At 42.2% G+C, this 497,111-nt stretch overlaps 3 protein-coding genes across 4 annotated transcripts; all 3 read left to right on the top strand.

The window, feature by feature from the left end:
• Positions 1-35,182: 35,182 nt before the first annotated feature.
• EDN1 (endothelin 1) lies at positions 35,183-39,909 on the top strand. Of its 2 annotated transcripts, XM_065629331.1 has the most exons (5): positions 35,183-35,433; positions 35,658-35,805; positions 36,774-36,932; positions 37,203-37,310; positions 38,704-39,909. In XM_065629331.1, exons 1-5 carry the CDS (start codon positions 35,370-35,372, stop codon positions 38,840-38,842), a joined length of 618 nt encoding a protein of 205 aa, XP_065485403.1. In that variant the 5' UTR covers positions 35,183-35,369; the 3' UTR covers positions 38,843-39,909. The 2 variants fall into 2 exon arrangements, with proteins under 2 accessions (XP_065485403.1, XP_065485404.1); XM_065629332.1 differs by lacking the exon at positions 37,203-37,310.
• Positions 39,910-185,012: 145,103 nt separating this feature from the next.
• PHACTR1 (phosphatase and actin regulator 1) lies at positions 185,013-493,829 on the top strand. The gene is made up of 16 exons (XM_065629081.1): positions 185,013-185,073; positions 196,511-196,657; positions 198,380-198,526; positions 212,640-212,747; positions 371,101-371,265; positions 421,270-421,350; positions 428,394-428,579; positions 429,483-429,692; positions 439,415-439,739; positions 445,791-445,999; positions 447,523-447,679; positions 473,923-473,978; positions 478,880-478,941; positions 487,667-487,807; positions 491,045-491,121; positions 493,760-493,829. The coding sequence occupies exons 1-16, from the start codon at positions 185,013-185,015 to the stop codon at positions 493,773-493,775; spliced, it is 2,148 nt and encodes a 715-aa protein (XP_065485153.1). The 3' UTR covers positions 493,776-493,829.
• Positions 317,236-318,328, top strand: LOC135986300 (uncharacterized). The gene is given in 5 exon segments (XM_065630250.1): positions 317,236-317,363; positions 317,500-317,518; positions 317,836-317,908; positions 317,911-317,946; positions 317,949-318,328. Coding segments are annotated over 5 exon segments (636 nt in total).
• Positions 493,830-497,111: the final 3,282 nt, after the last annotated feature.

Genomic DNA, 497,111 nt, shown 5'->3' with positions numbered 1-497,111 from the left:
CAAGTGTATATAAAACAACTGGAGGAGAAGGGAGGGAAGCAAATCTTGAAAAAAAAAATCAGGAGTGAACTTGAATTTGAGCTGGGCTGCGTTGTTCGCAGATTAACTCCTGCACCCAGCTCAGAGAAGTAAATTCATGCCTTGTACTTCTCACATTCAGGAACAGCGATATCCTAGATCCGTTTTTAACTTTGCATCGGGTTTTGTACTATACTCACATTGTACTCATTATTCCATTACAACGTGTTGTAGAACTGTAGGCGACATCGAGCGAGCTTTATTAACTCTCAGAGCACTCCAGCACCAGAAAATCATTTATACTACTGTGATTATCAGCCGGTTGTACTAATCAAGTAATTAGTGAGGTACGCACTAGAAAGCAGAAATTAATCTCATCTCAGGCATGAATATTGGTTAATTCCTGACGCTGCAGAGCCTCACCAAGGGCCCCAGCACCCCAACCGCGAAGCACTCTCAACTCGCATTGAACTCAGAGTTAAGAGTTGTCGGCACTCCACAGCGCCAGACTTCAAGTTTGTGAGTGTCTTATGTGGTGGCAATGTGTAAAATGTCACTGTGCATTTGTGTGTTCTTTTTATAAACATGTTGTGATGTCAACGTGTCTTCTATCATCATCAGCTATACCTGAGCCAGCCAAAGTTTAAAAAAACCCACACATTGCGGCATTACACATGCTTTGAGAGCCTGAAACTTTTGCTAGTGGAATCAGGTGAAGGTTTATTGTTAATGAACTCAATAAACTTTGCATTAGTTGTAGCTCCTTTAAAATGGACACTTACCAGTAAACTAGAACTATGCGAATTAATTTATTTGTCTACAGCATGACCAAAAAAAAAAAAAAAAAGTGACTGGATCAAATAGGTGTACAGCAAAGTAAAAGTATCTCCAAAATTTTGAATGCTATCTCAAGTATTACTATTTCTCTGAATTTTTTAAGGAAGCAACGAGTAAGAAATTGCTGTTCCACATGCCCCCAAGTCAGGATTTTGCTAACCATTTAGCAACTCCAGAGATTTGCTGTATACACATCTTAAATATTTACTCAACTAGCAACTTGTTGTGTGGTCATGTTCTAAGGATTAATTCCAGGAAGTCGCTGATTTAACAGAAAGTTCAGCCTGGTGAACCAGGCGACCTACATGTGTCACCTTTCTATTCCAGGTGTTTTGAAGACATCAAGGTCAAAATGCAGAAGCCATATCTTGAAGAATAAGAATGACAAGACAACAGATATGTCATAAAGAGGAATGTTAAGCCCTGTGTCATTTGGTAAGTTAACAGCTGGACAATAGAGGGAAAGAACCAAGAGAATGGGTGCTGATCGACAGCAAGTGATCATCACACTTAGCCAGGCAAAGCAGAGGAGCCCTGTTTGGAACTAACAATGAAAAGATAAATGGGTAGTTGCAGATATATCTAACCTTGTTCAAATGGAGGTGGGAGGAAATGTAGAGAAAATCACACTCTTCCAGAAAATAGATGTTTGTGGTCACGAACATTACATTGTCTTCCTTTCCCATGTTTCCAAATCGATATTCCTTGAGGTGCCTCTACGACTTGTGTAACAGGAAAAAATAAAAAACAACAAAAGCAAAAACAACAACCTAGGAGTGTGACCAGACCTGAGAGAAGGTTAAACTCCATACCTCTCCTCTGTCAGTGTCTTATCAGTTCTGTTTCAGTCATGCACATAACCAACATCTATACATCAGCACACCTGGGTGTCCCACGTCAGCACAAGTCTGTGACCACTGTTAGCGATTATGTTTTCATTCTGAACTAACTATTTTTATTTCAAATTGTGTTGTATCGCTATTCTCTTGTCCAGAGTCATTAGTGACGGGACAGTTGCGCTCCCCTTGCCGCAGTGTTCCTTGTCTTCAAGCCAGTAGCAAACATCTCGGAGATTTGCCAGTGCAGGATTAGGCTGCTCCTCAGATGGCGTAAATTATCGCAGCTGAATTGGGGTAAATAGCACTGGGTCTGTTTACTCAGGGATCAATTTTTAATGACGCTGTCGGACACCCTCTGGGAAATCCAGCACAGCTGTTTAAACACTGAAAGGCCAGGGCAAGTGTTGCTCCTCAGCGCACTCAGGCACAGGCCGGCATCTTCACACAACCTCATCAAGAGGGTGCAAGCAGGTGCTGGCTACCAGCTGGGTGCAAATACAGCTTACAGTAAGGACATGGCATGGTCACCTTTTGTGAGACCCACGCAGATGCTTCCTGGGGATCTGCCAAAAGCCCTCACTAGAAAAAGAATTGACCAGTGGCTGTAGGTCTTCTCTCTCAACTCGGACCTCGATTGATTTCTCATTGCAATATGTGATGTTTGCTGGTGATGTGGGTATCTGATTTTGAAGGTGGCATGTTCCCCTGCTGTCCATATAACAATATCGGGTTTGGAATGTGGACTTCAGTAAAATAATGTGTCTACATTCCCTGCTTGGGCGCTAATAAGCTACAGCATGACCTACCTGTCACTTCTTAGGACACAACCTAGACCAGGGACAGTCACCTTTGCTGTAACTGGCCTCAGATCTCTCCAGACACATCTCATCCCCAGACACAACTCCCAGTTTCTGGGCCGTAGCTGAAATAAAACAAACTTATTCAGTTCAGGGATGCCCTGCCCTGCATTGATTACTGCTGCTGTTTACACTTCTGCTCCTTTCACTTCTCAGGTAACTTGCTGTATCTTCGGGTTGCTGTGAATTACGCCCTGAGGCCAGAGCAGCCCACAGTTGGTCCATATCACCCAGTCCCCTGACAGAAATTCTGCCAGCAGTGTTTTTTGCCTACAAGCAAATTCAAATGCGCATCACATGCGTTTCAACTCAGACAACGTAGCTGGGCCGTAGCTTGACCGACCCCAAAAACAAAGATACAGCATAAAACAAAGGCATACCATGCTTTATACTTAGCTAAACATTCTGTATGGGTTTTTAATAAACAGATTTATCTTGCCTTGAGTTTACTGACGTGTGTTAAACAGAATACAAAATGAATATGTCACTACACAGCTTATTCCAGAAGTCCTCATTTTTTTGCAAGATAATCCTCACTAAGGTTTTATAAACACTTTGGCTTAAACCTGTAAACTGCCTTTCAAACATGTGTTTAACATGGTGATGGTTTCATGAAAACAGGACAAAAAAGGCTCAGTTTTAGACTGACTGACTTGCCAAAAGCCAGGGAAACCAAACAATCTACAAGTTAAGAGCGCTTGTTCAGGATAGCCTTCAGCTGATTTATTTGGCTGGCTACTGCTTCTGTTGCTTTTGAAAGATCCTCTGAAACCAGTTATGTCTCATAGCAGGGAATCCTTACCTTGCTTTCCTGGTTTGTAATACGAACAATAAGTCTCATCCGTCTTAGCTGACTGTTGTGGTCAGTCTCTAGTTGTGGATGCTAAATTATGAATGTGTTAAAAAAAAAATGGGTAGAATTGTCTTTCCGTGCCTTAATGAATTTTCCTTTGCTTATAAGGGGTCTCAGCACTTATGGATGGTCATTTCTAATGATACATAAAATACCAGAGACCAGACCAGACACCACATGGAAACCATTTATGGCTTACATATTTGAGGATGAGACCACTGTCTTAGGTTTAGACACTGGATTGCTGACCCTATTGCTGGCTTAGGATGAAAACAAGCTATTTTAAAATACTTCAAATTGATTATTAGGTAATTTTACATGAAATGTCCGTGGGTCGATGAGCAAACAGCAACATGTAATTAATTGATTTGATGTCCATGTTTCATTCCAGAAATTCTGAATCAAAAAAAGAAAAAAGCAAACCTTATCGCACAGATCTTTCTGGTGTTATGTTTGCCCCTCCACTTCTCCTCTCTATACCAGCCAGACTACTCAAAATGTTAGGAGGTAGCTGGTGATTTTCGGATATTCCGTGTGGGGTCTAAGAAAACCATGCTGGCTGAAAGATGGCAAGGCTTTACATTCCTAAGGTTCAGTCATGGAAAGAAAACTTGTCCGAAGATGAGTCAATTAGCTAGGCATGCTTGGTTTTCTTTGGTGATAGTAGGCTTGTTCTCCCCAGTAAGGTCAAATGTTAAGGCCTGTTTGGTTTTTGTGGCTCTGCTCTTTAGTGTATTTGAAATCCATTACCACGTGTGAGGTATTTGTGCTGGAAACAGGCCAGCTGAAGGCTGTTCGTAAAGTGAAATGTTAGGACATTTCCTCTTTTCGTTAGGTTACGTGGTTGCAACATCCCTCTTGGACTTCATAAGTTCCATCCAAACCAGTTGCAGGTCCTTCACTTCTAAGGTGCTTTAGTGCTGGTACCTAAATACCTTTCCAACTGGACGACTCCTTCTGAAAAACAAAACGTTATTTGACCTAGGTGACAGTTGTACCTCATATGCAGCAGCTCTCAAATAAAATAATTGACTGTTAAGTCGTTCCCCACCCTGTCAGCTCACTGCTCCAGAAGCAGCCATGGAAGTGAGTTTGCAGCCATGGAAGTGAGTTGAGTTTGCAGGCCTCTCGTTGTGCACAGGGCTTGTCCCCGTGGCAGCAGCTGCTGCTCACATGAGGAGTTTTCCCCAGGACACCCCTGAGAGGCAGGAGTGATCCTTGGACACACACGTGCCCTGAGGGACCAGCACAGAGGGAGCATCACCACAAACATCCACCCACATCCCAGGAGCGCGGGGCCACCGTGTGCCAGCAGCGGCTTGCTCCCGGGCATCACACAGGTGCAGGTTTTGAAAAAGGACTCAGGCACCATCGACAGGACCTGCTCAGACCTGAAGCGGCTAAGTGGAAAGCCACCATCTTAAGACTTCACTTCTTCCCACCCCTTATGACCAAGGCATGTTCAAGTAAAAAATCGAAGTAAAAATAAAGGATTAAAAGGCAACTTTTGACAGATGAATTTTGAATAGAGTATTGCTACAGCTCTGTTCCTGCTAATAGTCAAAAACTTCTCCAGCCTGAGCTGCTGCCCATCTGGCACCAGGGTCTCCCATGCAGTATCTAGCAACGAGACAGTTTGCTTCTGCAAGGCTGTCCATGCCTTGGGCAGACTGCCTGCAGACAGATTGTATCATTTATACAATGCGATCACAAAGGCTTCGTTCTGAAAATGTGTGAGGAAAAGGAGATGGTGATGTCCACTTCTTACACACTCGGCCACTGATACTTCACTGGTGGCAGCCTCTGCCACCCAGCCCGAGGGGTGCAAGGAAGGCCACAAAAATTATGAGAGGGCTGGAACCCCTCTCCTATGAGGACAGGCTGAGAGAGTTGGGGTTGTTCAGCCTGGAGAAGAGGAGGTCCCAGGGAGACCTTATCGAGGCCATTCAGCACTTACAGGGGCCTATAAGAAAGATGGGGACAGACTTTTTAGTGGGGCCTGTTGCAATAGGACGAGGGGTGATGGTTTTAAACTAAAAGAAGGGAGATTCAGACTAGACATGAGGAAGAAATGTTTTACAGTGAGGGTGGTGAAACACTGGCACAGGTTTCCCAGAGAGGTGGTAGATGCCCCGTCCCTGGAGACATTCCAGGCCAGGCTGGACGGGGCTCTGAGCAACCTGATCTAGTTGGAGATGTCCCTGCTCGTTGCAGGGGGTCGGACTAGATGACCTTTGAAGGTCCCTTCCAACCAAAACTGTTCTATGATTCTAAGAAAGGAAGCAGTCACCATCCTCTCGTGGGAGGCTGAAGCACGCTAGTGTTGCACCAGCTCACTCCTCATCAGCCAGGGACTACGCAGCAAGGGAGGTGATGCCCCCAGCTCCCCTGCTAAGTGGGCATCTTCATCAGTTGTGCCTCTTTCTCAGGAGGCTGCTCCAAGCTCCCGTGCTCTAGCCTAGGCCAGTTGCAGGCACTTGCTGGCAGGAAAGAGGCCGCAATACAAGAGAGAGAGAGAGAAACCAGGCTGCAAGACAGAGCGAGCCAGGGAGAGCGCTGGGCTGTGACCAGGCCGTTAGGTTGTTGGGGTGCAGGAAGGCAGTGCCCTGTATTTCAGCCCTGTTACCCAGCGTTAGGTGTTTCCCTGGCTTGCAAAAACAGCCTAGGAGCCAGAACAAAAGCAAATGTTGAAACAGTGGCTGTGGCTCTCTGCAAAACAGAAGTCATGTTTTCATCTGGACACCGGACTCTTTTACTCCACCAACAAATCAAGTGGGTGGTTCAGAAAACATTTTTCACACTTAGAGGTTTATATTGTGTTTCTGTCTTTCTTTGTTTATTCCCATACCTATAATCATCTGTGACTCTTTCTTATTTACAGTGTTTCAGAGCAAGAGCTCACACACCTAATGCTGATTAATTCTGCAGACTGGGTAACTGGCTCCCCCGTGGATATCCTGTTTTCCTGTGAATCATTGTTCCTCCTTGAGGCATCCTCCTACTCAGATCAAAGATCCAGAATGTATTAGATATGAAGACATCAGACAGCTCAAACAGATTAGAAAAGACACACGCAAAGAAATGCATTCCAGCTTCTCCCTCCTGTCCTGCTGAAAACTGGCGTGGTGAACACAATCCTAAGCACTTGTTATAAAAGAAACAGTAGACAGAAAAAAAGGAGGGGAAAAAAAAAAAAAGAGAGAGACTTCATAAATGTAGTTTACTCAAACTCTTCTACAAATTGCCCTAAGTATTTGCACATTTGTACTTACGTAGTTCTCTCCTGCAGCTGGAAACTCTTCAGGCTAGATTCTCATCTGATGGAAAATGACAGTTGTAAGCTTCAGCAAGAGCTGCTGCAACTCCATCAGCAGAGGACTTTGTATTATCCATATAATTGTTGAACTTTGCCTATGAACACACAAATTAAAGAACATGAAAAAATGTGGTCTGCTTTTTCAAGTTTATGCAGTCTGATTTGTTCTTGGTGGTTTTATTCAATTTTCCACTTAGCTGTATGAACAACTGGAAAGATTCTGTACCAGCGAAATGCCAAAACCTAAGGTCATGAGGTCAAACTAGATTATCTTAATAGTCCCTTCTCCCCTTGCAATCTCTGAACACGGGTTTTATCTGATAAAGCAGTCTTTATTTCAGCAGCATTAGATCTTGAAGACTGGACAAATAATTAGTCTTTTAAGATTCTGAACTTTTTTTTAATAGAATTTTAAACTCTCCTTTTAATGGATGCCTTTTAATCCTTATGTTTAAGAATAAGGACTGTGTTTGATCTAAGACAACAGGACGTGTTTGGATAGTTGAAGAGACCATTTTTATGGGAATGTTTGAACAACATATTGTGTTTTCTCAAGAAGCTGATCATCCAGTCAGTGGAAATAGCTGAATGAAGGACCAAAGGACTGTCCTTTTTCTGTCATTAAATTCATATAAAAGGAAGAGAAAATGTGCTGCTTTTGCATCTTAGAGTGGACTGTATCAGGCTTTTAGTCCTAGAATTCTAGCTCTTCTATGAGCCTTCTGCAGTTTGAGGGGAAAAGAAACACTTTTAACCTTACGCACTGTGAATATACTCTTGAAAGCAATGGAGGAAAAAATACCCAGCAGGAATAGGCTCTGCAAATACTCAGCAAAATCACAGATCTGCGTACTCTTAATCAATGAGGTTTTGGCAGAATTAAAGGTGTTTTTTTTAATCCAGGCTATCATCTGCCCAAGTCCCTTGGTGGGGTTCAGCTGTTTATGTTTTCTTTGAGGAAAAAATATCAGCAAGGTCCGATGCTGAGATGTTTTCTGCCCCAAAAAAAAAAAAAAAAAAACACACAAAAACAACAACAAAAAAATCAAAACCAAACCAAACCAAACAGTCAATGCCCCCCAAAACAACCAACCAACCAACCAACAACAACAAAACAATGTGGAAGTAGGGCACAGTTGTGAGAGGGATGTGAACCGAGCCCAGAGCTTGCCCCTCACTGCAACTGCCCGGCTGGGGCAGCCGTCAGGGCCACCGCAACCGTCCAAGGGAGATGGGACTGGACTTGAAGGAACGAAGGCCAAATAACATGAAAAATATTCGCTCTCTGCATAAAGACAGAAACCTCATTGCCCGGTCCCAAGGAGAAACGGATAGTCTTTCCATTTTTCATAATCCTTGTCATTTCTTAGTTTTTTTTCTGTTAGCTTCATCCTTTCATTGGACCCGTGTACACAATACACATGTAATTAGCAATGCACTGGAAATAAGGGTGGATAACATCATTTTCCCACATTTGAGAGGAAGAGGAAGGGGCAATCATTGATCCATCCAACCTGGGAAGCAGTCTGGAGGTGTCGGGCAGGCATGCCAGAGCGTGTGCTTGAAGCTTCGCTGGGCACGTGGGATATTGTACCCGATGCTTCGCCTGCCCCGGATTCCTCCCTACCAGTTCATCCCGGGCAGTGGAAAAGGAACCGTGGACTCCTAGCTTTTTAACCAGGTGCCAGCTAGTGCCTCAAAAGAGTTCGGACTCCCACTTCATCCTATTAGGGACCGTTTATCGAGCATGTTTTGTGTTTATGTGTGTGTGTGTGATAATGCACTTTTATCAGCCTTGTGCTGGAGTACTGACCGTGCTGTAAGGTGTCTGCATAACGATGGTGCCAAATAGGGTGAAAATTGAGCTCGAGCTAGGTTTGTGCGTGTCCCTATAGGAATTGTGAGTTTCTGGCACCAGCATAAAAAAGGAAGACGTCTGGGAAGGGGTTGGACTTCGATGCTTTGGAGGGTGAGAGAGAATACTTTTAAAATAATTGTTTGGGCCAGAAGATTAAGACAAAGCCTGGACTCGGTGCTGTCAGGAGCAGTCTCCTACAGCCTTCAGGAGGGACAGGATTTTGCTCATGGATTTTTAAGGCTGGAGTATGCAGAATATCTGAAAAAAGAGCATGGGTATTTCTGGCACAAAGGGAATTGCTGTTAATGACACCGGAAAGTGATTTTTTTTTTTCTTTTTTTTTTTCTAACCTGGCATTGCTCCTTCAAGCAAATTAATGTCTGATACATTTGCATTTCTACGTGTCATTAACCCAGATGCCGACTGCAGGGCCTAGAGCTTGTGTCTGCTGGCAAGACTAAATCCTACTAATGCGCTTTTCCTAACACACTGAGGGAATCTGGAGTCTCTCCTTTTGAAGCTGACTTGCTATTTTGACTAATTGCTTCTGGTAACAGTTAATAGCATTTTGCAAAGGCACTTCATCTGCTGACAGCAGATTGATGTAAGGAAGGGACACAGTTCACATTTCCAAAGGGAGCATCGGGAAACCCATTACCGGCTTCATTAATCTGTTAATAATAAAATTAAAGTACAAATAAAATGTGACAAATTGGGTTCTGTTGTGAAAGTCACTTTAACAGGAGGCTCTGAATAAAGGTCAAAACAGACTCTGATTTCTGCTGTGTTTTAACAGTAGAATCACAGGAGATCATTGTAGAAACACTGTAATTAATCTGGCGATACTATAATTGTACCCAAATGATACAGAAAGAGTTTGACAAGTGATTTTTTTTTTCTCTCCTTAAGAGCATTTACAAATCCTGGAACATAAAGCTTTGTCACACAATGTTTAAGTGCTAATCCAATTTCACAGGAAGCTTTCAACAATGTAGGTCCAGTAGATAAGTTTACTTTCACTGCCCACATACTTGCAGTTGCAAACTCGGTTGAAACTCAAGTTTACCCAGCACAGGGGCAAAAGAAAGAAGGAAAGCCCTGCAGGTGGAGATCTTCTAGCAGCAGTCACAGAAATGTGCCTGATGTTGGAAACAGGCTTCACTGAAGAGTCAAGAAACCAGATCAGACATCCTGTTGCTGGCAAGGATGGGCTCAGTGTGCCAGAAGCTCTGGTTTAAAATGAAAACTGTATAAAATCGGCTCACTGTCCACCCCTTCTTTTAAAGCTAACCCCCAAGCCTGTCAGCGCCTCCTGCATCTCTAACATCAGCCTTCCTTGCCACAGCCTAGGTTAGCAGGATATCTTAGTCCAACCTCTGCATTTAGATAATCCTCCTGCTGGGATCTTCAGCTGGTACCACAGAAACAACACTGCTAAGAGTGAGACTGATTCCAGCCTCTCCAAGGCACGATGTTAATAGGTTCTGTAGAAAAATGCCCAATTTATCTAAGTTCCTGCTTGTTACAGTTGAGCAATTGCCCCCAAATCCATCAGTTGCAGAGCATAATTTGGGGATGCAGCTTCAAGGGACAGAGGGCTCCCTGCAGCCTGGCAGAGCAGCGGTCTGCTGGGAGCACCAGAACCAAAGCACACTTATTAAAGAACCCATCCAGGCAAACAACTACATAAACATTTTAATGTAAAGTATTTGAGGAGAATGGATCATGAATTTGGGCAGGATGGCTATATGGAAAACTGATAGCTCTATTTTAAAAATCAGCAGGAGGAAAAGGAGAAGGCTTTCCTTTTGGTTTATTCAAGCCAAAAGGAGTCTGTACAGCCTTCCTCTCCTCCAGTCATTTTAGGGATAATCTGAGACCCCAAAGAGACCAGATTTCCAGTTTGAGAAGCACCATGTGGAGTTAGTTGGTGTGAGGAAAGAAGCAAGGGGAGGGGAAGGATAAAGAAGAGGAGAAGAAGGACACGCTTGACACCTGGTCTCTGAGAGGAGTTTGCAGTGACTCGTAGGAGGTGTGAACAGCGTGATGAAGAATTGCCCCAATGTCAATGGGCTGGGGGCCTGGGAAAGGCAAGACTCCTGGAGCAGGTGCCCATCAGGGTGAAAATGCTGGTAGGCGGGAAACTGGATATAAATTGGGCTTAGAGGCCAGGAACTGTGTGGGCTGTGAGAAGAGCTGTTAAGCAGAGAGGCAGAGTATGGGAGGGAGAGAGGGGAGCAGGAAGGCAGCCTGCTCTGGATGGAGTAAACCTTCATCAGTGCAGTGCTCTCTCAGAAGAAGGGACAGTAGGGAGGCTCGCGCAGAGGAGCAGATCTTTTGCTACAACACATCGCAAGAGTCCTTCTCCTGCCCAGCCTGACTTGAGTTGCTTGCCTTCTCCTCAGTTTTGTGTTTAAGATCTATTGGTTATTAACATCAAGTCAGATCTCTAATTCTTATTCTAGTGATTTGAGCTCTAGAAGTGCAGGAACCAGTCCAGCTCAGGTTGGGTTCATGAAGGACTAAGTTGTCAGTGCCTAGGGGAACATTTTGGACAAGCGATGGGCAGGTCTAGGACTGCAGATGCCTTGGGAGCTGGTAGTTGCCTTATTTGAATTTAGTTAGTTGAGGGCTCTCTGCTGTCTCACAGAGCCCATGGAGCATTGCTCCTGCTAGCAGAGTGCTATTTCCCACCTCTTTATTCCCTTTTCCTACCCTTTTGAAATTTGTCTCTCTCATGCAGTGGTTGTACAAGGAGGACCTTCCTCCAAGTCTTTGCTGGCCACATCTGCTGCATTGCAAGGAGGGCAGCTCCATAGTGCTATTGCCTGTTGCAGAGGCAACCATGCCCCAGGCTTTTCCTCTGTTCCTTTCTCTATAGTATCTTCCTCTCTCATAATTGCTTTCTTTTTCTCCTTCCCAATATTAGAGAGAACAATCCTATGCAGAGAATTAATACCAAATAGAAATTACCTCAGGCCTGAATGCCCAAACACGGCTCCTGTAGTCCAGTCAGTACAGCATTACTCCAGGATCAGAATTCGCTCTAACTAATTCCAGTTCTGTATATTTCTTCTTCAAAGGCAGCAATTGCAATAGCAAAATCCTGGCCTTGATTTTTGGGGTGCCTCTACTCTCTTGAACAGGTCTATCAAAATGTCAAGAACACACAGGATGAGCTATAAGCAACCCAAGAGAAATCTGGTATCTATTGCTTTAACAGTTTCATTGCCACCTTCTTTCTCTTCCTCTTTGGACTGTAAATGTTGACTAAAAGGCATTTTTAATTAAGGTTTATGTATCCTATCACTCTCTAAACCACATTTTTCCATAAAGATAAAAGAAGATGCCAAGGAAAAACTCTGCCTTTGTGTTCAAATCCCCATTGCTCATGGCCAACAGCACTGAGCTTCATTTTTTGTTGTCTCTTCAGACAGTGAATAACAGAGCACATGTACCATTCTGCATGGAGGATTGGGATTAGTATAAACAAAGCAGTGAAATTTATTCTGTGTTGAAAAATTAGGGATCAGATTGTCTATTTAGAGAGTTAATTACTTTTCTTTGTTGTGTGTGTTCGTTTTCTTATTGGTGGTGGTTTGTGTGTTGGTTTTTGTTTTCTTACCTCTGGCAGTGCCTCAGCACTGTGCCTGTAATGCACTTCCAGTTTCTTTCACTCCACACATACATTCTATGTGAAACCAGGAGCCTCGTGCTCTACAGATTTTTCTTTCAAAGAGCAGCAAGAGATGGCAAAGCGAGTGTGACATCAGGGTGAGTGGGGTCAGGGATTCACGGATGGACAAGAGGTGCAGTCCCACAGCCCCGAGCATGGAGAACAGGGAGGCAGTCCAGAGTCCTGATCACTGGGCAAGTCCACAAGGTCCAAGTTCAAACCAAGACATCGGCCCATGGGTTGGGGTCAGGGTCAAAATGGTCCATGGCCAAGCAGGAGCACAGCTGCAACCAGTGCAGGTGGGGCTGAGCACCAGAGCCTCAGCTGAAAATCAGTGTTCAAGCTAAACATCTACATACATATCTGTTGTGCCAGCTCATCTATAGGAACAACCATCACAAAAATTCCCATACAGTCTAAATGGCCACTGCCTGTCTTCTGAGAGGCTCTTTTTTAGCTCTCCAGGCCTTCTCACAGTAAAACAAAATAATAGGAGATATAGAAAATAAATAAGATTTTTGCAACAAAATAGTAGCCTGCTCAAGGAAGAGTAGAGAGAAGTAAAGCTGTTGGTAGTTTGGAAAAACAAAATATTATAGGAAAAGCCTAAATGAAGGATTTCTGGCAAAGAACAAAGAAGAAGCAAAAAGCAAAAGCTGGAAGCTTAAGTGAGACATGTGCGTTGTTACCAAGATAGAAGGCAAATGAGGATACATAGCCAATATAAGAACAGTTTAATAAGGGATGTTCCCCATTCCTTTCAGTCTTATGTCAATATTTTGATAACTTTCTCCATGGCTCAATCAGAACTTCCGAGCTTGATGCAGAATTTGTTGAATGAGATTCCTTGGACTGTATTAAACAAAAGACGGAGTAGAGACTCCTAATGCTCCCTGTGGCTGTAAAATTCATGAGCATGTGAATTTATGGGACTGGAGTTTACTTTTAAGGTCTCAGTCTCTGGCTGGTTGCCTGACCAAAGCAAAGGACAGTATCACCTGAAGGCATATGTGTTGGACACCGAGCCATTACTGCTCTCAAGGCACTCAGGCTGTCACCAGTTTCCTCAGCTGAGAGCTGGACCCAACTGAGTATTTTCAGCACTTTTAACACATTTTCTAGAGGAGAGTTTCTGTCCTAAAGTCCAAGCCTGAAACCTGTCATGATGTACGTCCTTGACACACTACAAGCGGTGCCACCGAGAGACTGGGGGAGCAGTCACCAAGTCAATCGCAAACAATAAAATCGGATGTATATCAACTCAAAGGCACAACTCATTGCTGCTGAGACTAAAATTCAGCAACACGAGTGAGACTTTGAAGTTTCAGGGCCCAGAAGGATCAAAACAAGTGCAGATGAGAAAATACAGGTGAGGCCTGTTTTGTAGTCATGGGCACTGCGGTCTCTTAACTGGTTTAAAAACGCTATCGGCTGGGGCATGGGGACAGGCCTGCGAGGAGGGGACAACCGGTGGCGGGCAGAGGCCTGAAGTGCCACTGTCCTTGTGCCTGGAAGAAGGAAGGTGTCATCAGAGCCAGGAGTGTGGCCAGAGGATGGGAAGAAAGATGGAACAGCTTGGGTCAAGAGCTCGGGGTCAGCAAGTCTGGACATCTCAGAGCGAAGGAAATAAAGCCCTCGGTGTTCAGGGAAGTGGGACTCCATAACCTGTCTCCTCTCTGGAAGCAAGGTCACACCAGAGACATATGTGTATTTATGTATATGGGTCTCTGCCTCAATTGTCTCCCTTTAAGGAGGAAGAAAGCCAGTCAAGCCCCCAGATAAGCAAGGACTTTGGCAGCCCAATGTCTGCAAGAGACATATGGCTGGGATCCAAATATCAAGGCTTTGTCAGAACTGGGAGACCATCCCTAATGGGATTCTCTTCCCCCCTCCCTCCCCTCTCCTTTTACACTTGCCAGTCTTAATTTCATTTTAGCTATAAGAGTCTCTTCACTTCAGACATTTCCTCATGTCTTCCCTAAGTAAACATATATTTGTGACATTAAATATATTCACTGTGTATTGGTATCAAGCAATTGCTTTTAAAAGATAATCTTCCCCTTTCTGTTATTACCCCTTTATTTCCTCTGCTATTTTTCTTGGTGAGTTATATGGGAAAGAAATTACTGCTATTTTGTCTTGAGGTTTCCCTGAGGAAACTTGTCAAAATGAACAGTCCTTTTACTGAGCTTTCCTATTCAGATTGAGCAGAAATAAAACAAAATAATTAAATGGCTCCTGAAAGAATTCAGTGCCTAAAACCCCGAGGGAAAATAATGGTTCCATCTATGCCGTTGTGAAAGCCTTCATTGCGGCGCAGCATTTATGTTCTGCATAGGGTCTTATGGTGTCATCACCATCACCATCAGATCTGAGTGCTTTCCAGGCGCACAGTTAAGCGACGTGACTAATAAGTGTCGTCTGTTTGTTCTCACAGACTTTCCCCACGGGGAGAAACCTGTGTGGTTGAGAGCCTTGTTTTGGAAGTATATTGCTTTTGTTTGAGGCATATTTTTGTTCTTGTTTTTAATATACTTGTTATCATCTGTTTCTGTTAGAGAAGTTCAGTGGTACTTGGGGAGCGAGCGTGCCTCCTCGCTGCCCATTCTCCTGAGTGCTTTGTTCTTCAATAGAAGATTGAGAAAAAAATATGAGTATTTGGAAACTTTTTCTCAAGTTAGAATTAAGAGGCTGAATTTCACACTAGCGATACACATAATCTGTGCCTCCAATGCGGCACGATGAATAATGTCTTGGCTCGCTCTGCTAAGCAAAAATATCCTGCATCCATACAAAGTTATAGTTACCACAACCCAAAGCACGGTTGTGGCATGGAAACCCTGAATTCCCTTTGTCGTTTTTTTTCCTCCTTACAAAGCACATGAGGGTTCCTCGACTTTGGAATTTGCCCTTCTCATTGGATCAAACAGTCTGAAGCTCTTTAGTTTTCTGGCTCATCTTTCCCCAGCCCTGCCTCTCAGAGAGTGAGAATTAATGGGCTTAGTCCTGCAAGACACTGATCTTTCTGGCACTGGTTCAGCAAACCACTTATGCAAGTGTTTAAATTTTAACCACACATAGGAGCCGAGTGGCTGAGGTTAATGGGACTGTAGCAGGGCCTGCGGAGGGATCATCTTCCCTGACCCCGTGGCCTGACCTGCCAACATCCCTCTGACTCCCGCGCTGCCATAACTTGGGGGTGACCTCAGCCCGTGTTTGTTTATCCTGGAGTTAAATGGAGACTTTGCTGGATCTGCTTTGGACTGCCCGGCACTGAAGTTCAGATCTCCGTGGAGCAGTCACCAGGGAAGAGCAGATGTCTGGGATCAGCTCCATGGTTTTGTGCCATGGCAGCCAACTACCGTGGCCATGAACCCCTTCAGGGACCTCTGACATGGGCAACCTCCTGGGACAGCACCCTCTTTCTCACTGGCCTGCTACATTTTCTGAGGGCTTTTTTTTGCTTCCAAAGGGGTTGTGTGGTGCGGGGAGGGGAGGCTGGCACCATGGTACTCAAGTTTACAGGGACCTGGACCTCAGCAGTTTCCTCCAGTCCCATGTTGTAATGGTGAAAGGAGAGGCTACTACCTTGAGTAACGCCTGTGGCATGATCAGGGGCTCTCACAAGTTCTTTATTCTGTATAGAAACAAGAACAACATTCATCTTAGGCATGATCGCTCACAAAACTTATAAACCTTTCGAGTCAGCCAGAATTGACCCATCCTTTTTCTTGAGGTGGGTGGGGGAAACAAGCTCCAGTGGTCCCAATTACTCTGTTCACTAGAAAAAATATTTTCATGTAATGACCTCAGTAGGGAGTGAGCAGCTCCTTTTGTGTATTAAATTAAAATCCCTGGGGGAACATTAGGCCTTGTAATTTGTATTTCTCAGATGTAATTTAAGTCTTTCATCAAAAAACCTCATAATAGCTGAGCTCTGTGATACCCAGTAGATTCATTTTCATGTGAAGGATGAAAATAACCAGTAACATGTTAACAAATTCCATGGGGAGACCAATTGTAATGATAAAAATAATCTGACGTGGGCATGAATTTGCAAATACAGCACTTTATGGATCGCTGAAAAGGAAGAGGCTGTCTTAAACACTTTCTTTATATTAAGATAGAGGTGGGGGAAAACTCTCTAGCCTGGTCATTAAGAATGGAGAACATGAGCAGTTTCCAAAGAACAGAGGCCCAAAATGATGTATCTCTACATCTTATTTAGAAAAAAAAAACCATATACCAGGAAGACTGCTTGCATAAGTTGTCATCACTTCAGCTGCATTAAATTGACAGAGAAAAGGGGAGGTCTGCACAAGTAACAACTTTCACATACTGGTAACTGCAGAGAAGAACACAGTTTCTTGCACAAACAACTGATGCCGGATCAGACCTCATGTTTTGAGGAGCACATGTATAATTTCCAAGGTTTTGGGGGTTTTCCAAGAATTGCCTGTGAATGTAGGAGAGCCCCAAGCCTCAAGATGCTTCCTCCTGCTGCGTCCTGGGAGAGCACTGGTATGTTAGAAAATATCAGCAGAAATGGACCTCAGACACAACTTAGCCCCTCGGGTGGGTAGGCAGCCTTTTCTGGTGGGAAAAGCAGCATTCCTCCCCCTCCAGATGGAAACCTTATCTCACATCGTTGCTTATGAAAGCACGCTGATGGATGAATGCCTCTGCAGCGGTTCACGTCCTCAGGAGAAGCAGAGGCTTTGGTAGGACTCTCAGCAGCACCACTCAGAGCTGGAGGTTGTTTCTGTGCAGCCACAGTCTGAATGCAAAGCTACAAGCTGGTGGCCCAGGTCAAGGAGAGGGAGGATATGGCTGGACATAAAGAGATGGGAGAATAGAAGAAAATACGACAAATTATTTATCAAAATAACAGATACAGTCTTCATACTATGTTGCTGTTCAAGTGACAGTAAAAACATCTGGCAGTCTCAGAGAAGGATAATGGCTTTGCCAGTGTATCAACATATTTGCCTAAAATAATTTTAATTATGATTTTAAGCATAAAAACTGTTTTAGCAGGATTCATCATCTGTTGTTGAAACATTTTCCATGGGAACCCTTGGTTTTTGCAATCTCTAGATATTTACTGCTATTAAAGTAAGACATAAAACAATGCTTATCAGTCCCATTCAAAACATATGTTGTTGTGCACAAATGCTTTAGTCTATTTTTGTATTTAATCATCTATAAATAAGCAAAGACCCAGTCCCTTAGTACACACGCAAGCCATGTGTACGTCAGGTCCTCATTTTCAGCATGCACATGATTTGTCAAAAAGAATGTGCAGAACAAGCTTCCTAAGCCCTGGTTATTTAGAAGTTGGACTGAGGCAGAGTACAGTTACAGTGGCCTAGGAAAGGCAGAACAGGAGATCAAGCCTATGTCATGTATTTTTCCTGATGGAGTTGTGAAGGACAGAGTTTGCAAGGACTGGGGAACGATGCAGCTACACTAGAAAAATTATCTGGAGTAGACACAGTTGTAGAACATGGGCTAAAACCCACAGGTTATTCTGCTGATATAAGTTATACTGGCAAAAAAAAAAAAGTAATTGCACCTCTGCTAAAAGTGTTTTCCAGGGATAGTACAGACTTAGAAGACCTAACAGACATGGCCAAAGTTATGCACTTAACCTTTTAAAGCGAGACCATGACCCACAGTCATTTGCTCCTAAGCTCCTTATCTTTCAGAAGGTAGTGTGTGAAATTTTGTTTTACCAGTTCCTGTCAAATCACTTTATTGCCAGAAAGCCACCTGGAAAACCACAGAGCAAGTGTAACAGCCATGCCTACAGGCAGGGGACAAGCCAGCTCCCCTTTGCCCAGGCCAGGCCAGCTGAAGCCACCAGAGAAAAAAGGGGCAGATTGTCACACTTCTGGTACTGCTAACAAATTCTTATTTTCGTCACTGCAAGGGATATTAGCCATCCCCTTCTGCTTTCTTCTTATCTCTAACTGCGGATACCTTAATGTTGAGTTTACACAACTCAGTCTGTGCAGAGCCGATCCACAGGCTGTTCCTGCTGTAACTCCTTCCAGCAGCTTGCACTGGAAGAGGACCATGGAACAAGCCCAAAGACCAAGAAGGAGGTGAACTGGCAGAGAAGAAGCTCAGTGTGTTATATTGGAATGTCTTTGTAAGCAAGAATATTAAAAGGATGAAAATCGATTCATAATGAATTCAGGAGGTTCTCTCTACATATTTTAACTGCTTGGTATTATCTCCCTGAAGAGGCACTCCAGGATCACTAATGTAAGTTGTTACACAAGCAAAGCACTCCAGCATTGATTTTTCTCTTGCAGAGCATTATGAATCAACGTTATTTAGGCAAGTCTATTGCTGAGAGTAATGACCAGCCCCTGAAAGTTAGCCAAGCACAGGAACTTTCTGGACAGAAGCAGTTTTGTTTCAGTGCTTTTAATTACATTTGAAGACATGGATTGTCCATTAATATGTGACCTCTAATTATGTTTTTAAGAGGTGGCTCTATTGAAAAACAGTTATAGCATGAAGGTGTGTACAGAAGCTTAAACCAAAGCATTTTTTTTTCCCCTCTGCAGTCCTTTCAGGAACCTTTGCTTGAATAAGCAGGTCTGCCTTTACCAGAAGGCCAAAGGGGCTAACGCATGCACCATCATTGAGGCCCCGCCAGGGGCTCGTGAACCTGACCGTTGCAGTTATATGCTACAAGGTTCTAAGCTGAAAAGCAAGTAGCCGCTGCCTGGCTTGCATCTGGAGGCGCTGGGAGGATGCAGTTGCAAAGTGGCGGCTGTGAGGTGCAGAAGCCGCAGCAGGCTCCGCTCTGCCTGCACGGCTTTGCTGTCAGCAGGACCAAGCAGAAGTTGCTCCAAGGCATCCAGCACCTGCCTGTTGTGCAATACTTCTCATTTAGGCAAGGCAAGAGGGGGAAACAAACCCTCCCTCCACAGATCCCCGAGGGCGTAAATACAAACCGTAGCTATGGTGTAAGCGTTTAGTGCTGGAATCATGAAGGAAATTTGCTTGGCCTTGCACTTCCCACTGCGGCAATCAGCAGCTATTTGCTGTCGGTGATGGCTGCCAAATTCAGTGACCTTTTGGACAGCAGAGACCCAGGCAGGACCCTCCTGGGGCTGGCGGAGTTTGTATAATAGTTTTCTCTCCAGGATCTCACTACCTGCCCCAAGCTGAGAAAACCCCCAGCTTCTTTTCTATTTGCCTCCTTTTCCCTCAAAACTCCCCAGTCTCCAAGCTGTCCAGATGTGCTGATATCATCCAGCGGGCCTTGCATAACTTCCCTATTGAAAAAAAACCAGGAAAAATTAAAAGTGCTGCAGTAGCAGTTCCTATGGAAATTTATTATTTTAATAAGATCCTCTGAAGCACTCAAAAATCAAACTAACAGCTGTTCAGAGAGCATTTGTTTCCCCTGAATTCATTGAATTTCTGGGTGAGCATGGACATTTGGGATATAAATTTGAACACTTCTAAAACTGAAGCCCAGAAAACATCCAAATCAGAAATATCTTGATGAAGTTGAAAACTGAATTTTGCATTCGGGTCCCTATTTCCTTTTTCGTCCGGACAGGAGAGAAAAGATCACTGGTTTATTACTCTGTTACTAATGGCACCAAATAGCTTTAGATGTAATGTAAGGAAACTTCTTGCGTTAGATTTAGGGCCAAACGGTGGGGATAAGCCTGAGCTTGCACTGAGAAACCGCATAGCCATATTATCCTCTGTGCTTCCTGTATAGCCTCTGTAGGCTTCACCGTGTTACTTTTGATTTACACCAGCACAGAGGAAAGGGAAACCAGTCCCAGCATGACAGGGACGACTGGGCAGCCTATAAAGCCTGAATATCAGGGAGGAGGTGCGCAAGGGTCCTCCATGATAGGAACAAGGGATCATAATGCAACAATCAGGCAGCGGATTTGAAATGAGCTAAAGGAAAACTATTCTTCACATCAGATATGAGTGAGCCATAGAAATTGGCCAGGAGATATTGTAAACACCAAAAGTGATCTGTTTTCGAAAGTCTAGATAACTCAGTGGAACAGGGATCCGTGGAGGGTGTCTCTATTCAAAAGCACCACCTCTAGCTCAGGAAGCCCTTGAGTCTCAGTCTGATGAGGGTGCCTCACACTATTACTTTCCCTGTTCTTATACTCTTTCCTAGGAATGTGCCTTGGGCTGATGCTGGAGGTTTTTGGTCTGATCCCCTGCAGCTGTCCCTGTATGTGGAAAGAGAGTGTGGCAGCCTGACACCCTTCCCATAACAAAAAATCCAGGCCAAACCAGGATGCACGAGAGATTTGAACAAGTGTGCAAGGGATCTGAAGGGGATGCAGTGTACCACTTGGACCCTGGATGAGGGTGAGCAAGGTGAGAGAACTCTTTGGGACAGGAATCAACCCAAAATCTCATGTGCCTTTTTTGTTTCCCGACTGATGGTTGACAAAAACCCTCTAGGATCCCAGCGAGGACCTCCATGGCAGTTCAGCCCTTCTTGCATTTTGACTTCAATGTAAAAGCTTAAAAGACTTGCCATAATTTCAGGTTGGTTTGTTTGTTTTAATACAAACAGTGCTCAGGACGATATTTACCATACTTAATTTAAGTGTATTTGGTGCAGAGACCGTAGAATATTTTTTTTATGCACAGACATCCCTAAGAGTTAATCAGGCTATTTCCTCTACTGCCTGGAAAGAGCAAAAAGCATCCTGTCTTAGCATGTTTTTGTGAAGATTTTTTTCCGTGTTGTACTTTGTTTTGTTTTTCAATTAGACGAGTCACTGGACAGCATGACAGATGTTAAAAGGCTGTTTCCTTTACATTGCACATTCAGATGGAATTTATTTCCCTATGTATCACCTGCCATTAAGCCAAAAACCTTGGTCTTACAGCAGGTCTGCAGTACAATTGCCACAGATCTGTGCCGTCTTCCTTCATAGGTATACCAAGGAGTGTGAGAACTGGCTACTGCCTTTGCTCACATGGAAAGCGACCGTGTGAGAGCCTAATCTGCTCAGAAACTGTGACCCTGGCAGAGTTTCATTTTTAGAAGGAAAGTGGACAAACTTTCTAGGCTGTGGTGGGAAATATCTGCGCCTTTTCAAGTCCAGCAGGGGTGGCCTTGTGCAGGGGTGTGGGATGAGCTACTGAGATAACTCTGCTTCTCTCTGTCCCCTTGGGTGGATGTCCCTGTTTTGGGTTGGAGAGCCAAGGAAACATCTCAGTCTGTTTTGCCATCCAGAACTCAGCCTACCCTGAAGTCACTTGATTTTGTATACAGCAATTTTGAGAGATGGGGAAAAATGACTTTTCCAGTTCCAATGTGCTTTAAATCATCTTTCTTGAGAGAAAAACTTGAGTATATACCAAACTTTAAAAGCAACTTTAGTTCCCAGGGACCTCAGATAACTATAAGCCTTGCACAAATTTAAGCAAGGCACCACACGATTTTCTGACTAGTCTCTGCATTTTCCCCACACACAAGTTTGAAGATGAACTGCAGAAGGAAGCAGACTGATCTGTCTGTGTAAAGACCAAAGCCCAGAAGAATAAGTATGGACTAATTATTCCTCTCCTGCACCAGTGTGAAATGCTTTGAAAGAGCCACTTACGATCCTCATTTCAGTCACTGATGGCAGAAGAAGTCAAGGAGACAGCAGGACCTGGCTGCAGACAGAGTGTTACCCGTCTTTGGGAAAAAACACCACAAGAGCTCATCCTCTGGCTGAAGCCAGCTGAACCTCCCCATGGATGCGACATTAGTTGAGTTGCCTCCTTCAGGGTCTCAAAATTACGTGAGCTGAATCAGGGCCTATAAAAGGCATCCTCACACAGGTTTTGGTGACCATTCTTGCAGCGGTTTTAGGAGGTCCCATATGTCCCCCACATTCCAGCTCCTTAAGATATTTCATCTGAGTTATGCAACTACCTCTGCAGCCATCTTCTCCCCAGGGCCCTCTCCAGCTTTCTCATTTTCCTCCCTATTGCATCCACACCGCAGCTATATCTGGCCTCAGTTATCAGCTGTGATTTTCTTTCTGCAGGTTTATTTTCTTCCTCTTTTAGACCTGCACAAGCCTTTGGGTCCGCCAGCTGCAGTGAGGGATGAAAAAGTTAAAATGTGGGAGAAGAAGTCAGATGTATTCCTTATTATTAATCATAAAAGTTTAAGTTTGGATTTAGCACGGAGAAACTTTCAAGCTGCAAGTCTATCAAGTAGCACACGTAACCCCAGGTACAGCCCAGTGGGAGGAAGGAGCCAGAGGTGCCAGCTAATTACCCAGCCGATCAGAAAAGCTGCTGCAAGCTCTCAAAACATGTCTAATGAGAAAAACAACAAAGGGCGATCCAGTGGGACTGGGAGGTAGGGCAGGGGGAAAAGGCATAGGTTATTTCAGAAGGATTAAAAGGTCAAAGGACTCGATGTGGAGAAGTCAGCCCAAATCCACCCAAACTGGGATCATCTGAGAAACAAATCCAAGGGCTAATCCTTTAGCCTGTTCAGGAGAGCAGTGCTTGTCAGAGAAGGTGTTCCCGCTCCTCCCGCTGGGCATGTGCTGCTTCAGGGATGATCTCAAGTGATGATTCTCCTCAGTTGTCCCTCCAGCCAGTACACCACCTCCTCCTTTGTCCCAGGGTTGCTTCTCCCTTAGATATAAGTACATGGAAACCTGTAGGGGCAAGGAGGAAACCCAAGGGCAAATTCTTCCTCATACCAAATACAGGGAACTGTCATTTCTCTGGAGAGGAAAGTATAGCAGGAAAGAAAATAGCCAGCTTTCCAAGACAGCTCCCATCTTCCCAAGTAGGAGTCGGGGAGCTGTGTTATTCCACGGGACATACACGAACACACCATGAGTAGGTACGAGTTGGGGTGTCTCAGCCGTGTCAGGGCTGATTTTGATTTTGCATGGCTATGCATACCAAATAGTTCACTTCAAAACAGAGGATGTGTTCTGCTTCCTAGTTGAATAGTGGAAAAGGAGGAGACATGATAAAGACTTGTGCTGTGATCATCCCAAGGCTGTGAACGTCCCTGGGGCAAGTCTCTCATCTCAAAGACGCAAACAGAAATACGAGGAGCTGCTTTCTCCACACATAACGAACTCAGTGCATCTTTCCAATTCCAATCCCTGATATTGCCCTTCCTCACAGCCAGGGATAGGGAACAGCTCTACACCATCTACAAGAACCCTTTGTTGCACAGGTGTTCCAGGAGTTGCTCCTGCCCCACACACAGAATTTTAACACAGACCAGGTTTGCAAAATGGGCCGCAGAGCAGGAAGGAAATAGGCAGCTGCTCTCACCGACGACCCATGAGTCTGACCCTTTCATTTTTCTCTTCTAACACTTCAGTCTGAAGGGTATAAACTTGGTTACATCTCCTTATAGACAACAGTTCTCTAGTTGACAGGGCCTTTTCAGCAACCCCAAAACAAAGCATCTGATGCTTTTCTTCGGGACTAGGAGCCTGACCCACAGTGACTTTAAATGAAGACGCCTCAGTCAGCTCTAGATGAAGTCTGTTTGTGGGGATGTGCCTGTTGCTGGGGGGGATCCCTTTAGTTCTAGCTGTGGCTCCTTTGCCTATAGCAAATATACTTTTCTAGCAATGTTTTGGTGAAAAGGGCTCAGCAGGACTGCCTGCTTTGCTCCCTCTGCAAGGCTGGGAAAGGCACGGTGGGTGATGTGGCTGCTGGCATCACTTGCTGGGCAAAACCCAGCCTGAGGCTGCAGCCGCTGGAATGAAACTTTAGAGAGAGGCACCATCTAGAGGCATGCGAGCTGTAGTAAGGCCGGAGGAGATCAGCACGGCTGGACTCCAGCTCGTTTCGGCGACAATAACAAAGTAGTACCATGACTATCGGAAACTAAAAGCCTCGGCGTTGCCATTCTCCTGCATATTATCAAAACGAGGTGATTAGTCTGAGCAAGAAACGCAAACCTGGAAGCCCTCTGAGAGAGCAACCTGTGCTCAGAGGGACTGGGAGGGGAAATTCAATGAACAGAAAAAAGAGTCTGGAGGGACTCCGTAATTGGGATACCTCCATAATGCAAGTGAGATATCCTCAGTTTACTAGTAACTTGGTTTAGGCTTTGTCTGTTTGTTTGGTTTTTTGTTGTGGGGTTTTTTGGTTTTGTTTTTTTTGTTGGTGGTGGTGAAAGTCGCAGTTTCAATTTTTAACTATAAAACAAATGCGGGGGGTGTGTGGGGTGTTTTTGTTTGTTTGTTTGTTTGTTTGTTGGGGGGGTTGTTGGTTTTGGTTGGTTGGTTGGTTTGTCTGGGTTTTTTTGCCATCCCTTTTTGTCATCATCCACAACATCACAGCTTTTTAGTCTTGAGTAGCTCAGCAGCCTCTCCAGAACAGACCAGGATTGCACCACTGCTGAGAGAAAGATATTTTCTCTCTTCTCCACACACAAGTAATCTCCTTAGGGACCTTGGTGCTGAGCTGAGGTATCGATTCCCTGCTCTAAACCATCTGAGCTCCTCTCCTTGCATTCAGATCCACCCTCCAGAACCTGGTGAACAAGTTCCCTCAGAAAACAGATCCATATGACTTAACTTTCTACCTCTTCCTCATTTTCTTCTTTCCAGATTAGCCTTTTCCTTTTTGCAACCCCTTTTTCCACTATAAACTTGTTGCTGGCCTCTCCCAAGTGACAACCTGAAAAAATAATGGCTAGGTCTATGAATGCAGAGTTGGTTTTGTTTGTTTTATGCCATAGGGTATGTGTCATGAAGTTTATTGCATCATTTAAGTCTGTTACTATTATGAAGTAGCTCTCCATAATAGTAACGGTATCACAACTGGAGATTAGCCCTGGAGCTATCTGTGCCTCCCAGCTGGTATTTTTCTACACTTTGTCTACCTGTCCAGGGAGAAACTTTCGAAGAAATGCCAATAGCAACTTTTAAGATCCAGAATAGCAGCCTGTGTAATATTTCTCATATCCCCTGACGTAGAGAACATCACTAAATCCTTGTGGTGAGAGAACCATACCTCTTACAGAGCTGAAGGGGGAAAAAAAATAATATTCCGTGAAGCCCCTTAGACTGAAATTAAACCTTGTAAAGAAAGATAAATGCCCTCTACTGAATGAAGCTCCTGAACTTTGGATTTTATATGCCAGGGGCACACCCCATAAGAGGCAGATGACCAAAGCAGGGTGACCGTATGTACCTGTGAGCCCAGAAACGTGAATTTCCCTTCTTAATATTCACAAGGATGCAATACCTCTAGAGATGTTTGAAATACTTCTGTTACCTGCATCCTGCCATATACTGGCACCCCACAAAAGGAGACACAGATGACCCTCACTCTGCAAGCACTTGGCCATGCACTTAAAGATGTTCTTGGAGTAGAATTGGCCACATAGTTAACACCATTGAGCACAGGTTACGTGTGCAAATGAGCCCAGCAGCAGGGACCTCGCAATTTTGGCAGCTGCATGGATCTTCTGTTGGAATTGTCTCTCTTGAATGGCCCCTAAAAATCCATATTTCTTCTTTGTTTCAGTCTTGACCCTCTGAGATTTTCACCTTCCGTGCCTCCAGGACTAAGTAAATGTCAGTGCTATATTGCTTGGAGGATGCAGCACTTTGCAGGTCCTTCATTGCTCAGCTGTATTTCTTGTGCAATGGGGCAACACGACTGCTTCAGGGCTCCAGGCTGTCAAATAACCTTTGAGAAAACCATGCCCTTCGTGATAAGACCAAAGGGAAAAAAGGAAAAAAAAAAAAAAAGCTTTTTTATTTGAAGGACCAGCAGTTCAGATTGCATGCAACTAATCTGGACCTTCTTTTGCTACAGTGTACTTTGCTACAGGGAAAGGTAGGGCAGGTTGCCTATCTCAAAGCAGCAGTTTACCGTAACTGTTCTCCAGGAGGAGGACATGAGCGGGAGCACCAGCTCCAAGGGCTTGGCTAACTGGCTTGCACCCCTGCCCTCTTTTGGGGAGGCCTCGTACTGCAGCCCTTGGCAGTAATGGGTTCTCTGCCCTCCCAGCAGCAGTTTTGGAGACAGGCAGTGCTGGCCCTGGTTGTTTATTTTCCAGAATTTCTCGTAGCACAGTGCCATTTGCAAGGTACGAGAAGCCGACCAATTTACTCGGAGTTTCCACTGGTTTATTTTCCATACAGCACACATGCCTACAGTGGGACATGCATAGCAAGCAAGCTCTTAGCCGAAGATTACTGTTTCCAGTAAAAATCCCTCTTTCCTATCGGTGTTGGAAATCCCACTTTCTCATTGTAAGGAATATCTTACATAAACCCGAAAAAACTGCAAGAAAAACAGGATGCTATTTTAATTCAAGTATCGCAAGTGACATTTATGGGGAGACAAGTGACAGAATGGAAAAGCTGTGAATAGTAACTGAAGCAAAAGGTAGGTGCCCTTTAGTGCCCTGCCTCCTCCATTTCTTATAACAGGGCCAGTGGAAGAAAATGAAACAGGCATCTGCTAATTAACAGATAGTGTAATTTCTCTATAAAAAGGAAGTGGGGATTTCTGGTTTATCTAATGCTGAACCAGTTTCCTGTGAAGATAAGTGGGTTTTGAGAGGGTCACTTCGCCTCGTTACTTTTAACTTTCACTTTTCCAGGGAAGCAGGCAACCTGCAAATAAACAGCCAAGTCTTAAGCTGTGTCATATGGCCCCATTCAAAGAGCAAGTATCAGCAAAGGAAGCAACGTAGTTTATTTCTTCCCATTATGCAAAATAAAACATTCTCAAATTTGGTGCCAGCTCTTCTTCTGGGAAAAGTTACAGTTCTGGTCACCAGTGCCTAGAGAAAGGTTAAAACAGTTGATGTCAGGATAAAAGCTCTTGAGAAATGAGGCTTTTGAATCATAACAGTGCTCCTTGTGTTTGGCCTGGACTTTCTCTTAATTAAGTTCCCTGTCCTAGAGAAAAGTATGATTTTTAAAGCCATTTTGAAAACTAGGAACAAAACTATATGGATAACTTACTGCTGAAATGTATTGAAAACAAAAATGCTAAACTGTTTCAGTCAGGTTTGGACCTTCCTTACTATTCTGGCCTCCTAAACTGAAACTAAACCACTTCCACGTGGTTTCAGCAGCTGTGAGACTCGCTAAGCTTTTCAGGAACAGACTTTTCAGTGGAAAAAAGAAATATATTTGCAAGAATTTGATGAAAGCTGGTCTGCTCTGTCAGCTGATGGCTAGAACTCTACTATGTGACATACACAGTTCCCATTTTCACAAGATTTAGCCTAAACCCAGTGTAAGAAACAGCTGTTCCTGGCTGTGCCTGTTGAAATTGAAACCAATCCTACAGTTTTATAGCACAATCCTGTTAGGAAAGGTGGAATATATTTGTCTTAAAATAAGAAAAAGATGTCATTAAAAACTGTGAAGAGATGACAAATGTTGGGAAAACGACACTAAGGAGCAATTCTTAAGGCAATAGCTGTTCACTTACTGTTACACGAGTGGTAACTACAACTCGGAGTCAGCTAATCTGAACAGGATTAGTCAAAGGACGATGAGTGGTTTTCTGCATGTAACAGTACTGGTAGTAATGGTAGAAAAAGTCTTCGTCATCTATGAACTATTTTTTGTCGAAGCTCTGCATTCACTCTGCACTTTGCTACACCACTAGCCCCCATGTGCTACCTTTCCTACCAAAGCTCCACCACTTCAGCTGAATGCCTACGACTATAATGCTGAACACCTACAGAAACCCGAGGAATTTGCATTGCCTTTTGTTCTCATAGCAAGTAAATCTGCGTGGAACAGCAACAACAGAAAGGTCTGGCTGCAGGCATCAAGTCTGCAGAAGGGTTGCCTGTGGTACCAACTTGGGTTCTGCTGAGTAGCCAAAATGGAAATGGTTGGTGAAAAATTCCTAACAGAGGCATGACCTCAAGGATGCTTGGTGAGAGCAGACAGAAAAGCTGGCCTCATTCCTATTTGCTGTATGACATATATGGCAAATGTTGACATACAGACCTGTCAGGCATCTCGGTTTTTTAGCTGCTCACAGGAACCTGGAATCACATATTGCCCCTTCCCTTAGAATCATAGAACAGTTTGGGTTGGAAGGGACCTTCAAAGGTCATCTAGCCCAAACTCCCAGCAGTGAGCAGGGGCATCTTCAACTAGATCAGGTTGCTCAGAGCCCCATCCAGCCTGGCCTGGAATGTCTCCAGGGGTGGTTTCTCACCCCCTCATGTTTCCCAGGCACTTTGTTGTGTGCTGGTGACAGTGCCAATGCCACAGCCTGCACGCACGCTTGAAAACAGGCTCTTTGCAAATGAAGGCAGGGGATGGCAGGCGTAATGTGATCTTAGCTCAGTGCTGAGGCATTGGCGATTCTCAAGCCACCGTTCCTGTTTTCCCGGCCCTGACATGTACCAAAATCTCCTTCTTGACCATGTCATCAGCAATTGCCATAACCACCCCTGGATCTGTGTGGTCCATAGTTTACCTCAGACACAGAGCAGATAGTTCAATGTGTATATGTGGCTTGAAAAATAAGAGGGTGTCCCTCCTATTGTCCCTTGAAAAATAAAAGTGAGAGCTTCTGAAATTTATTTCATTTTTGTTTATTGTAGTTTAATTACAGCTTCTATCTTCTGACAGCTTTTGGTGCAACACGTTGGAGCTGAGACTGGGTGCAAGAAACAGCTGGAGCATGTTTAATGCAATATTTCTTCACAGAGCTGCCTTCTCCTGGGTGAAACAAAGGCAGATAAAGACTAGGAATTGCAGCTGGAGAGAAACAGTCAGCGTTTATTTTATAGGCAAAGTATACCCCAGTCAAAAAAATGACAGACACAAGCTTCTGCCCAAACGGACAATGAGAAGATCTTTAATACTAGGAGCATTAAAGTTCATACGAGGCTACTTTCCTATCTGCCTTCCAGGCAATCATGTATGGAGGTGTAGTGCTAACAACGTGGGAGTAAAGCAAGTACCTGGAACAAGTAACCAAAGAAAAACAAACCCATACCTGTGGCTCAGGCTGCATCTAAATCCATGGTGTTTCCTAGCACATACTAATTTATCTTGCAAAGAAGACAGAGGAACTGAGAAGCCCACTCGCCTAACCCCAGACTCAAAACGGAGGTGGGGAAATAGTCATAGGGGGGCTACATGTGGTAGCAAAAGGGCTGTGCTGTAAAGAAAGAACAAGAACAATGTGCTTGCTAATTACCTTCCATTTCAGCAAGGCTTTTATGCACTCAGGAAAGGGTAGAGCCAGCTAGATCTCAGAAATCTACCAACTTGAGTCTTTGGAGATAGCCTCATTCCAAGGTGGAGGAAGCCACATGATAGACAAAAAAACTAGGCGGGAAAAGTCAATTAAATTAATTAATTCCAAGAAGCCTCTCTGAGCAAGCTGCATGAAATGAAGATCTCACCTTTTCTGAGCAAAGCAACATAAAATCTGAGACGGACAAATCAAAAGAGCTAAAAAGTCAGTTTTGATAAGCAAACCTCTGTGTACTGGTGAGGGCTGATAATGTAGTAGGCAGGATACAGGAGGCAGGTTTGAGGAACTCAGCTCATTTCTCCACCCTCCCAGCAATTTCTCCTGGGACCCTTGACAAGCCACCAACTTGGATTCATCCCCAGCTAACTCCAGACATTAAGAGGAGGGTGGTGCCTAAATTCAGGACTGTCAGCACCTTAGGCCCCTTTCCATAGTCTAGAGGGCAATTCAGGCACCAGGTGAGCAAAGATGTTCTTCTAATTTAGAAACAGTAGCAGACTATTGCTAGATGGGAGAAGCACTGTCCTCCTTGTTTCAATTCCCGGCTCTGGATACTGGGATGGCAACACAGATTCTTTGCCAAAACTATGGGAAAGTGGCATTTTTAAAGAACATGAAACTCTGAAATGCACTGTTGATAGGAGCAAGATGATGAGTCTGGGAGCTGTGCACCACCCTTAGTGATTTGCTTCAGAAGATTTTCTAATTGAATGTGTTGGATTTGACTTCCAGACTTGCCAAGAAAAAAAGTAAACAAACCTGATAAAGCACATTTTCCACTAACTGTTATTTGCAAATAAGTATTCTGTCATATGCTGCTATATTTGTAGAAGAGATTGTATACAGAACCAGATCTGGTTTTCTACAAGTGACACTTCCTGTTCTGTATTTCCCTTTTCTTCTCTCAACCCTTCTGTTGCAGTCTTTGCATTAATCTCTTGTATTTATTGATGACAATCTTTATTATAAACTCTTGTTTGCATAACCCATTCTTAAGAAGCTGATTATCAACACGTAGCCTTTTACCATCTTTTCACACTTCTACAGGACATAATTCATAGTCCCTGTATTGTGACCTTCACTGATGGAATGGAGCTGAAGACCACGCAGAAATACTTTTTTCCAAAACAAACTTAGAGTCCAAGCATGGCTATGAGAATATATGACAGTCCCATGGGATCAGACCATTCAGCCTGGCATTTTGTGTCTGACATGGCCAATGGTGGATGTATCTGCAAGAGCACAGGGATAAGACATGGAGCTCCTTCTCCAGAATATTTCCCCAGGCTTCAGCAATTTGAGATTTTCTAGGCCAGAAGTGAGATCTTTGCCTTATAACTTCTTCTAATATTGTCAGTGACAAGAGAAAAACTCAGGTCAATTAAGAAACGAAACCCAGGTAAAGCACCACAGTAAAATCTATTCATAACCCCAAAGGGTTAGGGATCGAGATCCATCAGGTCCTCTGTGTGCAGGATCCTGAGCTCCCACAGCAGAAATGACCACCCACCCAAGGCCCGCAGGTGAGGGTGCCATCCTGGCACCACACAGGGCACTCCCTCAGCAGAACGGGTCACCCCTGTCACCACCCAAGGCCTGGGAGAGAGGGCTCTGCTCGCCTGCCCCATGTTAACACCCACAGAGCTTTTTTACCTTGCTCCCGAATTTCAACTTGCTGCTCCCACGCAAGAGCAAACACCAAGTAGAAGATGGAAACAGGAGGAGCTGCTACAGCTTGCTGGGATGGGGGAACGGCCAAACACCTCCAGCACCCCTGTGGCTCGCTTCAGTGGGAAGTGGACACTCTTTCTCCCACGACATCCAGAGACGGGTGGTAAAAGTACGGGAGAAGTTCCTGTTAACTCTCACCTAAAAGTGGATTCTTTATTCCCAGATTATTTAAACCTTTTCCCACCTGATGTTTCTCCTTGTCTAAAAATTGGCTTGGCTTCCAGCGAAACATTTCCCTGACGCTTCCAGTTCTTTGTTGTGGAGAGTACAAGTGGGAGGAAGGTTTCACAACAGTACCTCTGAAACCTCAATCTTTGCAAACAGTTCCTCTTGTGTTTCTGGTAACAACAATTTTATCCCTGGGAGAAACCATGACCTTTGCTCAGTAAAGTTGATTTTCTCCTCTATTTGAGCTCTAAGCTGCCTTTGATTTCTGTAATTTAAATGGCGTCTAGTCACCACCACCTGATGCCTGGAAGAGGTCTGGAAAAGCTTTCTTTTCTCATCTGATGATGGGTTTCTGCATCAAGCATCATACAGTTGCCACCTCCCTCCCTGATTTAAACAGGGTTTTGTATGTGGAGAGAATTTTGGAAGGTAAATGACCATTGTTGGGATCAGGGTGAGGAGAGGATCCAGCTTTGGTGCTGGATTAGTAGCTGACCTTCCTCCTCTCCTCAGCACTTCAAAGGTCCGCAAGTGTAGTGCAAGACGGGCACCTACGCCTTTGAGAAACCTCATTACCTGGAGACAGGGAGAAATGAAAAAAGTTAATTTTCCAGAAATCATGCTCCTGGCCAAGGACTCTGACATCTGTAAAGGGAATTAGACACACTGTAGGCTGGGTAGTGACAGATGAGAACAAGGTCACTTCCAAGAAGCCTAAATTAGTTAGCACTTTAATTTGCGTGTTATGTGAGGTAGGAGGTAGAATTTCCCGCCTCATCTTGTGTGAGAAGGGGCACAGGAGGACTGGGTGGCCCCTAAGAGGAAGCTAAGGTGCAAGAGAGGCAGCAAGTGATGTAAAGGGACAAGTTACACAACTTTCACTTAATTGAGAATTGTTTTTCAAATCTGCAGAAAACAGCATGTTGCTCCCCTTGTTCTGCAGACAGAAAGGCACAGTTTTACAATCTCCTTTTATTGTTTTGCTGATAAGCAGGCATTTCACATTTCTGACACTATACAAAATGTCCTTTAGAAAACTCAGTCAGTGCCATGGCCTTTTCCAGCTGGAACATTCAAACCAGAGCCTGCCTGGCCAGTGAGGTTTTCACCCCATAACACAGCGTCTCAGCTGTGGCTGGCCAAGGTACCCCAGCTGGAAAAGGAAAAATCCTGCTGCAGGAGCCATCAGCTTCACCCCCTGCTTCCACCCTCAAATGGGCAGCAGTACAAATACCACACAAATTTCCCGACCTTTGGGGCAAGCTGGCTGGGCACGTGCCAGGACAACTTGTCAAGTGCATGACCTTGTATGATCGCACATAACTTTGTATTTCCATTCTGCAAACACTGACCACCAGCCAAAGTTTAGTCCCATTCTGCTTATTTTATAAGATCCCCTACGGTTACAGACTTCTACTACAAACAGCTATAGAGTGAGCAAGTCTTCCTTCCTTGGCAAAACTCCCAAAGGGTACTTCTGCATGACACAGATGGGCGTGGAACTTCCTAGTGTCCAAGGAAAGGTCGGGGGTTACCCTTTGCTGGGGAAACCTACCTCCCTGCCTGGCAGTCCCCGCAACTTGAAATGACCCAGCTGGGCCACTGGCAACTGAATATAAATTTATTTTTGCATTCCTGAAACAAGCAACAGGAATAGCTTGATTCTGGTTTGTCTCAAGATCTGAAAGTGGAGCTATCAGAATCGCTGAATCAGAGGATATGGATCTCTGACAACAATAATATTTATGAATCCTTACCAAAAATTGCTGAAGATGTTGATTTGATTTTTTGTTTGTGTTTGTTTTGTTTTGTTTTTAAAAAGCACCTTCACATGTCCCTGAAATACGTTTGTGCTTTGTTACTCAAAGGAAACAGGCACACTATTTTTGCCAGCTAACAATTCTAACACGGCATTTTGACAAAGCTGAAAATATCTTACACCAATGGGAGTCATTTTGGTTTCAAGTGCACATCTTAGGAAAAAGGAATCTCAGAAAAAAAAAAAAAAGTTCTGACAGGTGACAGATCTGGAAAGGCTATTCTATACAGAAATGATAGCTACTTTTCAAACCACACAACTTCTGTGGTTTTTGTTTCTTTAAAAAACAAACAAACAGACCAAGAAGCTTCCTTCGCCCCCCCCCCCCCCCCCAAAATCACCCAAATAAAAATCACCTCATTTCTTTCCCAACTTTTGGATACTGATAACGTTTATAACTTCAGTGGGCTACGATTACTTTTTATATGTAGCTCGGTGACCTCTGCTGGTAGATTCTTATCATAACTGCAACAATTCACACACACAGGTAGAGAGATATGTTGGTATTCTGGTAAGCGCTGCCCTACATACACAAGACATAATACACAGGATAAAATCCCTGCTCTGAAAAATAAACTCCCACGCTGAAAAGGTAAAAAAAAAAAAAAAAAAGAAAAGAAAAAAAAAGTATAACCCAGCTTTCTCCACTCACAGATGTTTTATAGTGTAGTGTTTGGAGAATCTTTGGTAAAAAGGTACAACCATCTCAGGATGGGGCCACTGGTGTATATTCAGCATAATGGTCTAAATGCTCGCTATTGCTCAGAAAGCCCCTAAACTTCATCCTGTTAGAAACACAGAGGTTACACCGAGGAAAGGATTAGTGTCCACTTGCATTCCTTTCTTGTACTCTTTCTCATACCATCTGCTAACAGCCATTGTGGGAGAAAAGATACCAACAAAACGGACCTGTATTCTGACTCAGCACGGTTGCAGACAGTCTGTCTGCTACGATACAGCAGCACAGTATAATTCGATACTTAGAAAATAAAAAATGGCCATTCACCTGGAGGATCACAATGCAACTTGCAGTTAACAGCCTCGGTCTTTGTGATACCCAAGGTCATTTCTATTATTATAGCACAGTGCACGGAAATACTACAAATACCAAGAGAGTCTTATCTATTTATCATAGGTGAAATTGGCACGCTCTGCAGCGACGACGGCTCCGCGCCGGATCACAGGCAGCCGAGTTCACTTGGGTTTACATTCAGCGGCTGGCTTTTCCCCTTTAGGAGATTTACAACGACATATGCTGTGGTCGTTTCTCGAGTGTCCACCTTCCACGCCGACAGCTGTGGAAGCACACAGCGGCAAATACAAAACATGCCAGAAAATAAAAAAAAACCAAAAAAACAAAAAACCAAAACAAACCAAAACAAACCAAAACAAACAAAAAAAACCAAAAAAAACCAAAACAAAACAAAAGAAAAGAAAACAAACAAGCAAACAAACAAAAAACCCCACAACACTCTGCTCTGCCCTCCTCCGACCACACAGCCCCGGCTCCACACACCTGCTGCTGTCGGCACGGCCCGCACGCTAAAACGCGCCCTGCCTTGCTACGGGAGAAACGGGGCACGGTAGCGGCACCGGCGGCTCCGGCGGCCCCGCTCGCCCGCAGGTGCGAAGCGGCAGCGTCGGCGGGGCGCCGCCTAGCGGCCCGCCCCGGGCGCTCCCCCGCCCCGCCCCGCCCCTCCCCTCCCATCCCCGCCCCCGGGGTCGCCCCCGGGCCGCCCGCCGCCGCCGCCGCCGCCGCCGCCGCTCTGAAGTTTGCAGGCGATTTCCTTTCCAGCCCGGCCTTATCTCGGCCCGCACGTTGCCGCGCGGTGACTAATAGCAGAATAACATTGTCTCGGGATAAAATAGCGCCGGGGCTGTTTACCCGCTCCATGGGGGTTCGCTATAAAAGGGCGCCGGGGACCGCCGCGCCAGCCAGACGCGCCGGGGCGCACCGAGCCGCTGCCTGTCCCCACGCCGTGCCCCGCAGAGAACGGGACACTGCACTCGGTCCCGACACTGGGAGAGACTTTATCCTTCTTTTTCTCTTTTATTAATTTCTTCCTTTTTTTCCTTCCCCCCCTCGCCTTTTTTTTTTTTTTTTTTCTTTTTTCCCCGTCCGCTCACCGCTGCCTGCTATGGATTATTCCCAGATGATCGTCTCGCTGCTCTTCGTGCTCTTCCCGGGGCTGCTGCCGGCAGGTAGGTGCCGGCTCACAGCCACTCGCCGCCGCCTGGGTCCGGCCCTGCGGGGGTGCTGCCGGGTGGCAGCCGGGCTCCGTGCCGGCTGGCGGGGAGCGCCGCCGGGAACCCCGGGGAGGGCGGCCCGGGGAGGCTGAGGGATGCGGCGGGAAGGGCTGCCGGCGGAGATGCGCGGGGTGCGTGTTTTGCAGCGGGCGCTGAGCTCTGCCGCTCCCTCCCCGCAGCCACCGGAGCCGAGGCGGACACCGTGCCGCCCCCCGCTGCCGCCGCCGCCGCGCACCGCCGCGCCCGGCGCTGCTCCTGCTCTTCGCTGCTCGACGAGGAGTGTGTCTACTTCTGCCACCTCGACATCATCTGGATCAACACCCCCGAGTGAGTGAGTGGACCGTGGTGGGGCTTCGGCAGTTGCTGAGCGCTGGGTTCAGCTTTGGTTGGAAGAAGGCAGGGGGGAAGGAAAAATTAAGAACCACGAACTCCCCTGCTGAAACGGGAAGGGGAGGAAGGAATAATTATTTGCACGGTCTCTGCTATTGCTTCTTCACCCCTGCTTTTCTGAGTTTAGCAAGGAGACTGCTTACCGGGAGAGAAAGCAAGCAGGATTTGACCACCTAGCTTGACGAGATAGCTCCTAAGAGCACTAACACACCTGCATTCCTAAAATCCGGGCAGGAGTATTTCCTTTGGGTGCTGCTCAGCAAGGGCTGTGGGATACTTTTAGCTATGAATCAGAAGGAGACAAAATGCCAAAAGTATGATTTTGCCAGCCTCAATTTGCCTGGCCGTTTTTCTTTCCAACAAGTTAGGACGCTGGAAGGCTTACTTTGACACGGAGTGGCTCCTTGCTGCTCTCTGCTGCAAATTAATGCATCCCACGTGTTAATAAAGTTATGTACTGTATCCCTTTCTGTGCTCTCCTCTTCAAAAAGTAGTGAGCCAGCGCCTCACCTAATGCAGCAAACACTGACTTTGGTGATTTGTTCTGCTGCTGGTTTTCTTTGGAGTGGAGAGGATCTGTTCCTCACTCTTATTGCTTCTCTCAGTGTTGGCAGTTACCAAAGTTCAAAGAGATGAGGTTTTATTACTTTCTATTGCACAGGGAGTCACAGCAGCCTTATGAAATCATAATTAAAGGATCATTAGCCTTGTCAATAGCCATGCTAATGAATATGTTGCAGGATCATCAGAAGCATTTGCATAGGAAGTATGATCAAAGATGCATTCCCAATCCCACAACCTTTGCTCATGCAATCAATCCCATTGATAAGATTGCCCAAAATACTCTGCTGTTTTGAAGCCATGGAATTATTTGAATGAGTTTCATGTTGTCTCTTTGATCATAGGAAGACTGTTCCATATGGTCTTGGAGGCCCTTCTCGATCCAGAAGATCCCTGAAGGACAAGGTGCCAGAGATGCTCACTGAACCTAGCAGCAGATGCCGATGTGCCAACCAGAAGGACAAGAAATGTCTGAACTTCTGCCAGACAGGAAAAGATCTCTGGTGTGTCTACTGTTGCTACTCTTTAAAAAGGCAATGCATGTAAAAGGGATGGATTGTGGTAGACTTACTCACTTTGGCACTTGTTGAGTGAATAATCTCCCCAAAACCTTGCCTCCTACCCGAGTGCTCAAGCTGCTATGATACATACTATGGTTTGGCCCAGAAAGGTCGCTTATTACATGCCTTGAGAAGTGGTTGATGAAATGCCTCACCTTGTGGACTGCAGGCTTGGGTGTTTTTTTAACAGCAGCATCTTTTCACTTTTAACAGGGCTCAGTCCACAATGGAGAAAACCTCTCATCACCACAACAAAGCTGGCAATTGCATCGGACCCAAATGTATGAGCCAACAGATTCTTGAGAGCAGGAAAATGAAGCGGTGAGTTTCTTCTCACCCTGTTGTAGTTCCCTGGAGAAGCAATAGAGAGCACAGTTCACCTGCCTTCCAGTCAGCATGGGCTTTGCTACTGATTTCAGTTTAAGGGTTTTGGAGGAATGGGCGAGGATATCTTGAGGGCTTTTGTTCATGCAGTGGCATCTTAGCTTGTGAAGACAGGGGTGCTGAGCTCTGCCTAGCATCCTCTATTTGCCTGGAAGAAGCAGTCTTAGTTATTGGCCTAAAGATACACTGAACTTCAGAAGAGTATAAAATTATTAAATACTGGCAGAAATTAATAGATCCTGTCATTTCAGTGCGATCATGCACTATGTTAACTAATAAAAAATATTACATCCCAACTATTCTAAAATGAAATTGAGTCAGAATGACTTTTGTTAGATACTTTACTCCATTTTACTGCAGAAAAAAAAAAAAGTTATTGGTCTATCCAGATTTTGATTATATTGTTTCTTCTGGCTGGTGTGACTGGCTTTTTAGAATGCAGGAGGCAGATTTCTACCTGCCCTGTCTCTTGCACTGACTGATAAACCTGTGTAAAATGAACACGGCATGTTAGTGGTGGAAATGACTGCAAAAAGGTTGAGGAAAGGGGAGATGAAGGCTAAATTAATATTTGATCTCAATTTAATATTTGAGATCAGGAGTAAATTGGGACTGCCCTTTGAGGTCTGTGCATAATAAGCTGAGTGGCAGCAGGCAGCAATATCACTCCACGGTGCAGCTGAGAGACACATGCGTTGCGCTTGGTGCAGCCGTGAACCCCGCAGAGAAGTCAGCTTTGAAGAAGAGTGTTAACACAGCTGTATCAACTCCAACGCTCAGCGTTTGGCCATACACCCATGTAAAAGTGTGGCATACAGAAGTTCGCCCGTACAAAAGAAGACTCTCTAGTGCTATTTTCAAAAGCAGAACAGGGTTTATGGGAGCAGGTAGCCTGATGATTTTTAGTGAGACTTAGGCTGTGGAAGTCTTAAATCACTTCTGAAAATGGGCCTTGCTTACTTGTTTACTTACTTGAAAAATGCACCCATTCATTGGAACCAGGATCAGGTTTACCTAAAAGAAACAAAACAGCTGTAAAGAGTAACACTGAAGACCTCTTGACTGGATAAATGCTATTTAAGAAAGTCTAGGGCATCTATCTTTGAATGAATATTTTAACTTATTTTAATATTTGCATTTAAATTCTGAATCCAGTATTTTGAGTGGCTTAAGATAGCGTAATCTGACAGAGGCACAGCAATCAGCAGTTACTGAGTATCCCACAGCAGAAATCTAGACTGAGGCTTACTTAATCAAAAACTGAATGTCTGCATTCTGGAGATGCATCTTCATTATTGTAACAACAAATGTATATTTCTTGTTTTTGCAGGCTGGAAGCCATTGGTAACAGTATCAAAGCTTCCTTCACTATTGCAAAGCTGAAGGCTGAACTCCAGAAAGGGTGGAACCTGAAACATAACAGGACGAACAAAAAGCAAAGCATCTGGGAAAGCCTGAAAGCATCCTAGTGGGAAGATCACCCAAATCACACACGCTCACAAAGCATCACCAAAACTCTCTCTGGACTTCTAACATTCCATGACAGTGAAGGGCTTCTCTGTCCAAGTGTTCGTGCAGCAGAGCGAAACACTAAGGAAGTTCCTTATTTGGAGGTATAAAAGCAACGGATGTAATCATTTTGGAATTCAGATAGATGGGTAGAGGGGGAGAAGGGGAATTCGCAGTACCATACACCAAAAGCCATCTTTCTGAAGGAAACATTTCAATATTGCTTCTGGAATGTTACCCATCACTTGGGCAGCTTTCATGGTCCACACCAAAAGCATCTTGCAAGGAAGACCTCACAGATGTGCTTAGAAAGGACAGAAAGCAAGATCTGAGTGGACAGACTTCAAAGCGAAAAACTGTCTTTTGATTGAAATGCAAAAATGAAACCCGCAGGGCTACTTTAATCAGGACTTTGTGCATATATACATGTCTACCTCGCCTACCGTTTGTTGCACTCCTGCTAGAGTATTTTTACACCTTGTTATTGCCTTTGCTAATCAGCTGCAACCCTTTGCCTTTTTTCAGAAGTCTAGTTTACTTATACAACCAGAGTTATCTGAATGTGGGTTAGATGATGTGGTTGTTTGCATCGTCAAAGTCCTTTGGTTTTGGATACCAAAGGACTCTTCAACATAAAATAAAAACTAGAGGACACTACTAGATTTCCCATAACAAGGGTATTTGGCTAACTGAAGCTCTAAAAATAGAGGTTGTTTTGTCTTACATGCCACCAAAAATGCACTGAAGTGGGAATGTACCAGAGGCTGTTGTGAGATTTATTCAGTGGCTTGTTTGGTGGAAATGCGCTGGGACAAAGGGTTGTTTTGAGTTATGTCAAAAGGCTAATATTGGGTAAATGTTTATAGCAGGAATTTGTTCACATTGTTGAATTTGCTGACAGGTTGAATCTTATGTGCTTATTTTTTATGTTTTGTATTTATATTCACACAAGTGCTTCATTATATTTACCATGTTGAATACACATTGAAGTAGGCCATATTGGTCTATGCATGTTCTATGTATTTCTGTATGAAATTGGGAAATGCTTTATGCCTATCAAGGTAAATATATTCATAAATAAATATTTTTAATTACTGTTTCAGCTTGTTTTTCATATGCCCTGCTTTTCCATAAGCTGGGGCTCCATGGTCACAGAAGTAGATTGACCCACGTACAAAGCTGACCTAGATGAAGTGAGTGCACATGATTGCCTTTCTGTCAGATTAGCCAGATCATAACACTGAAAGTTTGTGCCAGATGTGAGACAACAGATAATACTTGCTCCAGCTTCAAGCTTGCTCATCAAAACTTCATAGTGAATCAAATTGGCCAAGCGAATTTGTCCTGGAGCAGCAGCCTCACATGGCTGATGTATTTTTTCACCCAATGGTACAAACTCCAATGTTGGATTTACTGTACCATTAAAATATGGCAAATCGAGGCTTGGATATAGATGTACTAGAGAAGAAAATGGACACTAGTGACTGCTTTGTGAGCTATATTCGACTAGGCAATGTTATGTTACTTATTACCATGCCATCCTAAAAGTCTCAGCACAGCCCATGCAAGTTAAAGATGGAGACTTCAATGGTGCCTGGCCAAAGCCCAGGAAAGAGCTAGAGCAATAGTCAAACTTTGCATGTCTCCAAACATTGGCCTAAAATGGTTATAGCTGGAAAGACGCTTAAGGCAAATAGGTTGATTTAATAATCTTTGATCCCATAGGAAAAAATAGTGCAAGAGTTAGTCCATGGATAAAACTGTTTTGTGGTTTTTAATCTTTTACAAATACAAGGTGTGTGACACAAACACTGACAGCAGTCATCATTAAAAATTTCTGAGATGGTTCTGGATTTCTTGTTCAATATTCATTTGTTTGCAGCATTTTTCACACCCAAACACCCTGAGGCTGAATAAAGCCCATACTATCTTTTCCATCGGGCTGTTCTGCTACGTGATTCAGTGGAGTGCTGGCAGCCTGGGTTTGACAGGAGACCCTGGCCCAGGCTGTGAGAAGGAACCAAGTTGTGCCTGTGCTTCTCCAGGGCAGGATGCAGCCCCTGGAGCCACCCTTTGATCCCTGCATCACCCACACGAGCTGCTCGGGATGCAGACAAATCCGTGACCTCTGTCAGGGGTGAAGAGACCTCACTAATGCTCCCTGGTTTTCAGTTTCTTCCCGTCCCAGTAGTTGCCTTCGGCTTTGAAAATAAGCTAGTACTCAAGCTGCTGCCTCTCACCCAGCCAAAGCGGCAGGCAAGCGGGTGGTGTGGGGTGTCCCTGCCAGGGAAGGGGCTGCTCATCGGCCATCCCCATCCCAATTTTCTCTCCCAGGAGGGAGCAGGAGGAAAGGAGCAATTCTGGGAGTGGAGGGGCACCACTGCGAAGCCTATGCTGTTATTAACGCTGGCTATCGGGATTTTGTAGGGTGAAATGGTGCCATGGGTAGGTTTTAGTAGCCCAAATTCAGGGCCGGTTCTTCAGGGATACTTGAGAGATCATGCTAAAAATAAACCTGTTCCTTCTAGGGTTTTCTGTGCTGATGCCTGGCCTCCAAATCTGGCTTTCACCCTCCTTTCCTTTCCCCTCCCTAAACTGACCCCTCTGCCTGTTCACGCTGCAGCTTTGTGTAGCAAAGGGCACTCTCTTGGCCTTTTGGGGAAGGCACGGTCCCCAGAACCATGCAAGGTAAAGTCAGAGCAGCGCACAGTACCGAGCCTGAGTGGCAATGCAAAGACTACAAGGAGAGTGAGATGTCCTGATGCCAGGAGCTTGCAGGCTTTGGGCAGAGCTGCTGAAGACATTTCGTGCTGACCAGTTTTGCTCCAGGGGCCCATTTACACACGTCCGAGGCAGAAGGGGTTGCGCCCCTGCCCCTGTCCCCACGCTATCTACCTTCTGGCATAGGAGCATAAACTGCAGCTTATCCTGGTTTGCGTTAGCAACTTGGACCAAAATCCAGGAGTTAATAGTCTGTTTGTCTGACTGAATAAGCAAAAGGGGAGATGAAGCATTTTATCTTAAGGCTGGCTCACATACAAGTACCAGGGTCTGTCCCAGAGTTTTGCTCCTTCTCAAAGCAAGCTCTGTGGCAGAGATTAAAACACTCAGGCCAGAACCCCCAGTGAAAAAAGAGAGGCATGGTATGTGCTGGGGTTTATGGCACTGAACACAGGGCAGCATAAAACTACGTTCTTACTTAAGATAAATGACCTGAGTGAAAAAAATATTCTACCTGAAGCCAATGGAAACACTGTGCTGACTGCAGAGGCAAGGCTGCAGAGTCAGGACTCTTATTCTTCTGACTAGAACTAATCTCGCTTTTTCTCTTAAAAAGTAAACCTTTCATGGCCATAATCTATCTCCTGTTTAAGTGAGAGGTTTTTCTAATCCAGGATGAAATTTGAGAAGGATGAACACATATAGAAAAGAAGGCCACCGCTTTCCACCATGGCCATACTCTCAACAGTCACAAAATATATTTCATGTATGGATGAAATTCCAGGTCAGATGAAGAGCAAGGAAAGGCCCTGTTCCTGAGCTGTTACCAAATTGTATATCCCTCCTCTGATTTTTCCTGGGTTTGGCATGGTCATTTCTCAAACTGCAAAAAGTTTCGCAGGAAGAGACAACTATGTCTCTCCAAAATTAAGCTTGCTGTACTTGTTTTTATTCGGTGTTGTGTATAATTCTTTCTTGCTCAGCCAGTTTATTTTTATTTTCTGTGGATAAAGGCTGTTTTGACTATATATCAAAACAAGGTATACAATAAAACAAAGCTTCAACATGTGAGTCAGGCTTCGAGTCAGGAAAATACTACAATGCTACTGAAATTCTTTCCATCTTATCTACGTAATTCTGACCTGATTTTTCCAGAAATGGCAACTCTAATCTGTACCACGTTATCATGAACTGCCCCAAAATAATTCACGCAGGATGTCCTAACGTTGCCTATAGAAGTTACCAAATACCAGCCTCTTTGTTCATGTTTCCTCACATTAGGATAAATTCAGCCGCCACAACACACTTCTATATTTACAGACACAGAATGAGCTGGATAAACCACTGTTTGAGTTCTATCTGGTGTTTACGTTCTTCACACTCAACTGTTTGCCTCTGTGTGTATAAAACCACATCAATTTTGACGTTGTCTGCATCATGGGGCTATTCTTAGGCTCCTTGGGTAGAAATCCAGTTTCCACGCTCAGCCGATATCTTTATTTAACTTACTGTTCTTCCTTTGTGACCTAGGAAACAAAAGGATGGAGTTTTTGATTAATTAGAGGAGAATGCTTGGAAGCTGTGATGGTGAGTGTAAGTATGCAAAGAGACAGACTGCTACAGATAAAGTACAAAGATAGTGGCAGGATCATTTTTCCTGAAGTAAACATTGTGTGAACAACATTTCGGAAACTTAGCCAGAATGGGTGTTCATGTCTTTCTTTATTTTGTATCTCTGATCAAATCTGAGCGAGGTGCAAAATGATAGGGGAGCCTATTTTGTTATTTCTCAATATGGTTAAACAATCGCCTGGTATGTCTTAGCGGTGTGCCTGGGACAAGTTCCTCTGCCCTGGTCAGGTCAAGGAGACCTGAATTCTGCCTGAAGTCCACTGGGTCAGTCAGTCAGCCAGCCAACAATTCCCTCAGCTTCAGAGGCATCATTTATGCCAGCGAAAATGAGAGCAGAATTTGATCCAGAAAAGCTTTGATCTTTCTGATATTGCTGTGATGGGGACAAATGGACACCAATTTGCTGATACTTGCTCAGGGCTCCAGAGGCTCTTGCTGCTCTTGTTCTGGGTTTGGCATTTTTCTTTTTTCCTCCCTGCAAGTGTTTTCTAGTAACAAATTAGATAAATATCACTTTGTAAGCAATGGGGTGGTTTGCCTCTGGCTCAAGAAAGCTACATCCAGAAATGGATGAGCCCTGTGGAATTTGCAGTTTAATTGACCTCTCCAACTATTTTGGGGTCTGCGGAAATGATTCGAGTTCACCAACTGTAATTCAAGTCCACACTGTTGTTGTGTTTTTCCCTCAAGGAAATAAAAAAACCCCAACAAACAAACTCTTAAACCTAACTTTTATCTAGCTAAAGGAAAAATGTATGTTATGTGCCAATCACTAGAAACAAATCCAACCCCTAGCTTGGCAAGAAGAAAACAGTACTGTATTTTGGTCATATATATTTGATTTACGTTTACCTCTGCTTTCTCCGTCACTTTTCACAGACACAACTCAGTCAAGCACTTGGTGAAGTGTGCCTAAGGACCTCTTTTGCAAAGATAACCACATGCATTGAGTGTTTTGATGGACCAGAGCTTCTCCTCTTGTCATCTTTTTCATCTTCATTTCAGTCCTATTGTTGCATGAGATCTGTTTTTCTTTTGCTTCTTATTTTCATCTTCTCTTATTTCTAACAGGAGTATAAAGCAGTGATACTCACAAACTAGATAGTAAATTGAAGTGAGCAGAAAAACTGGGCAAATGGTGCTTGTCCTATTTTTATCAGAAATGTGCAGGACTTTAAATTGTATATTTGCCTGTGGAGGGATTTCCAAGTAGCAGAGACCTCTTATGAGTGTTTTAACCAACAGCAAGGCTCAGCCCTGCAAAGAGTTTAAGTCTATGGCCATCAGCTGCTCATGAAAAAGTTGTCATTTAAATGTACACAGACTGCCGGGAAGCTTCCAAAGATGCAAGGTGCTGGAGACTTTGCAGGATCAAACTCCGTCCTCGAGGAAGCAAGGACTTGTCCTGTGCTTTCTCATACTGTGAACTCGCTCACCCACTTCGGTGAGCATCCCTTGAGTAGCATAAGCATGCACAAAACAAGAACCGTGATACTATCTGCAGGAGAGGTGCCTTGAGGCTGTCCTCTGGGTTCTTCCCTCGTGAATATACGTCTCACCAGACCTCAGGGGAGACATCTCTTTTGTCACACATGGGCTGCGCAGCACATCCATCAGCCTGCTGACTTAATAACACAGCAAGGCAAGCAGGGATCAAAGAACACATGCTGCTGAAAAGAGTGATCATCGCTGGGCTGTGCAGAGCTGACCCTGTGCGATGCTGCTGCCGGCATGCTCCTCAGTGGACAGGAGGGAGAGCGGCCACAAGTCACAGCAGCAGCCCTGCTCCATCGCCTGGAAATGTAAACCACTTTTCCCACATGGCTGCAGGTTTGCCCTGGGTAATGCCCTGCAGGTTCCCCTTTGATACGTATGGTCTCAAAATGACCCCACAGATTTTATCAGTATCTTATAGCAGATTTTTCTGAGAAAGCATCTCAGTCAGGAGAGCTGTCCACTCATCCCAGTTTCCCTCTTGATGGACTAAACTGGTGTCACCCAGGTGAGTTTGAAGGAACACCACTGATTTTGCTAGCCCAGAGGTTTTTCAGGGTATCAGTCATGCAGATATAGCATATGACTGTGAAATACACAGATACCTCTACCAAAGCTCCTTTGTCCATGTTTCTTCTATGTATTCATTAGAATAATATTTTCCTAATTTTTCAAGAAATTTTACTCCCTTATCTTTCTAAAATCTTGTGACTTTTGCTGAGGTCTTGGCCTGCTGTTTTTCCTCCTGGGTCTCTGCTAACCATTACATCATTCAGCTGGACACTTTGCAGTGTTGTGCTTTCCAGCAGCTTCTAAACAATGTGCATTAAGGCTGTTAATTTAATTTTACTTCACCCCAAGTCTGCTTGATCATAAACACAAGGACGTCTTTCACCTGGCTGAAAAGCAAAGTGCCTGTGGGTGCCATCATTTGCCCTGAATTGGCAATGGATTATGGATTGCTGGTTCTGGTGTTGACACTTTAGGCAAGTCAGAAACTTGGCTACATATTACTATATGGTAAAAATTTATTCTTTGAACTAACCACTTTCTGCTGAGTAATTCTTTTTCTCTGCAATCATTTCTATAAATGTCTATACATACGCAGGGGTCAACTTTCTAAGCAAGCTACAGCCTTTTCTTCCCCACCCCTTTATTTTTCTTCTCTCAAGCATTTCTGTGCTGTTCTGGTGCCCAAGCACAGCTTTTGTGAGCTGCTTCTGTATGAAGCTGTGATCATAGCTGTTTTTTCAGCCTACAATCTGTGAACATCTGAAAAACCATGAAACATGATTAAGGCATGCAAGTTCATATGTGGACAACCTGTTTATGTGAACAGTTTGCACTCCACATCCTGGAACAGTTTGCACTTCCACTGGAAAGTTTGCAATGGTCCACACTACAAATTCATTAAACCTGTGTCTTATACATGGAAATCAGGTTTGAAAAAAAAGAAGTTGCCAAATGAAGCTGTTAGCACAGAAAAGCACAGAATCGAGTCCAGCCACATGGCAAATAAGAAAGATACTATTGTGATAAAAAAGTATGTGATTGTATAACTACATCATCAGATATTGAGAAGTGTGTGTGCAACGGGGTACATTGGGAAAAACTTGAGGCATTTACTGACTCTGCATGTGTACTTGTAAGCGTGGAAGTGTGCACTCATGTAAAGTAATGTAATACAACAAAGGTCTTTCTAATGTTGTACAACACATTTTGGATCCACTTTCCATTGTCAGAAACCTCCAGGCTCAAGGGGCTCTCTGCCTCAATGTCTGTCTTTTTTATCCCCATTTAATCTAGCAGAGCTCTGGTCACAATAGCCAAACTGTGGGTGCCCTTGCAAAGGACGCTTTGCAAAGGATGCTGCTGTTCAGTGTTATGCAGAATGGTTGCTTTTGCCTGGACTTCTAGTCCATTCAAATAAGCTCATGTTGTTTACATGGATTTTTTTACTATGAGATCTACAAGGAGAGAGTATATTTGCCCTCAGTTTTCCCTCTTTGGACAGCACAGTTGGAGAAGTCTGAATGGTTTATAGGCTAATTAAAAACAGACCATGGGGTTTGATTGTTTCTTTTTTTTTTCTTTTTCTTTTTTCTCTTTTTTTTTTTAAAGTTCTTTTTGCTGCATTCCAGTTTGTTTAGCTGCTCAACAGGGATTTGAAAAGGGCATTGTTAAGGAGACAAAGAACCTCTGGCTTGGGTGACATTAGCGTGCTAAGAGATGCCTCCTTTTCACCTGACAGCCTAACCAAATTGGATCAGGTATCAGAAAGACTGACAAAACATCAGAGGACATGAAATATTTAACAAATGACTGACCTGCACATCCTACCTGGCTTTGGCTGCAGTAACAACTTTGCAGGGGAGCTGATGCAGAACTGCCCTTCTCTCTCCACCTGACAAGCTCAAACAGCTGATAAATTACCATAACTAATTGTTGCCTTGACAGGCCTTTGATCCCTGGAAGAGTCAATTTATAAATGATGAACTCCTTTTACATGCCACCACTGATGGAGCTGTTCAAATAGTTATAAAATCAATAATCCCTGCAGTCTGGGGATCCTTTAGTTTTCTCCCGTTTATTCAGGAGACAGTTCAAAGTGTCTGCAAATGCTCATTTTCATCTCTTCCCAGCACCCTGCCCAGAAAAAGTCAGGCATTGCAACAGGAGTGAGGCTTGGTAAGGAGAGAGAGTGATCATCTGAAAAGCAGACTAATCCAGATGAACACTGAGTAGGAAGCAAGGCAGTCTCCAGGTTGTGCTCTCAGGCACTTGGATTTGTCTCTCCAGGAAAATTGTCAAAAATAAGGGCAGAAAGGCAAGGTGGGAAAATTCTAGATGATAAGCAGCATCATGGTGAATAGTAGCATCTTTAGGGTGGCAGTGGAAGACAAATCCCACTTATGGCTCCCAGAGTCGAGCCTCTACAGAGAGCCCAGCTGGTGGTCTGTTCCCCTGGGGCACGCTGCCTCTTCCAGAGGCAGAGCTCCCAGTAATCTGCTGGCACATCTCCTTCACCTGTGTCCATCTGGTTATGGAACAGCAGAGTGCCAAGAGCTGGGATAAAAAATTATGCTACAGGCTTGTCTGCGTGTAGCTTTAAGTGGCGGAAGTCCACCCTACCCAGCAATGATTGTGCTTTCTGGTTTTGTTGAGTGCAAACTTAGCTTCACCAATCTGAAGGAACAAGGTAATATTTAGCCAAATAGAGTCACTATGGGTGTGATCTCCTGTGCAGAATTTGGTCCTAGACCTGTATTGCAAGAGCATATTGTGACCACCACTTGATGGACAACCGAATGAAACCTCATCCTTGGGCTCTTTGAGAAGGTTTCTACTTTTACAACCGACCCTTTACAGAGTGGTCAGGATATTCCAGAGGTTATGTATCTCTTACAAAGTCATTTGACCGCTTCCTTTTTTTCTTTTTTCTTTTTTCTTTTTTCTTTTTCCTTTTTTTTCTTTTTACTTTTTCTTTTTTCTTTTTTCTCTTTTCTCTTTTCTTTTCTCTTTTTTCTTTTTTCCTTTTTCTTTTTTCCTTTTTCTTTTTTCCTTTTTCTTTTTTCCTTTTTCTTTTTTCTTTTTTTTTAATCTTTTGGGGTTTTGGTTTTGGGTTTTTTTTTTAATTTTTCCTGGAAAAATTATACCTAAGTATAGGAGGATGCTTAAAATAAGAGGAGAGCTGAGTCCTCAGCTCTCACAAGTCAGGTTAGTATCAATGATCGAAGCTTGCTGGACCTCTTGCAAGGGGCAGCACCAGAGCAGAAATGGTCCTCTCATTCAACAGGCCTTCCCTGGGCAAGAGGCTTCTCCGAGGCCTGCAGGTGTGAGAGGGACAATGGCCACCATCAGTGGTGGCCATGCAGAGAGAGGGGCAATGTTTTGTTCCAAGTGGAAGGAAAATATAGCTGAATTTCAGTGGGCCCCTTCACAGCGATGCCTGTCATTTTTGAACAGGAGACAGAAAGGGTGATGCTCCCTGCTCAGCAGCCAGCTCACAGGGAGTGTCAGCACCACCACCAGTGTCATCTGGGACCCCATTTTCTTTGGGCCATTAGAAGCAAAAGGCAACTTAGAAGAATAGTGCAATAACTGCACTTGGATTTGAAGGAAAGTTCTCAGCATCCTTTTGCTGGTGTTCGCTCATTTTCCAGTTCTGACAACAAAATGAGAGCACTCCAACAGAGCCTGGCTTACTCCTGGGAACAAAGTTTGCAGGCTTGGACCTGGTGTCATTGCCACTCCCCAATTTTTGAAAACACAGCATAGAAACCATAAGTCTGCCTCATATCTGGAAACCTAATTTGCACACAATCCTGTCTGTCAGTACAATCACTTTTCCTGTGCCTGATTATTCTGATGAGAGAGCGCTCATTAGAAAAATGGACCACCACAACCCAACTGCATGCATGAGGCTGGAACAATAGGAGGTGCTGACTGATGCTTCACTTTCTGTTCTCCCTTGTACTCAAATGTGAGGTTTTGTAAGGCAGTTCAATGCGGTTACTCCAAAGTTGTCTGGGGCCTGGCCAGCAAGGCTTGTCCTTACCACAGGCAGAAGAGGTGCTCCCTAACAGTGAAATTCCCTTCTGGTGTTCTCCAGACTGAGGAACACTTGGACCGAAAAACAGGATCCATTACAGAAAGAAATAACTGAAGTATTATTAACTGTAACTACCTCTTAGTAATTGAGTGAAGGAAATGGCACACATGCATGGCTTATACAGTGAGATCCTGCTCTTGTCCAGCCTAGTTCTGCACTGTTTTACCAATCTTAGAAGTTGTCCAGACCTTCAGACTGGTTAGTGCACAGGTAATCTGTAGGGAGATTTTTGTTCGGGCCACAAGAAGGCCTTAGGGCTGGGAAATAAACGGGAAAAATTTCCTTAATTAATGTTGAATGAAGTTACATGCAATGTGCAGTCTTCCACTGGAGAGAGAACTGAAACTTTTTGTAAAGTGAAAAAAGGGCTTGGCGGTGGCTTTGCATCGCCAGCTTGTGTAGGAAACCAAAAGGAAGCTTGTGCAAGTTGACAGCCCCAGAGGAAAAGAGGCATGTACCTCAAAAATATGATTTCTGAAACTAGATCTGGAGGACAGCCTTAATTGGTGTGCACTCTAGGGAATTACATCTTGAAGAGGAAACAAGACAGAGGTAGGAACAATGCAAGAGTGAAATGAGAATGAAGAGGTTCAGTCTATACAGCCTCTTGTTGCAAGTTTCTTTCTCACCCTAAAGGTCCCGTGAAACTCCCAAAGAAGAACTGCCTTCCAAAACAGGAAGGGCAACAAGAATGCACCGTGATGAGCACAGCAGGGTGATTAGCTCAGAGTCCTTAGCCTGGTTTTGATTTAGAGGCAATTCAATACTGAGCAATTTATTCTCAGGATGCCATTCACCCTGAAGTGCCAGTATACTTCCCAGCTGAGTAAAGGGTTTAGAAGCAGACACATTTTCAGATTCATTAGCATCCACTAAGCAAGCAATGAGGGTGGAATGAAGGAGAAGTACAGCCGGCCTAATTTTAGGAGAGATGGTTAAATGCAAAGACTACAGAGGATCTTCTTCAAGGAAATGAGATTGCTCCAAAGGCATTATGCCGTGTGTATATGATAAAAGAGATGGGTAGGGGCCAGGACGACAGGTTGATATGGAGAGACCAGACATAGCACAGTGAGGTAAATGTGCAGGAAAGATCTACTGGCAATGTGGAGACACAGTGGAGAAAAACTGCCTAGTTTAATCCTACCTGATTTACGTAGCTGACTGATGCACCTGAACTGAGAAGAGTTTTCCTCTGGAGGCAACTGGTTTTCTCCCTTGACCTTGTGAAGAAGCCTACAGAGGAACGGCAGTCACAGAGATTAATTTAGGACCACATCTACCTTATCTTCATGAAGCAGCATTTGAGGGATGCAGCCATATTAAACAGGTGGAAATGGTTTGGGGCCCACTGTAGTCAGTGTCTAATTTTCTTATGGTAAATATGAATTTTCCACAGAAGAACAGCAAGGCAGCTATTTATCAATGGTTTCCCCATAGATAAATAATAACCTTCCAATATGTTCCAAGAGGTTAGCAAGAGTAAGATGTGCTCTATAACAGCTATGCAATAAACTGCAGGTGTGGTGAAGAAAACAGCAAGAAGGAAGCCCTTGGCAGGTGAAACTCAGCTTTTTATGCTGGGTTTCTAGGACATGCTTTATCACTATGAATTAAGTCTAGGACACCCTGAGAAGGCAAAAAGACAGAGGGAAGAAAGAAGCAAGAGAGAAGCTCGGCTGAAGAGAATTTGATTCCTGTTAAATGTTGAATGGGGCTCACTCCTGCAGCCTGATCTACCACACTCACATCGCTTGGCTGACTCAAGCGGAAGAGATTACTAGCTTTGATTATCATACTGAGAAAAAAAAAATCTTCATCCTCTTTTCTGACTTAGTCAGCTATTTGGAGACCTTGTCACACACAGGAGATGTTATTAATATCATACACCTCCAGGACAATGTTTCATTGGGAAATCTTCTGCTTTGAAAAAAAGGGGAAGGGTAAAATAATTAAAGCATGCAGTTCAAAAATAAAATTATTGAAATGTTGTAATTTCAGTGTGGTTAGAAAGGATGTAGAAACAGCACTGGAGCTGTTTCTCTCAATAGCATCAGAGTACATGCCAGGATCTCTCTGAAAATCAGTTCTCGTAGTACTCACTTCCAGTTTGAAGAAACCTTGTGAATGCACGTCATGTGTAACTACAATCAGAAAGAAAACTCATTTAGACGGCACTGGCAGTCCTTGACAGAACTAGTTTGAACTCTGTTTCTCAATGTGAGTTTGGCTGGTAAGAAAGTCAAATTCAGGATGGGTCAACTGAAGTTTCTAGAGTGGTATCAAACACAAGGACCAAGCAGGTCCAGGCCCACCAGGCTCTGCCCTCAAATACCTAGGTGATATCAGTGAACAGTTATGCTACCTTCAGGCCAGGTGGGTACTTAGTCAAACCTGATGAAGTGACTTTCTGGGGTGAAGGTAGAGATCAAAGTTGTGAGATCGGGCCACCTTGATTTGAATCAATTTCTCATTAATGTTTGACAGTAGAAGGTACTACCAGCTACTGCAAAAATCTATTGTAATGGCAAAAAAGTGTCCTCCTCAGGTCTTTAATATCCACAGCCAATAACATGTGAGATATATGTCTACTGTTACTTTGGATAAGCTGAAATGTTGTTTTCCTCATCACTGGATGAGATGATCAAGATACAGATAATTTTTAAATCGATCTTGACCTTTCACTGCAGATGAAAACAAGGGAGAGGACAATAGGCTATCTATGAACAGGTGCATGTAAACTTGTGTTGACCTGACTCCTAATCCAGAGGCCTGTATACAGCTTCAAAGACGGAGCAAGCTTATCTCCTCTTTGTTTAATGAGCAGTTTACCTGGTAGAGATGCTGCCCTCAAGTTCACAGGGACTCGTGTTTGTGTTTCACAGCATTGCAATGACGCAAAGAGCTCTGCTGTGGTACAAGGAATGGTGTTACTCGTTGGTGACTGTTGTTGAAAAGGTTGAGACAATGTCCATAGACTTGAATGAAGAATAACAGTAAGGATGGCACATGCTAGAAGTGAATTTTCCCATCAGGCATCTCCTAGTACCTTCCAGGTTAGTAGTGGCACTGACACTAAAACCAACAGAAGTTGGTTAGAGGGGTAAAAAACATGTTCAGTATTCATGTCCAACCAACCTGATTTCCAAAATGCTTACAACTATGGGAAAGAGCAGAAGAGAATGGTACACAGGGAGGGCATGGGAGTTACACACTAAGATATCAGAGGTGTTATGAGAAGTCCAAGGTACTGGAGATACATGCCAGCTGTAAATAATGGGACTAAAGCATCACATTACACAGAAAACAAATCAATCTGGAAATCTTGTAGGAAGCAGAGTTCTTCTGACATTCTGAGTAATGCCTGGTCCTAACCCTCTGGAAGACACAAAAAATCAGCTGAAAGGTGGAGGTGCAAGTCTGCAGTGTCTTAAGCAAGTCCTGCCCCTCATGTACTCCTCAAGTCACATGGACTTCAGTGGGACTTCAATCTGTGCCAAAAAGTATCAGAGACTTTTCATAGGGGCTTCAAGAATTCATTGAACTGGGGTGCAAAGTCATGCTAGACCAGACACAGTCCCACCATTTATAGCTCCCAGTGAAGTGCACAACTGCTAAGAATTGATGTCGCTCTTTTCCAGCTGCTGATACCAACCCTTCCATACTTGTCTGAGTAATGACAGCATTTCTTCAATGTTGATCCTTCTCTGTTTCACAGTTAATTTATTTCTCTTTCAGTAACTTAATTTTGCTAACACACTCATAACAGTCTGCCACTCAGTTTGTGGACCTCATGAGGTTCAACAAGGCCAAGTGCAAGGTCCTGCACCTGGGTCAAGGCAACCCCTGGTACCAATAGAGGCTGGGGGATGAAGGGCTTGAGAGCGGCCCTGCAGAGAAGGACTTGGGGGTACTGGCGGATGAAAGACTGGACATGAGCTGGCAATGTGCGCTTGCAGCCCAGAAAGTCAAATTTATCTTGGGCTGCAGCAAAAGGAGCGTGGCCAGCAGGTCGAGGGAGGTGATTCTGCCCCTCTGCTCTGCTCTGGTGAGACCCCACCTGGAGTCCCGTGTTCATCTCTGGAGCCCTGAGCACAGGAAAGACATGGACCAGTTGGAGAGGGTCCAGAGGAGGCCACCAAGATGATCAGAGGGCTGGAACATCTCTGCTATGAGGACAGGCTGAGAAAGTTGAGGTTGTTCAGCCTGGAGAACAGTCTGGGCAGACCTTATTGTGGCCTTCCAGTACTTAAAAGGGGCCTATAAGAAAGATGGGGCCAGACTTTTCAGCAAGACCTGTTATGACAGGACAAGGGGTAATAGTTTTAAACTAAAGGAGGGGAGATTCAGGCTGGACATGAGGAAGAAATTTTTTACGATGGTGATGAAACACCAGCACAGGTTGCCCAGAGAGGTGGTAGATGCCCCATCCCTGGAGACATTCCAGGCCAGGCTGGACGGGGCTCTGAGCAACCTGATCCAGTTGAAGATGTCCCTGCTCATGGCAGGGGGTTGGACTAGATGACCTTTGAAGGTCCTTTCCAACCCAAACTATTCTACGATTCTGTGATTCTGTGATTCAGTTCCAGATAATAAATTGTGACAGGAACAGTCAGTTAAATTGAGAGGATGACTTGAGTCTGCAGTTTGGCCCTTAGATGCTTGTGGTAACACTTTAGATATATTTAACCATTTTCCTGTTAATATTTCAGTTAAGAAGTCTGATTTAGAGTAATTTGTTAGGGAAATTTGGTTTCAAACTCGAGTTCTTCCTTCAGGGTTTCACTGGGTTGCATCACGAAAGATACATTTCATTATGTAATTTTTGATTTAGACATAGATGAAAACCAATATGGAAAGCTGCGTGAAGTGAAATGCTTTTGTGTTGCATCTCCAACACACGACATTATTACAGGAAAGAGAGAACTGGTGAGAAAGAGAAGCTGTCATAAAGATTTCAGTACCACAGCCCTTAGTTTGGAACAAAGTAATGCTGACATAAGACATAAAAATATTTTCCATTGTGAATCAGGTGCCTTGGTCAAGTCTGGAAAGATCTGATTTCTTTTTTCTTTATATTTAAAAATGAAAAAATGTACCATTATCAGGACTTGACATAAAAATAGATGCATTTATTGAATGTGTCAGCACTCCTTTTACAGCTCTGCAGTATTCTGAACGTTTTTTTTTTTCTGAATGGTTGACTAAGTTTCCAGTGCAAATGAGTTACAACTCAAGAACTTGATATTCAAGGTTGGTAAAATTTTGCAGTTTTGTGGTATATGAATGCACCATCAGTTCTTCCTAATAAGTAGCTATTTTTAAATTATATTTTATATGGTTTCTGCTATTCTTTGACAAAGAGCCTAGGAAACAACTTAGTAAACTCTGACACACCAGACAGAAATAACTTCAAAAGAATTTTGATATATGTTTCCCTCCAAATACAGGAGTATTGCATCACATTGAGTTATTAATAACGTATGTTGTTTAGCAGATACATATTTACAAAATACAGAACTTATTTTTGGTGGTTTATTTAACATAGATGGTGCATGATTTTCAAACAAAATACTTTTTTTTAGGTACTAGATGCTTTGGGAAATGAGATGCCTCAAAATTTGGTTTTCAAAGCATTTCTTTATTTTTTTTTGATGTAATGGAAGAAACAGACCGTTTTCTTTCAGGAATTTTGCCTATGTTACTTGTTTTCTCGATACTCTTTTGCTACTGTTTTCCTGCTTTGTAGGTAATTAAATGATTAAATGTGAGGAGAGGGAAAGAAAAGAATAATAATGGTTGAGAACAGAAAAGGGAGAAAAGTTTCAGTCCTGGTTTGTTGTTAAAAATAGCCCAGTCTGTTGCAATGATCCTCTCTCTTGTTGTAATTACTGGTGTAGCAACAGCAAGCTTTTAGAGAACTGATAGGAAAATGTCACTTTTTTGCTACTGTGCCTCAAGGTCTCTACTCCTATTTTAGGTTGTCTTGATAATTTTGCTTAAGTAGACCAGAGAGACCTGGGAAGTTTGATTCGGAATAGCTATGCAAAATTCAGCTTTCTGGAGATCTCAGTTTTCTGAGAAAATGAGACAAATTAAGGGTTCAGTCTTGTCTCCCCCTTTTTTTCCAGCTGGCTGCATCTCTCTCTTGTGCTCTTTGGGAGGGTACCATCTCTGCCCTTCTTTTGCCCATGGGCCCTCAGGGATGCTCACAACTGGCAGGAGCTGCAGGCAGCTCACCACACCAGCAATGAGACCTGCCAAGGTCACTCTTCAGGGACATCAGAGGGCTGGGAAGTGTGTGGAGCAACACATCAACAGAGGTCAGAGAACTGGAGGAGTGAGGCAGGGATGCAATGTACCCATCTGTAGATTGAGCTGTAGCACCGATGGGAACCGAATACGAGACACTTAAGGCATGGAGCATCTATCACTCTTTCTCCAGCTTGCCTGGCATTTGCCATTTCCTACTCAGCCTCCCATTTCACAGCTGTACTTTTTCATCATGTTCTTTTCAAAGGAAAACAGGTCTGGCCCCTAAAGAAGACTTACCACAGCCCAGCCCGAAGTGCCCCCGTCTAGCCGGTGTCTCTCTCTTCCAGCTGTCTTTCTCTTGGTTTTAATGAACTGAAGCCATAACAAAGCCTGTACAACACAAGGGCAATTCAGTACTGGATTTCTTTCAACAGTGCTAATTCCTCTGGCCTTTACAGGGGCATTGAACCAGAAACACACCTCAAATGGGTAGAAGGTAAAACAACCCAAATAAACAAGTAGGGGAAACAAACTGGAAGGTTAAAGAAAAGATAACCTGTGCCTGTTCTTGGGAAAGTAGTGTTTTCTTCCAGCTCAATTCACCCCATGGCCAGGCAGGTCAGGATTGCTGGTACTGCACTGATCACCTATGAAAACACATATTCTCCTGTGGGATAAAGTGCCACACTATTGATATTCAATGCCTTTTCAGATTTCAAGGCTCTCCAGACCAAAATCAGTCAGGCTAATTAGCATGTGCAAGTCTTTTGGACATCCAAGAGGGTGCAAGAGCATGCAAGAGAGAGAGGAGGAGATGAGTGTGTGAATGCACAACAGACAAATGAGTGTGTGTATGTGAGAGACAAAGAGAGACTGAGGAGCCTTTTGTTATCATCAAAGATATATTAGAAGATTTCTTCTTTATAAAGAACAACCACAGTGACACGTGATAAAGAAATATGGATAACAGGGCATTTAATTTCTATAACTCATTCCACTGAGCTATATAAATCATGTTGCCTGTGCATGACTTAGTCTGGAAATGATGAAGAGAGATAACAGATAAGAGCACAGATCAGCAGCTTCTGCAAAGCCGTATGCAGGGCTGTAGATTTCTTTCCTGGCTGGAAGTCAGGCATGCCAAGAGACACTGTGTCTGCAGCAGTAGCTGCTGTCTTACCTGGAGGAAAAATGCCACCAAACACGGGACAAGTTGAGATTTAGCAGTAGCAGTGCCCAGTCTGTGTATGCAGCAGCTCCTGGGTCCCATAAATTCAAAGCTGAGCAGAAACAGGGAGCTAAAAGCTGCCGTCTCTTATAGACACTAGTTGCAAAATACAGAGGCTTGCAGCTGATTGCTGGCCCTGCTGCACACTGTTCAAAATCTAGCCATCCTTTGGCACTCCTTTGGTAGGTTGCCTGTTATTACAGGGCTTTGGGCTACTCGTAAGTTTTGGATAAAAAGTGACTCAGTGTTAAGAGATGACTCTATAATCTGTAAGAAATAAGGTGTGAGTTATCGTCCTTGCCTGAGATCATCAACATGGTCTATGCAGTCTGACAAAGCGCTGTTGGGTTAACAGTTTAATTCTTTCTACACTGGTACCACGTAAGGAAATTATTTCTAATGCTGCTGTTGGGTTTCCATTGTACTCTTTCTTGCCAAAAAGAAGACTCTTCTGGATATACAGACACAGGTTATTGTATGTAGATAGCAGATTTTTGGAAAACACCACAGCTCTTCACTAGCGATAAGAATCTATGAGCTAGCCAACGGACTTTTTAGATAAGTCGCTAAATCTAGGGAGCTTGACAGCCAGTCTACATGCAAAATTGGACAAAAAAAACCCCAACAAAATCAGTTTATTATAGTGCAAGTCTACTGCTGAACAAGGACTCTAGGTTCACAGGCAGGAGAATTCACGCACACTGCTTACTGTGCTTCTGAAAGGCATGCATTAACCAAGAAAAAGAAAAAAACCTCTGAAAATAGGAAGGAAGCTCTTACTCCAGATTTTGGTGCACCTGAAATTGATACAAAAGAAGTCAAACTGAGTGTGGAGAATCACTGAAGCAAAACAGCATCCATGTAGTTACTCAGCAAAACAAACCTAGATGTCAGTTAAAATGGCTTTGTTTCTAGCAGTGCGTGTTTCTACATTGACAAAACCCTTAATAAGGTGATATGGTGGAACTGTGAGCCCCACAACATTGCAGTTTTACGTATTGCATGCTGATATACACCCACTCAAGCAGGGTGAAAAAGGAAGCTTTTCATATCCAGCGCCAGGTTTCTACACAGCTGGCTCAGATGTATGATACCACAAAATCGTAAGGGCCACAGGGGAGGAGACTCAGACCTGTTTCTCTTCACTGTTCCCCCAGGATGTGTTTGATGGGCACGTCCCAGATGAGTTTGGACTGAAACAGCAGGGCTGGTTGAAGGCCCAGCTGTTTCCTCGCCTCTCGCTGTCTGAAGTGAGGCTGATGAAATTACTTAGCCGTGCCCATCAGCGGAGCTGCGAGCCGGCTTACCAAGAGGACAGCCAAACACAGAGATGAGAAATGCCTGGAAGACAACTCCTAACAACTTCCTTCTGTCAGAAGCTTCAAACCTGAAAATCTTCTTGCCAGGAGAAGTGAGGAGGAGGAGCTTTTGGTTTTATTTCCCTCCCTATGCAACCGTGACCTGATTCTCCATAACAAAACTGTTATACTTCGTTGAAAGGCTGCCCTTAAGTGGAAGCCAGCACTGTAAAGAAGTGCACAGCGTGTACCTAACCACGAACAAAAGTATAGATATATTTGTATGTCGTTATACATACTTATGTGCATGCATATATAAGTATATATATATTTGTGTGTAAAAACAGTTCGTGTTGGACCTGACCATCAATTAACTGAAGGAAAAAGTTCTGAGTCTCAGAATGTTACTTTCAGCTATTCTTTAGACTACACCTGGATTGGGATTCAGGCACTTTCCCAGCTGTAGCACGAACCAGGGGTCTGCTGTTTGCCAGGGATTCAGCTGTCTCACTGACTTGCACGCAGTAACAGTGGGGATTCACACAGTGACACTGAAATACGCTGACCTCAGACTCGTTTATCTTCTGCAACCAAACAATATGACAGCCACAGGTACTTATTAGGAAAGAATATAGTTTCTTACCCTCCTGAAGGCGCTGTCCCACAGTCTGTGCAGATTCAGCCTTTAGCAGAAGTCACGGTGAAATCAATGGGTGCTTTCCTAGAACGAGGAATGTAGTAACAAAAGAAAGAGGCCTATGCTTAGTTATCCAGCTACCTCTGCTCTGTGGAAAACCTGGCATAAACTGGGTATCAGCTGGACACGTGCCTGGCCCACACTGCAAGAGGTCACTTGTGGCCTGCACCACAGACATGGTAAGAATGCTCATACCTCCCTGTATCCAAACTGGGTTTATGCTAGCAGAAAATAAATACATGAAAAAAAGAGGCAGAGGAGAAACAGAAATAGTTGGAACAAGGTGATAACTGGGAAAACAGATATTTGCATAGTTTACACCCTTCTGGGGCCTCCCAGCTGCTTTCTTAACTTGTTACTTTTTTACCCTGAATTGTTGCTATTTCAGCATGAAAGCTCAGCCTGGGCGCTATTAACAGCATTGAGCAACTTTGGCTCTGCTGAAACTTCAAATTCTTTGTCAGAGGAATGCTGTCCATTTGCAGAACTGACAAAATGTCATTCCTGATCAAGGATACAAGTTTCAACAAATGTTGGCGGGAGTGTTACCCTGCGCAAATGGCAAATACGAGAGCCTTGCACGCTTTCGGTGCTTTGTTGTCATTCTGCTCTGTTGGGCTGTTTCTGAGGAATCTGTCAGCTCTCAGTACGGAGCTCAGGTACCTTGTTAGTCTCACCTGCAAGGTTGATAAAACTGCTGTCTGTGATCTTCTGCAAGAATGCAGCATATCCATTGTGGTTTTTGGTGGTGGGGGGTTTTTTTTGTTGGGTTTTTTTTTTGCTACTTTGCCAGAAGTTGAGACTTCACTAGCCAACATTCCCTCCAAATAAATGTTGGGACAATTTCCCTGTGGATAGCTTTTACGCACAATCAGGGGACCTAGTCGAAGCTTTCTAGTTCTTTGTTTCATCCCCCAAGCACCCTCTGTCCTGTCCTAAATTATACCAGATAGCAAATCCCTGTGCTGATATGTTCCCAGGTAGTTTGACCGTTCCTCCAACACCTCCTTTCACCCCTATGGTAAAACACAGAAATTTCTTCCACTTCCTTTGTGGATTGTCCTTTTTCAGGAAGGTCCCCAAAAAACTACTCTCTTATCTGGTGTTGCAAAAAGATCTTCATGGTACAAAAAGGGAGAAGCAGAGGTGTAATTCTTCTGTGTCTCTGGTTTTTAATGCAGGAAGTCACAGTCAAGTGACTCAGATATCACTTTGTATGATCACCTTTGAGCTAACTTCTTTCTGCCGTACAGTAATGTAAAAAAAAAAAATAAAGGTTATCTGTCCAACACACCACAACCTTCCACAAGATTTGGTAATCTGAGAAATATTTGTGACTGTCATGTATGACCTCAGTAAAATGCCTTGAGGAAAGCTCTCCAAAGTTATTATGCCAGGGCTTGCACAGGTAAAGAACCAGCTCTTCTCTCCATGGGAGGTCTGAAATGTGTTGACCCAAAGGCGGTGATGCAACAGCCTTGAGGAGGAGCAGAAAGCATCCTACTCACCTCTACCTCCCCCCTCCCACCCAGGTCAAGTTCCACGTGGAGAGCTGAAGCCAGGAAGGCACACAGGTACCCTTGGAGCAATGGGGAAAAAACCTTATCAGCGGAGACAGTCTGAATTTGAGTGTGAGCCTCTTGGCATACACTCATCACAATAACTGTCTGGTTTTCTGGCTTTTTCTGTGCTGCTTCCAAAATAACACAGATTATGTGTGTGTATAGGGCTGACTGCCTATCATTGCAGTTGGTGGCTAATCTGCAGCAGTAAGGTCTGCTTAACAGAGTAGTGTGAAGCACTTTTTTCCAGTTGAACTTACTAGGGGAAACTTGGTATATACAGGTAAAACATGACTGCTTGAGTTGATATCTGGCTTAAACCCCCACAGATGAACTTATCTTGTGCAGTTAGTTCATTGACTCATGTGGTCAGCAGCAAACATTCAGGGAAAGAGTGTAAAACCAGGCAAAAATTCAGCTATCTGTTCCTTACAGTGGGATGCTTCTACCTTTAATCAAATGAGTTTACGGTTAAATAGGAAGATGCATCTTCCAAACTTTGTTTTTTGTCAACGACTTTATACTTTTGCCTGTCATGAATTCTGGAGTGACAAGGAGCTCTAGAGCTTGGTTATGCTTCTGTGAGAAAAAAAGTATTTTCTTTTGTTTGTCCTAAGACTTCTGCTTGGCAAATTGATGTGGTAACTGGTAGCATTTCAGATACAAGCTCATCAAGGAGTATTTTATGGTGACTTTAACATCAGAGACCATTTTTCCAGGTTCTACCCACAGATCTGCAATGTACTTCCCATGATTTTTTGCAACCCATAGAGTGCATGGTGGATGCTAGAAGCCAATTTGTTAGTGTGCACACTACACTGACTCACAGGTGAAAGAACAATCAAAACTCATTGTATAGTAAATATGGTGTAAGACAGAGCTGAACACAACCGATTCATTTGTCCAGTATCATTCCTTGTGTGAAGCCCTACTGTAAGCTGTCATGTCATTGTGCTTTGGAGACTGGTTGTGATGGGATGACTTTCAGTTACTGGGAATGGCAGACAATAAGGTAGAGTTCACACCTGGGAAATTCTGGAAAGGAAAGTAAAGGCAAACTTACTGCTCCAAAAAAAGTATTATTCCTTGTCCTTACATATCACTACCCCCAAACACACTGGTAGATAGCTTGTCAAATGCAAAATAGATACCCAGATAATCATAGTTGGTACAAATTTTGTCAGCTACTGAGACATCACCATTAACTGTTACGCACCAACAATTTTGGAGAGATAGTGTAGGGAGTATAATGAAAGCCTGGCACAGCAGAAAATATCCACGGCAGACTGAGGAAGCACTGCTGCACAGGCACAGAGACAATGCTGTCATTAAAACCAACACAGTGATGCCTATGACTTAGATGATGTCTGTCTTCACTTTGCTATAACAGCTGCCAGTGCCTCGTGCACCAGGGCTAGGGAAAGAGGGATGACCACTGATTTGTGTGTGCCTATCTTGCCAGATACCATCTGGAGTGCCTAGAAGTGTGTCTTTTTATTCGTGAGGCTCTTCTCCCCAGCGAGAGGGAAGGAGTGCCCACCCTCATTAGATGCCCTTTCCAGGGCCCGTGGAGACAAGGCACGCACTCAGTAATCTTCTCACTGGTATTATCAGGATCTCCTGTAGCAGAGCTCATCAAAGAGTTTTGTGCTGGAGGACAGAGAGTGTTGATTTGAGACTGTGTGCTCTCAGGCTAAGCTGTTCCTCACCACAAACGAGGAGTGGTGCCGACAGGGCTGGTTTCCCGGCTGCTGAAATGCAGAACTTTGCCAGTTTGCATAGGAAAAGAAGACCGGCCAGGTCCCTGTCATCACAAACAAGCAAAGCAGTAAATGTTTAAACTCAACAGGGCCCTAGAGCATCATCTCCACATGCCACTGACTGTTAGAGGCTTCAAAGTAGTTTCCTAATATCCTCTGACAAATTAAGACCTATCATAGAGACTGAGAGCCAGTACAAATAATGTAATATGTAAAGGGAGAAGAGACCCATGGGAAGCCCACGTCCAGAAACAATGAGGCAGTAGGAAAATTGTTACTTAAAAGCCTGAAATAGCCCTAGGAACCAGGTGGTATCTCACATACTACAGAAGAAAGCAATACTCCTCTCCTCACAGGGGCTTTCTTGGCTCCAAATCAAGTGATTTTCTTAACCTGGGCATCATGAACAAGATACTCTACAAGATTTGATGCTACTAGGATCTGCAATACACCTTGCCGTATCAGTATTATACACAGGACCTCAATAGTTTCACGTTTCCCCAATACTTATTTTCAACACTTCTCTAGCACCCTACTGACAGCGTTTATGAATCTGAGAGCAACAGAGACACAGCACATCTGGAAGGGCTCAGACTGCCTGGCCGACAGGTGAGCAAACAGTTCAGCCCTTGCAAAATCACTTCTGTTGGCATTGCATAGTCCTAGGGAACTAATCCAGAGTTAATCTGAAAAATGTGCTAGGTTTCTGTTTCCAGTGCTGGAGAATCACAGTTGGGCAGTATTTAGTGTTCAGTAGTGGTCCAGTGCATTCACAGGTGAATGTCCTTATAGGTGGACATCCCTCTTTGAAACCTCTGCTATTTGCCAGGTCTATATAATTTTCCTCACAGGCTTACAAATCAGGTCCAGCAAAAGCAAAAAAACCCAAAACCAAAAACAAAACAAAACAAAACCCAAAAAACCCCAACAAAAAAAAACAAACAAAAAACCAAAATCAAACAAAACAACAAAAAACCAAACCAAAACAACAACAAAAAAACCCAACAAAAAAAAACCCAAACAAACCAAAACCAAAACCAAAACCAAACGCACACAGATGCATGATTTAGCTGCATGGCAGTATTATAGATTTCCTGTCTGTCCCCCTCCCTTACTGATTGCAATGCCAATGTACACTTCAGCCCTTGGAGCACAGGGCAAGGACTTGCCCATGGATCTTACATTTGGTGGTCATAGCTAAATTATCTATAATGGGTGAACAATACACAGTGACTATGAGACTATGAAAGGGAAAACTCGAAGGTGCCCTATGCAGATGTCCCCACCACAGATACTCCTTGCTTGTAGCTCAGGATGGTTTTACTCTGTTACTTCCCAGCTACCAAAAGGGCTACTCTGGAAATTAAGCCCTGCCATGTGCTTATCCCAGGAGGACCTTGCAGCAAGACAATGACATCTGCAATGGCCTCCTCTCCACAGTCTTTCCACATTGTGACCTGCACCTTCCCTGACTTCTGGTGTACCTATGGCTACAATCCATGTCTTTACACCCAGAAAAAACTAGCACTGATTTAAGAAAAAACAAATCTCGGAGAGATCTCTGAGAACTCTGCCTCATCTATTTTCAGCACTTTTTTTTTTTTTTTAGTTAAATGAGACCAAAATGAACACAGGCAAAAAAATATGCCGACATCTGGGAGGAGGTGGACTGCAGTGCTGGATCTTCATCACCTACTGGGTTTGCTTCACTGAGCCCAGTGTTTTCATGAAGCTGAAGTCAGGGCAGCTCTGCTGGTTCACATCCACTGTATATCAGATTTACACAACAACAGTTTACAAGCTGGCAGGTGTCTGACTCCATTGTAGCTGCAATTAAATCTGGAGTTTATTAGTATTCCGGATGATTTTATAGATTTACTTAGGCAATTTCACTCATTTGCCTTTTAAGACAGATTTTCTTTTCTATCTACATATATATTCATTTGAAAATATCTATTTCTTAATGCAGAATCAAAGTCTAGATTCTATTTTGAAGTAAGCCTTAGTGCATCTCTCAGTAGGAGCAAAGAAATAACAAACCAACGTATTTTATCATATAATGTCTGCGGGCTTTTTTCCAGTCATAGAATTTTCCTTCTAACCCTAAAGTACAACCACTGTGTGCTTGTTACTGGAGAGGTTGCTGGCCACTGAGTTTGTCCAGTATGCTTAACCATTGTACAAAGCTGTGCAGCGTGTGGCCAATACAAGTTGATGGCAAGTGCAATCCTAGAAAGACACTTGATTCCTGTGGCTGTAGAGTCTCATTTCACACAGTGATCTAATGAACAAGACTAAATCATATCAGTGTGGTTACTTCTGCCTCTGGGAAAGCTGACCTCTTCTTCATCACAAGCCATTTCTAGTGCACATGCCAGGAAATAGTCCCATGGGAGACACCTCACTTTATGGATACTTAGCTACAGACTTAGGTCTAGACATTTTGATGGAGAAGATAGAGTATATGGGCAAAATGGACCACTATGGCATCTATGTGCTGTTGCTTATGACAGAGAAGGCTCAGAGGTGCAGTATAGCCATATAATACTGTGTTCAGTTTTGGGCCCCTCACTATGGGAAAGAACATTGAGGTGCTGGAGAGACTTCAGAGAAGGGCAACAAAGCTGTTGAGGGGTCTGGAGCACAAGTCTGATGACGAGTGGCTGAGGGAACTGGGGCTGTTCAGCCTGGAGAAAAGGGGGCTGAGGGGAGACCTGATCACTCTCTACAACTACCTGAAAGGAGGTTGTAGCATGGAGGGTGTTGGTCTCTTCTCCCAGCTAGCAAGTGATAGGACAAGAGGACCTTGAGAGGAACCAGTGTGTCCTCATTAACAGTTGATGTTATTTTGCATGGCAGCAAGTACAGTAAAATGGACCAAGGCAAAGGAGAGTCTGTGTACCGTGAAATGATGTTTCTCTGAATCAGCTGTGGATTCTCTCATGCTAAATATTAAAGCTGCTGTCTCCACATGCCAGTGTTGACAAAACGCTGTCGTTTCTTTCAAAAACCATCTAGCAATTGGTACTTGCAGCAAAGCACTGCCCAAAGACTCTTCTTGGGAAGAAGAGTACAGTACCTCTCCATATGCGCTCTGTATCTTGGCTGCAGAACAGCAGCTGGAGACCTGCACACTGCACAGCAGGAGGCATTTCTCCATGAGACTGATTCCAGTTTATAAGGCATCTCTCCCATGTCGGCTAAAACAGCATTCCCACAAGGCACTCCTCATCTGCAGGGCCAATTTTGTGTTGGAACAAGCAAAGAATAGTGACGGTCTTCCCAGGACTCCTGTGCCATTTGCCATATTTCTCTGCTGCTGCTCTTTCTCAGCCGGGCAGGGCCGATGAGTAAGTTAACCCAGGGAATGGTATGTACTGTATGCCCAACCACAGTCCTCTTCTGCGTCAACACCTTTAACTGATACAATATCTTCGAGGAAGAGAGCCGCAGTCATAGAGTTGATACATGTTTTTGTAAGGATACTCAAAAAGGACAGAAATTTTACAGTTTTATCTACAAAATGCCTGAGCTAGGAGAAAGTCACGAGTAGTACTTTTCTTTTTCGGGTGTGAAGAGAGAGAACAAGTATTCCCTTTTTGTGCTGGATTCACAGTCCATCTAGATTATCCTGTAGTCCCTGCCTGTTAACTTCAGCCTTGGCTACAGCGCTGCCAGACCACAGGGACAGGCCTGCAAAGTGCTCGAAGACAGAAGACGGGATGGAGATCACCTCCCACAGCTGCTATTAAACACTTGCCTCATTCAGCTCCTACTGAGTCCTCTCTGCCTGCCCTTTGAGAGGTCCATGACCACTCCACTACTGCTCAAGGATAAATAGTCATCCCCAGCCCACCATGTTGATTTCTCCCAGAGGTTTGAAACAGCAAGCTAGTTTTAACCATGCCATGCTGCTTGGGAATAAGTGTCTTTATTCCAGTTGAACACATAAGGAAACTAAGGCACATTGGAAATAGTCATGCGACATTTCTTTTAATGGAAGACTGCTTGCCATCGTGCCTACTGAAACATGCATTAATTTGCCTCATGTTTGACCTGGACCTGCAAAAAAATCTTATAATGGTGGATTTTCAAAGTATGCTGGAACCTAGAGGCCAGAGGGAAAAGCTGACCAGTTGCAAGGCCTGAATGGAGCTGGAAAACTTTTGAAAGATGCTTTTCATTTTTGAAGGGATCTTTTGAAGTGAAAAGTTGGGGGGTTTTGTTTGGATTGTTGTTTTGTTGTTTGGTTTGGTTTGGTTTTTTGGTCCAGACAATTTAGAGATCTTTCACAATGCTGAGCATTTTGGAAAATACATCTCATACTACTTTATAGAAGTGACATTCCTACCTTAGCTGCAAAACAACAGGGAGGATACTCAGACCACTGGATCCCCTGGGACATCTCTTCACAGCACACAGTTTAAAAGTAAGTGTCCTGTTACTCCATATCCATGCGGACACCATGTTATGTTAAATTACAAGTATGATTTTTTACCTCGGTTGATTGCTCTTTCACATTTTACAGTAACCTTTACTTTAAAAAAAAAAATCACAAAACCTGGCACATGATCAGTTGTAAATAATTGAGAACAAATCTGCACAATTACTTTAGATCTATTACTTTTAATACAAAAATAGGACCAAAAATAGTCTAAGCGTCTGATCGTATACCTTCACGGTGCCTACCTGTAACAAAATTTGTACTACAAGTTCTCTCAAATGTCTTTTCCAGGGCACTTTATCTTGACTTGTCATTTTTTATAATTCGCTGGTTCATCCCAAGATCTTTCCCCTTTTACTATATATGTGAATTTCCTGGATAAAGGCAAATCACTATTAGATCGTCATCTATCTCCACATCATGAAAGTAAATTCCTTGCCAACACTAAGCCAGCATTAGTTGTCCACAAGCCATTAATCCAAAAAGCTTAGAAAAGGTCAATTTTTTAAGCTAATAGTATAAAACCCACACAATATAATATTCAGATAGAAAGTTTAGGAAGTCTCTTTTGCAACTTAATTTTAATCCCCTGTAGACAAAACGTCTGGATAAAGCCCACAAAAGATTAAGGACACTGGAGGACCTGATTTTCTAACCCATTGCATTTTCTATCCCCGTGCAAATCCACACAAATCTTTACCTCTTTGAAGTTGCTAACAAATCTCTTGGTCTTTTCAATAGGACTTACAACTTCACTTCTGGTAATTACATCAGCCTGCCACTGTGGAACATCACCCCTGGGAAATGTTAATAATATAAAGCTGGCCACTGCCAGATCCTCTTTGTACCAAAGCCATTTAATCTAAGTAGGTTTTTCTTTTGCTTGTTGAAGATGCAAGGATGTTACAGGCTTCACAGATGCACAAATCATCTCAGAAAGGGACAGGCTGATCTTTTTAATAAGGCTTTGAACCCTGACAATATGTTTCAGAGAGCAGATCATGACTAGGCAGTCAGCTCTCAGTGAACCTTCCTTCTCCAAGGCATGGCTTTCCTCCACCTAATACTCACTCTGTTTACACATACCTGTCATAAGACTGTTCTGCAAATCATTGTTATCAGCTACATATGTCTCCCCACTTCCCCCTAGGACCTGCCAGTCTGTGTCCTTCCCCTGCCCAGCTCAGATGTTGTCTACATCTGCCACACTCCTGGGGATGCTTCGCCTCTTTCTGTGCACCCTGGTGGCTCAGCAATAAATGGAATACAAGCATGTCTGGTTAAGGAAGTAGGTCACCTTTTGTTAGTGGTCTGGACACCTTGATAAATATCTTTCCTATGTGAACCTCTCCAGGTTAATACGTTGCAGCAGCAGGTTATGCTGGCTGAGGAGCTGATGCCTGTCCAGGGCAACTTCCCATTGCTCACTACTTTGTGTCCACAAGATGAAAGGCCATCTTCTCAAGGCAGCCTGCAGGGCATGGAAAGCGAAACAGAAGAAGAAAAACGAGCTGCAAGGAAGGGAAACACACTGTTGAGTCCCCTTGTTTTGCTGATTAAGATTTCAGCCAAAATATTCCATTAATAGAAGCATTGTGCTTTGTTTTATGTTTGTTTCTTTTGTTATATTTCTCCATTGATTCAGATACAGACACAAATGCACAAAGGAAAATCCACCAAAATTAAACAAAGTGTTTGGCTAAAATTCTGGGATTTCTGGTGGATCTTGAGCAAGTTTGATTGCAAACACTGAGCTCTGCAACATCTGTATCACCAAACTGCTGTCTGAGGTGGAATTCAGTGTAAGCCCACTGCTGAAAATTGCCCAAAGGCTCTCTTGTTCAGTAACAATGTGTGTTCCATTTTAAAATGACACATTTTTGTGGCCTGGCAGGTTGCTAAAGCAAAAAGCTTCTTGTGTGCTGCAGGCTGCTGTTCCTATTGCTGTTGCCTTTTCTTTGCTCTATGAGGGAACTGTTGACAGAGCAGATGATAAGTCAAAGCCTAGATGATGATCTGTGTGTTGACAGATAAGATCAACGGGTTTGTTGTCTGAACCCAGGCGCTGTTTATCCAGTACAATGGTGGGCTAATTTCGCTGGCACTGGCTCTATGCTAATGCCTTGCCATAAAGGAAGAGACGAGCTATTACAATTCTAGCCGAAAGCCAGTGCTGCTCCTCCCTCTCAGCTCTCCCTCCCACTGTTCCTCCTCCTCCCCACCAGGTAAATGTCAGCCGAAATGCCAGATGCAGAGGTTGCAAGCTCCATGGTTTGTTTTGACCTACGTGGATTTGCTCAGTGTATTAAAATTATGCAAGTGTGCCATTTTATCAGCTACAGGTACTCCTCACTGAACAAGAACCTCTGTTTGTGAGATTTAAGGTATATCGCTCCCTAGGGATCAGGAAAAGAATACAGTGATAAGCTAGTATAATTTGAGGCTGGAATTACTCTCAATTACATATTAAATCCTGTGTTATTCCAACACCTTTTATGACTTTAGAGTGGATGTAGGCTTGTGCAGCTGAAGGTAAAATCTGGCAAGTTTTCTTCTCTTTAATCACAAACACAATTTTTTGGGAACAGCAAATCATTTGCATGTCTGTGTGACAAAGAATTATTACACAGAAGAGATAATTAAAAGCATCACTTCATAGTTCTCATTTGAATCACTTAATTAGTTTTGTTTCCAGGTGATAAATGAGGGCTTTGCTGGGAAGGAAACAGTGTTTTGTTACTCATCACCAGAAAGCATTTGCTGAATTATGCCAAATCTCTTACTACTATCTTCTTTGACAAGTGCTTGTAATTTCTTTACATCTCCAGAAGATATCACCTTGAAATCACCAGTGCGAGATAAGATCTATTCTTCAAGTGCCTCCCTCATACCTCTCCATTCATCACGTTGCCCTGAAATGTATGCCCTTGGCAATAATCCCGGAAAGATGCTCACTTCTTAATCTCAGCAACAGAAATATGTCTGAAGCAATGTCAAATCCCATCAGTGGTGACATTGATCAGGAAGAGGTTGCTGGAAAGTCATGAATATGTAGAGGTACTTTTTGTAATGATTGCAAATCATAATAGGCGCTGAATGGAAGATATAAGGAGCTTTCCAAGAAGATGAATTTGCATTTTCTTAATTAATTCCCTCTGATGGTATCTATGCTTCTTTCTAATGTTTGTGTTGCACAAACACCTGAGTGATAACGATTTTTTTACCTACACAAGCCTAGGCTTGGTGAACCAGACTCAGCATTGCTCCCAATGTCCAAAGAGGCTGAAGGGGAGGAGGGAAAAGCATCCACCCCTCGGTGATCAAACCGGCTGGAGGGGACTGGGCTACCAACCAGTGTGATGGCAAGTGCCAGCTCCAGAAAAGGTACAGCAGCGGGTTACATATACTCTTAGCTGTCTTTAGGGCTCCTCTAAAGTAGAGGAGACAATCATCCAGGCGATTGTCCTAACAGGCAAGATGCAGCTCTCCTGCACTAGTTCCTGTGTCCGTTCTTGTGAACTTCACGTTAAGCAGAGCAGCCTAATTTTACGGTCATATCGGAGTTATGTCCCTTAACCTGTTTTGGATTCTGTGAGGCATAATTGTTTTAAACTCCTAGGATAAGAGGTAATGAATGCTTGTTACTGCATGATTATCATTAGTGTTTGCTGTTTTATTTATAGAATTATTTTGCTGTAACTTCTGGTAAGCCATTTCCCCTCCATTTATTAAAAAAATGAAAGTTGAGTCTGCCCATGTTAAAAATTGTAGCTGTCAGCTGTGTTGGTTTCTTGTTAATAAACATCGCTAACTGGAAACTTAAACTTCTTTTATTTATTAGACTGAGTCAGAACTTTAAAGCAGAAGTTAGCTTTGAAGTGGGGCCCAAAGTAAGAAAAAAAAACACAACAAAAGCTTTAATGTTTTATCTGCAGGTTTGCTGACCAAATCCATCTGCTTTATTTGACAACTGATAAAGACTGGCAGGTGCTCTAATGAGCCGGCTTTGGCTGCACTTGCAGATCATCCTTCTGAAACCTGCAGCAATGCTGTTCTCCAAATAGCTGAAAGACATGATTGACCTCAATGTCAAATGTCTCAGTGGATGTGTCCATGACCATTCTTGTGAGTCTGTCTAAAACACCATCCCATAGCCCCCTTGCTGCAGCTCCCTGCCCCCTGCTCCTGTTTTACCCATGTACATGCACGCCCTGACACTCTATTTTGTTTTTTTCCTCTTACATTTTGGGTCGAGTCTCTCCTGCAACAGGAATTAATCTGTAACAGTCCACATCTGCATGAAAACTTGCAAAATGGCCCATGTCACGCCCAGGCCTGCGCTGCAAGGGGAGAATGGAACTGGCCAGTGCCCCAGTCTCTGGGTGTTGTTCTTATTTAGGCAACACAGATTTATCATTTAAAAAGCAAGATTTACAGGAAGAGGTAGCATAAAATTGCAGATACTTGAGAATATCTGAGGTTGGAGGGACCTCTGAAGGTCTTCTGGTCTACCCCTTGCTCAAAGCAGGCCCAGTTTCAGAATTGACATCCTCAGTATCAGTATTGTCTGAGATGAACTCATACACCTTCGTCTCTCTGCTTTTTAGGTACCAGCTGGAAATACCTTTTCTTTCTCATAGTCTAAGTGGAGAGCATAATCAAGTTAAAATTAGAGCAGTTGTTCCCAAACTGTATCTAGTTTTTCAGCTTCTTCTATTTTTGACTTGAAGGAGGACCTCTGTACACAGACACTTGTTTGCTTTTTCAGCTATATCAGCTAGTCTGATACAAAATATTACCTCCTCCTGCAAATCTTGCGGGTATTCTTAGACTCTCCCAGAAAGAACATTGTCTTCAGTGACAGTTTTGACTCAGCAGTTACCAGGGAATTTTTGTCCCTGAGATTACATACATTTTATCTCAGACAGGCTGCTGAAGCTGTTGTTGGAACAAACAGTCTAATCCAACATTCAATAACACTAGCTGAAGGTTTATATTGTACAGAAATTAAAAGAGGAATTGAAGTAAAATGGCCAGTGCAAAACCAGTGATTCTTTGTTTCGAACGTAGTTGGAATTCATTTGTCCCATTTATCCAGCCCTTTGATGGGGTAATAAATTTCTACACTTTTTTTGCTCTTGTTGACAACATGTTTGGTTTGCCATTCCATGTGAGAGGGGGGAAATATTAGACTAAAAGAAACAAGGTTGGGAAGAGATGTCAGTGGCAAGATGTGCTTTGCCTAAAGTTCACTTATCTTAATTATGGTAAATGATTAAAGGCCATTACTTCATTCTAATCCCTAAACTGACAGTTTCCTCTTAAAAGTAAAAGCTCAACAGCTGATACAAGAGCAGTGCAGTTATCTTTAAATCAGTCATTACAACAAAAAATAAAATAGGAAAACTTTGTCAACTTTTCATTTTTACTGGAAATATTATAGGAAGCCTGGAGTAGACATTTTGCTATGTAGTCCTGCTGCTCCTGACATGACGGGGCACACAAATCAGATTTTTCACTGGAGTATAATCTTGCTATGTTGAATCAAGTCAGAAACTTTAAAAAGCTCTAACGGTATCACCCTGAGCAATCCTTGACCCTCGCAATTAGATGTTCAAAGCTTGGGGAAAGGAAAAAAAAAGAATGGGATGAGCTGTTCAGGCTGCCCTGAAAGGAATGCAGATTCCATCAGTGTCCATTTGCATCAGTCAGTGGAAATGACCCCAAAAAAATGTTCTCAGAATTAGTTGCTCGAGCTTCACTTACTAGATTAACCACACTTCTTCCCGGTGCCATGTTAATATTGGTTATGATTTAGACCTGTGCATCACTTCATCATGGGCACAGTCCCATCCTCTAAGGAGACCACAAGACAAACAATGGACAGAAAAAAGGACCTGTTACCAGCATTTACAAATGTACATCAGAGGAACAGAAGGAGATTTGTATTTGGAGGGGCAGCTTGTGACTGATTGGAAAAAGCACAGAATTAGATAGGCTTGTGTTATGAAAGGAGAATATGAGAGGGCAGAAAACCCAAGTTCTAGAGCTCTGTCTTCTGCCTCACACTGGGAGTAGATGAAGGAGCATCCCTTCTCCTGGAGAGAATCTGGTGCTCTGGGCAAAGTTACTCCTCAGCCACACACAGTCACTCAAGATGATACCTCTTGAAATATGCCACCAAAAAAGCACAAACACGAAGGAAAACATTTTAGTGGTCAGAGCAGGACTATGGAGCAGGCAGCCTGCAAGATCATGGAGGATTTGCAAATATCGTTTTATTGCCCATGCCACTGGGTATGTCCCTGCTTCACAGTGATGGATAAATGTAGCTTCTCTTCCTTCCTCTCCTTTTTGCCCTACCTCCTCCCAACTAATGCTGACAGGGAGGCTTAGACTGAAGAAACAGGAATTGTTATTTGTCAGAATAATGCTAGAAAATTTAGTGAGTTGCCTCTTGGATGTTAGAGCTCACAATTTGAAATGCTGAGGGACATGTAAGAACAAGCAGGGGAATGGAATTTCTTCCCCTGGTTTCCCCTCCCAAATGTTAAACTTATATATGCCAAGTAAGTGGAAAAGTGTAAAGTAAGCACAGTTACAGTCCTGAAGGACAAGGGAAAACAAAAACTATTGCTGTTCCTGGAAAACTTATGTCTGAGGGCTGGGCAGATAATCCTAATAACTTCCACTGAGCCGTTTGAGCAGTCACACTCAATGTTTAGAAAATTCATCAGCTGTAAAGAGAAGAGCAACCCTATCCAGGAAACATAATTCATCTCAGGCAAACAAAGCAACTAATGCAGAAACGAGTAGCTGAAATCCCGCTGCAATGCAAGTGTGGTTATAATGCTTTGGCTTTAAGATCTGTGAATTTGGTCATAGATTGTATTTGTTCTAGCAATGGTTGTGTTCTTACTTTCCTGTTTTGCCTTAAAAATCTGCTGCAGGCCCTTACTGTTTCATGTTTAAAAGACTCCAGCAGTAATCACTTGCTGTGAGCAAGAGGCACAGGCACAAGGTGCAGCCACCACCTATTTGCAACACTTCTTTGAGCAAATTCAGCGTGGGCAGTGGGATCCCAGTGCAGATCCCCCTGACAGTCCTGAACCATAAGTAAAAAGAAGGTGTTGCCTGTAGTGGGTTGAGTACTGCACATTTCTCAACCACACACAGGGTACCATAAATAATAGGGTTACTACTAGGAGTCATCTAAGGTTACTACATCAGACTTATGTGGAAACAGCAGTACGCTCATGTTCAAAGTATTCCCCTAAACCAAGTACTTCCTATAGACTTTCTGCTACAGAAACTTACTCACACCTCTAACCAAGAGCATATGGGTTGTCCTGATGAATTCAGAGGGATTGCTCATAAGCCTCCTGTGTTGATAAGGTCAGAGACCGTTGTTTGGTCTCTAAGCAAAATCCTGGAAAAGATTAATGAAATAGAAGAGACAGAAGCATATGCAGGGGCGGAATGAGGAGGTAGATCCTTCTGTAGATCACAAAAGATCTTGTAACCATATCTTTTGGAATACATATAGAACCTGACGGTTCGTGGAAGAAATATTCAAAGCTCAGATTGCAGATGAGACCTGAAATACCTCCAGATTTCCCTTATACACCTCATAGCCTAAGAAATTTGCAGCATCTAGAGGTGTGTAGCTCAGTACTTCAGACATGTTGGATTCTTGCCCAAACCTGTTGCAAATAAAACTAAATCTTTATAATTACCACACATTTACTAGAAGTACTGGGATTGTTTTAGTTTAGTGAAGCCCTCACTAAGTCCCTTTTCTAATATTGGCTTGGTTTTGCTGCTAGTTTGTTTGGTTTTTTTAAAAATTAAAAAAATTGTTGTTGACAAGCATGGTCCATCAGAGAACAGTGTAACAGAGAACATCATGTAAAATGGGCCCTTTAAGTCAGTGGGGATTGAAATAGGCACTTACTGTGAGCAATATGTATTAACTTTAGGAAGTTCAGTTGCTAGAGTTAGCAGAGCTCATCAGATGCTGCAGAAAAAGCCGTGCAGGTCTGGGTGGCAGAGCCTGCAAGTTTAGCCACAGGGTTCGTGGATTCCCCAGGCAAAGCCATCAGCTCCTGCAAACTTCCCAAACAGAGCAGTTACAAGAGAAAAGGAGCCCATGTTTTCAAGGAGACCAACTCATGGCCACTTGATAGCTCTGGGTTTCCTTGTTTTCCACCCATCTTCCCTGCCTACCTTTTCCTTTTCAAATGAAGAAAGCTGAACATGAGGAAAAATCAATCCTTGTGGGCTACAACTAGGCTTAAAACGTAAGAGCTGCGTATAATGATGAGGGATTGCTCTTCTGTCTTGGTGCAGAGCAGATGGGGAATGCTTTAACAAACCTGGGCAGAGCAAGCCACTGCCCTTTGGCCCTGTTACGTCATCCTGTTGTCCTACATCTTCTGATCCCTATTTTGTCCAAGTAAAAGTAGTACTGTACCTTTCCACACATAGACCTCAGATCCTCTTCCCTTCTATTAGAGTGGCTACTTTTGAAAATAAATCCTGCAACTACTCAGGTGAATTCAGAATGAGGTGGGAGGGAAAAATGAGGAGTGGCTGTCGTGGGGTGGGAAGCAGGTTTGGGGGGTATCCTCAAAGAGGAGACAGACAAATTCAATCATGTGACAGACATGAGCCTGCCACAGAAGTTAACGAAATAAATGAGAGGGGAGGGCCTTTGCTGGTAGATGTCTGCGAGTGAAGCATCTAGTACCAGCCCTCTCCCAGCTCAGGGCACTGGTGCTCTGTCATCCTGGGGTCCCTTGAGCGAAGGACAGTGACAATCCCCAGACTCTGCCTGGGTTTACCTCCACTCTGGACCCTGGGGCAGCGAGAGAGCCAGCAATGCCTGGTGCTCAGCACAAGTCTGTACCTCCACCCTCCAAGCCATTAATGAAAACTGAGAGCAAAACACTTACATGTATAACAGGGCAGTTTGATTTGCTTTGGCAGTAGTGGGAGCAGAGTACAAGTTTTCTCCTAGAAACATGTATGCATAGTCTTCACAACCAATCCTGTCCCATGTGCATCAGTCCTGAGAAATTAATGTGGTAGCGGGAGGGTCAGTAGAAGCAGCCTGACTTCTCAAACCTGAGTCTATCCTTGGGGAGGATTCATGGAGGTTGGGCTCCCACATCCTAAATATTCAATAAACCAGCCTAGAAGATCCTGTCACAGGCTTTGACTGAGGTTTATTTCATAGCTGGACACTTCAATCTTGACAGGCAAAATGGTCTTGAAATAAGAAAACAATGACCAAGCACAGACTTCCACAGGAAGAAATGCCCAGACCTTCATGCAAAAGCTTCGGGTTATTTTTTTCTTTTTTGAAAGTACCTGTAAATCAGAACAACAAAGTTGTTCCACACACTGATTCAGACTTTAAATGCTCTCCTGGTGATGACTGCATTGCCACAACTGACCCTGCTAAATAAATGGACTTTATTTAATGTGGCCCTCAATAAATACTGTACTGTGTCCTCAAATGACAGAACCGTGTTACCAGGCTCTTGTTAGTTAGCTTCATTTTTCACCTAAAGACGGCAGTGTACTGAACTTCATATCTGTTAATTTGGTGACATACTGTTCTATTTTACATAAAACACGTGTTAGGGGAATTATGTTCAACGATCCAGCTGTAGCTCATAGGCAAGAAAATTATATATTATGTAAGGCCTGTATCTAGAGGAGTGCCTCAAGGGTCAGTTCTGGGGCCACTATTATTCAATATATTCATCAATGACTTGGATGAGGGAATTGAGTGTACTATCAGTAAGTTTGCTGATGACACCAAGCTGGGAGGAGTGGCTGACACGCCAGAAGGCTGTGCTGCCATCCAGTGAGACCTGGACAGGCTGGAGAGTTGGGCAGGGAAAAATTTAATGAAATATAACAAGGGCAAGTGTAGAGTCTTGCATCTGGGCAGGAACAATCCCAGATTCCAGTATAGGTTGGGGAACGACCTGTTGGAGAGCAGTGTAGGGGAAAGGGACCTGGGGGTCCTGGTGGACAGCAGGATGACCATGAGCCAGCACTGGGCCCTTGTGGCCAAGAAGGCCAATGGCATCCTGGGGTGTATTAGAAGGGGGGTGGTTAGTAGGTCGAGAGAGGTTCTCCTTCCCCTCTACTCTGCCCTGGCAAGACCGCTTCTGGAGTACTGTGTCCAGTTCTGGGCCCCTCAGTTCAAGAAGGACAGGGAACTGCTGGAGAGAGTCCAGCACAGAGCAGCGAAGATGATTAAGGGAGTGGAGCATCTCCCTTATGAGGAAAGGCTGAGAGAGCTGGGTCTCTTTAGCTTGGAGAAGAGGAGACTGAGGGTTGACCTCATTCATGTTTATAAATACATAAAGGGTGAGTGTCACGAGGATGGAGCCAGGCTCTTCTCAGTGACAACCAACAGTAAGACAAGGGGCAATGGGTTCAAGCTGGAACACAAGAGGTTCCACTTAAATTTGAGAAGAAACTTCTTCTCAGTGAGGGTGCCAGAGCACTGACACAGGCTGCCCAGAGGGGTTGTGGAGTCTCCTTCTCTGGAGACATTCAAAACCCGCCTGGACGCCTTCCTGTGTAACCTCATCTAGGTGTTCCTGCTCTTGCAGGGGGATTGGACTAGATGATCTTTTGAGGTCCCTTCCAATCCCTAACATTCTGTGATTCTGTGATTCTGTAAGCCTTTATCCAAATAAACAGGCAAACCAAATAAACCTACTTCTCTTTATTTGAGTAAGCAAACTGCAGAAAGAAGGTAGCACTGATAATAGGGTAAAGGTAGCAGAAGGAAAGGTGTCTGGTAAATAGTATCTTGTCAACCAAGCAAGGAGACTTGTGGGTGACTGTGTTAGAGTTACAAGAATTGGATGTACTTGTTTGCACACATATACGGAGGAGTAAGATGAGAGGTGGTGAGGGCCATTTACTTTGATGTCCACTGGAACCGCAAGTAGAAAGCAAAACAAATGAGAGATGCAAATCTATACTTTTATACACTGCAAAGTAACCTCTTACTGTAGAATTTGAGCCTCCTGTGGTGTAATTTTTTTGCTGTAATTGCATAGGAGCAGCATTTGTGGTAGCATCAGGACAAATATTACCTCCATTAGGGCTTGAACGAACATGAATTGAGAAGTGTAGGTGTTCTCCAACTTACCATGTCCACATAACGCCAGTTAAACTGATTTTATTGGGTGGTATGGGCACGCAACAATTTGGAAAACTTGTGTTTTTAATGCCCTCTAGTGGTTCTTACCGCTGCAGGTTTCCTTGCTCAGAAACCCTGAGTGGTCCCAGAGGCCTGTGGAGCAGGGCTGCAAAGGCATGAAGGGGTGACGAGAGACAGTGCCAAGCGGGACATCTCACAGAAGGCATGAAGGGGTCTCAGGCTCCTTTTTGTTTCCAGAAGTTACAGCTCACTTTTAATGATTTTTAATAATTCATTTAATCCATGCAGTCATTAACATTTTTGGAATGTGGTTTGTCATAGAAGAGTATAAACTCCCCAGCCGTCTCCTGGAGGCAGAAGGGGGAGAGAGGGAAATACTGTGGGCTGTGTTTGAAAACATCCAACCGCGATATTTAATCCTACACTCCCTTATGTCATTTGCCTTGCAGCAATTCTCTTCGGATTTTGTACAGCACCAGTTTAAAGCTTATGCCAGCAAATTAGCATTTCTGGGTCAAGAAACATTCTCAGCAAAACTTGCTTCTCTCTGGGTTGTGCTTTCATGCAACCATCTTGGCTTTGTGTTATACACTGGGCATCCTGGCTGCACAGAGAAACCAAGGTGTCTGGGGGAGCTGGGTTCCACACCCATACACAGGCACAGTCCTCAAAGCTTTTCAGAGCTGTCCCTATCAACTCCTTCCAGCAGCAGGCACAAAATTAGTCTATACGTTTTAATAATTAACAGTAATGATAAAAGTTTACAAGGTATCTCTAAGATAATATAAACCCTCGCCTGCTTACATAAAGTTTGTAAACTAGACCTCTGTTTCTCCATCTGCCTTTTCATCTGAAGCCTATCTTAATATACTAATCAGCAACAAGCAGGAGGGTGTGTTACCATGTTCCATTTGTTAATATTGCTACAGGCGAGAAAATACTTGAACTTTGAGAAAAGAAGCAAACCCAAAACAACAGAGTAAGATCAAAGTGAAATCTCTGATGATTTTTCTTTTACAGAGAGTTTCCTTCTTTTCCTCCACATATTTTCAGAGATGTTTCTGTGCTTGGAGCTCACACTTAGCTATTCTTTGGGGAAAGATGACACGGAAACAGTGATACAAGCATTGAAGAGATCCCAAAAGAGCATTAATGTAGAACCAGAGCTGAGGACGAAATTTCTGCTTCAATCAATGTCAGCTGTTCCACTGCACTTGTTTTGCATTCGGGAGCTCCAGATGTGAAGCCAGTGCGGCAGAAGCAGCTTTGCAGGAAAGGCATGTAAGGCATTGCAATACAAGCCGAAGAGGAGAATTTCACTCGGTGTTCAGCTTTTTCTTCTTTTAGATACCATGCAGCAACACAAATGAATCAAAGTTCGGAGGACCAGTCACTTCTCAGCTCTGCCTGCCCCTTAGCAAAGTGGATTAATCCAGCAAAGCGAGAGTTTCCGCTGAAGCCAGTTGTTTATGTGCATCTGGACTGACAGTAATCTTTCTGAGACTGAGTTCACAAGCAGAAGTGGTCACCAAATCAGTGGATCCTAAGTGAGTACCACGCAGCAGCCACCAATGGTCTGTCTTGATTTTGTTGGAAAAATAGAACTAGTAAAGTAGACGTTATAAATCTGTACAAAATTTTAACATAGAAGAAATTGGTGGTACGTTTAGCTGGGATGCTGGATTGATATTAGGAAATCAGAATTTTTCTTTTATTTCTGCTATTGGCCTGACAGAAAGGCAAGTCATTCTACTTTTGTGCACCAGACAGGGAGTCCTGTTCTAAAAATGTGTACGATTAAACCATCTCCTTCTGGAAAGGGCATAGAAATCTGCTGTGGGGAAGCTAGTATCTAAATGCTAAAGGATATTATGATTATATGGTAATATTACGGTAATATGAGGGCAGGGCTTAGTCTAATGCCTTGGGAGAAACAATACATGCCATTTGTTCCAGGTTTCTAATCAAAATGTTTTGATGGTTAAATATGAAACACTTGAAGTACACGCAAGGACTTTCAAATCAGCTGCAGCCCAAGAACTTACAAAGCAAAGAACTACAGTAAAATTCAAAGAATAAATATACTGCAGAATCCAGAAATCTGGTCAAACTATTCTATTACAGTAGAGGGCAAAGTAAAAATCAGTTAAGTAGGCTGTTAATTATCAGGTGCATGTTTAACTCCAGCTGCAAAATAATGACTCCAGAGTAGCAAATGTAGCCCCTGTGTGGGTCTTGAGCAGCATCCAGCTCAGGTGATTGACATCATGCTGCACTATATTAAGTCTTCGTGTAAGTGTGGCTGCTGCTAGGTAGTCTTGGTTTCAGTCTCTGGTAGGTGATCACCTAGTAGAATTTGTGGAGCATGGCCTTGCCTGGGAAATTTGGACTGGATAGCTCTTGGTGGAACCAGATAGAAGCAACTCTGGCCCTTCAGATCTCTGATGTGTGCTGTGATTCTCAGATATGTGAAAGCCTTGCTGTGATCTCTGAAGGACTGGAAAGGTTAGTGGTGTTTTTCTGTTGACTGGAGGGTGTTAGTTGACTTAGGCTGTGATGGAGGAGGTAGTGTTACTATTCTTGTGGTATGGGCGGAAAGCTGAGGCTTGAGGGGATGTAGCCAAGAATGGGAGCTGCAGTTGTAGGAGTTACCCTGGTGCTCCATTAATGGGAGCAATTGCTGGAAGCCTTGTACATGGCATGGCTGTCTTTGTAGTTCCCCTTGCACATTGCAGGCCTGCATCTGTGTGTTGGGGCTGATGACTGCAGTCAACTTGGTTTTACAGAGAACTCATACAGTGAGTTGGCTCCTGCTAAGCTGAAGCTGTGTGTTCTGTGTGCTTTGGGGACTGCAGGAGACCCCTAAGATACAGAGACTGCATAGGTTATACCTATATGGTTTTTTGTTGTTTGGTGTGTTTTTTGTTTTTTGGTTTTTTTACTTTCTTTGGCCATTTCTTCTGGTTTCCTCATATTTAGATTAACATTGGGGTGTTTTTTCTATCCCTATTACTTATGTGTGTGACTAATGTGTATTGCAAGGTAAAGCTGTTTCACTCAACTAGAACTTAGAAAAATAAATTCCCCCAATATTCCATCAATGCAGTTAATCCCAGAGTTGCTTTCCAGAATCCCACTATATCCCTGCCTATCATGGTGAGATTTCAAAATCCCTTTTTAAAATCTAGTTTGCTAGTAACTGCCATCTGTCTTTTACAACTTCTTGTTCAGAAATGCTCTATTTCAGTGTTCACTTTAATTGTAGTCTGAGGTTACCTGACAATCCTTACTTGACTTGTCCTGGCACCTACACAAAGGCCCCACCTAGAGCTGAGGTGCGAGAGAAAATAAAGTATTACCTGATTCCATTGTGATGGGCTCATGTGAAAATGGTACAACCGCTGTTTTGCAAGCTTTGGCAAAACATGAGCTACATGAAGGGGAAAGTCAGATGTTTTGCTCTTTTTTGGAAGAGAGCTCTAGAGAAAAGACTTGAGAGATAGAGATAACATTATACTATATTGCAAGGTCTGTTTCCTTTCTCACTTGCAAAGAAACATGTATTCTCATTTTTGGGAACCTAAAGTCATTTCGAAATGAAGAAAATACTGATAGATCAGTTTGAATTCACATAGTGTTCTGACCGCAAGTTTATTCTGTGTCAGGCAACCTAGAGGTTCTATTTTGCAGGGTCTTTTCCTTCTAGTGAATACCAGTTTTCCTTTGTCTAGGTTCAGTACTTGTTGATGTTACCTGCTACCTAAAAAACTAGTTAATCTTGGAGTAACCCATCCTTCTACAAGGCTAGTTCTATTTCCTGGAGCAATTCCTCTCATTTTCAGAAGATCAAAAATCTCTCTTCTCTCATGTACCAAATCATGATAAAGAAGAAGTAGGTATACTGTATTGAAAACACTAGGTGCTGCAAATGATATTTTGTCTCTTGAATGCAGCTTGATGTGTTTGTTTGTCTTTTATTTGTTTTTCAGTTCTTAAATCACCACTTGGTTGCATTTTTCAAGCTTTGTTCCTTGCTGTGAGGGCAAGATACTCAATTTTTTGTTTTCGAGTGCAATTAGCACATTGAAAATAACACCAGACTCTAAGTTTTTCATGTTTTATAAGTCCACAAGCGTTGTGTAACTTCGTAGGATCATTATAGCCAGTGAGACTGGCTATTTGTAACAGTCAAAATATCTCCAAGTGCAATATGGGCCCTCTAGATCCACCCACTGCTAACCCATAGGTAGTCTTCATGCTTATTGCGTTGTGTGCTGTGTAGAAGAAAGAGAAAGTTTAGGAAATGTTATTGCTTCATGCAATATCTTAGTACACATCTACCACCCACTGTGCATATCTAATGCACTATCTACCACCTAGTAGAGCCTAATATTGCACCATAACAAAGTTTAACAGTAGTTTGGAAGAAGAAGAAAAATAACTTATGATTAGGCCTAAGTCTCCCTGCCTCTCTTTGTCAGGCAGATCTGGTAAAGTTCTACTTTCCCTGCCAGGTATGAGGTGTTCACTGTTGGATTTATACTTGTGATTACTGGACTGATCCATTCTGATATGCTTTGCATCATCCTTGGAAAGTGAAGGCTTTGTTTTCCCCAATTCACTTGCATTCCCTAGACCTCAACTGATTTTGGCAGAATAGCATCTGTATGGCTGAAAAGGTGCTCTATACAACTGGCAAAAACCAAAATTAGGCCATGGAACCTAACCTTAGTGCTGTTAGGCTTACTGTTTATGCTTGCAGTTGCCTTATAAACCACAGATGTCAGTTGTTCCAAAATTAAGCATAATACTCTGCTCCAGGTAGCATCTTGATGTAAAAGACTTGGCAAGTGATTAGTTAATAATATCATTTAATCTGTTACAGTAATTTGAACATCGTCAGCAGCTGAAAAAGTGCCTATTGCAAAGTAGCTGCTCTAAAGATGCTTAATCACTTTGAAAAGTGCTTTTGAGATCTGCTGATGAAAGTTAGGTGGTATTACTATTATTGTTGTTGTGTCATAAAATCTGGGCGTATACTACAAAATATTTTCTATGAGTACTTGTTTGAATTTGGATTTCAAGCAGACTGTTCTAGCCAACTTGTAGTTCTTTCAAGCTTGCTTTCACTGATTTTGCTGGCTGGTAAGCTTACAAGATATACATTTTTAAGTCTGAATTCTGCAAGTATTTGCTTTGTAAGTCTGCTGATAGTTGAGATGACAGTTTCACCACCAGAAAACAATGCCATGCAAAGTGTGACAGAGCAGGGGAAGATCAGTCTTTATAGAGTGATGTAGTAACTAACAGGGGTGGATAAACCCATCTGTTGAGCTTTCCAGTAACAAACACAAGTATCTCACCCAGGTTAAAGGTGGGTAAGCTCTGCTTGCCACTATTTGTTAGATTGTACCACCAATGGGCCATGGCTGTTGTCCTTTCTGGAGCGGAGATGCCTCAGGACCCCATCACACTTGATGCTTTGCATGGCTGACAAAGAGGATCTCTGAGTGAAGCATTTCAAGTCCTACATATGCCAACAGGGTAAAACATCTTAATTAGTCATACATACCAAGTCTTTTGCTCTTTAGGCAACAAAGTCTGTGTGAAGAAACCACAAGGGCTCAGCCAGATCCAAATAGCTGTTTTCTGAATATACACAAATGTAGGAGGCTAGAAACCTGCACCAATGAGCTGGTTGGTTTCTGGCACCTTCAGCAACAGAGAGCTGCAGAGGACCTGACCGACCATTTAAAGGCAAAGTACATGAGTAAGAATGTTATGTATTGGTTTTAGTGGTGTTTTTGAAACCCATAGCAGTAGGACACCAACATAATTTAGTCCTGTTTTGAAGTTCCCTCATGTTTCCAGAATGATAAAGTCAGCCAACTTATGTGCACCCAGGGGATCTGACTTCTAGTTTCCACTAGAAATGGTTGCTCTGCTCTTGCCTGATAATACAGGTCCACCACAGAAGACCCTTACTGTGCCCTCCTGGGCAAACCATCTACCTTTCCCTTGTAATTTCTGTTACCCGGACCAGAATGGCTCTAAATGGGCAAGGATACTGTGGGAAAACAGGAGACTCTGTATTGGGTATGGGTGGCTGTGTACAAGTACCACTTCGTGGCTGGACCCAGGAGCAGGCCTTTCTGAGGTTGTGACACAGGGCCTCACTGATGGGGGAGCCTTCAGCTCTGCTTTTAGTGATATTCTTCAAGTATGAGCAACCAATTGATATGCACTACAACAATATATACAGTAACAGCAGCAGAACAACACACATCACAACACTTGAATTGTCCCTGGTGCTCTATACTATTGTGCTACCTGGGAAGGCACTGCAAACTATGGAGGCTTACTGTGAGGTGACCAAACCTCAGCAGAAGAACTACCTCGGTGGTACTGCAGGTACAGGGTCACTTTTTGCATCACTTCATGTTGTCCTGTGGCTCCAATTCGAGACCTGAAGGTTAGAGAGCATTTGCCAGGTATTTATGGCAAATGTACAGACCAAAGTGCAGAAATGCATGGGATGTGAAACTGAACCTATGTATGCCTGTGACTTACATACATCCATGTTTACCGCTAAGCTTTGCTGTGGGGATGCACATGTTGACAGGACTCAGCCCCTTTCATGTGCAAAGCAGCACAACAAAGTATAATGCTAATGCTTGCCCGAGTGGGTCCAAGCTGACCTTGGACTTACTAGATCCCCACACAGAACAGCCCAATTCTGTGCTGTCTGGTTGAAAGGTAGCATAGGAAGAGGCTGGGCTTGCACTGAGCAATGCTTCCCCAGGGAAGGCTCTGGTTACCCACAGTAATGCGTCTTTTAATGATGGCTGGAGGGTGAAAGCAGCTGTAGCCTGTACTCCACCCTGAGAATTCCCCCTGCCTCCTAGGTTTCTCCCTTTCTTTCCACGGAGGCTTTTGAAGCCTCCTGGTAATGAAAAGTCAAGGTCTATCAAGTCAAAATGAGGAACAACAAAGCGAAGAGGATGCTTCAATGCTTACTCTCACCTCTATAGTTGCTCTGGGCTGTGGTTGACTGTGTGAAAGAACCTTCCTTCATTCCCAGGAACCAAACACTATTTATATGTGGCAAGAAAAAAAATGTGCTGGTAAAGGATTTAATAGTCATAAAGAAAAAGATGGTCTGTAATGAAGTATCAACACCAATTGACTAGTTTCAGCTGTTTTGACAATCACCAGGTGTTCTGCAGTAGCATGATCTTCACCTGCCTGGGTTGTTTCAGCAGCATTGAGGTGTTCTCCTCCCCACTGAGCTGTCTCTTGCCTGGCAAATCTCCATTGAGAAGGGTGGGAACAGTTCATGTTTGGTATGTTGTCATGGAACCAGAAATCCCTTTGGGCAGATAGTTGTCATATTTGTCTGTTTGGGCAAATGCAAGAGTGCTCCTCAGCAGCCTTCTCCAGGGAGCTGGCAGCCATCCAGGGATGTACAAGGCTGTGTGGAGGATCTGGGAGCCCCAGGGGAGCCCCCTGGCACTGCATGGGACTCGACAGACCTGGAGCATGCCTGTGCCAGGCTGGCTCCCCAAAGACCTGTGCATGCCCGAGATACCTTGGTCGGGTCTAATCTCCTGCAGGAAGCTGCGTGCTCCTTCTGAGTCTGGTGTGCATGCCAAGTGGCTGTGCAGGCTTTGGCTTGAGGGTCTCCTCAGCAGCAAGGGGTTGCAGCTGGTGTAGTGTCTTGCTGTCAGCACTAATAGCTGGGCTTTAGGAGTGACTGTGGCTCAAGTTTGGGAGTGTGTGTATGTCTCTGAATGTCCCTGTGTTCAGAAAATAAATCTTTTAAGGCAAGTATCCTTTTTTTCTGGCACTGAGTTCTGTCTACCTAAGCACTTTTGACACTTATTTTTTTTGCAGGGTTTTCACCATTCTGTCCTGGATTCTGTTAAATATCCTGTTAGCTCTGGCTGTTCCAAGGTGCTGGTCAGTGCTGGAACATGGATAAGAAAGAATGAGGAAAGCAGCTGACGCTGAGTCTGGACTGGGTTGTTCGTTTAGCTATAATAGTCCTGTCTTCTGGCAAATTTCATCACTTGATTTGTCTTTCCTTGTGCCTAATCTCCTGGTCCAAGCCTGATGCTTTCCCCAAGCACGGTACACCCCCTGTATTCCTGTACACTGACACCTACACACACTGTATTATCGAAGGCTGGAGGAAGAAGCTGTCGTTCCTAATATACTTTAAGTCACTGTTCCTAGAAGCTCTGGGTGAGGTCAGACAGCACAGCAAGGCCAACATCTTGCCTTGCCACTGGTGCGGGGGCTGTCTCCTCCTCCTTCCCCCTCCCAGCAATGCCATTTCTCTCCTTCCCTGCCCCAGCTCCAGCACGTGTCTGTTTGCACAGGCTTATTTAGCCTGCTGGACTGGCTGTGGGTTGTTTCCTCACCCCTCCCTGGGTCAGTTTCCTGCTGGATTACTGGATTGAATTGGTTTATCAGCACATCTGTGCCAGCAAGAGGGAACAGGGAGGGGAGATGGTATGTGGTGGGTCGCCTCTTCTGAGGCGTCTGTGAGCCTTAGTATAAGCCCAGCCCCATCATCTCACCACACCCTCAGATAGAAAAGTGAAGGACACTACAGCTATTCCCTAGATAGATGTCTAGATAGATAACAACAATAGACAATAAGAGCTTTGTACTGCACGCAAGCATTTCTGGCAGATAACAGCAACTCTATCGGTGTCTGAAGAGCAACAGTAGTTCTAGCTGTTACTGCAAACCCACCGACACAAAGGCACAGATATCAAAGTACTCTCTTTTTTTTTTGCCTCCTTTGCTTTCTCTTGCACTTTGCCGTGATGGACAAAGACTTGTCTGAATTAATTGCATCCTATTACCATAAAGGTGGCTACTTCATAACTGCTGGTAATTACACTTCAGAAATGTGCTACTGAAGGTTTGGCACATCTACTACAATTATGGCTCCTCCCATCATTATATTTCAAAAATTCATGTGCATATATTCAAATTTGGTTTTGAAATCAGATTAATCTTCTGTGTTCTTGAGTCTTGGCCCTAAATTCAGAAAGATGTACGTGTTCTCTGAGAAGTATTTTTAAGGAATAAGCTTTCCTGTTTAAAAATTCAGATTATCATTTTGTTCTTGTCTTTCCTCACAGAGCTGGACCCAATCTCGACTTTTCAAGGTGCAAGCTTCAACTGAACTTCTGAGAGTGAATGCAGCAGTAAATTGGATTATGGTTACCAGAGAACCGAAGTCTGCCTAGGTTTTTTAGAGACACCAGAACTTCCACAGAAGGGACTAATTCCTACTAAGATATGTGAACTGCAGGGACTCTTCGAGAGTCCGTGAAAATTGGAGCCTGTCTAATACTTACATTTGCAAATTGAATACTGGATATACTACCTCACTCAGTCCTTGGTTCAGGAAGCATTTAAACAAACGGGTAATGCTATTTCTGTTCAGTAGGGCCAAAGGAAAAAAGGCTTTACCCTATGGTGGGTATTAATGTGGCTGAGAACTGGAGGATGTTATAATTTGCAGTTTGGAATCTCTTCTGTAGTGAACCGCTTTCACACCTGACTGTAATGGGCATAAGACCAAATTTGATTCTCATTTGATCTTAGTAGTTAAAGCTAAATTCTTAAATCCGAAGCATCTGTAGGATGAACCTTCTTGGCAATTCTCACAGATGGTCAAGTTTTCACAGGTGCTAAGTGTCTCTGCTCCTGGCAGAACTGAATGGCACAGCCACCTTGTAGAAGAACAAAAAGAGCTTTCTAGCCTATTCCTGGCAACCAGCTGCCAGCTTGTAGAGGCAGTTGGCCACCTCCCTTGCAGTGTTTCCAGTGGGTTATGGGACAATAAAAAAAGGAGTTTGCTACTAAAGGGCTAAAGTCATGCTCTGATCTTTTTGAGATCCTGCCTGAATTGTCCATAATCTTCTGTTTATCAACTATTGCTAAAGTTCATTTATTTATAACCATGACAAATAACCCTCATGTACATTCCTCAAGTGATTTATTGTGCAATTGTTTTGCATTCCTGAAATGTAAAACAAACCATCAAAGTAAGTCACAATGCAAGATACTATTTTTTTAAGAAGCAAATGGAGGAGAATAATTCCTTGAAATGGACAATGCAAAACTTAAACCAGCTGCTCATACACCATGATAAGATTTAAACTAAAGTTACAGTTCTGAGGAGCTTTCCATGAGAAGTGCAAGCTGTTTTACTGCAGAATAGATAATTATGCCACTTCATCACAATGTCACTTAGCTCTCCAATAATTCATCATCTTGCCTAAAAGCCTGGGATGCTGCTGGGCAGCCTTGCTCTGGAGCCCATGTTCCTCATTGACCTGTAGTTACAGAAAGTTGGTCATGCAACCTGATTCAGTTTCCATTATGGAAAAAGAGGGCTGGATCTGGCATTTAGTGCATCATGTCAATGGTCATGTTTATATCTAATCTCTTCCTCTCCATTCTCCACTGTTCTAACAGTGTGTACACCAGGAAGCTGAGCTGAAAATAAGATACCATAGGAAAGACATGGAGGTTGTGCCTCTCTGTCCCAGGATCTTGGGAGACACATAAGACTGGGCCTACTGAAAGAGTGTCTGCCGTGCAAGGAGGTGGTGTTTTCTTTACTGGCTCTGCTTATCTTGTCTGTCCCAATTAAACTCATGAGGTGAGGAAAAGCCCTCAAGTTGCTTAGGCTTTTTTATTTAGACAGGCATGTTGTGTTCACCCAGAAACCAATGTGCAGTGCACTGCACAGAGGGATTCATCCAAGACAAGGTTGGGACCTTCTTCACAAATGTTAGTTTTGAGGACCCTTGAATTAGCATGACTCCCTCAGCCAGTTCTATGTTATTCAACCCATATGTCATAGGGACATAAATCAAAAATCATATGGGCTGTACTATTATGTGGTTTCCTGGGTAATAAGGACACCGTGAGCAAGTATATGATGCTGACTGCGTTACTGTTGATTGTACCATAGGTTTATTCAGCTCCATTCCAATCCCACCACCAAGCTGCAGCAGAGCATGGGCATGCTGTGAAGCCTGCTGAGGTTGTTGGGATCTGCTGTGAGCTCCTGGGTTTGTGACCACTCACAGGAGTCCCTGAATGAAGCTTTTCTTGTTCTGCCAAGTACATTCTCTGGGGAGTTCAGCCTGCAGCCTTTCTGTTGAGTAGCCCTTTTCTGAGGTGTCTCTTGTATTTGACTGTCCTGTTTGCAGGACCTTAGTTAACCTTGTAACCTCTGCCCCTCCATCAGGCTGGCTGAGATTGATCAGTAGGTTCAAGAGCTACTGGAGGAAGACACACCTACATATCTGCTGGCAAATACAGGCACACACCCATATGAAAATACAGATGAACAGGCACATTATGATGGTACACACCTGTTTTCCTAGAAGCCAGATGAAAACCCTACAGATACTCTTTGCCCAAAGGCTGAGAGCCCACTCGTGCTATTGCAAGCAGAGTCAGTGTCTCAATATACAGAAAACCTGTACTGAAAGTGCCTCTGAGTTAAACAAATTAAATGGCTGGCTAACATTAACATAATCAAGCTTCATCTCAGCAAGAGCTAAAACAATGTACAGAGCTCTGACATTACTGGAAATTTGTGAAATGAGCATGCTGTTTCTTGGTTGTTTTGTTCTGTTTAATACCAATTGTTTAGAAAAGAGAACTTTTCTGAAAAAGGAAATCAAGAGCATTCCTCCATCCCTACTGTTGCCACAATAACAGGAAACAAAATTCACATATACAGAGCTTGGCAGACAAGAACTGAATGGTAGTTTGTTTTTTATAGCTGGTGGCAAGTGATCCAAAAGAAAATCAAGTCACTTGCCCTTCTAATTTGCAGTGCACTGAGGCCTGAGTCCCCTGAGACATGTGCAGGCAACAGGATGGAGCTTTCCAGGGGGAAGAGCTGCAGGAGACTTCTCTTTTGAACTAGCAAAGTGGCTCCAAGCCAACCAGTTGACTGGGTTGGCAGCTATAGCACCATCTGCATAAGGTGACCTGGCCTGTTACAGAAGGAAGGCAAGGGTGGCCCTGAGCAGCTGGTTGTGCCTCACCCAGGGGTTTCTCCAACTTATGGTCCATTGCTTTTCTGATTAAATGTCACACACTCAGAGAAGGGAAATTTTCAGCTGACTGACTACATGAAAAGTTGTAATCCAGGTAGTCTGTCTGTTCATGGCCTCAGCAGGAAGGTCAGCCTGTGGTTATCTTCCTTCACATGGCAAAACTCAGCAGCATTTCAAATTTTGCCATGGGCGCTGCATGAGTTGCCTTGTAGAGCAGATGCTCTACAAGATGAAGGTTTTTGCAGCAGCAGTGCAGGGAGTAGCTGAGAGCACTGCTACAGTGCAAGGCTTTGGGACAAAAGCAGCAGTTGCATGGCCCTACTAATGCTGTCAGCAGCAAAGTAATTAATAGACTCAACAACCACTTGCATGTCTTTTGTGGGGGGGTCAGATCATATTTTCCCTCTTAGGAGATTCTCATCTCTCAGGTGGTTTCAGGCTGTCTGCAGAGTTAGAACGAATGTGCTCTGTTCATGCGTTCCAAACTATATGTGTAACTTTTGGATGAGAAAGATGAGTGTTGAAAATGCTAGAGACATATTTCTACAGATCACATAGGACTGTTCTTCACAACTCTCTCTGTCAGGAGCTATACATCACCTGGCAGTTTCCCTTTAGGCTCCTGTGTCTTGTCTCTTTCCTTAAATTTTCTATCTAATTTCTTAGGTTAGTACATAATGTTTTGTTCAACAATCATGTTTGCAGATTCTGGAATAATATCAGTGGATTTCTTTGAATTCCTCCTTTTTGCCTAGCCCAAGAGCCAATCCAGCCTTCTGACAGCGTGTTATTGTCCACTAAAGCTGGAACCACTAAAGCATATGCTTTCAGAGTCAGGGCTTGCTCACTGGCTGGTACTGTTAGGTGTGTATGATACCATGCCAGTCAAAGAAATGTGAGATTGCATCTTTAGTAGTAAAAACCAAAGCATTTTAAACAACCAAAATGCACACTGATTGTGTCTTCTGTCAAGCGTGAGCCCAAGAGGTGAGCACTTACTCATTTCTGGGGTTGTAAAAGCAGAGAGAGCCTGGAACAAGGCCTCTGCAAATAAGGACCTGTAGGAACCTGGGATTCCTGCCCCAAATAATTTACTATTTAAGAAATTATGTACTTCTACAATGTATGTGTCTCTCCCAAATGTCCAATCGTGCAAGGTGTTTTAAGAGCTGAAATTAAGCTTTATGGAGTAGCTTTATTAAACCATTTGCCTGTTGTTGCCTTTAGGCTGGGCTGCATTGCAGACTTGTTTGCTGTCTTAAGTACTTTGAACCAGCTTGCCTGTCTTGACACAGCAGGAAAAAAAAACCTACTGGGTTTTTTTGGAGGTGTTGGAATAATTTGAATAGCATCAACCAAGCTGGGATTCCTATCCATGTGAATTTCATTGTTGCTTAAAATGGAGAAATAGACAACTTTTCTATATACATGTATATATGGGCTGGCAGCTCCATGCCACTTTGTTCTGTCTGCTTGCACCCTGTGTCCCTGGCTTCTTCTATGCTGTCCTTTATCTGACATGTTTCTTATCTGGGAATGTGTCTTTTATGTATCCTTCATTTACAAGCATGGGATAAATATTTTTTTCCCTGTGAACTATAGCAACAAGCTTAAATGAGCAGCTTTATTACTAATGTTACTTTGGCCGCTTGTGAAAAGACGGCTGATGCTCTGCTTGATACCTGAGTTGTTTGAATTTTAATCAGGTGGGGTTTAACTCAGAAAGCTGCTTGTTGCTGTGACACATGGCTGAGCAATTTTCACTACATCTTATCAGGGAAATACAGCCCAGCCATTTAATTGCTGTTACTTTTTTAAGTTAACTGGGAAATGTGTCATCTTTAAATAATCTGTAGGAAGTATCTGAGCTGGCAGTATTGTTTGTGGAAGGCAACCACTGCAAATGTTTGGAATCTCCAGTATTTGTGCTTATTGCACATGTATGGATGGCAAGGTGTAAGCACAAATAGCCATCGCAAATTGGAGCACAATGATATGTATCCTAGATGGCTTCTGAAAGCATATGGGTTTGCAGGGATCTTCACACAGTTAAGTCTCTAGACATCCCCTGAAAGAAAATAAGAAAAATAAGAAATAAGCCCAAATCTTCACCACGGGCCTTACTGCACAGCTTCAGAACAAGTGAATTGTTCTAGAGTAAACTATTGCTATTCATAATCAGGTACATGTTGTTTGCTGTCTGGTGGCTACCTGTAAGCTTCAAATGACACCTTCTCTCAGACGAGTGCAATTAAATTGTCTTCCATAGTTCTGGGTTGCTAAAAACTGGCAGGAACTGAGTCAGCACTTCTGCGGTGGTGCACAAGCTGGGCAAGACCCATTGCCACTTACCACAGTGCTGAGAAACCTCAGCCAAAAAGTCCAGGTGTTGAAAAGTCTTGAATGCTTGCTGTGAGTAATGAGAGCTCTGCAAACCATTTTTTTTTTAATTAATAAATCATTGAAAGCTTTCGTAATGTGCAGTTTAATAGAATTTAAAAATGAGAGAGGATTAAGTGAATAACAGGAAGCATCCTGCAAGAATTTCCCCCGGAGCACTGAGGGTGAAGGAATGAAGTGAGAGAGGGAGCGCATGTGTGTTCGCAGTTGAGGAATGCACGCCTCTGTGGGGTGCTGCACCGCACACCAGTGCTGTGGGGAGAAATGGGGGCTCCTTGGGCAGACGGTGGGCAAATCCCGCCTTGTGTTTGATCCATGAGTCACCAAGATGCATTTTAGTCTCGCATCTTCCCCTCTCCACCCCCTGCAACAAAACCCTTCTCCACAACTCTGAAAGTAGGGCCCTGTTTGCTGGGTAGCTGCTGCAAGGAGGCAGGATTTTTCAGAGCAATGCTCATAAGCAACATAACACAGCAATAAACATCTTTTATAAAGTAAAATGTTCTCCTGACCTACTTGAAATCAGTTTAGTGACAGCACTGCTACCTGCCCCCCCCCAAAAAAACCCAAGTCTTTCTGCATGAACTAAATTACTGTCTTTATTTGAGGCATGAGACATTGATGAGAAACAACAGCTGTAGATGTACAAGGTAGTTACCCAGAGAAAACATGAGTATTGCTTAAACAGGGAAGCTTGACAGAATAAGTTATCAAAAGCACAATGATGCTTGAAAAACTATGTGAAAATGACAATTTTCTGCCACATAAGTGGAAGTACGATTCTCCTGAGCCACAGAATATAACAATCTGGAGTAAATCATTCCCTCCTTTTTCAGACAAGTGCTTCTCACTACCAGAAACACAACTGTACCATAGACAGTGGAAAAATAATTACTCTGCAAAATTCTCAATACCACTTCGTCTTCAGATATCACCTTTAAATTGCCATATCAAAGAAGAGTCCTAGTAACCTCTTTTTAATTGATGGCTATTAATCTTGTGGCCCTACTGATGGTGCCAAAACAAACAAGTGGGTTGGTGGGTTTTTTGTTTTTTGTTTTTTGTTTTTTCATTCCCAAGGCCCCAAAGGTTCAGAAATGAACAAAGTTGCCCTGTCAACTTGGGACTGTAACTGGCATGCCAGTGGGGAAAAGGCAAAAGTGTTTGAATTCTCTTCTCAGCCTTTATAAAGCTGCAAAACAATATTAATTCTCCATTATACTAATGTGATAGGAACATGGAAAAGGCTTAGCTTGTGAACAGCAGTATAGACACGTGGCCCAGACCTTGATAAAGTGCTCGTATGTGTTTGCCAAGTAGTAGCACAGCCCAGTTTTTTGTTTGTCCCCTGTGCATCTGTAGCTCCTTTTACTGTATTGAGCAATTTTGTGGGGGGTTTTTTTAGCATTTATCCTTGAAATGTCCCTTAAGAGTGTGCTAACCTCTACAGCCTAGAGGAAAAACACAAAGACTGCAGGACTCACCTTGAGTGGGGAACTGACCCCGTACCTACTGGGTTTCCAGCTACTGTCTGGCCTGCTAAATCACCCCTCTCCTTCTTCTGCTTCTTCCCCTGCAGGTGTGGAAACTGGGGGCTCACAACTCTTCAGCAAACCGTGGGGAGAAGGCAGTCGTCATAATGCCGTGAAGTGAGTCTGTGTACACTCAATGTCCCCCATGTGCCTGGTTCCTCCATACACAGACCCTCAGCACAGCGTGGGACACATCCCACAGCCGAACAAGTAGCCAGACCATTCACTGTGGTAGTGTCAGTGAAGGATAAGGAGTAACTCCTCAAACTCTCCCCCTCCCCCAAAAAAACTACTATAGTCATGCACATTTTAACATCCACAAGTTCATTTTTCACTTACTAGTAAAATTGTTGTTATGTTCATTGAAATGCCAGAAAGGAGCAAGAAACCTGCAAGAAACAAGAGGCACCTGAGTTAAAATGCCAGTATGGATTTAAAATCCTAGTGCTTCATTATCAAGATCCCTTTTTTTCTCCAAGTGAGAACAGAAAGGGATGAAATACTTTGCTTTTCAACCAAAGCTCCTTTGGCAATTTTCAAGTGTACAGGTTTTCAGTGGAAAAGAAAATTTTGCTATGGACAACTTTTATGGAAAAAGCCGCATGTATTGTAACTAAAACTTCGGGTTTTTTTTCCCCTATCAGATAGTGCTTTTAGCTGAAAGGGAACTTCCAATTCCCAATACTCCAACTCAAAGGGGAGCTGATATCCATGTGAGGTTTTGTTTATTCAGAGATGTCAGGATCAGGCTTTAAGTCTGTAGAAACAAGAGGCCCTATTACTCTTTTACTTGTAGATGTGCAACTGATGGGTGTTCAGCCTCCAGGAGTTTAGATGACTGAGATAAGGTTTCAGATAAACATCCAAATGTTTAGATCTTTATCTAACCCAAAGCTCTGAACCTTTAAAGGATTACCCACCTCCAGGGATAATCCTGCTGTGATTTCAACACCTGTACTGAGTCAAAGTGAGTTCATAGTCTCCTGGCCACAAGAAAATGGTTCAAACCCACCCTTATCATTTGTTTCGGATAGCTAAAAAAGTCCGTGTCAGATCTGAACATGAGTAGCTGGGCGCTCTGATTTTTAAATGACTCAATCACAGGGTAACTCCAAATAGTCATCAGTAGGTTCAGTTATTACCAAGGAAAAACAACCTGTGACACTCTGCTTCTGTGGCCTACAGAACAAGTATGCACTGGATGTTTTTACGGTGAATCAGAAGCTCTAAATACCTCGGAGTTTTATAGATATTTAAACAAGCTGCTTTTCTGTCAGCATTTTGCTTGGGAAGCAGACTTTGCTGCCCTCTCTTGCAGCTACCATGAAAACGTGTTCATGTTGGCACACAGAAAAGCTTCACTGTAGGATCAGTCCTGCTAACCTAAAAACTGCTATTCCCAGATACAGAGCAAGATATCTCACAAGTGGCTATTTGCATCTGTTACTGCAAGTGTATTAGACAGAGGGAAACTTCTTTGTTCCTGTTCCAGCATCTGCACAGTGCAGAGTCCACAGCAGGACAGGCTGTATGGTCTTGTCCTTCCCAGGCAGCAGCTTGTCCAGGTGCCCTGAAGAGCAATTGGACTTTGGGCTTCATTCAGGCTTCTCCTAAAGGAAGTGGTAACTCTTATCAGGGTTACTAGAATTTTTCCAGCATATCTGACAGATTATTCTGGGTTTAGTTTTGGTTCTAGGTGCTATGATCATGCTTCGCAAGTAACCAGGAATTGACAGGAAACTAAAAGAATTATGCCTAATGCTTTATGCAAGCCTATGCACATGTGCGTGTGTGTGTGTATATGATGTACTTTATTTCACCATGTATCTGAAAGTTCTTTACAAGTGTTAACTAATCATGCCACAAAAATCTCATTTTCCTTATTTAAAAAAAAAAAAATCAATGGGTATTATTCTGACAACAAAATTATAGACAGAATGCAATCTTCCCTGAGGCCTTTTGGCAAACCCTTTGGCCTTATTTGGGCGAAGTCCCCTGTTAGCCTGAAACGAAGGCAGAGGTTCTTTTAATAGAAGGGTTGCCCAGTAGACTGAACTGTTTGGGTTTTTTTTAAATTTAAGCAAGAAGAAGAGAGTTTACTAATTTTTTATCTAAGAAGTTCATGTGCTGTAAACTAACGTATCGCTGGAAGCAACTAGTGTCTTTGATCACTCTCCTGAAGTACAGTGGTATTTAAGGAAAAGCTGATCTTATTTTAATCACTGGTTCTTCAGTTCACCTTTGTAATTAGAAAGTAAGCTTGCCTCAACAGTGCTCAGGTGGAATGCATAGGAAACATATGATTAAATGGTGATTCTAAGTTTAGCATTTCACCTCCAGAAAGCAAAACAAGTACTGGGTGGAAAGTGTTTTCCATAAAGTCAAGAGACATTTGAAAGATGAAGTTAATTAACAATGGCTTCATAATAAGCAAAGACAAAGGATGAAATAATAGTGAATTTAAAGCCAGTTCAAATCTTGCTGTTGTATTTAATAGGTGGAGACTTTCAACCCTCCATTTTTTGCCCCAGGTCATCTCTACAGATTTCATTTTACTTTTGTGGTGAGGCAAGTTGCAGAGAACTTTATCAATAAGGAAAACAAGTACAGATTGGGTTTGCTTTCCCATGCCAGCCCTATCTGATCAACATGAAATAGAAGTTTCTCTTTGTCCTGTTGTGCATCCTACTGCTTGGTAACTTCAGACAAATGTTTTTAACAGAGTTCTGGTGATTAAGTTCTACTTAATGTGTTGTAAATCCCTGGAAGTGGAGGAGGATGTTTTCCCGGAGAGAACAAATTTGTTTTTCCTTTTAAATAAAACTGTTCTCTAGTAACTATGTCTATCTGGCTACTGGCAAGCAGACCTCTGCAAATTTGTGTGTTAGAAACATTTGGACTTAGGAAAAATTAAGTTATGTTGCACCATAATGTCAACATCTAACTTACATAAAGATGATGGTCTGGGGAGTATTTTCATCCACATGACTGTTATTATCATAGGATACATAATGTTTGCATCTCTGATTTGTTGGTTATTCCCCCACTATTCTGAGAAAGATTTATGTCTGGTAGGAATTTAGCAAAAGTAAGGGGAGAAGTTACAGCATGAACAGGCCCCAAGGTTTTCATTATATTGCGTACTAGGCAACCAAAATGAAACTAAGCATTCCCAGGAGTTCCTTCAGTTTCTCCAGCCAATGCTTTCCACACCTCTGTAATATTCTTACCAACCTGTTTCAACCTAGAATTTCATGACAAGTGAAGTAAAATCTAGTGTGTACCATCTGAAGAGTGTGAATGCACAGAGGACTTGATATAAAGCCATTTGCAGCTCTCTTTTCTGAAATTATGCTGAGCAAAGTCTTGCTTCCTGCTTGTGCTTGTAACTGTAGCTCAAAGGATAATCGGAAAAAAAGGTAATTTCCTAAAGTGGGTTTTAGAGTCTACACTACAAAATACAACACACACAGTCAGAACAGGCTTTCTGGAATCTGAAAGATATTCTGGAATATTTTCTTTCCCTGCTGAAAGGAATAAAATCTCCAGTCTCAGTTTTTACCTGCAGAAAATTATGGTTGGACCATGATAATGGTCTCCAGTGGAAAAGCATTGGTAGGAAATAAAACACTAGATTTTTTCCAATTCTTTTCAAAAACAAATTCAGAGTAGAAAGTGCTATCAACAGCAAATCCCCTGAACAATTAATTTAGGCATTTGATAGATCACTCAATCTCTAGAGAGATTGAGAGAAAAATTTTAATTTTTTTTTTTAACTCAGAAGTTCTGGACTAGGTGCAGAAGCTATCTGATTTGAAGGCAGAGATTGAGTACACAGGAGATAGATCAGATATCTGGATTTAATATGTAATGTAGATTAACTTCAGTTTTTCAGAACAGTTTCTCCTATTTGGCTTCTTGGTTTCAAACTCTGATGGGGGTGATAAAATTCCTTTTGAAAACAAGAATCTTTATAGAAGTCACTTCAATTTATTTCCATTTACGGAAGAGCTAAGTGTGGGTCAAAAGGCCCCAGAAGTGCCTGACTCCTGGCAAAGGGCGATCAGCTTTTCCTGAGCACAGTAAGCATGACATTACGGTTTGGAAAGATGAGGAAGAAAGAAACTGATGAGCCTACAGAAGGAGCAGAAACAACTTCCCTCCTACCACCTCACTGAGTCTTCATTTTGCACATCCTACCTCACTGTGACTCCCATGAAATGGAATTGTAGAATGGTTTGGGTTGGAAGGGACCTTAAAGGTCATCTAGGTCCAACCCTCCTGCCATGGGCAGGGACACCTTCCACTAGACCAGGTTGCTCAAAGCCCCATCCTACCTGGTCTTGAAGTCTTCCAGATATGATGCATCCACAACTTCTCTGCAAACCCGTTCTGGTGCCTCACCATTCTCATGGTGAAGAATTTCTTCCATATATCCAATCTGAATCTACCCTCTTTCAGTTAAAGCCATTACCCTTTGTGCTATCACTACATGCCCCTGTAAAAAGTCCTTCTCCAGATTTCTTGTAGGCCCCTTTTAGGTACTGGAAGGCTGCTATAAGGCCTCCCCAGAGCCTTCTCTTCTCTAGGCTGAACAATCCCAAATTTCTCAACCTGTCCTTACAGAAGACATGTTCCAGCCCTTTGATCATCTTGGTGGCCTCCTCTGGACCCCCTCCAACAGGTCCATGTCTTTCCTGTACTGAGGGCTTCAGAGCTGGATGCAGGACTCCAGGTGGGGTCTCACTAGAGCAGAGTAGTTGGGGAGACCTGCTAGACACGCTTTTTTTGATGTGGCCCAGGATATAGTTGGCTTGCTGGCTGGCAAATGCACATTGCTGGGTTCATGAAGTTACACCATCCAGGTGCCTCAGTAAAAGGACTGGAGATACTGGGCCTGGTCTGTACTGTAAAGTAGTGGGTATTTACCTGAAAATGCCATGAAACAACACATAGAACAAACATATTTCAGACCTTATGAACCATGCCTCAGGCTGCATGGTGAATAGGTTTGGATGATAAAGTAGCCTACTGATGTTACATGGGTATTTATTACGCAGTGAAAACCCTAAAGCGGTTAATTGCACAAGAATGCTTATTTTAAACCTGATGATTGGCAGGGACCAACTACCCCAAAGATTGCATTGTTGCAGCATGTTCTTTATCTGTCTTTTTTTTTTTTTTTTTTTTTTTTGGTAATAATGATTTATCTTTTTGTTACACTCCAGACATTTACCAGTTACACTACTGCCTGTTACTCAGAGGAGGACTGACTAGACACTTCTTCTCACCTAGTAAATGATAAAATATACTCCTTTTTGCACGCTACTCAGGAAAATTCTAAGCTTCCCAATGCAAAATATTAAGAAAGTTGCTTTGATACCTGCAGTTCCTTGGCAACTTTCATTGAAACACTTTACAGAATCACAGAATGTTAGGGATTGGAAGGGACCTCAAAAGATCATCTAGTCCAATCCCTCTGCAAGAGCAGGAACACTTAGGTGAGGTTACACAGGAAGGTGTCCAGGCGGGTTTTGAATGTCTCCAGAGAAGGAGACTCCACAACCTCCCTGGGAGTTGATATATAGAACATCACATTTTACAGATGGGTAAAAGGAGCCTCAGAGAGGCCAGACCATGGCAAACGCCATGGTCTTGATTCTTCATCTTTGAAGTCGAACAGCCAAAGCAAATACAAATGCCACTGTTTTTCAGAACGGCTATTTGCAGAGCATTCACCTTGCTGATCTGTGTCCTGGAACATTTGAGTGTAAGCTGTTGTCTTACATCTGATGAATTACCCATTTTTATGGTATATATCAGGCACCAATAAGCAAATAAAATATTGAAAAGATGATGCAACTGTGAGTCCCTTATACCTGACTAGTGAAGCCAGCAGTCCAGCCATCTCTGCACCAATAAAACAATACTCCCTCTTACATTTTCTCATATTATGAACAGAGTCTAAAATGTATCCACCTGGCAGGGGAAAGTAAGAGAGGAAGAAGGGGAAATGGACAGAAACAGGAGGAAAAGAAGAACAATGTGGTGCTTTGACAAGGTAGGCTTGACTCCAGCTTACCTTCAAACACCACTGAGCTGCGTGGTGGCTTGGCAGCTGGGAGGTTTTCCTAATGATATCATGTTTTATGCCAGAGTGGCTTCTACCGCTGCGACACAGCCACGCTGATGAAGACTCCAGGGAATTACCTTGGTATTTAATTTATTGTTATGAAAACAGTGAGTGTGACTGCAGCAAGAATAGTTTCTTCCCAAACAGTTACCAGAATCCTATTGTTGTTCTCCCTCTTGTTGACCTTTTTGTTGGTTTTGTGATTATAATAATGATTTTCCTGGCTTTGCTATCTTGAATTTGTTTGATTTATATTATGCCAGGAATTCAGAAGGGAGAAAAGTAGTCCATCTCAGGCAGAAATTCTGCTAAATGAAGGATTTTAGAGAAGTAATTTTTTTGAATGGAATTGTAATGGGAAAAGGAAAACTTTCCTTGCTTTAAGTATTTTAATTGCATATGGCCATTACAGGTACAGGGCTCATTTTAGCCTCATTTTATATTACTATTACACAAGCTGTTCAATTGGATTTTTTAAAAAATTACATTAAAAGCAAATTCTATCTCTTCTGGAGCATAAAGACTGTGAAATAGCCTTATAATGATATTTGTATCTGTAATTTTGCTGAGATCGATGACTTCCTTGTCTAGTGTTATTCTTTACTGAGGGTATTTACTGGACTTTCTATTCTAACTGCCCCCCACATAAAATTCTGAAATTAAGAAAAAAAGAGCAGGTCACAAGTCTGCTTTGGGTAGCTATAAAAAGGCTTTACTCAGGATCCTGTTTGCAGCATCTCTGTGTGCATCCTCTCATTGACCTCCCATGAAGGTAAGGGTCAGGTATGTCTGGTTTAGGCCACAGTCTACCAGCTTCTGTCACAGGGGACAACAGTATAATAATTTCCAGTTTGCATCTCCTGTGTCTTCAAAGACCCAGGGTTTTATTTCTCAGAGTGCTCAAGAAAGTGGCAATCTTAGGAAGGTATTAGCTGATGCAGAAATTAAATTATTGTAAAATCTTCTGGCTATGAAATATGGCACCAGGGCAGCTGCATGACCCCTCCTTGCCCTCTGCTAGTGGCCCATGACACTGGCACAAGGGAGTCTGTAATTGTGGCTCTGTCTCTGTTCAGTCCATGTCCCCCTTCATATGTTAACAAGACTTGCATGACATTCAGTATACAAGCAGCAAGCTAAAACCTAGTGAAAATGTCTGTTAAATTAGATATAGATCTGTGTAAAATTTTTATGCTATTGTGAAAGCCAATTATAATAATGAAAGAATGTAAAATGATTCTTATATTTCCTACCATAAATGCTCTTTATTGTAGATAGTTGACTATGCTTGAGGTAGCATTTGCACACAAAGCTATGCACCTCTATGATAAGATGACATAGTCATTATGACGCTATTTGCTGTGTTTATACAGTATGCTGATTCAGTTCCTGCACATTGTTTTTCCTTTACTCTTATACTTGCAGCTTTGTTAAAAACAAAATGACAACAAAACAAAAAAAAGTGCAGAAAAGTACTATTGCAGAAAAGTACTATTTCTTTTAATTTGTGTATGAACATTCGAGTACTGCTAAAAAACATGCTATCCACTTCAGGAATACAAAAAAGACCTCTCTGTCCTATACCCAGCTCTACCAAGAGAGGCTACAATCCACAGAGACAAAGCCAGCAGGGAACAACCAAAGAAGCATGCAGGAGCTGGGAGATCAGTGTAGCTACAAGAAAACACAAACGCAGTCTTGAATACATTTTATTAGGACCTAGATGAACATACTATAGAGCTATCTATTTACTGTATGTATTTTGTTCTTAAATAGCAGTCATGTAAATGAAAGAAGGCAAACATTATTTTGCTGGTTTGCTACCAACTCTTCTAGCAACGATGTCATTTTGATATATTTCTGTAAACAACAATGCTTTTCTTTATACCTTCTTTCTTGAATTTTGCATGTAGTAGTCATATACGCTGTCCCCACAGACTCTGTAAAGTTGAGCTGTATGTGCCCCATCACAGACTTTTTATTAGTTTGTTAGCAAATGTACCAGCTGACGTTAGACTTTTTTTTTTCCACAGGGTTATATTCATGGGTATTTGCAGTAGTAGATTTTAGCATAAGGTAGGGAAATAGTTCAAGAAGAGCAAGATGCTGCTGCAGTTTAAAGAAGGAGTTCAGGCTCCATGTGAAGAGGACACACAACTGCACTCCCTCTCATTTGTTATTTTGCTCCATTTTCCTCAGCAGCACCATCTAATACTTGTCCTTGCAGTGCAGGTGGAAATGACTCAATAAATGTCCACCTGGGGAATATCAAAACCTAGACAGAGTTGAAATATTCCTGAAACAGAGGGGGAGAGAGAAATGTTTTTAGCATAAAACTAGGAAAGTCAGTCCGATGCTGGAACAGTTAGTAGGCCGGCCTTCCTCCCTCTCCCTCGCCCTCCCCTGGGTTGCCTGAAACGCACGTCAAGCATGGATGTTAACTTATTTCAGACTTCTGGAATTTAAGTTCGTGCACTGGAAAGTGAGAATGGGTTTATGGAGCCATGAGTCATCCTTTTACCAGCACTCTGGCCTCACTCAGACTCCATTTCTCAAGGGCGGTCTTGCAATCAATGTCCTGGAGAAAACATTTGGATCCCTGCTGCCAGACCCAGACAGGTGGACACTGACCTAACCAAACCTCTTCTGGCAAAAGGCTGCATCCTGCAAGACCGCTGAGATCTCAGGCCTTTGTGTGGTAAATAGTGAGACTAAACCAAACACTACCCTTCCTAATGGCCTTTTGGATGCTGTTCTCGAACTCTAAGAAAGGGCCCAAATTATTGCCAGAGCAGACGGCTACTCTATGTCTGTTGCCAAACAAAATGTTCTCAGGACTCTGGTAAGATTTCTGGGAAAGGATTTTTGTCTTCACAGAAGGGCCTTCTTAACACTTTGCAGAGAGACTGTCAGGCAGGTGGCTGCTTTGGTTTTCATGTTTTTCCGTGTTTTCTTCCTGTGCGCCCACCAGCATGTGGAGAAAGCAGATGATGTGCTTAAATATCAGATGTCACAAGAGGAAAGAACTAGGAGATAGGGAGCTCTTCCCATGACCCTTCAGTGCCTTTCAGCTCGGCTTTTGGTAGAGCAGTGCACCAGTTAAAAGAGATGGGGGAAAGCCATTTGTTTGAGACGGCACAGGTAGGAAAGGGAAGCAAACCCCGAGCCCTTAGGCCAGCTTCCAGCTGATGTTTTCCTCCTCATGTGCCAACACTCTGTTGAAGAGCTGCTCAGTTGCACGCTTCAAGGCAAGAGTTATCTATCAGTTGTGTGTTTGTACAGCACCTAAAACAGTGAAGCCCTTCTCCTTGACTGCAGTTTGGAGACATTATCACAACACAAGTAGTAAATAATAATCAAGTTAAAGATAGCACTGAATTAAACCAGAGCAATACGTGTGTTGGTAGCCAAATGGTACATGGTGCCAGCTCAGGCAACTGGCTCTCAAAACTGAAAGAGAACATTCCTCTGCAGTAAAATAAACACTATTCTTTTTCTCTCAAGCTAGATAAAGCATTGTCTGTTTCTGATAAATCCATATGGTTTGCTTGCTTGCAGAGGAAAGCATGAAGAACAACAATTCCCCAGATTTCTTCCTCAGAAGTTGCATTATCAATAAATGCCTGTGATATCAGTCGAGTTCTTTAGCCCACACATCCGGCTAGTATCTTAATTGCAATAACTTTACGTCCCAAAAAGCCAATGCAGTGATATACAAGGGACCTGATTCCAACCCCTAACCTCTCAGAGCCCGGAAAGTCTTTCAGCATTCCTGAAAACTTACATAAGAGAGAAGGAGCAGATAACATTGTATGCTTGCAGTTAAACATGCAGGATGCTTGTGCCCTCTTGCAGAAAGGAGTGAAAGAATGGCCTCTTAGGAAGTAGTTCTGAATTAGAAAATGGCCTTACAGCTGAAGAATTTGGAGTGCAAATCCAAAGACCCCTGGGATTGTCTGAATTGTTTTTTCAACTCTCCAAAATGACTTAATTGCACTTTTTTCTACGGTCTATGACAACCCGAAACCTATTGAATAAACAGACAAAATACTATATGAGGTCTTTACATATACTGAGCTAGGCCTTACTGGCAGCATCATATGAAGTGGACAGAGGACAGGTCCGACTTATTCTTAAGTGGAGAAGGAAATTCTCTTGACTTAAAATGCCCCCTTTCATTTAATTTACCTTTAGAACTGGGAAGCCAGACCAGTCTGAATTCCATTCCTGGGAAGGGAATAGATGGCCCTGCACATCTCTTGGGAAAGAGTCACCTCCTGAGAAGGCAACTCCTTCCTCTGGTGGTCTAGGAGGTTGTCGGTAGCACAAGGGTGAAAGGAATCCTATCAGCATAATTTTGAAAACAACTGAATTTTCAGAAGCTTTTTACAAGGTTCCACACTAAAGGTTCTTGAAGAAACTAACTGGCTAGGAGATTACAGTCCACAGTGGATGGTTGCTGCATCTTTGTTAATAGCGAAGAAGATAGAAGGGAGTAAATGTTAAAATGTGCACAATTGCAGATATTAAGCAGCTCTCCATAGGCATATGCTGTGCAGGGTTCAGAAGCACCACACAAGTGTGCAAAATGTGGCAGACGAGGTCCAGGTGGGCAAATGAAAGATCTTTGGAGAAATAACCTGAATCATACCTTCATGAAGCTGAACTCAGGCAGCTACACCACAGGAAAGAGACCTTGGCATCATCAGTGACAGTTCTCAGAAATCAGCTGCTTGATACAGTGGCAGCCAAAGGAGCCAGCAAAGCACTGGCCATCGCAAGGAGGGGTATGGATAACAAGAGAAAGAGTGCCATTTTCCTGCTACTGAAAACTGCTGCAGTGACAATGCTTGTTGTCTGTTGTGCAGTTCTGCACCTCAAGGAGGATGGAGTGGAGTTAGACAAGGTCTCAACAAGGGCAAGGAAGACAGCTCAGATACTGCTGGTTGGATGATATCTTACGAAGAGAGACTAAAAAGATGGAATCACTTCAATTTGGAGAGAAGAAAGGTGAGGGTGTGGGAAGGGAAATGGTAAAAACTTACAGAGACATAAAGGTGGTGGATTAGGCAAAGGCAGAAGCATTATTTACCAAATTTCTTAATGCTGGAACTGGGGCGTGCTTGCTGAAACTAGCAAGAAATCAGTTCAACACAGATAAAAGAATATACTTCTCTTATGTGGTCGGCAATGAAGCTCTGTGATTTGTTGCCACAAAAAGTTTCAGGCAGATGGTGGAGAGGAGAATGTGCAGAAAAGACGACAGAAAGTGGCCTAGCCCTGTGGATGTCTTTGAATAGCAGGACCTATTTATTGCCACCATCTGAGATGCAATATTGGGCTAGACGGACTGCTGGTCTGATTGAATATGTCTCTTAAGTAGAGACAAATAAGTAGTGATTATCAGAGCCATGGAGGGTAAACAGACACATCATTCATTGATATTTTATCTAAATCTTGTAAATGGCTTTAAAAAGCTCTGCTCCACTTCACACACCTGATAACTCTTCAGTACTGGATTCACTGGGAGCAGCCAATGCCATTTACTGCCAGATGAGGATGCTTTGCTCCCCTTCTTCTTGTTCCTTTGCTTCCACTTGCTATTTGGTTGGCAACAAGAACTGCACAGCACTGTTTCTCTATCAGCCTGCAGCTAGAAGAACTTGTTTTGGGGTTATGTGAGCATGAAATGATTCAAATTTAATTGATTGGGGTTTTTTTTGTGGATAAGGGAGGTAGAAAAATGTCAATCTACTGACATGCAGCAGCACCGTTGTATAAGGTACGTTCTCACATCAAAGACTTTCTGCTTAGGAGCAATGAGGAAAAGGGTTGCTGCACTCAAATAGGTGTTCTTTTGGTTACATTATCTTCCAAATCACTTTTGTATGTGTTAATGCCATTGAATTTCATGGATATACAAAAGAATGAATAAGTGAGATGGCTTTGCTATACTTCAGTTAATAATGAAGGTAGTTAATTACTACACAATTTAAGGGTAAGCAATTCTTACCTGAGAAATTTTTGGACGGGGTCACGGTGAAGGTTTTAGTGAACTTAGGGTCTAATGATGCTCGAGTTTGGTAAGGGGGAACACTGTCTTCTGGACCTAAAAGTTCACATTGGCCCTTTCTCTAGGGCTGTAGCTTTACTCTTTTTTGTCATCCTTGAGACTGCCATTAGCACCCAAAGGGATTTCTGCATTTTGTTGCACTCCTAGGATACTCTTTGGCTGTGTGGGTCAGGTGGTACGTTACAATGTAATTGCTCGATGTTTGCACGGTCCCTGCATAAGGGAATCAAGGACAGGGGTAAAATGTGATAAGTGTAGAAAGGGGAAAGCTGGAGTGTTATTTCAGTGCAACAAAAAATGTGTATCCAGTTCTAATCACTATTTGCCTATTATTAGTAAATGAAAGTATTGCCAGCTTTAAAAGGCTGATCTAATCTACAAGACCATGGTTCATTTTGTGAAATCTCAGTTAACAGCAAGTGGTATCAATGCAGTCAAGTCATGTCCTGGAGTCAGAGTTTGATATTCAGTTTTCAAGCAGAGGAAATGTTCCTATTTTTGTCTAGACAAAGTAGTTTTTACAATAATTAAACATTTTCGTAGCAGAAGGAAGCAGGTTCTTAAATTTAAATATGCCGAAACTTTACAATAATTTTGGTTGGATCTAAAGTTAACATCAAGAGCTTCTCTCTAGTTACAACAAGTTGAAAATGTATTAATGATCTCACATTTTATGTGACTGCTATTGTTAAGGTTCAGAGCATGTTACCATTGAGTGCCATGCAAGCAGTTAAAAAAAAAAAAAAAGATGAGTTCTTTTTCTTGTCCAAAATAGTCCAACATTTTGTCCAATGCCATATGAGCAATATATTGATATCTGGGACATATGTATGAATATGAGACAAAGTATTAAATGTGCTGACTACCATGCAAGTTCTGAGTGCTTGTAGGAAGTACAGGACAGGCAAATTTGTGGGTTGTATTAAGCCTGTAGTTTTTAAACTTCTGAAAATCTAAGCAATACTTCTAGTAGCTGTTAAGAAAGAATTTGCTTCTTCCTGGCACTTATTCTGATCTACCAGGTGTGTGTGGTCTCTTCTGTTTCTGAGGTTGCCCTTTTGTTCTGACTTCTTTAGCCAAAAAAAGAAAAAAAAAAAAGGATGGTTGGACAGCTTTAGTCTGTTAAATAGTCCACATTACTTAGATGGCTACTCTCCTCACTGACCCTTAACAGTTTAGTAGCTATGAACTTTAAGAGGCTCAGTCTTAATCTCCTGTCTTCAAAGGAGCCAGAGCTGCTGCAGAATGTGGCTTTCCCTGAATTTTAGAGACCCACCTTTGTCAGCTGGTCAGTTCCAGGCTTTTGTCTAGATTCTGACAACAGCAAAATTGACATAAATTACATAGACTTGTCTGAAGGCTTTCATTACTCCTTGATGCTTTGCTCTCCTCCTGGTACTAGCACTCTCAAATAGTGTGTTAAACAGCAGACTGCTACTGAAGGGGCAAAACGTTCAGAATCCCTGCACATGCAACCCAGAGAAAATATGCTGGCCAAGGAGCGCTCTGACTCAACAGTGTGGCTTTTGTATTTTTACTCTGAACTGAGGAAACGTGGCACACAAGTGATGTGATGAAACTGTGTCTCAAATGTCTTTCTGTAATCTGCAGAGATGTCAAGACTAGACCCAAAGGAAGCTTCTTATTTAGGGAAAACAGTCCTTTTCAGCCAGACAGGGCTGTTGGGCCAGTGGTCTTCATAGATTTTTGGGGGTTTTTTTCACTTCAGGTGTAGTAGTGAACTGCCATGGTTTTGCACAGGTACTGTTTCCCACTTCTTACTCTCCTTGATTTGTTTGGAGCACTGTGCTCTAGACAGTAAGCATAGAGGACAACTGTGGACATGGTCATGAACCTGGGCTGATTCAAAGAGCATGCACAATACCGATATTTAAGGGTTGTGAATCTGATCCTTTCCTATTGCTCTAAGGTACATGCAAGTATCTCTGTGGCATACAGAGACCTGTATGGCTGCTGTGTGTGAGAGCTCAGTACCACAAAGAATATTTTTCTCCCTGGAGGCAGATGCATGTAAAGTTCCTTCAGGTTTCCCTTGAGGTGCTGTTGCTCTTTCCCCCTTCTGCTACAGACTGCAACAGCTATCAGGCATGGGGGGCAAACACAGGGATGTTCGCTCTCATCAGTCTCTGGGACAAGCAGCTAAGATGTTGGCTTACAAAAACTTTAAAAAAAATTTAAAAATCACATTGTAGAAATACTATCTAGATTCCAGAATTGTAGACCAAGGTGTTAACTATTGGTAATGTACTGCATTGGAATTCATAGAATCCTAGCATAGTTTGGGTTGGAAGGGACCTTCAAAAGTCATCTAGTCCAACCCCCTGCCATGAACAGGGACATCTTCAACTAGATCAGGTTGCTCAGAGCCCCATCCAGCCTGGCCTGGAATGTCTCCAGGGATGAGGCATCTACCTCCTCTCTGGGCAACCTGTGCCAGTGTTTCGCCACCCTCATGGATGTTGCACATGGACACTGCTGTGCTCCTGTCTCCAGAAGCACCAGTGATGCATGTGGGCCTGCTGGCTTCCCTCAGATGCTTGCACAAACACTGGCTGCTGCTGTCAGGAAGGCTTGCAGGATCAAGCCACAAGGGCCAGTGTAGGCTTTCTGTACACTCAAAAGCCTTTACTTGGTTGCACGACATTCCTTCATATCCTGTCCTCTCTTGCTGACCTTTCTTCCTTGTTTTCTATGTGACTGACAGCCCTTTAAAACACAAAGCAACAGGATAGTGTCAGATGGTGGGAGGAAACATTGTCATCGGTTTGGGATATCATTATTGAAACAGCTTCAAGTTATCAACAGCTTCAAGGGGGAAAAATGCTGATATTTGGGTTTTGCTTTGCGTACTATTCCCCATTCATTAACCAGTTTCTTGACTCTCTGACCCACTTTCCTGCAATAATAGTTCTATGGAAAATTTAATATTTCTTATCCCGATGTCTGTATCCCTAGGCTGCAGGTTTTCAGTTCTGCTTGCTGGCAAACCCTACTAAGACACTTCTGACTATAACTAGGCAAGAACTTCCCATCCTAACAGTTTGGAAATCAAGTCCTAATCTTCCATTTTTACTGACTTCTCTTAGTTACTCATAAAAGCTGCTAGAAGAACTAAAACATACTTCTGGAGGAATTATTTGATTTTGCTGAACTCTTAGGGACTGCAAGGGTGACACTGTACCAGATCACTTATATCCAGGGCCATCACTCTAATTCCCTCTGTAAAACAACACCAAAAGTGGTTTGACTGTAGTAATTAGCATCCTAAAGCCTGCCATTTATCTAACAATCATAGAGTTTTGCAAACATTCATTAATTACATTCTCAGCAGCCTGGTCTCTTTAATTCTGCTGTTCTAACTTGGTGCCACAATAGCCACTGTCTTTAATAAGGTAATTACTAGTCTGGCTTTAGCATTGTATAAACTGATAGACAAAGAGATTGCATTAGATGGCTGCCTGATTAAACACTGCATATGTGATAGAGAAATTAGGTCTGCATCTGACTCCTTCAGTTCTATTTTGACAACCAGGGTAATCTTTCTTTGTGATTCTATAAGTTCATCTGGGATCTTCCCTAGTGCTTCTATATGGTAGTAGGGAAGAAAATAACAAAAGCTGGGGACAAGCGGTTGGTAGGCAAGTTAAGAACTTCCTTTTTTTTTTACCCCAAATTGCTAAGGCAGAATGCTAACTGATGGCAAATTTCTCGTGGAAGAGATGCTAGGAGTTGAGCTGCCTTAAAATGTCAAGACCATAGGGAGTAAGAAGTATTTGTGAGTAGTCCTGATGCAAAGAGAAACGAGCTTTGGGGGCATGGACCAGTGGAGAGAACAGCTTACCCAGGAGCAGGGACCTTCGTGGTGTAAAAAATGCGGTGGTGAATATGGTGTTGTAATTGCAACAGCTATAGTCACTGCCAGTGGGAGAACTTTCGCAGGTGAGCTATTTACAGTTACCAAACTTGACGTACTTTGAGGATCAGTGAACGCACCCAGTGTAAGCTGTGGTTGATAATGTGGGTAACAGATAGTCCCACCCGGAGGCCAGTAACCCGTGGTGCAGTTTCACAGTTGCTGTGGACCAGTCTGAGACCACCGTGCTCCTGCTCGCTCTCCTCTTCCAGCCTTTCTCTGCGCTTGTGTTCATGCTCCATCCTTTGTGCTGGCTCCAGTGGCCGTGAAGCCAGCTCGAAACCACCAAGAGAAGTGTAGTTTTCAGTCTGCTCTATAACTGCGAAGTGTGGAATGAGATGGGATGACATAGCCAGGGGATGAGAAGGCTGCCCTTGGTCTGAGCGGGTTAAACCACCGGTTTATAGTCAGGATCATCTAAAGCATCTCTCTTGGAGATCCCATATGGCCCTGAATCAGAAATGTTGATGTTCGGAAATTCTCATTGTTGCCCTTTATTTCGCACTTGGGAAAAATTAACATTTTCAGGAGCACAGCGCTACCTTCAGCTATATGAATATAATATCATCTTTGACAGAAAAGGTTTTTTTTTTCCCCACCTGTTATATTGGAAGTTGAAAACCTTGAAGAAACCTACAATTTGCCCATGATGTTCCAATGACTTTATACAAGGACAGGAGAGAGGGTAGGTTTTAAAAATAAAATGGCATTTGCATACCTTGCCCTCCTGTGCTATTCAGGAAAAGTCATGGTCTAACTAGCATTTATGACTTTTGAAACCTTTATCATGGAGCCTCAGTGGTGGCAGCAAGCTCAGTGTTCGAATAACTACAGCATGAAGTGCATTAAAAACAAGGCTCAAATTCCAGTCACTGATGGGCAACATTCAAATGGCAGGGGCAAGGAAGGGGGTTATTTGCTAAGCTGTGATTTATGTATTTGAAGATTAGAAAAAGGAAATAATATGGAAGTAACAAGTTAAAAAAACAGCCCTTTAGGCAAGAATCACTTATGCATTGTATTTATTTAAAAGGAAAAAACAAAATCTCTACAAGCTAGTGTACAAATGGATGAAATGGGCTGGTGAGGAATTCACAGTAGGTCAGTTGTAAATCAGCTGGTGAAAAGCAGAGTTAAGCTATGGTAGGATATACTGGAAACTGATGGTGCTTCTTGAAGCACCATCCTCATGTAAAAAAAATTGTCTACATGTGAAATTGTCTAAATCCTACTGAAACCATTGAAAAATTGGTTTCTTATTTTTCTGTTATGCCACTAAAAAAATCCTTTCTCCTCTAAATGTTCCGCACTATTCCCATTTTATCTTGTCTTTTGCCACTTGAAAATCTACTGGATGATGAATATTTTTTTTTTTTTAATGTTGGAACTTGTGCCTATATTCTGCTACTATTCCCAGCACCTGATATTTCTCCTGTTGCTCAGGCTGTGCCAGGGTGACCTCAGCCTATAGATGAGCCCTTACATTGAGCAAGGCCCCGTCACCTCTTCAAGCTCATAGATTTGTGCAGGTATCAGGTATAATCTTGGCCTGTACATTTTGTGATCTTACAATGAAGATGACAAAAAAAAGATGCTGAGGGCAAATAATTGTTTTAAAGACCTAAAAGGCAAACACAATGCTAACAGAATGTGTAAATTTACTAGCTTCTAATACTGACATGCTGGATGGGAGCAGAGAGCTTTGCTTCCTAAATGCTGCATGAAAGCTGAGACTATCATAATGGTAGAAAAGCAAATTAGAAAGCCTTGGAAGAGCAGCTGAGGAGAACACATGAGCATGTTGGAACAGAGAGTGCATCATCCAGGAGCTCTTGGAAAAAGTTAGGCTGGAGGCTGATGACATGATGATAGCAATAAAAATAAATGAAAGGAAATTGCATGAAAGAAAGGAAGAGGGTTATCTGGATTGTCTAGAAAGTGGCTAAACAGAGTTTGGCCTAAAATTAAAAGTGGAAAAAGAATCAGGCTAGACATAAGCAAAAAAATACATAACCTTGAGCATGCCTGGAATAGACTGTCAAACTGCAGCAGAGGCAATGACATGGGTGGGTGAGACTAGATAGGATAAGACAATAGCAAGAATAAAGTAAGGAAATAATCTTTGTGGTGTGGGCGACTGGAGTGGATGACCCAGCTTGTGTTTTTCCAGGCCTGGCGATCTATATATAGTTCAAGGGAGGCAGTAAGTAAAGCTCATGCACTTGTCAGTGGTGGTTGGCTACGATGGCACACGGTGATAAGCTTTCCTGTGCCTCTGCCCGGTTTCACAGAGATGGGGCTCTGAGGGAGGATCACCAGCCCAGCACTTGCCAGACGTCAGGTTGCAAAAAGCACCATGAAATGGGAAAGACATGAGCCATCAGCCACAGCTGTGGCTGTCAAATCTTCCAGGCTTTGGGAGTTTCATACTGCACCTGGAACAGTCTTCCTGGGTACTTAAGTTTCCTTGTACTGCCCAAGTCTGTTATTTGCAGGTCTGTCATCATTGCACCAACTTCATTATTCATACGTCTGCTGCTTTTAAACAAATCTTTTCACCTCACTCCATATCCAATGTGGTGACGTGGACTGTACACCCCAGCAGATGATATTGATGTGGTGGCTGCAGGCTCAGTAATATCTGTTTCACACAAAAATATCACATCTGCACCTATTTCTGTTTTGTTTTATACTCCCTGCTGTGGAATGAGAAAGAATAATATGAAAAAATGAAAGTTATGAGAAGCATGAATTTGCCAGGCTTCTTTTTTGGTTTGCTCATGATGTCAGGGTTTGGGAATTTTTTTTCTTTAATTGCCTGAAATATGCGTTCATGCAACCTCAATCTGATTCACAAGAAGGACACCAAAGGAAAATGTCCATTAGAAGACCTTTTGGCCCTTTCTGTTTGTTCTGCATGGGAATTTTTTTGTTTAATTTTGCAGCAATAGGCCCATACTAGGCTAAAATGAATGTTTAAAGGAAGTAACCCTAAATGTGCCTTCAGGTCCATTCTCAGCCCAGACATAAATGGAAGAGAGGTCTTCAAATTTTCCTTCTTGCAAAGAGAAGGGGTCTGCATTTCTATCCTAGTAAGTCATTTTTCCCATACTTGGCATTCAGTAAGTTCTTCAGGGAGTTGCAGTTACGTGCCGGAAACATACCGAAAGGGAAGAAGCCAAATTTTGAAATACTGCCAAATACCGCACATTGTTACACATGAAGGTGCTCCCTGCACGGCCATGATTGGTGTGCAAATATTCAGGTGGCAATCATCTTGTGTTTATGTGGCTCTTTATGTGAGAAATATTGATCCTGTCCCCTAGTGAGACTTTTGCTGCTCAGAATAGGCATCATAGATTTGGAGGAATTTCTGAGGAGAGCAAAGAAAGCTGAGGGCTGTCTGCAAACCCTGAGGATGGAAGAGATTGAAAAGGCGGCAAATACTTCCTTAAAATCAGAAAGTAAAAGGACTTAATGTCATGACACTGGGTCAGAAGTTGCTGGTTTGGGGTAGCAGGGAGGAAGGAAATGCTGTAGTCTTTGGGGCTGGGGGAAACATGTTTTCCAAATTTCCTGCAAAAGGGGATTTCCACAAAAAATTCAGAACAGAAACACGTTGTTCAGGGAAATTTTAAGGCTTCTTTGAGGAGTGACATCTAAGCTCCAAGACATCCAGAGGAGCCAGGGTTCCTGGGGTCTCTGCTCTTCTGGCTGTGGCCAGCCCAGCAATAACCTACCCTGGAGCAGGGATCCCTGCAGCCCTTGGCTCCCCAGCGTTTTGTCGGGCAACCTAGCAGGAAACAGCTCCGGGATCCAGTCCAGTTTGTGCTTTATCAGAAGACTGTCAAACAGACCCATTTCCCAAAGACATTTTCACTCTGAATTGCCCTTTTCCAATCTGGTTCACTGGAAAATTCCTAACATGTCCCAGCTGCTATCCAAGGACGTTGGAAGAAACTGAAAGGTAGCAAGTTCAAAGCTGAGAAAAGGAACTATTTTCCCCTGCATGATATGATTCAACTATTGAACTCATTACTGCAGGTTGTCACTGAGGTCAGGAACTTACCAGGATTCAGAAACTATTCAGGATGTATAGTGATGATGAGCATATTTGTAATTCTATTACATAATGCTACAATAGTAGGTTTGGAGAGGGCTGTTTCGGATGAGACCTTTATTGATCTCTCATTATAATTGGAGGAAGAGTAATTGTATTACATATAGGTATATACTGCAGGGACAGCTAGTTCCTTGTCATTATCCCATGTACACATCCAACGAGTTTTGGCGTTGGTTATCATAAGAGCAACTGTACTAGCTTACTGGGATCTCATCTTGATTTGATGGGAGAGGCTTGAATATTAAGCCTCCATATGAAATGTTAAGCCTTATCTTTGATGCATTGAAGATGTTAAATCTGAGGGTTCATTCTTTTGCTATTTTGAGTTGCCTGAGCTCCCTTTGGGAACACATAGAAAATGAGGATTGTTCTCTTCGTGGGGGTTTGGGCCCACGTTGTTGAGATAAAAGAGATGGGGAATGCGCAGCAAAGGTTTCTGGGGTGTCTAATCTGCACAGGGAAATTGTGGGTGCAACAGGTCCCAGAAAGGGAGGGGAGTACGTGGGAGGAATTGGATGTTTGGCAGATGACACTTCGAATTCTTGAACTGCAAAGACATGGGCCAGGTTTATGCTGACAGATGTTGCTACCTCACTAATTGTGCTAGGCGGGTAATGTCAGCTTTTCTAGTGTAGAAAAAATTACCATTGGGAATGATTCACCTCATCTAATTTTAGCTGCTTAAGACTAAGTCTAGTCATCCAGAGTCTCTATATTCTCAGCAGAGAGAGCGAAGCCTGTCTATAGGGTGATTCGTCCTTTTTGTCTCCAATATCTGTCATAAAATTGGTTGAATCATCCTCGAAAGAGCTCATCCCTTTTCACTGACTGCAGTGGGAGCCCAGAGACACCAGGTCATGCCAGATGCCTAACGTTGAGACAGCTCGTCCCTGGGCAGCTGTTCTCATACCAGCAACAAAAAGCACAAATAAACCTCTTTTTTAGGAACACGATGTAAATTGTACACATACCAATGCCTTCAAAGGTACCCAGCTGATGTCAGCAAGGTTCCACAGCTATATTCCTCTTCCTTTCAGCTCTCAGACTTCAATCTGTGCCTGTGAAGTCCTCATCTACTCTCTTTAGAGAAACAAGTGGCATCAGATACAACTGATAAAAATGTGAGAACATATGAGCATATCAAGCCTGGTGTGCCCCGAAGCTTGCTTGCCTTGTTTCTGGATGTGTCTGCTGGTCTAATGAAAGATACTGAGTCTGCCTTTAAACTTTGCCAGCCTCCTATCCTCACACCATCAAGGCAGCTACAAAGCCACCTTGCCCTTAGCTGATCTTTCATGAAGAACACGTGCTAAGCCTGTAAGGAGATAAGCTTGTGCTTTTAACACAGGCGCTTGTCTACTGGTACCTCAAGCCAGCAGGACTGCTCACATCATTTGAACTTAGAACATGCTTAAGCACCTTGTAGTGGATCTCATTTTCACCTAAAAATGGCAACTTCTGTGGCTTTTTCACTTAACATGAGAGGCTACGCATCTATGAAAGAAGCACTTTGCATGCAATTTCTTTTCCAGAACTCTGGAATTTTGATAAGAAAACCATAGGAAGCAGAAATGAATGACAACAAAAGTACGTGGGACAATATTATTCATACAATGACTGCTTAAAGCAAGCCAAAAATTCCCCACTAAACCTCAGAAGAAAAGCACGCAGGAAACTTTTGTATTTCACAAATCCCTCATTTTGGGTGCATATGTGATAATGTTTGCTCTGTGAGAGGCTTCTTACACTTAGGTAGGTGTTCATTGTCCTTCTATGGAAATACACAGTGAGTTGTGCAAATAGAGGCCATGAGCAGACAAGGAGACATCCATATCCCACCGGCGAGGAATGTGGGTGTGGATCGCCCTGGGCTCCAGCCCAGCCCCTCTGGGGCACAGCCCTTGCGCTGCCCCAAGAACAATAACCACCAGAACATGCTCAGAGACCTTTGGGGAGGAACACAAAAAAGGAAAGAAAAGGGCGGCGGGGGGGAATCCCAGCGTGGAGTTTAGCGTGCCGGTGTGTCACTCGGTGCTATTTCTGGAGATAAACGACACGTGGGGATGCTGACGCGTGCATGCAGCATTTGCTCATCTGTCTGGATGCTCACCGCAGCGGGTGGCTGATGTTGAGGTGCAGAGAACAGAGTGGCTCGGGTGCCTCCCAAGGGCGAATCATCCTCCAATTACCTGCAAAAGCCCCCTCTGACCTGTCACTTGGTGGGACATCCCTGAGCTGTGTGAAAGCGGAGGGCTGGAAACGCTGCTATTTAGGGGGTGTGTGGTGGAGAGATTGAGAAATCTGCTGAAGCACAATAATGTCTTAAAATAGCTAGTTATGTATTTACTGCCATCTGTCTCTGTTTTGCTAGCCAGCTCGCTTAGACTTCACGCGTACCAAAGCGATTAAGTGCTGCGGCTTGTTTTCTTGTTGTGTGTGGTGTGCATGCCAGCATCCCACACACGTAGAGGTGCGCGCGTATTCCCCGTGCTGTGTTTCGGAACAAACAGCTCAGGCTGTATCTTCTTGTGCAACACCTTCGTCTCACTGGCAATTTCTAAATCCAGACTGGATGTTTTCTTAAAATACAGGCCTTCCTCATTTAAAAAATAAAATAATAAAATAAAATAAAATTCAGTGTCAGTAGCCTTTGCAGAGGGACCATTGCACTAATCCATCTTCTGGTATCAGCAATGCATGAACCCATGCTATGTTCCACCCGCCACAGCTGCTGGGCAGAGACAGTCTGCTCTGACAGCCAGGGCTGCCAACTGCAGCTATGGCAAGAGAAGCATCACCTGGTTTGATCAGTGGGATCTTATCACAAGGTGGGGAAAGGTAAGTGGAAAAGAGTCGGATGTAGGGGTCGGGCAATGATGCTAATCAATATTTTAAGAATGGGTTGCCTAGCTGTTGGTACTCATGTCACTGCTTGATATTGGATACAAATAGCAGGTTTGATGTTTCCAAGCATTGGATGCTGCTTGACTACAGCGACCGTTGTTAATGCTGCGACCGTTGTTAATGCTGCAACCTTGGAAAAATCAGGGCAGTCATTTAGCTGTTGTTATCTGGGAAATAATGTTTGCCTGTGGGCAGACGTGTGTGAAAATATTTGACTTTTGACAAATGTCTTTCAGCCACTACAAACAAATAGACATCACTTTTCTCTTTTACTTCAATTTCCCCAGAAGCAAACAGTGGAAGTAAGCAAACTGTGACTTCCTTTAGCTCTGGTTCTGTATTTCAGACCTCAGCGAGTGCAGTGTAAGTAAAGCCATTTTCCAGTGTAGATCTTCTTACCAGTTCTTTATGTGACAAGCTGTGTCACAGGTATGCTTTTTACGTTTCTGGTTAGTGTACCCAGTATTAAAAAAAAAAAAAGCAAAAATGCAGAGGTTTGTTGTAGATGGCAAGTCTGAAAAAACATTTAAAGAAAAATAAAATTATTTTTAAAAAAGACTGGAATACAGACAAAGATGATTTCTTGTTACTTGGTTTACTTATAGCTGTTGTACTGCTGTACATACAGGGTAAGGAGTGATGCTTTATGGCACCGTGGGATCATCACATCTTCCTACATGCTGAACCTCTGGCTGGTTGATTGGTTTTGGAGGGGGAGAATTATTAGTTATGCCCAAGGCTGGTGTGTTTCATCATATATAGTAAGTGTTAATTAATGTAGAAATGAATAAGAAACATCGCACTCAGCACAATGGGTCAAGTTACAGAGTTTGGGAATAGTACGTAGGAGGGATTCCTGGGGCACACCGTAGGTGCCAGCAACTGCTTTTCATACCAGGGACTACCCCAGCCTCCTTGGCAGAGGCAGAGCTCAGCTGCAGTGGGTTTTTTTGTTGTTTTTCTCCAGCCGGAGGCTGGATTGCGTGTTGCATGCCCAAAGCCATCTCCGTAGTGAAAAAGAAAAGATGGATAGTCAGGAAGCATGAGGAAACAGCATTCAAAATCTTTACCCCTTTAGAAGAAAAGTGATACATTTCTGCCAGCTCCGGTTAGGAATTAGCTTTTTAAGTTCTGGTTTCAGCTTAGTTGTGACAGTGGAGGGAGTAGAGGTTGAGTGGGGTCTCTCAGCTCTCCCCACTTGGGGGGCTACCTGCTTTGGGATCAGCATGGCTGTACCATCAGGGCAGTTTGGCTTCATGGTTCCTTATTTTCGCAGGCTCTCTGGGATTTGGTGCCTCGTCCTAGTCTGCTGGCACTACCAGGTGTCTCTGCCACTACGCCAGGCTCCCTTGATCCTGTTTTCCTTTTCCAAGCTCCCCAAACCAGCCACTCAACAACCACAGTGAGAGTTTTGGGAGAGAGAGTCAGACAACAAAACATTGCTCCTGGCCCTGCATATTTATTTAACGCTTGCTTTCTGAGGCATGCAACCCGCTGACACCCTTCAAAGTGAGTGACTGCCTTTCTCCCGTGCTGGCAGCCTGGAATGAAGAAGCCACCTTGCCTGGGGGGACACCCGTGGCTCTGAGTGACAGGCCTCCCTGTAGCAATAAATATGCCAGCTGGTTTTGGCTGCTGGACTGGGGTTTGGGACAAACATGTGGATACCCACTGTTGGCAGGTGTCTGCGTGGGCTGACTGGGTTACAGGAGCTGCGGGCAGCTGTGGAAGCCGTCCGCAGGGAACCAACAGTGGGTTTTGGTTTTTTCTTTTTGTCTTTTTTTTTTTTTTCTCTCTTGAAAAACCTTCAGGGTCCACCGGATCCTCACTGTTGGCTGGAGCTTAGCGTAGACATGGAAAGGCAGCCTCCAGCCAAATGCACCCACAGCCCAGATGTTGTTATACAGGCAGTGCTGCCTGAAATTGCCAGTTAAACCCAGCCATTCTCTTATCTGTTTGCTTGCTTGTTTGTTTATTTGTTTCAAAAGGAGAGGGGAGTTCTTTGTTGTATTTTGTAGCTGTAATTTGATTTGTCCTAGCTTTTCGTGTGCTGTTGAGACAAGCTGAGTGGAAATTCCAGTTACATGCTTTCGTTTGTTCCCCCTTGGCATGCAGGTTACGGGAACAGGGCTATGGGCCCATTGGCCTACATGTCATTAATCTTCTGGGAACAATGAGAAGAGAGCATTTGAATGTGTCTTGGCTTTTCCGGCAGGCTCTGTCTGAAGGACTTCTCATTTATAGGGCAAGAATAACAAAACAATAAAAGGAATCCTTGAGAGGAGAGTGTGTGTGTCCCTGGGTGTCCATCAGCCTCACTGGATGAGGTCTGCATCCCAACACCAGGAATGAAAGCCCATCATCACAGCAAGGGGCAGGGGAGAGGGTCCCATTCAGGCATCCAGAACTGAAAAAGTTGAATAGATGAGAGCTTTTGATGAAGAGTCATGAATGCAGAGACAACCATGCCCCTCCTCTAAAAGTGTCCCGAAGGCAAGGCAGAAGGATGGCATCTGCAGACACAGGGGGGCTGCAGTTCATTGTGGCTCTTGCTGGAGAGAAACCATTAACTCTGCACCTGGCATTTCCCTGTCCTCGCTGCTGCTCACTTGTCACGTTTACCCAGCCAGCTCTCGCATACGCTCTGTGGTGTGGGGTTGCTATTTACTTAAACAGTTGCTGGACTGAATTCACGGGAAGCCAACCGAGACAAGGCCTCTAGGACCAGGGATTCACAGCTTCCCTACTTCAAGTGCTGCTTCCCTGCAAAACTGGGTTTTAAGGTGGTGTGTGCCAACTTTCCTTTGCAGGCATGTGTATTTTAGTTCGTCATTTAGTCTAAGGATTTCCAGACTTACTGGTGGAATGGGTGTCTGAGGAGACCTGGGGCTGTTCATTATAGGGCTGGGCAGGCAGCAAGATTTCTATTTTGAAAAATATTTCAAGGTGTTGATGTTTGTGTCAAAGTGCAATGAAACCAAGACACGCCCCAATTGTTTTTGCCAAAAAAAAAATTAAAAATAATAATAATATGGAGGAAAAAAGGAAGAAAGGAAAAATAATACACACTGCACAACAGCCAACAGCTCAGACATGCGGCTATTCACTTGAGAAGTGGGCTGTAATCTGGAAGAGCACTCCTACCACCAGCCAGGCTGGAGGTCCTTTTCTACGCCCAAGAGAAAAAGAAATGTTTTCTGTATTCCTCATCAAAAAAATGAGCAAAAACAACAGGTCTCTAAGGAAAGCTTCAGTTTTGATCTACTGCCCTTTCCAAAGGAACACCACCTCCCTTTTTTTAATCTTCCCTGCCATCTCCAATTACAGCATTCTTTTTGTGTGTTCTCCACCGTGGAAGGATAACAGCTGAGCCACTGCTCTTGGAATTGCTTATCTTTTTCCAATGTGGGGAAAAAAACCAAACCCACACCAATCAGAATTTTAGAAATACATTAAGAATATTTTGGTGTGCAGCTTCCCTTTGAGAAGCGTTGTGCCTTCAAATGTTAAATTTCTGCTGATCCTGCAGTGAATTAGTAATGAGTTCCAAGGGAACGTCCTTACCTTTCTGGAAAACTGATGTTCTCATGCCAAAAGAGGAAAGGGGTTGCAGAAAGATGATTTACTGAGGAGGGAAGGGACATGTGCAAGAGAAACAGATCATGCTCAGCTGGACTGGGCAGCTAGGAGGGAAGCAGCAGCTGGAAGTAGGAGGACAGGCTGGCTTCCATGGGCAAGGGCCGAAGGGCTCTGCCTTTGGGAGAAAGCCCAAGGTGTTGCCAGCAGCTCTCTTCAATGCCCTTCGTGATCTCTTCTGTTCATGGGACCAGACCGGCTATCTCAACGTTACCACCTCCCGCCCCCTCAATCTTTTGGCATGAAGAAGTGGACTCATGTTATTGCCCCATATTCCCCATCCAACACTCAGTGCCGAACCACATCCAGTTTTTGTCCGCTTGCGTCTGCACTCCAGTCTGCATGGGCCAGGGCAAGCTGAAGGGTGAGACCCACAAGTAGGGTTTGTCAGGGTGGTAATGCTAAGGTTGTTCCAAGGTTTTGATGGGGCTTTCTGGGAGACAAAGTTAAGAAGTGGTCTACAAGACAACCTCCAATAAGCTCATGTATTGGGTGCTCTGGCAGTGTATATAGAATAAATAGTAAATATTACTGATAAGGAGATAATAACTAATAGGTGCCAGAAACTTAATTGCATGTTATTGGAATTTTCATCAGTGCAACAATTAAAGGATTAAACCTTACAAACTGAAACTGCCTGACTGAACGGTGCATGAGAATTTCTGTTCAGAGGGGAACTGCTGGGAAAATACCAACTTATGTGTCAGTAGAAAAGCTGGAAAACATGAGTGTCTTTGAAATAAAAAATGAATGGCTTGACAGAAATGTGTATTTTAAGAAAATAGTAATTCATATGCTCTGCAATTTGAAAGATTAATGATGGGACTTCCACTTTATCAGAATTAAAGTACTGTAGCTTCACAAAGAGAAATTCCATTAATGAAGCAGCATATCTGAAGGTTCATAGTGAAAGGTTAACTGCTAAAAAAAATCTTGTATTTCAGCATATCTGCAGGAAGCCAGGAAAACCCAAGTATCTTTTAAATTCAGTTTGAGGTTTTATAGAAAGTGAATTCAAAACCAGTATTTTACAATTGCTGTTAAAATAGTCTCAGGAAAACTGTTAATTTTTGTTTGTATCAAGGAAAGCAAGAGTTCCCCAACTGTGGGCATCAAATCTTGCACAGGAGCCAGCTTGCAGCTGGAAAGGAACTCTCTTTACCGTGAATATTTCCCACCACTCTCACCAATTTTGTAGTGAAAGAAGGGGAACCCAGAAGAGAGCCTAGACCAGCAAGGGGCTGGTGGCATCCACTGTCACCCCCAACCAAAAAAAATGAAGGGCAGAAGCCTCTGATAGATCTGGGTCTGGAAGAAGCTTGGCAGCAATGAGTGTGACTGTGATGAACACCTCCTTGGTGCAAGACCTCACCTCCACCCTGTTTGTTGGGTTCTTCTGGGACATCCAAGCCCATACAGACCCAGCTCAATCTCGTGCTCTGTTGTAGCTCCAGGTTCAAGCTCCTTCGCTGCCAGCTTTTCAGCGAGGTGTTGAAGCAATGCTTCTTGCTGGCAACATGAGCACCCCATTGCTTGACTTTCTGTGCATGGGAACTTCTCCCAGCAATTCCCTCCCCACTTCCTTACACCTTAAGATGAAGATGACCATTTCTCATCACATTACATAAGCAGCCTCTTAAGGGCTAAAATTCACCTCTGTAAGCAGCAGCATTTTTCAGATAATAGCACAACCTGACTCGCAGTTTCCTTTTGTTCCTCCCTGCCTTCCTTTCATCCATCTGTGGTATTTCATCTTGCACTCAGTTTGGAAAGCTTTAGGCAGGGCTCCTTCCTTTGCTGTATGTTTGCACACCTAGCAGAGAGTGAGAAGACCTGAATCATGACCGATACTCCTGGACAATACTGCATTACAGACAAAAAAACAGCAACAGAGAGATGAAGATTTGTTGATACTTGAGCTGTACTCAGCATCCCCAGCCTTCCCAAGAAGTCACCAGCTGAGTGCTGATGGGATTTGGTCCCACGTGTGGTGGAAGAGCTTACCTAGCTCTGAGAAAGTCAACTAAATCTCAGTACATCTCAGCTCCTCAATGACATTTTAGTCCTCCTTTGTGACCTGTTTTACTGTTTGTGGTGATGGAGGCCGCCACACGCTGGCTGCTACGGAGACAAGGCACAGTGAGGTTAAACCCAAAGATGTACTCAGAACTAAGTGTAATGGTCCTGCTGTTGTAAGGTGAGATTTTCCAGCCATTCAAGACTTCGGGGAATATATTAGCCTATGTGATGTCTGTATGTATTATACATTTTTTTAATGAATTATAACTTTATTGACATGATTCGCCACATTGTCTCAGTGACCTTATGTTTCTCTTCTATCTGTAGTGCATGAGGAAATAATTTGGTTCGGTAAAGAAACTTTCAAACAGAGAATCTTGTATTTCCTTAGAACTGTCAGAGGAAGGCAGGATGTTTTGAAATGAATGCAGCAGCTTGGAAACAGAAGAATACTGCTTTTATTTTTTTGCAGGTGTCAATGTGCATAGGGGAATAGTTGCTAGCAAGAATTTTTGGAATAAATTAACACCTACCAGAAATGTCTTGGGCCTCAGACCAGCAAAGCAATTAAGCATGTGCTCAACTTGGAATACGGCCTATTTTCCAAGTCACTTATGCGCATAATGTTAAACAGAGGCTTAATTACTCTGCAAGATCATACAAAAGCAGGGGTGGAAAGGACCTCAAGAGATGACCTAGAACAGCCCTGACAGCTGTTTCGCTAATAGTCCTCCAATGACAGGGATTGTACAACCTCCTCTGGTAGCTTGTTCCAACTGCTGAACTATCCTTCAAATGAGAACGTTTTGGGGGTTGTTTTGTTTTGTCTTTCCAGGCAGCTAGCTCTGTTCTTAATAAACAAAATTCTCCTTAGCACAGAGAGCAACTAAGCTTTGTTCTTTGTGTAACACCCTTCTTCCATGCTGCAAGGCTGATAGCATCTCTCCTCTCTTGTTCTACCCCTGCTCCTGTTCCTGTAGTGAATAAAGACGGTTTCTCCAACTTTTGCTTGAATAACATGTTTTTCACATTGCACTGTCATCCCCATTGCTCTCTTCTGAACTCACTAGTGCATTGATCTCATCTCAAGAGGGGATTCAAGCTGATTCCCCACCAATGTCGCACAGAGCAAGCTGATAGCCTCATGTTTCACATCTAGCCCTCCTGTTGATGTACCTTGGAAAAAAACATTCATCCTCTCTTTTTATATGCACGTTGAGTTTCTGGTCCTTTGTAACCCCAACATCAGTACTTGGCCTTATCACTTCTCTGCTTATTCAATCTATTTATTTGTGCATTCAAAAATCCTTCATCTTTACTATATTTCGTACTGATTTGAAACCCCTCCCAAACTGGATATTCACTAGTTTTATAGCTAGTGCTGTAAGTGCTGTGTCACTGTCAGTCCCTGGCTCTAATGAACAAGGTGAATAGAGCAGAGACTAAAATAAATGCACGAAGGACTTCCTTAAATGTCATCTTGCCTTGACTGATAACTGATGTCCAAGTGCAGTTTTTCACTCTGTCACTCTGTGGCACATTCAATTGATCATATTTTCCTATTTTACTTCTAAGAATATTGTGTAGGAAAACGGCATCCTGCCTTTTTTTAATTACTAAGCCACTTACACAGTAGCAGAATTTGTCTGACATGCCTTATTCTTAAAACATACCAAAAAAAATCTGCTCTGGTTGATAATTGCCAACACATTGTTCTCTTGGGACTATAACTTGGTTATTTGATTATTTGTTCTATTATCTTTCCGTCTATCAAAGTTAGGCAGATTAGTTTTGAATTCCCTGGCTCCTCCTTTTTCCTCTCTATATCTCGGCCATTTTCCAGCCCTCTGGGACATCCTTTTTAAACCTTGAATTCTTGCAGATAATTACAAATAGCTCAGTCTGCTTTGATTAGTTCCTTAACTACAGTAGTGTGAGTTTCATCAGGCCTCATGAACGTGAAAGAATTTATCTCATCTAAAAATTGTTTGGACAGTTCTTTTTCTATCTTGGCCTTTATACTTATCACCTGCTAAATCAATTTCACAGTTACCATCTTTTACAAAGACTTGAACTGCTTTCCTGGTTTCAGCCATTATGTCTCCTCTTTCTCCAATAAATAACAAGTTCTCCTGAGTTGTCCACTTGCTTCTGGACATCAGGGAAGCCTTTTACACCCCTTGCTAGTTGCTGTTCATTTTGCATTTACATGCTTGTGCTATTCTTCCATGTTCATTCATCGACACTAGCCTGCACTTCCACTTCTACACTAATGTCATTGACATGGCAATCTTCCACAAGCTCCCGGTGCTGTCCTATTGCTATTCAACTATACTCCCTTTTCTCCTCTGTGACTCAGACTGCTTTGTGGCTGTCCAAATATAGGCTTGTGTAGTAAATTTCTGCACTTCTTTCCTCCAGAATTTCTTCCTGCAAGACCTGACTTATCATTTCTATGATGCTTTCCAGAAGCTGGTGTTTGTTTTGTAGTTTTTACTCTTTTTCATGAACATGAACATTTTGTGACCAACATCACCCCCCTTTCCTTACATTCTAAGGCTTACATTCAATTCCTGGTTACTCAGTGGCACCAAGACTAAAGAATGCAATCCTGCCCCACACAAACACCCTTTTTTCTTGGAAACACAAGTTTTTGCTATAGTATTCGAAGAACATGATGAACTATGTCCTGCCCTATCTGATTAATTACTCATGTAAATTTCCCCATCAGCAAGTCTTTACTCACCTTGAGATCTGCGGCAACCTCAGCCTGGTTCATGTTCTATGGGTACTGCCTTGTACGTTGAGGTCAGGCTTGGCGCTATTGGTTTCATTGTGGGATGCAGGAGTCTGTGAATTAAACCTTTTATGGAGTGATAATACTTCTGATGTCTTTGTGACCCAGGTACCTTCCAGTATTAAACAGGGTTTTTGTCAATGCTTTAGCTCCCAAATCCAGCAAAGACTGCAAAGCATTCAGGCATCTGACAATGGCCAGATGCCCGATGGTCAGACCATTATTTTTTTTGTTCTTTAAATATGTAATTACATGCACTTACTTAGATGGACTTCTCCGTAAAAAAATTAACCCTCAGAAGGTTTGGCTGTCTTGAATACACTGGGCAGGTACCATCTTTGTGTTGTCTGGAAGTTTGGAACCCTCAGGTCTCGTTATTAACATCATTAAATCATCAGAGAGTAAATAATAATCTCATCCAGAGCATGAATTGGTCACACTGCAGAGGATCTACCTTCAGTCATGTTGTCTGTCTGAGTCAGTGTCTCTGTCCAGTGTTTTTTATTTTCCTATCTGCAAGGAAATGGAGAAGCAACCAAGGCAGAGAGCAGCCAGGAGAGAGGTGTGATCTCCCCCAATCTCTGCAGCTCCTGCAGAACAGCTCTTGTGTTGCACAGATGCTGCAGTGAGCCTGGCACCTCCCAGCTCTGGCGAACACTTGAACCCTCAGGCAGGGGCAAAGGTTTTCCCAAAAGACAAACAGCACTCCCACTGAGAATCAGGGGGCTCACTGTGCTCCCACTATCATTACTGGCCTGAACTTGGGTCTGACAGCAACATACCCAGTAGCTATTCTTAAAGCACTTCTTTCTTGTATTTTTTGCTTGCTTGAACTATTGAAGCGATGGCTGGCACCTCTGCCTTGCCCAGCCAAGGTTCCTGGCCCCGTGCAAATCCTTGGAGTCCTGGTTGGCTTTATTAGAAGTCTCCCTGCTCCTGTTTAACGAGTGCCATGGTTACAAGCACCGATAGACTGATGATATTCACATGCAGGAAACAATGCAAGGAAAACAGGATTTGCACGGCTCCGGCTGCACTGGCCCAAGAATTGCAGGAAGTGATTGTACTTTATGAAACCGTCTGTGCTCCGCTAGATTGTCTATAGCTTTTAAGGTCAAGCCATAGCACACCATGTTTGAAATGCCCTTTGTAATAACGAGGACTGTTTATGAACTGGAGTACAGGCTGTATTGTTTGCCCTGGGCTTTGGTTAAAAGGTGCTATATTTCAGCCTGTTTTGCAGGATGGCACGAGGAATCTATCATGGGCCTTTCTGGCATGGGCTTGGGCTGGGTTCAAAGGAGGAATGTCCATCATGTCATCTGAAGTATCCCCCAGCATGCAGAAAGTCACGCAGCAAGCGCGGCTGCCCGCTGCCGTGCAAAGCCAAAAAAAGAGCTGAGGGGGTGGAAATTGGGAGGTCCTGTCAAGGTCCCAGGACGTTGCTCCAGGAGCTTCCCACAGCAGCCGAGCTGCCTCTTAGAGCGGAGAGAGGTGTGAGCCCCATAATAGATGTGCTCAACCCATGGAAAGGGGCAGAGCAGCGATCCTGGGAAGCCACAGCCCCTGACAGGTAACTAGGAAAGTTCTGGGAAGTAGCCATAAATTCAAGGTCCCTCCTCTGCTAACTCCCTGATCCTTTAAATTGCACAAGCACTGGATGGTGCTGACGCAGGTCCATGCAACTGGGCTTCAAACAACATGCTACTGCAAAGCATGACTGGATTAGAAGTGCTCAGGTGCTATTTCTAGTGCCTGTCTTGGGTTTAGCAACATCAAGGTTAATAAGAACAGTGCATAAGGCTCCATCAAGCAAACCTGCATCGCTCAGACCTGCTCCCAGAAAAAGGGGAGAGTTTTCCAGCAGATCTCTTGCTTTATATTGCATTGAAAGCTGCAAACCAAAAACCTAGTTGCTAGCCTTCTTTGGGCTAAGAACATTGCTTTTTCAAAGTAGGTTGCTTGTGAAACTTGCCAATCATCCAGAAGAGCTGTGTTTAAAATTAATTACTGCTTACCACATCTTGGCAGTGAGGGGAACTTGTCTATGTGACCAGTTGTGTTCCTGCTGTAAGGAGCGTAACAGGCTCAGGACTTGTTGATGTGGCCACCGGTGACAATGTGGACATGTCAGACATATCACAGACAGTTAGTGACTTGCAGAGGCCATGGTGGAATCTGGAAGCTGAGAAGTGTCCTCCTCCAGCCGTGAGTCTTCGGTTAGCAATCACACCAGATGGCAGGCGAGTAAATACAAAACAGCAACCTGAAGGACGTGCTGGGACCTGTGACAACCGGCAGCATGCTGATCCTTAAGTACAGGTTTAACTTGACCAATACAGAGAAGACCCTCTGGTTGCAACTAAGATGCAACAGGAGGGGAGGGAGCATCAGCAGGCGTTGGGAGAGGAAGACGGGAACATGGCTGAAATCCCCCAAGGGGTCACTCAATGCCAATGTTTTACTGGCAGAAGCCTGGGCTATGGATGTACAGACTCTAGCAGCAGCCCCAGGTGAGGGGACACAAAACCAGCCTCTGCAGCAGCTGTGAGAAAAGTCTCAGCGTGTTCTTGCTCTGGTTCACTCCTTCCCTCCCCATAATCATGCGCAGGGAAAAGAATTTACTCCCTTCCCGAGATACAGCGGGGGCCTTGGGGCAGGTAAATTGCCTGAAACTTGTTCTAAACTAAGCAGTCTGCTCTTCGTCCTGTTTGTTTTGCTGTTTCTACATCAGAAGGGTAGATCTCCTGGCCTCAGAACAAGGGAAACACTTTGCTTGGGCAGACAAAATCTCCTCCCTGACCAGGACCAAACTGTGGAGAGCCAACCAGCCAGCCTGGAGTACAGCACTGTTTTCTAATAAATAAACTCAAGAAGAAGAGTTAAGGGAACATATAATTAGCATTTGCAGCAGATGCTGAGGGATGAAATTCTTGCTTTTGATAGACATGTTTCGTATCCCTTCCCATTGCTCCTTTGAGCACTCGCATTTGTCTGCTTTATCCACCTGGTGAATCTTGAAATTGATTAAAACTGTGAGCAAGTCCAGAGCAGTAAGTCAGTTTGTATGGAGTAGTTGGACAACAGTGTGTTTGCTGAGCTGCGGCTGGACCTCCCTGTTGCCATTGCAGCACAACTAACAGCCCAGCTGCCAAGGAAGATACAGGCAGGGGAAGGCACCTGTCCCAGGCACCGTCAGCTCAGACACCAGATTGGCAAAATCCTTTGGTGCAGGTAGTATTTCCTCAGCGGAGAAAGCTGATGCACCCTTTGCACATCTCCTCCCATCCACCTACTCCAAGTCCTTCTAGGTGTCGAGAAAAAAATGTTCTGATTCATTCGCCTTGGTCTTTATCCAGATTCTAGTACTTCATGGCGCTGAAAATTTTAAGGAGCCTCACCAGCAGTCTGTATATATCGAGAAGAAGGGGCAACAAACCTGAACATCAATGGACTATGATAAGTGCCAGGTGCTAGGAGGTAGGAGCTTCTAAGGGAGCTAGGGACAAACACCACAAAGTTTAGGGAGGGGACAGGTAAGATATGATTCATGTTAAAAAAATATTAGAAACTGGAAGTTCTTCAAAGCATTAGTCACTTCAGAAAAATCTTGGCACACGCGTATCTAGTGTGAGCAAGCGTGAGGATCTGAGCTTATTTTCATTGTTTAGCAGCTAATTGTTGTTAAACTGTTAGACACTGTTTGGACACAGTGCACCATACTCTCCAGGGTATGTAAAGCAGAAGAGTGAAGAGGTGGACAAAGCAAATCTTAAATGTGATGTTGACTTTACTGGATCCACTCATATGCCTAAGATTAGTCACAAGTGAGCTTTGCTGGATGAAGGACAAATGCTCAGTTCTTTGCTGGTAGAGGTCTGTTTCTACTAACTCCCTGGTCATCTTTCGGCAGGTGGTGAAGAGTTTATATGCCCCCAGCATTGTTCATTACAGCAGCTCTTGGGTGGTTATTCACAGTTTAGCAGATACGATCACTTGCTCCGTTTCCTATTGGTTTTCTTCCTGGAAAACGGGGAGCATGTACCCAGGAAGATGACGACTGCATTCCTAGAGTGAATAAATGAAACTTCTGAGGTTGAGAAATGTTTCCTTGTGTGCTGTACATGTGAGTAATGAGGAGAATGACATCCCGAAAGCAGCAGAGCAGCTGTGTCTATTTGGACTCGGTTCTTGGCCCTTCTCTGTTTTCTGAATATGATCGCCTTTGCGTGTTTGGTAGGACACACAGGCACATAGGGGACACACGTGTTAAATGTGGCACGCTCCCACCCTAAGGGCAGAGTTTCCCCCTGCATTTATTTACCAAATGAGAAGTTGGTTGTCCAGCTTGGAATCTGAATGTGGAATACCTACTGGAGAGACTCAAAGCATTGGTCAGCCAAAGGAATAATTTAAACTACTCATGTAGGGGTAGCTGCTGAATTAACCAGAACCTATCAGGAAAAAGACAGCAGTGCCAGACTAGGACAGATGACTTAAAAGCACAGATATGCAATCCAATAAACTAGGAATTTGCAGCTTAAGGGGGAAATATAGCAGAAAATGTTTAAAGACTAGGAATGCGTAAATGAGAAAAGAATGAAGAAGAACCAAGGACTAGAAAACACTTGTTTGAGGAGTGACTAGAAAAACTGGCACTTCCTAACTTAGGGCTAAATTAAACCTCTTTGTAGGGAGAAATATTTTTATCAGTTACGAAACAGAGGTGATAAAGCTGCCAAGGAAGGGAGAAAAGGAACAACAGGGTGTAGGGTGGAGCCTGTACAGAATGAGAAGGAGTACAGAGCAGGTTGTCAGAGGAGCTTCTATAAGCCTTTCTCAAGCTTTCCTTTTCATGGAAAAAGGAGCAGAAAGGGAATGAAGCCAGTAAATTATATTCTCAAGATAAAAAGAAAAGCATTTTGTAAAGTGCAGGATAAACCTCTGTCCTGGCATTCTGCAGCCAGGGTTTTTAAAAATGACTTGTTCCTGTACAGGTGTTTGCAAACTCTGTGACTACACTAGATGCAGCCAGTATTTTTATAATAAATTTAAAGTCCCAAATTCAGGGGCATAGTAACAGACACAGATTGGGACCAAACAAGTAGCATTGTGGTTGCCTGCCTGGTGATCTATTTATACACAGCTCTCATCCTTTGCTCTCTTTCTCTGCTTGTCCTGTCCACAAGGTGAGAAAATTGTGGGGCACCCCTTTCACCACCTTTCCCCATGACCATCCCAGGTGCTCAGCTTGGGGACATCTGAAGCTGTAGCTGACAAGTAGATCCTGCGAGATGATCTCTAGTTCCTTCCAACCACCAGAGCACAGGTCTCTGGAGAACACAAAAATAAATAAATAGAAAGGACAACCTGACATAAATTACACAGGAAACTTTTGACCACTTTGGCTCCCTACTTGTAACAACAGCTTTTAAGAATTCTGCCATCAAGACTAATTCCAAGGTCAGCAGATCATAACCTTTTATCAAATGAAAAATATTTGCCTTCATAACCTCAGCACAGTTTGTGTGACTGGGCAGGAAGTTAACTTCCACCAAAAGACTTTACTTGTTTGTTTATAACGAGTGGCTAACATTGGTACCAGAGTCTGTACTGAGACACCCAACTACATGGCTCAGTTTTCCAGTGTAATGCACTTGGTTGCTGTTGTGGACAGGACCAGTTACAAGTGAAAATCAACCTGTGTTTATGAGTCGCCTACCTAATTCAAGAGCTTCACTCTAGATTATAGTATTTTCAAAACTTTGTTTTGCTTTTCTTACAGTATTCAGAATAATTGACACCATTTTAATTTTGAAATACAAAATTCAAAGAGTGTTAGTATGTTTACAATTTTGATCCTTTGCCAAATATTTCTTTCCTATTGCTTTTAGGTTTTGTTATCATTTCTTATTGTTAATTGCTTGATTTCAACCAACACATTGAATTTCTAGGGTGTTATGTAAACTTCTTACCAGACCTGGCATTTCACAAATCTTCAGTGATGTTGCTCTAATTTTAAATATTATAAAGAATTTGAGATTCTTTTTACTTACATTCTGGTATTCCAGCCTCTTGGACACATTCAGGTGGAGCTTTCAAGCTTTTCCCTAAAGCTGTGCAGGCGTCCTTTCTCTAAAGGGAAACTAAATAGCTCACGGTCCCAAGAGCCCAGAAGCTGGGGTTTTAATTAGGCCATGAACTATTTCCCAACTCACAGTTGAAGTTGGCAGCATTACAGACAATTCAGAAGAGATCGGACCAAGGTATAATTGAAAGAACAGGCTGTAAAGCTGAGATATATATTTGCGTTTAGACTGCTCTGCAAAGTGCTCGGGTCCAAGCCCAACACTTAAAATAAATAAATAACCAAAAGAACAGTATGTTTAAAACCCAGCAGGAGTGAAAGTGCTTTTCTCTGTCTTTTATGTGAAAAGTTTGCACAGCAGCCAAACACAACAACAACAAAAAAGCCTCAAGAAAAAAAAAATTCAAGCAAACAAATGGCTGCTAAAAGAGACATCTACCTAAGACTCCTGCAACCTGAAAGAAGCCCATGGAGAGCTTTTTTTGGTATGCATTTTAGCCAAAGTGTATGGACAGCTTTAAATAAACATGAAAGGTTGAAACTCTCTACCACCACTATATATCACCCTGGCTTAACGAGAAAATCCCTAAAGTATGTTTGTTGACAGACTTGTAACAATTGCAGAGTTAATGCTGTTATTTACCACCACCTCCCCCTCCCTTTTCTTTTCTTCCTCTTTTTCTCCTTGACGGTCTCAGAAGCTTTGCCCATATGTATTTTATTTGCTGATTGATTCAGCTCAACTCTGGTTTAATCCAGAACAGCAAGAGTAAATGAGGCCTGGGTTTCTTTTTTATTACGATGACTCTTTTTTGCAGGTACCGTTTGTTTGGAGATTAGGGAGGCCTGGGGAAAAGGGGTGTTTGAAGCATGTCTCCTAGGATGCCTTATTAAAGGATGGCAGTTTCTTATCACTTCTCATCACACAGCTGTGGCCTCTTAATTCCTGTTGTTTCTCAATATGCATTCTTTAAGCATTTCCACGTTGACAGTGATATAATTTGTGGTATGCCCTCCCCCCTTTTCCTTTCTGTTTTCATCTTATCTGATTTGTTATTGAATTTTTTGTTGTTGTTTCAGGGTTTTTCTCTGAACTTGCAGGAAGCTGTTTTTAAGTTTCAAAAAGTTTTAAAATGGAAGAGAAAATAAAAATGAGGTTTGGGTGGAAGAATAAGCAGCAGATTTTGGGAATGCTGGCAGGCGAGAACACTATGGACTCTGGCTGTTTTCAAGGAGGATGGCCTGGTCTTAAATGGCCGTTTTTAAGACCAAAATGCAGTGCATGTGCAAGAGCAGTCTCAAATGGTTCTGAAAACAGGAGGTGACGAGGCTGCATTAGATAACGTATGAAGTGTATAAAGCAGAGGCTCAGAGAAGCAGCAGCTGCAAGCAGCTCCAGCACAGCAGGGCTCAGAGCTCCTTGGAGGGCAAAGACCCCTGGACAAAGAGTTGGCAAAACATGGCAGAGAAAAGGATAACCATCGGGAGGGCTAATGGGCTCCCACTTGATACAAACCACAAAATTTCCTCCTTATGTGGCTAAACCAGAGGTCCATGCTGGAGCACTGTGCTCATTTAACTGGAAAAGGAAGAATCTGAAGAGGTGGAAGTCATGGCTAACACGTATTGCTCCCCTTGGATTAGAGTGTTCTGAAGGTGATCCTTGGTCTCCTTCACCTGCACTCAAAACTGCTGTTTTGATTTGCACAGGAGGCTGAGAGATCATCACTGGAGGTCATTGCTTCGTGCTCAAGTACAGACTTAATGACCAGTGTCAAGTGGCCAGGCTAGTCATGGCCACTTGGAGTTAAGGGAAGGAAGCCACAGGAAGGACAGCAATAGTGCAAAACCTTTCACAGCAAGGGAGGAGGGCAGGACCAGGAGCTTTTCTCCCTCTGGTACCCTGGTGGCTGTTTGCCCTTGAGGGGCTGCCTGTGAACCCAGCTCCAAGTTTCTTGCAAGCACCACAGGGACCCTTTGGAGAACTCCACAATATCTCTGGAAGGTTATTGGCCTTTGAGTTTTCCTTTTTTCAGTAGCTGACCGTGTGTTTAGGCATGAGAAAGATCTTGCCTAACCTCTTTTCTCAGCCCATGTCTTCCCTACCTAGCTGTATAGTACTCACCATGACAGTATGAACACTAGGAGTGAGAAAAGAAGAAAATGGGGATCACTACGAATATAACAGCTCACTGACAAAGTAGTTACTGTTACCAAATCAGTGACTCTAAGAAAAAAAACTGTTCTTCCCCTAAAATTACCTGATGGTCCTGCAAGAAACCTCATACACTGGATATAAATTAAATAACAATCTGTAATAGAGCCAGTAAAGCTGCTAAAGAAAGCACCCACAGAAAATTTCAGACAAAATACGGAAGAGTTTTCAATGGCCAAGACATTACAGCACCATCTGAAATTCCCTAACGTGTCTGTCCTTAGAAGGTCAGCATGGAGAAATATCAAGCAAAGCAAAAACAGACCTGCACAACAGAAACAAATAGGCATACAGAGAAAGGGAGTGACTTGGTGCTTTTGCATGGTGTACCCACAGCGTGCCCATTTTCCTTGGCTTTGCTGATGTTTTCCTTCCTTCTAGGCATTGCTACTCGAGTTATCTCCTGACCGCTGTGGCCAAAGCAGAGCAGCTGTCCCCTTTGTGGTCTGGGATTTCTTCTCACATTGGAGTAGGGAGTGTTGGCTTCTTCACTTTGAGATGTCTTCCTCCCTTCCCAAAGTTTACCTATTAAATTCTTTCTTTTTAACATCCCAGCATGACTCAGCTGTCAACTGTGACAGGACTATTAGAAACAGAGAAGATGCTGATGATGAGGATCCTGTGTGTTGATGCTCAGGCTGGTTTTGCTAACACCTTTTAAGGGTGAAAAGGCAAGCTAAACATCAGGCTGATGATTACTCTTACCCTAGGCCTTTGGTCTTGCCTTGGCATGTTTGCTCAGGTCACTTGTTGAAGTACCCTGCTGTTAGAGCCTGGATTTGCACTGTGGAAACGGGATCAAGGGCTGTAGTTGGATGAAAAAAGGGGATGGCATTGGAGGAGGGAAAAGGAAATTGCATCCTATACACAGAGAATCCAGAAAGGAGTGTGGCAACTCAAATGTATTCACTGGTACTCAGGCTAAAACACAACATGTCTCTGTTTCATTTTAGGGGTTTTTTATGAGAATTTTCCATCTGAAGAAAAAACTGCAGTACCTCAGAGTCAAGGGATTAGGTCCTCGCTTCTGGTTTCCTTGACTGTAAAAAACAGATACAACTGTTAGATTTTTTTTTTTTTTTCCTCACTGGCCCTGTGATCCTAGACAGATTTCTAAACCTGAGAATCATAAAAAGTTACCCTGGAAAGGTGCCTCAAGAGACCTCCTACTGCATCCCTCTGAAGTGAGGTACTCTCCTGTATATTTCACAGAGTTTCTGGGTCTGTTTTCAGTACACCTTGGTGTTTGTTATTAAAGGCTAACCGCACAGCACCTTGATTGCTCCTCCCGGGTCGTATGTGCCAGCCTTGCCAGCCTTTTGTCATTCCCCTTGCTCAGCTCTGGGGCCAGCCCACCTCCCCTCTCTCCTCCCTGAAGCACAGCCTCCAGCACCAGACCCAGTGCCCAAGCTGAGGCTTCAGCGACACTTGGTGGGGGACAGATTTGAGCACATTAATACAAGTGTTGTGAGAAGCCGGCTCTGAGGGCACCCCCAGGAGACTGTTACTACCCCTTCCCCACCTCAGTATTGATGCTTTGGAGACAAGTCCCCCACGTTTATTAAAGATGCAGAGACTTAGGCATCAGGATGCTCGTCTAGACACATATGGCTAACCATGAGTACTGATAAAATGCCAACTAACCTCATAAGCATCTCGTTAGGTTGTCTTTTTTTTTTCTTCTTTTTTCCTTATGCTCGCCTTTCTGTTGGGGAAGTCTAGGTTTTTTTCACATCCATTGGGTTTGATGACACAGGTCTCCTCTGAGCAGATATCATGCCTCAGTCTTGCCAAGACTAGCAGAACAAGCATTGGCCTGTCTCATTTTACATGTTGAAAGGCTGTTTTCAGGTATCCCCTCAGTTGTATTTTTTTCTACACTTTCCATATTTTTCCTCTTATTTTCCAGTTCTTTTACTGTGAAGACGTGGGCATAGACCGCCTCCTTTCTCTCAAAAGCGCCTTTTAGATAAAAAAGAGGACACTGCAGCATAAAGGGTACTCAGACTCGCTGCTCCAGACACAGGCTCAAGTTCTGTCCCCGCATGATGTTGGTTTCCCCATGTGCCAGCCGGTGCTTTAACCACCAGTTTTTTCAGTCCCTCAGAGGCACCAGCCCCTTCAGTCAGGTCGCACAAGGATCAGCTTTTCTATGAATTACTTTAGAAAGCTGAAATCTAGGACAAAGACTGTTGCTGCCAAGTCTGCTTAAAAAGAGATGTTTATGTCCTTGAGGGAGCAAAGCTGAGGCCACATAGTTTTGGATGATTAAATGGCCTTGTTATTTTTCTGACTTCAGAAGAGTCTGTTCTTAGGCACTGTGTTTTGAGCAGTATTTTAAGGCATTGTTGGCTTTTTAGGGTTCAAAATCAAGAAGAATGCCAGGAGGCTGGACCAGCAGTGAGTCCTGAATTGACTGCATCAGGCTGGCTTAGAGCACGACAGAGCTCACTGCCGTGTCCTGGGGAGGTGACATCCTGGTGGCAGCCACAACCTGTATCCCACAGGTGTTAAATATCAAACCAGCAGGTACCAGGGTACCTGCACGAGCCAGGCAGCAGCTGCCTGTCACACCACGGTGTGCAACACCACAGCCGCGGCCATGGGAGTATGGGGTGCACTTGCCTGGCTCTGATGAAAAGTGTGAAAGCAGCTTTTTTAAGGGAAGCAAATTTCATAAGTTCGAGAAACACTCACTTGCAGTATCCTTCCAGATCCAGACTGGAGATTTGAGCTGCTTCTATTAACCTCTAAAGTACCTTGAAGAAGAGCAGTATTGAGTTAACTAGTCACTCAGTACAGACTTCACTTTTTCTGATGCATCAAACTGTGTATACTTAACTATAATTAGATAATTTTACCTTTTAAAAAAAATTATTTGAGTTTATTTTTTGCACTTCAATTTTTTGGTCAGTGGTGAGTGTTTGCAGTTGAAATCAAGAAGGTTTCCAGTTTTCTTGTTGAGCACAAACTTGGGAACTTAATCTTTGACCTGAACTTTCTTCTACTCACCAAAGCAACTTTGTTTACTGTTATTATCTACAATTTTTGTTTTCTTATATACTAATACCTAGCTGTGAACAGGGGCATTTTTTTTCCACGAACCCTTAACTTTTGCTGGCCACGGCAGTTTGGCACTAAACTGAGGTGCTGGTGCCCTCTAGTGACCAACGTCTGGTGTCAAGAACCAAGCGCATGTTTCAGCAGTTAGTTGCTGCTGTGACCATCTTCTGGAGCTTGCACTTTGGTTTTACATTTTTATCAAGTTTGAAATATTAAGAAAGAGAAACCTGCACCTCTGCAACCCGAAGGACCGCTGCTAGTGAAGCAGAGCTTGCGATTCACAGTGTATCTTTTAGGAAACACAGTTAGGAGCATTTTCTAAGCTCACATTACCTGTAAGCAAGCTGTTCTTCTCTCGTGCTTGCTTTACTTTTATTTGTAGTGTCGACTTGTATTCGTAGTGTCACTTTGTGCTGTACACTCACCTGTTGCCCCCCAGATACTCTTTCCCTGCCTCCTCTCACCATGTGTGCAAATTTAGACATTGTGGCCACAATTCCTCTTTCAGCAGCATTGTCCCTTCTCAGCTAGTCTTCTCTTCTTGTCCATCGAGATTTTTAAGTACATTGAAGTCTGAATGTGTTTTTAAATACATGCCCATACAGCCGGGATTTGAGCCTTGATGCCACCCACCATGATGTAGAGACCAGCAGGAAGGAGCTCTGTGATACTTGGTATTTATAACTGGATCTGTCGGTTAGTCGTGAATGGTCTACCATGTCCTGGTATAATGTTTTTCCAATTACCTCTTAGACAGATGTCACCTTTATGATCAGTACATCACAATTTTAAGCCTCTACGAAAAACCTAGTTGCTAAGAACTGGATGTCTGCTTCATTTTCCTGAAGGGCTGGGCTGATCTCTGCAGGTTTTTCCTGGAGAGATTAAGGCACTTATATTTACATTCATTCAAAGTAATGGCATGCAAAGTGTGCGTTTAGCTAGAAAAATAGTGACTGATTTTTCTCTAGTTGAGGTTATTGTGGCCAGGCTCTGGCAGGACTCAGAGGAATTTGGCCCTCATGCCACATCATGCAAAGGGAAAGCCTAAAACATGCCCAAGGGCTTTACAGCTCTGCCAAACACAAGCAGGGAAACACTGATGGCAATAGGTTAGAGAACCAGTTTGCTACAGTCTTTTCTGAAGAGTGGTGCTGTGGAGACCATGCACGGCACTGTGATGCTCCCCAGAGGAACCCTGGCCCATGGGACAGGGACATGTGCATAGGGGACAGAAGCTGCTTCACCTCAAATTGGCAAAGATGCTACTAGATAAGGCTGACATTAGACATCTTCTGTATCATCTGGACGTCATATTTCCAGGTCACTTGGAGACTGGCAAAGCCAGTGGCGCAGCCCTCAGACATGTGGGTTGCGCAGAAATGAGAAGGGCCACATAGTCCGTAGCACATCTGCCTCCTAGTGACAGTATGTATCACACGTAGAAAGTGGCATAAAGAGGCAGAGATTTGCTCTTGTGCTTCTTGTTTGTTTTCAATCAGCACTTTCTAGTGTCTAAACACGTTACTGTCAATTTAATGTAAATATATAATTTATTTTTAGACACCCTGAAGAGAATCCTGGGATAATAGAGTAACAAACATAATGCAAATCTTCCTTCTGAATAAGTGCATGACCTGTTTCTCAACAAAATGGGGCTAATACACGATTCCAGCTAGTCCAGACAATTATAGTCTCTGCACTGTAATTACTGCAATGTCAGTTGGATGTTTTTTCTACAATATTCAACAATGTGCTTGGCTGATGGTCACATTTCCTTACTCACAGACACTGTTTAGGTTTGACAGAGATTTCAAACTGCAGCAAACCTAAATGAACCAAAGAGTCTTTATGCAGTGACTGCTTAAGTGACACCCATGAAAAACAGCTGACAAAGTAAATGTACATAATGCACTTAACTAGCATGTTTTCTATGATGTGTTCAGGTTAAACTGTGTGAGTAGGTTAAAAGCTGCCTTCTCCGAATATGGCTCTCCCCAGCAAATCCAGTCATGATCCTCTCTGTCAAAGACATGAGAAAGCAAGAAGAGTCTGCAAGTGGAGAAGGAGAAATCTGACAGAGCCTGGGAAAATTTCAAACCCAATACTGGGATCAGCACAAAATCTCCAAGTTCAAGAACTGAAAAATCACTTTTCATAGAGTTGCAGCAAGACATTTCAAAAGACCCCTCCTGAAGGCTCTCTACCCACTCAGGTTCTTTCATAGGGAAAAGGCAGGATTTCATTTTCCTGTTAATTTGAGAAAAACTGCAGTATATACAGATGATTCAGTTACATTCAGTTATAGGCATGCCTCTTTATGAGAAGCAAAGGAAGCATTTTGGGTATTTGAGAAAAACAGTTCTTTAAATAGCAGTACAATTCTGCTACAGATGGGCAGCAACTCCAGCCTTTCATCTGAACATTTCATACTTTGGGGCACTTGAAACTGAAGTATGACGTTTGCATCATTAAAATGTTTAGAGTCCACCTACACAAGATTGTAAAATATGCAATTTTCAGCAGACATTACTTAAGTCACATCTGCTCTCTCCCCGTTTCCATACCTCTCCCTCCTTCTGCCTACTTCTGCTGTTAAATCCTAAAGCTTTTCACAGAAACTTCTTTTTATAGACTCTTTTTATTAGAGCACTATCCCTGCTAAACACTTCCATGAAATTCTCTAATAGAGTCTAACCACCTACAGACCCTGTGGTATCCTGTTAGATCTTCAAAGTTGATTTTATACAAGTATATCACTGAACACATTTTAAATGTCAAATTACAACTTGAAGCCTGTGATAGTATATATAGTAATTTCATCCCCTTCCTTCCAGCTTTTGGAGGAAACTTTTTCTTCCCTTTTGCACACACAACCTCCACAAGCTGACTGATGTTTCTCATCATAGATCACAGAAAAAATTGTCTTTTGAGAGATGCAAAGCATTAAAAAAAATCAGCAATAAAAGGATATTTTAGAAAGTTACTATTATGTAAGGGAAGCCAAACTATTATGTAAGGGAAAGAGTGCTATGGAAAGGAAGGAGCACAAATTGATCTGCAAGCTTAACTCCTTGAATGCCTGAAGAAAGATTATATCCTTGAGAGCTTGTCTATTTTTCTAATAGTATCAGGTTAAGAGTCTCGTCTCTGTCTGGAAACTGTCCTGCATTTGTTTCTCCAGACAAGTGAGACATAGTGACGCTGCCACTGCGGCCTTAAATCGTATTATGGCTGTAAGGTGTTGTAGCTCGGTGATGATGAGGTCAGCCTGAACAGACATGATCATAGAATCATAGAATAGTTTGGGTTGGAAGGGACCTTCAAAGGTCATCTAGTCCAACCCCCCTGCCATGAGCAGGGACATCTCCAACTAGATCAGGTTGCTCAGAGCCCCGTCCAGCCTGGCCTGGGATGTCTCCAGGGATGGGGCATCTACCACCTCTCTGGGCAACCTGCGCTGGTGTTTCATCACCCTCACTGTAAAAAATTTCTTCCTCATGTCCAGCCTGAATCTCCCCTCCTTCAGCTTAAAACCATGAGTATGTTGTGTTGCATCCCTGACACTCTTTCCACCTCTAACACAGTGATCAAAAGCATAAGATTATACACTTTTATATTTTTAAACACGAAGCTGGAGTGTTATCTACCTCTATTCCTCCCTGTCCATAGGGTCCTGTCAAGTTTATGTTAGAATAAAAACTGAAGGAGACTTTTAAAATCTGGAAGCAGCATCTAAGGCTTATCAGGAATTCTCCAGCTGCTCCATCCATCCCCACAGCTGGATATTCCACTTAATGAAAATTAGCAGAAGCGGGGCTCTCAGAGAACTGGGCTGTTCCTGTGATCCAGCCTTCTTGTCTCCACTGGAGTAAGTAAAAGCACTGTGCTACAACTGCCTACCTTATTCATGACTAAGCTCTGACCCTGCATTTGCTTGTTTGGCATTTATCATACATATTTTTCACATATAGAGCATATGCTAGATTTACAGATCATAGGGACAGAACACGCAGAGTGAAAGACGACTCCCATTTCTGTGTTTCTAAAAGGCTCAGAATAGAAAATCCACCAGAACATGAACCACTGGAGATTTAACAGGCTGGCTCTGTTCTTGAATAAATTATTCCCTAGTGTATTAACAGAAACATTAATTTAAGGTTCAATGCTGTTGATGTGACCACAGAAGCATTCTTATTACTTCATGCAAAATGCTGAGTTTATACTGCCCTCTCCTGTAACACATTGAAAATGAAAACAGAATTAAGGCCAGGAATTGTTCTAAGAAACGAAATCCTATTCAGTATCGACGATCGTTCTGTGACAAATTCTCCCTCTAGATCAGCTTTTCCTCTGGTTGTTATTTGTAAAAAATATTGTCCCTAGCCACAATACAACATTTCATGTTTGCTTTTTTCTTTTTAGTTGGACTTTGCTGATAACTCTTCTGCAGAGTAGGTGTCACTTCTCAAAATACCACTGTTACGTAAAGCCTGATTGATATGAGCTAAGGTGGGCAGAAAAAAGTTATCAAAATCTGACTGTTTGAAAGAGAAGAATGTATTTTTGTTTAAAGCAGTAGGAGGGCATAATTACCTGCACTGAGGGTAGGAAAGATTGGAGCTCACATCACCAGCATGCCGGTCTATAGAGAGCAGACCTCCCTCTTCATGTGCTCTCCTGAGCCCAGAGGTATCCACCATACAGCACCAGGGGTTTCTGAAATCCCATTAGAGCCATTTACAGCTGTTTATCCAAAGACCATTAGCAGTCAGAGTAATTATACCACCCGTATGAAGGTCTCTGAGTGTGTCAGTGTTGAAGGATGAACAGCATCTGTCTAAGAGGGGAGCAGCAAGTCACTGACTGGATGCTTGCTGTGTGTCCTGCTATGATGCCTGTGATGCCATGGGGCTCCGAGCTGGCCTGGCCAAAGATTTGCCCCATTGACCCTCAGACAGAGAGGTAAACGGGGTGAGGAGGCCATGGATGTCTCCCAGCTCTGACAATGCTGAAGGGCAGGGTGAAAACAAAAATATCTATGGTGAAGCCTCAACACCCAGAATTCATTTCATGTTCAAGGCACACCCTTCTTGTCAAGGGACCAGAGAGAAGCTGGAAAGTTGAGTTTTAAACAAAGACAGGTACAATTTTCCAGCTTCTCTCTTTTGAGGGGATTTTATTTGGACCTACCACAAAGTTTGGCAGGTAGCTCTCAAAGCCCTCCCTTTAAACCCCTAAGCCAGCTATTTGCAGCATTTCATTCCTCTGAAACCCTGCGAATCCTGTTTTCTGCAGTGTCTCCACCAAGCTGTCACCCCTTCAGCAGGTGTACAGAGATTGTTTCGGCCACAGAGAGCTCTGACTTAGTCATATGATTACATTTTTCTGTGTAAGTTCATTAAATTCCATCTATCAATAAGCTGTTTTGCTTGCTCAGTAAATTGTAACAGAGAGCAGCAAGGACTTGTACATATGCAGCACATTGCAGCTCTGAAAAATATCAGAGCTGTTCTCCAGATAAAGAAATCCAATAAAAGAGACTCTTTGCTGAACAAGTTATTTTAAGACACATTTTCACTTCTTAATGACCCTTCAATTACAATCTTCCTGGCCAATAATGAGAACTTCCAAAGCAAACCAATTTGCAGTGGCAATACTTTTTTTGTAATTTTATTTTATAACCAATATTCTCACACAGAAATAACAGAGCAGTGATACTACAGCACAGCTGTCATCAATGTTAATCTATACATGAATATAAGTCTTTAAAAATAATTTGTCAAAGCGTTTAGTTGAAGTAAGGGTACCTTCAGATATTATTTAGTCTCTGATACTCCAATGGCTTTACTACTGCTAATATTTTTTCCAGTATTTTATTCCTCAGATAAAAATATGTATAGTAATTGGCCAGCAAACTTTTTTTTAATTGAGCATGAGCACATCTTCTGCTTCTCTCTTTTCTCCTGCAGTGCAGAGCTTTCAGAAGTGTTATGGAAAATCAGCAAATACCCTTAAATCTCTGCAATACATATTCTTTGGGCCTGCTTAGTTCTGCTTTTTAAGAATTTTTTTTTTTTTCAGTCTTTATTAACAACCCTTTTTTACAGGGATTCCCTTGCTAATTGCTCATACTCTGTCACCAGATTTTTCAAGTTAAATTCAGGTTTGTCTACTGTCATTCTGATCATGTTTCCTAGAGAATGTAAATTTCCTTTTGTTCTGCTTGGAAGCCAACAAAAATTCACTTAAAAACTAGAAGTGTGTGAGTTCAAGCAGCAAAATTCAGATCCAGGTACAAACTTTGTCAAAGTCCAGGCATGGTCCAGTTAGGGGTGTGGAGGCTCATTCCAGTAGCTTTGGTGGCAGAAATGTTATCGTGACCAGATGCTGCCTGGGATTTCACTGGCATTGAGGTGATGGGGAAGAATGTGTGGTCCTTGTGGTCTGTGGCCACTTTTTATCACATAGATTCTCCACCTTCAGAGCTGTAGTCAGGCAAGCAGGAGGGCTGAAGGGCTAGTAAGGACCTGCTGGTTAAGTTCAGACGAAAGATGGGGTCTCTCTTACAGCAAGGAGCCAACTTGTGAATTAGGGATCCAACGCCAGCTCACCCTCTCTGCAGAGACGAGCTCCACTAAGCCAAGCCAAGCCCCCAGCTCATGCAGCACTCCAGCAAAACAAAGGTATAAATAAGTTTTCACTGCCGCTGACCACATACCTTTTCCTACACCGGGAGCCAAGGCTCATTGAGGGCGCCTGCTCTGTTTGCATTGAAAGCAAGGCTTTCACAATAGAAAGGCCCAACAGAAGCAGTTGCTACGTGGGAGGATATTGAAAACAGTGATTGGCATCATACTCCCTTTTTTCTGTCTTGTCTAGTGTTTGAACCCCAAGAACTGCAGGAACATATCTGTTCCTGTGGTTAAGCCTATCACCCTCCTCTTTTTTCTCTTATTTCCCTGCTCCAGACATTAGTGTTTGAAGAATACCTTGAAGTAATCACACCTGTGGCAGAACAGTTGCATTTCCCTGCCCTTTACACTGTTGTAGAATCATAGAATCGTTTTCGTCGGAAAAGATCCTTGAGATCATCGAGTCCAGCCATAACCTAACTCTGGCACTAAACCACATCCATAAGAGCCTTATCTATACGTCTTTTAAAGACCTCCAGGGATGGTGACTCCACCACTTCCCTAGGCAACCTGTTCCAATGCCCAACAACCCTTTCTGTGAAAAAATAAATTTTATAATGAAAGCCACAGTAATCAAGGAGACAATAATACAAAGAGGCTGAACATAGGATTTTTCCAAGCTAAGAGATTGCACTGGGTAGGGGTAAATCTCTCTATGTATTCCTGCATGTCTGCATTTATTTACTGAGGTTAGAAGGACTTTGAGACATGTTCTGTGATTGTGCATTGTTCTTTAGTATAATTACCAGTGCTACAGCAGTGCCTAGCAACTCTAACGAAGTATCAGGGTCTTGTTGCAGAAGTCATTTTGTGAAGGAGGAGTAAAAAAAAAATTTTTTTAAAAAAAGTTACTTACCGTCTTAGGCATTTCAGGCAGAAAAAAGTATGAAACAAGCACACAGATTGGCACTGTGTCAGCAGGTTTTAAAATATGAGTCCAGTGAGAAAGAAGATATGTGAAAACCAAAGGTCATCTTCCATTTATTTAACCACTAAAGGGAGTCATGGGGAGATCCTAAGCAAAGGGAAAGGAATGAGAGGAATCGTTAGACCAGCAGCAAGGGAAATATCTGAGGCTATTTTTAAAAGCCTTGAAGACACCATTCAGAAGAAATAAAGCCAGTTTTACTGGGAAGGAAAAAAATCCAGTGTAGAGCTCTCAAAATATGATTTCCAGCTCCATTTCTCATGTTCATATATTTCTGGCAATCTGGTTGTGGTCTTTCTATACCATTCTCCTTCTACTTAATATCTAATTGTCACTGTACTATTGATCTCCTGCCCAGCTGTGAGTGGTTTCTAAGAACAGCAGACAAATCATCTAGGGGACTTTGCACTCTCTGCCTAGCAGTTTGGCTTCAGGTGTGTGTGATAAGTCCTACTTTCTTTTTTTTTCTTTTTTTTTTTTTTTTTCCCAGTGCTCTCACTGGTTCACCATCACTCCCTTCTCTGACTTATTTTTCTCATCTTATCAAAGCAAATCTTCTGCTGTCAGCTGAAGCCATGTCCTTTTTTTCTATGGTTCTGCTGTTCCCCACCCAGGGCCAATATTTCTGGAGATCAATACTTTTTATTTTCAGTGGCCATATTTTCAGCCTTGGTGCTTTTCAGTGTAGTCCCTTCTCTGTTCAATGCTTTGCTGAAATCTTTGTCACAAGACTAATGCCCTGATTAATCAATAAGTAATAAGACTGAGCTAATTCCAGAGCTAAGGGGGAAAACCCAAGGGAAATACTCTATGTGCTTCCTTTTAAAAGTCTGTAAGTCCCTTGGCCTCATAGAAGTTCACAGAGCTAATTAAAGGGCTTTACAGAGAGCAAGTATCAGAGGTCTGTATTTTTGCCCTATATCTTGACTGAGCATAACAGACGCTAGTTCACAGCCCAACATGAAAATCCATTCCTTGCAGACAAGGCCATGAGGTGAAGGAGGTCAGTTCCAGTGACCAAACAACTGCACGGGTGAAGCAGAACCTTTGCAGAAATCAAGCCCAGGAAAAGGTGAATATTCAGTTGAGTGGGCAGGGAAAAATGTAATGAAATATAACAAGGGAAAGTGCAGACTCTTACATCTGGGTAGGAACAACCCCAGGTTCCAGTATAGGTTGGGGAATGACCTATTAGAGAGCATTGTAGGGGAAAGGGACCTGGGGGTCCTGGTGGACAGCAGGATGACCATGAGCCAGCACTGTGCCCTTGTGGCCAAGAAGGCCAATGGCATCCTGGGGTGCATTAGAAGGGGGATGGTTAGTAGGTCGAGAGAGGTTCTCCTTCCCCTCTACTCTGCCCTGGTGAGACCTCATCTGGAATATTGTGTCCAGTTCTGGGCCCCTCAGTTCAAGAAGGACAGGGAACTGCTGGAGAGAGTCCAGCACAGGGCAACAAAGATGATTAAGGGAGTGGAGCATCTCCCTTATGAGGAAAGGCTGAGGGAGCTGGGTCTCTTTAGCTTGGAGAAGAGGAGACTGAGGGGTGACCTCATTAATGTTTATAAATATATAAAGGCTGAGTGTCACAAGGATGGAGCCAGGCTCTTCTTGGTGACAACCAATGATAGGACAAGGGGCAATGGGTTCAAACTGGAACACAGGAGGTTCCACTTAAATTTGAGAAGAAACTTCTTCACAGTGAGGGTAACAGAGCACTGGAACAGGCTGCCCAGGGAGGTTGTGGAGTCTCCTTCTCTGGAGACATTCAAAATCTGCCTGGACGCCTTCCCGTCTAACCTCACTTAGGTGTTCCTGCTCCTGCAGGGGGATTGGACTAGATGATCTTTTGAGGTCCCTTCCAATCCCTAACATGCTGTGATTCTGTGATTCTGTGATTCTGTGAGTGGTAGAGAGGGAGGAGATCTACCTGAGACCTGGAAACCAGAATTTTTCATGGACTCTATTTCTCATACCATAGGAGTCTGAACAGTTATTCAACTGCTGTATGCTCTGCAGCCTTACTTCATCTTAATGCACAGGCCCCTCTGTTTAATATGGGTATTGCTGTCTTAATCTACTGTCAGCATAGTTGGTCTAAGCTGCAGGTCCCAGAAGGAAGGACAGTCCAAGGCCATAGTTGGCCATAGGTGATGCTTTCAGTTCACATGGCTCATTGGTTTGTCTGGTTCTAGTCCCTGCCAGGGAAGAACCCATGACTACAAAAAGCTACGCAGCCATGAAGTAATCTAGCACCTTATAACTGTCAAAAAGTTCATTGCTTGCTGAATTCAAGAGCCAGGCAGAAGTTTTGCCGAATGTGTCATGAAATTGCCTGTCCTCACCCACCCCCATATCTGAGACAGAAGAGCTCAGACCATGCTAACAACATCATTGTTCTCTAGCACTACAGAGAGATACCTTGAGCTATTTCACCATGCCCCACCATGGAAAAGTGCACATACACATCTGACATCCAAACACTTACTTCCTCTGTGTGCAGTGCATTCCCCATAGTTCAGTTCTGTATTAAACCTTCACTTTTTAAAAAGTTCATTATGTGGGAGAGGATAAAGCAGGGACAGGACAACCTTATTCAACAGCATAAATGGGTTTCTCTGGCAACCATCATCAAGCTGCATTACATAGTAACTAAGTGTAGAAGCAGCTATATTTAGGTTCTGGGTCTGCTATTGCCCTATCCTTTTCACTGCAGAAAAAGAACACATATCTCCACATCTAGTTTAAGGACGGGGAAAAAAAATCCACCCATCCACTGCCAGTGAGGTAGGGATATGTCTTTGAAATTTGAAAAGGTCTGCCTAGCTTCATGCTCCTTCCCTGTATGTCTGGTTTTTAGTGTATTTCCCATTCTTCCTAAGATTTACCAATTAGTTTTGTTCAGCTGTGTCTGCACTGGGCAACGGATGTTGGCTGTGGTGTTCCCTTGAATCCTGAACCCCAGGCGAATCCTCCATCCACATCCCAGCTGCGTGTTGAGTCAAGAGGTGGCTGGACAGCACTCCGCCACACACCCTGCACTGGGCTGAAGGAAGGTGCAGGTGGGCAAGCAGAGATGCAGCGTGCCACGCTGGTCTTTCCGAACTGGGTGGTTTCGGGACCTCAACCATGGAGCCCCTTGCAGGGCACGGTAAGCCTTAGAGGACCTAGAGCCATCCATCCTACTCCTGGATCAGAGAGCCCAAGCACCCAAAGGCAGGCTCCTGATTCCCATTTAAATCATCCTAAATGTCTTTGAGGTTCATAGAATCATAGAATCATTTTGGTTGGAAGAGACCCTCAGGATCATCGAGTCCAACCATAACCTAACTCAGGCACTAAACCATGTCCCTAAGAACCTCGTCTAAATGCCTTTTAAACACCTCCAGGGATGGTGACTCCACCACTTCCCTGGGCAGCCTGTTCCAATGCCTGACAACCCTTTCTGGGAAGACATTTTTTCCTAATATCCAATCTAAACCTCCCCTGCTGCAACTTGAGGCCTTTTCCTCTTGTCCTATCACTTGCAACTTGGGAGAAGAGACCAACACCCTCCATGCTACAACCTCCTTTCAGGTAGTTGCAGACAGCGATCAGGTCTCCCCTCAGCCTCCTTTTCTCCAGGCTAAACAGCCCCAGTTCCCTCAGATGCTTCTCAACAGACTTGTGCTCCAGACCCCTCACCAGCTTCCTTGCCCTTCTCTGCACTCTCTCCAGCACCTCAATGTGTTTTTTGCAGTGAGGAGCCCAAAACTGAACACAGGATTCAAGGTGGGGCCTCACCAGTGCCAAGTACAGTGGCACAATCACTTCTCTAGTCCTGCTGGTCACACTATTCCTGATACAAGCCGGGATGCTGTTGGCCTTTTTGGCCAGCTGGGCACACTGCTGGCTCATATTCAGCTGGCTGTCAATCAACACCCCCAGATCCCTCTCTGCCGGGCAGCTTTCCAGCCACTCTTCCCCAAGGAGGGGGCAGGGATCAAATTAGGTGCCCTGCGGACCAGAGTCCCACAACCTGGCCACTCCTCTACCATGATCCCCGCCAAAGAGCCTGGCTTCTTCTGTGCCTGGCAACACTTCAGCCAAAAAGTCAGATGTGTGTCTGCAGAAGATCCCCAGTATGCATGGAGACAGGAAAACAGCCCCACTTATGATCTCAGTAGCTGGGACTCGGCCAACTAGAAGGGACATGTAACCACTTTTTTGAAAACGTCCATGAAATCTGGGTGTGCAAATAGTTGCTAGAAAGTGAGAAGTATCACCTTTTGATGACCAGCCTCCAGTAAAATGTCTCATTTTGAGCACCCACAATAGTGGCATCTAAAATCACATGTGCCTTTTCTGAAAGTGGTGATTCTATATATAACACAGAGGCATCAGCAAGAGTAACATCCAAGGGAGTTAAAAATAATTCTGAAATATTCTGGAAGAAATGAGTTACGAGGAACTTTTCTTGACGGTTTTGTTATTTCAAATTCTTATACCTTTCTTTAGTATCACTTTATTTCTGTGGTCATCCTTTCTCCCAGCTTACCATGGAGAGATAATTACAGCAGCTACACTTAGAAAAGGAACAATTAAACTAATTACTACAAATCAAATCGAAGGAAAAATATCTTACGTTTCCAAGAATTGAGAAATTAGGCACATACACTGCAGGGAATTATCTGCAAATGGTTATTAAAGACAATAAAAATACTGTTTATACATGTTTGGCAGGTATATCTCAAATCATAGTGTTAGCTTGACATCCAGGGATTAGCTCACGGATTCATTATCTTTGAAATGAGCTTAATGTTTTTTAAATACTAGATCAAGCCTTAGTCTGACATAGGTATTATGTAAGTTTCCTTCCAACAGCCAGCCTACATGAGGTGCTCTTCATCTCCCAATATTCTTGGTTTTCCACTGGTTATTTGGCAGACCTCTGGGCAAACCAGCAGCAGTTTCACAATCCACAAAACAGGTTTTTGACATAAGCTGCCACCACAATATATGTATTTATTTATTGCTCAAGCCGATAAAAATGTTTTTTTCAGAACTCAAATGGTTATGTCCTAACTGTTCCACACCTTCTTCTGGAAACTGAATTATACAGACATTGGTGGGAGGTGGACTAAATGAGAGGATGAGAAGCTGGGTGGAAAATCATCTGAATTATCAGGCTCCAAAGGTGGTGATCGTGGGTACAAAGTCCAAATGGCAGCCACTTACCTGTAGGGTCCCCCACTGATCCACGATGGGGCCAATATTGTTTAGTGTCTTTACTAAAGGACTGGATGAGGGGAATGAGTGTGCCCTCTGAATGTTTTCAGATGATGTCAAAACAGGAAAGCAGTCAACATGCTGGAGAGCAGGCTGCAGAAATGGGCCAAGATTAACTTAATTAAGTTCAACAAAGTGAAACACCAAGCCCTGTCCTGGTGAGAAATAACCCCATGTACAGGACAGGCGGACGTCTGACTGGCTGGAAAGCAGCTTTGCAGATAAGGCCTGGAGGTCCCAGTGGACACCAAGTTGAGCAGGATCCAGCAATGCACCCTTGTAGCGAGGAAGGCCAGCAGCATGCCAGGCTACATTAGCAAGAACAAAGTGATTATTTCCCTCTATTCTGCAGTTGTGAGACCACAACTGGGGTGCTATATCTACTTTTGACCTCTGTAGTACAAGAAAGATGTTGACACACTGGAGCCAGTCTAGCAGAGGTTGGAGCATGTGATGTGTGAGGAGAAGCTGATAGAGCTGGATATGTTCAGCGAGAAGGAGAGAAGGTGAGATCTACTGTCTGCAAATACAGAATAAGACTCTTCTCGGGAATGCACCCTGGGAGGGCAAGAAGCAAGAGACACAAGCTGAAACGTGGGAAATTTTGACTAAATGTAAGAAAAATGTTTTGTGACTGTGCAACTCTTCCCCTTTAAAAGCCAGTCTGCTGGGTAATCAATCCCTTCTGCTAGGCACCAGCCAGCTTTAATAACACAAATTATAAATTTTACTTACTAGGTATCTGGATTTAAAAAAAACAAAATGAAACCTCAGCACTGACCAGACAGTCATGACAAGGGCAGAATTCCTTCCATGAGCCCCAAAGGGCTACCAGTATATTGGCCAAAAGAAAGGCATCAAACCTAATCTCTCTCTAATTACAAGGAGGAAGGGCAAGAGCTCTTCATCCTGTTGCAAAACGGCACCCAAAGACAGATTAAAATGCCAGGATGTTTTCAGAGAAAGACAGTGGCCCCTTCCAAGCCATGTTCCTTTCCCCCGATGGCTCTGTCCCTGCTGCAGCCCCCAAAGGCTGAGCTCTCAAAGGAGGCAAAAGAATTGCTTGACAAAAACCAAGATATTCTTTTCTCTTACTTGTCCTGACAAAAATGAATCCTGATCTCTAGAGTTCTATAGCTCAAAAAACAAAGACAAGAGTAGTAAGTAAATTTTTGGTTCCTTTAAGAAGGCATTAACTATATTGGAACTTTCTATCCAAAAAAATGCATGCAGGAAAACAATGTTTTTGTTGGTCAAAAGTTCAAAATCAAATTGAAAAAAAATCAGCCAGTTATGTGTTTTACAGTTTAGGACTAGGCTGCATTACGAGTATTTAGGGATTTGATGCTAGTGGGCTAAGGATTGCTGTTACTACTGCTTACAGCAGTGGGGGTTTGTAGCTCGTGAGAGACCAACAACATAACAAGCAGATGAAATGTGTGGACTGTTGCTTACACAGCACCAACATCTTTATAAAAGATACATATCTTTTTTAGGCTTTACATCAATTCTGTCACAGACTTCCAAGAATAAACAGTCCCTCCCCTGCCTTGCTAACGTATCAGCCCAAGCATCACGATGTAGCCTTATCTCACTTAAAAATGCAGTTTCCAAAAGCCTTATCAGTTTACCAAAACAAATATTAACAAAGAGATTAAATGAAAGGATACATTTGCATTCTTTTTGAGAACATAGGCATCTAATATTTGCCTTCATTTGCAGAGGAAAAAATAAATCAAGAACACCTCACCTGATTATTCTCCGAAAGCAGCCAGGTGAGGGCTAGCTAACATAGCTTCTTACCAGAATCAAATCAGTCATCGCATCTTTAAAAATAACATGCACAATAAATTACAGTGAAAAGCAAGGACTAGTACATACCATTTTCCATATCATGCCACAAATATCCTATGAGAGACTTATATAAGATTTTTAAAATTCTGTGTAACATTGTCGCTCTTTTTTCTTTTTTTCTTTCCTTTTTCTGAGATGGATGGGTGAACCTGGCAGTGCTGAGGAGAAATTAACTACATTTCAAATTATCACTGTCTCTTAATCAAAGTACAGAATTTTAATAGGTTTCTAACCAAGATCTAGCCAAGAAAAGTAAGGATGCAGGAAATGCTAGTGCTAGACGTCACTATTTCAGCAGAGAACTCGTTGGAACCATTTTGGTGTTGTATTTTGCAGATCACTGGAGCAGCATCATGCAGCAATTAATAACACAAACATCGCCATGAGGTGCTTAAGGTGTTAAGCCCTTTGATGCTGAGCTTATAGGATGGTTTCTTTGAGGAAATGGGGTAAAAGGAAACATTCTCCTTATAGAGAAATTGTGGTTTGATAGCAGACAGTTAGGAATCATCCAGAGTTTTGAAGAGAAAGCAGAGAAAAGATGCAAGGCTCTTTTCTGTACAAAGCTGAACCCACATGGCTGGGACGTAACGTATTCCTGAGGATGTTTCACAGAATCACAGAATGTTAGGGATTGGAAGGGACCTCAAAAGATCATCTAGTCCAATCCCCCTGCAGGAGTAGGAACACCCAGATGAGGCTACACAGGAAGGTGTCCAAGCGGGTTTTGAATGTCTCCAGAGAAGGAGAATCCACAACCCCCCTGGGCAGCCTGTTCCAGTGTTCTGTCACCCTCACTGTGAAGAAGTTTCTTCTCAAATTTAAGTGGAACCTCCTGTGTTCCAGCTTGAACCCATTACCCCTTGTCCTATCATTGGTTGTCATCGAGAAGAGCCTGGCTCCATCCTCATGACACTCACCCTTTGTATATTTATAAACATTAATGAGGTCTCCCCTCAGTCTCCTCTTCTCCAAGCTAAAGAGACCCAGCTCCCTCAGCCTTTCCTCATAAGGGAGATGCTCCACTCCCTTAATCATCTTTGTGGCCCTGCGCTGGACTCTCTCCAGCAGTTCCCTGTCCTTCTTGAACTGAGGGGCCCAGAACTGGACACAATATTCCAGATGAGGTCTCACCAGGGCAGAGTAGAGGGGAAGGAGAACCTCTCTCAACCTACTAACCATCCCCCTTCTAATACACCCCAGGGTGCCATTGGCCTTCTTGGCCACAAGGGCACAGTGCTGGCTCATGGTCATCCTGCTGTCCACCAGGACCCCCAGGTCCCTTTCCCCTACACTGCTCTCCAACAGGTCATTCCCCAACCTATACTGGAATCTGGGATTGTTCCTACCCAGATGTAAGAGTCTGCACTTTCCCTTGTTATATTTCATTACATTTTTCCCTGCCCAACTCTCCAGCCTGTCCAGATCTCGCTGGATGGCAGCACAGCCCTCTGGCGTGTCAGCCACTCCTCCCAGCTTGGTGTCATGTTTGCAGAAAGGTTTTACTCTTTCTTGTTAAGACGGTGGACAAAAGTGCCTGAAGGGTTTTTTTCAAACCCTGAATAACTTCTCTTATGCAGTAAACTGCTGCTTTTGATAAGTTCCAAGTTGTTAAAATTGAAGCAAAGAGCAGTAAAATGCCACCAGCGCGCAGTCACGGCACCTGCTGCGGAGAGGCTGCACGCCAGACCTCCCTGCCTGCAGCTTCACTCAGAGCCCAGTCACCCTTACTGCTCTGGTAGCCCTTGGAAAACTGGCCCGGTAAAAATCACAGGATACTCGCGGTATCCGTTGCTTTCCCAGGATAGAAAAGGCAAGAGTCTATGTTTTTAATTAACCTGTTAACAGCAAGAAATGAATCACCTTTTATGTTTGAACCGGCTCTGCAGCCTGCTTGTCATCCTGCAGCGCTCCTCAGTAGTTTTCCATGGTTCTTCCCTCCTTCCTCACTGCCTTGGGGGAAACGTGGAGAGGTTATGCATGCTGCACTTAATGACTATTACCAGGGCCGAGGTTAACTGTGATTAGATTCACCTCACACATATTATAGTTGGACTGTGAAAGGATTATTGTGTAGCTGAGAGAAGCCGTTTTCCTCAACTCTTGCCACATCTTTAAAGAAATGCCAGGCTGGATGAGGACTGCTCAATGGCCTATACATAACGTACTAGCAGACGGCTTGCAAACATTTTTGAAGCGGTTCGATAAATTAAAAATGCTGCTGTGTGCCCAGCTGCACCTCTTCTCCCCCAGGACATCTCCAGCCTTCTGGCCGATGTGGGGGAAGCTGTCAGGGATCGGGGGTGGCTGCCAGGGGACGGGGGTGCAGGGAAGGGCTGTGGGAGAGGGAGCGAGGGCTTGGAGAGGGTGCAGAGGCCTGGGACATCAGGCTGGGCTCTCACTCCGTGGAACACCATCGCTGTAGGGATTGCTTTGGTTGAAGCTGCCTCTAGAGGGCTCATTGCCTTGTCGGAAAGGCAGCAGCCTTTGTTCTCGCCTTTGCACAGCATCCCTGCATGAAAAATACTTCGTGTGTCGCTTTGCTTTTCCATCTTCCCTTTATTTCCACTCAGATCTCCAGCGGCTTGACCTCAAAACCAAATATATGGGGTGCGAGGGGTCTGTATGCCCTCACTCTGGCATCACTGGGGGACACTACGCGGTACCCATCAGGGAGGCGAGGGGGATTTGTTCCCTGCCCACCTTCTGTGCCACTGCATTCCCTTCACATGCTTCGACCCTCCTAAAGTTTAAGGCCTTAAATGCTGCACTCCATTGCACTTAAACCCTGCCGCACATCTGCTTCCACCAGCGCTTCTCCTACAGAGCTGACGCACGTGTGCGCTGTGGTTATTTGTCCTGCTTCTCAAGACGGGCTTCCAGAAGCATAGAAATTCAAGGCCAGAGCCACAACCAGGATTTGCATCTGAGCAAAATTTCTCACCAGCAAAAGGGGAAACCCAGACAGAAGCTGTAGTTATCAATCCTGTGCTTCCTGATTGGTTAATCGAGTAGCTGGACCTATGTCTCCAAACACTTGCAAAGCCTTGGGAGATATTCAAGACCAGCTTGCTTCTGCAGGACCAGTTGCTAAGTATGTACAGCATACTTGTAAAGCTCGTTTTTTTGTGGGCAGCAGTTACACCTGCAATGAAAATCGTGAATATGCAGCTTTAACACTGTTAGCACTGTTTAGTCATTCTTGTGACTTTCCCTGTGAACTACACTGTATTTGTCAGTATTAGATTTCATCTGCAGTTGTGTTGCCCATTTGTTTGGCTTTGTCCTAATGCAGGACAAGCAGCCAGGATTGCTTTGCAAAGCAAGCAACTTAAAAGCTGAAGCCATTTATTCTGACTAGTGATTCTCCTTTGATTTTATAAGCTTCAAAAACCTCTGGAGTTCATCTGCATTTGGTTTAGACTAGTCAAACAGGATGAGATCATCTCACTTGCTGCACAGCACCTCCTTACATGGAGAGTTGAAGCCTTTCCTCTTGCAACTTTTGCCACCTCCTGCCAAAGTCAATAGAAAGGATCTCGTTGGCAAGTTTGCAACGGGGACAGACCATCAGCCCCCCAGAAGGCGCATGTGATTTAGCAGTGGTGCAAGGCTCCCCAGCAAGCCCAGGCCTTGAGTGTCAAAAGCTAAGTCTGACAGCATGAGGTTGCTGCCAGTTTCTGAGGGCAAACTGACCTTTCCCTCCCCTGAGGAGACATCTCCACCTGCCTTCCACTGCAGTAGTGTGTATATCCCCCTCCTTTGGGGATGCCGCTGCTTGCGTTCATGTCTATCCCCGGGTAATGGAAAGAGATTCTGGCAGGGAATAAAGCTGAGACTGGCTAACAGAGTTCAATCCTCTGGCACAAATCAGCAAACACTGTACACAACAACACTATAACCAGTCTTTATTGAAGCAAGAGTGTGAGTCAAAGCAACAGGCAAAACAGAAACACTGAGCATCAGAGAGGGAACAAACATCCGACTCGGCAGCGCCATGTGCCAAATGCCCCAGCACACGACAGGGGACTGTCATGTTGTTGATGGTATTTTGTCATAATTATGTGCAATTTGCTTACACATGTTGTTCAGCAGATAAAATAACGATCAGCCTCTACTTGGCTTCTCACTGCGGAGTGACTATTCCAGTCCTGAACCAGCCCTTTTAATCTGCAATCCTTACTGCCTCCATGGTGAGAGGGTGAATATTTGTACAGGCGTAGGCAACTGGACTGTATATTTCACAGGCTGTCAGACTGATTTCATGCACTCTTGGAGGACTCAGTCTCTGGGGACTGCTCACAATTGCTTCGGTGCCCTTGATGGATAAACTTTGTCTTGTGGTTCCATGCTTTGGAAAGCCAATTTGCATGTATATTGCCAATGATTATTCACTCATTATTTTTATTAGGGAATCACACAGAGGCCTCTTTTGACAAGCTGTCCTATAGGTGTTACATGAACATAAAGCTTTATGACAGTTCTGCCACAAAGGTTTTCTGGTGTTTAAGGGGCGAACAAGAGTGCTGCAGAGCTAAAAGGAGAAGGATCCTTTCTGTAAACAGTGCTCTTTATTCGCACAGGGCTCACAGGCTGTCACATCTCTTGAGGGAATAGAAGGCAACACAATAAAGTCCTCATAAGCTAGACCATGTTCCTCCTTTGGGACCATTTGGGATCAGTCCAGACATTTACCAGATAATCTGTGCTCCTCTGCATCATTTCTTCCCAGTATCTGGGGACACCATCAATTTGTCAGGTATTTGATATTCACTGTGATTTCAGAACAGTGTGTTGCCCTTCACTACTTAAAAAGCAAGCTCTGTTCAGCCACACTGAATTTACTTGTATAGTCTTTACTGATTTAAAAAAAGAATGGTTATTTGGAGAAAAAGGGCCTTTCTTGGCTTCCACAGACTCATCACTATGTCCTAGGGCTACTCACAGTAACTGCCTGGCACAAGGAAGGTAAAAGGCCGGCTCGAGTCCTCCTGCTAAAACTCCTCTGCACATTTTGTTCTCTGTTCCATTCTGCCCATAGGCTGCAAGCAGAGATCAGGCCACAGCATGCCTTTGGCTGTGCTATTTGGGGTCAGCTGAACCCTGCAGGATTTTTGCATCTTTCCAGTAGTGCATGGAAGACTGGGAGGTGGTCTGCACCCTCCAGCCACCCCAGGAGTTGTCTTACTCTGCACTGGCAGGCAAAATCGACAGAAAAGAGGAGAGGGAGCCCTGAACAGAGAAAGTACGTACATCCCAGGCTGCCAAACCTCCCCAGCCAGCAGCCCATCAGCACACCTGCACCAAGGTTCAGGTTCACTGCAGCCAGGTGCTACAGAACCCATCTCAGTATATGAAACTCCCTACTAATCTGGGTAGGGTTTCCCAAAACCCCCGGTGCTTACTCACAGTCACTTACACTTTGAATCGCCTTAAGATTCAAACACTGTGACCACGTCCCATGGGTTTCAATGGATTTAACTGGCCTCAGTCTTCCCACCTGGCTCAGGATGAAATTTTTAACAAAGTCTTATCAGAACTGGCCCATCCTTAAGAACAGGTTTATTGCAGAACTGGCTATTTCATATTAAAATGAATTATGCAGCCATGAAGATCATTCATGTGAGCATAGTAAAATAGCCACATATTTTGCCTTTGTATTTTTGAATTTACAATTAATTGAGCATTCATCATTCTTTCCCCTTTAAATAACGTAAGGTAACTACTGTATAGCCTAAAAGAATTCCAGGTGGCAATGAGACGTGTACTATGTCATGTTCCCAGTTAGTGATATGCTTTGAGACTATAACCATGAACTTCATAACATGATAACCTTCTAAATTTTTATTGCTCTGTTTCATGATGAAAGACTTACGTATAGCAATTTAGCAATTAATTTTGTTTCATAGCCTAATCATACAAAGAAAACAGGAATCTGCGTAAGGACCAAAGTTTCCTGTGAAGACATGTGTACTGTCTTACCCTGTACATTTCAGCCTCAAGAAATATAAGGTCTAAAACCTCATAATCAACTACAGTATGTCCCTTCTTTTTATTAGCCTACCAAATCAAGTGGCAGAAAAGTCGTTTTCACAGAAACAGGTCAGTTTACATGCCTTCATTATAATGTGGATTATAATGGTATTAAAATACCATTATAATGGTATTAAAATATTACAGCTGTGACAGTGTACCTCAGTCTCCACAATTCATTGGATCAGATTTTTAAGACAATATTGAAGTCAACCTAAACCAGTGTCCCAGCTATTAAAATAGTTAAAAAACTTGTTCAAAATCCATCTTTGCTAATGTCCAGTTAGTAAGTCCAATTTTATAGCATAACTAGATAAACCTCATTACTGTGAATATAAACACAGAAATTAATTTAGTTGCCAAGTTGAGTATAAGCCACATTATCAGCACAGTTCATAAAACAAATAGCTTCCAGTGATATACCAAAAATTCCTCCCTCCTCCTGGTGACTGAAATGCTATAGCAGCAACAGTGAGCGTTTGAGAGGTTCCCTTCTGATCCCATGCTCCCTCAGGGTGACAGAGCTGAGCTTTCTTTAATGAGCCCAGTTTCCATTCCCTGGTACAGAGGTCATGGTCGTGTGCAGAGAACCCACTTCCCTTTACTTGCAATAGAGCGTTGAGTAATTTTCTCTCAGCAGCTCAATGAGACGAAGTTGGGACAAACATAACACTGTCATAAATTTACTGCTTTTTCATTGAAATATCTCAGGGATAAACATATTCTATTGGTACCTAGGGTGACCATGGCCAGAACTGGTTACATGCTGTTTTATCGTGTGTGTGTTTATGTGCATACTACATATATATAAAAATAAAATATATGTACACATGTTTATTTCCCAGATGCTCCTCTATCAGATGCTCAGCTGCTATTTCTGTAGGATAAATATGTTAGTAAATACTACCCAGTAAGCAAACCAATATTCACTGGAAATTCTAGACTTCATCCCGAAGCTGATGGATATGCTGTATACAAAATGCAAGGCAGTGTTCTGCTTACATCTCAGAGAGCAAAGCTTTAATTTTTAATGTTGCAGAGATGCTCTTCATCAGTGTCTTCTGCATCTTCAAGCGTATCAGCATTTCACAAGTGTTGCAAAAACAGTTGCCCAAGGTGCAGCTGAACATCTGGATCACTCTCTTCTTCCATTCAGCTGAGTATCCAGCATGGCAAAATTACATGTGCTCATCCCGAAAAATAACTGTTCGGTTTGCTTCCAAAGGGGGAGCGGAAGTTCCCTAAATACTTCAAACTTTTGCTTTGAATTTGTATAACAGGGCAGAATTTCAAATTGCCTCAGCCAGGGGGGCTGCGGCTCTCTCCTAGAAGCTGCTAGGTGGGCTGTCTTCAGCGGCCACCACATTTCTCTCTGCTGAAACAAACTGTGAACACCTAGGATGGAATGAATTTAACTGCTGTAAGTGGGACATTTTTAGAAAAAAGTTAATTACTTTTGCTTCAGGGAATAAATATTTCAAGCAAGTTTCATACTTAGGATAAGATGCTGTCACTGGTACTGTGTAAATCCTACAGTGAGTAAAGGACTCAAGAATGTGTCAGAGGATCCAGATGACTTAAAGAAATGCATGAAATCACTTACATAAGCAAAAAAAAAATAGAGCAGTAAGTGGACTGGGGCTGTGTGTGTCTATTCACACAAGCATGTATACATTAACATCATCATATATGAAACAGAATGATCAAATGTATGCAACAGCTTCACTCATTGTTTCGTCTTAGCTCTGGATTTGAGAAGATCCTAGCACCTGACATTTTTTTTCCAAAAAATCTAACTTGCCGACAATATCCTCCCACTTCTCTGTTTCCCCATCCCTGAAAAAACAACTGTGAGTCCAGTGCATGCATAAGGTATATTTAGCTCTGCATCAAAAACATGAAGCTCCAAGTGTCAGACCTAAGACATCTCTATTTATGTATACAAAAGCTATCACAGATCATCTGCAAGGTATTTTTTTCAATTTCTGTAAGATTTTTAAATATCATTCAGGACTGACTTGCTAAACTTTCTTTTTCTTTCCCCAGTAGTTCTTGTTGCAAAGAGAAGCCAGCTGTGGCAGACGCAAAGCCTTCTGCGTGATGGGAAGCTGCACCCACATGTTCTGCATGGCCTGGCCAGCTGGTGGCAGCTGGAGTGGCTCACCCAGAGGAAGAGGACAAGACTGCAGCAATGGAATCCATCAGGCTGAGGTGACAGCCCAATTTGGCAGACTTCTGTCTTTGCACTTGTTCTCCAGCTTTTTCAGTACATTGCCTAACAGTAATAACACTTTGTGTAGAATACCTGTGGCTTCCTTGCACAGGGAACCTTTTTATAGCACTTTAATACTTCCATCAGAAATTATTTGACTCAAGACGTCAAGATGATTAACTCAGTCTTTGTAAATGATTTGACTTACAAATACTGACTAATGAAAAATGCCTGTTTTTCTCTGTGTACACTCACCCTGACCCCTGACATAGCAACAGGTAATAAAATATTTTATTCTTGTTTTCATTTCAACAAATGCCCCTTAGAGCATCAATTTAGCCCATTCATAACTACCACTTGGAATGTTGTACTGTATCTGATGGTAACTTTCTCTATGTCTATAAAGCTGCGTTAACTAATACTAGATTCAGGTCAACATTTCAAAAGGGAGTCAGTTTTCACTTTCAAATGTTCCTCCAGTCTATCCATTCTTACACCACTCCTAAGGGCTGGCCCTAAGTCAACAGCTTCATTTCCTAAGTCAAGCAGTAATACACTTGCTTATGCTACTGTATGCAGGCAGTTTGCCCTGGAAAATTAAAAGAGTTTAGACAAGAACTCAGCAATAAATTGTCCCTGAATACCAAACACAGGTACACAGAGACAGAGGAAGAAAGCACTTTACAAATAATAGGATTGAAAGCAATAAACACTCACAGCATTTGTGCCCATTTAAATGGACAGCTGGAGCTGTTTGGGCCTATCAGGTCAATAATCCACAAACTAAGAAGGATTTATGTGATAGACTGTAATGGCTTAAATCCACTTTGAAAAGGAGGGTTACAATAACTTGGAACAATGCTCAGTATATTCAGGAGGCTGATGTGGTAAATAATGATGAATCTTTTTGAACTAGCACAGTTATTTAAAACTCAAAGGTACAGGTGAAATAACAGGGTTTTTAAATGCCTCTATTCTACTGATCTTCAAACTACCTAAGCTTTAATACCGAGTGTCACAACAGTGAGTCAGAGGCAGGCTGGCAGAGCAGCCTTTCCCCGAGGAGCAGTGCGGGGCCAAAACCTCCCTTCTCCTCCTGACTTAAGGAAACCAAATGCGTGACCTTGGGATGCAATGGGAAGATGCTTACTGCGGGTGCAGCACATGTTGTTTTTTCTTTTTCCCTTAGCTGGCCTCTAAGCAATCCCTCCCCTTCCAGAGGCTCTCACCTGCCTGCGTGAGGCCACGCAGGTGCAGTCAGAGCCCTGCTGATCCCCCACGGGAAAGGGAAATGGTCTCCACCTGCTCAGAGCGGGTTGCCCTTAGTTGGTTTGTTACAGGAGCAGGGCAGGTGGGCTATTCAAAGATTTTGCTGCTTTTGTTCACTGATCAATTTAGCAGCTTGATCTTGGGTTAGGCAAACATGTTACAGAGATTTCATGTGTACTTTTCTGGCTGAGCAGAAGCAGGATTTCTTGGCTGCATTATGAAGCTGATTTAATGACGTAGGTGTTTATTTTATTGCTATATCTTAGAGTGAGTCTACAAATAATAGCAAATATCAGTTAAAGCTCTCATCTACCTTGCTGGGTAGTAGTCTATTTCTGTATTTTCTTCTCCTCTAAAGAGCCTTTCCTATTTCCAGATTCTTGGCTCTGGCCTCCTTAGAGTTTCCCACCCCTTCTCTCAAATTTCCTTCTTTCTTTAAATCTTCTTTTTTTCCCTTTTAAATACCTAAAATATTGGAAATCTTTTATACTGCAGTCTTGGCAAGAATAGTTCCCTTTCTTTTTCTGGCTGTGAAATAGCTTGGAAATATTTCATTATAACTGTGTCTGTCAATATTGTCACAAGGCATTAGACCAGCTTTTCACTATCTGTAGAAGGTACGGCCTCACAACAGGTTAACAAGAGAGATGTACTTAATGGTGTTCAGAAGGTAGGGTAGGCATGAGGAACACAGCCAGCACCTCTTACAGAGAGGCAGTTACCCTCATCCAGAGGGGTGGGCAAACTCTCCAGCATCTCTCTGGTCACACCAACTCATCTCAGCCTTCAACCCAGAGAGCAAAGCTCAAGGTACTTCTCTTCCTCCTGCTGGTAAGGAAAATAAGCTAGGTAGTGTCTGAGGTACTCAGATACTTTGGCTACAAGCGTCCCATCGAAACCAATAAACAAATACAGAATAAACAGAGAAGCCCCAGGGAATGCTGTGAGCTGATCACCAGCTTGTCCTTGGACACCTGCGTGTTGCTGCTCTGCAAGTCAAGAGCTGTTCCGCCTGCAGCCCAGGAAAGTACGTGGTTAAACACATTGATCTACATTTTCCTTTGTTGCTTTCAAGAAGTTCAAAAGACTTACACCCACCAGTAGCAGAAATTTGTGGGAGCTGAACAAAGGAAGGGTGCTAGGAGCTTGTTAACTTAACTGCTTTTGGTTGGTTCTGCGTGCTTGTTCCCCTGATGTGTGAAATGCATGTGTATGTATAAAATATAAGCAGCTTGAAATGTCTTTTCTTAATTGAAATGTGTTCTTTTTTAATATATGTATATACAAATGGAACCTAATCTGTTCCAAAACATGTCTGAATTACAGAAAAATGAAGAACTGGACTTTAGTGGGAATTTGATTGCCTAGTCTATTTGTACAGATTAAGACTGGAAGGGAAAGGGGGAATAATGGTAGCTTCATTGGTCAGGTGCCTTCTGTAAGAATGATGTCCCTTCTCTTAATTTTTATTCTGTTAGTTTTCACTCTGTCCTTGTTTCTGTGTCAAAAAATAGATCAATAAATAATACATGTTTGGAAGGTTGAGAGGTGAAGGGCCCTTCAAGTGCCCAAGAGAACTCATGTTATCTCCAAATACAGAAGTTTTGCAGATGGTGCTTTATTTTCTCTCTCTAATCAAAAAGTCAGGAGCAGCATCTCTCTAAAACAGTTGTTTTTTTCCACTGAGCAATGAAGAAAAATCCCATTTAGAAAATCTGAAGAGGAGAAAGGAGCGTTGAGGAGGCCTTTGTAAGCTTGGCAGTCCAGCATACCTGGCATTCATCGTTAGTGCAGAACGTGAAGAGGTATTTAACATCCCCTTAATTCTGAGACTAAGTTTAAACATTCATTTAAATTGGGTCCAAGATTACAGCTGAATGTGAAGAAGGGTTTCATGATTTGCTGGCAGTCATAGGAAAATAAAGAAGTAATTTTGATTTGAGCCGATGAATATTTAAACAAAAATTCACAGAATTAAGAACTAAAGAGAATCACTAGTGTTGAAGAAATGTCTTGATTGGTCTGAAACAGAGTGGTGTTTTCAATTTGAGCTTTCTGAATAATTTTTAAATACATTTTGAAAGTCATTTCAAATGGAGAAGTTGTTTTGCACTTGAAAAGCAAAATACCTCACCATCAAAAATGTCAGAATACAAGTTTTCACTCTTTCAGGCTTGTCGTGCACCCCCTAGCCCAACAACAGTTATTTCTAAGAACAAACACTTTGGCAAAATTTACCCAAATTCAAAAACTTCTGCAACTCTGTACAGAATCTTTCTCATTTGATGTTTCTGGCAAAAAATTTGTCCAGCTATGATCTGGATGTTGCTTGGAAACATTAATAACACTTCACCTCTATAACCTGCTGCCCTGTATAATCCTTCAAATGTCAGGGTATATACTGGCTTAGAGAGGTTTTCCCCAGCAAATGGATAACTTGCAAGTGAGCAGAGCAGCACGACAGGCAATGTGTCGGCGTCTGTAGTAAGATATTGGTCTGTGATGGCACAGCATGAAAATGTTTAAATGGAACTATTTGTCATGTACTAATGCAGTGATGAACGCAGAAGTCTGGATAAAACCGAAGGTTGAATTTCTGATATGTACAAGGGGTACATGTTCACTGGCTGAGGGAGACTGAACATCACTGTGCAGGCAAAAGTATCTTGTGATGAGGTCAGCTAGAAGAAGCAATAGCAGGAATATCAAGAGTTCCCAGGGGGAATCCTGACCCCATTGAACTGGCTGAGAACTTTGCCATGTGATGTACTCCTCTGGGTTTGTGAGTCTGAGTGTGCCTCTCAGTTGCACACCAAACAGGGACTTGCATGCACATTTCATTTTCTTCTTTGCCTGTGTCCACTCCCCTGCCCCATGTATAGACTGTCTCACACAGAAGCCCAACTATGAGGGATGTCAAACTGCATCATGTCCTAACAGTTCCCTGTCCGGGTGACCAGAAGATCAAAATGTCATGATATGCCATAGTAGAATGTCGTCTCCCTAGTGGGAAGGAGTGGACATAACCAGAGGAATCACAAATCCCTCCTTCTTGTCCTCGTGCAGGTTTCTCTGGGTGGTCTATAGGTGTAACCTCACCTAAGTTTTCCTGCTCTGGCAGGGGGATTGGACTAGATGATCTTTTGAGGTCCCTTCCAATCCCTAACATTCTGTGATTCTGTGATTCTGTGAAGTCTTCTACAATAACAGTTCAACAGCAAGGAAATCAACTCATGTCAATTATTTCACATTGTGTGAATGCATTCAAAGTTTCCATAGGTGAGGGGCAGATTATTTTAATCATGAAACTTTAAGCTGTGATTTATAACAACTACAGCTAGCTACATCTGGCACCTCTGATCTCAGCCCCTTCATGCAAAGGTTAGTGTCTTTGTCTGCTGCAGAACAGTATGATTTCCACATCTGCAAAGCCATGGGCTGTGATACCTCATGAGTCCCTCAAGCTCAGATTGTGAGCACCTACAATTTACCCTGAACATGCAAATGTCCTAAAATAATATGAGTAACAGAGAGGAAAACAAGTGGGGACTTCAGGTGTTTATCTCTTCAGAAGATTTTTTTTTGTTGTTGTTCTAACATGTCATAAGAACAGGGTGATACAAGTTCCCTTTCAGCCTTTACCAGTTGAACCTCTATGACAATCTACTTGACTTTTTAGCATATTGTTTGTGGACCCTTTGCATAGCCACTCGAGTTGTTTTAATCTTAGTCTCCAAACTGATCGAAGAAATTCTAGCAGCCTGGCTGGAGCCCAGAAAAAGGCTTTCTGCAGTTGAGAACTCAGGTTTTACTGCAAACTGAGCTGAGGGTGTTTATCAGTGGGTAGCTTATATTTACCAAGCATTTCAGGCTTTGCCCGTGTGTTCTAATTAAGTCAAACCAACATAATCACATGACCAACATCATAAAAACCAGGTCAGCATATAGTATTCATAAATTATCACAAAGCATCTGTTGCCTGCTTAATCTGCTTTTTAAAGTGGGGGGCTGCTTTTGCTTAAGCCTGTGTCTTAAGCTACTGCTTTAGCCCCTTATTGTTTGACAGTGGATGACTGGAGGGCAAGATTACTTGTGCTCACTATACGATGTGCAGTGTAGAAGCAGCTGACTCATTATCAAACAGCATCTCTAAACAGGTTGCTTAGAGCTTTTAACGTTGGTCCTGAAAAGCTAGGATCCATGCCAGCAGCCCTTCACATTGAATAATATTTATTCCTAAAATTGAGAGGGGGTAGAATTGTTTACTTGTTTTGAGATAGGGAAAAAAGGTTACTTTGAGGTATGCAGAGTGTGTTAAATAAAAAAATAAAGCTTTAAAGATAAAGCAGAGGAGAGAATTAAGGATTTGCTCGCTCTTTGCAGTTGTCATGTAGCATCTTAGGGCATGGAATTCTGTGTGTTACTGGATTTGGCACAGGTCCCTCCATCTCTCAAAGTAAATCGTAGAATTTCCCTCTTCACTTTGAATGCTGCAATCATGGCAAGACAAGAGGCAGAAGAAGAAATCATGCTTTATGTCGCATGCACTGTGAAGGGGAGGAAGATATAGTGAAAACGATGTCTGTTGACCTCTTGCGTATGTACCTGTACAAGCTACCAAAACCTTGGAGGTAGAGAGTTGCAGAATACAGTACACACCAGTGTCGTGGTTTAACCCCAGCGGGTAACTAAGCACTACACAGCTGCTCACTCATTCCCCGCCACCCCTGTGGGGAATGGGATGACAAATAAAGCTTTCACTCCAGCCTCAAATTCTCCTGCTGTCATGTGTGGCTCCTGGAAGAGCTGCAGGAAGGGGGTGATACCTGAGAAGGTCACTGTTGGAAAGAATACCTTTGGTAATGCCTCTTGTTCTAAACAGTCTAGCCTAGACTGATCAGACAGACAGTAGAGAGTATTGCATTTCATTTAAGGAGCAGCATGACATCTGCCTTAGTCAGGACCATCCTGTTTGGGCCTTCATCACAAGTATCTGAGCAGCACCACTAACAAGTAGCCAAGAGAACACCAGTTTGACCACACCTATTGATTTTAACAAATGTCTTAACATGCTTCTTCTATGGTGTCCCAAACAGTGTCCATCAATAGAGGATCTGTCCTCCTTGGTAAACAGCAATATCATTTTTACTTCCTATCACCCTCCTTGTCCAGGCCTGATTCCCTTGAGGACCTTACCATTCTGCAACGAAACAGGATCAAGCAAAACGTCACCAGAATTGGGAACTGCTGCGTTCACTGTAATGCTTCTTGTACTCAAATAATATTCTGCTTTAGCAACGGAAAAAGCAGGCAACCAGCTTCCAGAAAGGCTGTGACAATGGACCTGTCAGTCACCTCAAAATTTTAACTCTGCCAAAAGTAAATGCATTTGCTCAAATCTTCTGGGGACTTCTTTCACTGCAGTTGCATATATTTGCATAGTGATTCACGGATAAGTGCGCGCCAATAGCCACTTCTGTGAACAGATGTTGACGGAAGTATCAACAGAAGTATCAGAGCTACGCGAACAAGTGTGTCTTTTTGCATGCACAGAGAAATGCATAATCTAGTAGTATGCTAGAAATTTCAGTTAGTTCTGCCTTCCAACGTGTGCATTCAGTCCTAGCGTGCTAATCAGCCTTTGCAGAAGTATTGATGCTTCTCAGTAATATCAAGCAAGAATTTAGAATAAGAAGGGGAAAACCAGAATTGTTGTGCTGCAGTAATATTGGTAATAGAGTCACTGTATGCATATTGTACGATGTCTTATTAAAAAAAGCAACATTCAATTTAAAATGGTGTGTTTGTCAAACAGTGCAGTGATTGAGTATGTTCTTAGTCATTATCATAGCAATAATGTAGCAAATATTGAAATAGTTACCTGAAACTTCAAACACTCAGTATGGGCTGTTTTAATAACAGGTTTGAAGGAATTCACTCAGCCGTATATCTCCTTTGCATGTTGGTGTTATCAAGATGAATCCTATGAAACAGGGACGTTTAGTAGAGAGCTGTCACAGACCAGCATGATATAATGGAAAAGAGAACAAGCTTTGAATCAAGTCTCAGCATCCTTATGCTGCAAAAATACTCGTTAGCTCAAGGGATAACCTACTTTGCTGATGACAGAAGCAAAGGAGGCTTTTATAAACGATAATATGTTTGCAGGCACTAATATATTTTTCAAACCAAATTGAAATTAAGCAGTATGTAGCCCAAACTCAGAGACAGGGAAGTGAAATGCATCTAATTCTCTCTGGTTCTGTTCCTCCTCTGTTATTCTAAAGTAAGTCAACAGTGCTACTACAGTAATAGATCAGTTTCTGTAACTAAATACAAAATCCAAGATGCACTTAGACCACAGAGGTTTTTGTTAGGTTTCTATTGTGATTAACATTGACTCTACCCAGCTTCTTTTTTATGTTCTCATAGCTGTTTTCTTTCAGATTATACATAACTAGCATTTTCTGAACTTTCTTTCTCTTTTATCAGAGTATGAAATATTGGAATTCTTTTTCTCTCCTTTTTAATACTCTTTATCATGCTTTAGCTTTTGATTTGTGCCCAAGAAATCAAATTTTCCATTACAAGAAACAGTCTAGTAAGCCTTTCTTCTGCTTTTTAACATGGCAAATCATCTAAAGCAGACCCTTACCCATCTGGAACTCTCCTTTTCTTGCAGACAGGAAGCCGTGGCTTGATGAGAGCATGCTAAAAAGGAAGCAGAAGGGTAAAAAGAAAAGGGGGGTAAAAATTAGACGTTCAATTCTTGAAGATTTGTACTTAGAAAGTCAGGTCCAGAAGTCCTGTTGTGAAGGTGAATTTAACTATTCCGACCCTGCACTGAGATTTACCAGCAGAGGCAAGCCGTTAGGTATACTCTGCTTTTAATGTCAAAATGGGTTTCCACATGACTCTCTGAATACTTGTCTGAAGTTTTGTCTCAATTTGCCCACCTTGGTATTTTGGGCATAGGAAGGAAAGAGGCATACAAAGTCACACAAAATTCTCAGGTTTCAAATCATAGTATTTTTTTTCCCCGTTATTAAAAATTGTAGGGCCTGTTTACAAGTATGCTTGCTGCAGATGAACAACAAATTTCCCTATGTGTCATATCAAAGCCTAAAAGTTGAGTGAATTGCTACTTGAGTCCTCCTATGGGTCTGCCTAAAAAGAGGAATTGGCTCACATGAAGGAAAATGCTGCCTGCATTCATGTAGATAATTATATATCTGCAGGACTCTATATCTGAAAGGGCACGTGAACTTCCTTGCAGTTCTACTAGGTTGGGAGATCTCTTGTGTTTCTTACCTACAGATACAAGAAGAGAGCTAAAGGTCTTCTCTCTGGTCCTTTATTATTGGCATTTTTTATGATACAGGTACTTTTTTTTTTTTTTTCCTTCAAATCTTTCTGGAAGCCACACTTCACATAAAGTTAATCAGCCTAAGTTGTTTCACAGCATCCCTTTCTGCTTCAGAAAATTTCAGCAGGAGTAATTTCTGCCACTTTTTATGCAAGAATTTCTCACAGGTTGAAATTTCTATCTTAGTGACTTTGACCTCTTTCAGAGATGCAAGCTTCCCTTGACACTGCTGTTGAAATACAACTACTAACTCTAGATTCCAGCTCATGTTCTTTTTCTTAGTTACTTGGTGTTTCAATCTCCTTCCTATATCTGAAAATGAGAAAATTGAAATTAGCCACGGAGATTTTACAAAATCATCCTTTCAACATGATAGTTCATATTAGCGAGGTCATCTTACCCCCATTTAGTGCAGCACCCGAATAAACCTTGAGTACCTTGAGTTTCTTTAGTTCTCTCTCTGGATTGCCTCATCAGTATTAGAATTATATAGGTGCTACCTCATTATTTCCTAGGAATGTTATACTGTGAATTGTCTTGTTTGTGAGATGCCCAGGGGTGACTGCGGCATAGGATTAAAGCAGAATTCCAAAAATTAAATTAGTGACCATCTCTGCTGCTGCTGCCATTAGATTACTCAACCGCAGTGATTCTGCAATGTTTGTTCTACCAGGCTTTATAGGAATGACTATCATACACATCACGAAGCGCAGTGATAGATAGATATGCTAGGTCAATTAGTAAAACATATTTGGATTGATGATGAAAGCTTTTATACCTTGACATTTACACAATTGCAACACCTTCCTGCGCCAGGGCTCTCATAAGTATTCTGTATTTTAGTATCTTCAAAATGTAGCAGCCTGTGTTCTTACAGGTATTCAACTAGCTTTATTTCATTTCCATGTACCAAGTGCCAATTCAGTTTGTTTAGTCACTTTTCCAGTTTCTATGGTGTAGATTTAGGCAGTACAATTGTATCTAGAGATAGAGCGCTGTTTCTCTGACCCATCCACGTATTAGACGAAGCAAGCTGCATTAAGAGACAGCAAAATAAGTGCCTGAGTCTCCATAATATAAGAAATAGCTAGAAGGAAAACGAGATGGTCTACAGAGGAAAATCTGCTAGAAGAAAAGCTTGGGCCTTCTGCTATAAACATAGTCCTGACTTTATCAAGGATTTCTGGGAAGCACAAGGAGAATAACTTAACTGTACATTTCTCATCTCTGTTGTTTCTGGTTACCTTCTTTAGCAATTATGTTCTGCTAAGTAGAGAGCTAAATGCTAAAGTATAGAGCAAAAGTCATCTTAAGACTTGTTGAAAATGCTAAAATATGAAACGGATACTTTGAAGTGCAGTGAGTCTGAGCTGGCTGATGTCAAGAAGTGATATTTAATAGATTCTACCAAAAATAAGCATGTGTGTAGCTATTCAGTATTTTTAACCGATAAAAATGCAAGTTTTTCAAAAGTCTGGTCTTTGGACCTATTTCACTGATGAACTTCCTTTCCTTTATAATAAAAATAAAATCACTTTTTGGCAGGGTTCTCTATAACCAGTTCACAAGTCTATTTAAGTCTCCTTCCTAAAGTTTTATTTTTGTATCCTATTTACCAGCAGCTAATGAGAAGTGCAAAGTATTAGTTGCTGAAGCACGTGGTTTGAGCAGCACTGGCCTTGCTGGGCACTGATTACTAAACCAGAAGTTAGTTGGTAAAGCTCTGAGAAGCAGTTGAAACTCCTTTCTGAGCATTTCTAGAATCAATTCCATGTGTTAGCTTACGAATCAAATGAGGTATCATTACTATCTTTTCAGCTGTGTTTCAAAAAAAAAAAATCCTTGGACCTTTACCAGGTGTTGTGCTTAATGACAGTAAGAAATTAAAAACCTGATTAAAACTCTAATCTTTTATGCTCTGTTTATTTTTTGGTTTTTTAACAGAGCACCTAAATGCTCCAGATATGTTTATAGGACTGTATGCACACAGGGAAAAAGTGGTCCTGCCACAAAGAGTTGACAATTAACTATAAGAGGCAAAAGGTGAAAATGAGAAAGCAGGAAGCACTGACAGCATCACCTAGAGGATTATTGGTTTGCTAAGACTAATATTGTCAAGGTACCAAGTTTGGGGTTTTTTGGTTTTTGTTTTGTTTTTAGGAAAGCAAAAGAAAGCTTTGTAAGTATGGATGAAAAACAGGACAATGAAGGGGCGGATTGGTGAAAGCAGAAAACTTCTTGCCTGACTACCTTACAGTGCAATAATGGAAGATGCAATATGTTTGAAGGAGATAAACTAGTCAAAGATCTATTATTCTAAGCACCTAAGCCTTAAATTCATCCTTGTTCTGCAGAGCAGTGGAAGTACGTATGACTGAAGCATAGCCTTATACTTAAGTGAGTGCTGTACTGAATACAAGTTTTGCTGAAGTTTGTAAGAGTCTGTCATTGGATTGCCACTCCATCCCATGCAGTCCTCCTGCTGAAGCCTGGGACTATTAAAGAATCCCCTTTAACTAAGGGAATAGCATCTTGCCTATTACAATGCAAGTAGTGCTTTAGCCTAGGTAAATACTTCCTACTTCTTAACGTGATATTTAAGACTGTAATTCCTATTTCACACTCTATAATTTAGGTATTAATCTTTGACTCATCCTTGACATTCTGCTTTACACCTACAAGAACTTTGGTGCACAGTGTGGTTTAGAATTTAACAAAATTAGGTATACCGCACTTTGCCAGAGAATGACTAGAGAAAGAGGGTGCTTTTTTCCTAAGCTAGCTGAGTAAAAAGCACACTTCTGCAGCTTTAGCAAGTCCATATGTGTCAGGGCAGCTATTTCCTCATTTCATAGGGGGTCTACATCCACTGGAGACGAACAAACTGTGCAGAAAGGATAAACAGTTTTAATGTATTACCTAAATTTGTTTTACATACTTTTACAAATGTATGTGCATCTTTGCATATATATGTACTCCCTATAGAAGCTTTATGCTACAAGTATTTCACATGGGAACAGTTCTCCTTGATTTATCTATTTCATGAACGATCTCTCCAACTTATCCAGTTCCTAGGGGCTGCACCTCTCCAATTATTTACTTGAGTCTGTATTTCAGGATTTATCCAAATATTTCCTAGCCTTATTTAGTGACTTCTAAAAGATAGGTCAGACAGAGCAGTCTGCCTTCTATTTTTCTTTTCCAAGTTAGATTGCACACATGCTAGTGGAAACCCACAAAACTTAAATGCTGTGTAGCACATCAGTGGCATCTGGTTTGGGAGCCAGAAGCTGATGATGGCTGCCTCCCAGCGATGCTCCTCTCGGTGCCATTGCTCCCTTCGTAGCATCTTTTTACATACCCTGTCAGGCACCCAAGTTATAGCTGACAACCGCTGCTCTAAACCAAAGGTTGATGTGTGGCAGAGATCAGGACTTGAAAGACATTGTCCTGCCTGTAATCAGGGTGTCAGCCTGTGTGCTGGAGCCGGAACAGCTATGTGCTGGAGGAAATAGCTCACTCTGCTGTTTATGCTGTTTGCCTTTAGCTTATTGTACTTTTTTGCCCCTCCTTATCATCACAAGTTATTGTGTCCTGAATCTCATGTGGTTGGGTCTTTATGCATGGAGGAGCAATTGCAACAGAAAATTTGCAGAAAGGATGAAATGTAAAACAAAATGAATCCCAGAAGCAGCAGCAGTAACAAAGAAGGCTTGGGAAGGGGCAGAAGTGGCACATGGTCACATAAAGAAGAGCTATGCCATAGTTATACCTTACTGAAATGTAGGGAGCACCTGTCTGCTGTGCCCATGAGCTAAAACAACAGCAAGACACAGCAGGTTTGCCCTGGTGTCCCAGTAATGGTGACAATCTGTCCTTTCCTCATGGTCTTTTTTTGGTCCTTTGTCTTCTTTCATTGAGCAAGTAGGCCCTTCTCCCAGCAGCTTTTGCTACTAATATCAATTAGGAAATATTTATATGTTCTAGACATTATAAATACTTTCAGTCAGGGATTATTTCTTCATTGCCTGCCACAGTGAGACTTTTGAGGTTTGACCACAGGCATAAGGCACTCAGGCAAATTATGAAGAAGAGTAGTAGTGGAATAGCACAAATTGTAAATTATTTATTCCCTGAAGATTGTTTATGACAGACATACACAGTGCTTAGCTAAATCTCTCACCAAAATCCAGGGCTGCAATGAACTGAGGAACAAAATGCAGCTGGGATGCTCAGTCTTGGACTTACCGTTGCCCTAGTCCAACTTCAGCTGGCGAATGTGACTTAAAGGAACAAATCAAAGTGGTGGTGATATAAGTCCTCAGAGAGAAGATGGTGAGAAGTCTGGGACTAGATGACAAGAACTTATTTGTTACAGAAATACATATGAGTTGTAAGAGTAAAGAAGTTGTGGATGTGAAAATGAAAGGACATCAGCCCTACACCAGTAATGACAAAAAGGCACTTTTTTATCAATAATGAAAATATCTGGCTCTGTCATAATTCTCCAGACAATTGGGAAGTCCAATGGTTTATTAAATAAATTAACTAAACAGCAACCTTTTCTGAGGCAACAAAACTTAGTAAAAAACCTCTGCAGAAGACAGACAGGGCTCGAAGAGCAGAGTGCTTGAGGGGCTAGACAAATACTTTGTTTTGAGCATCTCAAATACATTCTTCCTTTAGAAGAAAATGGTCAACTGTGTTCTTCAAAGGTTCTCAACATTTCAGAATATCACGGTGGCTTCCTAGTCGCCTAAAGAGGACTATAATTCTCCTGTCAGCAAAGCAACTAAATACATTATTTCTACATGAAACATTCTAGTTACACCATCTTGCTCAATTATTCATGAAATGCACCTGAGAAAAAAGGAGGGAAAAAAGTTCAATTTGCAGTAGAGAAACTGGGAGATTTTAAGAAGAGAAATTATAACCCTAAGCATATTGTAACACAAGAAAGGCCCACCAGGGAGGTTGTGCTATCTTTCAAGGGAGGTTTTAAAGTGTAGGTTAGAGAAACGTCAGTGAAGAATGAGCTTGGTGAGGTTAATTTTACCTTGGTGCACAGGGATTAGATAATTTCTCGATGTCGCATTCTGTCTTGTATTTCTGTGAATCTGTGCTTCTGTTGTTGTTGTTTGCTGTCCTTTTATTGATCTATCCCAATATGCTGTTTATCATTTAAACTGAAACTCTACATTAAGTACTGCCTTCAAAGACTTTCTCCTTCTCCAGAAATCCTTTTCCTGGAGAGCACGCTACCTCTCTCTCCTATTAAACGCATACTATTTGTGTGTTCCAGTCCTCACCTCCTCAGGTTTTTACAATTGTTTCCAGCAAATTGCATTTTCTCATAGGCTTCAGGCATTGAGAAGAAAATTAAAGCCTAGCAGTGAAAATTCACATAACTAAAAAATGTTAATGTCTCCTAATGTGCACTATTCACATGAGGTCAAACAGTGGGATTGCAGAAGATGGGTGTAAAACACAGATTGATTTCAGTAGTGACAGCATTTGGCTAAAGAAGTCTGTTGTACACAATGGAGAGCTGCTATAGATACTGTCCAACTAGTCCCTTGGGTTAGGGACACTTTAATTTAGTCATACACCATATCCCATTTTCAAGTTAAACCAAGTACAGCGCATTCTGTCTTATTTCTACAGTCAGACAACTCATTCTCGTTTGTTATGAGATCCACTGAAGCCTCTGTGTCAGTTGTTGAGCCACCACAGGAACGAACTAAGAGCCCCTGTTTTCTGTGCGGTTCTTTTGCTGGAAAGGTACCCAGTTAGACCTCAATTTCATTGAACCCTGGTAGGAAGCTATAGATACTTGCCAGTGGTCTACGCCTGTGTGCACTAGGAGACATTCTCCTAAGTTAGTTGGTACTTCTCCCTTTCTTGCCTGTGCTGGGCGTCTCTTAGAGGCACAAAATTCTGCATAACTTTTCATGTTTTTTCCAAGCCTACTATAAACTTGCTCAGCCTAGTTTGTAGCTGATACCTGTCCTTGCTGACTGGCAATGGTTATAAGACTTCTTGTTTGCAGACCACCATGATCTAATAAAGAATATAAGAATTCAGGCAATGGCAGCGCTATTGTCTCTTGAGTTTAATTAAGTGGACCGCTTTCACACTTGAAATACCTGGGAGATATTCTGAAGGTATCTGTAAAGTTCCTGTTATTGCTTTAACCATGACAGAGGTGTTGTATTATCATACAATAGCGCTCTTCTTGCTTGTCTTGTTTGTTTTTTGTGTATATATATATATACACACATAAACATATGTAGATTCATAAGTTTATATACTACAAAAATGTATTTCTTTGAATCTGGCCTACTTGAAACTCAGATGCTTTTTCTGCATGTTTGACCACTTCAAAGAGGGTAGCAGAAAGAAGTAGTTGTTTCCTAGTATGCTTGTACTTAATAATGCTTTTTACTCTGCGGTACTCAGCTCTCTTTGAAACAGGTATAGATAAAAGATGTAAGGAATAGAGAACAGCAAGGCAGGTGATCTGAACAGCCAAATAATAACTGTGTGTTCACTGTTACAGAAGCTTCAGAACACAGAGCTGTAAGCAATGGATACTCTACATCTCTCCCTTCTGAAACATAGATTTAAAAAATCCATATTACTTTCATCTTTTCATTATTTTTATTTTAATATTTTAAGCCCCGAGTTCAAGCTGACTTTAAGTAACTTCTAAAGCTATAAGGGGTTAGGCAGAGGAAGGATTTCCAGAGGCTGCTTCGTAGCTTTTAAAGTTACTTGAATGACGGGGACTGCTGACTGCAGCCTGCAAAAATATTAAATAGTGTCACTTCTGCTGGTTTGATCATCAGTGCCCGATCTCTCTTCTCCCTCCTACTTTACCGAAGATATTGTTAGTTTTAATACTGGGCATTCCAAGACTACAATTATGACCATTCAGACAAGATATTTTTGGCCTTTGATAATTTCCTCAACTGCTTTTTCAAAATCAGTATTTTTTAATTGGTCACTTGAGCTTTTTTCAGTGACGCTGAACCTCTGATGCATGTCACTTCAGAAGCATTTTCCAAACATTGTAGGCGTCATGGAGCAATTTTAGCATAAAAAGAAGAGTATAACTAGAGATGGCGGGGGAGCAAATTACATTTTGTATATATAGTATTAAATGCTTCCATTAGTTGCCATAGGGATGGGCAGAAGTTGGTCTGAAATGACAGCTTTTCTGATGCTTGATGTGTTTAAAAAGAAAACATTGGGGGGAGGGTTTTTTATTGTTATTATTACCCTGGGAGTCTTTTACAGGGGAGGGGGAAATATTAAAGTCATTTCTCAAAAAAATGCAGCGGGGCTACATTAACAGACAAGGCAGCACCTTCACCTCTCTGCAGAGACACTGACCCCTACAAAATACGCATCCGTGTAGCTTCAGGGCTGTAATTCCACAGCTACTCTTAGCTTCACCTTTCCTTCTGTTGTGCAACATGGGAGCTATCACTGCCACCCCTCCTCCTGAGCAGTTTCTGTAATTCTGCTGCAGTAGTAACCCAAGGAAAACCATGTCCTGCAATTACTGCTGTGCACGCCCTAATTACAGCAGAACTGGTGAGACCCGGTTGTCAGACCTGGCTTTTCTATTTGCTCACTTTAACATTCACTTAGCTCAGATATTGGAAATCAACACCAAGTGAGCCCCGGATTTATAGTTACACTACAAGCTCCCACGCGATCACATCAAAAAGCGAAGGGGTGTGAGTGGAGTATCTCAGTGTGCGATCTAAGCCATCCGATGTTAAAATTGTCACTCATGCCAAGCGTGGCCAGGGGCAGGATGCCAGCTGTGCCATTCACTGGCATGCGGGTCCCTGGAAATTTTGTGTGGACAGTATGTGTACCACACAAGGGACACTTGCTGGTTTTGCTAAATAAAACATGCAGATGTTTCAGAAATTACTACTATGGAATATGCAAATGAGAGTTAATCAGGAGGCTTAATATTACAACTTTCACTGTTTCTGAAGGTGGTCCAGAAGAGAAGGATCTGGCCTTTAAGGAATTAAACTGAAGCACTGCACTTACTGAGTCTGAACTAAATTCATTGGACCTTCCATTGATTATTTTTTTAGTAAGTTTTTAAACAAGCACCTGTGAAATGATTTTTTTTTTTCTTTTTTTTTTTAATCTGACTACTAGGCTGTGCCACAAGTGCCTATTTTCTTCATTCTCCTGAAGACAATGTTTTATTAAAATTACTTGTCAGCCTGGGGGGCGCTGAGCAAACATTGAACGTTATTTTGAGGAGACCACCCATTGACTGTGAAATGTCATTTGTCAGGGCAATTATTTGCAGTCTGCCTGTACGTGCTGTTCTGACAGTTCATGGGGATACACCTCACTAATGTGACTGTAGTCTCTCTAATAATTAGTGAAACTTGGGCAACAGAATAAATGCATTATTTTTCTTCTCAACGGGGTTGACTGAAAATAAGTGCAACCCACATAAAGCATTGGGTGGATCCTTGGCTGATGCTGTTTTTTATAAATCCTCTGCAGTCCAATGTTCTGCTCAAAGACCTGATCTTCTGTCAGGCTGAAGAAACTGGAGGAGAGGATCTGCATTAGCTGTTCCATGGTGGAATGCAAATTCGGTCATAGTCCTACAAATTCCTACCAAAGGTGCAAAGAGGTTTTGCTCAAAGGCAAGCAGAAATTCTTTGAAATCACGAACAACATGAAGAGTTTGGAGTACTCTCCCGAGTTTGCAGTGTATAGTGAAAAAGGAGGAGGACGTGGGCAGCAAGCAGGCATGTCTGAGGAGACAGGAGAACTGGTGTAGCCTCCGTCATTCTAATGGAACACATAGCTGCAATACATATTCCTCTTTTAGGCCATACTTTTGCTACCAGGCAGAAGTAATTTGACAGCTCTACAGTCTCACTATCATTAAGAGAGAATTAGGTTCTTCTGGCTTGTTATCTTGCTCATTTTTGACATTGCATAGCCCTGCATTATGCAGGATCAAATCCTTCATTAAAGTATGGAACACACAGCAATATGTAGTTCCATATTCTTACATATTTGAAATGCACAAAAATATCCAATTCATGCACATAAAAAGCCTGTGTCCAAACTAAGATAAAAGGCAGATACAAACTTTGGCATAACTCAGTAGTGAGGTACAACAATGTGTGTCCAGGAATACCTGAGGTATCAGGATGATTTTTGTCAATTATGTTCACAAGTCCTATAAATATTCCCCCTGCAAATGATGCGGCTCAGTAGCTCCAGCGCAGCACAGGGTAGGGAATATAAGACAGGTGGATGCTTTTTCTGAAGGTCTCATTGCTGATCTGTCTTCCTAGGGAAGTTAATAATAAAAAACATAGGCCAAACAGTTCTGAAAACCATACTAGAAGCTTTTATGCAGTTTTTGGAGGGTGGCACAGTGTAGAAACAGGAAAGGAGATTGATTTTTATGTAAATTATTCAGAGACTGGCATTCATATGCATTATTTATCTATGTATGCAAGGTGCCTTATGAATATTAAATCTCATCATGTTATTTGAGGACTACACCTTGTAACCTCATTAATACTCCATAGTTATGTCTTTCCCTTACACAAAGTCAGTCAGTCAGAAGTAATTTGTTTTTATTCCGACCCAATTGCAATTCCTAGATATTTATCAAATGTAATCATGCTACTTCAGAATTGCTTACCCCATTTACAACCAACTGAAACCAGGTTTAGGAACGATCCAGTTGCAGTGCAATTTCTCAAAGGCCGTTATAGAATGATAGAATCATTTTGGTTGGAAGAGACCCTCAGGATCATTGAGTCCAACCATAACTGTCAGGAGACTGTAAGCACACAGATTTGTCTCCAGTTTCCCTGTGCTGGGTTTCCTTCTCTTTCAATGAAGACTGAGATCATTGGCACCTCTGTTAGTGCAAGTTAAAGGAACTCCCTATTACATCTTTGGCCAGTCGCGCTGTTCTTTGCGTGGGGGATAGCTCAAGCTCTGGTGACTGCTTAGTCCCAGGAAGGATGGATAATTTTTCTGTCTGTCTTTGTTCCAGCCTGCTCCTTTTAATCTTTTTAAAGTCCCTTTGCAGAACTCCTTGAAAAGTGAGTAGGCAGCCAAAAGGGATACCTCTGCCTCCACAACCACTTCATGCTGGTGGGGCAATGGAGGAAGACTTACCCGAAAGATCTATTTTCCTAGTTTCATCCACCTTCCCCTGCCACAGACAGCTCTGTGTTTCCTACTTCCACAAAGTCACCTGCAGGAATGAATTAGGGAAAGTTCCTCTTTTTCTATGCCTGCATAGTTCGTTATAGAAAAAAAAAAAATGTAATTGAATTGGGGAGGATGACGAAGGTATGTTTAATGCAGAAGAATTTATTCCTATATAAGGACTGAAGAATTAGGCTTTAACATACGTGCTCTCTCAAAATCTCTCTTTAATATGTTTATCATGTACTTATGACTTCAACCTCTCCTCCCTCAAATGAAGGCGTATCAAATTGCCATAGATCATCTTAGAATAGACTTTTCCTATGCAGGATAGCTAACCTTTGTTCTCCATGACAGCTGTTTTAAGATTTTCTCAACTAGCAACTTCTCAAACTTCTTGTTCATGAGAGAAGATGCTGGAGCTGCCTCTTTTCAAGCTCACCTCTTCTGCTTTGGAATTCATGCAGTTCTTGCTTTGGAGCTAAATAATGAGAATGTTATGAAAACCCAAACCAAAACTTCTGCTGACTTCAAGAGCCAGGGCTACCTTCATGCTCTCTTCAGTGTTTCTGGATATTGATAATTTTTAAGGCAGAAGCATTAAAAAAAAATACCTCTACACTGGGAGTGCCTCCTCTTCTGGACCACTTGCTTAAAATTCCTAGGTGGTTTCAGCCTGAGGACCCCAAGATAGGGTTGTACAAAATTTGTAGAAACTTCTGAAAGCATCAATGTTAGTCTCTATCACTGTAAAGCATCAGTAACCCTAATTTTAATATTTTTGTGCTTTATTGTATGTTGTGTACATCATAATATTTGTCTTGCATTACAAATAAGAAATAGGGAACATATTTGTGTCTTAATTTTGCTAGCAATCCTCTCTTTTTAATATATCTAAGCGCAAGACTGATAATTATACTTTCAAAAAACCCCATTCTTCATAGCTTAGGGGCTTAAACTTTTATATTCTTCCTTTATTCTGAATGTATCCCTCAGGAAACAACTCTAATAATCACCTTGCCTACACTTTTTCAGTCATACATTACATTCTCTCTCCCACTTTCTTTCAGGTTAATATTAGTGTTTGTCAGCAGCAGACTTATTTTTTTTCCCAAGGCTCTGAGTCATCACAGTAACAGTTATGTTCTCAATAGAGAGTTCAGGGTAGGAAAAAAACCCAGCCCTATGCCTACATGTATCTGACTGTTAGAAAACCAGAAGGCTACTCACTCCTTCTAAATGCCAACTGTCCAATTACTTTCCTCTTGAGGAATCTTTTCTGGTTTGGTTTTCTTTTTTTAATTTGGGAAAAAGTCAAATGTGATGCAGTAGGTTACTCAAAGTCGTGATGAGGAATGCCAGCTTCAGACTTTTCCAAGGCGTGATAGTTTTTTTCCAAGCATTTATTTAGCAGAGGTTGGTTGGTTTCATGGTCTAGCTCACAAAGAGTTCAGTCTCGGTCTAGTCCTCCGTGGGCACCTGTGTATGTTACAAAACCGTTGCACCCGTTACCCTGAACAGGGATCTGTGCTGGTAAGATGCCCAGTCAATAGCAGGGGTTTTACAAGTTTGGCTTCAGGGCTTGACAGAGCACAGAGAAGTGTTCAGACAGCTGGAGAGTACAGGTTCTGGTTTGGCTACTGCTGTCCTTCCCTGTCCTGTCCCTTAAGGTGCTCTGCTGCTTTTCTAGAACCAAGTCAGAGTACACAATGCATAGCACGTGAGCTCAAGGGCTGTGCAACACTTTCAGAGTGAGCCTCAAGGATATGTGAAGCCCTATCTGGGGATCATGCTTAACTCAAACCAGATCTGTGTAACCTGAACATTTTTCTAGATATCTAGGCTTTTTAACTGAATTGGAGGTAATGGACTGCCCCTTCTGAGCATAGAGCCCTCTCTGGACCGCAGGTCAAATCTGAGCCCAAATCTGAGCCCACATGACCATCCTAAAGACTTTGTAACGTGGCAGGCAAGGATTTCCCTCATGGTGATGAATGCCACAGAAGCATATAAATATAAACGTTATCTTTCTTGTTGCTAAGTACCCCCTAGTCAGAGAGAGCTCTTAGCAGCTGTCGGAACTGCTGCACTATAATTTAAAGTGAACTGTAAATCCCTGAGATGGATGAAGGTATCAAGATGGATGATCTTGCAATGGCTAGCTGAGAGGCTGCTGGTGACTTCAATGACTACACTTGTCAGTCAGGCTGGAAGATGACAATGCGGACTGAAAGGGCGATGGCAAAGAGGATCACAAAAAGGACACACCGAAAGCTAAAGGACAGGTGCTATAAAACATTCTCCGGCATGCAAGGTTGTATTTGTTTCAGCCTCCTTGTGACTGGGAGATCCAGCACCTCTAGAAAAAAAAAAGTATTCCACATTGTTTGCAAGGAAGCAGGATATGATCCTTGTAGAGAGTGAAGGATAGTGTTCTCCTGTCTTCCATTTTTCCTTCTGTGTCTCTAGCCTTTCTTTTTTTTTTCTGGTTTCCTGTTGAAGAAAATCTGCTAGCCTAAACAGGCAACTGGCCCCTGGTCCATAAGTTAATGATCCAATAATTATCAGAGGACAGCTTGGAGGGACCTATTGTTCATTAGGCATCGTGGCAGATACAAGCTCTTCAATGCAAAGAGGAAGGTGCTAGCAACTCTCCAAAATGCAAAGAAGGCGGCTTGCAGTGTTCTTGCTGTTTGGTTTTGCTTTAAATTGTGTTTAGGAATGAAAATGTTTGTCAGACCTCTGAAAACAGGAACACAGTTTGCATAAGCCAGCTCCACCACTAAGGTGGCACCACGAGACACCTACTCAATCCAACTGTATTTAGTGGGGTGCTGGTTTAGGAACAGCCATGACAGATTCTACCTGGAGTTCATATAGTTCACCTTTATCTTTGATACCGTCTGGGTGATTTGAAGGAGCGTGTCAGAAATCTTAAGACTGGAAACTCATGGAGTAATCTGCTCACATGGATTCTTACTTTCTAACCTGCACTAAAAAAAGGCTGTACTCTGGGGTTTATTTGTCTCCCTGGGTTCCTCCTCAAAAGCCAAAAAAATCCTATGCTACTTGTTCTAGTTTTCTGATACTGAAATGAAAATCTAACCTTTCAGAATCCCCAGTTTTGAGCACCAGCAACGTTTGGTGGCAATGGATTTCAGAGGGCATTTGTAGCTGATCTGCTGAGCAGAACATCTGCAAATATAGGAAGACTAACCTGATTGCTTCCCGACACTTTCCTTGGTCGGAACTTCAGAGTCTAAATTTATTAACAGATCACTTTATCACTGCCTTCTTCAATTTTCAATCCACTTCCAAAATCAGACTTTGAGGAACTAGCCTAAGACCTGCTGGAAGAAGCAGGGTCCTGGCCCTCTTGTGAGTGATGCCCTGTGCAACTTAACAGCATGGCCCGTATCAGCCCCGAGTGCCTGGCTTCATCCAGATTCCAAACATTGTGCAGCTCCAGTAATGTTAAACTAGATGAACCGGAAGCCACCGAGAGACAACTGTGCTGTATTTCAGTTTATTAACCATCCAAGCCCGTTTTCAACCTCAGGAACAGCAAACTATAATTGAAAAGATCTCAGTAGAAGCACATTCTGCTTTCACAGTCTATGGGTATGCATGTTTAAACTATCATGCCTTGACACTATGCTATTTGATTTATGTTTTTACTGATGCTTTGACTGAGTAGTTTGTTGCAGTGTACTGCTAAATGGAGGAAAAATCAGAAACTGCATCAGACAACCACTCTGTATTTCATTCTAGAAAATAGCTGGCAATTATAATTACTCACCATGTTTCTGGCTCAGAATAAAAGTGGCATTGCACAAAAACCACACTGAACATTCATCGTGATTAGAAAATGCTCCATACCTTGGAGTGCAGTGGAGACATAAGAATAATTTTAAATGCAAATTAAATTGTGGGGGTAGCAAAGAGAACAGATAAAAGACAGTAAAACAAAGCCTTTCACTTTCCTCAAATTAGCAGGCAAATGTAGTATAAAAAAAAAAGCAGGTCTACTCAGATCTGTGCTAAGAGCTTTCATTTCATCATAATATAAAACAGCAGATCCGTCACCTTTCTCTATTCAGTACACTTGATTTCGAGGTTGAAGTGAAAATTAGAAGCTGTTCGTTCTGGCTCACAGGCTGGGTTGCATTTGCTTAGTCTTATTCCATGACAGTAGGATGGAAAGAGGTCAGTAACACTGGTAAGTACTTATCTCCTGTATCTGATTTCATTTATTTATTTTAAAAATCTTTCACAGTGCTTTGGCTTTTGATCAATGTGCATTTCCTGAAAAAAGCTACATTGTGTATTTTGTAAAAGGCTGTATCTTATGCTGAAATGCAGTGATTCCTCAAGAATGATTGTATCAGATGTTAGAGCTACTTCAAGAATGAATGCATTACTTAAAGTAGGAATTCTGTAATAGGAAGGGTTTCTGGATATTTGATATATATTGTAGCATCACTGCAACATTTTGTGTGTTGCTTTTTCTGTCTGCCTCATCCAACAAGCAGTACCAGATAAGAAATGAATCTTTCCAAGATGTTATTTGCATTACATTTGTAGCAAAACATTTAACAATCTCATTACCCTTGTGGTAAATGATAAAGAAAGTAGGTATTTCACATACTGAAAGCAAATTATTAGACAAAACACAATGTTATGGTTAATCATTATGAAATACTTAAAAATATCTCAGAATATGAGATGCATCAAGGAAGATCAGAGTGAAAAACAAATTCTTAAGGAAACTTGATGTAGATTTTTTTTTTTTCCCTGGGAAAGTTTTTATCAAATCAAAACCAGGGGCTTAATTTTTCAGTATGAAGGCTGAGGGGGAGTGGGGGAGATGATCATAGTGTCACCTCCTGTTGCTAAGTAACAACATCTCCTGGCCATTTTTATCTGATAAAGGAAGTCCAGTTGACGTTATGCATTATTCATCAGAGTTCCAATCAAACAATCAAAATTGTTTGCTTACACTGGGGACATTTAGTAAGATCAAGGAAACCCTCCTTGAAACTACTGGAGCTTACACCACTGCCCGGCAGCTCCTGATACTCTGCAGTAAGTATTGTTTCTGGTTTGGGAGTGCTACAGTAAAGTGAATGGCTGAGGAATTTTAAAAGTTTTCTCGTCAGGATAGGCTTCTGAATTTTAGAAAGGACTGCATGTTGATCAACGAAAAATGAATTGAAGGAAAAAGGGAAAGCTTTGGAGTCCTGGTTTCCTGTTCTTTGCCAACATAATTAAAGGAATTGCTTGAAGCAAGGGTCAGTCTCCCCTGCTCCAAACCTTTTGGTTAGGTTTGCATGGAAAAGGACTAGAGGTATTTCTGTCTGTCAATAGATGTTGTGTAGAGCTGCTTGTATGCTTATGATTATATGCTGTAGCTAAATGAGGTGTGGAAAAGCGAACCGGATTGTGTGTTTTCTGCAAATCCTGCTTTTTTTAATTTGAATTGTTGAGAGCAGGAGAAAATGCAGAAGGTAGCAAGAAGGCTGAAGAAGGGTCACGATAATGTGCACAGTCCCAGGAACTGTGCTCGGCAGAAGCAAACCTGATTCAGTGTGCACCCTGGACAGTTGTAATCTAGGATTTAGACAGTTCCGAGGTTCAGAAGAATGCCAAAAATATCAACGTTAGCTGAGAAGCAGTGCTAGCAGTAGCCTACCATTTCTTAATGATTGTTCTTATCACATCTTTTAAAACTGATGGTGGGATGTTCTGTTGCTACTTCTGGTCAGTAAGAAGGGAGAGGGGCAGCAAGGTTGGGTTCTGGTCATTTAGGTGGAATGAAATATCCAGAATATTGTGTCTTCATTTCTAGTGTCATGTTCTGGTGCAAGCAGCACGAATGCTCTTTAACATAGTCTGTTACAGCAGTGCCTACTTGGAGGTCCTGGTCATGCATCTGGCTAAAGCAGGTCCCTGCCCCAAGCTTTTCTGCTCTTCTTTTTAAGAGCAAATGTAACAGGCAGGTGAATCTAAGTATGTATTGTAAGAAAATGAGACTGTGGCTAGAATAAAGGTGATAGTACTAGGAAGGTACTAGGAATCTTGCTAATACTGCGGTAGCACTTTTCTTCTGTGTCTTTAGGCAAGAATTTAAACCAAACATCCTAAAATAGAAAAGGATACTTAGGATGTTCTATGAATAGTGATTAGAAAATGCTTTGACCCTAATATGCCAAATGAAGTACGTTTGTGACTGCCTACACAATTCTTTTCAGAAAGAAACCCACCAGCTATTCTCCTGTCTGACATCTCTGTAATTTTTCTCAGGAATCTGATTGATCATCCATACCGGGGTATTGTAAACAAACATAAAGTTCCTTCAAAATGGACTACTTTTTGGATGTCGAGTCTGCTCAGAGACTGTTTTACAGTCAAGGAGCTCAAGGTAAGAAACCATGATGCTGACTCAAAAAAGACCGTTTTAACTGTCCAGTTGAGATGTACAGGGCCAGACAAGGGCCAGCCCTTGCGCCTGACCTACTGAAGTGTACAGAGGCCACGGGGAAAGGGCTTCAAAATGCATGGGGTATAAAAGGCATTACAAGAAGAGTAATGATAGGGTTGATCTGCCCTCTCAGGGGACAAGGAAAAGCTATGAGAGCTGTTGGGTGCACAGCAGGAGCAAAAGAAACTGCCGAGATCCAGACTCTGGTGTTGCAGAACCCAAACGGACAAGTCAGAGGGGACAGCCATGGCTCGCTGCTTGCTGCATGAGCCGGTGCTGTCCTTCTCCTTCCTCCTTGCCTATCAATGGCATCGGGACCATAATCTGGTGTTATTCAGTGCTGCAGGAATAACTGGCTTGGGAAAGCCCTGCGGCAGTCCAGCATGCTGGATGCAAACAGGAGGCTCTCACCTGGTCTGCAGCCTTCCCTGTGCCCCCGCCGAGCAGCAGCCGTGCGGGAGAGGGAAAGAGTAATCAAGCTGCTTTTCTTTAATGTAGCTGGGACTTGTTGACGACATAGATGATATTTTTGGTGAAGTCAGTTCACATTTTTCTCACCAGCTCTATTTTCGGAGAAAACTTGCAAATTCAGAGAGGAGGGGTTGTTTTTGTTCCTTAAACTTGAAATACCATATTAAATTGAAGAAAAACTGTAAGAACCAAGTGGCTCTATCAGCCTTTGTCTTTACCTACTGCCTGTTTTCCTAAAATGTGATCCAGCTTTTTTCCCGCCGTTAATTTCATCAGTCGCTAATCAAATTCAAAGTCCAGCCAACAGAGTTTTGCCTTCCCTCTGGATGCCATTCTCCCAGAGCAAGACCTAAGCCACCCCAGGGATGCCACCGTCCCAGGATACACAGGGGGTCAGTACCACCTTTAAGCTTTGGCTCGGCCAAGGTGCCGCTGCCTAGCACATGCTGCGTCGCCTCACTGCTGCCCCAGTCGTTGTGATACATTTTCATCCGTACAAGTCACAAAAACCAGTTCTTGTCACAACACAGCCTTCTGCATTGAACAGCAGAAGCAAATGCTGAGCACTTCAAAATCAGGGAAAAAAAATCGGCTGAGAGCAATGATTGATTTTTCTGCTTTTATTTCTCCAACTCTAAAATGCAACGGACACCTGAGCATTGCTACAGAGGTAATATTAAAATAAGTTCTTCAATATTCCTGTGAGAACAGACTCCTTTCTATTCCATAGAACTAAAATACAGGAATCTACAACTCACTGCTTGACAAGCTGTATCAATTCATCAACAGCATCTCTGTGCACTGCAAGGTACAGAGGGTACTATGGAAGAAGTAATACGTATTCATGCAATGAAAGTCTATTACAGTAATGTGCACAATGTGACCAGTAAGGGTTGCATAGGCAACCTTCACTGTAGGCACTTCCAAGAAGGCAAGGGAAAAAACCAATATCTTACTCATACTTGGAGAAAATACATTGTTAGCACATATAGAAACGCTTGTACTGATCAGATAGATGCATAATTTTGAAACTTTAATATTAGCACCTGGTTGATTCTTTGTTTTAATGCAATTATTTTGCTTTTTTTAAATGCAAACTGAGGAAAAAAAATACATCATGTAAAAATGTATCCCTTGATACACAAGTCATCAGCAGGGAGCTGACCTCTAGACCTGTCATGCGGGCTTCTATCCCTTGGCCAAAACAAGTAGGAACCAGCACTGAGACTTGGGGATTTTTGTTCTCCTGCTTGTGAACGTTTTATGAAGGACACCACTGACATGCTTTCACTGTGCAACACAGCATGATACAGAGGCTCCCAAACCCTAATTACCTCCACAGCTGGAAACAGTACATAGGTATAAGGGTCATGATGCACTTATGCTCTGTCCCCTTCAACTTTCCACCTTTCTCTTTGCTCCTTTTACTGCACTTTCTCCAGCTTCTGTTCTTCACATCTCTTACCTCACATGCTTGTGAGACCTCTTCCCCAAACTCTGGTACTCTCCTCTCTCTTCATCTCTCTGCGTATGTGTTTAGCTGCTTTCCAACAAGCTGGGCGCCAGCAGGGAAATCGCTCTGAGTGCAGAAGTGATAATGCTGCTGTTCCATGTTCTCAAATGCTGCAACACAGCAGCTCCCTGGCAACAGGAGAGCTGCTTGAGGGGCAGGACGGATGGACAACCCCACTAGCAGTAGGTGTGGGAGATGAGATGTGGCCTGTGCAGAGAGAAGTTTCACTGTCTGAGGTAGCACTGAGCACCTCTGACGTGACAGAGATGGCTTCAGCAGGCCAAACCATAAACCTCTGGAAGAGTTTCATCATCGAGGTTTCCTGTAACAAATGCCTTTATCACCATCCTTAGCCCCAAACTTCTTGATGGCAGCATCCCCTTCCCCTGAGCTATCTTACCTCCCGTGCACAACAAGGAACTCAACCCTATCCCAGTGTGCATTGATGCTGCCTGGACAGCTCTGACAACTCCTGTCATCCTTGTACCTTGTGCCAAATTTTAAGGCTGCCTTCTACAAAATAGGCATTTCTATATGAGATAATGGCATTATTTCTCCAAACATGAGCAAAAATAACATGTTTCTTTCATTCTCTGTCTCCCGAGAAACAGTTAAACTGCATTAGCTATAACTTTCGGAAAAAAAAAAAACCAACACTGAATGTGAGGCACTCATCCACCATAAATAGCATAGCTCAAGTAGCTAGTTTGAAACTGAATAAAAGGTCTGCAAGAAAGCATTGTCACCAGATCTACCTAATGGGATCACAAGTAACTATTTGATGTTAATATAATAACATGATGCTATTACCAAATCATGCTATCAAAGAGCATGTGTATATGCATTAAAACTGCATTAAGACAGAATTGAGAGAAGGAAGACTACAGTATTCTGCCATTTAATTAGAAGCAACATCAGAACACATTATATGTATTATTATTACTTTAGCTATATTATTAGTTATTGCATTACAAAATGCTCTTTTTACAGATGGTAGAATGGGGGTTTATGACCCATTTACTCTTTCTGTGAGATTTGAAGATTTCTACCTTTTAATCCTTTGATCCTGCAGATCAAGAAAAAAACTAATTTCCAATGTTTTCACGTTAATGACATTACAATGCTACAAATGGCAGCTGTAAAGCACTCATTCTCACCTGTACCCACTCTTTGTAGGTGGAAGAGAAGGGAAGGAATAGGGCTGCAAAACGCTGGGAAGAAACTCAAAGAGCAATTGACGGCATTACTAGCAGATGATATCAAATCCCAGCTGACCTCAGGTCTTGTGTAGTTGAATGCAAGATGCTCTAACCTCAGCAAGTAGACTGAAACAGGGTTCTGACCTCCAGCAACTACCTGGTTCTCTATCCCCTGCTGCCCACACCAATGCTCACACCTCGTCCTTCCCTACCCCTGCAGAAAGCTGCAGAACTGCCTTTGCTGCTGTAGGGTAGGAGGAGAGAGGTGTTACCTTATCAGCTGCCTCTCTCCCATCCTCTCCTGCAGAAGCAGCCATCACCCCGCTCTCGTGGGCTGAGCGCAGAACAAGGATGTGTGGCCATTTGGGCTGCGTCTGCTGTTCAAACAGCTGTTCCCTGTTTCCTCCAAGGAAAGTGAAGCAGGAAGGATGGAAAAGTCACAAAAGCTGGATCTGGCAGTGGGATTATCTAGATTTAGAAAACTTGGTAAATGAAGCCAGCTGGCTGTAGTCTTCAGACACCAGCCAGAAATATCCTAAGCTCTGCAGCCCTCCCTGACTGTCTCTTCTGTGTCCGTATGTTGGGATCTAGGAGATGGGGGTGTCCTTGCCAAGTGCGTATGCCTGGTGACGCATCTGCAAATCAGAAGCAGGAAAGAAGGGACTGTGATCCCCTGCATCTAGCCTCTTACCCTCAGAAAGTCCGCGTCTGAAATCCAAGCACGGAGCTGGACTTCGGTTTTTAAAAAAGTCTTTTCCCTTTGAAAAGTATGGAAGATACTAGTCATTCTTGGATGTAAACGTATTCTAAATACAATCTACCACAGCTTTCAGCCATGAGGTCTGAAAGCTCATAATGAGGGCTGCAATAGGGTTCAGCTTACACATCTCTCAGAGGTCCTCAGTGAAGATATTTTCAACTTCTGACTAGCCTGGAATGTATCAGTGGAGAGAAACAGTCATTTTAAGAGCAGAGTTCACCTATCTCAGACATCTTCCCTGGGATGCTATAAATCATGCCTTAATCTCTCTATTGATTATAAAAGCCTAGACAACTCATCTGGGTGAAAAATGCCTGTGCTATTGGCATTTGTTTGCTAGAGGAATCATATATTGACAGGCAAGATAGGAACTAATTCAGGAAAAGGAGTAATTTCCCCCAACCAAGGCAAGTTGTAGTCCAAAGCTATAAATGTGCAAAACCTGTCTTGGCTGTAGCCTACTTTGGAAAGACATGAGCTTTGATCTTGAAGTTCTACTTGAAAGAAGTTATGCTTTGAGGTATGCAAAGAGAGACCTCATATTTGACAAGAGCTGAGCAGGCTGGCGCTGAGGAGCAGCAGAAGCAGGCTGCTTCGTAAGAGAAAGTGAGCCAAGAGGCAGCAAGACGGGCAGAGGCAGTGACCTCACGTATGAGACGTAGAGCACTGCAGCACACAAGCAGGGCACGTCCCCTGATGGTCCAGGTCATCAGACAAGACCATGGTGATGAGGCAGGTGTGAGGCCAAACAGGACATGGAGTGGGCAGTCTGGATGTGGATCAGTGAGGAACATAGCCAGCCAATAGCCTTGGTGTAGACATAGCTCCCAAAAGAAGGGAGGGAGCAGCTGTCGAGGCTTCTCGTTGCTTTCTCAAATAGTTCCAAAGCTGGTCAGGGCTTCTCGAGGTGCTCTCTCCAACATCTGTGCCATGTCAGAAAACTTGCCTCGAGCATAGCCAACTAAAATGTGTACGGGGAGTGCACGTGGGGCCCTGACTGCTAGTATCCAGCTCTCGCCTAGACTTGTTCAGGATTAAGAAACAAGGAACCTCTTCCTTCCACTGTATACAAGGGGATGGAGCCCCTTAGATGAACTCTGAGAGAGAAGAATGACTTCTGCTCAGTACATTATAAATGAAGGCTTTAGGTACCATCATAAAAGGAGAGTTACCCATCGCACATGGCGTGTAGCACTTTTCCGCAGCCATGAGCGCAATGGAAGGGGTCCCAGGACTTGCCCCTCTTGCAGTGGCTCTGGCAGCCCCACAACCTGACAGGACAGGCTGGACATCGTGTGGTCAGGAGCCCATTCTGGGTTGCAGGAGTCTACCTTTGCACTACAGTCAGACTCTCCACTCTCCACTGGGAGTCCGGGTTCTGCTCTCAGGCAACTTCTGACTCAAGGCTAAAATCACTTCTAATTTCCTGAAGACCTGTGCAGTCACTTTTCCACTCTTATCTCCTTTCATGCCAGCAGGGGGCACGAAGCTTAAAATTAACTGCATTAATTGAGTATTTCCAAGATGCTCTGTCATACCTTGAATTTGCTTGCCAGTCCATTTGGCAGGGTGCACTGTGTATATTTAAATAACTGAACAAAACTCTCTTGAAGGTTTATCTTAAACTATCTTTTGTATCTACAAATAATGTATAGATCAACTTACGTTAGGTGTGCTCTTACTGGTTGCAACATTCCTGTAATCTACTTGATGAATGTAAGGAATGAATAAAAAATGTAAAGGAGAAAAAATACAGAAATAAAAATACAGTAGAGAGGGCCAGGGGAAAATAGATATACAAGATTGTATAGACACACGGGGGATGATTGCTCAAAAGACTTCAGGAATCCTTCTTGATCAGTTTTCCAGGTTCAATAAAATACTCCCAGGTATAGTTTTAATTCCCCATTTTCCCCTTGTGCTCCATCTCCACAATTTATTTATTTCACTGTAGTTCACTTTTGCTCACTTATTTTAATTCATACAGTGCTGACTCACTCTAGATGTTTGACTTTAATTGCTGCTGACTACTCAGTGCTATGTCCCTTCTGCTTTTGCATGTTACATTATGTCCAGTATTTCACAAAAACATATTGCTGCAGGATGCCCAGATCCTAATCCAGAGCAATTCCACTGCAGATGTTCTTTGTGTAAAGTAACATTACGATAGTCCATCTACCAAAATTGTATGATTAGTCCATTGTACAGATTAGCATATTTTCAAAGTTACATTATTTTGCAGGTCTTTTTGTGTGTGTGTGATGACACTAGTTCTTAGACTAGTAAGATTAATCACAGAAGAATTAGTAATGGCAAATGTGCATTCCTGACATAATTTCCCTCTCTTTAAATACCAGAAAGTAACTAATCAGCATCAACCTTTCCCTCATCTTCTTTAAACTCTTTGTTCAATTTATTTCAACATCTAGTCAGTCAAATTAAAGTCAGAAGAAATAAGGATCTTTTAATTCTCAGCAGCATATCTGAATAAAACTAGGATGTTTGAGATTCGGTTCTCTATACCTGTAAACAAAGAAAATTTTAGAAAACCTATGCCTGGATCACACTTGAAAAAATTTGATTCTGAAAGCTATTTTTTTTCCCACTAAAACTTAATTTTAAATAACCAAGCCTCTACTTGCCCTTATTTTGTAATAATTTAGTTCTTTTATTTATTTATTTTAATAGTCTGTTTTCTCAAGCCTATGCCTTTGGATGCAACGGCAGAGGAACAAGCACTTTTCCTCTAAAATGTACAAAAAATACTAGTTAGGCATATTGTGCTTATGTTTACCCAACCATCACAAACAAACATAATGATCGTGTGTGTAAAAGTGGATGTCCTTTTGATTGTGTACTATGGCTTGCAACGCTCAGGCCTGGACTTTCTTTCAGATTACTGATGTCCATCAAACTGGTGTCAAAGATCTCAACAGCTTTCTTTTAGAGACACGCAGCAATCCCTGTATGTGCGCTTCTGTATTTGTCCAGAAGACGCAAGCCTCTAAATCAGTCTTCATAAATGACAGATTATGTCCTCTCCAGTGCTTGCACACATCTTCTACTCTTTTCTCCTGCCAGCTATACCCCATTTCCCATCTTTAATCCCTCAAATGTTGCTCTTCGTCAGTTGCATTTAAAACAAGACAAAAGCAAAGTGGCATTAAATCAGACCAAAATATTTTTTTTTCCTGGTAAACATCCATTTGGACCCATTACTTGGTCTGTCTTTAAAGACAAACATTCATAATCTAATTTTTTTTTTTTTTTAGCACAGATGATATCATGTTCTAGATGCATAAAAATGTACCTGAACTAATGTTTTTAAAGCTTTCATTTAGCCAAAACCACATTTCTGTGTGCATTATCTACATGTTATGCCATGGTGAGCCCTTTCCACAGAAGCATAAAGGAGAACTGAGTAAGAAGTTCATATGCTTCTCTAACTAAAAAAAAAAAAAAAAAGTTGCAAGAAAGAATCCTACTCAATCAGCAACAGCAGCACTGCAATTAAAATATTTTCATAAGTATTCTACAAAGTTGTTCAAAATTTGCCCAAAGAAATTAGGTTTTCCTCAAAAAAGTCTTAAAGATTTCTGATGTAAATCAGTATTCTTTGTGGCTATTTCCATGTCATCTGAAGTTCCTTGTGATTGTATGCATCAGAAACATACCCATTCCTATGCACCTAGGTGAAGACATCTCCAGCTAAAACATTTTAGCACTTTGCTTGTACTAAGATTAAAATCATCAGGTCTCAAGAGTTTTGCCATTTTGATGCAAGAATTTGCTAATGCAAATTACAGTTTCTAGATGAAGACGTTTTTGAGGCAAAAATGACCAGGGTATTTGTGTCACCAATGAGATTAACAAAAAAGTTGGTTGATAAAAGTGGGTGGAAGAATCTAGAGGAATATTTCACGTTTTCTTTGATTAATTTTTAGGAGGATGGCTTTTCAACTCTGGAAGTTTTCTGATTTAAAAGGTCCACATTTTTTCTAAAAAACACAAGTCTTAAAAAAATGAATATTATAACTCTTCAAAACATAAAAGTAGTTCTTGGCAAACAAAAATTACTACTAAGATTTTTATTAAAATATCTGGAAGTGTGTTTTAATGGAAGCCATCAAAAATTCTCTGTGAACTGTTACCCATGTTCTCAGTAATTTCAAACAGTATTCAATAATTGGACCACTTGTATATGTAATGAAATATGTTGAATCAACATGTTCGAAATGCCTCTGAACATGCAATATAATCATTTACATATTTCTCATTCCCCTCTCCCAAACGCATACTTGTGTTGTACTTCAGTAACATACAATATTTTGAGACAACAAATGTGAGATTATATATAATCTGTTCTAAGGTATCATGACATGCATTATAGCATTTCTAAAGTATTTTTCCTCCATAAGCAACTTTTTCCCTTTCTAATAAATAACATACAAGATGTTGCCGCCATGTTCCAACTGTGGCATAACCCTATGAAGAACAATGCAAACAGAATGAAAGAATTTAACCAAAATCACTGATTTGCCTTTCGTGTGCTGTCAGAGTGGCTGCTTCAAAGGAGTTTTCGGGCACTGGTCTCAAATCCATTTGCAGTGTAAACAGGCCCTTTAATGCATATCGTAATGTCATGCCTTTACTCCAAGACCTTTAAGGGGATGCTTACTAATTTTTCTGAAAAATTACCTCCTAAAAATGTGTCCCAGAGACTGAGATGGTTTGTGGAGAGCATCTGAAGCTGGAGATACTGGTGGGTTGTCTGTGAGGGACCCAATGGTCATATTGGACAAATGTTTACAGCTTTACTAAAAAAATATATGGCAAGTCATTCTCGTAATAAGGAATGCTATACATTACAGTTAGGAAAAGAGTAGGTCCAGGTATATTCATGGTATACTTAAATATTCAGCGTCACTGTATGGATATCAGAATGCGGTCAGCCATACTTTCCATTCTGTGGCTGTGTAAGAATTTACCTTAGGTTTTTACTGCAAAACGTTTAATACTTATTAGCCGCCTCTGAAATTTTTCAATGTTTACTTGAAATTTCTAGTCATTCTTGAAAATTCCTTTTGGTAACACACACAGAGGGGAGATAATCATGGTTGTCAATGTAATATATAATGATTACACCAGGAAATGTTTTTCAGCATCCACCTACCTCTAGTCAATATGAATACAAGACAGATCTCAATATTTTGACCCAAATGGTAAAAATTATTTTAAAATTATAATATAAAAGTCCACTTTTATTCTCTGTTTACGATAAATGTATATGCAATTGGGCATTGCGTTTTTTTCAAGTAGATTCCTGTGCTGTGATCCAGCAAGTCCTGAACTGCACGGGTACCCTTCCACTGACTTTAACTACAGCTACAACATACCAGTTTCAAAAGACAAATCTTTTACATGGTTGTTTTATGAGATGATTTTTACAGTGCTGAATCCATATACAGATAAATCTTCCTTAAGTGTAAATTTGATGATGCAGTACACAAAACTCTCCACAGCAGAAATTTTCCATTCTCTTTTATCTTCATTGTTGTACATCCCTATTACAAGAGAGTAATAGTTTACAGTCTAGTCGCGGTGTTTACTTTAGCTTAATCTAAATACTTGACCCCATTAAATCAATTTCAACTCTTGTCCTTTGCTTTTACTTCAAATTCAAATTCTGGGTTAGAAATGAGCAACAACTTGAAAGAAATCTATTTAAAACCAGAAAGCAAGTAAGTTAGACCTGAAATAACCGCTCCCTCTAGCAGCACAGATTTGCTTCTTTAGTAAACTGCCTAATGCTGCAAATTGAAAAACAGAGCATGACAGCTTTTGTTAACTCATGTTAATTATATGCTACCGTATCTACCACCTAAGTCAGGTTTTAGGCATCTGAAGGCTTCTGATTGACAGGTATTATCTGCAACTCTAAAAAACTTTCAAACGATTCACAGTTAGCAGGCTGCAGAATATGCTGTTAGTCACTATCAGTCATGCTCTCCAATCTCAGCAGAAAAATATTGTTCGTTATTAGTTCTTTGGAGTGTGGTGGCTTACAAAAGTCCTAAGGAAAAAACACATATGGCCAGATAATGCCCAAACAGCAAGAAACATCCCGGGTTTAGGCTCCTTGGCTCTTATGGGGTCCCACATGAAAGTTAATGTTAATAGTCTCACACTGAGGGTGAGGATGGGCTTTCAAGCTGAAATTCTCTTTCCAGATATATATGAGGTGGAGGGGAAAGAAACACAGTGAGCAGGTACTTGTGCTCAGTGCTCACGCTCTCAGCGATCAGCCAGATCCCGTCTAGCATTTGTGATAATCTTTATCTACTCGGAGAGAGAACTGAGGTGGATATATTTATAGAGGCTCTTATGTTTGTAATTTGTAATTTATAAGCTCAGCACCCAAAGCATTCAGCAGTGGCTCATAATTACATTTCACATAAAACCCACCTACATTAAAGGGACATTATCAAGGCTGTAAGGTCAAGTGCTAAATACTTATGCAGTGCCAGAATGAAGGTTGCCTCTGCAACATTAACTCAGTCTCCTTATACTTATGTATTATAGTATGGTTTCTAATTGTATGATGACACAGTAATTTTTCACTATCCTACTATTTGCTTCATCAGTGCATGAAGTGGGCAGTGCTCACTTAATGAGCCCATATTAAATATTTTGCTTTCTCCTCCTTGAAGGCATGGCCCCAAGCCATTTAAACCCTGTTCAGAAGACAGAAATCTTAATTTCCTCATGGGCTTTTCACCGGTGATTCACTAAAGTGTATGAATACTTTACAAGTGTTAATGAATTTATATATTCACAAAATCCCTACTGAAAGAAAATGATGATTCTCTCTGTTTCACAACTAAGAAACTAAGAAATAAAGTGATCAAGAGCAAAAAGTAGCTCTCAATTTTGAGTCCCCAAATTAAGATGAGAAACCAAGTTTTGGAATAGTTACTGTAGGCTTCACATCATGTGTCCCAAGCACAGCTCCACTGACACCTGCAAACAAAGTGAACACTTAATTAATGCTTCCATTACTCAGGCATCACAGCCTCAGAAACAGTATTCAGAAAAAGAGAGACTGCAGCTATTGAGAAGCTGTGAAAAGAGTGGTTTAAGTGGCAAAACTAGGAATTTTGAAGAGGTAATCTGTGGCAGGAACAGAGCTATAACATGTGACTCTGGGGCAAAGTGCAGCAATCTCTTCTCTTCTTGGCATCCCGCAGTGCAGCTCTTGAATTCTGTGGCATGTGAGGCAGGGACCTTACAGCAAACAGCCTCTTCTACTACCTGCTACAGATCTTCCTTTCCCTTGAGTGATTTTATTTCTCTTTTCTTCTTTTTCTCCCTCGTCCTCTCCCTTTCCATTTCTCCTTTCTCCTGCTATTCTCTTCATTTGTTCTTTCTTACCAGCTCGTCGGGCAACTCTTCTCACTGTGCCCACACTGATGACAGCATCTTCTGAAGACGACATAGACCGGAGACCCATCAGACGACTCCGGTCTAAGAGTGACACCCCTTACTTGGAAGAAGCTAGGATCTGTTTCAACCTTGATAACGGTAAGACCTCCCTTTCCCAAACAGCATGTGGTATTAAGCAAATACTTTTATGAGATACAGATGGACCAAATGATACCTCATTGTTCACCAGCAGCCTGGTGGCTCACGTCCCTGGTGGGACGGCTGTTTAACTACAAGTACCTGCATATATATGAACAGGGATCCTTCTCAAAATCCTCCTGACAAGTACTAACTAAACATTTTCTTCTGTTTTAGCTAAGGTGAGCCAGTGAGATCAGAGCAAAACAAAATGGCTTTTGAAACAAGATAGATTTATGTCTTATCCGCTCCCGTTATGCAGAAACATCAAAGTTCTTGTGAACACTTGTGACCGGATTTGAGCTAACAGCAGACTTCAGCTAAATCCAGTCTTACAATCATGGAAAGATATCCAGCATGCCCCTAAACCTCTATAGGTCTAACTGGCAAAAGTGTAAAAGAAAACTTAATTCTGCAGGAATGAGCAATGAGAGCTGTCCCCCAGAGTTCAGACCAGCTAATGTTACTATTGCTGCCTACACGTCACTGGGTCCTGGCATTCCCTGGCCCTTTTTCTTATTGAGGCTGACCAAAGCCAAAGATTTTGGAAGTACTGACAACTTAGTGACTTTAAGCAGACTGGGTTTTCTTTAAAAAAATCTGCATTAAATGGGAGGACACTAGCACATATTTTACCTGTTTAACTACTACTTTATGCAGTAATTTCGTGCTATCCAGATTAAAAAAAAATCTTTTTGTAATACAATAACATCTAGAGGTCTCAACCAAAATTGGTGCCCTAATGTGGCAGGCAGCCTACAAATACGTGGTAAGAAGGAACATCTACGTAATCAGCTTATTATTAAACAGGGAAGCCAGCATAGGGGAGAAGCAGCAAAATGTTGTCCCCAGTTTCCAGCGGGAGGATGGAATCACTGATTTTTGTCCATGGTCCCATTTTTTTCAAAGACCCGCCAAAACGACTTATGAATACAAGTTCCAATCTTCAAGTGATGGCCAGTTTTAAACATCGGGTGTAGGCTCCTCAGCCCCCTTGGCATTTCGAAGTACTTGGCCTGGTGCACAATTCCGGTTTACTTAATGGTGTTGCCCGAGGAAAGAGGAGAAGGAATTGAAGGGATGAGCCCTCAGACTTCCCACCAAGTCTCTCCAGGCACGCTTTGAGCTTCGGGACCCTCAGAGAGCAGTTCAAAGACCAGGGGAGGGAGTCCCAGGCCTGCTGCGGGCAGGTACCTTGGCCAGCCAGGGAAATGGCGGCGTGTGGCACCTCTGCCAGGCCGAGGCGGCTGCGAGGAGAGGGGCTTCACCTCAGGCGGGAGCCCCCGCCCCGGGAGCGGGAAACCACCTCAGCCGGGACCCTGCCTTGCAGGGAGCGGGGTGTGGGCGGCCAGTCCCCGGGGCCGGGGGGCAGGCAGGGTGTCACCGCTCCGTCCCCCCCGGAGCGACGCTCGCCGCACTGAGGCGGGCGGGACGCGGCCGGCGGAGGCGCTGCCGGCCGGTGGGGGCAGCGGGCAGGGCCGCCGCGGCCGCTCCCGTCCGGAGATCCTTGACGGGTTTTCCCTGTCTCTCTCTCTCTCTCTCCCTCCCTCCCTCCCTCTCTCCGCTCCTTTCTCCCTTTCCCTCTCTCCTTCCCCGTCCTCCCCTCCCCCCTCTCCCTCCCCGCCCGCCCCCTCCGCCCCCTCCTCGCCCGGCCGCCCCGCGCCGCCGGCTCGCCCTCGCCAGCTCGCCGGGCCACGCTGCTCACCGTGCCCACATTAATGGCGGCATCTTCCGAGGAGGACATCGACCGCAGACCCATCCGCCGCGTCCGCTCCAAGAGCGACACCCCGTACCTCGCCGAGGCCCGCATCTCCTTCAACCTCGACACAGGTGAGAGGCGGCCCGGTACGGCGCAGGGGGGGCGGCCCGCCTCGCCCACGGCCGCCCCTGGACCGGCAGCGGCTGCCCCCGCGGCAGGGCAGGCAGGCAGGGAAGGGGCTGCCCCCGGCGCCGCGGCCTCCGCTCCCCGGCTAGCGCCGGAGGGCTCCCCGGGCGCCGCCACCCGGCCCTGCCCTGCCCTGCCACCCGCTGCTTCGCACCTCCCCGGCTCCCCTCAGCCCGCTCCCCTGGCCCGCCCCGCCAGGTGCCGGCTTCCCTTCTCTGTTGGGACCCCCAAATCCTCGCCTCTCCCAGCCCGGCGTCCTCGCACCCCGCAGAGTGTGGTACCGCTTCCCCACAAGACTTGTGCTCTGTCCCTCCTCGCCAGGCTCCTCTGGCATCCCTCCTGGAGATGGGGCACTTGGCGTTTTGCAGGTCTGTGCTCCTCTCACTCTTTGCCTTCTGGCCCTGATGGGTTTGTGCCTCAAAACTGCAAGGAAACTTGCGCCTGTGTTGTCCGCTTTTTCTCAGTCTCATGAGGTCCCCCCTTGTCACAGCGTTGCTTTTCATGACTCAATGGGTGTGCAGCCCGATGCTTTCTACCGACACACCACCAGCTCCCTACATTCACCTCCTTCTGCTCGTTATCGGGATGAGCCTCCTGCAAGTCCCTACCTGACCTTTCCATCCCACTCCTCCACTGCCTCTCCTTCCTCTCTGCCACCTCTTCCTCATGGCTCCCTTGAGATTTTGGCTGTCCCCTTCAGTTCATCCTGCACATGGTGACTATCCCGCTTCTTTCTTACTAGGCCTGTGGTTTGCCTTCCTTCCCTAACCTTTTCTTCCCATGTGGGTTCTGTCAACAGTAAACTACACCAGAGGTTACTTGCTCTCAAAGACAAAGGAAAAAGAACATTATTTCTGTTGGTTCTCCGCACCAAACCAGACTTCCTCTGTCCGTGGGCGGGTGTGTGAGGGAGGATCTGTAGCCAGGAAGCTGGACTGCAGCCTCTCTCATGTCCCAGCAGCAGCGCACAAAATGACCCAACTGCGTTAATAGTCTTTGCTGCTGAGCCTGTCAACTCACTGCCAGCTGTAAAGGGAAAAGAGCTGCCTCAGAGTTGCTGCTTGCCATGCTGCAGTCTTCCCCCAGCCCTCCTCCCCCCCTTCAGCTGGCAGAAAGTTGAAGATCGCAGAGTTGCATTTTCTCCTCCATTTGGGGATGGTAAGGGTTCCCCTCCCCCTCCTGTTATCCCTTCTGTAATTACGCCCTTGGTAATGGCTAATACACAGTTTGGTTTTACCATTGGCAGAAGGGTTGGTTACATTGTGCAGTGGGTCATTATTTTGTTCTGATCATGACTTCTTAAAAATTACCTAGGCATAGGTAAGTTGGGTGGCATTTCAGGGCACAGGCTGGATGACAGTGCCAAATATCAGGTTTCAGCTCTAAAGAACTGGGTGTGAAAGTGGAAAGAGCATCACTGTGTATAAGGTGTAAATAAGAAGAGGCTGTGTATGGTTATTTGGCTGCTGAAACAACCCTGTGTTGACTTGTGCTGCCACAGGTAAATGTTATGTCATGTAGTTATAAATAGATAAACCAGTTAAGAGCAAGGCACCTTCAGGTCACCTGGTGCCTCACATCTCTATGCTGAGCTAGACATGCTGTCTTTGCTACAAGTCCCAGAGGACGTGCAAGTCTCTAGGTACCTATTTTCCGCAATCCACTGAAAAACTGGATAATTACCCTTAGCTTCTTTCTGTTCCTCCCCTCTCCCTGCTCTCCTTAATTTATGTCTTTACTTTCCAACCTGGGAATAGAATTCCTTTAAAAGAAACAATTAAAAGAAACAGTACTGGTGTATCAAGAAATCTAAATGAAAAATGTTGTAAGTCGTGCAAGTATATGTTTTCATTAATCCATCTGGCAGTGAGTAGTTTTGAGCTTTAAAAAGAAAAATAAATTGCTTAGCAACCAGCATTGAGTGAGTACGCCAAAAAGCAAGTGAAACGTGCCAGTGGTACCCATTTAATTTCTGAGTTGTTTGGTTTACTCTTCTGTTTGCTCAGAAAGCACAAACCAAGCAGCCTGGATTTGAGAACTCTCTATTCCAAGGAAACAGCTGTTAGAAAAATTTGTGTAGCCACTTTTGCTCATACTTGATAATGCCGCGTGGTGCAGGGTTTGCTTTTGAAACTTGTTATTTATGAGGTGCAATGTTCTTGAATTTATTTTTCGGGCGTTATGTGTGAAAACCAAACAAACATCACAAAACGCCTTGTTTCTAAACTTACCTGTTTTCCATGTGTAGTTTCCTTGTCGGTGATGTTACTGATGTCGCACGGCAGGTGCCAGGCACCTCTCAGTGTCCCAGGCGGGGCGGGGCAGGGGGCGGGGCCGGGGAGCCCGCGGGCGCTGTCCGCCGCCCCTGGTGCTGAAGCGCCGGCCCGGGCTGGCCGCGGTAGCAGACCGCGGTAGCTGAGCGCTCCACCCGCGGGTGGAAACGGCGTGTCCCGCCGTGTCTTGTTCTCCCTCGCTGTCCGTGGGTTGGCAGGGCACAGGAGTGCACAAAGTGTGTGTATTTCTTTGCCCGTGCAGGGAGAAGGTGGCAGAAAGGAAGTAACGCTGTTTCCTCAACCCATTGATGCAGTCAAAAGTAAAGTGATGGTTAAGGCGCAGGAAATAACCTCTTCCATATGTGCTTATCGCTTTGCTTTCCGTTTAGTACATTCCATAGCTACAGCTGCTGCTCAACCACTGCTTACAGAGCTAATTTTCCTACAGCTGCTACACGCCAAGCTGCCTTCCTCAGTCATTGTCTTCTGTCAGGACATGGTCAGGGCTTGGATGCAGCTTGCAGCTGCTTTGCTGTGTTGGAACTTAAAATCCACTTTTATTAATGAAACATAAGCAGATGCAGTGAATACTGCTCTCCTCCGCTCTTAATTACAACCACTAGTTAAGAACTAACAGGTTTTTATCTACTTCAGCTGTAAGTTATAATTATACCATTACTGCTGTTATCTGTATTGTTGAACAACTGAGAGATTGCATACACAGTGTCAATTATACAATTTGAGTATAGCACAGATTTGGTCTGGATCGTAATAAACCCCACCATTTATAAGTGATTAGCAGTAAAACTTCTACCTGCCCTTCTCTTTTGATTATATTAACAGTTCTGCTTTGTTTGATTTTTCAAAATATTCTTGGTTATTATGTCTGTTTCTAAATATTGGTCAATTTACAATTATTACCTAGCATGAGTTAACAAATGCTGTTTGATTGGTTGTCCCTGGTATGTATTTTTTCCTGCTGTTCCCATACTGGTTAAAATACAAAGCTGTTTTCCAAACACAGGGTTATTCTCCCTACTGTTATACATATGCAAATGCTATTAATCTGAGTTATGCGCTCATATCAAGAGGCTAATGTTTCCCAAAGGATTTAAATTACCTCTTCTGCCAAAATTAATGTAGCTACACAACATCATAAAACTATAGACAGATATGAATTCTTTTTGCATATTTGATACTGAATCAGTCTGCATACAGAAATTAATTCTTTAATTTTCTGAAAGACTTCCTCCAGTGTGACACTAGAGGAATGTGGAATGTGCTCTTACTGTCAGGTGGTGATCTTTTGTTTATGTTTATAATCTTGTGATTATGATTAGCAATCGGCATTGCTCCATCTCTTAACCTACATGTTTGGCTTTTTGTACGCATCTTCTTAAAAGCAGTTTTCAAATTGTCTTTCTAACTTTCTGATTCAGGCATCTAAAAACTAATCCCAAATTACTTCTGAAAACTTGGGCGTCCATCTGTGACAGTTGTCCAATAGCATAATACCTTTCTTGGTCCTGTGCCAGCTGACAAGTTCAAATGTTTTTACAGGTTTTGACTGATTTCTGTTCTTCCTATTGCAAAATATTATACTTTTAAAATGGCAAAGCATGGTAGGTAGCTTTCAAGATGACAAATTAGCAGAGGTGATGACTGATAAGGAAATAGACCACTTAAAAATCTCACTAAATGATCCAAGATGTGTGAGCTTTTCTTCTGCCTCCCCCTTCAAGCAGCTGCTTGGGAAATCCCTGTCAGAATTTTACCAATGTTTGTTAGGGGAGGGGGGACTACCACGTTGAGTTGATCTGATCAGATTCTCTTTTAGCCCCTCAAGTGTCAGCCAGGTACTTCTATATACAGACAGATACTCTTACTCCTTCCTAGCTGAAAAAGAGTAAGCTTTGTGCTGCAATCCTTTGCGAAGTTGATTCTACTAGACCAGCTTCTTGTGAAGTGGTGCAAGAAGTCGTCTTCATCTCAGCTGCCATGGGACCTTCCCGAGATCATTCAGAGAGGTCACCAAGTGTCAGTCCTTGTTTGAACAAGGCTGATTGTCTGCTTAGAATTTAACCTAGGGATGGAGACTTGAGGAGAAAGCAAGCCAATGCCTTGGAGAAGGTATAAAGCCAGAATGACTGTGGTAGCTGTACTAGGGGTCAGCAATGAGGGGCTGTTCCTTCAGAAATAATACATTTCGCTTCCACGCTGTGAAATGAGGGGAGGGAAGCTTTTGAATGTCAGTATATCCTGCCCTCCCCGGCTTAAAAGCGTGCATCAGTGGTGAAGCTGAACAGAAGCCTGTGGCCTGAGAGGTGCAGGAACTGGGCTCTGAAGGTGGGGAGAGAGAGGCAGTGACAGAGTGGACCCAATCGGGATGGTGCAGCCTGTGCGAGGTGTGGAGCCCAGCTGGCTCGCTCGGCCCCGAGGCACAGCACAGATTTCAAGTGCGCTGAAGTCACTCAGTGATCTCACTGAAGAGGCTGGATCCTCAAGTGATGTAAGTTGTTTGCTGACTTCAGCCAGAGATCTGGGCCAGGCTGTAGAAATATACACCTCGGCTTCCCTTCAATGATGAAAGATGTGTTTTATCTCTTTGAAGTATGGAGCCACATGTTCTCCTGGATTGTGTTCTGGGAAAGCAAAGCTGAGAGGGAAAGAACTGAGTGACTGCACAGTTTTGCCTTGTGTACAGAAGAATGGTCCTTGTGTCTAGAAAGGCAAGTGAACTTTGTACCATTCACTCTTCTTAAGCGGTGGCGAATAACTCACATTGGGGAGAGGAAAAAAACCCACAGCAGCCTGTGTTAGTGCTGCTGCAAGCAGAATTAATTCACAGGGTGTAAAGAGGGAGGAGGATCCTGGCAGAAACTGCTGAATGGCTGAGACAAATGTTTAGCAAGCTGGGAAATGCTCACAGTCGGCTGTTTCTGTGATGCAGAGCTGGTGGGGGAAAGCCAGGACACACAGGGTGACATGGAACTTTCCCAGTCTGAACCAGGCACAAAGTTGAAATCGAAGGTTTCTTCCATTTTCACTGACCTGGCACCTTCCACATTCCATTGTATAGCTTTAGAGCTGTGCTGAATACTTTTCAGAGAGTTAAAATTATGTATGATTTTCTTTTCTAATGGAAAGATAATGTCGTGTGTTTTAGCCTCATATGTGTTGATTTGTCTAGAAGGATATGTTACATTTTTCTGCAGTGATCAAGGAGGAGGTTGTGCACTTTATTTTGTCGCTGTGTGAAATAAGAAAGCATATTTATACAGCTCACTGAGATGGGTAAATGCTAAATAGGTGAAAATAAAGTGAAATGACTTGACTGGATTTTCTGCAGGAAATCTACATCCCATCCATTTTTAATTTTCTCTAAAACCCATCATTTGATTTAAAAATCTGTTTTGAAGTTTCTGAGTTTGCCCCTGGTCATGCTTACATGTGATTTAGTACACTAACCTTATTAATAATCTCGTCAGTCATTTGAAATGTTATCACATTTCGAGTTGTGTTTTTTTCTTTCCTGTTTATCCAGCCTATGTTTGTGTATATCCATAATAAAATATTCTGCATGGTTTCATGATTAGAATAAATAATCCCTAAAATTATATAAGAATTTAAACTACTTTGGATTTATGGATCTCACAGATTAGAAATTATGTTGAAGGGGTAATATGAAGGGCATATTTGTATTTTTAAAAATACTTTCAAATTATGATGGCTCTAAGGTTTCAGGTAGAAAATATTTGGCTCGGGAGAATGGGCGAGAGAGAAATATGCAGTAGTAGGCTTTCTAATGTGTGTGGGAGGTTTTATTTCTTTCTGGAGAAAGATTAGTAAAAATGCATGCTTGGAAAAATTCCACTTTCTGCTCTAATCACTCCCTCAGATTATTGTCATGGAGATCCTCTCATACTTTGGAAGCCAAATCACCGGTTTTGGCAAAGTATTGCTTAGTACCTTTGTAAAAGGGCCTAAGGAACTGGCCTCTTTTGCGATCAGGCTTTGTGTTACCAAAAACTTGTGTCTGCACTTTAATCGAATGATGACACTTAGTCTTAATGCTGCTTAATTCCGAGTATAGCTAGAGATCAGATTTGTGCCCATCACTCATTTCATGGCTGTTTTCCAACCCGGGGTGCATCAGTGCACATGCCAGGAAAAAAGAGCCTCCAAACTGAACATCATCTAACGTGGGGCAAGAAAAACACCACAAGAGAGAACCAGCCCTTGCCAGGGGTAAGTGGAGGGGCTGGAAGTGCCTCTGCATCAGCACCATATGCTCCAGGTAAACAATCTGCTTTGAGGGAAGTGAGGTTTTAACTCTTGTGCTTGGCTTTGGAGACATTTGGTTTAAGGCTATGGCCTTCAATGAGTGCCAGATGGGAATAAGTTTACAGGTTCTCCAAGTCCTGTAAAGGGGAGAGATGCCCCTGCTGCCATCCAAAAGGAGTTGTTGATGCAGGCTGTAGTTAACAAGTGTAACTGGGGACAATTTGAAGGGACAGGCATTGTCAGTCAAGATGATGGAACTGGCAAGAGGAAAATTATACGAGATCCATTTCTCTGAATGCTGAATGTGTTGGTGGAATTGGCTAAAAAAAAAAAAAAGCTTTGCTATTTTAACCATTCTTGTGCACATGTGCAGCACTTTTCTGTGTTGGGAGGCAACTGATACCTGTGCAGTAAATGGCATCAACGCTGCTGTGAAACAACCATGACAGGAGACAGAAGGAAGGAAGGGACATGTTTGCTTTGGAATCGGAATATGCAGACCTCATGCTTCATACAGCTGTCTGCAGCACATGTGATTTTTAGGCTGCTCTAGTCCTTTGTTGCTAAGCTGGTTCTTCAAAAAAACTGATGTGGCATAATTTGCCTGAGTAAGAAATTATCTCTGTATTTGTCTTTTGGTCGATGAGTTTGTTTGGTTAACACAACTAAGTTTATTCCAGCAAGCTGGGACCCTGCACAATCCTTTTATTTTTCTTGTTTCATCAGGAACCAGAGTTTTCTTCTTGGAACTAGGTCTTCAAGGAAAATATGTTTTTCCAAAACTTCAGATAAAATTGTCAGAACTGGCAACCCTGTTCAGAATTATTAGCTGTAAAATTTAGTAAAAAGAAAGGGCCTAATTCTCACTAACAGGTATAATTAGCTTTAATGCTTAATTACTCTGAGTCAGCTAATTGGTTGCATTGGGACTACTCATAGTAATACTCACAGCTAGGCATGTAAGTGCCTTCAGAATCTGTCTGAAAGTTTTTGAGTTTTTGCAGTATGACAAAAGTCATTAGTGCAAAAAGAATGTCCTGGGCTGTCTGCTTTCAGATAATATAAAATGTCAATGCTAATGAAATATGGTGTTATTAGCAGTTGTTTTTTGTGCTTAAACTTTAGACCAGTGTGGAATATTATACTTCTGTAGCAAAATAAAACTTGGCTGCACTCATGCTTTCTTGATGAATATTCATGACAATGTATCTCACGTGGATAAGGTGCAAAAAGTGTCAGTTCTAACATTTGAATTATATTAATGTACTTGACATTATAATACAATTGGTTGATACAGTCAACTAAAAATGTTTCCTTCATTCAGAATATTTTTAGGGTAAAATTCTTTATAACCATGCATTAACCATTTATAATCATGCAATTCTATTGCCTTCACTTAGAATTCATTGGTGGTCTAGTTTTACATTGCTATGCTGTGGCTATAGCTTGGCCCTTAGTACATGGCTGCCTTCCCTGGGTTTCGCTGTGGAGCCAATGTTACTGAATGTTTGAAAGAAGATAATTATTGACTTTACTGCAGACTTTGTAATAATTTTGCTATCTTTAAATTACAATTCAGTCTATAAGAAACAAAATGAAGACGACGTCCAAAGAAGAATTTAAATGGGTAGCAAATTCAGCAAGAAAATAGGGAGGCAGGGTTGAAAAATTAAATGCCTGTGTTTCTTCTGCACTCCAGTCACTATGGTTTCATTCTGGTTATGAAGTACATAAGATAGAGGGGAAGTACGTGACAAAGTGTTCACATGCTGATATACTGTATGGACATATGCCATTTTAACTACGCTGAATAACAACTGCAGCACATATTTCAGTTAATCAGAAAATCCTTGCTATGCATAATTTATGGTGCAATAATCGTTTTTACCATTAGTGCCTACAGTAGTTGGACAGACAGACATCTGGTTAATAGTTTATAAGCAAATTAAATACTTGATGCATTATTAAAATGGAAGAGAACTTTCATCAAGGCTAGATCTAATTCTTTGCTAGAGTGCTGGAAATAGTTAATGCCTGACGCAAACTTGATGGCCCAAACTGGGGAGGACTTGTTTTGATTGTGGCACTTGTGTGTCCTTATTTCTGTTCTGTAGGTAAAAGGGTGAGGAGCACTAAGGAGCCTGCTGGTGGTTAGATTCGAGAACTGACTGGGGCGCATGTCCTTGGGAAAAATGTTGCTATGTTCCCTCAGTCAGTCAAGTGTTAGAACAGCACTAAGCTATCATAAACAGCCTTAAGTTAAAAGAGTGCGTCTCCAGCTAGTCCCATTTTGCTACAGCTTTGCACTAAGCCATAGGAATCTCTCTCAGAACAGAAAACATCCCCCCTGTTAGGATGAAATGAGAAATTAATATTCATATTGCAGTATTCATTGAGAAAGAAATTACTCCCATCTGACATTTGTAATGATCCTTTGTTTTCCTTGCTGAGATCATGATAGCACATTTTTCATACATATATATATATTTTTTTTTCCTTCGGCTTAATTCTTTGTTTTCTTGTACTAGAGAAGTGCTAGAAACAGAGACCTTGATGTGGCTGCACTTGATGCACGGAGGCATCCGCGACGTTTGGAGGAGAATGGCTCTTCCCCGTGCTCGGCCTCGGCTGCGGGAGCCCGTAGGCGCAGAGGTCGTGTTGTGCAGAGCGCTGGTGAGGGGGTCTGCACTTGAAGATCTCACCACATGCTCTCAGCTTCTGCCTTCTCTGGGGAGGTGGTGGTGTTGGTGTTGTTGTTGGCATCTCTCTTTTCCTGCCGCCTTTTCCATTCTCCTGCATGTGTCAGGGCTGCCTGTGCTGGCAGCAGCAATATGTTGGCCTGCAGTTTCTCAAAGGCTGTCACTACTGGGTTGGGAGGGTTGGCATACCAGTATTTAAAGCTGCAAGTTGGGGGACTATGGCTTTAAATGATCACCCTGTATCCTTAGGACCTCTGATAAAGAACTTTGTCATCTACACGGTGCTTCCGTGAACCCAGGCAAGGCAATCATTCCCCAGAGCGATGACCGCTTCTGCTTTCTGCTTAGTGAGTGCTCTTTGGGTCATTATAGGTAAAGGTGGTTTATTGAAAATACTGAGGTGGAGAGTTAGGAATAAACTGCATTAAGCTGCTAATGAGCAGTCATTGTTTATATTTACAGCAATTTGGCATGTTCATCCATTCATGAACACTTTACTTTTGTCTTATCACCTTGTTTGTTCATCATTGCTTATGACTTACACTACACATGAAGGCTCTTTTTAGGTTTTACTAATATGATTGACGTTCTCCAAAAAAACCCTTAAAAGTTTGTTTCAGAACTATCACAATTACTTACTAGGTAGGAAAAGCCTAAAACTGATCATTTTAATTTTCTCTGTATGGAAGCATGGCAAAATTTTGGAGCATTTCAAAGCTAATAATTAAAAATTAACTGGGGTTAACTGATAACCTGTAAAATAATAGCCTTTAATTAAAAGTCAAAAAAAATCAATAAGGGTTGATTTTTAACTTAGTCTTATCTCAAGTCTTGGAAGAACAATGCATTCTGTGAGATAAATTTAATAAGATTGCTTGAAATAATAGTTGTAGAGACAAATTAATTTATAAATGTTAATTTTTAAAGAAAACAAGGTAGGCATCACTGAATAACCTTGGGGTCTAACCTTGCAAGCTTTCTCCTCTGCAAGCAGCGTGTGTCACAGCTCTTTCAGTGTTAAAGGAGACCCAAGGGAAGAGTGGCAAAAATGTTTGGTTGGGAAGTACAATTACACAGATGGAATATAGCTTTTTGTTAGCAGGCTTCATGACATAGTAGTAAGAAACCAGGGCAAAGAGTCACCAAGATTAAGGCAATGTAGGGCACGTGATGTCATCAAAATATGGCAGGGCTTGTTGGACCTTGCTGGTGACTGTTGACACTGCCCTTGGCAGCAGAACCGTGATCTTAGCAGGTATGATATATACATACCTGAGTGGCTGTATATGTACCCAGAGATATGTGTCAACAGCCTGAGGAGCGCGCAGGGACCATCTGTTAACCAGTGTGAGTTTAAACGGCTTCAAGCGGGCAGCAGAAGGATTGCTCCGAAAGATGTGCGCTTGTTCTTTCAATTACCCAAGTCAGTGGCAGGCAGACAGGTCAGGAGCAGTGGTAGATGTTCCTTCCTTCATCAGAGCTGTCTCAGGTAATGTTTCTCTCTGTGGCTTCTGGCAATGCTTAGGGATATTTGTAGCCAATGGCAATTTAAAGTAGTGCCTGCTATTGAGAGGGAGCAAAATGTGGGACTTGCTTGCTTATCTTGTTGGAGATACATCCTGCTTTTAAACTTCTTTCTTCCCTCTCTCGGCTAAATAAAACATCATATCAGCTATGTGTCAGTGTGGTGAATAAGGAGGCACTTAGCTTTCATTATAGCTCGTAACATAAAGAAAAATATTATAGTCAGCAAGAGACAGAAGGATATACTGAAGAAGTGGACATGGTGACAGTATTAGCCATAGTGAAATCCAGAGTTGTTTTAGCAAAACATCGTTCAAAACATCTGACCTACCATAAAGCTTTCAGTCGCTACATTGGAACACATTTGGTCTTGTTTGTTCACGTGTGTGAAACTTTGGAGTTAGGTTTATGTGTGCAATAGAGCTTTAGTGTACCATAGCCACTAGTGTACATCCAGCTTCCCTTGTTGAATGGTATGTTGTGGGTGGTTTGCCTTTGGGAACAGAGTGTTTTATCCCTTTTAGAATTTTACACTGAATTTAAGGCGGAGTTTTAAAGTGGATTAAGGAAGGAAATGTAGATTGGATCTTGAAGAAGGTATTCTCAGTAGCTTAGATCAACTGTATATAAAGTTGCCCCTCATCTATTTGTTTTATTGGGCAGGACGGGTATTATTGCTGCTGCTCACAGTGTGGCCCCTTAACTAATATGCCATTCATATGGCATATATCTGTTGTCCCTCCCCTATCTTCAAATGTGCCCTGAAGACTCCAGAATAAGTCATCTCCAGCCTCCATGTATGTCCTTTCCATGAGGAGGGTGCTCAGAAGACCTAGAAATCATACAGAAAGAAGGACTAGAGTGACGGAGAGACCTGTATTGTGTCATTCTCCAATCATAGTGGCCTTAATAAGTGAGCTTGATAATTGTTATTTGCTAACACTTTTCCCTCTCCAAATTTTGCAAGGGATCAAGACATTTTCTGGGAAGAATTGGTATGTGCGATGTGAGGGGAAGAATGGCCAAAGTGAATTCAGTCATTAAGATGTATTTCTTTCCCAGAAAAGAAGATTGTTGGACTGAAGAAAGGTGTTCCTCTGTGCTAGAATTGAATGTGCCATTGTTTGTTTTGGTTTGCTTTGGGTTTTTTTTCTGCTTATTGAGTTAATAGAGGACTGTATTTTTAAAATTTAATATCTCACATTACTTCCCATAGAACATCACCAAAACAGTTTCTGTAAATTTCTGTGCACGGAGTGTTTTATGTGAGCCAAAGATATTTTTTCTTGCTAGATCTTTTGTACATTGTGGCACCACTGCACAGGTATTTATGTGTATACTTAAAAGTTTTTATTCTCATCTGTAAACTAAAACCTTGAGTGCTGACCACTTTCTTCTGATGAAGTCCTCTGATGCTTTTCCCTTCGGAATATCCTTCCTTAATTCTGTGCCATTCTGTGTGGTAAGGGGGTTGCTCTCTCTGAAGGACTCATCCTCCCTTCTGAAGTCTGCATCACAGTAATCTTTCTCTTGAGACTGGGGAACAGTTATTTGTAACAGAGCTTCTCTGTATTGTTCTTCATATTGGCTAAGTGAGTATAAAAACCAATAAAGGTTCTTTTCCAACCCTTTACCTACTGACTCAACAGCACCCTGAAACCACTTTGGCCTCAGAGCAAAGGATTAAGTGTACATCTTGTGCAGAGAAGCTTCTCGTGTCATTGCAATACCTTGTTGCTGCACTTGCACAGTTTGTCCTATAAGAATTACATCGATGTGTTTGCTGTAATGCGCACCTCGACTTAGAAACCTTTTCTGGTAGCGTCATAATTAAGTAAAAATTTTTTTCAGGCTGCTTTCTACTCCCTCTTACCTCAGGAAAAGGATACAAAATATGAGCAAATAAGCTTCCTTTTGGTGCAGTTTTGGAGAAGTTCAGTGTGGCTTGAAAACAGATGAAAAATGTTCAGAAAAATAGGTCTGACTGATTTCCTGTTCATTTAAATTATGTGTCTATCCAAAGGCCCTCTTATATAATAGGATTTTTGGTCCCAAATGGATAAGAAATAGTTATCTGAAGCTCTGCTTACTTTTTACCCTGTAACAGAATGAGTTTGCCAAAACAACCTTTAAAGGGTTGCAGGGTTATTAAGGTTCGCTGGTACAATGGTAACTAGATGTTATATTTAATTAGCCTCTCTGTAAGGTAGAATTTCTGCATCATATTTGAAATGCCCTTTGAGGAAGACAATGAAATATGTCTTAAAGGAGCTTTAGTGTGATGATCAGAGAGGTTAGTATTTACATTTGCTGCAAAGTGAGCTTCTTTTACACAGATTAACACAGCTTCTGATAGGTCACCATTACAGCATCCTTCTTTGAATAAATAAATACATATTCTATTACAGCTCTGTAATTAGCCACCGGAAAGAAAGAACTGCTGTCTCACAATGATGCTGCCTTCCCTAGCCACCTCCAGTTTTGGCTTATTGTGACGGTGGAAGGACCCAGTTCAGGAAAGCACCGATGCATCTAGGTTCATCATTAGCAAGCATCAGAAGTGTGTTCCTAAATTGATCTCTAAGTTGCAAATGAAAATCTGCTCTGTAGAGAACATCATCTCAGCACCTTCTCTTTTCTTGTGTTTGTTTCAGAAAAGAGATAGGAAACCAGCACCTGTCCCAAATAAAGGTGTCGGCAGGAGGTGAGGCAGGTGAGGTTCTTCTCATATATTCCCATTAGGAAGGACTCTTGCATTCTCAGGAGGCACAGCACGGACCCCGAGGTGCTGGCATGCCTCTTCAGAACTGTTTGTATTCTGCACAGTGTCATGTTCAGAACCAGGCTGTGCCCATGCACAGCAGAGTGCAGGGAACAGACACTGGAGACAAAGGGGAAGACTTCACCACATGAAGGCAAATCGTGATTCCTGCTGCTCTCACTCATAACTGTTCTTCAGAACCTCGTGCTTTCCCTGCTTACACACTCAGTTTCAACTGGGCCAAGTTGGGTTTGCTAGACGAGCCTCTTGGAAATCAAGGCCACAGATGCGCATGTCAGATGTGCATCCCTATACGCAGCCGGGATGTACCTGGAGCATGCCCCAAGTTTTAGGAATGCAAGAGTGTTCCCCTGGTCCCTAATCACAGTATGCCATTAATTTTTGCATAGTCTCTTCCATCCTGCTTGGGCTGCTGGCCCACACAGCCTCACAACATGTCTTGAAGTTTATGCTTGCCAGATGTGCTGGGCTGCTTGTGGTTTCTGCCCAAACACAGTTTCTCTGTGCGGAAGAAAAAATCCAAGTCTGCCAAACATCTGCCAAGGATTTCCAGATCTGAAGCAACCCAGTCAGAGCGGTAGTACAAGCCTGTTTCTGGATGCTTGTAAGTCTGTGTACTTTTCTCTGTGTTCAAAGAGTATCTCCACAGAGCATGCACAGCCAGCCTGACACATCCTAGAAATGTGTTTATTTCTATCTAGGAGAAACTATATCCCAGGGAAAGCTACCCACTGCAGGCTTAATACTGTCCTCGGGCTGCCCTCTGGAAAATAATCTGCAGCTGACCTCATGGTGCCTGCTCTAGGAGGAGGCTTTTCTGACCTGATGAGGATGCTGATGTCCTGTATACTCAGTTGTATTAGTACACTAGTGCACCAGCGAGGTGGAAAAAACCCACCAGCTTTCCAGTGTTTCTCATCCTAGAGGTGCTAGCAGGTACGTATTAATTTATTATATTGAAATATTAGTAGACACTGCTGAGTTAGATGGATCTTCTGTTAATACAGAGGAACTGATGCACTGAATCAATTTTGAGGTCTTGTTCTCTTTGGTCATGCTCATCAGAAGGTCAGAGAAATAATAGGCGAACATAATCTCCGTTTATGGAAGTCATAGAAACAGCTTCATTTTGGTCATTTGGAGTGCGGGGTGATTTTTTCATTGCTGATTCACATCTTTATAACACTGAGTCGTATGCATTTGCAGAGGGGAGCAAGAGAAATGGATGTAACAGCTTGCAGGTGGGTCCATTTCACTGGGCGTATCAAAAGCCTTGAAGTTTAAACCTGTATGGGAGTGTGCACAGTTTGAATTATCCTAAACCAGGCTTACCAGGCAGTGGCAACAGTGATGGATTCCATTTTCACTGGTTCTGTATTTTTCAGAATAATGTGACCCATGTGATGTCAAAAACATCTGTAAGCTCCTAGCAAGAAGCTTATCTGAAATAAATGCAAAGCTAGTGTATTGTTTTTCTCCTGTTAGATGGTCAGTTTGCTACCCAGTACTTAGAAACTCTGTTCTAGCTTTAGTGTGGCAGAGAGCTTACTTTGGTGTACGGCCTTTGAAAACCTTATGAAAGAGCCTGTTCTACTCCCTAATTCAACATTGCTCTTCACTGGGTGACCTGCATGTAGTTTTATTAATCGCATGTGTTTATGCAAGCATGCTATTGTCTTGAGGTTTTCAGCATGGCTACTTTTGGCTTGTTCGGCATAATTTGAAAGAAACACAGCAGAAAGTGTGGGAGTCATGGCTTATTCACAGCTGCTTCTTGTCTGTTCACTGCCGTGGATCTGAACTGCAATAGCTAGTGGGATGTGGACTTTGTGGGTAGAAGGACTTGGAGGGATGAGTTAGGCATCTAGTCCAAACGGTTGTGTTTCTGAAGGATTCGATTAAAAACTCAGGCTATGAAATATAGAATATCTTCTGTCTTAAGCCTCTTCACTGTTCAAACTACACTTTCAAAGCTTTTAGGCTCCAAATATTAATGTGCTTCCAAAACTGTATTTATTAAAAAAAAAAAAAAAAGAAGAAAAAAGTAGCAGAGGTCACGATTCCAGCAGGTTTTCTTTAAAATAGTAATGACTGTCAGATGATGCATTATCTGGCAGATAATGGAGTAGCAGGGGGCTTAGTACTAGTATTTTAAATGCCAAAGAAATATAAAAGCCAAATGTTGTCACAAATACTCTGCACTCTGGAAAAAGATGAAGGTGAAACTGGAGGTCCAAGCATTGCCTGCCCACTCAGGAACTCCTTTTTCACAGGCAGGGAGACTAGAGATAGTGGTGTGATGTGAAGGGTAAGGTGGTATTCCATCTAAAGAAATATGATAAGATTCTAAACCTAAGTAATTATCAGTAATCAATAAATTACAAGCTTGTTTTTATTCTTCGTGTCCTTTTGACTACTTTTTAAGCTTTTAATGTGTTCCTGCTGTGGTATTCATAGAACAACTTAGCATCTAAAGACCCAGTGCAGTAATGAAAAGAAGAAAAAAAAATCACCTGTTACCATCAGATTTGTATTTTATAAGTCCTTGGTTTAATGCAATGTGAACATTAAAAAAAAAAAATCAAAACACTTGGGGGGAGGAAGGGAGGGAGTAAAGCTCTCACCTAGAGCTGAGAACACACACTGAGGGCTTTTTTGTTGCTTTACTGCTGTTTTCTTAAAAAAAAAAAGACAAAAAAAAAAGGAGGAATTTTGTATCTCTACTGCACAGACTACTTTTTTACTGATAATCCTCTAGGTCTGAAGCTTTATGCTAGCTTCAAAGGTGACAGGTTCTGAGAAGCATCTACTTGCTTGAGCAGCCCTGGTTACTTCAGTGGGACTACACAGGTGAGACGGGGCTGCTGATTCAAACCCTGCCTTGAAGCCCAACTCTGAGGTACTGCTGTCCAGGCTTTGGGAGGTGGGGAGAGAAAAGCACTTTGCAATGTGCCTCCTGGAGCAGAAGGCCACCGTTCCATATCTCTGCTTCACAGGATGGGAAGACCTGTTTTCCTCCTGTGGACAGTCTGGGCCCCACTGAGCAGTTGTCCTTCTGCTGGGATGCATGTCCACCCATGGCAGATGTCCAGCCCAAGGAGCATTAAGGTCATTTATGTGTCTCAGCACCAGCCGTGCTCTACTCATGTGTCAGGGAAGAAATCTGTCCTTCAGGGCTTCCCTGCTGTGATGCCACTCTGTGCTGCTGCCAATGTAGAGTTATCCCTTGAAGACACAAGAATATTTATCCCTCAGTATTTGTCTGAAAAGCACCAATACTTCCTTTCTTGTTTAGGTCTGTGTCAATGAAAAGGAATGCCTGTGAGCTAAGCTGTTGTGAACCCAGCGAGAGGGAGATGTAAATAATGTAAGCCCTCTTGTTAAAATTATCTGGTTTTTTCCGCCCTCTGCCTTGTTGGTCTGTAGGTAAGATTTGTTAGTGGGTGAGATGGTCAATAGATCTGGTTGGGCTTTTACTGAGCAATCCAGAATGGAGGATAGCAATGCATCAGTTGTACTCAAAGCTGAAAGAGTTTGAAGGTCATGTGTTTCGCAGTCTGGTGTAAATACTGTTCCATGCATATCAGTGGCCCTTCTGAGCCCCACACACTTTGGCATCAGCAGGATCCTGCTCTGGCTTTCTTCTAAGTGCCGTTCTTAAGTAGTCTGCAGAGAGTTGTTTTACATCTTGGCAAGCCGAGTGACTGAAAATCCAGTAAGTGATCTTTATGAACATCATTTAAATTCCCTGTATTGCATTTAAATACTAATCCCTGGCCAGCCCTGTGCTGTTCTTTCTATTATACCTGCTAGTTCTCAGGTGGTGCATATGTAGTTTCATGTTGCTTTGCCACCTTTCAGCTCCTTTGACTGGGGGCTGAGGTACGAAAGCTGAAGTAATGAAACCCCAACCACAGCCATTCGGGTGCTGCTCTGCTGGACAAGGTCAGCGTAACGAAAGGGTTGGAACAATGTGTTGATTCTTCTTACCGCAGAAGTCGGTGACCTTCTAGGAGAGCCCCAGTGTGCAAACACAGATTTAGGTTTTGATGATTTGGTCGAGGATAATCTGAAGTTGGGAGTGAAAAACCGGAGGTCCAAACCAGTCATAGTTCACCATCTCTCAGGCCAGTAGGGTTGCCTATGAAGAGTGCTACCTTTATCTATATTTCAGCAGCCTTGTGAATGAAATATGAGCATTTGCCCTAAGGAGCAGCTTAAAAAAACCTCGAAGGGTTAAGGGTGTGCTGCATTCATTTGTAGGTAAGGGGATGTTGGCTTTTGGGGTTTCTTTTGGTTTTGGTGGCATATGGTTCAGCTAAAACAAAAACATTGTCCTATTTCCTATGTGTCTTTACTACTTGGTGAAGTATCACCTAATCACCCCTATACTTTATTAACTTCATGGTTTTCTTTTGATGCTGCTTCAGAAGATCTCTAATGTTGGATTCTACTCCATTGTCATGGGAAAGTGACAAAAAAAATGCAGAAATAATCTCTTAGAACTAGGATCTAGTCTGCTGATTTGCTGTACGGGTATATCCTGAGTATGTGAAAAAACATGCCCTTGTTCATACATTCACACTCCGCCCCTGCCCCCAGTCTAATGACCCTATTATTGAACTGGCTTTTCTAGCCTTGACTGTAGTTCTTGAGAGATGCAGTTGCTGAGACATTGCTCCAGCTGGTCAGGGTTTCTTCTGAAGGGCCATTGCTGGACAGGGTTCACGTGCAGCTCATTGCGATGTTCCAGCCTTGCATCATGACAGGAGCTTGAGTCACCTGTGTGGAGGGGTTTCCTCCCTTCTTGTCATCGTAGGGTTTGGTTTGGTTCGTTTTACTTAGAGCAGTATATGGACATGAGCTTTCAGGGAATTGTTTTTCTTTCTGAGGGCTGGATTCTGGAAATCAGTACTAAAGCCAGGTGCCCTCTATTTCATCATTTTGATGGTGTAGAATTAATCAGATCTGGAAGTGTCTGCAATGGAAGAGAGTGCCATTTTTGGAGAACTATTATGGAGATCTGAAGGGAAAACCTACTTCCCTTTACATGACCTCTTTTTATAAAAGAAATACTTTTCTAAATTACCAAATGCAAACACTGTAGGTGCCACTATCTGTTGTAGGTGTAGCAAATCCAATATTAATGAATGCCTGTGTGGCTATTCAATCAAATAACAAATTAGTAATATATTTAGTGTAATTGAACATTTGTGGTAATGTTTATTGCTAATAATTTGTACTGACAGTAAGCTCTGAAAATATCAACCTGAATATTTTCTGACAAAACTTTCCGTGTGGCAAAACATAAATTTGCCTGTAGTCGTTTAAAAATTGATGTGATGTCCTTGTGTGGTTTCCTGAAGCATACTGGTATTTTATGAGCCAGTCATCTAAAGAAAAAACAGACGAATCTCTAGTGAAATGAGTTTTGAGTGCCTTAGCTATACTTATATTTCTTTTTTTAATGCTTGTTGGACCTCCAAGGATATCTTTGAATCCCGCTGGGGTTTTGTTTGGTTGGTTGGTTTTTGTAATCTAGAAGAATACAGAATACAGCTGGCTTCTATGCATTCAGGTGGTTTTTAGAGTTCGATTTTCAAGGTAATTCAGTCTATAAGTAATCTTAAGGCAGATTACAGGTTGATAGAAGAGAAAGATACAATAAAGCAAATGTTCCTTAGGTATCCTGTGTCCCTCCTGCCAAAACTGTACTATGCTGTCCAACTTGTCAGTGGCGCTGCATCTAGTTCTAGTTCACCTGTGGTAAATGTCAGCCGTAATGCTGTTTACTGACCATAGATGAGTGTGGGTTTATTGTAGTCCTATTTTTAAAATATATTTCAGAGTTGTTTCACACAGGCCATCTGTATCGTGTTTGTTCTTGTTGGCTCAGTTCTCACTTAAGCTTAAGAAGAGTTTCTGTGCTTTTTTGAGTACCTTTGCTGTGCTTTTCCCATTGTCCTTTAAATTCTCCAGTTTCTGGGTAGTAATGAATGTAGTTGCGTGTTTTACACCTTTTCAGTAAAACAACTTGTCAAATTTCCTAGAGGTTTCCCTCTTTGGTTACTGGAAATGTCAAAACAAACAAATAAACAAACTAACCCATAACAACCCTCCAAAAACAACCAAACAAGCAAACAAAAAACCAAACAAAAACTTGCCACTCTTTTGATTCAAGTTCTTTTGATGTGGAAGCTCAAATACACTCAAATGCTGACTACAGCTTACATTTTGCCTGTTATTTTAATTGCTACAAATCCGTTGTGCTTTAGTTATACTTGGGTCTCTTCCTATCAGATGAGTTCTCTCTTGCCTTAGAGAATACACTTAAATAGGTTCCTTTCTTCCTAAAACAATACCTTTTAAAAGTGTTTTATATACTATGCTGAAAATTTTAATTTAACCTTTTTTTTAATCAAGATTTTGTTTTCTGAACAAACCAAGTAAATGCAGCACACAGCTGTAATTTCAGTACATTTCGAAGCATAAGCTGTAGAAGCAACCTTTGAACAAGATTTAATAGGATGGGCAGATATGCTATTGGCAGAAGATTTGAAATGATTCATAAACAGCTCATGTGGGGTTTTTTTTCATTTTTTATTCACACAAATTTAGATCTAGCACTATGTGTATTTATGTGTTATCTGTCAGGAAAGAGGTTCTGGAGGGAGGAAACGTCCCCAGGTGTTGATTTACCCCAGTGTGTCTTTTAATAAGCTTTTCTCAGTGTATGTATTTTTTCTACAGCTGCTAGCACTGTAAACACAAATCTAGATACAAATTACTTTTTAAAATGGATATATGTGAATATAATAATGTTCCTGAAGTCTAAGGAAAAGATCCAGCCAATGGAAGCTGAAAAATAACAGTGAGGCTTCCCCCATGGTCAGTGGAGAGGTCATAATTTCTCAAACGTTTCATTGGATTTCTTCCTACAGAATCCCAGCCTTTATGCAGAGAAACTCTTTAATCTTTTGTTGAAGTGGCAGGAATTTCATGCTTTGGAAATGTACTCAATCGAGAAGTTTGCTTAGACAGTTAAGGCTGTTAAATCTGTTCAGTTGGCTTGTGTTTCGCAGGCCTTGGGCAGCTCTGGATTCATCAAAACAACATGCTTTGCAGTCTGATGTTCCCAGTTTCTGGACTTGATCTCTTCTCCCTCTGCAGACTCTCTGACTTTCAGGTATTTTGAAAGCTTCTCGGTGATGGAAGCGGCTGCTCTTGCAGTGTCTTTTCTCATTATGGTGTTACACAAGTACTTTGCTGTGTTCCATGACTGGGTGTGAGACGTCTGTATTTTTAGCTGACATGGAAGGCTCAAAGTTGGCTAGCTTTAAAAATGATTCTTCTATACTTTCAGAAAATTGACTTCTGTGAAGCTGGCTTCCCTGTACTGCTTCTAAATCAGGGAAAAAAACTACTTTGCTCTTTCACAGATTGGTTAAAATTTATGAAAATTTTAGAATCATAAGACCTTCCATTACCACATGGGGGAAAAAGCAGAATAGCCAAAATAGGATGAGGCTCTAATGAAAAGCCTTTGACTTAGACTGCTGATTAACTGAAAATGAAAGCTGTTTGTGGTTTAAGATGTACTCTGACCAAAAGCTCATGTCTGGTAAAGGCTGTTACTTGAGAGAGGGCGATGGCTGTGGAACAGAGCCTTGCAGATTGTGGAAGGAAGGTTTCAGAAACATGATTGCCTTCTGTGGTCAGACACTGTCTAATTATTTCCTGCATGGAAACCTGGGAGTTACTCTTATGTATAAGGAAACAGCTTCATGGCAGCTCAGGCTAGTCTATGTGGGAGCCACCAACATCCGTCCCATCCTTGGCCACATCCACCTATTTCTTCACTTCAGCTGGAACTAGGGCTTGTCTGGAAAACCATCTAGTGAAAGAATAGGCCCCCACAAAAAAACACCACCACCACCATCAAAAAAAAACCCGAAAAAACACACACACACACAAAAACCCAACTAACCAAAGAAAAAAGCCCCAAACCAACCAACCAAAACAAAACAAAGAGAGGCCAAATCAGCTGTCCGAGCCAACTCTCCACACAGCTACAGTGGCCAGCTCAAGGGAGGGCACAGGCCTTGTAAACTAGTTGTAAACTAGGAGGGAAAATTTCCCTATCAGCTTGGATTTAAATTTGATTGCCTTGCTGTGGAACTACACCTAAAGCCACAGCAAGGGCAGCACGGAGAAGCAGAACTGCCCTGTTCTCTCTCCACAGTGTTAGTTTTATGCTGTTAATGTAACTTCCTATAGGAAGAAAAAGAGACAAGATTCTGGCTTTTGGGGTGAGGTGATGGTGTAGAATGATTAAAGCTAAATTGGTTAAATGTCGTACACTTTTATATTGGTGCAACTAAAAGCAGAATCAGGACCAGGATATATAGGTAGGACAGAAAATTAACTGCTTCTTCCGTAAGCTATTGTTGACATCCGAAGTATTTAAAAGTATTTATTGTGCTAATTTAACTAGGTCATTTACAGAACCTTCTCTTTGTCTGGCATATTTGGATGTAGGAGCTGTTAGTCATGTGTGGTAATTTGAATGTGTTGCAACACCACTGATTTTTTTTTCCCCTAGCTGTGTTTTACCTGATTACATGATGAGGATTGGGTAGCAGTAATCAAATGTGTTCTTTATGCAATAGTATTGTTTTTGAGAGAATTATGCCAAAACGGTGCAATTCGAATACACTCAACTGAGTCATGCAGGCCTAAAGTAAAACTGGTACATTAAGAAGACTTGAATAAAAGTCATACCTTTAACTAATCTTATGGGTAGTAATATAGTGCAGTAGAATAAAATAAAATATTTTAAATGACAATGGTAGGCCACAGAGTCATGCTGTATAACTTCCACTATTAAATGTAGCCTTTGTCAATTATTGCTACTCAATGTCTCATGTCTAATAGTAGAAATAGTACTGATTCCGAATACTTGCTATATGTTATGGGTTTTACTCAATGAGTCTCCATCTTGTAGTCTGCCAGAAAGATCTCAAACTTACTCAAGGGCCTTCTGTTTAGGTAAGTCTGTGCTTAAGGTTAAACTTCACAGTTAAGTCAAGGACACAGTAAGCAGTTGCAGTGTGGAAGCAGAAGAAGGATTGTTAAGTCCTCATTGTTTTCTTAATATCGCTCCTTGAGGAATGATGCAACATCTCTTACTTGCCTAGAATAGGTAATTGCCTTCTCCCATTATTTCTCTGTGATTTCTTGGTTTTGATGACTTTCTTATTGTTAAACAGGTGAGGGAAGAAGGCAAATGCCCTTGCACACTCTCTCTTCCTACCATTCAGGAAGGAGGATTAACAACATGAGGTTGACTGCTATGACATCTTATTTTGGAGTTGTAAGCATCAACAAAGTTCATGCTTGTGTGCATCAAAAAAGAATCATTAAATAGAACTCGGAAGACCTTCCAAGAGGTCATTGTGTCCAACTCTCTGCTCGTGTAGCTTGTATAAGGTTTGACCTGTGCATTCTCTGCCTGGTTGAAGAGCTTTGAGCTCTTCTATACTTCAGAAGTGCTGCTAGCTGCATTATGTTGGATAAAGGTGTATGTTTTTCTTTGTTTGTATGCTTCTGTTTTGCTAAACATATGTAAAAGCGTGAGTCATATGGTGGGACACTGTTATTGCCGTAGAAACATTGGTTCCCCAGACTGAAACAAGCTGTACTTGCAGCTTTTATACTAGTATAGCCATATCCTCACTCAGAGAATTTTGCTGCTTGTAACCATTGACTCTGTCTGTCCTAGTTAAAGCAACAAAAGTCTTAAATGTGAGCTTAAAAGCTTGTCTGTACTTAAGTATTTCAGTGAACTGAGGCCCAAGGAGTGCTCTTGCAACAGTCCTTATGTCAGTTAATTGCAGGTGTTCTGGCCTGTAAAAGCAACTCAGGTAAGGACTTCAACAGTAGGATTTCAACCATCATAACAACTGCTCCTGTGCCAGTGTAAGTTAAAACAATAAGCATGTAGTGGAAGTCCTGCAAATCATCTCTTAAGGCATTCATAATTTAATTTGCTTGCTAAAATGTCACTTCCGTATGTTTTACAGTATCCATCCAACCATAATTTTGGCTTCTGGGTATTCTTTATTGTAGCAATGTGCTGTTTAATGTGTACCATTACTTTATGTTGCTTAAGGGATGGGTTTTCAAATCCGTGGTTTTCAATGGTAGGCATGAGCCTGCCGTACAAAACTTTGTTGACTTCAGTAGTGTCAGGTAGGTCAATGATTAGTGCTTTAGAAAATCCTCAAAAGAAGATGTAACATGAACTATTCTTCAGTATGTCAGCATTGTAAGGTTAGAGGTTTTAAAAAAAAAATCAAATTGGGGTTTATATAAGTAGTCTACAGTGTAGGTAAGTCAGATTTTTATACATATGCATTTGGACTTGTATAGTTGGCAAAGCTGACTTGATGTTGTTTAGAAAGTGTGCTGCAGACATGCTGTGCAGCACAGGAGTAATTGATCAACGTAGCTCCTCTTCAATGCCAGAGTAAGGTGGGACATGAGCTCCCAGCGCTTTTAAAAACTCTCTGTGTGGGCATCGTTCTTTTGCCCCAGCTGGACAAGGTGCCTCCTGAAGGCAGGTCATTTGCCTGAGGGAACTTTTAAAGTTGTTCTGGTCTCTGTATACATTCTCTGGCCTGCAATGTGATTTAAGTTGAAAAGCTGTACAAAATAGCATAGTATAAACCTTTCTAACACATTTTTAATAGTTATTAGCAAGCTAGATATTACTCAGCTTTTTTTTCCCCAAGCTTCAAGAAGCTGAGGAAAAAGGGTGTTTGCTGTTCTGTCATCCCAGGTGACCCTGCATGAAGAATTTAACTGGTAGTAAAACCTCAGTACTTACAAGATGTTGTGGGGCTTTTGAGGCTATTGTGGTGTGGACACTGAGCAGAAGACCAAAGCTTGTGCCTGTGTGTGCAGAGGGGCCTCCCACAATGCTGTGCATTGCATCCTCGTCTCTGTTGAGGGCAAGAAATGAAAGGATTTTTTATCCATCCATTCCCTTTTCCCTTGGCAGGGGTCCCCAAGCTCTGTTTGTCTAGATGTTGCCAGTGATGGGAGTGATGGCCTCTGGCCGCACACACACAAGGCAGCATTCTGCAGTTTTAGAGCCATCGAGAGAGTCCTGTGAAGTCATTAGCGCTCTGCTAATGAGATGGGAGCTGCCAGTTTGAAAACTGCAGCTATAAACTACCCCGCTCTCCTCCTTCCTCACCTCTTGATTTTTCTTTCTCTGGACACATCTCTTCCTTCTTACATATGCACACAGATTGCATTCTGACACCGGTTTGCTGACGTTTGAAAGTGATAATCTATCTCCCTTCATGTTTGATTTTAGGTCATAAAACCAAGCAAATGTGTGTGTTTTCACTGCTGGTACGTGCAAGTGTTAGCCTTGCACCATTGCCCATGTTACACTTTGTTAAATTTGTCTTTTAACACCATAGTGAAAATAACCATGAGAGGATTATGGAAAACTTCTGGAAGTTCTCACTGGGTAATAGGGTAAATAACTTAAAAATAGGCACCATTAACTCCCCAATCCCCAAACATCACCATCGCTATTTAGATTTGAGCAGCAAGAGAAAAGAAAGAGTTAGGGTTGCTGTGTTCTTATGACAACCTAAGGGAAAAATCCCTGGAAAGGATAAACTGCCTATTGAAATCAGTGATTGTTCATTTTGCCTGGGAGAAAGACCACGGGACCAAAGGCATCTACTGAAAGTCTCGTCTTGCTAGTCTGTTTTGAAACGTATCACAAAATATGCCCAATAGCATTCAAGTACAGTCCGCAGTGCCAGCTAATGACCAAAACCAAATGATTCCTCAATGTTTCATTTAAACATTTGTGTATTTGTTTTTTGGAATTCAAGAAATCCTGAGTCAAGCCATCAGATTGGAAAAGCTGAAAATTATGATTTAGCAGGGGCTGCCCAACTGGGGAGTGACATTGGCTATTTGTCAGGAGCTGGAAGACTCCTGCTGAGGAGCTGACAGTAGTTACTGATATCTTTGACATATAAGTACCACTTCTGGAGACTCTGTAAAGCACTTGTATGACATATTTTCCAGGCATTGGTACACAGGGAACAATTACCTACTTCCGTGCACTAAATAAGTTATTCACATGAATAATTGAGGCAAGAAGGGTCCTCTGGTGATCATCTAGCCTTGTTCAAAGGAGGGTGAACTACTGCAGGTTGCTCAGGGCTGTGTCCAGCTGGGTTTTGAATATCTCCCTGGATGGAGACTCCACAACCTCTCTGGGCAACTTACTCCAGTGTTTGACTGCTCTCACTGTAAAAGAGTGTTTTCTAATATTTAAGTAGAATTTATTTATTTCAGTTTGCTTCCATTCCTTCTTGTCTGTTCACTGAATACTATTGAGAACAGCCTGGCTTTGCCTTCTCTACAGCCCTGCTATCAGATAGTTATATCCATTGATGAGATTCCCTTGAGCCTTGTTTTCTCCAGGCTGAATGGCCCCAGCTATCTCAACCTCCCTTCAAATTAAAGGTGCTCGAAGCCCTTTGTTTTGCTGGTATGTCCACTATGTCCATGTCTGTCTTCAGGAGCCCAGAACTGGGGAACCCTAGAACTAGACACAGCATTTCAGATATGGTCTCTTACCTTCACCATCTGTGTGCTGAAACTCAAGGTCTTTGGATTGAGTGCGGTGTTAATGCATGAAGAGCAGGTTGCTGCTGTGTCAGTACTGGTTCAAGCATGCAACATTCTATCATTAACTATCTTTCATTGCGGTCTACAGCTTCCTCACAAGGGGAGGAGGAGGAGCAGGTGCTGAACTCTTCTCTTTAGTGACCAGTGGCAGAACCCGAGGGAATGGCAGGAAGATGTGCCAGGAGAGGTTTAGGTTGGACATGAGGAAAAGGTTCTTCCCCCAGAGGGTGGTGGAGCACTGGAACAGGCTCCCCAGGGAGGTGTCACGGCCCCAAGCCTGACAGTGTTCAAGAAGAGACTGGACAACGCCCTCAGACACACGGTGTGACCTGTGGGGTTGTCCTGTGCAGGGACAGAGTTGGGCTCGATGATACTTGTGGGTCCCTTCCAACTCAGGACATTGTATGATCTTTTCACAGAATCACAGAATCACAGAATGTTAGGTATTGGAAGGGACCTCAAAAGATCATCTAGTCCAATCTCCCAGCCAGAGCAGGAACACCTAGGTGAGGTTACACAGGAAGGCGTCCAGGCGGGTTTTGAATGTCTCCAGAGAAGAAGACTCCACAACCTCCCTGGGCAGCCTGTTCCAGTGTTCCATCACCCTGACTGAGAAGAAGTTTCTTCTCAAATTTAAGTGGAACCTCTTGTGTTCCAGCTTGAACCCATTGCCCCTTGTCCTATCATTGGTTGTCATCGAGAAGAGCCTGGCTCCATCCTCGTGACACCCACCCTTTATATATTTATAAACATTAATGAGGTCACCCCTCAGTCTCCTCTTCTCCAAGCTAAAGAGACCCAGCTCCCTCAGCCTTTCCTCATAAGGGAGATGCTCCACTCCCTTAATCATCTTTGTTGCCCTGCGCTGGACTCTCTCCAGCAGTTCCCTGTCCTTCTTGAACTGAGGGGCCCAGAACTGGACACAATATTCCAGATGTGGTCTCACCAGGGCAGAGTAGAGGGGAAGCAGAACCTCTCTTGACCTACTAACCACCCCCCTTCTAATACACCCCAGGATGCCCTTGGCCTTCTTGGCCACAAGGGCCTAGTGCTGGCTCATGGTCATCCTGCTGTCCACCAGGACCCCCAGGTCCCCTTCCCCTACACTGCTCTCTAATAGGTCATTCCCCAACCTATACTGGAACTTGGGGTTGTTCCTGCCCAGATGTAAGACTCTGCACTTTCCCTTGTTATATTTCATTAAATTTTTCCTTGCCCAGCTCTCCAGCCTGTCCAAGTCTTGCTGGATGGCAGCACAGCCTTCTGGCGTGTCAGCCACTCCTCCCAGCTTGGTGTCATCAGCAAACTTGCTGACAGTGCACTCAATTCCCTCATCCAAGTCGTTGATGAATATATTGAATAATACTGGTCCCAGTACTGACCCTTGAGGGACTCCACTAGATACAGGTCTCCAACCAGACTCTGCCCCATTGACCACGACTCTCTGGCTTCTTTCCTTCAGCCAGTTTGTGGTCCACCTCACTACCCGATCATCCAGTCCACACTTCTTCAGTTTAGCCGTGAGGATGCTGTGGGAGACTGTTCCTATTGCAAGCATGAGGGATCTCGGTCCATCATGTTTCCCTTCCCCTTAAATGTAACTCCTGCCATCTTCTAGAACCCCATAAGCAGACACATCCTCATCTGCTCATGTCCAGTTTCCCCTGCCACCTCCTGGTATGGTAACAGAGCAAGGTGTCTGTTCCCAGGAGTCTTGGACCAGGAGCCAAAATTATCCTCGGAGAGAAACCAATACTAGGCCATAAATCTCTGCTAGAATACAGCAAGGGAAAAATGGAGTTATGATTGAGTGTATATGGGGTTGGCAAGTGTGTGAATATTGGCCAATGACCACAAAGATGCATGAAAGTAGGTTTTGGGGTAGTAAAAGCACATTCGTCTCCTGGATGTGCATAGATGCCCCCCTGCCTACTTCATTCACTGCTTATTCCTGGGTGGCCACCTTCAGCCTGGCAGCCAGCTCCTCAAGCCAGCCCATCTGGGTTGATGTGAGCACCCGCTCCTGTGTTACACCAGGCATGTGTAAGAATTGCGATGCCTTGTGCTCGTGCCTTCCTTGTAGAGAGGTGGATGGAGGCAGAAGGATACCAGGCTTCACCTCCCAGCTACTTTGATGCATCTTGCAGCCTCTGCTGATTGAAGAACCTCTCTGCCATCAGGGGAGGGAGTACTTAATTTGCTTATGTTGGTCTCAGATAGGAGAAAAGACGTGGTATCACCAAACCCAAATATTTAGTACGTGCTGAAATTTGGGAAGGGGCTATGCTGTCCCTGACGTGGAAGCAAACAAGCTTAGATGTCAGTTCCACACATTTAATTCTTTACCTTTTTCTGCCTGAAGATATCAAAAAAGGAGGCAGTAGGACTTGTAAGCAGAGAGCTTATAACATTCCTCTGCAATATTTTAAAGTGCCCTTTAGGGCTTAGGTGGTTGTCAGTCTCTGAAAACGGATCTCAGGCATCAACTTTAGATTCCTTATGATGACAGTGAGAACTTTTCATGAGCATTTATGCAGTGCTTTGATACCATAAGGTGGAAAGGCTTTTTTTTTTCCTGTATGCATGTAATTGATCTGTATTTTTTTGTAATGTTAATAGAAATGACTTTTTAAATTACCTTTTTTTCATAGTGAAGACATGTGAGCACTAAGAAGTGCTAAGAAGAGAGACGTAATGATGCAGAAGCCAGAAAATCACAGGACTGCTGCTGGCTGTCACTCAGATCATTTTGTGCGACTTAAAATTGAAGAGATGTATATCAAGTGGCGGGAGTGAGTCACCAGAATGGGGATGACTCAAGTTGTTGCTATGAATTCTGTGAGGAATGTTAAATGATGGGCTCCCACAGTGGCAGTGCTGCAAGTCTCTAGGTGACAAGAAAGGAGCTTATTAAATATTAGCAGTGAAATGAAGTGAAATTTAAGATTACATTGGGATACACTGTCCACACAACAGGACTTTTATTAGTTGTCCAGTTTCACAGCCTTGTAACATCCTATAGGAATATGTTACTAAGTCTTCTAATGTAATGCTGTCAGAAAGGATAAGAATAAGGAGTTATGTTTAATACGGTACTTCTGATTGTACTGGTTTTTATATAAATGATTTAACTCTCTTTAAACATGGGACCAAGTATCAGCCTTGCTATGATGAAGACTCTACACACCGGAGAACTAGCCTGGAAGCCAGGCATGAAATGAGACCTGCTCAGTGGAGGGAGCATCGTGATTCCAGCACCCAAAGATCATTTTATGTTTTGGGAGCAGAAAGTCTGAGAGTTTATCAGTGGTGCCATCGTGCTTCCAAGTAACCACCTTTCAGAGCAAAAGTACAGCTGGAAAGTCTACAGGCCTGTTGAATTCTTGCAATATTTTATTTATTGTGGACAGGAGAATCAGTTGTTTAAATAAAGGAAAGGTGAGGGCATGAAAGCAAAAGAAAACAGTCCTTCTGATGGAACATTTTCAATAGAGTACCAGAAGCCAATTTGGACTGGTGCACGAATACAAGGCTGCAGAAAGCTGCAAACTAGTGATCCGGGCAGAATGAAAAGGAAGTGAAATCCTCACCTACTCCAGCTTTTGTTGATGCTGCCAATTTAAAATAACAATTCCCACAAAATTACCTCTCTTGTGTTCTTTTGAAATCTCTGAACAGGTGAACAGGCTCTGTTCAGCAGTCAGCTGTATGGTACGCAGGGTCTGGGGTCCCTCAACATTACTATTTATTCCTGGATTGTGTGAAACAGGATAACATAGAAAATGCACTCACTTGCCTTCAGAGAGCACAGATGTTGCTGTGTGACAGTCCTGAGTTGATGAAGCTTTACAAAGGTCTTCAAATAGTAGCCATAATATTATAACATATTTATCTTCAAGTGCAAGTTTCAGCTGCAGAAGAGGACATGAGAGGAGGATATCTATGCCAGATGTAAAATTGCTGGTGTTTAGAGCTAGAGTATTAGAAAAGTCATAAAATAATTTTATTTTAAAACTAATGTTGTTGACTGTCAAGTGATTACTCCCACTGACCTAAGAGCTATTCAAGACTAGCCTTAACACAGCTATGCATACTTGCAAGCTTATTTTTGCAGCCCTTGTACAAACTAAAGCCCCTTTTTTATGAAGAACAAGCCATTCCTCAGTATTATTTCTTACGCAATTGCCATGGTCCTTATATCAAGTCCGGTTATTTTTTTGTTTGTTTTCCTCCCAAATCTCCTGTCACCATGGAATCCCAGCTTCCTTCAATACATCCAAAAACAAGCCTTATGCACAGTTCAGGTTAAATGTGCCTTCTCAGAAGAGGGTGAGGCACTAGACTTTAGTTAGTGTGAGAGTCCTGGTACCTGTAGTATTATTGTCGGCTTGTCTTTAAAAATGCCAAAAGTGTGAAGCTCTGATGTAGTTTTTTCTGGCCTACATAAATTCTTAGGGGAAATTCTGAGATTTGCTCGCTTCAGAGTTTCATGAACAAGTTTATTGGTGACTTTCTCATGTCAAGGATTTGGCTGACTATGCTAATTTAGTTTCTGGCATAAAACATATATTGTTCTGCAGAACAGAGATTCAGGTTGAGCTGTGCCAGAATAGGGTTTGACTCATCTAATCAAGCATTCTTCTTTCACCTGCCTAGTGAAGGCTAGGCTTGGGGGTTTTCTGTTAGTTAATTTGTTTTTTAGTCCTTTGGTTATGTACCTCTCTAACTGTACGTTGGTACGCATGGGGAAAGAGATACTTCCCAGGTGTCTTTTGGCCTTGGCTCTGATCTGTGACTATGTCCTTTTGTTAACTTAGTTGCTATAGCCAGAGCAATTCTCTGTTGACAAACCTAAGACAAATACCGTTCTTATGGATGTTTTGGCTACTCACTGAATGGTGTGCAAACCGAAAAATAGACATTTCCCAAGTACTTTTCAAGGTACTGAAGCTCCACTAAATATTTAACCTTCTCACATAGCAGGTAGCCTGAATAAGAGCTTCTGTGAAGAAACTGGCAATCAAAGCACTTCAGAAACTTTTCAGCCTTGACTACTCCTACTCGTTTGCTATTCTTAGTGCACTCTGTTGCCGTCAAGAATCTAGCTCAAAGCCCTGAGATTCTTCTCACTTCATCAGTACCGTAAGATTCCTTTTTTGCGTCTTTATTTTTAGGCATACGGTTTCTGGCAATTAATGTGCAACCTCCTTTCCTGAGGAAAAGTGTGATTGTTAAGTACTGTGAAAACAGGCTGTGTTTCGTGAATGTTTGAGGGTAGAGAATGAACTTTTTCCTATTTCATTCTTACTCTGTGTTGGGGGCAGATGTTGCTGGTGCAGCTGGTTCTGCTTCAGTTCTCTTGGTAGGATTATCCACACTCCTCAAATTCTGTCCTGCACTTGCTTAAATGTTTTACTGGCCTAGAGCTTAGTCCGAGACAATGACTAGGAAACCTGTTCCGAAGCAATGAAATATGCATCAATGAACAAGTGGATAAACATAGCAGATTGCAGAATAAGAAACACATTGCTTAAGCAAATGAACTTTGTTCGTTTAAGAAATGCTGTTTGTTTCTGTTTTAACTCGTGATTGTACTCACATAAGATATAATCACAGGATCCCTCTGTGACAGAAAAAGGGCTCCATGTATGAGCAGAAGACGGAAGAAGCAGTGAATCGGACAAGGGAACCGCAGGGAACTTGATCCTGCCTGAATGAAAGCAGTGCTGCTGGCTGCCAAGTTCCCTTTCCTTAGCATCCGGAGCAGCTCTGAAGGGGGTACAATGACATTTATTATTGGTTAGTGTATGGTTGTTACTAAACAGGATATAAAAAGCTTGTGATTTGAATAGTAGCCACAGAATACCACAGACCTTGAGGAAGGAGTTGCTTAATATGCTTGTATTTTACTTTTTGTGGGAGCAAAATATTTTCGAACTCTTGAGAAGCAATAATGGTTACTCAGGAACACAAATCAGAGGGGATTTTTTGTATGGGGACAGAAGTGGTGGTAGTTCAATTCATCATCTATGGCAAGGAGCTGACTGTTTCCAAAGGACATACTGTCTCCTCGTCTCTTTCTTCTTTATTTTTCTTCCTCCCTCCTGCTAGCAAACAACAGTATAACTATTATATATTAAAGGATCGGTTTATAAATATATGCCAACCTCCATGGCACTGGGATAGTGCAGAGAAGCAGCCAGTCTTTGATTGCAATTGCTCAGTCAGTTAAAGCTTTAACCTACAGAAAACACAGTTTTGCTGTGCCAAGTCCCAGTTAGTGCATGCTTTGAAGGTATTTATGCCAATTCCCTCCCTGCAGGAGCAGAGCAGAGCTTGCTAAAATGACTTCCAGATGGAAGGTGCGTCCGTGATCATACATGACTACACACAGACCACGTCAGGGCAGTCCTGAGGCTGCTCTTGCTTTACCTGAGTGAGGAACCATCATCTTGGAACTCAAAGTGGAGGGGAATTGGTGTCCAATTGTCAAGGAGAAAGTTAAGTGGGAGTCACCTACTTTAACTGGAAAGTAAGTAGGCAAGAACACCAACAGATTGTGGTGGCAATTGAGAAGCCATAGAACAAATTGTTGCCATGAATTTTGACTTTTTGCAAAGCGTTACACAGAACGCACCAGGTACAAGTGTAACATCTGCTGTTCTTCTGACAGTCTAAGTGTTTCCTCCTATATTACTGTTTTACCTCGAAGTGGCAGTAAATAAGATTAAAAATAGGAACGAGGAAATGTGGGTGTCATCCAACTGATGCTACAGAGTAAACACAGTCTGTGAAAATGAGCTGACGGGTAGGACAATACCCCAGTTGATGAGAAAAAGCTTTAGTTTTGTTGAGAGCAGAGGCCTTGCCTTTGGACTGCTTAACTGTAATCTAAGACCATCAGTAGGAAATGAGGGAAATGCGGTGATGGGAAGAGAGTAGTTTCATCCTTAGCATTTGTTAAACATACTGCTTTAGTTTGGAGGGATTATTGAAAGATTTGGATAAGGCTTCATTCATTTTAAAGTGGTCAAAAGCTTAACTGAAGAGCACTATCAAGAGCCATAGACTGTATTCTGCATGTAGAACAGCCTGTTTGAAAAGTGTCTTTGCATCTGTCTTGAACTGATGTGCTGGGAAACCATGCAGAAAAGCATAGTCTGATTTAAAAAATGCTAGAATTAAGCTGAGCAGAGAAAAGCCAGACCTAACCTGCTGGAGTCCTTTGAAGATCTTACTACAAAAATACAGTGGATGTTAGTGCGTTTAGAGATTTGTCTCCAGCTGCTAAAATCAAAGCACTCAGTGCTTCAATATAGAAACCAAACTATCACATCTGTACTGCGCAAATATTTAGCATGTCACTCACCAGACCCTTCAGAGCTCAAGCGTCTATGACTGTAGCCAGGCATAAAAACCTGTGGGTCAGCCCCATCTTCTTTTTGTTGTTATTCTGATTACTATTATTATAATTTGTTTAGTTCATCTCACAGGGGATATGACAGTGATAGTTTAATTAAAGACACATCTGACAGCCTTCCCCCTCCATGTGTGACTCAACAGACAGACACTGTTGAGAGAATCAGGAATGCTTTTATTGTCTGTTCCTACGGTCACGTCTACTAGAAAATATGCATATAATTGTTACTTAAAATGGATATGCCAGTCATGTTATTACCGCATCTGATCCCACTGGACTGCTTTTATGCCTGGGAGAAATCAGGAAGTAGCATACAGCATGTGCTTTATTTAAAACAAACAAACAAACGAGCAAAAAACCTGTAGTGGTTGTTCAAAAACAGACCTAGAAAAGGAGACTCTTTCTCAGCAGACTAGGGAAAGTGGCAATGTAATTCCTTGCTGGGGTGCCACTGTTTGGACCTGAAAAAGCTGCCTGTGGGGTAGTTTCATTCCTTCACTTGTTCTGTTTGTGGCATCTCTCTTGTGATCAGTATGGATTTCATGATGCAGTCGTCCCTCAGGCTTGCAGGCAGACTGTGGCTACCAACCCCTTTCACATGGGCTACTGATGAGCTGTTGCAAGTAATGCCTTTGGTCACCATCACCAAAGGTGGCCTGTACCTGAATTGGACTCCCAGAGCTCAAAGGTTTCCAGGTCACTGGTTCCAGGTTCATCTCTTAACACAACCTAGCCATGGAGAACCCAACAAAATAATACAGCTGGATTATCACTTTTCAAACAGTGAATAATCTCCTGACTCTTTGCTCTGGGCTGGTCAGGCTTTGAGAAAACACTGATTTTTCTCACTGGACTGAAAAAGTAGGAGGAGCTTTAGTAGGTTGGCCACATGTGTCTTAGGTTGCATTTTGCTTGTGTACATACACACAGACATCATATATTTGTGTGTAAAATGGCACCTTTCTTAGAAATGGCATCTATCTGAAACGTCAAGTGTGTGCAGGCACCTTAATGATCTAATAGTCAGAGACGCGCTGAATAGAAATATTTGCCCTGCTTTACTTGATGACAAGTACAATAAGAGTGCAGAATAATCCAACTCCCACCAGAAAGCACAGACCTGCCCCGGCAGCGTTATTTTTGGGTTGACGATAGCTGTATCATTGCTGGTTTTCCAAGTGCCACAGCAGTGACTGACCTACCTGTACTCCAGCCCTGCCTAAGCCACAAGAGCTATTTCATGCAAAATTACTCTCTAATTAAGTTGCACAGTGGTAGAGCTAGCACAAGCTGTACTGAAAAGGGGATGCCACTTTCCAGTAGGTACCAGCAGCTCAGCATGACATTAAGCAAATGGAATAAACACCTCTTCACAGCCCAGTGCTCTCTGTATTTGACCTTGCATTGCCAGCTATGGTATGTTGGCTAACATTATTACCCTGGCTACGCTATAAACATGACCCTTATAGTGACCCTAGTTACAGTAGAGTTATGCCCCAGCCATATTACAAAGTGAGTTTTGATTCAAAAGGTAGGCTGGGATGTACGACTATGTTTCATAACCTGGTGCTGCTCTGTCAGGGTATTATTACATAGGCACCCTGAGGAGCTGGAAAGAAAAATCAAGAAGTAAGAAGTCCATAGATATATATGTTCTGTTGCCTCCACTGTTACGAACAGGTGTTATGTGAGTAATTTCCATAAGGAAAATGTAATCTTTTGCTGCTGTTCTTAACATTCTGAAATACAGACTATTTTATGTAAATTGAAAGAACATTTTGTAAGAAATTGTAGATGGAGAATATATTAAATCTTGTGTTAAATGAAGGAAAAATTATACTAGAGAGACAGATCATCCAACTACAGAAACTATTCATCTCGAAGTGTGAAGAGACAGGAAAGTGAAAGCCGTTAATCTGCTAGCATTGGAAGACTATATGAGTTATCTGGGCTGGTTACAAACCAAAATGTAATTAAGTATGTCTGGTTGCTTGAGGTTACTTTAGACATCAAAGGTGGGGGAAACAGGGAGAATGGTGGTTAGTGAAACAGGGGTAGGGAATAGCTTTATCAGAGCCAGTGCCTATGTCAGTGCCTGTGTAAGTACTCCTACATTTATACAGTCCTAAAATTACATTCAGCCCTTTGAAGGCAACTGTGAGGCTGATGCGGCCCCTGGTGAAAATGAGGTTGACACCGCTGGCTGTGTGGCCATTGTCTGGGCATTCTGTGACCTGTGCTGCCGGCTGCTCTGCTGCGTACGCACAAAGTCATTCCCAACTGTTTTCTGTGCACCTGGGAGCCATTTTCTCTAATGCAAACTAAGAACTTTTGGGGTCCTTCACTTAAAAAGAAAACAGTGAGACGCTCACATAAGGTGTGAAAGTAGATCCAAAAGGATTCATGCACGTACAGAACATGTACTTGTGGACAGTAATGGATAGTTTGGCATTTTTCTGTGGGACGATCTGTAGTGTTCACGAAGTTACTGTACAGCCATCCATGGAGAATTATATCCTCTTTGCTTATACAGCTTGATGCAACCAGAAAATGAGCATCCCAGGAAAATGTTTGGTTTTTAAAGCTGTGTTTCTCTTTTGTTCTTGGTGAAACATTACTTGCTTGCACTGCTTCCACTGATAACCATTGCTGCTTAGTCTCTACACAGATGACTCTTTCTGGCAGGGTCACCCTTTTGCTGTGGCCTCAGGAGCTCCTCTCTTGTGTGTTTGCTGTTTTCATTGTAAGCCCCTTGCTGAAGCAAAATAAGTCGCTACGAATGCTTCACCTGCTGTAGTAATTTTTATTCCTTATTTTAACAGTTTAGGGAACTCAATCTCCCTTCAGTAATAAATTCAAGAATATGACTGGTGACACTAATCTGGTGTCCGAAAATGAGACAGGATTGAAGCCTCTTACACTGCTCCAACTGAGGACAGCATCCCACCGTGCCACATCTGGGGCAGAGTAAACTCCTCTGACCTTGTTTCACATACTCTGCAGTTTTTTCAAGGAGAGGATTAACACAAAGTGTTACTTTAATTGGCCAACACGGACATGGAACTGGAACATTGCACTCATCTCTGACATGTTCCTCCTAGCCTGTTTCCTCACCCCTGGGGAGACCCAAGGAGGACAATGAATGTTCACAGTTTTCCCATTCCTCTCTCATCCTGTTGCCAGGGCCAGAATGTGAGAAGGGTGGGGAAGGCAGCCCCTTCATAGGATTGCCCTGTTTGATACAGGGAATAATCTGTGTTGATGCAGTCCCAACGCTACTATAAAGACTGACCTCTTTCTTTAAAGGCCACAAGTCACAGCTTACTTTGCATTGTAGCATCCTTGTAAGGAAGCAGAGGAATTGATAAGCTTGGTGTTCTTGCCTACCAAAATCCTTAGGGCTTGCTCAGTCTTAATGTTTCTCTTCTTTTTCCCTTCAAACTTGAAAGGAAGAGGGAGAAAGTGAGAGGGAATGTACCTGCAGCAGGTGCTCAGAAACCAGATCAAGATACCGTCTGTCATTGTTATGTTTAGACTGCCAAATAAAATAATGATTGAAAATGAAGATTAAAACTGGAAATTATCTTTCATATGTAATGAAAGTCAGTGATCTTGGCATAACATATGGCGCTGCATTCAACTCTTAGTGCTGTAGGAGTAGTTTGCAGCTGACAGCGCATATGTCCGTACAGTATGCTTCAGAATCCCCAAATTTAGATATTCCATTGAATTGGTAATTTTTAAGCTTGAAATGTAAGCATATCCCTCTTTCTTCTCCTGCTCCGCCCTCTACACCCTCAAAAAGCAAACCTAGAAAAGTTAAACATTTCCTAATGCTTTGGAATTATCTCCTGTGCTCATTTGAGGTGATCCTTTCATGCTTCCAGTGTTCCTTTGCAAGAAAAAAAAAAGAAAACAAAACCAAAAGGTACTTCCATTTATATTCAAGGGACCAAAGGACCCCAAAGAACCTCAGGTGGCATCTCAGAGCTCATATAATACCTGCCAGGAAAGCCTACTGAGTTGCTAATTTCCAATGCTAGAAAAAAATTGCTGCAGCTGCCAGTATGGATTTGAGCAAAAAGAGTGTGAATTATATGTACAGCGTGATGCTGTGCTTCTTCCCTGACTGCCATGGTAAAACTTCCAGGATGTTTGAGGTTTCCCTTTGCAAACGATTTATTAATCCAGTTTCCAAACTCATCTCCATACCTTCTACCATGTATAAACTCTCATCAAAGTGTGTGGAGAATTGTACTCTCCAGGAAGAAAGAATACAGAGTCCTCTCATTAAGATCTTGCTTTGCTTGGATCCCTTCAGGGTAAAATGTCAGACATTTTTTTTCTAATGGCATTAGACGTTGTTTGTGTTTCATTACCAGTAGCACTTGTATCAAAATTTTGATACAATTTATATTCTGGCATTTGGATTTCAAAGCAGAAGACCATGTGTACATTAGTTAAAATTCATATATATATATGTATATATAAAAAAAGTGGTTTAATGAACACAGAAGTAACACCTCCTTAGTCTGAATCAGAAGTTGGGGATAGCATGCCTTTGCAAATTCATGTATGTTAGCCCACTCTCCTGAAGGCAAAAATCTAGTGAGTAATGGAGAAAAGATAACTGTTCTGCATGAAGTCCAGCTTACAGATGAGCTTGAAGAAGAAATATTTGACTGCAAAGACAGCATATTAAGAGAGCTGGTATCGAGAATCTGAGTTCAAACTTGAATATATTGCAAAGGCCCAGCACTAGGCAGACTTTCCAACTTCCTCATTTTGATACTTCAAAACTGATTTTTGTCTCTTTGAGTACACAATGAGACTGCAGGACATTGGGATGCATTTGCTGTATTCATTTGCCTGCATTCATCCTTCGCAGAGCTGCGGCACACAGGCTGTGTGCAGTTGTGTGCCAGCATGCGAGATGGGCTGCTTTTCACAGAATCATAGAATCATTTTGGTTTGAAAAGACCCTTAAGATCATCGAGTCCAACCATAACCTAACTCTAGCACTAAACCATGTCCTTAAGAACCTCGTCTATACATCTTTTAAACACCTCCAGGGATGGTGACTCCACCACTTCCCTGGGCAGCCTGTTCCAATGCCTGACAACCCTTTCTGGGAAGACATGTTTCCTAATATCCAATCTGAACCTTCCCTGGCGCAACTTGAGGACATTTCCTCTCATCCTATCACTTGCTGCTTGGGAGAAGAGACCAACCCCCTCCATGCTACACCCTCCTTTCAGGTAGTTGCAGACAGCGATCAGGTCTCCCCTCAGCCTCCTGTTCTCCAGGCTTAACAGCCCCAGTTCCCTCAGCCACTCCCCATGAGACTCGTGCTCCAGGCCCTTCATGAGCTTCGTTGTCCTATGAATTCTCTCTAGCACCTCAATATCTTTTTTTGCAGTGAGGGGCCCAAAACTGAACAGGACTCTTTTGCTCCCATCGCCCTGCCTTGTGTACGTAACTCCCCTTTACCTCCAGTCTCTCGCTGAACTGCAAGTTGTTTTCTCTCTCCCCACATGTGCCTAGCTTAAAATCCTCTGTGCTGGATCAGCTACCCTTTTGGCAAAGGTGCTCCTACTCTCCTTCATCAGATGGACCCCACCTCTCAGCTCTTTTTCCTCAAAGAGGGATCCTTGGCCCTGAAAGCCAAAGCACAGCTTGCAACACCACCCAGCCAGTTGTTAATTCCCAATGTGCCTCCACTTCTATCCTGGCTTCCCCTTCACCTGCAGAATGAAGGAGCTCATTGCCTGGGGTCTCATGTCCTTCACTTTTGCTTTCCAAGCTCTGTGGTCATTCTTGAAGTGGTATCTGTCCATCTTGTTCTAGTTATTCACGCTAGTGTGTGTGTGTCCCAGGCACGTCCCCCCACCTCCCCCATAAAAAAAGAAAAAGAGATACACAATGATTTCAGAAACTGCATTTCCTTGATGTTTTACAGTTCCTCGATGTCTGTTCTGTGACTCTTTGAAAAAGACCAAACAGACTGTACCAATAGTTCTAATTATTTCAAGTAAATAACTTGAACAGTGTTATTGCATAAAATGCAGAGAATCGATTATTGTCTTTAATAACACAGACTTTCTGGAAATGTAAGATTTGCTTCCCAGCAGAGTTAGTTCTATACTTACTTTTCTGAGAAACAATTGGTACCTGTAGAACTGTGTGGACCTCTGTCAGTCAGAAGAGATTTCGAGAAACAAGGTTGAATCTAGAACAGAACACACACAAAATCATCTGGAAAACAGGAGCCAGAGCACTTTGCTGGTATTCATGAACTCTGTCATTCATTTTTCATGAGCAGTGACAGAAGTGATGTTTTGTCTGCAAAACTACACCTCACTGGCAGCTCTTTAATAGACTTTTCAATACAATAATCATCTATAATATAAATAAATCTTTAGATTTTCCAGCTGACTTTATAAAAAGTTTCAGCAAGGGAGCAGAGAAGCACTGCAAAAAACCAAAACACATAGGTAAGCAGCTCTCAGACAATTTATATTCTGAATGTTGTTTGCTCAGTATATTTGAGAGACTTAAGCAAATTAGGAAAAATCGAAGTGTTTGGTAAAGCTAAAAATAAGCTAGATAGTTCTTGGCAATATCTCTTTTGATTTATTTAATTTTGGGTTTATTTTTGGAACTTAATACTTTCAACTTCTGTTCTCCTGCCCCGAGAGCTAAAGTTTTTGATATCTGTGACAAAAATTGCTTGCTCTTCATAATGTCATGTTCTGAGAGAGCTGCCTGCTATGATCTGTCTTCTTTTCAGTGCTCATCTTTGATTCTCATACTGTATCCACCATATCAGGGTCTTAGTACAGTTGAGCAACATATGGCGTATCACGAAGAAACAGTTTATATTCCTGGTGCAATCTCCAGCAAACGTGATTAAATAAAGCTCAGATGATTTTTAATAACTGAGTTTTACCTTTTCCGTGGCATTTTCTTGCTGGCTTCTAGGAGTGTGTGTATGTGCTGCCCTCTAGCAGGGTATGCTATAACATAGCTATTGTTTTGAATTGCTTAGATGCATAGGGACACTGCTTTTTGGTACACAGAAATTGCCTGAAAAAGGTGGACTTATATTTTGGAGCCCAACTGAAAAGAGCAGCTATCACTCAGAGTTCCTCTACCTGTCCCCACTATCACTTTAGACATACTGGTGGTCTCCACCTCTTCGTTAGTGTAGTTTTCTTCAATGCATGTTGGATACAGGTGAGTAGTTGAGAGGGAGTTTCCATGCACCCCTTGTCCATCAGTTGGGCAATTTTCTCCGGATGCCATGACAAGTATTTGTGTGGCCTTTTCTGAAGAGCTCAAGAACAGCCCCAAGGACTGTCCTTGTAGTGAGAGGTTGAGCTCTTTTAAAAAAACAAACCAACCACATTTGGACACCAATATATCTCTGCTGGGACCAGTTCTTAACTACCTTGGGGTCTGCTGTAAGTGTGGAAGGAATCATCTACAATATGAGAATTATCGAAAGGTAAATGATTATTTGAGACGAAACACAGGAGCAGAAACACCAGCCTGGATCTCCTCAAAGACTGAAGGATTCTCTGCATATCTTACATAATATGTGAGAAGTAAAACCATCATGTGAATGACATTAAAAATGCCAGGGAAATACATGATTGTCTCTGTCTAGATGTAAAGATGATGTAATACAGTTTTTATTAGGGAGAAGTTGGAGGCTCAAACACTGTCATATTTTTTTCCTATAGCAAGTTGTAATTTCATGCCAAATTTACATTTATTTCCCTCTGGCATATAAAAAATGCTGTTTAATTGCATCTAAATTTGATAGGGTATGTCTTTGAAAATGAACCTTGACCTAGTAAAACTTGTAATTTATGCCATTTATAATTATGCAAATTGAAAACTTTGTTAAAAGTCTCATAGAGAGGAACCAATCACTGACTTTTTTTTCTCTTTTTCTGAATTGGTATTTGACTTTTAAGAATGCTTTCAAATGAAAGTAAAAAATCAGCCTCAAGGTGTTAGAGGTGTTAGCAGGAATCGCCCTCCCCCCAAATTAACATTGTTTTCAAATTTTCATAAAGATATGATAACTTTTGAAAAGTAAATATTTCTCCCCTGTTGGTTTTTTTTTTTTTTTGTACAATGAGACCACCTGTTATTTTCTTTGTTTTGTGTAACACCATGTAGCTGGTACAGATGTTGGGAGCAAAGAGTCTGGGATGAAGAGGCTCAGATCATTCAGCAAAGAGAGAGACCAAGTAGTGGGTCACTCCGGTTTGTAGGCAGGTGTAGGAGGACAGAAAAAACCCCTTTTTCTCTTAATTGCATCTGCTCAGGAAGCAAGCATCACCAGGTGCAGGGTATATAGCTAATGCTACCAGCCATCAAGTGAGCTTTACATGCCCTCAGTCCTAGTAGTATTTCTCCTTAGGGTGCACCAGCTGGGCTTGTTCCTGTGGATTTGTGCTTATTCCCCTATGGTATTTAGAGAGGGAGAAGACAGAGAGAGCTTCAATCCCTGCAGTTGCTGCTTTGGCACCTCTCAGCCTCTACAGAGACATAATGACTTACTAAGCCTTCAGAGGTACTGTAAAGCATAACTGCAGTCTTTTGACAGACTCTTTCTATTGCTGGCAGTTGTCTTCATTTATTCCTATTACTGTGTCAGTTATTTGTGTTAGTGTTTTTGTTTGTTGTTTTGGGGTTTTGTTTATTTTATTTTATTTTTTTATAATGTTTTCCTCTAACTTTCTGTATGGAAAGGGAGGGTAAGGTGGCTGTTTACCAGGCAGTGCTTTTAGGGTGTGATGCTGGGGGCCCCTACCCAGGAGGGGTGGCATATTCCTGGTGTCATTACCCTGCATGTATTTAGCAAGACTCAGGGGACCAAATGAGCTAAGTGCTAATTCCTCAGAGAAGAAGCAAAACGAACCTGAGTGCTGCATGCTGTGAAGGCAGTGGGTTTGAGTAATCCTTGTTTGTTGAGGGAGAGGTGTAAAGGTGTATTTAGAGTGAACTTTTAGGTAAATTGCCCTGTGGCAGGGCTTGGTGATGTTTTTCTAAGTGTCCTTCAGTATACTCAGAAAAAGTTCTTTAAGGATTGTAATGCTAATGTTAGTGTATCATTCATCTTTGAGCCTTCTTTCTCTTCTTCATCCTAACTATCTTGCTAATGCCTTGGAGCATAGTGCACTAGGGACAACTGGCACAACTCTCAAAGCAGTTCACAGGTTTCAAGCCTCATCATAACATTGTATAGAAATTTAATTCAGAGTGAAACAGAGAGCAGCTGGTTCAGGTCTACCAAGGGTTACAACGTGCTCCCAGATAACCTTTGGCACCTGTAGTACAAAAGACAAAAACTTTCAGAGGTTTCAACAATGTATTGGGGAAAATTCAGAAAGTAAAAGAGTAAAAATATGTATTAATAAAGCTGTTTAGTACTGCATAGGTATTGGAGCTCTTGCCTATACATTTGCAAAGGAATGTTAATATAATCTGCTTTGAACAGACACCTTAATACCTGAGTCTTGATGCATGGACTCTTTGTATAGCTGAGTGCCCGAGAACAGGTTTCACACAGAGCCACAAACTGGTCTAAAAACAGCCTGAGCAAGGCTGCAGGAGGTGCTGAGGAAAGGGTTGCGGCCTCATAGTTAAATGGTTTTCTCTGCTGTCATAGTTTACAATATTTCTACTCTGCTGCAACTGGAAAGAGGGGAAAAAAAAAAAAAAAAGCGAGTTCCCCTGGGAGCAATAATAATGTGCATGATATGGTAATTGGAATAATGATTTGAATAATTTTGAGCTTTAATTTGATTACAGTAGCATCTGAATTCAGTGTAGATCTCTTCAGTTCCACACTTCAGGAGTTTGTATGCAAGTGTGTATTTTCATGGGCAACCATACTTAAGCCCTAGTTTAAAAGTTACATAGTTCTTCTACTAGTATTAGAAAAGCTATAAGCATCCTTATCATAAAATCCATTCTTGAACAATTCGAGGAACTGTCAGTTTCTTGATAGCGATGGCGTTATCTTTGCTGTTGATCAAGATCCGTGATTGTTGGTCACATAATAGGGTTTTTGTGTGCTGTTGCTGCGCACAGGCCCGACTGAACTAAAGCTGAGATCAGAGGTTTCCACTGAAATAACTGATTCTATGAATTTGGCACAAAATGTTTTCCTGAAACACTGTACATACTTTAACTTACTTTAATATTTTAGTATGTCTGCAGACCTTTTCCAAGATTATATTGGGAATTTACCAAAACCCCTATGTGTAGGGCAACAGGAGGTGATTTTACAGTAGATTTTATTTTGGCGCTAATGCCCGAGGTGATGCACAACAAGGAGCGAATTATCTTGCACTCAAGGTCATGTGCCAGAAGCATCCTTGGGTGTGCTGCAGTGCAAGAGGACATGTCATTCCTCTGTCTCTAAAAATGCCCCTTCTGGCAGGAAGACCCATCATGGTGGTGCTCTTGTTTCTTTTGCTGGAGGACACCCTATTCCAGGTGTAGTCAAAGTGGGAGAGAACTGTGAAGATGCAGCATGTATGTGTGGGATACAGCCAGACAAAGGCCACACAAAGAAAGTGTCATGCTCTGAGCATAGGATATATTTTATGCTTGAAAAGGTGTGTGTCCCTTGTTCTGTCTGATATATTACAGAAGGGAGAGAGAAAACAGCCTTCAGAGCTTGTCTCAGTGCTCCTGCCCAGGTAGCCAGTAAGGTGTGCTGGCCTCCTCATTTTCCAGTAAAAATAAGAAAATAGGGCATCATTTATCTCTGTAACTCCACATTGCAGCCATCAACTTACTACTTGGCTAAAAAGGAATAATTAGTGTATTAGTAGGTCTCTCTCTTTCCTAGGGATCTTCTAATACCTTCTAGCTCAGCCTAGCAATGTTACCTACCTCTGGTCGTCAGGTAGGCAGGTTCAGAAGGTACAATTCAGTATCTGATAGTTGCTTTTCCTAATTTTTCTCATTCTCAATGCTTTTTTTCTGTATTTTTATAGGAAAAAAAAGGAATTAAAGTATTCCTTGAACTAAAATAAGTTTTCTGATGTTTGGGCTCTTCCAGAATTTTTGTGAGTAGCTACTGCTTGGGGTTCATTCTCAGCCTGCCCAAGTGAACTGTAACGAACGCTATATTTAAATTTTAAAAAGCTCCTCTCCTTACCCCTTCTTTGGGAACACATGCTTTATGTCTAATTTTGGTTTGCTTGTCTGGTTTGGTTTTTTTGTCAATACGATTAACCAAAAAAGTGCCAAACTTAATTTGCAATGGTGGAAATCTCTGCTCTGTGAGTCATCCACGTAACTGGGGAGGACTGGAGGGATTAGGTGCAGGACACAGCTTAGAATGGGGTCGGGATTGTGTTACATATATGCAAAGGCTGAGTCCTCTGCACTTTTAGTTCTGGAACCTGTTTTTGCTCCATGAAAGTAGCTTTTTTTGTTTGTTTTTAATGAGTAATTAACATTCTTGTGTTTTAATTCCACCCCCCCAACTCTCCAACTCATGAGTAACCTTAAATGTGTAAAATCTGAGCATATGGGTTTATAAGCCTGTTTTCCAGCATTCAGTTACAGATGTTTTTAGTTTAATACCCCACCATTGCAAAAGTACCCGTTGCAGTGCTCTCGCAGTGGGCATGGCCTGGGGACAGAGGCTTGGAAGGCAAGAGCAAAGCACTTTTTCTGTGGTTCAAAAAAAACCGCCAGCAGCTGTAACACAACTGTTACCGTTTTGAGTAAAGAAACTCAAAATACCATGCTAGCCTCTCTTTTCCATTGTTTTTCACTGCTGCTTGATACTCCATAGATGAAACTGAAGCACAGGAGTTACATACCGAGGAGCTTGCCGTTGATTGCTGCATCCATGTTTCTATGTGCCGAGACCTGAACGTGTTTGCCCACGTTTCAAATAGCTGCTGATGCTCTGCCTGGTTTCTCTTAGAGCAGGGGTATCAAACTCATTTTCACCGGAGGCCACATCAGCCTCACGGTTGCCTTCAAAGGGCCAAATGTAATTTTAGGACTGTACTAAAATTACATTTGGCCCTTTGAAGGCAACCGTGAGGCTGATGTGGCCTCCGGTGAAAATGAGTTTGATAACCCTTTCTTAGAGGATACAACAGCAATTGTAGTGGAGTAAAGGAGGGGCTCCAGATCTGCATGGCTGTATAGTCTGACCAGAAACAAGTAGACTGTGTTTAGATTTTTGTGGTAAACTGCACCTGCTCTGCCCCTTAGCTGTTTGTGGTAATACCAGAAATTGAATCAGATGCATTTTCCAGATGGTTATTAATTCAAGCATGCATATGTATTTTATTAGATAAGGAGAAAGTATGGCAAAATTAAGCTCAAAAGGAGGGGGAAAAAAAAAAGCTGCCTGATTCTTAGATACCATTGTAAAAGATGCCATAAAATTAGATACAGATACTGAATTTAATGTAATATGGTCCTTTGTAATCTAATTACATAACCATTGCTATGGTTTGTTTTGTAAATGGAACTATGGGGGGACTTTAAAACATATTTAAGTCAGCGTAAGATATAAAAACAATTTCCTTTAAATGGGAAAAACAAGAAATCGCAGCACTGTGCATTCAATCCACATAATAAATCTTATCATATCGAATGCTCCAGATCTGAGAGGTGACATTGAGCACTGGAGACTTTCCAGGAGTCAGCAGTAGCTAAATGGTACAAATGGGCAAGATATCAGTCTTTTGTTTCTTGTCCAGTTTAAGGGTAGTCCCTTGGAAATAAGAAAATAACAGGATTTCCCTGGCCTGTGTTGGGTCTCCAGTATTCATCTAAACACAAAGAAAATTGAGGTTTGGGGTTTTTTTTTAATTTTTTTTTCCAGTTAAACCCCCCCAAAAGGAAAGAAAAATAGTATCTGGAAACTGTATTGCTCATGGTGTTTTAGCCACTATGCCATTTAGGCCTGCTACAGAAGGAATTAAACATTAGTTATGTGTCAGCTAGTGCCTGAAACCTTCTCTGTCTTAACTCAAACCAAGAGTTGCCCTGGTGGCAGTAATGTTGAGGAAGAAGTGTTTGACATAAATTTACTTGTGGTCTTGTTTGTGTCTTCCATGAAGTTCAGAACAAGCTATACTTGGTAAAAAGTACGTTCATTTGCTGGGAAAACTAGTGCGAAAAATGATGCATATTGGAACAGAAGGGTTGGTACTTATAGCATGAAGGATGTTTAGATTTGGATCAGAGCACAAATGTGGTGGTAGGGTTTTTTGTTGTGGTTTGTGGTGCTTGTGGTTTCAGTTTTTGTCATTGTTTGCGTGTGTTTTGTTTGGTTCATCTTTTGTTTGTGGGGTTTTTGTTGGTTGGTTGGTTGTTTTTAATGTGTGGTGTTGGGCTTTTTTTTCCCCCCAAAGCACAGCCTCTTTTTGCTGGAGTACTCTTTAGATCACACAAAAGTGAAAATATTTAAACCTGTTTAAAGCTTCCTGCATGAATATATCATCTCATTTTAAAACAGACTGTGTCCTGTAAACTAGCAAGCATAGGCTAGTCTAAAGAATACATACATGAACTCAGCTGGGTATCCTTGCTGGATTTTTAAGGGTGTCCTTGATATCTCATTTGATATTGTCAAGGCTGTTCTCAGGATCGCAGATATCTGAATTTCCACTGGTGTGCTTTTTCCATTTCACTGACCAATAGTGTTATTTGGTGGGGTTTTTCCCCATAGTGTATCCGCACTTCAGCATTCTCTGGAGCAGATAAATCTTGAATGCTAAATAAAACAATTACTGCTATTGGTGGAGGATTGGTATTAGTTTTTGCAACTGCATTGCAAATATCTTGAGAGGAACATGGTGGCAGCTCTCTTTTCCTCAAAATGGCTGCCCTATATACAAGATTTCTCATCTAAGTGACAGTTAATAAATCTAGCTTTTCAGGTTCCCAAATTAGATTTAACATGTACACATCGTTACTTCTATGAAATGCTTTCAGATTGCCCTGATTACAAAATACTTCTTGTAATCAGATCAACTTGAACAGGAAATCCCAACTAAGTGCAGTATCGCGTGAGTAATTGCTGTACAAATACTTTAAATAAATTGTGAGCAATTTCTTATGCAGTGGCTTTAGCTAATGTTATTAGGATGCTTAATTGACTTTTCTGTGTGTCAGGTTTAGCCACAATGCTGAAATGTGAAGGGAAGAAAACATCTGTGCTGAAATTGAGGCACAGTACTTCATTTGCATTGAGGCATGAGTGACAATTTTTCTCTCATAGATCTGTAAGCATTGATTAAAAATTAAAAAGAAGGTTGGGGGGAAAAAAACCACCTAGAATCAAGGAGTTGAGGACTTTTTTTGAAACACCTTTCTGGGTATGTGGAGAAAAGGTTCGAGACGTGGGATGGGGAACACATGCAAGAGTAGGGGAGTATCTGTAGACATGGATTTGTTGTTGTTGTTTGTTTGTTTGTTTTCCACAACTTGTGTGGGGGAAACCCCAGTGGCAAACACAGTACTGAGATGTGGTCATCTCAATTCAAGCTGGTCCTGAGTGAGCAGCAACAAATTCTTCAACCATGGTCTCTATCCTGGTGGGAAGCAAATGTCATTCTATGGTAAGGAGAGTCTTAAATATATAGATTTACATATATATGCCTTTAAAACGTTTGAATTTGTCCCTATGTAGCATGAGGAAGTTTCACAGGTGGCTTCTACTTTCCCTCCAAGCATTTGTATAACACAAGCTTGCTTCCTATCCAGGTGGCTCAAAGATTTCTTTTGAGCTGGGTGGAGGGATGGAGGTTTTTCTGTGGGTTTTTTATTACAGTCCAGGTTGAATTCACTGTGAGAATGGTTGGAGGAAAGGCAGCTTTTTTGGTTTCTGTTTAGGTTCTTGTAGTACATCTTTGATATTGTCAGCACCTGGAGATAATGTTGCCTATTAAGAAGCTGATTGTTTGCTGTGCGAACCAGAAACTGGATTTCAGGGATGCAGGGCCTGGGGCCTATAGATCGCAGGCACGCAGACGAGGTCCTCTAGATGTTGGCCATGGTTGAAGAGAGTTAAAACTCTCGTGATCTCCACCTTATATAGGGAGTATGACGATTGTGGGATGGAATACTCACTTGGTCAGTTCTAGCCACCTGTTCTGTCCACCCCTCCTCAAACATGCCCCTCTCAATTATGGGATGTGTGGAATTCTTGGCTGTCACAGCAATAAATCTAAACTTGAGGCTTCTTCAGCATTCCATTGGTCCTCTTATCAGCACCAATTACAGTGTCTGAGAAAAATATGCAGGCACTTAGCTGAGAGGAAAATTCACTAAAAGAGAAACTGGCCTTGGTTTTTAACAAAACCAGGACGCTGATGTAATGTCATCCTGCTTTATTTTGTTGGTTTGGTTTAGTTGTTGAATTTACATCTAACTCATCACTTGAATGTTTAGTCATAAAGACTGATTTGTCTCAGTTAATGAGATTGGTTTGATCTGGTATAATACCAGGAGTATTTGTCCAAAGATAAGGACAAAGACACAAGCCAGCTACAGCTGTGTAAGGTGACCTATAAAATGAAAGTGAAATCAGTAAAGTCATTCTAGATAATTTTGTAGTCTTTTAATGTCAGCATTAATGTATGTATTTTAATTTAAAACACTACCAGTATCCATATAAAAGGGAGCCCCTTTGATTCAGCTGTTGATGTTTAAGGCAGAAAAGAGAAAAAGGCCTAGAGAAATTTGCAAGCTTTTCACTGAATCAAATTGGTTTAAAATAAACTTCAAATTATGTGTTTGATTTCAATATCATTGCAATGTGAATCTTCCACGTAAGATTAACAGGCACTGCAGCTTGTTCTACAAGATAGCACAGCAGTTATTTACATAAAACATGAAGATAAAACTAAAGGACTTCTCTTACATTTACTGTCTCGTTTTAAATTATTTCTATTTTAAAAACAAAAGCAGAATATATGTTGAGAATTACTGTGAGGGGAAGAACCCCTATTTTAGTATTCCCCCCAGTTCCTCTCCCGTTAAGACTATTAATGAGAAACTATTTGGAATATGCATGAGTATTGCTGAAGAACTGCAGCAGAGACAGATTTAATAATTAATGCACAGGAATTATTTATTTCCCTAATATATTGTGAAGCTTCATCATTTCAGTAATGAAAAAGTCTTGATGGTGCTGGAGCATTGAAAACACAAAGGAAGATGAAAGCAGTCAATGAGATTTGTTTATCACTTGAATGTGTGGGTTTAATATTTTTAAATGAATTGTTAAGTTTTTTTAATATATCCAATACCTACACATTGTTTATTAGTGGACGTTTGTTAGTTTTCAGTGTGACTCACAGAAATATTGATCAAAGCAATATTTTTTTTTCTTTCCTTGGGAGATGGTTCCTTTCATAGAAACTATCCATTAGAAAATACTGTCCCTGATTCAGCATGCACTATTGTCTAGCTTGTGCTCACACATAGGACTTGTTCCAATAGAAATACAATTTCAAATGTCTATTGGATATTTATTTTTCACAGTTTAGCCAGTTACTCCAATGTTCATGTTCTGATTTTTGGCTTTCTCCTTCTGCAGTGTAGTGCTTTTGCTTGTCTTCATTTTGTGTTATTGAAATGGGGCTGTTTCATAAATGTATCAAGCTTATTTCTAGTTCTAATCTTGTTCTCTAAACTGCTTGCTTCTCATGGAATCCAAAGCCATCCATAAATTTTAGGTGCCTTCTCCAATTCTATCAGGGTAACTGCTGAAAATATTGAATCAATCCAAGCCCAGGAAAGACTTCTCCACAGGCATCCTACTTGAAAGATGCTGTGGGTTCATGCTGCATGATTAATAGCTACTTTTCTTTTAGATAGATGTTCTCAACCAATTGATCAATCCAACAGTGATTTAAGGGAACAATGTTAACAGGCTCAATAAAACACAACATTGACGTCATCTCTTCTGCTCCAATTCTTCTTTCGTTCTGCCCTTCCCTCCAACCCAAGAGGTCAAGAAGGAAATTAAATCGATTAGACTTAACCTTGTTCTTGACAAGTCTGTGACATTTGGGGGTTGGGGTAGAGGAAAGGTGGCATACAACTGTTTGGGTATATAAATATATAAAAAATTTAGTATCATTCCAAGCAATCAAGTTGACTTGTCTGTAATTTTTTTTTCTTCCTCCTTTTTAAAGACTAAACACTATTTGGTTTTTCCCCAGAAATAACACTGGCTGGTTTTTCCATTATTTTTTTCCAGCTTGTTCCTAAATAATACTGGGGTAAATATTATCATCCTGTTGATGTGAATAAAACTAACTTAACTAAATATTTCTTGACCTGTTTTTTCTGTATTTTGACCTGTATTCCTCCGCCATTGTTAAAGCTCATTTAAGTACTTAGTTATAATTAACTTTTTATGATGAGGAGGTTTTGAATGCTTTAGTCTCTTTGTAGACTTTTCTTCCCCCTTGATTAATGGACCTGTTATTTAACTGAAATAATGGTCTTCCTCTTCTTCCTGGTGTACTTAGAGAATCCTCACTAGTTTTGTGTTATTTTACCTCTTTACCTGTCTGACTTTCTCTACCTGTTTTTTTTCCTTCATATGAATAGTGAGCTATGTGGTTTTGCTTCCATGTTTTCTATTATTACCTTCTGGCTTTTACATCTTTAAAGTGTCTTGTTGTTCCTTATTAGTGTAGTTGTTTGCTGTACCTTTATGTTCTTTTCCAATAATTGCAGTTCTGCTGAATATCTTTATCCCTGAGGCTGTCTTTCTAAGAAGTTTCTAACAGTGTGCTGCAGCTTTTTAAAAAAATAAAATTGTCCTTATTTTGCACTTGCTCAAGCTTTCTTTTAGGATGATACTTAATTGTTAGCTTTACAGACATTTTCCTACTGGACAATGCATGAAAGGAATGATATGGGGGTGTCTGACTACAAAAAAGTCATGGACATACTGGAGAGAGTCCAGTGAAAGGCCTTGACAGTGATTAAGGGACTGGAGCATCTCTGCTATGAGGAATGGCTGAGAGAGCTGAGGCTGTTCAGCCTGGAGAAGAGAAGGTTCAGGGAGGATGTCATCAGTATGTATAAATACCCAAATGGAGGGCATGAAGAAGATGGAGCCTGGCTGTTTTCAGTGGTGCCCAGTGACAGGACCAGAGGCAACAGACACAAGCTGAAACACAGGAGGTTCCCTCTGAACATCGGGAAACACTTTTTCACTGCGAGGGTGACCAGAAGGGCTGTGGAGTCTCCATACTTGGAGGTACTCAAAACCCAACTGGACACGGTCCCGGGCAACAGGCTCTAGGTGGCCCTGCTTGACCAGGGGGGTTTGGACCAGATGATCTCAAGATCAAGAGGTCCCTTCTAACCTCAACCCTTCTGTGATTCTGTGAGGACTTGACACTTCAAGGTTGTGGCACACTCCTGTGCTCTTAAGGCTGTGATTATTGCTCACTGCAAACACTTCTGAAGTACTATGGCTTATTATAATACTTCAGAGACCAATATGTGATGAAACTGCTGTAGTTTTGGAGATTAACGGGCATGTTTGGGGTAAAGATAATATGACAGGGAGCACTGATACTGAAACCACCTGAATGGTTTTTGTCTAGGTTTTCTTTCTTTAGAAAATTTTGTTGTTGTTTTTATCTTTTTTGTTTTGTGTTTCTGTAGTGTTTGGTTTTTAATTGTAACAAAAAATAGGTGCATAGTTGGAGTCTGGGCTCTGCAGACTTGGTCAGACTTCTTTCAGAAATAGAGGCTTGAGAGGACACTTTTGTTCATCAAGTCCACCATCATAGACATCACATCAAAGATCTCTCCTTGTAAGTGGTCATCTTCCCTCCATACCCCTTCACTCGGAGACAGATGCAGCAGGCAACTGTTTTATTGACAACTCCTAGCGACAGTGTTCCTGTCTTACCCTAACTTCAGCTATTTATAGAAGATCTGAATTAGTCATTTGGAGTGGCGTCAGATACAACTGTGTCATTAGCGAGAGATTTTGTGTAGCGCTGTTCCAGGACCTATTTTCTTTCCTATTCTGCTTGCTGTATGTGACAACCCCATATGTAATGATACTTCTTGCTCGTATTGCTTCTAAATGTAGCATGTTCTCAAGCAAGTATCCATCTCTTGTCTTAGGAGTACTGTGATTCATTTCATTTATCTTTTTTGGTCCATCCAATTAACAGTCAATCAAAGCTTCATTTTAAGTCCCAGAAAGCTCTTACTTGTCAGGACTTCCAAGGTACCATTGCTCAGGGAACAGGGGTTTTTTTCTGTTTCCTGATGAACTGGCAACAAATTCACTTGGAATTGTGGCACTAGATCAGCAGTTCCCTTCTTTATAATTCCATTTCAGTTGAACTGATTCTTAAGACTAATTGTATGTACTCTAGATGTGGGCTCTTCTTGGTAGCTTAGATGGCCTGTTATGGTTTTCAGAGAACCACTCTAACAGACAGAATTTTATAGTTCTGTTCATCTGTTTGCAGAAATGAAGCTCATCTAGACTTTAAACAACTTGTACTTAATTCTTTCTTTAAACCTGTGATTGTTCTCTTAGGCAGTCCATGATGTCCTTGAAAACATAAAAAGCAGGCCATCATGATGTGAGCTACGCCCTGAGGCACTGCAAGTATCCCAGTGGTATTTACCATTAGCTTTACCTTGTTTTGGATGAAGCAGTACAACTGCTCACTGGCTGGAACAGCTGTGATCATATTAGACCTGTGCTGCCTATAACCTGGCAGACTGACTTTGAACTGACACTGCTTTTAAAGCCTTTGCTGTGGTAGATAGCAGGCTCTGACATTGTGTGAGACCTCGTCGGGCAGTGTCCTGAAGGATACATAATACTCAATGGCATCAACCTTTTCATGATTGCAGGTAGTGCTTTGGGTCAGCAAGTGAGAAGGTTTTTTGATGTTGTAGCCTCAGTACATCTGTGCTCTTCTCCACTCTTTTTCAACTTTAAGACTCTTTACTGTGAACACACAAGCCTATACTTGCTGCCTTTTTTTATTCTATCATCAGCTGTTGTCTTTCTGTTCCCATATCTTAAATTTTTACTTTTTCAATCAAAGTGTGAAGAAGTTGTAAGGAGAGAGTGAGAAATACCTCCTTAATGTGATGTTAACATAACCTGTCATAAAGCACAAGTTAAGAAATGCAAATGCTTCCCATTATGAAGTTGGGTTTTTTTAGCAACATTAGACGTGAAATACAACCACTTCATCTACTCTAATGTAAATGGATTAACTTTTCTTGATGAATTTTTCTTTTGTCACTTTTTTAGGTAAACTCATTCAATCCTTAGGTCAGAACAACTCTGTACTGCAAAAAATGTCGTATATTTCTATTATGTGTATATAAACTTAACACTGTTCTCTTACATATATTTTATTTTTTTTAATAAAGGAAATAATGCATCTGCTGGGGTGAGAGGGAACCTGCATGTGTCAAGCATTTCAATGATTTCAGAATAGACCAGGCAGACTACATTTGGTTTAGAGGAGAAATACTGAGGAAACACTCTCTTGCTACTATTCATTGCTCAGCAGTAGCAGAGTAGAGAGATTTTTAAATGGGTAGAGAAAGAATGATAGCACAGGCTTGCACAGATTTTACTTGAACAGTGCGTTTCTGTGCTTAGTATTACCTGTATGTACGTGCTGCTGTTGTATTATTTGCCCAAGATGTTCAAACATCAGTGGCTACATTTGGAGGACCACACCACAGGCCTCACCTTCCCAGGCTGGGCAGTTTCCACTTATGCTCTGAAGCAGCAGCTACTTTCTTCTCTTTTTTTTCTTCCTATCGATGCCTCAGCTACTAAAAGGGCTTGTTGCAGTCTGACACAGTTGGGCAGACCCTACTGGCTCTGTGGAGAAGGATGGACATCTCATCTACTGCAGCTTGGGACAAGATCCATGTTTCTGCAAGAGAGGGGTGAGGTATAAGCTCCTTTCCTAGCGTAGAGACAGGAGCGTTTTTAGCTCAGCTGCACATGCTCAAAGCCAGATCAGAAAGGAGAAGGTGTTCAGCCATTTGGGTTCTGTTTCCTCCTCAGACATGATTGCCCACTTCAGGGGCAAAGGCAATGGACTGGATGGAAACAAGCTGCCTGCCAGATCCAGCTCCAGGGCTGCCCACTGGACAGCACTAATAATACGAACTTGATGGCTTATTTTAGAAGTAAATTTGAATATCTGGATTTCATGTGTTGTATGCATGTGTGAGCAGCTTTCTTTTCCACCAGAAGGTATTTGTTGGGTCACTTCTGCAGGTCATTCCAAGCACATAGAACATATGAGCCCGGTTAGGGACTTCAAGCACGATATTGCAATAAAGTTTTAGGTCATCTGCCTTGCTCAGAAATAGCTTATTTTTGCTTTTAATCTCTATTAAAAGATTTTTCTTGCTCTCAAAGTATAACTAACAAGGTTAGTTGTTGCATGGATGAACAGCCCATGCTGCTTGCCGTGGTAGGCATTCTGGACCAACAGCATATCATATTAGCCAAAGCTGCATGGTACTACTTGAGGATTTATTGGAGAGTAAACAAGCCTAAACTTCGTATTTCTCATCCATCCTGAGAAGTTTACTTTCCCATTCCTTATTAACTTTCAGACAAAAACAATACATTTTCAAATTTTAAATTTTTTGTTAAGCCTTCTACCTCTTGGTTGAAAACATGGAAATGCATATTCTGGAGCAGACTTTTTTTCTTTTTAATGGCTTTAACATTTATGAATTGATGATTCAAGAACCAATTGATTGATTGAGTCGTAATAGATGACCTTTATCATCCCACCTTATCCCTCCCATTTCCTCTCCTTGAGAAATTTGTATGTAACAGACTCACTAATGTATTCCCTCACCTTGTGTGATGGCCAAATGATATTGTCTCCACTGTAGAGGGACACTGAAACAAAATCTGCTCTTGAATCAGTGAAACATTTATAGAATCTAACAGGAGAGACCCCTACTATAAGAAAATGATTGACTTTTAATCTAAATAATTAATGATAAAAATATCACTCTCCTAGCTTCGTAGAGTCATTTTGGTTGGAAGACACCTTCAAGATCATTAAGTCCAACCATAACCTAACTCTAGCACTAAACCATGTCCCTAAGAACCTCATCCACATGTCTTCCAAACACCTCCAGGGATGGTGACTCCACCACTTCCCTGGGCAGCCTGTTCCAATGCCTGACAACCCTTTCCATGAAGAAATTTTTCCTAATATCCAATCTAAACCTCCCCTGGTGCAACTTGAGGCCATTTCCTCTTGTCCTATCACTTGCTGCTTGGGAGAAGAGACCAACCCCCTCCATGCCACAACCTCCTTTCAGGTAGTTGCAGACAGCGATCAGGTCTCCCCTCAGCCTCCTTTTCTCCAGGCTGAACAGCCCCAGTTCCCTCAGCTGCTTCTCATCAGACTTGTGCTCCAGACCCTTCACCAGCTTCCTTGCCCTTCTCTGAACTCTTTCCAGCACTTCAGTGTCTTTCTTCTAGTGAGGGACAGTGATGAGGTAACTGAGGTCTAGAGAAGCCGCACAGCTTGCCAAGACAATGCAGTGGGTTAATGGCAGAGCAAGAAGTAAAACCAAGTCTCTGACTCACATCCTGGTTATTTGACACTTTGAACCTCATTGTCTTGAGTGACTTCTTGGAGGCCATTGAGGAAGTATTTTGCAGAGCAAGAAATAGCTCCCATTTATGCATATTCGTAAGATCATTTCCTTAGGAGTGTTTTCTTATCCTCTTTTATTCTGTAATGTCATTTGTTTTCCGCTGGTCCTAATGGGCTTAATCTTTTCCTTAAATTGTGTGCTTGACTGCTGTCCTGATCAGCTAAGGTTTCTGACAACGGACTTTTTCTTTTTCTTTCTTTACCTGAAAAAGTCATTGCAGTAAAAGATCTCTTATTTTTCTTGCTTATTAAAACTGCAAAACTGGTGAGACAGGAAGTTACTCTCTCCTAGATCTATTAGCAAGTTACAATCTCCATAAAAAAAGAGGGTTTCTTCAGGTTTGTAGTGACAGGTTTCCTAAGCCTTAAGGTTGATATGGAGAACAGAATGTGTTTTCATCAACCAATGTATATGGGGAATGTATATGTATGTATCCTTGATAGCAGAGTTGCAGCATGAAGAAAGGGGGCAAAAAAATCCACCCTTGAAGTGAAGGTTGGTTTTCTGTATCTTGGCTTTTTTTTCTTCTAACAGGAAAATACTTTGATTTCCTGCAGTTTCATTTTTGAAAATTAGTGTGGGTCTATTTCTGTAGCCCTTAATTACAAAATGCCTTATTTACTTCAAGGAGAGGAATACGCTATGCTCTGTTTTTACTTGGCAGTGTTCAGATTCTTATCTGTGATCAATATGAGCAGAGCTGACGCTCTGTTCTGTGGTTCCTCAGGTTTGTAGTATGAGTAGAAACAATTCTACTGGCATAACTATTAGTATTCCATATCATTCACATTATCCAAGTAATGAAATGTTGAAAAGGTTACTTCAATGTAACATACATCTAGTTACACCCTCCTTGGCTCTGTAACAATGAAAGTGTTACCCTGTTTCTGTGAGGAAAACAAGTTTAAGACAGACACTAAAGTTTTCTTTGCAAATAAGTGCTTCACATAAAGGTGTGAAAAATGTGCGTCATTGCTATCAGAGTTCTTGGTATTCTTTGCGTTTTATTAGCAGTGTGTCTGTAATTTGCTGATTTTTATTTTTTAATAAAGTTGAAACAATGAAATGCTCCAAGAGAAGCTGTCCTCGTAAACAGTGGGAGTTTAGAACACTGCCAGATTAAGCTGTGAACGTGCTGTTGTCTAAAGTTGTCCCGCAATTTGTGTCTGTACAAGGGTTAGCAATGTTTGCATAGCATGGTAGATAAAACACTGTTTTGTTTTGTGTTTGTAACAGCTGGATTGGAATTACAGGTTAAGCAAAGCGTTTAAGCCTCTTCAGTAAAGTCTGGGAACTAAACGCAAATGGTGAATGTAGCTCTTTCACTTTGAAATGTGATATACTGAGTTTCTGTCCATGCCTACTGCTTGTTTTAAGAAATTTTGGAAGGAGCAAAGAGAATCTTTTGTATACAAAACAAATGCTTTCAGTGACTTTTACTTGGTATGGAGGAGAACATGGACTTTTTCAGGCATTGAAGGGAACTTCCAAAGCTCTGAAATTTGTCCCATGGCAGAGTTATTTAATCTGATAAATGATTAATACAGTCACAAAAAGAAGAAAGAGCTTTTGCTATTCACAAAGCTTCAGGAAAGGAAATTAAACAGCTGCAGAGAAGACACCCAATTAAAACTATCTGCCAGCTGTTCCTTTTTGCTAATTTAAAAATAGCTGCATTTAAACTATAACAAGAAGCAATTTTGAGTCTGAGCACATACAGTCCAACTGATTATTGGCCATCAGGTTTTAGTATCTTGTATAACAGTGGGTGGGAACTGCTTAACAGCTCCTTAATGGGCCAATATCTTGTTTATCTTGTTCTCATTTATTTCTCCAGCTGTTGTGTGCTTTCCATATTTTATTATGGGTCTCTGTGCAAATGGCTTTCCCAGGTCTTAGAGAGACATAAACTACTGAGACTAGGTGTATTCGCAAACAGAAGAATGAGTAATCAAGGAGTTTCTCTCTTTCAATTTGGTATTTAGACCAAAACTTTCTTTTTTGAGGTGACTTTGCAGTGCAAATTGGGACATTGAGAATGCAAGTGCCAAACTTTGTGGTTTTGAAGTTCCATTTTCAGAAAAGTAAAATTATTTGTTTGATCATAAATGCAGAGGAAGGAAAAGTAGAAACAATTCTATAGGGTATAGAAAAATTATCTTGAACTTAAAATGTATCTGTGGATTTACCGTGTAACCCTGCATACATGTGTACATATAAATAGATAAGTATTTACACTTTTTTTGTTAGCTCAGAAGTAATTGTAAATGTTCCAGTGATTAGCAGGGTATAGAGAAGTTCCCCGAGACCACCTCAGCTGGTTATTACAGTAAGAGCTGTTCAATGCCAGCAAAAGATGCATGGTGCGTACACCCACAAAAATTTGTACTCTGGCCAAGTAGTTAATCACAAATAATTATGTGAATAATCTCAGTTAATGCATAGGCTGGTTATCCATATCCGTATTTTCATATTCTGATGGTCTTTCAACACTGTTTATTGCAACCTGTTTGGGGAGATGCTGAAGATCCTTTTGGAAAAGGAAGAACGCAATGATTTTGTGGTGTTTCAGCTGGCAGCATTTGGGCTCATCCACAAAGGAAAAAGCCATAGAGGTGTCTAGATAAGTGAAAACATGCTTTGAACTTGTAGGGCTGGTGAACTCAAGGCATGTTTTCACTGTACCTCAAATTATAGTACAACCTTGAAAAAGCAGGGCTGTTCTGCTGTTGGGATGTAGCTGGAATTGGTGCTGCCAATGGTGGTGTAAGAGGTGTCTTATGTTGGCTCCCTAAACCTGCCATTAGGGATCAAAGGAATACTGCCTTGTATATGGATTCAAAGAAATAAACACTGAAGTCTGTAGGCGTTTATAAAACATCAGCTGATAATGTTTCAAATGGATTTATTGGACTCAGTAGCCATTTCATAACAAGACATTCTACACCTTTGGTTTGTGTACTTGCCAACTGCTTTTGTCATGTGCCACAAACAAGTGTAGGTGGTTCTCTACAGGAGCTACATTAAATAGCACAGAGAACAACGGAAACATAATCAACTTGTTGTCTGTCTCATTAATAAATTTAGCCTGTTCATCTGTTTTCCTTAGTAGTAGTTTAATCAGGTGGTGTAGGCTTGTGTCGGTGTCTCTTTGCACACCTGTTGAGGAATAACAGTAGTATAATTAGAACACCTTGCACATACAACACCTAACTGTAGTCTCAAAAACACTTTTCAGACAGTAATTTTCTCACTTCTCCAATCCTACCTTATTACAAGGAATCGAATAGAATGTACCCCTTTAAATAAATGAGACTTCTGAAATTTAAAAAAAGTGGAGACTAAGGTCAGTCAAAATGAACCTGTCTCTGTAAGCATGATACAACACACGAGAGAGATATCTGAGCAAGCATCACCCTGCAAAGAACTGAGGTACACCAACCTGGATTGAACCCTAGATTACCCAAGTTCATTGGCTTTTGGTGCATCACTAGCTTGTTTAGAGGTGACACTAGTGTTGCAATGCACTGTGTGTACTTGGGATAAAGATACCCCAAGGATCTAGAGCTGCTAGAGCTCTGCTTCAAACACAAGGCTGCACTTTCCCACTGTGTTTATGTCACTTACTCTAATTGGTTCCTTTTTGACCTCTTACTTTCAGCTTGCTCAGTTAATAGGGGGGAAAGAGTGTGTACTTGAGTGCAGAGAGATCAGGTATTTTCCTCTTGGTCTGGCATAGCACAAATAGGTAAGGCATGCCATGCTGCACCCTCTTTTCTGTCATTTTTCCTCCCACTACAAAAATGACATTTTTCTTCTTCTTCCTGATAGTCTGTCCCCTTACGTATGGAAATCTTTTCGTTAAATAGGTCCACTCTTTATAGGCTTAAAACTATTTCATGAACCCTTTTCAGATATTTGCTGTTCTCAAATGTCACTGTGTTAAGCTTCTGTGGCTGTGCTGAACTCCAGCTATTGAGCTCAGCAGGACTGGAGAAGCACAACACGGGCAGCTATTCTGGCCTCCTGCAGGACTCTCAGGCTGACGTTGAGCATCAGTCAAGGGGAAAACAAAAGCGAGTAGGTCAGGGCAGCCCCAGGGATCCCTGGAAAGTCTGCTCTTGTTAATGTATTTAGTAATAACCTGGGGAAAAAAATTATTTAACACAAAGGTCAAAACTTGAAGATTTCTATTTTGTGTCTAGGCTTGTTAGGAGTATCCTGGACCTTGGAAAGTGTCATTAGGAGAAAACTAAAGTACCTTTACACTTCACAGCTAGGTTTAAACCTAACTCTGCCTACTCAGGAAAGACAGCAGACTCACTGGAGAACTGGTGACAAGAAGCTTTTGCTTTGCTTTGCTGTGACTTAGTAGGGTTACTCACCTTATTATCACCGACCAGCCCCAGGAGATGTTACTGCTGCTATGGTAAGGTCAAGCGCAGAAACAACCAATTTTGTGGAAAACCCTGCATGGGCACCAAGAATTGGAGCTGGCTTCCAGCAGGAGCCCTGTAATCCATCTCAAACGCTGATGCTTGAGGGGATGGCTCTGCCACGAAGGGAGCTTCCTCCTGCTCATCCCTCAGCCCTTCTGCTGGTGGTGTCAGGCTGACTCTGTGTGGCCTCTCTGAAGGGTGACAGCCACTTAATCAGGAAGGAACAGGTAGAATGATTGCATTCCCAGTATAGTTTTTTCTTTTCCAAATTAGAAGTTATTTTTTAAAAGACAATATGAATAACTCTAAATGATGAAGAAAGATATTAGCTATGACATTAACCGGGAACACTTGTCTCCTACCACTTCTGGCAGCAAATTCAAAGACCTGTGGAAGTGTCTCCTGTTACTCCAGAGGCAGTAGTGCTTTTTTCCCCAGTGATGTTACAGAGACCTCTGACCCTCACTGACTTTGACCTGGGTCTATAACAGATCCCAAGACTGCCTTTTGCTAATTATCATTAAGAAAATTTTATTTTAACAATTTTTTTTTCACTATTTAATACCATCTTGGTGGTTAACAAACATTGCTATCCCATCACCTTTTATTTTCTGAATGTTCCCTATGCTTTTGTACCCTTATTATGGTTATGACTTTGAAATTTGTTTAGAGACTTACATCCTACAATTATGATTGAAGTTCTTAAGTAAAATATGAGAGAATTAGCAATGTAATGTAAATCTTGCACTCTATCCTGATGGATCCCAGCCTATATCCTGGTCATATTAGTCAGTCCTGTTGCCTACCTGTCTACTTTTCACATTAATATTAAACAGTCTCTTTCCCTTTTTCAAAGGGATGTGACTTCTGCCTGCTCTACATTGCCACATTCTCACTTAAGTCTCCCTTCTCTAAGTGATAAAAGATTAATTTATCTTGGTGCTTTTCCCCGCCCTTTTGTTTTCTACTTCTATCTTCTCAGCTCAAACTTCTTCATAGTGAAGCCACACTAAGTCCCATAATATTAAAAAAAAAAAAAAAAAAAAAAATCATTATTTGGGTTTAGACTAACCTGAAGATTGGTGTTTGAGTTTGGTCTATAAATAGCTTTACTCAAGCAAGATATATGTAATTGTTCTATTTAGAAAAAATTGTGTCAATGTCCTAGAATTGGCATTAATCTAAATAAATTTAAAGATGGTTCTGAACCATCCTGAAAAAAAGAAACTAACTACTATAGAGGAAATTGAAGAGGCAGGGGGAAAAAAAATTGCTCCAGTCACCTTGTGGATAGCTAGAACTTGTCAATTGCGTTCTCAGTGCAGAAGATTATTTTCCTTAGATTAGTATTTCTGTTGGAAAGATTGAATATTCAAGTTTCTGCTTTTTTTTTTTTTTTCAAAATTGGATGTCACTTTGTATAATGGAACTCTTGTGACAAGCATGTTTGTTAAAAACGTTTTTAGGTTGATACCTCTTCAAGTGCTGTGTAATTTGAAGTTGTGTAATAAAAGCAATATATTTTAGAATTAAATCCAGGAATCGAAATACTGCAAGGATATATTTACTTTTTTTAATTCATAACCATGTCTAGGGTGAACATGTTTTTATATCTCGTGAGTATTTAAACGCTATGTTCCTGTGTCATCTTAAGAGCTGTTTAGTACTAGCTTGCCTTTAAGGATAATAAGATAATAAGATATATGAATTTTTTTGTTTGTCCAAGGCTTCTAAGCTTTCTTAAAACAACTGGGTTTCCCAGTGTGGTTACGGAGTGTTGTAGCTGCTTCGGGACATAAAATGAGGTATTGGAAAGCTGGAGTGTGTTGCCTGGGTCAGGCCACATGTCAGTGGGACTAGAAGTCTTTATCTCCTGGATGGACTGTTCCAATGCACCTAATCCCCCATATGGAAGCTGCAAATGCAAATCCAGCTCTAGAATTAAAGACATTAAATTGAGAATTAATATCAGGGAAGAAAGGCTGTAAGAGGATTTTTTTCATTCATGTGAAATAAATCCTCCATGCAGTGGCTGATCCAGCTTGATACCCTTAGCAGTAGTGCTGCTGAACAAGCACGCTCACTGCTGAGACACTTCTAAGTCTGTTTAATTTTTATCACTGGGCCCATGGACTTAGAGGCCAGGGGACAACTGTCAGCTGCTGCTTATCTGAGTGTGAGCATCATCAAGAGTTATGCCCTACCGCAGACCATCTGAGCTCTGTAAAGCTGTCAGCTTACAGGTGAAAATAATTTTAGCCTAAACTGTGTGTGTGATGGTGTGGGGGTTGGGGATTTTTTTTATTTATTTATTTATTTATTTATTTATTTTTAATGCCTCAGGACTGGGAAGGGAAGAAGGGCTGTTGCTTGATGGCATCAGGGCATTGACAAGCCACCAGCAGCGGGAACAATAGTTGGCACCTTTGCAAGGCTTTTCAGCATTCAAGTGCTTTATGCACATCAGTTAATGTTATTCACCTTCTCTTGATTCAGCAACCGTTAATTTTCCTCTCCTTAAGAAAGGGGAACAATTGCCTGGTGTGATTGACAGTTTATTCAGAGCTAGAATTATCTGTACCAAGAGGGAGCTGTGGGTTGGGGTTACTTAACTAAACCTCTCCAAGGCAGTGGGCTGCGTGGGTTGGCGGTGCCAGGGCTGTTCTCTGGCAGCTGCAGCTCGATGTGATGGTGCTGCAGTAAAGGCAGAGACAGAAGTTTATTTGGCAGTGGTTGCTGGAGAGAGACTTTAGCGCTTTGCCTGACATGAAAAGTTCAAATGGAAATTGTCACCTTTTTTTTTTTTTTCACAATTAGCCAATGCAATTGTATTTCAAGTAGGTAATACAGGCTGGCTGCATGTCTTTATGTACTGAGTTCAGCTCTGGGCATGAACTTATGTTTGACGTGGCACTTCTCAAGATAACCATAAAATCATAGCATAGTTTGGGTTGCAAGGGACCTTCAAAGGTCATCTAGTCCAACCCCCTGCCATGAGCAGGGACATCTTCAACTAGATCAGGTTGCTCAGAGCCCCGTCCAGCCTGGCCTGGAATGTCTCCAGGGATGGGCCATCTACCATCTCTCTGGGCAACCTGGGCCAATGTTTTACTACCCTCACTGTAAAAAATGTCTTCCTCATGTCTGGCCTGAATCTCCCTTCTTTTAGTTTAAAACTGTCACCCCTTGTCCTGTTGCAACAGGCCCTGCTAAAAAGTCTGTCCCCATCTTTCTCATAGACCCCTTTTAAGGGCTGAAAGGCCACAGTAAGGCCTCCCTGGAGCCTTTTCTTCTCCAGGCTGAACAACCCCAACTTTCTCAGCCTGTCCTCATAGCAGAGCTGTTCCAGCCCTCTGATCATCTTGGTGGCCTCCTCTGGACCCTCTCCAACACATCCATGTCTTTACTGAGGGTTCCAGAGCTGGATGCATAGTTGTGAGTTTTAATGAGATCTGACTGCTGTCTGGAGGCCAAGTGTGCATACACCAATCTGTATGAGCAGTCAAAGGGGATTCTGCATGAGAGTTGAAATGTCAGATGTTCTTTGTTAGTAAAAGTTTTGGAAAATTGAGGAGAATGGGAACATTTCTATAGGCTTGTGCTATTCTGGTTTTGGTGTTTAAACCATGCTATACAGCCAAGTGCAGAATAGTAATCCTGTTAACAAATGTGGGAAGTACAGAATTGAATGAGTCTTTTGTGTTAAATTGTATGAGTAGATATCTGGTTGTTTTGTTGAGTTTGGGTTTTTTGTTTGGTGTGTTGTTTTTGTTTGTTTGTTTGAAGTGTAAGCTGAATTTATATCCAGCTGTACTATTGGACCATGTCTTACCATTCAAATCAGTTAATGTTTAGAGTAATTTCTGTCAGTTCCCCTACAGTAATTTCCCTCTATCCCTTTCTTTCATTTTTCCCCTGTGGATCTTATCCATAAAGGTATGTGCAGGAAAAACTATCAACAGTGTGGCTAAAATGTTTCTTGGCAGCATTCTTACCCCCCAGTTTTGCAAGAGGCAGTATTTTTCTACTACGTCATGAAAATTCAGGTCACTTGATTGATTATCTCTCTCAAACTCAAAATCTGCTTTATCAGCATGAGGAGGAGAAGATGGTATGGCAGAGTATTTACTTGTTCACGTTCAAAACTTCTAACAAAAATAGAAGTTAATTTGGTTTGACACAATTCTTTGCTGTAGTGAAAGTTTTCCTGCCTGAAGGTTTGGCTTGGCAGAAAGATGGGGCTTGACTCTTGACTTTTATGGGGCCAGAGAAGGGAAAAGGAAATTCTTGCAGTATAAAGAAATAAGCGTAGCGGCTATGTAACCATGCAAAATCGATTTTTGCTGTCAATATTTAATACATAATTGGAAAGAAGCCTGCCTCAGACTGTGATTCCCAAGTGGGTAAACTGTAATGATGAAGACTAATCAGTTTATTCCAATAAGAAAATCAAGGCATGCTGCTGAGCCAGATGGAACATGCTTCCCTATATAGTGATAATTAATATTTCACACTTCTTTTCTTTTCACTTAAATGTAACACTTAGTTCCATTCATTTAAAAGACTAGATATCTATCTGAACCATGTAGCTCACCCAGTGGGATTACTAACCTCACTTTGCAATGAGAAAATTGAGATTCTCATGAATAGTTAATAGCTAGCCAAAATCATAGTAACAACTCTGGTCACCCAAAAGACAATACTGTGTTTACCCGTTCGCTTTTTTCTCAGCCTCCTTGAACCTGCTCAGTAGTGTCCTGAAAAGCAAGCAGCTGTGAGTGGAGTTCAGTCTTTCAAGAGTGTGCTGAACCTGTGAGTTTATTTGCTTTTTTAAAATTTTGCATTTAAACCTACTCATCAGGTGGCTTTTTATCAAAAGACAAAATGTCCAGCATTCCATGACTTTGATCTCTTTCTGGTTTGATACTAATTTATAAAATAGTGTGTTGCTTTCCTCTGTTAATAGCAGTACACTTAATTCAGTTTATCTTTGTGTTTCAGCATGGTGCATCTCAGAATTAAGCTGGTAAATAGTGTGCCAATAAATTAGCCATGACGCCCATTAGTTTCAAACATTTTATTGGCAGGAGTCCCTTGAAGTTCAGGGAGGGAGGGACTTTCTCCTTTCTGCTCGATGTCTTGTTTTCCAAGAAGATTTAACTGTGCCTTGCAGAGGTTTCTCCTCCCTGTGACCTCTGAAGTCTGAGGCAAGTCCAGCCTGACTCAGGCTGATGTTCCCTGTCCCCCCCTCCATCAGAACATCTTCTGACTCTAGGGTCATTTCCTCTGGCTTGTTTCCAGTCTCCTTCAGCACCCCTCCTTTTCCTTGGAACTGGCACTCTGCACCTGGCATCTGTCTCCTTTTCATTTCTGGAGTGGCAAAGCAAAATATTATATATATTTTATTTTTAATGAGTATCTTATCACTGTCTGCCTTTTGTCAATAAACGGTCCTTACTGAGTTTAAAGGCATTGTAGCCTTGTAATTGTACAGTCCACTTCTCCTAAGGAAGGGAATATTTGCTTTACAGGTCATAATACTGTTCAGTAAAACTTACCCTGCTGTGTAGCAACTGTACCTCTGGGCAGGAGTTATTTTCATCACTCTGGGAAGCGTGCCCTCACTTTCAGCAGTTATTCTTTATTGCTGTGTCTGACTGTGGTTCCTCGGTGAATTAAATGGGAATCTTAGCTTACAACCACAAACCAGAAGTGGCACAAATCAGTTAATACTTTTAAAGACAGCAGTCTGGCTTTGCCAAAAAAAGTAACCTTGTGATCGGTCTAGGTTTAGGTTAGATAGAAAAAGCCTAGCAGAGAGGCCTCATGTTTCTTTTCATTACTACTCTGAACTCTTTGCTTAACTGATTTTGACCTTATTTGACACATGGCTTCCTCTCGCAATGCTTTAAACTTGTCTTTGTTTTACTCATGTTTTCTTGACTCTTCATCATTTGGAGGTGGTTCATAACACAGTGACATAGTTGCTTGCTGGCTGGAACTTTATGCCTTCTTTACATTACCTGTTTGCAAAATGGAAGATTGACTTTGCTCTAGCACAGCTGTTTTCCAAAGCCAGGTTCTGGCACTGTACTGTTTCTCTCCTTCTCCCTGAGTCTTGTCCTGGAGATGTTCTGCAGCCAAGACCTCCCATCATTTTGTAGATGCTGAGAACATCAGTGTGCCATTGATGCACGTTGTGTCTGCCTTATGAATGCTCTTTGTGGTTCTAGTTGGCCTGGATCAGAAGAAATATAGTAGAATGGAAATGGCACAGAGGCGGTGAGGATGATCAGAGGTAGGGAAGTAATTTTGTAGAAAGAACTACTTAGGCTGGGAGTCTTCAGCCTGTGAAAGATACAGCTCAGAGGATGTGTGATACAGGCATATAAAAGAAGCTGGGTGGAAAGGGGAAGCAGAGATCAGCTGTCCAGCACCCCTTCCAATATCAGGGCTAAGGGGTGTCAAGTGATGTTCAGGTGGTGAAGGTTTAAAATGAACAAAGGGAGATGGTTCTTCACACATTGTGCTGTTAAGCTGCAAAATTCCTCAACACAGGATGTTGATTCAAAAAATGTATGCCTTTTTTAAGGCGAGATTGGAGGTGTTCATGGAAAAGAACTCTATAAAAGGTGATAATCACTAAAACATTTTCCTTTGGGTCAGGTAGTCCCTGAGCCTCCATGTATTCAAGCCTGGAAGAATAGTTTGGGAAAGGAGCATTTCTTGTTAGCTCTGTTCTTGAGCTGTCCTGTAGACCTCTGGTTTTGACTACTGTCAAAGCCAGGATACTGGGTGAGGTTGCTCTTTGTTCTGACCTGGTCTCATTGTTTTTATGTTCTTAAGCATCTCAACAATGACCTTCAGAAATATAAAATGGAGAAAATAAATGTGGCATCTTTCTACATGATCAGGGCAAATGCACAGAGTACAATTAAGTTTATAGTATTATAAACCGGAGGCTGTTTCAGTATTTCAAATAAAAGTCCCAACAGACAGAAGCTATGATGCTGAAATCCTTCAGACTGATGAGGGGGAGTAAGCCCAAATATCTCAACACTCTTCTCACTTCTGTACTATGTGAAAGGTGGGCAGCACCATCCCTTCTCCACTTTTTTTTTTTTTTTTTTTTTTCTTTGAAGGGGTCAAATATGACAGTGTTTGACTAGGATGTTCAGAAAGAACCTGCCAAATGGGAGACTTTGGGAAGATGCTTATCATCGAGTGCTGGGTCAGTAAGAGTGGAGAACTACGGTACACCTGGGGATGCAGCTATAACACACCAGAAAATTAAAGTTCAAACCTATATATAAGGTTTTGTATAGTTTCGGTGGTAGCTGAATCTACTCTCACTTTTTCTTATCTTTCTATTTACATACTTAGTCCTTGTCAATACGTAACTTTTGGTATTTAGTTTTATTTTATGTAACTGTTGATTTCTCCTAACCCCATTTTACTTGTACTCTTATACATTTCATACAATCCTTTTAGCATAATAGCAGTTTTTCAATGTTTGTAATGTTGGTTGGTTTTATATGTTATGTTATTTTTGAACATCAACCACTGTCCTGCAAGCCTAAGCAGTCAATGAAGAGTTAAATATGGAGGAAAAAAAGCAATAAATAGTTGCCACATAAGATAAATCTGAACCATAGAGTATTAAAAATACTTTGGTGTAGATGGAATCCACTTAAAATCAATTTCTGGTGATGGAAATAATGTTAACATACTACTTCTCATTTTACAGTGTTCCTTATGACAAGTTAGAGAGACCATTAGAGTTGTTTCAAATTATTATTTTATTGCTAGCTATTCTACTGTTCATTAATAATCTGGAACTTCCTGCCATGAAGAAATACTTTAATTTTAGAAAATGTCAAAGGAGGAAAATGTGAAGCAATTATTTTACAGGAGTTGGCTTTCTACATGGCAGTTGACAAATGATACTGTGGAATAATTTTTTTAATACATAAAAGTTAAAACCATTCATGAGTATCTCTGGAGATTATTCTCATTTAGGGCATTTAATTTCTTCAGTCAAATTCAGAGCACTCTTTAAAAATGATAACTTGTTCCGTGATCTAGCTGAGGTTTTAAATAGCATATGCATTTATGCACTTTATATGAATATGCTCTTCTCTGCCTTAGCATTTAAAACCTGCAGGCACGGAATAGGATTGCAAAGGTCATTTATGTATCATCTTGTCATAATATACCTTGGAACATGGTGTCAGTCTGGAATCCTGCCTCCACAATTTCAGCTGGCACAGTTATAAGGAGTCATTTGCCTGCCATGTGTTGTAGGTGCTAAACTGAATTACAGCGTAATTGTTTGCTTACAGTTAAGCCTAGATAATAAGAAATGAGCCCTTGGCTTAAAAAACAAACAAACAAACAAACCCCAACTTGTTATAATCTAAATGACGTAAGAAGCTTGTGGCTGTATCAGGATTAAAACCAAGACTTCTTGAATCCCTTTTTCCCCTCCCTTCTCTCCTCTCTATGGTCTGTAAAGCTGCCTGGTTTTGCAGAATCTCTGTGCTGCACTGATGCCCTTTTTCTGCTAAACGGGATTATAGACTAGTCTGCAGTTTCTGGAGTGAACTACTTTCCAACAGCAATCGGTACATTTTAAACAGGTGAAGAGGGCATTTAATTAAGATGGAAAATTTGTTGACTTAAAACATAGTCTGAATTTATCAATTGAAAGGGCGAAAATTGCTTCTTTTGATGCTAATGGCAAAGTTTACAGTGATTTAAGTAGAGCCTTCACCAGAGCTGGTTTGTGGGTGTTATGGTGCTGGGGTTGGTGGTGGTTGGGGTTTAGGGGAGTTTCTTTTAAGTGCATCTGCTTAAGAGACAGCAATTCTGTTCTATGACCATTATAAGACTTAAGAACTTTACTTTTTCCTGCCATAAGAAGTCCATTTGAAGCATTCCTGCCTGTTTTGAAAGTGTCAGTCACTTTTCCAGAAAATATAGCTGAAGAACTTGAACTATCCAGTTTGAACTCTGCTCTGTATTCACTATATGATGCAATGGCAGAATTACTTCACCTCAATTTTCTGATGGTTTCTAGTCTATAATTCTAAAATACTTGCATATGAAGAAAAGGAAATAATTGCAACTTTTTCCATTGCCTTTGAAGTGTAGTTTTGCTAACTGATTTTAGTGTGACATTGCTAAGATGGGCACATTTTCCTTCTTTTAATGTGTACGTCATTAAGTCATTTACTTCAGTCACTGTAACCTATTGCTGATAGCACTGGGAAGCTTGAATGTAGAGTTGTTGGGTTTTTTTAAGCATTCTTAAGATGAGTGCATAGTTGCTCTGGAAAATAAAGATATGCATCTATAGAAAAGATGCAGTGACACAGCTGTAGCTCCATACTAAAATCTTTTATAGATGTGGAATTGCACTAAGACAAAAACCACTTCAGAATCTATTGCAGAGAATTCTAGTCATTTGGATGATCTCTTAATATTGCTATCAATAAATCTGTTCCAGTCATACTAAAGCTGAGACCACAAATGTTTGTCATACAAGTAGGGGATTTTTATCCTTTTTACTCAATGGATGTGTGTGAAGTAGAACTACTATGATGATAAATCTTGAATTCCTTTATTTTTGCAGTACTAACCAAAATAGACATATCTTTAATTGCTGGAATCTAGCCTAAGAATGTCACTGCAAATTGTAATTTAGGTATTGTGAAACACTAGTTGCAGGTATCATTCTGAAAATAATTGACCTCTTTTCTACTGCTCTCTTAAACCAAAATTTACTGATATCTTCCTTTCTTTCTGCCTTGTATTGTTAAAATAAAAGTTAGAAGCAGAAGATAAAAATTAATATGTGCATATGTGTTGCTCAGTAAAAGATTTGTGTCCAAAGCCAAATAGTTTTAGTTGGAAGATCTAGAAATCTATGCATTGTCTCCTTATAGTTGAACTAATTTGAAATCGTACACTTGCAAAATGCCTGTAACTTGTTTTCTGAGTTCAAGTTCAAAACCAAACCAAGATGTGACAGAAGAAATCAGCTAGTGTGTTGGTAAGAGTAGCAAATATACACCGTACCTACTCAGCTAACCAGCACTTGATTGATCATTCCATTTGAATTTTTTCCAAGAGTATTAATACGGATAGCTATACAACATGTGTAGATTATTTGCGAGACATACAGTTCAAAATTTATGCTGAACTGTTTCATATTTATTCTACATCTCTCTACCATATTGATAACAACAGCCATAACATGAGGTTTCACTGGAGGAAATAGTTACATACTCATACAGTAGAACAGAGTTAAGGTGAATGTCATTCATAGTCATCGTGCAATTTCATCACATCAGTGCAATGAAAACAATAATTTACCAATTTAGTGGATAACCCATAAAAATTCAAAGGATTAAACAAGATGTTTTGCGTGTTGCGTTATTGTCGTTGCTCTTATAGATCGACTTTGTTCAGAGTTAAATTGTGACATAGGAATGAGAGAAGTTGCATGTTCTGCGTAGAGCTGAAGATTAATGAGGTTTCAGCTAAACACTGGAGAAAGTAATCTCCTCCCAAGAATATCACATAAGGCTAATGGTTGCCTACTGCCACGGCAGGCAGCTTTGTCTGAAACAGCAGAGAAATTGCAATATCTGCACTATTTTCTGAGCTTCAAACCAGGACAGATTTCTTTTTTTAGCCATTATTTGCCATGAGCAGGAGCAAGTATTACGCTTTCTCCTGGTTTGAGGTGCCCATTGAGCAATGAGATGGGTTAAAAGTAAGACAGTCAACATACAGGCTTAGTTCTCTTGTTTGTTGGCTGCCACTGTGAAGAAATATCACAGTCATGATGTCGTGGCCTCTTGAATTGTTTACAGTGAAGGCAGGTACTTTTTTTTAATATTGAAAAGAGAAACAATGGTTCTTTTGCACATAGTTTTTCACAATAATAGCATTAGAAAATAATACCATTCTAGTTTTAAGATGCTTTTTGTTTTTTACATCATGCCAGTCTTGAAATATGACTGTCTCAAACAGAATATATTGCTGCTGTTTGTCTGTCCAATGTGGCAGAGCGTATTCTCTCCATTCTTCATAGATTTCTAAGAAGTTTTCTTCACCCACCAAATTTTTGTATGCTGCTCATGGAGAAAGGTGCTAGGAGATCTTAAGTTTCATTTTCAAGTCTGAACAGACTAATAAATCCGTACTCATATCTGGACTCTGTGTATACTGAAACATAACTATTACAATGAATAGTAGCATTTTAATTTTTTCTGATTTTGAGAACTTAGCAATGCTAGAATTTCCAACGTATCCCAGTGTTTAAAAATAGCATTGCATATCCCTGGGAGTTGAAGTCCGTGACAGCTGGGAAAAAGACATTCTCCTCGACAGGCTGGAAGGAAGTCGTCAAGTAATGTGGTGTAAGTGCATTTCCAGTGCTGAGATTTCTGCATGGAGCCTCTCCATGGGTTGCTCCTGCCCTGGCTGAGAGCTGTGTCAGAGCAGGCATTCTTAGCCTCTTGTTTGACAAGAGGGAGGAAAAATCTAAGACTATGACTGGGAGACTAAATGAGCAAAGCTCTCTGCAGCATTTCTTATAACTACAGAGAGAGTGGGGGGAAAAACCCCAAACCAACAAAAAAACCCCACACCACCACCCAAATTAAAAAAACAATGGCTTCCATCTCTGCCTACTTTAACTTTTTATCTGTGAAATATAAAATACCAAGTGACAGGTAAACATTGTAAAATATTAATTACAAAGTAACTCAAGAAGAACAAGGCATTTATATACCTTAGAAATAGCCCCAAGCATAAACTCCGTCTTTATAAATAAATCAGTGGTATTTTTCTTAAACCTAGATTTTAAAACACAGGATGTGAGGGAATCCTGCCAAAATTTTCCATTTAAGTTGCCTGAAGTTAGGTATTTAAGACCTGTATCTAGTGCTGCTTTCTGGAAGTTTTGTGCTGTGTAGATCTCATCAGATTGATTAAATGTGCAATTTCAGGATTCAGTGCCATCCAAAATTTAATTTACTCAGAACTTGATTTGAAGAAACAGCAGAATATAGCTTGCAGATGCCAGTTACTGACTAGGAAAGAATCTGAAAAACAGCATTTAGAAATTACTGGCTCTGTTTTTCATACATCTGTTTTAATTATTATGAGAGGACCTCTTGAAACAATGGTTGCATGTATGTTCCCCCTGAAACCTAATAATATTTAAATATGTTTCCAAATAGACCTATGATTAAACAAAATGAGATGCCAAATACTGTCTAGACTTTGCTCAGTCATAGATTTACCTAAGAAGGTACCCAATTTCTTAGTTTCTACTTTCCATTCCATTGCATGGTTTTATGGAAAATTTCCTGTGTTATTCAAAGCTCAATAAAATAAAATACTTCATCAAAAGATATGGTTCATTTCTTCAGTGAGATGTTGTTTTCAGTTGAACAATTCTAACCTTGGGTAAGCCTTAGAGACGCAAAGTATTTGAGAATAATTTAACATTGGAGCAGTGAGGGCTGCGTTTTAAATTAGTTCTGGATAATGCTGCATTCACTATCTATTCCTGTCAACTTTCAGTTCCTCAAGGAAAGGGTTAACTCCAAGTCTGGGTTTACTCCAATTTGTAACACTCCCACCTCAAGTGGATACAGAGACAAAGCCTAAAAACTGAGAGGAATTCAGATTCTGCACTTGTCTGCCTAATTAGAACTAATTTTACGGTCATACACGCCCAGTCTCATGAGTGTGATGTGCGGTCTTCCAAACTCTGGTCCTGCCTCCTGTATTGATCACATGTCTTCTGTACATGTCCTTGTGGTTGTGGGCTGGGGGGTTGGATTTGTTTGTGTGGTCCTTCTAGAACCTGGCCCAGAAAAGCATGAGATTACAGAAAAGGCTTCTGCTTTCAGTTTCAAGATAGGTAATATCTGCTCTTTTATTATTAGTTATGTGTTGCTGCGCTCTGTCTCAAACTAGGGCTTGTTTGTGCTTGCTACTGTGTAGGTACAGAGCGATTTGATGAATGTAGCTGTCTTCTGCAAAAGCTCTGTTTCCATTTGAACAACCCTTCTGCTGAGTTTAGCTCCAAGCTCCACTTAAGCCCAGCAGATGGGAAGCACTCCAAAAGTATAAGAAAGCTGTTTACACAGAGGAAATGCAGTGATTAAACTAACTTGCTTTTGTGTAAGTTAATACCATTTTGCTGAAATGGTCTTGATGCACTTGAAGTCTCACCCTCTGAAAAGAGATTGTAACTTAAGCCACTCCTGAAACATTTGGTCTAGATTATTCCTCTTACTACTTTAGGAATCCTTCGCATTTAAAATGGGGTAACTGTTGGACTTGCTTCAGACCAGAGGTCAACCTCATCCAGCATCCTGCCTGGCAATGGCTGTATCACATGCTTCATGAAGTTTTTCTAGAGTTATCCTTCCCTAGCATCTAGCTAAATCATATCCTGATGAAGGACAAATCTCTGAAGAGGGGTAAGCATATATCTGTTTTCTTAAACTGGACTTTTTACTGAGAAAATGTGTTTGTTTTTCAGACTGAAGGAAATAGCATAATCTCACTAGAAGTATTGGTCTCAGTGTGACATTTAGTTAAGGGACTGCCTCAATATTAATCAAGTGTACTGGATAGAGTTCATTTCCTACATTATTGCAATGAGACAAGACTTGGATACTAGTGTTTGGTTTCTTTTTTTTGAGTTGTTTCATAGTTTAGGTCATGTTCACTGACTTTCCTCTAAACCAATTACAAGCTAATCATATGTATTAAAGAATTTCCCAAGTCTGTATTTTAATATGAGCCTGCTCTGCTGGGTTCATTATTTCATGTTGAGACTCAGAAATAAGTAATCTTGTAATATTCCTGTTTATAAGAAGGACATTAAAATTGTTTTTTAGTTTTTGCATAGACTCTTTTATATTTACTCATTTATAGTTTTGTTTGGCAAAGTGGGCATTCTTCTTTCTATGTAATGGCAAGAAATCCTTTTTTCAAGAAATTAACAGTTGGTTCTTATCTGTAGGTATGATGTGAAGAAGCAGCGTGCTGTGCCAGTTGGATGCAAAATAGATTTAGCACCTTAGACCCCAAAGCAGGGGTTTCCTTGCCCCATATTAAGGCAAGTACAAGGCTAAATTCTAGCCCTTCCTGCTTTCGGGGGAAAGTGTAGTTCCTTAGCAGAGCCTTAAATAACAACTGTGCAAAAAAGCAATACAAATGCTTCAATAGGTAAGACTTAACTTTAACATACACCCATGGAGACAGGCTTTCTATTCAGCCTTGCCAGATATATGTATGCTTAGGTTGTCTGAGCATGAGGGAACTGGTTCTGCAGTAAAACTAATAAAAATTAATTCTACTTGATCATGCCATATTGATTCCAGAGCTGCCAAAGCCTTGAAAGGTGGTCTTTATTAACACAAGAGATTTCTCTTGCTTCATAGAGGAATCCCCAGGTGAGGATAAAAGGGCTCTTGTGCATTCTTCCCCAGTTATGGGTTGTCTCTGAAAGTCTGAGAAGGTGAGTGATAATTTACCCTTTTGAAGATGGGGAGGAAAAAGTATTTGCCTGGGGGAAGGGAAATAAAGGAGGTGGGACTGCGTTTCCTGATCATAACATTTAGTGCTGCTATAAATTGCAGCTCAGATTAGAACATATGAAAAAAAAGTAATGGCCCTGTCACACCTGGAGAAATGGCTTAAACCATGCACGTTGCTTTTCTTTACTGCATTTTATCCTTTGTGTCAGCATGTAAGCCCCTAGCTTGCTCATGGGTATAGTTTTAGACCTTGGGCTCTGCTGCCTGGGAATGCTGATCCAGACTTCTGGTGCTCCTTCCTACACCCTGGAGAAATAAATAGCAGCCAGGTCCTGAGCGGAGTGTCACTTCTTAAATGTGTGAAGTCAAATTTTGAAGGCAAGGGATGGAAAGAAATTGTTCCACCAGCCATCCCCCCATCCTGCTCCTCTTTGTAAATAACCCAAGTCCCTAGCAGGGCTTCTGCTGATTCACAGTTCTGCTGATTCTTTTTAGTCTTTTATTTCCCCCCCATCTATACTATTGCATTTACTGACAGCTATTTCACCCCAGTCTGGCTGCTCAAAATAGAGCCCAAACATGCAAAGGATATTAACTTTAAAAACCTTCTTCCTATCAGCAGACCCATAAGGTCTCAGGTGAGCAGATTACTGTTTTTTCTCAGTACTCTGTCATGTGAATTCACTGCATGAGGTGAACGAAAATGGGAGTTTACTCTCCACTTCCTTGAACTATGCAGATGGGCAGCGTGCTGGCTAGTACCTGTCCGTCTTTATAAAAGAATGTAATGGTTGTCACAAGGAATAGAAGGTGAGGATGTTTTACGTGTCTTCAGTTTAATTAAAAAAAAAGCTTATTAGTGTGTTGTTAGAAATTACTTGAGGGTTGGGGAAAACTAACAGGGAATAGCAATTGTGGAGGGGAAAAAAAATCCTCTTTAATGCAGAAACAAGGTTGACAGGTGAGGCCTGGTATAGCACTGCCCATGCTAACTGGCTACATAGGTTTTGAAGGGGGGAATGGGGTGGGCAGAAAGCACTTGAATTTTCTAAGCATGTGTAGTAAGCATGCTGTCTGCTTTTCAGTGGTTCTGCAGAAACTGATCTTAAATGGTAAAAAAAAAAGGCAATAAAGTGGGGACATATCAGTCAGACCATGAGGTATTGAGAAACTCCTGTGGTAGTTATCGCAGAGCTTTGAAATTGCTGAAATATCAATCCTATACGGTTATTAATATTTCAGTTGTTCTCACAAGGAACAGATCTTAATTTTTCAGTGGTGCACCGGTGGAACAGCAAAATCTATTAAACCCTCACGTTCATCAAATCCTGCCGAAGAAAACCCAAAACACTTTGGAGAAATTGGCCTCTTAAATTTATAGCAAAAACCAATCACAGGAAATTGGCCTCTCTAGTGCCATGCACATTGAATGTGTTATGAATCAAAGTCACTGGTAGTTTCTTTTTGAAACATGAAAGATGCTGCTATACTATTAAGCTTAGGAAAAAAAAAATTAGTAAGTTGTAAAGATTTGTCCCTGTGGGGAAATGGTATTGGGTGAATGCTTCACTGAGCCAGGTTTTACAAATTCTCACCAGGGCCATAATGCTTTGGAATGAACTCAAGGGCTCTTGGGAGTTCCTTATAAAATGAATTTTTAAAATAAATGTTGGGATTATGTATTTACCTGAGATGGGTGGACTTCACTTTCCTAGCTGGAGGCTGCTGGAGCATCCTCAGCAGAGGTTACATCCCTTAACTTCAGTCTTTGCAGAGTGGCTGTTTGCCTTCAGTGACTTGTGCTCACATACCATGTGTTGCATTGAAAAACAGCCCAGGTAATGAATCCTCCAGGTTTGTGTCTATTGAGAATATTGCAGAGGAAGCATCATAGTCTAAGCCACTGCTTGCATGATGGTGCTAATCCTAAAGGCTCAACCCAATTAAAAACAAACAAAAAAAAAAATCAATCAAAGAAAAAAACCAAACTAACCAACCAAAAACACCCACACCATCACACCAGCCCCAAACAACAAAAGAAACCAGTCCCATCCTTCTATTTCACCTGAAAAGCACACATTTATGCAGTCCTTCACATGGCACTTGACTGCCATCTTTGGGTGGGGGGTTTTGTGTGTTTTTCTCTGTGTGGATTTTCTGACTGTATAAACTGGGGAGGGAGAGAAGAGGGTTGCAGCAATAGGGAGGCTGAGATCAGGGGAGGTTCAATAGCTTTCTCATTTCTGCTTCTATTATGAAGGAGACAGGGTATTTTTGAGAGAGCTCCATCAGCACTCAGGATACCTGGTTGTCTTTCTGCTGCAGGTATTAAGCAAAGAAGTGTAGTGGGAGATGTTTGTATCCCACTCTGAAAATATTTGGCAGTTACTGCAGTCTCTCACAGCTCTTAAAATATATTTCTCTTTTTAGTGATGAGAACCTTTTTCCAACTCCTGTTCCTCTACGTTATTGTATCTTTGTATAACTTGTCCCCATATCAGAAATCCACAAGTTCTGTAGCCTACCAGCTCACTGGTGACCCATAAAGGGCATTCTGTGTGCTGGGAAGGAACAAGCTGGTTATCCCCTTCAGGACACTGTGTACTGCAGGTGGAGAACCTGTGCTGCAATGACTGAGGTGGAACAAGCTTGTGGGGGGGACTCATCATAAAGGCCAAACATTCACACATCCCAAAGTACTTGAGAAAATGTAGGGTTGCTTCTTTGTTGCTGAGAACAGCTTGAAAACGCTCCTCTTCCCCTCAGACCAACAGGCAGAAAAAAATCATTTCCAGGTGGTGTAAACCGGCATTGGTTTAGCTCAAGTTCTTTTTCCTTTATAACCTGAATATTTCCCCCCACTTTCTTTCTCTAACACACTGTGTTTGCAACCCCAGGACTTACTCCTGATTAATATTTCTGTAATAAGGGATAGGACAAAATCCTCTGGATCAAGTATCTCCATTAAATAGCCTGGCAGAGATGCAGAGCTGTTGCTTCTGTTTGTTAGGATTTGCATTTGTTCTGCAGCAGCTCCTGGGATAATGTGGGAAGGCCCAGCAGAGCTGGATGCATAATGAAAGGACATTTTGGCTAATATTCTGTCCCCTAACAAGGGGTATGTTCAAGGGAGGTATCTAAATCTGAGCTAATCCTCCTAGGCCCCATTTACAGACAAAAGAATTTAAGAGGCACTTCAAGGCTTTGAAGGAAGAATTTGTTTTCTATTGTGCAATGGATACTTTAGGGGAGATGAGCTGCTGTCATCTTTTTCCCCACTGACTTTAAGGAGAACTTAGAGTGATTACCTCGGATATAAGTGTTTATACTACAGTGTGTTCATGTTGCAATACAAATAAATGCAAAAGATAATTTTTTTAGTCTTGGTAACTCTACAACTGCTACTGTGGTGTTTGGGATTCATAGTCCTTTAAGTGACATGACTAGAATGTGGTTATGGATGGCTATGTCCTTCTCAGGAAAGACAGGCCAGCCAGGTGAGGTGCTGGAGTTGCTCTTTACGTGAGAGAGCAACTACAATGTACTGAGTACTGTCCAGGGGCAGATCAGGAGCATGTTGAGAGTCTGTGGGTGAGAATTAAGGGGCAGGCTGGCAGGGGTGACACTGTTGTGGGTGTCTATTACAGGCCACCAGATCAGAGTGAGGATGTTGATGAGGCCTTCTACAGGCAGCTGAGAGCGGCCTCACAGTCACAGGCCCTGGTTGTCGTGGGGGATTTTAACTTCCCTGATGTTTGCTGGAAGGACTACTCAGCCAGCCAGCTTCAGTCTAGGAGGTTCCTCCAGTGCATTGACGATAACTTTCTGATGCAAATGGTGGAGGAGCCGACTAGGAGAGGTGCGCTGCTGGATCTCGTCCTCGCTAACAAGGAGGGTCTGGTTGAAGCAGTAAAGGTTGAGGGCTGCCTTGGCTGCAGTGACCATGAAATGGTGGAGTTCAGGATCTCGTGTGGCAGGAACAGAATACCAAGCAGAATTGCAACCCTGGACTTCAATAAGGCCAACTTTGGCCTTTTCAAACAATTGCTGGAGGAAATCCCGTGGGCAAGGCTGCTTGAAGGTAAAGGGGCCCAAGATAGTTGGTTAACATTCAGGGACTGCTTCTACCAAGCTCAAGATCAGAGCATCCCGACAGGTAGGAAGTCAAGGAGGGGAGCCAGGAGACCTGCGTGGTTAAACAGGGAACTGCTGGGCAAACTCAGATGGAGGAGGAGAGTTTACAGATCATGGAAGGAGGGGCTGGCCACTTGGGAAGAATATAAGGCTGTTGCCAGAGGATGTAGGAAGGCAACTAGGAAAGCTAAGGCCTCCTTAGAATTAAACTTGGCAAGAGGGGTCAAGGACAACAGAAAGCTTTTTCAAACACTTGGCAGATGAAACTAACACCAGAGGCAATGCAGGCCCACTGATGAATGAGGTGGGTGCCTTGGTGACAGAAGATACAGAGAAGGCAGAGTTACTGAATGCATTCTTTGTCTCTGTCTGCTCTGCCAGAGGCTGTCCTGAGGAGCCCCGTACCCCTGAGGCCCCAGAGGAAGGCAGGGCAATGGAGGAGTTTGCCTTAGTTGATGAGGGTTGGGTTAGGGAGCAATTAAGCAATCTGGACATCCATAAATCCATGGGTCCAGATGGGATGCACCCACGGGTACTGAGGGAGCTGGCTGAAGTCATTGCTGAACCACTCTCCATCATCTTTGCTGAGTCGTGGGAAACGGGAGAGGTGCCTGAGGACTGGAAGAAAGCAAATGTCAGTCCAGTCTTCAAAAAGGGCAAGAAGGAGGACCCAGGTAACTATAGACTGGTCAGCCTCACCTTATCAACTTATCCATGGTGCCATCTCAAGGCATATCAAGGATAAGAGGGTCATTAGGGGCAGTCAACATGGCTTCACCAAGGGGAAGTCATGTCTAACCAACCTCGTAGCCTTTTATGAGGACATAACCAGGTGGATAGATGATGGCAAAGCAGTGGATATGGTCTGTCTTGATTTCAGTAAAGCATTTGACACAGTCTCCCACAGCATCCTGACAGCTAAACTGAGGAAGTGTGGACTGGATGATCGGGTAGTGAGGACAACTGTGAACTGGCTGAAGGAAAGAAGCCAGAGAGTTGTGGTCAATGGGACAGAGTCTGGTTGGAGGGCTGTATCTAGTGGAGTGCCTCAAGGGTCAGTACTGGGACCAGTACTATTCAATATATTCATCAGTGACTTGGATGGGAGAGAACAGAGTGCACTGTCAGCAAGTTTACTGATGACACCAAGCTGGGAGGAGTGGCCGACACGCCAGAAGGCTGTGCTGCCATCCAGCGAGATCTGGACAGGCTGGAAAGTTGGGCAGGAAAAAATTTAATGAAATATAACAAGGGCAAGTGTAGAGTCTTGCATCTGGGCAGGAACAATCCCAGATTCCAGTATAGGTTGGGGAATGACCTATTAGAGAGCAGTGTAGGGGAAAGGGACCTGGGGGTCCTGGTGGACAGCAGGATGACCATGAGCCAGCACTGTGCCCTTGGGGCCAAGAAGGCCAATGGCATCCTGGGGTGTATTAAAAGGGGGGTGGTTAGTAGGTCGAGAGAGGTTCTCCTCCCCCTCTACTCTGCCCTGGTGAGACCTCATCTGGAGTATTGTGTCCAGTTCTGGGCCCCTCAGTTCAAGAAGGACAGGGAACTGCTGGAGAGAGTCCAGCGCAGGGCAACAAAGATGATTAAGGGAGTGGAGCATCTCCCTTATGAGGAAAGGCTGAGGGAGCTGGGTCTCTTTAGCCTGGAGAAGAGGAGACTGAGAGATGACCTCATTAATGTTTATATATTTATAAAGGGTGAGTGTCATGATGATGGAGCCAGGCTCTTCTCGGTCACAACCAGTGATAGGACAAGGGGCAATGGGTTCAAACTGGCATACAGGAGGTTCCATCTGAATATGAGAAGAAACTTCTTCACAGTGGGGGTGCCAGAGCACTGGAACAGGCTGCCCAGGGAGGTTGTGGAGTCTCCTTCTCTGGAGACATTCAAAACCTGCCTGGACACATTCCTGTGTAACCTCATCTAGGTGTTCCTGCTCTTGCAGGGGGATTGGACTAGATGATCTTTTGAGGTCCCTTCCAATCCCTAACATTCTGTGATTCCGTGGCGTGAGAGTATAATGTGGTTTTCTTGCTAAAACTTGTAGTTTAAGAATGCTCTGTCCTCACTGCTCCTACCAAACCCAATCCGAACCTGTGACTTCGGCCCCCTGCTCATTCAGTGGTCTAACAACAGTGAGAACAACCTTCCAAAAACCTGACTGTGGCAAATGCTTACACTGAACTAGTTTTATATGAAATATCTTCAATGTTTATTTTCTTTTTTGAAATGAGCAACACCATAAATATTTTTTAAATAATATTTAGGAGACTTTCTTGTGGATGGCTTTCTCGTGATGTAAGTTCGAACTAGTTCCAAGGAATTTTCTCTTATATTTTCTTAGCTGTTTGTTTTGAATCAAATTATAGCATTTTATTTAAAAAGTAAGAAAAAAGAGAAAGTGTGGCTGTCAGAGTTCAGGCTGCTATGCAGAGCTTGATTAAAGTACCATGTTTTCTTCAGTCTGGCACCGACACAGCTATGTGTGTCTCTGTGACTAAAAGAGAGACTATCAGCCCTCAGCTGGATTGTTTATGGTGCTTCTCCACCCCAGAACATTCCAAATCAGAAGATGGAGAACAAAAAAGAGAGGTTTTCTCATGGCTATGTTTTTCTTCTGCTCTTTGGACTGGGTCTACAGTGAGTGTAATGATGGAAAGAGTTACTAGACACTGTTTTTTCTTCTGTTCTTCAGTGGATGCTGCCTATGTTGCCGGCTTTATTTAACTAAAACGCGTGTATGTTTATTTGATAGCATGTTTTAAAACAATTGGCTGTTTCAAAGTAGGAAATAATAGGCTATTTTGTTGCATTCTCTACAGAATGAAGTGTTGTTTTGCTTTGACAGTCACTAAGACCTGCATTCCAGATCGTCCAGAGGTGGGAACTTGTGCGGTGTCACTGCAATTTTTCTATGTCAAAGCTTTCCTGAGTAAATAGGCAAACAGTTTTAAGATCTTGAATGATTGCTGCAGGGATGGAGGAAGATCCAAGTTCTGAGTGGCTAAACACACCCTGTGGCAACATGTTTTGTTCCACTAGTTGAAGAATGGTGTAGTTCACAAACTGGAGCAATGACAAGGCAAAAGTCATTTTTAGTCTCTCTGAATACCTGAAGGCATTCTTCTCATTTGCTGAGTACTTCACTAAAATTTGAGCACATATTATAGAAGCAGCAGATGCTAAAGCAACTATTGGGTACATATGAAGAGATGATTTTCTGGTTGTAAATGGAGAGTGAGAATTAAATGCATGCCCAGCTGTGTGAGAGACAAATGTACATCAAAAGTCAGCTTTATTAGTTAGAAATTGGTGTACCTGTTGTTTCCATTAGAAGTTTATTTCATTTACTTGTAGATTATGCTGGGTAAAGATTTGTTTTGGGGTGTAATATACACATGTTTTACTGAAGTGAGCAGATGACGGTATTGTAGGTAGATGAACATTGTTCCAATGTGTAATTATCTTTAAGCTGTGTGGGTTAGCATAGAAGAGGTGCTGCAATCACCTGGTTATCAGATCATTTAGGTGTAGGTAGGTCCTTGCAGCCATGTGTGTATTGGGTGTGTGCACAATGTTTTCAGGAGAGCCTCTTTAGTCTAGCTATCCTGGCACTTAAGCTGTGGATTTATTCACATTACTGTAGTGTGGCATGAAAGTCAGGCACTGTAAATGGTAATTGTGCCTCCCGTGCATCTCCTCCTCATTCTCTATTTTCCACTTCATCGACACACTCCAGTAATGTTATGTCAAGTAATCATTTCTTCAGCATCTCCACCTGTTTGGCATGTCGAGGTTCAATGTCCTGCATACAAAAATTTGGTGGGAGAATCTATTGCATTTTCATCTAAAGTGTTTTGTCTGCATTACTAAATGACAAGGTGCCTGCAAACTATAATTCACTGTAACGAAACTTTAGTTAAGTGCTGTTCTTATAAGCAAGCTACTGTCTTGAAGGACAATTTTAAACTATCTCTGTTTATTCCTGCAAAAATCTGCTTCACCTTTACTTGGAGACGTCCCTCACCATGTGACCTGATGTGGGGAAGGAAAGTCCTTTGAGAAGTCACGCTTCTCAGAGCGTGCATCTGTGGTGCTCAAATAACTGACACCCTTTTCCCAGCAATAAATCAGTTGATGTTGAATGTGCCAGACCTATCCAGAGATTTTTTTGGGTGAATTCCTAGACATACTGAAATCAAAGGCTAAGCTTGTTCTACTAACTTCTGTAGGACCAGATTTTTAGCCTTGGATGTTCTTGAGAGAACACTTATTTTTAAGGTATGTGACAACAGTGACATTTAAACACCTGATCTTAAGATTTCCTTGCAAGTTCTCTAGCCCAACCAACTCCTTTCCTCAGCCAAAAAGCCTGTCATAGAAGTTAATAAAACATTTAAAGAATAAATGACTAGAAGAACTTGCATGTTGTGAATTAAGTTTCAGAGAGAATATGAATCCTAGTTTATAATCTGGGATGCTAATGTTATTTCTGATTTTTTAAATGGAAGACAGTTACCTTCTGTGGTTCTTGACAGCACTGAGAAATCCTGAAGTGCCCGAATGAATGATGAAGAGAGTAGTGCAGTATTACACTGTATTCGTTACTGAGCTGTAACTTGAAAGAAACTTGATTATTTTCCTGCTTCCCTCAAGGAGGGGAGAATGTGAAATTATTGCGTATACCTTGGAAGCCCCTAATGGGTGGATGATCTTGCCTGATCAGAAGACTGTATAGAGCTTCTGAGGTTCAGCTGCGTTGTTTATGGCAGGCAAAGTTTCTTGTTTCTCCCAGAAGGTAGATAGAGAAGAAGTGACTAGAGGCTCCATTAGCTAGGGGTTGGGATCATGTTGATGGCCAGTCTTATATGTTGAATTTCTAATGCACCATGATGTTCACATTTTTCCCCTGGCAATAAAATGCTTTTCTTTTTCCTCGTAAGTTTGCTTAGTTTAAAATAATAAACAAAATCTTTGACTTCACCATATTCTACTGGGTTTTTTTTATGGTCTTGAAGTTCATATAAAACAATATGCAATTGACTAAAAGGCATATCGAGCTGCAATTTCAAAGCAGTATTAAAATTTTCACTTGTCTTTGTGTACTTAAGCTGACAGCAAACCCAGGATAACAGGAAGGGTCAATCAGAAAACTTCCAATTATAAAGTAACCTTTGTCTGTTCAGTGAGGAAATCTTGTGCCAGTTTAAGGCACAATCTTTGAATTATTTTCTTTTATTGGCCTTTCTGAAAGAAGTTTATCTGTACTAATCAGGGAAGGTAATTTTGGATTTTTTTTGTGATACATTGCTATTTAAATATACATTATCTGATGATTTCTCTTATCCAACAAGAAGAGTGTTGCTGCGATCTAATGTGAAGTTGGTTGCATTGTGATCTGCTTAAGATAAAAGGACAGATGCATCACAAGTTTAGATCAGCACAGCTGTATTCAGCCCAATCTGTATAAACTGAAGGTACAACTGAAGCATTTACTTGCCAAGTGATGCTAATTTAAATACTTTTCAGTTTTGAATACGTAGACTAAAATAAACATTACATGTTCTTCTGTATTTTATCTTAACCAACAATACAAGTGAGTGACTAGAATGGCCCTGAACTGTAAATCCAAACAACAATGACCAAGGTGAAGACATGAGCAGGCATCATCTCCTGAGGACCTCTAGTGAAGGGCTGCCTTGGCCTGGAGTGCCTCTGATGCCAGGGGTAAATAGCAATAGCTTATCCTGCAGGAACTTCCATGACAGTACCAGGCACAATTTATGCCAGTCTGACAGCTTGCTTTATATATTCATTAAATGTGCGGTTACTGATTTACTAATAAGGGTTGATTTCCTCCCTCTGGCCCCCAGCACCCTCCTCTCCATAAGCTTTGTAGATCGCATCCAAAATCGATATTTATTGGCACAGCGGAGGCAGGGACAGATACAAAATCAGGAAACTTGGATTGTGATAGTCTGGATTTTTTTACATTTTTATGATGGCATTTCGATGGGAAATTCAGGGGTTAAGGAGATGCCGGAGATCAGTGTGTTGCCACTAGTGGTGCTTGTTGTTAAGTTGGTGAGAGGCAGGTTTCTCATCCTCCACCTTTTTACTCTTATGGGAGACAGTTAATTTCAGTGGTTTTAAATAGCTCAAATAGACTTGCTCACAGCGTTGTATTGACTGGATTTTTGAAAGGTCGATTGGCACCCTACTGACAATAAAAGCCAGCATAAATGACATGAGTCTGTGCTGTAGCCAGCTGAAATAGACTTTCAGAGTCCAGTCCCTGAACCACCCTGCTGTTGCTCAAGCAAAGAAGTCACCAAGGGAGAGCCCAGCTCTGGTCCTAGTGCTAGAGGAGCGCTGGACAGCCAGTCGTGGGAGGAAAAGGAGAACAGTTTGAGGAAAAGAGCTCCATGCTGGTGCAAATTGATGTGTTTGCACTGAAGCAGAAAGGGCTGTACTAATATTCCCTCAGTGTAAGAGGGCAAGTGCACCAAAGCCTATGGGGTGCTGTGGCTTACTACAAAATGTGTTTCTTGGTCTGTTCAAAACATGCTGGCCCATTTCCTGGATAGCAGAGAGGAGTGTCCTTCCAGATTAAAATGTCATCTTCTGCAGAGTGGCTGAGAAGATAAATATGCTCCTGGAGAGCTTTTGTATCTTGGGCTGCTTCTGTCCATGTTTCACTGGGTTCTCCAAAGAATTGAAAAAACCCAACAATTCATCTTCATTTTAATGTTCTGTCTGGACACGTTGTCACTTAGCATTCAAGAAAATAGCTTATATTGCTTACATGTCCCTTTCTCCTTTCACAGAACCACAGAATAGTTGGGGTTGGAAGGGACCTCTGGAGATCATCTAGTCCAACTCACCTGCTAAAGCAGGTTCACCCAGAGCAGATCGCACAGGAATGTGTCCAGGCAGGTTTTGAGTGTCTCTAGAGAAGGAGACACATATTACTTAACACCTGGCTAACACCACTCTTAACCTTCTTCCTCACATGTCTCTCTGACTGGAACAACTCCCACAGTGGAAGAAGGGCAAAAGAGTATTGTGTGTGTGTGTGTGTGTGTTAGAAATCTTTGTGACTGTATTTTTTGAGTTAGAAATCTTTGACTGTATCTGTGCTTGCTTAGCTCACACTTTGTGCAAATGTTGCAGCCTGCAAGTGCATAGGGTGCTGACTGTCTCCCTGTTTGTGCCCAGTGATTAGCGCAGTCGCAAAATAGATTTATTTTTGCTGGTGGAGCTGCATGCGCACAAAATTCTGGTTTGAAAAATTGAAGTGAACAGCACACATGGGGAAAAAGCGGCAGCGCACTTGAGCCTCTTTTTGTGATCATGTGCAGATGCTGTTCTAAATAATGGTGATAATGAGGCTAGGAGAAAAATAATGGTAATGACTGGAAATACACAGCCAGTCCCTTGTGTACTTCCTAGAGTAATGCTCTTCACAAACACTCTTAGCGTGTCAGTCTCATTTCTATTACTGCCCTTCAGAGGGGCAACCTCATACCCATTTGCCACAAGAAAATACCAGTGATTTGTCATTGACTCTTCATCTAGCAATTGCGCTAGCTATGTTTGCCTATTTTCTTCAACAAATGCTCCCCAGAGAATAATTTGCTACTGTCTGTGTTGGGCTGCAGGGACTTGGTAGCTAATGGCTGGGTCATGGTCTCAAGTGAGGTTTAGGTTCTTGGCTCTTGCTGAGCATCAGAGAGAGCTGAGCACCCAGCTGCCACTTTTGTCCTTGAAAAGATTCCCTCTTGCTAAATCATCTCCTCTTTACCCGCTTCAGCAGATTATTATTTTTACTGGATTTTGCTGCATGTGATAGCAATTGAGCAGGGCAGGGGATATGGACAGAATGGATCCAAAGTTAATTATATCACGTGGTCCCACATCAGAAAAAGGGTGAAGTCAGATTTTCTGTAGACTTGCTCCCTGTCACTGAAGTCTTTGCTGTTGAAGGAGGGCACAATATAAGGTGGAAACTTTACTTGCAGCTCTCCTGCTCCTTGCACTCTCTCTGGCTGCGTCTATACCAGGAAGTTAAATAGGTCATGTTTCTGAGCACTTGACCTCAATGGTCCTTGGAGGGATTCCCTTGTGTCAGTTTGACCGTAGCCAACAAAGGCTCTCCCAGGCAACCTCTGGACCTTGTTCAGGAGTCAGTGCAGTACATGGATCATTCCCGCTGGGTGGTTTGCTTGTGGGCACCCTTTATAAGGATAAGGGAGCTGAATCGTGTAAATGGATGATGTCCACTGACCACCGTGCTGCGGAAGGGACCCAGGCGCATCTTGTCAGTGGTGCCTGTGGAGGGTAGGCTGCTATTGTGCTCTGAGGAGCCCATTTATGGTGTCTCTGTACCAGAGTGAAAACCTTGCCCTCTTCACTGACATTGCAGGAAGGGGTCTGGCTGGGTTAGATGAACATCAGCCACTTGGACCTGTGTTGTCTAGTAGTACAGGTGTGACAGCTGCTCATGGTGATGTCTCGAAGCCCATCAAAAGCTGAGGCTGAAAAAATAATCCAAGTCGTCTTTTTCCTTCTGTGTAGAAGCACTAATGCTACTAGGATTGCTACCCAGTGACAGCTTTGGCCACCAGATTTTTAGGTTATTGGGAAGGACAAGGAGAAGGAAACACATACAGTGTGTCAAATAAACTTCATTTTCTCAGGCCACTGATAGATCAGCAGTATCAACTTTGCTGGTTTTATCTTTTAAAAATGCAAACAACAATTGCTAGAGAAAATGTGCTGACAACTCATTTTTTTGGTCTATGATTAATTAGTGCCTAAGAACATTGTATTATTTTTGACATTCTACTGAAGTTCTTGAATTGATATTTCTTGCAAATAGCTTCTAAACAGAAGGAATGTATTTACAGTCAGAGCTGATGGATTTGAAATCATGATTAAAATAGATTATTTAATCAGCCAGCAGAAATCTTTTACATAAATCATTCATTTTTGTTTTCTGTTTCATTTGTACTTGCTAGTTATTTTCCAGAAGCAGCATGCATTCTTAGGACACACGTGACCATTCAAAACATGTTGATTTACAATTCAATAAAGCTTTTGAACTAAAAGATAGGATTGCTTTGCTTAACTGGCAAACACACGTTATATAATTGTCTACATACTTTTATTCCAAATGAATGCATACTAAGTATTCTTAATTTTTAGTATTTTTTTAATTGGTGAGATTTACTGGATGTTTCTTTGGTTTTTGACTTCTGTCTCGTCTCAATCTATGAATGGGACCTAATGAAAGTCAATTGAGATTCATGTCAGCATTTGGAATTGTTTTTATTTGATAAACTTAATAACATGCATTCTGCCACAGACAAAGTCCATTTACCCTACTCTCTTTTTAATACCACCGAATAGCTGATGCCTAGGAAAGAATATAATAATGAGGTAAGCATATAGTAATACTTCCCCAGTGCACTACACTAGTCTCTGGAGATTTGTAGCTTATGGACTATATGAGCCAAATAAGCTTTTCTATGTTTAATAGCCCCTGATAGATATATATTTTTTCCCTTCCCATTTATTTGTCTGAATGCTTTATGAACTTGGTAAGATTTTTAGCATCTCTTCCCATAGCAAGCAGTTCCACTGCTGAACTGTGCATGGCATGAAAAAAGCCTCCTTTTGCTGTTTTTATCCTGCCACATGCTGGTCTTATTAATTTCATTTTACTTCTATTAGAAGAAACAGTGAACAGTCATTTCCTATTAACTTTCTGCAAGCTAATGAGGATGTTATAGATGCATGTCATCTCTACCTCACTCATCTCTCAATGTGGACAGAGTCCTGATCTGTTCAATTATTCATTATGTAGAATTTGCTCTATGCCTTTGATTGTCATTTTGTCTTTTTCTGTACCTTTTCTGGTTGTCCTACATTTGTTATCATGTAGAGGGAACCAGTTTGGCAACTGTTCAAGATGGGAGTGCACCATGCATTCATTCTCTCTTCTTCTTTAAAGATAAGTTCATTTAACATTAGAGTGCTAGGAATTATTACAGCACTTTACAGACTGAGGGCAAAAATCAGTTTCCCAAAACATATTTTGTGTTCAAAACTAACTGATCCATTCAAGAACTCCACTATAGTTAGTCAATTGAACTAGCAGTTTTCAGTCGTGCACTGCTCATATTTTTAGAAGGAAAAGTTCTAGAAAAGAAACTTCTGCTTTGTGGTTTGTTTTTTTTTTTATGTGTGTGTTGTGGGTTTTTTGTTTGTGGTGGTTTGTGTGGGTGTGTGTTTGTGTGTTGTGGGGTCGTGGGTGTTTTGTTGTTTGGTGGGGGTTTTTTGGAGGGGGGGGAGTGTGTGGTTGGTTGGTTGGTTTCCTTCAAATCCTGGTTGATTTTGTTCAAAGCAGAATGAGTTAGCTTGACACCAGTAAAGATGCACATGATTTTATTATGGGGGTTTGCGTCAGAGTGAACTTTTTTCACCTAATCTTCCTGGGGAACAAATGATGCTAAGTAGCCTAGGAGAGAAGATGCTGGACAGTTTTCTTATTCCTGATTTTGCAGGCATATTTGCACACATTTTTCATATAAAGGTTAATAGTATAAGAATTTATTCTAGCTCAACCCTGATGGGTCTCTGTAGAATTACTTAATGTGACAGTGTTAAAATATCTTTATTCATTTTGCTCCTTTTAATGTATTCTTCATACCACTAAAATTTGATTCACATGTCAGTATTCATAAAAGTGTCAGGTCATTATTTTTAACTTTTAACTATTATAAAAGTCATCATTGCCTGGACACACACAGTTTAAATATATTATAATGGTAGACATGTGAAGTCTTTTTTGTTTTAATATTCAGTGTTCTGATATTCCCCTTGGCAATGAAGTTTGATTCATTTGTGTTGCCGTAATACATTTTGCAAAGGTTCACAATAGGTTCGGCCATCTTGTTTTCTTATCGGTTTTGACAATCAGTGAAATCTCAGCAATGCCATTAGTTTTGATAGGACTTTGGACTGACAGAGCTGTGGTCGATGTATGATCTGTCACTAATAGCACCTGATCTCTCCTGTGCTGAAAGGTCCAGTACTTAAGGGTTCTGATTGCTTTCTGGTTTGTTTCCTTAAGGCCCCTTTTGCTCCAAGTGGTGAAATCAGTGATGGTGTGATTGCCTCTACGTCTAATGAAACCAGAGTGCCAGCTGTATTGGTTTTTGAAGCTATTTCTGTGATTAAGTAATGATAGCCATGACACAGGCACTGGATTTAATTTTTTTTTTTTGTACCGTAACATTTCAATGATGGTTTTCTGCCATTGATAGATGTCAGCTAACCCTTGGGCAGTTAAGTCTTAGATGTAACAGTTTATTTCAGTGGAGCTGTGAACTTACATCAAGTTTCTGGATTTTTTTTTTTTTTGCATTATGCAGCACTCCTTCATACACAGCAAACAGCCCAAACTCCTGGTTTCTTAGGAGTATGCCCATTCCTCTAAACAGAACAGTGCAAATATGAATTTGCTACAGTCAGTAGAAAGCATAAAATCAACACTCGAGTTGTCTTTGACTATAAGCAAGATAAGATTTTAACGGAGAGAAAACATTTTTATTAGATGAACATAAATATTTGGAAGAAACAGGAAAGCTTTCAGGCCCACAAGCCTTCTCTTCTTCTCTATCAATATAATAACGCATTGCTCAAAAAATTTCAACCGGAAAGAGACTGCAAGCTATGTTACCAATAGGCATGTATAAAATTAAAACCAAACAGGTATCTTATGTTTTCTTAAATAAAATTGTAGCAATGCATTTACTTTCCAAGGCAAAAAAAATGTAATATCTGACCATGAGTTTTTATCCCTGGGGTACACCTGCGCTGTGTTTAACTAAGAATTTCTCTTTGAATACTTGCTTTTCTTCCTATTTAGGCTGTGTTGTGCGTGTTAGCCTCAACTGGGGATCTGAGCTTTGATTGCAAGTGTGGAGTGAACTGGGATCTACATTTCATCAGCTCTAGGTCATCCTGTGTAATGAGGGCATTTAGCTGGAGGGTGCATGGACAAGGGAAACAATGGAAAGCGACTTCACTAACCTATTGAATCAGACTGCAAATGAATATCAAAGGTTTTGCAATTGTTTTCTCAAGAACTGTGATTATAAGATCATGCAATGTTTTATATCCTGATGAAAAGGTTTTAAGGACAAAGGCTGCTGCTACATGATATAATGGATGAAATATCTGATTTTGTTTCAGTCTTTTCCCATTGCTGGTCTTTGTAATTAGATCCCTAGGCATTGTGTAGAGAAGCTGCCCATTTTCAAAACAAGCTGATGCTTCTTTTTGAGCATATTAGAGAAGCCTGGTATGGCATGAGAGCTAGGTATTAAAAATAATATGAGAGCTAGATATTATTATTAATAGTCTGACTGTTAACAGTAGACAAGAATGACTGGCAGGTAAAAGTGAAGAAAGCCATAACCACTCGCTTCTGAAATCTGTAGACACCTGCTTTGAAGTACTTTGTAGGAGCATCTCAGAGTTGTCAGGCTTGCTGCCTGAGCAACGAACCACATTTCGGGAAGACTCTGAAAAAGAATCTGATTAATAAAGAGAGTAACATGAATCCTAGTGGCCTGAATAAACTTGGCTATGGTATTGCACAGAACTGCCTGAAATACAAACCTCTCCCTTCTCTAAATCTGTCCTTCTCCTTTAGCTTTTTCCCATTCTTGTTCTGCTCCAGCCTTGGGATCACAAGCAGCATGATGCCACAGAGTATGGCCATGGCTTTAAGATTTGAGTTAGGCTGTTTTCCTTCACAGTCCCTATGCTGCCCCTTCCATCTCACATGTTAAACGCTGTTTCCCAAGCAGAGCGGCTGGTCTTGGCTACCTTGGGATCTTGCCCCACGATCACGGTGTTGCTTTTACCCAAAAGGCTGACCCATGTGTTACCCAGTGTGGGAGATGGGCAGGGATGATGCTCAGAGCGACTCCGTGGGCCAGATCCATCCCTGCTGTTCTTCTGGGCTCAAGAGAAATGAATTCAGCCCTTTGCTTGTATGTGAGGTCATCAGCTGTTGCACTGGGGCTGCCAGTGTCTGTACTCCTAGTCATTTTGGTGGTATTTTCTTGCCCTTGCGTCAGTCAAAGAATCATTGGCAACTACTAAAGAGATAGCCCGGTCCTCTTGCCCACACGAAGGATGTCAATAATTAACAGTCTTGTGCATTGAAAGTGAAAACACAAATGAGAGGGAAGGAGCACATTGACTATTATACCTGAACGATCACTGTTGTTAGAAAGCTGGATACTAAGTATTTATAATTTTGACTAGCACATTCAAGACTTTTTAAAACAAAATGATGATGATAAGATAAGAGGGACTGTCACAGCATATAATTAAAGGGATGGAGAAGAATTGTGTTAAGTTTGTATGCGCAGAATATAAATTAGCGTTGTGATGCTGTAACAGATCTCAGTGTGGATGCGGGTCTTTGCAGATGGAGTTCCTGCTCAGTCAAGCTCTTTAGGAAAAATCTGTAACAGGAGTCCAGACTTGCTACTGCAGCTTATGTGTGCCATGCTGCCAGGCAGAAATCACAGCCCTGACTTAGGTGTCTCTTTTCCATCTGCCCTGCACCAGAAGCTTTTAGCACCTGAAAATGAGATGCACCAGAGTTCTTGTTTTACTGAAACTGTCACATAACATGCTTAAAGGTTAGTTGCCTGAGTGCTGTGGCTGCTGGGTGACGTGCTTATTCTTCCATTTCCACAACCAATATTAATGAGGCCATTGAAATGGAAGTATCAACTGCAGGTCTGTAGTGCTATTGCAGAATATAGGCTATTGCAGGCCACTGAAAAACTCAAGAAAGTATGAGTGTAGCAGAACCATTTGACAATCTGTCAGAAGGGCACTCTCAAAATTAATTTATGCTCTCATTCAAGAAACCTGTGTTGTTTCCTTACAGTTTTGCATTTTAACTGTTGCTCTTGCTGGAAGTTGTAGCAGAGAAGCGCCTCTCCTGGTAACATGTACTCATGTTTTGGACACATTTAAATTTAGGGTTTGCTTGTGAAGGACATGGTGCATATAGCACATGTGGTACTTGTGTGTGGGTGATGCATGTTTTACCATGACTCCTTGGGCTGTTGTGAGCTGCAGCAGATGTTGCATTAGTGACATTTCACTTGCCATCTTTTCATTCTGTAAGGCCTCTGTGCTGCAGCTGGCGACATGATGGGAAGTCTCAGTTCTCAACCGCTGTTTGGCAAAGTTCTCCAAGTACTTGATTTCCTCCCTTTTCTTTGAAGTTTCTGAGCTAGACTGCAAATGCCTGAACACATCATGAGAGAGAAAAAAACCCTGTTTGTGTGTTACTTCACACCCAAGTAAAACTAGAAAGAACCAGCAAATCTTTCTTGCATGCACACACCCACATCCATGCTTTTCCCTCTCATCGCTGTGTGCACACTCCTCCTTCGTTCTTGCATAACGCGCTTGCACTAAGTGTGGATGGGCTGAAATACACCGCTTGATGCTCATCTGACCTAAAGAGCTAAATATTTCAAGATTTCCTGTCCCCACTGTTGTCCGTACCACGGCTGATAATCATGTGTACACACCTGTCTTTTCCAAACTGCCAATTTCTGAATGGTTACATCAAATAACCAAGCCTTATCTGTTAAAGAATCACAATGATCTTTCTATAGATCTGTTTTCTTTGTGTTATGAAGCCTTTCAAATTCCTCTTAAGAAACTGCTGAGGGGTGGAGATTTTCTATTTTTGGTTAATACGTTAACCCTCAGGCAATGCAGGCTTAGCAGCTTTGTTGAAGTTCAGTAATATAACAAGATAAAGAGTTAAAAAGTTACCAGGACTTTCTAGCAGTTAATAAGAAGGGCATATTTAAGACCATCAGCATAGGGCATGACCTCAGGGCTTAAGACATTGTTAGTACTGTTGTCACTTTAGTGCTGCCACAAGGAACTAGAGCATAACTAGAGCAGAACCAGTATAACTTATTGCTCAGTGATGGATCCCCAGATCCACATCCTAAATACCTTCCTTCATCCCCAGCAGTCCCTTCCTCTCCATCTAATCCAGTGCTGAGCTGTGGCCAATGCTGATGGGTTGTAATGATGTGCACAGAGCACTTCAGGGTGTGTAATCAGAGATTTTATTCTTCTCATGATCAGTCTTTGAGCAACAGGAAGAAACATCACCTTGCCGTAGCCTCCTAACAGAGAAGCTGCTGTGACCTTCCACTTCGTGCAAGTATCCATCACACTGACTGTCACAGCAAGAACTTCCTGCTTACCCTCAGCATGTTTGCTTGGCACTCTCAGGCACTTCTGTAAATCTAGGTGTCCAGTTGCTACAGAATAAAATCAACGTATATTTGGCTGTCCAGTCTTGCACTGACCAACAGAAAATATGAATGAGCAGCCTGCACTTACATAAACAGCTTAGAACGTAGTATTTTCACAGAAAACATAATTTTCAGTAATTCTGAGACTGCTGTGGTCTCCTAGCTCCAAAAAAACCTGGCAGTGTTTCTGGTTTTTCCTCCTACTCACTCCTATTTTTCAGTTGGAAGTCTGATTTGTGAGATACCTGTAACGTCTCAGGGCTCACTTCATCTTTCTTATTACACCCACTCTTCATCATTCGTGGGGCCTTAAATTATTCTGTTCTGTAGGTTACTACCAAATACAGTGCAAATTTAAGGATATCTGATTAAATAAAAATAGGTGGTGTAGTGTGCTTGCACTGAGCCTTGGCAAGCAAAATAGATGCAGTTTTTTCTAAATAAAAACCACATATAGCCTGTACAACACCTTCAAAATGTAATGAAGGCTGTGAAACTTCCTACTGAATTAACAAAGGAAAAGGTTTTTATCAAAAGCATTAACCATTTTGGGGTGAACATAGCATATGGAAAAGCTGATGGTGTCCCAGCCCTGGAAATCAAAAGCTTCCCTGAGAAACAGCAATACAGACTTTGCCCATTTTCTGAGGTGCTCACAGGCAGGGCTTCCTGCAGTTAAAGGTTTATTCTTCCTGCTTGTTCTGAGTTTTAACTTCCCTCCTGAAACTGCTGCCAAAATGTGATTAAAAATGGCTGTTGTGATGGTGGTTTGGGGTATTTGATCCTCATTAAAAGAGGGGTAGGAGAGACTCTGGCATTCTGAGTGATTTAGATAAGTGTATATTTCTGTTTATAAACAAGGACGATCTGCAATCCAGAATTGAAATACTAGTAGAAAGTAAACAGGGAGTTCAGGATTGTGGACAAGGATAAAAAGGCATTGTTAAAATCAAATTTGAAACCCATAACTGCGCATTGTCCATGCTCCTATAGTTCAGAGCATGATCACCTTGCAAGATGATAGCATGAACCTTCCTGTTAAAATAATGTCTTTAAAACCATGGTCTTTCTCAGGTTTATGTCTAACAAGATTACCAAGGTGTTTGTGTGTGCAAAAAAATGTGATCACAAAGTTGAAAAATTTAATGATTGGATCTTGTTTGTTTTCTTAGGAAGCCTGTATGGCAGAATCAGTGTTCGTGAGAGCTAGAAGTGTGTTTAAAAAAAAAGGCAAAAAGCATTGTATCTTAAAGTGTGAAAGGCTGCTGTTTTTAACTCCCATACATGGAATTGAAAGCCTGTTTCATTTTCTTCCTTGCCAGCAGGGTCATCGACTTCAGGGGAGGGCTAGGACATCCTGGGTACAGGTATGAGCTTTTTGGGTTTATGGACAGAATCACAGAATAGTTGGGTTTGGAAGGGACCTCTGAAGATCATCTAGTCCAATCCACCTGCTAAAGCAGGTTCACCCAGAGCAGGTCACACAGGAATGTGTCCAGGTGGGTTTTAAATGTCTCCAGAGAAGGAGACTCCACAACCTCCCTGGGCAGCCTGTTCCAGTGCTCTGGCACCCTCAAAGTAAAGAAGTTTTTCCTCATATTCAGATGGAACCTCTCTAATCTGTCCTATCTCCTATCAAACACCTCTGCACCTTCTCCTCCTCTCTCTGTTACGCGCCGGGGGGGCTTTCCACAAAGCTTTGCAAAATGACTAGTGCTGTCCTCCTCTCTCAAACTTACCTTTTTCTTGGAACTCACAGAATTCTTGCTGATTATCAGGTGGTTTTGGGGATGTGTGTGTATACATGTCCTCATCGGGGGAACAGGGTCCCTTCTTGGCATGAAATGTATACTATTTATTTTGGGCATGTTATCCTCAATTGCCTTCTGTATCTGCATGTTTAATCTCAGCTTTACAGCTGTACTGTGAACACTTGTGTGCACAGACAGTGTTAGAATGTGCCTCTGCAGTGTTCATAACAGAGTATCTCTGGGCAACAACATACTGTTGTACCTCTAAGAGCTAAAAATTAATACATTTTTTTGTCCCCAATAAAAGAACAATGAAAGATCTCCAATGCTTTTGTAGTCCTATTGTATTGTGCAGCATAGCTAATCCCTGTGTGGTGTGGGTTGAGCTCCTTATTTATTCTCTGCAGAGGCAAATAATCCTTCATTTTCCTGTTTTTACAACACAGCCCTTTCCTCGTCCTTTCCTCGTCCTTTCCTCGTCCTTTCCTCGTCCTTTCCTCGTCCTTTCCTCGTCCTTTCCTCGTCCTTTCCTCGTCCTTTCCTCGTCCTTTCCTCGTCCTTTCCTCGTCCTTTCCTCGTCCTTTCCTCGTCCTTTCCCCTTCTTATTACTCACTGAAACCTTCTGGGCCTGAGGGAAAGATTTTCTTAGAGTAGTTGGGAAGCTCTTCTGAGATAAGTTGGTTTTGTTTATCTTCATTTGAACTCCTCCATTCACACCAGCTCCCTGCCTGCAGGTTCACAAGTCCCCGTCACCACCCTGAGGCCCATTTTGGTGGTCCCTCCGTATCCTTGATGCACCGGTGTCAGAGAGACTGTGTGCTGCTCACTTCTGCCTGCATTCATTGAAGTTGTAATGGTGCTTGTTCATGCCATCCCTCCTATCCAGACAAGGAGGATAACTGATTAATCTGTTCATCCCTCACTAGCAAGGCCTTTCAGATGTGTGTGTGTTGGATTTTAAAAGCTTTATATGAGAATTCCCCTATGCTTTTTTCCTATCTATGAAAATCTCTTTCAAATCCCTCAATTGCTAATAAATGTATTTGCTTAGGCCATAATTCTGTGCTGTTTTCATTTTAACTAGATGCCTTTGTCAGAGTTAGTCCATGTATCTCTTTGTGATGAAAGGACCTGCATTTTATGGATTCTTGCTATTTTTTTGCATTGGAAACTTGGTTTTATAAATTAGTCTTCTCTGTGTGACACCTCATTTTACAAAGGTTAGAGTAAATGAGTTCTCTCTACTGCTGGCAAGAAGCAAGGAAAACAGTGATTACTCACAAATCCCCCCATTCAGGGTCTTCCTTAATTTTGTGAAGCAGTCAACAGACTGCCCAGGGAAGTGGTGGAGTCACCATCCCTGGAGGTGTTTAAAAGGTGGATAGGTGAGGCTCTTAGAGACATGGTTTAGTGCTAGAGTTATGGTTGGACTCGATGATCTTAAGGGTCTCTTCCAACCAAAATGATTCTATGAATAGTGACACCACCCATGACTGCAGAACTCTGCAGTCTTCACTGCGTTTGTTGTGCTCATCAGCCTCGCCTGGTCTATAGGGTCCAGTCATTTACTTCTGCAATTGCAGTGCAAGAATCCAAGTCCTTTTTTTTTTTTTTTATAACTATGCAGTAGCATGCAATGCTAGAGAGCCACTTATCTTGCTCACAAAACATTCACATGAAGTCTTTTTCAGAAACATCAGTAGCATGAGGGACTAGATGTCAGTCTTATTAATAAAAAGTGATTTTTTTTTAATTATTTTTTTTTTTTAAATCTTGACCTGCAGATTACCACCAGCAAGCATGATTAGGCCAAACAAAGAAGGGAGGAAATACAAATATTTTTGGGAAAAAGCATGCATTCCAGGAACACTTGCTTCAGAACGCACATGTTTATATGGCTTGATAGTGGAAGTTCACAAATATATGGACAGTAGGTAATGCAAACCTTTGTGCATGATTAAGTTCTCTGCTCTTCATTAGTCTGTATAAAAGCATTTGGTTCTTAAAATAGATGAAATTTTGGGGTTTTGGGTTTTTCCCTCATGCAATTTTGTTCCGCCATAATTCTGGTGATTTCACAGGATGTGACCTCTTTCATGGGAGAAGTGAATAAATAACAACAACATCTATCAGAATGTGTTCTTAACCAAATGAAATGAAACGGGAATTTCAGGTGGTCAAGCTTGTCTATTGTTGGTGCCTAAATCCTACTTAACTTCTTAATATTTAATAGTGGCTTTGAGGACAGCTTTATTTTTATTTTGAATGCAGTGTACAGCAATTCCCAGTGGGGTTTTTTTCTGGGAAATAAAACCAGGTAAAACAGGTTAAAAAGTCTGTCAAAATTAATAGATTCAGATTTGAATCCTCCCTATACAAATTCTATCTCTAGCTTCAGGTATCCAAAAGAAAAATATCAGCCCTTCCTGACACAAGGTGTCACACCAGGACTGAAATTGCAGCTTCAGGGTAGGCAACCGATCAACAAATAAACCCAGGGCACTAAGCTTAAATATAATGAGCCGTGACATCTGTATCTAATAAGCATTCTATATTTGTTATATATTGGAAGAAATGGAAAGCGCAAGTCAAGTCAAATAATCAAGATTTGGTTTATATGCATTTCATTAGTACTCATATGCAGTCACTGAGAGGTCACATCAAGACACACTGTTCATCCTGTTATTGAGTTACAATAAATATTTCTGGGAGTATTACAATAAATAAAAGGAGCATTAACTTAGACTACATTGGACTTTGATTTGCATATTTAGAAGTACACAGTACATCTTGATCAGATTAACTTTGCATTAAGTATTTTTCCATGAAGTTTTGTTTGTTTTGTTGCAATGATCTGTCCTGTGAAATTAAAGCTGTATTTCTAAGAATCAAAGTGAGAAACCAGATCTGGAAATTCTTGAAATTTGAAGATATTTATAGCTAAATGGGAACTTTCTAGCTCAGGCTCCTTGCCCACCAGATCAGATCTCATGTTAATTTTGCAGATATACTTTTTCGTACTGATCTGTTTGGCAAGAGACCTGGGCCACTGTGTATTACATATCTTCAATTCAATTCCCTGCTACGATTGTAAAAATACTAATTTCACAGGACAAGTCATTGCAACAAAACAAACAAAACAAAAGTCTCGATGCTGCTAACGGAATTTTATAAATTGGACACATGCCTGGCTTGCCTGAATGATGGCTGTTGCTGATGTGCTTTTTAGCTTAGTCTTCCAGTTCAATAACGGCTTGATTGCCCGCCGCTTTCGTCCGTAACAAGATCTCCACTGCCTGTTGCATGAGTGCAGGCTGACCTCATTGCTGATAGAGAAACACAACTTCCATGATAAACATAAACTGTGCCCTGGCAGGGGAATAAGCTGAGTGCAAACATACTTCTGATGATTTTGATCCTTCATAACACTTGTAGAGCAAATCCAGCATGGTTTTGTAGTAATGGTTTTCAGACTCATGCTTTTGGTTAGAAAAGGTTGAATTTATCTTCTGCTTCCCTTTTCTTTCCTCTGCCCCTCTCCCCCGCCCCTCACCTTTTGTCTGTCTTTGCACCTGGCTCTAAAATGCAGTACATCAAACATCTTTTGAAGGGCTCAAGAGATTAAAGATTGTAAGTTACAAGTAGAACAGCTATAACGATGATCAGCTCTTAGTTCACTCTTGGGATGGGAATGGGGAATGGGAATGGGAAAATGTATTATAGAAGCCTCAACTCAAAGTTTTAGCCAAGATTTGAACTGAATCTTTTAAGAATCACCTTTTAATTGCAGTTTCGTTTAAAAAAAGAAAAAAAATAGCCTGTGGTCCTTCTTTCAGGTGATTCAGAGAGTAGGCTCAGACTTTCAGGCGTTTACTCAACATGGAGCATTTTAGAGTTTTGCACTTTCTTACCTGAGACACCTTCAAACCTAAAGCCTTCTGTCAAGGCACAGTTATATTTTTAAGTGACAGAAATAAATTAATTGGGTAGGAGATTTGGGCGGGAGGAAAGACGTACTTTTTTTTTTTTTTTTTCCCCTCTCTGGTGAGTGATGGCTGATTGAGGCATGTCAAGTAAGGCGGTTATTGTGAAGTCTGATTGATGTGTCTTGGTCTGTGTTATTATCTGCACCTACATGCAAAAACATGTATTTTGCTTTAAATAGCAAATGAGAGCCTGCATTGTCACAGTAAACACGATTTTAACAGGATGATGCAGCCGCGTGAGCTTTCAAATTCATTTTTCTTTATGAAAAAGGGAGAATGCATTACTATTGTAGGTGGTTTCATGCAGCAGCCAGCAGACTCCTTTAGCAAAAACTTCAGCTGGTGGCAGTGCTATGGTGTACATCTTCTCATAAGGAAGGCCAGAAGACAAATAAGCTTGCAGACAGGTCGAGCGTAGCTCTGCATGTGTCCATCAGCAGGGCAGTACTTGCCAAAGGCTTGCAGGAGGGGCAGCAGCCCTGGCTGGGGGTGAGGCGGCAGCAGAGGGTGCTGAGGGAGGAAGGTGCCTGGGCCAGTTGATCTAAGCTCAAAACTGATTTCAAAACTGAGCCAAGACCCATCTGTAATGGAAATATAACCAGGGAGCTGTTGTCATCTCTCACAGGAAAAAATGAGCACCCTTAGCTCTCGGAGATATAGTCGTGTATGTGCGTCTAAGCTACCTGAGAGCTTGCTATCTGGTTTCCAATTTTGGGAGCACTGTTTCTTCTCTAGAACTGCTCAGGACTTGAATACTGAGCAGTGGTGCTGTAAAATGACACCCCATCTCTGCCCTCAGGAACTAAAATTATTTCAGAGCATTCTGGATGTGCTGTGTTTCTTGCACTGGTAGCCATCCCAGCCCATGTTTATTGGGGAAAAGATGCAGAGCAGGTATTTAATATGAGAAAGTATTGTTCTCCTTTATGACTCGCTAGCTATTTGCTCTTTATGTTTATTTACAGTTATACCAGGAATGAAATTCTGTGAGGAAATGATTTACCAACTTTCTGCTAGCGTCACCTGCCAGCTTAGAGAAATATTTAGAATTGAAACTCAGCTGTCTCAAGAGGAAAAACTATGTGCATCTAAAAGCAACTTTGTTGTGTGGCTCAGTTTCACCTACAATGAGGAAAACAATTCTCTGCCCAGTTTTCAAAGCATATTGCAATTTTTGTCTGAGTTTTGATAAATGTAATCAGGTTATCATGTATAGAGATTTTATAGCATGAGCAGCAGGTTTCTTATGGGTCCCTACTCTGCCTTCTGTCTGGCTCTCTATATTTACACATGGTGAACCAGAATAATTTTGGACTTAAAAGGTGATTGTAAACATGTACCAGTGAAAGACACCATTTATATATTGTGTAGGGGGAGTTTCCATTGTGTTTCCTGCATCTCTACACTAGAAAAGGATGTTCCTTGTCCTGATGAAATTTCCTAGGCTACAGGAATCATCCACTTGGCTTCAGACCATTCTGCATTACTAAGTCCACATTTCCACTCCACTGTTTAAATTCTTGTACATCTGTGTGGTGGTTAGTAGGAAGGTAAACATGTTAACGCATAAATGGTGTATACCTAGAATGATACCGCTGAAAAGTATTTTGGACTTACTTGTCAGGTGCACAAGGGTTTGGTATATGGTCCTCAATCTGTAAAAACTTGCAACTGGATTGTTATTCTGTCTAAACATCCAGTAAACAACTTAAGGCGGTTTGATACTTCTCATCTTTCTCCCCATTTATGCCCTTGTTATCTGGTACGATTTTTATCCTGTGTACATTCACTCTTCACTGCATATAATGCATAATCCTGAATATAAAAGGATACTATGGTAACAAATAGGGGTTTTTTTTCAGATTCAGGATACTACATCCGTATGTGTAATCAGCAAGCACTCGAAGAATAGGTCGATGCCTAGGAAAGGCCTTGAAATCTTCACTACTTAGGTCTTTATCTTAGCTGCTGGCACTATGTGCAGTAGGCCCCCGTCATGCACAGTGTGTTCCAGACTTCTGGTTCTTCCATGCAGCATGTGGCTCAATATTATCAGAGCATGCATGCCTGGATTTCCCCCTCGTAAAAATACAGGGAGCCGAGGGACATCTCATCCCACCATGGAATCAGGATACGTGCAGGTGCAAACCTGACACAAAAGAAGCACTCGCATGTTTTGTGGTTTATAGGCACAGCCTGTATGTCCTCAGGAAATTACCCCAATGCATTAGAGGACCTAGGTCTAAGCCTTTCTATACCTCAGTTTCCCTGCCTTTGCCTTATGTGCAGTAATGCTTCTTTTCTATGTGTGAGGGAAACTCGCTATTTAGATTGTAGAGTCCTTAGGTCTCCATCTAAGAAGAAAATCTTGCATTGTTTGTGAAAGAACTACCCACAGCGCTGTGGGCTGCTCTTGCTCTGACATGAAGCGTTAAGCTTTCATCTGACACAAAAGGGGAAACCTATTCGCCCTGCCCTTTCTGTTTGTTAAAGGTGCATCAGCATCCACAGCTCTGCAGGGCCGTGCACAGTAATGATCTTCATTGTGTTCAACTCCAGTTCTGTGCAATGCAACTTGTTGACTAATTACTCCTGAACTAATTTGACATTTCCAGTGCACGGACTTAAAACATTCAGGAATAAGGAGATCATTGCATTTCTTGTCTACCAATTAATTATTTCAAGAATAATCATCCGCCAGAGCCAGGAAGGAAGAAACATAACTGATCAGAGCTTGTTGTGCTGTATTGGTCCAGAATCCACGGCAAGGATCAAAGGCTGCTCATGACACAGCGCTGTAGTCTTTTATTCCACTCCGAATGAAATCCCACTGCGACATGTCAGTACAATATTTACTTTGTACCGATTGCATCCCAGGCTGCCGAGCAGAGAGCACGGAGCTAAGAAATCCCCATGCTGATAATAACCCTCACTTGACAATTAGATGGCATTAGCAATGGCTGCACATTGGTACAAATCCATTCTTGTCAGTGTTTAGTTTAATTTTTAAACTTCATCTCCATCTCGTGGTCAGAGTAGGCATTGCCTGCGAGATGGATTGCTTGCTGTCTTGGGCGGTACTTAAACTCAAATATTTCAGGCCTTTTTACCAGGCAGCTGGTATTATGGTATAATGATAATGCTTGGTTTGGGGTTTTTCCTTCTTTTTTTTAGCGGTGGCTATGTGGATTTCTTTTTAGCCAAAAGCTCGTCCCAGCGTCACACAGTGTCCTGTAGCAAAGCTCTTATTTTTTTGCAGATAAAGTGGGGCAGACCATCACACAGCAGAGGGAGGTTTCATGGTGCAGCAGAGCAAACCTGATGACGCTTTCCCACCCTAGCAGCATTCTTACTCTTCCTTATTGCCAGCTCTCAGACATGAGGCCGTGCCTTCCTCCTTAGTGATGCCTTGGCTCTCTGTAAGCTATTCATTTCTGTTATTGTAGCACTAATTTTTTTCCAGATTAATGAGCCACGCATGGGAAGCAGCACAAGTAAGCTGCCCGCAGGCAGGAGGAGGAGGAGGGAGATGGGTGCTTTTTGGCAACAAAAAGCCTGTGTATTAGTTTAGCTGTTAAATGACATCTCTATTGTAGCATCTCTCCTTGGGTCGCCACTGTCCCGTGCTTGTTTTCCTCCAGCACCTCTCGCCACTCCCTTAGAAGCCAGTGAGGCCTCTGAGGGCTTCTGAAGGCAGAGGGCAGCTCACTTTCATTCATGTGAGAACATCTAGCCCTGTCCTTCAATATGTCGTGACTGATGTATACGTTAGGAAATAGCTTTTCAATAGCGCAGGGAAAAAAAGGTTAAAAATTAAATGTCTTGTGACTAGAGAGCGTTCATTTTAAAGAATTGCCTACATGGCAGCCATGAAAACTTACAAAGAGGTGTATTTTTTTTCCATTAGCAGATGAGCTAGCGTTAATGGGAATCTAATTCCTGCTACCCTTCTGTTTGGAGAAGAGTGTGCCTCTCTGTATGGTAACATGACATAGTAATTTATGACTCAAGTTTAGAAAACAATTTTTTTCTCATCAGAAGGCTTGATAATGTAGGAAAAGAAAGGATAAATTCGTTTCCTGATGCTTTAATGATCCAGAAAATAAGATTTAATCAGGTCAGTTTATCTTGTCCATGGGCTCTGATCTTGCACCATTGAAGTCAATGGCAGCTTTTTTATTGACTTGAAGATCTACAAGTTAAAACTTAAATGTGAAAGGATGCCTTATAAAAGGATACTAAAATTGTGGACAACTCACTGAATTACTCAGACCCAGTCTCATCAATCAAGTCATAATTGTTAAACCTTTCTATAATGACTGTTTTCTTTCCTGGAAGATTGCAAGTTATAGCCCAGTAACTCAGTTTAACAGAATTTATTTTCTAGGCTATAAAGAAACAATCAGCGTGAAGATGCCTGTGAGGGGTTGTATTGAACAGGGATTTATCTCCTCATAGTGGTCTGTGAATTTATCCCTCTAGTACCATCTGCATGTACCTGTTCTGTTCTTTTACTTGTCATTGTTTTAAGTCCCTTTAGTCATATCTTTTCACAAATTTGAGGTAATTGTTTCCCTTATTAAGAGGCAGCTGTATTTCTGCTAAAGATGAGTATTTGCTTCATTCTTTGGATCTTGGTTAGTGCAAACCTGGCCTTTGTCTGTCAGTTTGGTAAAATGGACAAAATAAGAAGAAAGAATCTGAAATGGGTTTCTGAATATTATGTAGTGCAGATGCCACCAGTAGTCACTTTATTACTACTGTTCCGCACATCATTTTGTCACGATATTTTAAACCATCCTTAAGGAAGAAACACTGTTCAACTTAACATCCTCGGCTTTTGAATTTGGTAGGGTTTTTTCACCATAACTCACAAAAAGATTGCTCTGAAAGTGAACTTCAGTGCCCACATTATCGTTTAATTATCCTGAAATAACAGTTTTGTTACTAATTACATAATAGTACCATCACCCTCTACTGCAATTAAATTTGCACTGCCAGAGTATTAGAAACTGTGTTGTCATAATAAGGGTAGTTTCCTTTATTTGCTTATGCTGAGTTGCAGAATCTATAATTATATGCACAGATCATCAATTTTAGACTTGTTTGTATAATTATAAGTAATTGAACATGAAAGCAATTTTGGAATATCAGACTCTAAAGTACTCTGTCTATTGTGGAGTTGGAATAATTAGTAGAGAGATGATTATCAGTTAAGAAAAGCTTCAAAATTTTGTAGTAATTTAAAAATAAACAAAAAACCCACTTCATGACTTCAACAGTAGCTTGCCTTGCTTACAATCAGGGATAGTCAAATTTTCAAAGTTTAGATATGTTCACATCCAGAATGATTTTGGGTTCATCTAGTGTGTTGACAAATTAGCACAGTAATTTATCCCAGTAATTTATGTACTGTATCCATTGTGAATACAGGCTTTATTTATACCGTTATTAATCTTACAGTACATTTTATTGCTAAAAATTGAGAGGCCTATAACCAATAAAGTAAACGTATATAGTGTCTCAGTCTTCATGGTGCATAGAAAAGAGCTTATCCATGGAAGCAAACACTTTATTTGGAAGAAACTGCTGAAAAGCTTGGTGCAGAGGAAAAAAGCCATTCCTTCCACATGTCAGAAATGTATATCACAAAAATATACTCTTTATAGTAGCCACAGATAGTTTTGTGGCTGCCAGTTCTATTCAGAGTGCTTCCCCACCAAAGGGCAGTGCTTGGGGTGCCCTGGTGCCTCTCCCCCTCATATTCAGTCAAGTCAGCTGGTTATTTTGGGGATCCCACAAATGTCTCTGATCACAGGAGACAGGTATATGGGACCAGTTTACAAAACTGTTTGAAGAAAGGTTGGCTTTTTTTAATTCCCACTATGAGGGGTAGTGGCTGGAAACAAAGCACTTCATGGAATTTCTTCTTTACTCCTTCCAAAAGGGAACTGTCTTCTATAAGCTTTCATCAGCTTTATTTTGCTTATGTTTTATTTCTCTTACCTAAAATACATAAAAGCAATTAGCGTTAAAAAGATAAGTAAATTTCCCTGGGTTAATATCATTTTATACCAACGTTGAACTGAAAATTCAAAGGAGCAAAGTGAGCAGAACGTTGCAAAAAAACATAAAACATGAGCAAGGATAGCACCATCTCCACAAGAGACGACAGGAGATTTGCTTGCAGCATGATTCATGGCTATTTTTTGTGTTGATGGTGAGATTTCAAGACTAGATACAGGTTATTGCCCAGCTGAGTGTGGTTTGGAAGTGTTATGATGTGCTGATGTGCCGTATAGTTTATGTAGCACTGACATCTGGTGGCAAGAAGCAGCATGAACCCCAAGCTGCAGCCCAGCAAACAGGGCTGTGACAATCTGCACACTCTTCTCATTCATGTTGTTTTCATGTCTTTTCCAATAAATGCAGCATACTGGAAAACTAAATAGTCATGGGAGATTTGGGGCTCACTAATGCTGTTACGGGATAAATCTTAACTAAGAATTAAAAGTTGACAATAATGAAAACCAAGTAGCAGCTGTTAAGTGGTAAACGAAGTGGAGGGCTGGAAACAAAACTGAAGATGAAGACGCAAATTCAAGGCATTATATTCCTTTCAGATACGACATCTTTCCAAAGTCATTTTCAAGAAGAAAATGTTACGTATGAACTAATAAAATTATTAAACATTCCTCAATACAAGTTCTGGAAATGCTGCAAAGAAAAATTCTTTTCTGCTCTCTTCCTCTTCTAGTTAGTATTCAAAAATGTTAAGAGGTTCACCATCTTTCTTTTTTACCCCTGTTTTTCCCCTCCTGTTTTCTGCCACATTGCCTCCAGTGAGAGTCTCAGGTTTGCAGCTGGCCGTTGTCAGAGTGTCCTGATGATTCCAGTAGAAGTGCCAAAACCAAGAGCTTAAAATCATGGGATGTCCCACAAATGAGACTGAAACTTCCTGAGGTATTTTTAAATAAAATTTGCAGTGCTTTCTGTTTGCACTCTGGAGTTTGAGATGTCAGGGCTACCTGTACAGTTCCAAGGCCTAAGGGTTTGTTTTCTATACTTTTCGTTTGGCGCTTTTTTTTTTTTCCCTCCTTAATAAAAACCGGTCCTGATGTGCTCACCTGGTTTCATGAGTCTCCTGGGAGACTGACAGGAGTGCTGCAGCTCAGCTACACCCAGCCCCTGGAGCTGCCCAAGTCCTCACACACCCAAACCTTCTCCATGCCTGTAACTCCTGTTTAACCAGAACCGTGGATTCCTGTAAGCAACAGTCACATCATAGAATTATATAATAGTTTGGGCTGGAAGGGACCTTCAAAGCTCATCTAGTCCAACCCCCTGCCATGAGCAGGGACATCTTCAACTGGATCAGGTTGCTCAGAGCCCCGTCCAGCCTGGCCTGGAATGTCTCCAGGGATGGGGCATCTACCACCTCTCTGGGCAACCTGGGCCAGTGTTTCACCACCCTCATTGTAAAACATTTCTTCCTCATATCTAGCCTGAATCTCTTCTCCTTTAGTTTAAAACCATTACCCTTTGCACTATTGCAACAGGCCCTGCTAAAAAGTCTTTCTTATAGGCCCCTTTTAAGGGCTGAAAGGCTGCAATAAGGTTTCCCTGGAGCCTTCTCTTCTCCAGGCTGAACAACCCCAACTCTCTCAGCCTGTCCTCATAGGAGAGGGGTTCATCTACGGTCCTTGCCTTAAATGTTAGTGACCCTTATTAGCATCTCCCTTTTCTTGAGCATATGCATTAAGATCTTTGGAGAAATTATTCACAGGGTAATGTTTCTTATTATTAGTCTCGGTAAGTGATAGCTTAAACTCACTGTGAACTTGCCCGATTTTTATAAGGCAAAAAGCTATTTCCTGACAGGCAGAGCTGGTAGTTCCCTGATATCTGCTAGGGGGCAACATCTGTTAAATAATAGCATATTTTGCTCTGTGACTAATGCTAAGATTTGTAACAGTGATACAGTGAGGAGGAAACGTAATAATTACATACAGAATTTTTATGCTAGTAGGAGGTAAATAAATAACACTGAGATTCTTAGAAAGCAGAAGAACAGCAAAGGACAGAGATCCTGATTATGTTTAGATAAGAGGGTGCTAGCTTATAGCTTCACGTAGACAATTATTCGTCTGGTAGATATATGCACAGACAAGTGTTTAACTTTGTCATACGGAGCGTAAACGGACCACACAGGTAAGTCAAATTCTGCACAAGTGTCGTTTCCGTGCCACAGGCATTGCGGTGAACACGGCTGTGCTGCTACTGCTCGGTGAAACCTGGTGACTAAAGAGCAAAGTCGCTTGCAGAAATTCAGTCGCTTTCTGCTGGGTCTTGTGGTCATTTGAAGGCATAAAATCACTCATTGTAAACAGTTCTAATGACTAGCATAGGACACCAGAAAATGCCTGTTCTGTGTAAGTTGTTTCATGTTTATTGACCACGCCATAGAGAGAAAGAAGATTTGTACCCAGGTTTAACACAAGTGTAGATCTGATCACAAGTTCAAGATTAAAGAGGTAAAAAAAGCTGAAGTCTTTTAACAATTCATAAACTTTATACACAGTAGGGTGCAACAAATGCATGTTAGGTAACGTACTTCATTTTCTGCCTTTATTAGCATCTTTGACGGTTATCTTATGTTCAGGTGACTGGAGCAGCTACAGTATGTTGTATTACATTCCTACTCATGCTGAACTCCAGTGCATTTCACTTTGAAGAAACTCAGAAGTGAAAGATTTGTTTGAAATGAGTAGATAAGTGTTGCTTTTGTAATACTTGATCAATTATGAAATTTGGGAACACAGATTAACATATTTGTTCTAGGCCATGCTTACATGCTGGCAGATGGTTAGTATACCCACCGGGAACATATATTTTATGAGCACTAAACTGGATTTGCAAGAAAGAAAGAAATTCACCATGGAAATAATTCAAGAGAGAAATGGTAGAAATAATTCAGTTTCTTTTATTAAAAAACATCTATCACTACCATATCCTTTTAAAATGAATATACAAGTGTGGGTGCATCTAGCAGAACATGAATTTTATAAAAAGCAAAGCAGGCACAGACATAAGCAAGTGAGTTCTTTTACTTACCCGAGCAGTCCAATTGAATTCTTTACAGGATATGGGCCCTGGGGAGTGTGATGAGTGGTTTAATTAGTTTTAAACCATCATATTTAATCAAGCACTATGCATTTTTAAACTGCTTCATTCATTCTACTTCTAGGAAGGCTGTTTCAGATCTTTTTATCGTTAGTAGTTTATGAGACTTTGGAGCTCTAGATTCAGCGTGAAGCAAATCTCTTTAATTGATATCACCATGCTCTAAAACTAGATGATTATTCCCAAAGTCAAACCTTAGACTTAAACTCATCTTACAAGAAGGAAGAGCCATTAGACATTTCTGAGATAAAATTTTAATTGGGATATGGTTCATCTGCAAAGCAGTCAGAGTTCATTCCGTTTATCCCTATGATGAGAAGCTCCAACAGGCATACGTGATAGGACAGTGCATAAAAAAAGCGAGGGCAAGCAGGGAGAACCACACCATAACAATTAATTTCATTTTGCTGAACAAGTTGTTGAATCAGACAACTAAAATGTTTGGTTTACATTTTTGTAACTTCATTCACTGAGCCATTATCAAAGCAAAATAATGACATCTTAATCTCCTACAGTTATACTAAGTTAGCTTTGATCAATTTAAAGGGGGGAAAAAAGAAGGAAAAAGGCTCTCACAATGTTGTGATTTTTTATTAGATGCAAAGGAAAATATATAAATTGCTGCTTTCTTGACCTTTCATTTGGAAGCAGTGTGCTGGCAACCCAGGAAGCCAGTTTGAGTCATATTCTTTGCTGTGTTCAGCAGGTTTGAGCTGTGCTGGTGCTGTAAAGCAACTGGGGCAAAGACTGATTCTTTTTGGGACAGAGGGACTCTGCTAGAGGCTCCCCACCACACACCTCGCCAGAGGCTAAGAGGATCCAGAGCAGGTTCTGTGCCAAAGATTAGACTGCCAGTGTGCGGACAAGTAGCCCAGACCTCCTGTAGACCTCATAGCTTCCTTCGTTAGGTGTCTACCTGTTCTTCAGCCCTCCCAATGTGGCATCCCTTGCGGCAGCTCTGAAGCCCTGGAAATAACCACTTATCGAAATGATCTGGTTGTATCGCACCTCTTAGTGCCACTGTTGTACTGTTCACAGGTTCAAGAAAATGTACTGGACATTTGAAGTCGGTTTTGACATTCTCCTCTGAACCTGCATGAGCAAAATGCATACTACTTTTAACGTGCGTGGAGTTAATCTTAAAAATCACTTAATCTGGCGCTTTTTCACAATAGGTTGTGTAGTGGATTTCAGGAAGAGTTTTTCAGGGAAGTCTCTCCTTGTTAAACAAGGACTGCCACAAAATTTTGAAGCATGAAATCTTATGGTTTTGAAAAGGATTTTTTTTTTCATATTTATAACATAATTCTAAATAGCAAATTATTTTCAGAGAGTCTGCACTGTCTCTAAGAGAAAACAACAGACAACTATTTTCTTCTTTACCTGACAGATGGCATCACCATGCCTAAGTATTTTGGAATGATGTATGGTTAACAGTCTTCAGTCTTTATTAATTGCAGTTGTAATATTATGATAAAACATATTAATACGAGTTCTGGGAAAGTGGAGCCTCTTTAGGTAGCCCCAGTGTAAGCACAATCCTTGCCTTTAAAAGTTTACAATCTAAATAGACAAGATGGCCAAGGAGATGAAGGAAAGTGCTTGCTGAGGGAAAGATAAAGTGACTTCCACAAAGTTATTCAGCTTATTTATAATAGAGCTAAAAATGTGCTTCTCCATGCCCTCAGAACTAGGTGGAGGTTTTCTAGCCAGTGACAGATTTCAGGTTTACTGTCTCACAGTCCTTCTGATCTAAGTCTCAGGATTCACAATACTGCTGTAAAATTTATAGTGATTGCTTCTACCCCTGGAAGGACTTAAGGTATCAGATCTGAAAACCGCAGGAGTCTTATATATGGCAAAGCAGTACTGGGTCACTTGTAGGTGCTTCTAAAATTGTATTGGACGATTCTCTGTCTAGTACATAAAATAGGATGAGTAATTTTTCCCCCCTAAACTCCTAGGCCACATTGGTTTTTCTGTATATGTGAAATGTCTAGTACATCATGGTATGCCTGTGGGCGAAATGTTTTACTGACCTTTGTTAAAAGAGATACAACGTGAAAGCTTACCAGCTTCTTGACTTCATGATAGAACAGCGAGAAGCTCTACAGCAATTTTTTTTTTCTACCTGCAAATGCCGATTCATCAGAATTACAGTGCTCTTTGGAAAGAATTTGAAACAGACAAGAAAGCAAGCGAATTTTTGCTGGAAATCTCTCTGGTTCCTTTGCCTGGTTTCTCGGCATCCTGAGATCTGCCTTTCAAAGGAGCTGAGCGTGTGGAGCACTGGCAGTGCCGGTTCCCCAGCTCCCAGGCTGGCACCTCCTCTGCTGGAATCACCTGCTCAGGTAACAGGTTATCCTCTCAGCTTAGGACGGGGATGAAGAGCTCAAAGGAGAGGCGTGAACCTCCTAGCCTGCCTGACCGAGGAAAAAGGGTCTCACTTGCCTATGAACCTGTCTCTAGAAAAGGAGATACAGATACATGCAGCAAAATTCTGGCCCATGATCCTTTCTTTTTTTCTTCTGAGTTGCCTGCATTCACTAATGCAGAACATTTTAAGTATTTCTTTTTTTGTGGAGAACTGGGGTTTGGGAGAATGAAATGCTGAGGTTTTTTTCCTTCCATGGCACAACAAAAGCATACATAAGAAACTTTCACAAGTTGAAATTAGCTTTTTCCCTCCCGCTCCCCTGGGGCTCTGCTCAGTAATATATTTGCACGTTAGAAAGAGGAAGAGATGATACTCCAATATTCTTCACTCAGATGCAATTCTGATAAGTGTTGGCTGGGGGAAAAATTCAGTGTGAAAGATGCTCAGGACTGGGAAGGTCTGGGATTTGCTGTCTGCCACAGAATAATGCAAACTTCCAAAGAACCTGAAGTCTCCAGGGTGAGGCCCAGATGTTTCACGCTAGCTGTGGAAGGAGGCTTTCCTGAAATAAAGGCCCTGTGGAGCATGGCTATAAAGCGTTATGTCCTACTGATCCTGTCTGAAGTCCTGACCAAAGGATCACAAAGGCTTGCTGAGACCAAGGCTACAGCTTGCAGTGCTGCAGAGATTTCAAGATAAAAGAAAGCAGGTTTCTGCTGCGGTGAGCTCTCCATCCCCTGCTATGGAGGTACTTTAACCTCCTTTCTTTCTTAACTGGACAATCTACCCTATGCCTCTTTGAGGCATAGTGTAGAACCTGAAATCTTTTTGATGTGGTTTTCTTTGTAGTCTCTTAATTCGATTTCTCTCTGAATGAAAAGATAGAGGGTTTGGGGATTGTTTTCTTTCTATGTTTTTCTTCCCCTAGATAACTGTGGTATGATAATTTTTCTGTTTCACGGTTTTGGAAACCACCTTGGAATATGCATCACTTCTGCTGTTAAAAAAACAAAACAAAACCCAAACCTGTTTTATTAGTAACAAAGTGATCTTCTGGCAATAAGATGAGTATAGGAATTCATATGGCTGATGTTTGCTGTGAGGGGAGGTGACTCTTTGGGTTGACAGGGCTGCAGAAGGAACCTCATCAAATACAGAGCTCCAGGTCCCCTGCAGTGAATGTATAGAAGGGGATGGAGGTTGGGAGCAGGAGGCATAAACTGATTTGTGTTTTGCTAAAAGCACAAATAACCCACTCCTCTTCTTTGATTTTCAAGTGTTCCTGAGGGGCTTCTCTAAAGGATTTGAGAGTCCATTTTCCTGTTGTGTCTGAATGTGTGTTGAGGTTTCCAGGCAAGATCCTTCTCTAAGAGAAGACCTCAAAGGCCGAAGTCCTTATTGTCATGGTCAGAGATATTACGGTTTTTAAAAACAGGAATTCTGCACAGCTCAGATTCTGGTTTTGTTTGCTTTGTCTGGGTGGTTGGTGTGCTTTGACTTCCCTCTTGCCCTTAATAATTGTGGCTTCTTTCTTTGGCCACAGACTGGGATTTAACCTGGGAGGGCTGGTGCACGAGGAGCTTTGATCTGTCCTGCAGAAGCTACTGGTACACAGTTCCGTTTTGTGTGAAAACCCCCTCCAGCATAGGATCAAATCCTATGAAGATCCCTGTAGGGAGGTTCCTGCAGCATCTTCTTGCACCTCCTGTGGAGGTGTGACCTTTTTCATTGACAATTTGTGAATTGTTCATATGTGTTGTCATTGATTAGTGGCATATTAGACATCAACTCTGCAGCTGAATTTTGCCAAGTGGCTTTTTTTGTGTGAGTTCAATTTAGGTTTGTATTTTTTGTTTGATTTCTTTGAATAAATTTAATACAACAAAAACCTTTGTTGTATTAATATGAGTACACTTTAGTGGGTTTTTTGAGCGGAAATATTATTTCTTTAAATGTGAGATTAGAGAAGCAAGAAGGCTGCTAATTGCTAGGATATAGAAGACAAGATGGCTTCATCGCATCGCAAGGGTAGCTTTACAGATAAATTGGTAAAGTCTGACTATTGGTCAAGTTAGTCAGCTTTTACATTTTCCCAAGTGTTGTGCTAATCCTGAGGGTGATCCTTGATGTCGTGAGCACAGGCCCACTCATGCAGGACCAGTAAATGCTTTTTGACAGCGTATTTCAAAAGAGTCACAGCAGTAGGCTGTGGATTGTGCTCTGTCTGATTGTACGTCACAGATAAGGAAAACTGGTTAGCTTTTCAACACCTGAACAAGGGTGCGCGCAACTTGAGAGTGTGGCGGCACATCTCAAAGGGCTGCAGACCAAAGGAGAACACGTTAGAGCAGAACAAAAGAGGAACCTCTTCTCCCAATAGATCTGTGGAATCCCCAGAAACAGTCCTCCTCGGTGTCCTCAAGGCAGTCCACGAATACAAGGGAGGAAGACGTCTCTTTCTAAAGTTGATACCTACAGCATGGATTGCATCAGCTACATTGCGTTAGTCTTAAGTGAGCCCTTGGTATTGTGTCAGGGTTTTGTAGTTATCGGGGGAAAAATTGTGTGCATTCTTTTGAACATTACTCTTGAAGTGTGCAAATGTTTTGGGTGTTTTTTTATTAACTCTGGGCAAGTACTGCAGTCTGTGCTCTCTCAAACGTTAAATATAAGAATAAAGGCTTTTTTGAAAATTTAGAAAGCAGGAATGTATTTAAAATGCCATAGTAGGAATTCAGTTTGGATCTTGGTTCTAAAAGATCAAAATTTTTGTTTTCTCCTCAGTACTGGAAATTGCTAGTTCAGCCTCTTCCACCTGTTGTCTCAAGCTTTACTCTCTTTTTTGCACATTTTTTCCATCCTTTTCACAACCCATGACACATAGATGAACAGAGTTTATTTGAATTATTATTAGTTCTGATGTCCTTAAAGTAATTTAAAGAAGTCTCAATAATTTCCTACTTTTTCTTCTTTACTCATATGGTAAATTATTGTAAGTAGCAGTGTGATTATTCATTTCATAAATGAGTCTTTCAGATGGCCCTTTGGCTGTTATGATGAAAAGTGTCTGCTTGGTGTTACACTGAATTTAACGGAGATTACTTATGAGCATTTTATTGTGTTTTCTTAGGTACAATTCCTACAGTTTAAGAGAGGCATAAAGTGAAAGTAGCAAGAAGCATACTAGGAGGTAGATTTTGCTTGAAGTAACTGAAGGCAGCTGAGCAGGATGGTAGAGAAGCCTGCAGGCTTATTTCAAAACCCATCTCCATCCCTTCCTCTTCTGCATACAAATTCACACCTGGGATCAGACCCAGACTCCTCTAGAAGGAATAAAAAAAAATATTTGCACAAATATTTCAAGCCAACAATCTGGATGTCCCTGGGTATTTTGTTTGTTTTTAGAAGTTCAGAGTGGTTTGAGTGAGGCATCTTCTGCGCGTCTTCTGACACTTCATCTTCTTAAATGGAGGGTCAGAATAGATTGTTCCTTTAGCCTCTTTCAGACCTTGAAAAACGAGAATAATCATTTCTAAGGCATTTTGCAGCTGCACCCACCTGAATCCAGCAGTGAAACACTGACCCTCACTGCTCTTTCTCAGGTCACTCAGGCCACAATTCGTAAACACTTAATTCTCTCAAGGGCATGAGATGTACACAAGCATGGAATATTAAGGATTTGCCTGAGTGTCATACTGAGCACAGAACTTAAAACCTGGATTTGGAGATTTGTCTCTGCAGCTTCCTGAGCCCTCCAGAATGAGCTCTTTCTCTAACACACAAGGCTCTGTGCTTCACAGACGTGTATTTTGTGCATCTTTTCTCCCTCATCTTACCTGCTATAGAAGTTGCCCTTTTTGACTTCAGGCGAGCCCCACATATTTTCCCGACTCTTTATTGGCCATTTCATTTCCCATTCTGACCTGTTCCCAGAACTTTGCCTTCTGGAGTACACTCTTTTCACCTATGCTGCGTTGCCACTATCCAAAAGTGTGAGCAGCTTTCTTCAGCTGCTTCGTTTTACCCTTGACCCTGTTCGAAACCTCCCTTGTTTAACATGCAGCAAGTTCTAAAAATAGACAGATCTTGAAAGGATGCGTGAGATATGGCTGTGTGTAAAAGCCACAAGTACTGGCATTTGAGATGCTTCAGATGACCCCTGCATCCACCTCCATGTCAAAGGCAGATAATAGCTTTGTCATGGTGATCCTGCTTTGCCATTCTCTCTTGCTCACTCACTCACTACCTTGACAGCCCAAAATTCAGTGGAACCACTTGCAAGCTAAGGTGAGAGAATTTAACCCAGGTTTTTACATAGGCAGTTCCAGACCTTCAATGGGACAAGAAAAAATTAGTCTGTCCTATATTTAGATTCACTGCTATGTTAATGTGGATTTTCTTGAACTTCCTCTCATTACCAATAGCTTTAGGTAAGCAGCCCAGAGCTTTTTAACAAATTTATTCATTAAAGACACCGTGCAAGTTAGTAGATCTACAAAGGCTTAAATTTGGCTCCCAGGTGCTGGCCAGAATTCCTAGCCAAGGTATGGAGATAACCACATAATAATGAATTCTCCCTGTGGCTTGAATTGCTTTTCTACTGTTGCTTTTAGATTTGACCTTGAAGCCAAGTCTCATCATGTTCGCTTCTTCCTCCTGTTCTTTCCAAATGCCACTTGCTCAGCCTTTATGAGTCTGCAGCCTACCTTCTTGCAGCAGTTGACAGAGCTATTGCTCACATTTGATTCCTCTCTCTCAAAGGATACTGAGGACCAGCAATTTTAATTCTCCTGCTTTTTTTATGGCTCTGGCTACAGCATCCAGATAGATTGGATGAGGGAAGCTCATACATCGTCAAGCCAAGCTATACTGTGTGTACATTTGCCCGGTATAACTATCTGTGTATTAAAAAGGATGTCATGCGCATTTATAGTTGAACCATGTACTTATTCCTCAAACAGACGCATAGTTATTTCTCTTCTCCCAAAATCATGTGGCCCTCAATACAGAGAGGGCTATTGCCCTCCTCATTGGGTAGGATTTGGACCAAGCTTGCGTTTTTAAGAAATAGTGGAATATGTGGTAATGAAAGTAACTATTCTGAAAATAAGGCTGCCTGTGTAACGCGTGTGTGCGCTATACAGAATTTACGCTTCACGTGATCTGATGCGGCACGGCATCTGAATGCCTTCTGTACAATATCGTGTCTCTGAGTGGATAGATGAAACTGGGCATGGCGCAAGGCTGTGGAAGGTTTCATTTGTATTCGATTTATGTTACCCACTGCATGAAGGTCTTTGCTGAATTAGTTGTATTAAAGTGCCACCTAACAGCCAGGTGGGAATGGGGCTGCAGTGTGGTAGGGGCTGCACAGAGACCCAGCGAGAAGGGAACACCACCCAAACACAGGCAAGTCACCAGACCTGTAACAGGGCTTCAATGGTGGGTTGTTCATTAAGAATGATTTAAGGTGTAGATCTGGAAACGTTATCTGTCAATACTTCTTTCAGTTTTAGCTTTCCCTACGGCTTTAGCCCAAATAATTTTACTTTCCTACCTCAGTAGGCATATCTGTAAAAGGAGAATTACTAATCTCTCAATTTCAAAAGAGTGTTGAAAGCATTAGTTGGTACTTTTTCTGCTGAATGTTTTGGGAAATGAAAGGAGCTGTTTAAGTATTACTCTTGTTTCCAAGGCGTTTTTGTTTTGTGAGTTTTCTCTGAAATATGGTATTTTTTATGCTAGGAATATTTACATTATGGACTTATTTTTTTCTTTTTTAAACAAGCATTTAAGTTGCCTATGTAAACACTACATAATATGAACTATATTAGTAAATTACTTAAAGTATTCTAGACAAAAGACTGAATTCAGAAACTCCCTCACTATCTTATAGTTCCCCTGAAATTCCTCATTACTTAGTGGTACTTAATCAGATTTAATCTGCAGTAAATCTCTCTGTGTCATTAAAATTCTGCTAGGCATTACTTTCACATTATTTCTAGGAAGTTTGAAATAGACAAGGTTTTGGATTTAAAAAAAAAAATTGTTATACCGAGGAAAGGAAAAATAATTCAATGGGCTTGGTTCACAGAGATACAGCATTAAAAATAAATGTTGTGTAATAATAAGTATAAAAAACAAAATCAAAAATAACCTAGTTTTGCCTAGCAAAACTACAATAAAGTATACCTGTCTCTGTTTCACATGTATCTTCTACTTGACACTAGATTTTTTTTTTCCCATTTTCCACTTTGATGCATAGTTTTTTATGAAATTTTTTTTTTTTTTTTTCATGTTTATCTCCGCCACACAAAAACATAAGGCAGTTGGTTTGGACACACTGTCCTGAGTTCAGTGAACCCAGTGGAGCTGCACGAAGGATGGTGGCTGCCCAAAATGTTCAGGCTTTCTGTGTGGAGCACAGCACGCGACCTCACTCCACGCTGTGGTTTCTCATGGACCACCAGCTCCCACAGTCATATGAACGTGCCAGAATCGCAGCTGTTTCGTGAGGTTTATTTTTAAAGCACAAAGCACAGCAAGTAAAACAAACAAACAAACAACCATACATAGTGAATCAAAACAGAATGCTCTTCTGTATTTAATGCTGTTTAAGCTTTAAGATCTGCATTTTTTTTTTTTAGACCATACATGATGAAACTGGCAAGTGGAAATTTCTGATTCTTCAGTAAATTTTGATCCTCTTAATGAGAGGACACCTGCATTTCTAAGCACTTGTTATAAGCAACTAACCTGAGTCACAAAATAGATGAGGCCAGAGACTGGAAATTTGGGTTGAGGGGAGAACTTCTCATTGATGAGGATCTGCTGTCCTCTTTACTGGAGCAGACAAGCACAGACCTCTCAAGATGAAACTCGGCAATGCTGAAACATGTGAGGCCACCAAAAATGTTCATGAGATGACTGTCAGGAGTTGCTTTCCTAACCATTCAGATAGGACTGGGTTGTATCAGCAGTAGTGTGGCCAGCAGGACCAGGGAAGTGATCGTGCCCTTGTACTCCGCGCTGGTGAGGCTGCACCTCGAATCCTGTGTTCAGTTTTGAGCCCCTCACTACAAGAAAGACATTGAGGTGCTGGAGAGAGTGCAGAGAAGGGCAACACAGCTCATGAAGGGCCTGGAGCACAAGTCTGATGAGGAGCGGCTGAGGGAACTGGGGCTGTTCAGCCTGGAGAAAAGGAGGCTGAGGGGAGACCTGATCGCTGTCTGCAACCACCTGAAAGGAGGGTGTAGCATGGAGGGGGTTGGTCTCTTCTCCCAAGTTGCAAGTGATAGGACAAGAGGAAATGTCCTCAAGTTGCACCAAGGGAGGTTTAGATTGGATATCAGGAAAAATTCCTTCATGGAAGGGGTTGCGAAGCAGTGGAACAGGCTGCCCAGGGAAGTGGTGGAGTCACCATCCCTGGAGGTGTTTAAAAGGTATTTAGACGAGGCTCTTAGGGACATGGTTTAGTGCTAGAGTTAGGTTATGGTTGGAGTTGGTGATCTTAAGGGTCTCTTCCAACCAAAATGATTGTATGATTCTGTGCCTTGGTAGCATTAGCCCATTTGCCTTACAGCTTCTTGTTCAGCTACTGATTTACAGGGGGCACCTGCAGTACACCCTGCTGTCTTTTTCACAAGAACAGGTAATAGATTTTTTGATTCAGATCCCCATTGTATGGACTTTACTCTGCTTTTAAGCTCCGCTTTTTCTCTTTAGTGTAAAGGTTTCTGTGCCGAAACAAGATAGAAAATTAAGCAAGTGCTATATGCTCCTTCCAGAGGTCGATAGTTTTAGGACAGTAAAACCACAGAAAACAGTATATTCTGTCAGATTTATGCTTTAAGCCTTTTCATATTTCCCAGTTTTCATTTGTGTTAGAGTCCAACACCAAATCCATCCCATCACTGAATCCCTCCTGAGTTTGGGGACTCCCACCCCTGAATTTCCAGCAACTCAAGTGGATTTTCCTTTTTTTTAATTCTTTTTCCTTTTTTTTTTTTTTTTTTTTTTGAGGCAAGTTTTCCCATTTTTATTGTGAATGTTAATTACCTGTAGGTTTTTCTGCATGCACTGTGTGGGGGGCAAGCGGAATGGGTAAGGAAAGGGCAGCTTGCTGGAGAGATGAAAGTGTCACAGTGGTGTCATGCCCAAAGCAGAAAGGTTTTTGGAGAGGAAAGAAAAAGGTGAAGGAAAGCAAAGAGACAGCCAGGCCCCCAGGTTCATGTGCTGTCAGCTGGGAGATCAACCCACATTTGTATCACTCTGACCACAGACGTCATCAGCTTAGAAGGAGCGAAAAGGTCACAAAAATGGCAGGGTCAGGTGTGCACCTTTCCCTCCAGGAACGCCTCTTTTTTCCTGCGCTCATTTTTCGGTGCACTGACTTCTGTAGTCACGGCCATCAGCCGCCCCTCAGCTCCCTCCTCAGTGGAGGGTGACGATACGTAGTGATGGGGGGACGCTTTGGAAAGGCTGCAAGATTTGTATTTGCAAGTGCTCCTGGCTGGAGCAGATCAGAAGGGAAGTTTCAGAGGGACAGACATCACAGAGCAGAGGAGGGACGAGGTGCTGAGGAGCTGCCTGTTCTTGCTCTGGGTCTGTGCATCTCCCTTACTGCCTCCTTCAGCAAGATTCTGGCCTTGGGCTGGCTCTTGAATGCATTTTGGCAGCAGCAGTAATAGCCCCGGTCATAAGGAGAATTATAAGCAGGAGCTGTCTTGTGCAGGGACTTGAATGCAGAGGCGAGGCTGCTAGGAGCAATACATGTTTGGTGTGAGGAATGAGGGAAGGGACATCCCAGGGGAAGAGAATGAACAATTACATGAAGTAATCTGTAAAATCAGTGAATCAGTAAAAATGAAACTGGCTACCTCATTAAACAACTTAAATAGAAAGAAAACAATTAATAAGCAAAGCTGTGATCAGGGAAGAAATATTACAAGCAATTTCTGAGAGAGGTTGAAAGTCAACTAGAAACAGTCTATATCAACTGAAGCGAACGTGGTCCTGGAGGGCACAAGCTAAGGAGGATGCCTGACCATGTGTGGACAGAAGGGCATGACAGCACCCACCAGAGCAGCCATTCCTTTTATCAGGGCTCACATCCTAACACCATGCCGGGCCATGCTGCAGGAGTCTGTCCTTACCGTCAGATGCACCACAGCGATGAATCCAAATGCTCCTTAGGTTTGGGCAGGGAGGAGGAAGAAATGGCATGAAGCCATCATGACAAAGGCCAAGAGGTCTCTGTGCTGCGCTTACATTTATGAACAACCACATGCTAATTTTATCATGTTCTGCACAATGAAGACTTTCTAGGGCATTACGACAGAACTGGTGTAACTCAAAATCTCAGATCCAAATATTATGAAACCCTGAAATGTTCCCCTGGTTGTGAACAACTTCGAGCCTTGGAGAAGGCTTATATGGGACTTGAATTTGAATTTTAAAGTTTCAACTATTTTTATATTATTGAAATTCCTGCCCTACCCCTTCCCTGCCCGAGTCTGATAAACTCACATTCATACATATCCTTTTCTCCCCAGCAATCACCCCCTTACTGAGGCCCTGTTGCAGCCTGTTTGCATGCTTATTTTCAACTTCATGTCATATAACTCAGAATTTTTCTGTGACAGCAAGCCCTGAGCGCGGACAGGGAGAGTTACAAGCTGCTAATTGCACGAAGATACCAGTTCCTAGTCGTCATTTGGTTTTACTTATCTCTCCACCCCATATGATTTCCAGATCAAAACCCTGAGGAGCTTAGCATGGTCTGAATCCTCTAATTGTGCTGCTGCAGCCATGTGACCGCCCAGCTGAGTAATTCCCTGCAGAAGGAGACAAACTGCATGTTAAAGAGCCCAACAAATAGTGTTTAAAACCTGAATGAGTGGCAGTAGTATACGATACCCATGCCGCTTTCCCTGAAATCTCCCACTACTGCCACAGCCACGTGGAGGCTTGATTTGTGGTAGCAAGCTTAATGATCTGCGGGGAACGACACGGGTAGGGAGGGAAGGCTAGCTGGACCTTTGGCTGGTTTCCTCTCTCCTTCGACAACCTTCTGTCTGCAAAACCAGTTTCATCTATCATTTACCAGAATGAATGGTTCCTCGGAGGTCTCGGCGAGGAGGTAGGAATCCCTGCCTCGTGGAGGTCGGGAGCAGTCGCCTTCCCCATGGCCGAGGAGCCTAAACCTGTTCTTGCTGTTCTGCAGTGGTGTAAGACACAAGGAGGAAGAGAGAGCAGTTGGCACAAAATGTAGGAATCTGCTAAAGATCTTCCCCATTTATAGGTAATATATGGGAGGGGGAGATTCAGCAAATAAAACCCGATTGTTCCCATTTTACAAAAAGCCTCGCGCTGTTTTCAGGACAGTTAATTGCACTGATTGTTCTGACCTCTGTATCTGCCTTCCACACGGGAGCTGGTCATTGAATCGCAACTTGTTTTTCGCCGGGCTGGCGGCGGAGGAGAAGGGGCTGTCTGGCACGGCAAGGCTCGATGGGTGTGCATGGAGCGTGTGTGTTTTCAGAGCACGCTTAGGAAGGCTGTTGCTCAGTTGCCGAAAGCACAGCTGTTGCAGAGCAAGGGAGGGAGCCTGGCAGCAGCCTCGTGATCTCTGTCAGGTAGGCAAACACGCAAACCATATGCTTCTTCCTGCCTAATTTTATTTCTCGAAGTGGCGGTATTATGAGCGGGTAGCGTTTGGGTTCACAAAGTCCTCTTTTTCTGCTCCTGGCAGTCAGAGGGGGTTGCTGAGAGCAGCTGGGTGTGTTTGCCCAGAAGCCGGTGTGTATGAATGAGGAGATCAATAGCTGTGCTAAAAATCACCGAGCCATCTGGGATTTACAGACAGAGGATTGACTTGCAAATCCTCCTGAAATTGAGATCTGCAGTAACTGCTGAATAACAGCACATGCGATGGAGGTGGTGTAGAAAGTTATCGAGAAGACCTGAAATGGCCTAGTGGCACTTTTCTCAGCCCTAGGTTTTAAAGAAGCTTTGGAAAGGGTGAGAAAATGCTGAGGAAGGGGGAAATTATGTTCTGCTGCTGATATATATATATTTTTTTTAACCCCGTTGTTGACTCATGATATTGAACATACTGCAAGATGATAGAAAATGCAGCTGTTACCAAAGCCAGTCTCCTTACATCTGCATGCAAAACTGGGCAAACCCGTAGCCAGGGGAAGGAAGGAGAGAACACAGGCAGCGATAGGAGAAAAGGCTCGTTCAGAAGGACAGCAGAGGTTGCACTTGGAAATGGAGTTTAGATTTCAAGACAGTTTTATGCTTATTCTGTGCCTGTGATTATGCAGAACTACAGTAGGTGTCAGGCTGTACAGAGCAGCTAGGGACAAACCGAGATGTGGGACTGGAAAGAAAAGGTGCAGAAACAACCTTCTAGTGTAAGGGAAGGTGGTAGTGCCTTCATAAGAGAGACTGTCATCTCTCTAGTATCTTTCAGCGTGGATTTTAAGTATGGAATTAGTCTTCCACTGACTATCAAGGATATTTGCCTGGTTTGCTTCACATGAAGAAACTGAGGTATGGGAAAGTGTCCTCTGGGCTTCTGGTCAAGCTGTTCTAAAACGTGGCCAGGAATGGAGACGTTGGTTGCTGGCACGAGATGCCATGACTATAGACCTGCACAAGAGTCAGGTAAATAGATAAGTGTTCATGGTATGGAGCAAAATGGGTGTTCTGCTCTGTGTACTTCTCTGCTGTCTTTCATCATGGACAAAAACAGATGTTGAAACTAAGCCATCCATATCCACACTAGACATCTAAGTAGGAAAATCGTAACATTTGGAGCCTACACTTAACTACTTAGCCAATGTTCAAGAAAAAGTTTGGAAAATAAATGGAAATACAAACCAAATACCCCAGTGTTTTATCCACTAACCCATTCCAGTAAAGCAAAACAAAAGCTTTTCTCTTTTAATTGTTTCTTTTTTTTTCTTTTTTTTTTTTTTCCTGGCAGGCTAACCTTATGTTAGCTTGGATAGTTGCACTGTCCTTCTGTGGTATTCTAGTCTCCAGTTTGAAGAGGCGGTTCTAGTATTTATTTCATGGACTTGTGTGTAAACCTACATCAGAGAGGGGAAGATTTTGGTGGTGGGTGATGTCATCTCTGAAGTACGTGTAAGCTAGCTTGTAAATAAATGGGGGAACACAAAGTAAAATGTGGTCCGTGATCGTTAGTCCTCCCTGATAGCGGTATTGCTGTCTGTGCTGCATGTTTGGAGGTTTGTCAGTGCTAAAAATATTTGCCAAATCTTTTCCCTGTATTTATTTCTCAGTGGAGATATTTACAGTAAAAAGACTTCAGGTAAAACTTTGATAAGTAGAAGGCATCCTTCATGTCTGTATTTGTCACTGGCACCGCACAACAGATGTGGCGGTGCTGTGACCTGACTCTGCTGCCCTTGCCAATGCGTTAGCAGAGCTACGCTTTCTATGCTGGCCTTCCTCAGAAGCAGAGCTGGGCCCATGTAAACTCCTCTCTTTTACTGAGACTGCAACCTTGTTTGTTCTGCTCCCAAAATATAGACGACAGCTATTTGAAATTGGGAAGCAGTTGGTCTTGTCTTTTGTCTTCTTGGGATGCAGCTACTGGAGAACGTCTCTTCTCCTCTGACCTACACCACTGAAGGGCATCGCTCTGCAGGGCGGTCTCCTCAGGTAGACACTGAGATATATTCATCACTCGTGTAATGCCATTGTTCGGTGAATTTACAAGGGGCATCTGTGTAGTCATATATGTTCATAGTTATCAAGGAAGCTCATTAGACAGACCTATAGGTAGCTGCTGGCATATCACTACAGTATCTTTCAAAGATATTGAAGAAGAAGAAGTTGAATGACCTGAAACTTATTTCAGCATAGTCACACTTATTTCCATGCATTACTTCTGCTGAGGGCAGTAAGAGTTATGAGTAGATAGCTAGGAAAGCACAGACTTGTTGATTTTCATAAGGGGTAGTCGGTCTAATTTAAGATTAGACTGTTAAAGCATGATGATTCCTTCAGAGTTTATTTGATAAATGACCTACAAATGAGAACTGTTCCAAGGAAACTGGATGTGGTATGTGACAAAGGAAGAAAATGGTCCAACACAATCTTTCATAGGTTGTTTAGAAGAAAAATTCTGGCTCAACAGAGAAGCTAGGATCTGATAAATCAGATTGAGAAACAAACTAGAATTTACTCTTTTTTTGGCTTGATCTTCCAGCAATAAACTGCAATAAGCATGTGAGTAAAGTCCAGATTCCTGAAACTTGCTAATCCTGCCGCTATCAGATAGTGGAACAGAAGGTGTCTTCAGCCTATCAAGCTGGTAAAGGAGCAAATGTGCCTGTTAGAAAGTCTGTGATTTAGTATTAACCTGAGAGGGAAAAAAACCTAACCAACCAAACAAAAATACAATCCAGAATAATCTGTGTGGGGTTGTTATTTATGACATAGAGTCAGTAGGGGAATCACAGAATCTGCTTACAAGGTGAAATGCAAGGTGAGCTGTGACTGACCAGCACTGCAGTGTTTCTGCCTCTGAGTAATTCTTCTTTCACCCAGCCTTCGTCTGATAGAGCTTTGTAAAATCTGTGTATGAAATGGCAAAACATACCTGGTTTACACGTTGTCTGTTTTCAGATCCCCATAGATTCACAATGTTGACAATTTAAGAGAATACTAGGAACGTTTTTGAGTGCAGCTGTAATGAAAAAAACTCTGCAGAAAGAGAGAGCGTTTTTTGAGAAATGAGTATTGTTTAATACTTGTTTCCCCTCCCACATGACAAATGCAAAGAACAAGAAAGATGAGCAGAAGCAAGTAATATCCTTCCTTGAAAATAATTTTTGTCACACTTCGAGTTGTTTCAGAACAGTGAAAAAGGAAAAAATTCCCATATGATGGCCCAGACTTTACTTAGTACCAAAACAAATTGGCGCATTACTCTCAATTTTTCATGCTGTTTTTTCTAAAACTAGTTTTTTAGGGATCTTCAATTTGAGTTAAACAACTTTTCCCAAAATTATTTTTCAACTTAGCAAAATCCAGTTTTCAGTAAGCCAACACTACTTAGCATCACAGAATAATTTAGATCAGAAGGGACTTCAGGATGTCTGGTCACTCAGTGTAATGGTTTAATATAAAAAGGTGCTCTGTTCTGTAGCAGTTCAGTGTAAGAGCAGGCAAAGACTTAACTCTTTGGAAAATTTAAATTGCGAGTAATTATAGTTGTAGAAGAGATTTGGGAGATTCCCTGTGAAGAGGGGCTTTATGCAAAAGCTTTGGGATTTTTTTGGGTGGATTTGGTTTCGTAGTGTCTCGGTTTGCACTTGGTGTTTTGTTGGTTTTTTTATTTTGTTTTTTCTTTTTAAACTTACACAGTGGGAAGCTCGGTTTCGCTGAGCACCGCAAGGCCAGGCATTCCTAGCAAAATGATGTATTTTCCAAAATACTCCACCTTTTGCAGATGTAATGGCAGGCTGGGCTGCAAGCCGTACTTTCTGTGGTGTGTTTTGCCCTCAGGCCCTCAAGTCTGACTGTTCCAATTGTGAATCCAACCCGGAATGTTTTGAAGCATTTGTCGTTTACATTTCTGTAGTTTATATACACTTAGAAATGCATTGGGATAAACATTTTTAAAAAATCTGAAAATCAAAACCCCTTCAATATCTTGCTGGAAAAAATGATGATCAGGAGAAGCCCTCAGAGTCTGCGTGGATTTGATGTCAAGTCAGAGCCTTTCCAAGAATGAAAGAGAGCTGCTTTTGAAGTCAGCACAATTACACAGGCGATGAAACTGTCTCCCTTTGTACCTTTTCCACCTTTTGCTTAATGTGGTGCAATGAACTAAAGCTTGAAACTTGTAGAGCACTGTTCCGACTAATAGAAATATCTGCAGATTAATCAGCCTGCGGTACTTAACATTAAATCTTGCTTATTATAATTGACCGTTATGTCATGCTCATGAGATTTCTTTCAGTTTTACTGCCTGTGTGCTGCTGATCCAGACAGCCAAGAGTTTTGGTATTATTTTATGCTCAACTATGCCTTACTGACTTTTTTTTTTTGAGGGGGCACATAAGGAAGAGTAGATGACTTCTCTGTTGAATATTTTATCTCCTTATGAAACAAGCGAATAGGAAAGGTGTGTGTTTAAGCATATGAGGCTTCTGAGGAATCTTAGTTTTAATTAACAAAAAACAAACAGAACCTGAAAGTAGTGTTGAATCTTTGTTAAATATCCAAAATAAAAAATGACTGAGAATAAGGATGGGAAGTGGAGGGGAGAAGGAACATATTTTGGGGGAAGGAAAAAAATGAAGAAGCAATGGCTTTTGTCCTTTCATTTCTGCTACCATAAGCAGTTGTACAGAGTAGAGTGAACAAATCCAAATGATGTAACTAGCCAAATGTACTTTCTCTATTTCCCAAAGGCCAAACTAATATGCTCACTGGAGACCTGACCCAGATGAGTGTTATATCTTCCAGGGAAAACTTCAGGTCTTGAAATGGGCACTGAAGAAAGGTTGGTGGGATCATTAGCATTGAGATGCCAGTCCACTCTCTGCCGCTACATGCAAGCTGTGACCACTCATGCTTTAGATTTACTTGGATTGCTCTAGTTTCTCATGGACATAACTGCTCAGCCTACAGTGAGAAAATGACCCCGGGAGATTTCATCTGTAGAGACACGTTTGTGCTTAGGATGTAAAGTGAGCATGGTTCTTTGAGGGCAGAGGTGGGCTTAGCATCCAGGCGACTATTATTTCTTACTCCTGTTTCTAGGACACATGTCAAGTAAGAGCAAATGATTTAGCCATATTGAACTCGACAGACTTATGCTATCTTATACTAGCAGTATATCAAGCTAATTAGTATGATGTTCCACATATTTATCTCAGTGGGAAAGAAGGTTTGTCCCATTCACAATCCATGGAGATGCGGTAGCTCCAAGGCCTAAGCATATAGTCATGAGCAGCAGGAGTGACTAACCTCTGCTTAAGAAACCTCCTTTAGGCATGAGGTGGTGTGGTTGTCCTCCTGCCAAAGCAATAAACCATCTGCAGAGATAAATAAGTGGTGGCATCCTTATCAGTTATTTACAGATGCCTTAAATAGCAGAAGCAATGAGAGACATTCAGTCTGGCTGCCGTGGTGTTGAACAGTGATTTCTTGGTGTTTTCATTTAAAAAAATACCCCAAAAACAAACAAACACAAAAAAAAACCCCACCACCAATCTAGAGCAAGCCCTAAGATGTCTGGCTTTGGAGAACTGGCAAGCTAAGGAGGATTAGGAGAAACCACCTTAACAAAAATCAAACCAGCCATGCCAGCAGTTACAGGGGCTGAGCAGAGATATTTCTTGCAGGGACCAAGCCAGTTTGAAAGAGCCATGGTTGAGCCTGCACTGGCCTTCATTGTAGGCACTGAAACTACTTACGAAGTCCTCAGGCTGCCGTAAGGGATGGACTGCAAACCAGGGGCAGCAAATTCACGCTCAGATGGGGCTGAGGCAGTGCTGTATGCCAAACTCTTTCCTAGTTAGATCAGGATTGTGTCCATCCCTCGTGCAGGTTGGCCAGGAACTTGTTCTGCAGGAGACATGATTAACTGGCAATCAGCCCTGCACATGTTCATCTTTTTATTTGTGGTGCATAACTTTTCAGGAGAACAGTGTTGGGTTTTTTTACAGCCATTAAAATTGACCTGTTGTTTGCAAGTCTCTGAGACCTCTGAGTCATTTTGAGTGGTTTTGACCTGTTTTCTATCCAAGCTTTCTTGCTTACAAGCTGCTTTTCCCTGAAGAAGTGCTGTCATAATTGCTGCACTTGCAACCCTCCTTCTGTCGCTTATGTGACTCTGTCTCCAGGAGTCACGCTCTGCTGAAACAGAGCTGTTTCTCTGCTGTCTGGTTATGAAGTCCATGGTGTAGTTTCAGAAATTGTATTTAAAGATGGGATTAAAATCAGTGGGGTTTAGGCTTACTTTTTCCAAACAATTGCTGTTTTGTTTGTTCGCTAATGTGGCCAGCTGGACACATCTTAAAGGGGGCTGCCTTTTAGAAAATTCTCACCCCTTGCTTTTGAAAAATCTTTAGTGCACTTCAAGCTAAGCCCGCATAGTTGCTAGTTGTATTTGAAAATGTGGACCTTTGGATTGGCCTTTTCTGTTTGTTTTCTTTTTAAAATCATCTTTCTTTGAGACCTCACAGGAAAGGCAAATTAATCATTATCTGGTGACATTCCATTAGGGAAACAAAATGCTTTTCAGAGTCTCTATGCAATTATTACAGGGAAACTCTGCGTCAAAACCTCAGAGATTAAACATGATAAAAGACTGAAAAACAACATCCATTTCAAGAATGCAGCAAAATATTAAGTTTGTGCTGTGGACTAGTTTGCAATATACTTTTTTCTCCCTAAAACGGACACAAATTATCTAGAATGGGGTATTGCATCAGTAGGCAAAAGGTATGTGTCATTGTTTCTCAGGCCAACTTTCTGTGGCATGTGAATGTCCATGTTTGCATGAGAATGTAGGTTTGGTGACTTCTTTGTGCTCACAGCATCTGTAGGGTGTCATCAGCAAAGCGCTGGAGAAGACGGCTCATTACAGCTCATGTTGGAAACTGCAACAGTAGCTCAGGGTGGTGGGATATTGAGTTCTGCACTGAAGGATGGCAAGGATGTAGTGAGTGTGGCTGGTGCTCAGAGTGTTTGAAGGGAGGGAACATGTTGCTGCTGATTTGCTTTCATCTCATTCCCTCGAGCAGGTAGGTAGTATAGCTGACAGCCACCTCCAAAGGAGAGTGATAACACACCATCACCCAGCCTCATTTAGGGCTATGGAGAGAGAAATGCTGTATTTATAACTTTCCTAATACATGCCTGTTCTTTTTCATATGCCTGCCAGCTTCTCTTTTTCTGAGAGACTGAGAGAATATGTTCTGTGAGCAATGCGCTTGCCATTTGGGATGACAAAATATGCATCTGAATGGGGTGGCTGTTCCCTTGATGAGACCTTTGGTCCAAGCAGACTGGAAAAGGAGAGTCCAGAATGCCTGTATGCTGTTGCACTTTTACCAAAGCAGCAGAGGTTTTCTGACAGCTGTAGGGTGACCCTTTTGCGTGTGTCCCAGCAGCGCAGATCTCTGCCTCTTGTAATGAAATGCCTGGTTGCCAGAGGAAGAAGAATCTGGGCACCAGTTGAAACTCCACAGGAATATTTTTGTTGGCTTTACTGGGCAGGATCTGGAAGTCTACAATCATTACTTGAAACTGAAATTGCGTTCTGGCAACATATAATTGAATGCAGACCTGAGTACTCTTGAGATGGTAATGAACCACAAAAGCTCGAGGTACTAGATTATGATGCCAGCTCTTATGGTAGGCATCAATTTATCAGTTGTCTTGATATAGATGAGCATCTCATACCGTGCTAAAATTGTGCTTCTGCAGCAAATCAAAGCTAAACAGTAGGATTCAAGTATAGATACATAAATTGTAGCTATGCTTAGCAGTGCTACCCCCCATCTTTCCTTGTTTCATAGGGACAGTGAAGTCATTAATCTTTGCTAGTGAGAAGCTGTGTAAAAAAACGAAACAAAACAAAAAAAACCAACAACAACAAACAACCCTCACAAAACTAAGGAAAAGTATCCACAATCCGGTGTTCAAAGTAGAAAAGTAGTTACTGACAGGAATCCTGTCATATTTAAGCCACTTCAAAATGTGTTACCTAGAGTAAGAGAGTGGTGGAGGGCAGCTGCATTGCTCGATTGCATCTGCTGTGCTGCAGAGCATGTGCTTTGGCTGGTTAGGTGAGATTCTGCATGTGGGAAGAGACACCTTTTGAGCCTGATCGGGGCTTCAGGTTTCTTTTTGTGAGGAAAACTTTGCCCTTTCTGGGTACATGAGTCTGCTCCAGAGGAGCTCAGCAGCCACTGGTGCTGCAGGGAGGAGTGATGCTGAGACGTCGTGCAGGACTCATACGCTGCTTACCCTGGTATTGTTTCTGCTTCTCTTTTAAATGAAAGTACCGCTTTATAGTTTCTAATGCCCCCCACCACATAATACATTCCCTGTGAAACGTAATGGAAAGTTACTGCTGTAATTAACTCATTGATTGTTTAAAACAATTCCAAATGGTACCTGGCTGGAAAGCTGGGAGGATCTCACTGTCACTAATGTGACTGGATAATTACAGATATTTCTTTTCATATTTTTTTCTGTAAAGCATGTTTTCTTTGCAGGAGCTTTAGCTTCTGGCCAGCTAACTTTCAGTTCCCATGAATGGCAGATGCAGGCTAGCAATCAGCCCTGGGGCAGCAAATGGGATGAAGATATTTCAGACTTCAATAACTCTGCTCCCTTAGGGACACTCTAGGCAAACAACGTATTCATTTTTGGATGTAATGCATGGAGGCTACTACAAAGCTGTGAAAAACAAAGGTCTGTGCAATAGCAAAAACATCTATATGCCACTGGAAACACCACCTTTGGGAGGCTCCTTCTAAATGCTAGAATATGGTTCAGTTGTTCTTTTTTAGAAAAACGAAAGAAATAAAGAAAACAAATATCCTGGAAAGCCGCCTCTGAGATGCTGTTTCTGCATCTTGGCATAAGCGCCCGTACACAGCCTGACATAGCCCACGCACATTTGGTATTTCTTTTCAATAGGCAGCGCAGTCGCTAGCCATTACCAGAAATCCTGGGGAAGCTGGCGAGCGTCAGCTCTTCCATCTTCTGCTTCTCGCAGCCAGTTAACAGTGTGTCTGCACGGCACAACGTGTTAGCACGGTCCTCCGCCCAGGTAACAGGTCATGCTCCACACATCCCCGCGCAGCAATGCATTGCTCTCTGCGGATATGTCTCTTTTAAAGCAAGTGCAGGTCATGGGCCTTGGGGCAGTAGCAACTTGCAGCCACTTGCAAGGATATGGGGAGACTTTTTAAGTGAATGTGTCCACAAGGGCTGACTGGACCCACCATAAAAAGCATGCTGCTCTCTTCTGATGTCTGTCTTGCAGCTCTATCTCAGACATCCCATCAATTTGTAAAAAAAGATATCTCTATCTCAGTTATGTATCCACAAAATAAGTACCGGTTTGTCTGTCTGTAATGGGACAGGGACTCCTTCTGAGTCTTTACTATAGCAACTAGCCCTTTTGCCTTTTCTGAGGCTTCCAGGACATGTTGTGGTATAGTTATAAACAGTGATATGTTCTTGAGGGGCTCTGTGTTTATTTATGCAGTTTAGCCACACTTTAGGTATTGGTGTATTTTGAGAGATTTTGCCAGGTCAGTTATGCCCTAATAATCACCACTGTGATGGTCTCATGCTACTGAAGGACTGAATTCAGCTATCCTTGCTAGAACTGAGTAGTATATTTTCCTCACTCTTCATCCATAAAATAATATCTAAAGCAAGAAAGACATGTAGGTGGCCTTCTTTATGTGACATAAACTTCAAGGAAATCAAACGTTCTCTTTGAATTGAACTTCCCATAGTGTGGCCGGAGAGGTTGTGAGTGGGTTTTTTTAGGTTTGAACATTACATCTGTAGTCATGGGATCAATTGTCTCGTGCTGAGCATTGCAGAAGACATTATATAGCAATATTTGCATGTATTTGCATCTAGCTTAACATGGCAGGGGAGTTTAATTCCATATTAATCTGGGCATTAACTTTAAAGTAGTTATTTCATAGATTTATGGAGGAAGGCAAAGCTGCTGAAGAGTTGACACAGATTCAGTAGGATGTTCTTCCCATAAGACAAGGCCAAAATGAAATTTCAGTGTAGACAGTATATACAGACAAAATCTGTTGAATGCTTATTTAAGTAATTCTTCACCAGCTTAATGGGTTGGAAATACTTTTCTCATTTCTATTTCAATTCTGATATCAATGACTCCCTTTAAAAAGCCTAAGAAACAATGAAGAATCATTTCCTTAGCCTAGATCTGAATCTAGCCTTAAATACTGTGTTTATTTCAATCCACCTCTGAAAATAAAAAAAGTGGAGGAAGGGATGAATAAATTTTAAAACTTTCTGACTATATACCAACATTTAAATTCTGTATTTGGATCAAAAATCACTGTCAGTGACCAGAAATTAAGATTTGTTCTGCTCTTGGAAACTGCCTTGAGTAGAATGAGAGAAAAAACATAATAATTTTAATCGTTAATGGGGGAAATAGCGCAGACGATGGTTTTGCAAAATTGCATTGATCAGGACTGTAATTAAATGGCATCTTAAAGAAATAAAGATAAGCTCAGCATAGATTTAGTTTTTAAAGCAAGCTGGATTTACAGTGCTCCAGATGTTTTGCTTAGAATAAGCTTCATTGACCTGGAATATGAAAGTGTGCCAGAGTGCTCGCTGGAGCATTGTTAATACCACTGGCTGGGTTTGTTTCAGGATCTTTGGTTTGAATTTCAATGTATTTCATTTTGTGAGCACAGTGATCTACAGAGAATGTTTAATCTACAGATTAAAATTATAAAGGTATACCAAGCATCCAAACACAAAGCTTTGCATTGTGACTTTTCCCTATTCTGTTTTGGTTTTAACTAAGTCATCCCAAGTATGTAGATCCATTGTTTCCTGAAAACCTAATTTTGCGAGGCTTGCATTATCAAAAATGTTTATTAGGACAACTGTGTTTGAAGAATGTTTTCACATTGTTAAAAGGCCTGTATCTTACCTGACCTATCATCCAGGCACCTTTTGTAGCCAAAGATATCAGAAGGCAATGCCTGAAACAATGGAAAAATTGACAAAAAACCCTTCTGTGATCATAATTAAAATGATAGTTAAACAATATTTTGTTTGTGTTCACCCTACGTACTTTTTTTTGCTACCTGTCCTCCCAACCAGTAGACAATTGGAAGTTATTTATTTGTAGAATGTTTGCTAACAGTTTTAGACCCTCAGGACTAAACTAATATATATTACAGTGTCTCTTATCTCAAACAGTGCCACGCTTCTTGTCAACAGAGGCAAATGAGTCAGGCTTGCAGTACCTCCTGTGTCTACTGACACTTGAAGAACCACCCTAAACTTTATCAGTGTCTATTGTGCACAGGCAAAGTGCATTTTCTGAGTTGCTTCTGTGAAGCAGTTGAGCCCCGTGTTCTGTAATCTGAATGACCACACTCAATTTCAAAACCTGTGAACAGAAACAAAGGTCATGGACATTGTCCTTCACGCCTCAGGATCCTCAGGACCATGAGTCGTCCTTGCTATTTTCCCAAAAGCTAGTGTTCTCTCGGTAATTGTTTGTCCCTGGATGATACATCATCACGTCAAACCTAGCATCACCAACTCTGAAACTGGACAGCTGTAAGCCTTTGGATATCCTGGGGATATGCATTAGAAATCTTGGTGTTTGTCAAAGGGTCTCAATGTCATCATTACTATGCAGCAAAAATGCTTCGTTGCATGCTCAGAGTCAAATGTGTCAGGGGACAGAATGTAAAGATAATAGATTTATTAAATCCATGGGCTTTTAACAACAGAACAAAACATCAGAAAGGTATGGTAACAGAACACAGGAATATATGTGAGAGTAAAGAAGTTCCTTTGCTGCTCTAGCATCTCAGCTAGCTCTTGAATTTTTTCTCGTGAATCAGGCTACAATCCCTCCCCTCTCCTTTGTTATGCAAAATGCTCACTTCTCTCTGTTCTCCTCAGCGGATGGGGAGAAGACACAGAAAGAAATGAAGGAAAAGAGATCACCTCCTTCTGTGCTATCCAAAGCTACACTCCCTTTGTCTCTCCTTACAAAACTGTGCTGCTTTCTTTATAGCCATGGGGATCTTTCCTTCCACCTCCTCTCTCAGATGCTTTGATTAACATTACTTGATTGTACCTGAATTAGCCCATTCCTGCCTTGGAGACATTCACAAGTCCTGAAGACCTGCCCCTAAACTCTGTGCTTAAAACTTCTTATAACTATTTTAACTTTGGGAGAATCGTCAAAATACAAAATCAGATTGTACGGACTTCACAGCCTAGAATGGGGAACTGAAGAGTGGCCAACTTCTCCCCAGCTCCCCTTCACACCATGGGGTTTGTGTTAGTCATTCAAGGGACCCAAGGAAACTTATGTTTAAAAAGTTTGCAAAGTCCAGTTATTCAACGTGATTATACTGCTGCAAATGCCTAACATGGTCCCATTGCACAGATGCCAAGTACAATGTACAGCAGAGTAACGTTCCTTGGTAGTGTGCTAGATGAAGCACTATGCTGCACGTTATTTTAATTATGTGCTAGGTCAATGGCAATGACAGTGGACTGCATCAGTATAGCCCCACTGATGGGTCAGGGCGCTGTCTTTTGTCCTTGCTTTTTATTTATTTTCTTTTCCCATGCTCAACTTATTTTCCTAGCTTCCTTCTCCAGCTTTCTTACCTCTTTTTGGCCCCTTAACTAAGTCTCTGTTCTCCACTACCTCTAACTTCATCTCTTCTCCTGTACTTCATTTACTATTCCCAAAATGTAAAAGAATGGAGGATTCACAATTCTGAGTCACTGAAAAATTCTGGTAAGGAGCTGAACTTCAAGTTGTGACTTGCAAATCCCAGTGCTTCTCTGGCTGTAACCCTGTAGAAGAGGCAGTTGTCCATTGTGCGGAGATAATATTGTTCTAGCTTGTCCTAGCGAGCCAGAAGCTGACACCATTCCTTGGTACTAACTAACACGTCTTCTCTTTCTCACTGGGGGGATTTGTGAGGGCAGAAGCAGACTCCTGAAAGATGCTGATGAACAGGGTGGCTAGTAAAGGGCACCTTCTGTTCTTTGCTTCTTTATATAGATTGCAGTTGTGCCCAGCATGCACTGTGCAATTTCTAAATGCCCAAGCAGGAAGGACTGGCTTGTGATTGAAATAAACAGATTCAAATAAAGCTCTGGCACATGCTTTCTGTAAGATATTGGACAAGCTATACCATCTTTCTCTTTGTCATATTTAAATGATACTTTTACGGTTGTATCTAGTTGAATCTTAACCTTTTCAAGGCTGAGCTGTTTGAACAGTACCTTGTATAAAGCACCTCCTCATGCAAATTGAGGTGCTTATTATGGATAATTACTCATGAGTAAGCCTTTGTCCCAAAAAGCTTACAAGGACCAAGCTTGTTCCACACAACCTGATGAAATAAATCAGGTGGCATTCACATTCAGTTGGTACTGACTTGACCTGAATTCAGCCTGTCTGATATAAAGATGAAAATCTTTCCATATCATTATAAAACCCCTTCAACCATTCATCATCTCTAATTGCTAACTTCGTTATCCCCTAGCTAAGCAGCAAGCCAACTATTCATAATAGCTTTATAATAAGCTGCTTCATTCTCTACAACCCATGTTCTTTGTTTTGTCACCTTCTTTGCTTTTAAGTCCTGCTTCGGTCAGAAGAACCAGAGAAAGAGCAAAACAAACACTTGTTCCCCATTACTGATCCCTGCGCTTCCACTTGGAGACCAGACTGGCCTGACAAAATCCCTGTCCCTCTCCTGCATGCAGTCGCAGCTATAGTGCCCCAGATTGTCCAGGGCTGGAAGCCTTTCCATTTGCCCCTCTGTGTGTTTCTGTGCAGACAATAAGAGAGTGGTGCCTCCAGCAGCCAGAGCAGCCCCTTTGTCGCATGGTACTTGCCGTGTTTCCCAGGATATTTGTCCTCTGGCAACCAGAGTGTGGAGGTGACGTTCCTTCAGATGGAGGCAGTTAGGCAGCGATGGAGGAGACTCTATCAGGAAAGGTTACAAGGCATTGTTGCAAGATGTGCATGGTTTGGGATTTCTCAAAGTGGCTAGGAAAATGGCGAAATGTGGCCAGAAGGAAAAAAAAAAAAAAGGCAGCACTTTGATATGAAAAGTTTATTTGCAGCTTATAGTGCTTGAGATTTCTCAAGAAGAGAAGCTGCTGGTCCCGTGAGGAAGAAAGTCAGATGGCTTTCCTGGAGAAGACTGAAATGCTGTGTATACTCCCATGAGCACAACTCACCAGCTTCTTACCGAAGGGCTGTAGCATGATCGCATCCCACTCGTATCTCATCTGAGTAGCTGAAAGCTGTTATCCCGACAAGCAAGCTTGGTCACTTTGCAGTTGCAGAGTGCAGAAATACCCTCACAAACCCCTGGGGGCTAGTCTTGGCCCTGGACTGACTTTGATTGTTCACACAAAGGTGTACAAGTCAGAGGAAGGTATTATTGATTGAATGTTTTAGAATCATAGAATAATTTAGGTTGGATGGGACCTCCAGAGCTCAAAGCAGGTCTAGTTAGATCAGATTTCTTGGGAACCTATCCAGTCCAACCTCGAAAACCAACAGAGATGGAGATTTTATAACCTCCCTGGGCAACTTCGTCTCATGCTTGGTTATAAGTAATTAGTCTCACCTTTAAGCCTTGACCTGTTGTGGGGAGGGGAAATACCTTTTTATGCAGAAGCATCTGCTTCAGTGCAAGCATCACAAGAGAATGAAAACTACATTCTCTCCTGAATCTTCTCTCGATGCGGTCGTTCAATACTGCTTATGAACAACAAAGTTCTTAGTTGTTCATTTAAGGAACATAGATGTGCTTGGCCTCTTAGTTTACATTTTGTTGAGAGATTTCCAGTCATAACCTATAAAGTGATTGGAAGCTTCCATCTGCTATTGGCCTCATGATGCGCTTGCAGCCTTACAAAGTCTTGGAGTGCCAAAATCTTGAAGCTGAGATGCTTTAAGCTCAGAGGATTACTGCACTAGAGAAAACCTGAAGAAGATCATTAAGACAAAAAAGTCTGTCGAAATGTCAGAGTGCATTGTATGCTGCAATCCTGAGCTCTGCTGGGCCCCCTTGGAATTTCTGTAATACAAAGTAATAAAAGAGATCTGCAGTGGGTTTTACCACTGTTTTGCTGCATTTCCTCCACTGTGAATGAAATGCATATTGCATTGCAGACTTTCTACTTCAGCCTTCCATTACACATTCTTCTCTGGTTCAAACCTTTGATAAAAGCAAAATACTGCATTTTCTGCCACCTTTATCCCCTGGAGACTTAGATTTTGGCAGATAAGCATTATGGTTCATGCAGATGGAACAATTAGATCCATAAAACCTTGAAAAATAACAAATGTTAGCAGTAAGTTCTTATTTCTTATGAATAATTTACACACATGATGGCTAAGATTTCAAAGAGTTCTATAGGTTTGTAGTTATATATTATGAAAATGCGTTATTGAGAAAGATGAGCTAGATTTTAGCTGTTAATTCTTCTTCCTTTTGTAAAAGGTCCCGAAAAATTACTGAAATCCAGTCTGGATCTTGAGGCTTTATAATTATCCAATGGGCAGGTGTTAAAGAGCTTGGCAAATTTCCCATTAAAATATGTTCCAGGATTTCAGCAAAAACTGATTATGCGGCTATTTCTTCAGATCCTTTAGCACACTGCAGCTTCTTTTGTTGACTGCTACTCAAGGTTTTAAAGGGGCAAGCAGCGCTTAATATGGCCTTCTGGCAGCAAGATCTGTTGATGGCATGTGTATTGTCTGTAGGTGGTGTAGGGACTAGCCTGGTTATGTGAAACTCTGGGGGTGGTAGGGCAACGGTGACATAGGACTGATGCAAAGCCAAACTTTTCCTTCTGTGCTTTGTGCTTCATACCAGTCCACAGTGAAAGTACAAGTGGCGACTAAGAGATAGGAGTCTCTGATGATGAAAAGTGACTGGGCTGTAGTAAAGATAATAGAGGCTAAAGGAGGACAGGAAGAATCCTTTTTTGCTGCTTTTCTTTGGACAAAGCAAAAGGCTCCTCTTGCAGATTTCTGTGCTCTTCTGAGGAGCCTGTGCTTATGCTGAAGGAAGAAAAGACTGAAAAAGATGCTCATTATATTGTCAGAAGCTTCTTGCTTTATTTCAGTACTGCAAGTTGCAAGCTTACTGGGAGATATGTATAGAAACTGCATACTATTCCTAGGGATTCGTGTTTTCTTTTTTTTTTTCTAATTTGAAAAAAAAGTGAGTGCTTATTGAAGTGAGGAGATTGACAGCACGTGTTATTGTCGGGCCCAGGGGAGGCAGATGCTTATGAAAACTTCCCCCTACAGCTTTGCCAGTGTATGTACCTTAGTCGTCCTTTGCAGCTGCCCCGGTACTCCTGGTTCCTGCATTGTTCACGTGTCATTACAAAGTGCTTTTCGGTGGTGCAGAAGCCTCTGAAGTTTGGGAGGGTCTGTCAATTCAAAAGCAGCCCAAAAGTTGGAATGTCTTCCTCCTCCTTCCCTTTATCTGCTTATTCTTCCGACTGAACATTATATCCATTCACCTCATGTTCCCTTCTGAATCCCTGCCTGCGTACTCATTTGTACCATTATTAGACCTCACGAACATTTAGCTTCCTCCTTCAGCTCAGCCTCTCATCCTCTGTCTGACCTTGATCAGGGTTTGACTTTACTGGACTTGCTGTCTGGCCTTCCCCCCATGTCTATTCCAAAGCTTTTGTATTTTACTACTTTCTCAGATTGCCTCGAACACAATGGTGCTGGAAACCACAGGAACCGTAGCGAGTCATTAAACTGAAATGAAAACTCATTAGTTTTGTGTAGCAGATCCCGTGGCCCACAAGAGACATGGCAAGTCCCAGGCTGTTGGCCTGGAAAGTTTGGATAAGAGTGTAAAACGATGTTACTGCAAATGAGCTCTTTGGGGCTAAGTCTGCAAAACTTATTCTTCTTCATTTGTCTTTTTTCTGTGTATGTGTGAATGTGTTGCCTAAACGAGTGTGCTTCATGCACAGTCATATCCCTGACCTTAAAGTAAACTGTTCTGAACTACAAGCAATAGACTTAATATGAGTCATTTATAAAGGCAAAAAATCCAGTCATCCCTATTATATGCTGATTGTAACTTTGTCCACTGTAAGATGGTGATCTCAGTAGCTAGTAGAGAGTTTCTGAGATAGTAACTATCCATTTAATTGCTTTGAATAAATCTTTTGGTCTGTCTAGCAATTTCAAGCCATGCTCTTATTTTGGATGTATTACTTCACCAAAGATTCCTGCAGTCTGATTCTTCTCCGTAATCTTGGCGTGAGAAGCAACAGTAAAAGTAAGGATTATCAGCAGGAAATGTTAGTCTGTCTATATTCTTAGGGAAGCCATCACAGAATCACAGAATCACAGAATGTTAGGGACTGGAAGGGACCTCGAAAGATCATCTAGTCCAATCCCCCTGCCAGAGCAGGAACACCTAGGTGAGGTTACACAGGAAGGCGTCCAGGCGGGCTTTGAATGTCGCCAGAGAAGGAGACTCCACAACCTCCCTGGGCAGCCTGTTCCAGTGTTCCGTCACCCTCACTGAGAAGAAGTTTCTTCTCAAATTTAAGTGGAACCTCCTGTGTTCCAGCTTGAACCCATTACCCCTTGTCTTACTGTTGGTTGACACCGAGAAGAGCCTGGCTCCATTCTCGTGACACCCACCCTTTATATATTTATAAACATTGATGAGGTCACCCCTCAGTCTCCTCTTCTCCAAGCTAAAGAGACCCAGCTCCCTCAGCCTTTCCTCATAAGGGAGGTGCTCCACTCCCTTAATCATCTTTGTGGCCCTGCGCTGGACTCTCTCCAGCAGTTCCCTATCCTTCTTGAACTGAGGGGCCCAGAACTGGACACAATATTCCAGATGAGGTCTCACCAGGGCAGAGTAGAGGGGAAGGAGAACCTCTCTCGACCTACTAACCACCCCCCTTCTAATACACCCCAGGATGCCATTGGCCTTCTTGGCCACAAGGGCACAGTGCTGGCTCATGGTCATCCTGCTGTCCACCAGGACCCCCAGGTCCCTTTCCCCTACACTGCTCTCTAATAGGTCATTCCCCAACCTGTACTGGAACCTGGGGTTGTTCCTGCCCAGATGCAAGACTCTACATTTTCCCTTGTTATATTTCATTAAATTTTTCCTCGCCCAACTCTCTAGCCTGTCCAGATCTCGCTGGATGGCAGCACAGCCCTCTGGCGTGTCAGCCACTCCTCCCAGCTTGGTGTCATCAGCAAACTTGCTGATAGTACACTCAATTCCCTCATCCAAGTCATTGATGAATATATTGAATAGTATTGGTCCCAGAACTGACCCTTGAGGGACTCCACTAGATACAGGCCTCCAACCAGACTCTGCCCCATTGACCACGACTCTCTGGCTTCTCTCCTTCAGCCAGTTTGCAGTCCACCTCACTACCCAATCATCCAGTCCACACTTCCTCAGTTTTGCCATGAGGATGCTGTGGGAGACGGTGTCAAATGCTTTGCTGAAGTCAAGGTAGACCACATCCACTGCTCTGCCATCGTCAATTCACCTTATTACGTCTTCATAAAAGGCTATGAGGTTGGTCAAACACGACTTCCCCTTGGTGAAGCCATGTTGACTGTCCCTGATGACCCTCTTATCCTTGATATGTCTTAAGATGGCACCAAGGATAAGGTGTTCCATCACTTTCCCAGGGATGGAGGTGAGGCTGACCGGTCTATAGTTGCCCGGGTCCTCCTTCTTGCCCTTTTTGAAGACCGGAGTGACATTTGCTTTCCTCCAGTCCTCAGGCACCTCTCCTGTTTCCCAAGACTTGGCAAAGATGATGGAGAGTGGTCCAGCAATGACTTCAGCCAGCTCCCTCAGCACCCGCGGGTGCATCCCATCTGGACCCATGGATTTATGGATGTCCAGATTGCTTAATTGGTCCCTAACCCAGCCCTCATCAACCAAGGCAAACTCCTCCATTGCCCTGCCTTCCTCTGGGGCCTCAGGGGTACGGGGCTCCTCAGGACAGCCTCCGGCAGAGTAGACAGAGACAAAGAAGGCACTCAGTAATTCTGCCTTCTCTGTATCTTCTGTCACCAGGGCACCCACCCCATTCATCAGTGGGCCTACATTGCCTCTGGTGTTAGTTTTATCTGCCATGTATTTGAAGAAGCTCTTCCTGTTGTCCTTGACCCCTCTCGCCAGGTTTAACTCTAAGGAGGCCTTAGCTTTCCTAGTTGCCTCCCTACATCCTCTGACAACAGCCTTATATTCTTCCCAAGTGGCCAGCCCCTCCTTCCATGATCTGTAAACCCTCCTCTTCCACTTGAGTTTGCCCAGCAGTTCCCTGTTTAACCATGCAGGTCTCCTGGCTCCCCTCCTTGACTTCCTGCGCGTCAGGATGCACTGATCTTGAGCTTGGTAGCCATGGTACTTGATATCATCAGGAATTAATTTGATTAGTCATGTAGAGAGAAGTGCGGGGGCAATTTGTGCGGAGAGCAATGCTTGTGCAAGCTGATTGACTTCATTGCAATTGCCTGTGATGGAAAGTTCAGTTTGACCTATTTTCTTAAAATTTTCCTTAAAGCCAGATGACTCAGACTTTTCTGGAGCCAGGGCAGACAGAGCGCCTGTGACAGGGAGTGGAAAGTCTTAGACCTCTGGGATTTCATGACATTCATGTCTATCCCACACACTGTAAAAGGGATAAAGTTTCAGGATATCCCAAGTGGCAGATCTTCAAAGACTGAGTTTTTCTCAGGTGTCTCAAGTTGATCATTCAAGATTTTCGGGCACTAGAAATTACAAGTAGATTTTTTTCTCAGCAGTGTTTCTTTTACTCCCATCTTGAGACATGTGCAATTCTTGAGAAAATAGCAAGAAAACCATAGTGGCATTCTGAAAGATGACGACCGTGACCTGCTTTACTAGCTTTTGCATGCAAGAGTCTCCAGAAAAGGCTGTTCCAAGTCATTGGTTTGTCACACAAGGAAAATTTGATCAGTTCCACAGAGTTTCAAGTTTCTCCATTGCATGTCACAAATTTGGGGCATCTGCTATGTTTTCCATGTTATTTTAAGGGAAACATTTGATTTTGTTCAAAGTAATGTTCTTGTTGTGAAACAGTTGTAATGCACATCTCTGGAATCCTCCTGTTGCCTTCTTTGCTTTTTAGACATTTAGTTTTACTCAGAGCCAACAAAAACACAAGTGCCTAGTTTGTATATCCATAGGAGGAGGTATAAAACTAAACCATGGTGTGGGAGCAGCTCTTCCAAGTTTGCCATCCAGAGGTGGCCAGTAGTTGCCTTTATTTACTCCAAGGGCTTCGGCTGCTCCTCTGGACCTTCTCCCTCCCTTTTATAAGCCTAGAAGCATTTCTGACAAGATAAGTCACATTGTTTTTTCCCCCACAGTCTTACTGGACACACACCCATTTTAGTGTGCTGTGGGGGAACATAACCTTGTGAGGAATTATAGATGTAGCCAGATACCTGACTGTGCATTTGGTTTTGTGTTGGATTTTTTTTTTTGAAATATATTTCTCTGCACCTCTATGTAAGACAGCTCTGGTTTTGGTGGGAGGAAAGCAGAAGGTGCAGAGCTGTTTATTTATAAGCAGAAGGAAAAAGGTACTGGGGGGCAGGGGGAGTGTGTGTGTGTGAAAACCCAGTATCAGAGTTTATTCTTTCAACATCAAGCAGGGAGTAACTACTGAGGAAGCTACTGCGTGTTGTGAGTCTTCAAGTCACCAGTGCTGTTGTGTTTTCGTGTATGTTAAAATGTGCAGCCAAGTGAGTTGCTAAATTGTCCAGGCAGAACTTAATTCAGATTCCTTCTTCGTTTAAGTCTCGTAATTGCACTGAGGTTTTTGGAACTACTTTTTGTTAACTTCAAGATTGCAGCTGTGTCTAAACAGACGGTGCAGGAGTGTGACTGAGTCCCAGTTCATGCCCCTGCTCTAGCCTGTGTCTATTATCAGCGTAAAAATGGTGTAGGCTTCCATTCCTCTGAAAAGCCAGTTATGCAGGGTCTTCAAGTGCTCCAAACAGATCACTAAAACCCCAGGACCTCGCGCATCTCAACTAGATACAAAAATTCAGAGTGGATTTTTTAAGATGGGAGCTAGTGACCTTGATAGGACTATAATGCCTAGTGGCTCTGGTGCTAGGACTTGCAGTGACTTTGCTAGAGCTAGAACTTCACCTGTAATTTCAGCATAAAGTTTGTCTCTTCCTTTGAGCATCATCTAATGCTAATGGTTGCTTGCTCAGCTGTTTTACAAATCCAGGCTCCACATTGGTTCATTGCTGGTGTTTACCCTTAGCTTCATCAGGCCTGAGTGCATTAATTACACATGTATGTTTGGGCATTCAAATGGCAGCTCAGCAACTTTCCGTCTGTCCGTCTTCCTTTTTATCCTTAGAAGTCCTTTACCATCAGCAGTTCTTTACACTTGCAGCAAACTGGTGTTTCTAAGCTTATGTGGTTTTTGTGTGTAACCTTTTCTATTCATTTCTATCACACCATATGGTATCACATTGAAATATAGCAGGGCTTCTCCTTCTCTCTAAAGCATGTGCATAGGATGTGGAGAGCCCTGCAAGTAGAACAAGAGTGAGCTGTGTGACGCTTCTGCAGCAGTGCTGAACTGAAGAAGACTAAGAAAGGGCATTTTATTTCCTTTCTTCTCCCTTAAGTTTGCTTTTGTTTGTGCAGAACTCATCACCTGACTCTCTAGGGCTTGTGACTGTGAGGAGTAGCTGAAATTGTTGCTTAAGAATGTGTTTATAGCTGCAGAACTAAAAAGGTCATCGTCTATTTTGGCCTGCAGGAGTCTCAGGCTGATTCTCCCTCCTCCTTGCCCTCCCAGTTTTGCTGATGTGCCATGCAGTAAGCAGAAATACGTGGAAATACTGTCAGCCCAGCACTCTGGAGCCCCCGCCATGGACCCGTGTCCTGCTGCACTAAGTGCCTGGCAAACAGAAATTACCTGGCTATCCAGGTTTGAGCTGTCTCGCAAGTAGAAGGATTCTCCACCTGGCAACAAACTCCTTTGGCAAATGTCAGCTGTCCTGAGGTGGCTTTTGGGGCACTTCTTGGCAGTGAATAGAAGATACTACCAAAAGGGATACTGTGCTAGCGGCCGGTTCCTCTGTTGTAGCCAGTGGATCCAACTGTATGTATTTTCCTTTTCACTCCAATTTGATCAGTTTGTTTCAGTATGTGTAATACAACATCGATGTATGGATTAATCACTGGAGCAGCTGGTACTTTGTTAATTTATCTTTATCTCTTTTTTATTCTCACTAGGATTCATAGTACAGTGGGCAGAGGAAATAGGAAGAAAGGAAAATATTTAGAAAAAAATGCCAAGTAGAGGGGCATCCCTGTAAAAATATCGCTGCCTAAATAGACTGCAAAACAAATGAATCATGGTGTTCTGGTTAGAAAGACTAAACTGCTGAGAAGAAATGATGCTGCCTTGTTAGACTTGGATTTGTCTAGCATTTTCAACTGGACAGTGTCATTCTGTTAGCCACAGCTTCTTCAGGGAAATGCTACAGATCTCCAAGACGAGCTTTGTATTGAAGAAATGTGGCTGAGGGGCTTCCATGTGTTTTCTGATGCCCACCTATTTGTGCTGGAAACAGGAGGGAGGGTGTCCTGCCTGCACAGAAACCTCCGTGTTCCTCAGCTGAGGGGCTCAGGACAGACTTCAGGGGTGTTCTGACTGGCATTAGGTGTTCGCACAAGTGCAACAGCTTAGAGAAAGAAGAAGAAATCTTTTCTGTGGGGTGGAATGCAGCCACAAGCTTGCCTGCCTTTCACTGCTTGGTTCCTGCATCCCCTTTTGCTTACAGAGAGATGGTTTGAGGGTGCAGTATCCCAAACAAGACTCTCAGCCAGGTCATATTGGGACAGGGGGAGACATGCTCCAGGGGAAAAAAATGGAAAGGCAGGGTGGAGCCTTTAAGATTTTGGTGCAGATATGAGCCCATATCTCAGTAGTCACCTTTTTAAAGGGCACGTTGCTTTCATCTCTTCTTTATGGACAATGGAAATGGCACTCTCCTTAGCAGCAAAGGCTGCGGTGGGGGGAACTGAAGGTACAAATGGTCTCCCAAACTTGTATAAGAAGAGAATGTGGGCTGGGAATAGGATGCAAGTTTGTTGATTCACTGTTAAATAACCAACTGTCTGACATCCTCTTCATTGATTTTGTTGTTCACTGTGCAATAAAATTATGCCAAGGTTTGCAGCCACGTATTGAGGCAGCAAGAGTTACACTTTTTTGACTTATATTTAAAACCAAGGCAAAGCAAGTCATTTTCTGCAGGAATACTGTAGTACATTCATTTTACATTATTTCTCCTGGAACTGATTAGCAGCGGCAGCTTTCACCATAATTACACAGATCATAATTAAACATATTTTTGTTTTATGAGCTGTGGCAAATTCAGATTCTTTATAAGGCGGCTCTTAGGAATGGAGGCAATTTGCATGTTATAGCAAAGCGCATGTTAGAAGAGACATACTAGCAGATGGCTTCAGGGCTTGTTTGCATTCAAAATACATAGGACCTGCAAGCAAAAATGCACAGGGCTTTCTCCATGATAATTTGGGCTTCTTATCTACATGGAACCAGTATTACTCACTGGACCAGTTATTTAGTTCCCAAATGTCCCCAAACATGTCAGAGCACATGGGCTTCCGGAGTCTCCTGGGATCTGCTTGCAAAAGCTCTGTCCATTCCTATAGTGTTTGCTAGTTCTTTTGTAGTATATACACCTGATCTGTAGGAATAGATCTCGATATTTGAACAGTCTGTAAGTGCTCCCTCTCTGTCATACACAAACACCTTCAGAGCACCTTGCAATATGATTTCATAAATCTGTCTGAAAAACAGGAACATCAGCATCACTGTTCTTTAGCCAAGGAGCTGAGATATCAAGACATTGTAAGTAATTTGTCCAAGGTCACAGAGGGACACCGCAAAAGACTGATGACCTGACCCAGTTTTTCATGTCCTAAGTCCTACCCGATTCCTTAACTACAAGACCATTTGCCTTACAAGACCAGCTCTGCTAGTCTTCAGCTCTGCTGAGTTATCTTACACTAGTTTCCTTTCCTGAACCAGGCGGGACACAACACCACAATACTGCCCTGAGACAGCAGGTACCTTATTCCAGTTTAAAGTTCACCCTGCATTTCATTAACACTCATATTTTCCAAATTCAGAGAAGTTCACATTTGAATGTGCTCTCCTTTCCTGACCCATTTCTATAATGCGGCAGTGCCAGGTACCAGTGACAGACAGCAGTGAACTCTAAGCAAGTTCAGAAGGTGAATTATGGTCATGTCTTCGCTTACCTAATTATTTCCTGAATCACAACTGAACTGAAGCTGTTCTCACAGACAATGAGTAAGTTAGAGGGAAATCCACTGCCAGTGTCTGAACTGTGGGGTGACTGGTAGGGGATCAAACTGTGCTCAGCTTTTGCTTTCCAAATGTCTAAGGTAGCAAACTGTCTTGGCCTCAGGCATTCGAAGGGACAGCTTTTCAGTGTATTAACTCATAGCTACATGATGCGCACATTTGGGGAATTCACCTGCTTGTTCCTGATAAATTATGCGTTCCCTATTCTCCTACTACTTAAATGAAGCGGGTGAGAATTTTGGATGAGCAACACATGCAAAATCAAGTCCTTTGGGGCAATACTTAACCTGAGGTGACCGACTCTATTCAACATAAACCTATATACATAGGATACTTTACGTGGCTTAGTGAACAGTATGATTCTGCTGAGAGCATGCTTCAGCCAGAATTTCCGTGAGATCTGATAGCACCTAGTCTGGTTTGTGAACGCCGCTGAGAAAAGTAAAGCCTTGCAATTTTTGCCGTATGTGACATCTCAAGGTTTCAACTCCCAGGAGCGGCAGGTGAGAAGTCAGACCTGCATCAGAATGACGCAGAACAAGTAGGTCAGCAGTTTCCTTGCATGCATCTTGTGTGTGTAGCTGTGCGCGTGTGTGCATGCATTTGAGAAAATGGAAAAACATGGCACTGAATCTTTAAGTTTCTGCTCTTTCTTTAGGCAGAAGTCTCACTGACTATGTCATGTGCAGTCGAATAGAAATGGGGCTGTTTTGGCCTCTTCACGGTAAAACATGTGGCAACAGTATGTGGAAATGGTAAAGAGTTGCAGAATGGGTAGATTTCTTGTAGCAGCGAGCAAGGGCTTTGGCTAAAAATAAGGAGAATGGTGTTATTCTTTGCCGTGTTTCATCTGCCCCAATTGCACTCTCTCTCTGCTTAGTGCCTGCCAAACTGATAGCTTGCTGAAGATTTAAAGGAGCAACACTCACATTCCTCTAACAGCTACCAGAATAGCTGAGGTTATCATCTCTTCTTCAGGCTTTCCTTCCCAAAAGCCTGCAAGAAGCAAGCGTTCTCAACCCTGTTCCCTCCCCGCTTTCTCTGTGTCACAGGCACTGTCCTGAGCTGCCGCTTCGGCAGGCTGGGCTGTTTAGTGTGCCCTGAAAACAAACGGCATGTTTTGGGGGCAGCAAGGGATGACAGTGTCTGGGCAGAGATTATAATCCCCTTCAGGCTGGGGGAGCTCTGCCAGTGCGTGGCCCAGGCTGCGGGCACCCAGGGATGAGAAGGGCTGCTCTCTGGAGCAGCTGCAATTTGGGCAGAAGGCAAGGGACACAAAGAAAGGGGGTCATCACCCCGCCCCAGATCAGCAGTCCGAATGAATTCAAGCTGTCTGTGCTTCTCCGGGAGCCTCTGGTCAGCCTCAGCCGAGGAGGAGCGGTCCCGCTGCAGGGAGGGGGGCTTGGGCTGAAGTCCCCAGGCGGTGCCAGCCGCTGTCAGTGGCGGTCCTTCGGAGCCCCGCACAGGCCAGGACAGGAACCTCCTCTGTCTTTTGAAAGAAGCAAACAGGAAGAAAAAGGAAGAATGAAAAGCGGGAGGGGTTTGCAGGGGGCAAGTTGGTTTTCCTGCGGCACCCAAAGCAGAGGGGCCCGGCGACCCTACAGCCCAAGCCGCCTGGGGATGTGTCGGGGCGGGGGAGTAGGGGGCGGGAAGGGGGCAGCCGGCTGTCAGCCGGCTGTCAGCCTGTCCTTTGTGTGTAAAATAGTAATTACAACGGGACACGCTGCCATGCCATACGAAGGCGAGGTTGCCGCGTTTGCCGGGCCGGAGAACCGCAGCGCGTCCTGCCAGGGACCACGGTGCCGGCAAGTGCCCCCCATCCCAGAGGGCTCCCGGGGGCGTGGGGGCTTTGTCGGAACAGGGAGGGGGGCATGGGAGAAGAGGAGGGGGCAAGGGGGGAAGGCGAAGGGAGGGGGTCTGCGCTCCTGGGATGTGTGCGGCCAGCAAGGCAGCCAAAACTGTACCAGGCTCCTCTTCGTCACCAAAGATGCCCAGCGCCCGCGGCTGAGGCGAGGTCCGCGGCGAGCATGGCCGGAGCGGGGACGCGCTGAGCATCCTCCAGCCAAAGCCGGCTGGGTCGGTTAAGGAGCGGGGTCGTGGAGGGCAGCGAGGCTCAGGGAGCTCTTCTGCCTGCTCTGCCTCCCGCCTCCCCCCGCCCCGCTCTCTCCCCCAGCCCTCCCCTTCATCCCTGGTGTGCGTGTGTGTGTGTGGCAGCCAAACGCCGAGGCGAGCGGGAGCGGATGGCGGATTGCACGCACGCCAGGCAGCCGGGGATGCTCGCTTTTCCTTCTGCTGCCTGCGGGCAGGGCTCGGTTTCCGAGCTGAGTGGAGAGAAACCCAAAAAGAAAGCTTTCTATCTAGTGAGGATGAAGCCACTGAAGGAGCCCGTCACCACCACCACTAACAACAATGTCTCTTTTGTGATACACTATCACATAGGCAAGGAGATCAAACACATTTGCAGCAACTGCAGTCGCGGGGAGGAAGCCCGTGACGGTGAGTGCCGAGCGCCTGTGGGTGTAGGAGAGAGGCAGGGGAGCGCGTTGGCTTCTTGCATGGGTGTGCGTGTCCATGGCCGCGCTCCCTCCGGGGGCTGGGATGCTCGGCTTGCCCCTTGGCAGGTCCCAGGGAAAGGGAGTGCAGGAGAAAGGCGCTGGGCATCCGTTCAGCCCGTCGATCAGGGAGATGCCAAGAGGGACAGGTCCCTTCGCTTGCCACAGAAGCCTCCTGCTAACAGTTAAGGAACCAACTCCTTCTGGTTTGTTTATTTTTTTTTCCTCAGTTGCTATAGAAATTGCTGTGTGTGTCGGTTGTGGTTTGTTACCGTTCCCATGAATTTTAGATCAGGGTTTTCTTTCCTTGATATATCAACTTTTTGCTCGTTGTGCTGCAGTAGAGTTTGCTTGACTCAACTCGGTATTTGGAAGGACCGGTTTACCTGGAATCCAGTTAGTGTGATGTTCACCATGCTGTCAAATGCATGGGGGGAAATTGTATTTTTGTTGGGATTAATATAGCGTTCTTCATCACACAACTGTTCTCATCCCTTCCCCCTCTCCTTTTGGGACTGAGCAAAACCTCCAGAGGATATTCAGAGAGTGAGGGTGTAATCAATTACAGGTGTTGCTACAGGTAAGTATATGCTTTTTATGTTTCTGGGAATGTAAATATTTGAAGGCAACAATGACAAATTATTTGGATTTTGCGAAGTCAGCAGTTAGGAGAAGCTGAGAACTAAAAGGGGCATAAAAGCATTCAGGCAAAAAACAGCCTCACAGATGTTACCTCGCATTCTTGTTCGATGTTGTATTACTTCGCTTTGCTGGGTGGTTTTACCTGTTACTTGGGATTGAAGGCAGTCGACTAAGGACTCCCTATTAACTGATGTAGTAGACAGATCTCATTTTTGAAGGGCAGGGAAAGGCTTTTTTGTGATAAACATGAACATGAAATTGTCATAATTTTATGAGCTGAGGTTCCCAGTAGTTGTTGGCATTTCATTTTGCATATTTTGTTGCAGAGATTGTTGATGATGATGATGATGATTATTATTATTATTATTATTATTATTTTAATTAACCAAAGCTGCCTTCGTTTGTTCAGTGCAAAAGAACAAAATATTATTTGGGATCTGATGATCCTTTGTCAACCACAGGTCTGCAGTTTAATGAAGTAACTGTGGTTTTGCTAATGTCTCTTTAGAATTAGCATCCTGATAGAGTGATTATAGTTTCCTTTGATTAAACTACAGCTAAAGCTGAACGGAATTGCTTTTCGTGCAAAGGGGGAAGATAGCCTGGGAAGCCTGGAAACCCACAGTGGGTTAAGCACTCTTACTGCTTATGCCACTACAGCAGAGGGAAGAATCTAATGAACACTGCACAAAATGTTGAGTGTTTTCTTTCCTCTTATGTGCTGCTGGTGACAGCAAGCCCCACAGATATTAAATGAAGGGCTGTGTGCAGCAGCTTTAGGTACTTTACACTATTAGTGTGGTTTACTTATCCTTAAAAGCAAATTAAGCCATTTGTTAAAAAATGCTTTCCTAGATTAATTGAATTGACCTAAACCTCAGCTGCATCAACATCTTTTGCTGGGGTTTTTTTGCAACCCTGTACTTTAAATCTTAGCACAGCATGAAAAAAACATTGCTTTCCTCCCCTTTAATGCACATATGTGTGTGCATGGATGCTTACAAATGTATAACTCCAGTTACTTGTACCTCTTAATAGACCAATAGGTGTATATTTAAGTACTAGTTTTCCTTTTTTTATACTTGATTATTTGTCTTCAAACCATGAGATACCCTGAGGAGAGGATCTGCCTCTTGACAGGAGATAATCTGCTAACCCTAGAGAGGCAAAGAATAGAGCAGAGGGGCAGCAGGCTTCCAGAGCATCTGATCAGTCCATTTTCACCCCCCTGTTCTGTGGGGCAGGGTTTTATTCCACCACATGCAGATAACTGTTATGGTCATCATTTTAAAAGGATGTAATACTGGTACAGCCTTAATCCTTTCCTACTAGCATGCACAGTTACAAGCTTCTTTCAGAAAGTGAAGAAACTGTAGTCCCAGCTATGCAGGTTGAGCACTCTCACTGGCTTCACTCTGACACGTTTTTCAGGACTGAAAACTGCCAGTATTCCCCTGGTTAGTACCTGTTCTAGGCCTCTTGGAGTTTGGAGGGAAGGGATGATATAATGAACTGAAATTATGATGTGATCATAATATCAGCAGAACAGATCAGGTAAACACCTGTGACTAACCCAGGTACGGAGAGACCTGTAGGAAACTCGAGATGTCTGTGCATCCTCACAGTTACACAGTGTAAAGAGCACCCAGAAAGGGGACCTCTCAGTACATTTTATTAGGGAAATGCATATAACTTTGCAACGTGGACACCCCTACCCTCCCATTCAAACCTATATATAGTTTATACATGGTCTTGAAGGCCCGAAATTGCACTGATGAACCCAAAAGTACTAAGTGGGTTCTATGACCTGAGCAACTATTATATTTGTTGTAACTGTGTACAAAGACCAGGATTCAGTCCTTATAGCATAGGCAAGCCTGTGGGGTACATTGCTTTAATGCTGAAATGTCCTCCAAATCTGGTTATGAGTCCTGGATTCCATTCATCATCCTACTTTGCATTCTCATTGTATTAATACTACTGCACTAGCAGAACCAGAGAAGGAAAATTCATGCTGAAACAGAGGGAAATCCTTCAAAGACCACTTACTAATCTAGCAAATGTCAAGACTAGGAGAATAGCAGAAGAGAGAGCCATGAAACCGAAGGAAAATATGGAGGCAGGTGCTGAGTCGTATTAAATTTTAGAAGGGAGGTCATGTAATTTGGAGAGAAGTTGGTGAAGGAGTTTGGGCATGCAGAAGTATGGAAAAAAGGAGTTGATGTGGAGGCAGCACTTTCATAAGGTAAAAAGTAAGAAGTGAGAAGCTCAAAGAGAAGCTGGAGGTTACAGTAATGCAAATGAAAGTGGGAGATGCTTTAGCCATTGGTCTGAAAGGAATTGATGTATTTAATGATAATTTAGCTGGAAAATAGAAAACAGAGAGCAGGGTGTGTGAAGCACCAACACCAAGTGTTGGGATGGCGGAACAGCAGAAATGGTGTTGGAAATGGAGAAGTAGTGAAACTGTATATGAAGGAAGAATGAGGCGTGTGGTTTCATCCTGTGACATTTGAGTGGCCACGGGACATCCAGGACAGGATGCCAGAGAGGCAATCAGACATGGTAGACTGAACCAAGAGGGAGAGGTCAAGTGTAGAAAGATATGAGTCACCTCCACCAATAAAAGAACAATCAGGGCTGAGCCCTGAGTGCTGCCAGAGGAGGGCTGCGAGGGAGATGTTGGGAGGATCAGGGTAGTGGAGAGTTGCAAAAGTCCCAAGAACAGACAGACAAGACGTGAGGAGACAACGCAAGTGGAAGTATTTTGAAAGACCCAGAAGTATGAAGGGGAATGAAAATACCTTCTGAACTTAAACGTGGGAAAGTGACTGATAAGCTTGTAAAGCCAAAGGAGCCAGAACTACAAGAGATCCAGGTGGGCTGGGACTGTGCGACGCTAAACATCTCCTTGTATGTACAGAGCGCTTCTCAATGTACTGATTTCAGTGGCCTCTGGGAGGGTTGTGGCAGTGCTGGGTCATAGCAGATGGCATGACTGAGGAGCAAGGGAACAGCAGCTAGAGGAAAAAGTACAGGGAGAAGAGATTTGGCTGCGTTTTATTTAACGTATTCATACACTAAAAACTGACTGAAGTCCTCGGTCTCCTGCACAAGTTTGAGCCTGGATCTGGAACATAGTTTAGATGCATCTCTAGTGTGGCTAGAAAGAACTGTAGGGATTTCAAAGGCACTAAGAAATAACCTAACATAAAGAGCAGGTGCAGCAACTGAAGTGGGATACTTTTGATTTTTATAGAGAAGATCTGACAAGCCAACTTAAGTGGAAAGCAGTTACCTAATAGTGCATTGGAAGAGAGGGGCTGCATGGCGAAAAGTGGTTTGCATCAGAGTGACACCTGAGGGTTCTCAGCTCAGTTCCCACCTCTGCAGAGGATCTCTGGGCAACTTCAGATGTGTGTCACTCTGTGCCTAAGTTCCATGTCTGTAAAACTGAGATAATGGGGTTTCCTTTCACCTGCCTATTGGTCTGTAAATAGATTATGAGTCCTTTGGGTGGCAGGGGGAGGCTGTCTCTTGCCATTTCCATTCCTTGTGCCAAGGGCTCCAGGTTTTTGGGTCTGTAGGTACAAGTGTAGTGGAAATATAAATAGTATTAAGAATAAACATACCCCAAAAGGTTTCATTCAGAGCTTAATCTCAGTCTGCCTGTTGTACGCTCCTATACCTCAGGGTTTTGCTGCTTAAGCAAAAATGATTTTTTTATCTTATATATGCATGAAAATTAGCATGGACTGAGATACTGTTGCTGTAGGAATTCCATACTTGTTTTTCTTCTGCCATCCCATTTCTAGATATTCCAGATAAATATCTTTTCCAAATGAAAAGGGGGATCTGGAGGGGTTGGGGAGAGGGGGTACATATGTGTGTGATTCCCACCTGGAATTGAAGACTGTTATTTTTTTCAACTGAGAACTTTGAGAACATTTACTTTATCATCACTTAAGAGATTGTCTCTGAAGTGATTATTTTGCTTCCCGCAAAAGTAATTATTAAATTGAATAGTTATCTTCCAGACAAGCCATAAGCCCTGCAAGAGCTGTGTATAAAAATGTTTTCCTCCAGTAATTCTCACATTATTTCAAATGGTACCTGCTCTTCTATTTCCATCTCTAGAGTGCGCACAGTATGTGGCTATGAGGCATTGCAGTCATTTACAATTGTACCTGTTAAAAATCCTAAAATATTTTGGAGGAAAAAAATTAGACTACACAGAATGGAAAAGTAGGCAAAAAACCCCAGCGTACCTGGTCCTGCTGTGAAGTGTGGGAAGCTGAAAAACATGTTTGAGGTTTCAACAGCTGATATAATTATTTGATGTGTGCCTTTAGTCTCTGAGGGATAGTTACCTTAAAGAAAGGTGGAGGGAAAGCATGGGCTTACATTGCATAGTGAAATATGTCTTCTTGACAGCACAGATCATAAAATAAAACTGGTTTATTTTTGCCAGTTGAACTCTGTACTGTTTGATTGGGCTGAATACAGTCCTGTGCCAGAGACAGTTCATGAGGCCAAGCAAAGATATTCTACATCCCAACAGGCTGCCGGGGAGCCTGGTGGGACACTTTGCTTCCACCAGCATCGCTTTCTGCTTGGGAAGATAACAGTCCAGGCTGAGAATAAATGTGCCTTTTTGGGAAGAAGGTGCGATCCTTATTCATGGTAACTTCCAGATGGCAAAATCCCAAGGCAGGCAGGACATGACGGTTTACTCCCTTACCAGAGAGCGAGAAGGGCAGAGTTCCAGTGCCCCGCTCCCATCAGTGTGTCTTGCACCTTAGGGGACTGACAGACCCTCATCAGCTACCTGTGGTTTTGTCCTGAGATCAGAGAGAATAATGGGGCTGTACTGAGCTGGGGTGGCTGTCCATGGCCTGCAGGCAGGGAGGAGAGGAGGGAGGAAGAAAAGAGGAAGAAGAAGCTCAATTTGGGCTCTGAGAGGGTGTATCTCTGGCTTACATGCTGAGACTAGCAAATGCAAACAGCTGACTGGTGAGATGTGAGGCTTTCCTCAAACACTAGAGCTTATTTCAGTTGGCTAGTCTGCGGTAAAAGGAAAGAAAAGGGATAGGGAAAGAGAGGAGAGATCACATCTTCTACCTTTAAGTCCCAAAATAGAGCTAAAAGAAACACCACTTAGCCTGGGGTAAGTCATTAACTCCTCCTGTGCATCTCTGTAGTGACAAGCTTGTGTCCTGCTAAACTGCCTGTAGGAGAAACTGCTGGCCACAAAATACGCCGGTTGTGCACCGTTCCGGACCAGGCTGCCCTGGCAGTGGGAAGGTCACGGCCTGGCTTGCACAGGCTGTCACCCAGCAGAGCTCTGGGCTTGCTTTGAAAAGCCCTGGAAGATGCCTTGGCCAAAACTGCAATATAATTTACATTATTGACTGAAACTGTAGGAACATTATAGGTAGTAAGCAAGGACTTCACTTCGGTAAATTAGATAGTATGGGGGGAAAAGGTGTATGGAAGACTGAGTCAAGCTTATGCAAGCAGATGTCTAAATCCCTTGTTTTCCAGTGAAAACTCCTGCATCCTTACCAGAGAAATGTTAGCCACCTTTTCCGGGAATTCTGTATGTCTGTGTCACTGATTTGAGGAGTTTAGGAAAAAAACCCAACAAAAATGACGGAACTGGTCACAGTGGCTCAGCACCCTCTCATTTTTATTACACAGTGTTGACATAAGGACACTGATAAGAGAACACACCAATTCTTCTGGTCAGAGGGCAGATGGCCAGCCTGTTCCAGTCCTGTCTCCTCTCGCTGATTTCTCTCCTTTTCAGTGCTATTACTCAGTTGTCATCTTTTGATAGCATCTCACCGTCCTGCTCTCTCTCTCTATTCTGAAAACCAAGATTAAAGTGTTGAGATATGTAAGCCTCTTAATGCAAAGACTGGGGCAACACTGAACACACGATGAAAAATGTTCTTTGTGGGGAGTTCAAAAATGCTCTGCTCAAAGTATATGTTGTCATCTTGAGTAGTATGACTAGTTCTGATTCTCCTGTATCAAACTGGATACATCAGATATACAATATAGAACTATTTGATAAATCATGAAAGTCCTCAAATTTTCCATGTGTTGAGGGGGGAGGCAGTGCATAAAAAAGGGGCAAGATGCAGAAGATGGCATAGATCATGGAGGAGCAGGTTCTCTTCTCACTCTGTTATTACCAGAGGACTTCAAAACATCTGATATTGACCTGGCTGAATAAGCTTGGCTTTCTCTGCCTTTTTGCATCATCCGTACATCCTATTTTAAGCTTTGATCCCCACCCAGAGGGGCAGTTAGTTTCCATTTCTGTGTTTTGTGTTTTCTGAGTAGTTTCCTTACTTGCTTAGAGATGTTTCTCTTAGAGGATGGTTGGCATAGCTGACCTGTTTCTTTTTCAAAACTTGAGGTTCTTTAGAAGAAAATGAGATATATAGAAGTACTTCATTTTACATCCATTATTGGAATTTTATTCATGAATATCATCATTGCCAGTCAGACCTAAGCAGCAGAAAAATACTGGGTATGTAGGGAAGAGATAATCTGATTCAGTATTCTGCCATGTGACGTCTCTTCTTTTTGTCTCTTTTTGTTTCACTTTTTCTTTCTTTAGTTTGTAATCAGTACTACTTATATCAGTTTGTGTCATTGTAATACCTTCTGCCTCTGTTTAGAAACAAGAGTTAATATTGTATCATTAAAAGCATTGAGAGTTCATTTATGGGCTTCTTGACTGATGAGCAAAACCTATCCTTTTGAGTATACTGCTAGATATGTAACTTTATCATTCATTGCTGGTACCTCAGCAAGAGAGGTAGACATTCTACATTAATGTTTGTATTGTAAGAATTTATTTCTTGATTTATTTCAGTGGCTGGTAGTAAATGCATAGCTATTCCTTTGCATCTTCTAATATTGTCTTGTTTGTAATCAGACAATACTGAATTTGGCTTCCTGCTGTTGTCACCTTATTGAGTCCCCAATTAGCCAGAACATAATTTCAGGAGCACAGTGTAAGTCTACGTGGCACTAGGTTGCTAAGAGTCTGCCGGGATGGCTGGGATTAACGGGGTGTGTTTGTAGTCCGTTCAATTCACCGTGCCAGGTCTCGCACATCTTCCCAAAGCTGTTGGCCACAACCCAGCATCAGGGCAGCTGAAGGGCAGCACCAGAGTGCAGAGTGGTTAAGCCAGCCCTGGCTGCGTGCTCCAATGTCTTTCTTTAGAAACTGGAGGGTACTGTGATGTTTGCTGTTATCTAGGTAGATGCTGCATAGAGGTGAAGTTGGGACATACTTGGGTGCCCCATTTTTCCTTTGTGACTTACATTTGCATGCTTCTTGGAAAATAACGATGTTCTTGTCGTGCCTATGAGCTGGAAAACTGTCCTGTTGCTGGTTTTTGGCTCTTGTGGAGTGACATGAATCTTCACTGGTCTGTTGCTTTTAGTCTGCCTCAGGAAGGACTGAGTAGAGAGGAATAAGGTAATGTCTGATCTTGTCACTGTCATCTCTCCTTGACTTTCCTGGCTTTGGATCCAGCTTCCTGAAGATGAGGCAGGTCTAGCAGAACCTCTGCCTTCGGGTGACATTCTCAGATTCAAAAGAAGATGAATTATTGCAGTTGCCCTGAAAAACAAGGAAAACAGTGTGATTTAAATCAAAGATAAAATCAGCCATTATGAAACCACCTGCTGTAACTTCTTGGAATCACTAGATGTATCATTCTGTCCCAGTTATGCCCACGCCACCCTGTCATAGTGCCCTGCAGCCACCATGAAGATGCGCTGTTGAGAGAGATCCAGTGGACAAGCATTGTTCCTTCCACAGATAGTGGAAGTTTTGAAGGTTTAAAAATACGGCTCAGGAATAAAAAACAAACAGTTCCCCAGGGGTTTTTTTGTTCCCCCAGGAAAGTAAAATTGCATCAAAAATCTCCGAAGAGGAGGGCAGGTTTCTGCATACATATGCTTTATAGCATACTAGTCAGGACATGGACCAGGAGTGAGAGACACACGGCCTCTAAGACCTTGGTTTGTGTAACTGAGATTAGTGTCGCACCCATTTCTTTGCCCATAACTTGGAGAGGTTTTCAATCTCAGCTGCCTGCTAGATCAGCCAAGCCTAAGGGTTGCAATTTAAGACGTACAGCATTTTGTGAAGGGAGGGCCCAGTATATCCGTTAGTTGGAACATTTTTGAAAGGATATAAGGTGTACTTCAAGTCTTCTCTTTACTTTCTCCTGCCCTGAGCGGTGCAGCCCAAGACTAGGATGTCAGGCTTAGTGCTGCAGTTCAGCAGACGCCTTCCCCATCACTACTTAAGGGAAAGATCTTGCCCTCTGTCATCTTCTTCATGACATTTTTCAGGCCATTAGTCTAATGGCTTTGTGCAATAGGAGTACAGGGAATAAAATTAAAATGGATCCAATTATTTAATTTATCTTGGGAGATTTTGGTAGCAGAGAATGATTTTTATTTCACCTTGCTTCCTAGGAGAAGTTGATTACCCGTTTGAAAAAACAGAGAGTGGTGGAATTTTAAATCTTTCCTTGTAAAGCTCTGGAAGCACAGAATTATAATGATGGTAACACTGAGAATATCAGGTCATTTCAAGAAAGGCATGTCTAAGTTTTGTTAGAAAGAGCTGATAACAATATTTTTATCTTCAGCAGTGGGTTGAGGGATGTACAGCTGCAACAGAAATACCATTGTCCTGAATATTAGTTATCCTTTTAACACATTCAAGAAGCCACAGATTAAAATGTCGGTAAGCAAATGTTGGTATTTGGGATCTTAAGATAAATAGTTAGAATGATCATTAAGTACATCCTGACAAAAGAGCCAGGCCTGGAAATGCCACTGTGGTCTACTGCATCCACAGCCCATGTATTAGCAAGCTTCTCTGAAGTATTGAGTATCCATATATTCACATCTACATGGACCACATCCACGGTCCCTAATGTCAACAGCCCATGTCATAAGGATTATGGCACTGGCTTTCTCTCTCTTTGCACATCCATTGGGTGCAGCTGCTGTGATATTTCCAATATTAAGATACTCTAATACAGCATGTGTGCAGCTCCAGTGTGTTTGTTGGAGTTTTTTTTAACATGGAGACTTTGTCAACCTTGCTTTCGGTGAAGTAAATAAATAAATAAAACCAGTAGAAAAGTTATTTCTTCTACATCAGCTGAAATTGAACTGATATAAAGAGTATGTGTCATGCTGCTATTGAGCTTTATAGCATATCTTTCTCATTTTACTTTCCAATCTGCTTAAAATGTCAACACTGCTAAAATTTCAGATGCTCAGACTGAGCAGTCAGCGGTGCAAATGCACAGACGTGGATGGATGGATGGAGGACACTATTTGAACCAGAAGTTGAACCAGTATTGAAAGACCTCTTCCCTCTCCTCGTCCCATGCACCAGCAAAACAGGATGGTCTCCTTATGCTAGCACAGTGGTTTTATTGGATAAACACCTTTGAAATTTAGGTTCAGCCTGAAGGAAAAGCCAAGTGAAGAGACTTGTCTGGAACTTCAGCTGTTTGAGCTGTTAATTGTACCGTGTTTAGAAATAGAAGAGTGAGATGAGTAAAGCTTTCATTAAAATTTACAGCTCCAAAGTAATTGTCTGCTGGTTTATAGCCATCAGGGTGAGGGGTTGTCTTCTAGCAGTCTGCTGTGGCACTTAAGATGGGATTTGCTGCCTGCTCCAGCATCTGAATTGAGAAGAGCAATTTCTGACCGTCTACTCTCTACGGCTGCCAGTCTTTTACTCTTAGAGCAGCCGTCAGAGAGAATTAGCCATGATACCTAAATGGGAACATAAGGAGGGACTCCTGAGACTCTGTTATGTAGCTTCCCTTCCTTCTGAGTTCCCCCTCATAAGTGGCATGTACAAACAAGCTAGAATTCAGGACATATTTTCTTTTCTCTTTCTTGTGTGTCTTACTACAATAAGATTAGCATTTTGTCTGACTCTAGGAAAGTACTCAAGTTACTAATGTGGGCTTGGCTTTCTATGCATTTCTGTCATCTCAGTCAAACATCATTTTCCTTACGAACTTGTGCTGTGTGTGGGAATGCATAAGCCTAAAAGAAAATAGGGGGATCCTGTAGTTCCAGTGAACTGATAATTCTTCCTCCTATTCATCTCAAGTTGGCAGAACAGTCAGTTCACTAAGCAGCAAGACAAGCGTCAGTTCACCAGCACATTTTCTGGCATTGCATACAGGATCAAGAAAGACGCTTTTGGGCTATATTTTTATTCAGGATTGGGTTTTTTTGTGTGTTTGTTTGTTTTCCTCAGCCTTCTTTGGACATTGGGCCCTGTGTGATTAAAAAAAAACCCATAATTGCAAGCCTATAGGAAGATGAGTGGTAGTTTTAGAAGTCAGCCGTTCTGAGCTAGTACAGCTAGTCCGTGTGTTTAGCAGACAAATGAAGGTATTGTTCTTTACCTGCCATGGATTCATTTATTTCATAATTTTGTATCATTATTATTGTATACCTTGTATAGCAGGCTCCATTTCTATATGTTTGTGTGTAAGTACCTGCAAGCACATCTGTTTCATTTCTTGTTTCCTCCCTTTGTAGCAAAATGCTTGGGAGATTCGTCATTCTGAGCACCATCACAAACCTTGTAAAGCTTGAGGTACTCGGCCAGACGTTGTGGTTTAGGCCGGTCTCTGACTTGCGAATTCAGACCAAATACAATTTAAATAAAGAGATTTTTGAAAATAAGGTTTGAGTGGCAAAGACTCCAGTTCGGTTGGAAGAGCATATGTGCAAGTTTAACATTTGGCTTGACAGAAGGGGATCTGTGACACTTGTAGGAGATATATCTTGTAGGAGATATTTTGCCCAAAAGTGATCAGTACTTAAAATTGAGAACACTGTTCCCCATAGGTTGTATGTATAGAGGCAATTTATATTGTCAAAAATGCTCAGAAAGGCTTATGGTGTAGTTGTTGTTGCATTTTGTTTGGTTTTATCTGCTTGAAGAAGAATCGCGATAACTTTGAGAGGAAACTTTCCGCATTTAGGGAAGTCAGATTTCATCAGTTTGTTGCGTTCTCCAGTGCCGGCAGTGAATGAGTTTGGGAAAAAAAAAAAAAATAAGGTAATTTTGTTTGAATTGTAAGAAATGTCAGATTTTGGTTGGGTTTTATCCTCCTTCTGTATTGAAATGAAATCTCATGCAGATACATATCACAGTTACCTTCACAATGTTGTGAAATGAACTTCACTGCCGATATCATGGTCAAGTGGCTCCATATAGGCAGACCCCATGGTGCTGCTGGGGTGCTCTGCTCGTGTTTGCAGCTCACAGCCTGCCACTGGTTCCTCTCTCAGGGGCCGTTCCTATCAATACAGAGGAAAGCAGACATTGAGACCATGTGCTGTAATATCTTCTCTGCCAATTTCTTTTTCTGTAGGTGAATTTTAGCATGCTGGAAAGGTCCCTTCTACAGCTTTGGCTGATAAAGTCCTCTCACATCAGTAAGAAGGCATGTTTTAGTGTGCAACCAGCATGTCTGAACCCCATATGAGAAGGACCACACATAATGCAGTTCCATCTCCCCTCACTCCTCCTGCTCATCTCATTAGTTAGAAGCAAAGAGCAGAGAGCCATATTTTACCCTCATTTGCAAAGTTCTGGTAGCCCGAAGGACAAAATGCATCCCTAATTCCCAAGACGGTCCTCCAGTCACTACATGGCTTGGATGAGGCAATCCTAACCCTAGTGGCCTTTGCTGTTCACTTTGGTGTGGTCAGGATTTCATTCGTTCCTCTCTGCTAACATATTACCATGCATAAAGCTGCTGAAACTATTTCAGTAGCTTTTTCAATGATCATGTTTGCTTGGCTCCCTGTAGGATTTTTTTCCCCCTTAGCTCTGATCTAAACTCTTTCTCATTTTCTGAGGTATTTCTGGTTGCTGGACTTGGAATTATTCATGAACCTGAAGCTACATTCCTAGATCCTTCGACTGTAACATTTCTTTGGTAGATGTAGCAATTTGGTTACTTGATGGGCTCCATCTTTTTTTTAAAGGCAGCAGTTTTTAAAACCAAAGGCTTTCCTCTAAATCTACTGAACAAGAGCAACAGCCTGCAGAGCTCAGCATCCATAAGATACCCTAGAAAGCTAAAAAAGGAAGGTGAAAAAAGTGAAATCATAGCTATGAAAAGCACACAGAAATACTTGGTGTATTTTACCCATCAACCTGCCATGCTTTATTCATTATTTTAAAGCAGCCATGGGCATTCTTCTCCCCTCCGAATATTCAGCTCTGAAACTCAAGCCTCTACCATAAAGGCCTACACAGAAATTTCACCACAGCCAAGGGTCTAAACTAACCATCATTTGTGTCAACAAAAGAATTCTCATCATAATGACGAGTAAAGACCATATGTGGCTGCACTTAGGTACTCAAAGTAGAACTATTTAGTCCATATTTTAAATTCCTGAACATGGATACAGGCTGTCTCTTTTCAGAGTCCAGTGAAACATTTTTTTTTTGCTAGGCAGTTACCGATTTTTTTTTTAAACTCATATCTGTGCTCATTATAAATGTGCCATTTGGTATAATTACTCTTTTCCTCTTGGCAACTTCCTATCAATTTCTTCAAAGAACAGAAATAGAAGTTTCTTTTTTATGAGGAGAAGCAATATAGAGTTTACAAGGGAATGGTTTGAACTTTCTAGCTCGTAAATGAGGTACTTTGTTCCTTTTCTCCTGGTCATTAAAGTAATTAAAAACTTAACTTTTAATCTTTATGATGATAATGGTGAGATGGTACCATTGTGTTTAGAAAGTTTATTGATCGTAATGCCATTTCCTGAATGGGATTATTTTTAATAACAGGACATGCCCCTCTCAGGTTTCTGAATAGTCTAAAGACATGCCTTCTAAAGTGCATGTTTTTAGTAAAATAAAGTAAATAATATTGGATATTCCCACTTATGAGAACTTCAAAAGAAAAAGATCAGAAATTGCTCAGTCCATCAGAAGTCCCCTGAGAAATCAGAAGCATTTAAAATATTTTCTCCAGGCTTTCTCAAAATAAATATCCAGGCTTTAGCACTAGCGGTCTGTTTTTAGACAGGCTCGACCCTTTAATCGCCAAGAGCTTCCCTGATTCCCGGTGAGGGGGCAGTAGAGCAAAGTGTTCTTCTGTGTGAGCAACTGTGTCTGCCCCTGTCCACACGGCGATCAGGAAAATCATCACCTGGTAGCAGAGGCCTCACAAAATGTGAGCAAGAAGCCCATGGGCTTCCATGGACCAGATACTTTTTTTGGATTACTTTTATATTTTGCAGCTGAGTAGAATTTGAAATTCAGGCTGGTGTAAGAGATAAATCCAACCATGCAAATGTAATTTTAGCAGCTTCCTCAAGAAGACACTTTCAATCAGTAGCAAGTCCTTCCGTGAAAAAAAAAAAAAACTTAGGAAAAAGTGTTATTTCTTTGTTGGATTAAATTTAGGAGTTGAAGGTACATGGGCTTCAGTTCTGTTTTTTTCTTGTCGAATGGGTTAAAGACTCTCCTGGAAGAAGAGAGCTTATCTGTCATCCATAGCTTTGGCTTTCAGAAAGAACTTGAGCTGTGATGGATGAGACTTAACTCTAGACTTGATGAGTTCAGGAATGATTTGCTGCCCAGGGAAGTGGTTGAGTCACCATCCCTGGAGGTTTTTAAAAGACATGTAGATGAGGTTCTTAGGACGTGGTTTAGTGACATTGTTAGGTTAATGGTTGGACTCGATCATCTTAAAGGTCTTTTACAATCAAAATGATTCTATGATTCAAAGACAGTTCGGAGTGCTTAACATCAAGTGTCTGCACCACTTTACCACCAGGACCTCTGAGCCATGGTGCTCAGTCCCATCCACGTGTATTGGAGGGGTTACTGGTGTTGCCAGTGGTTGGTGCCCACTTGTAAGGTGATGGTCAGAAACACCACTGCAACTGTTTTTCCTGGTAGCATTTCGCTTGTTAAATGTAATGTTAGAGCCTTGAATTGCAAATAGTCCTGTGGGTATAACTCATATAGAATCATAGAATCGTTTCAGTTGGAAAAGACCCTCAAGATCATCAAGTCCAACGCTGTCACTAAACCATGTCCCTAAGAACCTCATCTATACATCTTTTAAATACCTCGAGGGATGGTGACTCCACCACTTCCCTGGGCAGCCTGTTCCAAGGCCTGACAACCCCTTCTGGGAATAAATTTTTCCTAATATCCAATCTAAACCTCCCCTGGTGCAACTTGAGGCCATTTCCTCTTGTCCTATCACCTGCTACTTGGGAGAAGAGACCAACCCCCTCCATGCTACAACCTCCTTTCAGGTAGTTGCAGACAGCGATCAGGTCTCCCCTCAGCCTCCTTTTCTCCAGGCCAAACAGCCCGAGTTCCCTCAGCTGTTCCTCATCAGACTTGTGCTCCAGACCCTTCACCAGCTTCCTTGCCCTTCTCTGAATTCTCTCCAGCACCTCAATGTCTTTCTTGTAGTGCTCAGCTTTCTCCTCTGAATTTTTTGGTATTGTGAGATTTTTATCTCCTCTTGTAGGCTCTGCAAAATACCTTTTAAGAAGGTTTAAAGAGTTGCATTTTTCCAATGCTGTGTGCTAGGGGACACAGCTGGTTGTGAGTAGGCAGGTCAATTCCAACTTATCGACCGTTTGTTTTCAGTCTCAGAAGCTGAATGGCTTGAATGTGGGTTCATCCAGCTCCCAGTGTGTTTGCGCTTAGAGGTTGCTCTGCTCCAGGTCATGCATAATGGGCTGGGGATTTCCAAGAGCCTATTTCTATCATGGTTACTTAGAAAGGGACAAGTTTGTTCAGTAGTTAAGTTTTTAGTGCGGCGATGTGATGACAGTATGAGGAGGATGCCTTGGACGCTATGCCCTAGATGGGAAATTCTGCTTGTAGCTGCTGTTTACCCCAAAACAGGAGGTTTTTATGGCAGTCCTTCACAGAATGAATCACATCTCCTTTTTGCTGGGTACCCGGGCAGCTCTGGGTAATGGGAATCCATCTACCCAATCATCCTCTCCTACTTTCTGGGGAGAGTATCTAGCAGCCAGTACCTCACGTCGCTCCTCTCTCCCCTCGTGCCTCAGGTAGAAGATCCTCTGCCACAAGCGAAAGAAAGGGACAATCTTCACTCCCCTTTGGTCTCCATCATGCACAACTGGAGGGGATCAGGCTCTCAACAAATCACAGCTGTGACTAGCCATTTCTTTCAATCCAGGAGTGAAGCAGAAGGAGGTTTGGGTTATTTAATCCAGGGTAAAGCCCAGACAAAGTCTTAGAAAAGGGTATTTGTGCTGACCTAACTATCAGGAGCCACGCTCCCAGTCATGCTTTCTTTAAGACCCACTAGGTCTTGAATTTTTCTTTATAAATAGCAGTTCTAGTAAGGGAGATGGGGAGTGCTCTCTCATCCTAGTATGAAGTGCAGTAATGTTCCCAATAAAAATGGCAGGTGTGGGCTTGAAGTTTCACAAGAGGAGGATGAAAATGACCCTGCGATTCTTCTGTCTCCCAAGTAAACACTTCAGCTGCTCTAACAGAAAAGTCCTTGCATCTCATCCTACTTCCTCTGCTTTCTTAAAAGCACAAACTGTGCATCTCCTCCCTGCTTGCTAATTAGGAATGATAAAAATTCCTTTCAAACTGAAGTTTCTTACTAGAGCAATTTCTGGTACGTTTGGAATTGCCTTCCTGTAGCCCCAGGAAAGGTAGGATCTCTGGTTTGTCTCTGCTGGCCCTGTTTCTCTCTTGGTTGGCTCTTGGTTGTGCTCCACTGGTAGTGGCTGCTCTGAGTCATTTTTTGGAGCTGCTGAGTCTCCACATAGCGTTCGTGGTGTCCAGGACAGACCTGTGGATCTGCTCCAAAAGTGAGGAGCTGCAGTGATATTTATTGGATTTAGCCCCAAATCTGTATGTAATAAACACTTAAGTGATGGAAAACCCAGTGAGCAGTTAAGAGCAATAAGGGATAGACAAAAGAGCTGATATCAAAGAAATCTAACAATCTTTATTTTCTATAATTGCAGGGTTTCTAGGAAGAGATTATGTAGCTATTAATAGCATAATCTGATAAAGTGCTTTGGTTGCAAGTAAAAATCTTGTGGGCTATGTTAAAATACAGAAAATACTTGGTGTTTTGAGAGATTTCATGTCAATAAAGACATGTTGAGAGTGATGCACGTAGTGCAGTATAGTTTGCAGAGGTTAAAAAAAATGGCTTTCAGGTTGCAATCAGCATCAATAATTAAGGTTTTACGTCAAAATGTGGAGGCGTTGAAAACAGGGTCCTAAAGGGATTGGACTTCCAAAGCTATTCTTTGGACTTCTGTTCTGCCAATAGAAATAAATGCACTGAGAAATCGCAGCAGGGAGCAAAGCCGTACCACGGTCTGATACCGGTGCTGAAAGGGGCACGTGTAGAGGGTGAGAGATTCAGTTTATGGATATAATGCAAAGTGCTACACTGCTGGGGAGCGGGAGTAATGGGCAGGGGGTTAGGAAATGTTCGTGCTGCTTGGCATGCAAAGGAAAGCTACTGACAGCCTCTTCGTGGCTCGTAAAGCCATGACACCAACCCGGTCGGTGCCGCCGCAAATGTTTACATCCAGTGGGAGCTGTTGTCAATCCAAGAGGTCATCATCCCCGTTTGGCAAGATTGTGTTTAGACCGCTGCGTGCCATTGTCTTGCCTTCCAGTGGAAAACAGACCTTTGAGAAATGAGGAAAAGTTTAAATGGGCAATTCGGATAGTAAAGGGAGGGCTGATGAAAATTAATTCCAGGTGCAAAGGGAAATTAAAGGAGAGTAACACAACAGATGATAATGGAAGAGCAGAAAATGAACCATTTTCCTGAAAGAAAAACAAGGTGCTTTTTAAATTGGAAGTGTTCCCATTCAGGTAAAGAGAAGACATAAGTGCTTAGCAATTAAGAGTAGTTGTTCTGGTTTCTTGTCATTTCAAAAAGACACGATGCGTCTACGTCTTGGAATGAACAAAGCTGCCAGAATAAGGTCTGTGCAGTCTGAAGTGAAGGATATTCGCGCTGCAGAGTTGAAAGAAACCTTGCAACAGGAGTTTGATGGAAACTAATCTGCAGAGTAGACTGTGGATTGGGAATAAGGAATATTACGCGGTTATTTTTTTTTTACGTATACAAAGTTATTGCCATTAAATAAAATGGCACATTTAGTCAATTGCATGTTTAGGGCCAAGGTCATTTTCAGCCTGTTAATACAGGTTCACCCAAATACAACAGAAAGCACAATGTAGCCATTGGTGTTTCCTAGGAGGGCTTAAAATCTAACTTTGTGAAGTAAACCTGCACATTAAGATAATCATGTGTCTGATTATGAACAAGGAGTGTTAAGAAATGGTCTGAGAGACAACTTGGTGAGGTTACCAGTGAGGAAGCTAATACTAAATATCATGGATGGGATGGGTGGGCTTCAGCCTTCAGCTACAAAATCAGTCTTGGTACCCGAATACAGTAAGAGTGGGGTTTTTTCTCTAAAATGGAAGTTAGGTATATTATATATCAGCAATATTAACAGATGCCCTGATTCCCAAACAGACATGGGAATGACAGAACTGGTTGTCATTTTCCAGGAAAACTTCATAAGGTGTGTTGTCTTTGGGAGGGCCTTTGATCTGCCTGCTACAATTCTCAAATTCAAAAATAGGCGACCCTTATGTTGTCTATTACTGGACCTTCTGGAAGTCAACACCCTGCTAAAAGATGTGGGAAACTCATAAGAACATACAGAACAAGTCTGAGATAGCCCAGCGTCTTAGCTTCCTCTTTTTTTTTTTTTTTTAAACTGGTAAATTGACTGTTTCGAAGAACACAGAGTTAGGTTCAAAATGTAAAAAAAAAAAAAAAAAAAAAAGGTAGGATGGAGGTGCAAAATAAGAAATCAGGTTTCAGACCTTCTAGTGTTTTAAGTCTTCGTAGTATATTTCAATCATGTTTGTAAAATTTCTTTTACATCACTTAGATGCAAGCTATTTTGATTTGTGGTGCTTTTGGTCATTAAAACCACAAGTCTTGCTTAAGCCCTTCAGTCTATATGAGCTTCAAATGTCTTAAGGACTACGATAAAATCTGGAGAGCTGTCTCACAGCCAGCCAGCCTGTGAAAAGCTTTCAGGTTTAGTTTCCCCATTGCTATTGCAGGATGACAGCTCGGACTGAAGAAAGTGAGAGAGAAGTGGATTGCCCTCTAAGTGCAGCTCCCAATGTCTCTCTCTGTCTCAGCAAGATCTTTCAGACCGTGGAGAAAAAAAAACAGAGCAAGTTCCCAAAAGCGCTGGTTATCAGTGGCAACCGTGACCCGTAAATATCACATTTGTGGCACTGGCCTCAAGTGAGACCTCGGCACTGTGACTACAGGCAGTAATGCATGTGGCATTTCATTCTCCCAGTTCAGCGGACTGATGAAGTTTGGACTGCTGGGCCTGTTTTCCTCTTTGAAGGCAAAAAAACCCCCGAAATAAATGTGCAAGGCCTGGGTTGGTTTTCATTTGTGCAAGTACCACCCTTTTTTGGGAACAGCAAGGGTGTGAAACCAGCCTACGGAGCCTGCTGTCAGCAGTGGGTGTCGCAGCCCACAGCCGGTCGATAGTCATTAGGAGCCAAAAAGGCAGAGAAACCGGGCCAACTCGAGCAAAAGATGCAGCAGCAAAGACGAGCATAGAAATCTGGCATTTACTTCGTGCACCGTGGTCTGCTTTTATTCTTGCTGTATTAAAACTGTCATGGGTTTAGGCTACCGCGATTCATTCCTAGCCAGTGATTATTATGCTTTGAATTAGCAGTGCTCTTGAGAGTATTTTTCATGAAAAAAAATTAGGTAGTCCTTCTGAGAAATAGGAGGGAGAGGGGAAAAAAGAGCTGTTAACTTGGATTAGCTTGGAGCTGTGTGTGCTTGGAGGGGACGAAGGAGAAGGGCTGATGGAGAGCACAGTGGGACTACCAGGGCACAGATCTATGTGAGAGATGATACTGAAATCTGGGGGAGAGCCATCAAAATATGGAAATGGTTTTGACACTGTGTTTAGCTTTTAATGAACCCGCCCTTTGGGTAAATTCCTTTTGACTCCAGTGTGAGTTTTGCCTGACTGTGAATCCATACTCTGAATGGGAAACGCTTCCCAGAGGCAGTGAGAGCACAGCTGGTGTGGGACGGAGGGGATGTGCCTTAAAAAAGGGAGAGGATTTTTAAGGGGTGTCAGTTCTCTGGGGAATGGCCTCAGCAACTCTGAGATTTAGTAACTGAGACACCTGGGTAGCAGAAATGATGGCTCAGGATGGGGGAAAGGAGAGAGGCTGAGCAACGAGAGGAATTCCCATTACGTTCCAGCTGTGGGTTTATGCAGCAGGAAGCCGAATTCAGCAGCACTAGTGTGTCATTCCCAGTTCACTCAATGGGCCGCTTCTACACCCTGTATCCCCCAAGTAAGGCAGTAAAGACAATACCAGCCCATTACTTTCAGCAGCATCTCTAAAAAGTCGCAGCAGTGGAACACTGTGTGATCTTATGTGATTTAACTAGAGGCATCTCAAAAATGGAGGCGGGGGTAAAGACATGGTCCCTTTGGATCTGCATATAGAGTGAGGTGGTCTGTACCCTGTGCTGGTCTTCAAAGCCCAGCAGGCTCCAGTGAAATCAGAAAATGTAAGGAAATTTATTATTTCCTCTTCTTTTTACCCTTACGGTTTGTTCAGCATAACCAGGAAGTTTCCAGCCTTAATGCGGCACGTCCCAGCCCCTGTACAGGACAGAGCCTTGTAGTTCGTTCTCTCTATAAGAAGGTATTTCTCTAGGCAGCCAGGCACAAAGAGCCGGAACACAAGGAAATGCTTTGCCCAGACTACCTTTTTTTCCTCTGCTTTAAATGGAAAGAGTTTGTTCTCAGAAGTGTCTGTCTTCCTCTCCATTATCCCAAAAAATACTTGTTTTTAACCATTTATACTGAAACAGTTGGGCTGTCTCTATCTTGCTGCCTAACTTTTTTTCTTTTTCCCCTCTCCGGAAAGTTACAGGCAGCTGTATCTGGCAGTGATATTTTATAGGAAAAATAATTGTGTTGCCAATGTTAAAAACAAGCAAAACAGCAACACCAAAATAACCAGCCTTCTTGTAAAAGCTGGAGTGGCTCAAATATTATGTCAGTTTGCAGTTCTGATAATGGAACTTCCTTTGTGTTAGAGATGCATCTCCGTCTGTTCCCTTGAAAAGCCACCTAAATTGGGCACATTTAAAGCCTCGGAAAAAAATTCCTTTGAGAGACATAAGAATCTGCCAAGCAAAATCCCTGATGATTCTGTCAGTGTGGAGTGCTCATCACTTCAGAGCACCGTTTTTGTTGAGATTCCCAAGCCTGTGCTCATGGCTGAGGTTAATACTTAGTATACTTGAGGTGAAGTAGAAACACTGGGCTGCTGTCTTCAGAGCAGGAGAGGTGATGGTCTGTGTCCTGTCTTTATGAATCCAGACTGTGCATGCCCGCAAACCGCTCAAATCAGTTTTCCTGGCAGTGTCACATTACAAAACAAGCCTGGGAAATGATATCCCTTAAAAAAACCAAAACCAAACCAAAAAAACAACCTCCTGTATGCTGACTGAATTGCACAGATGTTTTTTTTAGGGAGAGAGGGAGAGGTTATTGCAGCCCTGGTAGCTGTGGCATGAAGAGACCCTTTCTCCTGGGCTCCTGGTACCTTCCTCCAGATGGTGTTTTACTTTCTAGTCCTGGCTTATCTCCCTCTCTGTGCCTCTAGTCACAGGGATGTTATTTCTCATAACTATCAGCGTATATTTTCCCTGCAAATGTGAGGCTGGTGGCCGTGCAATGTAACTGCACCAAGTGACCACCCCCAGACTTCTCTTGCTCTCATCAGAAAGGAAGGGTAATTTCAATTCTTCTAGGGTTTTTTTAAAGTATTGAGACTATCATGATGTATTACAGTGTAAGGGTTGCAGAAAGATGAATTTTTTAACAACAGAAGTTCAGTGAAAACCTGTAAACCCTCCTTAGCGAATTCAGCCCTGCGTGTGGATTCTTAAAATTCTCCAAGTCTCTGTGTTAAAAGACAAGTATAAGAATAGGAGGCGAATGAGTGGGCAGAAAAATGGGACTGGAAGGAACCTTCTGAATTTTTAGCACCCTTTCTGTCACTAGGAAATTCCTAATGCAGCCCCTTTTATAACCCAGGCAGTTTTAATGGACATGGTAATGATACCAGAGGGTCACTATTTATCAGGTTCCTTGCTCCTGATAAATACTAGTTCATTAATTCTTTCCATTGCCAAAAAAAAAAAAAAAAAAAGACTAAAAAAACCCACGACTTGCAATATTTCTTTTAAGCAGTATTGTGTCATTTTTGGGGAGCTTTCTCTTCCCCAGTCTGTCACGCTTCCCCAGGAAAGGCTGGCAGGTGGACTGTCAGCTGTCTAGAGCGATGCAGAACGATTTGTTAAAGATTATAACTGTTATTTTCATAATCCGTATCCCCGTTGAAGCTGATTGTTAATACTGAATCTTTACAGCAGATCATTGATTCTACTGAAGGGAGAGAAAATAATGTTAAAATAATAAAAACTACGATTTTTTTCCTTTTTTACTCTTCTCTGTAACTATAGAAAAACTTGACCATCTGTGTGGTTCTCTGATAATTTATTAAAATATTTATTTCAATTCCCCGCCCCCCCTTTTTTTTTTCTTCTTTTCTTGCTGAAACTAAAGCGGAGGAAGTGGAAAGACTGGCTGCGATGCGTTCAGATTCTCTAGTACCTGGGACTCACACGCCACCGATCAGAAGACGAAGCAAATTTGCCACTCTCGGAAGGCTTTTTAAGCCATGGAAATGGAGGAAGAAGAAGAGTGAAAAATTTAAGCACACTTCTGCAGGTAATAGTCGCGGTCGGGTTGGTTTGTTAATCTGGAGCTGTTTGCTCAACAGGGTTAAAAACTTGGAATGCAGCCCCAATTTTTATATGTTTTTAAGCTTGTTGAAGCACGGCTGGGTGAGATTTGACAGATCTTCTAAGAGATCTTTGTTACCAGCTTTTTCTTTCAGAAAACCCCAACCAACATGTTGGGGGCACTACAATTAAAGCAGCAGCACACCAAAGCTGTATATTCAGGTTCTGCTACTGGAGCATAACCCAGAAGAAATCTTCTTACATTGATTTAGCAGATTACAGGTAAAGGAAATGGCAGTATGAAAATACAATGCTAGTGGAGGATTTATCCACATTGAAACTCCTGTAAGTGCTAATAGAGGAGCAAGAAAAGTACACGACAGAGGAGTCAATGTTGTGTTGAGTAACTTGTGTAACTGTAAATCATTTGTTCCATTGGGCAGGAAATATGTGTCACTTGTTTTCCGAGAAAAACAAATCTGTCTTCCTGCCACACCCCTCTTTCTGCCACCACTTCCTAACACTTCTGGTTTAAGACTATTTTTAATTTAAAAAAGAAATATGGAAAACTGCAAAAACATGGTTTTATGTTGCAAATTGGTCCAAGCAAGAATCACTGATCGAGGCACTGCTGGACATGGTGGAAGTTTTTACCTGGCGTGTTTGTTTTCAAGTTTTGTGGTCTATTGAAAAGGTTTCTTTGCTTGGTTCTTCCTAATAATTACTACATGCGGTTTTGCAAGTCTTGGGCCTGGATTTTCTGTGAGAAAACATGAATTTTCTTCTGATTTCTTATTGTTCTCGGTAGAACTAGCCAGAAAGCAGTGAGGATCTTGCTCCTGTAAGTGCCAGAAGAGGCTTGAGTTAACAGCTCGGTTGCTCTCTGACCTGTTGGTTGCACAGTGGAAGCTTTCAGGCAGGACTTGACTGCACCTCTGGCACCCCGAACCCCGTACTCCTGAAAATGGCCCATAATTGCACAAGAAGTCTCATTTAGCTAAGTGCAAATTCTTGCATGAGGTTAAATACAGAATAGGAGTTTTCAGGGTTCATACCCAAAGGTGCTCTTTACTGTGTGCTGTTTTAGCTGCTCTCTGATTCATCAGGCAAAGACTAATGATCTGGAATAGATGGCTGTATTACTCTTGAGTAATGATCATATTTTTCGGCTTGACAGCTGAGAAGCTATTGTCACCAAAAATGACATGTTTATGCAAAACAAAAGTCTTGCCTTTCATATTCTGTATCAGTCACAACCATAGTGCAGCGTAGCAGGAATTCCATGAAAACCACACAGCTCTTAGGGATATGTGGATGCTGTGGTGACAACTACTTTGAACCTCATTCTAGCATGCTGGCTTAGTTGGTTACAACTAGGAGGATAACCATGGCACTTCAGGACTTACCTTGAGTTGCAAAAGCTTGCCTAGTATTTATTTGTATGGTTTGTCCAGCTCCAGGAGATGGGGCTGAGCTGCATGCTGCTGTGGTTAGACTGATGAGTTTGAAGCTGTCTCAAATATGCCTGCATAGTCTGCTCTAGGCGTTACAAGAAGTGTTACATACATTTGCCTCATTTACCAAAACATTTGGAAAGTACACAGTGATTAAAACCAGAGTAAAAACATGTCTTTCCTTTTCTGAGAGGAGAAGGAAGCTTTATCAGGCGTGCTACCAGATCTCCTCCTCTGGTAAAGAGGGACTTCAGAGTCTGAAGAACTAATTTCAAAGCTGGGTTTCCAGGTTGCAGAGAATATTTGTCAATTGCAGTACTGGGTTTGATCTCAGCAGAATCCAAACCTCTTTTTTTTTTTTTTTTTTCCCCCTCATTTCTAGTAAGCTAACAGTATCCTGCAGCTGCTCTGCAAAATTGGTGTTCCTGTCAGCTCCCCTGCTACTAACTGCAGCAAAATTGACAAGGATGCCCAATTTGTTGAGCACCCTGCAGGAGGCACTGGGAGAGATTTATTTCTGGACTGTACCAGAGCTGAGGACCCCACAGTTTCTATCAGCCCCAACCCTGGGGAACAGGAATCCACCAGGATCCTACCAGACCCACCTGGCAATTCAGCAGCATTGTTTGAACTTAGTATGTGTAATACCAAAGATTTTGCACCACAAAACTAGCATTTTTCTGCCAACGTTTCAATGACCTTTCGTCTAATACCTCTGATCTCACTGAGAAAATATATTTAATTTTTACAATAAATCAAAGGACAAGCTTATGAGATGGCATAATGAGAGTCAGCATGAAACTTTCTAATACAGGCTTCTTTTCTTCCAGCGCGCTGATGAATGAGATGCTTGGAAAAAAAAATATTTCCCATTAGTGTCCTACAGGCATGCAACCAAGCTTCCCACCTGCACAGAACATCAGTAATTATCAAAAAATAAATACTAATACAAGTATTTTATTAGACTCTTATTTGCTGCAACAATAGATTCAATTATTTTAAATGTCAAAAGTAGTAAGGGTCAAAACACATAACCTTATCTGTTGAAACTTCCTTTGAAATTAATGGGAGTTTTTTCTGGGAAAGGACTGGAAGAAAGAGAGAGTCAGGCTGGTATTTAAGGTTGAAAGGTTGCCTTTTTCCTGAGATTTCCAAGGGCTAACATTTTGTATCCATATCTTCATCAGACTAAAATCTCTGATTATTTATTCAGAGGTGAATGCTTTAGTTCAGTGGTCAGTAGGCAAAAAACCTTTTTAGGTAGTTGGAAAAGTTATTTTCTGACACCTGATAATTGCGGAAGATGAGATAGAAAGTCCATAATTCGATTGATGGAGGATCTTAACGGCGTGCTTATTACATATAGTTCCTTTCAGCACATCAATACTCACATCATGGCGTTTGAGCATAACAAGTCCCCCATCTTCCGTCTTCATAATTGTGTTGTCATTGACAAACAGGAGGTTAAAAAGGTGCATATGTTTCATATACTTTATATGTTTAAATGTTACCACCATGTGTTGGTTTTGATACCCCTGTAGTGACTATGCAGAAAGGTTTAAAGTCTGACATTGCCTGGGTGCTTACTCAGTCATGAAGGTGAAAGTCATGGCTTTTGATGCAGACATCTAATGCCTTTGCCTTGCAGTTGGTCTGTCCGTAAGCATCATCATTAGGTATGTCGTAGAGTGACCAGAAGAGGTAGAAAAGACCACGCTATGGGGTGGTCTGTTGTTGCAGATGGTAAGCGCCTGATGAGCCCACATCTGGGGTTTGGTTTGAGCCAATATCTTCTGCTGGAAGGTGCAGTACTAAGGAGGTTGTTCGGGACATGCACCGTGAGTGACAGATGGGCTCCATCTGTGGCCAGACTTGATCTCAGAGTGAACGGGAAGGGAGATTACACTGTGTGAGGGATGCCAGTGTACCGCAGCGGGGCCAGAAACAAGTTAATTCTCACTGTAATCCTGCTCCTGGACAGAAGCGAAGCTCCCTCCAGCACAGAGCGATTTTCGGTGTCAGGACTGCAAATCATTTCATGACAGAAGGTCCTAATGAAAGTTTGTTGATGGACGCTGAAACTCTCACAGTACAATATAAATGCCCCTGGCAGTGAAGTTACATATACAGGGAGTTAGGCAAATAAATTAAACTCAGCCACAATGTTATTCATACTACAGTCAAAACTGTTGTGTAATTTTATTTTTAACTCAACTACAATTTCATCTTGCACAGGAAGCGTGGAAACCTTTATTACCATGGAGGGCTGAGGGCCCCTCACAGCAATCAATGGTATGATAAAGCTGACAACTGTAGATTTGGGAGCGCGGGCAAATTTATAAACGGCAAGGTTATATCAGATGATGGGACGATTTCTTCTAGCTGCTAAGGAGCAATCTCACTTACGGCTGAAGAAGCCTGGAAGAAACAGTGAATTTTCTTTGCCCAAGCGTGCTTCCTTGGCTGGATGCAGCTGGGATGGCTCCAGCAGGCTGCACAAGGCTTTTAAAGCTACACTGGGTTCTCTGGGAATCAGCAAAGCAGATAGCAAGAGCTGTTTCCTCAGCCAGGCCTTTGTCCTTGTTTTTTAATACCTTGATCTTGTTCTGCTCCCCTTGATGTGAATTGGAAAGCAGTTCCTGGCTGTGCTGTTGTTTTATTGCAGTGCTGTACACGTGCTGGTGAAATGTCATTTCCTGGCGATGTTTTGGAGAAGGAAGTGCTTCTGAAATAAAGAAGCCCAAGGGAAGATGGATTCTGGGCTTACTTGAAATATTATTGAAGTTTTTTATCACTGTATTCACCAAGAGCCAACTGCTTGCAACCTTTCAGAAAAAAAAAAAAAAAAAAAGGAAAAAAAGTTATTTCACTTGCTTGCAGGAGTCTGAATAGGGAAAAATGTCCTGCTTTGCCATTTCACATTTCTGGTGACCTTCATTCTAAAGAATTGGTGTGTCCATCTTCCCCCATCCTTGCTCCCTCAGTTGCAGCGCTCAGGGACAGGGGAGGAGGAAGCATGTAACCTGTACTTGGAGAAAACCAGTCAGAATGAGAAGATTTCAGAAAGCAGAAGACAGTGAGAAATTAAAGAGTGTGGAGAAAGCTCAGCTGTAAGTAAGAGAGGCAAGGGATTTGGGAATGTTTGGGTTAGGTACATAGGCACCCTGTACAATGAGCAGAGAAAGGCCAGTGTCAGAAGAAAGCTCCACAGCAGATACATTGCCAAGAGGATGGTTGTCTGAGACAATCAGTAATACTGGAGAGAGAAAAGGAAGTCTGTTGAACTCAGCCATGTCTCCTAGGTACTTTGAAACCTCCCTTCATTCATGTCGCAGATCGTTCTCCTAAGAAATACTTAACATCTTCTTCCACAAGGCAGTGAGGGCAGATCAGCCCTCCAGGGCCACAGCTTCCTTCCCCAAAACACGTAACTGTTCTGTGGCCAAAAAAGGATGCAACAGTGACTTCCTAGCCTCGTCCTTGGGGTGCCCTCCCAAGAAGAGGGAAGTCCTGCTCCTGTCTCATTTAAAGTTTCATTTGCTTAGTGTAAAATTGTAGAGGCTGGTGTTTGGGAACCCATCTCAAGATGTAGGAGTGGGGAGTTTGAAGGGATAAAGACTGGGGCTGAACAAAGTAAGCAAGGCATCATCAGTTGGGTTGGGGAAGGTTGGGTTGGGGAAGGCTGGGTTGGGGAAGGCTGGGTTGGGGGACTAGGACTTCCAGGGCAGGTTCATGGGTTAATCTGCTGCCCAAGGGCCTTAGGACTCTCTTGATCTCTGTCTGTACAGAGGACGACAATCTTCTCTTGCAAGCAGTTTCTCTGTTAAACTGAAATAAATGAGGCCTGCATGCTGGATCTAAAGATTGAGGCCAAATAGTGCAGACAGTGCCACAAAAGGGAGCATCTGGGTTTTTTCAGTTTGCGTTTTAGGAAGTGCATACATGCTCTTCCATTCACTTTCGCTCTTACTCAAGCCATTTAAAGAAAATCAAGTGTGCCAAAACAAAATCCACTCATGCAACCTTTAGCGGCCCCACTCCCAGAATCTGCTTTAAAACAGCCATTCATTTTATGCTCAGATGCTATTTTTTCATTTGCTAAGCCTCAGTGCTTTGGTTTTTCCAAACAGAGTTTTTTGAAAAGTGCTCTATAAAAATTCATATGTCAATGTGTTTATATAAGTTAAGTCTCCCAGTCAGCAGAGGGTTTGTTTAAATTTGGCAACACTTACAGGCAAGGACTTTCGATGTTTCTGATGAATAACAAGAAGAAAACAAAATGTGGTAGATCTGTGCAATTAGAGGAACTGCTATTCATAAACTGTCCCCAGATCATTTTATTCCTACTGCCAATTATTTCTAACTGCAATAGGTAAATATTTTGAACTTTGCTTTCCAGAATATTCCAACTGGTAGAAATTCAATAACTTGTTGCCGATGCTGCTCTTGAACCTTCTTACTCCCTTCTGCTTTGCCAGTGATTGCCTCTTGTGTTGTCTTGTGTAAAACTCTCCAGCTGTTAAACTAGTCGTGCTGTTGGGGTGAGAGAAGCGCAGCCTGCAGACCTGCCTGCCCTCGCCTCTGCCTGTACTTTTGGGGAGGTGGTCTAGGGAGGAAAGAGATTCTGGGTGTTTTTTCCCAAGTGCCTGCCAGGTTATTGACACCTGCCTGCAAAGGTCCTGTTTTCAGCCTGTACTTCGAAAGCAGTGGTTTTGTTTGGATCGTCGGCTAACAAGGATAACTCTGTTTTAACGCATTGTGTTCTCCTGAATTTTTATTTCATAACTATTGCAATCCCACGTGAAAGGTATTAAGATTTCGGTTACAGTTCCTCTTATACTTTTAGGCCAGACTATCTCTAGGTTTAGGTCTGGAGTATTGAGGTAATTATGGTTTTTCTTCCTTCACCCTCTTATTCTGATGACTTGGAAATGTAATTCTGAATCGGCGTGGAGAAAGAGACCAGAGTCTCCCTTGCAGTGTAGCTGTGTCTGAAGTTACCCTGAAGCCTGAAACACCCCAAAGTCCTGTTCTCATCCTTGGTGAAGCCCGCTAAGGAGACCGTGTAAAACCTCTTGTAGCCCTTTCGATGTGAGACAGTGAGCAGGCGATGTGGACACTGATCCCAGCCAGGTATTTTTGCGATGCTGGGGCAACTCATAGAGCATTAACGCTGTATTGAAAATCACTGATCGTTCCCAAGATTTTGGGAGAAGAGAAAGAAATGGCACTGGTGTAAAACTTAGTTCAGTCTTCCAAAAAGGAGCTCCAGTTTCGTAAAAACCCAGCAATACAACAACTTACTCAGTGCTTCTTTGTTCCGTGTTCTGTGGGTTTTTTTGAAGGAGGTGCAAATTGTCATTCTCTGAAGTAAAGCACCATTTTGTTGGAACTTGGGCCATTCACGAATACACATTGACTTAAGCAAATATTTTTATCTGAAGGAAATTCCATAAAATAAGCACATTCTATTTCAGTATATTCTACACTAATTTTAGAAGAGTTTTTATTAAAATATATGTTTCCATTTCAAATTTGAATTAGACATTAACAAGTATAGCTAAAAATTTGAATTCTAAATATAAAACGACATGACAGGAAAATATTTGTATTTTAAGTCTGCTGAAATATTACACTGCTGGAGCTCAAGGACTGAATGAAGAATTGAAATCTATTTTAAGTTTTATTTTTGCATTGATCCAAAATTGCATACTTGATGTATTCTTAATTTTGAAAGTGAAAATTATTATATTCTGGGTGTAAATGCAGGTTGCCCATAGCTTCTCTTTGCATTCACTAACATTTTCTTAATGTCTTTTGAGCAGCTGACCAGAAGTTGCACCAGAATTCATGCAAATCTATAGACAACTTTTTTAAAAATTACCTTTTCCCTTTCTATAGGGGGAGAAAAACTAGCTTGTATATCTGCTTACCGCTGTGGAACCAAAGATCTATAGAGATTTTTAAACCCAGTGGTCATTTACAACCATGCAATTAGATAAACAGCCCAAAGCTTATGGTGGCAGAAGTCACTTCATAGCGAGGGAAAGCAGCAGGTGATGTTTGCTTCTTTATTTCTGGAGTTATAAATTATCAGTGGTTTTAGATTTGTCGTTTTAAGCAGATTAAAAGAATTCAAATGCATTCGGAAGTTGCGGATCTGATCTGTACACAGAAGGCAGTTAAAGCGGTTGTCTATTTTTATACCTGAATTCCCAAATGGAATCTCCCGATTCAAAAATGGGGGGTATTATCACTCACCCAGGAGCGTGTGTTCCCCTACAGAGCAGCATCTTTGTGTCTTCCTGAGACCTGCTGCAGGACATGTCTATGTTTTAAGACATAGATTTTGCTTAGCTGGGCTGAAAAATGCATTTTGGGATTGTTCTAGCCCCATGCCAGCTCTAATGGAAAATGTGAGACAAGGCACTTAAATGTGTCCCTTCTTACAGGAAAGGGATGTTTAATGACACTGTTTGGTTTTTATGCTAATTACATTTCCAGCTGCTGTGAAGATTATACGAGGCTGCCCAAACTGTAATACATAATTCTACAACAATACATTCCTGTTAGAATAATATAATAATACAATTAATGCATTAGAGAATTTACAGCCAATTTTGAGGACTAGAAAAATAGATGCTGTTAATAGCATAAGCTTCTGCCTGGTATATGGATTAGAGATCTACATTCACTGGAGCTGTTTTAAGAAGTGTTTCATCAACAAATCAGCACTAATAGAATATCTGGTTGGGGGAAGAGAGAACAAGCATGTTTGGAAGAAGCTCATTCTTGTGAAAAAATTGTTGTCTATCCTCAGCTGCTATTGCTGTGACTCATGAATGTACAGCCTTCATCAGGCTGGGTCCTTACAGATTATTTTAGAATGCTTTCATTTAACAACAAAATGTGTTGAAGCTGCTTTTGTTGGGTTTTTTTTAGCCTGCATTTGAAGCATGGAAATTAATTAGTATTTCTCAGACTGCTGGCTTTTGTTCTTCAGGTTTTTAGTGCCCTTTTTAAAGATGCAGGGGGAAAAAAGCAGTATTTCACAGCAGCGTGGAGCCATGAGGCATCTGGCCTGTGAGGAGAACAAAGACTGAGTGATGGTGGTCAGCTGTAGCACCAGGTTAGCCCAGTGACCCAAAAAAGCTGCAGAGGTCCTTGGCGGGTAGGGTGCTGGCTGGGCGCAGGATCCTGCTTTCAAGCAACTTATGCCCCAGGTAGTTTTTGTTGTTCATAACAGCCACTGAGTATTGCCGTGCAAATTTGTCATCAGTCAGTGATGGATGTTGGGCGTGTGCATGTCTTGGGACGTGGTGGAGTCCATCGGTGGCACCGCAGGGGCCGGGTGCCTCAGCTGGGGACATCTGCCTGGTGACCCCACCGGTTCTCCCACGCTTTGGTCAGAGGTGAGCATGGTCCTCTCGTGCCCAGAACAACGGAGAGAAAAACCTCCCGTGTTTTTCAGAGCCCGCTGCCGGGTAGTTTCTGACAGCGAAATTTTTTAGATTATTTCACTCAGAAGTGCTGTTGAGGAAGTTTTATTCCTTGAATAACATTTTGCCCTCGCTCAGGGGTGAAATGAAGCAGGAATCCCCGCGGCCAGCGTGGCAGCGACTCGATTGAGCCCCACCATGTCAGTGACCCCATCGACATGTGACCCGTGTTGGGATTGGGAAATGAGTTGGTACAGTAACGTGAGCATGCAGCCCAGTGACTCTAATCTGATAGGATTTTTTAATCACAGTAGCTGCCCTTTATTTCCTTGTCTGTGAACTGCATTAAAAAGGCACGTACAGATAGATGTATAGGCTGTTGGCAGCAGGGGTGAGAAGCCCATGTCTGCAGGGATCTGAAGCGTGGATGGCAGTCACCCAGACAAAACCATTAGCTTCGTAAGCTCTTTCCAGGGCTGCTGGGGCTAATACGTTGAGGAATAATTGAATAGGTGCTAGAAAGAGAAACTGAATTGCCCTGTATACAGAGGTTTAACAGGAAAAAGCAGATTATGAATTGAGAATCAGATTATGAATTGGGAATCAAAACTAGCTTGATGAAGAACAGTTTCTTAGAAATTTTGGTCTAAGTCTTGTTAATACTAAGGCTTGTTTATACATTGTCATTTGAATTATTTAAATCATAAAGATATGAAATAGATAAGTTATATGAACATAAGCCCCTGGGTGGATGTTTATTCACTTCATAAACTCACATTCATTTTATTTTAATTCATTAAGACAAATTCAGTTTTGAATTAAAAAGTCTACGCAAGTGTTTAATGTGGCATTAATGACCCTCCTTGAATTTCTTAACTCAGATTGCTTTTCCTGAGCACCCGTGTAGGTAGCCACAGGAGCTAGTGTGCAGGAAAGGGTTGATTAGAATTACCTGAGCTGCCACAAGAGATGGGATCTAGAGGCTCTGTTCCATGAGAGCTACACCTGGCCACCTGGTCTGACCCGAGGGATGAGGCAAAAGAAGCTCAAGGTGGCAATTAGAGCATTTAAGGAAGAGGGAAAGCGCTTGTGCTCGCTTCCAAATGCTGCTGCTAACCCGTCCCAGGCCTGGTGTGAATGACACCTATAAATTATTAGACTCCAAGTAGTGCAGGACTTAATCGCAGTTTCACCAGGTCTTCTTTTTTTTTTTTGGTCAATCTGCCCATGTGTAGGGTTTCTTCAGAACTGAAACTCACTAAGTCAAGTTATTCAGAGAGAATCTTGGATTCCAGTAGTAAAACAGATTATTAAAACCCCCACATGACTGCAGAAGAAAGTCTTGGAAACAAAAAGTATGGAAAAAACCCTCAAATTCTTGTTAGAAATTAAACTCACTATTTTGAAGAAACTGATGGATTTTTCTGAATATTTATTATTTACTTTATTGATACAAATTACATTTTCAGAAGAATGTTTCAGTTCCATGGTGTGGTGTCTGTATGAAGAAGTCTGGAGTGGTTGAAAATAAGACGTATTTTGGTTTCCATTTATTTGTATAGGCTGACAAAAAAAAATCTGTTTATAACTGCATTTGAGTTGTTTATCATATACAGGATGTCCCACACTTTTAGATAAAAGTAGTGGTAGCATAGATCCGTGATACTGAACATTACTCACTATTCCTTTTGTTCTTGCTAGAGTAGCAGATACATGTTTCTAGACTGAAAAAATGTAGTATCTCTGTCTCTTATTTTGCAGCTGAATATGTGCACGTAGAATTTTGAAGGCACAAACCTTAGTTCGTCTTCAAAAGGTTTAAATTTGATTATTAACACTCCTGGTCCTTTATATCTTCAGAGCTCTACATGAATCCCTCCAAGTTAATCAGGCAATCACAATCAATTCTGTTTCTCAAAACAGGCAGCAAAAATCATCCCTTTGCTTTGGTGAATCATACTTTTTCAACTCAACCAACAGCATTATTTGCCTATTTTAAAAGAGAAGTTGTTAAGGAATTTGCTTGCCTCTAGCTACTGCTTGAGTCTGAAAACGCCCGTCCCTCACTTCCCCGTGTTTTGCAGGAAGCTCCTGGTCTCCATGTGCTCTCCCTTCATTCCTTAGTTAAAAGCAGCGAGGGGCCGACAGCTGAGCGTGCACAGATAAGCGCTGTTCTGAGGAAGGTCCAAAAAGTGCCCAGACACACTTCTGCCTGAAGGCGCTGACATGTATCTGTGCCGAAAATGGTTGACAATGGGTTTGATTTTTCTTCCTGCTGAAGCTGATGAATTCTCCCCGTCTCCACTGGGCGCAGCGTGCCTGGCAGGCAGTTGCCGAATACCAAAAGCCTTTGCTCATACGGACAGGCTGCACAATCTCCCTTCTGAGGTGCTTTGTTCCCTAAAGAAGACCATGGGACTCGACGGGTGCTCAGCAATTTGCAGTAGTAAGCTGTGTGTCTGCAGGCCAAAATGTTTCCGGGATGTGCTCATGTACTCAAAACACACTCTTGCAGCCTTTTGTGTTTAAGTTCTGCCTCAAGACACTTTGAAGCCCATGAATTTTCTGTCACCATCATCAAGAATCAATACTGCATTTGCACTTCTGTACTGGCACTTATATTTTCAAAACTGTACACGTACCTCTAATAGCCTGTGTGCTTTATGGACCTGATCGAAAGCCTCATAAAAATGATCACTGGATTCTTTCTGTTTTTCATGGGCATAGGATCAAGCCTGTATTAAGTAGTCCTAGTAGCATTCCTTCCAATTTCATATCTAATGAAAATATGCTATAGGCAGATTAAACATCAGTTTAAAAAAAGATGTAATTGGCTGCAAGCGAAATATTCAGATGGCATTTGGACTAAAGTTTAGATATGCCTGAGTGGTGGTGTTTTTTCTCACCAGCTACCAGCTTCTTGTACATCATTTTCTGTGGAGGATTTTAGTTTATACATGTGGGGGAAAACAACTCAATAATTCCGTGAGCAACAGAACTTATGAAACCAATTTTTGTATGGATTGCTCCTTCCTGGATCTTCTGCTCTTTAATCATGAGTCTAGGAATGGCAATTTGGATCAGTTTTCTCTAACCAGCCTCCCAGTTTCTCCATACTTAAGAAACGTAACAAATGTATGGTCTTCTGTCCTGCCACCAAAGTTGGCTAAAGTTCGAAACAGTGAAGTTGTCAACTAGGGCAGAGAAGGACAAGAAAGCCACTAATACTGCTAGAAATGTGCAGGAAGAGAGGAGAGAAAACATACATTGGTTGGCTGGTACATAAAATTATACCTTTGCTGTTCTGGTTTTAGACTGGGCGATGAGTTTGGAAGAGTGGCAAAGCACCTGATGTGCTTTTACATAGAATCACAGAATAGTTTGGGTTAGAAGGGACCTTCAAAGGTCCCTTCAACCTCAGTCTTGACTCCAAAATGCATGGAACACCTCTCATCAAATGTGCTTCTGTAAGGAAGGCAACAATCAGGACAGGGAACTTCTGATAAATTGTTAATAGAAATAATTTGGGATTTTATGACCAATGGAGATTCCTTGTGTATCCTCACTCTTCCATTTGCTTTGAAAAGAGGGAGGTAGGAAGGAAAAGGCATTATTGACATGGCATTATTTGGAGGACAGGAATTAGACATTCGTAAAATTCAGCAAAGATTATATTTGCCTGTAACTAATTGTATCATAGTTGCAGTCTTTTCCCGAGGACAGCTGAGAATGCAAGAAGGTTTTCCTCCCTGTTTTAAAATCGGAAAACCTTCCTTAGCTGCACTCCAAAGAGAACCTCATGCTACAGTGGGTGTAGGTGAGGACAACAAGTCAAAACAAGGAGGGAAAAGAAAAGGCAGAGTCATGGCAGCCACTTCTGGAGATGCCGTGGCAAACTTGGGTGCATTAGCACTGTCCTGTTGAGCATTTCAGTGTTCCATGCAGCATGATGGAGCTCCACGCCACCCCTTTTCCCCCCTTGGGTTGTAAATGAGTTGGGACATAGTTTCCCAAGCCCCTCGGTGTTAGCCAGGGTATGAATGGCACTCTGCAAGCATTTGTGGGGTTTGGATCAGGCCCCTCAGAGAGGGAAGGAGCTTTCTTGGCAGACAGACAAATGCAGAACTGTAGTGGGTGTTCTGTGCGTTCCCCATGAAGCAGGGTGAGAGGGCAGGTGTTGGGCAGGGTGGAACAGCAGCACGACAACTTGTGAATTTTCAGCTGATCTTGAGATTTGTACAGGGGCTGTGCAACAGCATCTGGAACTGTTCCTTACTGATAAGTGAAAATGTGTTTCCTCAGTCTCCTTAGTAGCTTTTGTAAGAGGTCAGGCTTTGGCTGTCTCATCCAGGTTATCTGGGACAATATCTTGGGAAATGGTTATTTTTATGGTTCCATGGGTTTATTTTCAAGAAGTTACAGCCTTTCCCATTAGCTAGGAAGAGCACAAAATCAGTCAAGATCTAAGATTCTGAATTCTACAAATAGATGACATTTTGCAGTATTTGATCCTAGTAGGTCACAAACCTCAATAATTACTCTTTGGATCGTGTCTCATTCAGCCCTAGAATTAATAGTATTGGAAATACTATGGGTGCCCTAATTAGCTTGGAATGAACAACGTCAAAGGCAAGGGGTGTCTTGATTGTAGAATAAATAGCTGACCTACTTGTTTTTCACAAGGCAGGTGAATGCTCACCATAACCCCTGCCAGCTGTAAATCTCCTACTGCTGCACAGATGTTGTGTTCTCTGATATGATCCAATAATTGAAGGACTATAAATCTTTTCTGGCTTTTTTTTTTTTTTTTTTTACTTATTAACTAAAGGATAATTATAATTCTTTATGTCTGTAATCTCATTCAGCTTTTGCTACAGCTGCTTTTTTCCTGTGAGTGGGAGTACCTCACGTATGAAGAGCTCTTACACCACCACCATCACCAGGACTGGTTGTACTGTAATGGCTTCAGTCCATTGTAGGAGGGGAGCTCAATGCTGTGGAGAAAAGTTTCCTTTCACAGGATAATTCACTGCAGGATGCACTGACTTTTGCCAGGATCTGGTCCATGTTGCATCTATGTCTCTGCAGAGACAGGGTAGGATCAGAGCCCCTACTACATGTGCTTACAGTATTTCTTGGTGTACGCATGCACCGGTATACAGCACGTGTCTTGGTAATTCACAGAACCCTGTTCAGGGCAAAAGTGAAGGTTATTACAGAAAATTCATGTATATTGGTTTATAAATTAAAATAATTAAATCAGTGACATCTACTCTTTTTAATTAGCGATGGATCTAAACTGGCCCTACAGTCAGGTGTCCACTGTTGATCTCCATAACACGGGACTCTTATCATGTTGGAAGCACTGATGTAAGAGCTCTAGCACACGTACTCATTCCTTGTAGTAACCAAGTCCATACACTATCTTTTATTTAGATGTGACGTTTATGCCCCAGAAAGCTTGGAGTTTGGAATGGCTACCTCTAAATATTGATGTTGACTTTTTTGCATCTGAATCGGGAAAGGCATTGTGCTGAAATGAGAGGCCAGCGACGCTGCGGTATTTCTGGCATTAATGTGCAGACAACATTCCTGCAGGCTAAAATGCTCTGCAAGTAGCTGACAAAACCAATCAAGATCCCTCCCATTTGTTAGTCTAGCAGATTAGTCCATTTTCTGATTTCACTGCCAGGGTTGTGAGTCTGGCTTAACTCAACTGCCCTGTTTTGAGTGACTGCACTCAAGCCAAGTCTCAGCTGTGTCATTCATAGTGTCACACCTTCTGAACTCATGCAGCTGGGGCTTGAATTGGTGCCACCGAATTAACAAATGTAATGCTAATTCACGTTTTGGTCAGGACATTTGAGTTAGGATTCTTGCATCTCTTGAGAGGGAATTAGCTGAGCTCTTCTTCCAGAAGGTCATGAGCCAGCCCCCACCACTACCTCCCGTCAGCTGGGAGCCATTGACAGCATCCCATGGGCTATCCCGTGTGCTGACACCTGAGCCCCTGCTGCCAGTGAAGAGGTGGTAACTTTACAATTTCTCCCTTGTCTTCTGACGCTGGTTCATTTGGTGAATTGAGCTGGCTTTGAGCTCTTCGGGGTAGTCTTGACATCTTCCTCCTAGAGTCCTGATAATGAAAATGACCACCGAGGGGAAAAAAAGTTGTATTTGAGCAGGATCTTCAGGGTTTATCTCTGGAATTATGTGCCCTGAGGGAGAGTGTCTTTTGTGTACGGTATCTTTTGTCTTAGTAACATGCTTTCACCTAGGAAATAGCATGTCTGTTTGAGCACCCTTCATACCCTGCGCTGCAATATAAGTTGTATTGGTCTGTTTTCTTTCCTTGCATACCTAGAAAGGGAGACCATAAAAGTGAGCATTGCAAATACACTGGATAAAAAAGCCACAGGGGAAGAGAGCTGAGATGCTCCCCTTCTGTGCTAATTGAAAATATGCCAAATCATAGTTCACTGCACAGATAAATGGAAGAAACAGGAGACGGGCTTTGAGGATTGCACGATCTAATAAAACCCAGCAGTATCTCCAGAAGAGCTGAGCTCTCTCTTAGCCACTGTTAGAGCAAACATGGTACCAGTATGCAAATTATGAATAAATTGGTGTGCGTCCTTGGTTTGAAACTCCCTGTAGATTAAGAGGAACAAAGCAATAGCTATTCCAAGCACATGTGGCAAGGTAGCAGGCTAAGTACTTCTGCTTCTGGTCTAATGATGTCTCTTGTGCTGCAGAGAAGCTGGATAAAAAGAGGACTAATATTCAGGAGCCCTAGATCCATATTATAGTTGATTTTTAGCAAGTAGGGTAGAGTTTCCCTATTCATCTAACACCTGCTAGTTCTGTACAACCTTCATGTATATATGTTTATGTCCTACTTTTTTTCCCTAGAATCTACACGTGTCTGAGCGCTGTCCCTCACCACATTGCCTCCCCACAGCAGATGATGTAGGGCACTTTTTTGTCTGTTAAACGCAGTGGTAAAATCTCATCACCTTCAGTGACAACAGACCCAACCCTGTATAAAAATGTGGTGAAGGTATGGGGCTTTCTGCTGCATATCTAGGGCACTCCAGTTAGTGATAAGACCATTTTAAGTAATGCTCTTGAGGAAAGAAGAACACAAAAAATGCACACACATTTATTAAAGGAGATAACTGTGGAACAAAATTGTGTTGTTGAATAACAAATGGGAAATTGTTTACAAAATGCTGATTTCTGGGTCATCATTTGCTCAATTTTTTCTCTTTCTCTTTGCTTGAATAATGAAAAGGCATTGGTCCCATTAGTCTTCAGAAGATATTTAGTCATTTCCATTTGTTAGTTGCTCATGTGAGTGTTTCCCTAAGTCTTTTGAAGTGGGACTACCTCTGTGTAGGAAGAGAGTCTCAAGAGCCACCTCTCCTCCTGTTCCTGACTCCATGGCATCCCCCTGGTAATCGAACCAACTGCTTATGTGGAAAAGTAATATGAGGAAACCACTGAGGCCGCTTTAGCTGTCTCTTAATGAAATGTAACAGCTGGAAATCAGGAAGAGCACAGGCGTCATGGGACCAATCAGCCCTCTGTGGAGAAGCAGCAAGCGCTCTGTAAACCACAATCAGTGTGTCTCTGACGAGAGCAGCGCTGTACCGAGTGGGTAGCTAATACTGTGGTGGAATGCTTAAATCCAAACACCACTTTAATTAAATTTCACTAAGTATTAGGCCTAGGAAATATTAATTAAGCAGTCGACAAGATATTAAAAAATTGGTACTAATCCTGGCCTGACGTGAGCACACTGACCTGTGTCTTCTTGCCATCTGCCTGAGATAATTTTCATGCCTTAGGATATCGTTTCCAGCCAGCGGTCTGCTGTACTTTACTAAAACCTGGACTGTTTTCCATTCTTAGAATACTCTCTGCTTTGAGATTGCTCGAAGTGTACCACTGGAGGATTTTCATCCGTTTTTTCACTCTCCATATCATGGGAAAATCCTTAAGTCAGATAGCAGCCTCCTCAACACAATGCAAGTTGGGTCTCCAGTTCTTCCTGCCAGAGATGCCCCAGACAGATGTCAATGATACTGTATTCACTGCAGGAACAGGCAGCAGGAAAGACCTTACCCATGGCAGGAACAGAGCACACAGAAGAGACATGAGGTGGTTCATCACTCGCATTTCAGCCCTTTTACCTCATGTAAAATGCCTGCAGAAGTCCTAGATCTGCCCAGAGAATAACCCCCACAGTGAAGAAACTGTAAGAGACAAGAACAGAGCCTCATCCCAAGCTGTGCTTGCAAGCCCTTGCCTTTGGGTATCTCGGAAGGCAGCTCAGCCAGGCCCTTGGCTCACAGCATTTTCTCAGCTTGTATTCTGTCCTGCAGCCCAGCGGGCAGGCTTGGAGAGGATAAAGGGAGCACAGATTGCCTGAAAGTCACGCTAGCCACAGAGCAGTGCTAGGCTAAGGTTTCACTTTGTTTTATTTTGGAGTGTCCTTTATGAGCGCTAGGTGTGATCTTCCCATTGTTTTAAATAGTTACCACCAATGACATCTGGCTAACACAAAGCAAGAAATAACAATTGACTTTTTGCTTACATAAGATCAAGTTGTACTCTGCTTTACACCTTTATTCTAAATCTCGGGTCAAATTTCGCTTGCAGTAATGTCTAGGTATTTCTTGTTAAATCCACCAGGTTGGGTCATCTGGCATTGTAAATAAAAGCATAAATTTTGCCCTAAACTGCGTTGTTCTTCCAGTCCATTTTAGTCTGCTCAGTTACATGCCTTTTAATTGTCAAGCTAACTCCTAAATTGAAGGGAACCTGTGCTCAATGCTTGAAGGTAAGAAGCATGGGGCAGACTATATACTAATAAATTAGTAGCAAAGGTGGAGACTGATTCAAGACAGCAGGAAGACAAGGCATGAATAGGCATCTGATGTATACTTGTGTGATTATTGCATACTCAGACATGCTCACATGCACTCATTCTTACTTTCCTCTTTTTAGTTTTAAAAACCTAGTCAAAAATCCATATACTGAAGATTTGTAGCCCATAAATTATATTTTGGCAGCACATGCTAGGTGTGGATTGATATGAGCAATTACTCTATGAGGTTAAGTGTATTAAGAAACATTTAATCACTCAAGTTAGGGAGTGAACCACCAACAGAAGCATATTCAAGGGCAATACATATATAAATAAAAAAGATACCGCATAGTTCAGTAAGCTGGAACAAGTCAGACAGGCATAAAATGGTGTATGTTCTAGTTCTTATTATCCATGTTTTATTTTCATTTGTTATTTTTTGTATATAATTTAAAAGCTATTCCTGTTCTTGGCCATTTGTAGACCAGTTTTAGCCTTGGTTATGTAAACATATGTATATTTTATGTTAGTTTCAAATTGAATTTATAGATTGAATGCCACTGAGTAGAAGTAGAGTCAATGGAGCACGTAATTGTAGTAGGTTTCTGTTTTCAGTTTCTTCTGGCTTTCAAATGAGACATGAGTGATTTAGTCTTTTTTCTTATTGATTATTGCTCCCCAAAAATACAGACAATAAGAAGTCTCCAACAAGTAAAATGTCTTACTAGATTGGCAGGGCTCCTAGTGATACAGAAATACGTTTAATAATAACAATAATGAGTTGCGAAGTGATTGTGCAGTATCTGGGCCCTTGTAAGAAAGTGCCTAATTCTTCCAGTCTCCTCATATTTGAGTATGTGTTTCAGCAGGGATATCACGTTTCCTTCAGCTGTGTATTACTGTGCACAGCCATATGCTCTTTCCACCTCTCTAGGATATTGTCAGAGCCCATTAAGAGTTTCAGATGCACAATTCCTGTTGTAATTATTTGCAACTGAAATGCTTAGTGGCCAGGGAGCTAAAGAGGAGTGAAAACTTTCACCACAGCTCCTGGCATTTTACATATCTGGGTGTTGCTTCATGCCTCTGTGTTCAGAGGTGCCCAGGACACTGAAAGCATTTTCACAGAATCCCAGAATGACTGGGGTTGGAAGGGACCTCTGGAGATCATCTAGTCCAACGCACCTGCTAAAGCAGGTTCACCCAGAGCAGATCGCACAGGAACGTGTCCAGGCGGGTTTTGAATGTCTCCAGAGAAGGAGACCCCACAACCTCTCTGGGCAGCCTGTTCCAGTGCTCTGGCACCCTCAAAGTAAAGAAGTTTCTCCTCATATTCAGATGGAACCTCCTGTGCTTCAGTCTGCGCCCGCTGCCCCTCACCCTGTTGTTGGGCACCACTGAAAGGAGTCTGGTCCCATCCTCTTGACACCCACCCTTGAGATATTTATAGACATTGATGAGATGCTGAACAGACCCAGCTCTCTCAGTCTCCCCTCATAAGAACGGTGCTCTAGGCCCTTAATGATCTTCATAGCCTGTCGTTGGACTCCCTCCAGTAGTTCCTTGTCCTTCTTAAACTGGGGAGCCCAGAACTGGACATAGTATTGCAGATGCGGCCCCACCAGGGCAGAGTAGAAGGTATACACTAGAACTGATCTATCTGCACCGTTTTTGTTTAACGATACCGCTTGCATCCCTAAATAGCATGTTTGGTGTTTGCAGGAATGTTGAATTCCTTGCGCAGTGGCAGTGGCCCGGGTTGGAGCTGCAGCTTTCTTTGAAAAGGGGATTACTGTGACTTTCACAGTTGAAAAAAGGGAATAAGCTTTCCGTTGAGCTCTTGACACACACTCCCAAGCATTTTCGAGCGTTAACCAAGTGAAGTGCCAGAGCAATGCAGATGAATTGCGTGGTGAATGACCCCAGACCTTCACGGGAACACTCAGGCAGGTGAAGCTGCACAAACTGGATCTGACAGAATAGCTTGTCAGACTTGGACGCTGCTTTAAGCTCAAGAAGGCTCCATAATGTGGGGCAGCATGGTGGAAATGGAGGAAATCCGCAGAAAAGAGTCAGTATTAAAAAAAAAAAAAAAAATGCAGGCACCATTTTCAGTGCTGCCATCATCAGTCTCTTAGAGATACTGAATGGTGGCTTCCTGGGAAATGTAAATCCTGATAAAGCTATTTTAGTGCATCTCAGATGTTTGGGTGATGTGTGTGTGATTGCATGTCTCGCTTCTGCTGGCTACTGTGTGCTGTTTTACAGCAGTGGGCTAGTTTGAGGTAATTCTTCTTTGCAGTGAAGCTGTGGCCATCTAAACCTGTTCCTGGTGATTTCAAGGAGGGGAATAAATTAACAGTCTGCCATTGCTTCAGGGAGCACAAAGGTAGACAGGATTTCAGGAGCTGCCATACCTTTGGCAATTTTAACATTCGGACTGCCTTCCTGTGTGAGAATGGCAGGTCTTTAAAGATATACCGCTAGGTGTGGTTTTGTGGCATTACTTTTTAGACGTATATAATGTAGGTATAATTAATTAATCACTTTGGTGTTCATTAAACACTTCTGAAATTGTTAGGGAGCTTCATCTATGACAGTCCTGGTCAAAGTGTACATGAACCCCAGTTAAATGTATTAAGGTGAGAATAGGTGAATTTGATGCCCCACCAAAAAATTCATCATGATTATATTTATCGCAATGTTAGCAAAAGTCTTCCAGGATTTCAAACATTTTAACAGGGATCTTCTATTTGTCACGTCCTTTCTCTGCTCTGTTCTACTTGATTACAGGAGAGTAAAATGGAAATACTGTCTTTGTTTACATCTCCATGTCCCACTTGAGAATAAAGGGATCGCTTTGGTGTACTGAGGGCAATATCTGACCGACAATGGCTGTAATACCATCTGCTAATTAGAGGATTTGGCAAAATAATTGCGATTTTCTACTTAAATTAGAAAAGTCCTCTTAGCAGAATCCGTGCTGCTGCTTCAGCACAGGGGATATACAGAAAGCTTGCATCAGGACAGGCAAATAACTGCTGGTTAACAAAATGGGCTGGCATCAGAAAGACAAAAATCACAGTTCTTTATAAGGAAAAAATCCCCAACACTCTTCTCACCTGGGAGACATGGTTCTCTCTACCTCTCTCTCTACCTATCTGTATATACACCTCACAACGCTTGCTAGCTGTGTTATTTTAATATTAGTCGATGGTATTCCATAGCACAGGAGCAGTAAGGTTGTTTGAGAAAAGGACAAAGCATATTATTGCAGCATTTTATGAAGAACAAACCACTTAAGTCTCCATACAACAGAAATACGATTATGTATTTATAAAGATAAATTTTTAATAATGCTGCTAGCTACAAATGTGCCTAGATCACACGTTTGGGTACAAATATTCCTTGAACTCTGGTGAAGTTCACATCTTCAGAACAATGAAATATGTACATTTCAGCTAGGTCTGGATTTTACAAAAATGCTGAATGTTCAGTTACCATTAAGTTTTCACACCTGATTGAATATTACTGGAACTTCTTGTACTTGTGTTGCAACTATACCCATCATTCATTTCTTTTGATGTACAGTCAGGGTAATGCTGATATTGCAAAGAAAATTGTAGACCTATCGTTTTCTTTAAGCATGTAACTCATGACGGTGCAGAAGTGGTATTGAGCAAACTGGAAAAACAAATATTCATAAATTTGTATACTGAGCTTTATCCATCTAAGCATATTTTCAGATCAAAGCATTATAATCTGGGGACTGAAAACTTAGCAGCAGTACCAGGTTTGGACTTTGTCATATCTTTATCTAAGTTTCTGGAAGCTGGTGTGCATTTACATATTAAAACTGCGCTGAATCTTGTATGGAGAAATGTCTACGAAATTCAGAGCCAGGAGCACCAGCCTTGCAGAACTTGCCTTTCCAAAGAATAAGTTAGCTGGGAAAACTGTTACAATCAGTGGACATTGGTCCCTTTTGCTGGTCATTTTTAAGTAAAAGTCATCTGTGGGGACTTTTTATTAAAGAAGTCTTGTGCTTTAGGTTTCTTTCCTCCATATAAGTTGTTGGCTTGGCACGGGCAGGATGGCTCAAGGTTTTTTCAGAGACTTCTGGAAAAGCCACGTTCAGTATCAGCTGTCCCACACACAGCTTCTGTGATTAAAGCCATAAAGGCCGGTGTTAACATGTTTTCTGTTTGTATATGGGTTAATCTTTTCCACGTGATATTTATATAGGCACAAAGTATATACTGCCTACTGTTAGCCATTTCTCAAACAGGATACTTTAGAGCAAAGCTACTAGGAGAGCTCAGAGACATAAATGGACCAAAGCTGGAGAGTGAGGGAGGAACATTTCTGCAGTGAGGAAAGACTTTTGATCTAATCTTATCAATGGGTTCTGACATTATTTTGGTAATTACAAATGGCATAGGAACTTACTTGACACCAAGTTATATGTGATGGACATCGGCAACGTAGGCTGTAAACTTCAAAGAGAGGCATTTTGTGCAGAGCATGCTATCAGTTGGCTGCCTTTTCCCAGACTATTTGCAAAATGTTATTGCAACCTGGAGGAAAAAAACTGAGACTATGTTTATGTAGTAAGTTGTACTCTGTAAGATAGGCAGGACTAATACCAGTATAGGGATGAAGAGGCTTCAGGGGTTCTAATGCAAGATCCTCCTTGGTTTTCCCAGGTTTGTTACATCTCATCTATAAGTTAGGTGCCTCAGTGTGTCTCACTTGAGCAAACGATGTCAGCCTCTGTGTTGTAAAGAGGCACTCTCTTCTAGTGTTTTATTTTACCTTTAGTAATGATATTGTTAGTTGTCAGAAAGGCTGTGGCTGGCCATATCAGAATATGTAATATACTATACATTTTTGGAATAAATTTTGTATCTACAGTCATTTAGCTGGACACAGTAAATCCAGTAGCAGTAAGGTGAATTTAAAGTAAAAGCAAGTACTTCAGAAAATACTTTATGCTGTTTAGTTTTCTTTCCAAAACTTCTGCCCCTGCTCTGCTGCTTCCTCAGCAGAGCTGGCTGGGCTTCCTGACTCGGCCTATCTGTATCATTACATTCTGCTATATAAAAGCAATGAAAAACTCAAGTTCAGGTGCCTCCATTCTGATTCCTCTGAGGTGGCTGGAGCATTGAAATGCTTATTGCAAGTACCATCTAAGCCTACCTTGTTCAACTCACTTGTATCTTTAAATAATTTATAATGAGCAGAAAATCAAGAGCACATTGTGTCACGAACTGCTTATCCTTTAGCATGTTTTCCTGCTAGCATATTTTCCCAAAGCAGAAACATAAGCATAGATATGTCACTTTAATATTAAAACTGAGCATACTTAACTTTCATAAATATTAGTCTGGAAAAACATCTCTGAATTGAATTTTGAATTTATTTCAGTCATTCATATCTGCCTGTTGGCATTTTCTTTTCATAAATATTTGCACAATCAAGTTTCGCTCCCATGATTACTCATAAAAAGCACAGTTAGCTGGCTGACTGTATGATTTGTCCATACTTTTATATAGGAAGAGATTTGTGAAGTAACATAAATGGACAGGGTTTACCAAATCCTGTTACCAGAGGCTTAGCATGATTGAACAAAGATCCTAATATAATGCAGGCCATTTGAAAGAAAGCTGTCTTAACCGTATGTTACCAATATAATTCACAGCTCAGCCTCATTTTTGTAATGGCTCCTTTGCTAATGATTATGTGACGTACAGCATTTGGCTGGTGGGACCAGCCACAGGGGACGACACCAGCACAGACCGTCCCACACACGTGTGCACTGCCCTGGGTCAGCTCCTCTGTGATTTACCCGAACAGAGAATGAAGACGGTGAAAGGGGGAAGGTTGATTGAGCTCCAGTCACACCAATTCAAGGATGTTAGGCTGCTTCTGTAAATGCATTAAAAAATAAGTGTACATATTTTCTTTGCTGTGTTTGAATATATAGGAAATACACGGAAGCCGTAGACATAACTCTTAATAGTGACAAGCAGGACTTCCTAAATCACTAGGGATATTTTTTATTGACATTTGCCAAACACATTTTCTTTTGCAGATTTTAGCTAGGCAGTACGTGATAAGTGTACAGCTTTCTGTATTTAACAAGTGCTCAGCACAGAATATAACTCTTGAGAAACCATTCGTCTTAACCCAATTTATTTCACATAGGTGAGGGGTGTCAAACTCATTTTCACTGTATAAATAGGATTTTATAAATTTATAAATATATAAATCTATAAATATATAATAATAAATTTAAATACATTTATAAAGATATAAAAGGACTGTATAAATCTATCTACTCCTACATATATACAGTCCTAAAATTATATTCGGCTGTTTGAAGGCAACCGTGAGGCTGATGTGGCCGCCGGTCGAAAATGGGTTTGACACCCCTGACACAGGTGAAATTCAGCAAGGAAATCTCCCTCAGGTGGCTAGACCAGTCATTAACATTGCTAGTTCAAAAGGGAGCCCAGGAGAGCAGTAGATGAGAAAAGTGGTCCAAGTCAGAGCTGGGACCCTGCCAGTGGCAAACAGGTGGTCAGGACACCATACACCTCCTCATAAGTTGTCTGAAAGCTCTCCTTGTTCTTAGGCTGAGCTCAATTAACTCATGCCTAAGGAAAAGGAGGTGGTGTATTTGTTTGCCCCCAGGGCAAGCTCTGGTCAGCAGATGATACCCACACCAAGCAGTGAGAAGGCTCTTCTACCTGTCATTTCCCTCTCTTACTGCAGGGTTTTCACTCTCTACCCCAAAGGCTTTTTCTCACAATTACACAACTAACTTAGATCTATAGCTCAAGTTGAGTTTTGGCAGAAATTGCAGCAAGGGGTGGGACTTAATTTCTGAATTTTTTGCACCATTGTACTTTGAAGTCGATTAAAGTTGGAGTGATGACTAAGCAGCTGGGCTGGGAATCAGAAAACCCCGTTATGCTCTGAGCTCTGCTGCCAATCTGCTGTGCAATGCAGAGGGCCTCTTCGTTTACTGCAGATCTTTGCAAAGACGCCCTGCCCGGATTAGCCAGTGGCTTTACCGTATTGATTATTGGTGGGTTATCATCCTGGGACTGCATGCTTACTGCTTCTAACGTCATGTACTATATCTGGTTGCAGATCGCTGTGCCTCCCTACAAAGCAAGTTCCTCATCCCCAGCCTTTACCTCATCCTTTCTGACCTTGCAGGACTTGTTAAGTAAACCTCACTCCTTAGCCTTGCTGCCCTGCACGTTAACGTAAGCCTAAACCCAGTGATTTCAATCTGCCCTGCCACTGAAACCAGCCAGACAACCTCTCCTGCCAGAAATGCAAAACCTGGTCAGGCTCTGGTTAAGCTCTGGTTGAGTTGCTCAGTCAATGAGCAACACTCCGAAGGCCCAAAAGCTTCTCCATGCTGGAATTACTATTGGTAAAGAAACTAGCTATAGGCAGCTGCCTATAAAAAATGTGAAGAACATGCCCATTAAATCAAAACTTGGTCCCATTTGAAACTAATTTAAATAGAGATTTTTTGAAATGAAAATTTATGTCAAAATATGAGTATAAAATCAGTTAAGCCTGAAATATTTGACACGATGACATTCAGTGCTTGAGCCTCAGACAGAAAAGAGGGGAGAAGCACGCAGGCTTTGGGACCCTTGTCAGCAAAAACCTCCGTGAACTTCCCCCAGCCCAGTTTTACTAGTAGGGCATGTGAAAGGTCAAGCAGATTTCCTATAACAGCGCAGTTATGCTATTTATTCTAAGGGGTCTGTTCTCTGACACTAAAATAGGTTTAATGCAATTAAATACAGAGAGTTATCTGCCACCCACTTCCACCTTTTTGTATGCCTGCTAAGTCTTACAAAGAGAGGACCTTTATTTGTTATGATCCCATAATAGCAAAATAAACGGACAGAGTGTTCTCAAGTAGTCGCAAAAGATAAGTTAAACACTGTGATGAAGTAAAGCCTGCTGTTCAATATGTTCTTCACATAAAATAGACTTGACTTTCAAATTCAGATTTTCAGGCTCTATTCTTGTCTAGTATCTGACAAGAATTAGACTCCAATTTTATTTTGACTTCAAGCCAGGCAATTGCCTCTCCTGTCTTGAGGCTGGCAACAAGAGATAGTCATAAAGAAAAGGTCCAGGTAGAGAGTAAAAGCACAGGAAGAAATTGGAACTTTTTTTTTTTTTTAAGTATTGATCTTAAGTAGAGAAGTTGTGTTTACTATAGCTTGAGGCTTTCCTTTCTCTAAAAATAACATTAATATTATAAGGCATTGGTTGAGACAGCAGGGACCAGAACACCTACAAGGATATGACTTGTAGAAATAAATGGTAAAAAAAGTGTTTTGAAACACCTTACTTCATCTGCTGCAATGGCTCAGATTCTCAGAGAACAAGGAAGGCGTGTGAGTGGTTTTTCTCAGGTACTGCACCAATTTCCATTGCTTTGTTCATCACTTCTTCAGGAAATCAATGGCATGGCAGCTATGTGTGCTCTTCCTTAACGTAAAACACTGGCATAATTAGGAGTAGAAATTTGTATACAAAAAGCCCTGTTCATGTTACCGAAACTAACCCGGGAAGACCTTATTCATTTCATACATAACCTGATTGGACTTAAAAAATTACATTAAAAGCCTGTGAAAGCTTAGAGGTTTCCTGTGGCGCCTCCGTCTAAGCTTAGAGCAGACCAGCGTGTTGGGACAGAGTCTTGTGCCAGCGGGTGAGTTCCCTGCAGATTGCCTCACTGCTTCAAACTGGGCCATGGATTTCCCCTTGGCTTTTGCTTTCTCCTCTCCGCTTCCTCCTTCCTCAAGCAGTTTCTCCCTTTTCTCCTTGGTCCTCAGACTTCAAATCATAGAACAGTTTGGGTTGGAAAGGACCTTCAAAGGCCATCTAGTCCAACCCCGCTGCAATGACCATGCCACTATGTCTTCTTTCTTTTGCTGGTTGTTTTTCCTCAGCTGCTCTGCAGGATGAGCCCTCTTTCCCTCTCAACTACAAAAAAAACCCACCTGCAACCCTCCCCTGTCCCGTGCCGCAGAAATCTTTATACCAGCAGCACCAGGGAAGTGCCAGCCCGGATCAGGACGTGCAGATGGGTCACCCCTCCGTGCCCGTGAGCACATTGGTGAGTCTCACAGCTGAGTCCCAAATACCCAGAGGTGTAGGTTAATGAGGATGTGATAACCTCCACGTGAGTTTAAGTTCAGAGAGCAGGAAGCTTGACTGCTTGAGACGTGCTCTGGGTGGACAGCTTTTGCCCTGCGTCTGTAGAAAGGCAAAGTGAATTCCAGATGACAGTTTTGTGTTCGTACAGCACATTTTCCCCTTATGGGCAGGAACTCTTATATTTTGAATTCGAAGGGCTGGACGCAGTCCCCGCAGCTACTTTCCTGGGCAGTGATGCACTCACCGCAACGGGCAATTAAAAAAAAATGCAAATATTCCCCCCTTACTCCCCACTGCAGCCATTCCGAACCTCTTTTGGTAGATCTGTATCTCCAGTTGCGACCGTCATTCACAGAATAGCAACGCCCAGCTCAAGTTTCCTCTATACCTTTTTTTAACTCATGTTAATTTATAATTAAAAACTGGTATGCTGAAAGAGAAATGATACATCTCCTGCTTCATCTTCGCTGGTTGTTAGGAATAGAACTTCTCTAACCCTGGTTCTGTTCTGGCCTCGGTCTCAAACTGTTGCAGCAGAAGGAGGTACCTGAGTGCCCTGAGACATCTGTAGGAGGCTAAAGTGTTTCCCTGACAGTTATAATAATTCTGTCACTCTTACCAAAATTACTGTTTCTGCAGCACCCCACAGGGAGATCATGGTGTTGAGAATTGGCTTTGGATGTAATTCCATGACGTTTTTCTTCACTTCCTAAAAATAAAATGTATTTTCTCTGGAGTGTTGTGGTTTAGGTTTTTTGAAATAGTGGTTTTCAGCACTCATATTTTGTGAGATGGCTAATCAGAGACCTTTATAAGGTTCTGTTTAGATATTTAATATTTTTCTGAAAGGTAAGACCTTTTAAATTGAACACTAGAACCCAAAAGCACAGGCTATGTGCTACATCGCTGTATTTTAATGTACTGACCAGCACCATAGTGAGTTTTGATTTTTAGGCAGTAGCATTCAAAGTGCAAGCACACAGTGACAGTACTACAATAGCAAATATTAAAATGAGAGATTTCTCTGAGGGAATGCTTAGTTGTAGCTTATATATGGAAAACTATTAGCTAAAAATAAACCTTAAAAATAATTCTTAAATAGACCCTCAAGGACATTGTATATATTTTTCTCTCATTAAAATGAAACCTTTCCCATTGTCTAAAATTATCTTTAATTAGGATTGCATAACCTAACAATAAAACTGCTGAGGGTTAGAACCAGCAGACACACTCAGCTCATGGCTTTAATTAGATTAAGCTCTTCATTGTCAGAAGTAAGAGATAGAGCATTAGACGTCTTTAACATTTAATCTGGAGAATGCTTTATAATTGTATTTAGTATTGTGAGGCAAAAGTTTACAGGAGGGGAAAAAAAGCAGTCTTCCAATGTCTTTTTATGTAATGCTTTCTTAGCTGTTTGTCACATTTTAAAGGCAGATTGTTTCAGGAAAGCATACCGAGATGGGGGCTAGGGGGTGTCTTCGTGTGTGCACAGTCTTATAAAAGTCTGAATTGCCACTAAATTAGCTTTGTCAGTGGCTACCTCCCTTTCATCCCTGTTTAATCCTGTTTTCCTCAAGACCCATGGCAAACATCTAAAAAAGAGTAAGTCTAGTAGTGTTTCTATAGTAGTAAGTCATCAAATCTGTGATCAGTCAATCCAGTGGGTGGGATCATCAGTGCAGCGTGCTTTATATTGAGATGCATTCCCACTCAGTATATGGTGTTAGGTTGCTAATAAGAAAATTTATTAGCCTTTTCAGGGCTGCAGACTACAAATTCCCAGGGCAAGCACTGGAGACTCAAAATTACAGCTCCTCTGTCTGTACCAGGTCATCATGATCAATAATGATAAAGAGTATTTTATGGAGCTTTGTTGTAATCAACACTGTTCCCCTTTCAACTACTTCTCTGAGACCCTCGAGACTATGGGTAGGAGCTCATCTCCACATTCTTAGCAGCAGATTCTTGACGTAAACTTGGAAGAATATTGGGGTTTATTTGCTTCGCCAACACAACTGTGCAAGAGTTAGCCACTTCTTTCCTCTCTGAGTCTACAGCAACAAAGCCCTAGAGAGAAATTAGGTCTGGGACCTCCCTCCCACAGGTGCTGCACGCACTGTTTCTTTCCACCTCACCCATAAAGCATAGATATCTAGAGAAGAGGACACAGCTGGACAGATGTGCTCCAGCAGTCACCAGCTAGCAGGGAAAAGACAAAAGGAGCATCTTCATATAAAGGTAGTCCTCAAACTTTGCAGCTTAGGACAGGCTGATGAAGTATCAAGGATAATAACTAATTCAAGATAGAATGGGGTTTATGTTGATAATAAGTTTAAGAGGTTTTTACCAATAGGTACTAAAGTAAGGCTAGGGGCTACAGCTAATAACCAACAAGTTCTGCTGTTTCTAAGTGAACAAAATAATACGTGAAGTCAGCTCAAACCTGGGCTTGTTTATTTTTGTCTTGGTGTACTTGGATCCTGGTCCAGTCGAACTTGGTTGTGTTGCTACAGAGCATTTCAGTTAACCACCCCAGTAATACACCTACAGACAAGAAAATAATCAATGCTTTCTTCCCAGTGAAAAGCCTTTGCCTTTAAGGATTCTGACCTTCTACCACTTCACTAATTGTCCCTGATGAACAAAGTTCAGATAACTAAACCTGTCTAAAGATTGTTCTGGTGGACTAATAAAATCTGTGATTATTCAGTTCCTTAAATTCAGTAGTAAATTACATTGTGGGAGCATTTGCCCTAAGCATTCATACTCAGACAGAGATCCGTGACACAGTCTTTTAAAATAAAAGTGTTATATGAAGGCAATGTGGTCTTAAGGGAAAGCAATTCATATTAGGACAATACCTTATCTCTTGTCTCATTTAAACTGGGTTCCTCTAACAGAACCTCTCATTACAAACCTATCTGAGGGAATCACTGTGATATGTAGGCTTATTTCCAGGCAGGAAGGTTAATATTTCTAATTAGAAAGAGGCTTGCAAAGGCATTCTTAAATCAACTGTATTTGATCATTAAGACTTCTTAGACATTTTAAACTTTTTATTTATTTATGTTGAAACCATTCGTTCCTCATCTAAATTCTAGTGGAGAAAGGAAAGGCATCACAAATATTAGAGTATGTAGGAAAGAGATGGTAGTTTTCAGCTAGCTGAAATGTAACTTACTAAGGTTACAGGCTTGTTTTCCTCCCTTAAATGACTACTCGTGAAAAACATAATGTTTCTGTTTTCCCAGCAAGCTTTGTGCTTAACTTGTACATTTAGAGATGGCATTTGTAACGTTTTCAGAGTGATCCCAATATTTCTACTTACCAAAGTTGAATTAATTTCAAAGGAAACAATGCTTTAATTTCAAAAGAGTTAATCTTGCAGTCTCTTAAGTTTCTGGGGTGTGTATGGAACTAGTTTCGTTGGAGATGCAGGTGCTAGTGCTTTTTTTAATTATTTGCCAGCTTTATGGATACAACCAGTGAAGTTAGCCAGATAATGATGGTAACCACTCTGCCAGTACAATCAGCTCCTTCATCCACAGGAAATCACAGGAGTCACAAAGTTAAATTATCAGCTGCAAGTACTAGTATAATAAAAATACGAGTTCCCACTTTCAAACAAAGGACTGCTTTGTGGGGCGCAAACATATTGCTCGCTGATCCTGTTGCATACTGCTACAAGATCTGTGGGGCAGAAGGGCAGTGATGCTCCATCCTCCGGCATTAGCTGCCCGAGGGTGGTGAGGGAGCCTTATCCGCGGATCGAACACCAAGCACAGATGTGGAATTTGCCTTCGATTTCCAGTAGGAATAGTACCTGAGAGGAAGGATGTTAAGACACTGCTCTAATATTTGAGCGCTTTGATCTTCTTTGACAGAAACTGCTGTTGAAATGCAAATGATTTATTAATTACAGCACAGCACCTCACGGGGTAAGAGAATTGGGTTGTGCTGTAATTTATGAGTCCAGTAAAACAGCCTCATGAAACTTTACAAAAACTGTGGAGCCTGGGAAAAAAGTGAGTACTTAAGCCCAGATTTAGCAAAGCAATTAAGCACTTACTTTATCAGTCTGGCAAAGCAATTGCCTCCCATCATCTCCAGTCACCCTCTGTGTGTTATTGCATGTCTCCAGGGGCTGAAAGAGAGGAAAAGAATCAAAGAATGAGAAAGGGAAATCTTCGTGAAAAAGTACAAATTCAGCAAAGGGAGAAAAAACGATTTTTTGGGAGGTACGGTTGTCTTTCCTGGTAAGACAATGCTAGCTCACCTGGGACTTAATAATTTTGTTTGGATACAATTAGACTCTGAGCCAGACTCATCCACTTGTCAAGTTCCAAAGCTGCAGGATTTTACAGTTTAAAGGAAGTATTTTGTTGCATTCATAAAAATCGGCTTGAGAGGAAGTATTTTTCGGCAAAATATTGAAAGAATTTTTTTTTTTTTTATTTTTAAAGCCACAAAACTCTTGTGGTACTATGGAAAACATCACCTCTGCACTCTAGGTAGTGTGATTTTCACAGGAACAAGGAGACTAACTTAGCCTTTGGATCAAGTTCCACCTTGAGTGATTATTTCGGACTTCCCTTTTCATACTTTACCCATGCAGTTTCACCTGGTGATTGTTTTGGTTGGTTTTTTTTGCATTCCCCCAAGAGCTGCTGTGCTGTGTTGCTTGCACATCACAATCATTGCTTCCCACTCCAGTACTGGCTGCACTTCAGGGGTAGCTGAGTAATGTGTTTATGTAGGCTCAGGATGTATTATCATCTTTCTGATGAAAGATGTAATACCAAAAGCAATTTTAATGTGACAATTGATTTTTTTTTTAAGTTTGATTTGGTTGTCAGAGTCTGTACCTAATGCTTATGTTACTGTGATTGCTCTTCTTACAGCGTGCCAGGCCAAAATAAAGGGATAGACCAGAACACAATCAAAGAGTCACTTGAAAAAAAATTGCCTCTTCTTTGTAAAGAATGTGGGAAGTCAAATGCATCATAGATTTTTCCTTTGAGCTCTGGTGAATGATCTTTGGTAAAAGTGACCTACAATGGGAGGAGGACTTCTGTTTCCATTTTCTTACATTTACAAGGAAGACAGAGATTATTATGCATTTATAGTTCCATTTTGTCCTGTATTAAAAATGCAGATTTTGTCTGCCCTGGAAGACACTTATCCTGAATAGTTCAACTTGTGTCCTCTCAAGAATAGAGTGGCAAAAAAAGTTTACCAAATATGTTCAAACGTTTGTTCTTTGGATCATCAATTAAACATGTATGATTAACTCTTTGGGGAAAGAGAACAGTTTTACAAAGTCCGCTAGCATTACGCAACAAATATTTCAGTTCCTCAGAGGTTTGTGAACAAAACCAGAGATAACCAAGCATTTCTTCACCTGATATTTCTGAGATGAAATGAAAACAATGGTATGTAAATATTATTCACCTCTATCTCTTTTCAGACCTTTTTATATACCATGAAAAAAAATCAAATAGGGCAAGCAACAGTAATTGTTTTTAAAAAAGAGATTCTCCTGCTTTAAATTATTTTTTGAACTGTCAAGTTACATCATTGTTTAGAGTAATTTAAATAGTGCAAAAATACGTGCACCCTGCTGCATCAATTTATATCTGCAATAAGCACATGAACTCTAGTGAAATTTCATCTGAGATTTAAAAAGGTAATTAGAGCAGGATTTGGTTCTGTGATTGTAGTAATTAGTTACCTAAATTGGGCCTTTATTTTTGCTCTTGAAAAAAGTCAAAACTCACTATAATATGTTGAGATGGAGGGAAGCCAGCTGGCATGTCCATATCTATCCATTGACTAAATAAATACAGTGTCATTAAATAATTTTCTGCAAATATAAAACCATAATTATTTAATTATCTTCTGTTCTTTGCCAAGGCAGTAAGCCTGTTGTGAATATGCCTCATTCCACTCTGTATATAATACTGACCGAATATTTTTGGACAGTGATAGTTAACAGTCACACCTGCCTGACTCCCCTTTGATGTCTAAAAGACAAGATAAAAGGCTATTTGAGCTCCAAAATATTCAAGATAATACTAAGCAGATTTGAAGTCCTGGAGGGTTTTACTTCTTAAGCATTACATGAGAGATGCTTACAAGAAGAACCCACCCAGTAACTGCTCAGCAGTTTTCACACATTGATTTCCTCCACCATGTTTAGCCCTTGGCTTTTTTCAGATATAGCCTTCAAAACCCTAATATGCCATCTGAATCCCAGGAAAAAAAAAAAATCTACTTTTCCCTGGACTTTTTTTTCTCCCTAACTTTTAATTCTGCATGGTTCTATTTATTGGCTTTGTGGATAATCATATATTTCTGTGGTTGGTGTCAGTTTGCGTAGTCATTATTATGCATAGTTATTACTACGTCAGATACCACAGAGGAGTCTGGAAATCCTACCCATATTCAAGGGCATGTCTGGACTGTTTGACATAGCTAGTTCCTTTGAAGCTTAGAAATACTATGACATTGACATCTTGTTTATTTTTAGCCAGTACCTATTAAATAAACAACAAAACACGAAAAAAAATATGACAACTACTTGCTACTGTTCAGCAAATAAATCCCATCCCAAAGGCAAGAGAAACTCCCTGAAAGTCTCACACTCTTGAGCTTTTCTTAGTTTCTTGAAGTATTTCTTAAAGACTGCAAGTATATCTGAAGGGTTTGGGGGAATAGAAAAAATAGTTAATTTACTTAGTCTAGGGAGATGCACTTATAGATCTCTGGGCTTTCAAAGCTTTGATAGATGTCAATGGGAGAGGCATCTGAAGAAGTATACCAGGACTGAGACCCAAGTTCATAGGAAGTTCTTGTTGGCTTACAATATGAGCAGGTATCCTCTTTTCAATAAAACAAAGATTTCCTGAACCTTTCCCTAAACTTAAAGGCCAACAAACCTTTGCATTACATTTAAGGAAGCTGAAATAATGTATGTCTCTCATTGTTTTCTGTTTAGAAAGTCTCTGTGCCTCCTGGTCCCATTTCCTTGTCGTCACACAAGGGTGCCTGAAATCTTCGGAGGGACTGAAATCTTCTTAAGTTCTAACCTCAGTTATCAGCTGTGTTAATTACTGTGTCTGTAATTGGGAGGAGTTGCCTAAACTTCTGAGTTCCTGACTTGTAAAATATATGCTCACTTGCATTGCCCTGTCAGTTTCTAGACCATTACTTCTCAAGTAATTGTTTTTCAGATTGGTGGTGACCACCGTTCTGAGACTTAATGTCAAAATGCAGCTGCATTGCACAGCTGCATAATGCAAATATGTTTTCATATGGTAGTGGTTGGGAGAATTGCTGGGGTAAGTAATATCACAAATTAGTTAAAAGGAAAAACTAAAGAAAACGTATCTTGATACACAAATGAAATCCAGTGGAAAACTGCAGTGCAAAGAAGAAGTCAGTGTGGGGAGGACTCACTGCAGAACCCCTACAGCTGTTAAAGGAAGGCCCTCTCTTGCAATAAAGAAATAGCTCACACGTAAGAATTAAGTGACATGATCTCAATCAACTATTTACAGTATCAGGCCTGTACCAAGTCTCACCCATTCAAGGAGGTTTTGGTGTAGAAGGTGTTAACTCCTTCATTGATGCAGAAAGACATTCAGGAAACTGCTGCCTGAGTCCATGAACATGACACAGCTGTAGCACCTCACAGATAAAAGCAATGAGGAGTAGTAGTGGGATCCAGTTTCAGGAACCAGTTGATAACTTAAAGATCCTTAAAGGAGGTGTTTCCAATCCCAAGCGCCATACTAAGCATTTGTTACTCCACCTGTGGGTCAATGTTGGTCTGAAAGCTTTCATTGATGATTTCATAACTCCCTCATCAAATTGCTTATTCTTCTGCATGACTTCATTTATTGTTAAAATAGTAGCTTAAACCTCATACTCACAAACTGGGCTTAAACCTGGCTTAATTAACATTTGCAATGACTGAGATTAAAGATATTTTCATTTCTAAACATTATGCATATTCTGCTTTAAAGATCATTAACTTTGACTTTTTATAAAATGGAGTGCCACTGGATTGTTACTACTGTATTCAGCAGGTCTGCTGAATGGACAAGATTGATGTGTGGTATGATTCCTTTAGGATGCATATGGTACACTGCAGTATCGCTGCAGTGCAAGGAAAGGTTCACACTTGCAAAGAAACATAACTTCAGTTGATTTTGGTTGGGATGAAGTGGTGCACTTATGTTTGTAAATGAAGAAACATAAGGTTAGCAGTGTGGCTTTTAACGCTTTTACCATTTTAGTGCAACAGCAGTGGAACTTGTTGGGTGTTATAATGTACACAATAGTAGTTAGTGGTGTCAGCACGATCCATCAGTGTGGCACGTCTCTGCATGCTCCAGCACTTCTGAATTTTGCTGAATAGAAATCATGGACTAATATAGACTGGAAGATATCTGGAGGATATCTGGTCCAACCTTTGCTGAAAGCAAGGCCATCTCTGGAGTTACTGTAGGTTTCCCAGTCAACTTTTAAATATTACAAAGGATGGAGACACTGGAAAACCTGTTCCAATACTTGACTACACTTAGCGTGAGGACTTCTTTTGCTTGTATCTGGTCAGAATTTCCTTGGCTGCAACTTGTCCATGGCATCTGGTCCTTTCTCCATGTAGCTTGAGGAAGAGGCTGGCTCTGCCTCTATTACACCCACACATGAGGTAGTGACAGATGGACGTCAGATTCTTCCTCAGCGTTTCCTTCTCAAGGATGAGTAGACCCAGTTTCCTTGGGCCCCTCTTGCACATCATGTTCAGCTGTCATGGTGGGACACTGCTGGACTTGCTCCAGTTAGTCAGTGTCTTTCTGGTGCCAGGGAGCCCCAAACTTGACACAGAACTGTGCTAGTATTTATCTGTTGATATGTAGCAGTAGGAGGCCTGTAATTTTTGGTGAAATTGGAGGTATAAAATGTTCTCAGTAAAACCTGATATTTTCTCGGTGGTGTTAGAGTATCCCTCAGACCTGTATTGATGGGTAATGCTGCAGTATGCAGCTGTGCATCATGGATTTATTTAGCATGCAGAAATACAAGGTCAACACTGCACATCCTGCTCGGCCTTTATGAGAGAATGGGAGATGTGCAGTCTCTAGTTTGTTCAACATAGAGAAGAAAATTTCCAAACCAGATGCATTTTCAGGTTTATATTTATTTCTTCAATTGCCTGCTAAGCAAAGCCTTTAAATACATGCAAACAAATCAGTTTAAAAGCAAGAGAGGTCACATTAAATTAGCCTTATTATCAGGCTACCACATCAGCAACAGTGACTTGAAAAGGTACAATAAATGGGTAAGACAGTGAGTGAGCATATTTTGGGTTTTGTCTTCTTAAGCGGCTGATGCGAGCTCCTCTCTGAGTGTCGGGATGGGGTGCACTAGTTCATATTCACACAAACATGAGATCTTTCTGTTCCAGTATCTTTGAACTCAGAAGGTTTGTTGTTACTGAAACCCCTCAGTGTTTGGTTGCTCAATCAGTATAAATCCATTGACAGTCTGAGGCTCTGCCCTCCATAGGTCAGTCCACACAAATTATCATCTTAATAAGATGCCAGGATACCTGTTTGGTGTTCGAAAAGCTATCCAAATAATAGCATGGAAATCTAGGGAACATAATACTGATATCAGTCACTCAGCCAGGCTCAGAGAGGGGAAGAAATCTTGTTTTACAAACAACAGCTTCTCACTTTCCCTTCATGTTTCAGAATGCAATAACTTAGCTGTAAACAGCAAAATATAAGGGATATTTACCTCAGTATTTAGCTCAGCCAAGCTTTACAAAGTTTGTTTCTTCATAAAAGCATAATTTGGGGAATCCTTTTTTTTAATGCAGGACAATTGCTTTGTCCTACTGAGGCAGAAAAGGCAGAGATTTAATAAATATTTAATAATGCTGTTACTTTGGGAGCACACACAGTGGCTGTGTGAAGGAAGCATCATCACACACAACCAGTTCTGCAGCTCTCGTTGCACCGTTGAGGTGCGGACTGGAGTGCCAGCCAGCCCTACAGCAGAATGTGGCATAATGCAAAGGAGTTCTGTTCTAAAATAGTACAGCACAGATTTTATTTTTGTCTACTTAGTCCTTCCTCCCTCCAACAGGTTCGTTAGTCTTCTGTGAAAGATACTATTTGATTCCTGCCTTTTAAAGAACTATGTCAAGAGGATAATTCTAGCCACTTTTCATGCAGGTACTTGAACACCTGTTTCTCCTTCATTTATCTGCCAAAGAATATTATTTCAGGATAACACCTGCTGATTTTATGTACTGCTGCTCTGGTTTTTTTACCTTGTAGTAATAAAGGTGAATAGCATAAGTGGCTTTTCTATAGGCCTTAAGCAAAATTATATGTAACAAAATCATAGGAGATATGGGTTGTATGATATTTTTTCTTTAACATTAAGCTAAATTTAAGATGTCATCACATGTAACTGTTGTGTTTCTTCACAGTGTATTCATCTGAAATGTATACCACCCCCACATTCTATGAGCCTGCTCTTTACTATGGTGAATTCAAATATCTTGTAGTTAACTAGTTTCAAGGAACCTTGCGCTATTTGCAGATTATCAATGTCATCTTTTCCTGCTGCTTATTCCTCATTTGCAATTATAATAATCCATGATATGTCAGCCATCTCCACAGCAACTAATTATGATGGCAGAAATAGACTGACATCTATGGCTATTATGCAACAGAAATAAGTGAACTTTCACAAAAATAAATCATCCAAATCTTATGCATGTAAAAAAAGACAAGGATAAAGTTGGAACAGAAGAATATTCAGGTAGAGTTAATAATTAAATTGTATTATTTATCCACTTACCTCTGAATTTTGAAGCCACTTCATTAATATTTTAATTAATGTATTTATAACAACATAATGGCATTTGGATAATCTTCAGAAAAATATTTCAAAGTAGTGTCAACTTTCATCAAACTTGTAATTGTCCATGGAGCAGTGATTTGCAGCCTCTCTGTCGTTCTTTTGTGAAGCATTAGTCAAAATCTGCAGAACAGCTCGACTTTATTTTCATTGTTAAAAAGCATCTACAGTCAAGTCATTACTCAAAACTGGGCAGAATTTCAGATTTCAGGTTCACATTCCATTGGCACTTCACGTGCTGCACTGTCAGAAAGCAATCAATAATAATTAAGATTTGTACAAAATTAAATACAGCACACACTCTTTGTACTTCCTAGATCTGAAAGAAAAAGATTTAAAAAGAAAAAAAAAATCTTAGCTTTCGCTGGAATTAATGAATGAAAAAGTAGTGAAACCCATATTAAAAAAGGGTTCTAAGCCTGGATGCCACAATAAGCTGTAAGTAAGCAAGCAGTAAGTAAGCTACTTTTGCAACCAGCACTACATAGGCCGTGAAACCTGAACCCATTTTTGTCATTCTAGATGCCAGTATGTTGAATTTAATTACTAAACAGGTCTGATTTCATGACAAAAGAAAAATCCCCTGATGCATGGTAAGAAGATAAAATTCAGCCTTCGTACATTTCCCAACAATTAGCTAATTGAATACAGTATATAGTTTTGTGTGTTGGGGTAGAGGGTGTTTTTCCTGTTTCATTAAACATATCCTTTAAAAATAAATACACTCAAGGACAGAAATAGTAGATCAAATAGAAGTCCATGTAGCCCTGTATCTTTTCATGCAGTCAAGAGTTACGTTTAGTAAAAGCATATGCAAGAAGCAGGATAGGTATGTATTTTTTTGTCCCCTCACATAACAAATCAGATTGCAGCACTCAGACATTTCATGAGCCAAAAGCTTCATCCAAACTAAGGAGCCATATATGGATTTATCCTCCATTGCTTTGTGTCATTTGAACACCATCACCCTTTTGGCTCTAATGAATCTCTCTTGCAGTTAATTCCACAACAAAAGAAGCCATACACAAAAGCACCTTTTTTCTCAGATGCACCCTGATCGTTTTGTTGGGTGCTCTCTATTCCTCGCATTTTATAAATGAGCGAATGACTATTCATGGTGTTACAGACCTGTGTCGTATTCCCTGTCAGTTGCCTGTTTCCCAGGGTGAAGATGTGTGTTTTGTATTTTATGGTAATGGTGTTTGCTCCAGCACGGCCCGTGGTCCCAAGGGCAGGTGATGGAGACTGACTCGCATCTCTCTGCGTTGTTATGGCCCCAGATCTGGAGCGATGGGTCGTGACCGCGCTGCATGAGAGCTCACGCTGCTGTCAAAGGCCACTCCATCGCGCATTCAGAAGGCAAAAGTGCTTCTGGCATGAGTTTCCCCTCATCTCTGGGTCTGGAAGAGTGGAAGGGCTGTGGGGATGTTTTGAAAGGCCAGGGTGCCCTTGCTGGTGCAGCTCCCACCAGAGGATATGTAGAATACATGTACTGATGTTGGCTATCCTGTTTTGTGCCTTGATTTTCCTTCTTCTACTTCACAGAGAGCACAGCCTAGCTGACAGTTACTGTTGAATTTTGTGAATAGGAGGGGACCAGGACCTTGGTATAAAGGAAGAGATGACCAAAAAAAAGCAGTTTCAGTATTACTCTTTCCTCCTGTACAAGATACCACATCCCTTTAATAATTCTTTTTCCATTTTTCCATAACTTTTTTTAGCTCTGCTGTATCTTTTTGGAGATCTATAACCAGACTTGCATTACCTTTAGTGCTAGAGATAGGTTATGGTTGGACTTGATGATCCTGAGGGTCTCTTCCAACCAAAATGATTCTATGATTCTACCTGTAGACTAGTACACTAGCACAAAGGTGCTGTATTTATTTCCTAACAATTCCTAATTTCTGTTTCCTTTTTTACTGCCCCAAGCATTAAGATTATGTTTTCAGGCAATTCTCTGCAGAGTTTCCAAGTGCTGTCTTCTGAGTAGGAATTACTACTTTAGCTGTTATTATTAATAAGTGTATCTAGTTAGGGCTGCCTTTTCCCAAATGTCTTTTTTGCTCTTATCAATGTTGAATTTAATCATGTCATTTAGTATCCTAAGATCTTCTGTAGCTCTTTGCAGTCAGCCTTAGTTTTGACTGCAATCAGCAACTTTTGTCACCTCTCTCTTGACAGCCTTTCTAGAATGTGTCTTTGTGAAGAAGAGAGCAGGTCATACCACAACCCCCTGTTTCGTGTATGGGGCATTCCTCCTGGCTTTCTAAATGTTATTAATCCACTAGAGGATGCTTGCTCGTATCTCATGTAGTTTCAATTCTTTAAGTGACCTTTAAAAAGGAATTTGGGAACTCTGAAGGCATTTACGTGGAACAGAGCATCTTCATTCATTGACTTGTATGAACTTCCCACCTCAAACCCAGGATGATTCTTCTCCCATCTCTATTCTGTTCTACATCTCCTATTTCTAGCTCTGTTCTATATTGCTGCTCCTAGGCTGGTGGTATGGAAACCGGGCTTACTGGTCTGTAGTTCTTATGGGACTTTCAGACTCTTAATATTCCTAACCTTCTACTTGCCACCTCCCACTTTTCTATCTTATCTAGGTTATATGCCATGCTTACTAATTCGTATGTGATTCCCTGAGCAATTCTACGAAGAAGTCTGACTGGTCTTGGCAGTTTACTGCTCTTCATTTTATTGATTTCTTTTAAAATTTTGCCAATTTACATTTCACTTAGAGAGACTTTCACAGTTCCTTGTAAAGAAGAGTTTCACTCTGTCATCCTGCTGAAGCTCTTCAGGGTTAGCACTGATGCAGAAGTATTTGGCTTGTTTACCATGGCCTTTATCCTTCTGGACCCTTGCTTTTGATCTCAGATCATCTATGAACTGTTTGGTTTTCTACATATTTAACAGATGAACTTTATTAAGTTCTGGACAGTAGGGACACTTACAATGGAACACTGAGATATCAGACTGCCATTATACTCTTATTTTATATCATATTATCTACATTTACAATGTGATTGCACTGTAAGAAATGTGTCTAGGCTATTATCATATCCGCTTCACTTCACTGTCCTTCCTGCCTATCCTTTTCTGAATTTGCTTCTTATATCAGTGCTTCACTTCAAAACTGTTATTGTCTAAAGGTATTTGGTATCTTCAACTCTCTCCTTGTCCCAGACAAGCATCATAACTATGTTTCTACACAGAAAAAAAGCACTAAAATAACATATAACACTAAGGGTAAAAATGTCTCATTTTCTAAGATAACTTCACCACCATATTTGCTGGGGAGGACCAATTGTCAATGGTCAATTTAAAAAAAAAAAAAAAATCTTCTAGTGAAATAATGGAACAATTCATGCTATGAGGCAGGATGCTGCATTCCAAATTCTCATGTAGCTATTCTACTTTGACATTACTGTAACTGAGATCCCAGTCTCATCCTTTTTCGGTCTGCTGATTCCAGAGGACTGCCATGCATAGTGGGCAGTTTCCTTCCATCTGGGAAAGTTATCTTTTCAGCGAAAAAAGAAAGCAAAAAGTCAGCCCAAGACTCTAAATGCATAAAACATACCAAAATTTCACATTTATGGATTTACTGTAGCTTGAACTATTACCAGCTTCCAAAACAGAAAGTAGACGGCAGTATTTTTGGTGATGAGACGATGACGTCAAATGCACTTTCATTTTTTTTTCAGCATTAAGTCTGTTATGTACCAGCCAGCTAGTGCCATGGTGCACAAGCTGGAAATATCATCCAAAGATAATTGCTGGATGATGTGACAGCTGCAATTCAGGAATCTTCTTATTTTGGAGGAAGCGTTTGTTACTTTGTGATTCAGTCATTACTATAATCAAGTATTAAGTGAATGATTTCCTGTTTGGCTCCTAACAGAGGTCTGTGTTGAAGGGTTGATGCCAGTTCATGCTAATAACAAAAGCATTTTTAATTTCTGTGTGCTAAGTTGAGGTTTCCCGGATGTACAAAAGTAGAGATGGTTTCCAACAAGTATTTGAAATCTTAATAGCTTCTCTCTCAAAAAGGTGCTGAGCCAACTTTGGATTTAAATAGGTATTTCTTAGTTGCAAGCTATGGTTTGTAACATTTATTTTAAGTAGGTGTACATGTGGACACAGGTACACAACTATGTTTTGTTGTGATATTTTCCCCCCCTTTCTCTGTCCCAGGAAAACTGATTCCTTCACTTTCTAAAAGTTACACTGGAGAATCCAGTTTCCTGACATCTGCTAGACTTGTTTCTCTAAACTGCACTCAGTATTTTGCCATCTGGATGTGTTGTCTGATGAGGAGCAAATCCAAAAGCAGCAGCTTGCCTAGTTATTTATATCCTACGTGTAAACTGTGTTCTGGAGAGAATTCTCTTCAGCTGCAGAGGGTCACAGGAGTCATTATCTTATTCTAGCGATGCCCACCGTGTGGGTGCTTTGGGTTTTGCTTTGAGGAAGGTCTCTTGAACTATTGTGTAGCCCAACATTGCAAACAGACGTCTCTGCCGTTACAGATGACACGGCAGATCCCTACTGCAGTATCGTCTGTCTGCATACCGTCTTCTCAGGGTAAGGGAAGCACACTCCAGATATCTCACCCAGCTCTTCACTGGTTTGCTTTTAGCATAGTTTTTGTTTGTTCTACGTACAAAAATCTGAGACTGCAGGTTGGGTCGCTTAATAAAAAGCAACTGTTCTTTGGGATGTACAGCTGCTGCTAATGTTCCTACATATTTCTTTCAGATGGCATCACTCGTCTTGTCTGATTGCAAGGACTCGATGAGTAGAACCCCATTCGTACTCTTTCTTTGATGTTACAACTTCTGCATGTTGTAATGCAGAAGCCTGTACGAGAAGCCATGATTTCACCCGCTAGTGGTCCATCCGAAAACATGCATGGATCTCCTATCATCTGCCGACTGCTGGCACTTAGGACATAGCTTCATTGCAGTAAGAACTGTGGTGGTAATAACTATGCTCAATTTATCTTTAATCCAGCTACTTAGGGTGCTGGTAACAGTATGGATTTCAGCATGGGCTGTTCAAGCCTGCCAGGTTTCTTATTCAGATGAAAGCCTTCAACTAAGTCAGTACCGCCCCCTCATTACTGTTTTTGATGCCTAAATTATATATATTCAAAATGCCCAGGGTATGGGTTTCTCTGCTGCAATCACACTGTAATTGCAGAGCAGGTCTACTCTAAGACATGCCATGTTACCTTGTTGCAAATTTCTTTAATTAAGCTACAGAGCCTCATTTTTGCTTGAGTTGTGGAAAGCAATACCTGTTGGTGGCTCAGCTTTCCGGTTCTTGACCTAGTATTACCTAGGACTTAGTGAAAATGTTGTGCTGCAGTTCAGAGGGAAGAACAGGAGGAAAGTATTTTCTTGATTTTTTTCAATATTCTGGTCAGCTTTCTGAATTTCTCCCCAACCTGCTTTACAATACTTCTCAAGTGTGACAAGAAAAGCAATTATCTAGAAAGTGGATGAAAATGTGAGTCTTTCCAAAATACTATTGATAGACTATCACAGTTCATTGTCACAGTGGAGTTCTGTTTTGTTGTTTATTAGCTGGGCAGTTAAAGGTGATAACATTCTTCTTAAGGGTGTCTACAGTCTCGTTTTCTTTTCACTTCCATTTTCTTAGATCTTTTTCCAAACACACACACCGCCTTTGTTGTATTTCTTAAGATTTCTTGTTTTATCTCCTGTTTTCATGTATTCATCTTCTGCCAGGCTTTCTCTGCTAGGCCTGTGAAATCCATTATGTTGGGTTTCTTTGAATCTAGCTTGAAATTTAGTCCTTTCCCTATGAAGGCAACTTCTTTGGTTGATTTTTTTCAGTCCTTCTGTATGAAAAAAATCACAGTCCATCTGCTCTTGGATTAGATTTCTGATTTCTTTAGTTCAGTTCCTTCTGTTAATTATAGTAGAGTTGTTCAGATTTTATTTCTCTGCCTTGTGTTTGCTGAATTCTTGGTTGTATGCTGTATTTCTGAGTTGTGTTACCGTGTTATGATCTTCTTTGCTTAATGTGGTTTGCAGTATTATGATTAGATCCTGCAATTCTGTGTTTACAGATATAACTTTGCATCCATTTTGCTGCTGAGTCTGTCCTCTGGCAGATTACTTGTAGTAATGGTCAGTATGAATCTAGAGGGTTTTTTAAGGCTGATTTCAGCTTGTTCCCCGGTTTTGCCGCCTTTCACCATCAGTAAGGAAGTGGGAATTCAATTTTTTCTGTAGTTACCAGGTGTGGCAACTGTTACACCTCTGAAACTCTTCTGGTTAGTAAGTAGGGATTTTAGGTTTGATCCTGCATTCTCACAGGAATATTTATGTTTTTACTGTGTGATTTCAAAGGCTCGCCTGTCGCAAATGAAGATTTACCATTCTCCTGGTGCAGTACTTCTTACTGGAGATGGACCAGTGTCTTGAACTGATCTGAAGTTGAGTGGAAGCAAGATGCTCTAATATCGTCTTCTCTGTGTTTTAAGTAGACATTACCTGAAATATATCCAGCTGTACTTATACGATTGAAAACAAAACAAAATAATTAGGGTTTGGGGCTGTGCGTTTGTTTGTTTTATTTATTTTGGCCTCTTTTTCCTATTATTGTATGTGTCTTAATTATAGATTAACAAATTTTAAGTGTCTTTGCTACTTATCTAGCAGGTGATGAGCCAAGTTGTTTCAACTTGTCTGTACCTCACTTTTCCATGTCTATGATGGTAATAATGGTACTGGTTTGCTTCTAGAGTGTTTTGAGTTACTCCTTCAGTGTGGCATCAATGCAAGTTTTGCTCCTGTTTTATTAGGTTGTCTTATAGCACATGCCACAGAAGTTTTCTAAATTATTCACATATCGAAAGGGATTTTTATTTTGTCAACTACTGCAGCAGCATCTGATTTGGAGAGGTATCTGCGACATTTTTTTTTAAATCAAGCTTAACTTTTAATGGCCATACGTCCTTTCTCCACTGATGTTCACTTATTTTGTAATTTCATAGAACAGGAGTGCTAGGCTACAGCAAGAACAAGAAATGTCGTGGGCGGACATCACAAACGAAAAGGGGCTTCTAATCCTTTCTGGGTAGTTTTCTGTCTGAGTTAGATTTTGCAGCTGGTACTGTCACAGGAAAACACAGGCTGAGATTAGAGGGACACAAAACTTCTGTAAGGAACTTTAAATCTCAAAGATTCAGAAACGTGGGAAAATTTTTGCTTCCCTCAGGCTTCAGCTTATGAGTGTTTGAAGCCAAGCAAAATTCATATTTAGCACTGAGCAAAGCAAAACAGTTATTTCAACCAAGCTATGTTTTGGCGTTGGTCAAGCCCCAAGCTCACAGCAGCGATACTGGGTGTCATGCCACAGCTATTGAAACAATCACAAAATTAATGGAGCTTTGTGTGAGCTGACACATCTACATTTTCCTCTGCTCTGTCTGAGACTTCCATCTACAGCAGCATTTCTTTTCTTAAAACTACCCTCTGCAGTCGGTTTTGATTTCAGGAGTAGACTCAGCTCTAACGTTATGCGTCTTTATCTCAGCGACTCACCCTTGGCTTCCTTTATGGTTGGTAATGACCGGCAGGCATTTCCAAGGCGCAGTTCAGCGTTTTTTAGATGCTTACATTAGGCTGAGGTCAATCACGCCCAAGACTTGCTCTTAACGTGTAAGAAGGCCAACTCGGAGGCAGAAGCCCACACTGTAAAAATTCGTATCAGATGAATCCTGCTCTGTTTGATTATCAAGAAAGGCTACATAGTCTGAAGAATTTAAAGATGCTGTAACATGTTTTGTTACATAATTGATCACATCTGAAAATCTCTCCTTCCTTACAAGTCTAAAAGAAATATTGATGGTTGTTTATCTTAACACTGTGCTAAGCAATTGACTTTTAATTATTCGAATCTGAATTATTAGCAAAGCAAATATCTGCTTGTTGAATCCAAATAAAATTGATGCACCAGAAAGCTCCATTCCTATAACAAACTTTGCTCCCTAAAATCATCGTGAAAATTATAGTGGCCTTTGAAAGGAAGAATTCATGCAAAGCAACCCCCTATGCTTCTTAAGACGAAGGCCAAGGGCAACCTCATTAAAAAAGCGAGGTTAAGATTCAATGGGCTGGCACAGACTGGGCTTTAGTTTTGGTTGTCAGATGAAAAGAAAGGGCAGAACTTGTTTATTTAGTCCACCTCCTGGTTTAAGCAGCAACACGACAAGTTATGCAAAGGAGGATGGTTTATTCTCATATAGGTGCAGGTTGGAAGAGTTCATCTGAGATGGTGTTGATCTTGGAGGGGAGGCTGCACGGGACAGAAAGGTTACATGTCCTGACTACACAAACGCCTCTTTGCCTGGTTAATGGAGCAGCAGAAGCGCTTGGCACGGAGGCAGCGGCGAGCTTCACCTTCTCAGCTGGAGGAGCAGCCCACAATCGCTGCCATCACAGGGTGCAACGGCTTATTAAAGGAAAAAAGACAAAACCGTACTTTATTTCCAGAACAGAGGGGCAGGAAATCCTCCTGACCCTGCCAGGGCTTTGCTGACCTTAATGCGTCTGCCACAGAGAAAAGCTCTGCTTGAACAGCGGAGGGGTGCTGCTCCTGGGGGACGAATTCAAAAACATCAGCTCAGGAACATTAATAAAAAAAATATTTCCCGCTGTTTCCTCATCAGAGCTTAAAAGAAACAGCATACGGCAGAGCACACCGGCAAAATCTGCACGCCTATACTGTAAGACACACATATGCTCGTTTCTGTGAACTAGTAACTGAAAGTTTCTTGGGGAATGGATGAATTTGTTAAGAAAACCAGTTTCTGATGTAACTAGAACCCATAAAGAGGGCTTAATGCTTACTTCTAATCTTCTGGGAGATGGTACAAATGGACAAAATTAGGTTAATCAGCAAGGAAAATCAGCAGTGAAGTAATACATCTTTTGTTAAATATTAACTGTATTAAATTCTTCCCCATCACAGAATTTACAAGGTTCTCATGAATCAAGAATTAATTCTGAGGTTTTTATTTGTCTTCTGCTGTGAATGGATCTCTTCTCAGTGGAGAGTGAATTAATTTATTCTGTATCAGCTTTCTGCTTGAAAAGAAAATCCTTCCTAAAAGGACATGGAATCTTTGCCAGAGAAATCCAGACCGAGTGAAACATTCAATTGTTCAGACTGCTAGATCCTAATGAGTTCTGCATCTAAGCACTTGTGGTTTTTTTTTCTCCACCTGATCCAGCAGTAGCATAGCCGTTTATGCACTTAAATGTACAAGGCTTGTTTGGGAGGAAGATTTGTATTAAAGGAAGGCAGCATGTTCCATAGTTTCAGTATAACATCTGTTATTATCAGTCAGTGCTGCTCTTAGCCCAGCATGCCCTTCCTCTAAATATCTTATTAATTAAACTGGCTTAGCAGGAAAATAATTAATACGTTAAGTTCTGTACCTTCTTAGGAAGGATTTGGAGACTGAAAAAATTGTTTTAGTCTGAGCTTCAAACTGGAGGGTTGTTGGTGTTGTTTTGATTTCGTTTTGTTTTTTTCATTCTTGAGCAGAAGCAGATTACAACTGAAAGGGAGTATCTGAAAAACATGTGTCTTCCGAAAATATATTCTATCTTCAAAATTCTGCTAGATTGCAAAAATAGTGCGTCATTTTGGGAAGTCTTGGTCAATACTTACTTGAGTGTCTTGCCCAGCAATTGTTTTGGGAAAGGCACTCCTGCGCTTCTTCAAAATGTCATAGAATCGTAGAATAGTTCATAGAATCACAGAATAGTTTGGCTTGGAAGGGACCTTCAAAGGTCATCTAGTCCAGCCCCCTCTGCTAGCCCTCTATGGTAGTCGGTCCCCCAAAAGCCTTAACCCCAATCCAAAAAATGACCGTGTTTCTTGCCGCTGCTTTCATAATGTGATGGAACTTCCTAGCCCTGAAGGCAGTAGCAGTGCTGCCGCCTTCCGTAGCCAGCTGGTGCATAGGCGAGAGGGTGAGACGGTGAACCGGGGTGGGTGCCAAGTGAATTTGTATTTAAAATGTGGACCTCTTACTTAGCTATTTAAGGTGAAGTACAGAAATAGCAGTATTTGCCCGTGTCTTTGTTTTGTGAGCAGTGCTGCTGTCTGTATGCAGAAACTGCTGCTTTGCTGCTGTTTCACGCAGTTTGATTTCCCACTGAACAACAAGCTGGGACAGACTGGGTGCTGTTTCTGCTTACACCAACAGAAAATTACACTTTCCCAGACCTATTGGAAAAAGCACTGGGTACTCCCAAATTGCTCTTTAAGGTCAGTCAGTGTTTTAACAATTTCTTTGGTGGGAGAAAGCTCAGGAGTTTTTTGTGGCTTGTTCTGGCTTTTTCTGGAGGGGCTGAGGGCAGCTATTCTTACGGAGGATGGGAGAAAAGGTTTAAATACCATACCAGAACAAGGCCCCTTCAGTGCAGGGAAGAAGCAGGTTGGGGAGCGGTCTGCAACGTGACTCCGCAGTCTGATTGTTGGATATTTCTTTTCAAAAGCATGTTAGAGACTTAGAAATCAAAGTTGCATTGAAAGTCAGTGAGTTGCCTAAAGCCCTTCTTCAAACGGGGCTAAGGCACTCTGGAAAATGCTGTGGCTGTCACGTTAACAGCCTCAAAAATAAAACTGTCCGTGTGGCTGGCTAATGGGCATGGGGTCTTGTGCGTCAGCAAAGGGACTGGCTATTAATCCTGATTGATGCTGAAATTCAGAGGGTATGTTAAGGGGAGACCAGGATTTTTATAAGCTACAGACTGTACCTACTGACCTTCTTTGTCCTGAAGAATACATGTTCAAAACTGATTTTAAAAATGGGGAAACCTAAATTTATCCTGTGGAAAAGAATGAAGCAGAGCTGGCCTTGTTCATGCTAAGCTGTATGTGTCTGACAGCAAATAAGTTGCAATGAGTGCAGCGTGTCAGTATAAGCAGAGCTAATTCACCAAGTATACTGTGCCCCTGCGGGAAGAGCCGACGTGCAGCGGTGCCAGGAAAGGCTGCATGTTTTCAGGGATGGAGAGGGGGTTTCGGAGCCTCTTTTGCTTTAAATCTGCCTTGGGCAGACTGGAGACGCTGAGTCCCAGTTCATCCGTGTGTGTGCGTGTGCATCTGCGCCGGGTCTGATAGGGGAGCATATGGCAGAAGCCATTCGCCCTTGACGGTGCCTCTTTTTTGGCAGGCACAGGCTCGTTTCTCGCAGAGCGCGCGCAGTCGCAGCCACTCCTGCACATCACTTGCCCCTTGCTTGCTGGCTTTCAGCTCTTTGCCTGGATGCAAGTCCTTTGTGGTGTTTTAGTTAATTGGACATTGTTTTAATTACTGCTTAACTGAACAAACACGGAATTTCTGTCTGTCATCGTACCTCCCCCGTGACCACGGTCTGCAAGCAGGCAATACAGGACTCGGGCGGTTCAGACCTGGTGTAGATTGCAGTGGCTCTCATAGAGTTCCCATCATTTACACCTTTTTTGGGGAAAAAAACCTTCCAGGGAGGAGGAGGCTCCATTAAACAGCTCTCTTCTTCTTTTTTACTGTCCCAAACACCTTGTTTTGCTCTCGCTGGAGTCAGTGGGAAACAAGCCTTGGCTTTCAGGGCAGCAGAGATGCCAAGTCCTCTTCCATGGCCTGAGGACAGTCCGTGGCCACATCTTTCATTGGTGTGATCCTTCGCGTTGCCTCCTTTCTTACCTTTCCCTCTCTGGCTTTTGCACTAATTGCCTTTTTCTCCCTTTGCTGTCTCTAATTTCTCCACAGCAATGCTTTGGCCATGCGTCAAAATTAAGCGGTCGGAGTGCAGGCATGCCCTCAAATCTGTCAGTCTGTAGCCATCTCTGTCAATAACAGCTGCGCTACAGCAGCCGGCAGATTCTCTGGACTGCTAGAGGCCTTTATTCTGAGATGCTAATTTGCTACTGACTTGAAGAGGAGAAAAAGCATTTTTTAAATGCCTTACAAGGGATAGAGCCTTTTAAAACAATCATTTCCCTTCTTTTCTATTTATATTGACCCTTCTTCTTTGCTTGCAGCTTTGGAAAGAAAAATATCAATGAGGCAAAGCAGAGAGGAGCTTATAAAACGAGGAGTGCTGAAAGAAATTTTTGATAAAGGTAAGTGTTCTTTTCACAGCATTAAATGGACGTCCCATATAGTTTTATGGCCAGACAGTACATTATTGTAACATTAAGAGCTGGGAATACAGTCCTGAATTGCAGGACTGTGCAGAATAAGGTCTCCAAACATCTCTTTTTTATTTCACCGTGGGCTGGCCCTCCCCATTGGATGCGTGTAATAGTTACCTGGCAAATAAAACCAAAAGCTAATTGGAAATGTAAAGCAGTAGAAATATAAATCACAGGCGTGTGCAGGAATCACTTGCTGCAAAACAGTGAGGCATCCAGACAGCGGGAAGATGGAGTGGGTCCGTGCCTGCACGTGTTAGCAATGTCTGGTTGAGTCATTCCGGGATTAACTGTTGTGGAAAAGAGAAGCATTTAAAGGTTTTGGATACTGGCAAGCACAGAACAGTGCACATTCCCTTGAAACAACTCAGAAGACATAATAATTCCTTGTTCATGATAATTGATTTGTTGAGTTGGTAATGTATTCTTTATGCAAAATGTCATTGTTTTACAAACACCATTGTTTTACATTGGTAATGCAGCACATATTTGAAATCTATTACGTATGTGTGAATCTTTAACCACAGCTTTTGTTTGTTTTGCTGCTTCCCTTGTCAATAACTAAGGCAATTAATCCCGCAAATTATATGAAGACATGCCAAAGTTGCCTCTTAATTTCAATAGAACTTATGCATGTGCTTTAAAGCCTCATTAATTCGAAGTCTAGAAGTCTTTAACAATACAAGTACAGAAGTCTTTAACAATACAAGTACAAAACCTATCAGAAGTCAGTAGAAGCTATAAACTTTCACAGATATTAGAAATAGGGTCTACCTCATAAAATCTGGAGCATTTAAACCTGCTACCTACTTTTTTAGTGTAGCTCACTGAGAATTTAAAAATTTACTAACCAGAATGGTTTATTTTTTTAAGTGAAAAAAAAAAAAGATGAAACACATCACAAAACCAAAAAAAATATTTTGCTTGTCATTAAATTCTACAGTTGTTACCTGTTACATATTTTAGATGCTGCTAGTCCTTTAGATCTAATGCTGCCTGTGCTTTCAGTATGGCCTGCTGCGTTGGAAGCCACCCTAGATGCAACCTCAGGGTAAAAACAACACCTGTGAAAAGGTTTGCCCTCCTCACTGCTTTGGGGTGCGACTCAGATGGGGTGCGCAGGCATCCCCATGGTCCAGGCTGTCACACCAAGGGTGTCGCAGCCCAGGAGAGGCCAGGGCACAGCTCCCTGTTGGGTGCCCCAACCAGCTCAGGAGTCAACCTTCAGTCACAGCTTTGGCTGGGGTGTGCCCTCCTTCATCCCCGCCTCACATCCCACACGTAGCTTCTTTTTGACCTGTCTCTACCCATACCTAAAGACATCCCCAGGAAAAATCTTTCCTGCGCGGCCTGACCCTGCCTTCCACATTGCTACCGAAGTGTTGCAGCTTTCTCCATTTATCATATAATGCTCTAGCTTGTAATCTTCTGTGTCATCTTGTGAAGGAGGTGCTGTCTGGAGGTCCCTATCTGGAAAAAAAATCCTCTTTATAGTCATTTTTCATCTTTTAACATCAGAAAAAGCTGGTACAAAACACATGCTTCTTCATCCTATTTCTAGTGCAAAAAGCAGAGACACCAGACTCTTTCATGGCCAGGTGATGCTAGAAAGGAAACTACAATGCAAAACAGCTAGACTTCTCATCCAGTATCCTACGTTATTTCCTGCTGGTTGCAAACAGAGGAAGCTGAGAAATGGTACCCTTCCTTGAAAGAAAGAGGTAGAGCAGAGAAGAAAGTGGTAATAACACAAGTATAGTAGCAATGATCAAGTAGCTTTGATGATACAAGGATATGAATAAAGCAATATTTGTAGAGCAAAAGCCATATTTCCTTCAGTGGTGTAAAAATCTAAGAGTAGTTCTAATAAAGGATATTATATTTTACTGCAAACCTTAAGTAGAAGTAACATTTTCCTTGTAATTCCTGTTAGGTGATCTCTAATCCTTCAAGACAATACAGCAGACTTTAGCACTTCATAGCAGAAAGCTCTATTTGACGATGGTAGCACCTTCCTTGCCATGAGGCATCTTGCACAGGCAGTAGGTGTAGCCGTAATGTTAAATCTTTGTCTCCCTTTCCTGAGACGTGGACAGAGCAGACAGAAACAGCCCTTGAGCCACTAATTTTGGCTTTTTCTTGCTTAAAAAAAATCCATACAGATCAAAGGAAACTGAATATGGATAGACTGACCCAAGACCAAAAATTCTGGAGCTTGCAGTGTGCTTAGTATTGTTTCTATCATGTCTTTGGTGTTGAAGAAAAACAGAATTAGCTAGTTTGCCTGCCATTTAAAATGACATTCTGACCTGTTTGCTTCAGGATTTGCTGGCTTGTCAGAGGAGTTCATGTCACCCAGCAGGTGAAAGTTATCGGAGCACAGTAAGTCACAGTGTTCACACATGGGAGAGTCGCTGCACTCTGGCTGCTGTATTTGGGAAACAAGAAATGCTTTTAGCACTTCAGCGACCCCCACACTTAAACTAGGCAAGTGAGACCACTCCAGACTGAACTGCAGAGAGCTCTTTTCTTGGCAAGGGCCAGATTCATGACCAAATAAGTCTCTGTCATCTTCCATTTCCAGGGTTCAGTAACTTGGGTCTGCTGTAGGCAAAGGCTGTAATTTTTTCAAATATTGTGTACTTTTGGAAAAATAGTAAATTAAAGAAGTATCTGATGAGGCACCTGCTGTTCTGATAGTTTGCGGGCAGGCAGTGCCAAGAGGTTAAAAAAACAGCTTCCACCTGCAACTGAGAACTTACCACAGCATTTAGAAGAATTCACATTTTCGCTACACCATTGCGCCTACACATAGATAAATGACTTTGATTTTCACATGAAGATGTAACCATCCCAAAAGCATCTTTCTCTAGAACTGCCCACTGTTCCATGGTGCCAGTCAAAGAATTAAATCTACTTGTAGGATTTTGATACCTCTTCTTTTATCTGAACATAGATGAGATTGCCTGTATTGAGAAATTTCTAAATATGAGTGTGTACTGACTGCTTGCTTCAGAGATGATGGTACAATGGTTCAGCAAGGAAGCATAAGCAGTCTTCATCTTTTATACTTTTGTATTTTTATACTCTCTATCTAATAAAAAATATGGATTTAGACCCAAATTTCAGGTAACCTAAATCCTGACAGGATTTGGAAGTGTTACACTTACATGCTAAGGCAGGTTTTCTGGCAGTATGTGAGCATAAATAAGTTCGAAGAAGTGGCTTTGGTGATGCAGCAAGGAGGGAGGCACAGCAGACAGCGCACAACCAGTTGTGCTGCAGTGAAATCATATGTTGAAAGGTTTTGAACCCCTCCGGAAGCAGGGCATACATCTATATGTCAACCTGTCTCAAATTCCATGGGATCCCACAAAATCAGAGGTCTGCTTGGAGACTGAAGCCAAGGAGGATCCCAGCCACTGTGCTACAGTAGCCACCAAGGCTGGGAAACAGCCCTAGGGACAGGTCTTGACCACATAAAGGAACACTCAGTTTTCCATCCCCTAGCCCATAGGGGCCATGGCAGAGAAGAACAGAAGTTTTTGTCTGCCCTTCCTAGCCTTTGCCATGGAGAATGCTTGTCTGGGCAGTCTTACTTGAGAGCAGGCAAGTGGTGAAGGAGACAACCCAAAGTGGAGAAAGCCCCAGGATTTTGAACTCTCGCCATTTTTACTTCCTTAGCCGTTTGTCTGTGGAAGAAGTGCATGAGCGTGGCACTTTTCAGACATGCAAGAGGTTCCCTAGTCCAAGGCGTTCAGAGTGAAAAGGCACGGTGAGAAGGTAGGCAGAGCTATGATGTAAAGAAACAACAAAGGGACCGGTCTGCACCAGTCAGCGTGATGCACTGGGGGTTGCTTCACACCAGGCAATTTTTTTGAAAGTACTGGCAGGTGGAAATGGCAGGTGAGTTCAGGAGTACAAACCATGCTTAGAGGCCACATGTTTTGAACACGTCATCTACGCATTTCTGGGCCTTCACCCCATGCTGTAATCTTCATGTGCTAAGGTGAATCAAAGTGTCAGGGCAGAGTCCTCTGCATCAGAGAGTGTCCTCTGGGGTCCTGTTTCTTCAGTGACTTCAGGCGTGTGGAGCCTCCCGAGTAACAGAAGAGCAGCCTTCATGTGCTCCTGTTGCTGCAGAGGCCAGGCTGCTCCCTCTGGCCCTTGTCCAGATGCACACTCAGACGACATTATCAAAGTTCACGCATTTAGGGGAAGTCATTCTCCACTAAGTAGCAGCAGGCTCTGTGAAAACACAGCAAAGGATTTAGCAAGTGAGAGAACAAAAGATTGCATACGTTATCACTATGCAAAATTAACTTTAAACTCAGAGCCGGTTCCTGAAGACTAATCGGTTCATCCATGTATATGTAATAATTGCATTACCAGAATTCCTTTCATTTGTATGTCAGCTAACCAGAATAGCTTTTAGTACTTTCAAAATAATAAGTAATTTGCCTTTTATATCTGGTTGTCAAGCGTGCCTCTCTCATCCAGGATTAATTCACACTAAGAGATTCTTCACTCTACAAATTATTTTATCTGCATCTTTGATCTGTTTGCTGTACTTGAGCAGCTCCCCATGTAGCTCTCCTTTAAGTGAGATCAGATTTAGGGTGTGTATTTCAGTCATGATTCTGTGTCATGTCTGATGGTTTCAGTCAAATCCAAGGACAAGTTTTAAATTCTAAATGAAAACTGGATATATTCAGAGGGAATATTAAAAGAGGTTATGCTGGCAGTACAGAAAGCTTGTTATTATGACAAAAAGTAAAAGCCAAAATTTTATCTCACATTTTACCTTTTCCCAATTGTAAACCTGCAATGGATCACTTGAATGCTATCTTCTTAAATCGTGCTGAATATACCTTGAGAAGTGCAGGGTGCACTTAAGACAGTAAGATTTCAAGGTGCTCAGCATGTTATGATAGGCATCCAGCTTCATTAAAAATGTGCAGACATCCCTCCAAAAACTAAATGTTACTGGTTTTGTCATGCATACATTTTGTCTGCTTACACTTATGGTCAAATTTAGTCCTGCACTGAATTAATGAATATTGCTGGACACAATCACTGCCTGTCATTCAAGAAACAGTTGCTCTGCATAAGAAATGGTTCTGCTCTTTCATGAAACCAGGTAACTGGGACAACAGCAGCCCCTATCCCAAACACGTGTAAAGGCGTGTGTTTAAAAAAGAGAACCAGAGCAAACACAGAATACATAGCATTTCCAGCCAAACAGCTAAGTCGAAAAACATTCAGCTTAAGTACTGGCTGAACTGTTGTTTGATTTTTGCTGCCTAGGGAAATAAATGGGTTTGTATTGAATGACCACAGCGGTTAGAAGGCTGTGCTGCGAGCAACTGGCCAAAACCTTCAGTTTTGATTAATGTTGCCACCTTTTAGCCAGCTCACTTGATTGCTCTGAAAGCCATGGGTCGAGTTTCAGTCTAGTATGATGTAGCTGTGAACTGTAATAGCTCTCTAGGTCTTCAAAAAGCCTCCAACCAAAACAAGAAAGTCAAGACCTTGGTATTTCTAATAATTCCAAAATAAGCAGGAGACCATCTTCACTTGCTGTACCAAAGCTTTAAAAGGCAGAAACACAATTCTGAATACCTATCAGCTAACGTACTTTCAGACTTGTTAATTGCTGTGTTTTAGCGCCTAAATGAGACATTTTCTTCTCTTTTCAGTATTGTTTTCCAAAGCATTTTGCATATCTTAGCCCTGTGAGGGGAAAATGTGCACTCACTTGAATGATGTACATCTCTACTCAGTACATTGAGCAGTAATATGGCTTATCAGAGGTGCCCAAAAATCAAGGACCAGATCCTGAAATCCTGCATTTGACTTAAAAAATAATTTAAAAGCATAGTAAAATTAGGCTCCATTTATGTGCCTGCTGATTTTTAGCCTTACAGGTCACATTCCGGTTATATTTCCAGGCTTCCACTCATAACCATAGGGGCTGAACACTTTCATTTATAAAACTGTAATTGAGGTATCCATGTAGTCATTGCCTCCAGGTACCAGAGGGCTGTGCATAACAAGTTCTGAGATAAAAATCATGTGGGTTGACACCATAGAGAATGATCTGATCCTTCGCTTCTGTTCTTTATTATTTCTAAAGTGAAGTCGCGTTTGATAAGAAAGAAACTACCAGCTGCTGTTACAGAAATTTTGCTCATATAGAGGAGATATTATTAATAACTTTAAAAACGAGTTTTCTAAATGGAATCTGCTATATCCCAATATCAAGACCTGACAGCAGGTGACTATAAAAATTATTCTCTCCCTTACTTAAAGTCTTGATGCTGGGAGCTGTAATGTTTTTATTTGTGTGTAAAATAGAGACATAGTTCTGTGATTATGCCTGTCTCCCTTATAGCAGAAAAATTGGTATAAGGGAAGTGAATAATTATTGTTATTATTATTAAGATATTATAAATTATATGCTGTGTATATTAGTATTCTTTAAGAAAGCTCCATAGCTTCAGTTCCAGCCCATTCTCATTCTTGACTTCCCAGCTTCAACAGAGACAAAGGGAAAACAAATTCTGTGGCCCTGGGTGGAGGATGGTCAGGATCCATCCCGCTTAGACCATGGATCATAATGACTATCCTAGGGTAAGCAAAGGATCAACAAAAATATTTGAGAGAACCTTTCCAAATCTTAATAACCCCTTAAGGCAAGTGGAATGCTGTCAGACTCCTGCGAAACTGTTGTGGACAGAACTTCACAGTCAGACATCTCAAAAAATTTCTCTGCACAAGTCGTATTTTTGAGATACAAACCATATTGTTTTGATCCTTATCCCTGTGTCTTCTGTATACATGTAAGATCTCAGTTCAGATTCTTCCTTTGCAAGCAAGCTAATGGAGATAGCAGATTTCATTTAAAATTCTTTGTGCATCATATTTATGTGTCTTCTGTTGCCCTTCTGCTTTCTTCCAACTATGGACAGATGGGGAACTTTCCATACCAAATGAAGAAGGAGCTTTGGAGAATGGGCAGCCTCTGGGCTCCGGGCAAGTGCTGAGCTCCAGCCAGGTATCCCTGCCAGCCCTAGCAGAACTGGAGTCAGTTCCAGCATCTGTGGAACCCTGCTCATACGAGGTGCTCCCAACCACAGAGATCATGGATGGGACAGGTAACATCTGGTTTCCATTATGACGTAGATACTCCAAGCTGTTTGAAACAAGTTTTTTGGCTTCTAACATTTAGTGTCTGTCCCTGAGATATCCTTGTTGAAGATCAATGGAGAAGATCATGGAGAAAGAGGTGACAGCTTACAGATTGTCACTGGATGCTCCATGAGAAATTTCGACTGACTTGGCGTAGAAGTAACATGTACTTCTACACAAGTAACCTGCATTTTGTCAACATTTAAGAGTAGATTTTTATCTCTCTGGCTACATCTCAGCTGTGCCAATGAAGTCTAGAGCAGAGAGCTGACCACACTTTTAAACCCAGGTGAAGCTCTCTGGGCTTCTTCCCCAACCCACACAGAGAGACGGCAGCACTGTACATCTGGGTTCGCTCCTCGCTCGGCGTCACTTCATGCTGAGAGTTGTGAGCAAAGGTCAAGTGAGGAAAAGTGACCAGGAGAAGTGTTCATCCATGATCTTGCACAGCTATGTGGCCTCTTTGAAATGGAGTAGGCCCCCTGAGGTGTTTTTACACGTATAGGGTAAGTTTAGGAACTACGTGCTAACATATCTGATCCTGAGCAAGCTGTGGCGACAGACCGTCTCAACTGTGACATTTTAAGGCTCTTGATTTGTGTTCAAGATGCGGGAATACGTCCCAGCCTGGCATAAGGGAACTAGCTTCTGTCAGAGGTAATGGGAAATCTGGCTGTTGTGTAGATGTGTGTTACTCTTTTTCTCTCTTCCTTTCTCTCCTCCTTTCTATGTTATACGATGTTTGAGTGCAATCTATTACTCGTTCTTAATCTGCATTGGTGCGCTGCTTTTCTTGTCTTACTACGGCTGTATCCGCCGCTGCTTTGCTCATAACGTTGTTGCGTCTATGATGTGGTTGTGTCCTCCAGTGTCTGAAGAGAGCCCCACATCCAATGAATCCGGCATCCTCCTCTCCCAAGATCCTACTACAGCTAAGCCAGTCCTGCTACTTCCCCCCAAAAAATCTGCCGCTTTCCCTGGAGACCATGAGGACACCCCAGTGAAACAGTTGTCCCTCCTCAAACAGCCCCCTGCCCTGCCTCCTAAACCTATTGCCAGGATTGCCAGCCACTTAACTGGTAAGTAGGTGTTCCTGGACCCCCGGCACTACCGCTTCCCTTATAGGAAAAACCTGCCCTTACAGCAAGGTTCTCGATGTCCTTCCTCCTTCTGTAACGCTGTTTGCACGTGTTGTTGTGTGTACTGGTAATGTATCTGTGTTGTACCTGGGGCAGGGAACATGCAGCATTTTCAGGGTATAACTTCATCAAGGTTGCTTCAGGGCACTTCCCCGCTCAGCTGTAATTACCTCAGACCGCCGCTGCGTTTCCTAACCCTCCTCACTCCTGTTCATCAAGACTTGCCATCACTACAAAAATTGCAGGATATGCTTTGATGGGAAGGGAAGTATCAGGAAAATACTAGGATATTTTTAAATGCCTTTAATGAGAAAAGGGTTGAGGGGAAAGGGAGAGTTTTACTTTCTCCTTTTGCCCTTTGTTTCGTCTCCCTTCAACAGCCATCTGGGCAGGTTCCCCTGCACACACCCTGTATCTTTCCATGTGTTTGTCTTTTACTTGGCCCCCTGATCCTTACACAGGCCATTCTGTCCCATGGCTTCTTGCCTTTCTGCTTCTCTGCTCACACTGCCTGCCTACCTGCTCGCCCTTTCCACCCCTGCTCTGCCTGATCCCCTCCCACTGGTGAGTCCTGATGATGATGGGCAGCTCCAGTTCCCAGCAACCAGGATTTTGGTGCCCTGTGGTTTGTGATGCAGTTTATTTTTCACTGCATGGCAGCTAGCAACAGTAGACAATACAGACTCTTTTTTGTATGTGTTCAAGGTGTTTTTACAACTGTCCAGACTCTTTGGGATTCAAAGCTCTAGATACATGTGGAAGGAGGATTAGTGGATCTTACCTGAGCTGTCTCCTCTCTTCAGGCTCTCATTTAGACCACTGAAGCAAAGGATTGCTACATTTACACAGACCAAAAGCAAAGATTCCCTAAACGCTTGCCTGCACCTTCTGAACGGTCTGCTTATAATTGCAGATGCTGCTCAGGAGGCAGCACCTCAAAATCCTAAGTTCAAGATGAGCTGTGGTGCACAGAATTCTGTACTGGAGCAGCTACTGGTCTTCTCACTGTGGTGCTCTTCTTGTGTTAATGCAGCCCTGATCTTTTCAGGGCTGATGTGAGAAATGCTCAGCCTACATTAATGCATTCTAGATGTTATTTTTTTTTTCCTGACAGTTAATACCCATTTTATTTGGGTATATATATATATATATATATATACAAGGAAAGAGCTCATTAGCAAAGTGCATGTTCTGGTTTTCTCTTGTATCTCTATGTAGTCTCTCTATGTTTCTGTTTGGATGACCACAGATTTTTGTTCTGTATAGTTTTGTTCGTTTTTTGTGGAATCTCTTTACTTTCTCACCTGCCACAATCTACACATAAAGGTTAGTATTTTGCCTTGTACTACAAACTGAATGGGCAGTTCTGCAGTCTGGTAAGCCAGGCAGCACTTTTAATGGCTTCAGGTGAGGACAAAACCAGCTTCCTGTGGTCTCTTATAACACTCTGTCCCAGTTACAAGAAGCTGCTCTGAAATGAGGCCAACATAGGGGAAATAAAAAAATAGGAATAGCATAGGAAACACATCAGGTACTAAATGTCTTTTGTTCATAAGCCTTCTTTTTGCAAGAAGTAGCAGAAGAATCAAAGGATGCAAAGGATGGATGTTTCTGGTGGGGTTTTTTTGCAGCTGTGAAGTAGAATTTGGCTTAAGATATCAACATAAATCAATTGCTTGATGGTGATGCCTTTCTAGTGAAACAGAACTGTGACTTCTCTTGCTTTGTGGTGATGGCCTTTAGTGGCCTCCTACATAAACTCTTGTATGGGCATATAGACAGACTCTTGTACGTGCATATACAGAACCTTCACAGAAAAGAAACAGAGATTCAGATTTATTCATGGGACCCTAATTTAATTGACAGTTATTCCTGGTAGAACTGAAAGCCTCATTTATACATACCTTATAAATAAAAGTATTAAACTTATTCTTAAGGGTCCATTTACTTTGGTGGTCTAGAGGATATATGTGTTGTTCAGTGCCTTGTGTTCTCCACTGGTAATTATTTTAGCTGTGTATAATCTTTGGAAATGAGCAACCAATCCTAATGAAGCACCCTCATCAGTGAGAAGCAGAATTAACGCTATTCTTTTACTAATTACACCAGAGACATCCTCAGCTTGTGTATGAGAAAACAAGTAAAAGCTGAATTCTGGAGTTCGGGTGAAGACTTTTCTGTTCTTGTTGCATACCCGTTTTTCTACTGAAGATTTTATGAGAAGGTTGAAGGACAAATTAAGACATACTAGGCATGGCTAATGGAGAGTGACAGTGGTTTAATGGTCTGGTAGCTCTGTTCAAGAAGACTGTGAGGGGAATTGCAATCTTGTGAAGGGTTCAGGTACACATTTGAAAATGCAGAAGCACGTCAACTTCTGTCTTAAGATACATTTATATTTATGTGTACACATGTTGATCCATTTGGTAAAAACATGTTTTATACAAACACAGCTGAGAACTTATAAAGTCACTACAGGTGTGGTCAGCAGAAAAAAAAAAAAGGGGGCAATATTTCAAACACAAAACTTGAGGCAAGAAAAGCTTTGTTTGAGTCTGACCACCTTCTTGCTGTGAACTTAACCTCAAAGTTCTTCAGTAAAGGCATGAAGACTGATTTGCAGGTTCGGCAAAGGACTTAATACAGGTTTTAGAAATGGAAAAGAAACATTCCTTACCCCTGAAAGCATCTGTAGACCATTTCAGACATCTGTCTGCCTGTGCCAAGACAAAGATTGGTCTTTCCCTCAATAAGAAATGCACACAAAAGAGCTGGCCTAAAGTAAACATGTAAGAGCACATTTAATTTTGGGGAGAATGAAAAGGAAAAATCTGTTTTAAAGGTGACAGGAAGAGGGAATTGCCTCTAGCAAATATATATCACACAGATTTGGCATGCTTCTTCGCAAGGCTGAGGTGCTGTAGGGAGAGGACAGTGCAGGAACGGGAGCAGAGCAGCCCCTGGGAGTGGTGCCACCACCACTGCAGAAGGTGCTCCCTGCTTTGCTTCACGCCATCTCTCATGCTCCTGACGCTGCTGCCTCCACAGGGAACATCCCTATCGCAGCACTGGGTGTGGAAGTGCCCGTGCAGCCCTAGAAGACAGCAACCCTGCGAGAAAACCAAGATCCGTAACAGTTTTGATGCCGTTGTTTCACTGCTATGCGTTTCCTGTTGGCCAGTCACCTTCTGGTGAGCATTCTACTGGTTTTCAAGCAGGATTATTATTGGACAACGTTCACAGACAGAATTTCTTTCGTCGTTTTAATTCTCCAGTATCCACATGCAGAACCTAGGCATTTAGGACAACACGTGCAGCCTCCGTACTTCGTTGAAAATGTAGGAGCAACCAAAATAATCACCTAGGACCAAATTTAATTGGACTGTTCAGGTGAAGTCCCCAGATCATAATAAAATCTCTAATGGCCAAAAGTGACAAGAAGACTGATCATATCCGATTTGACAGACAACATACCCCAGTGGTGTAAAGCTCCGTTTGATCTTGATTCATTAAGCTGTCACTTCTCACCAGCACATATGTTTTCTGAAATTAGATATTTTCCATTCAAACAACTGAATCACCAGTAACCTATAAAGCCCCATAAAACATCAGAGAACAAACTCTATGCCACTCAGCTGGGATCTCAGCAACATCTGAGTGTATTTGAGCCCAGAGTTAGCCTAATATTGCACTAGGGTGTAGCCTTGGTTCTATCTGGCTACTCAGCTATTGTATTTAAGGTCTGAAAAACCTTTTGCATTCTCTTGCTTGCTTCATTCAAGATTTCAAGCAGAGGCATAGCACATTCTTAATTCTGATATTGGGCCTTCTAGTTATGTCTCCATAGAGTAAGGGCTAATTCATAATTAGAGGCAAACTTTTGACAGGGTAGGATATGTTACAAGCTCCCAAAAGTTACTTCTGATACTGCAGACAAGCCAAGGATGAGTTGTGAGAACATAGATGCCTGGTGTCCTGCTGCATTGCCACACCACAGCTGATTATTAGTTACTGCGTTATAAAAGTATTTACAACTATAATTTATCCAATAAATATTCTCTGCAGTATTTTATAACCCAACAGTCACACGTGTCTCAGAAGCCAAGCCACTATCCACAAGCTTCCTCCTCTGTGATGTTACCTCCTGCTGTCTGATCTGGCAGGCCACATTCATGAAGACAGGTTACATTCACGTGGGGGACAATGGACAATTCTCTTTTCACTGTGTGCTTGAAGAAGAGGCAGCAGAGCAAAGGCATCTCCTTTACCAGCACCGTACCAGGTTCTCGCAGGAAACTGGACCCTGATGCAGTTGCTTTCCCCATAATTCTTCTACCAGCTGCTACCTGGGAGTACCTAGCACATATAGGCATCAGGAAATCCTCTCATCTTTGGAACTCCCTTCAAGGCTCTGCACAGAAATTCATTCAGAGCTGTACTTTCCAACCTTTAGGCTAAGCATGCTTTGCTTGTGTTCTCCAAATGGAACTTGAACCTTGGATGCATATGTGGTGCAGAAGAACAGCAGAGAATTTCTGTCTCAGATCTTCCCTGAAGACATGGCTGCAGATCTTGCTGCCGTCAGCAGGAGATGTATGGCAAATCTTTGAGAACAGTTTTTAAGTTGTCTTTATGAATCTGCTCAAAAACTCTTTGAAATAAACGAAGAGACTCCCGCTGTTCAGGCACAAGTGATTACCAGAGAGAAGACCTGAAAAAGTAGAAGGTACTTGTTCAAATGCTACAGCAAATATCAGGCACATCACCTCATTTCCACAGCGAACCTATCTCAACAAGCCATGCTGGCTTTTAACACTTTTTTTTTGCACGTTACTTTACAGAATTAATTCCTTGGCTGGAATTTAAAGAGTAACTCTTTACCATATAAGGTCATTCAGGTGGCAAGGAACCTCACCAAGTCTCTAGTCCATCCTCCTGCTCAAAGCAGGGCCAGCTATGGGACCACACCAGGTTGCTCAGGGCTTTATCCAACTGGGTCTTGCAAACCTCTAAGGATGCCAGCTGCACAACCAATCTGAGCAAACTGGTTCCACTGTTTGGCTCTTCTGATGGGAGAAAACATTGTCCTTATAATCCAGTTTTGAACCTCTCTTGTTTCAGTTTTTGCCCACTGTCTCTCTCCTCCCACCATGCACCACTGGGAAGAGCCTGGCTCCACCCTATTGATGACCTTCTCATAGGTACTGGAGAGCTGCTGTTAGGTACCCCGCGTGCAAGCTATCTTTTCTCTGAGCTGAAAAAGCCCCAGTCCCTCAGCCTCTCCTCACAGGTCAGGTGCTCGAGCCCTTGACCATTGTGGTGGCCCTCTACTCATTCTGGGTTTTTGATGTCTTTCTCGGGAGGTCCTAAACTTGGCACCAGAATCTAGATTCAGCCTAAGGAGTGCTGAATAGAAGGGGAGTAATCCCTTGATGATTTGGCTGTGTTTCTACTGATACAAGCCAGGAGGCTGTTGGACTTCCTTGATGGTGGGTACAATGCTGCCTCCTGTTCGGCATCACAAGGAGTTAAGAAAGACCTTTTCTGCCACTGGCAGGATAACAAACGTAGCCAGCTCTGCCACAGTCCGGGATGCTCAGGCATGCCCTCTTTGTCCACACAGTAGTTGTGCTGGGGCAGAATTTGAGGATTTTAAAGAGCTTTTCTAGCAATGCTGCTGGAGCAGTATTTGCTGCAATACATCCAGAACTTCCTAGCACCCTGTCTGCAACAGTTATATCTGCAACATGTACCAACCAACTCCCCAGACACGTTCAGTGGTGAGGAAGCATCAGACTTGGTGTACTTGTTGTACAGCTCCAGTACACCACAAACACATCAGAAAAACCATACATGAGCAAACATTCTGTGCAGCAAATAAAAGTACACTTTTCTATCTCCCGAAAACCCAAAAGGAAATGCAGCAACTGTAGGTATTGGGAAAATTATCTATACGGAAGGAGTAAGGGCTGACCTGCTTGTCTGATGTGCAGCAAATATTGTGGCATCCAGAACTGTCTCTTAAGTAATTTATTGTCATCATCAGTGGGAAGGTTTCTATGTCTAACAACTCTTTCATCGATTCTGGCACAGTTATTACTTAACCATGCACAGTCCTGAGTGGTCACAACCCCGTTGGGAGCCAACATCTTGCAAAATTGCTCATTATTCTTTTGAGCATGAAGAACCTCAGCCAAAAGAAATTAATCAGACTTGTGCACCTGGCTTCACACAGTTTTCTTTGGTCGGATGAGCGCATTGTGCAATGATTTAAGACTCTGGTAATGTTCCACTGAGAAGACACTTATCACAGATTCCTTATTCATATTTCCCCTGTCCAGCTTCTTATTCATCTACAGATGTCCATGTCTGATGAATATTCCATGCGTCTCATTTCACGAGACGGTAACTGTTTCCACCCCTGGTTCATACATCACATGCATTGTGAAATCAAAACAAATCAAGGAAAGAACTGTAGAACTCAGTCATCTCACTCTTACATGCAGGGACAAGTTGTTGTCTCCTTTACTCCAGGTGATGGTAGTGCAGTTCCCAACAGCATGCCTGGAGACCATGGATTTGAGCAAGGCCTCATCTGTTCAGCACACTCTCACCACTCAGTAAAACTTGCAGTATGAAGTTTCCATTACTGATGTCACTGAAGATATACTGACACATTTCTGAATGAATGGATCGAAATCTTCTCCCATTGCAGTCATTCTCCTTTTAGCCATTTTTTTAACAGGCAAGTAGAATTCTCCTGAAGGTGAAGGGCAGACAAGTAGATTTAATGCCTCAGGTTCGTTTTCAAGGCTCTATTTAGGTATTAGGGCCATGTTCAGACAGGCTCAAGTGCTTGGGTGAAACACAGTCGGTCTGAATAAAGCCTTACATTAAAAACAATGGGCAACATTTTTGGCAGGTGCCCAGTGGAGTCACCCAGCACTGGTACCACTGAAAACACATGGATGTGAAGGATTTCTTTAAATTTAAGTGGAAACTAAAGGTCCATGCCTTTGTTGTAGAGAGAGTGAACCAGAGTATGCACATCTGATTCATGATGGAGTATGTAGTTGCTCAGGACAGTTAAGCTAGGTGTGTTCTCCCATGCAACTCCAAAGCTGCAGTGCCTCTATCACAACTCTACTAGATGAATGCTTGCATGAGAAAGGAAATTTTCACTATATTTTAGATGAAAGATGAATAATTCCTGTTTGCTTTATACCTGAACCTTTTGGCATGTTGTACTTGCTCCCAACATCCGATATTGTTCTAATCCTCAGAATCACAGAAGGCAGCAAATCCAGTTGTTAGTCCCAGTTACTCTTTTGTCAGAAGCAAGAGATGCCTGCAGTTGGGATCTCTTTGAATTCACCATTAAGGATGACTCCCCTACATCAGACACAGAACAGTGGGACATCCAGGCACAGGCACTGTCAGATGAAGACTTTAATTGAGATGCAGCAGCAAAGGATCTAAAACCAACAGTCAAACCTGCACGTTTCAGAATGGAAGTGTGGATCTCAGTGTAGTCTTTGTAATTCAGGACCAGCTCTAGAAGTGAAATTGCCTGGAGCACAAATGTATGAAAACACTTTGTTACTATAAATTCCATAGGAGCCATATTCTCAAAGCTCTGTACAATTTACTCTTTGCTCTTTCTGTTATTTACCTGTTATTGAAGAGGTGTGTTCTTTTATGCAGGATACAAAGAGGAAATACACACAGATAATGTGTGTATAAGAAAAACACAGTAACTTGGAGAACTTCCTGTGCTTGAAAAGAAAATCCTGAAAGTCTTTTTTTTCTACTGTACAGAAGGCAATCTGCTTTAGAGGAGAGGGCAGTGCCCTGTGGCTGGGCAATCCCATGAGGTAGACTTCAGCCTTGATGGAACCATCAGAAGAATTTTTGCCTTCAAGAGACAACATGTCAAGTGGCTATGATATTGCATTCAAAGCCAAAAGACTTTCTACTCTCTGTAACTCTCTCACTCTGCAACACGGGAAGATGACTTTCTCTCCATGCCTCTATTTCATCTTTGCACACCCTTTGCCACTCCTGTGTCTTTAGCCTATAAGCCCTCTGAAGAAAGGGAAAACCTACCATCAGCACATTGTTCCTAGCGTAGTAAAAATAGTAGTATCAAGTGGATACTGTGGATGCAGTGAATCTACGACTAGCACTTTAAAAAGTCTAATGTCATATCTGAGCTTGACTCCATGCAAGGTCTTTTTCCACATTACTGTCGTTAACAGAAGTGTTAGTGCTTGGAAGTCCTAGTGTCAGCCTTGTGCACCATGGCTAGCAGATATGGATACCAGTATAGGCAATACCCAGAATAGGCCAGGAGGGAGAAAAGAATAAAGAGGGCAAGGGGAAGGATAGTTAATGCTAAAAAGAACCATCTGGAAAAGATCTGTAGAAATCTGATCTCACTTAGGAGAATGATGACCTTTGAAATCTGGAGAGCAACATCTTACTCCCAAGCTTTCTCAGGTCAAAAGAAGATTCTGGCCCTTCAGTTCCTTTACTGTGTTCCAGCAAGAAGAGTGAACTGAAGCAACAAGAGGCCAAAGAGCATGCAAGCCTTGCCTGTAGAGCTGCATTGGAGAGCCAAATGTCTGTGATATTCCAGGCTGGAAAGGGCCTGGCCTTCCTCCTAAACACAAACTTGCAGTTGCAGCTCACAGCAAATATACTTGCCCTCATTTTTGCTCTTAGCATGCATTGTGACCATTTCCCACACCCATTTTGAGAATGACAAGCCCTCCCATTACTTTTTCTCCCTTCTGGAAACATGCCACAGTGCAACTCCAAAAATCAGCATCCTGCAGTTGAGTCCTGGCAGGGAGGTTTGCTCGCGGACCTCTCATTGATTTCCCATGGAAGTCAGGGGAGCCTTTGCCTGGCAGGTCAACTGTGTGATTCAATGAACATGCCTAGAGTTAAAAAGGTTAAAATTCAGTGCTTGAGTCCAGAGAAAAGTGCCTGCCAAGTCTTCTGTAAAAGAATACATTAATTGTAGCAATTTTCTGCCCTTTATCGTTTTCTCCTCCTGTTCCCTTTGTTTTTCCAGACCACTCCTGTTTAGTATTCAAACCCTATTTCTTTTCTTTCTTGCCCTATAATGTAATTTTTAACACCAGATGTTTTGCATATTACAAAGCTGTAAGAAATGTGACTTGTAGTAATTGCACTGCAGTGTCTGAGAAGGATCAGGAGTCCCTGAGCTTTTGCTCCAGCAGTGATGGTAGTGAGTCATCCTGTAACTTCAGACACCAATTTACTCTTCCCCTATTTGCATCCCTGTTAAGCGGGAGACATCACGCTTACCTCACAGGACTGTCTTGGAGCATTAGAGCTTTAAAACGTCAAAGTGTGCCAAAGCCTTGTTAAGCATTGCTTAACGTGCTATTTAAGGGGCATGCACAGCCCTGGGATGTTTTTTGTGAGGCTCAGAAGTGCTGCAAAACAACAGTATTTTTTTCTGAAGAGCATGCTAAGCACACACAATGCAGAGTTGTCTGTCACAGCAGGGAAGGGTTGCACACTGCTGCCTCAACTAGCAACCTCAGTACCTGCCCACCCAGGCAGCTACTCTGATCTCCATCTTTCTGACATGAAAATTAATACCAGGGCCTCTCTTTCTTCTGTTTTAGATCCTGGCGCTCCTGTGAAACTGCCTTGTATGCCAGTTAAACTGTCGCCTCCACTACCTCCAAAGAAAGTCATGATTTGCATGCCTTTAGGGGGGCCAGACCTCTCTCTCTCATCCTATTCCACGCAGAAGAGCTCCCAGCAGCCTTTGACCCAGCACCATCACACTGTCCTGCCATCCCAGTTGGCAGCTCACCAGCTCCAGTACAGCGGCCACAGCCAGCACCTGCCTTCTGGGTCCAGCACGTTGCCCATTCACCCCTCAGGGTGCCGGATGATAGAGGAACTGAACAAAACGCTAGCCATGACCATGCAGAGGCTAGAAAGGTAATGGATCAACTTCTTAAATTACCTGTTGTTGTGCACTGTGTCCTCTTAATCTCAGCATCAATATCACCACTTGAGGTTATGTTGATAGTACTTGAATCCAGCCACAGAGAGAGGGAAAGAGCCTTTCCAGGCTTGTTCAACAAGTTTGTGGCAGAAAGGAGAAAAAGACCAGATTTCCTGAATCCCGTTGTCCTGTTCAAGGAGCTACATAATACAGCCAATGGAGAAGATGTCGATAGGACCTGCTTAGCTTGCAATATCTACTGCAGAGTGCATAGCTGCAAAGCTCTGGTTATGTGGAGATTGCTAAAAAAAAAAAAAAAATAGTGGGGGCGGGGGGAAGGAAGTGGAAAATTCAAAAAAAAAGAAAAAAAATAACAAATTTGCCTACTCAACCATACTAATTAGTATTACCAATTAGCTTGAAACAACCTATAAGGACTTCTTACAAGTCACTCAGTGGGGTTCTAATATACTATTTCAATTAATTTAAATTATGCATTCGATCTTAAAGTAAGTAACCCATTCCACAGCAGCTACCATCTTAGCCATTTGCATCTGGAGGAAGGTTGTATATGTGATCAGAAGAGCCTTGCCCACCTTGGGGCTGTTTTCTATTGCTGTCACTTGTGGGTGTCTCTGAATGCTGCTTCGAATAGCCTGAGTAAGTGAAGCATGTTGTATAAATGCAAGCTGTCCTCCTAGACTGCAAGATCAGCAAGCTTTGGAAAATTTATTTTATCTTGTAGAGCAAAATTGAGCAAGTCCCAGAATAGGGAAGGTAGTCCAAAAAATTACATGTTCTATTTAGTACCAAGGGCAGCTTTGGGGCCAGCTTGTTCTAGGAGCATCAGATCATCCTTCCGTTAGACGGGAAGCTAAAATATTTGATCTGACAGACGAAATGCCTAATAATTTGCCCCAATGCCTCATTGTGATAATGTTACCTTTGTTATAGCTCATGGTTAAAAATAATTCAATTAGGGATGGCAGATTCTCCTTATTGCTTGAAAACCAAGCCAGGGCTGTCCCACACTGTCAGCTTATTTTAGTGCCAGGATAGCAAGACCTCCGTGGTTACATCAGGGGACTAATGTTTCTGCAGCATGGGGGAATTCTCTGCTGGGGCAAAACACTTTGGGCTATGAGGGAGATTCCACTTCCCATCAGTAAAAGGGCTGTAGCAGTAGGATTGGAAAGAGCATCCACAGCACCCCCCTGTGCCCAGTGACGACCCAATGACCTCTCACGTTGCCAGCAGGACTGGTTAGATGCATCTGCATCACCCCAAAGCTTGGTGCTCCAAGTACAGAGGGTGACTGGTGTCTCCCAAAGGTTCCCAGCACAGGTTGGATGTCTTACAGTGTGGCAACCACTGCGTGCAGAAGGCACTTTGTTATCCTGAGCCCAGTGACATCTCTCAGAGTATGACTTCATTGTGGCATCTGTTGCCCCACAGCAATAAATGCTCCAATTTCCTCGCATCCATCATGTTGATGTCTGCAGATACGTTCAGCTGATTTAAAGAAGGTGATGCTGTTTGGTTTTGACTATTAACTTGAAGCTGAAGCTCTGCTGCTTGTTAAAAACAATAAGCAAGGATTCATTTCCCAATATGAAGCAGTTGCCTCCCTTCGCAGAAGAAAATAAGAAAAGGTTGTGGTACTGATATTTCACATTCAAAATCAAAATGAATCCTAGTTCATTATATTACAGACAGTTGATTTTTTCATAGGCTTTTTGCGTTGATTAACTATTATTTCAATCATGAAATAAAGTATTGAGTACTTCAGTTATTCTCCTTGTCAAAACAAATCAATAACGTTTGCATTCACAAGAGAGAAGATCGGTTATGACGGTTTCCTCTGCAACAGTGATTGTTACTTTCATATTATGTAGAGGTAAAGTGTTTGAAAGTATTTACAGGTCTGTGGAGCTGACGCTGTTAAATTCTTAAATTGCTCTTTCAAGCCACATTGTGATCTTAGGAAATTTGCTAAGTTTTTTCGAAGATGTGCACGGATTTTTAACTTGGGAGAGGATTATTTGCACCAAATGCCACTGTTTTCTGTTATTTTTGACAGTAGTTCTGTTTCCTTAAGTGTATAAAATCTGGATTAAAACCAACAGAAATTATACTGCAGTATTTGTCATTGGACACTTTAGCCCAGAAGTCCCCAGGGCCTGTTAAAACTGCAAAGATCCTAGATCTGCTTTCCTCTATTTAAAATTTAGTAGTCTGCTCACATGTGTTGCATGCACAGGTTATCCAGTGACATCCTGAGCTTTACTGTTCCTTCCAAGATAACAATGTACTGGGTCACTGCTCTTGGGTCAATAATCTTGAGGAGATGAGAGAGCCTGGCAGGTCTCTGAGGCACCTTCTGGGGAATGCAAAGTTCATAGGCAGCATTTTTTTTGCTGATCTTAGTCTTTATCATGAAAGAATCCTACAACTTCATAGAGTAATTGCCATGATGCTGCAGTAATAATTCTGCCAAGTCTGGTAATTTGGGGGATTATTTAGAATAGTGTTTTGCTTTTAATAAGAGAGGATCATGTAGACAAGCTCAGATGAGTTTTCTGCTCTAAATTTTTTATCTTTTTTTGCCTTCAGGAATTTTTTTTTCTTGCCTGTGTCTGTTTCTTTGGTCCTGGTGCAGTGGAAGCTCCTCAAACCTGTTAAACTCCATTGATGTACACTGAATCCATAGCCAATTCATACCAACTCCACATTTTGCCCAGTAAACTTAGACCTCACAACTCTTCTCTCCGCCAGGACTGCGAGCATGGATGGGAACAAAGAATAAAAGACTAAAACATCCCCTTCTTCTAACAATCTGGATTTTTTGCTTTCACAGATAAGGTCTGTGGAATTTGGGTAGCCTAACAACATCTTAAGACTCATACTTGAAATCAGTGCTTTGCCAATGTGCCAGAAGCTTGCCAAAGAAAAATGAGCTGTCCCTCTGTACCAGCCTGGAAGCCAGAAGTTATTTTGCTTGTTTGACCTTGAGAAAGCTACTGAGCTTCTCTACCTCTCTATTCCCCTCTTCAGGAGTGGTTGCATGCTACTGCCTTGCCTAGGTCTAGTGCATATTAATAATTTAATGTCTTAAGGTATATCAGCTGTTCTCATGACTTAAAATGGCAGTTAATTCCTGCATTTTTTAAATTCAGTTTTATTACAGACATCATAGAACATTAAATTCATTTGCACACTTAACACTTTTGATTGCAAACATTTTCTTGTAGTCATAACATCTATTCATAACCTATTCTCAGAAGGGCAGTCTGCCCTGTGTCATAGTGTGACTATTATGACATGTCATTTGTGCTGCCAGTTTGCCTCTATTTTTGCTGATAAATTACCAGCTTTATGATAGATTAAGTTGAAACAGAGAAGAGTGTAATTACCACGTAACCTTTTTTCTGCAACCTCTGTTGCCGATTTGTGCCCTACTGCAAACGACTTTCCCCTTCAGCCCAAAGGAAATGAGTCAAGCGTAAGTAAAACTCTAGACTCTGGCCTGATTTTTTTACCATTTAAGAATGCATTTTAAGAGTTGGTGAAAATCTGATAAGCCCTGCCACCAAAATCTGCAGAAAGTTTCATCCTCCTGAGTGGATTGGAGTGGAAAGATCTTGCACAAAAAGACGTGTATCACAAACAGCAGCAATGAAAGCTTTAGAAACCCGTTTGTGCCACTGGAATGTATCTTTAATTTTGACTTAGAGAGGCAGCTTCTTGATCTGAGATAGCCTTGTTTTCTGCCTTGCCCATATAGTTCTCCATCTGTCTGGAAAGGTGACAATTAATTTCAATTACCGTGTGGGCTCTTGTACTCTCGCAACTGAATCAAGGCCTCAGTTTGCTCAGCGTCTGTACTAAAGAGCTGTTAAGTGGCAATATCTCACCCTGAGCTGGAGTTGCAGCTGTGACAGAGCAGTGAAAAATCGTGGTGTCCAAAAAGACAGTGTGAGAGACCAGTTCCTCTGGGACACCCAGTTCAGCTTCAGACTGTAGATTTATGAAATGAAATGAATTAGACATTCCTGCCAGTGTCTTGTAAATCTTAGAAAATGTATTTGAGTCAGAAAATATTTATCTCCCATAAAACTTGTCGTGAGAATTGCTTTATGTCTAAACTTTAGCATTGCCTAAGGATAGAAACACTTAATATTTACAGCTCTGCCTTCTCTCTCTGTCTCTCACACATATGCCTGTGTTGTATAAATGTGTATATACGATGGTTTGAAGTTTTTTTCAAATTTTTGTTTTAACTGATAAGTACAGAAGAATGTGCTGTGGATCTGAAAACATGCTGATAAAAATGTAACTCTTTGTTCCAAAATCAAAGAGCCTGGGATGACAGATGAGAAGTGAACATTTTTTTTCCCCACTAGATTTTACAGGAGGGATTTCACTTTTTTCTTTTTCGATTTTGTCTCTATCATGAGTCATTCACATGCTTAAATTCTGATTTAAATATTTTCTTGCTAGATTGCAAGCTACACTGGTGTAACTTTTTTGCTGTTTTGAGCATGTAAAGACGATGCAACAGTAATTGCAAGTGCTTGTACTAGTCACCCATGAATTATTCAAATCTATGTGTAAAGATACATCTATCTTCTTAAAATAAGCACTTGCTTGTCTGCAGCTTTGTTCTCTCATTTTGTTGCAAAACACAAAGTTGATTTAAAATGGACTGTTTTAAACGATAGTGTGCTTTTTGGTAAATAATGCTACAAAATTTTGTGGTGTAGACCACCTGACCATGGGGGGTTTTTGCTAATGACCCAGAGGAGATTATACACAATGGAAATATCCAGTGACCTTGATTCGTCTTTCTTAAGTATACTGCAATACTGCATGTATTTCACAAGTGCTTTGCTTAGACAGCTGACTTAGTCAAAATGCTGTGGAAAAGGCTGATTTTAATCAAGAAGAACACAAAACACCAGGAAGAATGAGGGGCTTAAAATAGCAAGTAGTATTACCAAGAAAGTGGATGATTCAGAAAAATTACAATGAGATGAGAAGCTGCCTATTTCTAGATCACTAGTTCAAATAAAGATGTAGTGTGGTAATTTGTAAATCTTGTTGCCATCCGATACCTACTTGGTAACCTAAAGGGGTGAACCACTTTGATATCTGCTACCCTATGGGCATGGATGCATCTGTAGCATACGTGCATCCTTCACAGAACAGGGAAGCACCAAATGCTCCTGGATGCTGAACTACTTTTTGCTCCTTTCGTTTGTACTTCCAGAAGGGAATGAATGAACTTGTACTTTCTGTGTATGTATTGTTTTAAAATTAAGTGAATGATCCAGTTGTTGTGTTCACTGTTGAAGGGGTTTTTTTTGTTTTTCGGGGGGTTTTTTTTAGCAATGTTAACAGAATTTCACAGCGTTTTAGTTTCTCTTGGAAATTTAATTCCAGTTTTTTTAATTTCCTACCTTTCCTCTTAAAAAGAGTTACACAAAAAATAGGCTACAGAGAAACCATGTTTTAAAATGAAGTTAATAAAATTAAAATTAGTAAAGCACATCAATAATTTAAAAGTTATTTGAAGTAGTGCATTTAGGCATTGTTAGGAGAATTCAGCTGATGAATTCTAAAACTACTTCCAGGATTTGAAAAATCCTGCATTCAGGTGAGGCCTTTTCTCCTTCCTGCCTGCATACCAGTGGAGAGGTGACACAGACACTGGCCTGAAGACATTCGTCAGTCTGAGTAGCTGGTGCAATTCCCACCAAGCCTTGAGACTGTATTTGCTGCAGATCTTGTTCTCAGTCCAGACTGTCAGTGTTTCTGCCTGCACGATGTCCTACCTTGCCCTAACGAGTGTCGTACATTAAATCTAATGTGTACTCAGTTTAAACCCATTAAATGTCTTCCTGGTCATGAAGAACTTTCTGTCCTCATTTCTTCTCAAAAAGGGATGAAAGACCCCTACTTCCCTAAATACAGTGAGAGAGGCAATTCAGTCTTCCATTGAGCTGTTTCCTTTAGTTTATTTATTTGTTTTTCTTTCCCAACAGCTCTGGTTTACACACAGGTGACAATGTTACAAAAACAGGACCTGTGGGCCTTCCAGACATGAGACAAGTGCCAACTGTTGTGATCGAATGCGATGACAATAAAGAAAATGTGCCTCATGAAACCGACTATGAAGATTCTTCCTGCCTCTACCCAAGACAGGAAGAGGAGGAAGAGGAAGATGAAGATGAGGATAACTCATTATTTACAAGTAAGACTCATTCCATTTTTTCCTTCTCATTTATTTAATTTTTCCTCTGAACTCTCAGTACACAAGGGAAATGCAAGGCCTCTGAATTTTCATTCCCGACTGTGGCTTTTGCATCTTTCAGGACATGACTACATGGGGACACCTGGTAAATTAATCCAAAATAACACGTGGTATGAATCTATAGTGATTTCCCTAATCCACATGAATCCCTGTCTGGGTAGCACTCAGACAGAATTCAAACGAGTGGGTTTGGCTTATATTAGTTCACTTCCAACCTGACTTTTGGATTCACTTTCCCAAGTATCTGTCATGTAGAGAAGCCCTGTCTTTGGCTTAAGTCAAGATCAGCTCAATAGAGTTACTTCAGGATGATGAAATAAGTGCCACTGATAGAGAATCAGGGCTTTTATAGATAGTAAGTATTAAATAATGTCAGAATCATAAGTCTACACGTACTTTGAAAGGGGTCATGATCAGAGAATTGGGCTGAGATAAGAAGAGAAGAGGTTAATTGATAGCCATATCACAGTTACAGTCTGGAGAGGGACCTGTGGCCCCTTCCTGACCCATCTGAGAAACCCATCACCTGCCTCAGTGTGGCATCATAAGGCTGTCCCATGAAGACAAGATACCATACTTTGTGAATGACAACTGCTTGTCATCCTGCAGTTTGAACTGAAGTTTCGGGCCCTTGGGTTTCTTTTCTTTGGAAAACTGGAAGCAGTACAAACAAATGACACCCATTTTAAAACACACACAAAGAAGGGCATATTTCATCTCAGAATCCTCCTTTACACAGCAAGTGAAATTAAGCAGTCTTTGCTCTTGAACTAAGAAACAGAGCAGAACTGCACTATCTCGCACTCTCCTGCCACAGCCCAAAATCTCTCATGGATGTGTGTCTCCTTGTCTGCTTGTGTCTGTCTTCCCTGCTCAGACTGCTTTGGATGCAAGCCTAGGAAAGCAAGTGTGGGCCATGAAAGGCCACTGGTTTTCACAGTTTCTTTGCCACTGTCACTGCCTGAGAAGCAGTGTCAATTAATGTACATAGAGATCTGTGCTGCTTCTGATTGACTTTGATTCCTTCTAGTGCCAGCCTGGATGTCTTGATATTACACTGCAAGACAGAGAAATACCTCTCTTTCCACATGCTGTAGCTCTGCTGCCTGCCCATATTCTGATGCTGAATTATTCATTCCATTACATGGTTCAGAAACACTGCGCTAGAGAAAGTTACAGATGCTACTAGCAGTTCTGACACAAGTCCTTCTCCCTCCACTCCCCTCTATGAAGGAATATTTTAATTTCTTTTTCATGTATACATACCAAATTCAGCTTTTCCTTATTATGATATGAATTGGGTTAATTGAGCACGTGCAGTTAATTGACGCCCCTTTTCCCACAGTCCGTACCAGTGTAAATGAGAGCATAGTATCCTGCCTTGGCTAGTACTCCATTGCCTGCTGCATGCTGTAAGGAAAAGATGACACCTCCTTTGGCAGAGCATCTCCTCTCTCCCACAGGCTCCCTGGCAATGAAAGTCTGCAGGAAGGACTCTTTAGCAATCAAACTAAGCAACAGGCCCTCCAAGCGAGAGCTGGAGGAAAAGAACATCCTCCCCATGCAGACTGATGAAGAAAGGCTCGAACTCAGGCAGCAGATTGGGACAAAGTTAACAAGGTAGGAGGCAAGCATTTTTCTAACTCTTGCTTTTGGAAATATGCAGTGGGATGCAGTTTTTATCCTTAGTCTGTAAACGTTTGAGATCTGTTTGTTCACAAGAGGAAAAGCCATGGTGAGGGGAAAAAGACCGTAGACATTATTTCTGCTCCAATATAACTTCCTATACAACGCCTTATTTCATTTTCCTGGCTTATCCTATGGGGTCTTTGGTTGTCTAAAGTATCAGCATGAACTATGTGGATTTGGTTGGTTTTGGTGCACCATTGGGAAAAGTTCGGCTTTGATAATGTTTTGAAATGTAGCTGCAGGTGCCATTTGATAGGCGATTAGTTTGGCCAAAAGACAGGAGTGTAACTTTCTCTCCTGACTGCATTTCCCATGAGTAGCTGAGTCTTTTCCTGATCCAGAATACTTACATCCTTCAGTACATGCTCTTGTTGGGTCAAGTTGGACAGATTTGCCCTGTCTAGACTCTTCCTTCTTCACAACAGTGTTACTCAGCAGCTGTTCTAGTTTTCTGTGTTATGTGGGATATAGAGGGATGGACATTAAAGGTGGAAGATTTCTGCCAAGGAATAGTCAACTGAGGTCAGGTAGAAATGTCTAAGAACCTCCTGTGCTCCAGCCATGATTTCTGTAGTCGATTTAATACTGTTATGTTACCAACTTGGTGGTATGCAGAGCTGGTGAATGCTATTAGTTGCTCTCCAGTGTGATTCTGAGAAAAGCACAAGAAGACCAGCCAGTTGTTGGGAATTTTCTCGTGGGTTTTCTTTTTTTTTTTTTTTGCTTTTGATGGGAAGAATAAGGAGGGAACACCTCTACCACGTTGTAGAGACAGGAAGAAAGGAGCTTCCGGTAAATAACCTCTTTCAGCATTTTTTCTATTTTTTTTTCATGGCCTCTTTTATCACCTCTTCAGAATAAACTGACAACATCTTTCCAGTCTGTCTTTGAAAGTCTTTGTGCCAGATCATGCTTAGCCTACTCCAAGACCTGTCTAATTCTTTATATTCTCATTGAAGGGCCTCAGCAGTGCTGCCTAAAGCATGGAAGGTGGTGCTGCACTGTTGCTGGCACTGTGATTTTTCAGTCCAGTCTTCATTCAGCCTAATACCTTGTTAGACTGCAGCTGCACATGGAGTTCAAGGTCCCAAAGAACAGCACATGATGGCAAGGTCCCAGTGCTCATATGACTATAAATATTTTATATCTCACCTATCCAATACCTGCTTTTTCCCCTTTAAAGACTGTTTCTTCAGCATATCTCTCTTTAACAAGGGAAACTAATTTTGGCAATACCCAGAACCTTTCCTGTGTCAGCCCCATATTCTCACAATATTGTTTGTTTCTCCAATTACATCTGTACTAATTCGGTCTGAGGTATAATGCTTGATCTTGTCTTCTAATATAGCTAGGATTTAGGGGCAATTACAAATCGTTCCAATACTTAAAACTGTGTATATTACAAGCTCAAAAAATAGCTGAGCCACTGCTGTTTCGTTCCCATTTTATACCAGTGTAACATCACTGAAATTGGTAGAATTTCAAAAGCCTTATCTGAAGTGATAAAATTGCCAGTCTGACCTTTTAATTGCTAGTATTTACAACTTAGTATCTCATCCTTTTGAACAGTTAAAAACCATCAGGAACTATGACGAGAAAACAACTTTTCTCACCTGTAATATGCAAACAGCCACAGACGTTTCAGCAGCAAAAAAGGAGGGTGGCTGTCTTACCAGTGCTTTGTATCTGAATGTGATGTATCCCATGTGCACAGATTAAAATAGAGAGAATATTTCAATTTGGACAGTATTTCTTTACTGTCCAGACTTCATTACTGAATCCATCCTTTGCCATTACTTAGTAAGTGTCACACAGTAATGCAAATGCCAAGCAAAATTAAAGTAGTGAAGCATTTATAGTCCTTAGAGAAGATGCTAGATGCAGACTATAATTGCAGCTGACAATTTTGGATTTCAGAGGGATTTGTACTGTTCTACCAATGATCCCCTATGGTTCAAAATAGCCAGCCAATGAAATCGCATATATTACTTACAGAAGTAAAAAATGCAGAATAAAAACTTAAGCAAATAGTTATTGTCTGTAATGGATCAATTAATTTTCACCAAGAGGCTGATTAGGATACTTCAGTATTTATACATAATCGTCATAGTATTTATACCTAATCCTCATAGTATTTAACTTGGAAGAGCTTGTTGGCTGCCACATTTGGCAGATCAGAATTCAGTACTATAAAGAGAATATCATTTTTAAAGATACTTATAGCCAGACATATTGAGAGATCGACCATTGACATATTGTATGGGACCAAAACCATCCCAAGTGTACTTCCTCCAGCCTTAGTAGAGTTGCACCAGGAATCAATTTGGCTCAGAACTGTTTTTTCCTATCCTGTTTAAATGTAGCTCGGAACCTCTGAACCTCAAATTAGTCCCAGAAAATCGTTATGACTTTATTATTGCATCTGCCAACTGGTAGAGAGACTCCATAGCGGACTTCACCATGTTGCCTGTTTCCCATGCTGGGGGAATAGTGCCTGGACTTACACCACACCAGCTGTATGGATGAGGCTGCAGAGACCGCATCTTACAGCAGGATCTGGCCCACCGCACACCTGAATATTACCTCAGCCATGAGACAAATTAACACTTTCGTGCCTGTCATCAACACTTACATGAATTTAGTGCTTCGCTGGTATGCACCCTGTGTCAAGGCTCAGCAAATGTCGACCCAAGCAAAAGTGGAGCTTTTTTCCCAAGCTGGCAAAATATGTCCTAGCCAAGGCAGGAGATCCCACATCACATGAATTTCAGCCGCATTAACAGGCCACTGCCCCATAAACTATTTCCTGGCAGTCCTTACGCAGCAATTATAGCAACTAATTAGACGACCTCCCCCTCTAGCCAAACCAGAAAGGATGACTCCAAAATGCGATACCTACTATGAAGGAAGAAGCAAAAATAGTGAATTAAGATGCAGAACTTCAGCTCATAACCACATGTGACTTGGGGATAGGAAATGGATGCTGGAGGCCGTGTTCTTGGCTGCTAAAACCCCTTACAACTCCATTAACTTCTACTCTGAAATGCAGACCTGTGCTGAGTAAATCTCTTAAGTGGGTATGTTGGGTTTTTTTCCTGCCTGCTCGGCTTCTCCCAGATTCCTCCTCTAGTGCCTACACAGCTTCACAGCTGCTCAAGAAGCGCGTATAAGTCACCGTAAGACAGAAAGGAGAAAACAGGAGGAAAACCAGGACTCTGAACGTTTACAAGCAGAGGGAAAAGACAGGCTTCTGCCTTCTGCCTGTCTCACTGGCTGTGTTGGACGTGCTGCAAAGCACTGGTTGCCCAATTATTCAGGCTGGAGCAGGGGGCAGGAGGGTCTAGATTTTGCTTTCCGTGGCTATCAGGGTGAGAGGAGTGGAGCAAATCTGGGTTGTGACTATGAAGCAAGGACTCAGACAGGCTCTGGCTCTGAGGTTGGAGGTTCTCCCAGGGGCAGAAAGGCATGGCCCATCAGGAGCCCCTGGTGAGGAGGAGGAATGGCACTGATGGGTGATGCACAGCAGAACTGCAGGTCTCCCAGAGACTGAGGGCCTGTCCCCTGCTACTGAGATGGGTGCCTCAGTGCTGGTCTCTGCACTTCTGTTTCCACAAAAAATCGTAACGGTGGTCATAAGAGACGACACAGAGTTCTTTGATCAACATATTATTTAGTAAGTGCGAAATCCCTTCAGAAAAAAAGTGTCCATATAGTTCTGTGTAGCTATACACTACACTAGACTCTTCTGAGGACTTTGCACTCCCTCAGACTGGGAAGACCTGGTTTCTTTGCATGTCTTTCACAGTCTTTCCTATACCTTGAGACAATATGTGTCCTTAGACTATGGCTGATCTGCCACGCTTCCTATGAGAGTGGCTTTATAAAGCACTCAAGTCTTGTCTGAGTCTGTTAACCCCCAAGTCTAGTGAAGGTGCTCATTAGCACTTAGATACAGCAGTACTAAAGCTGAGATTTTGGTCCACTGCTTTTCAAGAATGCTTGACAGTGTCCTCGCCTGTTTCCCCTGAATTCCTTCCATCATGGCTTTTCTCACCTGCTAGAATAGGATGATCTAATCATACAAGAAGTCTGGTAGTCCAGAATTATTAGTATCACGTTACTTATAATCAATGTTAAGGCGACTTCTCGATATTCACGGTATTATCACTGGTCAGCATCATGTCTGTCTCAGCAGTAAACTCCTAGCCACCTCGGGGCAGAGGGCAGGCTGGCTGCAGGGCACAAGGCAGGGGAGGTACAGAAATGCTGTCCACAACCGAGCAGTTCGTGTCAGGGGACCTTTGCCCATCACTGGTACATGCCACTGGCAGCCCAACAAGATTTTACAGTCTGTGCCGTGCCGCTGCCAAAAGCTGTTGGTTGTAGGAGTCGTGTTTAACCCAAGGCCATGCCCAGTGTGAAAGCAAAGAGAGATGGGGTGGGGGAGCTGCCCTCTGCACATTAACTAAATAATTAAATAGAAAATAATTAAATTGAAAACAAATAAAGAAGAAAGTAAATTCTTGCAGTGGCCATGCACTACCTTTTGTCTCTCTTGTGACTTTGAGAGGTGGGCATCCTGCTGCCTGACCGAATCCTGTGAGTGTGTCACTGTATATGTTCTGCTGGCTTTAAAGAGGTTTATCAATGGCAAACTCCTCTGTCAGATATACAGTAGTGCTCTGCCTTGTTTATTGTATAGCCCTGGATTTATTCGCTGCAATATGTTGTGGGGTGCTGTCCTTACACCAGCCAGTGGGAAATCTTGATCTGAAGCAATATAAACAATATACTGCAAGTATCATGAGGCCAAGGATAGAAAGTATGAAAATAGATCATAGAGATACTGTCTGTGTGCGTATGGCTGCAAATATGTATGCGTGAGATGTGGACATACACACCTGCTATATGTGTTTATAGTCCCATTGATGCTTTGGAAATAGTACCAAGATGTCTGTGACTGAGAAATGCAGCATGAAAAGTCATAAATCTTTGTTATGGCGTGGCAGGTTTGACAGATGATGGTCACCTACTGCCTCGATCAGAAAGGTAATCTACTCTACCCATTCCCTGATCGATATTACGTCTTCCTCAGCTGTACTGAAAAATACTGCCTAGAAACAGAAATCCTGTGATGAGATGAACTTGGTTAATTCCCACAAGTATAAAAATTGCCATTGATTTTTAATATGTCATGAGGCTGCTGTGAGCTTTTTGGACTTGTTCACATCAGGTGCTAGTTGTCCATGTGTCCCTCTGCGTGAGGGAGAGTACTCAGGAGAAAGAGCAATAGAGTATGTTTGTAAACAGAAGAGTAGAAAAATTGCACAATTTGGGAAAAGGATTGCACCTTCAGCATCACCATGAAGGTGACAGAGATATTACCAGTGCTGAGAAAGGGTCAGTCTGCAAGGTTTGCACAGTCATTAAAATGTACAGCCATTCCTTCAGAGGCCTGGGGGGACTGAGTAGTCCAAAGTCATCATTTTTATTCACTAAAAAATTAGGCTGTGAGAGCAGATTCAGCTTTTTGAAGTGGTTAATTATTTAAACAGCATTGCAGTCCCACTGAGGGGAGAGTTTATTCAGCCAGAGGATGGCAGCAAGATGGCTGAATCTCCTCATGGCCGTTCCCCGCCCCGCGCTGTGGGGAGCATTTTGTGCCTTCCCCACCTCCGAGTCATGTAGGGACAAAAAGAATGGGCAGACAGCAGGATTAGGCTTTATTCACAAACCTCATTTTGTTGGGTAACGTGAAACAATTTCTTCCTAATTAGCTCTGACGTCTGCAATTCTCGCACTTATTGTTAGCTTCCACTAATGAGGGAAGAGCAAGTGCCTAAAGCGAGAGCTCATCCCCAGTGGCAGCGTCTGCGCACGTGTATGGAGCCTGCCTCTTCACATGTCGGGTGCTGGGGATAAATTACACGGAAAATGGGATTGTAGTAAACAAGCTCATCTAAATCCTGGATTAGAGGGGACGGACGATGTGACAGCGCTAGATGCATGAATGGGGGTGATCGAAAGAAGCCGCAAAAGTCTGAGCCTGGGTTTTAGCCATGATGGTACCTAGGGAAAATGGCATTTTTTCCCCTTTTAGTTTAGTTTTGTGAGGGAGCTGCACATTTGTGAGAAACCCCAAGGGAGCTATCTAAATTGCCTTCACCATCAGGAGAAAGGCAGCAAAAGCATGTGATTATCTATGGGTGACAAGCTGAAACCGAGTTATCATTACACATCTGGGCTCAACCGCCAGGAGTAAATACTCTGAGCAGAACTGATCTGGATTCCGTGCATGGGTACGGATGGGAGATGGGCTCTCAAGGCCCTTGTCAGCCCTCTTTTCTGTGATTGATGTCCTGGTGAGCTCTGTTGTGCTGAAAGGAAAGGTGGCTTTGTAGTTAAAATGCTAAGGGAAGGCTGTATTTTCCATGGGCCTTCTGACCTCGAGCAAGCCACTGAAATAAACACACGCACACAAATACATATATGTATGTATATATATTGAAGGTTCGTTGAGGTCTCCAAGTGTACATATGTACCTATGAACTTTGGAAAATGCCAATAGTTGACAAACTCTGTTTGACAGCAGAGTTTGTGTGCTTTCAGAAAACCACCCAGATATCAGGATCTCTTCAGACATCTAACTCTGTGTTTGAGTAGGATAAGGATTCTAATTTCTGAGCACAGTTTGGACTTGTCTCTTTACATTAGGAGTTTTCATAGCTAACATCATCATTCAGCACAGGAAAGGACAAGTCTAACATCACAAATTATGCTATTACCATTGTTTTGATATGAGTTTCAACCACTAACAGTATGAATTTGCTTCATCTGAGTAATTTGCAATGGCAAAAGGTCAATGGAGCAATCAAGGGAAAGAGGAGGTGACAGCAGGTAATGTCACCGCAAAGTACATGAGCTCGACGTGCTGCCTTGTTTGTGGGATGAACAGTGTCCTTAACCTGTGCTCTGGATGGGCCCTGGCAGGGTGACCTCTCCTCTGTTGCAGCTCCACCTCGGGATGGCATGAATCCCTGACACCACCAGTTTCACTCAGCCAGGGCCAGCAGATACTTTGCTATGTGTGAAAGCAGAGTGGATATAATCTGTCCTTGGGCAGATATGTCTCTGTGTGTTAGAAGGTGGGGCTGCAAATGTGCAGGAGACCATTTATTTATGTTACTATGAAGGAGGAGGAACGTCGTGTGGAGGAGAGGAATGCTCTTAATGGTGGGCAGGAGGCAGCAGGAAGCAACATTTGAGGGCAAGGTCTCCCCAGAGGCACTCATGTGGCCACTGATGAAATGGAAAGTGTTCGCCCTGTGTCAAAAGTTCATTTCAATCAGAGATGTCGCCAGTCGAGGAGGGCATTTGTTATTCCTGCGGTCTGACACTGCTTCTGTTGCCAGCTCTCATGGAAGCAGCGCGAGTCTCTCCATGCTGTCGCTGCAGCATCTGTTTCTCCCATCCTTTCTCTGCAGAAGCCGAGGCAGAATACATTATGGGGTTACTATTTCCCCTTCATGCTTCCCATCCTGTTCAGCCCCCTGACGCAGCCTGTGTTTGAGTCCTAACTCATGCTGTCAGCACAGCCGAGACAAATATATTTAGTCTACCTTAGTTTCCTTTGCAGTTTCAGGGGGGTGTGGTATCCTCCATTTCCTGCCCCAAATTGATTGCAGTGTTGCTTTTAGTTGTCAAACCACTGTCAGCTTTTACCTCAGAGGAAGCCACATTTTTCTGCTGCGCAAAATAATTCGTGCTGATATAATGCAAGCTTGTGGCAGTAATGAAACAACATATGTCAGTAATCGAAGTAGTCTTTTATTTCTCCAGTAAACAAGATGCCACATGGAGTCCACACAGTGCTCTCTTCTGACTAAAAGAATGACAAATATTAATAAAAGCAGGTGAAACAAACACCAGCTAAGAAGTATACTCATTCAAAATGTTATGTTCTGGCTTTAAAAGAGAAAACAAAGGTGGTTGGTTGGTTTGTTTTTTCTCTTGCTAGTTAATGCTGACAAGTTTAGGGCAGCTCCATTAAGAACTAGCTCATAAATTTCCATCTTGAAAAACTCTAGCCATAAATCTTCATGTTTTCTGTCTGCTGATTGTGAGGAGTTAATCACAAGCACAACAGTTGCTCAGAGTGGATGACCTTGTAATTTCTGTAGCAGAAACAAATCAGATGGCAGTACAAGTAGATAAAAGAAGCAGACTAGGAGGAATGAATTTCACTTCATAGGCTGATGATTGTAAAATAGAGAAATTGCTTTTTGAGCAAAGTATTTAACCTCTCTCAGAAGTTAAAGTTTGCAGGTTTTTCCCTCTTCAGTGTATTATGGCCTATTTGACAAGTGCAGATTAACGTAGGTAATCCTTGTAAAGAAGTCAAACACATAAAACTATTTTTTTTATCCTGACTCACATTAGCTCTTGGATATATATGTGCTCATATATGTGCACCATGACTATTACTGTGAGCACAAGCAGGACTGCTAGAGAAATGTCTAACTTGTATGCATGGTCATCTATGTCCAGAAACACAGGAGTTTCATATGCAGGCATAGTATGTGATTAAACAGAGGTGACTTTTTGAAGTTGGCCCTGTAGTAAATAGGATTTCATGTGTATATGTTTGTTATATGTAGGATTAAATATCTTTTGGACAAATATACCAAGAAAGTGAATATACTTACCATTACACCCGATACAATTATGTAAGGGTTGAATTTTGCATATTTTCCCTAAGACATAGTGTTAACACGAGGATCAATTAGAGATGAACAGGGATCTTTTTTGCATACGGGTACAAAAGTTACAACTGGTCCAATGCAAGCACAGATGAGAATTATGCTCATATTTCAGTGCACTGGGAGTCATAAGCACTACACAGACCATATGTGGGGATCAAAACTAAGTCCTTAGCCTCAGACTTGACCACGTATAATTACCATTTATGTTAATAATATTAGTGAAGAGGAAGTGTTCTCATGTGTAGTAGACCACATCAACGTGTCTCTAAGTATGCCACCTGTAATATTCATTGCTTGCCTTTCTTTCTGATGATAAATAATTTTCAAACCAGCAAACTGCAGGGAAAGCACTTTAGCACCAAGGTAAATTCAGGAACCTGGTTCTTCACTGACATTCCTGAATTCAGGAGGCAGCAGCACTAATGGTTCATCAGTAATTAATAAAATAAACATTCGATATATTGTATTTGCTAAATGAGCAAGCATCTGTAATGTCAGGCTTGACTATTTATCCTGCAGAATATCCGAGTTGTTCAGCATGCTGGAAAAGTCTTCACGATTTCCTTTGTTGCAGTAATCATGACAGAAACTGTCTTCCTGCTTCCATGCAATCAACTGGCGCTGATTTAAAAGCCAGCCTTGTAAGCAGGAGCCCCTGACCTCAAACAGCAGGGGCTGCAAAGGCGTCGGTCTGCGCCTTCAGTAGGGAACAGGAACGCTGCCTGGACCAGGGCCTCTTCTCCTGCACATGCACGGGGACCTCAGTCACCTGGTGGGATGGTGGATGGCAGCATTTGGGGGACCTCGGTCACCTGGTGGGATGGCAGATGGCAGCTCGGTTGCACCCAGGCCCTGTGGGAGATCTAAACTGCAAGTAAATGCTATCCTCAGGAGGCACTCACTGGAGCTACAGGGAGAGGTCCCTGGCCATCTGCCATGAAGGTCTTTTCACGGCCCCATCAGCTGGCCCACCTCTAGCTAAGCTCACAAGCAGTGTGAACAACAAGCTCCCTTGACCTGTTTGGCTGCACTGGAAAGTCGGAGCACCCGAGCTGTGGTCTCTGGCTTTCCTAGAGCACTCTCTGCTCCAGTGCAAGGACCTCCCTGCCCCAATACCCAGGCTTCAGCTGTAAAAGAAAGAGCACAGGCAGCCCCTCCAGCAGAAATCGGTTTTTTTGGAGTCAGGGTTATGGGAAGGCTCGACACACTGCAGCTGCACATCAGTCTCAAAGTGGGGAGCAACTTCCCTGACAGGAGTTTGGTGCCCTCTTGAATCTCCCCATCAGGGCATTCTCCAGCTGATTCTAAAACCTCCCTCTGCTCCCTTTCAGAGGAACAACCGACTGATGTCCCAGCGTCAGAAAAGCCCCAGATACTCCCTTCCCTTTTCCAGGTTAACAACTGAGTGTAATGCCTGGTGTCCTTCACCCTTGGATTGGGCCAGAACCATTAACCCTTCCCTCGTTCAGGCAGACCGATATATCGAGCCTATAGTGATAGGACAAGGGGTAAGCGTTTTAAACTAAAAGAAGATAGGTTCAGACTAGATATAAGGAAGAAATTTTTTACAATAAGGGTGGTAAAACGCTGGAACAGGTTGCCCAGAGAGGTGGTAGATGCCCCATCCCTGGAAACAATCAGGTTCAGGTTGGACAAAGCTCTGAACAACCTGATCTAGTTGAAGATTTCCTGTTCATTGCAGGGGGGTTGGACTAGATGACCTTTAAAAGTCCCCTCCAACCCAAACTATTTATGATTCTATGGTGATATTCTGAGACAGAGAGACCTGAGCAATTGCAGGGATCACAGAGCTGTGTGATACTCTACCATCCATTTCATCTTCCCTCTCAGTCTAGCAAGGAAAGTCTAATAATATACTGCAGTTAGAAGAGCTGCCAGCATTTTATAGTGCACTGTTAATTCCAGCAAGTTAAGCGCTCCATCATGTTTCTTAATGTGACATGACATGAAAAGAAGCTTTGCAGCAGTGAAAACATGATTTTTGCCTCTGAGATCCACCAGATGTGACATGGTTTTGAGAGGTAGTTTTATTCCCCTTTCTCTTGGCTAATTATTCTCCTCAGAGTCTTTATTCTGTGTTATTTCTCCTTGTATTTCAGTAGTGCTAGTAGCCCCCTTCCACTGCACCCAGCCCTGTACAGCACTTGGCCTTGGTCTGAAGGATTTAGGAGCAGATAGAAAGAGAGTGATGGGGAAACGCAAGGCATCGGTGGGGGAATGCTGGACATCACAGCTCACTTCTCTCAGCATCCTCCCTGGTTGTTCTGCACTTGACTGCCTCAGATTTGATTCTCCCACCTGCCCATCACTGTGCCTTGCCTTTCCCTCAGTTCTGTGCACTTGTCACTAGATGTGTCGTGTTTAACAATTAGGGCACGTGTTAAAATCTTCCAGAGAGAGCAATGCTGCCTCACTATTTAGAGTAGAAGTATACCAGAAAAGATCAATTTGACCCAGCAGTACTAAATATTTAGTGCCATCTTTATTTTCTTTAATGTTTCTTTGATCAATCGTGGCAACTGGGAGAAGTGCCGGAAGACTGGAGGAAAGCAAATGTCACTCATATGTTAAAGAATGAGGGCTCAGGGAATTGTAGACCAGTCAGCCTTACCTTGATCATTGGGAAGGTGATGGAGCAGCTAATCCTGGAAACCATATCCAGGCACGTAAAGGACAAGAAAGTCATTAGAAGTAGTCAGCGTGAATTCACAAGGGGAAGTCATGCTTGATCAACATGATGAACTTCTACAATGAAATGACTGGCCTGGTAGACAAGGGGGGAGCAGTAGATAGTGCCTATGTAGTCTTCAGTAAGGCTTTCAACATTGTCTCCTATAAGATCCTCCAAGTGAAGTTGTTGACATATGGCCTGGATGGGAAAATGGATTGAAAACTGTCTGAATGGCTGGGCCCAGAGTCTGATGATCAGTGGCACAAAGTCCAGTTGGAAGCCAGTAATTAGCAGTATTGAACCCCGGGGGTCAATACTGGCTCCAGTCCTCTTTAACAGCATTCATTAATAATCTGGATGATGGGGCAGAGTGCACCCTCAGCAAACTTGCTGATGACCCAAAACTGGGAGGAGTGGCTGATGCATGAGAGAGAGGGTTGTGCTGCAATCCAGAGGGATCTTAAAAAGCTGGAGAAACGGACCGACAGAAATCTCATAAAGTTCAACGAAGGCAAGTGCCAAGTTCTGCACCTGAGGAGAAACAACCCCATGCACCAGTATATGCTGGGAGCCAATCCGCTGGAGAGCAGCTTGACAGAAAAGGATCTGGGTGTCCTGATGGAGACCAAGTTGGACATGAGCCAGCAATGTGACCTGGCAGGGAAAAGGGCTAGAGATATCCTGGTTGCAATAGAAAAAGTATTGCTGGCAAGTCAAAGGGGATGATCATTCCCCTCTGCTCAGCACTGGTGGGGCCAACCTGGAGTGCTGGGTCCAGTCCTGTGCTCCTCAAGTACAAGAGAGACATGGACATATGGGAGAGAGTCCAGAGAAGGGCCACGAAGATCATGAAGTGACTGGAGCACCTCTCCTATGAGGAATGGCTGAGAGCGTGGGACTGTTCAGCCTGGAGAAGAGCAGGTTCAAGGGAGATGTCATCAATACAGGCACAAACTGGAACACAGGAGGTGCTGTCTGAACAGTAAGAAACATTTCTTTCACTCTGTGAGTAACCAAGCTCTGGCACATGTTGCCTAGGGAGGCTGTGGAATCTCCCTCCTTGGAGATATTCAAAAGCCATTTGGACACACTCCTGGCCCTAGGTGGCCCTGCTTGAGCCGGGAGGTTGGACCAGATGACCTCCAGAGGTCTTTGCCAGCCTCTACCATTCTGTGATAGCACAAGGCATCAAAAGAGCTGAAAAATTCTTTGTGTATTAGCAACATCTTTGCCTTTTGAAGTGCACGGTGTTGTTGGCTGATTTTTTCCTGTGCCTTTGGCAGTGCAGAGTGGCCAAGTTCTGCCTCAGACTTTTTTTTTCCAAATACTGACTCCCTTCACTCCCCACAGTCTAAAGCTACCGTGAACATGTCTCATAATGCTATTCTAGTACAATGCTTGACAAATTTCTCCTGCTTTGGGTTATTGCACAATGGCTGTGCTGGCACAGACAATTTAGCCAGGTCACAAGTTCTGACAAATGCTTGTCTATGACATGTAGACCACAAAAGTCTCTAGCTCATTTCAGTTCCAAGAGCATATGGCGTTAGCCCTTGAGACCGAAGTCCTCATGCTCCACTCCATGGAAAAAATTACCAGGATTCAGTTTCTAAACGAGAACATCTCACAGGCACCCTGTATTCACATGGAAATCAACTCCAGATGCCCCACTTCCCTCAACAAACATTTCTCTCAGCCATGCACCTCCCCATCCCATCAGTCTACCTCTGCCATAGAAAAAATTAAAAAATAAATTAAAAAAAAACAACAAACCCAGAGTCCCAGTTTGACTTCCAAGAATTTTTCGAATTCCTTGCAGCTTGTATAGCTCTTTTCTCCTTTTCTAGCTATCTGAAACAGAACCTAAGATCTGCCTTCAAAACTTCCTGTCCCTGGGTGGTTCCAGAGACAAGAAACAGCAATTTGTTGTTCTTTCTCAATTTGGGCAATTGGGAGCTTGCTCCTCTCAGAAACAGCATCTAAAGGTGCTCTCTGCTATCTATACAACAGCAATGATCTCCAATAGTGCAGAGTACAGCAATGTTCTAATGGCTCCAGTAAGAAATAGGATGGAAGCATGTATTTGGCGCACATTTTGCCAAAGGCATTGCTCATAGGAGTTTGAAAAGCTGACGAGTGTAGTAGTTGTGAGGCATTTTTCCCCCTCTTCTGTGACAGGTGGTGTTCATTAGCAGGGCTCAGCAGAGCTGTCAAGCAGGAGCAAAATTGTTATTAGCACTAGGTAATCTCCAGTCATGAGAGTGGGCTCAACACCCAATAAACTATAAGGTACAGATGTAAATTCGGTATGCTTGTAAAGCAAAACACAAGTCCACGTGGCTGTGGCCAGTGGGGGCTGGAAAGAGGGACTGAGAGAGTGTATTCTTTTACTTCAGCTCCATGCTGATGCATGAGAAATTGTACATTTTAAATTAATCATGAAGTTGAGAAAATCCAGGGCACTGTATCTGTTTGCCCAGGTCATCCTAGCCAGCATGTTTTAGTGCAAATTTGAAGCCTCTCATAGCAGTAGGCACAGTTTCCAGTTTTACAAACACTTTGTGCATCATCGGTACATGTTCAGAGGGGATTTTGTCAGAGTGACTGTGCTGGTTCCCGTTGCTACCTCTCTCCAAGCCCGCTCTCCTTGCCTTCACTGCAGCTGGATATGCAGAAAATGAGAGGCTGTCACAAAACCAAGGCACTGAAAGCCCAGGACAGAGGTATTTCAGTCCTGGCATCCAAGTGTACCCTGCGGGGAAATCCAGGCTTCTCCTATGGCATGTCAGCAGCCATGAACAAACAAACTGCTCGTCTTGCATACAAAACATTTTAACTATCAACTCTCTTCAGCCTCTCTGCTTGAACACCAGCTACATAAGCTCTTCAGACCAGGAAGGACCTCAAAAAAGCAATCACCCAATTTAAGGCAAGTCTTTTGTTAGAGAACAAACAATCGCAAAAATGTCAGTTTTAGTAGCACCCTCATTTGAAACGTCACAGGAGAGACATCTACAATACTGTCTCAATGTAGTTTAAGAAGTGAAGTGTCTGAAGTGTAAAGGAATGACTCTTCAAGTCAGCTGTGCCAGGAACACATTTCTCTCCCGTTTTGTGTAAGGGAGATGGAGGATGTCATTGGGCATTCCCTCCCCCTCGGTATTTCAACATCAGCTCTAGTTAAGGACAAAAATAATGAAAAGAATACTGGTCTCCCCCCAGCAGCTAGATTGTAGTAATGAAGCAGGTTTTTACATTGACAAAGTGTCAGAGGGAGCTGGGGAATGTGCAGGCAAAAGCACGAGCAACTGATGCTCGTCAGAAAACTAAGATTGGAGAAAATTCAGTAGGCATTGAACTGAGCCCTTGAAACTTCAGGGAGAACACGAAAAAAGCTGATGTCACATTATGCAGAAGATTAAGAGAAGGGCTAAAGCCTGTTCAGCATATCACATAGGCTTTTTATGTCTCTCTGGAAGTGTTTTGTTTCATGGGTGGTTTTTTGTTTATTTTGAAGTTAAGAGTATTTGCCTGGAAATAGGATCTTTGTTACTTTGGAGATTATTGATTCATGCCGCTAATTCTTTATTCTATGCAATAAGCCTCTTTGTAACATTCCATTTGTTTTTCTGTGGAAATACTTACAAAGCAACAACAACAACAAAAAGATTATCGCTTTATGGTCCAAATTTAGCCTCCAGGTAATTATGTGCATCTCAGTAACTTCAAGAGAAGAAAAGCCAGATGGCTCCTTAGTAAAAAATATCTTGTCAGGCTTTTAGGCCATTAGATTTAAACCTAAAGACGACGATATAACTGTGAGCAAGTCATGTCTAATATCTTGTCAAAGTAACAACTATGCAGTTTCCTAAGTCATGGGGCTTTTTAATTGTAACCAGGTGTGGGTTTTTTGGTTTTGTTTTTTTTTTTAACTAGCCATTTTTGGTATTTTCTGTCTCTGGTGCAGCATATTTGCATTGATATTCCATGAGATGCTATGATTTAAAAAAACCCCCACATTTCTGGGCTTTGCTAATGCATAGAGGCAGAAGTAGGCTCTGGCAGTGGAGGTATTAAAACACACACTGGCTGGAAGGGGACAGGTTGTGTTCTTGAAATGGTGAGAACTTACACCATGGGCAAATCTCTGGGTAGGGTGGTGAAACATTAAAATCTCTAGAAAGGTAAGAACTGAATTCGCAAACAGTGATCCAGATACAAAAGAAACAACGTTGTAATGCTGGAGCTCAATTTTTCAGGAATTTTACTGTTTATCACAAACTTTTCACCTAGCCCTAATTCTTAATCGTCAAGTGAACATTTTAGGCCACAGCCCTTGCAGTAATTCCCTGCTGTTTGTCACCTGCCTTTCATGCAATCTGAGAGTCTGAAATCCCTCTGGCACAAAATAGTTAATCATTCTTAAAGCTCTCAAATTCATTCACTTCCAGGAATTTTCCACTTCAGTAACAAGACCAAGTGTGGGCACCGTGCTATTTCCCATGTATCCTTTATCCCAGAAACTGAATTATTGTGGTTTTGAATTGCTAACACTGCCAACTTCTATTATAAAAGCATTTATTTGGAATTCCTGTATTGTGGTTGTTCTGAATCACTGAGTATTTTAGCTTTTGATTCATTTCTCAGAAAGTGGTGAAGTTGCCTTTTTTTTGTCATTACTAATGTAAAGTGCCTGTTTGGAGATGAATTTGGTTTCTGAAGTATTGTTCGTTTGCCTTTCTTCATGCTGGCACTGGTAAAATGGTCTATAACAAACTAACACGGTCAGGGGATATACATAATTCCCTCTCTCTGTTCTTTGAGTGGTCTGTTGTTGCTGCAGTAATAGAGGAGACTTTTTCCAAGTTGGCCATAGGAGTGTTGAGCATGCCATATGCAAGCTGCTGAAGCTCCCTGCCCAAATCTCCTTCATTAAAACCAACAGCTTTTTACATTTTGGACTGAGATTTGCTGTGATGGTCAAAGATTATTTGGACTGCCAACCCAAATTGGTTGGTTTGTTTATGTGTTTTATATGTCCCTGAGTTGATATTTTAGGATTAGAGTTGCGTTGGTGCATATGTGAATAAGAAGATAGGGGGCTGATGCTTTTTTAATTAGGCAAATTGCATACAGACAGTGCTATAAGAGTAAGGTACCTGCAAATGCACAGGCTATGTACTACAGTCACTGTGCCCCATATGTAATCACCATGTAGTCACTGTGGTCCACAGAGACCCATCAGGAGGTCGGATCTTCATGCTAACTAAATATGGGTAAGATGTTTCCTCCATTATGTGCTTCAGCACTTAACCCTTCCCCAGAGCCACCAGCTGCTTCTCAGCATAGGCAAAATTTAGGTTTATGGCAGCTGCAGATTTCTTAGAAGAGGACCCTTAGAGGAGAGGGAAAGATCAGTGGGGTTTTAGAGGGTTGTAGGAGGTTTGGGGCTGTGTTCCCATTGTCATCCTTCAGCCTCCCTTCACAGTTTCTTCCTTGGTTCCACAGACCTTCTTGCCTAAAGCGTTGCTTTCTTCTCTCCGTCCCTAGGCCACCACACGTGCACAGGAATAGCTGCTTTATTCCTGTATCAAGTGATGCTCAACCATGCAAGCTTCCCTGAGCACCAGAAGCCAGGGTGAGGGGGACATGCCAAGAGGGAAGGGGGATCCGCTATTCTGACTCTTGCTTGGAGATGGCTCTGCTTTTCACAGAATCATAGAACAGTTTGGGTTGGAAGGGAGCTTCAAAGGTCATCTAGTCCAACCCCCTGCAATGAACAGGGACATCTTCAACTAGATCAGGTTGCTCAGGGCCCTGTCCAGCCTGGCCTGGAATGTCTCCAGTAATGGGGCATCCACCACCTCTCTGGGAAACCTGTGCCAGTATTTTACTTTTAAGAGTATAACTTTACCGTAAGAAGCAGCCATGTGCTGTAGCATAGAGGGATTCCCCAAATTTGTTTAATCCAATTTGCTAAAAACACCAAGGGATGGTGTCACAACTCCAGTCACAACTGACTTGGTTGGGTGACAGAGAGCTGAAGGGATCTGGGCCCCTGTCTCGGGTCTGCTCTTTGGCAGAATGGTCCACAGGATAGTCCAGGAATCCCTTCAGCAGCAGCAGGTTGGGGACACATTTGCAAATATATTATTGGCAATCTGCTCTCCTACAGATCTTCCAAATGCAAGGTTACACCTCAAAACCGGGTAAGTGCAGAAGATGACAGGAGAGGCCTACAAAGACTAGTGTTTGGAGGAAAATAATATTATATTTAACCAGAAAAAAGTAACTTACTATGAGGACTAAGGCAAATAATGTTTCTAAGGTTTAGCATCTAGATCTTTCCTTCAAAAACGCATCTTTAAAGACTCATTGCTGCTAAGTATATTTGTTCAAAGACATAAAACCAGATTACTATAGAGAAGGGATTTTAAAACAAACCAGACACAATAATGCCTATAGATAGCAAGCATATCTGTTCAGCTCAGACTGATTTTTGTGGTGCCTTTTTATTCAAGTTATTCATGGATTGACCTTGAACCTGTGAATTATGATCACTTTAGCTCTGTAAAATCAGCTTTTGGTTCAATATTATTACTTTCAGAGAAGCAAGTGTCTTCTCACAATGCTGTACAGACAACAGGACAATCAGTAACATTTTAGAACATTTTTTTCTTTATTACAATGGGTCCTGACATCCATCTGCTTTTTCTGGCATGCTTTAGATTTTCAACCAGCATTTAGTACATTTTTCCCTCTGGTTTTCTAGTACTCAAAAATATCCCATTTTAATTGTTCAAAAAATATATTCATGATTTAGATATATAGTAAATTCCCTCCTCTAAAAAAGATTGTTCTTTGTTTCCTACTGCAGTTGTTGGATATTTTGTTCTTGGGATTAGGATAAGAGATTTGAGAATTAATGCTGCAAAGCTCATGTGGTATAACGATCTTAATTCCGCCATACCCTTTTTAAAAATCATTTAAACTTGTATGATCGTGTTTTATGTGAACAGCCAGCATTTGGCTAAAAGGTTTGATGTTAATGGAACAGTACAGTAATGAAACAGAGGAGGCTCCATTTTAGAGTCTGAGGTGCAAGACACAAGCTCGCGTGATCTTGCAATGTTCCACATATCAGTAGGCGTTTTGCAGTTAGTATTAGTGAAAAGGGGGCTGAAATCTGAATTTGTGTGTCTAGCACTACTTGGCTTTATCTTTAAGAAAATAATAAGTAATTAAGTAATGCCTTGGGAAAATGCAGGTGTCTGCATTGTGGTACTGTGGTCTAATGAAAGATTGATGACTTTGGTATGTCATTATTCACACTGTTTCTACTCAGAGTCATAGGACTATCTAGTCATTCCTTTATTTCTTTTAACAAAATACAGAGTTCATGGCCCAAGATCATTCTACTTTATGGGGACATTTTAAAGAAATATATTCTATATATGATAGGCAAGATTTCAACTTTATGCAGACATAATGAACTGTAAAAATCTACATTTTCAATATGATTCTCTTTCCCCATGAGACCTAATCTGGGCAGCCTTTTCTTTCTTGGGGAGCTTGTAACTTTCCCGAAAGTAAATTGAAATGATAATAAATCAATCTCTCAGTCAGCTGAAACAGAAAAGACTGCATTATTTGAGCTATGAGTCAAGAACAGATTCACATGAGCTAAAGAATGAGAAAATAAATTGGTCAGGTTTAGAGGTTTAAACAAAGGGCCAGCTTGCTTATATATTTCACTATCCACAGATGCTTGAGCAAGCAGAAAATTTGCTGATTAGTTTTCCTAAAAATTCTCACCGCAATTTAGACCAGGCGGAGCTTTAAAGTTTATATTGAAGCTGTTTCTCAACACAAAACCAAGTCTGGGATAAGCATAATTTTGAATGGTAGTAAAAGACTGCTTAGGGCCTAAATTAAAATCTGAATAATTTTAGTTGAAAATCTGATTTTCCTGCAGAGCCCAGCTGGATACATGACTGCAGATGTGTTACGGGAACTGTTATTTGGTTGGTTCATGTGCCAGAGTGCTCTGTATTTTTGAGGTTCACTAGGAAGAGCTGCTGAGCTAAAGCTCCCCAGTTTAAGAACAAGGAATTACTGGAGGGAGTCCAGCGGCAGGCTGTGAGGATGATGAGGGGCCTGGAGCACCTTTCTTATGAGGAGAGACTGAGAGAGCTGGGTCTGTTCAGCCTGGAGAAGGCTGAGAGGGGGTCTTATCAATGTTTATAAATATCTCCGGGGTGGGTGTCAAGAGGATGGGACCAGACTCCTTTCAGTGGTGCCCAACAACAGGGTGAGGGGCAACGAGCACAGACTGAAGCACAGGAGGTTCCATCTGAATATGAGGAGCAACTTCTTTACTTTGAGGGTGCCAGAGCACTGGAACAGGCTGCCCAGAGAGGTTGTGGAGTCTCCTTCTCTGGAGACATTCAAGACCTGCCTGAACACATTCCTGTGCGATCTGCTCTGGGTGAACCTGCTTTAGCAGGTGGGTTGGACTAGATGATCTCCAGAGGTCACTTCCAACACCGACCATTCTGTGATTGCTTCTCCTCCAGGACATGGGACTGTTGTAGCTATCCTGGACCAGACGGTCCAGGCCAGGGAACAAACTGGGATGCTGAGGCAGCAGAAGTACTTTGCCAGTAAGGCACCATCAGAAAGTACTCAGATCTTCAACTGATTCTTAAGCGTTTTAAATTTTCACCAAAAGCAAGCACTTCCTACCAAAATTGTCTAACTAGTTCTCATCTAAACTCTGTCTCAGTGGTGCTTCACCCATTTTCCCAGAGATGAACAGGGTCTGTGCCTGCCTTGGTCTTCTCTAGTCGTTGCCAGAGGCTTCTTTATAGCAGCAGAAACACCACCCGCTCCCAGGGGCTGAGTGTTTAAAATCAGCAGGGAAGTGGAGAGCAGTCATTACATGGTAACTGAGTCGTGGCAAACGCTCCTTATGGTTTTATTGCCTTAATTTCTCAGGAAAATGAGTTATAAGGCGTATTATCATGACTGATACCAGGAGACTTGTCGCGCAGGAAAGAGAGCTGAAAGGAAGAGATAATGTATCCTACAAATTAGCCGACATCTTAATGGAGTGGAATTTTAATGGTGTAAAACTCTTACATTTGCTTCTTTGGGTAGGGATTTTCTATTTAATACACCTTCAGTTTATTCACTCATTGATAAAACTGTATTTAATCCCATTTTATAAATCTCGTTAGGAGAAAGAGAGTTCTCTGTAGACCCTACAGTCTGGATAGCAATATCTGGGCTGACACTTGAGAGAAAGTGAACCTCCAGGCTTATAAATGTTATTTGCTCATTGTGCAGTGACATAAGGAAAGGAGGTAGTTCATTCCTGCCCTCTGCTAACAGTTAACTGGCAGAAGCAAATACAAGATTTTCTTCTCCTCTGTTTTTCCCTTCCAACTGTCTGTACTTGGCATGGGAGTGTGAAGAGACCCCGCTAGCCTATACTTCATTAATATTGCGTTGCTATCAGCATTATGATTGGGAAAGGCAAGCTAAATTAAGCAAGACTAAGACTCTTTACTCCCATTGAATTTTCCTTACGTCAAATTATATAGCTGATGTAAATCAGTGCGATTCTACTGGCTTCGCTCGTGCTCATTTATGCCAACTGAAGAGCAATGTGACAAGTAGTTCTTTGTAGCAGCTGGTTTCTCACATGCCCAGCTCAGATTTACTCCTCTCTTAGAGCAGTCTCTAGGGTGGTATGAACCCAGTTGCAACTGAGTAGAAAGATTTGCATCTACAGAATAAATTCCAGTTACTCAAGAGGTTATACCTTGCTGTGCTCAGAAGTTATTTTACATCAGGGTGACCTATGTGATCAGGAACAGCTGTGTGAGCATGGCTGGGTTCCCTGATGTGTTGGTGATGTTCTGGACATCTCTACCATTCTGCTGCATGCCCCGTGGTGACCACCCGTGACCTGTTTGCCCATTTAGTCCTCCTTTTGGGTCACGCACACTAGGTGTCACCATTCAAGCACTGGAGGGCTACTAGGTTCTGCCTCTTGTATCTGCAAATGCTCAGCAAGCCTTGTACTATATCCTGTCATTATACTTACAGATGACCCCATACTGAGCTCTGAAATTTTCTTGCCCTCTGGGCAGAGGCAAAGATGAATTCCTGATACCCAGAAAACACACAACCCACCACCCTCCTGTTCACCCTGTGAGGTGGATGGCATTAACCATCTCTTTCTCAGAGCTTATCCACAGCAAAATGAGAGATGAAGGAGAGAAACCCCATGAATCCTAGTAGGGGACAGCTGAGGCAGCAAGGATCACCTTGCTTCAGAGGTGCTGCCACACACAAGGGCTGCAAGAATCTGACCCTCAGCCCACAGATCTTTGGCCACTGTCCTGAGAGCCCTCTGGGGATGGCCACACTGCAGAGCAGGGTAAGCATCACTGTGTGAGCTCTTAATTTAAGTGTTTATTATTGCCTGGGGAAATGTACAGCCAGTTTTTTTCCTTCGCATTGACCAGAAACTTACCATTCCGAGGTCTCAGTTTGCTGGGCAGGATCCAAACAATATCATCCATCAGGGAAAATGCTGCTTGTCTTTTTTTCAGGCTTCCTGAAGAGATTACACCCCCGCTGGACAATACTTTGAGTCTACAGCAATTGATTTTTCGCAGTTGTCCCTCCTACCCCCAAACTCCTACTCATGCACTATGATGTGCCATGTCCAGCCCAGCCCAGAGCAAATTCAAAAAAGAAACCCAACCCAAACCAAAAAACACCACACAATTTCCTTATGAAGAGTTGCTCAGTTCTTGTTATATAGCGCTAGCACAAGGAGTGTGGTGCATTTTGATTATGCAGGGAATTAATTCAGAAAATTGGTTTGCTGTCAAGTTTATCTTTGTAAATGTGAGCAAACTGCTTTATTTTTCACTGACAATCTCATTTTGGTACTATTTTTTCAGCGAAATCCTAGCAAGGCTTTCTTTATGTCACCATAAATCTTAGGAAGGTTTTGTTTGTAGTAAAACATTTATCAGTGTATTTACAAAACTGCTATTAACAATATTGCAAAAACATATGAAGTGTAAAACAGGCAATACATTGCAAAACAGAAATTACAAAAAACCAAACTTTCCTATCCTCTTGAATGCCTGAAGAGTGTTGCAAAACTGCATGGATAGCACAGTGAGGGTCAAGCACATTCACACAAGAGATTTTAGATACAGAAAGTGCTGTTAAACATTGTTAGTTTTTAAGGCCTGCTTGCCTTTTCCTAGGTTAGACACCAATGCTCGTGCAGCTCCATGAAACAGCCAGAGTTGCCTTTCTGATCAACAGCAGCACCACACATCACACTCGATTCTTACGGTTTTCACAACCAGATCTTGTTCTTTGCTGTTGCACCAGACTCCTTCCTCACCTCTGTTTTCTCCTGTTTATTCCAATTGTGCTGCTAATGAGACACTTGTTTCCTGACCTCTGGCTTCTTGACAGCCTCTCTGCAGCCCCTGTGATGCTAAATGAAATAAGGCACAGCAGCAATCCAGCAATCAAACCACTGAAATCAACCTCTGCAAGATAGGTGGCCATCATTAATATTTTTTATTCTGGGCAGCACAGGAGGGAACGTAGAAGAGGGGAGGTGTCACACCTGGTGTTTGCCAAGATCACAACAGCACACTGGAGATTGTATACTGAAATTTGGTGTGAAAACAACCGTATTTTTGCAGCCATGATGACAAAGCAACAGTTGCTTACATTCTTGATTTACAGGATCACTAACTAGTATCAAGATTTTGAAAGATGGTAATGTTAACAGCTGTTCAACATCTGGCAAACCTAGAAGTTAAGAGGCAAGGAAAAAAAAATAAAATGAAGCTGTTCTGAGGAACTTGTGGAGCTGTTTATAAAGCCCAAAGATAGTTTGGGGGCAGAAGTCACTGTGGCAGCAAGAAATCAAATAAAAAGAGCAAGAGACCAAGAAAAGAAATAATTGTGAGAGCTCAGAAGCAAAGGGCTGGGGAAGGGGCTGGTTTGATTGAGGAGCTCATCAAGGAGGGGCTCACAACGAGGGATCAGGAGCAGGCTCGGTCAATCCAAAACGATTATGGAAATGGGGATGTAGCAGCAGTTCATAGAGATTAAAGTAGACACTGGCACTGGAAGCCGGGCACCTCCACAGCTTTTATTCATTACATTCTTTATCCTCCAGCTGTGCTTCACCACTTGCAGTGGAAGGACTAGTCCTGATTTTGTTACACCATAAGGGTATCTTATCTTTTCCTACCACCTAAGTCTTGCTGTTAACATTTCTTGGCTTTGTAAGAGTCCAGAAGTGATTGACAACCCATGAATTCAGATAGCTTCGTATCTCCAGACTGTATCTATCAAAAGTATCATGGCCTTTTCTGCATCACTTGAAAATGGTGGTCATTTAGGCAGGAGCATTCTACAGCCTGAAAAGGGCGGATTATGGGATCCATAAAAAAATCTGACTCTCAAAGGGAAACACAGGTCGCAGGTATTCCTGGCTGGCTTTCACAAGGGGCCCTACCAGGCAGCATGGGGAAGAATCCCACAGTCTATAGGTCTCTCAGCACACAGGAGCAGAGGGTGAATATAATACCCAGGGCATACTTGGAGAAAATCTCTGTCTGCTTGTCTGGAAGCAACGACACGGTGAAGTGAAAGCTTTGTTTAAATGCATCCAATTCGTGACAGGTACCCCAGTAAACACATGGGAGACTTGGTCATTTTTGTAAATCACTTATGTAGACAGATAAAACTTCTGCCTTTTCTTATTATAGAAATGCTCCAGTGTGAACTGTTGTTGCCAGAACTGTTAGCCGAGTCCTTTAATCCCCGTTTTCTTGGAAAGGGGAGGACCTTTTTGGGAGCATTCTCTTCAGACTAATTTCTCCTTTTACTTGTTGTGTGATGTTTGTTTCTATAGAATCAACCGCACACTGAATGGCTGGAATCTGCCCTTAACATCTCTCTGATGCATCATCTTGAAAAGCATCACATTGTGTAACTCTGTTCCTGCAGACACATATGGTGGGGCTAAAAGTGGCAACTTTTTCTCTTTGATTGTTGTGTGCTGCTAGAAACCAAGTAGTTTTAATTGCTTCATAGTCCTAAGGTGAAGTCTCCCATTAGCAACAGCTACTGTATCTTAAAGGTGGTAACAGCAAGTACTCAAATAGCACTTTCTGTCTTCAAAGTACTTTGCAGACGTTCTTCACTTCTGAATTAAGGATGAGTTTCTGTCCCTTTCAACACTTTTCCAGTGAAATAACTGTTCAATCTGCCATGGGAAAGAGACAAAGCTAGTGACTCCAAATTCTCCACTGGAACAGGGCCGTGTTCTGCTGGTTTGCTTTCGTGGTGTAAAGTGGCCTCAAAGGATGTGTGGCTGGGTATCACTGCTGGTGGAAATCTTCGGGTTACATGAAGTCAGATGCCTGTAGCAGTTCTGCCCTCATACAGCTAGCGCAGGGGGTGGGCTCCGACCCACCCCATGTGCCTTAGCCCTGTGACCATGCACGACGTGAGGGGCAGAGGTACCGAACGGACACACAGGTGAGCTCCTGGCTCTGGAGGAGGCTGGGGATGTGTGTGCATCTCTGAGGAGTGGCTCGACCCCTGTGTTGCGAGGAGCCGTTGTCAGGCGTCCCTCATCCAACCTTGCAGAGGCAGCCCCGTTTCAGTGAGCTTCTGAGCCCCGGGCCAGGGGAAACATTCCTTGCAGAAGATGAAGCCATGCAGCTGGCGTTCTTATCACATTTCCTATCAGTGTGCAGTACCTTGCAGGGGAGCTGATGAGCCAGCTGGCAGAGACTGGGGCCCCCAAGTTGGGAATGTCTCTGAATGACCACAGCTAATGCAAGAGGAGGCTCTGTCCTGTCACTGTCATCATTGACAAAACTCCCATTGACTCGGAGGAGAATATGAGGAGGCCCAACAGTGTTGACTTCTGATGTCATCTCCATGGTTTACTTCGTTTTCCAAAGACCCTTTTGTGCTTCTCTCCCTTGCTTTGTATTCTGAATAGTCAGACCATTTCCACAATCAGTGTCCCCATTTTATTTAGACTGCCTTTGTTGTGACCCTATTACTTACAGGTTGACTAGCAAGTCACACTGATGCTTCGATATAAGATTTAATAAAAGCCACGAGAGGAGGAGGGAAGTAAACATGCAGAGGAGGAAGAGGAGGAAGGCTGCTATTGTTCTGCCCTCGGCGCTGCCAAACCATCCCTTGTTTTTTCTGCAGACTGTCTGTGCGTTCCAACACTGTTTGAACAAACGGGGCGCAGGCAGGAGGCTGGCGAGAGGGCAGCAGGAGGGTTAGCCGGGTCTTAACTAAAAAAATTTGTGCGAGTCAGGAAGCAGGAATGGGAGGAAGGAAATTAAGTGGAGACATCTGTATAGCTTAGCTTTCAGCAGCTCTGCCTGGGGTAGGGGTGGGAGAGTCATGCCTAAGATGACATAACGTATTTTGTCTTTCGTGAGTTGAAAACAGAGGAAACTGTGAAAGCGAAGCATGGTCTGTGTCACGCATGGTCCGGGTGTACCAAGTACATAATGGAGCAGTGTCGGTGCTTTCTGCTCTGCCTTTCACACCCCAAAATAACTTGTCAAGACAGAGAACTGAGGAGGATGTGATATGGTTCAAAAACTGATCTTGGACTTTTTTCGCAGACGACTGAGCCAGAGGCCGACTGCTGAAGAATTGGAGCAGAGGAACATCCTGAAACGTAAGTCCTGGTACTGCTGACATTTAACCTGAATCCAGCTATTTTGGGTTAGTTTAGATGTATATTGGGTGGTTCTTTTATAAAACATAAACTGTTCTGTACTTGCATCATTAATAGTAATAAAGTGCATCATAAATGTAAACAAGCATGCAAGTCTGTAGCAACATCCAGAGCTGCAGAAACAATTCTTTAAAATCAGAATCAGTAAATTCACAAGAATGAACAGTCTTTGTGGGGAAAAAACCCAGATGCTGAATCTCTTTTGCAAGTCCTGTTCCAAATAGAGGGTCGGTCACTCTGGAAAGCCTTTATGCAGCTTTTACACAGATGGGCATCGTGTTATAAGTTAGTGAAGACATCAGGGCATGGTTCGATTAGTTTTCCTAAAAGTCTTCAGAGCAACCTAGACTAGGTGGCGCCTTTATTCAATTAAAAAAATAAACCAGTGTGACTCGGGATTATTTCCCTGAAATGTTCCCCTGAAACTCTTCCTTTAAATCAGCCAAAAACTTTCTGGTAGATCCTCAGAATGTGAAATGATATTTTAAAGGGACAAAATACCATTTAGAGACCCTGATCTAAGTTAGTAGATACATCGCCACCAGCAGGACTGAGTGTAACACAAATCTCATAATGTCATGAATGAATAGGACAAAAATTGCAGTTTATTTACTCACATTGAAGTGGTCTGAATATTAGAAAAATGGTTGTTACTTTGGAAACAAACCAACAGAAACAAGTTCTTCCATCTTTCCATAAATCCAGGGAAATTTTAACAAATTACTACAGAAGAAAATATTCCTAAATGGTACCTTAAAGTACAATAGTGTACCTCCTTAGGTAGGTCCATAATTTACTTTCTCTGTTGTTCAAATAACTGGATTGTACGGAACCATAAAAATGTGGTAGCAGAAGATTAATTCTCTGAAAAATAGCAGAATTGGTTGATTAAATACTTTAAAATCGAATTCCTAGCAAGTTAATGACAGTGTTAAGGCTCAGCAGGGCTTTTTCATCTGTTCGTGTTACTATGCGTGGCAGACACGGAGAGAGAGACACCCCTGTCAAGGCAAAGAGGAGACCAGACAGCAGAGCAGCATGGGTGAGCCCGGGGCTGCCAGCAAAGCCATTTGTCCAGGGATATCCCCCTGCTCATAGCTGTTCTCCCACCATCTACTCCTACCTCCCGTACGTGGCAGCTGGCGGAAGTCAGGGGCAGAAACTGGGGAAAGAGGTGGCACATCCAGCTGTGATTGTCTCACAGGGATGTAGCAGAACAGCTGGAGGACAGGGAACCTGCAACGTGACGGATGCCAGGCTCAGGGACAGAGGCCAGTTCTCTGGATGGCTCATGTCGTCATCCCGGGACTTGCCACCAGCGTGACCCAACATGTGTCATGCACCACCTGGCACTGGTGTGTGACCAGTAAACACCACCCTGGCACTGGTGAGGGTGGCTGGGGGGGAGGTGGAGGTCTTGGGCAGCTGCCTTGGCAGCAGTGTTTGAACCAGCACTGGTAGAGCCTTGCAAAGATTCCTAAAGGTGACATTGCCAAGCACAGCAGTCATGTAGCAACCTGAAGATGTCATATATTTTTGAGAATTTATCCCCTGAGTCACATTAGTTTCTTTTTGAATTGAATAAAGGCTCTTAAATGACATGGATGTGCTTGAAAATATTACCCTGAATCCAGAACTATATTGTATTTCCTAAATGGAATTTTTGTAGCTTGTTTCCTAAGCACAGATCTGCCCCAAAACATGTGTGTCTTGATAGACAAACAACTTCATAATTACAGGAAAAAGTAATGTGGTATTTCCAAGGCATCCCAATTTTTGATGAAGAACAGTGGGAAAGGAGCAAACAATTAAAATAGTTACATAATTTTTTTTAAAAGTACAAAAATGCTCCACCCTTAAAGAAATAAATAAAATAGTGTCTGTTTGTACATCACTTTCTGTGCTTTCCATAGAATTCTGAGGAGAATTATAATAAATATAATGGAGCCTAGAAAAAGACAGACATGGGAAGCAAAATGGAAAGAGTGTAAATTCTCTGCATAAGCAGGTCAAGCAATTTGCAAAAGCGGAGTTCAGAGCACAGACACTCACACAAAAAGAAAACTCAGCAAGCTCCCAAGCAGACTAAATAGGATTTGCTCAGCTGAAACCTCCTTGATGCAAATGTCATGCCTAGTACCGTGATGTTGCTGTTACATGTATAACTGCATTATTGCCCATTCTGATTGGAAGAAATGAGGCAAAATGTGGTTGGACAGCCAGTCTTTAGACATGAAGTGATCACTTCCTAGCTCTGTGCTGCCGCAATAATTATGGGATGGTCACCTCCATTGAATGACAAGGGCAAAGCATCCATTGCACAAGTTCCACTACTTGCTGGTAGCAGCACTAAGATTACAGCAGCCACAGCAAAGAAACGGAGAACAGGGACACGCTGGTGCTTGAAGGCTCCTTCACTGGAGTTCCAGGACTTCACCCAGTTCACTGGCTCTTATTTAAGTCAAAGGCATGTAGTGAGAGGAGTCCAGACCTGCAGTGTCAGCGTGAAGGCTTAAGAACACTTTTTGCAGTTAATACTTGCTGGCCAGCTTTATGAGGAAGGATGCCTCAATCCCCCTCTCGCACCACCCCCGTGCAACTTCTCAGATGGATCCAAGTAGTTCAGTTGTCAGCCTGACACATTCAGAGTTGCATAAATCCCTCACAAAAAAATGATGCTTAGTTGTCTCTGAGGGTCTCAGACTACACTGGTGGACATTTCAGCCTGGCACAGAAATCAGGCCCGTAAATCGCACCCGCACCCACCCACCCACCCTCACACACAGGTCTAGAGAAACAGAGCATCTCCTGAGCAAATAAGATAAAATGAAGCAACAGTTTTGTAGATTCACAAGATTGACATGACTTAATTAACTTTAAAGCAATAGCTAAAACAAAGTCACTTTCTGGTTTCAGAGGAGAATGTATTCCTAATTCCCAGCTTTTACCTGACCGATTGTCTCTGAAGGTGGGTGGCTGGGCTGAGAAGTGAGGAGAAAAGAAAGACATGATATGCCACTAAATTTTATATGTAACTCCTCAGCTGCTTGCAGTTCTACCCTGACCCTGGGTGGGCTCTGTTTAGCACTGTGTTTCTCTGGCTTAATCTTGCAAGGATTTATTAGTGGCTCTATTTCTGAGAGTAGACATTTGCAGGACCAGCTCCTCCAAATTTGAGGCACAAAGGGAAGAGGAGCAATTGCTAGAAGAGAACCGAGCCCAGTAGGGACATGAACCATTGAAAGAGGAAAAATATATCAGTGTAGGTATTCCAGCTATCATTTCAAAGCCATTTGTGTCCCCCTGCTGCCTTCCCTTCTTTTTACTCCAGTATCAGTTTCTCCAGAAAATGTACACAATATTTTTGGTAAGGTGGTATTTAAAGATCCAAAGCATATTGTAAAACATCGTAAAGTTGACTGGCTCTTTGTCCACTTCGGTGAAGATTTCCCAGTCACACCGAAGTCAGTGAGCAGTCACGAGAGACCCATGAGCTCTACTGTCCTGAGCAGCAAGACACTTGGCTTCCAGCCTCCTCACCTGCTCAGAGACGTCTGTGGGCTCTGAACCTTAGATCTTATTTCTGTGCGGTGAAAGCCCCAATTTGGAATGTGTTGGTTTGAAACTTCACCTCTCCTCCACTGTGTGCAGACTTCCACTGGCTTAGGGCCTCCTTACGTTATTTTTAGCTTGTCCCAGTTGCTTAGTGGGAGTGCTGAGCTGTGCTCGCTGGGCAGAAGAATTTACGGCTGGTGGTTCGTTGCTGCCGCGCTGCCAGGGGTGCCTGCTTCTCCCACAGGATCCACGGAGAGGAACGTGGGATTCCCCCTTGGGTTTACTTCAGTGCAAAGATGGACAGTTTAAATCAAGCCACCTATCCTAGCTGGCCTTTGAGGTCCGTAATCTCCCCTGAAGTGAGTTATTCCTGCCTGAGCTAGTCCTAGTTTCTGAGTGAAAAATGGATCACACCGGGGACTTGGAGTACTTGTAGGAGAAGCTGATCAGTTGTGTTTTCTCTTGTCTGCTGTGCATGGGTGTGACTCGAGTAAGGAGCAATTCAGACATCAACAAAACAGTGGAAATGGATCCTAACTGATTAAGGAGCTGAGTGCAGAGAAACCTGGACTTTCAGTGACTTCTAGTAAAGTTCAGTGCAAAGACATGCATGAAAACCTGCTCTTAAGTTGAAGAAGAGTTAGTGTATGCAAATGTTATTGTCCTCTTGAGGGACAGTGGTTGAGGCTTGCCCTGGTAAGAACTTGTAACATGATCTTTTGACTTAATGTTGAAAGTGGGTTGCACTAGGATGTGCTTTTATGCCGCATTGTGATGCTGTGAAAGCTCATGATGGAGGGACACTCTCTCCTTCCTCTGCTCAGGTCATGGGAAGTTGCAGATTTTGGCTTCCATTCTCTCCGAAGAGTAGCTGCAGAGAAATTATTCGGTGGTGGAAAAAAAAAAAAAAAGTGTGTGTTTTTTTTCCAACCATTGACCTTGCAGACTCACAGAATCCAACCATATCATAACTGAAGCCCCTGAGGCCACCAGGCCTGTGGGCAGGGAGATAACAGTTTCTGAAGAGCTGGCTTGCTGCCTGGCCCTTCTAGAAAGTGACACACATGAAGAGGTGCCAACACAGGGAAAGGAAGCTGTAGATGTTTTATGAAGTGTATGAAGAAGTACAGTAGCTACGGATCGAGGAAGTTCACCAGCTCCAGGGGGACATGCTGTGCATCAGAGAGGTCCTGAAACATTAATACTCTGATGGAGCGGCTTATTTTGTTGCATACTGTGCATGCCTGATGAGTCCACAGCCTGAGATCCTTGTAAATCTTTTACAGCCCGGAATGAGCAAGAGGAACAGGAAGAAAAACGAGAGATAAAGAGAAGATTAACACGTAAGGTGAGAAGCAACTTTGATCGAATTATGACACTACTGTAACTTTCTCCATACTGCACAGCTGTTTGCCTTTTTCCTTTTCCTCAGCACCATTTTCGAAAGTAGAGGGTGAAACAAGTCTCAAAAGAAATCTTTAAAAGGAATCACCGATGTTATAGGGTGTAAGTCCATAGACAGTTAAGGAAACTATCGCCAGTAACATTTTGAAGCTGGACAAAAGAGGATCTTGTCTTCAAGCCAGAAGGAGCTTTGAATGGTGAAGGATACAGAACCTAGCATTGGTCTAACCCTGCTCCCTATCAATGTAATGGCTCCTGCAGCCATTACAAAGAGAGAGCATAGTTAAAACAATGCTGATTGCATTTGAAAACTGCACCCAAAAAGGCATTCAATTGAGAAATAAACTTTTTTTCTGGAAAGGGAGATTGTCACTTGGGGCATTTAAACTAAATAGAGACAAGCACATGCAAAATGTTGTGTAGTGCAAAAAACAATCTTGTATTGTCAGGGAACGACAAACACAACAGCATATTTTTGGTTTGGTTTTCATCCCATTCGAAAGTCATTTACTGTTAAAACTGAAGAACAGTCATTTCAGATACACGCATTCAAGTTTCGCAGCTGGTGTAAATGTCTACAGATGCCTCAAAATACGAAGCCAACAATCCGTCCTGTTATTGCAAATACACTTTATTTCACTACTGACATATTTCCTATCTCCAGAGGTAGAGAAAGCCCCATAAAAACTCACAGGCTTGTGAAGCAGCACCAACCCCTTCCTTTACGTTTATAGGTGACTTAATCTTATTGACCTATGTCACCACAAGCTTTAATGGGAAAAATAATGACAAAGAAAGGGCTGTAAATAGACATGCAAAGGTTGCATTCAGAGAGCTGGATTATTTTCTTTCACAGTTAAAAACCTCACACCTTGTTCTCAGCTCACGTAAATCAGCAGAGTTCTCCGTCATGAATGGGGTGATACTGCTGTTGTCTGCAGGAGCTAAGAATTCGGCCCCGAGCGCTGTAGTATTATTTTTAAAACGCTTAAATTCCTGACAACAACTGCAGAGATGTTCTCACATCCTCTTATAGCACTGCCTGGAAGATCCTAACTGCATTGCAGATGTTTCATAGGACTTAAGCTTTGCACAAAGGCTGGAAATACTATTTTACCAGGCTTTCCATTTCCCTGTACATTGAAGGGTAAACACGTGCAGGAATCCAATCCAAAAGTTCGTGCCATTTGATAAAAAGCTGTAATGGATAAAAAGCAAAGCCCAATCTGCTGCCTAGGAAATGGAGGTTTGCTAACCCAGCCAGCATTATCGCTGTATGGTTCCATCCTCCACTATTTTGTAGGAAAGGTACAAAGCACATGAATTGTCTGTTGCAGACAGAGGCTACAGCTACTTGCTAAACTAACACACTCCGGCTGCTACAGCATCGCAGCAGTGCCTGCTCCCTGAAACCTCGGCAGTCTTTCTTTGCCTTGGTTGTACTTTCAAGTCAGAACAGCAGTGAGAGCAGCATCAGTCCAAGCCCTTGGCAGTCGGCTCCTTGATGTTCATACCCTCATTCCCAGTCACATTCCTTTTAGCCTTTTTTAGCTTCTTCCCAATAAAAGATTTTTCTCCCCCATGTTTGTGAGGCTGGCAGCAACGTGATTTAGCAATGTTTTATTTTGATTGTCTTTTTAAACTGTTGTAAATTGTTCTAGTGACATATTGTAATTTTAATGAAAGAACCACAGGCATGGTTCAACAAATTTTTCTCTCACCTACTAAATATACTGTCATAAAAGCTGAGAAACCACTAGAGGAAAGAAGTGAATAAAGCATGCAAGTGGATAGATAACAACTAGAAATGCCAACCACCTAGTGAATCCTGTGAAAATTGTTGTTATTCCCCAGCTGTGTCTTGCATAAGCATGTCCCAGGTGTGTCATTGTGTCTACAGCAGAGCGGCAGACTCCTTCTGTCGATTTGTATTGAAGTCTTATTACCAAATGATTTTAAACCTCAGATCAAGCAGAAGTTTAATTGAGCAGGGCAAGTGTTTTGCCAAGCAGACCTTTCAGTCTGCACTGAGGTTTAACGCACACACATGCCCACAGGGTAAATTCAAGAACAGGAAAGTTCCACTTTGCCTCCTTGTAACCGTGTGGAGTTGGTACTAAGAAGGGAAAGGGGGTTCTGCAGAAGATGCTGAAAAGGCTTTTGACCTTGCACTGTAGAAACCGCTACTGTGCCCAGTTTTTTTGGTGGCATCATTCCAACTCCAAGGGAACAACCTACTCCATCCATTAAAAAGCTGTTCTTAAAATTTCTTCAGCACTGACATTTTGTTATAGTATTATGATGATAAGTTGTAGCATGACATGCTGTAATAAGTAAGATTACCTTGCTAGGTCTAGAAGCCTTATTAAAGTTAGCAATAAATATCCAGTTGAATTCCTCATCTGGACAGGCAATTTCTAAAAAAAAAAAAAAAAAAAGAAAAAAAAACCAGGTGACCTATAGCAAGCTGCCCCTTCAAGCACTTTTCATCCTTTCAGACTCATCTAACTCCAAATTAACTGGGGATAGGGAGTAGCTGCCATTCAAAGAACAAAAAGGAGGCAGATGCTGCTTGGTACAGTTTCTCTGTAGCTCGTGTCCCTCCTGCCTGAGGAAGGAGAGATGAAGCGTATTTGTCTGTCACCTGCGATGCCCGTGGTTGGGTTTGCACATCCAGCCACCCCGTGCTCCTTCTTCCTGCCCAGAAAGCAGCTTTGTTTGAGCGGAGGGACATGTGGATTAGAAGGGTTTTTCTCTGAGCACTGTTCTTTGCCCGCAAGCCCATTGCAGGAATATTAACGCACAGAGGCCTTCTGGGAGAAGAGTTGCAGGCACCTCTTGCCACAAGGAGGTAATTCTGGGCCCCCAGGAATTACTAGTAAGAATTTATCCTCTCTGAACCATGGTGAATTTGGCCAGGCACCAAGGCAATTAACACAAGCCTGAACTCCCCATGAGGACTTCCATTACAGACAGAGAGTCATAGCCTGGCTTAACACAACAGGTTACAAATCACTTGCAAGGAAGAATAAAACTCTACTTTTCTTACCTTCTCTTCTTTCAAATAGCATCATGCTCCCCATTTACTGCTTCCTATCCCCCATTGTCAATAGCTAATTTTTCCTGGCAGTCTAGCTTGAAAACTAAAAAAATCTCATAGCAGTAATAACAATAACCAAAGTGATGAGGTGTGGCTGTTTCTTAAAATCCGTGCAATAATCCGAAGTCTTTACTCCCATTAAATTCCTGCCCCAGTACAACTTAAACTCCCTCTTCATTGCAGAGCAAGCGGATGCCTCGCTAGGAAATGTTTTGCTTTTCAATCTTTTCTTTAATTGACCTCTGCTGGCTTGCATCAGCACAGACTGTTCAAAATAATGAACTCTTGAGAGAGGTGGGACTCATCAGAGGGAGGTGAAAGGAAGGCAGGAGGAAAAAGGTCAGAAAAGAAAAAAGGTTAGCAGCTAATTTGGATAAGCTGCATTTATAGTCAGAGGGAAAGGTCTTTGGGGCATTTTCATCGCATCCCTCTCCTATGTCATACCACAAAAGGTGGGGAGCAAAGGAGAAGGAGGGGTTGTGTGCACTGCTAGTTAATATCTGTAAATTTTCACCTTGGATTCTTCTCTAAATAACAACCATAACATTTTAACGAGGTAACAGAGCAGGCAACAATGAAGTGACAAGACAAGAAGCTTCATTGTGACTGAAGTGGAGCAAACTCAGCATTTCCCAAGGCTGGACTGACAATAGTATGTCACCCTCTACTTTACCTGGCGGCAGTGCTTGGGTTTGCTTCACTTCCCATGCCAAGAAGAAAGGGGTTTGTGTTAAACATTCTCTTGCAAATTGGCTTAGTATCAAAGCTTGAGATGTGCCCATTTTTATCTCTAGTGATCCAGAATATACAGAGGAAAACTTGACCTCCTATGACAAGACATGGGGGGTCCTGTCCTCATTTACGCTGCTTTTGCATTAATACAAATCCATTTACTTTGAAAGGGATTTTGCTCTGGTTCACACTCAAATAATGAGGTCACTAGCTGTAAAGTTCTCCTTCTCCCTCAGCTCACAAATCTTCATAAATAGAGAAACAGAAATGTATATGCCCAGAAAAAGTCCAGATGCACACATGCACATCCCTCTGGCATTAACACAAGTAAGTAAAAAAGGCTCCAGCTCAGTGACTGAAGATCTTTTCTCCCCATGTGGAACACCACAGCCTTGTGCGGGTGATTGCATCATGTCCTTGACCGTGTCCTTTTACTGTAGGTTTCAAATGTGCCCAATTTTTTCTGTCCATTATAAGCAACAGAGCTCAGTCTCGGGTGTTGCCGAAGAAGGATTGTGTAGCATTAAGCAATTTTGACCCAAGAGACTGCAGCTCACATGTCATAAAAATAAACTGCAAGGTGAGATCTTAGGTGAGCTGTGCCCTTATCGTGAACAGGCATTGCACTGACACCTACAGTAGAGCCAATTAAGAGTCTGTTACCAAAGCTATTTTCCCAACCATTTAAGAGTTAAGGGTGCTCTGGGCAGCCCACACATACTGAGAGACCCTCATGCTTAGCAGCTCCCTAGAAATCTCTGCGATGGCATGAGAAAGAGGTAGGGCAGTTTGCTAACCATTCAGTTTTAATTAATCGCTTTTAGAAAACCCCTCAGTGTGGTTGTCCCTCACTGGGCACTTTAGTTTAATGTGCTGAATAAATTTTGTGTATGTGTATTTATATATGTAAATACATGTAGATTTATGGCTATACATGAACTATGTGGTATAAGCTGTGCATTTCAGGACTCTCTCTCACAGCCAGAGCACTGGCACGAGAGTCAGTGCATCTTTTTTCTGGGTCACCTTGAGCTGGTTGCTCTGTCTCTGTGCTTTGCTTGCCCCAGCTGCTGTGTGGGGATGGAGACACTGCCCATCACTCCCATGGGGTCTAGAAGTACCTGGAATTGCCCTGCTTGTAGGTTTCTGAAGCAAAGGCAGGGCATCTAAAAGTAACACACAGTAATAGTTGTATGCCTTCAGAGGAAGAGAAGCAGCAGCTTTTAGTCTGTCTTACATTCAGGTGTCACCTAAGAATGAAGAATGCACAGTAACACTAAAGGTTCATAATGTGCTTACACCCTTGGCATTTTTTCACGTATAACTCAGTGCAGCATTCATCACACCCACCAAAGGGCTACAGTGAGTTTCAGTGCTGAAATGTGCGGATGATGTACCTAGTTTGTTTTTTCTCCATTTCTCCATTTCTCCAACAGGAGAACTTACCTCAGATTTGTCTTATTTCGTCATGCAGACCGTAACATTTACTGTCATTTCTTTGCTTTTAGCCCGCACCCAGTGCACCAAGGAAGCCAAATTAGCTGCCTAACACCCAGTGCAGCACTGAGGGAGATACCAGCAGTGAATTCACATTGCTGGCCAAAGTACCGCTGCCTCCGTGACTCTTGGTGCTCTTGTGCTCTTGACACCGACACATCAGCCGGGCACAGCACGTTTCAGTGCATCAGCAGCCACCTGCCTTCTCCTTTGTACAAACTTGCGAATCACTTAGATTAGCACAAACCCAAAAGCCAACTGAGGTCAAGAGCTGTCAGAAGCTGTGAAATAGAGCCAGTCATTTTGTGAAAGCCCTCTGCCAGCTTGGAAAGCTTATAGGAGCTACTGCTTCCCTCTTAGCCATTTAGGAGCACAGAGTTTAATTCACAGGATTTGATATTTTGTTGGTGTTGTCATACTCCATGTAATAAGACATCTTATTTTTTTAAAAACTCCCATCCTAATCTGAAACAACATCTAGGCTACGTCCAAAAATGATAAAAGCTGAGAATTGCACAGATAATATCGGTGATTCATCCTTAATTCGTGCTGTTGTGAGAAAAGAAGCAGTTGATGCAAGGAAAGACGGAGTCTCGCCCTTATCTTTGAAATTTTGGGGTGTGGTCATAATATTTCAGCATAAAGATTATTCCCATAGTCAGGGCTTAGATCTTAAATAACTGGAAGCAGAATTCTGCTGTGCTATCTAAGTAATAATGCATTAGCGCATACAAATCTGCAGCTCCTAGCACTGGGGCTGCTAAGAAAAAACAACCCATTTGAAATCACATTCAAGATGGGTCGTAGGACAGAGAGAAACCTCACTCGTAGCGTAACTGTGATTATTCTCTAAGCATGGTATAGCAGTTTGGTTTGCTTGCTTTTCTTAAAAGCCCATCTATTAATTGCAGTGTGTATTTGGCTTGTAGGTGACTTAGGTGTAAGTACCAGCACTGCAGGCTGAAGAGGAAGTCCTGTTCTGCTAGAGTGAAAAATAACATTTTTAAATCTATAGGTGTTTCAATCTACTTTATTGTGCCCTCTGGCTTTTCTGACATGGTACTGTAGCTCACAGATAGATTTGTCCTGTTGTCAAAAAAAAAAAAAACACACCAAAAAAACCCGTTATACCTACTCCGTGTGCATTGTGGTTTTTTAAAAAGGGTCCCCAAAACCTGTAGTCTGAGTTCAGAAAGGCATGCTTCTTGCTAACCCCACTGCATACGTGCTCTTTGGCTGATGCTCTTTGGCTGACCTGACCGTGGCTGGCCTGAACGTGGGTATGTGAAATGGGGCTTTTCTTGGGAAGCTTTTGGAAGAAATAGGAGGAATGTTGTGTGACAAACACACAGAGCAGCTCACCCCAGGAAGCTTCATGTCTCCTGCAGAAGAAAGTGGATGTAAGAAAACTGTCTAGTTTTAAGAACTTTGCAGAATTCATAAGCTTCTAATTTGTTCATTTTCAAACCAGCAAGGAGATTTTTCCTGATTCCTGTCCCTGAGCACAGAATCACAGAATAGTTTGGGTTGGAAGGGACCTTCAAAGGTCATCTAGTCCAACCCCCCTGCCATGAGTGGGGACATCTCCAACTAGATCAGGTTGCTCAGAGCCCCGTCCAGCCTGGCCTGGAATGTCTCCAGGGATGGGCCATCTACCATCGCTCTGGGCAACCTGGGCCAGTGTTTCACCACCCTCATTGTAAAACATTTCTTCCTCATGTGTAGCCTGAATCTCCCCTCCTTTAGTTTAAAATCATCACCCCTTGTCCTGTCTCACAGGTGGGGCATTAGTGCAGCTCTGCATACTCTCTACATGAGGTGTTTGAACCCAGTTCATGAGTACATGCTCAGGGCCATCTGTGTAAGGAGAGCAGCCCCACTGTCACTTCTCATCACAACCATCTTTTCTAAAAAGAGAAGAGAGAGGCAACTATCTATGCCAAGAATAAGCATACAGGGACTTAAAGCCAGGGGCAGGATAGGGTGGTGAAGCTATCTTGCATCAACATCTAAATGCTGGAGAAAGATGGGATTTCAAGGATGTGCTTCTCTTTCCTGTGATCTCACAAATTTTTCACCCTCCGCCTAGAATCCTGGCTGTTTTGAATCGTAATTCTCCCTGGAAGATGAAATGCAGGGAAATGAGATATTTATTTTGGGAGGAAGGTGGAATTGCATGTCAGGATCCAGGAGCCTAAATACCTTTCCAGAATAGAGTCTCAAGCATTTTCTGTGATATATAGACCTTTCACTATTCACAAGGGTGAAGTATTGCAAAACACGCATATTTCTAATGAGTAGGAACAGCATGATATACTGATACTATTTTTCCTCATCTATCACGATTACAAATGTTTCGCTCTAATGGTGAAACTTTCACAGCTAATGTACAGCCACATGCACACACATATGTAGCGCCTTCTTCAGAAACACTTGTGTAATTGCTTTTGACACTAAGCAGCATGCTGTGCATCCAGGGAGAATTGATCCCTGAAAGCCAATTCCTGCCCCTGGCCGTGCAACAGGCTGTACGATACGTGGACTACCAGCACACTACCACTTCTAATTTGAGAGGAGAGTTTTGGCTGTGGCTGCCTGTTCTGCTGTGGAACTTGAAAGAAATGCTTTGGAACAGTGAAGATGCTTTCTTGATGTGATACTATCCACCCTTGCAATTGTTTTTCTTGTGATATGCAATGTAAACTTAAAAGTCAAATACACTGTGACACGAAGTGGAGCCGCAGTGCACGGTGAAAAGTTCAATGAGCACTAGTCATCATCCTGTCTATATTTTCTGGAGGTAAGGACAAGTCTGCAGAGTATCAGAATGGTAAGAAAAGCCGTTTGTCACCTTTTGCACATAATTGAGGGCAGGAGCTGCTCGGTGCCTTTGCCTGATTCTTCCCAGGCAGCACAGCAGCACACGCAGCAGCTCAAGGCTGGGAAGCGTACAGCCTCTGCGTGGAGTTTTAAAGTTGTGTTGTGGTCTTTGTCTCTTCCTGAGACATCAGCGCACAAGGAGACTTCCTTGCATTACATCTCATTTCTGCTGGGGTGATCAACCTCAGCCAGGGACTGGGGTGTCCAGCCACAGCTGCTTCCCAAACAACAGTGGGCTGCTCGGGTAGCAAGATGAGAGATGATATTCAAGGTGCTATAACAAGATGTTATCTCCCAAGTAGCAATTTTGTGAAAGGTTGTTTAAAAAAACGGTACCGGGAATGTCTGAACCCTCTTATTATCATAACTATGGTCATAGTAAAATAAATCCCCAAGCAGCACTCTGCAAGGAAAAAGCAAAGTCCTGATGTCTTTTTCCACTCCTTCCTCAAACCTGCAGCTGAGTCAAAGGCCCACAGTAGAAGAGCTACGTGAAAGGAAGATCCTCATCCGCTTCAGCGACTACGTGGAAGTGGCAGATGCGCAGGACTACGACAGGAGGGCGGACAAACCCTGGACACGACTCACAGCCGCTGACAAAGTAAGTGGAGCAACTTCAGGAGAGCCATGATCTGAATAGCTAGAGCATGTCACGGCAAACAGCATCCTTCAGGATGTCAAGGAATAAACCTCCACCTGAGCTCCCTTCCCAACACACCTGTGATTTCTTCGCATTCACAAGGTTTGTTATTTGAGTCTTTGGCAAGAAGGCTTCTATATGTGTGGGACACCAGCAACAAGCCAGTTAAACAGAGAGGGGATAATATGAAGCCCTTTGAGGAGAGGTCCCGAACCCTGTTGCTTGTTTGTTGGTTTTGGTCTTGCCACATAATGCTGCCAGCTGAGAGCTCCTGCAAGACCACGCAGAGCAGTGTGACAGCAGCACTTGCCTGAATTGCTGTGCCAGGACACAGCAGGCCTGGGTGCTCAAATGGCAGCAAGTCAAATAATTGGCAAAAGCACCTCCTGCTGAAGCCAGGAAACTTCTCTCTAGTGTGTTACGACAGGGGTGTTTACTCAGGATTTCTGCCCCGTTCCACGGAGTATTTCAAGCACTAAACTGAGATCACATGAGCCCTGCAGATGAAGGAAGGCTGTGTGTTTGGTATCGAGTAGGCTGTCCTGAGCACCAGTGGGACCTTCCCTAAGTGTCGTCTCTGGTGGCAGCACTGGTGGCAGAGGAGTTAAATTGCTGGCAAATTATAACAGTAATATCCTGAGCGTCTTAATCGTGCCTCAGGAAGAAGACTTAAACATTTTATGGCCACTGTCAGAAAAGCAGACTATGAGACTGATCCGTGACTTTAGTCTGCTTGCTTTGTGGGACTCATGCAGCACTGGAGACCGTGATGTCCAGTGTTTAGAGACAAGAGCAGGATTCCTGGCCATGCCACTCATTGATGGTCCTCTTAGTTTTATTCACAGAGGAAAGGGCAGCCTGTTCTACTTGTATAATTTTATCGAAGGACTTGTATAGTTTTGTGACTACTGGTTTTCTTCTTGACAGAGGGCTTTTTTAGTTTAGCTTTGGATAAGTTAATGTAGCATAAACTGATCTGAAAAAACAAAAACAAAACCAAAACCTTCCTCTAGACTGTCCACAGACCATAATATACTGGGCTAAATTAGCTTTTCCCATTTTACCTCAACATGTTGGACAAGACCTTATTCAACTGACTTGGTTATATTCTCCCAGTTGTTAGATGAGGGAAGGAATAAATCTCCAACTGGTTCTGCAGCCTTTGAGAGATCCCTGTCTGGGATGAAAGGCATGGAGAGACATCAGCTGGGAAAAGAGAGGTCCTTCCTCACCCTATGAAAAGAAGGAGTATTAAATACCACTATCAAGGGTAGCTTGGTAAAGAATTCAGTATTAAGGCAAAGTACTTTGAGGTTACTTTTTCTTTTTTATAATGCATGTGCCAAGTCCATACACAAAGCAAAGGGCTTAAGTTCTCCAAATGAACCTTTTTCTCAGCAAAGCAGGAGAAGAAGAAACATTTGTCATTCTAATATTAATGTCCCTTATGGCATAAGGAAGCGGATATCTTGGTTTTGGGGGGTTGGGTCATGTAGGCAGTATTCTGATTTCTGCCATTCAGATCACCTGTTTTTTCCCACTGCCGTGTCCACTGTTGGAAAAAATAGCCAGACAAATTGGAAGCAGCTCTAAAATGCCTGACAAAGCTGCAACATCCTATAAAAGATTCTTTTCTTCTAGAGCTTTGATTCAATAACCATCTTCATTGGTCAGCACAGGCTAGATTTATTGTAAAAATAGATTTTAGTAATGGACTTCTCTCTTTGTCAGTAAATCTTGCTCTGTGTGCTGGATGTAGGGAACTGCCTTCAGTCCAACTTCATCTTTACCGTTTCTGACTGTTAGGGCAATAAAAAGGGCACTTCTAAATCCCTCCAACAGAAGAGGGATGCAGGGGGGAACAGATTTCAGACCTTGTGGGAGCCAGCAGCCCACGTAGCCTCTTTCACAGTCACTTAAGCAGCAAATTGGTGTGCTGAAGGTAGGCCCTTGAGCTGCTGCATTGCCGTCACTCTGTCCTGATAGATGGAGGCAGAGCCTTACAGGCATTTTTCAGGTAAATAAAAACCCAAAGCTGTGCAGAAGGAGCACAAGGGGCCTTTTCTGTAGATCACACTCACTGAATCTATTGCTAAGGACTTGTCAAGGCAAAGGTACTTGGTGGCTGGACCCACGGCTGTTGCAAAAGCCCTCTCTTGGGCTCGTACTGTTCATACGAGTTTAGATTTTCTTCATCGAGGAAAATTCCTGATAGACAGGAGTACCGCCAGCTGGAGCAGCCACGTGCAGCCGCTGATGCTGGTGTTTTCAGCATCCCATGGAAAGGCAGCAGCGCACAGCTCGGATCCCTGGGAGCGTTTGGCCACACCGGCCACCTTGCACATCTGTTCCCTTCGTTCCCAGTGAAACCTGCTTATGAGCTGCAAATATCTCATGGCTGTCAGAAGTCTTGATGTTGGGGCTTGGGACTTGGGCCCATTCTGCTGAGCACCCTCTCCACCACAAAACTGAGTCCCTCCAAGTCACCTCTTGGGTTTGTTTTTTTTTTTAATTCTTCAATATTTCTCTTGCTACCATCACCCCTGGTTTTCTTTTCCCTCATGGACACCCCACGGAGGCTGTAGGTATCTGGGTCTCCTGCTGGTGCTGAATACGACTGCCTGTGGCTGATTTTCTCCTGGATTAGTGCGTTGAATCAGTTCAGCAAATGGCACAGCTGGGTGAGAAGGGAGGTGGAGGGCTCTCCTCTTTCCCTGCCAAGTGAGCTCAGCCACTTTAGGTAACTTCACCTGAGGAAATTCAGGACTGCATAAAGGCAGGAGGCATCTCAAGTACAAGTCTGGTGACATCCAGGCCCAGTTTACTCGCAGTCCAGCTCTGAAATAGACCGCAGTGTTTGAGAAACTCCAGTGCACATTTTTGTCTCATGCTTATGCTAATTTGGATTTTGTACATTAAAGTTTTTACATAATAAGCCAGAACTGGCTTCTGTATCTTGCATTGTCTATGATACATTTTCAAATTGAGCCATTCAACTGCAGCATTTATCTGTTCCCCTTATGTGATTTAGAACGTGTTTATCTTTTTTCCTTTTCACATTTTAAAGTCTTTTTATATGTTTTTCTTTCTCTCTGATAATGTTATCTGCTTCACTTTTAATACACTGTTTTGAGAACAAAGTGAACTTATTTCGATCTCTCTCATTTATACATTTATGAGTTTATTTGTCCTTTGCAGGCGGCCATTCGAAAAGAGCTTAATGAATTTAAAAGCACTGAAATGGAAGTTCATGAATTAAGTAGGCATCTAACAAGGTAAGCTGAGATTAATTTTTTAAGACTATCAATGAATAGGGTTTTTTAAAAGAAAAAGAAAGAAAAAAAGAACCAGCAGCTGTTTCTCCAACACCTACTGAACACACCATGAGATCTAAACAACATTTAGAATTAGGGGCTGTAAAAGAAAGTTGCACAGATGACCTCATGCTGCCTTCTTAGGTGGCAGTATGCAGGCACATGCCATCTGTTTAATAAAGTGTAACCTTTTATTTTATTTTTTAAATCCTCTTGCTCTATCTGCACATCTGTTCTTCTAATATCAAAAGTAAATAGTGTGTGTGTCTGAAGGAGGGCAACAGGGAACCTCTTGTAGAGCCAGTACATAGCCAGGTATGTGTATGATCATACCCTGCTGAGCGTGTGGATGTTCCATGCTACGCACATCCCTAGCACGGATCTCTCAGTCCTGCCATAGGCGAAGCAGTGGTGACATAGTATGCAAGAAGCACTATCTTTTACACTTTTAGAATCATTTTGGTTGGAAAAGACCCTCAAGATTGTCAAGTACAACTGTTAACCAAACTCTGGCACTAAACCATGTCCCTAAGAATGTCGTCTAAATGCCTTTTAAACACCTCCAGGGACGGTGACTCCACCACTTCCCTGGACAGCCTGTTCCAATGCCTGACAACCCTTTCTGGGAAGAAATTTTTCCTAATATCCAATCTGAACCTGCCCTGGTGCAACTTGAGGCCATTTCCTCTCGTTCTATCACTTGTTACCTGGGAGAAGAGACCAACCCCCTCCATGCTACACCCTCCTTTCAGGTAGTTGCAGACAGCGATCAGGTCTCCCCTCAGCCTCCTGGTCTCCAGGCTGAACAGCCCCAGTTCCCTCAAACATTCCTCATCAGACTTGTGCTCTTTATTAGTTAAAAAGGTAGAGACAGAATGAATTATCCATGACCCCAAACTAACCACCTTCCTCTCTGACAGGCTACAGCCGCGACATGCTGGGGGATGTGGACACATCCCCTCATACAGCCTGTGCTGAGTCTGCTCTGGCTTTGATGCTGAGATGCGCTGAAGTCAGGCCTGCGCAAATCAACATTAACCCCCACTCATTGTTAAACATTAAAGACAAGTGTTAGGTATTGAAGACAAATGAGAGTGAGATCTGATGCAAAACTGGAGCTGCCCTTGTATTAATACGTTCATCAGCTAGGTGTTCATTAAAAATGCAGTTAATACTTTAAGAAAAATACAGAGAATCTTAAGGGAAAATTAATTTTGTACTAGAGGATTTTTATGTGTATAAATTAATAATTATGTTAAAATTCATCACATGTATTATGCACATATTCCCTTGCAGAAACTATATCCCTTCTGCTTCCTAGCATGTGCTAGGATGGTTGCACTGGGGTTTGTAATAAGAGAGTGCTGCTGAAGACAAGCCAGCTGCCTTTGAGCCATGAGGTCTGGAAGAAGCTTTAGGGTGTGCAGTTGGCCTAGCTCTGTTGACCCCCGTGACTGAGCCTTTGAGGGAAGTTGGGCTCATTCCTCCAGGAGAGTGGTGACAAATTCAGAAAGGATGAGGCTGTTTAAAAAGGAGGTGTTGCTACAAGGAGTTGAGCTCCACTGAGAGCTCCACAGATTTCCATGAGGCCTTTAGCATCCCACAAACATAGAAGCTGGTTTAGTTTTCCATAAGTCTCTCCAGCTGCTTGGCTTTCGCAGGTTTTTGGGCAGTATTTTGCTTCTTTTTCAGTGTTGGGATGAGCAGTGACCCTCTGAGGTGACTCCGTTTGTATTTGAAAGCCACTGAGTGGCTTTGACTTGCTAAGTCTGGGCCAGGCATTCTTAGAGATAACAGCTAATGTAATAGAAATTGGAGTAAGGGTTTGTCTGAGTCAGCAGGACCTACTGGTTAGTCAAGTGGCCTCAGGAAATACGCACTGGAAGGAAGCATGCTGAAACAAAATAGAGCCATTCCCTTAAACAAACTCAGATAAATCACCATTATAAAATCATTAGCGAGGTAATGAGCTATTCATGTCATTAAGCAGTGGCATGAGCTGAGCAAAGAATGTGAGTGCTGCTTTACTAGTGGGACACATTAATTAATTCATGATGGAGTGAAAAATCACAGCTTAAAAAAAAATATCTTTGCAGATCTGACAAACCCCAGCATCCTGACACTGGGTGCACTTGCAGAGAGGGTGGTCATTTTAGCTTGAGTTGTCTCTTCAGACTCCGACATTGAGGAATAATCACACTTGAACTCTATGTAAATCTTTCTGGTGGAAGAGCATAAGGTTTGTCTAAACCAGACACTTTTTGTGGGATCAGGCATGGTGTTGTCTGAAAGAGGACTAGCTGATCTGAAATAACTCACTCACGGACCTAGTAGGATGGACCCAAAGTCTGTCCTTGGTAGATTTTGGTGCAAACAGCTGATGCCTACAAACTGTGAGTCTGGCAAGGACCAAGGACGCGTGAGTGTCTGTTTGAGGTCTGCAGTGCCAGCACAGCTATGTCAATGCTGCAGGAATTGAGGTGCATAACTGTGTCACTGTAGCAATTAGTGCTCAATATTTTTTTTTTTTTAATGTACAGTATGCATGTGAGGATATTATCTTACTGTTTCTCTTTTTTTTTTTCCCCTTGGGTTTTAGGTTTCATAGACCGTAGCGGTTCAATTCTACCTGACTACTATGCCGTCTTCAAAACATAACTAAAAGGAACCATAAGTGCTGGTATTATTCACTTCCCCGTTACGTACAATGTAAATCTTCTGAACTGCCTTTTTTTTAAAAAAAAAGAAAAAAAAAAGAGTAGAAAAATAAATATTAAAAAAAAAAAAAAGGAAAATTGTATTTACATGTGATGGGTACTGCAGCATCATCAGACCTGTTGGTTCAAGCTTCTATAACAGAAAATACCCCTGGTGGGAATTGTGCCAAGACTTGGCATCTATCTGTAAGACTTTCCTGGCATGTGGATTTGCCATACATGTTCAAGCTCGGCTGGCGGTGCATCCATTCCGCCTTCAGGCACCACTCATCCTGACAAGGCTCCATCATCAACTCCAGAGAGCCCCCGAGGGAATCACAGGCCTGGGTGAAGTCCCCAAAAGACCAGCACCTATGGCACTAAAGCACTTACACCAAACACCACTTTCAGGCTGCGAGCACCTTATGAGGACAGAGAAGGAGCAAAACTCTGCGGCCCAGCTCATCTGTGACCGTGCATGACTAGAAAGGTATTTCTTTCCCTGGAGAAGTTCATGGCCAGTCAGTAGGCACCGTTCGGCTCCCACGCAGAAAAAGGCACCACCTGTAAAGAACAGGACTCCCTACTAAAGGCTGGGTCAGTTCTAGCAACTGTCTACTTTTCATCTCTTTCAAGTATAATTTTCTAAACCGAGTTGTGAACCCATCAGCCATGAGCAACAAGGATGTTGAGGACAAGCAAGCAAAACCCATCTCTTCATGGTCACTGCATGGCATTCACTCAGCTTCTAGTTTGTTTTCACACCGAAGCCTCGTGATTGTGTGAGAGCCGACGCACGCCCCGCAGCAGGAAAGGCCGGGATTCCCACCCGCTCTGCAGAGGAACGCATGACAGGAGGAGCTGGGGGGTTTCATGAGGGATATCTGTCCTCTCTGTATCAGCTGTTTCAAGAACTGATCCTAAAGGCATACTGAGAAAAGCATGACGGATCATGTTGCCTGGCCTGACAAAAGGAGCCTGGTGCATTGGTATGGATGGATGGTGGGACTTGTCACTGGTACCCACAGCTGAGGCGTAAGGACAGCAACTTAGAGGTGTTCTGGTTTGGTTTTAATTTATTTTTATTACAGTGGTTTAACACACAGACTAGTAGAGCTCAGAGAGCTGGTCACTCTGGGCCTGGTTTACCTGCCAGCTTAAGTGTGTGCTTAACACTACGTAAGCACACAAACAGCCTCACTGCATTCATTGAAGGTCAACACATAGTGCTTTTCTGACCTTTGGCCAGCACCTCCCAGAATCAAGTCCTTAACTAGTATAACGCCAGCAAGCTAGGGCAAACATTGTCTGGGATTCCTTTCCAGCCCTAACAAGAAATGATTATGCCATGTTTTGGGCCCAAAGCACTGTAGCAACATTACTGTAAGAAGCTCCAGATTATTATTTCAGGACAACGGCTATCTTGCTTTGACAGTTTGAAAAGAGAGGCCAAAGTTTTTTACTACAGTGCTGTTATTTCTATTATATTTTTTTCCTTTCTTGCTGTCTTCCATGCATCTATCCTCTCTCCTGTGCCCCCTCTCTACTCCCCAATGTCATGCTGACATTGCCCTTTACTGATTTAAGGCCAAGAAGCCTCTCACATGTGAGCATTTAATGGCCAATGCTGCACAATGCCAACACTCCTGCCTCTTCTCAGGCCTCTGTTTCATTCTTCTGGTCGCAGGAGTAAAGCAAATGGACCTGCACATAGCCCATGGAGTTGCTCTAGCATCCAGCCCCCGTAAATGACACTGGTAGTCAGGTTATCACATTCCATTTAGCTTAGGGATGGGACTCAGCACCTCACAGGTTTGCTCTCTGTCAGAGACAAGGGAAAGCATCTCATACGCATCTGTGGCCGTCCTTGGCATGTTATGGATAATGAGCTGTTGAGTAAGAATTGGCTGTTGAAGGATCAAAGATGCTACCAGCTGGTTTCTGGTGCGTGGCTTTTTGGGGCAGCACACCTCTGCTGTGATGCGCTGCCCGGACTGGGTAATGATTTCTGAAGAAACACACACAGTGATCCCTGTCACCCGCTCACAGTTGCTTTAGGTACAAGTTCATCAGTAGTCAAAGCCTGTAATGTGCAATGTTATCAGTTCAGTGCAGCAAAGACAGAGCACTTACCTACTAACCAGGAATACACTGCTTTGGGGTTATTTTCCTGAAAAGCTGGGGTTCATGTCTTTAAATTCATTCACATACACGTGCAAGCATAACAAGACTGTATTACAGCTTTACAAAGGGAAAAAGAAAAGAAAAACAAACCTTTTGAATACCCACACGTGGCTTTAGGAAGGGGCTCTGCAACATAGCTGTTCTGAAGAGCAACAAGCCCTCATGTTCCCAGTATGGATCCCATACCTGCCCTGGCAGTGTAGCTTAGAGGTTCAGTGTGAAAGGGAGGGAGACCATTCAAGGAGCAGCAGTGACGAAAACCAAAGGACTCAGTAAGCTGGTGGGAAGAAAAATGAGAAATTTTTTTTCCATTTTATTATCAAAATGAAGAGAAAAGAGATGGAAGTAGCAGACTGCTGTTGTCAGTGCGTTGTTGGTGCTAGAGCCCCCAGGACAAGGCGTGGGTACCGTCACTGTCTCTGGGGGGCATGGCCCTCTGCAGCACCCACACCTGCCTGTCTGGTGGCCTAAATAAACCCTTGGGCGCTGTTTGGGCACATATCATCCAAGTTCTGCATGATGGCCAGATGTTCTCCAGCACCCTGCCTTCATCCAGATGGGCCCAAGGCAGGTCCCTACCGACCACTTAGCAAATTGTCACATTCTGCCTGCCAGAGGATTCATCCTGTCCCGAGGGCAGCTACATGCAGCTTTTTTTTTTTTTTTAATGTTAACTCCTGGCTGAGCAGACAACAGGACAGTGGAAGAACTGCAATATTTCTCCCAAATTGCAAGCAGAGCTCACTACTGAAAAGGGCAAGGGAGAGGAGAAAGAAGCCATATAAAGTGTTTGGCACTGTAGTAAGCATCGCAGAACGGGCACTTCATCTGGTTTTACCTTCAGTGGGTCTGGGTATTTTGCAAAGTTACCCTTTGGCGAGGCATTCTTCAACAGCCTTTCAGTGCCTGAACACTGCAGCGTGTCCTCAGTTTGCACACCCACCTCTGGCATCCATGGGAAGTTGCAGCAGACTGGGGAACACCTAGTAGGGGTTTTTTTTGGTTTTTGTTGTGTTTTGGTTTGGGTTTTTTTTTTTTTAATCTGTCTTCTTGAACACTCGTCTTCTCATC

This window comes from Caloenas nicobarica, chromosome 2 (genome assembly GCF_036013445.1).
Source record: "Caloenas nicobarica isolate bCalNic1 chromosome 2, bCalNic1.hap1, whole genome shotgun sequence".
NCBI classification, from domain to species: domain Eukaryota; kingdom Metazoa; phylum Chordata; class Aves; order Columbiformes; family Columbidae; genus Caloenas; species Caloenas nicobarica.
This window is presented reverse-complemented; position numbering and strand designations above follow the sequence as displayed.

Coding starts and splice junctions, on each gene's coding strand:
- EDN1 (XM_065629331.1), top strand. CDS start 35,370: ATGGATTATTCCCAGATGATCGTCTCGCTGCTCTTCGTGCTCTTCCCG. Junction 35,434..35,657: donor CCCGGGGCTGCTGCCGGCAG/GTAGGTGCCGGC, acceptor CCCTCCCCGCAG/CCACCGGAGCCGAGGCGGAC. Junction 37,311..38,703: donor GAGAGCAGGAAAATGAAGCG/GTGAGTTTCTTC, acceptor TTGTTTTTGCAG/GCTGGAAGCCATTGGTAACA.
- PHACTR1 (XM_065629081.1), top strand. CDS start 185,013: ATGGACTACTTTTTGGATGTCGAGTCTGCTCAGAGACTGTTTTACAGT. Junction 371,266..421,269: donor ATTTAAGCACACTTCTGCAG/GTAATAGTCGCG, acceptor CTTTGCTTGCAG/CTTTGGAAAGAAAAATATCA. Junction 487,808..491,044: donor GACTCACAGCCGCTGACAAA/GTAAGTGGAGCA, acceptor TGTCCTTTGCAG/GCGGCCATTCGAAAAGAGCT.